This window comes from Chlamydotis macqueenii, chromosome 1 (assembly GCF_036417535.1).
Source record: "Chlamydotis macqueenii isolate bChlMac1 chromosome 1, bChlMac1.mat, whole genome shotgun sequence".
Lineage (NCBI taxonomy): Eukaryota > Metazoa > Chordata > Aves > Otidiformes > Otididae > Chlamydotis > Chlamydotis macqueenii.
This window is the reverse complement of record NC_141556.1, coordinates 116,190,635-116,767,350: the sequence shown is the minus strand read 5'-3', so window position 1 is coordinate 116,767,350 and position 576,716 is coordinate 116,190,635. Positions and strand designations below refer to the sequence as shown.

The 576,716-nt window shown below is 41.0% G+C and overlaps 12 protein-coding genes across 33 annotated transcripts; 6 read left to right on the top strand and 6 right to left on the bottom strand.

Moving 5' to 3' along the window:
• Nucleotides 1-117,372: 117,372 nt before the first annotated feature.
• MRPS6 (mitochondrial ribosomal protein S6) lies at nt 117,373-164,124 on the bottom strand. The gene is made up of 3 exons (XM_086765023.1): nt 163,986-164,124; nt 129,743-129,882; nt 117,373-118,019 (listed from the first exon to the last, which is right to left on the bottom strand). The coding sequence occupies exons 1-3, from the start codon at nt 164,028-164,030 to the stop codon at nt 117,842-117,844; spliced, it is 363 nt and encodes a 120-aa protein (XP_086621149.1). The 5' UTR covers nt 164,031-164,124; the 3' UTR covers nt 117,373-117,841.
• Nucleotides 141,777-164,119, bottom strand: SLC5A3 (solute carrier family 5 member 3). 3 transcript variants are annotated; one of them, XM_086764995.1, is made up of 2 exons: nt 163,986-164,119; nt 141,777-150,020 (listed from the first exon to the last, which is right to left on the bottom strand). In XM_086764995.1, exon 2 carries the CDS (start codon nt 149,716-149,718, stop codon nt 147,577-147,579), a length of 2,142 nt encoding a protein of 713 aa, XP_086621121.1. In that variant the 5' UTR covers nt 149,719-150,020; nt 163,986-164,119; the 3' UTR covers nt 141,777-147,576. The 3 variants fall into 3 exon arrangements, with proteins under 3 accessions (XP_086621121.1, XP_086621139.1, XP_086621129.1); XM_086765013.1 differs by lacking the exon at nt 163,986-164,119 and adding an exon at nt 157,876-157,899; XM_086765003.1 differs by lacking the exon at nt 163,986-164,119 and adding an exon at nt 154,875-155,560.
• A 62,392-nt stretch (nt 164,125-226,516) lies between the features above and the next one.
• On the top strand, nt 226,517-229,532 carry ATP5PO (ATP synthase peripheral stalk subunit OSCP). Its single transcript, XM_086764983.1, has 7 exons — nt 226,517-226,637; nt 226,829-226,879; nt 226,972-227,082; nt 227,477-227,606; nt 227,724-227,836; nt 228,968-229,054; nt 229,356-229,532. The coding sequence occupies exons 1-7, from the start codon at nt 226,608-226,610 to the stop codon at nt 229,467-229,469; spliced, it is 636 nt and encodes a 211-aa protein (XP_086621109.1). The 5' UTR covers nt 226,517-226,607; the 3' UTR covers nt 229,470-229,532.
• Nucleotides 229,533-237,752: 8,220 nt separating this feature from the next.
• ITSN1 (intersectin 1) lies at nt 237,753-376,637 on the bottom strand. 3 transcript variants are annotated; one of them, XM_086764962.1, is made up of 41 exons: nt 376,456-376,637; nt 375,209-375,648; nt 343,537-343,596; nt 338,598-338,690; nt 333,701-333,764; nt 325,892-326,052; nt 324,221-324,400; nt 323,501-323,594; nt 320,664-320,764; nt 319,954-320,017; nt 317,685-317,822; nt 316,614-316,729; nt 312,999-313,261; nt 312,026-312,175; nt 311,707-311,847; nt 307,058-307,145; nt 306,745-306,884; nt 297,098-297,222; nt 292,564-292,793; nt 291,090-291,211; nt 289,123-289,137; nt 284,075-284,319; nt 282,244-282,403; nt 281,188-281,393; nt 280,407-280,489; nt 278,069-278,235; nt 271,567-271,612; nt 266,559-266,680; nt 264,003-264,120; nt 259,741-259,932; nt 249,492-249,613; nt 248,486-248,592; nt 247,002-247,185; nt 246,420-246,518; nt 245,418-245,585; nt 243,571-243,783; nt 242,919-243,040; nt 241,737-241,819; nt 241,554-241,637; nt 240,952-241,125; nt 237,753-240,009 (listed from the first exon to the last, which is right to left on the bottom strand). In XM_086764962.1, the coding sequence occupies exons 3-41, from the start codon at nt 343,562-343,564 to the stop codon at nt 239,861-239,863; spliced, it is 5,157 nt and encodes a 1,718-aa protein (XP_086621088.1). In that variant the 5' UTR covers nt 343,565-343,596; nt 375,209-375,648; nt 376,456-376,637; the 3' UTR covers nt 237,753-239,860. The 3 variants fall into 3 exon arrangements, with proteins under 3 accessions (XP_086621088.1, XP_086621081.1, XP_086621098.1); XM_086764955.1 differs by lacking the exon at nt 375,209-375,648; XM_086764972.1 differs by lacking the exons at nt 289,123-289,137; nt 375,209-375,648.
• Nucleotides 376,638-376,824: 187 nt separating this feature from the next.
• On the top strand, nt 376,825-402,514 carry CRYZL1 (crystallin zeta like 1). Of its 5 annotated transcripts, XM_086764942.1 has the most exons (16): nt 377,182-377,211; nt 377,885-377,966; nt 378,369-378,440; nt 381,364-381,441; nt 382,049-382,121; nt 382,762-382,806; nt 386,972-387,040; nt 389,069-389,202; nt 390,024-390,135; nt 393,450-393,473; nt 394,604-394,702; nt 395,405-395,526; nt 396,016-396,121; nt 398,321-398,366; nt 399,089-399,231; nt 402,448-402,514. In XM_086764942.1, exons 3-15 carry the CDS (start codon nt 378,375-378,377, stop codon nt 399,186-399,188), a joined length of 1,074 nt encoding a protein of 357 aa, XP_086621068.1. In that variant the 5' UTR covers nt 377,182-377,211; nt 377,885-377,966; nt 378,369-378,374; the 3' UTR covers nt 399,189-399,231; nt 402,448-402,514. The 5 variants fall into 5 exon arrangements, with proteins under 5 accessions (XP_086621050.1, XP_086621068.1, XP_086621032.1 ...); XM_086764924.1 differs by lacking the exon at nt 402,448-402,514 and having other exon boundaries at nt 376,825-377,188; nt 399,089-400,486; XM_086764906.1 differs by lacking the exon at nt 402,448-402,514 and having other exon boundaries at nt 399,089-400,486.
• Nucleotides 401,731-408,299, top strand: DONSON (DNA replication fork stabilization factor DONSON). Of its 2 annotated transcripts, none has more exons than XM_086764895.1 (10): nt 401,731-402,100; nt 402,448-402,528; nt 403,715-403,918; nt 404,295-404,473; nt 404,957-405,135; nt 405,231-405,354; nt 405,474-405,575; nt 406,547-406,745; nt 407,418-407,588; nt 407,853-408,299. In XM_086764895.1, the coding sequence occupies exons 1-10, from the start codon at nt 401,822-401,824 to the stop codon at nt 408,042-408,044; spliced, it is 1,710 nt and encodes a 569-aa protein (XP_086621021.1). In that variant the 5' UTR covers nt 401,731-401,821; the 3' UTR covers nt 408,045-408,299. The 2 variants fall into 2 exon arrangements, with proteins under 2 accessions (XP_086621021.1, XP_086621013.1); XM_086764887.1 differs by having other exon boundaries at nt 407,418-407,633; nt 407,907-408,299.
• Nucleotides 408,300-410,901: 2,602 nt separating this feature from the next.
• Nucleotides 410,902-450,733, bottom strand: SON (SON DNA and RNA binding protein). 7 transcript variants are annotated; one of them, XM_086764832.1, is made up of 12 exons: nt 450,369-450,729; nt 448,487-448,653; nt 435,375-446,081; nt 433,663-433,823; nt 432,594-432,734; nt 430,745-430,933; nt 426,379-426,489; nt 425,878-425,994; nt 418,489-418,636; nt 414,350-414,418; nt 414,144-414,259; nt 410,902-413,577 (listed from the first exon to the last, which is right to left on the bottom strand). In XM_086764832.1, the coding sequence occupies exons 1-12, from the start codon at nt 450,485-450,487 to the stop codon at nt 413,419-413,421; spliced, it is 12,204 nt and encodes a 4,067-aa protein (XP_086620958.1). In that variant the 5' UTR covers nt 450,488-450,729; the 3' UTR covers nt 410,902-413,418. The 7 variants fall into 7 exon arrangements, 5 of the variants coding, with proteins under 5 accessions (XP_086620958.1, XP_086620973.1, XP_086620964.1 ...); XM_086764847.1 differs by having other exon boundaries at nt 410,902-412,877; XM_086764838.1 differs by lacking the exon at nt 450,369-450,729 and adding an exon at nt 449,404-449,586.
• A 2,208-nt stretch (nt 450,734-452,941) lies between these two features.
• On the top strand, nt 452,942-492,154 carry GART (phosphoribosylglycinamide formyltransferase, phosphoribosylglycinamide synthetase, phosphoribosylaminoimidazole synthetase). Of its 5 annotated transcripts, none has more exons than XM_086764797.1 (23): nt 452,942-453,064; nt 457,239-457,272; nt 461,684-461,832; nt 465,896-465,991; nt 466,707-466,881; nt 467,813-467,924; nt 469,171-469,239; nt 471,195-471,320; nt 472,223-472,310; nt 472,732-472,817; nt 473,413-473,581; nt 474,173-474,404; nt 477,207-477,301; nt 478,503-478,612; nt 479,189-479,387; nt 481,412-481,660; nt 482,040-482,192; nt 483,338-483,541; nt 483,877-484,008; nt 484,630-484,760; nt 486,314-486,455; nt 489,556-489,671; nt 490,901-492,154. In XM_086764797.1, exons 3-23 carry the CDS (start codon nt 461,688-461,690, stop codon nt 491,081-491,083), a joined length of 3,012 nt encoding a protein of 1,003 aa, XP_086620923.1. In that variant the 5' UTR covers nt 452,942-453,064; nt 457,239-457,272; nt 461,684-461,687; the 3' UTR covers nt 491,084-492,154. The 5 variants fall into 5 exon arrangements, with proteins under 5 accessions (XP_086620923.1, XP_086620916.1, XP_086620948.1 ...); XM_086764790.1 differs by having other exon boundaries at nt 457,239-457,566; XM_086764822.1 differs by lacking the exon at nt 489,556-489,671 and having other exon boundaries at nt 457,239-457,566; nt 490,901-491,038.
• A 2,604-nt stretch (nt 492,155-494,758) lies between these two features.
• Nucleotides 494,759-516,704, bottom strand: LOC104479808 (trifunctional purine biosynthetic protein adenosine-3). The gene is made up of 21 exons (XM_010120551.2): nt 516,560-516,704; nt 515,668-515,763; nt 514,837-515,011; nt 512,758-512,869; nt 512,245-512,304; nt 511,323-511,448; nt 510,438-510,525; nt 509,196-509,281; nt 508,527-508,695; nt 506,178-506,409; nt 505,948-506,042; nt 505,108-505,217; nt 502,767-502,965; nt 501,963-502,214; nt 501,512-501,664; nt 500,210-500,416; nt 499,040-499,183; nt 498,588-498,718; nt 496,536-496,677; nt 495,500-495,615; nt 494,759-495,025 (listed from the first exon to the last, which is right to left on the bottom strand). The coding sequence occupies exons 1-21, from the start codon at nt 516,702-516,704 to the stop codon at nt 494,759-494,761; spliced, it is 3,105 nt and encodes a 1,034-aa protein (XP_010118853.2).
• A 4,355-nt stretch (nt 516,705-521,059) lies between these two features.
• On the top strand, nt 521,060-526,055 carry DNAJC28 (DnaJ heat shock protein family (Hsp40) member C28). 2 transcript variants are annotated; one of them, XM_086764748.1, is made up of 2 exons: nt 521,060-521,160; nt 522,856-526,055. In XM_086764748.1, exon 2 carries the CDS (start codon nt 522,907-522,909, stop codon nt 524,023-524,025), a length of 1,119 nt encoding a protein of 372 aa, XP_086620874.1. In that variant the 5' UTR covers nt 521,060-521,160; nt 522,856-522,906; the 3' UTR covers nt 524,026-526,055. The 2 variants fall into 2 exon arrangements, with proteins under 2 accessions (XP_086620874.1, XP_086620880.1); XM_086764754.1 differs by lacking the exon at nt 521,060-521,160 and adding an exon at nt 521,185-521,468.
• Nucleotides 521,143-546,199, top strand: TMEM50B (transmembrane protein 50B). 2 transcript variants are annotated; one of them, XM_086764780.1, is made up of 7 exons: nt 521,143-521,160; nt 538,738-538,913; nt 539,511-539,623; nt 540,695-540,762; nt 541,837-541,929; nt 542,141-542,198; nt 544,613-546,199. In XM_086764780.1, exons 2-7 carry the CDS (start codon nt 538,815-538,817, stop codon nt 544,656-544,658), a joined length of 477 nt encoding a protein of 158 aa, XP_086620906.1. In that variant the 5' UTR covers nt 521,143-521,160; nt 538,738-538,814; the 3' UTR covers nt 544,659-546,199. The 2 variants fall into 2 exon arrangements, with proteins under 2 accessions (XP_086620906.1, XP_086620897.1); XM_086764771.1 differs by lacking the exon at nt 521,143-521,160 and adding an exon at nt 530,424-530,507.
• Nucleotides 546,200-547,245: 1,046 nt separating this feature from the next.
• On the bottom strand, nt 547,246-562,272 carry IFNGR2 (interferon gamma receptor 2). Its single transcript, XM_086764762.1, has 7 exons — nt 562,046-562,272; nt 556,444-556,570; nt 555,789-555,964; nt 553,651-553,799; nt 552,096-552,249; nt 550,835-550,989; nt 547,246-548,282 (listed from the first exon to the last, which is right to left on the bottom strand). The coding sequence occupies exons 1-7, from the start codon at nt 562,119-562,121 to the stop codon at nt 548,103-548,105; spliced, it is 1,017 nt and encodes a 338-aa protein (XP_086620888.1). The 5' UTR covers nt 562,122-562,272; the 3' UTR covers nt 547,246-548,102.
• Nucleotides 562,273-576,716: the final 14,444 nt, after the last annotated feature.

Here is a 576,716-nt window from a genome sequence, read left to right as displayed (position 1 = left end):
ATACAAATTTAGGTACCTGTCTTTAGCTTACAAGGCTGATCATGTGGGGATTCATCTCTCTGAGCCAATAACTTCTACCTACGAATGAAGAGGACCCAGGAGCACACTTCTATCTGTTCAGGCCTTTCAGAGGCTCAGCATGTTATAGGTGGAAATGCTCTAATCCCTTATCCAAACAGAGAAATGCAGAAATGATCATTTGTACTGATGTTTGTTATGCCTCTGTAATTACACTTGATTTGGACAGTCATTAAATATCCCTTTTGTATTCTCAGTGCTAAAAAACACAACACTTGCTGGGCAGAAAGGTCTAGCAGTTGTTCTTATCCTGTAAATGAACTAGATTTTTTTTTTCCTAAAAAAGAACCCCAGAACTTGTCTGCTAGTTTTTCGTTCCCACTCCTCCTCAAGATATAAGCCTTCTGTCAGGATGCAATCACCAGAAAATCTAATCTAAGACCTTTTTAAACAGAAAAATGCAAGGTAGAACTCCAAAACTACTAATTATTTTTTATTCCCTGTTTTAAATAACCTGTCAAAATAAACAAATACCTTCCAGGCTGAGACTTCTATGGCAATTTTTAGTCCTGGCTGAATTTTAACAGCCAGCTTATAACAACAATACACCCTTATTGGTAGTGGCATGTATGCTACCACGGTAAAAATATTTTCAATGTGCAGACACTGTATGGTATTTAAATAGAAATATCCTTTTTATTTTTGCTGACAGACTCCTTGGGCAAAGCTGGCTGATTGGAGAAGCAGAACTTTTATTAGCATACCCAGGGGCTGGTCAGCTGGATGCTGCGTTCAACACGCTGCTCTCACACAGGAGGGGGTTATCAGTAAGGAGGAACAGGGTATCTAATCTTAGTCTCCATTAAGACCTGCATAATAAAGCCTAACAGAAGACACCAATGACGTCTTTCATACCCCAGAGGATGGAGGACAGACTTTTTTTTTCCAATATGCAGTAGGCCTGTCAGATATGTGGCAAGAAGCAGGTACAAAAGCAGGTGAAGTCTCTAAAAATACTGGTGGCGAGAGAGATTTCCTAGCAAAGTGGATTAAAAATCCAAGGGAATCTTTAAACCAAATATTGGCTTTTGTAGAACAACAAAACCAGGATAGTGTTTCCACTCAGCCATAAAAGTTACTGCGGTTGTGTAATCATGTTGAGTTGTGGCCTTAGGAGAAGTTATAAAGCAGCTGCAGCAAATTAACTTTTCAAAAGTTATTATGGATTGGATGGAATCTAGAAAATTCCCCCATGTTATTTTTTTTAATAGAACTATAAAATGAACAACCGTGGATGAGATCTCATCTCAAGCCTCTCACTCTGCATAAGCACAAATCTAAAGACTTCAAGGGGAAATGTACAGCCAGCAGCTCCCCTCCCCTCAAAAGAGACATCCCCCTCCCAAAATTGGATGGACATCTTTTTCTCTCTCTAAAGGCCTGATCTGAATACCACAGAATTCATCCAAAGGAATCCCACTACAGGGGTCTGGTAGACCTTAAACAAGGTATAAATTTGTGGGGTGATCTCAAATGACTGGCTTCTTGCAAAACACCTGGAGATCCTCACCCCTGAGAAAGGGGTGTGCAACATCAGAGGGAAACCTGTGGGAGGGTTGTCACAGCTGGAATGGGGCAAATTCTGAATTCAGTAGGATGCTGTAAATGGGAAGTCAACGGTTCTCCAGGGAAAAGACAGCGCTCGATCTCCTGGTTCCCAGTGAGCCCAGAGCTCAGCCAGAGCAACAGCCTCTGACCTCATGTAGGAATAAGTTACTGTCACTCAGCTAACAGGAGGCACCTTGACTTTCTAGGAGGAGGCAGCTGCCTGCCTTAACCAGCATGTAATTTGGGAAAGAACAATGCAGCCGGGCAGAGCACCTTGAGGCTGCTGAGCTCGGGGGATAAAGAGAAGACAGAGGGTCCAGACAACAGCAGGAAAAGAAACCAACAGTACTGCGTGAGAAAATGTGAAGTAGAACAAAAGAAGACATTGGCATCATGGTCACCACAATCACGTGTATTTGGACTAGAAAATTTGTCATTTGGGAGATGAACAGGCTTGGAAACTCCTGGACTGAGCCATGAGAAAACTGCACAGTAGTAGTCAGAAACATGTGGAGCGGGGGGAAGCAGGCGTACTAGAAAAGAGCAGCATGACTTTATGTTTGAGATTAAATCCATACTGCAACCGTTTTAGGACAAATTCCTTACATCTTAGCCCATAAAAGCTCTTCTGGAATTAGACCTTAAAGAAGTGAGTCACTAGAAACCCATTACCTCTGACTTTTTTCCCGTATTCTCTTGCCCGGTCAGCAGTCTGAAATTCACATACCTGTCATTTGATTCATCATGTACAACAAAATGTAAAGCACTGGAGCAGCTCTAGGATGTGGAGTTCTACGTTCTTGTGGCTGCACAAGGTGACAGTTTCAGAGCACTTGGGTTTGCATGGGGTCTAAACACAATAGAGTGAGGTCAGTGTTTCCAATGTGTGCACCCTCTGAGCATTTAGAAACAAAACTGAATTAACAATGCCTATAGTATCCTTAAGAAGAGGGTACCCAACATTTCCACATCTGTTCAAAGCCAGCTAGTGCACCAAATCTGAAGGATCTGGCCCATTATAATAGTAATATGTGACATGTACTATGTTTTAGACCTTCAAAATGTTCTCTCAGCATAAATTAATGACTTCTCACCAACATTTGTATGAGATAGAGAAGTATTTACACAAATAGGGAAACCAAGACCCCATTGAGAATGTATTTATAGAGTGACCTAGTTACATTTGGGCATGTTAGACTGTGCTCTTGCCTGAGGACAGTTTTCACATGTGACACAATTTGCAAGTCATTGAACTAGAGATGTAATGTTGTGGATGGCCAGACGACCAAGCTCCCCCGTAATCATCTTTCCTGCATTCAATCAGAAGGATTGCTTCATGTATTTTCAAATATTTACCCCAGCCATTCTGGAAGGAGGAAGCTGGGTTCATCTATCAAAGAACTTGAAACAGAGCACACATATGCCTTGCATACAGAAAAAAAGCCTTTGCATACAAAAAAAAAACTTTTGACAAAATGTGGGCTATTTTGAATATCCACAGATCAGCCTCTCTAGAGGCAAGTAAAGATAGAGGTGGACTGAGGGACCAACAGAAACTAGTGGCACTGTTCTCTGCAAATTAATTTTTTTAAATGTAAATTTTCAAGTGATCATTAGAAAGTTTTAAAAGAGTTCAAAGTCTCTTCCCCCTTTGTGTTTCATAACTCAGATCCTATCTAACTTGCCACTTGTCTGGGGCAGTGGCTGTCTCTTTCACTGTCATTTTACACTGCCTAAGGACAAAAGCTTTAAAAGCATCTCTGAATTAGTGATGGCCATTCTCTGGCCTACAAGCCCATGGCAGCATGTGAACTACTTACAAAGGATCTGGGAGAAGTGACTGAGGAGAAGAGATGGCACTATGCTTATCCTATGCTTCACCTCAGTTAAAAATTTTGTAGAGGTCTACTAATTGGGAAACACTGGAAAACACTTCTCTAAATGAGCTTGTAATTACATTTATCAAAATATCAGCCAACTTATTGAAGAATACAAGCCCTCCTCACAGGACTTGTTCCTCATAACACAAACAAATTACTAAGGAAAAAATAGTTTCCTGGTAGACTTATGAGTTACGAATATCTAATATCTCAAGTACCAAAAAAGTAGGAGGTGAAAAAAGATTACCTTAGGGTGATCTGAATGACTCTAACCCCAATTAGAAGATAGGAACAAATAGACCTGAAGGATGGATGGATCATCCCACATGGCATGACAACCCCTTTAAAGTCAGCATGTGACTATTCTGCACCTTTGCTGGAAGGATTTCCCTCTGAGATCCTAAAATACACTCACCGCACAACGCCACACCCCATCACTTGGTCTTTGCTTGGTTGCACACACTTCAAATTGCTTCTGGCTTAGAAACAGGGACAGAAATGAATTCAATTGCAGGATCTGTTTTGTATTGTTTGCTCTTGATTTGTTTGGTGTGCAGAGGGCAGTGTTTTCCAAAAGCCTCCGTGACACTAAAACTGTTCTCTAGTGAAATGTCAGTGGGAACTTTACCACTGACTTCATTGAGAACAGCTTTAGGTAAATGCTAGGCTCTTTCTGGGAGAAAAAAAAAAATAGCCCAACAAAGAAACAACAAAAAGCCCTCAATCTTTATTTTCCTTAAAATTATGTTTTGTGAGTGTCTTATACAGGGATGACAGTCCAAGGGAGGTAGAAAAGAATGCTGAGAGACAAAATGCAGAGTCTCCTCTAAATATCAAGCACAGAAAGCAGCCAGTGACTTGCCATTTTTACAGCGTCTAATCGGCAGGAAGCTGTCACAGATGCCCTACATTCTCCAAGCAATGTTTCAGTTTCTCTTTCCCTTCAGAATATTTTCCGAGAGTCCCCTTTGCCAGCTATGTCATCAGTCCTCTGGTATTTTCCCCCGGGGCCTTCATTTCCTCATCTAACCATGCCCACTCACATATTTCCTCTTCACACATCTAGGTCTCCTTTCACTTTTGTCACTTTCCTTCATACCATCACAGTTTTAATTCAGGTCACTTCATTTTTTCCTCTCAGTATAGGCACATCATTGTGTTTAAGAATCTGTACTATCCTCATCGGTACAAATGATGGTCCTCATTTCTACAGTAGTCCCACAAGGATGAAATCTTTCCAGTAAAAAGCCTTCCCCAAAGTGGACACCATTTCCCAATCGCTTTATTGAAAGAAAATGAATGATCCCATTGCGAGGACCTAGATCCCCTGTAATGTTCAGTTTGTACTTGCTGTAGGCCTCCATTCAGAACTAGCAGCAGTTTTTGCATCACCTCCAAAAGACTTAGGATTGTATTATAGCTTGTTGCAGGATGATTTTGTTTTCTCCTACATGAACAGTCTTGTTCCCACTTACTCCTGCATATTTCTGCTGGGTGTTGTATCCTCACAAAGGGTGTTGCACAATAACAAGAATTTTAGCCCTCAAATATGCCTTCTTTAAAGCCCACTTCTTGTTTTTGGAAAGTGCTCCTTCAATTGTTCCTTCAATTGTTTTCCTGTCAATAGACTTTCACTCATTAATATGTTCTTCATGCTGGTGGCAGGTTTCACCATTAGAGCAGGCAAACAGAAAGGTAGTTGGACCATGCAACCTCAACTGCTGCTCAGATTTGTGCTAGCATGAATGAAAGATTTTATGGATGCCACGCTGTTCCCTCCTGGCACTGAACGGCTCAGTGGCTGAGATTGTATGCAAACCAGCTGCTCTTCCAGGTGACATGCTCATTGTCCCTATAGGAACACTCTGCATTCAAATCCTATGCAAAGGCGCTACGGGGAACAAAGCTGGCTCAACTCCATAAAACATTCATAGAATTGAAACAGGAAGCTGATGCATTGTGTGCTATATTTTTTCCTCCAGGTTCCAGAGAAAAATGCCAGAAAAGAAGGAAGATATGAGCCAGTAAGTCTGCAGTGCAACCAGATTGCAGTCATGACCTGAAATCAGGAACTGGTCTCCAGCTTCTTGAAAACATGGCAGTAAACATGAAAAATAAAAAAAATCAATGGCTATGGCCTCAATCTTCATAGCCACATCTCCATCCAGTATGAATTTGGGCTGCTCCAGCAGAATCACTAGAGGTCCTAGCCTGAATATCTTCTGTGGCAGCAGAAAATTACTCTTTGCTTCTTACAAACATTATCTGTTTCAATAAACAAAAGAAACCCCTTGTGTCTCCAAAGAAAATCCATACACTCTCTTCTAAGGTGACTTTGTTGTTCATGAATGGTACCTGCGTGCTGCTGGGGTTCTCTGCTTGTTACAAATAGTGCCTAAGCTACATACATTAAAAAGCAGTTTTAAAGCAAGAAAATAACTTGAAAGGAATGAATGCTTAAGCAGAACACCATCTAAAGGATCATTCGTGCCAGCTCAACAGCTTTATTACCTCTTGGTCTGTTTTATTGCAGACCCAGAGGAGTGGAAGATATGGATAATAGCCACTCATACCTTAAATTTCACCCTCAGTCAAAAAGCTTCTCTCTCTGTTTTCCAGTTTTCATGGAATGGCCAAGCCACTTATGTACTTGCTGAAGGCAACTGCCCACTTCTAACAGAAACCCTAAAAAAATGCAGTGGTGATGCAGTCATACATAAACAATAGCTTGTTTTACAGGACTGTTCATTATATACTGTTTATAAACAAGCCCCAGACTTATTTTCTTACATGTACATCTGCTTATAGTCATCAGTTTTGGCAAGGGCAGAATGGAGCATGGTAAATCAGCACTGGTCAGGCTCACAGACTCTCCTACTGGAATTTGTCATTGCAGAGGACTATTTGATATGGCTTTGACCAATAAAAGCAGTGAAGCAATGCTTATGCTATTTAAGAAGTTTAGTCTGTTTTGAAGCATGCCAACTAGAGTCCTGGGCTCTGCAGTCTGGCTCTTCAAAGGAGCTGTTTTCAACCTGCTTACCAAAGACCAGGGATAAGGTCTCAGAAAGTGAGTGCAACAGGCTTGTAATTAGTCTCTTCATTTATGTGCTCCTCCCACAGAGGCAACCAAAGGAAGCAACAAAATGGAGGGAGAGTGGATCAAAACGGAAAGAGTAGTGCTCTTTTGATTTAATTTTAAATTGATTACAAGTATAAGGCAATAGCAATAATGCACCAGAAGATGCTGTTTCTTAAAGAAAGTATTGGTGACCTTCAGCGGACCAGGTTGACAGGCACTGCCCTGGTATCTCCTGGTTATTTTGGCCTTGCAGAATAATTAGTACCTCAGACATGCCCTTCTCATTCTCTTGCACTTTGCCATCAGCACAAAGGATCCTGATGCACCGTTCCTCCGCTGGGAAATGGCTGGATTTCTTACTACTGTTACCTATGGGATGTTATTACTTACTGTCGTACCATGTTGCCTAAGAAGCTCAGTCTTCAGGTTAGTGTCTCACTGTGCTAGGACAGTGTCTGAAGACAATAAATGGATGTAGATTAGGGATGCCAGGAAGTAAGGAGAAAATACCACAGAGTGAACAGGCAGGTGAACAGGTATCTCAAAAGACAAAACTCCTGCATAGGTCTTGAAAATAGAGGTCAGGCAGAAGACAGAGACCCTAGAAGAGTCTTTGCCTTGATCACATAATCCACAGGCTACAGTATGAATTCACTCTGTATTAAACATCATATGGGAGAGAAAGAGGCCATATAAATGATCCCAATGATGTAAGAGCTTCCATCAGATACTGCATCTTCCTCCATACCAAAGTCAGCCTCCAGATACAAATCTATGAGAAAACAGAATACATAAGTTCAATTATACATGCAACATGGGTAGGAATGTCTGTATATTCAAGATGGCTTTAAAGATGGCTTTGTTCCCATGTGCTTATATTTTCCTGAACATATGCTCTTCTTCCGCCTAGAAATTCTGCCTATTTTTAGGATATTTCAGGACATTTCAGGACTTCCTATGTTTGTTTGGATTTCTGGACATCTGGCAGATGCAAGGAGACCTGGCAGTAGAGTTGACAGACTTTTGTACCTCCCAGATACTCCCACTCTATGAGTACACCCTACCATACAGCCATGGTGCCTGACCAGTGTCTATCATTGTGCAAGACACTTACCTGGCAGGTAGACTTCAGTTTTCTGAACCACATCAGAGATGCCTGAACCAGTGTTTCATAGCTGGTCTTCACACATAATGAAAGTCCCATGTGTTCTGGAAATGCTGGCTTTGCCAAGCATGTTCAGGACATCCTGTGTATCCTGTGCTGCCGTGCTCTCAGTCTGTAACCATAATATCCATATTGTCACACCCAGAAAACCTCAAGAGAAAACATGGAAGAGCTATATATGACTAACGAGGACATTCTGGAAGATTTTTACATAATCCAGAAATGAAAAATTATGTAGAGACTTAGATGAGTAGAGGCAGAAAGTGATGAAGACATAGATGAGGGGGCAGGAGGGTTACAGGAGCTGTGATGAGGACAGTAAGAGTCTGGGTCCAGTGATGCTGAAGGCAAGGTGGAGACATCAGCAAAGCAGACAGAAAATTAGTTTGGGCAGAAGGATTTGGCCTACTGTTGAATCTCCATTTCCTCCAGTGAACATGTTTTATGCAGCATTGAAAGCAATAAGGGAAAACCAAAGGAGAGATATGTGATATAAGCCACTTCTGAAAGCCTTGTTAATCAAAGGAGGTTTGAGCTGCAGGGCTTTGCAGAGCCTCTGCACGACAGTGCTCACGTTTCCACCTAGCAGCAGCATTCCCAGCACCACCAGCCAAGCAAGCAAGCAAGCAAACAGCTGCCATGTTGTTTGCATTGTAGATGAACTTGGAAGAAAATACAGCTGCAATTAGTTGGCGCACAGCTGTTGCATTAAATCCTGTACTGCCCAGCTAGCAGAGCACTGAACTGTGGCTTCAGAGGCAGTAGCTGGATTCAAAGCACGGGGAGCCAAAGAAGGAGTTAACCCTCCACCTGTGTGCGTGCTCATAATGTGTATTTTTTCCTGAACATATTATTAGTCTATTAGCTCATCTAGAGACCAAAATGAAGTCATTATGATGCCACAAGTATATTTTGCCAGAAAGGTGGCAATCTTTAATCTGCTTCCTCTATAGCATCTCACAAAGGAAGGGAGAAACCAAAACACTGATTTCAACTAACAATGCATTTATTTGCAATGTTGGGTCCCAGCACATGCTGAGAAGAAAATTCTTTTGTTTATTCCCCCCCTCCTTCTGATGAGTTTTACATAACAAGCAAGGTGTAGAAAATCCCTCAATGCAGCACCAAGCCACTCCACCTTCTACATGCTTTTCACTTTCTCTGCACCTTCCTTTGGTATTTCCTTCAGCTGAGGCAACCAAAGATGAAGTTAAAAATTCTTTGTAAAAATGCCCTGGCAAATGATTTGCCATTGCATATACGCATTGCCTGTAACTGCACGCTGCTGCACTCGTGCCTTCTTGGAGAGACAACAATACACACTTAAGAGGGATTTCTAGGGGAAGTGTGCTAGGAAACAGCGGTTGGCATGCCAGCAAAGAGGACTTTCTGTAGGAGTCAGGGGAAGGTTAGGGATGTGGACGAGGACAAAGATAAAGAGGGGTTAATCTGTCCCAGTCCACTATCACACTCACCGGTACATGTGCATTTACAAACAGGGTGTAAAAATTACTTTTGTCAATGCCTGCTCTTGTTCCCCAGTGAAACAAACCCTGCTGACGTTTCAAGCTCACGTGGTAGCATTCAAGTCAGATGCCCAGAGGGGCTGAATGAGCTGCGTTTTCCCATTAGCAATGGCTGGGATGTGACTAGGTCACAGGACAGGGGAAGAGCTGAGCCCCATCTAGCCAGCCCTCCGATTGTGAGGGAATGTGTGTCTTAGAATCATAGAATCATAGGATGGTCTGGGTTGGAAGGGACCTTTAAAGGTCATCTAGTCCAACCCCCCCTGCAAGGAGCAGGGACATCTCCAACCAGATCAGGTTGCTCAGAGCCCCGTCCAGCCTGGCCTTGAATGTTTCCAGGGATGGGGCATCCACCACCTCTCTGGGCAACCTGTGCCAGTGTTCCACCACCCTCATTGTAAAACATTTTTTCCTTCTATCAAGTCTGAATCTGCTTCCTTCTATTTTAAAACCATTACCCCTTGTCCTATCACAACAGGCTTGTATAAAAAACAGAGAGGTGAGTAGGTCAGGAAGCTGAGTCTAAGGGCAGATGGCTACTATGACCATTGTCTTTTCTAAGGGTCTGATCTGAAGTCCAGTGAAGTTTCCCATTATTCCTGCAACTAAAGGCTGCAAAGCACTATTTTGTGACAATGCCCTTGTGTTAAAGCACCAGCAGCACAGCTGAATGCCAGCAGGGCTACTTGGTTTTGGTAGATGGTGCACAGCTGCCAGCAGCATGCTGGCACACCACAGTGATCTGAGCATCCCCTCCCAGCATTCCAGCCCTGAATTACGACTCCTCTGCTCTCCTCTAGTGCGTTGATGGTGCACTGGTGAGCGAGTTATCAGTGAGTCCTACAGTGACATAAAAATGAAGATGCATACTCACGCCGAGGGAGCAGAAAGCACTGAGAGGCAAGGAGGACACTGTGAGCAAGTGTGGATTGAAAGAGGAAGAGGCAATGAGTCTATCATGGGTTGCTTTTCAACAAAGCAAATTAATTATGTTCTCTGAATTTATATGTGGCACATACTGCACAACTGGGGGACTGTGATCAGATAAGAGGAAGAAGAATAGCCTTGGACTTAAAGCATATGAGCAGAACCAGACAATGTGACTCTCATAAATGGCTTTGACCACCCAGCTCACTGGTGGGGAGGGCTACTCAAAGCTGCGGCCTCCAAGATAAACAGGCACTTCGGTGTGGAGGAAAGGAGAAAGCCAAGGATGTGGAAATTTTAATCCTTGGTCATTAGGGACAGTCAGCGCAGTGTGTGCGTGTTGCTCATATGGACAAACCCTGGCATTTTGCTGCTCCCTGTGGTCACATCTAGCCCTGAGAGGCCCTGACAGCTTGTGGGCTCCCTCCTGCTGTGACCCCAGTGCCTGAGCATGCAGACTTCTTGCAGAGAGCCTGGGGACAATTAGATGGCTCTGTGAGATGGCCTTGAAAGCAAATAAACTGAGACTCAGAGGAACAGAGCTGAGTGCCTGGGCACAAGCAACTGAGCAGGCCATGAGTAGGACATCTGCACTCCCTCTCTGGTGTTTTTCATGATCTGTGCTTTGAACATGGTTCCAGAGCCACTGACCAACACTAGAGCTATCAACATTACTCTGGAGATGCCTCAGCATCCACTTCGTGCCAGACAGTGGGGAGTGCTGAACTTAGCACTTGTGTTCAGGACGTAAGCACTAGAACCCTCCATTGCATCCTGATGTGATGGAGATGCACTGCATAGCTTCCATGGAGCCGGTGCAGAAGGAAAAACAAAATATAACCATTATTTCAACCCATAACACAAGGAGCTTTTTTGCTGACCTAGCCTATGACCATACAGTCAAAATGAAGTAGCACCTTCTGGCTGTCGAGGTTGACAACCAGGCAGCTGGAACCTCTCAGAAAAACTTAGAACCTGCCAAGTCACCATTTCCAGGTGGGAAAACAAAAGGGCCATACACAGGGGGAAATCGAATGACAAATAATAACAAAAATAACAGATGTATGGCAGCCCTTTAGAGCAGTGAAATCGAGACTCCTATTGAGGAAGTTTGGCTTGGGCTGGGGAGTGGAGATGCCCCCAACTGCAGCATAGGAGAGGTGCACAGCATCTTGGTGCACCTACAATGGTCAGATAGTGATGGAGGAGAAGGTGGGAGAGAGAGTGGTGGCAAGGTGACTTTTTCATCACCAGTGCTGAATGCATAGATTTAAGTGCTTGAAGATCAGGAACATCAACTGCTCTGGGCTAAATACTCCATAGTTACTGCAGCCCACAGTTTTGGAGAACAACTTGAAGATTTTTCACTCCTGCGCTCCCTGGCAGCACCCTCAAACATTACCTGCCATTGATTTTAACAATAGTCAGAGATCCAAATACTGAACTGATAGTATCAGCAGTCAGTCAAGAAGAGTCTAACAGTGCAGGGAAATTAAAAGAGAGCTTCTGAGGCCCAGGTTAATCCCCCGATGCCTAAGTCACCTTTCCATTATTAATTTGTATTTATTACGTTAATCATTATTTCCTAGCACTGTTGATTAAGAAGCAAATTTGCACTGATTTCTTGCTGATCTTGTTAATCATGAGGCACGTTATTACTAGAAACACTCTAAAATGCACTTATTTTTAATTTTATATATGCTATATATACCTCCTAGAGTTTGTAAATATCCAATATGTAAATTCCACTTTAATTTTCTATCTCTATATATATCCCTTTCGTTCAAGATCACCTGAGCCCATGACATAGCCAAATGCCTTAGCTACTGCATCATCTGCAGTATTTCTAATGCTCGTATCTCCTAGGCTTGAAGCCAGGCAGGTGTATGTGTACACTGGTAGCAGCACAAACATACAGGAAAGAGCTATCTCTATACCAAGACTGTGTATGTTGAAAAGATTAAACTTCGGTCTTTTCATGCTGCAAACTTGGCCCGGAAAACTCTACATTTAAAAGAAGTCAAAAGTGCTGCTTGAAGAATTACTGAAATGTCAAGCAGCATATGAAAGGCCTCTGTTGTCTCCATGCCCTAACTCCTTTCATATCCCTCAGGATTATAATTTTTTAAATTGTATTAAAAAAAAAAAGGCTCAGTCATCTCAAGTGTATAATTTAAATGCCAAGTTCCTGCCTGGATTCACATTTTCTAGCTCAGTTTTAAATCATTGAAAACAGATTGAATGGGGTGCCTTGTTTGGCAAGCATTGCTGTTCACCTACTAACAGAACTTCAGTGTGGTCCTCTTCTGCAGACATTTGCCCATTGGCTTGATGGGGACTACTCAGGAGAGGAAGGACCTTTCAGGCCTGCTGCGTATTCTTTTGTCTCATCCTGCTATTAAATCTCTCTGGAAAAGAAACATCAGCATTCTGGAACCTGATACTGTAGAACATTCTGTGGTCCTTTCGACCCCATAAGTGCCAATTCATGTTTTGCTTACAGAAGCAAAGAAAATGTCTTTTTCCCCTCACATAACAGAATAATTGCTTTTTCCTTCTTGTGCACACGACATTAAACAGTTGAGTTTGTTTGTCACACAAAATCAAATTAAAGAGAGCATGACAAGTTAGCATGTATCTTCTCTAAATATTGAGAAAGAACCAATGTTCACGTTCCTGCCAGCACCACCCACTTGTCTACGCTAGAAGGGCCAAATGCTGTTTCCCAAGGTGAGAGCAACTTAGAGGTGCTCTCCAGTCCCAGGTGTGGGGCTGTGATTTGCCTTGCTGCTAAAGGGAGCTAACTGTGGCCATGCATTTTGAGGGTGGAAAAGTCCTCCACCAGCACTCCTGTGTCTCTCTGTTCCTCCGTCTCTGCGTGTCCTCCCACACCACACTCCCTGCAAGCTGGATCCGCTTATAGTTTCCTGTTTGGAATTGGAAAGCAAATATTCCCTTTGGTCTGCTCCCAGCATAACCACTACCAGCTCCAAAAGTCCTAGTTAACTTCTGCTCTCTCCAAGCAGGATGTTCTTCCAAACATGCAGCCGCTGATCCAGGGGGCACAGCCATATCCTGCTGAAGAGGAAAAAAACAAACGCCAGAGTTTCAGCTACGTCAATACAGGTAGTCGTGGTTGCAATGCCGTTACAAGCCCTCCGGGTTTGAGGACCTCCACAGCAGACTCGTAGTACCTGGGGAGGCCCCAGGACCTTGAAGAGCCGCAGCTGGCTGCACACTAGAAGTCCAGCAGCATCCCAACTCTGTGCCCTGATTACATGGAGCTCCATGAGGTGTTTCCCAGCACTCTGAGCCCCTGTCCCATCCTTCTCCCAGGAAGACTTTTATGACTGCATTGTCCTGCCCCAGGTGTAGGAAAAGAGAAAGGGTGGAGGGAAACAGTGATGGTGAAGAATGGAGCAGATATTAATATCCTTTATGATGTCTGCATTTTATTTTCCCTTTTAATTTACAGCCTGGCACTTCAACTGAAGTTGCTGTTTCCCTGATTGCACCTGGTTTGGGAGTTAAAAAAGAATAAACTCTTTTTTTTGGTAGGTCAGACTAGCTTGCTCTAACATTTCTACTTGTTATGTATGTACATGTGACTTTAATAAAGTTTGTTGTCTGTTTAAGCTCTGCTGTTGTCTACTCAATTGTAGGGAAGTGGGAAGTTGTCACTATGCCAGAACTTTTCTTATTGAAGTTTAACAAAACAGTGAGCAATCTAGACAAACCAATAACATGGCACCCTGCGTCCCCAAACCAGCACGCACTAAGAGCTTCATTAAAATTGATCTTGAATTCAGCAAGAGAATCAACACTCACCCAAGACGATACATTAAATTAATCAGGCACAAAATACCCCATACAGATCAGCAGGCCAAAAGTTCTTAAAAAATAAGCACAACAGAAACTTTCAGTTCTTGGTCTATATCAAAGTACCGTGATGTTTCACTACAAAGCAGCACATATAATTAGCAATCAATTACTCATTAAAATTGCCCCATGAAGGAAGCATGTGAGCACATACAAGATCTCTAATTCCCTTTGGCTCACTGGGCTCTGACCCTATTTCATTATAAAAGCACTTCTGGGGTGTGCAAAAAGGCGAAAGAGCTCATTCAGGCCCCAGGCTCACTTCCTCAGCTGGCAGACTGTGGTGGGTACGGCAGACCACGACCGGGAGAGCTGACTTCTTCACGCTCCTGGATGATGAGCCCTCTCAGTGTTTGCAAAACCCGCCTTTTCTGCACAAACCTCAGGCTTTCTGGGTGCAGCTCCAGATGCCATGCCAGAAAGGGAAAGGATGGCAAGACCGTCCCAAGCTACCAGTGCCTGTGTCACTGGAATACAGCCCAACTTCTCATCTGTAGGTGCCTGATCTCCCCAGACCTTAGTGCCATCGGCACCACCATGCAGGAGCACGCCATGTTGCCCAGGAAATTCTCCCCAACAAGAAAGCAGTACCTGTTGTGATTCATGTATCTGCAAGGTTTGCAAACCTTTGAAGGGCATCCGTATTCTAATGTAAGATTTCCAGGACAGCCATACATTATGTACCCCACTCCTCTGGTGCCAGGGGTTTTTATCATGAAAGGGTTCCTCTAGGTGTGGAGATGCTGGACAAAACAGATTCCCAGAATCCCTGCAGACAGGAATTAACTGAGGGAAACACAAGGGGACTGTAAAATAGACACAGATAAAATAGCCTGATCACTAAAAAAAAATTCTTAAAAATATAAAAATAAAGAGGAAAAAAAGAAGATATGCTGGGACAAAATGTGAACCCTTATCCCCATGATGCTCAATGTCAGGAACTCTGTGGGAAAAGACTCCTTTCGCTGTGCAGTGTGCTGCCCACAATCATGGCTTGCCATGAAGCCTCGTTGATAAAGAGATTTAGAAATTTTCTTGCAAAGTCCACACAGTCCTAGAGAGTTAAACCAGGAGTAGTGAGGAGGTAATGTTTCAGGCAGGGTGAATTTTAGTTCCAGGGGAGATTTGGATGGTTGAGCAGCATTCTTGGTAAAGTGGACTGTAAGGTCCAATTACAACAAACAAGGTGTTAGCAACTGGGAATTAAGACAGTAGGCATCCTTCTTAGCAAAACCTGCTGTCTGAAGAATTGTTGCTGGTCCTTAGTGTGACACACCAGCTGGGCAACGGCAGCAGGGCTCTCCTTCTTCTGAGGGCTGAGCTTGTGGGCTTGGAGTCAGTGCAGGCACCTCTGCAGAGGGGTGGGGTGGTCAGGGGAGCCTCAAGGTGCCAGAAAGCCAGGACTGGTGATATGGGTTGAAACACAGCTGCCCAGGGAGTACTCAGGAAAGGGAGCTCAGCCAGCTGACTCATGGTCTTTTTTTTATGCCACTGGCTTTCAGATAGACACCAAAAGGAAAAAAAAAAATCTTGGCACCTCATTTGCTAGGAGAACAGCCTAGAAGTATTTGTTATTAAAAAGAGTGATTGAGCAGTGACATTCAGTGTTTCCATTTTTCAATCGTTTCTGTTTTTTTCTTCTTTCTTTTCCTTGTGGTCTTTGTAAAAACACCAGAATAATAGCAATTTATTAAGAACTGGCATTCACTCAAAATAGTTTCCCTTAATGTGAATGCTCTTACTGACATTGTAAAATTTATTTACAGTTTCTCTCTTTTCTTCTGTTCATTGTTTGGATGTACCATAGGACACCAGTTAAAAAAAAAAAAGTTATTTATGCTAAACAGATGTACTGTGAAAAGCCAGATGCAACATGGATTATAACCAGCAGCTGGGCAAGCCCTAGCAGATAAGCTGCCTTTGACTATGGGCTTTCTTCATGCCCAGAGTTGTTACAGCAGTTTTCTCTGCCGCTCACTTCACTTGCAAGTACACAGAGATGCTTACAATGGATCTAAGTCCCCATTACTTCCAAAGGCTGAAGAATAAAGTGTAAGCATTAGTTCCAAAGTGCTTTCTCATCCTACCCATGCCTCCTGATGCCTTTCCCACTTGGAAAAAAGGAAAACAAACCAAAACAAAACAAAAAACACACAAGGAGAGTATAAAACAAAACAACATGAAAAATCTTAATATAGTGCACAGAAAGTTGAAGTGCTACCTGTATTTACCTCAGACACATTAACTTCTGGAGATGGTCCCTCCAGGCCAGGTGTGGATTGTCCTGACGCTGCCTAATGCTTGTAGATAAAGCATACACATCATCATCTAGTCCTATTCAGAAACAGCAAGGCAAACACAAACACAGCGTGCTCATGGCAAGGTGCACTCAAATGGCATCCTGTGGTGGCTTAGGTGGACGCAGGCCCATCCCACAGTGTTTAAGATCAAGAAAGGGACAAATATGTGAAAACGCAGCACCCAGGGCTGCCAAATTCCTGCTGCCTGTGCAGTCAGTGAAGAAGGACGCATGAGGCACACTACAGGTGTGCTGTGCCGAGTTCATGATTTCTTCTCTCCTTTGACCACCAAGGGAGCCAGGGCTTGGAGAGTAGGTGGTCTGAATCACGCATCACTCTCTCAGCCAAAGACATCAAAGTAAGCCAGCAGGATACAGCTGGATGCTCCTGCTTTCTCCTGAATATGAGCCATGTCTGTGGCTCTCCGGCACAATTCGTTCCATTGGTGTTGTTCAGTTCTCGGCCTATAAAGCATTTATTTAACTCAGAGGGGAAGAAAAAGTCAATTAAAAGAAAAAAAAAGTCCAGCAATGAATTTTTAACATATTGTCCCAAACAGAAAGCTGGACCAGGTGCAGACCCATGATTAGGATCAAGTGATGGGAAGACGTCCAAAGCGTTCAGCTGAGCTGATTGCAGAGGCCTGGCTTTGAAGGCTGTATACAATGAAGCCACTCATTAATAGTTGGACTTTCACCTTCCTGGCAATAGATGAGTCATGTATTTGAGAAGGTCAGTGCGTTGGATTTTAAGAATGGAAGAAAAGATCGGCAACATTTACCTTGCAGTACACAGGCGCCACAATTTTCTTTCAGCGTTAAGACTGCATGAGGCTAACACCTCCATCTACCTACTGCCTTAGTTGCTTCTCCATGACTGGGCCAGGAGGGAACTACTGAGCATGGCAACCTCAGTAACAACAGCAATTTGCGAAGGCGTGGGTATTTTTAACGGTTCTTATGTTTCCCACTTTCTTCATCTGCAGCCAAACTCTCCAGTTCATAAATGAGATTCCATTAGAGCAATCCGATCCCTTGTTTACAGGATAGTCCATGTCTCTGCATTATGACTAAAGCCCCAGATCAGAAAAAATATTAATCTCTTGAGAAATGCTCTCAAAAGCACAAGTCATCTCACTCTTTTTCAGTGCATCTCTTGGTGTCATACTCAGGGTACCAACAAAGAAAGAGTTCTTTACAGCATGAGGTAGTTTGAGACAGTTAGTGGAGTAGCCACAAGGACATTTTGGCTCCTCTTTTCAGAGCAGAGGGAAGCAATGGTTTCACTGCCTGATAAGCCAGGGCGAAAGAACCACCTGGCTGCAAATATGGGCTTTCTGAAGAGCTTCACACTGCGTCAGATGGGGAAAGCAATAAGTAAGCATGGTATCAGGCTTTTGAGGGAGTTACTTGTACAAACAAGAATTCCAGTGTGTGCTGATATGCCTGACATGTGAGATGTGCAAGAGAGGTTTGTTGGGAATACCAGAGCAGTGTGAAAAGAGCCCGAAACTGAGAGCTATGGAAAGTTTTTATATCCTACCTGCCAACAAGTACCAGCCTGCCCTCAGAACAGAACCGGTTTTGAATACATGTTAGCACTCTGCTTGGACAAAAATGGTTGATAAATCTTATTGAGGTCAATTAAGGGGGAAAAAAAAAAAAAAAGATAGGACCAAATAGTTCTAGGTCCTTCCTCCCCCCAGGACAGCAAGAAGCATCCAGAGAAGCTTCCAAATAATACATTTAATTTTCACATACCTCTTCCACCCACTCAGCGTGGGTGCACTGGAATGATTTCACTAGCTTCTGATATTTCACTTGCAAGAAAGATCCCTGTAAAGGAAAGAAAGTGTCCAGGTGACAGAGTTCCAGATATTCACAGCTTCATATCTTCTCCTTCAAAAAGCTTTGGAGAGAGAAAATGCAGACCGGCCTCGCAAGTTGTATCTTCTTTCCTGAGGTAGTTCTTTGGCCCTTTTTCTCAATACTAGGTCTGGAAGACATCTCTGCTCCCTTGGGAGAGAAATGAAAACCATAGGCTTTCCCAGAATAACCACATTTATACAAGCTTCCCTTCCCTAGAGGAGAAGGAGGGGGACTCAAAACCTCGAAGATTGTTTTAGAACTTTTATGGCGCTCAGCCAGAAATTTCAAAAAGAGTTCATGTGGCCATAAATCAGCTGAACTGGTCACTGTGCAGAGACAACTGACCAAAAGACTCACCCAATGCTGGATGATTCACATTTCTGAGAAAGCCATGAAACAAAAGATTTTGCCTTAAAAAGCAATGGGTTCCTTAACTTTTCTTAGAGACATAGCACACTGCATGAACTTTCATCATTACGAGCACCAGCATAACTGAATTAATGAAGAAGGATATCCAGACATTTCTTTCAGTGCTGGCAAAATGACAGGTACACACCAGGTGACCAAACCTCAACATCCTACACACTTAGCCATAAAATCCTTGCACAAATATTCTCACAATCACTTTGGTCCTGCTTAAAGACGACAACTAGCATCTTTTTGTCTGGTATCTCTCCTATTGACATAGATTTTTTATGTCAGGAAACTGCATATTTGTCTCCTTTCAAGTTGAGTTCCTTTTCTCACAGCTACAGAGGCCATTTTTCTGGAGGAGGAACTAATGATTCTGCCTGCCTCAACTTACATCTTAAAGGCAATTGACTTTTAGAGTGAGCAAAGCCCTTCTGAAAAAAAATCAGTAATCTTGAAGACATATTCACTCAAGATGAATACACTATGGGGGAATAAGGAAGGTATCTTATCCTGTAGTATTTTAGGAATAAATAGAGATACCAGCAACAAGTACTAGGGACTTTCAAACACTCTGAAGATTCCTATATTCTGACTGAATTTTTCACTGCTTGTAGGTATGCTGTGAATTGGAAAGAGGGGCCTCTCGCACCTTTTTCGAAATGTTTTTGGTGACCTTAGTTGATACAAAAGAGGCAAGGATAGTACTTTGTGTTATCCTTGCCTCTTCTGTCCCTAGTGCTTTGGTTGAATGTTTTTTTTTGAGGAAAATATCCTTATCCTCCCATCTCCGTTGAGCAGGGTGACAGACTCAATAGATCACTTATAATGCCAGTGGCACAAGGACTATAACAGTTTTTACTACAGTGTTAACTAGGAAGTACAGGTGTTGGTAAATGTCCTTTCCTTCAGGAAGCGACTACATTACCTAAGCAGTCAAAGACATCATCCTCAAAGCATCCACGACAGGATTTATCATGGCCACAGTGAGTGCAAAGATCCTGAGAGCTCACAGGTAAGTGGAAACCCATAACACAGAGATATACTTCCCTTGTCCCCGCAGTTCAACATCCCATTTCAGTGGTGTAACCTACAAAGTCACGTAACCGGAGATGTTCACGGAGTCTGCAAGGCACCCGCTGTTCTGTGGCTGCATTGCAGAGTAAATTGTGTAAACAAAGGATGTCCACTAAGTAAGGCAGAGTTTAGGCCCACACCATATGACATATGACCATAAAGTGTGTGAATGTCACTCAGGGCTAATGGCTGGAGAATTACATCGTTTTGAGGTGCTCCTTCTTCTAATAGATCCACACCTGGATCATCCTGGTTCATGGCAACTGAAAGGTCTTCAAAGATGCTATTATTGGTGCTTCCTGGGTTCTGGCTTTTCTATAAGACAACCAGCTAAAGACCCCAGCCTTTGAAAGCTGCATCCTCCATTGGGCCATCAAAGCCCACATAAGATGACGTTCCAAACATAGCACTTCAATTTTGGCTTTTGGGTTGTATCATTACATATCACCTTGGCTTATGGGCAGAGAAACTGATTAATTCAAAGACTGGCAACCTACAGTTCATGCAGTGGTGATCCATGACTTTGTGAGATAACTTGAATGTTTTGGTTTTAAAAAAAAAAACAACTTATTGTTTTCAACATCCTATTCAACCTCTGGTTACTATGCTTAGGGAGACAGCAATGCAAACGTATAGGTAAAGCAGCAAGGACTTTTACAAAGCCAAACAGCAAAAGCTGGAGCTTCACAGATCGGCTTCAGCAGAGCTATGTTGATTTATAGGAAATGGCCTGCATGTATCTGATGCAATCTACTGTCCAGGAAAAAGATCATATGAGATAGTTGGTCAAATGGCAAAGCACTGGGAGTCAGTGACCCAGCAGGGTCCTTCCAGTTTAATATTCCAAAATTCCTTGAGGCTTCACGTAGGACCTGGGGCAGAACGCTTAATCTTTGCAAAGAAGGTTCACGTTTAGGTGGTTGCTGTAACAGATAGAAACTTTGGAGCACTTTTATTTTTAAACCTTTCCCTCCACTGTGAATCTAACCGGTTTGTAAGGATCAACAAGTCAGATCAAGCATCTCCCTCTCCATGAACAATGCGGTTAGGTCTGCATTACAAGGTTTCACCAGTGCTTTTTAACTACTGGGTGCCTTTCTAAATTGAAGACCAGGCACACTGGTCAGCAAAATGAAAAGACAGAGCCTCAGGCAGTATTCAGTTCATAAGTACCTGCCAATTTGTTTTGCAATTGCACTGTTATTTAAAAATGACAGTGTTGAATTAAAAAAAGTTTCAGCTGGGTATGGAACTTTGCAACTCCACAGCAGATCTGCCAGGGCACTCTATCTGCCAGCCCATAAAACATTTTGCGATCGAGCGCGCCAACCTAAATTAACTGGATTTGAGGTCAAGCGGCATTCACAGCTGAATGCTCTGCAGACACCCTGAGAAGGAGCAGCAGCAATACCCCCTTTACCTGTAAAACATATTGGAAATAAATAAATAAGCAAACAAACAAAAAAGGAAAAATCCATTCACTGTTCTCATGCTCTTTTTTATGAGGTTGAGCAATATTTATTTGAAAGCTGTAAAACCACAAGTACTTGGCATCTGCCCTCTTTGATCGCAGCATAGTTTAATGTAGGGCAGGGGCATCATTTAGCTGCTTTTAGCAAAGTTTAAATTGGCTCTTTGAATCATTACATTTTTCTCTAAAACCCGCCTGTACATGGATGTGCTGAGCCACCATTTTATATATAAATATAATATATATACACACCTCCTCATGTTTTCTTCCTTGGCTCATCACTATTGAGAAGAGTCAATTGAAGCCAATAGACCAACCACTGGCAAAAATGACTGAAGGGCTGTCAGCATACGACAAGACCACAGATGCAGCCCTGAGCTTCCTTCTGCCTTGGCTTGCAGGAATGTACACTTGCCATCCAGCTCACACACAGGTACTGGAGGCTGATGAACATCTCCTAAATAGATTGAGATCATTATATGAACAGAGCTTGTAAAATGCAGAGAATTATCATTATTTTACCAGGCCAAATCCTGACATCATTGCTGTTTTCCACTGAGAGAAGAAAATTATCTTGGCTTCAACAGTGGTTTTGCCTCACTAAAAGCTGAACAAAAACAGACAGAGAGAGGACTTCAGGATGTGTCCAGACATTATTTATTCTTAGGACAGACAACTCATACTAATGAATTTCACCACAAAATAGCTTGGCTTCTGATTGATCTATCTGCGTCTTCGGTAGGCCACCTATAGCAGCTTGGCCGGTCTGCACAGCTATGAAAGGTGGGGTGGCCTGTTCCTTTGCGCAAAGGAAGCACTGTGTTAATACTGCTGCTTTTCATCTTAAAAATTGTCCTGGGCCATGGACGATCTCAGGGGTCAAGAGCTCTTCCCACCTGGGTCTTCATTGACTCTCCCTAGCTTGCAGCAGGGGCAAAGAGCATGACCAAAGTGCATTTGTATTTCAGCTAGCACCAGGTCTAGAACAGCTCTATTCTCAAGAAAGTAATTTCTTCTGAGAAATGACCTTCTTCAGTGAACACCATTTCATCTAAGTAGGTTGCTTTGTCAGCAGTGCTAGGGTTTTTATGGAAAAGTTTCTATTTCAAGACAAATGCTCCATACCCTGATGGTTGTGGTACTGCATTTGGCATGTGGAGTCCTAAATTCAAGTCACCCAGATTGAGACACAGTAAAGGTTTGGAATGAAAAACGTCAAGTCTGCTTTGGGCAAGGCAGGAACTTGAAACCAAATTTCCTACTTGCCAAGCCAGTAACTCAACCATCAGGCTTTGGATGACACAGGTCTTGTCAGCAGGCCAACCAACTCTGAAAGCAACTGCTGGAGGAATCTTCCAGTCCAGTTCTAATCACTGCAATAGGAAGCAAGCTCGCTTTTCATTTCATGATACCTGACTCTACAACCTGAGTTCTTTAAGAGCTGTCCCAAATGCAAGCTTCATGGGTTGAAGACCCGGGTCAGTTAAGTGCTTTCTCCTCTCCCATCCTGACAGACATGGGGAGCATTAGAGGCTATTCTTATCTTACAACATGTTCACTGCATGACTTCCATTAGATTAACTTGGACTATGAAGGTGGAATCAAGGGTTTTTCTGGTTTTGTTGTTAGAGCTGGGTGCCTGACTCATTGAATTTCAGGAATATAAGAACTATTTCAATATATTGGAAATTTTCCATTTTTAAAATATTCAATAAACATTGGAATAATTCCAGTAATGTTTGAACACCTGTTGTTGGAAAAGTGCAGTCATTAGAGCTAGCAAAAACTACTTCTTATAGAGATAAATGTATAATTTCCATGTTTGTGTTTTCTAGCAGCAAGTAGATCCTGCACAGCATGAACAGAAAATCGTCACTGTGTCTGGGTGACTCATGTTTAAAAATGCTTCCATCCTAAGTCTCTTTGTCCTTCTGGCTGAAGAATTAGTCAGTGATGCACAAATTTATTACCTACACCTGCATTGCAGCAGTCCAGTGCATCTAATCTTGGAATAGAAGAGATCAGAAAAGTCACCTAGCTGACCTCTTGCATGAGATTTCCAGGTACTAATAATTTCAGGGAGGCCAGCACTTCCATTGCATACAGATCTTGACAACAGAAGTCAAGCCACGTTTCACATACTTCTTTTTCACTGTTTATCACTGCATGCATTTGTTTACACACATGCTTCCTTAAAGGCTGAACTTTAAAAGCTTGAGATACCCACATTCATGCCTAGTTAGTAGCAACTGAGCATATTTAACACCACTGAAATTCTCAATATGCGTTTCAGTAACAAAGGCCTAAAATCAGTACAAGAAATTTAAGCAAAAGAATAAAAAGCTTAGCTTATTGCAAGCAATATCCATCTTTCATAGTAAACCCTACTGATAAAGCAAACATTTATCTCCTGTGAGAGATTTTGCATAGCAGGATAAGCAGAAATATCCCTTTACCATCTAAGAATGAACAGCAGTAGGTGAGGTATTATACTGCTTGTCATCCTCTGTGCTGCGTTAGAGTGGGAAAGATGGACAAATACTTTGCACATAAGGGACTGTCGCTACTTGGTTATTTCATGCTTCTCTGCCAGACCAGCTAAACAACCAGCTAATACACAGATGAAACAAGAGACTATAAATGATTCACAGGCTAACTGGCTGGTGAAACGTAGTGCTGCTTCACCCAACCCCTTCTAGTGGGAGCAGCTGAAGCATCCCTACAGCCCCTCCACAGGAGTGTTTGGGGCAGTTTGACTCAGCCCACTTGGATATGAGGCACCTGCCAGAGCCTGCTCGGTCCTTGCTTGTCACAAGCTCCCTGTACAATTGGTAGGACACAGGGAAGTGGACAGTGCTGTAAGCAGTACATTAATGGATCATTTCTACTGTTGATTTTGCAAGGTGGCTCACCAGAGACTCCCAATCCCACTTACAGTCTTATGAAAGCTCAACAGCAGGGTAATCAAGCAATACCACTTTTGAGGTGAAACTTAAGTCCTTGGAGCTTCAAACTTATCTGGGATGTGGGAGAGGGAGTTACCCTTTTGCTGAGACAACCTGACCCTCTTCTATTTAAACCCTTCCTCTCCTTGAGTCCCTGGGCAACAGCTTGGGAAATGAGTGTGAGCATCATGGCCAGCTGGACATACCACGATCTCCATGGGATCACCCCAGCCCAGAGGTACCTCCAGGCTTTTGAAAAATAATCTATCCTTCTCATAAGGTTATGAACAGGCCTTCTCATTGCTGAAAGGTTCATAAACGGCCTAGGCTTCTCTTAGACAAAACAGGGTTATTCTAGCCATTCCCAATGGATCCTCCAATTCCATAATACCAGCCATACTCTCAGAGACAGCAGAAGAAGGCCCTAGAACCACATGATAGTCTCAATTAGCTCTAAGGCTAGGTTGGCCATATGCTTCTATGTCCACATTAACAGATAGCATGGGTATCGTTTTTCCTCCAACAGCTGATCCTCTGATTCTCAAAGGCCTGTCCTTTTCACCCTGAATATCCCTCTTGTTAGCCCCATTCCTGCTTCCCTCTCAGTCCTTTGCAGAGAACACCTAACAAATCCCTGTCAGGGCTGGAGAGTTGCACTGGGCTGACTGGCAACTGGCAGAGTCAGCTGCAATGGAAAGAAACAGTAAGTCCATTAGCAAAGGCTGGAATACCCTAAAAGTCGCAATAAGATTTAAGGCTACCCCAAGGCTTGCAACACACCTGGTCTGTTTTTACAATGAGTAGCTCTGAATGTCAAAAGAAAAATTGCCCTAGAAACTGAAAAGGTGGCCAGTGGCCAAGTAAGACCACACAGACACTTAACGCTTCTCTGGTAACAGCACGGGCAGTGAAACTATAAAACAGTTCTTGGTAGTTCAGTGTGTTTACAGCACAGAGAAAGCTGTTGCTTTTCTGTCAGAAAACGGCAGCTGAACAAAAGAGGAAGATGGAGGAATCTATGGATTTTCCTGAGTCCACAGTAGCATGGCATTAAGGTGGAGTGGCACTGCACAGGGTCCAGGCTGTGCTAGAACATCCACCGTGCCCCCTCAGGGACCACCACCTCTTCTGGGCAAGGAGCAAGGGAGAGCAAACAACAGCATTGCACCACAGGAGAGGCGAGGAAGGCAGCCAGTGGCCTGAGTGGGAAGGAAACCAAGGGAAGTCAGCTGCCTGGGACACAGGAGAAACAGAAGAGGCTGGGGATGTCAGCACATATGAAGTGCTGCTGAAGAGGAAAGGGGTGGGAGGAGGGAAGGCTCAGCCCAGAAACAGATATACACAGCTGGCCAAGAAACAAATCCCAGCCACACGAGCCCCGCGTGGGGACAAGGAATGGGAATCAGGGAAAAGAACAGTCCCCGAAATACCTAGGGGGACACGCACAGGAATAGTTACCGTGATGTAAACTAGGGTATGCATTTCCAGCCAGTCAGCTGCTCTCTGGTTAGGGCTCGCACACACACGCTGAGCCTTTCCCGCAGCCAGCACAGGTTGGGTGGCCCCATCTCCACTGAGAGGCAGGGAAACCACCCCCGCTTACCACAGGGTAAGAAAGTGCACATGGGCAGTGCTTGAGGAATTGATCCACATGCTAAGTATTTATTTGCTTGTGTTTCTGTATCTTGGGCTGAGTCACCTGTAAAAGCTTTTGTCAAAGCGCTATAGCATCTTGGAGAAAAGAGACTGACTCTGGACTCTGCTTTCCTCAGCTACAGTCAGACAGGTTAAAAACATTTAAAAAAAAACAAAACAAACCAAACAAACAAACAAAAGAAGATAAAAAATCCTTACAGTTTTCACCAGCTTTTAGAGTTCTGGAAAACTAGCAGATAATCTAAGGAAGGAGAAGAAGGGTTATAAACATTGAAAGTGCAAAGCCAGCTAGATGAATACCAAGCCGGAGTGGGATTCATGTCAAGAAAGCAAGCTACAGTTTCGTTATGTGACTTTACAATAATTTGAGTTTACTTTAGCAGGCACATGACCTCTCAATAACATTTGTTCTATCCTCACAATGTCCCAATTAGCTGCTGCTGCCAATGTCTAGCCAAAGTGGCTAAATGTATAAATCGGCTCTTGACTTAATCACCAATTATTTGAAAATCTTTTGTATAAGGACTGTATGTGCAGAGACTGGGTAACTAAATTTAAAAAGGTCTAGACTACTTCTAACCATTTTGTTGTGCTTTCAGGTTAATTTTTTTTTTTTTTTAAAGGAGAAAGAAAGAATGGAAAGGAAAGGGAATTAAAAACTAACATTAGCCCAAACCCTTAGAGAGCAACATGTAACAGCTTGAGACAAGTAAAGCATTTGGCACTGAGCAGTGTGCTACAAAACAAGGAATGTACACTTGAACATATTTCCAGATCTCTTAGCAAGCAAAAATACCCACTGCCCAGAGAGGGTCAGCTGAAAGGATCTCAGGTTGTGAGGCACATTTCCTAGAGAAAGCTATTAGCCAACACAAGCTCTTTGAAAGTGCAGGAGGTAACCCTGGGAGCAGACCCCACTTTCAACGTGGGGTTGAAATACCTAGGAATAATAAGTAGGAATCATACCTAAATGCCCACAGACCACATTGGAGGCAAAATAACAAAAAGCAAGTTCCTTTTCAGAAGTTACATGTGGATATTCCTCTGTGATCAATGTTTTCAGATCCTGGAATAAACAGCGCAATACCCTTTCACTTACTTATAGTTTTAATATTCTCTACTGTTGTTTTCAACCCCTGCTAGTTCAGATTCAACTCTGCCACAATGTGAATCTGTTCACAGCTCTTTCACCAAAGTGAGCACCTCAGCCAGACTCTCTACAAATGCAAGCTAGCAGTTCAGACAGTTTCTTCTGAAATGCAAGCTACCATCCACCTGGGTCTGACAAGGAGCAGCAGCCTTTCTTAGCCCTGGGATTCAGCCAGTCTGATTTATGGTCCTGACAACAACACAGAGAAGTGGTCCATGTTAGTTTTCGAATACAGGCCTAACTCAGAGGCAAATCTCACACATTTCATAGAATCATAGAATGGTTTGGGTTGGAAGAGACCTTTAAAGGTCATCTAGTCCAACCTCCGTGCAAGGAACAGGGACATCTCCAACTAGAACAGTTTGCTCAAAGCCCCGTCCAACCTGGCCTTGAATGTTTCCAGGCATGGGACATCTACTGCCTCTCTGGGCAACCTGTTCCAGTGCTACACCACTCTCATTGTATAAATTTTTTTCCTTATGTCTAGTCTAAATCTACCCTCTTGTAGTTTAAAACCATTACCCCTTGTCCTATTGCTACAGGTCCTGCTAAAAGGTTTGTCCCTGTCTTTCTCACAGGCCCCCTTTAGGTACTGGAAGACCACTACAAGGTCTCCCTGGAGCCTCCTCTTCTCCCAGCTGAACAGCCCCAACTCTCTCAGCCTGTTCTCATAGGAGAGGTGTTCCAGTTCTCTGATCATCTTCATGGCCGTCCTCTGGACCCGCTCCAACAGGTTCATGTCCTTCTTATGTTGGGGGCTCCAGAGCTGAACACAGTACTCCAGGTGGGGTCTCACCACAGCAGAGTACAGGAGCAGAATCACCTCCCTCAGCCTGATGGCCAGGTTTCTTTTGATGCAGCCCAGGATGCAGCTGGCCTTCTGGGCTGCAGGCACACATTGTGGGCTCATGTCCAACTTTTAATCCACTAGCACCCCCAAGACTTTCTCAGCAGGGCTGCACTCAATCCCTTCATCCCTCAGTCTGTATTGATACTGGGAGTTGCCCCGACCCAGGTGCAGGACTTTGCGCTGTCTCTGAGGCCTGACTCGCGATGTCGTGCTACTTGTAGGAAATAATGCTGGTATCTTTGAGTTCCATGTCAGGAAAATGAAATATTTGGGTCATTAGAAGATGATATAAGAAGTTATATGATAGGAACAGACATCTTAATTATGGATGCACAACCGTAAAACTGAGAAGTTGTGGGGAAAAAAATTTATGCTGCTGCATGACTGTGCCACTTCTTGTGTGAAATTTACAGAATTGGAAAATATATTCCTTGGACCACAAGAAACACTTAGTACTGGGTTTCTTTCACAAAAAGAAACCAGAGAAGACCCATATATTTGCTATGTTGTTTAACATGGCTAATATAGTTACTAGACACAATTTCAAGTCAAGAGATTTTTCAAAGACTCTTCAGCTGCCATGCCAGAATAGGCTTAATGTTGGGCCAAACTGTGTAAGCAGAGATGGAAATGAGACACTTTAGTGAAGGAGCTTACTAGATTGCCTCCAAGGAAATGCCTCCAGAATGAAATATCAAGACATCCGTTAGCTTTTGGTAATGGTCCCATTAGCGATTACGTAGCCAAACAATAGTCAACAAGTATCAGATTTATCCAGGAGGAGTATTTTTTCTCCACATTGTTGGCATTGCAGGTTTGAAATCCACAGCAACCGAGGGGTATTGGTACAGGAATATTAAGATCTACAACCCAACAGAACAATTCTGAACATTTGCGGCCAGCTCCTGGGAGATTTACATGGCTCCTTTCTGGGATATTTGCTGCCCTCTCCCATCACATCCTCCTAGGGACACATGGAGCACAGAGCCTCTAAGAAATCTCTTGAGCCACCACCACTGCCAGAGAAATTCATCTGGCTCACAAACGTACCCGGGTGCTGACTCCAGGAAGCTCTCAGGAGAAAGAGGGAAGCCAACACAGACCTCTGCCATGAGAATACTTCTTGCAGTCTGCTCCAGCAGAAGCAGACCGAAGGCAGCTATTTCAGGCAGCCACATGCTCACAGCTTCCTACTTTGCTACACGCTGCTCGGGACACGTGGACTTACCCGGATGCATGGGCTGAGTAATGCATGAGCTACCCAAGAGCTGTCCATGAGTATTAAGAATAGCTATCATTATTGCAAGCTACAGCTTATTGAGTAGCTTAAAGTTATTGTGGCCTGCCAGGCTGAAAAGGTTGGACGCCACTGATAGATCTGAAAGAGCACCGATCAAAAGGAGCGAGCGTGAAGCTCTGTGGGCTGTCAGCAAAGCTAAGTTGTCTGCTTGGTGTTCATGCCAAGTCTGGGCAAACTGGCATCTCCCATCGTACAGTTGACTGGGAAATCACAGTCTGGAGCTCCTTCATCTGCATGTCAAAATGGGTTATAGCTTCAAAATATGAGTTTAAGAGAAAACCACAGCAGCATCTTTATTCCAAAGGGCTGCATCATGGGATCCCAAGGTCCTAGCTCTAAGTTAAGGCACTGACAGTCATAATGAAAACCTCCACTCGCTAGTTGCTCCTGGGCCAGCTTGGGTCTCAGTTGTAGTCACCCGGAGATGTTCCTCAGGCAGGTGACACAAGCAGCCTATGGAAGTGGAATAAAGTCAGGCAAAAAACAAAGGCAAAATTAAAGAGAGGTGGTAGAGACAAAGGGTGTATCAGCCCTACAGATCACAAGTAGCTGTAGTGGTGCTTGAATAGCCTGGCAGAACAAAGCTCAGCCAGAGCTAACTTCAGTGTTTCACTGCCATTCATTTGGCAGATTTAACACACATTTCCCATCACCCTGTGGCTCACAACTAGGACAACTGTGTTCTCCTCCAGTGTCCTTCCTTTCAAGCTTTTAGATAGCTTCACATGAGCTGTCAGGAACAAGATCCCCTCACTATGCTGCTGAAGCTAACGAAGTCAGGAGTAAATAGAAAAACTGACAACTTGAGCGAGGAAAAGACATGATGCAGAAAATACACCTACCAATAGCTGAGAGGGTAGGTCTGTGTTCATAAACCCTCCAAAAAGGTGCTTAACCCTTTTCTAACATTCACATTTAACTAGAAACATTAAGGAAATCCATTTTTTATGCTCGCCAATCAGTAAAAACTATTGTGAAAGAATGTGAGAGGGATTATGTGAGATAAGAATACATTTTCTTAGCTGCGTGGTGTTCATGCTAGTGCATCAAAGGAGTTACTCAATGAATTTGCCATGCCAATAATTGTTCCTTCATTGCAAGGGACTGGGGAAACTAGAGTGCTAGAGAAAAGCAAAATACTGATTTTCAGTAAAAGAGGAGATTGTATTGTTATACTGGGCTGCTTAATCTTGTCTCCTCCTAAATGTACACATTGTGCTTTGCACAATGGGCCCTGATCATGGTGGGACTTTTAGACGCTTTGATAATAATAACGACAAAAATGAGTAGCAATTAACAAGAAATTCAATGGTCCCAGAAATTAACCCCTCATAAGTCTGACTACTGTATCTAGTGGTAATGGAACAAATATTAAGAAAAATAAATTACTGAATATCTGGAAAATAACAGACTATTGAGCAATAAGCAGCACAATAAATCTGGTAAAAAAAGATATGGCTGCCTTTTGTGACACAATTTTAAAAATGACCACAGTATACTCAAAGCAATACATGCATTATGGCTACATTAGCCTCTCAGGAAAATATTTGTTCCAGTGCCAAAAAAAATCTTTTATTTTTTCAAAACAATGAGTCAAATTAACTTTTTATGGCAATAAATAATATGAAGATCAGAGCTACTTAAGGATGCCAAAGAAAAATACTAGTTAGCATCACTTAAAATGCAGGGCTAGCAATACCTAAGAGGTCAGTATTAGACTGTGTGCTTTTTTATAGATTATTTCATTCTGTGCCATTTAGATCTTTCCTTTACTCTCCTTGTAATACCATATGAGATTTCCCGGAAATATATTGCTTTGTATGGGTATTTTCATTGTCTGGAGATGAGGTTTGGGAGAGAGGAAAGGAATGAGGGAACCATTTATTCTCTCATCCTACAAATTCAAATAGCTTCTGAATTTTTGCATAATACTTAACACCTTTTAATCGTGATCTGGAAGGAGAAATTCACATATGAGGAATTCAAGATGGTATTACCTTACCTCCCATTTGTATTGCCTTCCTCAAATTGCCAGTAATAAATCCATCCAGAGCTAGCCCACAGCACAGCAAAACACTTGAGCATATGTTCAACTATTGGCCCAGCCAGTAGTCATTGAACTTAAGTAACTGCAGTTACTCTTGGAGACCTTTTTATGTCTTCATGTTGTATTAACTACTGAGAACTCTTTCCTCTACGCAGGGATCATAGAATGGTTTGGGTTGGAAGGGACCTTAAAGATCACCTGTTTCCAACCTCCCTGCCATGGGCAGGGACACCTTGCCCTAGACTAGGTTGCTCAAAGCCCCATCCAACCTGGCCTTGAACATTGTCTGGGATGGGGCATCCATAGGCTCTGGGCAGCCTGTTCCAGTGCCTCATCACTCTCACAGTAAAGAATTTCTTCCTTATATCTAATCTAAATCTACCCTCTTCCATTGGCCTTACATTGCCCCTTGTGCTATCACTTGTCAAAAGTCCCTCTCAAGTTTTCTTGTAGGCCTCCTTTAAGTACTGGAAGACCGCTATAAGGTCTCTCTGGAGCCTCCTCCAGGCTGAACAGCCCCAGCTCTCTCAGCTTATCTTCATAAGAAAGGTGCTCCAGTCCTCTGATCATCTTCGTGGCCCTCCTCTGGACCCTCTCCAACAGCTCCATGTCCTTCTTACAGTGGGGGCTTCAGAACTGGATGCAGTACTCCAGCTGGGGTCTCATGAGAGCAGAGGGGCAGAATCACCTCCCTCAACCTGCTGGCCCCTCTTCTTTTGATGCAGCTCAGGATGCAGTTGGCTTTCTGGCCTGCAAGCGCCCATTGCCAGCTCATGTTGAACTTCTCATAAACCAACACCCCCATGTCTTCCTTAGGGCTACTGTCAATCCATTCTTTGCCCAGCCTGTATTGATATTGGGAGTTGCCCCGACCCATGTGCAGAACCTTACACTTGACCTTGTTGAACTTCATGAGGTTCACACGGGCCCATCTCTTCAGCCTGTCTAGGTCCTTCTGGATGGCATCACTTCCCTCTGGCGTGTTGACCGTGCCGCACAGCTTGGCGTCATCAGCAAACTTGCTGAGAGTGCACTCTATCCCACTGTCTGTGTTGCTGACAAAGATGTTAAACAGCACTGGTCCCAGTATTGACCCGTGAGGAACGCTTCTCGTCACTGATCTCCACTTGGACATCCAGCCATTGACTGCAACTCTTTGAGTGCGGCCAGCCAGCCAATTCCTTATCCTCTGAGTGGTCCATCCATCGAATCCATGTCTCTCCAGTTTGGAAACAAGGATGTTGTGTGGGACAGTGTCAAATGCTTTGTACAAGTCCAGGTAGATTACATCATTTGCTGTTCCCTAATCCACCAACGCTGTAACCTTGTTGTAGAAGGCCACCAAATTTGTCAGGCACAATTTTCCCTTAGTGAAGCTATGTTCACTGTGACTAAATGTATGCAAAACAAAGTCCTAAGACATCTATCACCTGCAAGAGCCAGAAAATTCTGCTATGGATTTTGCAAACAACCACTAAGAGGAATTAGCATAGGTTCCTATTAACTGGAGCATTTAAAAGTAGGTGAGACAAAACTCTAGTAATTGTGCTGTAAAGAGCAGCCCATCCTCACACAGACCTGGGATGGGCATCCTCAAAGATGTAGACAGTGCATGAGCAGGGCAGAGCTATCCCTTACAACATGAACTTGAAAAAGAAAACTTTCAACAAAAAACCGCACCAAACCTCAGTGTCTTCTCTCCCTTTCCCTGAAGGGAAAATGTGGTATGTGAATTCCACTGTGATAAAAAAATAAATAAATAAAAAAAGAAGCTGTGTCTGTCTTCCCTCTATTTATTAATAAATTGATTTATTAAAGTGTCTAAAAATAAAGAAAGTACCAAAACATATGACTGACCAGTGCTCTATGGCTTCCTTCCTCATGTGGAAACTTGAAAGTGTTTGTTTAATTATTCTGTATTATGTGAAATTCATATGACTATTGGCACCAACATAAACAGTTCTCAGCAGGGATAGTTATTTGCTTTTTACCAAACTAAGATGGGTAAACTAGTGAAAAAAAAATGGAAGGTCATTTGATAGCAACATAGAAAATAAGATATATTCTCTGTAAATGTGAAGAAATAATGTACAGATGGCTAGGAATGTTAGGCTGCTTTGGCAGTTGACTGAAATAAAGGGGATTTTTTTCTTAGTTCCGTACAACCATGCAGTGCCTCGTCCTCTGGGGATGCAAGCAAGAATGGCAGCATATTCTTGACACTTCTGTTAACTAGCAGGTCGTAATAAAATCCTCATATCACTTCAAATCAATCTGAAATAGTAACCTTTTCCTTTATTTATTTGTAGTACACCAAAATACTCAGGATGGAAAACATTGTAAGCCAAGTGAGATGTTTAATTTAACGAAAAAGGAAACAACTCCATTTTCTTTTAAATAAAATTCAGGCACATTCTGAACTGTTTGTTGCTTTGAATTTCAAAAATGGGAAAGTTTCACTTTAGAACAGCCAAAGTGAAAAGCTCCTTTTTTTCTTTTTTTTTTTTTCTTATTTGGGTTTTGTTTGTGTTTTTGGCTAAAGGAATAGGGTGAATTTGACATGACACTTCATGAAGGATGTGGGAATGCTAAACAGAAGTAAAGAGAGGGCCTGAGAATCATCCAGTGGTTGGCAAATAGCTCTTGCAAAGGCAGGCTTCGGGACCTCGTGCTCTCCAGCTCATAGGAGAGAAGATTGATAGGCAACAGAAAATAACCCAGTCTTTTAATTCCTATGACCAAAGAGACAGTAGGATCCAGTGGCTAGGAAGTGGTTCAGGATGGTCAGGAGTGGTTCAGGAAGAACCAAGACACGCAGCAGCTCCTGGGGGGACCCAGAACTCAGGGAGCCCCAGGCAGGCATAACAAAATGGCGCAAGCCAGGGCTTGGCTGGCAGCAGCTTGGGACTCTCAGCCTCAGCACTAAGGCAGCTCCCGCCTGCCCGCAGCATGCTGGCGCTCGCTCTGCCTGGGTCTCAGCCCAAGTTCACCGGCATCCCTTCCTCCATGTTGGTGTAACCCTTGCAGAAGAAAGGATGAAATCCTGTACCTGTTGGAACAGCTTCTATTCCAAGTTTACTCCTGGTTAGAAGTGGGCGTGATTTGTATGGTTCAGGAATACCTTTAAGTATCTGTCCAGTTTCTAGCACAGGATTATTCCTGTAGCCATGTGCTGTGTGCCTGACTGTTACGCCTAACAGGGTCCTACGTCATGTTCTTTCTCTGATGTCAGACTGAGTAAATTCACTTTCCTTCTTTTGGAATCCATGTGAGTGCTCTGGTATTAAGTGATGAACTTGAATGTTATTAAGTTTGTGTTTTGCTAGAAGAAAGTAAAGTGAAATACAAAGCCAGTGGGGGAAAAAAAAAAACAAAAGAAACATGATGAAAATGGAACAAGAAGTGGGTATAAAAAAAAAAAAACAGTACACATGAAAGAAAAGAAGATGAGAGGGCAAGAGACAAAACTATTCACCCAAAAACATAGCATACCTGCTATGTGTAGGGTGTGCATTTCTGCCAGCATAGCTCTGGGGAAGGGTTTTTGCCCTCACACGTAGAGCTCGCCTTAGCCACAGAGTTTTTAATTCACCCCTGCCTTGCAGAAATAAATGAGTGAATACTACATTGGTAAAAGGTTCACTATTCACAAATCCCAAATTAGTTTGTGATTTGCAAAACCTCAAACTCCTCGAGGTTCGCTTCTTACTGCATAGTGACTCACTTCGCATAATGAAGTCTCAGTATAATAAAATCTGGATTAAGCTATTGTAGCTCTTAGCTGAGCCAAATCATTTGCCAAGTTTCTCTTAATACTTTTTAAATGAAACACATAAAAAAATCTCCAACACAACTAGAATAAGGGTCAGGACAACATCGTAAAGCAGAGCAATGCCCTGATGATGCGAAGGAAATTGTGGTGCCTCATTGCCGTTGAGAACTCAGGCACCAAACTGTGTGTCCAAACCTTTACTTACTGTTATGAGAAGGATGCTTGGAGGTAGTTACCTGTCTGATTCAGATATTAGACTGCTGGATCTCATCAGGAATATCTCCTAAATTAAAAAAAAAATAGAAGCAGGTGTTTAGAGGTAACAGTCCATTCAGATTGACAGAAAACATAATTGCATATATCCCCAAATTGCACCTGAATCAGTCTGAAACATTTTTTCTGATTTACATCTGTCCAGACTCAAGCTCTGTTCCAGCCTATGTGAAGCCCAGTGAGCTCCTGGACAGACCCATGGCAGCATCCAGCTGCTCACACCCGCAGGCCACAAAACCCCTCAGCCAGGGTACTTGGTGCTTTGCTGCAAGAAATGTCTCACTAGACAGGTAAGTCATCACCAGAGAAGCCTTCTTTCAATCACAGAGCAGTTTAAGGTCAGCAAAGGGTCTCACACTGGACAGTTTATAACATCTCTTCTAACTTTTTTTTTCCCTTTTTTTTTAACCTTTCTCCTGTACATACACACTGTCCCAACTCCAGATAAGATTAGAGTCAGGAACCTTGAACATGCAGCTGAAACTGCTGAACCCTCATTTTCTATGTGAAGAACATGTAAAGCTTTCACAGAAAGGAATGATTCTTACCTTTGGAAGTACCCTGGCTCCTGCTACAGTGTTGGGATGGAGCTCAGCAGTTCCTTTGGACTTACAGGGGATTGTTGGGAATGCACACAGAGCTTCAGCCAGGCCACCTGCAATGCTGGAGTTGTTTTGTTGGCTTGTTTGCCAAAATAATTCTTTGTATTTCTTTAATCTCCCTCAAAAGTTCTCCATTTTTCAGAGAACACAAGTCCTCTTTAAAGTTTTCATAGATCTCTTTTTCTCTTATACCAAAGAGACTGTTATGAACAGTTGTACAGACCACAAAGAACAAATCAGTGACAGAAAAAAAAAAGTAGATTTCTATGTATTGTAGAAATGACCTGTATGGTAGATGGGATAACTCCATTCCAAATTTATCCATGGATAAAAGCTCTATTTTGAACTGATGCTCTGGGCTTCCCAGGAATATCCTTCAGCTCAAACAAGGTCAGCATTCAAAGCGTGAACAACAGAAATGGGTGCTTACATGAACCAAGCCTCGCTCTTTTGAAGTCTGTCCTTCACTAATGGCATCCTCCCTTTCCCAGGAGAAAGACTGGTCAGTAGGTAAGGAAAGGACTTGGAAATAAACTTTAGAACTAGAAGGCTATTCTTTCTCCTTAATCATCGTGGAATAGAGGTGCCACAAAAATGTTGCTTTGATGTCTATAGAGCAAGGCCCCAGCTGTCAGTCAGCTTGCAGTGAGCCCCACCCAAGCACTTCTATGCAAATACAGTACAATACTTAGCATCAAATGTACAATCTCCGTTTTTTTTGTTGTTTTTTTTTTTTTTAATTTGCTACAAAGAAGCCTGAGGTGACCAGCCAGATGGTTAATTATTACAAGTTTGGCACCAAAGCGTGGTCTGATTCCCTAATAGAGCATTTGTCATGGTTACATATTGTATCATGTTCTAATTTATAATGCAGTTACGCCCATCTGCAAGGCCAAATTCTGCTCTGCGTTACACAAGAGCAATGCCACTACAGGAGGGATAAAGGCACAGGAATGAGCAGAGTGTAGCTTCAAAAAGCCTTTAGAAATACCTAGTAAACAAGCCTATATACACTTGCTTACAGTCTAGATGCTCTGAATGGGAAATAGATAGATACCCTTTAGCATCTTAATTGGCACAATCAGAATTCAACAACAACAACAAAAAGTCTTCATTTCCAAAGTAGTTTCATCAGCAATGATACAAGCAGATACACTGGAAGTCCATCTTCCAGTACAACTCAGTCAAAAGGGAATCTGCAGCTGCAGGATAATGTCTCTTGTTTTCTGCATACAAAACAAATGGTGATGAAGTTTAGCCTTGATAAACCAATCCATGCCAAAGAGACACGACAACAAACCTTTCCTCCAGGGAGGCAACATGTCCTCCTAGTGAAGCACTGAGGGCTGCATCCACGGCTTCCCAACCCATGCCAGATGTTGGGAAGGCAATATCTAGGTCTATGTTCAGATTCCTCTTCCAGACCATTCGTCCTCAGGATAATTTTTTTGAGGACAGACTGAAGGCTGTCTCAGGCTTTTCCCCAGACATAGGCATTTTTGTTTCAGGCAAGCAGTGCTCATAAATCAAGGGTTTGTTAGTTTTTATAGATCACTATAGCTCCTACGTAAGCATCAGCTATGTCATCCCAGAGTGTGAGGTCCTCTGATTCATTTAAGGGAATGACCAGAAAAACTGGTTTAGGCCTCAAAGGCAGCTAAGCCTTGAGCAGGCAAGCACTGCTTGCTCTTGTTGTGGATCATGGGCACAGGTTTGGAGAGGAGCGCTGAGTGAATGAAGGCTATTGCACGACAGTCAGCTGTAAATCACACCTCTTAAACCCATCTCATTTAAAGAGGACTCCCAGGAAGTACACTTTGGCCAAATATGCTTGCCAAACATCAGTTTGCAAAACCGAAAGGGACAAATCCTCGTGTTGGAGAGGAATCTGGTAAAAGCAGCATAATTTCATCGTCCCGGGGAGCTGCCCGAAGCCATCCATGCAGCATAGTCCTGACACCCGCTAGCTCGGCACCGCTCTGCCTCCCCAGGTGGGACAGCAGCCAGGAGGCTGGTTAGCAGTTAGCATACGTGTCAGCAGAATGGCTTGTCAGACAATGTCCAGAAAGTTTCCAAAACTTCTCTTAGAGTTATACTGTAATGTGTTTGGGAAAGTGCGTGATTAATTGCAAGAAGGCTTGGTGATATCATGATGCGAATTCACCCTTGTACAATGTGCCATTAACTTTAAATTCCGGTGAAAGAAATATGGATAAATTGATTGTCCATACTGCACAGAACAATTGCTTTCTAATGCAACACCTTGCTAAGTTGGCTTGGGTTTTATTGAAAATGTTTATCTGGGTTGATGTTTTTTTCAGACCTACTCAATGCCTCTGGGAGCTATTTGCAAGACTGGTAAAAAAGGCAATGGGTAGTCCTATAGTTTTTGTACCATCCAAAAACTGACCTGCCAGAAGAGCTATTACTTAACTCCATAATAATTCCTTCAAGGAAATGGCCTAGAAAAGGTCAGTCATAACACTGAAGGACAATGGGCTAAAAATTCAGCTGATATCTACAGTGACTTTGTTAATTATATATTTTGAAAAATATAATGGTGAGACTGGAAAGCACTGGAAAGTACTGTAAAACTGTAAGGACTGAAAGCCAAATTAAAGGTTAACATAACACTGAATTACTTTGTATCAGAGGTTTTGTTTTTATCTAATTTTCTTTAGCACCCAATTGTACTATAGATCAGCTGCTCCTGAGTTCTGAAATAAATTCTTTTTAAAGAACAATCTTACATTTATATCACTATAATAACCATAACCCTGTTGACAACATTTGTATAATTGATTGAGTCTGCTCATAAGCATCACTTCAGGCACCATAGAAATTATTCCAGTTACAGACAAGTCTGCATCGGGCACGCAGGAAGTAGCTCTGCAGACAACATGAGAAGAGTGAGACTCATCTTACCTCATTCGGGAAAAAAGCCTCTGTGGTATAGACTGGAGTTACTGAAGTTGCCTGCACAATTTGTACAGAAAGAGAGACCATTCCAAGAAGAGCTGGACACATCCAAGGACAGAATTATCTCTCTATATGGACCACCAGGGAGTTCCTAATCAATGAGCTTAGGCTGGATAGCTAGCATTTAAATAATGATGCAGAGGTAAGATAAATACGACTTAAAGTACTGAGCAATTTTTTTTCATTTTGAAACTACTATGGAATTTCGCAAAGCAAAAAGTGAAAGTAAAATGTTGCTATAAATCTATCAGAGTTCATGCTGCTAATCTTACACAGAACAAGAAACAAGTGCAAACTGCTCGCTCTTTGATTTTCTGTCTCTGAAGCATAGGGTAGAATCAGCACATTCTGGCTGTGTACTGGGTTAAAAAGTTACCACTTCTCACATCACAGTGAGATCTCCACTGAACAGTGAGGCATTTTTCATGTCCACACACACACCCTGCAGATATATTATTTTATTCTGAGCCGAGTTGGCATTCAGGTGGTCAGGTGGAAGACAGCATGAAAATGGGCAAGAAGGGCAGATAGCCTGCCTCCTTGGATTTTGAAAGCAGCTGAAATCCCACTACAATTGCAGATTTATCAGAAGGACTTGTCAAATAATGGCAATCTCCTAAATTATTCTTTGCAAAACAGTGACTCACAATCTTATGAAGTATGAGGCATTCCTCGTGAGCATGAGATGCTGGATTTCCAGTAGATCCAGCAATGACAGCAGATCACATTTTCCTGTGATCTGTGAGGAACACATCTCAGTAAAGATGTTTCTAAGGAATTTGAAAAGCTGACTTCTCAGGAAGAATGAGCAAAGAATTCTGTAAGAGGAAGGATCGCTATGGAAACTTATATCAGCTAAAATTCTGCCTTCAGTTAACATGTGAGGAAATGATGGAAGGACCAGAACCAAGCCTAGAAAAAAAAGGAAGAAGAAAAACAGAGGCAGAAAGGCAATTAAATGGAAGCAAAATCAGAAATCAAAGGGGAAAAGGCGCAAAAAAAAAAAAAAAAAAAAGAGAAAGAAGTGTAAGAGAAAAAGGAAAGATAACTGAGTGCAGAATCACCAACCAAGCATATGAACAACGAACAGATGTGAAGAATGAATTGCTGGACAATGACCAGAAACATATCTGAGAATTGGGAAAAGAGGCAGAAAAAGGAAGGGAAAAAAGCCAAAAATCACAAGATCTTTATCTTCTTAGTATTTGTTTGTAATTGTACTGCGTGAACCTGATCGGATTTTTTTAACTAGTCGGAAGTCTTGCTGAGAAACTGCAGCCTACTGCTAACAGACACCACGCCTCTCAGAGGTTCTTCTGTTTTTAATCACACACCAGCACATCCTTTAGTGGTCTTCCCCCGTTCTTTCAGACATGGTTCATACAGATTTTCTCTCTGCCATGTGAGAGGCCTCTTTTAGTCCCCAGGAGAGGCAGGGCAAATACAATACAGCTATACTTTTGCACTAACAGAAATAGTAAAATGTGCACAATGGAATTAGCTCCTCCCTCTATTCAGGCTTGAACTACTGAAGCCCTCTGTCCCCTTTAGCAGGACAAGATGTTTCTCCTGTGACTCTCAAGCAGCAGCTGTAGAAACATAATTACAAAGTAACCTATTATTTTTAAAATTTTAATTCTGTCCATTTTTGTCTGCGTTATTTGTCTGCGTAAAGTAATATTCCTCACACCATTACATCCTTCCCACTCAAATTACAGAAAGGTATTTTGTTCTCTTCTATGGTTTTCCACAGGCTGGGAGATTGCTTACCCTCTGTATTGAAAAAAAAACCACACATACAAACACACACACACAGGCATGGTATGGTGCGTAACCATCATTTGCTCTTCTCAGCCCCGCACTAAGCAGATCCGCCTTTGCTTTCAACCAGTTTTTTAGACTCTTACTTCTATGGGGACTCAGCTACCTTTGAGGTGATGAAACACCACTTTAACAGACCATAATTTGTCTTTTTAATAGCTCTTAGCTACAGTTCCTCTGGCTTTTTTTTTTCTCCTTTGTCAAAAGTGCTTATACAATAAAACTCATAGGAGTAGAGAAAAAAAAAAAAGTACAGCCTGAAAATTTGTGCAAAATATGCCAGCAAGCTCTGACCTCTTAGCTACAGCCCAAGGGTTAAGGCAGATGAAGATATCATGTGACAGCGTATTCCTTATCTCCCTGCGGCACAATGTTTGTCTCCGAGCATCTGTCTCTGGACAATTGTGTAATACAAGGCAACAAGGTGTCTGCAGGATCCATGTCTCTGGAAGTGAAACTGGAATCCCTCTGCTTGCAGCCTTTCTGGGCTTTATCAGGCTAGGCACTAGGAGTTTTTGTTCATACTGCACGTTACATAGCTCAGTACACAATTATAACTGTACTTCTAAGTGACAGGTTAAATTAAGTTCATTATTTTCTGAAAAAAAAAAACAAATTATCCTTTTTATGTTTCCTTCTGGTTTTCCCTCTGGGCACATATAAAGATCTTTATCCTCTTCTAAGGACTTCTCTGGCCCTCTCTAAGAGATCATGTTTTGCAAACTAATTTTCCAGCTACGATAATGCAGCTGCAGTCACCCCAGTTTATTTAGCCAGTGCACCTTGTGTCAGGTAGCCTGGCATCAAACTGTGACTGGAGGGAACTGGGAGGAGGGCAGGGGAGCTGGGAGAGGAGCTGCTCTGTGGGGCGCGTGGTGCTAGCTACAACCCTACCTGACCAGCTGGCACAGGCTCAGGATGCTGCTGGAATGTATTTGTTCCCTCATGGATAGACGAAGAACAAAATGTACCAGTGATATGGTCTGTGATGCAGTAGCATCAGCCTTGAGAGAAATAATGCTCATGAAAAACACTCATGGTATAAAAGTTAAATTAGGTTTCAGTCCCCGAACAGTGGCCTAGCCAGTGTGTAAGTGCAGTATTCAAAGCACTTCAGGCTCAGCAGCAAGGCAAATCATTCTAACTCAAGCAAGTTCATACAGAGCAAGACTGATACTCATCCCTCACACAGACTTATACCCATACCACTTTTGTCCACAGCCAGTTCTGTTGTTCTGTAGGTATTTGGAAAATTGATGGTGCAAGGTGCAAATTGCTTAAATAAATATCATAGAATCATAGAGTATCTCAAGTTGGAAGGGATACATAAGGATCATGGAGTCCAACTCCCTGCTCCTCGCAGGACTACTTAAAACTAAACCATATGACTAAAAGCGTCATCCAGACATTCCCTGAACTCTGACAGGCTTGGTGCCATGACCACTTCCCTGGAGAGCCTGTTACAGTGATCAACCACCCACTCCGTGAAGAACCTTTTCCTAATGTCCAATCTGAACTTCCCCCAATGAAGCTTCATACCATGTCACAAAAATTGCAAAATATGTAGCCTAATGAGCAAAATTTTAACCCCTAACAAAAAAAAAAAAATACCAAAACCAAAACAACAACAAAAAAATGCCTGTAATAACTTTCTTCTTATATGGGATTTAGTTGCTACATTTTTTTCTGAAGCTAAAATCTGGATGGAAATTACGCCCATTTAAAATAATAATCAAGGTGGAAAGGAAGATGTGAGTTGTACACAGTCTTCAATGAAAGCCATGTGGTGACATAAGTCAGATTTTAAAAGCCAGGTCCTACTTCTTCCATCCTAGAGAGTTCATAAACCCATGCACAGTTAGAAAATGAAGATGATGACGATCAGGTTGGCCCAAATTCTATATTGCTTAATTTGCCTGTTTATTAGTGAACTCCTTTTATAACATTACAAATATGAAGAATATCACAGTTCTATCAGTTTTATATGGTTTAACTGTGGGGATTTTTTAATTATGAAAACTCAGTTTAAAAATATTTTTTAAAAAAAGAGCTGACCTTTCAGCATATGAGTGACTTCACTGGAAATTGTCACGTTCTCAGAGCCAGACATACACATATGTATCCTGCTGAACTAGGATTTAGAAGGGTTATTTGCAGTCTACAAGACAAAATAAAGCAATAATTTATTACCTGTCATGAGTATTAATTAGAATAACCTGAATCAGTCAATTCAATTTTAAAAATCACATTTTTAAACCTGATTCTCCCCCACCCCAAAAGAATACTTCTTTGTAATGATTTTTTTAATGTGAAACATTACTGTAGAATATTTTCAACCAGAGGCTGATGCTGTCTGGCTCATACTCAAAAATACGAAGACATTTTGCAAAGACAGGGCAAACTTGAAGTTCAGGATTATGCAGATTTCTTGGACTACTCTTTTTCTTACTTAGGGGAGGAAATTCAAGATGTGTCTTAAATTTACAAAATCTCCTGTAAATGTCACCCTGTTCTATGAAGTATTATTACATTTCTTTAAAATGATTACAGCTATCAATTTACAGCTAGGGAAAATTATGCTAGGATCTACAGATAGCATATCTGCAGAAACACATTTTAAAGAAGTGTAGTTAATACATAAACCATAAAACAACTGTGTTTATATCAGGCCTGATTCTAAACTGGTAAATCACCTTGGCTGCAATTGCTCTGCTGCAGGTAGTGAATTCCTTTTTTTAACGAGGTTTTTATCCTGGTTTTCTAAGGAAACAAGGCTTGTATAGTCACATAAACTACCCATTCTCACTGATGCCTTTTGAAGCTGTGGGCCAACTCACAAAACTTGACAGAAGTCTCAAAGATATTAAATTCACCCAGTATTTAATGGAAATAGGCAGGTTAGTGAAGGAGACACTTAAATTAGTGCAAATTACTGCAAGGTATTATTAGACACCAGAGAAACCACACACACACAAAAAAAAGATGGCTCAGAGAAAACAATTCCTCCTCTGTTTAGTAGGTCAAATAACCACTTGTTTGTGTCTTTCTACAATTCCATTTTTTTTCCTCTACAGAGCAGAAACATTCCCCAACGTCCTTCTACGTGCCTGTCTTTGAAAAGTACATTTCTGTGCTCCACCACCACCATATCGAAGTTTCTCATTGTTTTTCTTAGGGTGAGAAGGAAATGAAATTATTCCCATTAGACTGTGGGAGTTGAGTAAATACTGGGATGGCACAAGCTACACTCCTCACTAGACCATCTCCCTACTGCTTTACAGTCCCACTCTACTCCTCTCCTTGGGCTTGTTGAGGCCCCCTGGGCAGAGCAGTGTAATTGTCCAGCATGGATTAGTGTATGAAATCTTGGTTTTAAAAAAAAAACATAAAATCAGGTCTAATTCCAACATGCTCTGAGCTAAAAAATCCTCAGTTAAGGCATGATAGAGTTTAGGCACCTGGCACACTGAAGTCATGCTTATAATAATAGAAATCTTCTCAAGTGGTGTTTACCCCAGTAGGAGCTTGTAAGCGTGATGAGATCGTAGCAACAGGTAAACTAACACAAGGGTCTGTGAGCTTATGAGCACAGGAGAGGGTTATGTGTCTGCTTTAGTCAGGCTGATAGGAACAACCAACAGATTCAAGGTCATCAACCCTTAATATTGTTTAATATTGCCTTAGCACAACCTTCCGCTCCTTTGACCAGTTGCTCCAGTTGCCACTTGGAGTTTCTAGTACTGCTTTTACTTACTAACGCTCTTGGACAGGAGGCTTCCTGGTATGTTGGGTGAGGTGTCTGTGTTTATATAGTGAGATGTTGTTCTCCGACTGGGAAAGAGGATGCTCACCAGATAATAGAGACGACAACAGCAAAAAAATAACTCTTGCCCTGCAATATCATTCTTGAAAACAAAACACAGTATTTACAGGAAAGAGGAAATTACAAGGGAGAGATCCTGAAAGACCAGAGGAGAGAGGTTAAGAGAGACCACGGGAGAAGGCTGTGAGGTTGATGCAGCAAACCAGATAAGGACAGGTATTCCCTTGCTTCAGGCAAACGGCTGTCAGGAGTTAGGACTCATGGGACAGTGGTCACTTTATGTAGAGGCATCAGAAGACTTTCTCCTCACCCTGCTCAGTCCAGGAGAAAACAGTGTAAAAAAGGCAAGTTTTTCCTCTGCAACTTACTAACGGTTGTGAGATGCTGCTACAGAAATGGATGGATACTTGCTGTAGGCAGCACACCCTTCACATCTGCCATCCAGAGACACGTAACAGGAAAGAAGCTCTTCACTGGACTTAAAGGAGTTTCTCAAAAGTTTATCTCCAATCCCCTCACAGTTTCAATGAAGAGAAAGAAGGGACTGAACTGGAAAAAAACTCTTTTTATTCTGTTTCCTTGTGCTCAAACACATAAATTCACGCCGTGCTTAAGCATCAGTACAAGGAGGACCACAAAAAACTTGGAAAGATGGTACTAAAATAAATGTCTATAGCCAAAGAGCTAGCCTTTTGTTTGAATCCTGTCAGGGAAAATGTAGCTTTCACTCTCCTTTTGCTGATACAAGCTTGAAAATCTATCCGGTCGTGCACATTACCAGGAGTTGAACTGTAAGTGTGCCTGAGTGCTTAAATTACACAAGTCTGTAAGTGCTCCCCTAACCTACGTGGGAGGATAGAAGAGTGAAAGATTACAAAAATCTTAAAAGCAGGACAGTGCTGGTTGCCTAGAAAACAAGACTGACTACTAGCGAAGAATGGAATTCAGTTTTTAGCAAAATGTTACTGAGTGGCTGAAATTTGGGTTAGCAGAACCGCTGTGAACTGAATATAGGGTACACCCCTGGACAAAGAAAGGCACAGTCCTCCATTTCTATGAAGAGCTCCTTTATCTGAAGAGATGGTTGGCTTTCATAAGGCTGCCTGTGTAAAATAAGACTGCTCCGGCGTAAGAGTGGGGACCCGCACTCAGTCCTGCAGATCTCACTGTTCAGATGAGCAGAGCTCTGTCATCCCATGGATATGTGAAGGAGAATCATTCACATGAATAACGTTGCAGGCTTAGCTTCCAGGGCTATTCTCTTTGGGTTGTCACGAACTGATGATACCTAGCAGCAGTTTTATAAAATGAAGTTAACAGAGATTTTTTTTTTTAAAGTGATGTTGCAATTTCCCCCTTGGACAAATTTAACAGACTAAGAAATATTTCTTAGTGAGACAGTATAATTTCTTACAAGAACTGTGTTACAGATTAAAAGTCAAGCCCATAGCCTTATACAAGGCAGTTGAACTCGCAAAGTAACAAAATGGGCAAAAATGTGATTTTAGCCTTTGTTAAGGAGCACAAATTCAAAGGTTGGAACTTAATATACATTCATACTTAACATAGCATTTTGCAGGAATTTCATCAAGGTAGAAAATCAGGCTGGAGAAAAGACTAAAAGGGATGTAAGAGTCCCGTACTTTCCAGAGATTTGTACCTGGTTTAATAGGCTTACAGTTTGCACTTACTTAATAAAAATAATCTTACCAGTTTCCCATCACTTTCATCTCAGTTTTTAACTATTGTGATATTCCTCCAGGCTATTTCATGACATGCCAACAAAAAAAAGCAGGAGTACAATAGTTTTCGTTGTGTTCCTCTCTCTTAATCTGCAAAACAGATGCAGCGAGTGTGCTAGCCACTCCAGATTGCTTGCAGCAAAAAACATAACTTTGGCAGGTTAGTACTACTTAAGGGGCATATGGTTTGCTATTCTCTGTGGAAAGATAGCCAAAAGTCAGCCAGCAAATTCAGATTCTTATAATTAACAACAGACAAACATTTGGCTAAAAATTCATGAGGGTTTTTGTTTGTTTGTTTGTTTGTTTTGTTTTGTTTTTGCATGGCTTTCTAACCATTTATCCTTCTCCTATTTTTTTAGAAAAAAAAAAAGAAGAAAACCCACATAACTATGTGATTGATGGAGTAAATTATGTTGCAATTATCATAACGATGTCCTTGTTATTGTTTCAGAAAAATGTTTGGTTTTTACTACCACCCTCCTCTGATTTGACATGAATTTAAAGATGAAATGAAATAAATCTAGATTATTACAAATCATAATTTGGGAACAGTCTTTTTTGAGTGAAGCCAAGCTGGCTTCTAGTTTGCAAACCAATCAGCAAGAGAGAATAAAATACTTGACTAGGTTGATATGAAGAAACTGACTTCAGAGGACAGGCCAACTACTGAACTGGTATATACTTTCCATTAGCTTTCCGGGGAATCGTGTACGTGCTTCAAGAGCAGAGTCTGGCCTTTTGCATTAGGCCTATTAAAGAAATTAAGAAGCTTTAAAACTTCACACTGAGAAGGACAAAGAACATCCCTACCAAGAAAAACACGATACTTCCTAACCAATATGTTTGTGGCATCTACGGCTCTGCTTCAGAAAAGCACTTGTACGCATGGCACTTTTTTTAAGCTGCTGCGTAAGTCCAAGCAGACGTTCAGCAAAGCTCTTGAGCACACACTCAACTTGACAGGCTTGTCCACAAGCCTGGCAGAGGGAGGGCAGAGTCTCCAGAAGGTACGGAGGACTCATTTCTTGTACCGCTGCAGCTTCTCTCCCATTAGCAAACACCGGTCTGCAGCAGCAGAAGAATTTAATCATGGGGGAACCTCTGTCTCCATGTGCCAGCACCAGCTTCCTGACTTTTATGGAGCCATGAGGTTTCTTTTGCTGGGGTCCCATCAAGCCTCATAAGCTTCAAGGCTGCTCAGCACCTAGGGACCTGGGGTAGGTGCTACAGTTCACGATGGGGACCTGCTAACCTAAGCCTGGAAATTTCTGCCTCTAGAAAGCCTGCAGATTTCCCAAGTTGTCCTCAGGCTCTGTCTGCACTACAGAGACACCCAGCGGGGCATTAAATGCTCAAGGCCTCCCAGCACAGTAGGCAAAAGTGAACGTTGCATCAGCAGGAATGGGGACTAACTTGTTCCTGTTCAAGCAAGCCAGAAGGATCTATGTCTTTCCTGTGGGAGAGGGTGGACAAGCTCTCTCAGGCTGTGGGCATGAGGGTTGATCAATCAGATTAGCAATGACAGGAGAGCCCTGCATCTCCAAGCCTACTCTTGCTGCTGCCAAGGGGATGAGATCCGACATTGCCAGGGGAGGGGTTGAGGAGTCCTCGCCCTCCCTCCCTCTTCTGCCCTCCAGCATGAACCACCACTTGACATAATCCAGCTCCTACCTCACCTCCCCAGAGCTCTGGCACAAGCATAGACAGCATAGCAATAGCCACTCCGCTGCTTCTCCGTCCATCTGGCACTTCAGGTGACTGCCTGCTCTGCTTTGGCACTGCTGCAGCCCTCTGGTGCCCAGGCAAGTGCCCAAGTGCCCCAGTGCCTTCTCACCACCCACTGCAGCCACCTGCAGTGGCTGTGAGCCATCTTCCAATGTCATGCCAGGGCCCACAAGAGGTTTAAAAGCGTGTATCTCTCCAGGAAAGCATCAGAGAGAGGACAGAGGCCTTGGGGCCCTCAAAAAACCTAGGCAACTTTGCAAGACAATCAGTCTTCTCTTTCTCTCCCAGTTGGACCTCAGGGGCAGCTATCTCTCTACAGGGGAAACCACTTCCAGTCCCACAAGGCTTGGCACCAAATGAAATGTCCACTGCACACCAGCAACAATATGCAGTTGAGTTTGAGTTTCTCCTTTTTTTTTGCAAGCATCCAATACACTTGCATACAGACTAATAAAACAGGAACTGACTGCCACTGAAGCCTCAGAGCTCTGCCACTGCTGTTGTTATTTTTTTTTATTATTGTTAACAAAAATAAGTGTCTTTCACAGGCTTTACTACATAGAATACTTTAATGATTAATAGAGATTTGATGCACTACTGTATTTAAACAGACAGTAGAAAACTTGGCACATGGATGAACCTAAGAACAGCCCATACCAGCTTAGAGCACACATCCATCTAGTGCAACGCCATGCATTGGTGAGTGTCCAATAGCATACATCTAGGGAGAACAACCAGAACAAGAGAAGCATACATCATACCTCATTGATATGCTCTTCCGGTCACCAGAAATCTACATCTCCTGAGCTAAAGATAGAGGGTGGGGTTGTTTGGTTTTTTTGTTTATTATGACTCTCAGTGAATTTTTATTTCACTAATTTTTATATCACTAATTCTCCCAAGCAAAAATACAGGCTGGGCAGAGAATGGATTGACAGCAGCCCTTAGGGAATTGGGAGTGCTGGTGGATGAGAAGCTCAACATGAGCTGGCAATGTCTGCTTGCAGCCCAGAAAGCCAACCACATCCTGGGCTGCATCAAAAGAAGCAGCGTGGCCAGCAGGTCGAGGGAGGTGATTCTCCCCCTCTACTCTGCCCTGGTGAGACCTCACCTGGAGTACTGTGTTCAGCTCTGGAGCCCTCAACATAAGAAGGACACGCACCTGCTGGAGGGAGTCCAGAAGAGGGCCATGAAGATAATCAGAGGGCTGCAGCACCTCTCCCGTGAAGAAAGGCTGAGAGAGTTGGGGCTGTTCAGCCTGGAGGAGAGAAGGCTCCGGGGAGACCTTATGGCCTTCCAGTACCTAAAGGGGGCTTATAAGAAAGATGAGGAGAAACTCTTTAGCAGGCTCTGTTGTGATAGGACGAGGGGTAATGGTTTTAAGATAGAAGGAAGCATATTCAGACTTGATAGAAGGAAACAAGCTTTTTACAATGAGGGTAGTGGAACACTGGAACAGGTTGCCCAGGGAGGTGGTGGATGCCCCATCCCTGGAAACATTCAAGGCCAGGTTGGAAGGGGCTCTGAGCAACCTGACCTGGTTGGAGATGACCCTGTTCCTTGCAGGGGGCTGGGACTAGATGACCTTTAAAGGTCCCTTCCAACCCTAACCATTCTATGATTCTATTATTCTAATTTGCCTCATCACTTCCTGAGGTCCATCAAGGCTGGCAAGTCTTGTGATAGCAAGTTTTCTCCACTTCTGTTCATTGTCATCCACTTGGTCTGCTCTCAGACTTCAGCTCCCACTGTATGCTGTAGAGTAGACACTTTCTCTTGCTCTTGCTAGAACTCCATAGAGACTGGTGTGTCCCATGAATCAGAATAAAGTGGCTAGTCCAGTATCTTTCTTGCTCAAGGGAGAGCTCTTACTGAGGAAGAGCCAACACAGCAGTTTTACACCAGTTTGCTGTGTCATCCCAACTCAACAAGCATGGCAAGCTTTGTTCACATGATGCCTAATAGCTGAAAATGTTTTCAGAGGCTTAACAAGCCTGTTCCTGATTCCAGGACGGAATATCTCAGAAAAGGGAACAAATCTGCCTTCATTCTCCCATCTTTACACTCCGGATGAATAAATAAAGAATGACAGATAATGAATAGTCAATTTATAATTTATGCACAGATATCCTTCCTCATGCACTATTGAACATAGTATTTAATATCATCACTGATGACATAGATAGTGGGATTGAGTGCCCCCTCAGCAAGTTGGCAGATGACAGCGAGTGGAGTGGTGCAGTTGATACCCTAGAGGGAAGGGATGCCATCCAGAGGGATTCTGACAGGCTTGAGGAGTGGGCCAATACGAACCTCATGAAGTTTAACAAGGCCATGTCCAAGGTCCTGCACTTGGGCCAGGGCAATTCCCAGCATCAATACAGACTGGGGGATGAATGGATTGAGAGTAGCCCTGTGGGGAAGGCCTTGGGGATAGTGGTGAATGAAAAATTGGACATGAGTCAGCAATGTGAGCTTGCAGCCCAGGAAGTATCCAGCCAGTCATATCCTGCACTGCATAAAAAGAAGCATGGCCAGCATGGTGAGGGAGGTGATTGTGCCCCTCTACTCCACACTGTGAGACTCCACCGGGAGTACTGCATCCACTCTTGGGCCCCCAGCGCAGGACAGACATGGACCTGTTAGAGCGGGTCCAGAGGAGGGCCACAAAAATGGGAGCCTCCCATTTGGGAAGGCTGGAACACATGTCCTATGAAGACAGGCTGAGAGAGTTGGGGTTGTTCAGCCTGGAAAAGAAAAGACTCCAGGGAGACCTTGTTGCAGCCTTTCAATATACAAAGAGAACCTGTAAGAAAGATGGAGATCGCCTTCTTACCAAGGCCTGTAGTGATAGGACAAAGGGTAATGATTTTAAACTGAAAGAAGGTAGACTTAGATTGGACATAAGGAAGAAATTTTTTACAATGAGGGTGGTGAGACACTGGAACAGGTTGCTTAGAGAAGATGTGGGTGCTCCATCACTGGAAGTGTTCAAGGTCAGGCTGAATGGGGCTTTGAGAAACCTAATCTAGGAAAAAATGTCCCTGCTTATGGCAGGGCGGTTGGGTACATGATCTTTGACAGTCCCTTCCACCCCAAACCATCCTATGAGTCTGTATATGGAGAAGAGACAAGCTACCCCAAAAAGCAGTGTCTCCCTGTGATTGCCACAAAAGGTCAACACAAAGGGTTGTGAATATGACCAAGATAAGCAACTGGGAGGGATGTTGGCAGCACTGACCTACTTTCCTTACCGTCAGTCAAGGACAAAACAGGCATTTCCCCGTCTGCACTTACACTTGCTACAGTTAATCCCTTTCCCACAAGAGGGCGATGGTCCTCCCTCTCCGGACAGTGGTACACAAGTGACTCCCAGGGAGGAGGACAGACCAGGTGGAGCAGTTAGAAAGCTCCAGAGCATGCAATGAGCTGTAAACCATGGCTGTGAAGGTTTTTTTCACCTCTAGTTACCTGGCAAACAAAATACTTTATTATATATTTATTATAAATTTATTATATATTTATTTATAAAAAAAAAATTGCTTTATCACAGCCTACCGACAGGCTCCTGTTAAAAAAGCCAGGATTTAGCAGTCCAAGGATGGAGCTGAACCCATGCTAAGATCCCTTCTCTCCTAAAAACTTTAGGCTTTGCTGGCAGTTACCTGGCTGCACCATCCCTCTTTCTCCTGTCTGACCCCCTCTTCCTCCCACAGCAGACTCCCAGTGTGCCAGAACCAGCGTTACAAACCTACAGAAGAAATGATTCAGTAAATTGGTCAGACAGCACAGGCTCCCAGCGCCTTGTTGTGTCCAGATACCAAAAATTATTCACATTCTCAGTAGTTCATTAAGAGAAAAGCCAAATCAAGATATTGCTGGTTTTTCAGTTTGTCTACTTCCAAATACCTAATAATAAAATATTAGCTACATTAGAAATTATTCGCACAGACACTGGGCTTTGAAGGGGAGAAAGGCACAGTTAGCACGCAGCAGAAAAGGCTGCCCACATGATTTGTTAGCTCTGGAAGGAAAAGACAGCAGTTAGCACAGTGGAATCCCAGTCCCAGCCTAGGGCTCCAGGGCACGCCTGTAATACTCCTAATAAATAATCTTGAATATATGGCTGAACTCAAATTTTGGTCCCAGGAGCTCTCCCAAGCTCTCCCTCCACAGCAACCTTGCAGTCCCCATAACAACCTGGCTGGCTCAGCTATCCCTGTCTTTCTCCACAGTCCTGTTTCCCGCTGCTCTGCAATAAAACACTCAGCCTTACACCCTAAATCCCTGCCCCTCTTTTCTTCTATTTCAGCTTACGTTCCTTTCTCAAGCACTCCCTTCTGTCCCTTCAGCCCGTCCTCACACTGACCTGTTCATGCTAGGACTGGGGTGACCAACGAAGTGTGCCTTCGAGGTGCCTGGCTAGGGTATCTAGCACATCTGCTCCCAACCCCTAGTCTTGAGATCATCAAGGAATTTTTTCCCCGAGAAAGCAGGAATCTGAGTTTTCTTCCATTCCTCTGCCTCAGCAAAGAAGGAATGATCTCAGTATGATCTGGGTGCTTTTACCGTACCAAACCCCTACTACTGCAGAAGTCAAGAATGTTGATGGTCCACTTGGCCAGACCTCATGCTCTTTGGTCACACACTGTGCTCTGACAGCTTCTGCTGCAAGTTTGCTACAGGTAGCAGTTTTAAAACTGTAGTTTGCAGACTCATTGAGAGGTCTGTCTGTAAACAGAAGCATTCCTCCCTACCTTTAAGGGGGTCTGCAAGTGGAGATTTTACTCTCGCTGTGCAACACTTGCAAATCAGCAAGTCAGCACTTCACCTGAGATGGTGGAAAGGTCTACGTCCTGGAAGAGCTTGAAAACTACAGTACAGGATGTTGGAGTGACTTGTGCCCGTGGTTGTTGGTAAATGATGGGAGAGACTGCTTCTGAAATAACATGTTGCACAGCTGCCTGACGCATCTGAAATGGTTTTCTATTTCTTCCAAGCTTCCAAATCCCACCAGGTATCTGAAAACATACTCACACCCCTCCTTTTCCCTCTGCTGAGCAATTAGGAAGAACCAAGGGTCTGGAAAGTATTTCCAACAAATTAGGGGGAATTGTCAACGAAGACTGACTCAATTATAAACTGAAAATGTATCGTTATCCTGGATGATAGATCGTAGAGGACAATGAACTGAGGACATGTAGAATTAATTTGTCTTTTCTCGAGCTGGTTAAAAATGATTTGTTTAGAAATGTTGCTACTTGGAAAAAAAAAAAGTCTTTTTTTGTGGTTGCACCTTTCCTTTTTCGAAACCGTCGCTATCAGCAGGAAGCACTGGTATTCTGCCCCTAACGCAGCTAGGCCCACGCTGCACATGCATCAGCTTCGTGCCTGCAGAAGGGGCTGCAGTGCCGCAGCACTCTGCACCTTTCAGCAGAGAATCTCAACTCTTCTGCAAACGCTGCTGGAGTCGAGTGGCGGAGCATTTGCCAACAGCAAAACGAGAACAAAAAGGCCTTCTCTGTCCAACCACTCCCTGGCTGCCTCCCTCCCTAACTGCACAAAAACACTAATTCTGTGTGTGAATAAAACATGTTTGTTTGTGTACTTTTGGACAGTGGAACTGCAGATTTCAGCTAAATACATCCCTGATCTGTGAGAACCGGAGCACAAGTGCTCTCATTTCTCCGCTCAGCCATCTCTTTCAACAAACTTCCCCTTCTGAGCCATCCATTCATTTCCCTGAGGCTATGCCACTGCTTAGAAGTAATGAAATGTTCAAAGTATGGTAGAGTAAACCTATTTTGAAGAAATAGGGAACAAAAACTGGAACAACCATGTGTCTGTCAAAGCCTAATAACTCCAACACCGTGAATTTCTTTCCCTGACCTCCCTTTGTCCATTATACTTTCACACTGAGAGAGGCTTTCCAGGCCATTGCTACACTTCACAAGGCCATGCCCAATTTTTAGATGCTGGGTTGCCATGGGGAATTCACAGCATCCAAGATACGGGGGCCCCTGTTCCCACAACGAGGCATGAGAACAGCACGCCTCAAAGCAAGAGCCACAAAGTGCAGTTTGCTGAGCCAGCCAAGGGAAATGCCAAAAACATGGGTATAGCTCAATATTGTCCCTCTCCAGGACCCAGAAGCCATCAGTTGTTTTCAGAAAAATCCTTCCCCTCCCGAAGGCAGCTAAAGGCTTCTCAGCAGTGTAGGCAAAACTGAATTTTCCTGCTCCAAAACTAAGGGGCATGAGGAGGAAAGAAGCACACAAAGGGGCAGTGCTAGATGGAGAATCAGGATGAAGACTGGAAATCCAGGGTTTGCTGGTCCTGCTGGCTCCCAAGTAAGACAACTAGGGGCAGTGATTCCTGCTGCCATGGTCCCACACACCCAGACTCCACCGTGGGTAGCAGCAGCAGCATCCTGCCTAGACTTTCTGAGGCTGACAAAGGAGACAGCAGGTTGGTTTTGCCCTCTCCTTGCTCCTACATATGTTGCTGCTGTAGATAACCTGTACAATCTGCTCGTGCCTGGTCTCCCCATTCAATGTACAATAGTACCACAACTTGCAGTCAAGCTCCTCTTTCCTAAGCGTTGCCTTAATGGCTGGGCCAGGGAGTTACAGGGCACATCTGTACAGCCAGATGCAGCGTGTGACCACATGCTAGCTCTGCCCAAGCCAGGAAGGTGCAAGTTGGTGCCAGTTCCAGCCCCATGCTGCCACAGAGCAGTGGACTCCACCTACATCGCACATCCAAGAGCAGAGCAGGCCTCCTTACTGCCAACACAGCTCTGATCCAGCATGTAGAAAAGCCTCATAGGACTGGCTCAGGTCCCACCAGCTCAGTGCCAGCATGGAACTGGTATGAGACTGACCTCAACTGCTTCCACCAGGCATATAAACCCATACTGTCCCCCAACCCTTCCTCCAGGTTCAGCTGATTTTGCTGATGCTATGCCCCAGACACAGCTCCAAAGAAGCTGCAGAGTGAGTGCTCTCCTGGGTCACCTGCGATACAGATCCACATCTGGTCAGGCAGGAGAGGGAACTGAATGCCAGTGTCCCACAGTAGGGATGAATGGGACAGCCTGGAAATCAGAGGGGTACTTTTGATCCACCTTCCTGTTATGGGTGATGCGGAACAAGGAGTGTTTTCTGTGCACATTTGGTCAGAGCAAGAGCGCAGCGGGTAGCACAGACTGGGAGCACCACGCTTATGATCTTTAGGGAGGTTGGGCATGAGAGAGAAGCTTCTTGCTTTGACCCTCTCAAAACAGTATTACTGCTTTAACATCCAGAAACAGGATCTTAGCTGCTTTCTCATCAGAGAGGCAGACAAACACAAGACTTCAGCTGCCCCTGAGGCAACTGAGCAGTGGAGCTAAATTTTGAATCCAAACATTTACAGTGAAGTTAAGGTAGCTGTGTCCCACCTGGGCTGCCCAACAGAGCTGGGTCTGGGTCTGAGTCTGAAGAACGTGGTGTCAAGGACTTTTTCATCATAGCATGAAGGATGGGTCATAGTAGCGAGATACCTTGCTACGCCCATATATACTCAAACACAATGGTTTTGGTCAATCAGTAACGAGGAAACCTATCATATGCCAGATTTTCAGCCCCTGGCCTGAAGTTACATAACAAAACCACAATATTCATTTAAGCTTCTCCATAATATAGGGGTGTCTGTAGGGGGACGGGGAGGGGGGGAACCAAAAACAAATAAGTTATTCTTGCAGATTTGATGAAAGGTTCGTGGGCCAAACAGTTTTGCATTAAACCCAGTAATTTTTACTTCCCTGCTTAAACTTGAAACCAGCCAAATTGCCTGTGGTTTGTGCTATTGCCGTGAACAGCTTCTATGGCCATACTAAGAACAGTAGTAATTAGACTATTGCAGCTATACATTAGTTAATAAACAACATAAATAATCATAGAAATGTCATACTTTGATGCCAGAACTTGACAAATTCAAGCAAATTCAACGGTGTTTGGCATAACAGAGCATTCTAAGAATTTGTACATAATCTGGTTTTTTTGCAAACCTTTTGAGAAGGAGCTATTTACATGGTAAGCATGTTTTTCTTCAAGAGATTATACTCCTTCCAAGTCAATTAACTACATTCCAATGAAAACAGGGGGAATTTTAAATAAATGTTACTAGCCTGTTCATAAAGAAAGAGGGAGGGAGAATGAGAACACAATGGAAACTCCGAAATTGTGGTCACTTAAATAAAAACCCTTCTGTGCACAGCTGAAAACATTTTCTCTCCTAAAATACTGACATTTTACCATGGGAGAAAGAACAAGAGCATTAATCTTACACGGATTTTCACTTGTTTTGGTTGCCAGAGTGTCTCTGTTACTGCCTCACGTTATGATTGCTATATTAAAGACATTAATTACACCATTCAATGACAGAAAATCAGGGAAAAAAAAAAGGCAAGAGAGGTCTGCTGTGTAATCAGAGCTGAACAAACTGCAGGATAAAACAGCAAGGACTGGGGTACAGCAACTTTCCTTTGCTGAACGTACCACTGACCTTTCCAACATCTTAGGTAAGTAGCTTATCTTAGCATTAGCCCACAGTACCACCCAAAAAATTACTACCTGCCATAAGAGATGAAGATGGGGTTCTGAGGCAAGATGTTTATACAGCCATTACCCAGGACCTCTGATGCAAGGGGCGATGATCAGAACAACATGTCAAAAGCAACTTGTAACCCCAATGGGTCCAGCTTGCTTTGACAGCTGCTACTCCTGATGACTCCACCATGTGAAAAGCAGCTGCCTCCGAAGTCAGATTCAGCAGACAGCAGCTTTCACAGCAGCTTAAGCCACTAACAGGCTAAAGGAAGAACACACTGCATGGCCCATCCTGCCATCTTCATTACTGAGGAGGAAGAGGACAGTTAGTCTGAAAGCACTAATGTACATCTCTGTGCACTTATATTTGAACAAAAAGAAAGATTAATTTCCTCCCTCTACGTGCCTCAAATCCGCCAGAGGGGAGTCAAGCTGGGCTGGGAACACTGAGTGCTCAGCTCTTATACGAGTTGACACTTTCACATCTCAGTAAATGCCCCACAAAATGCAGGCATCCTCTGAAGGTGCAGCATTTGTACAAAGCCAGGGCTGCCAGAGTCCTTGGAAAAGGACAGCTCCTGTCTGTCACATGGAGAAAACCACTGGGTACAGAAGAAGTCAGGAGATCAACAACCTGCAGTGTGGTCACTATGTACTTAGAACTTCCAGGATGTACTTTTGGTAGTTCACTTTCCGCACTTAGGTGCACGTGTCCAACCCTCCATCTTCAATGGAAACCTATCTGCCTATATACAAAGGCAGAGCCAACTCTCACATTCCTCCCCACTTGTCTCATTGATAAAGTATGAGTCATATTCAGATGTCAAAAAGGGTCCATCCACACAGAATTTTAAAAAAGCTTTACAAGTCTCTCTTAGGTCAAATCCTAGCCCACAGCATTCTACGTTCATCCTGTGAGGAGCCTCCTCTGAAAAGGGAAAGACTACTGTTGTTGTTATTATTTCTATTCCCTTAACACTATGAACTAGGGCCCCTTTATTTTAGGCACTGTACAAACAAATTACTTAAACAGTCCTTCCCTGGGGTACTCCTCAAATAGGAGTGCCTAAAATCTTTCATTTGTCTAGACCTCCCACTTCCTGCAAGAACATCTAGTTACATCAGGATTTCTAAATGTGAGAAAATAGCTGAAGTTCATCTTCTGTGAGCTGAGCGCTGCCAAGGTTAGAACGAAGCTTTCCCTGGTTTCATACATCATGCAGTGGTGGGGTTGCTTCTCTGGAGCATGTGGTTCCTGGTTCTAATCTCAGCTGTGGTGACAATCAGCGTGTTCAGTTGCTGCATGAGAAAGTTTGCTAATTGCCGGTGTCTGTGCTAGCATCTGACAGATTCAGCAGATATCATGGCCAATTTTCAATTATCTATGAAATAAACTGCATACTCTTGGAGAAACCAGAACTTTCAGGACTTTTTCATCCCCCAGATCTTAGGTGTTTCATCTGTGTGCCAATAAAAAGAAGCCGTAGTGAATAACAGATTAATAAAATGCCATCCAATCTAAAGCTTTATCAGGGAACTTGAAACACACTTCCCACTCTTTTGCATGGACTGTGCTGTCTCTTGCAGTCCAAGATGCAGGCAGGAACTCAAGGCCTTGAAGAACAGTCCTGTCTTGAACTGTTAACATGTCTAAGAAGAGCTATGTTTGAACTGCTGTCCATCGCCGCTGTGCATTTCATAGTTTTACTGCCTGTTCAGTGGACAAGCATCCAAATCAAAGCATGCAGGCTACCTTTGGACACACAAGCTGCACTTCAGTAGTGTGGTCCCAAGGAATTTTAACTATGGAACTGTGATTCTCTCTCTTTATAGTTATAACAAGCCTCTTCTAGCCAGTTTTTCTCGATCACCACACCAGCAATTAGCTGAATAGCCTCCCTGGATTTCTGCATTATCCTCTTGTTTTCTAAATCAAATTTAATAATGTTTCCAGGAGTTGAAAAATATCATAGACCAAGGTACAATTGCTTTTTGTCTTTGATGCCTACCAGAAGCAAGTCTTCACTAATAGGGCTCCCAGCAATTGAATTCCATCTTTTTGTCTGCTTCCTTTCCCGGTGAGCTGCTACAAATGAAGGTTCAGTTTCCCTGGCAAATTCCACAGCTGTGTGAAGTGTTCTTAGCCTCCTTTCACATCTCGGTTTGTAAATCTAAGTCCAACTGAACATCTACACATTGGCCCGCTGTTAATTTATCTTGGAAAGTCTCATGTGGATATGCCTGGAACCTAAGTTTTCTCAGGTCTTTAGTTCAGATGGGGCCCCTTTTTTTCTCTTCTAAGTCTCATGTCAAGAGTTTGAGCCAAATATGGATATATCTTATCCTACATCCGGATCTAAATAAAATCTGTGCCACAAATCATATTTCCAAGATTTTTCTCTTCAAGCAACTTGTCTTTTTTTTCCTGAGGAGCACGTTCTACCGTACTATTAGAGCTAGTTGCTATTAGGCTTGTTTATGGAAGGAGGAAAAAATTAATTACAACATCAGAGAGATTCTTTGGTGAGATTCTATTTACAAAGTATGCCCACAAATTCCTGTTTCCCAGAAAAAAAAAAAAAAAGTAGAAACAAATGACAGCAAAACATTTTCTTGCTCACAATTACTAAGTCTCCCCCTTCTGTCAGTTCTGCTTTTTCTCATGATGACACACTTAAGTGTTTCTGTATGTTGGCTTGCTTTTTCTCCTGTCTACAGTGATTGCCGGTGACTGTAGATCCTCCATTTTGCAATTACAGAATATCTCAGCCCTTATTTCTCAACATCTGACTAGGCTTCATCTATTTTTTTCCTCCTATTTCACTGTACAAGGAGCTTACTATAAAGCAAAGATTTTTGCCTTAAGGCAACTAGTAACACCTTGCTATAAACAGCTCAATATCACATGCTATATTCTGCTCTGCATCTTCTGAGGCCATAGTTCAGCCCTTAGTCATGTGAAAGCTCAGTGCTGCCAGGTCACGTAGCAATTGAAGGCATGGTCGCGTGGGCAGGCTGTGAATGGTCACTGCTGTTAGCTAGATCGCACAGTAGTGATTTTGTGCCATGGACATACTGCCAGGATTGTCTCAGACTGCTTGATGCTCAGGTCCCCACTCATTTTTCCCAAGAATGGCAGGATGTCAGCAGAGAGAGAGTGAGACTGGGGGCTTGATGCTGGGTTTGTACCTTCTGGACTGCTCTGATTCTGACTACCCTGTAATGCCACAGCTATTATGAATCATGACAGCTTCTCCAAGACTGCTTCTCTGCTATTTCCACAGCCCTTCCATCCCTAACTACTCTTTTACTCCTCCATCCCTGAAACATTTCCTGTGGTTTAGCTCCTTGGGCTACACCAAGGCCCTTATCATTACACAGTTTCTCACTATGCATAACCTGCATAGGTACCTCAAAGAAGCTGGGTCCAGACCTTTCTTAATCACAGCAACAGGTTTTTGTTTTCCTTTTTAGACAACTGCTTCAGATCATGCCTATGTAGACATGTACAGACAGACCTGAGGTCTTCTATATGCTCCAGGATGGCTATGTGGCCAGGTGTGCTAAGGAAGCTATTTGACTTCAAGCTGTATCTGCCCATGAAGATATGCCCTATGACAGGTTTTCTGATACTCCCAAATACAAGCCTGGAAAATAAGTTTCACCTTGCACAGTTCTCCCTAGTGTTATTTCCAGAAGCACCAACTCCAGAAAAGCAAAAGCATCCTAGGAAAAAACAGGGTACTGCATTTCCCAGAGGCGCAATCCCCTTCATCCTGCTGTGAAAGGTAAAAGGAAATAATTTTTTTTCCTTCACAATATTAATGAACTTGTTGCTGTGCATAAAAACCTTGAAGTCAGAATTAATCTACTCCAAATGTAGGCTTCCCCCAGTGTAGTCACCGACCACTGAGCTAGGCTTCCTTTGTAGTCAGCCAGCTGAGGTGCTTTGCAGGGTATGATTCATCCCAACCTCAAGCAGGTATCTCAATTAGGGCAAGAAAGACCTCAGGGGAGCAGCTCTGATGTAGACATCTACTCCCAGACATCTAAAGCTCAGTAACATGAACCCTACCTCCAGATATTCTTCAGCTAACCCAGTTTATCAACAACTGTCATTTACCTCAGCAAAAAGCAGACACTTTCATCTGCACTTTCATTTCTTTACTTTTATTGAAAACTCCAGGCTTGTACCACGGATGTCCGTGAAAGACCAGCTCTTCAGACAGCACCAGAGGCTTAGTATGGAATGCATAGAATGGAAGCATCTTCACAACATGGCTGACCTCCAGTTTGACAGCTTACCTGGACCTCTGTCAGCTGATTTCACACAGTTGCATTCAAAAATCAAATGTACACTTAATCAAGCACTTTACAGGACTCTAAAGTATACATTTTGCAGCATTTCAGCCAAACTTACCTGCTATTTACTTACTATTATTGTTCAAACAACTCCCAAGACATACATGGAACTTCATAAACACATAAAGCAGATAGATCTCAGTCCATAAAAGCTTTGAATATAAAAAAAAAACAGCAGCAAATGAAGACAGACTACTGTGTGGGAGCTGAGAAAATGGTTACAACCAGCATGGATAATTTGGTATAGACTTCATATTAAAAAAAAAAAAAAAAAAAGCTTGCACATTTTTCAGTTGATATTTCTGGCCCTGGTATTTTATGCTTGAAAAGCTCCTTCCTGACCTGTCTGTTTTTATATGCATTGAACCATTTGCTTCACTGGAGTTTCCCAAGAGACTGCAGGATTGTCATAAACTCCCTGCCACTCTATTTTAGGCAAACTATCAATGTACTTGAGTGTTCAAACTCTTAGGAGCTGCCTCCACCCTTGCTAGTAGCCAGGGAGTGCTGACCATAGGCCTCCTAAGGTGCTTTGAGCAATGGTCCTTCTTGGAAGACCCCACTCTTTCCCCATAGCTGGCAGCCCAGCTGAGGAGGAAAGGAGATGGGAAGAGTTTCTCTGCCTTCTGCACTTTTGTACACAAGATGCAGCGATCTGGCATGTCATTTACCACTTGTGTCAGGCACAGAGGAAGTCCAGAGGTGCCTTGCCAGACTCAGCAGAGCCTCAGAGGCACGACAGGAGCATGGGAATGCTTCTCCCCACACCTCTGTGTCTCTCTGCACCATCATGGCTCATGCTGAACGAGCATGGAGGAGCAGGGGAACGGCTCCAAACCAAGGCACTGTCTCTCTCCCTCTCTCCGTCACCCTACAGGCTGGTCCCAGCCCTCTGGGCAAAATTTCTCTGCCCCGCTGGGCAGGAGAGTAGAGGGAGCCAGGCTGGAAGGGGACAACAAAGCTCACTGTCACCAGCACTCCGGGCTCAGCCCTGTCCTTCCCTGCTGTCAGCGAGCCCCTGGCCACGCGGGCTGGGCGCCACAAGCAGCCACACCATTTGCTGCAAGGGGGATGAGCGGGGCCATACGAGGAGGAGGGCAGCTGCAGCACAGAGGGTGGGGTTGCTTGCTGCCCCCTGGAAGACCAAGGCAGGCAGGGAGGTCAGAGCAGCTATCAGCATGGTTTCCAGCCCCCCTGTTACCTGGACTGCTTGCTCCCAGGAATGACTTTGGAAGCCACAACAGTTGACAAGATTAGTCTTTTGCAGTAACAGTCAAGAATAATATTAATTAATTGTAATTAATAATACAAAATATCTTAGCTGAGATATGATAATTGGATATGATCATATGATCTTGTCCTACACTAAATAAGGTAAAAAAAATATGTTTATTGACTACCTGACTAGCAGGGAATTTCTTCTGAACATTTTGCCCCAGCTCATCTGTCTCCTCTCCGCATCTCTGATATCTCCTGCTCATCAACCCTCTGTTTAACACACTTAATTCTACAGTGACACACACTGCAAGCAACAGCTATTCACCCATCATAAATTAATAGGGTTATTCTTATCATAACCTGTCTCTAATAGCAATTATACATTATTTCCTATATCACCTCATGCTAAGTCTTGAATGTAGGCCTATCAAGACAGTTAGGAATAAATTCCACCACACCTATTAGACAGCTGTTCAGGTAAATACACTGCTGCGCACAAGCACAGTAGGGGGACAACTCCCTCTGCTTTCCCTCTCCACCCCTCCCTGCCTACGTGCCCTGAAGCTGGTGCCCAGCACATGGCCTTGCAGCAGCAGGAATGTCTCTGCTGTAGGGTTTAACATGCAGTGGAAGGAACTGGAGTGTCTCTGACCACCGACTATGGGGCCAAAACACTCCCTAGAATCTCTGTCAGCACTGTGGTTCAAGATGCACCAGCAACAGAACACCCAACGTGTCTTTTAAAAGAAGAAACCACACAGGCAAGAGATTATCTGTCCTATCCAAGCCAGTGTTGAGGCTGTGACACACGTCCCCTTTTCCCACAGCTGCCAAGACCACCATAACACCCTTCCATCAGGAACAGCCCTTGACTCTGGTTCTCCACGTGCTGATGACTTACCCATTGTGATTATAAGCACAGGCACAGGGAGCTACATAAACATGCATAGCATGTCTATGCAGAGGTCTTTTGATGAGGCCTGAAATCCTCTAGCCTGGTGACACTTCCCTGAACTTCCTCTAAAACGCAGACCAGGACCTCCCTACAACCTCCCCTGTCACTCTGGTACAGTCGTCCTGCTGATTGATTCTCCTAATGATAATCAAAGACTACTAGTGGCTGCCCGTTACTACTGTCCATAGACAGGGATGAAGCTCCCCAGTAGTCCAAGGACTATTGACCACTGTCATTCCCCTCAGCCTCCCTTTGGGGAGCTTGCAGGGAAGCCTACAACAGAGCATAAGCTTTTCCACTCATGGCAGAAGGGTGAATTTCATCTCTAGTGCTTGCATACTGTACAGTGGCATAAACTAAATCAAAGTGGAGCTGAGGAAATCAATTAGAGTGGGGTCTCTGCAGGATTCAGATGGTTTGCAGTAAATAAAGGCTGGGGCCACACAGTGAATGCTGAGAATTAACCAGTAATAACAAATTGTTATCCAGTCAATGAGCACCATGTGGCCAGCACGCTCAAGGGGCCATCGTGCCACACAAAGAGCACACAAGCGTCTAACTGGAAACCACATGAACTGCATACATGCAAGCAGCTGGGATGGACAACACACAAGCAGTTTAATCATTCTTCTTAATAACTTTTGAACATTTTAAGTTCCAATCATCACACTTTCTGGCTTCTTAGATTGAAGGCACCGATATGCTATAGGGCAGAGACTTGTTAACCATCAGCATTACTTTCCTCAAACTCGGCTCTGAGAAACAACTCACAAAACCGCACTCCTAAAGCAATCAAGGAGTATTCAAAATAGGCACATGGGAAGTAGCTCATGGAAATGTACTGGGCTGGAGCACACAAAGTGTGCCTGAATAGCCTCTGGGAAAAGTATGGCTACATGCTGTTTTACAAGAGAGGCTGCACTCTGCAGAGAGGTAGCTCGAAACTCAGCACAACTACAAATTCCTTCATCTGCTGCCACAGTATCTTATTGTGGAAACATATATGGATCTGCAGAAACTTATTCCACCTGCCTTGAAGGGACTAAGTTACACGGAGCAAACTTGTAAGGGCTGACAGTTGTAAAACATCAATAATTCAAAACCTGTGTATGACTCACGCTGCCCAACCTATCCCCCTAAGGCTACTTTTACTTAATATTCACAGAAGGCACATTGTTATTTCTTCTTCAAAAAAGTCATGAATAACTTACCATTCATTACCCAAGCACTTTTTTTTTTACAATTTACTTCATCTAAAAGAATAAGCAAGCACAGAAAATGTTGATTTCCCAGCCTCTTAAAATCTTCTTAGTTCATTGTTGTTGAGTATAAAAATACCATTTAAAAAATCTTAGTTTGCAGAAGATAACATTTTTATTGGTTTAAAGGGCTTAACTTTGTTTTGTAAGCAATACCACCTCTGTTGCTAAAAAAGTTACCCAAGGAAAAAAGGAAGGCAAGAGCCAGACTAGGTGAATATTTGCTTTTATCTACAAATTAATATATCAGAAGTCACACTTCAGCCTACCAGAGAAATGTGGACTACTAGAGTCCTGTTACACCCTGCTTGGCAGAAGACGGTAAATTCTCAAGCACTCCACCTTGGATCATTTTAAATGTCTCAAACCAGAGCAGCTTCCTCTCCTCACCATGGGAAGCAGAGATCTCTCCCTTGCAGGCCTCTTCCATGGGATGAGGTGGAATCCGTCAGCAGTCAGCTGCTGGTTTTCTGCTCATGAATCACGTATGAACCCACAGGGAATGGTACTTCTCTGAAAACAGTGTGAAGCTTGTCATCAGTTACCACAGAAACACAGTGATTTTCACAGAATTTGTCCACCTGGCTGAGCTAGAACATACTTCTTAGAGATTTTGTTTTGGATCAAGACAAGTGATGAAACTGGGAAGGGATTAGGCCATTATTTCACCACCACCGTCAGCAAAAATGGCCCCCCAAAGAGGGGTCTTGCCTTTAGCCCCCAGCTGCTCATTCTTATCCCATGCTGTTCACTTCCTCCCATTATCCCCTGGGTTTGAGATGCTGTGGGGAATCAAATCAGGATGCTGATCTGGGTTAAAACAAACCTTTCCTTTTTGAGAGGGTGACTAACTTGTAATGGTTCCCAATCCAGTTCTTTCTATGGCCTTGGAAACACCTGTGTTAATGTGTCTGAAAGAGGTGGTGTGGGAATTGAAGTAAACACTAAGGCAGTGTAAGGGCAGAGCTGTTTCACTCAATGGTTTCTGCTAGTATAAAATTATCTTGAAAGTAAAGCACTAGTGTCACTGGATGAAACGAGGACCTTATTTCTAGCCTGAATTTGCCTCTCTTCTGGGTAAACTATAGGATCCTTTATGTTTTCAGATTTTTTTTTATTTATGTAGGTACGTAAACCTCTGATGTCTCCAACATCTTAGCTTCCCGTTAATAAGGCAAATCAATTGGCCTTAATTGATGCCTAACATACCTATTTCATGTCACAAGCATGGTCCCCACATGACCAGAAAGGAAGGGATTACATTGCTTTGTCCTTGGCACCTCAGCACCTGTTTGGTCCAGTAGCTTCACATCAAGGTGGAGAAAAGGCCTAGAAAGTTTTCAGTTTGTTACCTGAGCCAAACACATGCCCATGCGCTGAGCAAATGGTTGTGCTCGTTCCCTCACTCTGCTTTTCCTCGTGTTGATTGAATTTTTCCCTCCTCAGCTCCTGCTGTGCCTTGTCAGTCCTCTACTGACACAACTCCTACATCAGCCCTTTGGCTCAGAGCAAGCAGAGCTTTCTGCTAATCAAACAAGAGTTTATTGAGGACAGTGCTGAAGTAGCCCTTTACTCCTAATCAAGTTCAAAATGAAATCTCATCCTTCGGGACATAATCATTCTGCAAAACCACCTCCTAGAACAGAATACAGAGCACAACAACAACAACAACAAAAAAAACCAGAAAGCACCAGCGCTGGACTCGGACACTAACAGATCCAAAAACTGTTGTCAATGGCAAAATGCTAGTGAGCAGCTCAGGTTTTAGCTCTCCCATCAGCTGCTGAGAACCAAGCTGAGTCTGGGTTTTGCAGTGGTGCTCTGTGGTGGGCAAAGAGAGGTTGAGACAAAGAAAACACCTAGACATCTGTGGTGCCTCAGCAAGTTAAATCAAACAGCATACCATCAATATGTGCCCCAAAATGTTTTCTAAGCAACTGTAGCTTTAATTTTTCTCCCATCATCACTAAAATCTGAAAGTACATGTAACACTCTTACTATAAAATAGCGTAAATCTAGCTAGCAAGTCACTTACAACTGTAACAGCCATACCACTTTTAAGTTTATGCATGTGTATATATGCATATATACATTACATACATATTTATATACACACACATATACATATGCACACATATATATTTAAAAATATTTATTTCTACATTGTTATGCTATGGGCCATATTTCTAAAAAAAAACCCTATCCCACAAGGTATAGTGATGTCTTTGCAAAAACCAGCAGTTCAGTGTCATACCACATGCTGCTTGGTTATGAATTTATTTTTTTTTAAATCTTACTCCAGGTGAGGGTACCAAGCACCTGTTTGCTCAATTTAGACACTCATGTTTAGCTTCCATGAGGGAAAAGTTAGAACATGACACTTGAACTATCAGACTGAAACCTGGCCTTGTGTGCCTCTAGAAATTCAATAGAAAAAATTTAGCAATATGATCCAAATCCCGGCAGCGCAAGTCTTCTCTTTTCCCTACAGAGGGAATTTCCCAACTTTTTCTGTCAGCACTAACAACCAAGCAGGGAGTTCAGAGAACTGTCTGAACTCAGATATGCCTATGATCTCATCGCTAGGTTAATTTTTCAGTCAGATCAGCCCTTTTCAGTAGCTCAATGGTGGTCACATGTATATGAAGGCTCCCTTAGGGTGGAAAGAGTCAGAAAAGGGGAGCTTTGACAGAGATCAGATTGAACCTCTGTTGGGCAACATCTCACTTGCTCTTGAAAGCTGTTCTGCTGCATGTAACATATTCCCTGGGCAATGACTCAGCAGCACAGAAATGAGTGGGAGACCTCAGCCTTGAGGTAGGACCACAGACCCACTTGGTATTTCAACACAGCGTGTAGAGCAGTCAGGATGCCTGGGGTTATCACATAGCCATAGAGGTGCGACACCTGGTTCAAGCCACTCATTAGCCAGGCAGAGGCAGCCCATGGATTGGGTCTCCCACAGCGCAACAGTTAGAGAAACTAAGGGCTCACCTCCGCTCCCCAGCCTGGCTTTATGAGTGGTGCCATTAGCCCAGATATTGATACCGCTTGTGTTCAGAGGAAGCCATTCACTACCAGCACTTTCCCAATGACTGAGACAGCATTTTCCAAATAATGTAAAGGCAGGAAGGAAGAGAAATAGCCAGAGACTTCCTTTCAGGTGACAACTCTGCCAATAGCAGAGGTGAGTGACCCTGGTAGCACTCTGCCAGTGTACACACATGTGAACGCCTACACACGTGCATGGCCAGTGCTCTGCTCTACCTAACTGGGTTTCAAAGCTTCTGAGCGCTGCCTGGTGCTCCCTGTTGCTGCCTGCTGTTGCCTGCTTTGAGTGTGTGAACTCTGAAGGCCTAGAATAGGCAGCATGCAGTGCTAGAAGCAGCATATTCCCCACATTTTAAAAATAACACAATGCATGCCTTGCACGTTTGCTTGAAAGGTATCTAAGTGCTTTATAAATATGCATTGAGCACTCCTCAGTGATGTGCCAGAGATGTTCTATAGACTGTGCTGAGGCATGTTCCCAAGAGTGGGGATTTGCAGAGGCAATTCACAATAAAGAAGCACTATTATTGCCTGTTCTTCCCAGTTCACCTTGAGAAATGAGACGTAAATATTGTAATGGCCGCTCTGTCTGTATTGTTCAGGCAAAGCAGACAGCCTCAGAACAGCACAGCAAGGAAAGAAGTATTTAGATGCAGCTCCCAAGTTGTGTTACCTCCTGTGAAGACACAGCCCATCGCTTTTTCACACGTATAATGCCGTCTATTGCTTCTCCAAGTACACTAAATCACATTGCTACCTCTGCTGATTAGCAGAGACATTCTATCAGAGCTTATACTCAGCATGCTGTTGCACAAACCCAGAATTACTAACAAAATGAGTTTCCCGATCATGGTATCAAGTAGTCTGGCACCTACCTATCCAGCCAGTTCTCTGGGTCTGCAGTTAGAAGGTGTTGAATAGGGCAGAGCTCTGAATTTGGAGAGCCTAATGTGATCAAATAAGGAGAAATCTGTTCTGTGACTATACAGTCAAGTGTGTGAGCCTGGCAGGAGGACATTAAGCACAATTGGGGTGTAAATTTACATTAGTTGGAAGTATAAATCAGGCCTTAGACATATTAAGCAGACACTAGGCCTGTAAATAACGACACAAGCACAATAAACAGACTCTTAGCAGGAGACTGCCCTTAGGACACAATGGTAGACAGTCCTGAGATTTGATGAAGGAATAGAAAATAACCAAAAAGGGAAGGGAAATGCTATCAGTCCCCAGTGTGTATAAAACAGGGGACTAAACAAATCAGAATAACCTTGAGGCACGCAGGCCTCCCTGATCTTTCTCAGCTTCTCAGCTGCCCACGTTCCACTTGCAAAGTTGTAAATAATGAAAAGAAGGCTCTGAAGCACTTCAACAACAAAGCAGTTTCCACATATTCTATCAGCAAGAAAAGTTTCCAGTGTTTATCACAGAGACAGAACAGCAAAAAATATTGTTCAGGCTTAATCTCATTGGCCACTATAAGATCAAAAACAAAACCAATCTCCTCTATCCCTCAACCTCTCTAAGTTAACTGACTTGCTCTACACAGGCACTTTTGAGATCTCTTCGGAGGTGGAGAGCTCCAGAACCTTCCCAGTTAGTCAAAACACTGCTATCTAGGATACTAGGACACGGATACAATGTCTAAATAGCAAAGCTAAAAAGTAAGTAAAAAGCTTTTTACTTTTTTCCCCCAGAGATTTGTATGGGGGTTTTGTCCTCTCCAAACTCAAGATGATGACCACAGGGTTTATGTGGTCAGCACTGTCAAGGAAGAAGGCTTTTGACTGATTTGGGAATAGCTTCCAGGTCGCTGTTCAGTCACTGAGGAATGAATACTGGGTGACCTTTCCATGCACTCACAGAGACTTCACATTTGAAAGTGAACAGGAGTGAAAGGACATCTATACAAGAGGGAAATAGACAGGAAACAGACACTAGAAATATGTATTCTTATCCATGCATGCATGGGCCCTGATGTCCCTATGGCTTGCTGCTTCCTCAAGACCCAGTTTGCCCAGCATGGCCTACAGTGTCAAATGAGTACCTGTAGAATGACTGAACCACAAACTCTGCTCCCAGTGTGTTTTGATCAAGTCTGCCCAACGTGCCGAGCCTTCCCTCCTATAGGTGCTCTGGCTCCGTCTGTCTATCCCTCCTCCTGCAGGCTGGAGAGGCGAGCTGAGCATAGCATGAACCTCCTCTACAACACTGTGAGGCAGGAATGAAGGCATGATGGTGCTGGCCTCTGGCACTGAGAGCATAAGCGCCACAGGGGTTTGACCCCAGGCAGCACAGAACTGCTCCAGTGTTACTTTTCTCCAGCCAAAAACTACATCACATTGTCAATCTTGGCTACTTCCTCCATGAGGCAAGGAGAGAATCCATATTTCCAAGCCAATGTTCACCTGCCCAGACCCAGACTGTTTTTACTCTGCTTTGTACTGTCCGCATCACTGACTTTGCATCTTCCCATTTCAACAACTCTCCAAGCAAAGCTGCAGTCAACACCAGCCCCAGTCTGTGCACGACTCCAGTTCATCCAGGAGGCTGAGTCCTGGAGGAGGTGAGTATGCCCAAATAGCCCATGTAAATACAGGTGACACCAGCAGTGCTTACATAAAGCAACAGGGATTAAACTGAAATTGCCTCCTCATCTTTAATTCTCACCATCTCCCATGCTGAGTCTGACGCTCACAGCCAGTTGTAGTCTGTCCATACTTTGTAAGAACAGATCTCCATTACTTGCTGGGCTCTACTGATGAAATCTTTGTCTCTTCCTTTTCAGCCATTTGTACTGCCCTTATATTCCCTTTGTAGCAATCCAGAAACATTCCTCCATCTTGCTTTCTGGCATGATTTCTAGAGCACTAAGAGCACACAAAACAGTCTTTCTGCTCTCAGCCTCCGTGCCTAGCGCTACAGCATTCCCAAGCAGCCACCTATAAACTTCTGCTTAGCTTCTGAAGTCGCAGCCTGAGGCATGCCTCAGTGCCAAGTTTTCTAAATCTCTCTACTGACTGCATGTGCCTGTCAATTTTCAAGAGTTGTTAAGCGGGCCAAAGAGAGGCAATTTATCTTGGAAAAATAGCAAAAGGCATGCCCCTGACACTATAGCATCCCATTGCGAAATTGGAAGCATGGAAACACCAAAGCTTCTCAGCAAAACTTCTGAAAGAATTTTGGTTTTTTTTAATGCAGTGTGGAGAAAACAACAATTTTCAATATCCTTATTCTTGGAAACGGTTGAACTAATCTAGCCAAGTCTTCCCCAAAAACATCAATCTGAAGTGGCTACTCGACCAAGGAAACACTTACTAAAATGGTTCAAAATTTGCAAAACCAAGAAAAAAATGTGAAAGTCTAAACTTTCAGCAATATAGGAGACCTACTTATGCTATACATGTGCACATATACAAGGTGTCATGAGAGAGAATAATTATTTTTTCAGTAACAGGCACCATCCTGCTCTGGCACCATTGGGGTTCCTCACTAGTTTATCTTGCATCAAAACAGTCTCCAGGGGTAGCAAGAGAGGTTGGAGCACATCCAGGTTTCACCCTCACTGGTTGTCAGGATGCTTACAAAGATGTGTACTCAGAGGTAAGATGTGCTGCCAATGCCAACAGTTTAGAAGCAGCTGAAGTGCCCCAAAAGCTAGGAGTAAGGACTGTTCGGAAAAACAGACAGGTTTAACACACTGTTAGCTTTCTCTAAAATCAGGCAAAATGTAGCGTTTTTTTTTCTAGGGCAGTAACAGTTTCTGGAGCAGGGGGGACACGTTGCCTTATACCAGACATTTCCCAGGCGCTATAACGAACAATAGGCCTCTGACAAGCTATCTTAGCTGTATCCATCTGCATCCAAAATGCGAAACACTGGCACAAGTGAAAATTCAACTAAAGCCTCTTTTACTGACATCCAGAATCCACATGATGCTCCACAAACCCAGACATGCAACCATCACAGCCACGAGCCTGTGCAGTCCCCACTACACTCCTTGTTCCCGTTTCCCTTAAGGAATCTGGGCAAGGAAATGTTTATAAGTGGAATGACTAGTGTGAGTGGTTTAGACAGAGATTCCGAGTGCAGGAGAGACTCTCCTTGCTGTCCTCCTGCCACGGGTTTCACATTTGTCCTTTCTTCATAAGAGGTGTTGCTCTCACTATATGGAGGATGACCTAACACTTAGAGGTGCAAGTTTTGCTGCGCTCCCGCAGATGCCTCCTTCTCCCACTCGTGTGAAACCTCACAGAGCAAAAACAAAGGGGAAGGCTGAGCCTTTCCAGCACACTGCTAGATTCTGTATCTAACTGCATCCAGCTTAACGCAAATCACCCTTAGAAGATAACGGGTGGGCTGTCAGCAGGAGGCAGTGGAATGATCCATGATGTGTGCATGTGTTTCAAATGACCGTCTGCGCCGGAGTCATCATACATTTAGTTACTATCATAGTTCTCAACAGATCTGGGCTGGGAATTCCTCTCTGTAGCAGCCCTGTTGTGACAGCAGATTGGTATTTGCAAGGAAAGCTGGCATTCAGCTTTGATACCTGTTAAATGTCACAATGGGGAGTGGAAATAAGAAAGCAAACACCCCACTTAGAGGAAGAGTGAGATTCAACTGGAGTTATACCCCTCAAACTCATACATCTATTGAAGGGAGGACTTGCACACTTTCCAGACTCCCATGAACTTACTCTTAAATCTCCCTCATCTCTTCTGCTGTGCACCACACAAACGTATAGGTCTATTTTCCTCCTACTTACTTCGTTTAGCATCCCATTTCTACACAGCAGCTTCACCGTGCATAATACAGCAGCTGCCAGTAAGTCACTAGGATAGACAGTCTTGTTTTCCACAGGGAAGTGTGTGTAGTCAGAAAGAAATGAAACATCTAAAAATAATGCCCTTAACACTCTACTTGCAGCTGGTTTTCTCCAATTTTCCACTGGCCCGCTGCTGTATGCTGATGACAGTGTAAGAGGAGATCAGAGAGCCAGCTCAGTACTTTTCCATGGAAGGATGAAATCTCTAAGAATAACAATTTATCAGAGAAGCTGTGTCTGTTTGACCTGGCTCATTTTCAGAGATTAGAAACCAAATAACTCACAATGTATTGTGTTGACTTTGTGGGTTTTTTTTTTTATCTAAGAAGTGATTTTCATGTTTCATCAGTTCGCAGGGGGTGGAGGAAAGAATGCACATCTGTCTTCCAAAGTGGATCAGTGAGAGGGTAATAACAAATAATGATAACTAACCCACATGGAGTGCCTTTTATCTTGAAGGATCCCAGAAATGCTGTAGTTTGTGGTCCAGTCCTGAACTGCTGAAATCACTGCTGATCTCAGTGAGAGCAGAAGCATAACCTAAGGCAGCAGCATCGCTGCAACCCTGCAGGTAACCAGCTAGCCTGCAGAAAGCTCCATATAAATTATTGAGGAAATAAGTGCTGAATTGACAAGTTATATGCTAGTAGAATTTGCACGCTCCTCCTTCCCTGGGGCAGAAGGATCTTATACAGAAGTAACTACCAGCCCTGGTCTTCCATGCTGCCAGATGAGCAAGTCAGTTGAAAGGAGTGGTAGACAGCCCTGATGTGATGGAGGACATGGTCGTGGAAAGAGCTTGGAAAAAAACATCATAATGACAGTAACTGACAAGCTCACTATCGTGATCTCACAGACCCTGCATCACTGGCTACACCCGTACTAGTAGACTGCACAGTGGCAAGGCCCACACATTGACCCTGAGGTCAACTGGCACAGACTGGCCACATCTGTGCTATTAAACTCTTTCAGCCCACAAATGAGGGTGGACACATTCAAACTGCCTGTTAGGAATGGTCCTTTCACTGAGGGAGTTGGCCACCACCACCCCAGGGACTATTAAATAATTAACTTAATCATTAAACAGTAGGGAAAATCAAGTTGCAGCACCTGGACTCGGGCCCTTGTAGTCTTTATTTTACTAATACAAAAATAACTAGTGGCTTCAACAAAGCAGCATCCCATTTGCTGTTGGGTTGGCCCACACCCAGAGATGTGGGTGCACACAAAGTCAGGGACAAGCTGGAAAAGGCTCAAACACCAGCAAGGAGTTAGATTCCACTGTTGGTTAACTCCATGCACTCAAAGGCATTTCCTTCTGCTGTCTCCTCCCCATCCTCCTCACACCATATTCCAAAAAATTGTGTTAAGCTAATGAGATCTACATTCCAGCTCTTTCCCAACTTGAGCCCTGGCTACTTTGATGACTCAGAAATGCCAGGTGCAACTTCAAAGCAACAACTTCTGTAAGGTATTCCAATAGGATCTCCAAATTAGATCTCAAGGATACACATATTAAAAACATAACGGCAAATTATGAAGATAAGAACACATTGCTTGAGCCCCTGGAGAAACTGCTCAAATTCTCAACAGAGAACTGAAATAAAACTACCTAGCTTCAGTGCTGGAGAATGATATCAGGATTCCCTTGGAGGAAGCTTGCTGAAGTTCCCAGCCAACCTAAGGGGCAAGGGAAAGTTCTTTCCCATCTCAGTGGACATCTGTCAAACAAAATGGGATTCATTTTCAAGGACTTCTTTGCTAAATTTGGACATTGTGTACTCCTGCCTGGCTGCCATGACCACTCTGGAGGTCATGCAAGAAGAAATAGTTCTCACAGCACAAAATCAAGTGAAACGGATTGGATAGCAACTTACTCTTTCAAGTATAACACAAGCTTCTCCATTCCCTCCAGGAAAATCCTGTCTACGTGCTGTGGTGCCACATCCCATTTTGAGTGCTAAATTTGGCCAACACACAACATCTGGGAGATATTCACATGCACACGAAGAGCCCTGTCCTGCGACACAGGGGGAGGAGCCACGTGGTACCACACTTGCTCTGAATGTTTGCCAGGCAAAATAGCACTGGATACTATATATAAAAAGGTGCCATTTAGAAGCCCAACTCTGCCCCTCCTGAAGGCGATGGCAAAATTGCCACCATCTGCTGCAGCTGCTGATCCTTCAGGAGACCCTCAGAAGAAGCAGCAGTGAGGCTCTGTCATTGCATTGGCAGCAGAAGCTCACAACACAGTGGCAATACATGCAGCAGGTGGCCAACAGTCATGCACACAGCTGTTGCAAATGCCTAGCAAGGCAAACCCCAGTGAGACTTACAAATAAATTTAGCTCTTTGGAAAATACTTATGGCTCATATCATATTCTGAAGTTATGAGCTGGGCAGCAGTAAAATCCATTGTCGTTAGGGATGTGGCTCTTTTCTCATCTAGCATTCTCTTTCCAGATGTTTCTGTGATATTTTTATGTGAATTTTCTTTCCAATAATCTCATTTAAGAATCCAAATAAACTCAGAAAAACTCAAAATATTCTGCTGAGGTGCGTGCTATTTACTGCTGCAGCATCCCCAAAAAACTCAACCAGTCATCATGTCTGCACGTAAGTCTTGGGCCCACTGTGAGTACAGCATTGTCAAGATCCACTCAGACATGAATTAAGGCTGCATTTAAGAATGGCAAAGCAGATGAAAATTGCTCATCCGTCCCAATAATACTCCCTTCTTCCTCCAGAAATATCTACCAGACAGCAGTTTCTTACCTTTTGTGTTAGCCTATGTTCAGCCAATACATATCATGCTGCAGAGGTCATTCTCATAGCACAGTATGAATCCTGATTGTCCCCATTAATTTGGAGACTAGAAGTACCTAACAGTTAAGGTTAAATGTTCATTAAGGTACTCTCTGACCCCTGTCACAGTGCTGATGTTTTGTCACTTGTTTCGGCCTCCACAGGGTCTGCTCTCTATATCCCAGGCCAAAGTCCAGTGAAATCGAAGGAAAATTTCTGAATTTGAAGTCTTTGCTCCAGAATAGATACAAAGAGATCTAAACTGGATTAAGAGTGAGGAAGCTGGAGGGTTATGTGCTTTGAAACAAGTGGTTCTTAGAACATTCGGATTTTACCATTATTTCGTTCCATTTAAAAATTAGGCTAGGAAAAAATAAATGTATTTTACAATCAAATAATATTTATTTTGTTCTTTCATGTTCCATGCTATAATGAACATGTACTGCCCTGAAGGCAACTCTGTTTCAAAGACATCTGCCTCATAGATCATGGTTTCTGGGAGAGAAGCAGAAAAAAGATTAACTTTAATGTCCTGTAGCCCAAAGCTGAATTTCTCATGAGATACACTGTACTACAAAGAAAGGAGACTTCTGGGTGTCAGCAAACTATGTATGAAAATAAAACGTCTAACATATAGTAAAACTGTTGTTGACTACAGAAACATTCCCACAGTTTACAATGTCAGTCTGAGTACACAGCATGACCACAGGACAATGCATGATAAGGTCTCCACAGCCAAGCAAGGAACTGCATTTACAGTATTATACATCACTCCTGCTCCCATCTTTTCAGGAAGCTGAATTGCCCAAGTATTAAACAGGCTACACTGAACTAACTCGATGGTGAGCGTGCAGGAAGATCGGGAAAGAAGAAATAATCCTGTTGCAGGGTTTTCTCCCAGCTGTGCTACTTTAAAGGCTGGTAGAGCAGGAATACTCCGACCCTTCAGCACAGATAGCAGGCCCTCCTGAAACATGGAGAATGGCACTCTGTCCCCACCATTGCTAGCAAACTGCAGAGCTGGGAAAATCATTACATCTTCCCACACCTCCATCTCCCGAGCAACGCTCCGTCAGCCTTGGTTATTTGGGCCATGCGCTCACTCAGCCAGGGACTTTTTTCTCCAAGGTGTTTGTACAACACCTGGCACACTGCTATCTCTAGACACTCTTGCAACACAGAAATTGATAAGAATCATCATCATGTGCAAAGCCTGCTAGGGCAGCTGCTGAGGCCACATCCAAGAGGCACAGTTGTGTAATGCCTCCACATTTTAAGTGTTATGACTTGAAATTTCCATTCAAGGCACATTAGGCACTACTTGAGGGGGAACAAGAAGTACCAAGTTACAATACACTTGGAAGCTCCCAAGTAGGACACAGAGCTAAGCCTGAACATTCACCCTCACTCTGAGCTCATGACTTGCGAGCTCCTTACTCCAAATTTTTCTTTCATCTTAGTTTTCGCATGGAGCAGGGGTCATCTCTAGCCATGACGTTCTTTTTTCCGATCTGCAGTTACCAAACTCTGCCTTCAGGTAGACAGAGTATATCTGCATGTTACAATAGAGAATGCTGAAATTTTTCCACATTTCTCTCTTTTTCCCAGGTGGATCCATCCACAATCCTCAGATTTCACACAACTGGGAAGGTCTCTCTTCACATCTCCCACAAAGGGAAAGTTGTGAAAGGCCTAAAGTTTCCTACCACTCTGGGAGCACCTCTATGCCCAAAACAGTCTTTCCTCTGGGCTGTAAAATTGCTGTCAGCAAACCCCTTCCTCGCTTCCCTGTTCGTTAGCCCTGATTCAAACAGGGAAGATGGTCAGCAGCACACAGCTTATTTAGCCTAGTGGTGCAGCCCGGAAGAAAAGCATCAGTGACCTGTTTGGGACAGAAGAGCTATGAATTTGCTTAATTCTTATACCAGTATTACACAGTAGTTGTAGCTAATAGAAGAAGCATACATAAATGCAGCAAGTGTAATCCCAAGATGAGGGATACCTCGCTTGAAATGTTTCTGAGGTGACTGTGAAGAGCAGGACTTGAATACAGCCTCAATGCAGAACAGAAGGTGCTATATTCTCTCACCCTGCCTCCAAGAATCTAGAACACTGGGGAAAAAAGAGAGAGGATGAAAAAGGAGTGGAAGAGTCCCTGAGGCCCCATAAATCTGCCCGAGAATAGGCACAATAAGACTATAATAAAAAAAAACAAAACAGTGTCATTTACAAGCAGTGTATGAATGGAAAAGCAGTCAAAAATTGTCCCACAGAAAGAGAGATGTGACAAAGTGCCTACCCAGACATGGTCTGTAGGCATGATTTTGCTCTTGCTCTAATTGTTTAACAGAGAAAAATACATTAAAATCACCTGGTTTCTTAATTAGGCAGTAGAAAGATTACTTGGCCCAAGTCTATAAGCCTGAGCAGGAGGCAATTTCTGGTGAAAACAATCTAGTGGAGTAGGCTGAGCTCCCTTTGCATTTTTCAAGGTCTATGACATTCATTTGCAGGACTATTATCCTCAAATTAAATACTTCAGTGATTTTCCCCCCACCCTCACTATCCACAGCAGTGCCAGAGCCTGGCAATCATGTGCAACTCTGCAATAACGAACTGGCAAATTCACAATGGAAGTAAACCGTTTCAATTAGGAATCAGATTTCATTTTTAAGCGTCCAAGAACTTATTTAACCAGAAGCAAAAGAAACCATTTTCCCCCAAATTAGGAATCTGCTTACTAAATGAGAAGTAACATAGGGCTGGTATAAGATACCCTTTATTGCAGAGAATTTCGTGGAACAGTCCACTGTTATCCTTCTATTATTGTTGGTTACAGAACAAACAAAGGAAAAAAAAAAGAGAGAGAGAAAAGTTTTAGAGATTAATTTGTCCAAACATCAGTTTCAGCTGTGCTTGTGCAACTCCAGTGAGGCCAATGGATAGCTTAGGGACATCATGTAGAGCAGGATTTAGACTACCCAGTATAGTGATCCTCTCTTAAAAGCGTAACATGTACACACCTCACTGGTAGGACAAGTTTCTGGACCAGAGCATCGCTACAGAAAGGAAAGGCAGAAATAAACATGGACGTTCATCTGTCCTCTAGCAGATAGATCTAGGAGTCTTAAATAAGGGAAAAGATGGCTTTGTTGAACATCGGGTTAAAAACAGAGATTTAAAAAGGGCACTAAGATTATGTTAGAAAGTTACTAAAGACCACTTAAAAAGCAAGAGAAGAACAAACAAGTTTTTTCTTGAGCAAATATCAGAAGGACCCAAAGAGAATATCCGATGGCACATGGGCAGCTCTTGGACAAACAGTTCAGTGGGACAAGTGCCTACAACATGTTGAGTGCAGCTTTTTATTTTAGGTGGAGGAAGACACTAAGGCTTGGCTGTGCCTTTTGTCCAATTCCAATTGATTGGCAAGTGACAAATTGAGAGATAATTTGAAAGAAGTGACAGAGTTCAGTATTCTAAGAAAAAGGAAACATGACAGCAGCAGAAAAGGAATAATAGATCTCAGGAAATCAGACTTCAGCAGCTAAGCAAGTGGCTGGTAGAGTCTTCTAGGAAGGTAATTGGAGATAGCTGTGAGTTAGTACAGGATACTATATTGAATGTGCAGTGGCAAACCACAAGATTCAAAAGAAAGGTCTTGGTGCAACCTCTGAGCCTGCAATGCTGGTTCCTCAGTGACCAGAATATCAAAAAGGGCTTGGGCAAATAACGAAAGCAAAAGCATGTAACTAAGGATAAGTGAAGTGGAACAGATAAAGCACATAGTAATAAAAATGAATGTCAACTGACAAGGGCTATAAAGGCAACAAGAAATAAATTAGAAGAGTGAAAGCGATGCTTTTCCAAGCATGAGTAGAGAAGAGCCCAAAGAGATGTAACATATATGATTACATGTTTTTTTCTGTATTCACAAAAAAGTTAACTATGACTTAGTATTAACAAGGAAACAGCAAGATAGGCCACAGTGTAGAAAATACAAGTTAAAAATATTTTAATAAATTAAGGATGTTCAAAGCATCAAGGTCTGAAGAAATCCTCTGTCGCATGATAAGAAGCCAGCTACAGTAATCTGAGAGCCTTCAGTGATCCCCTTGAATGGCTGGTAGACAGAGAACATAGTACTTCTCTTTAAAAAGGATGGGGGAATTACACACCTGTCAGCAAAACAGGGATCCCTGAAAAACAGAAACTCTTATTAAATAAAACTACAATTTTTCAAGTAACTAGAAGATGATAACAAACAGCTACACTGGGCTCATCAAGGACAAATTGTGCCAAACAAATACAATTCCATCCTCAGAAAAAAACAACAGACCTAGTTGATTCAGAGACGTTATGGTACAAGGTGTTGTTTGGCCACTAGATGCTGACTTACATTCTCAACAAGCAAAGACGGTATGGTCTAGGTCTAACTCTGGGTCTCTCTGGTGGGACTTCTTAAATAGGAGAGAAGGAACCACCAGGCCCTTGCAAACCTTGCCGTGGCAGAGGCATGAGGGGACTGTCTGCTGCACGACACGACACTGAAGCCAAACTTGCTGAGAGGTGCTGTTTGAAGACCACAGTTCTCCTACTCTGACCTCATGGAAACACTCAGATTTTTAAGTGAAAACACAGCAAAGGTAATATCAGAGGAGGGCTCCTCAGGAGGCAGGTGCCTGCATACTATGGCAATTGGGATTTCCTGCCCTAGAACTAACCACCACCCATCAGACTTGGGTTGAACAATTTCCCTATTTAGCGAAGGAGAGCAGAGAGGGGAATAAAGCTAATTAGAATATAATGATTTATACATTCCCTGTTATAGGACTGGGAGAAGACTAAAAGATCTCTCAAGATGCTGTTCAGCTCACTATTTCTATGATTTTGGTTTTTTTCCTTCTGTGTTTTTTTTTTTTTTTTGACTTTCCACAGCAACGTACCTTCTTTATCATTCACATCAACTGAGTGGTGTCTGTGTTCCTCTTCACTTTGCGTTGGCCCAGGTTACTCTCAGCAATAGATGACAGCCAGGCAATCAGTTGAGTTAGAAGACAGGCAGTCTTTTAGGTCCTTATACAGCTTTGCTTCTGCAGTAAGGTAGCTGGGAACTAGTGAAAGAGGGCTTGAAGGGCAGTGGAGAGAGACATTATGAAAGCATGAAGGAGAGGTTCTGACTATGCCAAGAGAAGTATGGGGCTCTACAACGAAAGGAAGAGAGGCTAAGGGAGGAATGACGATGCTGTGAGAGGAGGATGCCTTGCGAGACACAAAAATGCTAGAAATGACAGAGAATTCAAGAGAATGGATAGGGAAAGACAGTCAGCAGACACACATTCCTGGGGAGGGAATATTTTTGGAAACCTCATTTAGCTATTCACACAATCTTTCCTTCCCTTACACAGAGAAAAACACACACATAGTGCACACACAGAACAATTTCATCCAGTCTACTTAGGTTAACAAACACATGCAGTTAATCTCACATATCACAGTGGTCCCACAAGATGTCTTAGCTATATTCCTTATCTAATCCGGTTTTGGTCAGAGGGTGATACCAACATAGGATATCTTAAGGCATCAAATTTTGAAGCTGGTCTCCCTGATCATACCATATGGTCAAGGGATGGAGAGAGGTTCCTCCAAGAGGAAATCGAAAGAGCCTCATTTACCTGTCCAGAATCATGCTGTGTAGCAGGTTTTCTCTCTGGATTACACAGACAGCCTTGGAGCCAGTCTTCTAAATTAGATACCTAAAATTAGTGCAATATGAACTAATGTGTTTCAATAGAACAAAGTAATTGATTGCTTTCGGAAAACACTTGCTAAATACAAATATTTTAATTCATTTACAGTCTTCTACAGAATTTTTCAAACTTTCACCACAAAACTGAAACCCCTGCACAAACTATTTTCCAGTTTTCTACAATCAAAAAATATAACCCCAAAAATTCAGCCAGTCAGATGACAACTAGCCAGTTTGTTTAGGTTTAGGTTGCCAGACACAGGAAGATTTTTTTAGCTCTCAGTTTTCCTAATGGAAGACATGAAAATGTAATTAAACCCAGATACTTTTACCAAGGAAATTTCCATTTTGGCTAACATTACAGTCTTCATTTAAAAAGCCATTTCCAGTTAAAAATTCCACTGAAGACATTCTAAAGAGATCTCTACTGCAGGCAATGGTGCAATATAAATATCTAGACTGGACAGGAGAGAAAGAAGTAGACATTTTGATTTGGCAATGTACCTAAACATGAGCAAACTCTGACCATACAAATAGTTCTGCTGAGAACACACACTGCAGGACATTGTAATTGTTACACTAGATGATCAAAACATAGGCACAATCACACGAAACACAATGCACCTTTCCATTGCTGTACTTGGAAACTGTCAATTCTCATGTTTAAAATGCTGCTTTGGCTTACAGTTGCAGGCTAGCTTATCTGCTGGCCAGTTACTTGGCTAAGATGCTGGATCTTCTCTAAGACCTGAGAAAAGGACAATCATAGATTCATGCTGTCACTTAGCGACACACTTTCTCAAGAGAGACTAATCTGCTGAATGAATGAGAAGCCTTCTGTAAAAAATGCACATTTATTTTAACAGATAGACAAACCTAGCTAATGTTTGGAGAGTATTAGGAAGGTAGATTAATTGCTTTGCAATGGGCATTAGTAACCAATTCATTTTATTGTCAAGAAGAGCAACAAAATTAGGATAATTCACATTATTTTCATCAGTAAAGATGTTTTCAGTCTGAATAGAGATGTTTTTGTAGCTAGTAAGAACATCATGTGCCTATAAAGAACCAAATTTTCAGCAATTCTAACTTTAGCTCTGGAATAATAAAAGCTGAATAGCTACTTGGTTAAATATATTCTTTAAACTTATGTTAGTCCCATCATTCTGTGTTCTGCTGTATTTCACACAGACTGTGACTACTGCAAGCAGAAAGGCCAGTCTAGATCTATATTAATCATTAAAACAAAAGAGAATAAAATACTTCAGAGCTGGTCTTCTCTATTTGTTAATGTCAGCACACATGCTTGGGAGTGTTGCAGAAAACGCACGCTGTATTTCCCTCCACAATAGATGCATTCTCATTTATTTATATTGGATATTATCACATGTCCATCCAGTTATGATGTGGTCAGAGCTGTGGACATATAAAAACATGCTAAGGTATCCTGGAGACCCAGAAATCAATCTGAAGTCAATGAGAGCCTTGTGCTTCTCTAAACGAGATTACCAACGTGGTGCCCATACAAAGGTAGTTGGACATGCAGCACTCAACACCACAGCTGCTTCATGTCTGGGTGCAGGGCTCCGCAGTAGGATTCCCAGCACTGAGCTAGGCAGCCAGGCTCATTACAGGGCGCTTAGGGATCTGCCTATACAAAGGGATTCATAAGAGGCCATTCAATGGACAACAGATGCTTCAGATGGCTCAGAGGAAGTGAGGACATACAATCAAATCCTACAGCCACCCCAAGGCTAAGCTGCCTTATTCTGGGCTGTATCAAGTACTTGCTTCCACGCCACTCAGCTCTCTGAATCCCAACCTGTACTGAAGCAGCTCAGCATTTTCTTTCAGAAAGAGCAGGGCCAAGCCACTCCTGCTTTGCACTGGGTGCCACTGCCATCCCAGGCAGTAAGAGAAACAGACGGAGCATTTGTCTGGCGCCAGTTGTCTTTTCTGGTGAGGTTCAGACCTCTCTTTCCCACATGAGCATACTAGCTAGCAGGCTAGTTTCCCCCACCATGTGGATTGGCCTCTCAGGGGATAAATAAATAAAAGAATTAATTCAGGTACAGCCCAGTTCCACAGCAGAGCACTGGGTCTGATGTGGAGCCTTCTCCTTCCCACTTGTGAGGCACCACAGGGCTTGCCTTGCTCTCAGATCTCTGAAGGATGTGGTATGGGGCTTGTAACAGTCAAGAAGCAAGCCACCCCTAACACTCTGTCATTCAAAGGTAGGGGTTTGAATAGCAGAGACAAAACTAGGGAGGAAAATCATGCTGGTTGCTCAGCAGCTATTGAAAATCAGACTCCTGAAGGCACCTCAGGTGGGGTGACCTGGTCATCAGCCAGATCTGAGATAGCCTAAAGAGTTTCTCTAGTAATAAAACAACAGGTGAATTAAGTAACCTGAAGGCTACAAAACACAGAGAAACAAATATTCCACCAAGGCCAGCAGGCTAGCGTGACATGGAAGAAACTTCTTGAAATGTATTTTAGGAAGAGTTACAAAATCTGAAAGGCTTCCAAAATGCAGAATACCATTATAAAGTTATCTTGTAAGACAGAAACTGAGAAGAAAATCTGACACACAGAACTCCGACCCCAGAAATCACGCTTCCAGGAGGTAGGCTGCCTGATGAAATCTGTGCTTGGGCGGGTTCTTTTTTCATCTGCGTGGCTTCTCTGCAGACACTTTGTTTAAGGTAGATCAGAGCAACAGGATCAGCAAATGGCTGTCCAGGCAGATGCTTTCTGAAGAGAGGCAGGAAGAAGGAACAGCACAGATGGAGCCCTTGGAAAGTGGATGTCTAGATAGGTGTGATATCTACAGAGAATGAGGATGAGGAGCCTAGCTACAGTTGGACTGCAAGGCTAGCTGGACTGATACAAAGAGACATCCCACAGAAGAACCAGTGCTGGATACTGCTCAGATTGACACAACCAGTCCAGAGAAGTCTAAAGGAGCAGACTAGTGAGGGCTCACCCAAAGGTGCCTCTCTGTGCCTGCAGATCAGCATAGCCCAAAACCACAGATACTCTGGCTCAGATTTCTCCTAAATTTCTGTCTCCACACAAACTCCTTAGCACAAAAGCAAATATTTGGTGCACTATTAGACAGGCACTGATGTTTTCTTTGCCATTTAAGAAAAACTCTGAACTGAGCCAGGTTAACTGCAAGTAAGACACCCAGACATGAAGATCTTTTATTGCCATCCAAGGAGTTTTTAGAATTACTTTCAGATATTACTACAGAGGAAGTTGATTTCTAAATCTTTAAACTATAAAGAAAATATTATCAAGCCAGAAACATCAGATGAATAGAAAAGTTGTGATATAGCATCTTGAACAAGAGTGACTTGATGTCTGAATCTCTTTCTTACGATGCCATGCTCCTAGCTCTTCACTCCCTCAGCCTGCATTTCAGAAAGCAGAAACACAACAGCATCTGACGGCAAACATAAAAAACTACCACTGCAGCACTGGTTCTTTCCATGCTGGAGGACACATCACAGCTCTGAAAACTAGGTTAACAACTGTGTGCACTTTCAGCATAAGGCAAGGCTATGCCAAAGGGGAAATAATCAATAGAATTAGTTTCTGACCATATAAATGGTTGATAATTCAGTATTAAAGCCTGATTATGCTCTCACAAAATTCAGTAGCTAATATTTCATCTGTTTGCATGAAGTGAGAGGAAACCTTAAGAACTCAGTAAGGCTTATGTACTAGTGTGCACTGAACCAGTGAAGTGGACCCAGGAAACAAGTTGAGAAAAGTAAAGCCACGTTCAGGATTGGATTGGATTACTTGCCCTCATTTTTACTTAGAGTGGCACAAAGAATACCCAGAGGATTAGCCCATTTGATTGTTAAAATCTCCAATGCCCTGCAAACGCTAGTTCTCCCACTGTTACTATCTCTGCCAGGAGTCTAAAGATGGGAGATTTCCTCAAGTATGCTACTGTAGACACAACCACAGTGTAAATAGTTGGGCTGCTGCTCCTCTGGGAAAGCCAGTCATGCCAAGAACTGTCAAACAGCAGCAGCAGCAGCAACCAAGGTGGACGGCTCTCTGCTCCTTTTTCACTGCAGTAAGGGACGAGGTGCAGAGGATTAAACAGGTCTGTTACAAGGCTCACGTTGTTGTAAGCAAGTATTTTCCTCTCATTTAAAATAAGTGAAACAATCAAAAAGGAAATAAAAACAAATCCAAAGAACTACGTTAAAATAATATAAGCAGCTCACATTTAGAAGTCATTACATACATAATTCCAGCAACCACAGGAACAGAGGAGAAGTAGCTTTTGGGTAGCCAGAGCCTCTTTTCTCTCCTGTTCCATCTACTCTTCAGCCTCTCCAGAAGATGTAGCAATCCTAAAAGGACAGACTGAGGCTGAGTACAGGGAAAGTGTGCATGGGACAGATGAAGACTCACTCACCTTCAAATCAGCCTCTTACCATAAAGACCCTTCACAGCACTGCTTGAAGTTTCCGCTTTTCTCACATTTAAAAGTTTGTCTTTAGCAGAAACTTCTCCCTTCCCTGTTCTACAAAGCAGCAGCATTGCCTTTCCATTTAGCAGTCTTGAAAAGTGGCAGGTTAAGCATTCTAGAAGCTGAAGTTGCCCATGGAGTCATAGACCAAAAGTACCTCTGGCTCAGATTTCTCCTACATGTCTATCTCCACATGAACTCCCTAGCACAAAATCGAATATTTGGTGGTGCACTATTAGATAGGCACTAACGGTTTCTTTGCCATTTAAGAACGCTGTTTACAGATGTGACAGGAGATAAATGACCTGGTTTTCATTTCCGAGAAGGCTCCTTTATACATCTCTAGTAGTCTAATAGGGGCTTAAGTATAGTTTACACCAACTGTTTTCCACCAGGTGACACGAGAAGCAGGTGTCCTCCTCTATTTTTTTATTTGCCCAAGAAAATTATTACTTTTATGTTTGCTAGCAGTAAATGCCAAGGATTATAATGTTAATAAACAGGGCAGTAGGAAAGTACTTAGGGAAGATGTAGCAAATTCATTGTTTGCAGTGATTCTAAGTTCAAAATCAGATCTAGCAATTAATTTACTTTGATAGAACCATGGTTTTCGTTACACTGTTCCACATATTTAATTATGTACTAATCCACCTCCAAGAAATTAGAGCGAGCTAAACTAGAGAACCATTACCTAAAAACATGACTAGGAGCCAAGCATTTGAAATTCACTTATTGATACAAAACATAAGGCAGACTTCCAACATAAGCAGTCCCTCAGGTTTAATCTTAAGATCTATAATGAAAAAATCTTTTCTCTTTACAACTGTAGTCTTTCATCTCTTCCCAGGAGGGAGCAATCATCTTGCCAAACCCTCCCTTGTGGTCCTAATTGTCAAAAGGGAGTCTTTCTGTTACTGCAGCACTGTAAGCTAATGAATTTACTGAAGCAAAGATCGTATCTGACAAAGATCAACTACTGAACTACAGTAGTGTTCTGATTCCCAGCAATGTGTTCTTGGCAAATCACCTCCAGTCAAACCAACATCACTGAAAAATGACTCGTTAGTTTTCATGAAACCACGGTTTGTCACTATCTCAAGAGGCACTGTCAATCTAGAAAAGTTGCATATAGGGAAGACAGTTGCTCCTCACCTGGAACTGAATATAGACTGTTGCCCAAATCAGGGCTGAGAGATCCATTAGGAAAGTGGCACGCTTTCAGAGAAGATGACCTTTCTCTGACAGGTAGGATAGAGTGGATTTTGGTTTACCTGCTATTTGTCTCAAGCTGTGGAGAGGGTGGGGTGCTGAGGTAAGGCTAAGTTGACACTGCAGACTTGCACTGGGCGAAATGAGATGGTCAGGATGGTGAAGAGATACGACTTCCAACTATACAGCTTCAGTTGCTGCAAGCTCAACTGTTGGCCTAATTACCCTGGCAAAACTGGACTTCTTCCAGGATTGCGAGTTTCCTTTGGTGGGGGAAGCTTGCTTCTGTGATATCTAGCACAGTTACAACCAGTCATTTTCAGACAGACCCTGAATGAAATGTTTGATGTTCTGCAGCGTTCCTTTAGGGCTGGGATTTTTCTTGTCCAAGCTGGTTTGGTCAAAAGGCATGCATTTACAAAGTCTCATAGTCAATCCCAAGCTTGCTTTCTCAGGAAAGAAAACATTTTGGATGGAAATGGCAAGTGTGTGTGCCATTAGACCGTTAGGACAGTATTTTCTGTCCTGTAGACCTCTCTGAGCCCAGCAAGCGTTGCCCTAGGCCAGCAGCCAGTCAGGAAACCGGCCAGTTCAAGACACAAGCCTCTTCAGCAAACTCAAAGCCAGTTCTCAGTACTAACTTGAGACCACAAGGGAGCCAAGAGGTGACCTGCAGAGGCCATTAATTAGTCTTTGTATGACTGTAGGTAGCAAAACGGAGCATGACTTATGGGTATGTTAATGCTGCAACTTTGTGCTGTTATAACTTGAAAAACTGATGAGTAAAACTTTCAGGACTGAGTCTTTACTATGTTAGTGAAAGACAAAACATTTAGCACTGATCAAGAATACTTATTAGCTTTTGTGGTACACAAAGGCCATTTCTTTACAGTTTTGCCCTCCCCTTGGTAACAGCTGATAATTTTAAGTGAGCTCTGCAGGTACAAATACTTCACACCAAACGAGTTTGTGCCAGGACACAACACAGTCACTGAAGAAGACAAGACTGTTACAGTTCCACCACGCCGAGTCACATGAAGTTCAGCAAGGGGCAAATTCTCCTAAATGAACAAATTTTTCAGAGCACCTCAGTAACTCAGGTTCCTAAGCCATTTCCACCCAGGACAAAAGATGTGTAAATGTAACAGGGTGCATGCATTTCAGAGGGGACTTCCACACTATGATGCTGAGTGCCGAGCTGCTAAGTCACTGGCTGGAAGCTGTGATAGTGGTGTGAGCATCGAGGCCTTCAGGGAAAAGCTGCTTCAATATCTACAGAAATGAATACGAGCAAGGAGCTGCCTAAGCCAGAAAAGAGCGGAGTTCCAAGGACTAGCAGGTTCCTTAAATCCCATCCACTTCTAGAAATCTGGCACTTTACAGAGGGTGGCAATGAGGCCTCTCTCTCCCTGCAGAAGTCACAGCCCTAAATCCTCTCCTATTTGGCACTTACACCTATCCATCTGGAGACAAAAAAGAAAAAAAAAAAAATCTGCCAAGAAAGGAAGCGCCCACGTCCCATTTTCATCCAATAACTCTTTGGTTATTGCACTCCTCCAGGCCATGCAGTTGGTTGAGTTACCACTTAAGTTGAGTCACGGCTCTCCATTTTAGGCTTAGGTAGCTAATACTGCTGTTATACATCTGTATCTAACCGTGGTACCCTAATAGCTTTAAAACATGGACCTTAAGATCCCAAGTTTCTCAGAAGTCAAGACAACTATGATTTCTACATCCTCTTTGAAGATGGTTACTAGGGTCCAAGGTCTTTTGAGGTGAAATTCTTTGAACTGAAATGAAAATATTTAGTCCACGATAAATATCTGGACTTCCCCTCTGATCAGCATATACCTCCTGTGATACCTTCAGGGTATTCCATCCCACTGTAAAGCATTTTTGAAGGAATTACTCATAATTTTGGTTTACTTCCACTTTATAGCAAAAGGATAAATACATAGCTCTTAAATGTCTGCAGAGCTGCTGAGCAGCAGCTGGAAGGCTCAAGAGACTTAAAAAGAAATTCATTTTCTAACAGGATTGTCTGAACTAAGGTGCAGTCAGACCTGTCAGCCCACAACTGCTGAATTAGACAGACCTGATAAATGCACCAAGGTAGAGTCTAACACAATGGCAATGGGATTTGGAAAGTGACGTTCAGCTTCTTGTGATTCTATGCTGCCTGGCAATCAGTCTCAAAGAAAGCAGAACTGTAGTGTTTTCTCTGAGCTGCTTGTATTTGCTGATAGCCTAGATACAGGAAAGAGAGGCGTCAAAGAGCAAGGAAGGCCAAAATCCCCCCATCCACAGCCACACACACATTTGGAATGCAGCTCAGCAGGGAGGCTCCCAAAATCATTGTTGGAAGAACAAAGGCAAGTTTTAGATGACAGACATTTCAAACAACAGAAAAGTTTGAGGAGACCAATAAGAATAACAATTAGAATGGGAAAGGATTAAGTGGCCAACAGAAGACAACAAAAGGAAAATTAACATCTTTTCAAAAATCACAAAGCAACTTCAAAAGCAGGGTAAGAACAATGAAAACCCCAAATTATGCACAGTTTAGCAGCAAAGCTCACAAAGAAATTAAGTGACTCCTGCAGAGAAAGGGTGTGGGGAGATCTTATAAATTTACCAAATTCCAAACAGGATAAAAATTCTCACACACATAGCCTGGTAGGCAGCCAGTACCACTTGGTGCCATGATTTTTGAAGGCCAAATTCTAAAATGCACTTCTAATGCTAATAGTTTTGCAAGGGGGAAAGCCAGAAAATTAAACAATATTAACAAAGTCCAACTGAGATAATAGGAACTGCCAACTAGTGACACAGCATAACCAATCTGTGATAACACCTTGCTTTTGTGAGCTGGTCACCCAGTCAAACTTTAACAATTTGGGATGAAAGTTTGTACGACAAGCAGGAAATTCAGGTGGAATTCTATCTGTCGTTTGTTTTGAAATGTTCAGCCAAAATCATTGTGCTGTCTCCCAGAATGAGATTTGGAGTTGATAAATTATCTCACCACTTAAAGCAAAAACTCTAATGAACTTTCCTCTGAACAGCTTAACTACTTCCATATCATTGGAGAGAATGTCAAAATTTAGCAGAAGCCTAACACTTAGCATATCTATGTTATGGCTTTACCTTCTGTCATAGAAGTCCAAGTGAATTTAATGCTAAATCTTAGATAAACCACACTTCACACATCCTTAGCAGAGACTTCCTCAATGATTCTGGCAGTTCCTTCTTCTTCTCTGAACCACAGCTCTTTGTGTTGTTGAGGCTGTAGATAAAACCAGGGAAAACCTACAAAGGCTGCTTTTGGCTTTTGCAGGCTGGCACGAGGCTGGGCACCAGATCTGAGAGCAAGAAGCTCTGATGCTGCCCCTGCTGGCATCCAACAGTAGGGTGACTCAGAAACTGAAAAGAGAAAAAGGAATTGGGAGAAGAAAAAAAGAGAATATTGAGATTCAGAGACAATATTAGAGAAATTGTGATGGGGAGTTTGAGGAAAGGACTGGACCACATCGTGAAAGCAGCTCCTTGGATTAGGAGCTGGAGACAGCATAGGACGGGGGAGCTGGAACCACAAGGCAAAGATTGTGTGACTGGCAGCCACAAGGATGGACGGGACAGGGGATCTGGTCCTACTAGGAGCAGGAGCTGGAGCTATGGAAGGAAACAGAGAAACAGTTGAAGAGGAGACACAGAAATGGATGTGGAGCTTAGAGTGAGGAAACAGACATTGGCAGCAAATGACTGGAGAGAGACACTAGGAGGGAGAGCAGACCGAGGGAAGAAGAGGTCAAAGAAAGAAGAGGAAGAAAGAAAAGGAAGAAAGAGTTAGATCTTACTGGTGTCTGGGCATACACAACATTGAGAAACATGTGCCTGTTCAGGCAAAGAAACTGAGATACAAAGTCAGCGAGGAAGGGTCTGGGAACAAGAGAAGACCAAGACTGAAGGAGGAGCCCAAGGAAGGAGACTATAATGTATAAAAAACAGGGAGGATACAACAGGACTGCAGCATGGAGGTAGGGCACAAATAAAAATCATAGAAGAGAGAGATAGCAGACTGAACTGGACTATGCTGTGCATCAGAAGTAACTCCTGAGGGACGAGAGGAGAATGACAAATTTGCCAAGTGAGGAGAACAAGCAGGGCCACAGAATCAAGACCTTTGAGAAAGAGAGACTGGGATAGGGCCGGAGGATGGTTCAGCAAGGAGAGGACCCAAGGAAGGACAAGGGAAAGGTGGGGAACGTGACGCAGCACCGAAGGGCTGTCATGTAGCTGAGCACCAAATAGAACTGAAGGTGCTCACAGCCCACCTTCCCACCTTTCCAGTGCAACTGTGAGACACGTTGCTGTTGGTCCAGACTGGGAGCAGCAGCTGCCTACCACTCTTTGTTAGTGTTAAGTGCCTGCACACGCTGTGAAAATACCCTGAATAGCTAAATGTCCCAGCCTTAGCAGTCAGAGGGCTGGACACAGCATCACTTTCCTTTTTTTCCAAGCAACCAAGGAATTTGCACACAAAATGACTGCATTCAAAACCTGAACCTTGTTGTAGAAACCTCATTTACCTCTCTCCTATCTGTATGCTCAGATAACAGCTTTTAACGTCACAATCACATGCTGGTTTTATTTCAGCTCTATGCCTCAAACCACACGTGGTATGGGCCACGCTCTCTTAACAAACACCTATTCACTAGTTTGTTTTCCCATAATCATTCAGAATTGGCAAACATTATTTATAGAACACTACTCAAATTTTCTCTGAAGAAAGTCATTACCTCTCACAGTAAAAATACATTATTCACTTCCTTACTGATTTCCTTTTCCGTGGCATTCATAGTGTTAGAATTTCCAAGGTCTAAAGAATCAATAGTTTCTTCAAGAGCCCAGGAATGCAGTCAGAGTTTAAACAGAGTTTAAAATAATAAGGACCATCATTGCTGGGAGTGTTTGGTATATTGCCCTACATATTTGTCTGTATTTGAATAAACACCTTTGAAAATCTGGCTCTCTGTGCTTGCACAACATCAATTCATTTATTTTCACAACACTTCCCGGAGGGCAGGGCAGACAATATTATTCCCTCGTTAGGAAACTGAAGCAATGAAAGTGTCTGGTCAGAGTGGGTGCCCAATTGGAAATAGGCAGGAATTCCTTTCTGTAGCACACTATTGGCCACAGTTCTGCATGCGCCTCAAATGAGCCCCTAGGCTTGCAAGTAATTCAGGAAATAAGGAACACACCATTCATGACCACCTGTGGCTGCATAAATGACTGTCCCAGCATCACACAGGCTTTGTGGCACGGTACGCTGACAACAGCCTCTACTGGAGTGGGTCAGTATGAGGCTTTTCTTTATCAGGCAGTTGTCCTTCCACCACCTGTAAGCTCATGTTTTGTACCTTATGCATACTCTTAGTTCAGCGACAAGTGACGAGACTCCAGGCAGCAGCCTCCTTTACTACACCATGATTCATCTCTGGAGGAATAATCCTACCCTACAGACTATATCCTATTAAAAACCCTGTGTAATCCCGCTGTGTATTTGACAAGGTAGTACAAGCAGTGCTGAATCTGGCCTTGCCCAGCTTCTGAGTGAACATGAGCCTGTGCACTTTATTCAGCTTTAATCAGAATTTGTTTCAGAGCCATGCACCTTAGAGACTGAACATACGACAAAGATGGCGGACAGCTGGTTCTGTTGCCAGCTGTACCACCAGCCTGCAGGGCAACCACAGCTACGTCATCTCCTTCCCCATGTCTCCCTTTCCTCTTTTGTAAAATAGGGACATTAATATTGACACCACTTCTAAACCATTTTGAGAACTATTGATGAAAGGCACTATTTGAGATTTAGGCATTATTACTGTCATTGCACATAGCAGGTTTGATGTGTAATCCATACATACATGTATTTTAAGTGGCTGCTCAGCTGCTGGAGGCGACACACCAGGCCAAACAAATCACTGCTCTGGTAAATCCTATATTCAGCTCTTCAGGCAGCTCATCATCATGATTCCACGGGCTGAGGACACAGACACATTTGAGTTTATGCCTTAAACCCAAAGTGAGTATAACTATCATATTACAAAGATGAAAGGATTGAGTTAGAACAGCAACAACTGATGGAAGGACATCAAACAATGCAGGAAAAATCAGTGGATCAGGCTCACTATGCCAGTTTTGCTACTAACCCACTACTAACCTGAAATCTACACCATCGTTGAAATTCCCCATAACTTGTTCACAGTCAGCAGAGAAGCTGTGTACGTAACTGATCTAGATGTCAACATAGCTTTTTCACTGTTATTTTATGCAACACATCTAAGCCAACAAGTCTGGTGTACAAAGGGAGAAGAACAAGCTCTCTGAGTGAATAGAAAGCCTTTGGGTTCAGAATAATTTTATTTGTTTGATTACTGTGCCATTAAACTGACATTGGAATAATGCTTGAACCACACTTGAACTTTGTAGCCAGTTGCATCAAAAATGAAGATTTGCTCTTGATCACCTTTTTGAAGTGCAAAGCATCTCCAGACAGCTTGTGCCTATCCCATATAGTTTGCAACATGTTGTATTGTTACAGATTGGTCAAAAACTGGTTTAGCTGCACGTTTAAACACCAGCAGTAATTTAATAAAAGCCTTCCATTAAGATACTTCGTTTCAAAACTGCAGTACGAGTATGCACAAGTACCTATGATGATATGGCCACACTTTAGGTACCAAAGTAATGGCATTTTTCTAAGTTATTACCCTCCCTGAGAAAAACTGTTATTTTCTAGATACAAATGATATTTAAAAATCATTCTGGTTGATGAGATTTAAAAGCGGGATTACAGAAAGATTGAAAAACTCCATTCAATCGGAGAAAATAATTCGCTACTCAACAGATTTGCACTTTGCTGCTGATCAGAAGATAATGAAAGCCACATTAATACCCACATTAACCAGCACCATAATACCATACAGGAGCAACAAGCAGACACTTGACGAGATTACAGTTCCATACATTTGGAACTAGTAAAAGGAAATACTTCTCAAAGAGGTCCAGAGTCGGTCTGGGGAATTTTCTGCAACAGAAAGTCATTGTGATTAACAGTGCAAAAACGCCTTTTTGAAAAGAACAGGATCATTTCAGCTATGCTGGTGAAGATAAGGACAAACAGAAACACGCACATTCTTTCCAAGGACAGCCTTATTTTTTTCTAGTCTTGTCTGTGGCCTTCAATGAAAAAAGGCAGCTTCAGAAATAAAGTAGTGGTCTGCCACTGTGGTTAAGTCCATATTCATGTCTCTAAGTAAGCTACTTTAAAATTTCCATCGCTTGAGCTTGGCAGAGAGCTAGTCTAGGGCAGGATTCAGGCCTCTAGATAAGCTTTAGGTCAAGCATGAATCAGAGGTAAAATGTTTATGGAGTTCAGGGACTGCAAATCCCATAAGCAGCCGGATGAGAGTTCATATAAATGTTAAATCTTAAGGGATCATCTTTCTTATAAGCTTGTGCCATCTTGGGCTGTAATGGCATGCGAGAACAGCTTTAAACGAAAATTTCTGAATACAATGCAACCCACATCCCAGAGAGCCAAGTCTGGTGCTAGGAACTGTTATCCAGCTCAACACTGCTGCAAACAGTTGATTAGCAATAGCATTGATATTGAACTGATGGCAAAGAGCATTCAGACCAGAGGGGCAAAGCCGAGCCTAGCTCTGCTGCCAGGGAAGGCAGTTCACTTCTTTGCCCAGACAAAGGAGGAGGAGCAAGGAGATGCTGAAAGTGCAAAACTTGCACATGTTCACCTCAGCATCTGCAAAACAATCATAGCAACACGCTCTGTGTATAGACCACCAAAGATTTGTCATCCCTGAGCTGAAGACCACACCCAGGCAGAATATGAGAGTTAGCCTTGCTCCTTGAACCCAGCTCCCAAAACTCCTCCCCCGTCAGCCACCCCGCCACGTGGAATAAAAGCAAACAGAAAGCTCACTGTGGAGGTTTCCCACATGCGAGTGCAGTGCCGAAGCTCTGAAGGGCACTCACATCCCCCCCAAACTGGCCAGCACTTCTTGGAGCCAGCATACCCTCCCCTTCGCACTTGGTTTTCATGAACTGGTTCAGTCATCGCGACATGTCCAAGAACGAGTGCCGAGGTGGGACACAGATGCTGTGCCACGCTAGCAACTGTATTTCCATCCAAGCGAGGATTTCTGTCATATCACAGAGACAGAGATTTACAGTTTTCTTTTTGTAGGAAAACACATCTATTTCTTAGCAGCACGAGGCTAATTCCCTGCCTGGCTGCCTGCAGCTAGGCTTTGCCACGTTTTACTACACTGGGCTACCCATTTCAATGCACTGACAGTTTCACTTTCTCTGCGCAGTGTGTGCTTTTGAACTCACTCTGCAGCATGCTGCGAAGCAGACAAGGGAGAAGGCAGTAAAGAAGGAAGGAGGGAATGAGGGAAGGTGGTTCAGCCCCATGGAAATGTTCCACTTCCCTGGAGTTAAGCTTCTGTTTTCTTAGTAGTCCCAAAGTAGTCCTAAATGTTTAGCAGAGCAAATCTTAAAATAAGATTACACGTACCACACTCCCAGCCAAAAACATTACCCCTGCTTAGCAGCAGCCCAGATGCACTGGCATGAGTTCACACCAACTTGTTGGTGGGTGCTGAGAGCAGAATAACTGTTTGTGTCGTCTGCCTGCAGTTACTCCACCACTCACAAGTCCCATTAAAACACCTCGAGGAGCTGCTCTGCGATGTTTGCCTGCCACCAGAAACGCGGACAGCGCTTTGTGAAACAAGGGGAGGTCTGCTTCTCTGTTGCAGGAAATACCCATCACAAAGCAGCGGGACCTGGCTGACTTAAACCACAAACCTGCTGGTGTACAGCAGACCCGGCTTCAGGCCACATCCCTGTCCTAAGCACCTTACGGTTTACGGCTTGAGCCTGCCACATAGCCCCGTGGCGTTTGGCCCAGCCTGTGAGGACAAACACTGGCTACTGAACTAAAACCCGCACAGCCCTTTCCATTAGCCCATACCTGATAAGAAGGTCACCTGGCTGGTTGGATATGCAGAGCATGTGGCTAGGTGAGCTCAGAATAGCGTTTAAAAAAAAAATAAAGCAAGCCTCAGCAAGTTTGTAGTCCTTTTCCATTCATTTCTACTCACTGTCTGCATTGACCGAGTCAGATGCAGGCAGTTCCCAGCTCATTTCCTAGGTTCAGCTAGTTGAAAGCAATCCAGAGTCAATTTGCCCACTGTACCCTTGCAGTTCCCACATGCAGTCTATTACATCAAGGAAACATCCTACAGTTTCATGCCAGGGAGTACAGTTTCTGGGAAAGATGCCACCACTTCTTCTAATCAATTGTTTTAAGATGACACTACTTCACCATGGCTGAAAGTGCCACTCTTGGGGACATATGAAAATAATTCCTTCATTTTTAGGTCAAACATTGCCCTACAGCACCGCACAGCCCACATTACAAGAGAAATTGAAGTGAGAAGAGGCCCATTCTGGTATTGCGACGCCCATAACAGAGCACAGAGCTCCTAGTGTGGTCCCATCTGGAATGTCCTTTAATATCCAAGTCAATGAGGTTTTGAGTCAAGAGGATTAGCTTAATCCAACTAGTACCCCCTCCTTGGGGGTAAGGGAGGGGAGTTTAGGTTTCAACTTCAAGTGATATCTCATTCATTTAGAAAAACTCTCAGCTAAGAAAGGGGATGTAAGGCCTGAGATTTCTCACATTAAAAGAAAAAAAAAAAGAAAAAAAAAAACAGCATTAGCAAGCCCTAATCCATTTGCTGTGATAGCTATTTATCAGGCCATAAAAAAAAGCAATGAACAGACTAATTCAATTTTGCCTTAGTAAAGGCTCAGCTTTAAGGCAAACCTGGGCTTGTTATAGTTTTCCTACTGAACAACATGAAAAATTCAGACAAGATGGATGCTTCTGAATCCCTTGGGACTGAGAAGTAGCTTGCAGTACCTGAAGCAGGACTGCTTCCCTTTGGTACACCCATTGGGTTAAGGAGTAAACAAGGCACCTCTTATCTGCACTGGATCTCGCTGTCTGCTAAGCCTTAATTAGAAGCTGAGAACATTTAAGAAAACTAGGATCAATTACCTCCAACAGCATTCCAGGAATTAGATTGAACTGGCACCTATGGAGGGCCAAGCAGGAACAGCAGGAGCCAAAATTACCCACCTTGCCCTGCAGCTCCTGCTGTTTGATACACAAATAATCCTACAGCAGCAAGACTCATCTCTGCCACAAAGCTACAAAAAGCCTTCACCTTGGCATCAGTGAAAACACACAGATGTGGGAAAACATCTGGGGAAGTGACTCCTCCTGAAAGACACCTCACCTCAGGCAAACTCACCAGGAGAAGGAATTGCCAGAGCACATTTGTTCCCAGCCTAAGGGTGTTTTCACTGCAGTGCCAATTTGCTGAACCAGGCCAAACCCAGAATTTCATAAACTGTCTTTTTGGTGCCCTGCGTCCATGAAAACCAGGCCACATGTGCTCACAAAAATGTTCTCATGCACACAAGCAGGACTTCAGTTAAGCCACTCTAGTAGGCAGGTTCATAATTAAGCAATTTTGATTTTATATTAAACATGGCTGAAGCTGGGAGCCACAATGCAGGCTTCTTTTAGACAGCTGACATGCTTCTTGATTTCACAGGTTGCAAAGGGAAAGTGCCAGAACTAAAAGTGTTTTTCGGTAAAGAATGCAATTCTTGTAATGATACCTGACTGCAGTTTCTTAGTTGCCGAGCACAAGTGAGATAATAACTCAGTCACTAATTGTTCACATATAATCAGCCATCTAATTGTGCGTGCAACTGCCAGGCTGGAATATGCAAATCCACCTGCAAAATGACTGTGCATTCTGAAAAGCAAACTTTAAAAGGTCTATGGTGAGAGGCAGCCAGCAAGGTCTAGTTCCAAATGTCTTCTAGGAGCTTATCATGAAAATAAATGGCACTCAGTTAAGGAGTCCTCTAATCTATTTCTGACCATTTGACTTTGCGGTGACTTTTCCTAGCTACTAAACTGCCATCCCTACAGTTATCCTTCACACCACCGTGAGTTGATGTATAAACTTCAGTAAGGTTCTTCGTCAAGGTAAAGTGCACGAGCTCTGCTCCATCTCTTAGAACAGTTCAGAAAGCCAGTCCCCTCATTTCAGTCCTAACGCAGCTGACAGTAATTGCTTGTTCTGTCTGGCTTCCAAGCAAATGAGAACAAGGACCTAAGGAACAATAGAGTAGAAATGACACTTGTGAAACAAGCATGTTGCAAGTCCTAGATAATCAACTATGACAAATGCATTCATAAATGTATAATTGTTACATGAAGGGGGGGAGGAGCTGGAGAGGCACTGTGTTCAGACTCATAAATCATTGAAATTAGAGAGAGAAAAGGAAAAAGCCACCTGAGGCCAACACAGAATCATCACCAATGGTTGTTCGTTAATAAAAGGCCCTAAGGAAATAACATATGGCTAAATGGGAAAATTCAAGAGGCTATTTAGGCTGGACTAGCATGCAGCTGCATGTTTGGAAAACCAGTCATAATGAAGGCAATGACTGTGAGCAAAAAAACAAGAGGGAAATCAGAAAAGTCAAAATTAGGCTTGAAAAATAAATAACCTGAGGTATTAAAACAAATGAACCAGAGGTCCTTTCAAGATTTGCCTACATTAGGGCTTCAGTTCAGATCAGGAGTATGCTTTTCAAGCAAATATCATCTTCACTTCATATGTTTTGTTCATGTTTCAGAGCAGACAAACTGGATTCTTCTCAGATGAAATTAAGCCAGAAGGTACACTCTGGAAATGCACTGAAGATGCTACAGTTGCTGAGTGGTGGTCACTTTATGGGACCAGGCCAGAATAAATCTAAAATAAAAGCCCCTTGAAACTTGTAGAGTGTATGGATCCTGCATCCTCAGCAGCATCATCCATTCTGCTTTGCAGGCTTTCTCCTACCGGCTATCACCATGTGCTAGCATATACACAGCCTCAGTGTCTCGTCTCTGAATCCTGAAATGAGGAATCTGAAATGAAATCTAAACCAGGAAATGTGTGAAATAACCTGGACACTCACTAGACTGGTGAGACTTTAGGGAAACAATTAAGGCAGACACCACATCTCTAGGAAACTAAAAGATTCTTTTGCACCCATCTTTAGCACTGAAGATGTTGAGGAGATATTTATCCCAAACCTGCATTTTTTAGTTCCTAAAACACTTTGACTAGGAGATTAATGTGTTGGCAACAGTGGCTTATCCTAGAGCACAAAAACGGGTTTAAAAGGCATTCACTCTCTAAGTTTACCTTCAAGAGTCTGGGTGAAACTTGTGTGCAAATCAAATCAGATTCTTACAAAAATAAGCAAACTCATTAAAAACAGTCCCTCTTTCAATGGCTGGGAGGACAGCACAGTTTTGTACCTTTTTTTTTTCAGAAAGCTGAAGAGCTGAGTTACACACCACTAGGCCTCACAGCTTTAAATAGTTTAAAAAGAGAACAAGATGTCCCCAGAAGATCACTTAGACATAATCATTTCTAACAAATGTGGTTTCTGTCCTACAAAAATCATGTGTCGCCTGTTTTCTAGAACATGTTGGTAAAGGCACTGGAGAGCCGTCTGACAAAGCTTTACAGACACTCAAAAGACTGCCAACAAAGGCCCTGCAGAAGTCACTACAGGTGTGAGGTGGATGTGATAGAGTCACTGCTGTTTAACAAGGCAGGTACTCATCTGCTGATCTGCCAAAGCCCTCTACGCCATTGTAACACGGTGACTTTCACTCAGGTGTCCATGCTCTGAAGACACAAAATGATCCTAGGCTGTGAGACCAGGTACTCTCATGCGGCAAAAATGATCTAAAAATCAGGAACCAATGGCGTGAAAGTCAATAGTCAATGTTCCTCATGGTCAAAGGTGGCAACGAGACCCTTCCAGTGCTGCACTAGGTCTGCTGTCTTTAAACACAGGCGATGATGACCTGGAAAGGGAATTATGCAGGGAGGCAGCAACATTTCCAAATGGTGCAGAGTTATTTACATTAGTCAGCAATAACTTTTTCCAGAGGGATGGACAGTAGCTATATGATGCCAAGCAAAATTTAACGCTCATAAATAATGCACAGTGCAGAGGAAAACTGTCTTTCATTGTTGCAGAACACTGCCAGAACTGCATCAGCTCAGCAAAGGGCTATGTGTGGCACTTCATATGAATATAGGGCACTCTGACTCAGGGTTTGAGTGCAAAGAACTAAGATGTTTTGGCTGCAGAAGAAATGGCCTGTAGAACAACGCAGAGGGGTTATCATTCCAGCTTCCCACATAAGCGGAGGTGCAGGCACAGCTGGGAAGAGGCACTGGTCACCTTGTTTCAAAGTCAGCATCATAGAAGTCACTACTGCTCACTGACCTCCTGTTGTCCTCTTCCATCTGCCAACCCAGTCAAAATAAGCTAAGCTATTTTAAACAGTTTATACAGCAGGGTTTTGCTGCCACAGTAGACTCACTTTGATTGGAACAGGTTAAGGAGTACTTACACAGGCAATTATGCCATCAAATCAGGGACAAAGTAAGTTCTTTATGCAGTGAAGTGTGAGGAATAGCTGAGCACAAGCTTGGACGAGTGTGAAGGGGGTAGAGAATACGACAACACTTAACTGCAGCACCAGAAACAGGATGGATTGACTGTACCCAAAAACTGGAAGGCAATTCCAATGAGGCTATTCAGTTATCTAACACCATTAACTGTAAGTGCACTTAATGCGCTTTAATGTGATGGGAGATAAAATGTTCTGAGTACTGGTCTTCTGAATCAATCTTTCCAGGCCTTGTGTGGTAAATGTTAAGCCGAGAGGATCCAGAAGAATAAACTGGGAGAATGTTCTCATTGAAATCTCTCCTTGGACATTCTGCAGGGCATTTGTGACTTGTCTCAGCTGTTAGCACCCAAGGGTAAGACGCTTGCAGTCACTAGGAACTCCAAAATACACCCAAGGCTGCTCAGGTAACACTCCTGTCCTTTTGCCACTACGCAGGCAGGGATAGGTAGTGGCCCCAGCCCTCAGAGATGAAGCTAAGCAAACTTTGTCATCATCCTGGCATCTGCAAGGCCTTATCTGCTTCGATCAGCAGCTCATTTCCCATGTATACAGGGGGCTTGGGCTCATCAGCACTCTCCGCTCACTCACACTGCATGGGGTGCTGTCTAATAGACGTGCAGCGAGCAGTTTGAATTCACCAGGTGCTGTCACAGGAGAGGGATGAGGAAAGCATTAAAAGTAGATAGACATTGGCTATCACTTGGTACTCCCATTTTTGCCTTCTCAGTGCTCACATTCTTTGGCCACAAAAGCATACATATGTTGGAATTGTTTGTTTGGGGCTGGCGGAAAGGGGTGTTACGTTTATCTGTAACCATCGCTCTCACAGGGAGTTGTATGTACTTGTTCTGTTAGCCAGGAACCAATATGCCCAAACAGTCTTATGCACACAAGTAAACAAAGCTTGGAGTTACTTAGGCGGTGCTTACATGGTTACTTTAATCAAATATAAGTCTGTGCTGCCACTGGCTGAGGCCACTCGGTGCTTGCCTTCACATCAGCCTGCTCCTGCTCTCTGGCCAGGGCTTTCGTGCACCAAGAACTCAAGTAGCCAAACAGTGATCCAGATCAGGGAATCAATTCATCTGCAAACAGATCTTCTTTTTCCAGTTAGGTTGGTTTTCAGATGATCAACCTGGCACAGCATGCAACTGCAGTGGCATTAATATCACGAGCATTTCAGTGCAAAGGAGAGGTCAGGGGAACGTGGTGGCCTTTCCAGCACTATCAGCTGCTTATCTGTAGGCTCAAACTTAAGTTCTCTTGCTGTCAAAAGGAACTTAGGCACATACTTAAAACTGATCTTTTGTCTCAGCTGGTGTAGAGAGCTTTTTAGCAGTTTTAAATTCTACCATAAATAAAACTCTATTCTACTCTAAAATTTCTACAAGCCAAGTTTCACAAAAGTAAAATTCTCCATGTATGACGATCGTTGATATTATGCAATATTTGTATAGCAGCATGAAGTCATAAAATACAGACAAGAAAAAGAAAATTACCTGAGATCATCTTACGACTAGCTCCAGCAGTGTATATTCATTTCAGACCTGATCAAAACTCAGAACTTCTTTTCTCCTCCAAGTAAGTTTGACGTTTTGAAAATTGGGGTTGATCCAAGGATAAAACAAAGTATTTCAACAATTTATCAATAAATGGGCAATCTGGACAAAAACAAGAATTAAGAGCTATCTGGTTTCCAGAGTCAATTTTAGGACTTTGAATTTTCATTTTAAAATATACTCTATTTTGTGTAAGTTCTCTCTATATGTGGAAGTTCATATTTTCCTGTTATTTCATGACTAATCAATAGAATTATGCACTGACTAATACCAACATGTCATAATATGACATATCATAATTTAAATATCCTTCTATTCTACCAAAAAGTGTTATTTTTAAAACCATTAAGGGCAGTTGCTGCCTAGTACAGATCAAAACATCTTTTTTTTTCTCACATAGGATAGTTTGATGCTTTGACACAGAAAAGAAAGGAAGATAAAATATTTCATTCAGCACTGAGCAGAAGTTACTTTAAATTACATTTAGAATAAAATGAAGAAGAAAATTCAAGTGATAGATTGTTTGAACTGCATGTCATACTGTAGGTACTACATCAATGCTAACAGTGCATACATAAGAGTATCTAGAAATGGTTTAAAACAATGAAAAATACAAAATAAAACAGAATTCAAAATATTTTAAAGTAAAAAATAATATTAAAATTATATAAAATTAGGTTATTTTCCAAAAGAAAATGCATAGCAGGAGGAAGAGAATAGCAATGCATTTAATTCTGCTGCAATTTTTGAGCTCAAATCTGGCTTCATCTTACTGATTAAAGTATTTTTCTTTGAAGCTGATATGAGCATTTCTCTGAGAATAGCAAAAAAAAAATTGGCTCAGAGAATGTCTTTCTTAAAGAGAAGGAAGTGATTTAAAAATACACTAAATTCTTCTGGTTTTTTAAAGACTTCTGTGTTACTACTAATTAACAATTATGCCGTATCTCTAAATTTTCTCTAATAACCTTTAGGTGGCCTGGAATATACTGGGATAATACTCAAGTAATTTGCCCCAGCACATTTAAAATGCCGAGATAACCAAATTCAATGCACGGTGACTTCATGACTTTTTTCATTTCTAGTGGAACATACTTATGCAACATCTTTAGCTCTGCCGATGCCTCTGCAGTGAAAGGAAAAAGCCCGGAACACCATCCGTCCATTCCAGCAACCTGACACTGACCCGCCAAACCACCAAGCAAAGATAAAATTGGAATTTGCAGCTGCAAAGCGCAGAGAAGAGGTGAAACACTCTGCAAGCTGCAGTCACGCAGAGGCACATTCCTCCTGGAAGATAAAGTTGCGGTGGGCAGCTCCTCAGAGCCAGCAGCGGGCCCATACCAAAGTAACGTACTGAAATACTGCCATTTTTCAGAGGGGGCTGAAGCACTTCTGTTGTTCAAACTGCAAGGCAGATTTAATTTATTAGGTTTCCAAAAAAATGGGGGCCAGGTTTCCGGGCCCTGGCTGGACACAGCATTTGCAATGCATGCAGTGGTGCTTGGCAGCCATTACATCCCCAGGAACTATCAGGCCTCCACCTGCCCCTCAGGCCCTGCCAGGTCTTACCTAAGTGGTGTCCTAAGCAACTAAAAAAAAAATAGAAAAAAGGTAATTTTTTTTTTTTTAAAGGGTATTTTAGATTCAGGGTCCAAATGAGTGGACAGCAGTTCCTAAAGCCTCCACTGTCAGGAGGCCACTGGACAGGCATAACTCACATCATGGCTGCCCCATCCTGCACACCCCAAAACTGCCACATGCCCAGGGCCCCCCTTCCTGGTGCCAGCTGCTGAGCCCTGCACCAAGGTGGACACGGGGCTTTTTGGGCATGGCCGTTGCTATCTTTTGCTTGTACACAGATTAACATCTCCATGCTTATCACTGGGAACAACGTAAGGTGCTGGCAGGAAGCAAGTCAGTCTATTGGGTGCTCATTTTCTCTGTTTCCCCACCTCGCAGAGAGCCTGAGATGTAAGGAAGCTCATTTACATAAATGGAAGAAATTATCCTAACGAATAGTGGAGAAGAGAAAACAGCTTCATCACCAGAAGCAGCCCCCCGCCGTGCTCAAGATTGGATTTTGAGAACCTGCTCCAGACAGACTCCACAGCGGGCAGAGGTCAGAGGCAGTGTCTGTTTCTCCACATCTTCTCGGGGGAAATAAACATCTGAAGCTGGAGGATACAAGATCTGTATCTTAATATCATCCCTGATTTAACAGGAAACCATTCGATTAAAATGTCGTGCTGTGATGGGGGAAGACTTGTTCAGGTCGTAACATCTCCCTACAAATCTTACCCTGAGCACAGCTGTCAATGAGGAGAAACAATAGGGACTTTTCTCACAACCTGAGAATGACAGAGCATTACATGAAGGTGTCATAGTTCAGCCCTGCTCAGGACCAAGCTACGCAGTCTCTCACTCACTCCCCCTACCCTCCGGGGGAATGGTGGAGAGATGATACAAGAAAAAGGCTCGAGGTTTGAGATCAGGACAGATCATTGCAGTTATGGGCAAAACAGATGCGACTTGGGGAAAACTACTTATTTTTTATTATTATTAATAAAACCAAAGCAGGATAATGAGAAAGAGAACAAAACCGACTTCTCCCCACCCCTTCCCTCTTCCCAGACTTAACTTCATTTCAATTATCTCTACCGCCTTTCCCACCCGAGCAGCACAGGGAGGGAAATAGGGAATGGGGATTACGGTCAGTTCATCACGTCACTTTCCACCACTCCCTCCTTGTCAGGGGAAGAACTCCTCACATTTCTCCCTTGCTCCATTGTGGGGTCCTACCCACGGGCTGTGGTCCTTCCTGAACTGCTCCGGCGCGGGTCATCTCTTCCATGGGGTGCAGTCGCTCCAGAACAGCTGCCCAAGCGGGCCCTCCACAGGCCACAGCCTCCTTCAGGCATCCACCTGCCCCAGTGTGGGGTCCTCCATGGGCTACAGGTGGATTGCTGCTCTTCCGTGGGCTGCAGGGGGACAACCTGCCCCACCATGGTCGTCACCACAGGCTGCAGGGGAATCTTGGCCAGGAGCAGCATTACTCCTCCTCCTTCTTCACTGACCTTGGCATCTGCAGCTGTTTCTCTCACAAGAAATTCTTCACAATCAGCTCAGGCAGACGCCTCTCAGGTTCTCTGCACATCATCCATCTCATCTCCTCTCCACTTCCTGCAGCCGGGCCGGGCTGAGTTGGGCCCAGTTGGCCACCCGGTGGGTGGGCAGAGGGTGAGGCCTGCAAGGCCCACAAGGCACGTGCCTGCCCCTCTCTGCCCCTGCTCAGTGTCTTCACATCTTCTCTTCTTTTTTTTTTTTTTTTTCCCTCTGTTTTCCCCTTCTTAAATACGTTATCGCAGGGGCGTTATCAGGGAACATTCCGTTACCAACTGACTCAGCCCTGGCCAGCAGCAGGTTTGCCCTAGACCCAGTTGAGTCCACTGGACCAAGGAGAAACTTCTAGCAGTTTCTTGCAGCAGCTGCCACCATAGCCCCTCCCACTAAACAAAACCAACACTGAAGGGAAACTCTGCCACCTGCTTTTAAAATAAGCAGTTAATTTCATTTCTGTGTGTCTATAAATCTCATACTGGTTACAATGACACACGCTCAGATGCAGCCTTTCATCGTCAAGTGTTTTTCAAAGAGTTTTACAAACTCAGCTGGTTCTGCAAAAGTGTATAAGCACACATGCACATTAGCACATTCCTGCCTGTTCCTGAGGTTCAGCTGCCCAGCAGAGGAAATAAAACCTTTTTTTTAAAGCAGCAGCACAAAGCAGGAGATCATTTAAGGAAAGTAACAGCATGCCTTCAAGTATCTTCATTGCGCTTGCTGGGACACAGACACTTTTGAGTATTCATCTACAGAGCTACACGCATCTCTTATCTAAACATCCATAGCCATGCTGGAACTGCACTCACTCAGATTTCATGCAGGGAGTTCAAGGGTGCTCAGGTCCTGGCCCTGTAAGATACATAGGTAGCAGTGAAAGCCAAGTACCTGCATGCTTGTGAGGCTCTAAATTCCAGATATGCAGGGCTGAACAGCTTATGGATTCAGAGTGGGACAAACTCCACGCAGTAAAAGCTAGTAGGCAGAGAATTACCCGTAGTTACCGTTGCTTGCCTTGCAGCGGGCACTCTCCATCCTTAAGACCTTCTCATGCCACCTTGATGCCAGGCAATTTTCCACAGAAGAATGGAACCTTACTGACCCTTCCAGAGGAATGTTCCCTATTGTAATTAGCTACAACTCAGAGTGTGATCCTCTGGTCTACTATCTGCTGCAGACAGGGATAACGTCTTCTACAGCTGGCTACAGAGAGCAGAGCAATGCAGAAATGGAGTCTTGTGATATGATGACTGAAATGCTAGGCAGGTGTATGTATGCCAGCAAGCAGCTTTAGGCATACAAGCAGTGAGTGGGCCCCAAGTATTAAAAGCCAGAAAACATAGACCCAGGTTGCTGTGGGAAGGCATTAGAAGATTATCAGACCCTGGTTTATGGGCTTTGGTACCCAGATTTTGGTGAAACAGTTGGAAACTCTTTGCTTTGCAGTGAAAGTAAAGCTCTAGTATCTGTCCCCAGCCAAGTAAGCAAGTCTAAGCTTTCAGAAAAGTGTGAAGAGTTCAGTGTAAGGAAAGAGTCTCCAGTGTAAGGGGAAGTGATCTGAGGCAGGAGAGCTTCTCCTAGATTCAGATACCAGATTATTAGATATAAAACCAAGACCCTAGCCTTCTATGACCATTCAAGTTCTTGCCATCAGGCCTTGCTCTGTGTTCTTACCTTCTCTAGTCCAACCTGCAGTATCCCCATCTGCAGACAACAGAGGTTTTCTTGGCTGTGCCAGTCCAATAGAGTCCTGAAGGTTGATGAAGTTCTTTGCCAGCAAATTGGAAGAAGTGGGCAACACAAGGACCACTAGTATTTACTCATCTCTGGTCACCTTGACTTTGTCCACACTGTCATGGAGGCTAGCCTGGAGTTCAGACCTGAGCTTAGAGATGTAAGTAGTGTGAGCTGGTGCACAGAAATGCGCACCGGAGCAGAGCCTGAGTGTAAGCTAATCCCCTCCTACACCTACCCTTTCCTGCCTAAAGAGCAAACTTCTGCACTCCAGGTAAGAGCCAGAGAAAGCCAGCACACAGGGAGTGTTAACAGGGAGTTCAGGCTCAAGTGCGAACATGTGGCCCGAAGTAGCTGGACACTACACATACATTTTCTGTATTTATAGCTTTTGATCTCAAACAATTTATGGATAACTTAGGAAATCAAATACAAGAGTGCTGAAGGCTATAATTTGGATGATTTATTTCTACAATTCATTTCTTTCCTCACTCTCTCTTGAATTTTCTTCTTTCTGATTAGACCACTTGGGTTTTTTAGTCAAGTGTTTTCTCAAACGATTTAATCATTTTCCTTTGCTTTGAGCCTCCCCCTGGTTTTTTTACTGAAAAATATCAAGTTTGGCCATCCCTCTTTCCCTTACTCCAGGTTTGGTATCTTTTCCTCAGATTCTTTCCCTTTTTCTCTTGTTAAATGAGATATCTTGCCTCCTACTGATCCTCCAGGGAAAGGCTCTTGGAAGGAATAGACTTATTCTCTGGCTACAAATGTATACAAAGCTACAAATAAACATAATAGCTATATAAATATAGATTACTCTTCCTGCAAAGTGTCTTGTAAGACTGTTCCTACTAATGGGAAGCTGTACATCAGTACCTAAAGGGGGCCTACAGGAAAGACGAGGAGAAACTCTTCAGCAGGGCCTGTTGCAATAGGACGAGGGGTAATGGTTTTAAAATAGAGGGAGGTAGATTTAGATTAGAAATGAGGAATTTTTTTTTTTACACTGAGGGTGGTAGAATGCTGGACCAAGTTGCCCAGAGAGGTGGTAGATGCCCCATCCCTGGAAACATTCAAGGCCAGGTTGGATAGGGCTCTGAGCAACCTGATCTGGTTGGAGATGTCCCTGCTCCTTGCAAGGGGGGGTAAACTAGATGACCTTCCAACTATTTTATGATTCTATTCTATTCTATTCAGAGAAATATAATCTTGAGCAGTATAAGACTTATAAACAAGCCTTCTTACAAACACAGCTTGACTCCTACTTCTGAAGGTAACAGGCACAGTGCCCCATGCTGCCTTTGTTCTGAGCTTACACCTTCCACTTTGTGCTTCTTTCACTCTTCCAGCAGTGGAGGCTGCAGAGAAGCTTGTCCGCAAAAGCAACATCAGAGACGGTATGAACGGTAGCAAAGACAGTGGGCAGATCTGGAAAAGCCCTGCATCTAAAAAGCACTACCTTAATAATATTTGATATTAAAAGAAATCAGTTGCTTTCATCACGTCATCAGGAGAGTGGAGAACCAGAGATCTTGTATTTCTCAAACCCAAAAGTGGGAACCTGCCTCTCTCAAACAGATGGCAAGTTGTAGGAAGCTAGGCAGAAACAACACTCATATTTTACAGTGAGAGTGATTAATCAGTGGAAGAGGCTCTCTAGAGGAGAGACTAGATTGGCCTTTGCTTGAAATCTTCTTTTGAAGTTTGGCTACCTGACAGAGAAAAAAATCTATGCCAAACGGAACCTGTCGGGCCAACTCAAAACAGGTTGGAGTGTGGCAATAAGTAGAGTCTGTGATCAATAGCCAGAAGATTAAACTAAATGATCTACGGCACCTTCTGGCCCTTAACGTGTGTATGACTCTATGAAGCCAGAAGAGTGCAATTCTAAAGAAATGCTTCAAGACTTTCTGTACACCTCACTTGATCTCCTCCATAATCTCTGCAGAGGACATCATAGAAAGTTCCTCAAACAGCTCACTGGCCGTGGACAACGATAGAAGTGCTCAATTAGAAGAACTCAGAAGAAAATTATTCAGAAATGCATTGAAGAAGAGATGAGAGAAGTATAGAAGAATATGTGAAAATCTATCTAATTGTACAAAAACACCTGAAACAACTTGAAAGTCAAGCAAGTGCAAGTACCTCTGAATTGTAGAGTTTCCTACAATAGAAAGAGGATTAACGTATCCTGCCTGAAATGGTTTGTTTCCTGACAATGAAGCTCAAAGGTCCCCAGAGGGACTGTGACAGGCTGGAGAGGTGGGCCCGTGCCAACCTCATGAAGTTCAACCAGGCCAAGTGCAAGGTCAAGGTCCTGCACCTGGGTCATGGCAATCCCAGGCACAAATACAGGCTGGGCGGGGAATGGATTGAGAGCAGCCCTGAGGAGAAGGACTTGGGAGTGCTGGTGGATGAGAAGCTTAACATGAGCAGGCAATGCGCCCTTGCGGCCCAGAAGGCCAACCGCATCCTGGGCTGCATCAAGAGGAGCGTGGCCAGCAGGTCGAGGGAGGTGATTCTCCCCCTCTACTCTGCCCTGGTGAGACCCCACCTGGAGTACTGTGTCCAGTTCTGGAGCCAACACAAGAAGGACATGGACCAGTTGGAGAAGGTCCAGAGGAGGGCCACGAAGATGATAAAAGGGCTGGAGCACCTCTCTTATGAGGACAGGCTGAGAAAGTTGGGGCTATTCCGCCTGGAGAAGAGGAGGCTCCGGGGAGACCTTACAGCGGTCTTCCAGTACCTCAAGGGGGCCTACAAGAAAGATGGGGAGAGGCTGTTTAGTAGGGCCTCTTGCAATAGGACGAGAGGTAATGGTTTTAAAATAGAGGGGGGTAGATTTAGATTAGAAATTAGGAAAAAATTTTTTACGATGCGAGTTATAGAACACTGGAACAGGTTGCCCAGAAAGGTGGTGGAGGCCACATCCCTGGAAACGTTCAAGGCCAGGCTGGATGAGGCTCTGAGCAACCTGATCTAGTCGGGGATGTCCCTGCTCCTTGCAGGGGGGTTGGACTAGATGACCTTTGAAGGTCCCTTCCAACCCTAACCATTCTATGATTCTAAATTAAAAAATAAAATTAAATTTCTTTATAGTAAAAGGTACTGTAGAAAACTTACAAAGAACTGGACAAAGGAAAAAAGAGTATTCGGGCATTTCCATTGAAATTCGGTCCAACGTTCAAGTAAGGGACAGAACATTGAAAGATATCAGAAAGAAATGGCATCTGTTTATCCAAAGTCAGAAAAAGTCTTTATCTTTCCCTAGGCATGCCTACAACATGCCAGCCTGGAGCAGCCAGCAGGCTTTCCATAAACTCCAGAAGGCTCTCAACCAAACTCTACAAGGTATTTTTAAATAATGGACACACATAGCAAAGGGGAGAAAACTCATTAAAGTTAATTGGCCCACCTAGAGAGTCTTCTCTCTGCCAAGAGTTGCTTTTTCTCTTTTTTTTTTTTCAAGAACTCTGTTGCTAGCACTGATGAAAGTCAAAATAGTTGAACTCTCAGCAAAATCTTTCAAAAATTTTACTTTCACCTAGGTCTGAGGAAAAAATGACATCTGAATGAGGAAATAACTGGTATGTGGGTAACCTGCTAGACTTTACTTTCAGGATTTAAAAAAGCCCAACCTATTATTTTTCAAGGAATGTTTGTTAGAAATCTTTTAGAAGAACTCTGCAGAAAGGAGGGACCTGGATGACATCAAGAAAGTCGTTGATCCTGGAAATTTTCAGATATGCACTCAGCTTTAAGTGACTAAGCAGTCAGATTGAAATCAACAGGGCAAGCAAAGTAAATACACATTCTCCCCCAGATCCAAGGAGAAATCAATGACATCGGAATCAAACAAAATATGTGCATGTGATTGCAAGAATGGTATACCTTGATGACCATCTAGACTTCTTAGTTTTCATCCTCACAAAAATACGTTAGCAAATACTTTTGGTAAAACCATCTACCGTGGACTCCAACTGGCTTGAGTGGCTTGGCTGCATTTACCATTACAAGAACCCATAACATTTCTGTGGATTCTCACATGAGGAAGACCACTATTGTACTTTCTTAAATGCCAGCATTTAAGGACCATGTAATTCAAATCATAATAACACTCAGAGGGGGCTCTTGCTCTTCACAGTGCAATTAACTGAGGGTTTTAGACCACAGCTGTTTTTAGAGTTCCCAGAGGTCAAGAGGAATGTCACGTGCAGGAGTGATTATAATGCTGTGATTTACAATCCTCTTCACAGTCATCGGTCCCACTTGTCTCCAAACAATTACTCAGTGTCAGCGGAGGCTGTGGAGAAGTCGGCAGCACAGACCTACACAAGAAGTGCCGCACTTCTCGGTAGTGATTCACCCACCTAGCACAGAAAGCCTTCAGAGAAACCTGCCGCAGCCTTCTTCAACTGTAAGGATGAGCTGCGTCTACGCTGCCTTGTCAGAGTGCTTCCCAGCACCCCTTTCCTGACCCTGACCCTCCATGCCACCCTGGCCTCAAACTGTCTGCAGGGATGCTGTGAGAGCCCCTCAGTTGGTACAATGGACCGGGAACCTCATCAGTGTCTTTCCCAGAGCTGCCCAAACCCCTTATGCACCCGCAGGGTAACACAGCACTGTCCAAACCACTGCACACCCAAACTGCTTCCTGCCCAGCCATAGACAGTGTGTCTCCTCTGAGGCTGCACGTCACCCGGTGCACCACTGCGAGGCGACCACAGCAAGATGTGGCACCAGAGATGAGTCCCACTTCCTACTCACACTGCCACCAGGCCCATGGACTTCCTCCACCCATGCAGAGCCTGGGCAGCACAGTGAGCCTCTCCGGGCACAGCACCGCATGCACAGGCCTGACACGGTTTTATCATGTGCAAGGCTATTGCTGCCCACCCTCCTTGTGTCAGGCAAGCCCTCTCCATCCACCCCGGAACCTAAGCTGCAAAGCCAGGGTGCTGCAGAGGGACAAGCCCACTCAGCGCTGTCTCCAACTCAGGCAGGCACTGGCCGCCCAGTGAGGAAATGCACCTCCAGCGCAGTCTGGAGCTTCTTGAGAACTACTTTTCCAGCCCAAGATTATGCAGATTTTCCTTCCTGATGATAGTCCTCCTTTCTCTGGCAGGAATCCTAAGCTCTCCTAATGCGTCTCAGATGAATCTGACCAGCATCACGAGTGCACTGGTTGATTTTTTGTTTCATTTATTTTTTGCCATTGGCTGGGTGTAGCTGTTATGTAATTTTTTTTTTTCATCAATATAGGGGAGGGCATTATTTATAGGGGATTATAGGGATTAGTGAAGCAAACCATTTGCACTTTCCAGTGGCTGGTACAACTTGCAATATCCTACCCTGCCTCATAGTTAGCAAGTTGGAGGATCAAACAATTTTGGTTTGATCCTCCTCCAGCATGCTGATGCAGCGCAAGTCTTATGTCTACACTTGGTGCACGCTGGGCACAGACCCATACCCACCAGCTGCTTCCAGTCCTCCTCTGCAAACACACAGATTGCTTCAGGGCAGGAGGGAGGGATGCGCTTTGGTTTTCCCCCTCAACATTCCTACATGCCTCTGTGGCCTGTACTTAGCATGGGTCCCTTCAGCTTCTCCACACAGACCCTTTACTCCTTTGACACCCTTCTCCATCACACGTTTCACCCAGCGTGGTCTGTTATGACCATGGCTGCAGCCGCTTACTGCTGAACGAGTTGCTCAGCCCCATTCACCCCTTCACCCCAGTGCTACAGATCCCAGCACTTCTAAGGTCCCTACCTCCTCAACGTTTAAGGAATGAGTGTCTGTCTTTCCCGACATTCCCACTCACTAAGCAAGAGAATGGGAATGATGCTCATGAATTAATAAGATAATAAACATCCTGCTGTTTACATTTTCCTCAATGTACCAATGGGTACAGACAGAACAGATTATATATGACATTTTCTTTCTGCCCATGACATACAAACAACAGTGGAGCAGCCTGCGAGAATACTGAGTATGCAACAAGCCTTCTCTACCCTGTCTCATGCCACTGCTGCATTCAAGATGAATTGTGAGGGGAAACCCAAAATTAAAGCCTTTTTCTCCCTGCAGGTTACTTTCACATCAGCCCTCACCAGAAAACTGAGCTGAACTTACCTCATTACCACAGTCAGCAGCTCCATGAGAGCCAGGCATTCTCCAAGGTGCAGCAACCAGCCCCTGCGTGGGAGCATCGTGTGAATCTTCATCAGCAGAAGTTCAGAAGTCTGCAAACCCTGCTAAGGTGGCTAAAGGATTCCCCTTGGGAGCAAGTGCGCTGTACTATCAGGACACATCTGCTCCTACAAAACTCAGCCAGAGGCCTCTAACTGATTCAGTGGAGCTGCACTATCCCCCAAAACTATTCCCCACATAAATGTGTTGAAGATTTTAAGAAGCCAGATTTTCTACGTGCCAGTTAGCATTCTCCAAACAAGATTGACTTGGCAGCCTAAGCACAATGCAAAAATAACAGCGGCAAAAACTCTCCCAGGTTTCCAGTGAGCATTACCTTCCATTAAAAATGCTTTTAGAAGGCAACCTTGAATACTCCAGAACTGGAATCTGTCAATGCATCACTCCCCCTCTTAAACAGCATTCAATAAGTGGTGACTCTCCCACTCCCCCACAGCGCTGCACAAATAGCTGTGCAAAGAGGAGCAGCAGTAGCCTGAGATAGTCCGCCAGCTGCAGCCTGCCTGTTTTTAAAGGTCTATTGAAGCAGCACTGAGCAAGCAACATATTACATAGGTCATGGAGAGTAACACATTTTTAATCTTCCCTTCATGCAGCAGTTGGGAAAATGCATGTTTTGGCTCCATATCAATTCTTTCCTCCTATCTGAACCTCAGAATTCTAGGAAAGGACACAATAATGATTCCCTTTTTAACTTCCCTCGTTCCATTTCAGTGGGTGGAGGGACATAGCACCAGTCCCAATGAATTTATCAAGCATCTCATTTGCTATAGCTGTGATTTTCTGAAAGCTCCTCAGTCAGATGTTACATGAAAATCATGCCAGCAACAAAGTTTGAAAAAGAAGTGAATCATAAAATTTAAAAGGCCAATAAAAAGAACCTCACATTTTAATCAACTCATGATTTTTAAGCTCACGATTACATGCCACAAATTCAAAATATTGGGTGGGTTTGCCTTATGATTCTTGAACACTTACGCTGGAGACACTGGCAGTGCTGGACAGATCCTAGCAGCCTCTCCGAACAGAACTAACATGTGGCAGCTTGGTCATGTCTTCAGAGAAATGGCTATGACTCCAACAGGACTGCTTTACATTTCAAAGTTTTCCTTCATAACGGAGTGCAGCAACTTCTTAAACAGAAACTGATCTCATTAAGTGACAGGTGATGTGTTTCAGTGATCAAAGCCCAGATTTAACAGTAGGAGCCCATGAGTCATGTCGACTGTTGCCATTCTAACTGCTCCTCGGCTGATTTCCAAAGCAATACATCCCTGCCTGTTTGTTGTACCCAGCTCAGCCTGCAGCTCCAACAGCTTACTCTTAAGTAGAAATCCAGCTGAAAGATGATTTTCAGAGTGCCACTGAAACATTTAGTGACAAAAATATTCTGCTGACATTGAGGATCCCAAAATTCTTCAAAAGTTCACACTATCAACCAACAGGATTTTGACAGACTAGTCAGGTGTACGGAAGAAGCACTCTTGGTCCGTGGGAGAAAACCACTGCATGCACAAACCTCCAGGGGACAAGCCAGTGGCCACAGCGAGTGCTTTGCAAGCAGAGCGCTGAGCGCTTTGATGGTGCAGAGCCCTCAGTCTGCTGAAGAAACCTCCAGAGTGCAAGATTCAGGTGAGAGAGAGAGAGAAAAAAAAAAAATCAGGAAAAAGGAGCGCTTGAAGACATACTGAAGATCTTCACCAAAAAACCACTTGTGCTCATTTGTTTGCTGAAGGTTAAGACAGAGAAGAGAAAACATTCTTGAGCCAGGAGAACTGCCAGATGTTATTTTAATACATACCCAAGTCAGTGTATCTCCACAATCCACAAACAAGAAAACCAGAGTATCTAGGAGCACATAACTACTTATTTTATACACTTGGGAACATAATCTAAGGAAGGGTTGAAGAGCTTCACTATCAGATTCTTTCTTTGGTAAACAAAATTTAAAATACTGGTATTCAAACTGTTTAGGCCTTTGGGAACGCCAATGGAGTTTGACATTTTAGGTATCTGGCCATGGTTTGGCTACACAGACTCTTCTGGCTCTCCAACACCACATAGTGTCCTGAAATTTTATTCTTGGAGACCCAGAGTTGCTTACAGCCCAGTGGGACAAATCAGCTACCAATGATCAAAAAGGCAAACGCATCTGAAAGACGTGCTAAAGTTTCCCTTCCTCTGTAGGGAGAATTTATGGCCATTCAGGGTACAGTTACTCGCTTTCTTCCATGGCACAACTCAGACTGTTTGCTCAAACCCAGAATTGCTCTAATCTTCTGATACACTCCAGTGTCCACTCCTGCATTTACAGCTATTGAGAGAGAAGGCGCGCACTGTTATGCATTAGCTTCCCAAAATAGCTAACTACCAGTCTGGGTGGCTGACTGGGCTAAACAAATTGCAACCCAAGACTCCTTCCTTAGCCTTCCCCACCTCATCCCCTATTAAAAAAAAAAAGTTCACATTAGAAACTATCAATTATGAAGAAAATAGTACATCCAGTTGAGAGCCAGCTATTCAGCAGACTTATTTATAAAAAGTCCTGCTGCTGAGAAAGCACTAGTGCTAACGTAAACACGCACCAGTCCGGCAAGCGCAGCTCTGCTGGTGGCCTCTAGTTTCAGTGGTCAGTGTTTCTATCCCAGAGGCAAAGATGACTTTCAGTCACTTGCTTTCAGTACTTCGGAAGACCAAAAAAAAAGGCTTGGTAACATCTCCTTACGCCTTGTTTTGTGGCCTCCTGGAGATCACTTGCCCTCAGAGCCGGCACTGCTGTACTACTTTGGGCTCAGCAGCAGCTCCCAGAGATGTGCTACAGCCGAGTCACTCTTGGGATGAGCTGGACTCAGGAGACCAAGTCTTCTGCTCTTGACATCCATCAATCTTCTGTTAAGATCAGAAATGGGCCCCACAGAAAAGAGGGGCATGTATGTCTGACTGACCAAAGGTCCTAATTCACAACAAATTTTGTCATGTATTTAATAATAAGCTGACAGGCTCACCTGTAGAATATTCCTACTGAATGCAGGCATCAGCCTAAAAACTGAAACAAATTAAATGCAAAATCTAATACTATGCTGAAGAAAATTGAATAAAGACAAGCATACAACATTTATATGTGTACAGCTTCTGTTGACAGTCATCTTCATTTTGTGTAGCTGAAAGCTGAAAGCTCCCTTCCTACTCACATGAAATCTAGGGCCCAAAGTCCTACCCAGAGGCAAAGTGACTTTAAACTATAGGCTTTCAGAGGCTTTCTTTTCACTTTCTATTTAAGAACAGCTTCTGAGAAACTTTTGAGTAAGACACATTCTTTAAAGCATTCTGTATATCCCAACTTGTAGTTTGCACTTTCTACGCCACGAATCTGAATTTTCAGCAGTCCACCAGAAAGGGCAGCTCAGCGAGCCAAACCCGTACCATAGCCTTACAAACCTACAGCTCCTCCTGTCTAAGCTCACACCCGTATGGAAGGAAGGTCTCTCCTACAAGCAAAAATCATTGATAAAAAAAGCTCTGCCTGGAGTAGGCACCAGTGCAGACAGCAACCACATGATCAAAACTGGCAGTAACTACAAAAATAAAAGCACATCTAAAAGCACATCTAATATAGATCCAGCTTCAGTAAACGTGTAGTGCATTCCCTCTGTTCTTCCAACATTTTTTCCAGGAAAGAAGAAACAAAATGTGACAGTCTGCTCTTAAAAGAAAAACAGATTTAAAACCCGAATAAACACCAGAAAAAAAACCAAAACCCACAAACACGCACACATTCATGTCTCCCAAATATAGATGCACAGAAAGAAAATTTCCTCTTTGATTTTTTTTAATGCACTTTTTCCTTTAAAAAAGAAGGTACTTGAAGAAATGCTGATTTCTTTTTCCCCTCAAAGTTCTGCATTCAAGGAAAAAAAGCAGCATCCCCCCCAAAACTCAACCCAGCTACCTCGAAAAAAAAGAAAGAAACTCATGATGAACTAACACGCTAGAGAGCTGTTACACCAATGAGACCTGTCAGAGGTCTCTGGGAACCTGACCTTGGCCCCTGGACTGGCCTTCCCTTTGGCAATGCACAACGCTGGAGCGGTAGAGGAGGCAGCTTCTGGATGAAGTTAATTCTGGTGAAGAACATCCTCTTTGCATAACAACATATCAGTGTCAACTTACTTCCTTCTAAAGAAACAGCTATACAAACACACTCCTTCAGAAGGAGAAACGGCCAGTGAATTCCTTCAGTAGCATGGGGGAAATACAGAGATTCTCTGGAAACTACTGAAGTTACGTCAGACCTGCAGGACATCGTACTACATTAACGTCATCTTAGATGTGCATTGCTTTTTGGCCTGTTTTCACAAAAGCAAAAGAAAGACATAATATATGTTAAGACCTTTGTCCTGATGTTTTCTCAGTTTGAAATGTCCACCTGGGTCTAGCTGATGGTAAAACAAAGCATCTTTTATTCTTCTGTTCATATATAAGCATGGTTATTCTCTAACCCGCCACATGAAAGTTTCTGGCCTTTTCTATAAAGAATTTTCTACCTGTACTTTGAACAGTTATTACCTTAAAGAAAGAAGTATGACGTGTCTTTTGGCAGAGTAAGTTATTTTTTTCTTGTACCTTTTCTGCTTTTAAAAAAATGAGTCAAGTTTTATTTTCATCACGCTTTTATTACCTTTTTCCAAAAACAAGCAAAAAAACCTCCTCCAACAAATCACATCCTATACTGCTATATTTACACTGCAGACTTCTTAATCTCTTATGTAAATATACATATTTTGAAGTAATCTGTCTTTGGAAAAGAATGCTATTTTTAGCATTCTGATGGTGGATAAATCTCCATTATCAATGTAATGCTCTAAGAGAAAGAAAATCAATTTTCAGAGTTGTCAAATATCAAGATAAGCATACAGATTAAGTCCATTCAAATTATTTTAAACAAAAAGAAACCTCAAATGTTACAATAACTTAAGATAGTATATTGTACCACACATGTAACCAAAACTGATTTGTGGCCAAAACTGATTATTTTTAATGGACATTAGTTATCACAATTGTTTTCCAAAGCAGGAATAAAAAAAAAAAATTAAAAGGTTTCAAACATGCTATTTCGAATATTCACTTCTTCACCATTAGTTTATCTTCATAGTTGACTGGGATTATGCCACTGCATTCTTCTGTCTTTGATACAGGATGCTTTACAAAAGCACGTCTAATTACATCAATATCACGTCCTAAATGATCCATCATGGTCGATACAATTGAAGGTGGGCCCTCTAAGTCTATCAAAAAATACCTGCAATGAGAAACATACACACAATAAAAAAAAATACCTGTACTGCAACAACTTTAACTTACGTAACTGTGCTATGGGATTTCTTAAATGAAACTTCCTAATTTTTTCTTACATTTTGGTACCAGACCTGTTTTAAATAAAAGCCCCGTATTATCTTGATTTCAAACAAGAAAAGTTCAACTGAAACAGGCTCAGTCTGAACTTTTCTTTGTTGTACAGCACTGCTTACCCAAGGAGATTAAAGAGAACTTACTCTTATTGTACCTATTCCATTCATTTCCACACCTTGATTTGAACAGCCTTAAAAAAACCCAAAAGGTAGGGTGGCACATTCATTTCAGTTACAACATGCATCCCCCTTCTTCGAATTCACGACATTGTTTCTTTGGGGAACAGATGCCAGTGTGAAATATCTCAAGCTTATACACATACAGGCACATTTCTGCCTTTAAAGTTCTGCTTCGGAGCTGAATGGAAATTAAAAAAAAAACACCAACAAAACAAAACAGCAAAAGAAACACAAGGAGATGGACTTATCTCAAGTTAGGCACATCTTTGATATAAACATGGCTTAAATTTTCACTCTGAGTGCAGGAGATGAAGCTGCATAACAGGCAATGCCTGAGTCCACAGTTGGGACTAGACGAGCATACTGTCGCGTTGACCTTGGCGGGACTGGAAAGGTCTTACTTCCACGCATGCACAGCGCGTACAAAACGCACTGCTCCAGGTAAGCACTTCGTGTCCACCACACAGCTGTCTTTGACATCTATAAAGAAAAAGCCGACCACCTACCTACAAGGAGGAGAATGTTCTCCCCATTAATATCTGAGGTCACCAAGGTTACTTCTGCAATAAAATCCTTTGCTGAAGAAACACACCTTAATGGCAATTTTGCAAGAGGCTTTTAAAGCTCCAGTACACCCAAAAAAGCAAAACTGCACTTCATGAGCCCCATTTCAGACAAGGGACATGACTACACACTGCGCACTAACTTAATCTCAGAAATGCAAATTCAGATCTTGTCCCTTAATGTGAGACATATCTTAAATTCATTAGCAACATCGTGTCTACTGTTCCTGCAAGTTACGAGCGACCCAGTGCCAGCCATCATACATGCAAAACATGAGTGAGCCATGTCACTGGCCATCCCTCCTCCCTTGAAAAGCATTGTCAACAGAGCTGTAACGAGAACACTTTTTAATCACTTTGTCTGCATTTAGCATGGCACTAACTACAGTGTAGTAAAAAGACACCACAACCGTCTCAGAAATCCTACTGAAATGAACTGGTCACTCACCTGGTTTCCAAGATTATCAGTAATTTGAAGGCTAAATGTACAGCACAGCACTTCCCATCTAGCTGTTTCATTTTAGTCTTTACTCATCCTCTTATTAAAGCTCCCTTTTCCTCCTAGTCCACTCAACCGCACCTCTCCATGAAGCATTGGTATAACCCGAAACTGATATCCCTTAAATGAAATCATATCACCCAAGCAGGATCAAGCATCCCAGTTTGATTTTAAAACTGTACCTAACAGAGAGGACTTTGTTCTGCAAGCGGTATGGATTCTTATTAAGTCAACTACAGCATAAACATCACACTTCACAGTCCATCTTCATAAAGGTAATCTTGGATGGTAAGCTGAATTGGGAGATGGGGTCATCAACAACAGAGACACTCATGTTTTTCCTGCTGCGTGGAGTTCATTTTCATCCAACTAAATGCGTTACACTAAGTAACACCAACAGTATTACACACAGAGGAGATCTGTCACACCAGAAATGACTCAAGCAGCATGTGCTGGATTACTGCACAGGAGTGTAATCCACTCGTGGAAAACATGGCAAAGCAGCTCTCAGCCAGACATCCTAATGCTGAAACTTACACAGGCATCTACGTTATTAGCCACAATTTGTCTCTGAAGTCTTTTTCAGAAAGACCAAACTGAAGCACTGAATTTTCCTATGAGAGGGGTCTTATGACAAAAAAAAAGTCTCCCTGCAGCACATACTGAAGCAACGAGTCCTCCAGAATAGATGCCCAGCTGGGGCGGGCTGTGGCCGAGCATCACTGAAGCCAAGGGACCGGTGCCAGGTCACGTCAGCCAAGGTGCTGCTCCTCTGACTGCAGCAGGGCTACTGAGAATTACAGGAATAACTTGCCTCAAGAAGGGTTTGGAGGAACTCTGGTGGGCTCAGTCCTCCTTGCAAATTCTCACAGGCTTCAACAAGCTACAGGATTTGGCTTAATGTATTTGAAAAACTGAACAGCCCACTGGCTGGTCTTCTGGTCACCCGGTTAGAAGCTTAGGGAGAGGAACAATTTTTAAGCTCGGACAATTCATTAGAAATACTGCACAGCAACATCTGAAGGATGCACACCCCTTAAAAAGGGAAAGTCATATTTTCTGTTAAAGCCATTAAAAGCCACTGGTAAATTTAACAGATGACACTTAACTCTTCTCCTTGGGAAGAAGCCTTCCAAATCCTCTCACAGTTGCCACTGACAGAAAGGGGGGTGGGGGGAGAAATTCTGCTGGCCTCCACCGCCACTTTCATGCCCCCTTCCCTTAGCAAGAGCATTCATTCGTACCACAAACCGTGCTCTTCGCTGCACCATTTTAGTCCCACCACTTTTCAAGCATTCAATTTCATTTCTGCTTGCGAGTCGTATGCTGCTTTTCATTGTGCTCCTAAAACGGCAATCTTTTTTTTTTTTTCTCCAAAGGCTGCTTTGCAACTTTGTGCTTTCTCTCACATTAGCAAAGGGTGGAAATTTCCACTGACGCACTGTTGATAACTGAAGGAGAAGGGGGGGATGGGAGGATGAGCTGTTACAGCATATCTTTATGACTCCTCGCAGAATAGGTATTTTATCTGACGATATAAAACTGCAGTAATTGGGGACAATGTGAGTTTTTAAAAACAACCACCACTCTTCCACATTAACAAGCAACGATTGCACTCCTGTGCCAAAAAAAGAGAGAAGGAAAAGAGGGCTACCGTAAAAAATATTATTTCTTCAATAAAAAAAAAGGAGAGAGAAGAAATGAATGGCTGCAAAAGCAATAACCAAGCACAATTGACAATGCAATCCCTGAGGAGATCTAGAACCCCTTCCCTCAAAATATACACATTTAAATCAGCTGTCACGAGGCCAAGGGTTTTTTTTAATCCACCCTCAATAAGGCACGCAGCAACCTTCATTTCAGGCAGTGATCTATGACCCGATACGCAACGCTGTAGCTACTGTTTTTGTAGTAAACAAAACCAAATCCCAGAGAGACTTAAAGACAGGGAAAAATACAGGAATGCAGGAGGGAAACCACCTCATTCTTGCAAGCAAAAATGCAAAGGCATTTAGGCTCTCTAGGAGTCGGCCGAGTCATCAGGGGAGAAATGCAGGAAAATTCCACTGATTCACTATGAGACCACAGTTATTTTTGTCATCCTGCTCGACCGTAAATAGAAGGATGATTTAAATACAGGAGAGCAGACTATCCGCTGCAGCATATTAAAACAATGCATTAACTGAAAAAAGAATTATCTCAAATAAAGGAGGACATGCCTTTGCTTATTGGGGAGGGGGGGGAACCAACCCAAAAACACCCCAACAAACCAAACTCAGGTTTCATTTATCCTTTTTAACATATTCAAGCCAGAAATTGTTTGAGCCTTGAGCCCTTAAGGATACTCAAATAGTTTGCTTTCAAATGGACAGTCTAGGACTTCAAAGAATGCTGAAAAGCACTTGGATCAAAACTCACTTTTAAATCCTCCTAGAATACAACTTCGTCAGCCTGGGGAGCTGAAGAAAAGGCACATGTATGGTGGACTTGGAAGAGGCTGTGTGGTTCTGTGGTTGTGCCCAAAAAATGTCTGTATGCTTAAATTGCTCCTTTACATACTGGCAGTAAGTCTATGTAAGCTTCCCCAGTGGGGAGGTGGAAAATACAAAGAAAAGAAAATGTTCTGAGGAACAGATAGAGGTGAAGCATCGAACAAGGAAACAGGAAACGGCCCAGATGACAGCAAGCTGGGGCACTCTTGTGAGAGCAGCTGGACATTCATTGTCATTAAGATAAATCTATGTTAATGAAATTGTTTTGCTACCTGAATGATCACTTCATCTCTGGGAGCACTGCGCTGCTGTGAAGAGAAGTAGTTTGCTTTTCTTCTCAACTCTGGTGGTAGCTGCCCTTCCTCAGAAGGGCAGCCAGGCAAGTTCATGCTCAGAAAGATTATCATTTTGTAGCTGGAAGGACTAGTACACATGTTACTTTTAGCTTTTTAAAAAAACACACGTGGAATAATAGATGGGTGTCCCTTGAAAAAAAACACAGGGACAGCATCTGGGAAGTACCAGATCAAAACCAAAAGCTGGTACCTTAGTAACTAGACTGTGCCACAGAAATGACGCAAATAATCCATAATGAGCAAGTACTTTGGGAAAAAATGCATTTTACCATCCACAGTCTTCAGAAACGTCATTTGCCAAATTCTATACATAGATGCCTGTTATTAAGGTAATTAAATAATGGAAAGACATTTTGCAGCATTGCAGAAAAACAAAACAGAAAAATACTGTTATACTGCAAAAGAGAAATCAGCCTGACCTATTTGGAGTATTTGAAAAGTGATGCTCACTGGGCAGCATTTGAAAAGTTTGCAAAATTGTTACAAGCAGGCCTGAAGTCACAGTGAGTATTCAATCTGCTTGTATCTCTTCTCTGCCTTCTGCATAACTCATAGCTTAAAAAAAACCAAAATGGTGGCTGATTGCCATCCTACCAACTCCACTATTTGAGAGCAGCCACCACATTTAAACAATGTGCTTGCACGAGGATGCTCCAGAATTTAGCGCATCTGAAAATGATACTGGCGCCTCAACATCATCAACTATTGCACAGTGCCGTTTCTTCTGAAAAGCACCAAAATTGCAAATTGCACTCCCACGGATAAGGTGGAGGGAAAAAAAAACATTTCAGAGCTCTGATACTCGAGGCATATGCACACTTACATGTATGTGCAAGTGGAGAAAAGCATTTGAAGAAAAAGTAATGGTTCAACTCGTCAATGAAGAAAGCCCCATCTAGTGGAAGAAGACAATCAATTTAGCAGAAAATACTACAAATGTGCACAATACTCAAATATTCAAAGTGGTTTTGTTCTCATCCAAGTGCTTTACAGACCCAGCACTCCTTTTTGCTGAAACAGATCAAGATGTTCTAAAATCTGAAGAGAAACAAAAAACACCGATTGTGCATGAGCTATAAATTTATTGTGGTGGTATTAAGAAAGGAAAGCTAGCCATCTCTTTCATCTGTTTTTCTTTGCAACCTCTTTCATCTGTTTTTCTTTCCTCCTTTTTGGTCTTCAATAGCCATGAACATGATAAAGAGAGTCTACCTGAGTGAAGCTAAACACATTGGTACATTTATCTGCAGGATTAAGTCCTTTAACTCTGCACTAGTTTGTATTTTACTAGGGAGTGAGGAGAAGAGAAGGGTTGTTAAAACTTGTAAACACTCCAGGGAACAGTTCTGATGGGTAACTATTATTTTACTCTTACAAATAAAGATAATAAAATTGTATCCAGACAGTGCGGGTTATTGGAAGACACTTCAGCATCTCTTGTCCATATAGAGTACTATTCCACCACAAGCTGCTTGTTTAAAAATAAGTTGTGCAAGTACAGTTCCTAAGCTCAGATACTTCACGGAAAGAAAAAGTTTGAACATGTGATGTAATTTACATAGATATGTTTCCAAAATATTCCAGTCTTTTAAACAACATGCTCAATTACTGAAATACTTCTCTTAACTACCTATTTCTTGTGCATTGGGCCACCCAGTCACCAAGAAACGGGTGCACGCGCACCTTCCCTGAGCACGCGCAAGGTTACGTCATGTGCCACATAATGAAAGCAAAACACAAGGTGCTCCCACAGAAGGACCAACCGCTTCAGACCCTAAACCACCTGAAGGAGGTAGAAGTGATTTGTGGGAAGGCCAGGACAGCCTCCAAACCCTCCTCACTGCAGCAGAGAAGCCGGTACCGAAGCCTGGTGCTCCCAGCTAGCTCCTGGAGAGGAACTGCGGCACTGCAGGGCCTGGAAGGCAAGTCGAGCTGCGTCCTTGGGAAAGGACCTCCTTGCCTTGACGTTTCCCCCATGACACAAACAAGTCCACAGCACAACTAACATTGCAACCTGGATTTTCTGACTCCTGATCCTATTAGATGCTCTCCCTGTGCTTCTCAGTGGACCCTGGCAATCACCAGGGTCCCTGCACATTTCCTACAGAAAATTTCCCAGGCACGTGTCAACATAAGCTCCCAAAATACAATTCAGCAAGAACAAAAGTAAGACCTGAGTTTGCTATTTCAGAGAACAAGTGGGCTGATAAGATAATTGGGAGTGAACAGCAAAACAAAAAGATTAAGGGACAAGCAAGCAAATAACAAAAGAAAATTGCCATCTTTTCAAAATCAAATTTGAAAGGGAAAAAACCAACAAGGCAATGAAAAACTGGCAAATAGAACATGGAAATTGTTATGAATAATCAGAATTACACACAGTTTAGCTGGAGAACTCACAAATAAAGGGAATGAAATAATAAAAATGTGGGGAGAAAGGTCTAAAACCACTACCGTATTACAAGTAGATTTAAGAGGGGAGAGCACACACATATACAAAATAAAGTAGAAGGGAAAGTGCTCTACCAATTTACAAAACCCTACTAAATCTGAGCACTGACCAGGCTGATGTATATCATCTTTTCTACAACAGATAACAAAAATAAGAATGGAAGCAACATTGGAGGAGGGGAATAAAATTACTAACAACAAGTCTCTAGGGGATAGCAAGATACCCAGTATTCAAAACCCAGTTACACCTGTCCACTACCTTCTCCTCAAAGCCCTTGTCATAGCTCCTTCCAGTTTAAAAGATTCCTTGTCTGGAAAATGTTTGAGCCATTACCTTCCCAAAGGAGTGTCTGAATCTTTTTTTTTTTAAAGATCTGTTTTGCAGCCACCCTTGTATCATCTCCCCTAAAGTAAAAATACCCTACACCAACCACGTCCCCCAAACCACCTCCTTTATCTGATGCCCTGAAGCATGAAGTGTCACAAGCATATGATTAACGCATAGCCTGGCCAGGCCAAAGAAAACAGGTACGCCACAAAGTGCGAACCCACAGACTGTACTACTGAGATCTATCATTTTACAAGCAGTTGCAATATTCTGCAGTTTAGCGCTGACCAAATATGCAGCAATGGCTCTGCAATGTCATCACCCAGCCTCAGTCTGGACTCTTTTTATTTGAAAGCTGCTTTGAGAGATTCAATGCTTCTGTATCATCTTAAACAGCAAACAAATCCTGTTTAACATTCCTTGAATTCAAATACTAGTACACACCTTACTTAAATCAGTTCACTTTTGTTTGTTCCAGAAATAAGCACCTCCTGATACATGTCATAGAATATTTAAAAAAAAAATGCACTGTGTTAAAAACAATTTAAATACAACTCATTAAAAATTATAAACAAGCCGTGGCTAGAACAAATACTTGGCACAAATCTACTGCCCATTAGGAGATAAAGTTGGGAATACTTATTTACATTCTTCCACTGTTTTTTCAGAGACACGGTGGCCATGGGCAAGTCACTCAGGCTCAATACCTCAACTAAAATTACCTACCTAAACCACACTGGAACCAGTGTGTCCTCGTCACATTTATTCACTTATAAGGTGAACAGTATTTGTTACAATTTTGTGAGATGTTACTTGAATCATGCTCTTAAATACTTTAAAAACAAAATATTAATGTTCAGCAACTAAAACCATAAATGTGGATTAGCAGTTAATTCAATTTCAGCTTAAAATATCAGTAAACCAGTGATTTAAAAGTTTGAGTCTTCAGACGTATCCACACAGTTCCTGAAACATACTATTTTCATAATTACTTAAATGCAAAAGCTGTCAATACTAGGTCTTGAAAAAAAGGAAGGTGTTTTCTGCCAAAAGAGATGCATTTAAGAGAAAGATCTAAATTTGTTTTAATGCACGCTCAATGCACATGCACCACCTGCTCAGTGAATATAATTTCCTGAGAAGAAGCAAGTCGATTATACGAATGATCTGAGGTCTTCAAAGCTGCCTGGGAGAGTAAAACTGCTCATTCCAGTGACAGCTGTGGGCCACAGTCCCCTACGGCAGGCTTTGAAAAACCTCAGCTTTTCAGATCAATTGGCAGTAAAATTCTCATTCTCTGTAAAGTCTCCCGGATATTCTTAAATTTGTAATGTGCCTGTAATGCAGTATATCCAAGACAGATGATGCTGAAGCACTACAGAACTCAGAGGGGGAAAAGTGCTTTATTAAGGAGGCCATTCTCCTCCCTACTGACCTATGAAAATGCATTTTCCAGTTTAATTCTTTAGTGTTCACCAAGGATACTACCAAGACCTGGCTAAATCCAGTGTTAGCTTTTTCGTGCACATCGTACTTGTGTGTCCTTTCGCTGTCCATCACTCAGTTTTTTGATATACTGTATATAAAGCCTTGAACTGCAGTTTAAAATGGATTTCTCTAAATGGAAGAAAACGTTCAGCACAAGCCTGGGAGAAGGACGGCTCCAGAGAACACCACAGAGCACATCTCAGCTGACCTGCAAATAGTTGGTGCTGCCCTGCTGACGGCCCTTGATTTGAGGTCAAGAGACGCAGCCTGGATAGCACCAGGACTTTCATAAGGGGGCAAAGCTAGGCTCACTACGCTGGTGAGGAAGACTGCTATGGTTTGGTTTTGTTTTTCAGGCAAACATCCTGTGCAGGTGGGGGGATTCCATGCCATTCTGAGTGACAGGAAGATGGTTTGTGCAGCGGTCACTAGGACAAGAGCTGTCTCTAAGAGACACGCTATTAAGCTGTGACCCATGCTATGACTGTTGTATTGCACTAATTTTCATATAATTTGTGGCTATGAATATTGTGTTCTATCAATTTTCATTCATATAATTCACCAGCCAGGAGGTCCAAGGAAGTCATGGATTCAGGATACCTCCTAAGTCTCCAACTATCTACATATTATTGGAAAATAAACTAGCTGAATCTCTGCTCAGTATCACAAAACTAATATATATATATATATATACACAAGAAAAGGCAAACAAAAAGCACCCAAAATTAAAAGCTTTGAAAGAGTCAGCACTCTCCCCACCCCCAGACATACAGTATCATTTGCACTCTCAGAGAAGCCCTTTCAGTTACTTCAGAAAAAGTCCCCACTAAGGAAGAGGTAACACACTCCGTACTACTTAATACACCACCCCACACCAAGTTGCTAAGAAAGGGAACATAGAATTAAAAGTTGGCTACAAAAGAGAAAAGATCTTAGCATTTCTCAGTAAGTACAGGTGTATATTCAGCTTAGTAAGGTATCTTAGAAAGCTTTTTTTTTAACTTTGTCCTTTTGTCCTGATAAAAAAAAAATACTACTTTTTACAGATGCTGTAAAGTAGAATTAAATGATTTTATAAGGTGGATCAAGAACTGACTTTTCACTTCCTAGTCCTAGATTATCTTTAATATCCTGAGTAAATTATTCTCTGGACCGTATAAAACATTGGATGGTATATCAGGAATCCACCACACCTCAACACGGAACTGCAATCTCCCTAGCAAAATCTACAGAAATACAATTCTCCCACATTACCAGGCACTGAAACTGCCTGCTGCTTCCGCTGGTAATGTCTTGTTTCTCCTGAATTTGAGTTCTCCAATTAAAAGCACACAAACCAACTATTTCTTGTAGTACCCTCTCTTAATCACTTCTTCCTTTCAAGAAGCCAAGCAATTTAGGGAAGTGAACTGCCATATTCTAATACAGAGGATCCAAATCCAGGGCAAGCAGAATGACTGCTGAATATTTAGAGACACTTGAACTGGGAGATGGAGGAGGAACAGCGATGGTGACACTAAGCCGATGGCTTCATGCTCACATTTCAAGACACGATCACAATTACTAAAACCTTATCTCATTCAGAACACAAAATATATCTGCTCTGAGGACTCTGCAAAGAAGAGGGTTATAGTCTACAGATCCCCTCATGCTGCTTATTAAATAGGTAATCTGCTACAGTAAATGAGTTAAGCTAGTTTACACATCTGAGAGATCCCCTGGAGAAATGGCTTCCATTCATCTCTGGCACATAGTGCTCATGATGCTGGTTATCTTCTCCTGTCCTGGTTTCCCTGTTGAAGAACCCAAGACCTTATCTGCAGAAGTACTGCCACCCAAGCCAAGTGGAAACTGTCATCTGAACTGGTGACATGTTAGAGAGTGCTTAGTACTCTAGAAAAAAAAAATCTAGAAGCTAGAAGTCTCTGCTTCAGCATCCAAAATTAGTGGAACTTAGTGTCTCTCCCTCAGCTCCCCGCCTGTACAAGGAAAGTAACACCAGCTCCTTGTTATGCTGAAGCTGTTGGAAAAGACTTTAATGTTTATAAAATGCTTCTACTCCAATAGAAAGATGAGGTAATTAGCAATTCTGTCTTGAGACAAGGCTCCTGTGTGTAGGCAACAAGACTTCATCCTAAAATGCAAAACTGGCAGGATCAAGCCATGTTTTGAAGGATACCACGGAGCAGGAGAGCAAGACAGTGGTGGCCACAATGCCATTGCTTTTGGTTAAGTAACAGGCATGTGGTGGAGATTTCCTCTCCTACCCTTTCTGTCAGTCTGCTTTAACTGGCAGCTGTCACCACTCTCACTTCGCAGGAGAATTAAGAGGTCCTCAGAGGAGGGGGTGAAACCGTGAGTCACCCCTGAGGAGATGATCCAAGAAGGGCTTCATAAAAGGTGCACCTCTGGAGTCACCTCGCCTTCCCCAGCACCAAACACCACTCAAGGAAGATGGTAGGTAGGCAGGTTGGCCAACCATCCGCACAGTTGCATTACAGGGAGTAGGAGGAGCATATTGCTAATTGTCATTTTGATTACTGCAGGCAGCCCCAGCGCAGTGCGGGTTGCCTAGCAACATTTCTCAGTCCTTGCAAGAGCCAGCATCCGTTTCGGAGATAGCCTCAAGAAGCAACAAGATACTGGCGTAAGCGAGCAGAGGCTAAGATCCACAGCACCATACTCCTGCACTGTGGGGGAAGCCCAGCATCCGAGAGGCCAATTCACAGCTTCATTTACATTTATCGTAATTCCCATAAACCACATGGTTGTCTTAACGTCCTTAAGAAAACCTGTAGCAGAAACACAAGCAAGCCTTACAGGGTACACATGGTAATTAACATTTAGTTCAGATGCATTACAGAAAAATAATCAATCCTGCCAATTAGCAACCAGTAGATTAAGTACAACTTCTATCAGTAAACAGCCTGACTGGCTTGGAAGATAATTACATAAAAAGTGACATAACAAAATAACATTGTGTACGTTGGGGAAAGTCATTCTGCAGGCCTGGACTCAGGCTACTTATAATAAGAGGACTAAACACTAACAAAAAGCCAACATCACACAGGATAAACACACAAAACACTTGAAGCAGAACGCATGCATGCACGCACAGCCACACGCCACCTTACTGAGATCACAGATAATACAGGTGTACTCCCAAAAAACACAAGGAAGACCAAACAATGAGAGTTACTTGTGTACATTTTAAAGGTGTACTTGAACGATTTTAAGGAAAAACACATCATGCATACCCTCCTCTTCTGTGGCGCTCCTTGTGCTTGGAGATTTTGTAAGGTAGAGACCTTTCTCCCAGGTTTTCTAGGTTCCTCACAATAGCTCCTCTCTCCATAAGAGCCTCAACAGTGCGCTTCAGCACAGCTGCAGTCTCAGGCTTTAAAAGAAAAAAAAAAAAAAAAAAAGAGAAAGGGGGAAATGTACACAAATCTGGTTATTCTTATTACGCCATTAGAAGGAACATCTGTACTTGCACAATTCAGTGCTGGAAGAGATCGTTCTGCAACCCGAGAGGGCAAACTGGAAGCAGAAGCAGACCCCTTCCTAAGGAAGAAAATTTTTAAGAACAAACAGCCAACTCCTCTGTGAATTATGACAACTGCAGTTTCCACCAATTTCAAAGTCAGGCCCCAACCACAAGAGGAAAAAGGAAATAGTTAATGCATTTAACTCACCTGGTAGCACTTTGGCTGACCTTTGTACAGGTGTAAGTAAATATACATGGCAAAGAGTGAATTGGCAATGGTCTTAAGGTCCCTGTACCGCTGATGCTCATTAGTATCATTCACCACAACACTTAAAGTGAAAAGTGTGGGGGGAAACACTAATCTGTGGCTTGCTACAGAGACAACAATCAGCACCACATTCATTTAGTGTTGTCGTTTCAACTGCACGTGCGTAATAGATATTTGGACCCTTGGCTAAATCACTGCACATCTCATTAGTTTTGCATAGCTGACAGCCAAGCCTTTTCAAGAGTTAAGGAACTGACATGCAGTAATTAGTCTAACATGCAGAGATATCACTCCTTCGAAAAACAAGTTTGAGGGACAGGCCACCAAAAAACAGTAGGTAAAACAGATGCATCATTTTCCTGCTCACTGTGTATCAGGGCTCTTTAGAGTGCTGAATCATTTCAGTAATGCCACTCAACAATATCTAAGAAAATGTTAATAAAGTACAAATTAGAATGCTTTGAAAACAATTGCAAACTTAGACACCCTCAGCAACAAGAAGTACTTTAAGAACCAGATCTCCTACAGAGAAAGGAAACTAAATGGATGCCCACCTGAACACAAACCAAACTGTATAGCTTTCTTCTGCATTCCTTGCAACATTTCACATCAAGAAATATTCCCAAGTCTACTACTTGTCCAGTGAGATGACAACAGCTGTAAATGGAAAAGCAATGAAAGCTGATTTGCAGCTTTATTCAGATTTTATTTTGCTAAATCAGACCACCATAATAATTTCACTGTCCCTTCTCAGCCAGAAGAAAACTTGTGTATAAGATGATTGAAAGTTAGTTTCCTAAGCCTAAGGCAGAGACGTTCACCTTGACTAAGGAAAAGAGTTGTTTAGCATCCAGATCCCTTAATGGAAATTGGTGGAAAAAGGTGGTACCAGAATCTCACAACATGTGGTGCAGCCCATGCTCCAGCACGTGACATGTCTTTCATTTTCCCGAGGATACAAGGTGATATGAAAGAGCCTCCAAATGCAGAGCAGAGATGTTCAACATATGACATTTCACAACATTGACTGCTCTTTGAAAGACCTGAAGTACAGACAGTCTGAAATGTCTTCTGCATCCATGCACTAACTGCCCTGTGGCAGCCAAGAGTCAATCAAAGGATCACTCCTACTGCTTCTCACCATCAATCAGAAATTTTACCCCCCTCTCTCCAGCTGCATAAACTCTTTTCAACACAAACAGCCTAAACAACAAAAATGCCTAGACCTTTTTTCCAACTATTTTTAGATTGTGTTGTAAAACAATTACGGGGATCAGACAGATATATTCACATGTGAAAAAATGTTGCTACCTTGCCAAAATTCTTCAATGCATTAAAACTATTGTTTCTCACAGCAAACAAATACTTAAGGTATCTCTTGTCACAGGTGTGAAATGTTAGGATGAAGGGATTAGGAGAGATTATCGATTATTCTGTATTAATTTAGATAATTTTTCAGCTCAAAATCAGGAATAGCACTATTTTTCAGTTGATTTAGGACGGCTGCCTCCATTATCACTCATTAGATTTTCAAGTAAACACCTTTCACGCTTAGGACCTCCTTCCCCAAAATGTTTGCAGAACTAGTCGGATCTCCTCACAACTCTTTTTGGCCTCTTGCCACAAAGAAGCCATTCCCACAAATGTTACAGGACTCTGAATTTCTGAAATTTCCAAAACTCATTCAAGGTACAAAACCAGTGTGTTCAAAACTTGCGAAGGACAGACTGACAGATGGAGAGGCAGACCGCAACTATACAGCCCCTTACTAAAAAAATAGCATAAAACCAATTCTGTAAAATTATGGAGGCACTCACTCCCATGTCGATGCTACAGCTGATGATGCTGACCATGTTAAGCCGTTCATTCTGCCCTTTAAATTCATCTCTTGTGTCTCAAATACTTCTGCATACTAGATTCAAATGCTACAGAGTATCCCATTAACAGGATTTTCTTCCAAGACTGGATTCTTAATCTTTATATGCTCATCATTTGCATTACTTTTCATCCTCTAATATGTCTGACAACTACAACCAAGCAGTCACATGCAGTCTTCTCTCTCTCCACAAACTCAAGGACAATCAAATACTACCAGAGAAGAACTGGGAAGCGGCAGCTACGGCATGTTACTCCCTCAGTGTTTTGAGCCGTACTCGAGGAGCAGGAAGGGTGACTGTGAAATTTGTTGGCTGAACTGACAGGACTGAAGGTGATGAACAGAATCAAGAAAAGCCAAGTAAGGAGATAAGTAGCGTCTTCACAATAATGCCAGCAACTAGGAGAGAGCATAGAACAAAATCTCTTATTCTGCATCACACCCACATGTTGTTTTACCATAGTGGAAAGTGTTCTTTCAAACTTTTGCTACTGCAGAAACATCAGTAACAGCCAGAGAAAGGCAGTCGCTCTGCTTTATTTGACCCTGTCCTCCACGCTCCACAAATGCCAGAACACAAAGGGAGAGAGGGGAGCAGAGGCTCTTTTCTTAAGACTCTCCCCATGAAGAATTTCTGCCTAAGGTTCTTATGCCTGTTTTAGCTCGATTTACATGGCACAAAGGTGAGAGAAGCTGGCCCAAACTCTTAAGACAGGTTTTATGCTGCTTCCATCAACACAGGATCTCAGCACTCAAACCCATCTACATCAGGAGCTACTGGTGGGACAGCCTTATTTGTTGTGAGGCAGCAGCTTCACACAGACAAGCCAAAAAACTAGGTAACAGAGCTGCTAGTGATATCCACAGTTTAGTGCTGTAAGAACCATAAAATCTGGCTTCAAGAAAGAAGAGAAAAACAAGAACAACTGAGTTTGTGAAGCAGGCACTAAGGTACGCATTACTATCTAGAAGATTTAGCCTTTTAAACAAGAACCTGACACTGACCATTAAGATTTTACTTACCCACATTAGAAAGGGAAATGAGCAGTTTTAGGAGAGAAAGGGCGGGTACCCTAACAGCTTTAATAAATTGTGCACTACAGAACACCTGTAGTGCTTCCAGCCCTGGGCTTTAAAATACACTGCTGGAAAGCAACAGGACCTGCCATTCAGGTCTTCTCCCACTGTGCCTGCTGTACGTGGTGAGGTTGCAGAAGCCTCCACCATGCTCAGACAATTATCGCAGGAGAAATCTGTCAGGTCAAGGAATAAAAATACTGTTAGGTTTACTGTTGCTACTTGTCTCCCACTTGCATAAAAAAAAATGCTGATCCATAAAGAGAGCTCTGTTCAAAAGAGATCTTAATTGACTCAGACCTTTAGACAAACAGTTGTATGCCCAGCGGTGGAGATGTCTGACATATCCTTTTTAACAACCATGCAGATGTAAGTTAAACGTTACTGGGTAAGCTTTCTCCTCTACATCCCTCATACCCTCAAATGACACATAAGGTTTTTGTCTCTTTTATACATGCCAACAGATCAGCAAATTCCCTGAGTGGCTACATGTCCAACATGATGTGCAGTTTCTAAACACAATGAAGCCTAAGACCAAGTCCCATGTATTTAAAAACAAAACAAAACAAAAAGAACAAGAAAAGAAAGCCACAGATTTCTACATTAAGGACTGTAAAATACTGTGCGTTTTTGCAACCTCCCCACTTGTGGACACACTTTGAAAACATAAACTAATTGCTGGTTTTGAAAGCTTGTCACTGTAATCCCTCTCATTCCCCCTCTCCAAAAAAGATCATGGTTTACCATAGCTTGCCTAAAGCCATCCACCAAACTATATATAGGCTAGCCTTTGCTAACCGTCATATCCACAGACACAGGTTCCTCGGTTTGCCTCAGAGCCAGACCAGTTGAGGACATAGGAAATGGGATTGCCTGGCTCCCAACCCAGCAGCCACAACATTTTTTCCTGAACAGCCAGCACTAATTCCAGTACCACAGACGTGGGGAAGCAAAGATAGGGGAGAGAAAATGAGGAAATGGAATCCTGTGCCAGGACATCCATGCCGGAGAGCAGGAAGCGCTAGCAAGAGCGCGTAAACCCTGGTATGTAATTCTAGCTCTGGTTCCCCCTCCTGTGTGCATAGTCAAGCCAGAGACCTTTCAACTGGCTTCACCCTTAGTGAACTTGGTGAACTTTGTTAGTGAACTTGGTTCACTATCATTTGGCCACGAGTAGTTACCTTGTTCTCAGAAAGGTACAGCCCTAGGGACCCAACCAAGCCATGGAAGGAAGAGGTGGGATGTCACTGCAGCCTCTCCAAGGGCTTTTCCTTGAAAAATTGCCCCTGGAAGATGTAATTCAAGGACTGTTGTCTACAGATCAAAATTCTCTACTCCTCTACCCCCAAATTTTTAAACTTACAGCTGCCCAGAAGAAACAAGTTAACTAGCATGTCAACCCTGTATCTACGGGTCAAAACAATCACAACTGAGGTGCATGACAAAACACACTTTCTGTGTATCGTTGGCTTTGTCCACAGATGAGCTACCTTTACCAGGTGGCTGTACTGCCAGGAAGATCCCGTGCAGCCTGCTGCCAATGCCGCAAGAGCTGTGCGCATCGAGATAACCATGCACCTTTCCAGAAGGTTCAGTTCAGTTTATTTAAAACTCCACTATTCCCACGAAGTTATACATAGTCCCAGATGTCACGCAAACCACAGCTGAACGCCATGCCCTACGCACTTCCTCCATACCTTCAGCTTCTCCTCTTCTCCTCATCAGTCTTTCAGCTTGGCAGAATGATCAGCCAAGTGAGTAGAGAGCTGTCTAATGCACAGCTTTCTTCAGTAACTCACCAGACTGTGCAAATGGAAATGGACGGGGGTGCACCCGCAATTACTGCCCAGGATCAAAGCCACAAATGCACGGTAATAACCAGCAAGTACTGCAACACAGCACCAACAACCTCTTTTTGATGGGAAGTTATATACCACCAGCATGAGTGAAAACGATAGCACAGTTTTTATCAGTCATACAGAACTCATGTGGCAACCAGTAAGTGTATTAAAGTAGGCAAACAGGGGAAAAAAAAAAAAAAGGCAGAATATTCTGACAGCAAAGTATCTACCAGAGGCCAAACAGACATGAGCTTGTCAGCCATGAAGCTGCAAAGAACAGCTTGGAGACAGACCAGAAACATGGCAAGGGCTTAAAATAAAGCATTTGTAATGCTGGTATCTCCTAAAAAACAAGGGGTCACCCGCCCAAATCCTAAAGGGAAGGACAATGCTGTGGCTGGAACTAGAGCCACGTGAAAGGACTCCGCACCACTGCTCAATTTTCCATCTCGTTAGCTGGCCAGAGGGAGCTCAAGAGAGGACAGAAAGTCAAAGCAACAGAAAAAACAGAACTGGCTAAAAAGGAAATCTTCTCAAGCCACCAAAGCTCCTCCAAAAAGTCTTTAGAGAGAGAAAATGAAACAGACACCAAATACTTAGTTTCAGGGCTAGGACTGTACTCCAGTTCTTCTGGCCACTTACTCAGTTCAACAGGAAGCATTTAAAGTCAGTGAGCACATCTCCTTAACTTATAAGCAGATAGAAATCCATCATAATTAGCTTGACTATCCCTTCAATGAAGTAACAGTAGGATAAAATTATGGTTTTTTTTTTGGTTGTTAAAGAGTTACAAAAGGTTGTTCTGAGATTATTTACTGAGGTGGAAATCAAAGAATGCAAAATCTGTGTTTAGAAGAAAGCTGCAATTCAGAAGCAGCAAAACAAGGGGGGGGGGGGAATCAACTCCTTACTGTCATTTATTACGTAATAAAACACTAGAAACTTAATAGTGAAAATGATAAAAAAACCACACATACATTTGTGAACTAGCCAAGATCAACAATGGCAAAAGAACAAAGAGTTTTGCAATGAGAAACAGGGGGAAGCTGGAAAGGGTCATTTAATTGTCACACCCTGTTTTAGTACACAAGAAGACACAGTAAACAGCTGAAAAAATAATCAGCTGATTAAGAATGGGCAGCAAAGAAGAAATTAGTGCTAATATTTGTAAAAACCACAGCCAGGCACACAGCACAGCTAGCAGTAGGATTGTTCTTGATCTGCCTGGGGAGCAAACTTGAACTCCCGGTGCAAGACGCAAAGCTGCAATTACTATAAAAGCATAAACAACACGGAGCAGCAATCCTAAGTAGGGTACAACCACTGAAGGATATGTACTAGTCAGAAAAGATAAAAATAAAGATAAAAGTGGTAAATCAAGCGAACAGAAGATGTAGAAGCCATGTTGCACCCCTGCTAGAAATGGCCTGTATGTGACCAATGAGTGCAATTGGGACGTCTGGAAAATCAGCAAAAAAAAAATGTGAGGACTCTGGACACCTGCCTTGAAAGTTCAGAGCCAGGCAGGGATGGGGAGGCATTGGTCTAGGGAAAGGTGGACACAGGGCAGCACTAGGCAGCAACAAGGGTTTCTGTAACTATGACAGTATGATTCTCCAGATATAGAATAGGGAACAAATAAGAGAAACCCAGATGCTCCTGAACGCGATAACCATTTCATATTTCCATCAAACACTGAATGAACAAAAAGGCATGATACTATTCTAGAAATGGATTTGGCAAATAGCAAGAAAGTTATAGAAGGCAAGTCCACAAAAATAAGCTTGAGGGAGTGATCGAAGTTGACTCAGTCTGAATTAAAAATAACACCCCATCCTCAAAACAAATCTTTCATTAGCATTTTAACAAGAACTAGCAACTTCACCTGATGCAAATATGCAGCCCAGGGACTTGGCTGTAGAGGAAGCAGCAACTTTTAAAGTCAAAGTGATGCTAGTATCTCTTCTTTTCCAAAAACCACCTTTCTTCTTCAAAGAATCTAAATTCCACAATGTATCTTTTTTTTAAACTCAACATTTAAGATGAAAGGAAACTATAAGGTCAGAAACTGACCTAAAAACCAAGTAATACAAGTATCCTACAAATGCCAAGTCATAGTTAAGTTAACACATCAGTCTCAACTCTGAACATAGACAAATTTAATTGAATTTAACTCATTTTAGAGAGTTTGCACTCTTAAACAGCAACCAAATGCTGGATGCCCCATCCCTGGAAACATTCAAGGCCAGGTTGGACGTGGCTCTGAGCAACCTGATCTGGCTGGAGATGTCCCTGCTCCTTGCAGAGGGGTTGGACTAGGTGACCTTTAAAGGTCCCTTCCAACCCAAACCATCCTATGATTTTGTGAAATCATCCATGATTCAGAGCCATTTCAATGGTTTATTACTAGAAACAGTTAATGTAACAAATGGCCACAACTTCTGAATCAATTAAACGCCTTCCTTAAAACTCCATTTAGAAACTTAACCCTCCTTCTAAACCACAGTAAATTATAATATGGATTTTAATGTACCACTCCTGGTCAGCTAAAGTCTACTTATCAGAAGCTTGCTAAGACCAAGCTTACCAGAAACTACAAGTAAATTTTGCATAGAGGGAGTTATTTTCAAACCTATTTTCTCCCTGACCTTTGACATACATGCGCACACACACACACACACAATTCCTGTTGTTCCCACATTTGTGGTGTCTCAGATGAAAAACCAAAGACACTCCAATGAAGCAAACAAAACAGTAGGAGCAGAAAAAGAGGGAAGGTGCGAGGAAAAGAAGTCTTCTCCAATCTTGCGATACAGAAGCTGGAACTACAGTCAAGAAGGCACTGCTTCTTTCAGCATCTCCATACTCCTCACTGGTAAACCTCTTCCTGAGCACATTGCCAGGGGATACATGCTTGCAGTTTGCCAATTCAGATCATCAATTCCTCTCCCCAAAGCAATGAGCTGCCAGTTTTAAGATACTCTGGAACTTTTTCTGATTTCTCAAGCTTTCCCTTTGATTCCTCAAGCATTTGGACTGCAATTGTCCAGCCTCATGGATCTACCTTCAGAAGACCCTGAGATAAGCAAAGAGTAACCATGTAGCCTAGTCTAATCACGATCTGCATCAAGTTATTCTTAGACAAGAAAGCATATGCATGCCAGTATTTTAGATGTACTCAGGATTTTAACCACCACAAAGAGCAGAAGTTTTGCTCTTTCTTCCTCCCCATCTTCCAAGATTACAGCTGACTGTTACAGTTTACTGCTTTCTTGAGAAAGCTGGTTATGCCTCCTCTTCTTAAGACGTCTTCTGGTGCAATTTTACCTAGTAAGATGTTTAATATCACATCATTCCTAGGAAAGCAGGCTGTGGATGAAAAATAACGTATACACCTCAGCACCAGAATTAAGCTAGAATCTAAGTTTGGAAGTTTACTTCTCAAGAATGTCACCTATTGTATCAAATTTCTCAAGACTAATTTTAAGTAAGAATTTGAATTCTGGATAAGATCTCTATTCTCAAATAAGCTCTTTCTTTCAATCTCTCTCCTCTAACTCAGTCTTGTTCCTAGTTCCATACACTATGTGTATGGCTCCCTTAGTATTTTTTATCATCAACTTATTTTAAGCTTTTCCATTCACTCACATATCTAATGCCAGCGTGGAGGACTTACAGATGCTGGCAGACCTGGTCCAAAAGTGATGGCTCCTATTCCAAGGTAAGCTGCATCTCATCATCCCCTTGCCTCATATGTTTGAGAGGAAAAGTCTGCCTGAATGTAGAGCTAATCGCTTCTTCCGCTGCCTGGCACCTCCATTCACTACCTTCTCTGTAAGTTAGGGAAGAGATATGAATCAAACCACCATCACGCTGCTGCTGTTACCATTTGCTTCCCTGGATGCTTCAGGGTCAAAGTCGGTGGTATTATCATGAAAGAGAAGGGCTTTGGTGTGTAGCAAATGGCACACAACACAACCAGAGCTCACAACCCAAGCTGTCTCCCTGCCACGCGATACTGAACCTAGTAATTTTCCTGCGCGCTGTCTGACATGGCATACCTGCAAGCAATTCCAAACCCACAGAGGTTCTTCCAGTGTAATTGCTCTGGGCACATTCAGTGTTTCAAATCAGCTTTCACATCTCTGGGGGAAATCCACAGAGTGGCAAAGGAGACGGGCACTGCATGGCTTCCAGAAGACAAACACTAGTTTAGGTGAGACATAGCTGCAAAGGCCAAACACAGTTAATTTTTTACATTCTCTGGTTGGAAGCTTCCAGACTCAGAGTGCCAGCAATAGTCCAGCCTTGGGAGAAATACCTGCAACTCTCCAAAACATCTATTGTAGCAGTCGGGTGTCAGGATATATTCCAACCAAGTCCTCAACACTCCAGACCGAGGGTGTACCATGAGCACCATCCAGACAAGTCTAAGCCACTGAAGAGCTCCCTTCTATGAGAGAAGTCTTTTAAGGACTAGAGATCTGGTTCCTAACACGTAGCTCTTACACCCACCATGCACATCCTTACTGCTGCAGAAGAACAAAGAAGAGTCAGGACTAAGAAAAAGCTGAATGTGATTGGCAAAAAAATTTCCAAAGAGGGTGTGAAGACCACAACAATAATTTTTAAATCCTTTGCAGAAGAGTAACTATCTTTGGCTTTGAACCAGAACAGCATTTAAGGTGGAAGTCACATTGTTTTCACCAACTGGTGTGCACAAATGAAAGGAAACCTTGGCAGTTTTTGCTCAAATTCTCTTGCACACTACAGCATATATCCTGGGATACTCAAAGCTAACTTATAAAACTAGTATCATGGTTCAGGTAAGTATTAAATGTAGTTGCTGACAAATTAAAAGGTTATAAGCATCATGACCATTAAGTGATATTGTCACCTTATTCCTACCAGTCTACAAACACCTAAGAAAACCCATCAAAAAGGAGAATCATTAAGTATATAACCTGATTAAACGTGCTTGCTAGACAGGCAGGAATAAAGCACGGAGCTGAAACCTCCTGACTTGTTCACTTTCCTGGCATGAGAACAGGCACAGGGCAAACTGGGACAGCCACATCTAAGGAGGGAGAATTCACTTTGGAGCCAGCAGGCAAAGAGTACTCATTACCACCATCTCCTCGGGTTTTTCCAGTGAACCCTCAAAATAAATGCTGCTGCAGCATCTATTGAGCCTGCCCACAACTCGCCTGGGCCAGAACTCCACACCCAAAGAAACGTTAAAAAAGTCTCAAACACCAATAAATTGGGGATTGACAGAGTCTTTGCTAACTAATACAACTGGAACCAGCTGGTGACAAAGAGGCTTCTTGAACCTTTTTTAAAATCAATGAAGTGGAAAGCTGCTCACTGAACAATCACCTAATAAACTAATTAGATAACCAATTAATTAACAGGTAACTAATAAAAACACAGGAGTCCCACTCCCTCCTGGAAATGACAAATCCAAACCAAGCCTGCAGACAGAAAATTCTGCTTATTTTTCATCCCAAATCCAAAGCTTCCTCTCCAAAATGTTTTTTATCCTCTCCTTCAACAAACAGCAAAGCTTCCGCTTTTCTTTTACAACACAGCAGCAAAAGAAGAGAATGCTAAAAATCATTTTGATGAATGCAGCATTTCCTTTGCAGCTGGAAAATGGGGGTTTAGTGTCCTTCTTGCAACATCTTATCTCTAAAGGAACATCTTAATCCCCAATCCACAGGTGATTAAAAACCCCTGCTCCTCACTGAACCATCATCACTGGACAATGAAGTCATGATTCACACCATGCTTTCCATGGCTATCAGTTCAACTACGTTCTTTTGGGGGACAGGGATGAAGGGGAGAAGGAAGCGGAAGACTCATGTTTGGTCTCTGCTTACAGAACTGTGTTGACATTTTAATATCTTCCAAACAAAAATCATGAGAAGGTATCCTTCCCTCCCCAAAGGCAACTATCTAAGCACTGACTACCACAAGCTGTAACTGCTTCCTACAAGGGAGAAGACAGCATCACACACATGGTTCTCAGGGCACTAGGACTGATTTCCAGATCAGTCAGAAATAAACGGACACCAAGGCATCCAGCCTGGGGCAGTCCCAGAGGGATGGTGAAGCACAACTGGAGGTATTTAAGGACACTCCAGAATCAAGTCAGAAGGTGACTGGCCCACTGAAGAACTGGTTAAGTAACAGCTGAACAGAGCACTTAAAGACAAAAATGTAAAAAAAAAAAAAAGTATATATATATATGCATATTATATATATATACAAAAAAATAGCAATTTTGCATTATATCCAACCAGGCTGCTCTGCTAAATGAGGGTTCACTCGTATTTTGTTTTGCATGCAAGCTGCTGCTCTGCAGGGTGCTTCAGGCAGCAAGCCGTGCCCTGCAAGCATCCTAAGCTTCAGGTCACGGAAAGATCAGTCCAGCCCACCCCAGCCCCACCTCCCCACAACATGAGTTGGCCTCAAGTTTTTGCAGCCAAACTCTGCGCCCGCATTTTAGATCCTTAAGTTCTTCTTGCTGTTTCAAAGAATCTAGGGTGGTGGGGTTTTTTTACTTCTCTAACCAAATGCCCACAACCCTGCTTCAAGAGGTTTGCCTTTTAATAAGGGGGGAGGGAAATGGAAAGTATCTTTATATATAGGGACGAAAGGCTTACTACAAGTAAGAACACATGTGACAATTACAGACAGACTCTCGAAAATAGCTTCACAAATACCTGTTCTGTTGTTGGGTTTGGGTTTTTTTTCTCTATTTTTATTGAAACTTTGTACAGAAGTTTTAAACATTTCCATACATTACTTTTAGACAGGACAAAATGCCATGGTAAAGGAATGTAAACTGCAAGAAACACAGTCTGAAGTATCCAAATACTCTCTAATAAGAGTTTTAGTTTGAAGACTAATGCAGTAGGCAAAATAATATGCATACAGTATACAAAGAACAGTATACACAGGGCCAGCAATGCTAACTATGGAAATTTTGCATCAGATTTACTTCAGAGATTTATAGCAATATGGTAATTCTATACACTAGACCAAAATTAATTTATCATACATCGTTTCTATGACAAAAAGCTTGTCAGTAAGGACAGTAGCAACTTACAATATAATTAAGCTGTATTAATCTCATTAACACTTCTAAATCTATATTCCTACTACAATAATTTTTTTTTTCAGTATATTGTCTTATAAGATCTTAACAGACCTTTAAATAACACTTTACCAAAAGAGACCTGGATCCATTATAGTGATCTTATCTACATGCCCATTTGGCTTATTTAAAAAAACAAACAAAACAAACAAAACCAAAAAAAAAAAAAGGAACAAGGAAAAAGGAAAAAGGCAGGTTTCAAATGCTATATGATATCATTTGGTTTTGGTCTGAAATGTATTTTAGTTGAATAGTTAAAAAAAAACCAAAAACAACAAAAAAAACCAAAAAACCAAAAAAAAACCAAAAAGGCAGTTCATTAACTGGTATTTTATATAAAATCTGCAGAAAAATACAACAGCAACAAAAACCAAAAATACTTCACAGATATCTAAAAAAACATTATATCAGAGATACAAGGTAAAGCAGCATCACTTTGACACTGTGCTTTAAAAATAAGATGAATGAAGAGACTGCTCTAGTGATATTAGAAAATTTGCTTTCTTCTTGAAGAAGACTACTAACATTTTGCACAGCAACTATTTTTATAACCACCTCATTTAAAAACGTGTATTCATAGACACAGAGAATTGTCATATCATTACCATTTTTGCTCAAAGTGTCTGACTTTACACAGTGAAACTGATAATGCTAAGTGTCACCAGATGTCACTATACCATGAATTCAATATTAGAACAGAAGTGAAGCAAATGCCTTTAAAACAACACCATAAAAGAAATAATAGAAAGTGTTTTGTAAACAAAACAAACCACTTTGCAAAACAAGAGAGTTCAGAGATCTCACAGTGAAATCAGAAATCCTAATTACATATGTCTACATTCTAGGACTACTCTTTACCTTAGGCCAATTAAAGCACATTAAACCATTTAATTATATACAAACATTTTCTTAAAAAAAAAATTTTAAAACATTGCACACAAGTCTGCTTTTTAACATCACATAACAAGGTTAGTTTTATTTTCAAAACAATTACATTTAAGGGCACAGAACATACAGAATACCAAATTAACAGATGAGTATTTTTGCTTCGCTATACATGCTAAATCCAAAGATTTCCTCAAGAAAGCCAGAGCTCAGCAACTCCAGCTTCTTCCATGTATCCTGTTCTTTGAAAGGGAGCATCTCCCAACACCTCCTTTATCTTAGGATTTAAAAAAATATATATATAAAAAAAATAAAGCTGTACGTTTTAAAGTTGTAAGCATTTTCTGCTTTAAGTGTTCGCGCAGAGATCCTTTGATGGCTCTGCCCGCTTCACTGTAACCTCGTGGGAAAGCCTTTTCACTACTCAGTTACAGTATTCTCATGACTTGCATCAGAAGTCTCATGCTGGCCCTTCTGGGATTAGAGTGGACAGGGGAACACAGAAGTGGAGAAGTAGAAAATACACAAGCGGTATACTGAAGGCCATTTTAATTTCTTACAATCTCTCATTGTTTCCGTTCAGGTATTAGTAAAAGCTAACAGGAAAAATTACAAAAATAACAACAACAACAAAAAAACCCTAAACTTTGGCAGAAAATAGCATCAAATATTCAAATATCTTAACAGAAAAATAAGTTAAGGGACTAACAACAAAAAAGAAGTGTCATTCCAAAAAAGGTTTTTCAAGAGTGTCATTCTAAGCTCAAGGCAATAAATAAACCAATCGCTGCAAGACAGAAGCACGTGTCCTCCTGGATCTACCGCTGCATGACTAGCCAGTCCCACCATGGAGGAGGAGGCTAGGCATTAAAATTTACGGAACTGATTGTCCATTACGGGAGACACTTTGTAGTTTTACTGGACCAAAGAGTTGGTGATTAAACCAAAACATATTAACCCGGGTTAACACCTCTTCCATGTAGATTATGATCAGAAGATTAGCAAAGGCATGTTTACGCTATAAAAAAAAATCCTCAAGCAACTTCTTATAGAAAGGTCCATAACACAGGGCAAGGTACTTGGTCACCAACAGACAGTTTGCTTGAAGCTTTGTAATTTTTTTTTCTAATAAAGGTATTTTATGAAGTGGTTATATACAGCAAAGAACATTAGCAAGTTCTATGACCTCTAAGATATGAAAACAGAATACTACTGAAGAGGCCAGCATCAGGCAGAGAGTAGTATAGAAACATTTTTGAACAACTGAAGAGAAAAAGCACTGGAGAAATAATTTGCTTAAAAGCTTCTTCACAATAACAGGTCTAAAGATGGAGGGAGTGCAAAGTATTACTTTATTAAGATCCTGACTGACTGCCAGTTACCACTGTGATTAATGCAGCAACTTGTTAGTCTAGCAAAAGTGAGAATACATTAACCGGGAGATGGGAGTATCTCAGATTAAACAAAGGCTGCACCCATACATTTGTGAAGGATTGTGACTCCCTACCACAGCCAAAGGATAATTTCACCATGGATCTGACTAGTTATACTGAATAGGATACAGGCATCCTGTTTAACTCTTTTAAACAGTGTTCTCTTTAAATAGCAAATGACTTGGTGGGGAAGAGAGGAAGAAAAAACAAGCTGGGAAAAGCCATTATAAGCAAACCACTCTTCAGGTGGCAATAAAAGCCATGCCTTCAGCTTCATAACCATGTAAGGCACCCTGGGGAAAAAAGCAAGCATGGATCAAGCAACAGCAGCCAAGCAAAAGGGTCCCTGAGCTAACCTGGCTTTGCAGGTTAGGTGGCAATGCATTTGTTAACAGTGAACGCAAAGAGGACTGGTCTGGAAAACCCAAGTACCAGCTGTTGATAGAAAGACCTGCCAAGTTACTAAGGGACAGTGCCTGGTACATGAGCCTCTCTTTCCCTGTGCCAAATTAGGCATATTAGCCAGATCCCAGCCTTTTCAAGAAGGTATTGTTGGACTGAAACTTTAGCCTCCACATGTTATTTTTCATCCCACTAAGGTCAATTTTTTCTCTAGATTACTTTCTCTTGCATAGAAACAATTAACTACGTTTTACATCATTCTTACAGTACCAATCTTCCCAACTCAGCCCACTTAAGAAGTAACTTGAGATGCCATTAACGTATTTCCCATACTATGATTTTGCCATTAAAAAGGATTTAAAATATTTTTCTGAATTAAGCCAGCCACACAAACCGTAAGAAAATGTGTCTCATTATACTGGTATTAACATCAAGACTTGGCTATGGTAACTCTCCTCTTCTACATACGTTGCAACACCACTCCTACATGTGTTACTCTATTTCCAGTTGAGTAGTCTACTTTCCCAGTGGCAACAACTAAAAGTGGAAAAAGGTGCTGCATCTCAGTCCCTGTTTACAGTCTTGGAATGAATGGGATTAAATTGATTTAAAAACAACACCAAAGCAAACAAAAATCCCACAAAAACAGAAGTTAATAATTTAATCTGAAAATACGTATTCTACATCATACTACTAAAAGCTATTTGGATGGCCTGCAGCTTACAGCACCAGTGTACTGGAAAGCAAGCTTTCTCCAGCAGTCAAAGGCAGGATTAATCCACATTTCATCTCTACAGAACTGTTTCACCCATAGGGATTAGTTCTCATTTATGTGCCAAGGAAACATTGCTGGACCCTTGAATCGAAGCTGTTGAACTGTCAGCATGGTCCCTCAGACCGTTTTTGGCCTAACCGGTTCATGCTCTCCCAAACAAGTCCTGAGGTGAGCTTGGGAGCAAAGACAACTGGAGGAATATGCCTGGACATGACCCACTCTGTCCTGGAGTGGAAGGGAGTGTAGTATTATGAATGCAGCCACACGCCATCAGCTGGCCTCTGTGCCCAAAAACAGGCCCCGACTTGGTTTAGCGTAAAGGTGAGAGCACCCAGAACGGCAACACGTTCTCCTGCTTTACCAAGGGGGAAGTGGACAGAGCTCTGCAACCTCTCAGTCTGCTGAGCTCCACTGATCTGCTGAACACACCTGTCCTCCACAGCTGGAAACTGTTCATCCCTGCCTCAGGCATCCATCCTTTGGGAGAAAAGAACCTCAGCATCTCAAGACCTACTGATCATCTGTGATCACCTGGGAAAAGTTTTACTTTTTTTGAAGAATCATAAGGGCAGACCTCAATTGCCGACACAGATTACAACTGCATATGCTCCTTATCTCCTGACACAGAATCTCTCAGGAGTCATGCTTCAAAAATAAAAAGTTTGATAGGGTGAAAGGGGGAGTGGGAGAAGACACGAGGCAAAATGACTCCGGAAAATAAGGACCTCTGTCACCTTTCTCCCCCACTTCCCCTTCCTCTTGTCTTCCCACTTGTGTTTCTCCCCTGACCGATTCAGTATGCAGCAATGGTAGGGCTGCAGAGTATTTCCTTCTAGACATACACAGCAGAGGAAGAGAGTTATTTTTCAGTTTGCTTACCAAAATGACGACATGCAAAGTCTCACAGTTCTCTTTTTCCCATATGTAGAACATACGTACAGATTTTTCTTTAAAAAGAGGCTAACCCTAATTATGTCCTAAAGGTCTGGAGACTGAAGAGGCTGAATATATACTCTTCCATTTCAATATACTACAAAATCCAAATAAAGAGTATTTCTTTTTTCCTTTCCCCCCTCTCCTCCATTGCCAGATTGTCATCTCCAGGGCTGTTTGTTTTTTTTTTTCTTTTCTTTTTTAAAATACAGCAACTTTTCAGTAATGGAATTTACAGTAGATAAAATCAAAAGACAAAAAAACTTCTTACAGAGGAAAAAAAAAACAACAGACAGACAGCTACTAATAGCTATCATGTTTTGAGTGCTACAAGATGAGACCAAATATATTTTTCTGGTTTCTATAAGAGAAATGACAAACTGAAAAAAATCCTGGAAGCAGTGAGCAAAATTAAGAAGTGCTAAGTTGGCCAAGGTAATACAGTTATGTTACAAAGAACGACTACACAGTGATGTGCATTACAGCCCAACATTTAAAAAAATATTTCGACACAGCTTTAATCATTTAGATTTTACACATCAGTAAATAATTACTTGCTATCTTCACCTTAATGCTGACTGAGCTTTCTAACTGCCTGACTTCAAACACAGCCATCTGCCTGCCTTTGGTATACTTATACACGTATACATGGAAAAACAAAAGGATAGTATTGCAAATGAAGGAAAAAAAAAACCAAACAGCAACAAAAGGGAAAAAAGAAAAAGACACCACATGACACATTCTGCCTTCAGCAGAGATAGGACAACATGTCTCAAATGGTCTCTAAGTAGGCTAAAGTTGAGTTGATCTTACAATTATAGCGTAAACAATGCCTGTGTTGCGGTTATGTTATTTGAAAAGAAAAAAAACAAACAACAAAACAAACAAAATCTCCAGAGACCTGTATCAACTTCTGTATGTTTAGCCATACCCTTAAAAGTTCACTATTCACTCACAAAGAGAAATAGACAAACATGAATATTCCAAGCGAACAGACACAGACCAGTCCAGTATTTAGTAATAGTTTAACTTTTGGAGTCTCTTCCAGCATTTGTAAACAAACAGTCTCTTCCTCCATCTCCCGAACAGCTCTCTTGTTCATGTTTTTACTTTTAAAGCCACAGAACCAATCTATGAATTTCAAATGTCTCTCTCTATCATCAGTCTCTTCCTCGTGCTTTTTCTCCCCCATCAAAGCCGCTTGTCCGTTCGAATAACAATCAACTGGTGTCTCAACTTCAGAGTGACTCACAGAAATCACCGGGTTGCTGTCATCTCTGCAAGTAACCAGAAGATTGATATCCTCCGGCTTCATATTTTTAATATTTTCTTCCGATTTGCCATTTGGAATGATATGGTTAGCATTTTCATTGCACTTGAGGATGCTCTTTTCTTGGGATTTGTACAGCTCCCCCTTTGTGGCGTTCTCTTTTACATTCCTGTTTTTCACGGCCCAGAAAGTGGTCGTCCGAACCTGCTCCTTCGTAGGCGGAGGCGTGAGGAGGCTTACTACAAAGGTCACAATCCCAGTGATCCAGAACAGAGCTGTCGCGACATACATGTAATGGATGTTTTTGATAAAGCCTGGCCTAGTATCCGGCTGGTTACACTCCGGAGCACGATAGATAAATGCCAGCATCAACCGTATTGCTCCAAGAACAAACCCAGCCATTCCGCCATAGAAAGCCCCCTGCTCATTGCAACGCTTCCAAAAGATCCCCATAAGAAAGAGAGCAGCCACCGGTGGGGTCAAATAGTCCGCTACCTCTTGAATATAAAGGTACATCTGACCACCTTGCATTTCTACAATTATCGGGACCCAGGCAATGCTTATAACTACCATGAACGCAACAAAGACTCTTCCCACAATCATCAGTTCTCTAGACGTCGCGCTCTTCCGAATGAGTTTGTAGACATCGAGCGTGAATATGGTGCTGGCACTGTTGAATATCGAGTCCAAGTCACTCATCAGTGCAGCGATCATCACAGCCATCATCAGTCCCCGCAGACCAACCGGCACAAGTTTCATCACCAAACGTGGATAGGCAATGTTAGAACATCCAGCTCTGCTCCCGCAGACTTGAAAACAGTGTTCCGGATTAATACAGGCGATATCGTCTGCAAACAGTATTCGTGAAATCATCCCTGGGACAACTATAATAAACATCGGCAGCAACTTTAAGAAGCCTGCCATCAGGGTGGATCCTTTGGCATGAGCAATGTTTTTTGCAGCTAAAACTCTCTGAACTATGACTTGATCAGCACACCAGTACCAGACAGAAGCTGGGGTCTGTCCCAACAGAAATCCGGGCCAGGGAATGTCTTCATCTGTTGGCTCGCGCAACATTTTAAGAGCATCAGGTTTTGGGTTGACATTGCAGGAATTGGTATTGGAAATGTTGTAGGTTAACAAGATAGACGTAATATTTGGTGACGCTAACATGTACCTTCTTTTAACTTCTTCAAACCCACCAACCTCCGTAATACTTATGATCATAAGTGTGAGGGCACCAATAATCATAAGCAGAGCTTGAAGGGTGTCTGTGTAGATGACAGCCACAAGACCTCCAGTCACAGTCAACAGTGCAGTCATTCCGATAAGGAGGATAACTGACAAATAGAGGTTCCAACCTAGCGATTCTTGAATAAAGAGTGCCCCTGAATACAAGTCAACCGAGAGTTTGGTGAAGATATAAAGAATTAGAGACAGTGCTGCAAAATATATTTGAATTCTATGCCCTCCAAAACGCTTGGACAAGTATTCAGGCATGGTGTATACTCCCGACCGGATGTAGACTGGGACGAAGACCCATCCTAAAAGCTGCAAAAGCATTAAGGCGTTGAATTCCCATGCACCCACTGCAAATCCACTCGCCGCTCCAGATCCTGCGAGCCCAATGAAATGTTCACTTCCAATATTGCTCACAAATAAAGATGCACCGATAGCTACCCAGGTCATGGAACGCCCTGCCAAAAAGTAGCCACTTACGGTGCTCCGATTGTATTTCCACATGGCAAAAAAACCTATGCACATTACAAGCACGAAGTATAGTGCCACAATGGCAATGTCTGCTGTTTCCAAAGAAGCCCTCATTTTTGTAAACAAAATGACTTCGCACAGCTGATGTCCACTTCTCGCCCCCCAGCAAACGTCTTTTAAGCAACACGTGAACCAGTTAACATATATCAACACTGTGGATCAAATTCTTTGTCCCTTGGTTTGCTGTCCTGATGCTGGTGGTAGTGGTACATTTACTTTCTCCGCTTCTCAAATGGAAATTTGGAACTTAGCACGCACTTTTAATCCACATTCCACAAGAGCATCAGCCTTAACTCAGTTGATGTAGGAGAAATTCTTAGTTGCAGCTAAGTTTAGTGAGGCCTACTGTACCAACCCTGCAAGGCAGCAAAGACAAAAGACAAAGATTGAATTAGAGAAGAATTTCATGAATGAGAAAAAATTTGAAGTCTAGTAAAACAATCACTGAACACCACAGATTTTTCCCCCTTGTATTTCCTGCTGTATTTATGCAATCCATGATACACAATTAAATATTTGTAAAACTAAGTAGTAATGCCTTTTATAAGTCAACTTTAATGTTTACAAGTACCTTAAAGGACGCAGCAAGTCTGGAGTATTAAATTACCCAAATTGCCCAGAACAAGCCAAGGAACAGAAATACATTTTACTTTTTACTTTATAGACACAGTCTCACAAGTCTACTTCTCAAGCCACTACACAGGCCTTCCTCTTTCAAGCAATCTTACAGAGGGGGTAAAAACAAACAAACAACAAAAAAAGGCAACCTCTAAGGAGCATTAACCTGGCTAGTCATTTCGGGTATGCTCTAGCACTGCATCCTACAAATATTGATAGATCCTGATGTCACATGCATGCACTTGAGATACCAGTTGGCTGCTAGAATTTAAAAATTTAAAGAAAAAAAAAAGAAAAAAAAAAACTCAAAGTGCTGTTAAGAAACTACAAAAATTTAAGATCAGCGGGAGACTCAAGGTTATTCCGCAGGTTTTAGATAAATTTGCACCTGTCTGGGGTACCAGATGACCACAGGGTTACTTTTTACTATGAAAGGTCTTCATACATATGCCACGTAACCAAAGTGAAGAAAAAGTCCCATTCAATCACGTGACAAAAGCAAAATGACAACTGACATCCAGCTCCAAGGTATTTCTGTCTGCCACCTGCCTTTTGGTACCCGCACCCACATGGTTTCAGGAGGTTTTGGGAGCACTCCAGGCACAGCAGGAAAAAACAGATGGATTTCTGTAGCAGTTGGTTGCTGGGATGCCAGGAAGAACTGTTCCCAGCACCGTCCTTTTGCATCCAAGCATGAAGAGGATCAGAGGTAGAAGGTTTTGAGGCAAAGCATACCCTGTCATTCTATTCCTGAACACCCAATCACACCCAATTCTACCAAAGCATGTCAGAAAACAGGCACTCATTTAGACAAGCAGGATTGAAATGCTCAAAGTGGAGAGAAGGGGATAAGAAGCCTAGCTGGTAGACAACTGGATAGGTAGAAAGGAAAGGGCATTGAAAAAGCTGCACACCAGCTCTTACCTCTGCCATAGGGGTAGGATACCCCTACCTCCTATTCACACCCTGGGATGCACCATTTACCTGTACCCACCTAAAACCATTTAATGGGTTTAGAGAGTGCTGGACATAAGGTTCTTCTAGTTCCTGGGCCAAATGGGCACAGCAAGGGAAGAGAAGATCAAAGCAAAGAACTGGCTTAGTCTAAATATCAGAACACAAACCTTTAGTATTCAGGATTATTACAGAAAAGTAAAGAACAGGGTCTGACTCCATTCCTCTTTCCCACCTACTGGTAAAGGTAAAGTAGGCACACACACACAAACAAACAAAAAACAAAACAAACAAAAAAAACCAAATCACTGGATCTTTTTTTCTGATCATAAGGTCTAAAGGTCTAACAGCCTTAGAAGTTTTACAAGCATCAGCTTCAGGCATCCCCACTTCCACTTCGTTTGCAGAAGTGCTCTGGCACTATGCTGAAGCTCACATTTCCCTATTAATCTAAGATTAATACAAACACCCAGACAACATATTCTAGTATTTGGGTGGTTTCCTGTTTGACATTCTTGTAGCATATTAATTTTGTTTAAAAAAAAAAAAGAGTAAATAAAAACATTACAAATTCTTGCACAGACCATAACAAAAACTATAGTTAAGTTTTGCACTCACTCCCCCCTCTGCCTTACTTTGTGCATTACCGAAGGCAGCAACTGTGCTGATCTAAGAATGTGCACTTCTCATTGAGGCAGATGTATTTTAAAAAAAAAGCTTACAGCAAACCACAACTTCAGCCTCAAGGAGAAATTCACAGTCATGTTACTCATACGAGCTGGCTGTTTTTCAAGAGTAGTTCAGAATCAGAAAGATATAATAAGGGTTCCCCACCACCACCAGAAACCCACGTGAGAATACAGATATTCATTCTGCTGGCGTTATAGCCAATAATGAGAGACTACGGAGACATGGCACAAAATGGACTGATTACAGTAGTGTGCTAAATTTATCATGCTCATAAGCCTCAAACCACAGATGTATTCTAAATTCTTCCATAGCAGAATTCACATTTATCCCCATCCACAAATGCAGCAGAAGTTAAATAGTCTATTAGTTCAATACAACACAAGATTATAAACCCTTCAGATCATATGAGATACACGTATACGTACTACTCTTAGTTTTAAGCACTTTTGAGTAACACTTTAATAGCATTGCATCTTTTACTATATTCAGCTAAATTTTCAAATGCAATTACATTATAATTTTATATCAAAGCTATAAATATTTTAAGGAAAGGGGAAGAAGAGATTTTACTGAGACACAGTGGAAAGAAGAAAAAATACTATACAAAAAATTATAATAGTGGTTAAGCTAAAGAAATAGTAATAACCAATATTTTCCCTCTTCAATTGTCTAAAATGTTAAGACTTGAACTTTAGTTCACTTCCTAACATCTTCCCTGTAGGTTAATCAATGACCTTGCAAAACTGTACTCTACCGTAATACACATAAATCACAAAAAAATTTGTTAAAATGACATCTACTTAATACAAGAGGTACCCAGCTCATAGTATGACTATTACAAGCACATTCAATCCCTCTGAAAAGTATGTAAGTAGAAGACGCAACTGCCCTTGAATAAATTGTGACATTTCTCAATTAGAATACTTGCCAAACTACTATAGGCTCATTCTAACCAAAGTAAACAATACGTGAAGTTTCTTGAGCATTTTCCACGAAAAGGTACAGCCAGACCATGCACTTAAAGTAATCAATCTACAGAGACCTGAACCTTTATAATAAATATCTGAACTTTGCAGGGTTCAGCTGACTTGAACAGGAAGATGGAAAGTTTTCAGTAGCCACTACAAATTTGCTGCACTGTCACTAAATTACTGTACTAAAGTAGCTTCTTGTACCAGTTTCTTATTAGACCTAATTCTAAAATAACCCTGAAACATTTCTTCATTACAAAAATGAGACTCGTTCCTCTGAACTTTCAGCAAGTTATGACCTCAAGTCTTAAGAAGGACTTTTGAGGCGCCCCATGCGAGTTTAATCTCAAGTTATTAGAACAGCATACATTGTGGCACTGACAAAAAAAAAAAAAAAAGACAGAAAGACAGTGCTGCTGCCAAGGACTGTGAACTTTCTTCCCTAAGGCTGTTTTCTGGCTGGATCATATCAAAGACACAAAACAATGTGCTTCCCTCTTGTCTGAAGATAGAGGGCTACAGCTTCGGTGAAACAATGCATATGTCTCCAACAAGACAGCCTGTCCTTTCAGAAAAAGAAAAAGTCTCAAGCAATTCCCTGAAGAGATATTATCTAATGTGAAGCAGATTTAGGGTGGGATTTTTAGAAGAAATTTGTATGATTGTTTTAAAGGAAAACTTTCTCCACAGTGCTTTTCTAATAAGACGGGTCTTTAAATATGCCAGAATCAAACTGCTCCAGCCCTAAAGCAATTATTTGTTTTCTGCTCAATCTATTTCTCTTCTTGGCAGATGGGAAGTTTCCCAGTTGACTTCTCTTTTCTCTTGCAGTTAAGGAGTCAGTGCCAATGACCAATGCTTTAAGGGTTAACCTGAGGATGGAGATGCCCAGGTCACACAGAAGTATATCCTGCTGTAATTTGTTAGCAAAACAAGTACATACTTAACTTTGTTCATAGTCTCCAAAGTAGTTTTGAGGTTCTTTCTTATAAAACAATGTTTTTCTTCTCCACTCCCACCTTCTTCAAACAGGGATATGTTAACTCATACTGGTAGCATTTTACCTACTAAACAACTCACTTGCATGAAAGAAATGGTAGTACCAAGATTGCCAGGCTCAACACCTACATGGAAAATACAATCTCTTCCAGGAAAAGAAAAAAAAAAAAAAAAAAGAAAAAGAAAAGAAAAAAAAAGAAGAACAAAAGTCTTGTGCCTTCAGCAGGCTTGTAAGACATTCAACCCCGAGTGTGCTGTCTGGCCTGCTGATACTGCGGGCTACCCGCTATGGACACACAAGCGGGTTCCTACCTGTCCACAGCTTCACAGTAAACATAAGGTTGTCTGAGGCAGCCTATCTCTCGGGGGGGGGGGGGGGGAAGCGGGAAAAGCTTCATTCATTTATTGCAGCACTCTAGAACACACACACAAAAAAAAAGAGCACAAATGTTCTTAATGGAATAACTAATAATGTATCAACTTATCTTTATGTATTACATGATCTTGACAAAGCAGGGGCTATCCTTGCCAGCTGCTCTACAGAACCCTTAACATCCAGGACTGCAGTTTCAGACTCTCCCTTGTAAACCAGGAGATGGGGCAGAGGAGCTGGGCAGGAATCCCACCTGAGACAAACAGGGTACATCCTAGGAAGCAGGAAAGCTCAGAAGCAGAAGTTCACCTGTAGCATCTAATAAACAAGTTACGTTAAGGTCTGGACAAGCATTCCCAGCAGCTCAACAGACTGGAGTAAAAGAGTACCACATTTACAAGTTACCTGAACCAGCTTCAACCTAACCTGTTTGCCACTCGTGCTCTGCTGCCCCAAAATGGTACTGCATCAACACTTCTGCTGGCCTTGGAGAATACAGCTGCCGGAGAGGCAACTCTGTAAGTCATCACTACCATAAAAGTCCAATTTAAGGTGCAAGGTTCAAGTCAGTCACTCAAAGGAGTTGTTATGAACACATAGCGCACTTTTTTGTCTGAGGTTTCAGGAATCACTCCATTTCTGGTCTTCATTTTTACTGCAGCGATCAGAAAAAGCAGCTTGCTCCACAATACATTCTTCTCAATTCTTTTCTAAAGGACTGCTGAAGGAGACACGAGAGAAATAAGTAACCTCATAGCACGCAGTTCAGCAGAAGAAACAGAACTGCACTACATTTGCCATTCAGAAATGTAATGCTACTGTGACCTATTACAGAACCAGTAACTGGAGTACTGAAGGCCAACTGAAGCAGAAGAGCACTGCAATGGACAGTGTTAGAGCAGCAGATCAGTTTAATTGTTGTTTTTGTTTTCAGCTATTCTCCCCCTCCCCCCCCCCCCCTCCCCCCCCCATCCCAAGTGTATACACCTATCAAGTCACAGACTGGGGGAGGGGAGAGCAGGAGAAAGAGGATGCAGCTTTATTGCAGTGCTCACTCAGCACTCTGTAAACACAACAGAAGCTACAGTGCTGTTGAATTGCAAAGCAAGAGGTAGGTAGCTTATTTTCCAAAACCTACATCACTAGTAGTGCCTCAGCGAGCCACTTCATCCCTGTGGCATTCACATTTGGATGGTTTCTTTCCCTGTGAGTCAGTGCCCAGCACACTGTCAAGAATAGTGGATTATTTGCTTCCACTGTTCTGTTCTTCTGAAAACGGCTAACAGCCTGGGGCAAGGTTGGGGGGGGGGGGGGGGTGGGCAGCAGGGTAGGGAGAGGGTGGACAACACAGTGGAAAATTCCTTTTTATTTGTTAAAATACAGAGATACCAGAAAGAAGGATCACCTACTCTGTGCCTACCTAGGCATACTCTACTCATCTTATGGGTCTTAAAAAAGGCTACTTCATCAGTTTAAGGTAAACTGACTGTTAGTTTAAAGAAAATATGTAGGTACTTCCTTTTTCCTTTGTTAGGCCAAAGAATTGACTTGCGTTTACACAGGTGACAGATGTTATCCGAGTTCTCTGAAAAGCACAGAAAGTACAGCTGCTGCTCAGTACCACTGAGGAACTGGGCCACTCTTCCCTGGCAAATGAACAGAATCATTCATGCAGCTGCCATAACTCAAGCAGATGACTACCAGAGGCTCAAACGCCCAAAGACAAGTTGTCACAATATGTAGCTCCATCTCTCAGCAAGGTAGCCACGCTTTTCTTTGCGACTGCGGACAGATGACATTCTTCCTTCTACATGGGAACTGGAAGCAGAAGAGAAAGGAGGGTACTGAGAAGGCACATAGCCAACATTAACTAAGTAAAGAGCACAATAGGGCAAAGAGGGAAGACGAGCCATTTTAATGGAGCTGAACAGGGTGTCTCCTCCAGGAGATGGAAAAAAAATAAAAAAAAAAAAAAGAGGAGATACTGGCATCACAGAGCATCAGGCAGATTTTTCCCTGCCAGGTAAGTGTGTTAAGATACCAGCTGACATGCTAAGTTGGAAGCTGCAGAAAGACACTGAGCCTGAGGACTCCAAACTCCTTCTTGTGGCAACCTAAAGTTCAGAAGTACAAACATTTCCACTGCCACTGGCAACTACTATTTAGCCAAATTAGTTTGATGAAGTACTTGGTCACTAAGAGCAACACTAAGAGAATAGGTTAAAAAAACCCAGCATAAATACACAAGTACTTTATTTCTATAGAGGATTTGGGATAATATAATCAAGTTTTCTAGATGTAGAGGATAAGTGTTATCACTCTTATTACAAGCACGCCATCAGAAAGTGGTGTAAAATCTCTATCACTACTGAAGATGACCCTTTTCTTTGGCTGCAAAGTACAAAGATGTGATCTGGTTGGTGGATATCATCATTCAGTAGTAACTGATGTAACTGGCATATTCCTAGCCTAGAAAAATGTGCTGGTTCACTCCATCTGAAGAGGATCTTGGCTAGGAGTGTGTAAATTTCAGAAGCTACTCGAGGAATGAGAAAGGAGTACTGTGTCAGTCACCATGCAACTGAGCAAAGTACTATGAAGAAACTATTTCTAGGGGAAACAAAAAAAAACAAACAAACAAAAAAAAACAAAACCAGACTCATTAAGCTTATTTATAACTTATCCAAGTTCCCACTGCATTTATGGCCACCCACATCTTTCCAAGAACATAAAGCATCACAAGCTTTATTGAAATGTATAACAGAAGTTTCCGGGGCACATATAATCTTAGAACTTAAGTTTGAGGCCCTCCAAGCTTCCTAGACTGCTGGGTGCTCTTGTGAGATTTCTTGGGGACTTTAAGACACCAAAATGAGGCTTAAATAAAGTTATCTTGGTTATAAAACAACTAGCGCTATCAAGCTTTGTAGTTACCTACACTAGAAGCTAACAAACATTGTTTTCTTTTTTAATAGTCTCAAACACAAACATATAAACTCCACTGAACACATTCTCCTCCTGTATCCATGCTCTGTATGTAGCTTTGTTTTTACATACGATTCCTTAGATGTTTGCACAAATGAAGTACAAAAACTGACTTGCAAGAGGACAAACCAGAATTAAAAGAGATATGAGAAATAGCAGAAAATTAGTTCCTATATAGTTCCCCACATTCATATTTCTAGGGTTCATGATCCTTTTTTTACACCATCTGCTTGTTTCCCTGCCCTCATCCCGCCAGAGGTGATGTATTTCTGTAGTATCTCATTTCCAGCACCAGTATTTCCACTAGTGCTCCCACAGTACAGGTCCTTTACTTACACAGATCTTGCCTTATCTTCCATATTTTCACTTCCGATCTTTTCTGTCCCACTTCTACATAACTAGTTATATTTTGCACATCTGTCCTCCCTTTTATTCAACACACCTCACCCTTTCACCTTCTTATCAGCTCTTCTGCAGAATGCACACTAGACAGATCCCTTCTGGTCCATTGGGCAGGTGCCTTTAAACGGAACAGTTGCTCCTGCTGCCCTCACAGAAGTAGCATAAAGGCTGATATACACATCTCTACCAAGCAACTGCTTCCACATAAGCAACTCTTACATTGTCACAGATTTGCAGCAGAGGTGGTCTGGGCAGCTGTGGCTCAAAGAATTAGCAGCCTGCTAGGGCTGCAGTCTGACAAAAAAAAAAACAACCAGGATGTTACTTGATCAATAATCAACCACCACAAAGTAATTTCCAGGTGGAAATAGTCAGTGTTACAGCTTTAAAACAAGGAAAATGGAGAAATCAGCTCCTGAAAGAACATATAAAGAAAGTAAGAACTTCCATCGTTACAAAATACGGTATGTATGATGTATTAGACAAAAGCAAACATATACACATATTCATTCTTGAATTAATTTAACAGCTTAAGTGATATAATGGACATCTTTAGCAGTCAGTCACTTTTGACAGTATTTACAGCAATGGAGAACAATAATGCTATTTTATCACAATAGGTTCTCCTTCCTTTTTTTGTCAACAGTTGCAGGATAGACAGTCTGCTCTCATGCTGAAGTTTACAAGTATCTCCCTGTTCATACATAGGATGGATCCACATGTATACATACACACAGTGAAAAAATAAGGAGGGATACACAGTCAAGAGAGAAGAATACATTGCTAATTAGGTAACCAGGGCAAAGAGAAGTCTTATCTTAAAGCTTAAGCCGCCATTCCTGCCCATTGAAGAGGGACTAGCCAAATCCCACTGAAGTCTGCCGGTCCCAGCATGGACACAAGGGCCTGCCCACAGTCCTGCCTCAGCACTCAGGCTTGTAGCTCTACAGCTCAGGGAACAAGAGCTGCAGAGTTAACGAGTGCATCCCATTACATACACTCACTCCAGCACACCACTCGATTCACTGCAGAAGCCTACATAAACCAAGAAGCTTTTGAGTCCCTTTTCTTGCCATCAACTTGAGTACTCACTTTGGAGTACTTGCCAAATTCACCTAGTTAACAACTATCTGCTGTAAAAAGGCTTAAATTATTTTGTAAAAGAGAATAATCCTCTACATCCCCCCATACCCAAGACAAGCACATAACCCACACTTGGCAGAAACTTAGGAGAGGACCACTCTCAAGTCTTAAGACTGGAAAATGGCAAATATCAGCCAAGAGGGTGTCATTGTCAAATGCTGTCTGTATCATACACTTCAAAATCCAACTATTCTTATGAAAATGCTTAAGGTAGAAAACAAAAAGCTGACTCCTACAGGAGAGTCAGTGCTACATCTTGTGGGTTTCCAGCTTTGTCTTTTAGTTCCAACTCTTTGGCCTTCTCTCCAGCATCACCCCCAACACAAGGACCCTTCCCTGCTGGACACAATACTGTGAAGAGCTTGTTTCAGCCTACTGAAACAGTCAAAGGAACCAGAAGAAAACTTTGTGTAATTTAACCTACTAAGTAGGGGAGAGGGTGGGGAAGTTGTAGAATTCAACTGTAACAACAGGTAGGTTCACTAGAAAGGAAAGAAAATAAAACCAGCATCTGCCTGCATACTGCCCTCTTCATTCTCTCCTCCCCGCCCCCCCTTCTTCCTAGCAACTAAAATATCAAAAGCCCAAGTGCTGCAGCTGCCTACACAGCAATTAAGTGTAATAGTCAAGATGCCAAGCAACATTACTGCCCATTACTTTGGCTTTCCTAAAATAGGTAACAATCTCCACAGCAGGTAGGGAATTTCTGAAACATGGCAACCCACTCCAAAGGCAACAAACAGATGCTGCTGAAGACAAGTTACGTTGTGTGAACACATCAGTCAAATTGAGAGCCCAGATTCACACAGTATTAGAGAGATGGGCGGATGGCTCCCCTAGTCTGGGTATTTACTGAAACAAGGTAATTAGGTTGCACGCTACGACTCATACTATGCATTTGTCCTTTGTTACAGGTGAAGTGGGGGAGAAGAGTATGCTGCTAATAAAATATTGATATGCTTCCTTATTTTTAGTGAAATACTCTACTATGAAGTATTTTCAAACTGTCCATTCACTTCAGTTCCAGTTACAAAGTTGTTTTGTTGAAGACGGGTGTCCCAGCTCGCAAGAGTCGAGCAGCAGCAAGAACAGCATGGGAATACCGCCACCTTCTCTGTCTGTCCTAGGTTCCCCAGGCTGCCAATTTTCCTTGGAGGGTGTCTCGCATTGCCGCCCTGTGGTCAGTCTGCAAAACAGCATCAGAGCAATAGGAAGCCATTTCCAGCTCTTCCTTCCCTTTCTCCACCAATTCCTTCCCCGGGCTCTCAAGGGAGTTTCTGCAGGACAAGGAGAGTAGGAAGAGGAAGCATCCCCGAAGAGCTCTCCTTTCTCCAGCAAGCGACAACTGCTAATTCACTAGCGGGTCACTACCCTTTCCTGCTCTGCCATAATCCCCCAGCTGAAATCCAAAGATTACTCTCCTGGGAGAAAGTTAGAGATAATTAGAAATTCATCTTTTGCTATGAATAATAGAGTTTACAGCATGAACAGCTGTGTTTTCATTTTGCACCTCTACCTTCACCACAACTGTAGTCTTTGACTCGGGCTCTTGAGGGTAGGCAACCTCTTGTTTACACACATCTGTGTGCTGCTGATAACAAGTCTGCCATCAAACTCCCCAAGCTCACCGTACTATTTGTCAGTTGCACGTAGGAGTGTAGAAAGCCACACGAGGGCAACATTAATTATTTCCACTCTAAGTTCAGTCACCTCAGTGGCCTCATACCTTTCTCCTCCCCTCCATATACTCACACACAGAGTAACAAAATTCAAGTCCCTCACTGCAGCTACTCTTCAAATACCACAGAGAAGTAAGGTTTTATTTATTTATTTAGAGGGTGCTTTCAGTGTTTTTTATTATTGTTTTCCTAAGAGTCACTGACTGGGGCCTCTGCTGCTCAAGGACTCCGTCCACATGCAATTTACAAACACGGTGTTTCTGGTGCAAGTCAATTACCTGCTCACACGCTACCTATAAAATAGGACAGAGAATGGCTGCTCAGCTTTGACTTCAGAATAAAGTCATGAGCTTTTGTGAAAAAGTACATGTAGACAACTGGTGACAAAGTTTGAAAGTAAAAGTTTTCCCCCTTGCCCCCCCTCCTCCCCCAACTGAAGCTACTGGGTATTGCAGTTCTAATACACAAAAGGAAAGCTGAAGAGGCTCTGAGGAAGTCTGCCAAGAAACAAGGGGACACGGAAGCATCAGGTAGGACTGAGGTAGGTCATGCTAACCCGGTAACCACGTCCAGGATAGCTGGGTAGGGAGGCAACCAGCTGCACAACAGGCTCCGTGGTTCACAACAGAAGCCACATGCAAGAAAAGAATGAAGAGGGATTCTCAACTTGAACACAAGCAGTGCTAGGGAGCAACAAAGTTTAAAGCAACAGAAGTTAATGTGAAGGATTTATTCTGCTTAGATCTATGAAAGTGACAAGGTAACTATTAAAAACCATTGAAGGGCGGGAGGGAACCCCACAGAATCACCAAGTTTGCCTCTGAAGAGGGTCATAAAAGTCTATCAGACTGTAGCTCTGAGAAGGTTTGTGCTCAAGCTGACAGGGAGCTTGCAGGAGTTAACAACAGCCCTGAAGTGCAAGAAAGCCAAGCAGCAGGAACTTTTTTTTTTTGCAAGGCAGAGGAGCTGTCAGAGATGAAGAAGGATGCCACAGACACCAAGAGAAAAGACAGCATTTGCTCAAGCCTCAGAATAAAGTAAGGGCACCAGAGCACGCAGCTACCGCACAGAGGAACTGACACGGCAGGACACCAAACACCTGCCTAGGGTAGCTTCATCAGGAAGCATGAGTGGTAAGAAGTAATGTAATTTATCCAGGCCTGTGTATTATCTCTCCAGCTTCTAAAGGAAGGAGTTACATAGTCACTCCACAATTTCAGGCTGTTTTATTAGCCCCATACTCAGGTTTCCATATGTTCACTAATTTAAGTTAGCATTACGGTCAAGATTATGCACTGCTATGGGCACCATCCTTTGACAAGATTCAGCAGCACCGCGTAGCATATAATCACTACAGAATTTTTTTTCAGGTGCTCCCATTACACAGGGAAGGTAGCAGTAACAAGATACTGGAACACTAAAAGCACCTAGATCTGGTGTACTGTCAACAGCAACAGAAAAAAAAAAAAAAAAAAAAAAGAAAAATAGCATCTAGAGACAGACTTTAAATTTTAGCATTACAACAAGGGTAGGTTAGAAACAGCAGTACACCTGAATCAAAACTTAAGTGTTTTAACAGAATCACGGAGCTAAAAACACCTTAAGATGTATCTATCAGAAAATAATATACTAGAGAGTCAAACTTCAAAGAGGAAAAGGTTACAGATGTTAAATCCTGAGGGCACTGACTCTCATTAGAAGCATCTTACAGTTAAAAGCTTATCCCTGCATCTCTGTGCTCAGATCCTAGGAACCAAAGATCCTTTCCACCAGGATAGCACTCCATGGCATCCTTTCAGAGTCATCAGTTTATTTCTGCCTTGGTATTATGTCAGATTTGTTATGCTTTCTGTCATGCTCTGCATTTACAGTGGCTGCATGGCATAATGCATCTCCCACATCAACAGCATATATACAAAAAGCATCTCACCACCTTACCTACAGCTTATATAGGGATGAAGAGAGAAAAAAAAAAAAACAAAAAAAACCCCCCCACAACACATGTTGACAACCCGAGTCCACCAAAAACAGCGTGTTTTCTCAGAGCAATGCCACTCAGTGAGGTGGTGCAGCAATGACACCAGATTTTTTCCCACTTGCTGTATTTCTCCACTAGAGGACTCACCTGAGAAGTCTACTACAGCTTCTGCAGTTCAGCCAAGTTAAAAAAAAAAAAAAGCCAACCCTGACATGTGGATGATACATGTAAAATGAATGGAAATGTACTAGGATATGTAGTACATGTAATACATGAAGACATGCTCCCGTAACTACAAAAGAAATACAGCAAAGCTTTTCAGCTCCCTGCTATTCTGTGACAAACACACATGTTCATTTAAACGAAGGTTAAATGCGAGAGCAAGCATGTCCACACTGGGTCAGATCAGAAGGGTTACAGCCTAGCAGAAGTGCTGCTACATTCCAACACCAGCACTGCATATTAAGCTGGAAAGTAGCAGATAAACAAAGGCTATAGAAGGTACTAGAGAAGGGCCAGTATCAGCTATTCTTTTCCAAATAAAGGGTCCCATCTACCCAGAGATGTTTCTATTTTATTATTATTTTTATGCACAACTACACGCATTCCTCCCCACATTGATTCAGCTCTTGTAAAATAGAAAGAGCATCATAAAACCTCTCTCTCTCTCACACCAAGACTTATCATCACGCCGCCAAAGGCAGCGCCAACGGCTAGCAACCCTTCCCATGGGCGATACGGCGAGCCGTATCAGTAGAGCTCAACTGGTGTTAGCAACGGCAGGAAAAAAAAAAATGGAAAAAAAAAAATTAAATTATTGAGACTTCCCTAGTACAGAGTGTGGCTGGAGAGGTGGGGAGCTGGCACCCCCCCCCCCCCCCCAAGGCTCACTGTGGGGCCTTCCAGAGGCGAGGGGACCCAACGTGGGGCTGCTGCGACCTTGCAAGGCACCCAGGGAAGGCATCGCAGTTGGGGGGGGGGGCGGGGGGGTGCGGGTAATGAAGCACAGGGCAACGGAAAGCGCGGGTGCTGTAGAGGAAGAGGGGGGACGGGCTGGCAGCAGTGTACAGGGGCAAGGGAAGGGCTAAGTTCACTTGCAGCAGGCGGGGGGAGATGGAATAAAAGAAGGAGCAACGCATCTATTTCGGTAAGTGTGGGATCTGCTTACCTGCGGACCAAAGGGGAAGGGTGGGGGGGGAGGGAGAGAAGGGCACTGCGGCTGTAGGGGAGACGCTAAGCAAAGTCTCCAAAGGAGCAGGGGAGGAGAAAAAGGGGGGAGGGGGGGAGAAAAAGAGGAAGGGGACAGAGGGCAGAGGAAGACAGCCGGGAGCCCGAAGCACCCTTCGGAGCGCGGAGGGGAGGGCAGGGCTGGCCCCGCAGGAAGGGGCCGGGACGTGCGGCCGCGGCGGGGAAGCCGGCACGCGGCGGCGACGGTTGAGAGGCGGCAACGAGGTGACGCCGGGGCGTCTGTCAGGTCCCACCTGGCTCCCTCCCTCCCGGCTCCCTCCCTTCCTCCCACCCTCACTCACCCTCTGCATGGCTTTCAGGATCAAAGCCAGTTCATAGCGGGGCATCTTAGAGCCGGCTGTGGCGGGAGGAGCGGGGATGCGGCGGGGGGGCAGAGGGTAGGGAGGAGGGGACGGCGGTAGTGGTGGTGGTGCCGGAGAGAGGGGGGGAACCAAAGGAGGAAGACGCGTCCCCGGCGGTGCTAGCAGCAGCTCCTGCCCGCGCGGCTTCCAGGCTGCACAGGCACCCGGGCGGGCGGGCGGGCGGGCGGCGCGGCTTAAAGGGCGCCCGGCAGCTGCGCAGGCTCCGCCGCGCCGCCCCCTGCCCGCGCCAAGCGCCGCCTCCGCCCCGCACACGCCCGCTTGCCGGGGGGCCGCTGTCGCCCGCCCGCCCGGGGGCTGCCCGGCCGCCCCGGCCAGGGGGTAACGGAGGGGCGGGAGGGAGTGGATGGGGACACCAGACGCTGCGGAGCGGGCCCGAGCCGGGCGGGCCCGGGCGCCGCCTTCCCTCTGCGGCGGCTCGGGGCCTGCGCCCGCCTTCCTCCTTCCCGCCGCGGCGGTGGCGGCGGCTGTGGCTGCTGCAGGGAGTGGAAATTTCCACTGTGTCCGCCCCCTCGCTCTCCCCCCGCTCCGCGCGCGCACGCACACACCAGCCCGAGACCGCACATGGCGGGGGGGGGTGGGGGGGGGGGGGAAGGACAGTGCCGGCGGCGCGGGGGGCCCCTCCGCCTGGCTTCCAGCCACCGGCGCCCACGGCCGCGGCCCTGCCGCCGCCGCCGTCCCCACGCACCCGGGTGGGCTGACAGCGGCAGCAGGCGGTGCGGCAAGAAGCGCCCCTGTGCCGGAGGGCGAGGCGAGGGTGCCCGGGCTGCGCACGTGTGGGGCACCCCTGCTCTTCCAGAACTTTCCGCCTCCCCGTGCTTTGGGGTGCTTCAGTGCCCACAGGGGACTGGGTGTAGGGACCCGGGGGGGCGGCAGCGGGGTCGAGGTAAAACGGCACGGCTGGAAGACGGCTGGCCTTGATGCCTGGGTGCTCCCGGCGAGGGAGCTTCTGGGCAAACGTTTCCTGGTCAGCGGTGTTCGGCACGCACCCTTGGCTTTGTACTCGCACACAGCCATCAAGGTCAGAAACACAGATAACCCTCTGTCGCAGTGCATCCGATACCGGCAGCCAGCCGGGGCTGTGCTGGAAGCCTACAACCACCTGCATCCCCCCCCCCCCCAGAAAAAGGGCATTTGGAGAGCCTGGTGGTACGCTGGGCTGGTTTCAACAGTATTTCTTTCCTCCGCAGCAGAGATGCATTCCCCCTGGGGTACCCCCTTTCGTCACACACGCACATACCCCAGAGTGCCCAACACACCAGCTGGCTTTAAAGAGCAAGCTCACGCCGAGTTTCTGCCCAAGGTTTTGAAGCCCTCATCACTTGGCCCTGTCTGCTCCCAGAAAAGAGGGAGGCAGGGGATGAGAGAGCAAAGCCACCATGCCGTGGCTTAAGGGGAAACAGGCAGGAAAATGGACCTCAAGAGTAAAAAAGTTCAATGAAATACCTATGAAATACCAACCCTACCCCATCAAGAGAGACGTCGGCATCTCACCTGGGAACCCCAGCCGTGCCCTTCCCCACCAACAAGCAGGGTGGCTTGCTTTGGCTCTGCTTGCACAGGGGGTGACACCATAGTTGGTGAAATGAAACCAGGGTGCAGGTATTGCTAACTGATAACTTTGCCCAGGGCTTTCCGTTGTGGCTTGCAGCACAGCCAGCACTGGTAACGCTGCAGGCCTTCCTCATCTTACGCAGATGTGAGTTCTAGGTAGTTCCCTACAGGTACTGTGCCTGACAGGCACAACGAAGCCCGCGTGGGTGCTAGGAGCTGGTTTTTGTACCGCTACAAGTTATCAGCTGTTCAGGGTGAATTGCCTATGCCAAAGTGTTTACACATATTCCCAAACTCCCACCCCACCAGTGCTTAGGCAGTAATTGCCAGTCAGCTGACAGGTATAATTTACTGCCTGTTGGTGCTTACCAGATACAAGCCCTCCCTGCATTACTTTGCTTGGGTTTTTTTTATTTTTTAATATGGTGTTGTCTGGCCTGAGCTGCTTCTTTGTTCTGAACAGGTGCCCAGTCAGTTCCATAGGAATTCCAGATGGTTTGTAAGTGATGGTTCCCAACGGAGGCGAGAATGCCCAGGTATCCCTGCCATACAGACATGAATGGACAGCCGTTCCCACCCGCCCAGTGCACTCTGCCAGTGGAGACACGGTCACGCATGAACCACACTGTTCTCTTCCCACGACATGAAACCCCGACACCCTGCAGCTCTACCAATGCTCTATGTGTTTAAAACGCTCCTCTGCCAGAAAAAAAAAGGAAAGGCTGTTCAATCCCTGTTCCTGAAGTCTTTCTCTCTCACACAGAACTTTATGCAAATCCTCAAGTCTATGTACTGAAATATCTAGTGCCGCTTTCAAATGCCAATATTTGATTCTCAGCTGGTTATACATTTATATTCACCATTCATACTCACTTCTAACTACATTCTACATGCAAGCCCCGCAAATGTGCACCTGCATGTGGCCAACAAACCCTCCGTTGCTTTTTTGTGAATCAGACCCGCACCCTACGTCTTAAGACCCCACAACCATAAGACTGAGACTGAGTCCACATGTATCTGTGCCTGGGATTTGTTCACGCATGCAGAAACACTTGTGCGTGAGATCTAATAAACATGCTCCCAGACAGGTCTGAAAAACATGTGGAGACTGTGCTCTAGATACTCAGTAAGGAAACATAACCACCTCAATATAGATTTTTTTTTTTTTTTTTTAGCATAACAAGTGTAAACTTTTGACTTTTGAGAGGCTCAAGTCATAACTTTTTCATGCTGGAGGTTGAGGGTGCTACAAAGGCAAACCATCCTCTCTGCATCTTTGTGTCTTTCACATCCATCTATGCCAGAAAGCAGCACAGAGAGCGCTAATGAATAACATCGCTCTCTCTAATAAAGCACAAGATAAAAATATGTCCTCATGCATTCTATATGCATATGTAAATACAGAATCTATTCTGCGCAAAAGCTTTTGGAAATGTTTTAGGAACTTTAAAAATGTCATGCAATATCTCATAGACTCCTGACAAAGAAGCTACTCCAGCATGGTAGGTTTAAGGGGGAAAATGAAAGAAAGAGTACTGTGCTTTTAAAACCTCAAAATTACCATTAGTAGTCTCTCTAAGCACAGCTATATTGCACTTCTTTCTCACGCTGGAATATACCTAGTTTTGTAACACCGCAGAAAAGCCAATTCTCTCCTCTTAGTAAAACCTTTAATTTCTAGCTGTGATAACATTGCACAATTGCAAACCAAAATCAAAATTTATCACAGGTTTAGGACCAGGATGTTGGCTGTCTTGAACTTCACATCAGGACAGGTTTTCAGAGGTGTTAGTAGAAAACAAGAATTGCCTGTGGAAAGAGTAATTACACTGCCAAGTGTGTTTTTGTTTGCTTATACTAGTGTTTGTCTATAGACAGAGCTATAATACATGCCTATTCTCCCTAGTATTTACTCACTTTCTTGGTAAGGTTTGTAGCTGAGCACTATGCATTTGAGGTCACAGCAGGCGAACTAGCTAGTACGAAGCCAGCGTGCGAATACCTCCATGGCTCTGCAGTCACAGACAGTGGTCCAGACAAACTCCAGAGAGGTGACGGATGGAGCTGGGTCAGAGTAGTGAAATATCTGAAGTTGTCTGGTCCCAAAGGGGCAGATGAGTGAGTAAAGCTGAAGTGAAGGAGATGATATTAATAGATGGGGCTGTTGGAAGCTTGGACACAGGGCTCCAGAAGTGTCTGGCTGGGAATATGGCTCTTGCACATGTGGGCAGGGTTGCCCCTGGCGGAAGAATTGAAAGAGAATAGAGCTGAGAAATGAAGGAAAAGCGGGACTGTCAGGGCAAAGAGTGGGCCAAAGAGACCACAGCAGGGACAAGTGGGAAGGAATGTGGAGGAGATTGTGATGTGATGCTCTCAAACTGGGATTAGGATCTAATGAAAGGATATAAAAAGAGGGTGAGGGGAAAGGAATAAGTAAGAATGGATGGAAAAAGACTAGTAAAGAGAAAGAGCAGTCTTGAAAAAGACTAGGATGGGGAAAGATGGGGTAGTAGGAAGCTGAATGGGCTGTGCTAGAAGAGAACAGGAAGAATAATGTTTCAGAGCTTCTAATAAAACCACAGACCTCTGGATTCCCCACTCCCACTTACCCCTGCCACCAGTCCTCTTCTGTCAGCAAATACCTATGAATCCTCTGACAAAGTAAATTTGTCTAATATTCCTCCTGTCCATGCACAGATGACAACCCATTGCTCCTATGAGCTACCCTGTTAGCTCAGAGTGGCAGGGAGCTCTGCGGCAAAGCTAAAGGCTTCAGCCCTAATGACATTTACGACAATATGATGCCGCATGATGGTAGACGGTTTGATTTTTTTTTTTTTTACTGTTTGGTTTTCTAAATGCTAGATAATTGCACATATAAAATCTGCTTTAAATGAGGCCTAGGTTGCAAAATCAATACTACATAATGAGGAGTGTTATTTTTCTCCTTCCCCTCCTTTGCATATGCATATGCAAAGTATATAATTGCATGCTTTTCTCTCTGTAGGAACTCTGCCACATTTATTTTTCAGGGTGGAGCTGCTTTGAAGCTGTGTGAGGACTACATAGTGGAGGAGGCCGCTGCCTACCGGAGTTTTTCCACATTTGTTTCAGAAAATGGAAGATACGCAGCAAATAACAGGACAGGCTCATATGAAGAAGGATGAACTCTTGGTTAAAACAGCTGAGTTCTGCCTTAGGAATGGATTCAATCCCTCCTTTGCCACGTAGTTCAGGTATGATGCTGGATAAGTCAGTTGAACCACACTCCTTGCAGGTGGCCATGAATTTCATGCTCCTAGTTTCTAGGTATCTGAATTGACATTTTGTGGTCTAATTTGCAGAAGTGCTGAATGATCCCAGATGGAAGTGAATTCAATTGGTGCTAGACTATATATAAAGTGCCCTGAATGAAGAATGTATCAACTTCTTGAAATACTCACTTGAAATATTAACTGTCTCAAACTGAGTAACCAGATTCTACAAAACCTTGAACTACAGATAATTCCAACCCAAGCCCATCCCAAAACCATTGTACCCAAGAGGTAACAAAGTGTATTTGTGGCTGGTGATTCTCTTCTATGGAAAGGGGAGGAAGAGGCATCCTTCTGCTGTTCAGAATGATACCCCAGGAGGTGTCTTGCCCACCAAAAACCCAATTCCAAGATGGTACAGTGAGGTTGCCGTGACTCTCCTGACCCTCTCACAGAGATCCTCTACTGCTACTTTCCATGTGTGTTATTGTTCTGCCAGGTAGAACCATAAGCAAGTCAAATACAGCTGCATGGTAGTGGGAGTGACAGCGGAGGCATGAGGGGCTGTAACAGTGTCCAGTTCTTCCTAGCAAAGGCACTGGCTCTAGCACACTGGAAATTAATGTGTGGTTGGGAAGGTGGAGTCACCAGGAGGGCTTAGGTGAGTTTTCAAGAACTGGTGAGTGCCAGTGGGGCCTAGGGAAAAATGTGGAAAGAGAGGACTCAGCTGTGTAAGGAAGGCTTTAAACTAGGAGGTAGGCAGGTCAGTGATACGAGTCCTAAGGTAATTGTAACAAATGGTAGTTTGTGTGGAATATAAGATGATGAGGAAACATCTATAAATCCATGAGCAGGTAGAGGAAGACCCTGAAGAGAAAGCTGCAGAGCCGCAGCAGGCACACCATCGGTTTCTGTGCCCCAGGTTACAGGCAGCAACCTGTTTAAATCTCAGTAAGTGGCTCATTAGCCCTCTGATGTGACCATACACTACAGCAAACTAAGGACAGGAATAAAAGCATAAAAGGAGCCTGTAAGAATAAAATCAGAAAAGCCAGGGCAAAAAAAAAAGTCAGTATAATTAGCAAAGGACAGAGAGAGTAACAAGAAAGCACTTCTATGCGTTAGAAGTTAGAGTAAAACAATGGCAAAAAAAAAAATCTACCCTTTGACAAGGACGGAAAGCTAGTAAGAGGTGACACAGAAAAAGACAAAGTGGTTAATGGCTTTTTCCCTTCACTCCTCAGCAAAAAGAATTAACCATGATCAGTTGACTAGCCATTAATGTCTAAGGCTAAATAACAGAAAAACAGAATAGACTTCTTCAGTAAGTCAGTTATTTTTCGGTCAGCTAGACCTGACAGAAACCAACTGAGAACACGTGGAAAACTAGCTGAAGCGATCCTGGAGCCATGAGGGATCCTTTCCCACAGCACCTGGGGAACAGAAGACCGGTGACAGGTGATTGCAGTACCCATTTTTTAAAAAGAAGAAAAGCTGCCTGAGGAATATAGGTGGAGCAAACAGCCTAACTTGAATTGCTGGAAATATATTGAAACAAATAATTAAACAAAGTTTTCTTTTGTGCATGGGAAATAATGAAATGATAAGTAGAGGCCAAGAAAGATTTGCCAGGAACAAATCATGCTGAACCAAGCTAATTTCCTTCTCTGACAAGTAGCAGGTCTCATGGACAATAGGTATTACATATCTTTTCTTGAACAAGGCTTTCAGCACATTCTCCTGTTTTTTCTTGTAAGCGAGCTAAAACGAAACTATTGTAACGTGGACTTATAGCTGCGTGAAAAAAAAAATACTAAAAGAGGAATTATCATTCATTCATTGTTCAAGTGGAAGAATTATGGAAAGCTGTTCTGCAGATGCCCTTCCGGGACTCATTCCACTCACTATTGTCAGTGTATTTTGGAAGATGGCATATCTAATATGGCTACCAAATTTGTAGAGAAAGTTCTACAAGCACCTTGGCAGGATTAGCATCTTGATCAATTGAAGAAATGGTCTGAAAACAGTAAGAACAAGTGTAAACTATTACACTTAGGTAAGAATAAACCCCCAAATGGAGAGCAGCCAGCAAGGCAAAAGACCTGCACAAAAATGCCTTGGGAATTTTGGAAGAGCTCAAGCTAGCTAAGAATTAACCACACCATACTGGTGTGGAAAAGCAAGTATTATGCTGAAATGTATGAACTGGCTAGGTGAGATAAGTTAAATAATTCCTCAACTCTTACTCAGCACTGGTGAGGTCTCAGACTGGAAAATGGATGGGTTCACTTGGGTCACTGAACTCAGGAGAGGAATGGGCAATTAGGGAAAGTCCGGAAAGCAACAAAAAGTAGTGCGAGTCTTAAAAAACTGACTCTGGAGGGAAATCTCAAAGAACTGGATTTCTTTCATCTAGAGGAAAGAGGACTGAGAAGAAACATGATAACAGTCTTCAAATATGTAAAAGGGAGCTGCTCAGTTGAAGGCAGTAGGTAGCCTTCAATACTTAGAGGGGAGCAGGGAGCTTAAGTAGTATCTAGAGTTACAGTTTCTGCTATGCATAAGGAAAAACTTCTTAGCTAGGTTGCTGAGAAAGCCTTGGTGCCAGTGGAGATCTTTGAGTCTTTAGCACTGATGGTTTTAAACACAGCTGAAAAAGGCATCATTTAGATATTTTTGAGTGTGTTTGGGAAGAGGGGTACTAGACCCAAGGGCAACAGCTTGTGAGGCAAATGTACATAATAACTTGCAGACATGTTTGAAATATATACTTAGCATCCGGGGCTGGGAGTCATGGCATCATGAGAGTGTTGTCATTGGATGAAGCATCTCTCAGCTCCCAGTAAGTTCTTTCCAGCGCATGTAACCTCGAAGCAGGGAAAAAGAAATCAGATCTAATATGCAAACTTTGAAAGATTTCTGACCCCTAGATAATTTATTGAGGTCTCTTCCTACCTTCTACAATTGTAAATAGACACAGGCTGTGCCAGAATGGCCATATTACTGCTGCAGTGGTTTCTTGTTACAGGTGAAAAACAGATATTAAGCCTTCATTGGTAACTTATGCAAAAAAAAAAAAATCTAGCTACATCATGTGCATTTCTGGCAAAAGGAGCTTGAAATCCCATCACCTGGGAGACAACCAAGTACTAGCATTTCTCCTTTATGAGAGGACTGAAAGGTTTTGTCATGAACCTGAAAGACTGTTTTTGTTGCATTGCTTTGCAAACATTGGGAGGCAACAGTCCTTGTCCTTGTCCTGGAAGCCTGCTGTTCTGAATAGCCAAGCCAAGAAAATGGTGTGAGAAGCAGCAAAGGTACGAAGAGGGGGAAATGACAAGCATCAAGCTGCATAAAACGTGTGTGACATGAGTGGGAGTAAAACCCAGGTCTTTCTGGTGTTCACACCAGTAGCATCCATCTTCTTGCACTGCTGTCATACTGTAACAGTACTGGTTTCAACAGCTGGATTTCCTTTACAGAAGACTCGTGTGAAGGTTGCATTTTATGTTGGCAATGACCACGGACTGTGTATATTGCTAAGGCATCTTCCTAGTGCTATAAAAGTGATAATGTCATTCTGTACAATTAAAATGACGCCTCCTACGTGCATAATGCCTCTCCCCGGCTTTACTGCTGTTTGCCATGTTCTCTGTGAGGGCATTTGCTGATAATAAATTGTGTTGTGGAAATATAATAACATGAACAAGGAAATCTAAACTGATTCAATTGTTTAATCTAGTTTAAACCTATATTTTCTCTGAGGAATCCCTCACTCAGATTAATTTAGAGAAGCGATGAGGTTTGATCCCATCGCCCTTATAAATCACACATGCAAACCCCATGCTGTTATGTTGCTATTAATAGTGCTGACATATATATGTATGCTCGTAGTCTTGTAAATATATGATAAAAAAAACCAAAAATAAATCAAGCAAATACAATTCTCCCTTGTTTCAGTGGAGTCCACCTGTCTCCTGCTTCCTGAGGGAAGCCCTGCATCATGGCTTCAGATTGTGCTGTTTCCAAATTCTAGTTTATTAAAGCAAAGAGTGTTCAGCCAGCCTTTGTCTCTGCCTCTCTTACAGAGACTGTAACTTCTGCGCCAGGTTACCACACATTCAAGTTTCCCTGGACATTTATTCTTTTTCCATTAAAAAATTGTGTCTGGGCAGAAAATGCAGGTTTCGTACATTTCTTCAGAATGCTCAGGTATCAGACAGTCTGACTGGAATTGTGACTTTGAGCATGGCTGATGGATGTCCGACTATCACTGACTCACCTGTTGCACACTTGCAGATCACCTCTATGCTTCATGCATGGTGAGGCTGATGCTTCCAAGAAACGTGAGAGTTATTGTGCGTATATTGTAGCATTGATTACCACCTGTGCAGGACTTCAGATGCAACAGGAATGTTCTGGATTTACTGTGCATTCACAGACCATCTATACCACCTTGCAGAGCAAGTTTAATGGTTTCAAAAGCCTCAGATTTGGTGCACATGTAGTTTTCCAGAACATGCACAAGTATTTTTGTCTGAGAAATCCTCACGAAAAAAAAAAAAAGAGCCTCTGTAGGTCTCTGTGGCGATATTAGAAATACTCAATACATGAAAAATAGTTAAGGCTAAAACCTAGCTTACACTATGCTTTTTCAGAGGTGAGGGGAAAGAGCAGGTGAGAATCCATTGAGAAGAGTGAGGAATATTTGGGAGAAACAGTCGGTTTATGCCAAGTATGTTTAGCAGGTGAGGAGGCAAATCTACCCAGGCTGCGTGCCTGGCAAGTAAGCTAGCTGCAACATGCTTTACTCCCACTTTGAGAAGTGTTATATATCCCACATCATTCATTCCACAAGATTAAGGAATTCTCTCTTGGCATGACATAAAGAGTGCTCGTCAGGCACCTTCTCTGTTTTCCTCTCATGTTGCCAGCCAGAGAAACATTGTCGTGGGGAAAAAAAAGGCCTTGCTATTACTCTTGTTTTCTTTATTATGGAGCAAGAATTTATAATTGTCCATAATAAACAGGATCCCATATTTTTCCCAGTATTAACTTCAGTGAACAGAGATTACTAGAGTCACACTACAAAGGAATTTAGTCCTAGCAATATTATATTAAGAAAGCTAATTAGTGCAACATGAATAATTTGAATTAGAGAATTTTAAATCTTTTGGATAACACAGTTATTCATGCACATGCAACCTGCACGTAGATGCCTACACTGTTGTAACCAGAGGCTCCAAGTTCAGATTTTGCAGATGACTAATGCAGTTGTTACTTAATTTCTACAGTGAACATATGTACAAATGTACTACCCTTTATAAAGATCAGGCTGCTTACAGGTGTTTAATGCTACTGATATAATCTACCTGGGAAATGAGATCACCTGAGAATTATGTATTTTTCAAGAAATTAATAGTAACAGTTTTTCTAAAACTATTATGAAATTTCTGGTAATTTGTATTTCTGTCTGGATGGGAATTCAGTAGCAAAATGTCTTTTGACAGCACTTCAAAACCCATACAACAACAAGACTTCCAAACTGAAAGTAAAAGCCAGAACATTTGTCTGAACTCCCTCAAGATCTGGAAGATTTGGGGATTTAGAATAAAATTATAGATTCGTGTCTGAGTGTCCCTTTATTTTTCACAAGAGAAAAACCCAAGTCTTGGAAAAGTTTTGAGACAGCCTGATACACACTGCACTGGGATGACTTTGAGAATCACTTGGCTCTTCCCTTCTCAACAAACGCAGTCAATCGTGTCACAGAAAAATGACAGATAGCTTATAGAAGGTTAGCAGCTGGCTAAGGAAGCGTTGAACAGCTCAGTCTGAAATCAGGCAAGACCAACACAGTCACGGTGGGAGAGAAAAAACGCTGTAAGAGGCTAGCAAGCACACCAGCTTCTGCCACTGTTTAAAGCACTGCCCCTTCATTTAGCAAGGAAGTATGAAAGAATCACTCCTGATTCTGCAATAAATGCTTTCTCCAATTTTCAGTTCAGAAACTATTCCACTTCCTCATCACGAACATACCAACATTTTGACTCACACGCTTACCTCTGCAATAATCTCACATAGCACAATCAAGAGCAGAGAGCGGGGCTGCGTCCTTGTCTAACTTTGATCTTTCTACACTTCTCAGGTCACACAAGAAAAAGCATAACCTTGTCGAAAACACTTAGCTGAAGGTCATCTCTAACATGAAGGTGTTTCTAGCTACAAAACTGGAGTTTGGTCCTAAGGTCTTGCAGTTGTAGGTGCCCAATAAAATGTGCAGACCACAGGGATGCTATTTGGTGGTAGACCAGGATCATCCGTGACCTTTAAGAACTAAGACTTCCAGCAGATTTCTAAACCAGTCACTCTTCCCTTCTCCTCCTTCTTGCAGATTCAGCTCTGCCAAGACAACTCGCCCAGATCTTACAAAACCAAAATTTTTCAGGTTTGTGTTTGTTTTCATCTGCCACATTAATCAAGAAGATAAAACAGTGTGAATAAGCTAGGAAAAAGTGTGCAGGTGGAAAAATTGATCACCAGGAATTAAAGTATTACAAATGCTAAATTATTTCATTGGCTATTGGGAAAAACCCCAACTGGGGGAAAACCACAGTACGGGATATATTCACAATACAAAACCACTGATACAAAAAAGGAGAGTAAGCCAACGTTCTTTCTGCCGCTAGCATAGATTTGGAACGGCCTGCCATGCTCACCCAGATCCATTTCTTTCTTCAGAAAAAAAATAATTTTGTACTAAATCATCCAAAAGAAGCTTTCTGGCTAAACAATGAGCATACAACACAATGGTAATACCTCTGGTTTTGGTGTCGCTTTGCTTTTATTTGTATGATTCAACTACAAGCACAGTTTAAGTTCTCTTAAGACAAGGAACTGATAGAAGTTTACTATTTTTTTCATAAAATGCAATACAATGAACACACAACAATATACTAAATAGGTAATCTGCTGTCTTGCTTTTCATTATATTTTTTAAACTTAAGTAAAATACAGGATTCTGTGAAATGATTTATCGGAAACAGTACAACATAATCTGCATAGTAAATATAGTCAGCTATATATCCAATTCCCAGCAAACAAAATCAGTGCATGGACCTAGTGTATTTAAACCATGGGTATATTCAAACCCATCTACATTAAGAACTTAGTGGCTTTCAAAAAGCTAATGAAGCTTGTAGTAAATCTTCAGTGTAATATACTTCAAGTTCCTCAGTGAATGCAGTGACAGAACAGCACAAGTCTGTCTTCGTGAAAATTAGAGGCCAGTTCTGCATTCATGAGCATGAAACTTTCAATTAGTCTGAAGTTTTAAATGGGATTTTACCATGAAAAAAAGGACTGAAATAGCAATCAGGGCTTCCATATTTTTATGTCAATGATTTTTGCAGGAAAGGTGCTCCACCTAAAAAGGAAAGTGTACTCTAACCTCCTGACCTGAAAAAAACATGGGCTCTGAGGATCAACCCAGGGGTATTTTAAAAGCATAGGCACCATTTCCAGTCATAGCACTTGTTGGCCTTTTTATGCCCTTAATGGCATCTTAGCTGTCCCGTTGCCTTCAGTGAATTTGCAGAGAGCTAACTCACTGTATTACAGTAAACAGCTCTATCTCATCTGTAAGAGGGAAAAAGCTCCAGCTTGTTCAGTCTTTTTTTTTTTTTATTCACAGTGAAGTAGCAAAGCAAAAGCCTTGGAAGAAAACACTGCAAGCAAAAATATCTGAACGTGTAAAAAAGGAGGATCAGCTATTTCTTCCGTACTTCGAAAAAAAACTCAGAAAGCTCTCAGGACTGCAACCTCAAAAAAAAAAAAAAAAAAAAAAAGAGAGACAACAGATGAAACAGCCAACAGATGAAAACAGCTTGCAGCATCATTTCTTATAGATACCTGCGTCCAAAACCTTTAACTTCTTAGCTTTTGAGAAAATCAGTAGGATCTGCTTTCTACTTATAGCCCTGCTGGGGCTGTTCTGCAGTTTACCCCACAATTTAACAACACAGCAAGCTTGGTAGGAGCGGGAGTGTATTGAACCGGAGTTACTAAACACAGCAAGTTAGGGCAAGCAGACAGTCTCGCAGCAACGCACACAGCCCTCCCAAGTGTGCGTGCATGTGTGTACATACACGTGCGCGTGCACGCATTATTGTCCAGCAAGTGAGAACGAAATGGGACTGTCTTTATGAGGTACCACAGTGATCCTCAACAATGCATGCCATTAAAATGAAGGTTTTCAGACTCGCTTCAGTAGCTACAAGTGTCTGGAAAAGAGTCTCACACCTTTTTTTAGTGGAAGTTGATCTTGCTGTCACATTTACTGGGACTTGCAATGCGTGCGGGGCAATTACAGCATTGACAATGCTGCCTAAAATGAGGTGAATCAGAACAGAGCTATGCTTTCAGAACTGTATATTGTATCAGCAAAATGCGAGGATCTATGTACAGAAGTTAGGATTAGGTAAATCACAGAACAATTTCTATAGCAAATGTGTGTGAAAAACGATATGCGGAAGATACAGCAAAACAGATGACAGCTGCAGGAAAGTAGGAAGTCAAATAGCCCCTTGCAGAGATGTTATGAATGCTGATACACAAAAGAATTATTCTAGCAATTCCCATTTCCGCTGGTGAAATTAGATACAAAAAAAATGGACACTGTGAAACAATGAACTGTATCATTGCTTTATGGCATGTGGAATTGTCTGCATTGTGTAATAAGATGTTACAAGTCTGCAAAGCAGAACAACTTGTGCTATTCTCCGCAGAATAACTCAGGGCATAACAGCAACTCCTTTCCTTGGTTTTTAGCAGCGGAGTCGGCATAGTTCCCTCCCTGCACAAAATTGTGCGGAGGATATGATACAATCAGTAATTCTCAAAATCCCTTCTGTCAGCTGGCGCTTCTTTAATGTGTCACATTCCTAGTTCTCATGGAAAACCTAGATTATAAGATAGGAGGTACCAAACACCTATCTCATGTTACTAGGGCAGTAATGCACATAATTATACCCAGTGCTTTACACCCTCTTCCTCTCCAGTATTGGCAACGCAGCAGCTGACAATATTGGCGCGTTTCCATTGGCACCACCAACCACTCGTGCTCCGCGCTGTGCCAACGTCCCCTGATGTAAAATTAGAACAGTAAGACCACATCCTGCCTTCCTTTGTTTGCTCACCTATTTAGGCAGCGGTTCAACGGAGCCTGAACCCTCCACTCCTATGCACATAGAGGGAACTGTGAACAAAGGAGCCATACTGTCCAGCGCTCCCACGGCACGCTGCAGTAACGCAGGTTGATAGCATTCACGCTAGGGATTTTCTTTGCCGACAGAAAGCCCCCTACAACACCCCTGTCATTTTTCTCCTCACAGAATACGTGCAATAGAGGCTAAAGCTTAGCTGTTGCCAATAATTAAATGACATAACATTTTCACATACCTGGGGTAAAATATAATAATCTTCCAGTGTTTCCTTCAACTTCAGAAGACAGGAATACTAGCAATCGTCTTTACTGGCTATGATCATTTCCATGGCAATGCTGTTATTTATCTAGCGCTTTGTGTGTGCCAGGCACTCTGTGAAGAAGAAACAACACAAAGCCCAAACTCTTTACGGTTTGATGACCTGTGTCTGCGGCCTGTGGTAGCATTTCTACAGCAATTCCAAAGGCATGCGTGTTACATGTTCATGGAAGAGTTGTGGGTTTTGCTTAATTTTCAGCCATATCAAATCCACAGTTTGGCTCAACAATAGCCAAATAAATGCTAGCGTTGGCAAGCAGAGATGTGAAGGGGAAAGAGCAGCAGAGGCAAGGTGAGACCACATTTTTGGTGGCAGCATTAGCATAAACTGTGGAACCGCTGTACCAGCATCACTGCAGAACCAGGGGACGAATACACAATACAAAAACAACAAAGAAATTATTAAACAATGAAACAGAAGTTTGGTTACCTGTAAAAAATAGCAGCTCCACCCCGCGTAGCAGTTGTGGTGGAGTTTTAGACAGCTGTACTGGAAAGAGCAGTAAAAATTGCACTCAGAAATACGTAGGAAGCGACAAATGTCCTTTAGCGGAGTGGTAAGGCAAAATTTGCCTTTTTTACCCTTAACTTCCTGAGCTCTAAGCATTTCTAAGCCTTGAAGCTGAACAAGCCTATTATCAGTACGAAAATGCCAAAGAAACAGGAATGCTTTACGTTTGCTTTCTTTCCTATCTTTCTAAAAAAAAATATAAAAGGCTTTTACCACTTTGTAGTTCTACCAAAATGAATAATTAACAATAATGAAAGTGTGCCATATCATATAAACAATGGTCCCATATCTCACTTTTTTTGTAGACAATTTATATCTATCCTTTTGTTTGGCGAGGATAGCAACAGGTCTAGCTATATCTATAGATAAAAATATAAATAGACATATCACACAGCAAATGACTGTCAAAGTTTTGAACCGAGCCTGTTGAAGTTCTGATAGGTTCAATCCCAGTTTTTTTCCATAGTTTATTATGCATAGTAGGGTGTTCCAGTTTAAACAGATTCTCTTTGGTTTCTCAGATTCAGCAGGCAATACACAATGTCTGTACCCTGAAGGGACTCAGGTAATAGCTAGACTTTTTCATGTCGTGTCACATCCAAAGATCACTCCTGAGATAGATGATCGCTGAACAACACACCTTTCCAGAAATTTGTATGTTCTCTAATACTAGGTCTTTGTCGACAGACCAGCTCAGCTGTTTTGCTATCTAGTCTGCACATGAAAGAATGATCCATTTGTTTCTTGCTCTTCAGCTGCCCTTAGAGACGACAAACAGGTTTCTGAATGGGACCCAGGAACAGAAGAAGGAGGACTAATATATAATATGTAACTTGGCACTGCAAGGTTTGAGAGTGGTGTTTGGAAACAAGGAGAAAGTGAAAAACAGTATGTTCAGTGGAATTTTCCTTCATGTATATATTTTATCTGCAGCTGCAATGTACGGAGGCCAAGTTACTAGAGGTGAACTGGAAAAGCAGCAATAAAATGCTGTTAACTTTAGCACTTTAGAAATTAGGGATTGAAATGACCTATAAGACCTCTGCCAGAGAAAGACTGCTCCTTCCAGGACCATGATAAGTACATCAAGTAGGGAAAAGTAGGAAGCACATGCACCATACTTTAACCCTGCCTTTCCACCTGCTTGTCGATCCTCTGGGCTTTGCCTCTCTCCCCTCTCCCAGGTGGGACGCCGTTCCAGCAGGCGCTGCTCTGATCCCGTCATTGCCCACCCATAAGCTGTGCCAGCGCAGGAAGCCAGCTGCACAGAGGAAAAGGGGGGGTGGAGGGGACAAGTGGACCTTCAAAAACAGGCTGCTGAGTTTTCCTGGGCTAATTTCAACAAACAAACAAACAAATGTTACAATACAAGAAAATGGGAGGCTTTTCCTCACTGAATATGGATGAGAGATTTAATACAAAGAAAGCCCACCATCAGTATATAGTCTCAATATTTTCATAAGGATTTGTCCTTCAGAGATGGATTATACAACCTTTCTTATTACAGGAATGTGAAGATTAAAGATCCCAAATGCTCTATATTTTTGAGTTGTTGTAATAAATGTGCCAGGAATCTGGGGAGATTTCCAAAATGCATTTTAATCCATAGTAGGCTGAAAGTTGTGCACTGTAAGCATTTTTTATTGTTAGATGGAAGTAAATAAAAATTACTGAAGAATCAGAAAATCCTGTTCCAACTAGCAGCTTGCACAGTATTTCAATCGTATCCATACAGTCTTTTGGAAGGAAGGAAGGCAAAGAATCTGCGATAAACTACCACTTAATGACACATGTTCACAATCTAGATGTTGGTTTGCATATAGAAAAGCTTTACCCGCACCTCCTAAATTGCACAAACAGCTTCTCTATATGCAAACTAGCATCTGCAGTACGTACACACCTATATCCAGGATGGTGCGTACACAGAAATAGATGTTGAAAATTGAGACTTACAATTGTAGAGGCCAAGCTGAGGTCCCTTTTGAAGCTAGTTTTCAGGTACTAATTTAAATACATAAAAGGGAAGAAATTGGGAGCTAATCTTTCTCCCCTCCCCGCTTTACTTATTTCAGACTTTCCCAACTGTGTTAGATACGAAAGGGTCTGAGAAGAAGGTATTATTGTAGCTAATGCAGTGTCCAGGGTATGAGTCATATAGCAGAGTGCCCGCTCCTGCGTGTGGACAGAGGGACTTGTAACACAAAAGGCTCCGAGGAGGAGGGACAGCAGCCTCCAGCTACTGGGAGGCCGGAGGTGGAGCTGGCTGGTGATAACTGGATGAATTGTTTCCATCACATGGTTAATGACTCAGCATCGTTATCCCAAAGTATTTATTTTTTCATCTCTACCAGCTTGTCCAGCGCACTTGTGTGGAAAAGAACGGGGGGACTGGGAGAGGGGAGGTAGGCATTAGGGTTTGTAGCCTTGCCTGAGTGAGCGTCATGCATATTTTCCACTGCGGCTTTGCCATCTCTAGGGTTGTAACACTACAACAGTAACACCATCAGAGAGATTCCCACTGCCTTCAGGGAAGCTTAGATCAGGGTTCAGGCACCCCTCCGTCAATAAATACACCCTCCTTTTCCACTGCAGCAAGGAACGTCAACCCAGTTGCCTGGGTGGACACGTACTCCTTCTGCATGCATGCACGCAGCTGGAAACCCATCACCCAGGTTGACAACAGCGAGGGTGCGAAGCAAACATTGACTACCCTGTTCCTCGTTCTCCAGAATATCAGGAGCTGTGCCTCTCCACAACACTGGCAACTGCTGAGTAGGAATGGCCGTGACAAGAGTGGGAGTAATCAGCGTATGTGCAGTATATACTGATATGTAGCTGCTGCAGCCCTCGTTCCCTTTAGCTGGTTCCCAGAATAAAAAAGTGGTAGTATGTGTAGGTTTATTTTAAGTAGGGCTAGAGCACACATATAGCTGGCTTGTACACAGCCCCCTGCAAATACTCCTTACTCGATGGGATATATTATGTCACCATGGCCCTAAATACCTCTGTTTGCAGACCGAATTCAACACATAACTTTTGAAAAACAGAAACACTTCCAGTATCTTTTCTGTTGTCAGTGCAGCAGAGAAGCGTTAATGTGGACTTTGGTGCTTATCTGCATTTACTGCTAGCCCGCTGGCTCTGTGTCACTGATGTTCATAAAGACACCCACAACAATGAACAGTGGAGCCTTGCTAATGCCTCCCACCAGCCGCATGGCATGCAGAGCTTAAGGCTGGAAGGTCACATATTCCTTCCCTTTGTTTTTATTCCCCATTTGGTGAAGACCTACCATGCAAGGGCACTCAGTTGCCTGCACTGTTTGGACTGGAAGGACTTTTTCCAGCAGGAGGTACGCTTACTCCCTAGTCTTCAAAAAGAAACCCAACCAGCAAAAAGAAGATGAGCCCAATCCTGCACAACTATTTACTGTTATCATTGAAGTGTTAGGGACCGTCCTGCCCCTGCGTCCTGGCCCAGTCAGCAAAGAACAGAGATGCTGGGGACCCCGATTCATAAAGAGTACAATCACTGAAGGCCAATTTGTACCAGGCAGCATGGTGCCGTGGGATGCTCCTTGCTCCTCTTTCCAGCACCAACTGATTGCACATTGTATCAGCAGCTGCTTTTCCCGCTGAGGACAACGCATGCGTACACTAACACGAGAAAGAGCCTGTTAGCTCTTTTCTAGCTACTAAGAGCTACCTCAGTGTGTAGTCTGCTACATGGGCAGTGTCTTCTAGGGCAGAGAGTGGATTTGTTGGCTGGGCAGTCATACTGCATGTAAGGTCACTATTTTATGCTGAGCTTCTCTATCCTCTTTCTTAGGGGAGCAGCCAAAGGCAGATTCCAGCTCTTAATTTAGACCCCAAATGTTATACAAAAGTTATTCATCCCAGATGGACTCGGTCCCAGAAGTCACTACTATAAAAGACTTGTTAAACACTCAGTTTTACAAATGAAGATGAATCAATGCCTCTTGATGTTCTCTATTTGTGTTTCCTATTCCCTGCTTCTAGGCATGTACTCAATAACTCAGGTACACATCCCAGGGAGTCGGAAGAGCCCTTTTGAACTGAACAAAGAGGCTATGTTACCAAGTAAGAAAATGCAGTTTGTGCTTAATTTAAATTTGCTGAAGTTTGACACTTTCAGTCACCTTGCATATCAAACAGAAACAGCTCAAAGATACTAGAAAGTCTAGTTAGTCTTTCTTAGAAGACTGTTTGGCTTAAAAACAGCCACATTAGCTCTTGATGAGGGATATTAATGTTTGCAGTTACTTCCAGGAAGAAAAGCGGGATGGAAGTCAGCATCTTTGAAAGCAGCAGCCATTCTGCATGCCTTCAAGCAGGGTTCACTTGAGTCTGAATTTCTGCTGGGGAGCCACCAGTTGCTGGTCGCTCTCTGAGGATTCCTTTGGTCCAAAAATGGACTCCCAGGCATCTCAACTTGATAGCTTAGAAATAAGGCATCCTAAACCACAGCACACTCTTGGAAAGATGGCCCAAAGTCAGTGTATACTCGGGAAGTCTGAGAAACACTAGGAGTGGAAACTCCATCTCTGAGTCCTGTCCTGAAGGACAAGACTCACATGCAGACCTGATGGCATAACACACATTTGTGCTGCCTGACCGTGAGCAAGATTACCAGCAGTTGTAAGGAAGAAGTACATAATGGCCATATCCTTGCTTTTACAGATGAAATCTTGGGAAGTGAAAGGAAGAAGATATCAATTACATGAGCAAGTATGGTATTTATCCTCTCTTTAACCTAGTGTTCTGAAGTGTGTGAAAGATTAGCATTAAGGACGGGCCATTTGCTGTAACCCCATCTAGACAACTTCCTGAAATAAAAGAAGAAATTTCAGCTCCTAGGTAGAAGCCTTCAGGCACATAAGAATTTAACCAAAGAAAAATTTACTACAAATGTGGGTCAAAAAAAAAAAAAAAAAGAGACAGATCGGTGGTTTACTTGACTCAAGAAGAAGAGATTCTGAAGGCAAAAAATCTCTTAAAGTGCCTGCATTTGGCAAGCGAAACCTCACTGAGGCTTCTAAGATCTCATGATTATTTCCTACTCTATAGCACGAAAAAACCACTGACATTTTACTGATAACATTACATGATGGCTGTGGCTAAAAGATGCTTTCTAAATACTGAACACCTTACCTGGCAGTAGCCTCTCTTCTCTTTTCGGAGAATTAACCCTGGCCACAGTAAAACAAAGAAGAAGTTCACACATTAAAATTGCTTGGAAAAGTAATCACAGAGCTGGAGCATGCATTAACAAACCCAATGTACCACAGTGGAGTGGGAAGCCTGGTAATAGCCTTACAATATCAGACACAACAGGTTGCTAATTTAACAAGCTTCACTAATACAGGATTTCTTGGCTGTTTCCCCCTTAAGTAGGCATTTTTGCCAGTTTTAGTTCCTCACTAATTTTGATTCCTCACACTCATTTTTCTGAATTTTTCAACATGCTCAATTTCCTCAATATTTACTTATTAGAGTGTAACAAATCCAACTTCACAGTATACATGGTTCTTAACACGCCCAGAGTGGATTATAGGAGGTTCGCTCTCTGAATGCATAGGACCTAGGGGACTCCAGAGCATAACTGGGAAGTTCCTGGTGACTATTTAAAGTGACTCTCAGTCACACTCTGGATGCTCATCCAGAGTGCCACCTGGATGTTTCAGAGAATCATTAAAAGGTGGCTTGGAAGAATCATCACTGCCCTGTGAGCCTATTCATGCTGTGGTGTGAAAATGTGAGCAGAAAATAAGCCAATTTCTCCACAGTGAGCAATAAAACTTCCCGTTAACTCAGTGAGACCATTTTGCTCCCTCTGCATATTGAATCTGCAGTTTCCTGGTAATCTTGTGCTATGCTAATCAGTGAGATAGCGCTGCCTTGTCCCAGCCTCTCCACGGGGACAGCTAGCCAGCAGCGGGTCCTGCTCACACCACCTGCCTCTGGCACTGGTTAGTGGGACCCTCCGCCTGGAGAGGCAGGAGCACAGCCCCCCACGGCAGAAAGGCTGGCAGGGAGCGAGATTGGGACCCTGCTGCAGAAGAAGGGGAGCAGTCTTGGCAGAAGCAGGGTGAGACATAAGGTGAAAGTGTGAAAGCAGGAGGTGGGAGGCTGAGACTTTCTGTTCCTCAGCCAGGTAAAGGGTTGGTTGAAATAGAGAAGAGGTAAGGGAGGGTTCAGGCTGGCCAGGAGGGAGAGGAGGAGGGGAACAGCAGTGGGAGGCAGAAGTGAACCTAGAGGGAACAGAATTTATTAGGAGATTGTTAATTCATTCACCAAGTGACAGCAGGTTAGCCCATCTTCACTGCAGTTAAGTGCATGCAGACTTGCACACCACACAAAACAGCACGTCTTTTTCACTTGCACAAGTAGGCATAGCCGCTGGACAAGAAGTAGGGGGACTTCTTTTTTTTCTGAGTTCTGGGATCAGTCCTGATATCAACTGTCCAAACTGAGAGAGTGAGGTTCATCTGCAGGTAACCACAATCCAGAGGTTCTATAACAGGCAGACACGTAAGGGACAACCACAGTGTCACTCAGAAAGAGGTACCTGGAACAGCTTTTGGCACCCAGGACTCTCTAAGTATCACACATTGCAGAAGACCCTCTCTCAGCCAACCAGGACAATTCTGGAAAGAAGGGTAAGTCTCTCTCCTTCTAATGGAAGAGACGTTGGCAACAGGAGGTCTGTCATCTACCAACATAAGAAGAAAGAGGACTGCCTCCGCTTCGACAGTGTCTTTAATGTTGTTGCTATGTCCTCTCCCTACCTTTGAGCTCCCTCATCATCCTGCTTTTCTCATTTGCTTGCTCCCAGTTCTTGTAGACATGATGCAATGAAGCATATGGAAAGGATGTGCCCTACCAACTGGATGCAGGATTCATTTAAATGAGATTTACACTGAAAAGGTACAGGGACCTGCTCAGAAACACTCAAGCACACTCATGTTCTGCAGAGCTGTCTAGTGTTGGCAGAAGGGTAGTGAGGAGGGCTCACATCACCCTCCAGAGCTTCCCAAGAACTGGAAGATCCCAGGGAGATCTCTCTGTGAAGAGGGCCATGTCTCTGCTGGCAAACCTAAACACCACCGCTCAGTGTTATCGTGGCTGTGTTGGTAGCTGTAGCAGCAGAACAAAAGCAGATGGAGCATGTAAGGACCTTTTCTTTTATTTTTAAACCTGTGTCACAACAATAAAATCCTTTGATCTCTTGTCGCTCCACTGTTTCCAGCCCTGGCATTAATGGCTATGGAACGGCAGGCAGAGTTCCTTGCTCCAGCTCTTCTCTCCCATGGGAAAGCCGCTGCTTTATCTACCACAGAAAACAGGCTTTGGTTTTGAATAATCTGGGGAACAACATATCAGAGGGTGCCCTCCGATAGTTACAGCAGAGGGGAGCACAGATGTTTGGGCTAGGCCTAACAGGGCATAGCTGGTTTATAGGGATATAATCCTTTCCTGGGTTACTGTCTATTGAAACGGCTTGTGCCTTCGGTTTTGTTTGTATCCCACTAAGCCAGGGGAGGAAGACCTGGGCTTGTAATCTGAGACACTTCTGGTTCAGAGTCAAAAAATACTAAGAGATGCAAAGGCTGGGAAGGAGGGTTTCGTGAAAAGCGACCTTTGGGATTTGCAGCTGTCTGGTGATACTGACCCTGGGCCTTCCCAATGGCCAGCAAGGGTGTTTCGGGTTTAGTCAATACTTCGCATTCACATCTAGGACAAGTGGAGTTCAAATTCTTCCCAACAGACTAATTAGGCAAAATATTTAGAAATGCTGTAATTCCATTCATGCTTTTGCCATAACATTCAGAGAAACAACAATGCTTTTCATATTCACAGATACCAAGAGCCTCTGACAGCGTCTACACTGGAAAAACACATAGTCCCCACAACATACACACACTTATACTCAGGCCTTCATAGGTTTCATAACACAAGTACCTGCTGCACCAATGCACATGCACCTCAGCATCCAAAATTTACTCATATGGGCACACCTGAGAAGCCTTTAATTGGATTCAGAAGGGCCTGCATCTGTTCAATAAAAGGGAACTGTCATTTACAGCAGTAGCAGAAAGATAACCAGACAGGTTTTTTCTCTGCCAAAACAGGCAATGTATATTTACAAAGCTTTTCTAGTTCCCTTGTTGTGCATTCTTTCCACACACCATTACAGAAAGATCATGTTAACAGCAGTGGCTGCTGCATGCTATCATATTGCCTTTTTATTTTTCCAAATAATTTTAAAAAATAAAAGAAAGAAAAGAAAGCAAATACTGGAAATGTTAAATAAACTATTCTATATTCATTAGGCTGTAACAAACTCATTAAAACTTACTCATCTTTGGGGTGGGGAGGGGAAATACAAATAGTCTCCTGCTTTTTTTTTTTTTTTTTTATTAGAGCATGTCATGATGAAACCATCACTGCGTCATGATCAGCGTGCTTAAGAGTGCAGCCAGCCCGTTCCAAAAGGGTATAAAAGCTAATGCCCAAGAGTTTATAGAGTGACAGAGCCAATTCTAGTACTGATTTATTGAAACTCAAATTGGAGCACTTAGATTTCATTTCTGCCAAATGATGTCGTTGGAATGCCTAGTTATTTTCTCATGCGAATAACTGAAGAAAAAAAAAAAAAAGCCCTGGAATGCTTAAAATTAAAGGCCTTCTCTGTTTTTGTCAGGCTGCAACAAAACCAGTGCATTTCCCGGTACTTCTCTTTTGCCAGTGCTTTTTAAACCATTAAGGTGTTGTTTGTTTGCTTTTTTTTAACATAAAAGCTGAACTGATCTTCTGGGTCCAGGTACACAACGCAGCAATCCAGGGAGGCGTGGGCTCCTCCCTTGCCCAACTCCACTCCCGTTCTCTGGCGTGTGCCTAATCCTGTAAACACCTTAACCGAGAGCTGGCTTCGGGTTCTACTATTTGTGCTATCAAGTGGGAAGGCATTTTATTTTTCTAAAATGAAAGGGCCAATTTATGCCCTTTTATGGACCATCTGAGAACTCGCTGCAGTGGAAACTTTTCTGCAATAAAGGTTCCCTTGTTTGTAAACCCTTTGTGTTGCAAGTTGCAGTACCACTTGTTACACTCAGGGAGCATCCTGCAGGCTCTGGGAAGGAAATCAGACCTTCTCATTCCCTCTCCCCAGGATTCAATACCGGTTTTCCAACCCTGTCTTTAGCCTGCCATCAACTTATTACAAAGCTAGTGAAAAATACTCAGTCTCAAGCTACTTTGTTCCACACATGGCATGAAACAATCTTCCTTGGTGTGAATAAGTGCATGCTTATGAAGTAAACAATACCATGGCATCCAATACAGTGAAACACCTTTTATTTAAAATATTAAACTTCCTGTCACCCAAAGCTTGGTCATGTTCAGTTAAGAACCACTTACCCCAGCCCCGTCCTGTTTATATGGTCCCCTGTTTGTTCCCCAAAGCTCTGAGATAAGCCAGAAAAGCTATCATTAACAGGAGCAATTCTGTTCTCTGTTAAAACCAGTTCCATCAGTATTGACACTGCAGTAAAGAAGTAGTCTTTATGCATAAATAGGTCCTGCCAGAGGTATTCTTTTTGCCTTTTCAGTTTTGAAACAGTGTTTTTGTTTCCAATTTACAAAAAGCTTCCTTCACCACTCAGTGAAAGACCGACCTGACAACCAGAGAAACAAGAAATTTAGCTAACAGGCTCTATCAGGGTTATAATAAAACTACAGAATATGTTTCTGTCTCCATTTAAAAAAATGAATGGGAGGGAAACAAAATATCTACCTGTCTATCTGTCTGTCTGTCTATCTATCTAATTTTAAAACCTCAAATACTACTTAATACAGCAGTATATGGTAGGTGTTATTTTTGAAATGGGAACATAAAATCTCAGTCAGTGATATTCTTTTGACAGTATTATTTAACCACAAATGACAGATAATAATCAACTGGAGGAGCTGAGGGTCTCTTAATACCATTAAGCGATGAAGTTGTAGAAATGACAGCAAAATAATTTATTACTGTTGTGCTTGTTGAGTCGTAGGAGCTAAGCTCCATGTTTCCATGGATATAAAGTTTCCATTTTACGCTTTGGTCTTTTCCTATTTAAAGATCAATACTGTGCTAAGGAGAAAGCAGGATTCAATTCAACATTTCTTTTGTTGTCTAAACATCAATGCTCCAAAGTGCCAGGCAGCCTGAGCATGCACATGCAACCTGGGCTCAATCCAGACCCCCATTTGCATGATGAAAAGTGACTGAAAAACCACCTTAGCCACCTGGCAAAAGAGCCCTGTCATGTTCACAAACATCTTGTCTCTGATACTAAACCTCCAGGACATCTTTACTCCACCTCCAAACCCATGATATGGCAAGAGGTGGAGGTGGCTGGGCCAGGGCCCCTTGGCTTTTGTGACTTCCAGGAAGACGTATGGACTCAGGTGCCATCAGCTGCATGTCCAAGTGGCTTTGTGCTTACCATTGAGTCAATCTTTTCCCTCTAGTGCATACACCTGCCTCCTCCTCTTTACCCACATGCATGTGCATGTAGCAACACGAGCACTAGCATGATCACGAGGATATCAAGGTGGAGGGGAATGTCAAGAGGGAATATGCATGGAGGAAAGTGGTTGCATAGACTGAGAGCAACATAAAACTGTCCACAGGGTGGTATCATGAATGTTTTGACTTACCCAACCAGCCCTAAAGATGGAGTGAAAGAATCATAGAATCATAGAATCATAGAATGGTTAGAGTTGGAAGGGACCTTCAAAGGTCATCTAGTCCAATGCCCCTGCAAGGAGCAGGGACATCCCCGACTAGATCAGGTTGCTCAGAGCCTCATCCAACCTGGCCTTGAATGTTTCCAGGGATGGGGCTTCCACCACCTCTCTGTGGTGGAACACCTGTTCCAGTGTTCTACAACCCTCATTGTAAAAAATTTTTTCCTAATATCCAATCTAAATCTACCCCCCTCTATTTTAAAACCATTACCCCTTGTCCTATCGCAACAGGCCCTACTGAACAGCCTAAGAAGAACCCGATGTTCCCTTCTCCTCCATGCCTATCCCACACTGGACTCGCAAAATGGAGAAGCTCATATCAGACAAGCAAATACCAAGCTATCGCTGGTTTATCCATTCTAGGCTTACAAAATCAGCTGGCATTTGGTCAATGAAGTTATTATTTATTAGTGTGTTTCACATTCAGAGCAATGCTCTGCTATTCACTGTAGAGGTGCCCCACTAAGTCAACAGGGTGTGGGAGAACAATGTCTGTGCAAAACGAATCACACCTCAGAAATACGTGTGCCCCAGGCTGAGGAGCTTTGAGGGCTGCAAACATGGCACCAGCAAAGGCAAACAAGTCAGGAAAGAGATAATAAGACATCGTCACGGAAGGTGAAAATGGTAAGAATTTATGGAGTAGGCGGGCAAAACACACTTTCAGACTGGGCACTCGATCAGCAGAAAAAGGTAACAAAAGCTGTTTGACATTTAATGGTGCAATTAACATGTGGGGGGGGCAGAGGGGAGCTCTAGCACATTTTTAACTGACCTAACTCCAGACTCTCGATAGTGCCATTGGTGGGGTACAGCAAGGCTGTCCGATGCCAGCATCTGTGAGCGTGAAGAAGGATCGGGGTGTTTCCCAACACTTCCTGGCACCCGCCTCCTGGCAGCCCAGGCTGTCTGTGTCCTTTCCCAGTCGATGCCCTTCGTGCAGTGCCGCCTTCCTTTCTCCACTGCATTCCCGGACAGAGGGAGTTGGGAAAAACAGAAGCTTTGAAGGCAGTAAGTCAGCCAGCTGGACTGGAAGTCCTCAGTAAGCGTGGCAGTTTAGATGAAGGACAGCTGGCAGAGAAGTATTACATTATCAGTAGCCATCACTTAATCAGGGACAAGAGAGAGAGAGAAATTGTTTTAGCAGTGCAGAAGGGGCTGAACTTCAGCTGTTTAATAGAGAAAGCTCGGAAATACCATGCTCAGAAAGTCTGCAGGTGGGATGACTAGACAGAGGTATTGCCAGCCTAATTTGCTTCCCACTCTTGATCAGAATAGACAAGCCTCTGGGGTAGCAATGGTTTCACCTCAAGCCGCAACGCTGTTTTTTTTTAATTCCATTATCACCCATTCCTACATTTCTGAGCAGTCCTCTGCTCAGGCTGAAGTTTCTCCGCTTTGTCTCTGTGTCAGAAAAGATTTCGTTGGATCCTTTCAGCCACAGCTGAATATTGCAAGAACAAAAAATACATCTGCAAGACATGCAGGACCTGACAGCCCTTCCCATCTCCTCATCACATTGAGGAGCACAGCCCATCGCAGCAGTCTTCAGCAAGGCTGAGTGTCTGCATCTTCCCCCTCCCCTCATCTCAGTAGGATGTGCGTAGTGCTCAGCCACTTTGGAAGAAATAAGGCTATTTCCACAGAAATTAAGTCATCTCTTGGCTAAATCCTATCATGTGCTGTTCAGCAGATGTAGGGGGCCTCTTTTTCTGGCCCATGTAGCTGATCAGGTTCTTCATGCTCAAGAAAGCACTAGCACAGAGGACCAGCTCACCATGTGGGCAAGCTCACGCAAGAGCTTACCACGGCATGTGGTTTTGGGGGGGTGGCTAGTTTATTAGGCTTGCTAGCATGACAGCTGCCTTTGGAAGAGGCCTGGGTGTGTTTTCGTTTCTAGAACGTACTGTCTCAACCATCCCGAGGAATCTTGGTTTGGCCAGGAGGAGCCCTGCGACTCAGGGCCTTCCAGCAGCATTTCCTCCTCCCTAATTTGGGCAGGATTTAGCTCTGCAAGAGCAGCACAGCTGAACCTTAACACCATTCTTTTTAATTTTTTTTCCTTTTTTTTTTTTGTTTTTAAATAAGGTATAATTACATGCAACACACAGACTCATGAATCAACCTGATTCTGTTGTGACAAGTTTAGCTCTGGGTGTGTGATCTGTCCTAGGAGATCGCACAATTTTTCTTTCTTATCCCTTTTAACAGTAAAGTACTCTTGCCTGCCCTCTCTTTCGTCTTATTTAGTCATCAGCTATTAAAATGACACAGAGAATAACACCTCCATTTGCTCAAACTGTTCAGCATGTCATTTGACATCTTTCTCTCACAATCACAAGTTTCCCTGTTTATTCTCCACTCTGGCATGGACCTTCTGGTTGCTTCTTCCTTTCTGTGTGTGTCTAATGCCAATTTGTCTATTGCTGTCCTGCTCTGGCAGCAAAAGAAAGAAGGAAAAGAAGACAACTAAAGGCCATATCAAAAGAGATTTCTGGGGAAAAACAGGGGATTGAACAACTGTTTATGTCTACAAATCATCTGACAAGGGGCAGGTAGACAGAACATCAGCATCTGTGATCATTGGGTTGATCAGTGTCCTTTCATATCCTTTGCCTCCCTCCTTTCTTACTGCTTTTTCCCAACTGCTTTTTTGTCATATGAGTAGATGGCCACCATAAGATCTTTGCAAAGGGGACTCTTTTTATTATTTGTGGCTGTGGTGGCCAGAGAAACAGTATTGTTAAAATGTAAGCAATAAATTGTAGTAATTTATATCGCTCTATGAGACATTACACGCATTATACTCCCAACCTAAGATTCACCTTCACTTGTAGGCCTTGACCTCTCCAGTAATGATGTATGCCGCAAAATTCAGCATGCCATAATTGTCTTGCAACCTTGTAATTATCTTTTTTAAAGATCAATACAGTTCTTTTAAAAGATTTTATGAGAGCAGAAATAAACACTGAAGCTACTGGCTGTCCTCATCAGGCAGAATGAAAACCAGTCCCGTCATCACAAATATGAAAAGATCAGATGGCAAAGGACAGAGTAGTGTCAAAGAGAGAGTAATGGCACCTGAACAGCCCTGCTGGGGACCTTTACAGCTCCCTGAAACAAAAACATCAGCCTGGACAATATGTAAAATACTACCAAGATGTACCTTGAAGAAAAAAAGGCCACACTCCTGAACCAAAGTGCAAGCAAGTGCAGTCCTCAAGTGCTTTCCAACGTGGAGCAGAAGTACGCTCTGCTGTCCCTGCTGGGCTGCAGCCTGTGCTACTCTGCTATCCAGAAGCTGCAGAGGGTGGAAAATCACCAGGTCCAGAAGCTGTCCCACCATTGATTTATTTGGAGGCATTCATTATTGAGCTAATCTCCGCTCTACAAAGAGACCGTCAATAACGCCCTTGGAAACAGACCTCTGCCTGCAGAGCAGGCACAACCCTGCCCCTTCACCAGGTGGCTGGGAAGCAGGTTTGGGACTAGACAGTCCCCTGTCGCACTGCCACCAAAAGGGGCAGGGGTCTTTCTCTGTCTCCTCCACTGCTTCCTTCTCTGCTCCAAACCCTGCCTCAGTACTCACTTGAGCCCTCCACAAACCGGTGCAGCTCTCTACACTGTCGGAAAAATCTTTGCTTGTTGTGTGCCTCACTACCGCCTCTTGGTGAGGACGTCCTGCAGACTAGGCAGTGGGAGCAGGGGAGAGGGAGGGAGCAGGCACAACTGCCGTACCAGCCTGCCAGGAATCAGCCAGTTTAGCCCATCTTGATGAGCAACACCCTCGGACCATGGGTCAGGCCTGCCATGACAACCCCTTTGTACAACTGCACCTCTCACACCTCCCCAGCCTCTTGTTCCACCTCAAACCCCACCTTGCAATAGCACGTCCTGACAGTCCCACTGTGGGCTTCCACCTTGGCCTTGTAGGCAGCAAGAAACCCTCCCCATCATGCCAGTCCACAACCATGCCCATAAAACCCATCTGGCTACACCCTCACAGGAGAGGGCGTGAAAAGGGGTTGGCATGCTGTGGGTCAGCACTTGGAGCTGTGAGCCTCCTCATCTGCAAAGCTGGCAGCTGGCTCCCACTGCCTGGTCTGTGGCCTGTCTTTGTGCCTTGACATACTTTGTTCTGGCCACCAATATAAATGACAAATGGCTGCAGTAAATTTCCATCAGTGCCCTCCTATTGCCTGTAGGTTGTTAATTGTACATGACTGAAGTTATAAATTGCTGCAATAAATTGTCATCATCAAGTTATCACCTTTGAATTGTTCATCAGTTAACAGCATTCAAAGGATAGCCAGAGTGACGGGGAGCAGGTTTTATGACTCCTTTGTTTACGGCTGCAGAGCAGGCAGCATCTCCTCCAACGTGCACACAGGCGTCTCTGCGCACTGGGCCACCCAAGCCACTCCGCAAATGAAAAGCAGAGCGGGGAGCAGCAGCAGCAGCAGTGCTGTGCCACAGAGGGAAAGAGCATGGTTGGGCTGCACCCTTCCTTGCACCCTGTTGACTTGGTGCCACCTACAGATTTCACGAGATCTGCTGTCAGGCTAGCAAAGATGGCCAGGCCTCGCCTCTCCATTCACCATTGGCATAGCCAGCGGTCCTCTGCTCTCCAGGCGAAGGAACCGTCTCCTGCCCAGGGAAGCACTGCTGAGTTTCCCCGTCGTGTGGAACAGAACGGCTGCCCTCTGGCCAGGGCTGAGCTTTAAAAATAATAGCTACACTACCGCAAACTATCATGAGGCAAATAAACAAGTCATCCAGACATCAAAAACTGTCAAGGAGCTAGTCTCCTGCTGCTTCTCCAGCACTGAAATAAAGTCCTGCTACTCTGGATTTATACCAGTTATATTTGAGGCAAGTTTTAGCTTCAGGTTTCCAAATCCTTTTATTGAATTAAAAGTAGAATTCCTGTTTCCAAAGTTTCACATCAACATGACAACACTGGGGCAAACAAGAATAGTCTATTTAAAAGCAGGCAAACATTTCGCAGATGAAAGACAAACACCGTAGGTATTTATTAAGGCCCTAATCCAACCAAATCTCTAATCCACTTAGCAAAAGAAAAAACCTTCAAACAACCATTTTCAAGATTCTCAAGAGCTCCAAGGCATCTGAAATGCTTTACTTCATCTCCTTTCTCAAAGGTATCTCCTTAATGAAAACTTCTTGGATTTTCTGGATACTACTGTGATAAAGGGTCACAGGACCTTTTCGTGTTTTCACAGCATCACAGACTTAGAGACCCTCTTTGCAGTCCTCTCATTGCATTGCTTTTTTCTTTCCCTTTCAAATCCAGGCTGGTCCTGAAAGACTCTAAGTGATTCAACACCATTTTTTGGATTACTCCTGTCTCAATTTTTTTCCCCCTATGGCTTTTTCATACAAAAGACCTAGGCTGAGAATGCCTAGATAACTCCTGTACTAATGGAGCAGTGTTTTTGAAGGCTTCAAACATCGCCACTGCAAAATATTTTCACATGTAGGATATTCTCTGCATACACAGAACACATCTGCCTTTCCCTTTCTTCCTTGGGGTCTTTTTGCTACTGCTGTTACAGAGCTGCCATTCCTCTTCTGGGACAAAATGGCAGCTAATGTGGCTTAAGTGTATGTATTCTCTTCTCACACTTTTTCATTCTTGGTCTAGCTTCCTCCAGGTGTCTTCAGTTCTGTCTTCTTCAGGCTAGGCCAGAGTGGCTGTCATGAAATCCAAGTTCTCTTTCTGTGACAAAACACAAAAAGTATCTTCCTCGGATGCCTATTCTGAAAGCCTACAGAAGAGTTCTCCTCAACATAGCTGGTATGGTAAAGGAGCTCATATACAATTCAAATTTTTTTCATTCCAATGGCTTTCCTCCTAACAAATAATGAAATTTAACTTTTAGGAGAAAAGCTGTTTGAAGAGCTGCCTAAAATATGAAGTTTTCCGGAATTGCCTTGTTTCCAAGAAGAAAAAGAACATTTGCCTGTTTTTAGATTAGCAGAGGAATAAATACAGATGATTAAATATATCATGGGTCTGAATTTATTTTTATTTTTCTGATGATCAAATGCTACGCGACTGGCTTTGTTGTGCAAGGTTTTTCCCATTAGTTATTTTTAGGGGTTTTAGATTGTATTTTCCCCTAACTGGTGACATAATGTCTTGTTAAGACAATTGACCCAGATAAGACTATGCCAACTTCATCAGAATTGGTCTTATGCATCTGGATTTTTGATATTTTGGTGGGTCACAGACCAATAGTCTCTGTGGCATGGAAAATATTTAATTTTTTTTTAGACTGCCAGCTTCAGCAAGACTCCTCCAAGCTGACACTAGTTAACAGTGACCTAATTCAAGCTTGATTGGACAAAGGTGCCTGGCCCTAAGGGAAACAGTGCCAGGCAACCCTCAAAATTCAAGGGTGAGGCAGAAAAACCTCGTCTTATGGGTCAGCAAGCAACCTGAGGGAATATTGCTGCTTCGGAATATCAACAGCTATCATTTGGAGAAAAGCAAGTCATTGCATCAACATTTTAAAAGCTCCTTCAGTAGCTGACTAATCAATCATCTTCCCTCTCCAGACTAAAAAAAAATCCCTCCTAGTGGAAAGCAGTATGCCAGCAAAACAGTGCCACATCTGCTCTGCACTTCCAGCCCCTACTACACGAGCGAGCAGACGACTCTGAGAACTGAAGAGCTTGCACTGCCCTCGTATTTTTAGTATCTTCTTTCTTACTTTTCTGTTCCTTAGCCTGGTTTCCCAAGGGCACAAAGCTACATCGATTACGTTGTTCGCCCAATGATTAGTTCTCACAATAATATTGCAAACCAGTGGTCTATTTCTGCTAAAACTGACCGAGAAGGGGAGGTTTCAAAGAGGTGAGAGGTGAGGTTTCTCTGTGCCTTCCTTTTAACCTGGCACGGAAGAGATGTGGGACCGTGCCCCCATGGGAGTGAGCAGGCAGAAGCCAGCACCTTGTGTATGCCATGCAGTTCTGGCCGGCTGGCCAACATGCAGGTGGCAAATGGTGGGGCAATCAGCACACCTACGGCCAGCTGCTTGCTCAGCCAAAAGAGAATTCAGGAGAACAACGGTTGAGAGAAAGAGGGCACAAACCCACAGGAAGCAAAGCTTCTTCCTCATGGAACAGCTTCTCTCATCTTTTGTTTCAACTAGTTGTGTGGGCAACCTAATATCTTTCTTAATTTTTAAGGCGCAAAGGTAAAAACGTAGCAGTGTGCTTGTCCTGTGTACAACTATAACACAGATTTTAAAAATACACTCTCCATCAAAACAAAGGGGCACCCAAAATAACCCTTTGAACTAAGTATGAAACAACCAATGGATTCCGATCCTGAATTTAAGTGTTCGATACAATAATGTCAGTGATATTTATAGCAAAACTTTGTATTCCACCTTCTAGAGTCGAGCTCAGGATTGCTCAGAGCTGGTATTCATTTGGTGACTTAATTCTTACTAGTATTAAGATTGATTTGCTTTTTATTTAATAAAGTATTTTAATCCTGGATCAGTGTAGTTTTACTAATAATTTCTTCATGCTGATCATGTGTCTCTTGGTTTTATTTTGCGTTTAAAAAGCATTTTAATAGCATTTCTAAAATAAAAGCTGGCACTGAGTCACTTTTATTTCAGTATGTAACACAGGTCCAGAATATTACAGGGCCTGCTATGGAGACCAGGCTTCCATCCGACTAGGTCTCTCTAGGGAACTAGGGGGTTTATGCTGTTGTTATATTTTGCTCCTACATTTAGAGTTGGCAGTAAATTTCTGGGGGCCCTGGTCCCCTCCCTCCTGCCATTAACTCACTGCATGACTTGCATTGCTATCCAGCCTCAGCCTACCCCTCCTCCCAGCTGTGCTGCTCACCCTCAAAACGAGGTTGGTATCTATTAATCGTTTTATTAATGGGATTACATGATCATTCTTCAAGCAATGACCGTGGTTAGAGGGAACACAAAGCCACTTTGATCCTGACAACCCTTTTAACTTGATCACGGCAATTTAGTCCCAAAGTGATAGAAGCTGTTGAGCTCTTTGGCTTAAAATTTAGTTACAGAGCAAATCAGAGCAATAGTTATGTATTGAACCTCCAGAATGCTGGCAAAGCCCTTTCCAAACTTTCCAAATTCATCCCCAGATGAGTCTGCTTAGAACTTGACTGCTGCAAGGGTACAATACATTGTGCTCTTTTACAAATTAATAACAATGAAGTATTTGAACTATTTCTGGACCTTGCCAATGTTGAATCTGACTGTAGCTACTGAGGGAAATCTGGGCAGGGCCAGAGTGTCGATATAGGTAAGTTGCACGCGTCCAATTACTCTAGCAACCCTAATGTTTACTCTAACAGAAGCAGTGTCTCCAGGTATAAAATCCAACCTACTTTTTTTTCTGTAGTCAGGAATAGCAATGAATGTAAACTAACTCCTTGGATATCAATGGTTCCAAGAGATAACACTGTTCCTGACTGACCACTACAGCTAAGATCGTGATGTAGAGTACGACCCAAAACCCTCTCAGCAGGAGATGAAACGTTCAAAATGAGAAAAGGTAAACTGCATAAGCAACCTATATGCAAGACCTTCAACTGTAGCAAGTCAGCAGTGCTCTACTAATATCTACGGCTCGGTTCCAGCATGGTGGCATGGGCACGTTTTGCAACATGCAGCTCTATTTATGCAAATGTGGTGATGAGTCTCCAGCTGATCATGAAAAGATCACTGTCACTGCACCTTCCTGGATAAGGATGACTGTGCCACAGTGGGCATCTGTAAAGCCAGCCTGGCATGTGCTTAGAAGCCTTTAAGCACCCTTTGTCACAGTATGTCAGCCAAAATGCTGCTGCAGAGGTTGACACGTCCTTTGCCTTAAGCGCTTTTCCTGCTCACATGCGCATTATTGCTGCACTAAAGCCCTCTGCCCTGAACAGATACTTTGGCTTTAAATCATATAGGTTCGATTTCAGTAGCCTTCAGCTTGACAGTCTTGTTCCAAGTGTGTTTTATGATGGCTTATGTCAACCACTGGAGCCCAAAATCACAGATTAAAAGCTATCCCACTAAGGAAAAGCTGTTTCTGAGGATTCAGAATTCATTTTTTTTCTTGAGGGGAAACCATAACCAGAAGACCTTACTGACACGTTACTCAACAATATAATGCTATCTTGAGCTGGTGGAAGGGTATCACAGGAAAGGGGAAAAACAAAGTGTTTGTTTCAAATCCAACTCACTGCACCATTACTTCTGTGCAGCTGAAGAAAAGAATATGAGAATTTTTCTGAATGCCTTGTTGGTATGTCATGAAAATAACTGAAGCTAAGCACTCAGAAATGAGTTTAGATGAAATATAAAGAGTACTTACAAAATTTGTGTTTTCTTGAAAAAGACAAAACTTCTAGAGCATCAGAAAGATCCTTCAAAACTCAAACCCCAAAAAAAAAACCCACTCTGAAGGCTCAGCAGTACCTTTCGAACATTGTTTTTCAAGTTTTTTTCTATATTATAACTCTGTAGTGCATTATCATTGCAATACTCTTAACCTTCATGCTAATACATCCTTTACACAACCATGTAAAGAGCTGTTTATGGTAATACAGCTATTCCCAGGCATGAAGTGGGATAATTTCATCACAACAAGTGATTTTTGTCCTGGTATAACTGCACTCCCACTAATGATTATACTTTTATTACAATAATACCAAACCATAGAAACCCACACTTCTAACTGAGACAGTTATATTGGCAAAAAAAAAAAAATAGTAAATGTAGGCCAGTCCTTAGCAATGATAATGTTGAAACACTGTCAACTTTATGAACAGATGAATGCTCTGTTGAAAAAATTGTGACTAAGACGACTGAAGATTAAGAATATGGCTCAGTGGGATCTGGCTAGCACCCCATAAAACAACATCACACTTCCCTTATAAAAACCCTGCCACTGAAATACCACCCAAACATTAGAGTGCTTGGGAATGAGCAATGAAGGAACCAAACTGCTTCCCTCCTGCTGAATATAATCCTTCATCACTCACTCCCACCTCATTATCTCAGTCACTCATGGCCATGCATGAACCGCTCTATCTTAGACCACAGTTAAGTCTTCCAGTACCCTCCAGTTCTTGGGAGATTATGTATTTGCTCTTCAACCCTGCTGCTCCTCCACTTCCCATCACATCCAAGACCTCCTCCTCAAGTCCCCGCTGTTCCCTCATCTGTGCTCTTTTTGCCTGCATGCTCTTCACAAATATCACCAGTACATGCATGCTCTCCCAGCAAACTCCTTTCATTTTCATCCTCCATCAAGGACCAACGCCTTGGCCCATACTGCCGGCAGTTCAATAGCTCTCGGATGCTTAATCTCCTTCAGGTTGCCCAAAGGTGGCTCTCCCTGAGTCTCTACATTCCTCACACCATGTCATATTCACATCGGAGCACTCAAGCCCATGCAAGACCATGGGCTCCTCCCAACCATTACTCCTGTCTGCGGTAGAGGATTCTGGGGGACCCACACATGAAGCAAAAGCTTTGCTTTGGGAGATGTGACAAATTTCCTGAAACGTTAATGAAATGCTTAGAAACATAAAAGCATCTGCCAAACATTGATTAAAAATTTAACACAGCTGCTTATGAAAAACATAAACGCTTGTTTGAGGCAATGCTATACACTGTTGAGAAATGTCACCATTTCATTGACTGCGTCTTTTTTAAGCAATGAGCTGTGCTAAGTCACTACCTCTTGCTTTAAATTATGAAAACCTACTTCCTCTTTCATTTTAAAGCCTATTTCTTATGGTTTTATATCCTGATGATAGGGAGGATCTAATTAACCCTTTACATCAGCTCCACTAGGCTTGTTCCTCCACACCTGCTTATCCTAATGTGAGCAAATAAACTCCAAAGATGACACAGGAGCATTCACATGACACAGGTTACTAACTCCAGAAAGCCACTACTGTTTCCAGGACCGAAACCACAGTGTGATGATTATTGCATAGTAAAACCATTTGAATAGAGGTGTACTAGCCTTTTAGATAATATTTAGAAATTACTCAGAAATAAGCTACTCTTAGGATAAAAACTGTCAGTATAGGATCAGGACAAGCTACAGTTTATATAGACTGCAGCCCCCAGTCGGCCTGTGCTCAGCCCAAGACAAAGCTAAGGATCCCAGGATTTACACACATGCATACACAGAGTTCCAGATCTGTTGAATTTAATCCAATTTTCCCAAAGCTCTCGTCTGCTACTTTATACACTCCCCACTATGTTAAACAAAATCCTCTTCTCGGTATCGTGCCACGTAGGCCATTAGTCTTTGCATCTCCTTGTAAGGAGTATGCGATTAAAACAATGCAGAGCTGATCAAAATTATCGCTGTCTAAAATGTTTCTCTCTTCCCCGTGGGTTCTTGGCCAGTCACTGCTTCCACCCCAATTCCCTGAGATCCTTCGCTCCTGGGCACAGCAGAGGGGCTACAAGGGGACGAACAAAGGTGGCTCCAAGCCACTTTCATGTCTCACAACCCGCGCCAGGCCTGCTTACGCTGCGCTGGCTTGCAGGCAGCCCCCCGGGGCCCCTGATGTCAGCCGAGAGTAACCAGTTGCAACACATTCGGGTTCCTCCCTGCCAGCTCCCCTTGGCTCTGCTCCCATGCCAGGGGCTGCAGGAGGGAGGGGGTGGCAGTGAATCCCTCAGCCAGCCCAGGAACCTTCCCTCCTGGTGCCCTCACCCCGAAGGCTGAGAGCAGCCAGGCTCCCTGCTCCTTCACTCACCCGCACGAGGCAGAGGGGCTTCTAGCAAAGGCTGCGGGCGCTGCGTAGCTGGGAAGTGGAAGGGGGGGAAAGTCTTGTTTTCCAGGGAAATTTTCCTCCACATACTCATCCGAGGCAGATAGAAGTCCTGTTTCCATGACATAAAACATCGCCATCCCTTAACAGCACTTATAAACGGGACACGCAGTATTGCAAAATGACTTCCAGGGCTAATAAAGTGGAGGAATCACCAGGGTGAGATAAGAGAGGCACAGTTAATCTCACTGGTCCCCATATGTAAGCCACTCAGTTGCTCCAGCATCACCTCCGAGTATAGCTTAGATTAAGCTAGAAGCCTCATTCTCTCAAAGAACTTGAAACATTTAAAAATGTGGAAATACACAGCTGCTTCTCCCTGCCCATTTCCTACCTCTGTTTGTTTGCTTGGTAATGATTACTTCAGCCATTTGTGTTGCAAAAAGTCACCAATTTGGCCTTTAAAAAAAAAAACAAACAAAAAAACATTGTTTTGTTCAAAATCATGGGATCTACCCTCCCTGCTCTAGCCTGGTGCTTGGAGAAGCATGTTCAATTCCCTGTTCTGCCACGGACTGTCCGCATCGCCTTGTCCACATCATTTTCTCTGTGTGTGGCAACAGAAGGGAGGTGGTTCCGTTTCCTCTGGGGAAAGAGAACATAAACCGAAAAGGTAAATCCAATAAAGACGGCACGATATTCCGATACCTTAGACAGATAGAAACATGTGTAAATGTAATGCGATCATTAATTTTCTAGTCACTGGATTAGCACTCCAAATAGGCCGTGTAACATTTGCTACAGCACCCCATTACCTGTATAATCGGTGCTGGCAGAGGAGGATTACAAAGCCTGCAACCGTGATTACAAAGACCCCTGATTTCTGGAAGCTTTAAATGTCACCGATAACACAAATCTTTGTTAAGCCTTTCTGGTTTATGTGGTGATGGTGTCAATGGGGAGAGGAGGAGGGAGATGAGAAGCCAGGGCAGGGGAAGTGGGGAGGCAAAGTGTGTGTAAGTCTCCTTTCTGTGTTGGTACGCAGCCCGATCAGAGTTCATTGGAATAAATGGAAAGACTTCCACTGATTTCAGTGGACTTTGGACACAGCCCCAGAAGCTTCAAAATGTAAACAGACAGATATGGGTATGTGCCTTCCAGTGTAATTTCCCCTAAATAAAACCACTCCAACATGAGAACAGCCCCTTGAACACATGTTTGTGGGAGGCGAGCTTGGGGAAGAAGAGCACGCCAGCCTGCTGCCACGTGTTGGTGACAAAGGATCGCCAGAGAGCCTGGGTCCCCCAGCCCTGAACAGGGACATTGGCACTCAAGGATGCCATAGCCTGCACTCCTTTATGCTGTCACATGCTCCTCAGAGGGGTCTGGCTCTCCAGGAAGCACGTACCACCTGGATGTGGCCAGCAGCCTTAGCTCCTGCATAGTCTTCCTCCTGGCTACTGACACTGAGCAGTTCCCCCGCTGAACATCAGCACAGCCTTGAGCCAAGCAGAAGTGAAGCTCAGTAGATGGGCTAGCTTGGCTCCAAGTTATCGCAAATAGAAGGGGGATTTACAACATGAGCTGTTTCATCAGAGGAGACCTGTGCAGATGGACCACAGACAGGGAAAGGGTGAGTGTAAGGGGAATATCAGGATCAGGCTGCAGTTTCCAATTCCCTCCAAGCCGTAAGGGCAGCGTGAAGTGCAGGCTGCTGCTGGAGAGCATTGTAATATGTCCTGCTGTTTCCTTTGAGTTAGGTCTAGCTTTCACAAGCCAAGGAAGAGGTCAACCAGGGAACTGAAATGGCTGAAAAATAGCCCTGCAAAGCAGCTGAGAACCCCTGATCACACAAATACTGGAGCCAGCATGGGGAAGGGCAGCACAAACTGACGAGGGTCAGGGCCTGCAGCAGAAGGTATGTCCAGGGGTGGTTTCAGATGCAAGGTGAGCAGAAGTCAGGAGGCTGAGAATGGGAAAAGGTTTCTCCAACCGAACTCAAAACATGTCCTCCAGATAGGGAACAGAGACAGAGGAAAATTAGGAGTTTGATCGGGGTCCCAATGAGACAAGTGGTTGTGGCACTGAATGCAAGAGCAGCAGAATGAGCTGCTGAGAGGATTTTCCAAGGATGCGTGCAGGACCTTGGAGCTCTGGGCAGAGAAGCCAGACACCCCGGCTCCTAGTCAGTATAGCAACTGAAGGCTTGCTGGAGGGCATGCCATGCAGTCACCAGGATTGTACCCACTCACCCAGAGTCCATGTGGACCTTCAAAGAGCAAGTACGACTGAGAATTTAATTCCATGCCTTGACTACAAAGGATATTGTGAAATCAGTGTCAACACACCTTCTGTTATGTTTATTGCTTCTCCAGCCATTTTGCACCGTACCTCATGAAAAGTAAGTAGCAATGGAGACTACTCAAAAATTTTTAGAGCTCTGAGACTTTCTGCGCAACTCTAGCTTCAATTGCATAGTTTTTTTAGGAATTTTACACTTGTCTCAGCCAGTTTATTAACTCTAAGTATTATAATAATGAGAAGAATATTCACGGCAGGAAAATAGTTTTGACCTGGCAGACATAAGACATAATGATCCATGTCCATATTTAGCTGTTCATAGTAAACATTTTTCTCCTACTTTCAGAACAGGAAAGTGTCTCAACACATACCATGATTCATTGTAACATCATTAATCATGATGAATTACCCTAGTATTCATGTGGATGCAAAATGTAATTCCTTGGGAATTTCACTGTAGCTTAGCATTAATTTGTATTTACTCTATTACAAACTCCCGTTCCCTTTCAATCCTTCTTCTCTGCAGTTCCCCCAGGTTCTCTTGTGTAGTCACATACTGTAACGTTTCATTTATTTAATATTGCTTTCTTTAAGTTTGTATTATTTGTTTGTTGCTATTTGCAGCTTTCACCCACTCAGCTATTCATTCATTCCTGTTAGAAATTAACAGGCTATGGCAAAAGTAACTTGTCCTCAGTGAGAGTCATAAATTCACCACCGCACTTCACTAAGGCTACATGACAACAATACAATGCCATAGCCTCCTCTCTCTTTCCCAGCTCCCCTACTCGGATTTTCGATCCTCAGTCCTGCAAGCCTATGTTGCACTTAAGCACCTAAAGCTCTCCATCTCCAGCTGGTTCTTACGATATCCCGCACTTCTTGAATTCAAGCGCTGCAAGTTACCAATCTTAAAAAATTACGAATCTTAAAGTGAGGGAATTCCACAGTCTGGGATCAAGCAACATCTCGTCTTCACTGGGAACACTCACAACAACAAAATCATTCTGTCCTTCTCAGTTTTGATGGAGAAACCAGTATAAAAGCCCTTGGAATTAACAAAAAGCATGAGCCCTAGGTAAGTTTATGCTTAAACAAGCTCTCCTGAGGGCAACTACTGAAGTAATCTGGCTGGAAAGACCAAAGAGCAGATTTGTTTAAATTAGTGCAAGGAAAAAGAAAGAAAATTTCCACTGCCCCAGAAAAACAGGACTGCAAATACATCCCAATAATTTGTCCTCCAATGGTAGCTATTCTATTTAACATGAAAAAAAATCTTTATTCATAGCATGCTTAGATAATATACCTCAAAATATTTCCTTGGTGCGTAGATGTGCATTTTGAACATCTGATTAAGACATTCTTAGCCACAGGCACTGTGTATTTTTCTTCATACGTCATCCTTTTTACGCAATTATGTTGCATGTTGTACATATTTGATGCACAGAATATTTATGTGAGAAGATTCTAGCAGAAACATAGGCTCTGCCATAACAGATGAGGCAGCTTGTCCATCAAGACCCAACACCCAGCCTGTAAGGAAAACATTCCCTATTGGTACAGTAGGAAAAAATTACCATCCGAGAAAGGTCAGAACCAGAACTCTGGATCTGAAAATGCTTGGATTTTGAGAAAAGTAGCACCCATCTCCAAAGCACTCATTTACAGCTCATCTCAAAAGGCTCCAAATTCTACTTACAAGTCCCTCTACTCTACTCCCTTGAAAATTAGGAAAGATTGAATACAGGAAACTACCTTAAGTTCAGCTTCTTGAAGCCCTTAATTAAATCACTCTATAAGAAAAATTAAACACAGAGAAGGAAAACATCACATGGGAAAACTCCACACATTATTGTACAACCAGTGGTATGAATAAAGCCAGGTTTTCTGCCATTTGTTGCCCTTTATCCCCTACCCAAACCAATTCTGTGCAGCTTTCCCTATGAGATTGCTATCAAGCAAGAGACAGCACGCAATGCAGCTAGTCCAGGGCTACACATGGGCTGATCACCCCGCAAATTGCTCGCTATCAAACAGTCAAACTAATACCTGAATTCCGTCCGCCTGCCCCAGTGGTGATGTTGAGTTGACCTTCTCTCTCTCCAGATTCTGATTTTCATTAAACTCATAGGAATTTACTGTCTTTGAAAGCCCAGCCCTTCTATCCCATGTAGCAATCTGAAATTGGCCAAAAGGGTCCAAAGTGGTAGGGAAGGAAGGGGAGATTGACCATGATTATACAAACCTCAATTCCTTAGGAAACCAAGTTACAGCTATTAAGGACCAGTGTCACTTCTGACTCATATAGGCGTGTGCTTAACCAGGGTGGGGCAAGGGGTCTTTACCCTCACCTTTCTCTTTCTAGCACAGTCCTCTGGCTACCTTGGCATGCGACATTGCCCTGTATCTGCACTGGCTGCCTTGTTAGGTAGGAGCTTATCTTCCTCAGCGTATACAAACTGTATCATCTGGTGGCATTACATTGCTCTCAGCTGTCAAACAGTAGATCTTCAGTTATCCATAAATCTTTGGTTACCACTCTTATTACATAAAACTGTGCAATTACTTACATTTACCTTATGACTCATTACAGATTAGTTCATTAAATGAGTAACCCCTCCTTGTTCATTATGAGATACAAATTCATTCACGTACTGCGTTTCATTGTATCTATACCCATCTCCTACCACACACATATATTAATATTTAAAGATGTGAGATAACCTGTGGCATTTATCTATATGCAACTTGTGAAATACCACGTTGTTGTGAGATACCACTGTGTGGCTCTGGAATTCACCGTTTGCTGACAAGGACTGTGTCACTTACTGCAAGACACATGAGCACGGCTGGTAAATGAATCCTAATAGTTTGTCACAGAATCACAGAAGGGTTGAGGTTGGAAGGCACCTCTGGACAGTATCTGCTCCAGCCCCCCTGCTCAAGCAGGGCCACCTAGAGCAGGCTGCCCAGGACCGTGTCCAGATGGCTTTTTCATATCTCCAAGGTTGCAGACTCCACAACCTCCTTGAGCAACCTGTGCCAGTCCTCAGTCACCCTCACAGTGAAAAAGTGTTTCGTGATGTTCAGAGGGAACCTCCTGTGTTTCAGCCTGTGCCCGTTGCCTCTGGTCCTGCCACTGGCGACCACTGAGAAGAGCCTGGCTCCATCCTCTTTGCACCCTCCCGTCAGGTATTTGCATACACTGATGAGATCCCCTTAAGCCTTCTGTTCTCCAGGCTGAACAGTCCCAGCTCTCTCAGCCCTTCCTTATAGGAGAAGTGCTCCAGTCTCTTCACCATCTTCATGGCCTTTCACCGGGCTCTCTCCAAGTATGTCTATGTCTCTCTTGTACTAAGGAGCCCAGAACTGGACACAGTCCTCCAGGTGTGGCCTCACCAATGCTGAGGAGAGAGTAAGGATCACCTCTCTGAACCTGTTAGCAACACTCCTCCTAATGCAACCCAAGATACCATTCACCTTCTTTGCTACAAGGGCACATCACTGACTCATGTCCAACTTGGTGTCCTTTTCTGCCAAGCTGCTTTCCAGTCAGTCGTTCCCCAGCACATATTTACATGAGATTATTCCTTCCAGGTGCAGAACCTTGCACTTCCTCTTTTTGAACTGCAAGAGATTCTTGTCAGCCCATTTCTCCAGCCTGTTGAGGTCCCTCTGGATGGTAGCAGGACTTTCTAGCCTATCAGTCACAGTTTTGTGTCATCTGCAGACTTGTTGAGGGTACATTCTGCCCTGTCACCCGGATCATTAATTAAGACATTGAACAGGATTAGACCCCGTATTGACCCCTGGGGCACACCACTAGCTACTGGCCTTCAAATGGACTTTGTATCACTGATCAGCACCCTCTGGGCCCAGCCATCCAGCCAGTTTTCAATCCACCTCAGTCTTTGCCTACTCAGACAAGGGCTATGTGAAGCAAGTTTTCTCCTGTTCTGCACTGGCAGACACGGCAAAGGAAGCAAGACACTGACGCTTGCCTGCAAACCTCCATGGGAAGGTAAAAGGAGAGACTCCCAGGTCCACTGGGAAGAAGACAAAAACAGATAGTCAATCCTCTCACAGCTGGGTGGGGCCTGGCCTGCTTCAGACTGTCCAATGTTAGAAAAAAAAAAAAAAACAACTGACCAAGAGGGGCTGGACAGTGCTGAGAAGCACAAAGCTGCAGCATGGGAATCACGGGCACCCACAAGTCAAAAACTCCTTCAGAAAACTGAGGCAGAAAAGATACACAGCATTTTAGGCTTTGTTTTGGCAGGGGGTGAGGGGTTAGTAAGTCAGTATATTTACTGTGCTATCAAAGTAAAAATTCAGCCCTTTTAGGGTCTGACTGAAGTCTGGTACCTCTAATACATGCTGCACCCAACACACAAACCTGAAAAACTACACTGTAAGCATAACACGGGTATACTGCTGCTCTGCAGGAACGTGCGTGTGGTACCAGGTGTGGGAGGCATTGACACTAACTCTATAAAGGGGTGAAAAAGAGGGAGCCTCTGTACTGAAAATAGGCTAGAGGAATTAAGCCGAGGTGTTACTGATATCATGGGACATGGAGTGGAAATCACTCCATGGAGTGGAAACAAGCAGAAAGTCTTTTATTTCCTTGACAATTTGTTCTCAACTCATTCAATTAAGGATGATTTGTGAGATTTAAAATGGGTTCAACTTTCAAAGTCCACTGAAGACCTAGTGAGAAACACAGCTCAGATTGTAGACTTCTTGTGTGGGCAAAACCAACAGGGCCAATGCCCATCTCTGCTATCCTCAGACAACTAAAAGCCAAGATAAAGGTACGTGCCATGCCATTATGCTAAACTTTGAGCTTCCACATCTCCAAATAAAGGGCATCACGAGGCCCAATCTGGTATCACAATATTGACAGGAGGTGAACGTTCTCACAGCAACAGCCGCCAAAGGGCAAAGTCTTCCTCCTTAAAGATAATATCACCCAAAACTGGCCCATGGGTTGCTTTTTTTTTTTTTTTTTAATAGACAAGCCACTGTATCTGGGTGGATCGCATGGCTATTGTATGAGTCAGACCTTGAGATTTATTCAATTATTACTCCATTAAGTCAAACTGTCAATGAAGTCAGTGGGAGTTTCATCTGAAATGTGAAGTAGGGAATGGAACAAGGGAAACATTTACCCCCTGGCCATGTAGATCTTACTTCATTCTTATTATATGGCTGAAAAGCACTTCAGGTGGTCCACAAGGCTGAACTGTGCTCTTCTTAACAGCAGTCCATTTCTGTGAACGCAGAAGGTTCTGCCAAAATCTGCACATGTTTTAATACATGTTCAGTTTTACTCAGGAGTATCCCAAAACAACCAGGATCAAATTTAAGGGACATACGATGATCTGGTCAAATGATAGCATTTTATATTTGGACCTGTTTTGACACTGCTTGTTTGGCTCTAAAATATAGTTTAAATGCACATCACATTTAGTCTTTAATTTCTTAAGTTATTTTCTCTTGCAGTTGTAAAAGAATGATATCCTTTTAAAGGTCCAGTTCTACTTGCACAACATTGGCTGGCTTTACTTTGCTATGAGAGGAAGAACTGATCTTGGCCCACTTAATCAAAAGTGATTGTGTTAAAGTAAGTTTTAAAGGTCAGATGAACTAAGGAGCTTCAAAAAAAAAATTGCCTAGGCAGCTTGCATAATAAACTGTTAACTAGCTATATGCTTTCTTCCGCACACTGTTAAACTGATCAAATTGGCAAGATGCTTATATGCTACACCTTTTCAATAACAGTGTCCAAAACAAGCAAACCCTGCATGGTTTGGTTTGTACTATTCTTGTTTAATCTGGAGCAATCTTGTTTAAAAAAGAATTGATCAGTGCCCAGCAAGATTTTGTGATTAAAAACAAAACAAAACATGTTGGGTCAACTTTCCTCCTGATGTAATTTTACTTATTTCAATAAAACAACACTAGGAATGCCTATGATCTGTGCTACATACTTGCCAACAAACTCTAATCAATGTACTACTAAGATAATAAAAATAATAACAAAAAAGCAGAGAGTGAAACTGGCCTCTTTCCTGCTCCCACTGAAGGCAAAGGAAAGACCTGCCATTTGCTTGGAACAGCCAGCATGAATAATAGGAATATGAATGCTAATTAAACCAACCATTTGTTTCCTCTTTCATGTTTGCAGTTGGATGATACTAACGGTCACTTTTATCTCTGCTGCTTCTCAACAAAACATTCCCTTATTTTCACTTGAAAAGCAGTGTAGGCTGGATTGTGCTGCCTCTCACCAATTTTACAGTGGTTACAGTGAAATTATCCTGTATTTACACTGGCAGAAATGTCAGAAAGCAGTAAATCCCTACCTGTAAAGACACACGTTGGTACTCATTCAACAGTAGGTGCGTAAAAGCTAGTCACAATTCCTCCGGAGCGTACACCAGCATTCAAAGCTACGCTGCCAGCCTCCTCGGAAACCTTCTTCTGCTTCTTTGCCAGCTCACCTAGTGTGAGGCAGAATGGAGCAATGACTGGGACATCGCAGTCCATTCCTGAGATCAAGCTCCCAGCTCTACCATGGACTTTGGGTAAGACTTTAATCTTAGTTCTCATCTTCCGTAAAACGTCTCCTCACAAGTGCTTTGAGAGCTACAAAAGAAAGCCTTGATCTAAGAACAGGCAAGTAGTAATCTGAATAATTTAAACAGCTAAGTTCTCACTCAGTCAGACAAGAACCAGATACACTTGAGTCAGCTGTGATTTGCTGACCTTGGAGGAGGAACTAAAAGTGATTATCTTGTTTCTCTTGGCATTTATGAAAGACATGTTACCATATATAAGAGGGGGAGGCAATGAAAGAAAGTGAAGCACTCATGTCATGATTCAAGGTTGACTAGGCTAAAATTGGATAGTTGATTTCAGTGTGATTCAAAGTGGCTCATCCATTTTGAAACACCAAAGGTCTGTTGCATCTTCTTCCAGGAAACAAGGGAAGTGCAAGGCATTTGTGGGCATTAGGGACCAGCTGGGAAGAGCCGATGTACCGAGAAACAGTAAAAACCCATTAACCCTAGTTACCCATTACTTACAGAGAATTCCATACACAGAGGCTGCTATTGCAGTATGGAAGTGGGGAGAATAAAGAAATAAATAAGAAAGAAAGATGAAGGGGCAGGCTTTCAGGTGATGTCACTTCAGTTGGTGTTCACTTAGCCATCTCTTGACAAGCAGTGCCCTGCACCCATTTGAATCCCTTAAACCATTTCTCACTGTCCTCTCCATGTTTCACACAGAGTACATGGACAGGAAAGTAACAGAGGTGCATTGTGAGCTATATGTATGTATATGTAAATAAATACACATATATATGTACAGGTATGTGTATGTACGTGTGTATGTATGTGTGTCTATGCATACCTCAGAGTATATATGTGAATGTGTATGTGTATATGTGGGTATATTAAGTATAAATGGCATCTATACATATATATGTAACTCTCTTTAGAGTAAACAGAAAATCACATCAAACAACATAAAATTGTGCCAAAATCCAGATTCAACCAACAGGCACTACAAAATCTGCCACATTGGTTCACCTCAGCATTTTACACTTAAACCCAATTCTACCTAACTCATGTTTTCAAAGTTTTTCAGTTTGCACCCCTAGAATATTTCCAGCGGAGCTGCACATCCCTTTGCAGTGATTCAATTCCCATCCCAGTGGGCTCACTTTCTTTAAACACCTTTCAATGACTGCATAGGAACAGTCACAGACCAACAAGAAGCTCACAAACTGCAAGCTGATGGTTGCTGTATGCATATAAAGGTATTCAGTGGTGATCTTTTCACCTGTTTGTCACTCAGGCTCGTGAAAAGACTCATACAGCTTTTTTGCTACTTGCACATCCACCTCAGGCTCCCATTCTTCCATCTGGGAAATCTCAACATGACGAGATCACACAGCACTGGAACAGCTCTGGACTTAGAGTGGGCACACAGATCAACCCTGCCAACAGATCAACCTAAGAGCAGGGTGCTTAGCATGTCCCCGATACGCTGGACTCGTCATACATCCATTGCACAGTTATTCTACACAGGCACAGTGGCTGTCTCTATGGGACTTGGGACACCTGCCTGGCAGCTGGAAGTTCAAGGTGGATGCTTACCTTCTTCCTTTTGTGACAGCACAAATTTTCTGGGTGGAAGAAGGTATATCTGGAGATGTGACAGTCCTGCTTTTGGATGGGATGTTGTGCGCACAGAACCAATGGCAGATTTTAACTGTTATGTTTCTGTTGAAAATAAATAGATTTTCTTAAAATCCTGTTTAAATCTTTAAAAATCTGACCTATATTTCCTTGTTTTGACCATATGTTTGCAGTTGTTATTTAGTCCTTTTTCTCTATATCACTTTACATCTAGCGCTTGAACCATTTCAGTTGTTAACCATCATCACCATTCCAATATTTTCTACAAGTCTGCAGTTGTAGAATTTGTCCATACAAAGTCTTTGAACAAGTAAAGAAAAAGGAGAAGGAAACTCAGGGAATATTTTTTCTCTCCTAATAGTTAATTATAACTACAAATCTGAAATTTGCAAGCTTTCTTCTGTCCAGGCCGTCAAACGCCAGCACCACAAAATATTTAACAAGATTTGGATCCTGAAAAGATTTATTTCTAGACTTAACTCGAAGCAAATAATTACTTGCATTCTTAAGTCCAGGGTTAGTTTTGTGTGGAAAGAGGTGTCAGAATGCCAATACATATGGCCAGGGACATCTGATTGAGAAATATGCCTTTTTTTTTTTTTTTTTTTTTCCTGGAAACAGATATGCTCACTCTAGAACTTTCTGTTCCCAAATTAACCCTGTTTAAATTTAAATACTGGAAAAATTTCTCCCAGAAATGGGGTCTTTATCTTCCTTCTTTGCATCAGAAGTTATTCCAAACCTCTGGCCAGCAATTTTACGCATTCTGTATTGATTTTCCTTTGCTGGCACCTTCGAGCAAGGCAGCAAAGCCCAGAGAAGGCTAGCTGAGCTCAAGGGTATTCGCAGCATTTATTGCAATAGCCACCCCCCTCAACGGGAAGCCACATGGGAATGTTTAATCTGGCCAGTCAGAACAGGCCAGTAAACATCAGCTGGAAAAAGCACTTGTGGAGAAGCAGCTAAGCACTGACAGGGGCTGATGAGCAAACAGATTTTCCCGGCTCTGTTTCCTGTGACTTGCTCTTCAGAACTGTTTAGTGGATTACAATACGCAACTCGTAAATGTTAGGTTTTACTTTTTGTTTATACCATCGCAGTGGTTTGAAAGACATTTTAAAGGTAAATTAAAAGAGATTCCTCTGAAGAGGTCACTGTGCAACAAACACAAACCGAAGCTACAGGCAAAGACGAAAACACTTGGGAGGAAGGACTGAATGGCTACGTGGCAGTCAGATGCAAAGAATAGCTCTTAAAACTTGAAGATGAGCTGCAGGCCCTCTGACCTGCAGGGAGAATTTAACATGAATTTTAGTGGACTGTCAAGGCTGGAAATAGGACCACAAAAGTCATCAAAGACAAATTTAGAGAGAGGGGAATTCAGTGGGAGAAGAGTCAGCAACAAATTTTAGGCTGTCTATGCGACAGGGAGCCTTAGCAAGGAGTTGGAAGCTTCGGTCCTCTTATCTATCCTACTTCTGTCCTCCTAACACCAGCAAAGTGAATGGAGTTGCAGGAGAACAACTGCTGTGTAAATTAAACCATGGGTAAATCCTCCAAGCCCTTCACCAGTTTCAGAGCAATGCAGCTCCAATGGTTCTAACTAAATTACCTGTGATCTTCATGGGGTGTCTCAGCCCCATGAGCCCCAAGAGATCAGAATCAAACTCTATTTTTCCAAACTAAAAGGCAAAAAAAAAAAAAAAAAAAAGTATTGGCTACGTAACATATATTACATAACATATATTACAGTTTGCTGGAGTAAGGAGCACATTGATATGCTGACTAAAGCATAGGTTGGCATCACTTTCATTGACACGCTGTCAACGACGGGTTCACGTTACACCTGAGCACAAATGTTACTACGCAGAACAACAGTGTTATATCAAAAACTAGATCGCATTGCTCATCCAGACTGAAACAACAGATTATATAGACAGAGAGTAAGCTGGCTAAGGTATTTCTGCTATTACTCTAATCAGTACAGCTACATTCATGAATCAGAAAGATTTCTGTAACTGTTTTTCAATAACTAAGTTTTTCAATGAATTCTGAGTTCACAGCAACAGCGTCATTTTATACTGTGAGGTGGTAGCACCATTAACACAATTTTAAGGAACAAACAAAATGGTCCCAACATCTATAGACCAGCAATCAGCAGCTTCCTGTGTATTGGAAAGATACCCAGGAGGGTGTTACTGTCACTGACCCAGGACCAGGGCATAAAAATGCATGCTTAGATGTTTCTGTAATGCATGTTCATCTTCCAAACCAGCTTTTAGGATTCTGGTATTTAAAATGACTGAGTAAAGGAAGGAGTTATACTATTTTTGTTTTAATTTTCCCCTCATTTAAAAAAAAAAAAAAGGAAAAACGTCTTGAAATGTCTACATCTGCAAAAATCCTGAGTTTCTTTTTTTAATCTGCTTAGGAGGAATGTTTCTTCAAACAAAGAAACAAACAAAAAAGAACTCATAATTTTTGTTCATTTTCCAATTCACTGCAATTTTAAATATAAACATAAATAAATGCGTAAATAAAATTTAAAATAAATATAAATAACAGTAAATATAAAAAATCCAAAACATCGTAAATGTGAGACTGCTTCTAGCAATATTTAAAATGTAACTTTGCATACAAAGCCTTTGTGCATATCTTTGTAAGCAAACCTGAGCTGGCTGCTCTGCAACATCAAATCAAATGTGCAAAGCAAAATGCAAGTAACGCATTTAAAACAAGCATCAAAAGAATATGATCACAGCGAAGTCACATATATTACAGCTCAAGCAGTAGTTAGAGGGTGAAGGCAGGAACTGTAGTTCGAGGATCAATGGCCTGAATTTTGCACAAAGTCTGATGATGGTCCAAATAGGTTTAACTAGCCTTTTAGTGCATTTGAATTATTACATCCTTTTATTACAAGCTCAGATATTCTTTTATCTAAGAACACCTACCACATTCAGTGCTCAGGACCAACAGCACTGAGCTAAAGAACAAGCTGGCTTTTCCCTTTTTGTCTTCACTGGTTAGCTTGTGACTTCTGCATTATATTCTGTATGTACGCTTCCCGCCCTTCACTGGGGCGTCTCCTGAAGGCATTTCTATCACGCTTTCACCCTGACAGTCGGGGGTCTGAAAACACTATTCAGTGGTCACCACCTGCTTCGAGTCGATGAGGTGGGTATTCTGTGAACAAGTAGCAGGTGAGCGTTTAATTAAAAGCTTGTCCTAAAACACACATGCAGAGGGAGCAAATGATCAGGCTAGTCTCCTTTCATTTATTCATTCTCGGGGGTTTGCCTCATCACTTTAATACTATTTTGTAAAGTACTGGAGAGAGACAGGGAGACTGATACCCCCACAAACACATACACATCCTACCTGATTGCACTTAGTTTTTATTAAGTGCTCTTTTTTTGCCTTTTTTTCCAATTATATTAATTTCAAGAGTTCTTTCAGGTAAAGTAGGTGACATGTAACCTCTCTGACATATCAGAGTTTTGCCCACTTCTTTATAGAAGAGCTCTTCTGCTTCTGCACATAACTACATGTTGTCCCTTATCCATGCATACAAATGGAAAGGAAAACATGCAGATAGTTTTTTGAGGAGACCCACACTGGATTCAGTTCTTGAGGGTTTATCTGTGAAAAGTTTGTTCTGTTAGAGTTGTTTTTCAGATTATGTTGGCCCTGAGTCATTTGGAGAAAAAAGATGACTATGACATCTCTTGTACCATGAAACAAACAAATCTTCTTTTTTTGCAAATTAATAGACGGGGGAAAAAATGAAGTTGCAATGATCAATTTAAGGAAGTAGAAGAGAAATGTTGCTGCTTCTTTAAAAAAATAATTGCAGTTTCACAGTAACTATAGTAGAGTTTGTAGCAGCCTCCTCCCTTACTTTCTCACAGCAGATGCCTACAAAACCAGATTAATGGATCGTCTCTTCAAGCCAGGTGGTAATAAAATGATGATACAGTATTTCCAGCTCTTAGCACAACCTCCAACTTGTAAAATGCTGAGATGTGCCCATAAAACTTAGAGAAAAGTAGGTGGGGCTACTGCTTAATAGTAGTCATAATAATAAGATGTTAATGATAACGAAAACTGAGTGGTATTTACCATGAAACTCACAGAGAGAAAAAGTCCTTCGGCTATTTTCCTTTCCAATTTCATTAGAGATTAGCTTGTTTCTTTTTTTACTCCTGCCCAACATAACACTTTTCTGTTTTCATGCACAGACTTAGACACTTGCATGTGCTGTATTTGGCGCCATTTTGTGGCAAGGTGTAATTTATCTTTTAAATGTTGCTGTGATGACTCTCAGCCCTCAGGAAGGGTTGAGATAGATCGTCATTTGTATTAGGAGTCCACAGAGGTCTTGCAGCAGATGTAGATGACGTTTTCGCTCAGAGCAAAGGACCTTTCTGCTGCTGAAGTCCTCATGCTGGCAGGAACCAACCATGGTGCCCTGGCTGTCCTAGATGTGCAGCATTCTTCTGCCACTCATGGGCGTCCTTCTGGAGCAATTCATGCCTCTGCTTGAATAACAAGGGGACGCCTTGGGCCGTTCCTTGAGACATCAATGAATGCACACAGTTATGGGCCTTGTATTTTTTTGCTTGGTCTTCATTCACCAAAAGTACTGCAGCTCTGTCTGTTGTCAAGTGATCAGTGCTGAGAAGCTTTGCAAAGTGACAGAAAGATTTGCAAGCGCATGGTGAAATTCTGAAAAAATTTCATATACCTTAAATTTTATTGGGCCTGCCATCAATATTTGTTGAAGCATTTTATGGAAGAAAAATCTTGCTAAAAATCTAGCAATAAAAATGGACAATCATTCCAATTAAAGTCCTTCAGGTTAAAAAAAAGACAGATGATAAATATTCTTTTTTATCTCACCTGACAGAAATGGCTGCAAAACCAGGACAGGCTTGTAGATGACATTTGTGCCTGTAGTACAGGTACAGGAGGAATGATATTTTACTTGTCTGTAGCAGTAGTTTTCACTCCAAAGTGTTAGGTACATATACTACTCTCAGTGCAAATTCTGAACATCTTCTCCTAGGATTAAATTGGCCTTATGTACAAACAAATATTGAGGAGCCCGATGGAGGAGCTGAGCCTTGGGCACTGAATTCGCCTCAATCTGCCGCAATTTGGTGAAAAACGTGAAATGGAAGTTCTGTCAGTGTCTTTGTTCCGCTGTTGGACAAATGCCATTGAACGCCATGAGAATGGTTTCTCTATCAAACTGCCGTCGCTGTACTCCTCCAGGATCCGTAGTGCGAAGACATACCATTCCATTGTAGAAAAGTCTGATTTATCTGGTTCCACCATACACCCCGAGATGCAGTAAGGTGTGCCTACAATAAGATGAGATAAGTTAAAACTAAATTCCTGCTCTCTTGAAAAATAATTGTCAGACAAAACAGTTTTGCTGACTCCATCAGTGCTGCCATATCTGCATGTGTAAACGAAGGGTAATGCAGCTGTTCGTCTCACAAACCGTTGTGTATTTTGACAGTGTGGTTTTCCCCTCTTGCTTCCCCCTTTGCTTGGCTCAAACAATGAGTCTGTCCGCTGATGTGAAGAAGAAAAACAGAGTGTTCTGATGCCAGAAACTATCTGCTGCCTTTTATCAGCTCTTTTGCATGCCTCCCTTCTTGCCACCTGCTAACAAGATCAGTAACGATATGTCCAAAAAATGAACATTTTAGGTCTAGAGATTTCAGAACTACTCAAACTCTGCCCTGTGTAGACCCTTTGCAGAGGCCTCTTTTGCCCTCGGACAAGACAGGTCCTAGTTCTGAGTCCGCACACCTGAAACGAGCTGCAGATGCCCTCTTCTGTGTGGCTGTGAGGACCAGGCTCTCTGTTTTTTGCCTTCTGTAATTACACCTCAGTTTGTTGCAGAATAGGATTGGTTTTCTCCTTTTTTTTGTGTGTGCTTGCAACAGCTGGTTATGCAACCATTTCGGGGAGGGGGCTTCACAGGCAGACTCCATAGAAAACACACTCATCAGTCTGAAAAACTGCCACTAGTGTTCGTGATACGAGCTCTCATCCAACAATGCCATGGTGTGGAGGTCAAAAATATCACAGAATTTCAAGTAAATATCCCTCTCTTTGTGCACACAGACACTCAGTTCCTCACAACAGGATTTGCTTATGCCAGTCAAAGAAAAAAAAGTGTAGGGGGGGGGGTATATGTTACATGGCTTATTCTGTCTGTCACATCACCTTCACTGCCTCGTTATTTATTTATTTATGTTAAAGCCAACCTGTACTCCATCTCAGGCATGGAAAGTGTTTATATCTCAAGAATCACGCCCACATTTTACATACCGAGAGCTCAGCCCAGCCTAGGACTGCTTGTGATTCCCGTTACAGTCAACAGGAGCTGCACGTGTCCACCTGGGAGGAAGCGTCCCTCAACCTCCTGGTGCCATGTCTGCTTGCGAGCAGAAAATTAATATTTTATAGCAGAGAAAAATAACTGGAAGCAGCCCCACTACACCGTAGTAGCCGGCGCCGTGCGTGATGTATAGCATGCTGCCTAGCAATGTTGCTAAGCAACGCAGCACCATCCAAGAAAATCCTGCATTAGCTTGTAGTGGCGATGGGGTGGGTTAGACGTGACACTTTGCACACAGAGCTATGCGGAGAGAGGTGTGCTTTGCTCAAGACTGTTACGGCCGTCCCCGATTGCTAATACATCTCCCCTGTTATCCTCTCTGCACTGATGAACGACATCACGATGCACCATGCGCCGCAATAATTTTCCGCTGAAAAAATACCTCCCCCCACCCCACCCCCCACGCTTCCTGTTTCTTAATGCTCTTCAAACCTGATTTAGAGAGTAGCGAGTAGTGGAATTTTACAGCTACATCCCATGATGCTCTCGCTCTCGCTCTCAATCTCATGGCCTGGCTCATACCTCAAACTAACCATAAAGTCAGATCACAATGATGTGACTCACTATTACAACTAAAGATAGATCTTGTCAAAAGCAGTCATGAGCCCTGGATGCTAGAGGTTGTTTACTCAGCACTGTGTTTTGGGGTGGGTATTTTTCCTCTCTCTCCTGACTCCCTTTGACATTCGGAGGTCCGTCCCGTATTAGTGAGTATTTGGGTGAGCAGGCAGGTACAGCACACACTTTTGTTGATCTAGAGGAAACCACAGGTGGGCTGCACAGAAGTCTAGCTGCAGGTATGGTCCAGCCTCACACAGGTCCCAGGTCAGAGCTTCACAGCGACACAGGCTGGGCACTCCCAAACACCGCATGGGCACGGGGCAGGACAGCCCCAGAAAGGAGGGAGAAACATTTTTAAGAGGAGTTTCTTCTAAGTCTAACAACCTTTTTTTTTTTTTTTTAAGTGTTTACATATCAGCTGTTTTCAAGTGTGAGCATTCATCTGGAGCATTTAATATGCACACAGAACAAAGCAGCACTGGTGCAGGAGACAAAGAGAAGCAACCTAGACCCCAACTGAAACAAGAGGGGGTCTCGCCTCAAGACCAGCAGCTCCCGCTAAGGCCGCAAAATGGCTTGGCATGGGACAGGAGCAGGTAGAGTGGCAGGTCAGGGAAGACCTGCTTTGTTGGTAGCCACCCGCTCTGGCAGTGACCAGGCAACAGGGACACGGGGAACACAAGCTCTGGTGAAGCTCCATGGGTATAACAGCTCTGCAGGGCAAACACACCTGGAACCTGGGGAGATACTGTCCTGAAGGAGAGCAGCTCCTGCAGGTGCAAACCGATCTGAGTCCCCCCCAGCCTCAGCCGTGGGGAAAGGAGAGTTAACTTTGCTTATGCCATAAACATCGATATGGAAACTGGCAGGTGAGGGTGCTGGAGAGAGTTCTTTGTTTGGATGTATTGGATCCATTTCAGCCCTGTATAATTCCACTAGTGTCAAAGGCATTACATCAGGGATAAAACCAACCTATTATTTTTAACTTGGCCATTTCCTTTTATGCCCTTCATTCAGGAAATCCCTATGCAAGTGCATGATTTTAGTCATGTGAATATTCTCACTGGAAGCAGTGTGACTGCTCATGTACTTAGAGTTAAATGAATGCATAGATACACGCAGAACTGTGGCCTAAAACAGCACTGGAGGAAAAAGAGAAAGAAAAGTAGTGTGGGAATATCTGCAGAACAATTTACTGCGAGGGTCTGTACCCTACTTGGGTGATAGTAGTATTTTCAGCTGTGTTTCACCTTTTAAGCTTGACAATTTCTCTGACACCAGCAGCAACTCTAGGAAAGCATTTTAAGGTATGACTGCTGTAAAGGGGGCCAGGGGGGCGGGGGGGGGGGAGGGGGGTGCAGGCGGTGGTGTGGGGAACAAAATACCCAAAATGCTCCTAAAGTTGTTTTTTTTCAATTTAACAAAGAAAGAAGCTAGTTATGCAAATGTCCTTTGGGGACTGCAATCTATGTCTGTGACTTTCACAACCTTGCCCTGATTCCCTCTCCTGTACTCGCGGGGAACACCCTAGGGGTCTTCTTAGGAAGCCTCAACATACATGTTTTTCTGCACTGCTTCTGCCTTCACATTTCTTTTCCTCACAACATACACAAACTAAATCTTTACTTCCAAACACCAAGAATTACGATCTCTAAGCAGTGCTCTACACCAGCAACGCTCTACAGAAATCTTCTGAACAGAGATTCTCATGTATTTATATCTTGCAGCAATCTAGAAGACAGACCAGGAAAACATCAACCAAAGGAATTTGGTTGATGAATCTCTGTTCAGCTTCTCTATTGCACCCAGACTATTTTAAAAATCTCCATTTGCAAACCCACTGCTTGCACCACTTTACGAAGGCCTTTTTCAAAAGGCTGCACGCATATTATAACGTCTGGCCGCAAAATGAAATGTAATGACAAATCTTGACCTCTCGGGTTTCAGCCTTCAACATGTGATCTGAATGAGGGTGACTTTCACAGATACCGCACCGCAAGATAAGTGATTCAATGAAGTTCCTGAAATCAGCAGAGTTACTCTGGTTTGCAGCAGAGTAAATGAGATCAGGTTTGTCATAATAAATGAATCCATCAAGAAGGTGCTCACATACATTGCAGAACAGGCTAAGGAGAAAGTCAGAGGACTTGCTGAATTAATTTGTCATTACTATGGGGTAAAAGCTACTAGAAATAGTTATGTCCATGACTGCTAGAATAGTCTTTAATTTCTCATGCTCAGCCAAATGAGGGAAAACACCATCTTTATTTTATGAAGTGCCATGCCCGCCAAACTTCCCCTTACTTGCATGTGGACTGTTCAAGTTTGCTAAGAAAACAAGCAGCTTAGCTTTGTCCCAGGTTTCTGTTTCAGGTTTATGTATTTGCCATTCAAACGAGACAGGCAAATCCACGACATTCATTTCACAGGACATTGAGCAAATGGAATGTGGAATAATGTTCTTTAGTTTCCGACATACAAGCAAATGCACGTTTCCCTCAAGGAAAGAGAAGGAGACATACAGCAGCCTTGAAATGGATAAAAATCTTGCCACAATAACCATAGTTAATACACTAATAAAGTTATATTATTAGTATTGGCTTCCCTCTTGTGGTAATGAGTAAGCTGTAGCCCTAATAGGTAACCAGAATCTGCTGAGGCATCTGTCTAACACAAAGTGCTGCAATATGAACATTGGGCAAGATCCTTGCATCCCTGCACAAGATAGCTAACTTCAGTTCAAGGCAGATGCGAAGATCTACATGTGGCAAGTGGAGGGCAGGATGGGGTCCCAGACCTGTAGAAATATCTTGAGTACTTGATACTTGAGTATTTCAGAGATCTACTCTGCTACGACTCAGGCCCGTGTCTGGCCCAAGTTTAAACTGAAGGTGCACTTTCAGTCCTGGCTGAGAGGGTGGTTCATGTTCTAGATCTGTTCAGTCAATGATTCCTACTGATTCTGCCAGTTTAGTGAGCATTTCTGTGACAGATCTTAAGAACATAGACCAACACCTCTAATGCACTGCATATGTTGCCATTCTGGCTCCAGAGGTGAGTCTAGGTTAACGTTCCATTTTCCACAGCAGCGATGGAGCAGGCACAATGGTCCTCCTCTTCTTTATTTTCTCCACAGTCACTTGCACATTACCATAATTTGACTGACATTTGTGAATGTATGTGTGAGAAGGTATCATTGCTATTAATAAAGTGTGTTTCATCAACAGAATTTAAAGTTGTTTATAAAGGATGTTGGTCTCATTCTTGCTTTTTTTACAGATGGGGGAACTGAGGCGCAGAATAATTAGAAGCCAATCAGCAGGTCCAACGCAGAGCTGAAAATAGATCCCAAATCTCCTGAGTCTCAGTGCAATGTTCTAACTGCTCCTCTGCCAATGTGTGAAATGGTAAAGCTCAGCTATTAGTACTAACCATACTACAGCATGTCTATTATTCACAAATTTTCCCAAACCAGTTCTCTTTACTACTGATATTTCATGGACAACCTCTAGAACAGTCAAATGTCCAAGTGAGCCGACATCACCTTTTCTAGTATAAAGCCTTGGAGATCAGTGCTTATTTCACCAGCCTATAAAAATCCTATCATATCTCACCCTTAAATTATTTTTTTCAAGCTTCCTAGGGTATCTTAAAAGACTGTAGATTTTTTTAAGTCTGCACTTAAGAAGTGTAGATATTTTGCCAAGGAAGCTACAAGCACCTACTTGTGGTTTTCTTCCCCTTTTACAACAGATTACTACAGTAGCATGGAAAACAAACTGGAACAATGGAGCACCCCAGAAATATCACATGCACAATAAAATTGTAATGATTCATCATTTTATCATAAACGAATGCTAGACTGAAACCTCCCTCGGAGGGCAGGAAAATGTAGGCATAGCTGCTTAGTTTTGCAGATGTCTCTACGAAGAGCTTTCAGTAGAGTTTTGTGATGCTAAGGTCAGTGAGTTCAGTCACCTAGCAATTAATATTGCTCCTGCTCCTATTCTGAATTCCCCTAACCATTTTTGTGGTTTTACAATCATTCTTTCCAGTTTGGAGAAAAAAAAAAAAAGAAATGTTTTCTGTCCCCTGCCACGCAGTAAAAAAATCCTTTTCTTAATGGGAAAATGAGTCAGGCCTTCCCTAGGCAGCAAGATTTTCGCGAGTGGGTCACTCTACCTGTAACGGCTTATTCCCTGGAGAACCAGCACGACAGAGCACTTGAAGTTAACCTGCCTGAGCAAAACTGCTTATGGAGCAGAGGTATGGAAAACAACCAGGTGAATTAGATTCAGCCAGTGTACCAACTGTTTCTGCGGAAGATAAAGGGCAGCCCCTGGGAGAGAGAGAAAAAAAAAACAACTGAAAACAAACAAAAACCTTCCTTCGGCAGCTGCAGGAACGAAAACACAGTAGCAACAAGGAGGTGAGTTGGGTCATAGCTTTTCTGTGCCACATTCTCTGAGCTTAACTGGAGCAGCCTGAGAGGAAAACTCCTCCACTTCTTGTAAATAACAAACTTTTTAGAGAGGTCAGGAACTTGTTTGCAGCTACCCCCGGCTCCTCTGGGACTCTCCCATGCCGAGTCTGGGAATCCCAGGCTCAGCCAAAGGGAAACAGCCGGGTGCAATTACTAACTAGCAGGTGCAGAACAGCATTCAAAACAGGCTGAAAGCTCATGTTTCAGGTGAGTTGCAAGGTGAAGGAGAAAAGTATTTGGTGTTTACAGCATTGCTTAAAAATTTTGGGTCACTCATATAATTACTAGTTTTTTTAATGAGTGAGGTTTTTTGTTTGGTTGTCTTTTTTTTTTAAAGGAGCTGGCCATAGCCTGGTGGAGGGTAAGTTTGGCATGTGTTGTGGCACTGACTTGATAGGTTCTCATCACTGTGAGATCCCCAGATGTATTGTTACAAACCTCATCTCTTTTTTACCTCTACATTCTGCAAGATCTTTGTGGAATGGTCTAAGACTTGCTACAAGTTTTATGACACCTCATGCAGCTGGGCCCTCATCAAAACACATCCCCACCACTACCACAGTTGAAGAATCATCACATTCTGTTTAGAGATATAAAAGTGGTGATTACAGTGAACTCTGTGCCTGTTATGCCTGAGTGAAGTCCATGTGTCTTCAATATAAGCACAAGGGTGTGCCTAAATGTATCTGAACTCAGACCAATTATTTTCCAGATTTCTCAAATGATAAGAAAATAAAATATATTTTGCATTATTTCAGTTCTAGTCTGTGCCAACAGGAGAAAAATGTGATGTTTATAATATCACCACATTTACTAAGAATGATTACTTTATGGTTGCAACCCTACAAGCACTAAAGTGGAAGACCTCCAAGTTAACGTTCTTCCAGATGTTTCTTATGGAAGAGCTTGTAAATGTTCAAGTGCTGGCTGAGTGACCAAATTGAAACCAGGGACAGAGATAAATGTCAAATTATGAGGGACTGGCAGTATGGGGAGTTTCATTGCTTTATATGAGGGGAAAAAAAACACCCATATAAAAAAAAAGTGTCTCATATAATGACTGTTCTTGTCCTGATAGGGGCTGCACTATGACAGTTATGATGGAGGAATCCAGATATCCAAATACAAGAACAGGCTTTATCGGGATTTAAATATTCCTTCCAGTAGAAGGTATAGAGGTACAAACTGTTTCTCACCTGTGGGATTTTACTTGTCTAAAATTAAGCTGTGAGAGATGCTCTGATTCTAATTCTTGAAGGCACTGTCAGGATTTGACCCAATCTCTAGTTCATTAAAGTCCCCTCAGTTCTCAGTGATTTGGCTGGCCTCAATAAGCCAGTTTTTCTGGGTATTAAAATGCTACAAGATCATAGAATGTTTCAGAATTACAGTAATAAAGTTTTGGATGTGGGACTCCACTTCAAATAAATTCATTCTCTGCGTGATTCCAAAACTTCAGTGCATGCATATTATCACCAAAAAAAAAAAAAAAGAGAAATATTATTTTAGCTAAAGAAAAAAAAATTCTACATTTTAGATATGCTTTCTTAGTACTGTAGTTATTAAAATTATTGAGAAGCATGGTGTTATGCCAGGCTTAAACCTGTCACAGACTATACTTGTGCCTTTGAATGCCACCACAGCACACACAGCCAGGGATAAATGAGAAAACTTAATTCCGACATCCAGAATAAAGCCTGTTGGTGGTACTGTCTTATTTCTGGTGGGATGCTAGACCAGCTCTTTTGTTCAGACTGTATTTCCTGAAGAGCGTTATTCTAATTCTCTTGTTTTTGACGCAGTTGAAGCGTTCGCTTCGCTTTCAATTTGTAGCAACAGCAACATCTAGTGTTCAAAGTCTGCCCTGCAGACTTCATGCAGCATGCTTTTCATTAGCGCCATGCTTTCTATTTCAATTGCACCGCCCATCTGAGCTGCTAACACCAAAGAAAATTAGGAGTCAAACTTGATAACAGCTCTACGAAGCAAGCAAGCGTTTTACCTTCTCTTACGGAAAAGATGGAAGGGCTAGGGCGAGAAAGAGTTTAACCATTCAAGATAGTTCAGTAGTAGGCAGGGCCTGAGTGAGCTGCTCAAGGAAGGCTGTGTCTTTGCCCCAGGGGACTTTTGGATCTAGTTTATCCGAGGGGAGGAAATGGCTCATTGCATTTCAGAGGTAGTTTCACTGTGTTAGAGGGCAGCAGCAATGTCTGTGGAGAAAGCACAGCTGGCATTTTCTCTCTTGAAGAACTCATGTGACACGTGCTCTCCTGGTGCATCTGAACAGAGGGATGTGCAAGTCACAGGACCCTCACAGGAACGTGAGAAAGGGTGGTGGCTCACTGCACCCTGTTACAGCAATTGCAAGGCCTCCAAGCAGCCCCTGTGCGCCGGACCATCCCTTCCATCCCTCGGCCCCTGCAAACCCACAAACATACGCATGACCAGCTGAAGGGCTGCGTGTATGTAACTCTGCATGCGCAGGACAGCCAGAGGCTGGGCCGAGGCACCCAAGGGGAGCCGTTTCCTGGGTCCTCTCCAGAGACCCGCACCACCAGATTCTGCCTGAGGAAAGCCAGCTTCGGCACCAGGGTGTGAGAAGGGGCAAGAAGGGGGAACGTTTCAACTCAGCTCCAGCCCATGCAGGGCAGCGATGCCACAGAGGTCCCGCTCCTGTTTCCTTCACCTGTGGGCCAAGCACAGGCCACCTGGCCTGCACCAAGCAGCAGTTTCCCACGGGAGGAGCACCGGTGGGCAGCAGCCCGCTGGCGGGGCCTGGCCTCGCCCCTCGGGTTTACCCAGCGGCTGGGCCTCGGCTTTCGCCTCAACTTGCCAGCAGAGCCGGGCGAAGCTGCTGGGAAGGCGCCGGGGCGAGGGTCCCGCCCGCGCTCAGGAACTACAGCCCCCAGGAGGCAGCGCGGCGGGAAGGAGGTGCCCTGCGGAACTACCTTACCCAATGTGCCCCGCGGCAGGAAAGGACGGCGGGTAGCGCGGGACTGGAGGGGGCGGTGGCCGGCGCCGCGCCTGCGCGCTGCCTCACCCTGAGGGCCGGGCTCAGCTGTGACCTCGACCGGCAGCCGGGGAAAGATGGCGGCGGTGGCAGGGTTCTCCCTGAAGGTGAAGTTGGGGGAGAGGCGGCGGCCCTCGCAGGGTGTTGGGGGTGGGGAGAGAGCGGGAAACAGCGTGTCGCGCGTGTGCCTTCTCCCGCCTCCCACGGGGGTCTCGAACCTTCCTCCCTCGCCCCCCCGCCGGCGTGCGCCCCCCGCCCCTGAGGCGCGCGCCGACGCCGGCCGTTATTCCCCCCGCAGGTGCGGCAGCTGAGCACGTCGGCGGCGAGACCGGTCTCCAAGCTGGTCAAGGTGAGGGGGGGGGGGGGGAGGGGGTGGGCAGCCGTCGGCTCCTGGGCTCCCCCGGGGCCACTCTCAGCGCCCGCCCTGTCTCTCGCCCCCAGCCCCCCATCCAGGTGTACGGGCTGGAAGGGCGCTATGCCACCGCGCTGTACTCCGCCGCCACCAAGCAGAAGAAGCTGGAGCAGATAGAGAAGGAGCTGAGCCGAGTCGGGGTAAGGCGTTCTCCAGACCGCATTTGCTTAAGCTCGCGAGGGACTTTTGGGGGCGGTGGGGCTCGCCTACTGCTTCTTGTTAAGGAGGGAGGTGGAGCTCTTGGACTCTGCGAGGCCCCCGCTTACAGCTGGCCCGGTACGGTACGCCTGCCGCTTGCACCGCGCCCCCAGTGTTAAGCTGCTTGGAGGTGATGCGGGAGGCAGCAGGAGCATCAACCCTCAAAGAAACATACTGTAAATGAGCTGTATCTGGAGCTACCGTTTCACTTCCCATCTCCTTCTGACCCCTTCATTCTTGCTTCCTGAATGATCACGTTGCCTGCTTCGGGTAGTCCAGTTAGGCCTTGTGATGCCTGGAAAACTCTTGACCTCTGTTGTTTGTATATCCTCTTAGACTATCTTGAAGGACCCCAAGCTATCCAGTATTGTTATGAACCCTCACACCAAGAGCACAGTTAAACAAAAAGCTGTGAATGATGCCTTAGCAAAAGAGAAGATGTCCCCTGTTACTGTCAACCTGATGAGTGAGTAACCATTTAACCTCAGAAAAATCATCTGAGGCTACTTGTTTTTATTGTTACCTAACCAAATCTGCTTCAGGTGGGTGCTTTAAACCATTTCAATGCATCTGCCTCTTCCAGATTTGCTTGCTGAAAATGGTCGCTTGCGTCACACTCCAGACATTGTTTCTGCATTTGGGAAGATCATGAGTGCGTACCGAGGAGAAGTGCTGTGCACAGTCACCACTGCACAGGTGAGTTAGGAACCTGTAGATTGAGCTTAGCAGGTAGCGGTATAAAAGGCAAACTAGTTTAGCTTAACTTTGCTCTCTATGCTTTAAGTATCACTGTTTGAGTAGTGAGGAAATCTCTCACATCTAGTAAGATCAAAGTCTTTCTGCAAGTAGTTTTTTTGATACCAAACAATGATTGGTCAAAAATTAAACCTGTTCCTCCTGTTTCAGCTTAACCGGTAACATCTTTCCTTCCTATATGTGAACCCAGTGCCTTATAAAAGTCAGCCTGGTCTGCAGATACCACTGCCCCTCTTACTACTTCTGACATCAGGATCCTGCAGGTCAAGTCAGAACTAACAGATTAGCGAGAGCAAGACAGGTACCTCATGGGACTGAGAATGCCTGTGGTGCTAGGTGCTGTGGTTCATGGGGAGCACCTACCTAATTCACGGTAGTCAGGACAAGTGGCTAACTCTGAAACTTGTAGGAAGACTTTTTCAAAAGTAGCAGACAGGCAACTCTGGCTTGTGTGCAGGAAGATGGTGTCTCGATGAGCTTAATGTCAGGCTAGAGGCACGGTGGTTCTGGCACTTCAGTAAATTCTTCGTTAATGGATTTGTGCCCAGGTCCTTCCATGGTGGTGGAGAGAGGTGTGCTTAGCCAGGAGCATTCTGCAAGCCTGCAGCAGGGCTGGGAGCTCACTGCCAGTGTCCTAGGTCACTGCCCAGTGCTTTACGTGCAATTGTGTTACTTTTCAGACCGATGATCTCAACTGTTAGAAGCAGCAAAATTAACTTTTCCTTGTACAGCCTGAACACTGCTGTGAGGCAGATCACAAGGCTTTCCATCAAGTGCTTGCCTTGGCAAGTATGGATTCCTGACACGTGCCATCTGAAGATGTCAGCTTCAAACTTTTGCTGAGAATAAGTGCACAAATAGCACAATGTTTCATGAAACTAGGAGGGCACAAAGCAAGTGCTGCTTCGGTGCTGTCCTTTGGTTATTCCTGTTAAGAAGGCTGCTTAATCTGCCTTCCTGGTGGAAGTGTCTGTCTTCAGAAGAGTCTGAATAGAAAATTTGGGTTCTCCTTATATCATTTGAATATTTTCAAGTCCTTCATTTTCCTTGTCTTCTGTTCATATTTTTCAGCCCTTGGATGATGCTAGCCTTACTGAGCTAAAAAGCACTCTGAGTGGATTCTTGGCTAAGGGAGAGGTCTTGAAGCTGGAGACCAAGGTCTGGAGTTTTGATTTGTAAATCAATTTTGTCAAGTTCATGTTAAGTTCTATCTCTCTGATCTTTGAAAAAAAATAACTTTACTGAATCCAGTTGCTGTATTACGTAGTTCTCTGCTTTCTTGTAGACGTGATGATGCTTTAATTACTAAAATCTTGAATTTGTAATACAGCGACTCCAAAGTTATCTTAAAAAAAGGCTCTTCTGTAAAGCTTTTTTTTCTTTTTTACTGGTGTTAAAATTGTATACTAGGCTAACAAATTTTTGCTAATAGAGTTTCTGTTTAATCTTTCTTCTTTAGACTGATCCATCAATCCTTGGTGGCATGATTGTCAATATTGGGGAGAAGTACGTGGACATGTCAACAAGGTCAAAGATCCAGAAACTCACCAAAATCATGAGAGAGGCTGTCTAGCAAGCTGTGCTTGTCATTCACAGTGAAACCTGTCAGATGGAAACAATAAAATTACTTCTTGAACAGACTGTGTAAAGTATTTTGATTCAGAAACATAGGGAGAAAGGCGATGAAGCTGCAGTGAGTTTCACTTAGTTCTCACTGACTGTGTCATGACACAGCTTGAAACTCAGCTCGCTCTGAGTGCAGGTGAACGTTGCTCTGAAGGAAGTGGAGAATAATGCTCTAGGAGCTGATAGATGAGGTCACTGCTGCTGAAGTTCTGTCAGTCTCCAGAGGAGACTCGCTCAGGGTATTGTCCAGGCAGCGCCGCAACAGTCCTGCTGCCGTGTGTGCCATTCCTGTGTGTGGAAGGCGTGAACGCTGGAACTGCGACTGGTAGATGCTTTCAGAAACACAGCAGTGGCTGTTGAAACAGTCGTGTCGTCAGGGCAGTCTCAACAGCAAATGTTATCTCAGGCCCACTTTACTTCGATGTCTCTATAATTGAAGAGTTTTGTATATGCCTTAAATTAAAATTCCCCTCTAAAAGCTTACCAGTGAGAGGCTAAGGTGTCTGTAACTTAAAACTGTGTACAAAAGTGTCTGGAACAGGACAGGGGGTCGCAGCCAGTGAGCGCTACGGCAGTGTTGTCGTAGCCAGCTGTATATGCCTCCTGGTTGACATTTGGATGTGGATTTATGACTGTCCAGTTTCTGTGCTGAAGTGCTGTGCCTCTGTTTTCTGTTCAGATAATCTTCAACAGGCTTGTGAAGGAGCATAAAATGCCAGTTTCTCACTGTTGGTTCTTGACCAAGAACTAACATTTGACTCAATTTTGGATGGATACCATTCTTGCAGGGGTGGGGTGTTGAACTATCAGTGCTAGCTCGTTCCAGTTGGATTATTATTGAAACTTGTTAACTAGGAACCTTTTTTTTTTAAGGAACATTTTTAGTAACTAGAAGTAGTTCCTGCAGGGGAGAGACTGTGTAGCCCTAGGCTTCCTCTGGTACTTCACGCTGGAAGTAATTCCCCACCAGGGCTTCTGGCCGTATGTCCTGCCTGGGGGGGATGTGGGGGAAGTGAAGGCTGTGCTCAGCTTCTTGGGTAAGGGAGGTGGCCCAGGAACCCCAGAGGCAGAATAAAGTTCTCCTTCTGGAGGCCATGGGAGTGGCAGGGTGGGCTTGTGCAGGAGAAGAGGAGGGAGCGCTGGAGCTTGTGGGGCCAGTGATGAGGCTGAGTGGTGCTTGGGACCCCTGGGGGGCTCGGAGGCAGGGCAGAGGGGCTGCAGCAGGCTTGCCCCAAAGGGGCCTCCTGCGCCCCACTTGCCATTCCTGGACCTGAACCTGCAGTGATGGAGGTTTTGAGAGCTCAGTGCAGTGCAGCAGAGACTGGGCCTCTGCTCAGCTGGATTAATGGGGCCTGGACAAAGCAGCCCAAACAGCTGGCAAGCTTCCTGATGTGTCCCGTTGCACCTACAGCTGCAGCAGCTGTGATTTACAAGCCATCGTGCCACAGTTCTTTGGCTTGCAGTGCTGTCCTGATGTGCTGACCCAGCCCCAAAACAGCTGTGAAAAACAGATCCTTTGAGGTGCAGGCATTAGCGGGTGCTGAGCTAGACAGAGGGACTCACTGCTTAATAGGATACCACGGGTATTGCCCTCAGGGCAGCTGACCACGTTAGGTAATTATTATCAAAAACCAGAGGAGAGACCATCTTGGGATTTCCTGTATTTTCAGGCAGCAGAGCCACAGACGGTCACTGACATAACCATTGCCGCTGGTGTGGCCGGCCACGGAGCAGGGCCTGGGTAATGCCATAAGGTACACAATGTAATGGCACCTGGCCTACTAAGCAAGAGCCTTTGGTTGTTTTTTGGGGTGAGTGGTTTTTCAATTGTTATTTTTTGAAATTTATTTTTGCTGTCTTACTACAGATTCGGTCAGCTCTCAATTTTCAAATCCAGAAAATAAGCAAGCAATGCATTACAGAGATGAAAACCGGCATGTGTCAGGCATTAAATGCTGTAAGTTATTTCCCTGTTGCCGATACTCACACAGTCCTTTTGTTAAAAATAATAATCTGAAGATTTAATTAATATGTCTAATAAACACCATCACTCTTCTTCAGTGCTTTTCAAGAATGTAACAGTACGCAGTTAAACTTTTTTAAAAAATGGATTTATTGTTGCATAATTTCACTTGCACAACTACAGTCTCATCTCTGTCAAACACATCACGCAGCCTAAAACCTTATCGGCAGTTTCCACCTCGGTGACTGCAGTCTGGGAAGCGGCACAGTTCCTCAAACAGGTGAGCACATTTTTAAGGACTTCTGCTTAAATAGAACTGTTTGTTTAACCACGTGTGTGGCTGAGGAAACAACACATTGAGAGCAACCCAAGTACAACTGAAATTATCTTATGAGAAACAAGGGTGCCTGATCCTTAATTATTCATTATAGCTATTACTAATGCTTAAACAAACCAAAAGGAACCACATTTACAGTATGAACTTTTTACTGTAGAATAGTTAGATGTGATGTACATGAACAATACTAATAAATTCCATTTTCTCTGGAAAAAAAAGTAACCTTTTTTCTCTTATTTGGCCAGATCTTAAGACATACACATAACAGTTATTTTATAATGCCTTTCTAATTTTTAGGATCATATGAATACTACACACAATACAATACTTCCTTTTTTAAGGAAAAAAAAAAAAGAAACTATTTGATACCATTTGCTTGGCAGCAAAAAGTGCACTAAAAATTACCACCACCCCACCAGCGGGGAGGGGGGTTTCCCCATTCTAAGTACTAACACTGAAAAAAATACTATGGCTATTTTTGTTTGTTTGTTTGTTTCAACAATTTACCAACACAAAAGTACCCATTACACAGTCTGCAAAGGCTGGCAGAACATAAATTCCTTTTCAGCAGCTTGAGGACTGGACCAGCGTAATTCTGCACAAGCTGTTAACAATGCCAGAGCCTTCTGGGAAAACCTGCCCCACCGGGGACAGTTTTTGCCTTTTCCCCGTGGGGTAGGGGTTGTCTCGCCGTGGGGGGAGCATGTACCTGTGACAGGGGCTTGCTATGGGCCTCGCCTAGGTGGGACAGTTGCGAGCGGTGTGGGAGGGTCAGTGCAGATCCCTCTACACCAGTGTGACCTTTCGGCCTGTGCCAGGGTGAGCATGGTGGTGCAAACCCAGGAGAGCCTGAAAGACCCGGTGAGATGGGTCAAGAGGCAGTGAGTTGGCCAAGCACCTGGACCAGTGCCAGGAGAGTGCTATGGTCCTGCACCCAACCCTCCCTCTTCCTCCTGGCAAGAATGGGTGATACCATGGAGCACCCACCACAGCTGTGAATGATCTCCTTTCCAATCCATCACCTGATGGATACCCACCCACATTTTTGGGGGAGTGGGCAGATATCCTGTTGCCCACCAAGCTCTTACTTTTTAGCTCTGCCCTACATCTTCCCTTTTTCCCCTACTCCTCTACATGCCAGCCCTGCCCTTATACCTGTGCTCACCACAGCAGGCAGTAGCTGCTGCCTGGAGCTGTGACAGAGGGGTCTCAGAGGAAGCACCAACTCCCTTCACTTGCATGACACGTTAAGGTCCCAGAATTGACTGCTAAATCCAGCATAAGTGACACTTTCGCTGCTTTACAAGCAACACAAGGAATTCACATACGGTTTCAGCAGAGCCTTTGACAACTCTATCAAGCAACTAGGCTAGTTTAACATATTCTTACTGCAGTTCTTTCTTTATTCTTTTAAATTAGGTCCTAAATATATCTTCCTACGTACAGAAAAATAATTTCCCAAGGACAATCCTTATTTTTAAAATATTTAAATGAACAAACAAAACTGGGTGCCTATAAACACTTTTCTGTTAGATGTACTCAGTATTTGACAACGACAACATAGCTGTGTTTTTATATTATGTATACAAGTAATCACATATATATAGATATAAGCAGGTATTTAACTATAGATACATCGATATGCATGTAGGACAAGAGCATTGGGGGCTAAAGAAAAGTCAGGATACGTGTGGAATGTACATACAGAGCAAACCCCTCAAAGCTAAGGAGATTTAATGTGATTCCCAGCTTTTCTGTGTTTCAGGGGTTTTGACTGCTGGATTTGAATAAACTGAAATATCACAGTGGCAAGGAGAGCAGAATGAAACTAGACACCACTGTTGCAGTAAAAGTCTGGACTTGTCACATCTTAGTTTTGAAAATGTATTTAATAATATTAAAAAAACTGCATTATCCACAATATTTCCCCCCCAACCCTACTCACATGTAACAAAAAGTGATTTATTTATTTTTAAAGGGTAAAAAAATTGTAAAATGAACATTTAAAAAGTTCCCTCATAAAAACTCATGTTGAGAAAATAGATAATAATTAAGTGCATCTAGAAAAAAGGTCTGTAATTTATCAGTTATTTGGCTTAGTGTCAGCTCAGCGACATGCTCTGTCTTTCAAGGTGCCCAAGAACTCACCGGCTGCGCGCAACCACGCAGGGCTTTATGGACTGGCTTTCTAGCAGCACTAGACTTGGCAAGGTACTTGGTATTTCCAAGGCCAGGGTCAACCTACTGGGTTTTTTTTATTTTACAATGCTACCAGATGTGTTGCAATCTGTAAGTAGAACAACTACGATTTGCCCACGAAATACAATTCTGGTGAATTTTCGGAGGATACAGGAGAAAACTGATCCAGCTGCAAAGTCTATCAACAACTTCTGTATTTTACGGTAATCCTGACTGTTTCTTTGATGCTCTGTTGCAGTCTTCCAGTCCTTACAGAGCTTGAACCAACTTCACAATGTCAGCTCTACATTATTGAAGCCCTTTGAATTCCTCCAGGCTTCCCCAGCACAGCACGTAGGCACCTGGCTGGCTTTACATACGCCGTTGCACTGAACTGGGGCAGGAATTAAAAAGTGAAGCACCTGCTGAAGTGCTTCGTTGAATCAAGGGCTGTGGCAGAGATGGCAGCTGCCAGATGAGCTGTGAGGGAGAAACCTAAAAGCACTGCTTCACACGGCTGAGCTTTGGGAGTTGGGGTTAAAGGGGTGGAAAGCGTGATGCTTTCCAGAGGACTTTAATTAATTACATGACAGAAGCACCGGTTTTATTCACAAGACGTACACGGAAGAAAACCCTAGTGGGACTGCAACAGAGCAAGGCAGTGAGCTGTGTTCTCCAGTCACCCGCTGTGTTCGTTTGTGCAACACAGCCAGTGTTTGGCTTGCAGGGAGCAAACAGGCTCAGCAAGTGGGGAAAACTCATGACCTGGGTGATCTCAAACATGAGCCTCAACCCTAAGGGCAATGAACCGGAGCCTATGGGCTCGCAGTGTGGGCAGCGGGAGTTTCCAAGCCTGGCAGTGCCAGGAAGGACAGCACGGATGTGTGCTCAGGTGGCAGGCTGGACCCCTGAAAGGGGGAAAGATGAACTTGCCCTGGACATCATGACTTCCAGCTCCATCTGACCACATGCAGAGGAAAATGAGCTCAGGCGGTTTCCCTGAGAGGCATCTCTGAAGGGCTGACTCCTGTCTGCAGGAAGAAAACACTCTGGAGGCTGATGGACAAGACCAGGCTGATTCTTACTGCAATGAGAGCAATGATGGAGAAGCTCCTGAATGGGGAGAGACACAGGTGAAAGGACAGGCATCCAGCCTGCCGCTGTATAGTGGCATTGCTGGCAAACACTTCATATGACAATAGGCTGGGGGAACAAGTCCTTGTGAGACAGAAAACTGGCACATTGATGCTGGCACAGCCAATTTCCTGTATGGAAAGGGCAGGTACCTGTCTACCTCCTGAATGGTGGTGAGAGATGCCTGGGTGGCACCAGGGCAGCAAAGAGCCTGACAGCAATGCTTAGAAGCCTATGAAGGCCTTGAGAAAGCATCTTAAAACAACACAGTGCCTAAGCACCTCAGAGAGGTATCTCAAAAGGTAATTCCTTGAAAGAGTATAAGGGCTGTTACAAACACCGAAAAGCTCCACTTCTATTAAAAAAAAAAGGGCACCCAATCTCCTGCATAAATAACAAAGCTGCACTAAATCCAGTGTGGCTCTCCAGGCTCAGGACAAACACACGGTGTGTTACTAATAACTCTTGTTATATTATGGATGCAGTTCTGCTGTAAGATTGTGGATCTGATTTTAAACCAACCACCACTCCCCTCAAAAAAAAAAAAAAAAAGAAAAAGAAAAAGAAAAAGAAAAAGAAAAAGAAAAAGAAAAAGAAAAAGAAAAAGAAAAAGAAAAAGAAAAGACTAGAGATTCCTTTCCTTTTTCTTCAGTATTCTGTTCTGTCTGCAACCACAACAACATCAGCATTCTGCCCATTCCCAGCTACCAGCACCTTTCAAAAGTAATTTTAATAATTTCTAAAAGCAGTATTGGTCCCTTCCAGTTTCTGACCCATTAACTCTGTTCTACTACAAGTCTTAAAGCCAAGGAAACACTGGGGAGAAATATGATTCTCCCTGTTAAAATGAATGTACATACAGGAAGAATACAATTCCCAGAATTACAGCTTGGAAACAAACCACCAGTGCAACTTTTTCCATTGCATGTTTTCTCACAGCTGCATATTTTGCTCTTTCTTCTCTTAGGGCTTTTTTCTCCCAGTTCCTCCAAAGCAAGACCACTGTTTCAGTGAAGGCAGTGAACGCATTAAAAAGTCACAGTATTATTTTTAGAAAGGCTTGATTGCCAGCCAAGGAGTTTGATGCTGAAGAATTACTTCTAAGCAAAAATGTCTTCTCCAAAAAAGTACAGTCTGCTAAAAGGTAGAAATGAAACCCCACATTGAGGGCCAGTTCAAGTGGCCCATGTACCAATTCAATCTCACCAGTGCCTCATTTTAAGGATGAGTAACGGCGAGACCTTGTAACTCAGCATCTCTACAAGGATGAATGTATCCTGCATGTATCCTGCACGAATCTGCTCTTTCAATCCAAAATGTGATCAAGTATTATCCGGGCTTCCATTTTTTTTTTTTTGTTGTGGGTGTTTTGTGTAACATTCAGAAAAGTTTACACACATCTCGATGGGGCTGGAAAGGGACCTGTGCTCTAAGGTGTGCTATTTTACCAATATAATCGGAGATCAGTAACCAGAGAGAGTCTGACATACAGGGTCTACAAAAATATAGGTATTCAGTACCAGTAGCACAGACCAGCAGAGTTTGGCCTGACAGCCAGCACGTGGCACTCTTAGCAAGCTGGCTTGACCTTCATACATTGTGGTAATGCCAGCTGACTTTCTAAATACACAAAGAGAAACGCAAGTATTGCTGTGTGCCTCTTGCTTCCCCAAACTCTTCAGAACACAGGCCTCTGAGGGCTTGCAGTTGTCTCTATGAAAGCACTAGTAGGAATACAGCTAATGGGTATCTCTTTTCTGTAAGAAGCCTGAGCTTTTACAGCATAAAGTCTTGGATGAGCAGGGGGTCTATGCGGCTACAGTGGGTGGAAAAGCAGAAACCTGTAGCCTGCGCAGCCACAGAGTGAATGCAAAGCAATGTGCAAGACTCCAGCGTTCCTGAACAGGGAAAACAAGGCAGGAGTCAACAGGTTTCTAAGAACACTTGGCTAACCCTGCTGAAAAGCAGCTCCATCTCGGAAGCCAACAGTGCCAGTGTGCTACAGAGCACTGAGGGCGAGCAAGTAAGAAAACAGCAACATCTCGACACGCAGTTGGCTGGCTCCAAGGGTATCTATACATTCTGTCCTCAATGCACAGGGATTAGGATAAGCTTCCCCTTTAGGACTAGGCTGATTATGAGGGATTCATAGATATCCGTGAGCCAAACTCCAGCTTTTCATCATCATCATGTTTCTGTAACTCCTCTTGACATTAATGGGAGCTAAACATTGCTGTCCATCGAGGGTAAGGGGGAAAACACAAGTGATGGTGGTTGGGAAGGTGCTCAGTAGTTCTGTTACAGTTCCCCAAAACAGTGCAGCCGTACATGCCCATGACAAGGGTCGCAATCTGAGAGGAGCCCCTGCAGCTAAGAGTTCCCTGCTTCCAACACCAGCTGAGCCTCAGAGCAAGGTGCAGCTCCTTGAGGCTGCCTTTGAAAACCTGGCCAGGATTTCTGCATTACACCCACGGTCTTTTTTGTCCTGTTTGTCTATTTAGTCGTTAGTTTAATTCATGCTGGTGAAATGATACCATAAAAAAGTGATGCTACTTTTTAAACACTGAAATGAACGTTCACCATATTTACAGCTACTGAGTAAAATTAGGACAGCCATAAAAGGTTAGACAATGACATTTAATGTTACTCCATTAATAGATTTTATCACTTTTTTTTATCCTACCACAACAATGTGTATTTTCATATACATTATATTTAATAAAATGTATTGATATGGAATCAGGAAAGCATGGGTTTAGTACTATTTACATATTTTAATTGAAACAATTTTCTTAACAACATTGAAAAATAGAAACTTAAAGTTCTCTTAATTGTGTTTTCAGCCAGTTAGTGGTAAACAAATGCATGCCTAGGAAGTTACACTCCCTCTAGAATGTGGTCAGTTGAAAGTTTCTAACTAAAGCGTGTATCTCTGTTTTGTTTCAAAAAATACATAAGTATGTCTGTCATTTCTGATACAAAATTCTACACTATCTTCAATAAATAAATAATAAAGCGATTCTGAAAAGTATGAAATGTAAACTTTGTTGTCCCTCCAACATACATTTTTTTTTCCCCATTGCTTGAAACATTACAGTGGTCTTGTAGGAAATTATAATACACAGACACTTCCCAGCACAGTTTACACTTATTACCATACTGTATCTACCTATCCGTTATGAATATATCCTAATTTCCTAATGGAAATCAATAAGACTTGTAGTGCTAGAGAACACCGCCTATACAGGAAAGGTGGAAACCAGTACTGAAAGGACATGCAAGGAACACCAAAACCTAACAACAGGCTCCACAAGAACGTTCACATGCTAATGAAACAGGCTGACACCTCCCATTCGGAAATAAAGTCCTTACAAAAATACCAGTGTATGCATGATAGGTCATGAACAAAATGAATTCAAGCAGAACAAAGAGGAATTTTACTCTTGGGGGTGAGGGGGGGTCTATTCTCTCTCGGGTCCAGACTCAGCAAAGCACTTACGCATGTGCTTAAGGGAAACAAGACGTAAGTGCACGCTTAAAGCCGGTGCTTTGCCAAACAGGGAAAGTTTGCTGGATGTGGGCCTAGACGTGTGTACTTGTAGAGTTAAACTGATAAATGAGCCCTGGCACTCCTCCAGACGACGAGGCTTTTCCTTTGGGGTTACCCACTCTGCACCAACACAAGTGCTCTGTTTCTGGTCGTGTCCAGTATCGCTGCCATCGAACCCGTGATCACCCCGGCTTGCCAGAAACACCTCCGTCAGCTACAGTGTGCTGCCGCCCTGAATTCAGTAACACGGTGTCAAACACAGTTAGGCACGGTACAATTTAATAACTGGTCACCACTGATTCCTTTGCAAACTAGACTCGGCGGGGTAGAAATTAGCTTCCTGAGCTAGAGCCATGATTTTTTTTATTTCCCCGCTGCAGGTGACAGATCATCCACCTGCGGCCACACAGTCAAGCAGCAGTAGTAAAGCAGTATCGAAGTGGACATTCAGCAGGGCTCTATGTTTAATCCTTCGCTTACTGTTCGACCGTTTACAGTCCTATAGAAAATAGCAACTTCCAAAGCTACCGAGTGGGTGGACTCTTCAGGAGTGCAATTCGTCTCTGTGCAGAAGGCCAGTACGTAACTTATTTTCAGGGGCAACATGAGTCATGAAGTGGTATGTTAATAGAATCTTCTCTGTTTATAGATATAGACTATTTATTTTCTAAGTCTTTTCAGTACCACCGTGAAGATCTTCAAAGATCTTCTTACTGCAGAACCGCACCTTCCATTCACATTACATTTACACACCACTTTGCCAAGCAATAGGCACAGAATTCCTTAAGGAGGAAAACCCTGCAGAAAGCCTCCAAAACATACCAACATTGCCTTCTTCAGGTAAATTAAAGAGTAGGGCAACTGGAGCAAGTACAGCAACCTATGCGGTTTGCCAGCCTCTCAGACTGGAGCACAGCGAACAACTAGGTTATTTCATAAACCCAGGAAACTAACCTCAAGTTCCACACAGAGAAACCAAGGGAGATCTCCTCACTAAATTGGAATTCATTTTTCAGTGAGAATTATCAAGGCACAAAGATGCTCCTGTTTGCTTTGATAACCCTCTTACGTGTGAAGGGCAAGCAGTAGTTTCATACCACACCAGCAAGGATTTTGCTTCTGCAGGCGCCTATTGCAGTGAACTCAGACTGAAATAAAATATTGGTCCCTTTCCTTCTAAGGCTCATCGAACAATTGCAGGTCTAGTCGGACGACTATCTCTCCTGTCGGGACTTCATGCAGAAGGAGACACTTTGTAACTGGTCCCTTTGAACCCTGATCCTTCTTAATGTCTGCCACACGGATCTCTGTTCTGCCCAAAAAGTCTGAAATGCAAAAAGACAGCATGCTCAGAAATGACACAACTGGTTTACGTTGTATTAAAATGCTAATTTGCAGAAGGAACTAAGCTTCCACCTGCACACAACAAATGGAGAAAACAACTCTTCAGTCCAACTATATTTCTGCAGTTGAAGAACGCCAAAGGCTGCCAATCTGAGTAGAAGAGGATTTCAGCTGGACCATATTAGACAGCAGCAGCATTAAAAATAAATGGTCCCATAAGCAGAAAAATCCACTATGTAATTCACAGCTGACTTCCTTCAGTAGTTTATTTATTTTATGATATGTTAGAAAAAAGGCCAAAGGTCACTCCGCAGTTCAAACTGAGTGCGAAGCCCTCTGGAGATGACAGAGCCAAGGAGTGCATCACACTAGCGACAAGATCAATGGGCCAACTGGTGCTGGCCAGATGAATGATGTCCTGTCCAAATACTTCCTAAGAGGTTATGACTCCAAAATACACTCTCCAATCCCCCATATATCTATTATCCCAGGTTATTAAATAAGAATGGGTTCTGATTCTTGGGTTCATTTTTGCCGCTGTTACTGGATGTTACAGGAACGTGAAGACATTACTCTTCCTCCTGCATTAATCAATCCATTTGCAAACAGCATCCAGTTTTTTAAAGACTTAGCAGAACTGCAAACCACACTTCAGTTGTTGTCAAGTTTCACAAGAAAGGAAACGCCAAAAAAAAAAAAAAAGAGACAGTTTGATTCTTTTTGTGCTGATACTAGCATGACTCCAAGGGTGAGGCTCCCAATATGCAAAGGGGTTCAATACTGGGGTTGAAACTAGATGATCTTTAAAGGTCCCTTCCAACCCAAACCATTCTCTGATTCTATAATTCACCTCAGCAGGCATGCACCTCTTCAAAACGAGAGATTTGAAAATACCCTTGGAAGGGCAGCAGCCCCCTACGTACCATCTGGGGAGAACTGGTCCCTCTCGAACACCGTAATGCAGAGCACGTCCTGCTCGAGGTCTTTGATAAAGAACTGGCAGTTGGAGTTCCACTTCGGGTTGAGGGTGTCCTGTATTGTCTTGGTAATGTGGCACTGAGAGCCCATCGTCACCTCACAGTATGGGTTACTTTTTCCTGGGAAGATGGAAACAAACAGAAAAGAGTAATTGCATTTTTAGGTGTGTGATTTTCCTCCTAAATGTCCTTTTACTCCTACAGCCAATGGACAGGGGAAAGACTGTGGCCTCACTGCCATTATAATGAGCAGAGACATAATTCTGCAAGACACCGAGCACCTTCACTCTTCATTTCAGGATTTTGTGGCTTATGACATCTTATGATACGGCTCACATGGTGGAAACTAAGTGTGAAACAAATGCTTAAGTGCAGGACAACTGCGTGACTGCTACTGAACTCCACAAAATCACTTCTGCATATTTTAAGTTCATTAAAATGGTTTCATTGAACAAAACCATGTTTTGGACAGAACCTCCTTCAAAGACAGTCTGACAAATAAGAATGTCTTCTTCACAGAACACATTATGAAAACCCAGGGCACTTACCATGGGACCTGCAAGGTTTTAGTTCAATGCCTTCAACAATATTCACCATCAACCTCCCAATGCCTGTTGCTCTTTGTGAGCGAACTGTGGTGAAACAGAAGAGGAAAGAGAAAAGTCACTAATGTATTTTCCTGCCTATGGACTTTTCCACAAAAGATGAGACCCCCGCATCCCATACTGTACCTAAGTAGGCCTTTTCCCTCTTCTTCTTTTCGGTCTCTATGTAAAGTTCTGAAGCAGCTTTGATCTTCTGAACCCAGGCAGTCCTTCAGAAGGAAAGGAAGAAAAGTTGAAAAATACCATTTCTACTTTTCCTTCCTGGAGCACAGCAGACAAACGTAAAGTTGTCCCTCCTCCCCAATCACTTGCAGGCTAAGGCTGTGGCCCATCACAGGCTCAGCTACACTGAAACTGTCTGCCTGGAAGAGATCCTACTGGAAATCATAGCACCTGTAAAATAATTTTATCTTCCCAAACTAGCAGATCCCACCACACAAAGAAAGCTCAAAAGAACCACGAGCAGGAGTGACTTGGCAAGAAACCAAAAGGAACAGATAACAGGTTTGCTTTCACCAAGCCTTTTGCTTTATTGTCATAAATTAACTTCTTGTAGCCAGTAGATACAAGACAGCTATGTTGCAGAGGTGGCCGCTTTTCTTTATCCCTGAGGTTTCATACCAAAATCCTTCTGAGCCCCAGGACACAAGAAGCATAACTCAGGGAACACACAGATGATGAATGACCACGGTTCCCTATGGGCCTTTCTGGGAAATAATTTCATACGTAAGAGACTGGGATCAGAAATGGATACACAATTCTCTCATTTTGCCTTGACTCAGGTCTCAGGCTCCCTTGTATGCCACGACTCTTAAGAGACTGAGTGGAAAGATTGACAGAGAAGAAGTGTGGAAGAAAGGGTCCTGAGGGACCTCAAGGGTTTAGAAGAATTGTCGTGACATAAGTGGGCTTAGTTCGATAGGTTTTTGCTTCAAGTTCTAATTCCAACCTGTTCCTCAATCTCATTCAACATATAGCCATAAAAATGCTTGCACAAACAAACAAACAGATGTTAACAGAAGAAGATAGGATTGCATCTTTTGGCTTCCTTATGCTAACATAATATGCTGTGAAACGTGGCCTATCTATCAGCCCTCCTAGCCATTTCACTGTTGGTCTTACTGGAATTCAGGAAACATCATTCTTTCTCCCTCCTCTTCACATATTGAGTATCACCATATCCTCAAGCAGAAGGAATTCTCTAGTCTTGTAGCATAAACTGCTTGGAGACTGCTATGCATGTGTACATCATATACATTTGCACCAGACTTCAAATTCAGTACTAACACGGCCTACACAGGTACTTACCTCTCATTAATGCTTTCAGCCCGGAGTGTGTAGACTCTGTCAATGTGGGAGATATGGAAGATGGGCTCATCTCCAGAAGGGTCTGTGGGTAATTTTACTAGTACCTCATTTAGAAAAATGGGCTGTAAAACATTAGGCAAAACTAGAATCGTACCGCACAACATCCGAACAGATGTATTCAGCACAGAGCAACTTACAAAAGATTTATCTTATGCCTGCAGTATCTTTCCCCTTCTGCCTGCGTCCCATTTTTCTTCATATACATCATCTTTAAAAATGTTCTTATTATCAAAGATATAGGTGCCTCGAGTCTGGGAACACTTCTGCTGAGGTAAGCAAGCAGCCTCACGAAGCATAGAAATCTCCACTCCCACAGAGAGCAGCAAACACTACTGTCCTCATCACTCCCTGATACATGTGACCTGTGTCGAAGAGGCTGTTTTTGCAAAACTTCAAAAGCATCTTTTCTTATCTCGCCGAAGCAAACAACTAGTTTTCTCCCCGTCAGTCCCTGGAATCCCCAGCACATGCCAAAGCTTTCAAACTTCTATTTAAAGGCTACTGCCCACACACCCAGTACGGGAGCTGCTGCCTGCTGTACGCACTCTTAGCGTATAACCCATCTTAGTCACCATTTAAGAGTGGTACTTACAGTTTTGTACATTTTGTATTGCAGATTAGACTTGGGGCTGAAGACTTTGTCTGTGCCAGAAGAGCCAAGAGGTTTTATGATCTGAGTCAGGAGGAGGAAATCGTTGAACAGAAAACCATACAGCTCCTTGTTACTCTTGGCTTTATAGAGTTTCCCGCTGTGCAGAAACTTGCGTGGTCCCAAGCAGTTTGTAACAGAATTAAATACGAGTTGCTGCGAAAAGTAGAAGAAGAACAACAACGCACTGTATAAAGTAAAACAATCGGGGTTCCCCTGAAAGAGATCAAATATAGTTTTGAGTCCTGACATCGGTTTCAATTTGTGTCACAGGGATGATGAGCAATGTCTGCCTTGCGCATGATAAGCAGTGCAAGTCATAGAAAGGCTACAGGAAAATTAACTTTAAGGCAGCCCATCAGTTGCACGGGGCATGGCCTGGACAGTCAGAGAGAAGCCAAAAGCATTTGTGCCTCCTTTTGAGGTCCTCTGCCACGTGCATGCATCTCTGTGAGTGGAACTGAGCTGATGATGACCTGTCCTGGATTAGCAGCTGTTATGCAAATCGCTGAGCTTTCTTAACAAGGCCTGGATTTCTGAATTGTGTTTGAGTTTCACCCATTAAAACATACCAAAGGGCTTCCACATAACCTGTCTGTGTGTACCCACCACACCTGGAGTGAGAGGCCAGCAGCTGACGAGTGGCTGGAACTGGCAGCATTTAAGACTCATCCGGAGGTTTTTAACAGATGAGTAGAGCCTTGCACTTTCCGAAAGTGTAATTTTCACGATTATTTTCACTAGGTGATGGTATGGTTCTTGCCATCCTAGTTGCCTGGGCAGCTACATCTGGAGTGGCTCATTTAGAAACATCTCAGCCAGAAAACTGGGGAAAGGTCAGACCCCTCCTTGCCACAGATTCAAGGCTGCTACTAGCATTACTGTGTCAGCAAGCAGCCAGTTGCTCTTTCAGATAATATTTGCTTGTGTTCTAGGGCCAGCCATCATCCATGGAAGATAAAAGCAGCCACCTTCCTTCATGCAGTAGTTATAAGACACCTGAAAATGACTTGGACCCTTCTGGAATTGTCATACCTGTTTTTCCCTTGAGACAGTTAGATTTCAGAAGATGAAATGCAATGTTTTGCAGTTTATAAACAAACCAGTGCTTATTATTTTTTTTATCTTCTAGAACTGAAAACTCAATGCATACTTTGAAAATCAAGTTGTGATCTGTCTGCCTCTATTATCTTCACCAGTAATAGGTAGGCCATCAAAATATCCTCCCTCCTTTTGCAGGACATATCGACACAATATTTTCATTATAGTTTCAGTAGAGCATGTTACCTTAAAAAATAACACATAATGGGAGGCAGTGATTCTGTCTGTAAAGTCTTCAGAGACTTGATCAGTATTCTTGAGTTTTAAAAATGTATACGAAGTTTTATCACAAAAAATACTTTCTGTTATGAGTTTTAAAGCACTCCAGGATGGTCAGGTTATAGCTTCAGGATGAGATAGAGCAGTACAATAAATGCTGTACTATAAAGAGCTATGAAACTGGGACGTTGTGGTTGAAAATTGCAGCATTGAACCTGGCACCAGCCCAGAGGTAGGCAACAAAAGCAGCATTTATCATACAGAAGGCAATAAGACGAGCAGCAAAAAGGATTACGTGCGGAAGTGAAAGGCAGCCAAAGAAAGACGAAAACAAATGATTGGAGATGATATGACTTGATTAATTACACTGTTTGTCCCCTGATGCAGTGCCATAAGTGAGCCATGGTTTCTTCCCGACTGGTGAAGAAGTGTGTCCACACTTGCATTACTCTAGAGAGCACTTTGTTTACCTCTGACAGGCCTTCGCACTGAACGTGAGCCTGGATCCACTCCAGCCTATCGGAGTTTTCCTTCTCCCGCACTCCTTCATTTACTTGAGAACATAATTCTTCTGCTTTCTCAAGAGCGTGCTTCAAGTGACTGTGGTCAGGGTGGTTTTCAGGAGTGTTTTCTATTATCTACAGATAAATAAAATACATTAGCCTTTTCTGTTATCTGCAGTTAAAATGTATTCATATTGTCAGCCCCACACTTCTGTATTATTTCTTTGTTTTCATCGGGGTTACAAATTTCTTTTCATCCTCGACAAGCATGAAAAATAGGAGACAAACTAACAGTCTGTATGTGAGCAGCTGAAACGAATGCCGGCCTGCAGAGCCTTTGCATCAGCACATAGCCACTCTTCTGACATACATACGCAAATTCCAGCCATATACAGAAATACACCCATGACTGGTTAAGGAATCTCTTAAATTCCAACAACCAATTTATAATACTTTCCTGCGAAAGTCGCGGGCCAAGTTCAACAGCGTTACTCAGGATGGTAAGCGTTAGGCAACAACTGAAAGTTAGGAAAGGGCTGTAAGTTATCCAGCAACATAAGCTGCGCAGTGAGGTACCTTGCAACCATTTGGCATTCAGGCTTGCACACTGAATGTCACTTACCAGACTATGGGGAGGGAAGGACACTGTGGAAAACAGCAAAGATGAGCGTAAGATTGACCCGTTACTCCCGTTATTGAAATTTTAAAGTTTTCATTCAGCCTTTACTGCCTTCTGGTTCTTTGTGTGCAAGTTTCACCTCTTTCTAATGGCAATCCAGAGTAATTTCGCTGAAGCCAAATGAGGGACCACATTTGCTCTAGCGCGATCAAAAATAAAAGCAAACTCCACGTTCCCTAGCACATCAGATATCTAAAAGTGATAAAGCTTGACACAAACAGGGAAACTACCCTGTAATTAAGCCATAAGCAAAGCAGCATCAAAACCAACATCTTTGCAAAAGAACGTACATTTTTAATTATTAGTGGGTATCTTGTTACCCGTTGCATAGGCTTTAGTAGAAAACTTGATAGCGGCATTCCTTTACAGCGAGGATCCATTGCTAACCTCTGAAACATTAGAGAGGTAAAATGGTGTTAGTCAGTTTGTTTAAAACCCTGCAAAACAAGCTCCTCCAAGAAAGGAAAATGTAAGGCAACAAATGAACAACATGCCTCAGCTAAGTCTGTTCTTAGATCGCACAAAATGTCAGTACAGTAGAATTTATTGTATTTTTAACAACATATTCTTCCCCTGCCTTGCCTGTACAAGAGAAGAGCTTCTTCTTACTGTCCCAGTACTCACTGTTTCTTACTGCCCCAGCATTTTACAGCAAAACCATTATTAAACAAAGGATTTTGTGGCTCTATAGTTGTTTGTAAAAATGTATTCTTTCAATGAACACACGGACTCCTTCAATGAATGCTTAAGTCTGGAGAATCTTCATTCTAGCCCAACACAGAGCACTATTTGAGAATATGTTTTGCAAATCAGCAAACGGTTGACCTAAATTTATAGTGTACAGAATTCATGGTGACTGTTGCTTTTCTCACCTTAACAAACTCCTTGAACTCAGGAACTTCATCTGTCTTCTGCTGGATGAGCGCCGCCCCATTGAGCTGGCAGCTACAGAACCGAATGTAAGGCTGCATGTGTGGCAGCTGAGCTGTCAGTATGTCACCAATCATTTTCACTGGCATCTTCTCTCCAGACATCTTCTTACGCACACGCAAAGCCCTAAACGTGAAAAGGCCATGTGTGTTTTATTAGCAGATCACTCAAAAATGATTTCTTGTTTATGAAATAAATGGTGTGATTCTCATTCACTACTGAAATAAAGACACATCTGAATAATAAATAGATCAGACACTAGATTTACTGCATATTGTAAGAATACAATAATCAAGACTGTACCCTCAGCCAACAACATTTTTCCCTCTTGTAATCACCCAACTGTTATTTGACATTAACTTAATGCAATGCCAGATCAGATACAATATAAAAAGGAATGTAATTTCCTTTTCCATTACTTTAGAAAGAAAGTAACAGATATGCTTGTGAATGAGGGATAAAAATCTTACTACTACTTTAAGCTCTAAGCTACTTCTAGTTTTTAGCCTGGTTTCCTATGGAAAAGATGTTTATTGCCATTGAGCTGCCTCCATTTGTCCTATCCATGTCATAACTTTTCAACTTGTGGGGCATTTTCAAATATATTTTACAAAAAAGGAGACATCTCAAAGTTATAAAATCCCTGTAAGTTCAACGAAAATTAGCAGCTCAGTAGGGAAGAAAGGAACTTTATTAATCCTCTTGCTTATGAAGATGCAAGTTTAACTTGATCCTCACTCAATTTCTCTGGCAATGACCAGAGGAACAACAAGGATGCAAGTAGGGAGACTGAATCCATTGGAGGCCATAGAGAGTGGAGGGAGAAATAAGGGTACTAGCACTGGGCTGAGTTTCATGGCAGACAGTTTGGGTTGCAATAGTTGGAGACTTTGTAGGGAAGGGTGCAGGGTACACTGGACACAAATCCATAAGAAACCAGGCTTTGTTGGCACCGCTTCTCACAAAACAGCTCATTCAGGTGCTATAAGCCTACAGTAACTCAGAATAAGGGAGGCAGAGGTTGTTGTGCTTTGTTTTGCATTCACAGCAAATAGAACTGGAACTGGGTATGGGTTCTGACAGAGGCAGAAGAAGTAAAGGTCTAGGACAGGACTGTGGGTAGCCTTGGCAGGGGCTACTCTTCAGGAGAGGTTGATCTTGCCTTCCAGAACACATGGACAGCAAAAGCAAAGTAAGCGCAAATACTTACTCAGCAAAGAACTCCTGGATTTTTCTCAACCAAAACAGTAAGCCACAGCAAACATTGTTAATATTTTGCTTTTTTTCAACAAGGAAAAACACATGGCCCTTTTAGTTACTACTTGCATAAGTGGCAAGTATTTTCATGCAACTAAAAGGAGAAGCAGGGGGAGAGGTCCATGACTTTGTTATTGTTAAGTATGGGGGAAAAAAAAAACAAACTTACTTCAGTAGTTTTATATTGCACATAATCAGCTCCTTCCAATTAACAAAAATCATAGCAACTTCTTTTTCTGTTAGCAGCTCAGATTCCATTAGTGGTTTCTGGAAGATCTACAGATTCAGAAAATTAAGCCATTTAGAAAGTATATGGTATGTATAATCAACGTGTCTAAGACTGATGACGCTCATTTCTTCAGTGTGGAGGCGAGAAAACTTTACATCAGAGTGGCACTTGACACTCAGTGGAACGGACTTCAAACATGTGCTGTGCCCTAGAGATCCATAGTGTTCCCTGATAATGTTTGTGAGCAGCGTATGGCTTTAAAAGAGCATACTCTAAATTTGTGTTGGTGGTGTTAATTATGACCTGGATAATCTCTTTGAAACTGGGGAATTTTAGTCAGAGGTCTCCTGCAAAATATCCCAGGATTGCTTTGATGATACAACTGAAAATCCATTTTACTTTGGACTTCTGTAAAAACGGAAGCTCTGATTTATCTCCTAGTGTCTCAGGTTTGCACATCTTGATCTCTTTTTCAAAAAACAACTTTCCCTCTCTGTCAAAAGAATTGCCTAAGTCAGTTGCCTGGACTAATTCCCTTTTTTTCCACATAAGGGATACACCTTGTAAAATTTAAAGAAAATCACAGTGAGTGATAACTGAGTGCCACTGTGAATGTGGAAAATGCGCTTCAAGCTTTAAGAACGTATACGTGAGAAATAAACATTCAAAATCAGGAGCAAAGAAGGTTTACTAGAATGATACTTTAAACATCAGTGTTTTGATGATGGTAACACAAGAGCTTAACATTAGTTGCACCCACACCCATACACACATGCATACATATCTATACATCTATAGATATATAGATACAAAAATGCAATACAGATCATCCTTAGGAAGTCAAAACCGGCAGTGATATAAAATAAGTGTGCGCAGTGAAATTTTTGATTTACTTTTAAAAGGTGAGTAATTAAAATCTGCTCCTAAAGCTGCTGTGCCATCTTACCTCTGTGACCAACTGCAGATCATTTACATAGTTCTCTTCTGTGACAATGAGCTCGTGGATGTATCCTTGCCTTTTTCTTTCGGTAGGTGTCAACATATCCAGAAGATGCAAATCTGCACACCCTGGAAAACACAACAGGATCCTAGATTTTACTTACAGTCATTGCAAATTGATTCAGATCTGTAGCAGTTCAAGTAACCCTTAATGAACAGTAACTACTGCCTATTCAGTTCACTTAATCATCATCCAAGTGTAACGGCACAACACTAACAATGCTTCATCTCTCACTGACTCAAAACATCGTATTTAATACCTTTAAAAAAAAAAAATCAAGGCCATTTCTAAATGCTAACTTTTTTCTGGTGGCAAAGCTTAAAAGTCCCCCTCACCACTACCCGCCCATTTCCACCCTCACCCTGAAGTTCACTGTCCCCTTCGGTTGTGCCATTCAACTGGAGCCACACTGTAAAACCAACCCCCAAAAGGTTTGCTGCTAATAAAAAAAAGGGGCAAAGACTTCAGCTGGTATTAATGCCAAAGAAGATGTAGAGACATCCTAAAAGGGAACAGAATTAGGAAAGTGTGCTACAGGCCTTGATGCTCTGATGGGCACTGTGGAATGAGAAATAAGCCCTCAGCTTACAGATACTCTAAATTCTAGGTTAGCCTTTATCCTTCTAGTCAAAGTAGGCATCCTAATCAAGAAGGTAGAGCTTAGTTACTTTCTTCAAACTTCAGTGAAAAATTGCTTCTAAATTTTTGAAGGACTTTAGCCAGAAGACATGAAGGTCAGTGGATATCACTCCACAGGTTTTTTTGTTTGTTTGTTTGTTTTTCCTAAAGCATGCAAAAAGTTTGTAACTAAGGACTCAACTTCCATCTTTCCATCAAGAAAACTGATGGAAACCACCTCCCTTGTATTTATCCTATGCAGATGTTAGATTTTTAAAATAAATTCTAGAATCTCAATTTTTATTTTCTATTTTGAACTACACTAGAACAGTTAATTACAAATTTTTCCGTAAGCTCATATTTTTTTACTGAGCTTAATTAACTTCTGAGACCACCAAGCAGAATGTTTTCTTACAGTTTCACTTTTAACACTATTTTTATTACTATTCTGCATAAAATAAAAGGTATTTCAAAAAGGAAAGGTGCTTTCAAACAGGTTTAAAATTTTTTGTTTTAAAAATGCACTATTTACAACTATTTCTACGCAATGAAAATTCTTCAGTTTAATTATTTCCTATAACACTCAGCAAAGTATAGGCAAATATATTCCCCACAGAAACTGACTTTCCTTATGGAAAGAGTTCTGACCAAAAAAATATTCAAGGAGACCTTCACTTCATGGGGTTTTAAATGGTCAAGGATTTTTTTTTTTTTTTTTTTTTAACATTTTTCACAAGCATCAACAATGACATCAACCTACTGAGATCTGACAGGAGTTTTTAGATCAGATGTTCTCAAATGCTCCTAATCATATCACACCCCAGACAACGCCTTCAGTTCTTTGCATATAAAGTTAATACTTTGATAGTATTTCCCGCATTTTTAGCTTCCTGAATGTAATTCAGGAGCTGATTCTGCGGTATGCCACTAGCAAGGTCTGCATGTATCAGCGTTAAGTTTTTCATGGACTATCTTCCAGTTTCTGCTTCAACTAATCTGTGATCCTAATAAGGTAATGATGGATTAGACTTAGAAATTATTTTAAAAAAAAAAAGTGGATACAGACAGTCGAGTTAGTTTATGATTAAGAAGCTGAGAATAGATCGGATTGGAAGCATAAGCATATTGATAACGCTCCTTTGAGAGACAGTACATTGCAGTCCTTTAGAAGATGCAGCTGAAACTTTGCTTGAAATAAAAAGTAGGTTTTGAGAATTATCACTTTTATGCCAAAATAATCAAAGCACTCGGCACACTTAAAAATAAAAAGTTTCATTTCTGTTTAATAAATGGCTGCTTTCAGAGCATTTTCTTAGTTATCATGTAAATCAGAGGTAAAATAAACAGAATTAGTTCTCCCCATGCACTGTCAGCTTCATTAAAAGTGAGTAAAGTGTTCAATTATTTTTCTCCAGAGACTGGGGAAGTTAACTTTTCAAATACGCTGATGACCTTGGTTTGAAGTGTGGTTTCCAACCACCAGCCCTTCAGAGGAAGCATTTAACATTTTAAATCAGAATATATTTTAGCAGCTAGCTTGACAGCCAGCCAACTGGGACGTAAATGGGCTACACGGAACTTCAACAAAGGGCCTGCTCTTGAACACTAAATAATTGGGAAAAGTTTCTGCTTCAGTCTGAGCAGAATATGCAGGAGGCACTTTTCTGATACGGAATTTTCTTCATGAGGTGCACAAGTAGTAAGTCTTTTCTTGTCTTTGTATTAAAAACATCAAAGAAGAACTGGGTTCCTTTCCAAGGGGCAATGTCAGGCCATTGGGCTCTAGCTAGTTTTTCATGGACGCCAAAGTACTGTGCGAAGTACTTTTATGAACTTCCAAATTCCACTTGCAGCTGTAATAATATCATTCATGAATTCAAGTCATTAAAAGAGACTCCTGCTAGGGGCTCGACAGATGTCGAGATGTCAGATGTTTCCACTAACAGATGGGAAAGCTCTGCTGTGGATAAAGTATGGGACCTTACCTCATCGTAGAACCAGTTAATGTTTCTAACTTAAAGCACACAGATAGCTCTTCGTGCATACAGCCCTGCATACTTAAAATCAGGCACGGGCACTTGTCTTTTCAGTTCCTGAGTGCCCCATTCTTTCACATTTTCTCTTCTGCTCTAAGAAATTAAGTGTTGGATCCCATCTGGAAGGTGCTGAATTTGAATCCTGAGCTACAAACAGTAGCTAGTAAACTAGTAAACTCAGAAAAGAATGGGGAAATTACAATAGCTAACTTGGTATGTTCTCAGTACTGTGAATACACAAATTTCTGGCCTTTAATTTAATAACCAGTAGGACCCCAAGCAGAGGCATTCGCACAGGCTCACCACACTGGTTACTCTGTTTGGACTTACAGAACCAACACACAACTTCTGTAACTCAAAATTCCTGCTCTGACCTCTTATCACCATGGGACTTGTAGGACTAAGGGATTCTAAAAACGTAAAAAATAATTTCTAATATCGTTCTAAGAAGTAATCCTGTTCCTTTTCCTTACAAAGTCAGCCCTGAAAATATGGGTCTTACAAGCCACTAAGCTTGAAAGCAATGAGCAAGAGATGCTGCTTTTTAAACTCACAGATCTACGTACATGGGCACAACTTCCGATTTCTTCTAATTCGGGGAGATTTTCTAAACCACATGAGATTTCACTGTAAACCTTTTGCTGGCCCAGTCTGTAATAACAAGATCCCAGCAGAGAGGAATCTCTTCTATTATAGGGAACCAGAAGTAGTAAAAAATTATGTCACAGTTTTCCTCCAAAATCTTAAGAAGGGACAAACAGCACTCCTGGCACCTTCACTCAAATTACAGCATTTCACCATTCAGTCTTCTTAACAACTAGCTTCAGACGCAACCACCAATTTCCCCTAAGTATCTTGTGGGGATAGACCCTCCAACAGAGAGACTATCATCTCAAGCTTTTGCTGAGGACAGTGCAGAGTCTGGTGATCAAGCAGATATCTCAATCTCAAGCTTCTGTGATGCAAAAATCCTCTTTCACAGGTATTTTCAACATTTTCATCATGTTTGTAATTTCTCAACTGGACTAGTGAAGTTTATTGGTAGAGCAGAGCGTTTTCCTCTGGGACAAATGGAAGCAGGATCTAGAAACAAGTCTGGGAAGTCTCACTTGCAAAATATTAAGCATTACTTTGTTTTTGCCAAGACCAGACACCACCAACACATGTGCCTTCTCCTCCTGTTCACACCAGTCAGCTATTACCAGATGGAGAAATTGCCACTGCCAATCTACACAGGCCAAGCAACAGACACAAGGACCTTTTGTAACCGTTTAAATTTTCTTTTTTTTTCTCCTAAATTCTAGAACTAGAATGCCTAAGTGCTAAAGGCAAGTTTTGTAGTCTTCAACATCATATACTTGTGATACAGTGCCATCACCTTCATTTTGCAATAGCAAAATCTTTCTGCAGAGTTTCAGGTTAATACCTTAGTTTCTATGAAAAAAAATGTTTTCGTATTCAATCAAGGGAAGGAGGTAAAGGAGAAAGGTGAGACAGTTGGGAAGGAAACCTACTAAATCCTTTCAGAAAAAAACAGAACACGTCTACCACTCCCTTCCCAGAATCTGCTTGTAGAGAATAAAACCCTACACGTGAGGGCATGGATGCATCTAAAAATACAAGTTGGCTGAGATAACTGTTTCCTGGACTGGTTTATTCACATCAGATAACTTTAAATCTCACCTCTGAACTATGAGCCAGGACCTATCTTGAGCCCTGACGGCTTACTGTGCAGTAACAGCAAATCAGTCAGGAGCATCAGCCACAGATCCAAGCCAAAGGAACTGCACAGTCCAATTTTACATTCTCTCCCACAAAAATAAAGATGCTGTATAGGTATTTCACTTGGAGTCAGGAATGTGGTAACTAAATGTAGTATTATAAAAGTTAAAATACAATTTCTTGGTTTTGTTTTCATTTTCTTGGGCAGTCCTCCAGCCATCATCTTTCCTGGCTTCAGATCTTCCCTCACTCAGAAGGATTAAAATGAAGGAATCAAATCAGATTTATTTTAATACTTATTTGGATCCAACATATGAAGCAATTCAGCAGAAAAAAAACTACACTTGGCACTGTGAATGCAATGGAGAAAAGATGAATCCGGTTTCGGCCACCTAGGCCAGGGCACAGAGAACCTTTATCTGTGACACTGATTTGAGCCCAGTTCAGACCAGCACTCTGCTAGCGCTGGCACCAGTCCACAGCTGCGCATCATGAGTACCAGCTGACCTGGCAGCATCAGATCAGCTACTCTAGGGGCACAAACTGGTACGTGGACAGACCAAAGAAAGAAGCTGGGAAGTGAAGGACATATGGGTGCAGAGCTTCCTTCTCGCTGCTAGAGCCAGCTGCTGCAGAGGGGTTAGACACAAAAAGATAGGCAGGGCATGAAGAAACAAATGAGAAACTTGGGCTAGAAAATGGAGCCAAATCCTGTGATCAAGGAGCACTGCAAGGCCACAGGGAATCCAACACCTAAAAGCTCTACGCTCACATGCTGTAGGACAGCTGCCTCAGGTATAAACATCTTTTCACCTATGGACACTAACACCTACCTTTTCCATGAAATGCTTAATTAAAGTTACTCCACAAGATTAAACTTGTTCTAAAATCTGGCCTCATATTCTGTACTGCTCCACAGGATTAATAGACGTTATAGAAGAAGGGTTACAGGTTTGATTCAAATTAGTTTCCAGCTTTACAGGGACATTGCAATCTGAATTCTTGTGCTGAGGAGAAGCACTACAGGGCTACAGGGCTACTTCCTGGGTTGGTTTTTTTTTGTTTTTGGTTTTTTTTTAAAAGAGATTTCCAAATTAAGACGTATGGAAAGGAGAGGAGAGGGGAATGAAACAACTATGAAACTTGCTGTAATAAGCTACAGAAATTTGGTTTTTTTTGTTGTGGTTTTGTATATCAGAATTATGTTTAGACATACTATTAACATTACTAGGTTATGCCAGGGAAAATAATTCTCACGATTTCTCCTTACATGGACAATAATCCGAAACGAATCCTTATTCATGGTAAAGTACTCCTTTGCAAGCTATCAAACATAAAGTCCCATAAAGGCCCATAAAGTCTACACACAGGAAATGAAGCCTTTGTGAAATAATTCATGTTTTTAACTGCATCCAGGACAATTTTCTGAAAACATTCTTCCAGGGTTTGGAATCAAAAAGTCACCTTAGCGCTCTCTCTTTAGCTAAGTAGCAGCAGTTGTCTGTGTGCAGGCACTTAGCTTGCAATTCAACTGATTAAACAATACTCGAGCTATATTGTCGCTGACCATACTGAAGCCATCCAAAAAAAAAAAAAAAAAGTTTAAAATAAGCCATTTATTGTCATCAGAAGAGGACTGCATATAAGGAGCTATTTAACAAGAAGTTAAATAGCTGGAGTCAATAATCACAAAGAACTAAAAAGAACTGCTTGAAAACCAGAGAACAAAAACAGAACATGCAGTTATTTTGCTGCCTTGTGGGAAGGCAATAGGCCATTTACAAATGTGTTCTGTGAGCTCACTGGGACTGAAAGACATGCCACCGAAGCTCCAAAAGAACTGAGAATTAAATAAAACTGATCCCGAACAAAAAGCAAAGCACTCTGGATAAACCCGTATCTTAGAGTCCGAGTTTTTTTGGACAGATTTAAAGCATTGGAATTGAAATTAACAAATCCCCTGAAAAAAACATTCATGGAATTCCCTCTTCAGTAGCTGAATACAGAGGAAATTATTCATAAGGTAAACAAAGAAACCTGTGAACAAAAAACCCCACCACCACACTTGAAGTGGTCTCTAAATCCACTGCCCTCTACATCCCTCAAGTGACAGCTCCTCTTCTGGAGCTCCCGTGCAAAGGGAAAAGGTACTTGGCAAACAAAAATTAATAGAAAGAATGCATTAAATTGACCAGGAAGCAGTGAGACTGCTCTTTTTCTTAATGTTAACTTAAAATACAAATGAAATAAGAAGTAATCTGAATGGTTTCTTGTTTTGTCTATGAAAATCTTGTTTCAGCCTTGACTGGGACAGGGGAAACAAGAGTGTGGGCACATTTCCATCACAGGAGACAAGGGTTTTTTGGAAACAGGTTTGTTTGCTGCAGTCCAGATCTGGGGCTTTGGGAGGGGATTGTGTGCCTTAGGAGGTTAAAGATCTTTTCAGATGAACCAGGAAGGAGGAGAGAGAGTCAAAAGTGGATTGAGACACAACCCTGAAAAACTAATATTTTATGGAAATAATCAGTTTTCTTTATTAAAGAATTGCTTTCATATGCCCTTTTTCATATATATATATATATATGTATGTATATATAAAACCAAAATTTCAGACATCTAAGAAAGAGTAAGTGCAGTATCTTGTTCCCTGCTGCTCAAGGGAAAGAATAGATTGAACACTACCATGCCAAGCTACAGTAGTACACTTAAGAACTTTAATAATTGACTAAATAAACATGATCGGTATTTCAACAATATGTGTCGATTTAAGCCACGATGGTTTTAATGTCTTTGTCTAGGACATTTTAAATGTGTTTTTCGGTTTTTGCGAGTTAACTATCCTCAACAACAGACTGATTGATAAAGCTGCTGCTCTGTTGAGCAATACACAGTACTCTTCTGTATGAGGAGTCCTGGCACAACATACACCAGTGTGTGTCTGCGGTGTGTGTGTCTACAGAGAGACAACTCCAGGCTGTTCTTTTCACTTCAGCCGAAAACTGACCCCAGGAACTTTTAGAGCACTGTGATTTTGGAAGTCTTTTAGCCTTGGAAGTCTTGGAGCCATCACTCTTGGCATCATAAAGAAGGATGTTAGGAAACAGGTAGCCTGCGGATCATTATAACAGCTTTATTTTTTTTTTTTTCTTACTTGATTTCATGGAAAAAAAAAAGCAGCATCTGAATCCCTATATCCAAAGTATTGTCAATATTTCAATATTTGGAGAAAGTATGTTTCTGGCCTGAAGTCATAAAAAACAAAGTGTCCCTTGGGACAAATGCTTTTAGTCAAGTTATAAATCTTTCAACACAACAGTTCATTATGGGAAAATAGAGATATCCTTTCACTAAAATAACATTTTAATACACAAAGTATTGAAATAGTGGAGTAAAAGCTGGCTACATCACCCTCAGTAAGCAAAACAATGGACACTGAAAATCACAAGTATTACGTTCTGCTCAATTTCTATCATACCAGGCAGCATATTTTTCAGCAAGTGGCTATAATGGATAAGAAATTTTTATTTGTTTTTAATGGCAGAGTATAAAGGAAAAATTTGTGCATGTTAAATACTATCCTAAAAAGAAAGAAAATCTGTGCAATCGTGCATGTTTTAAGACTAGAGCTTCTGGCACAAAACACAGAGCCTAAGTCAATGTAAACCCATGGTAAAACAACAAAGAATCTACCAGTGTAGTGTCAAAAAAATCTCAACTGATTTGTAACATGTAGAAACCACTGAATAGAGAAAGAAAGGTGCAAAAGGTTGCAGATAGTCATGATCAATCTGCATAATTATATTGAAAAAGTATTCAAAGAAATGAGACAAGTGTCATTTTGAAATTAAACAGGTGGGCTTCAGGCTATTCTGGTGGCAAATTCATTACATGCACTAATGCCACTTGGTGAATTCTATGTGTACACAGCAACAAGACAACAAACACATTTTAGTCTATCTTTTATATGAAGAATTTAATTATCTATACATGTAACTAATTTTAAAGGCTGTATTACAGTTGTTAAAGCTGCAGGTTTTTATATATTTATATAATTTACATTCATATTGATGAAATACTGAAGTGCAATTGAATAAGGAGCTTCACTTGTTCCTTGCACCGCGTGACGGGTCAGATGGAGGGAGATGGGGTAGGACTAGAAACGCTACAACACTGCCAGCATGAGATTTAGAAATAAATGAAATACATAAACCAGAACATAACTAAATGGTAAAGTAATTAGTAGAACGGCTATATTGTGCTTGAGGCATTGGGAAGAGAGGGTTTCTGCACTGACAGCACCAGGCATTTCATCAAGAGCTTGTAACTAATGCTGGAAAGACAAACACGGCTTAGCTACAGCACATCTACTACATAAACTTGACTGTAAGCTCCGTTTAATATTAATTTGTATAAATTCCACAGTCTAGTTTAAAAAAATGTAAACATTGAAAATTAATTGCAGGGAGATATTTCTATACATTCTTTCTTGTCAGGAAAATTATTGTTCAAAATGTGTTGTTCCATAGTCGTAAGAAAGTAAAAATGAGAAATCAAACTTCACGTAACCAAGATGAAAATAAAGAAGTTAATTCTCAAATCCCACATGAATGTAGCATTCTATTGATTTGAAAATGCAAAAAATGAAACATCTGAGACAAACACAAACCAGGATGTTCTCTAACTGTATGCAGCTACAAGTAATGTGCAAAATAAAAGTAACATAACTGGGATAACAACAGTATGCAAGGTTAATATCTCTTGCATTGGAAGGAAGTTAATTTCTTCTCTCCACAATGTATTACACACTCAACAAGGAACACCTGATACATACAGTACAACAACTACAACAAAATATCTTATCTGTAATTGGGCACATTTAAAGATCCTTAAACTGATTTAACTCCTTCTGTTCTTTTGTAATTAAAAAAAAAATAAAAGAAAAAAAAAAGAAGACATATTGACAACACCGGACAAGTGAACAATAAAAAAGAAAGATACATAAAGTCTCAAATTTATGGACATTTGGAACAATTTTAATAGCACATGCAGCATTCCTTGATAGTGGGTCTTTTTGCACAAACAAAATTGCAATGAAGAAATTTAATTTACACTTTTCCTTTAAAAGTCTAAAATATATATTTAAAAATAATTTTAAAACTACTGAAAGCACCTGTGCAAAGGTGGAAAAATTAGTTTGGTAACTATGAAAGCCACAAAAGGACCCACTATCCTCTGATTTTTTTTGTGTTTTTTGTTTCATTTTAATTTTGCGTCTGTATCTGTAGGTATTTAACTCAAACATTGTGATTACATGCAACTAATGTAAAATGAGGTAAACTGCTCTGCAGTGTGTTCTTCTACTCAGAAGGCAGTAGATGATCATGCTGGAAGCCACATGATCAAGGCTGCATCTCCCATCATCCCTCTGGGCAGTGATATGGGATAGTGGGTCTCTTTGAGGACTTTCAAGCCTGAGTGGGGGATGGACAACATATGATTCCTAGAAAAAGGAGGAAAACAACACATAAGCAAAACAAAACAATGAGCAAATTCAAGCTAGGAAAATGAGTCAGGCATGTAAACAGCATGGTGCAAAAATGATAAAGGGTAACATGCTACAAAGGGGATGGGAACTAAAAATAAAACAAACATAAAATAAGGTTTGCATTACAGAAGGTCTTCAAAGAGACTTTGACAAGTGCAGCAGTGGTGAAGCTTTGAGTTCTGCAAACCACAGCAGAATCACAGCAATGCTGCATGTTTCGTCTTAAAAGTACTACACAAATAATCACAGCACGGCAGCAGAGAGGGTCACTTACATTGCTGGCTTGGGTCCATGTCTGTTGTCAGCTTCACATAGTTGGATGGAAAGAGACCCACTTGTCCATTCACCTCCCCTTTCCACCAGTCTGGGTCTTCCTTGTTAAGGACGTTTATAATCTGGCCTTTATTGAAGGCTAGCTCATCATCATTCTGTGCGGTGTAGTCATACATGCCAATTACTTGGCACACTGTAAGACAAAGGAAGAGGTCTGTCACGCTGCTAATGTTTCAGCAAAATATAAGCTATGCATAAACCAACTACAAACGCTACAGATGTCACAGTATAGTTCCGAGTCTATGCTGATCTGAATCGGTCCTGCCCCTCTCTCCTGTGTCCCCTGTACCAGTGCTTAGCTGAACCGTCAACAAATTGGCTCAATGTGATGAAAAAAAAAACAAAAACCACAACAACAACAACAACAAAAAAACAAACAAAAAAACTTTTCTAGCAGTGCTGCTCTCTCTGTCAGCTTGCTGTGGTGTCAAGATCACAGTAGGAAGGGCAGAGCACAGCAGTGCAAACAGAGAACAGTGTAACCTGCCTGGAACTGTACCCAAGATGTTTTGGTTTGAGAGTGCTCAAACAGTAGAAGACTACTGGAAAAAAATAAAAAATCTTAGCAAAAAGTCAAACACTATGTTAGCTTTCTACTCACACTTCCTTTTCGCTTTACATATATCTATTCTGCGCCCCTGCAAAGCACCAAATTGTTGTACATTTATAAAAATAGCATTTTGCATCCTCACCAACCTGTTCTGAAAAGTATCCTTTCCAACAGAACTGGTCAATGGACAGAAAAGTCTGGGAAACATTTTAAGCTCCATTACCTGAAGCCTGAAAAAGGCAGTCTTTTCTAATTTAGCATGGACATGCTCAACACCACTCTATAATTCAAGAGAAAGCCAATGGTGATACCTTTGTACAACACCGAGACGTTAGGAACACAAAGATCTTGGAAAGGGTGAGAACAATAAAAAGCATTCTAGGCCATTTCAGCTGCCCTTCTGGCACCATGAGACCACTTCCAGCAGCGTATTTTCTATTTCCTTACTGTGAAACTCATCAAATCTGACTGGTTCTCAGGATACAGCAGTTTCTGATCAATTATAATAGAACCATTTTCTTAATTCTCTAAAGCAGCAGGACTGTTCATTTAAATATATAATTTCCTCTATTTCTCTGATGTTTTCTATATGCCAAGTCACAGGGCTTCTGGTATTTTGCCTTAAGACACAAGACTTCTATCTAATTAGCCTTGCTGTCGGGTTCTCTCTATATTCAGCCTACAATTTTCTTGTATTTTCATTCTTGTACTCAGCTAGTAATGTATTTAAAGTTGTCAGATAGTCCTCTCCCTTTTTAGAACTTATATTTCGGAAATTATTCAACTCCTTTCAGTTAATACTTTGTGCCTGTTCACAAACGTCATAATCAAATAAACTCCACATTAACAAGGCCTCCACGTATATCTCAATATTTAGCTTTGTTAGGTACAAAAGGAAGAAAAATATAATAAGTAGAAATAAAAATAACTGGGCACTCACTGTCATTTATCACACCTAATATACCAACTAAACAAAGTGTACGTTTCCCCGGAATACTGGAGATAAACCAGCATTTCTACAGGAATGTATATTATGATGCGTTCCCAGTTTAGGTAGTTTTGTGCTAACACAAATTCAAATGTATGAACACCATTGATATTCACATTTCACTTTAAAGACCTATGAATCTGTTTTACAGCATTTTTGTTTCAGGTTTATAGGTTTTTACTAACATCAAGAACGATAAAAAGTTTAAAGCTAGACCATACCTGAATACAATACGCACATTAACAGATTTGTAACCCATTCTAGAGTTAATTTCTTTCAAAAACTTTGCATTCAGATCATTCTCTTCTACTTCAGAGAATTTTATGAAATCTGGTGCTGTCCAGTACTATCATCAGAATACCTAAATAGTCTAATGGGATTCCAAGAATCACCTTGAACTTGGGAAGGTAATTTGAGAGAATTCTTGAAGAGATGAGACTCCTCAATTGAACCTGCAGCAGTGACCTCATCTTGATCTTATCTACACTTGGTCACAAAGCTCAGAATACACCTTAGTCCTATATAGGAAGCTCTTACAGTAGGTCCCAGCAAGAAAGTTCTTCATTTATTTTAAAATCCAAAAGCCATTACTAACTACAGAAGCAAGCTACAGCCTACCTTCTCTGAGTTCCAGTACTTTTCAGCCATTTGCTTCCTTTTTAGAAAGATTGTGTATTGACTAATACCAGTTCTACTGCAATGGCAGAGGGAATCCAGGTTCTCATGCAACACTCATGATCAGTACCATCTGTCTTTCTTTAATTAAGCAGAATGGTTGAAACACGTTTCCTATTATTCTTATATTGTGAACTTCCTTATGCCTGACTAGCTCCAAGTAGCAGGAACAGTTCTTTTCATTTCTCAACATCAGGAAGGACACATTCATGACAAGTTTAGAAAGGAACACACACAAAGCAGTCAGAAATTAAGAAAATCTCAAAGTATAAAGCAAAAGTATCCATGCAACAGAATTTTTTAAAAAGTTTTTCAAGTCATGCAGTTTGCATTACAGTATGACAGACTGAGAGCATATACATCAAAACAAAATTATAAAAGGAACAAAGGCTTTGATAATACTGTGATCTGATGGATCCCCTACTTTCAAAACCCAGACAGTAATGACACACTCTCAGACCCTTCATAATGCACCACCTTGGGCATTATTCCACCCTTGTAGATGGTTTTCTTCAGGCTTTTCCATGTGTTTTGCTATAGTAAGCCTCGCCATTAACATACACTATGAAGATGCTTCTCCAGCATTAATCTCTTAACTTCTTACATTAACCACACAGTTATAGTGAGGTCATCTAGCATAATGCAAAGACAAGATTCTTCTTCTCACCCTCCAAAATGAAAGGTCTATAAAAAAGTTGAATTCAATAAAAATTAATGTCATTAAGATTTTGATGTTCTGTAAGCAATGAAAAAAGTGCTAAAAAGTTTATTGTGTAAAAGCTTTATTAGCATGTGTGAAAGGTCCCAGACTGTCAAACCTGAAATAATGTTTTTAAAAATAAATAAATAAATCCCATCATACTGCCTTCTAAAAGTATGTGTCTGAATGCTGAGTTACCATTTTAACTGCAGGACCCAAAGTCATCAGTCTTTATAGAAGTCTGATTTTCTGCATCTTTATGACTACCATCAAAGGAGCCAGCTAGCACCATTTATAACACCTGCCTTCTCTGCTATGGTACTTTTATTTATAACAATGACATATGAAGCTAATACCTGAGTATTTTATTCTAGTTCCATAAACTGCATGGTAATCCTTCGTTCATATTTAAAGGAGAATACTATGCTCACTACCATTTTTCATTTAGAAACATTTATCTCATTTTGTCATTTTAATGACAAACAGTCAAAAAAAAAAAAGCCCTGGGGAAACAGCAAGCTTTTGCCCCCTGCCACTCCCAACTAAATCTAAACAGATGATAGACAACCATGTCAAGTCTTTGGTTTATGGAAGAAAATACATCCATTCTACATGGTTTTGTTAGACAAGAATCCTCTTTACTTAGTACTACACCAACTCACAAGTCCAAAATGGTTCAAGACTGAAACAGTCACGAGGAACAAACTTTTTGTTCCCAGTCTTCTGCCTGGCTTTATACCTTGCAGTAGACTGATGGGACTGTTTGATACTGCCTGTAGTGGATCTGTAGCAAATAATTTTTAAAATATGATGGTTTATTGCTCTTGTGTCCTTTCATAAACCTTAAAGTAAGTAGCTATACAGGACAAAAAGCTACATCTTCATTTGAGTGGTTTTCTCACACTTCCCCTTATAAAAAAATAAAAGGTTATGAATGAGACATGCCTCAACTGCTAAGCCCATGGACTACCCTGAACTTTTACAAACTCCTTTACTACAATTAGTGCAAACAAATAGGACTGATAATTTGAATGTTTTACTCTAAGATTTAATGCCACAGATGGCTTTTTAGCGCTCACCAGTTCATACCTGAGAGACTACCACCATAAATATACAGACCAATTGTATGTTTTTCTCATTTAACAGAAAAAAAAATTAAGAATTTAACCAAAGTGACTAGTATAACAGATACTTAATATCCTACTGAATGTCCACAATTATTTTTAGAAGTCCTTTTGTAAACGACACACATTACAAAAGCAACTTTGTTAATGCAACTGCATTGCTTACCTGAAGGTAATGCTGTTGATTTAGGTAGCTCGGTTGGTGTAGTTTTACTGGTACCAGGGCTCAAAAGTTTTACGTAATTAGCAGGGAACCATCCTATCTGCCGTTTTTTCCCTCGTGCCTAGTAAAAAACCAATTCTTTTAAGAGGATTAAGCACATCAATAGATCCTTAGACAAGGTAATTCAGCCAGTATTTTAACTACCTGCAGTCACACTGACTATTTTAGAATAAGAAAAATCTATTTTATAAGAAAAAAAGTGAGCTATTTTTTTGTGGCAATAGTTTAATATTGATACTTCCATTATGTGAAGTAAGCTTTTAAAATACATAAGCAGCAGTTTATAATATCTAAACAGTAGTTATTTACTACTAATTTGAGTGATTTTTCACTTAACGGTGTTCCTGTTTTGTGTGCTTTATAATTAATACTACAACCCTGATCCTTCTGAAAGATTTTTCTTGATTCTGTTTAAGTCATAACTCTAGAATAGTAGGCTAGCTATTGCATTAATGAGTGGCAGCACTAAAATGCTTTTTGCGTATGCAAAGAATTGCATTTAAATAGATACATAGATTGTGATAGTTTAAGTATATATTAAGAATCCAGATCACCTCTTTTATTTTAATTAAACTACCTAAACTTTTTAATAGTCTCTCCTGCCCAGAAAACAGACAGAATATAAACATATGTCACATTAACCAAGTGCTAAAAGAACAACAAAACATTATGGCAAGAAAAAAAAAATGGGTAAAGTTTGGATTCAAATGCAATATCCCAAAGCCAAATTCCAATCAAACAAAAATTAAGCTTTGGCAACTACAAGTACATATGGATAGACACTGTCCAAATGATCCTAATTAACAGATGTTAAGGTTTTGGAAAGTACACCAGATGTTCTCATACCTATCTAATCAGAGAACATCAGTAGGAAAACATGGTGCACACATGTATTAGCGTGTGTGTGGTCCATGTGTGCGTCCTGAGAGCAGCAGGTTTCCATGCACCAGTCCTAGAGCAGCACTCTACAGCTTGTAACACAGCTGCAACTAGGCACTGTCAGACACAGGCTATTGGCGCAGAGGAACTGCAGGTCCCATCCAGTGTGATAAAGCTTCTGCCATCAAAGCAGGATAAGAATTTGACAAAAACCGCATCCTGTTATTTCACCAACTGTATTGTTCATTGCAAATAAAATCAGAAGAAAAATCCTTACTGTAAGAAAGGTTATTCTAAAACTTCATATCAAATCCTAGCTTCTAAATCTATGTTAAGAATTACTTTAACTACTTATTCTGTTTTTGTGTTGTTAGGATAAGGCTGGAATTTTAAGCATGTAGAAATTTGCCTATAAAAACAAAACAGATGTTAATTTTGGTGGAAAAAAGTAATCTAACGTTTACTATTCTTTAACTACTTCCTTCTCTTTTTTTTTTTAAGTGGAAAAGAGAGCATTTGATCTGAAGTGTATCTAGATCATTCATTTTAAGATGGTCCGTAATATTGCATTAAACCTTAAAACACACTTGCCTTATCTTACCTTCACTCTGACCCCTAAGATAAGTATGATCAAAATTTACTGAACTGTACATATACTTCTACAAAATCTGCCACTTTGAAATTAAATGCATAAAGAAAAGTTACTATTAGTGTTCTATGCCAAATCTTGTCATAACTTCACTACCTTTTTAGGGGGCGGGGGGAAAGGAGGAGTGGGGTGCTGCTTTTATTTTTAATCAATTCCTCAATCCGTTTCACCATACTGCTGCATTAGCCTTTGTGCTCCCATAACAAAGGGGCAAGAACCAGTATTACACTGTTGGAACAGAAGAACGAAAAGAAGAAGTAGGGGACTACTAATGAAGAAACATACATAAGATAGTAAGGTATCCAAAGATACGTATGAGTATTTACATAACCAAAAATTCATTTTTTAAAAACCCTCACAGTAGCTGCTAAGTGGTACATGTGATAGATCTTGCCCAGTGAAGCTTATTTTCTATCTTAAAATACATTTAATGTGAGACTCTTTAAAGCTACAAGTTAGTAGTAACATAAAGACTAGTGAGAATGAAAATCAGAGCAATCCGGGAAGATTATTTCTCCTCAAAAGACATGCACTCTTGTTGCACGGCTGGTTTTCCCCACCACCTGACAACGGCTTTTTTGCACACATGAAGATGACTACTGGGCACAGGGCTAGGAAAATTCAAAAGCAGTCAAAACAATAGACCCTAAAATCCACTCCTTTCTTATACGTGAAGGGCCTCCAGGAAAATGTACAAGGGAGGGGACTTCTGGCTGAGTCTGAGTCATGAGAAGGGTATCCTTAACTTAAAATGAGGCAAAATGGCTTCCTCCTGCTGTCCTCCAAAGTTATTTTCATTTCAAGGAATTGAAATGTATATATATTTTTGTAAAAGCATTTCATTTGTAAACACTTAATTGCAAAACATTTTCAAAATTATTTATCATTTACACATTCACAAATTCGAACTATTAAAAATTATGATTTTTTTCTTTTACATGGCATTTTATTTCAAAAAAATGATAACTAACTTGGAGCTCTCCTTCCCACCAGCCACCTGGATTCTTCTTTCTGATAAGAATCAACTGACCAGGAGCAAGAGTAAGCTGTTCTGGACCCGTTGCTGTGTAAGAGGCAATAACTTGGGCAATTTCTGTTGAAGTGGGGGAAAATAAAAAAAAAAAATAATAAAAAAAAAAGGTTAATTTGGAAAAGCTTGAACACATTCGATACAACATTGACTCTGCTATTATCACTGGCACAGTATATGAATTTTGTATTTCCTTCCATTAAATTGTTATGTATTCATATAGTTCTGTGAAAACATACGGTAATTATAAAACAGATCAGAAGTTCACAGCACTACAGGAATAAACCAGAGGTGCAGCAGCTCTAAGGGTAAGATATAAAAAAAACTGGAATAGAGAAGAAGAATAACGACCATCATTAGAGCTACGTGGCTTTTAAACTCAAGTGTTGTAATACTGTTTTCCAATAACTACATTTTTGTAGCATCAGTTTGGACTAAGCTCCCTAAGAAGAGGGGATACATGTTGATGACAATAAGATGAAGATGTTGCAGTAACAGAGGTGCAAACTAATGAAGGCCTGCAGAAAATTTCTCACCACCAGACTAGGCAAAAAAAGTTTTAAAAATGTAATAAACAGGATTTATTTTGAAATCTTTATTGCATTAACATTAATATGAAACCAGTGCCTTATTGGATCACCTACCTGCACGAATCTGACACAGAGTAACCGTGAGCTCACAATTATCTCTCTGTTAAATGAGCCAAAGATGACAATGCCGCTTACTCCATTTTGCAGTGGTTGTGAAAAGACAGATGATAACTTAGTAACCAAATTCTGGCAGGGTTAACCCATTTTTTTTTTAACCAGTCTGAAGCTTATAACCAGCTGTACGTATTTCGATGTCCTACTGATAAATTTTAAGTCAGGTTTAGCATGCCATACAATCATGTTTAGAGTTATAGAGAATATGTTTAATATTATGATTATTGGGGACCTTTTGTAAACAAAAAATGGTAGATTTGGGAACTTTTTAGCTTTTGGTAAGCTAAACCTTGTAGGCTGCTACATTTACGTAGTCCCTTTTTAGTCATGAGTTAGGAGGAATCTGTGGGGAATTTTTTTTTTTTAGCCTTAATTTAGTTGTAAAGTGTCTCAGACATCCAAACCAGCACAAAAATAGTGTTGTTACTGCTGAAAACTCCACTTCAGGATCCCAGCATGCAGTCATTCATCACTTAAGTATACTCCTTAACAGAATGATCTAGGGTTGTTTTTTTTTTAGGAGGGGATAGGGAATTTGTCGTTTTTTTTTTTTTTTTATTTTATGAAAAACCTTTCCTGGTATAGAAAATTCTGATCCTGTGTTTAAGACAAAGGAGGTTTTCACTTGGCAATGCATGAAATAAAATTGGGGACCACCAAACAGTCGATACAGGCAGTGAGTCTGACTGGTTATGGTTGTGGTCTAAGACTATCCCAGACCAAGCCCACAGCAGATCCAGTAGTACAGGATCAAAGAAATGCTTCTCAAGTGCTTCAGCACAAAGACAGCCAGCTTAATTTAAAACCTCAGCAATTACCTGATCACAATACACTGCTTAAGATTTTAGCTTTTATTTGAAAATCTTGATTTAAAAAAACCTGTATCATTAATTTTCATTTATGATTACTATTTGTATATGTTTTCAAATCTAGTCTATCCTAAAACACTAGCACTGGAAGGCTAAGCAGAGAATGGTCACACCTGCCATCAGTGTGTCCCTTTATAAAGCAGCAGAAAGCAATGTGACAGTGAGCGCGAGGTGGACTAGCAGTCAGCACAGCAACAACAGCAAAATGGACAGAGACTGAAGGGAACAAGCACAGCTTTCTCATGGGGCAGCTGTACTAAGAAAGTAACACAGTGCTGGGCACTGTCCTGCTTGGCCCTGTCTGCCAACAAGCGCCAAACTTCCTGTGGCCAAGAGAAACAGCACAGGCACTCAGTAACAACACAGCACCCACAGGCTGGGAAAGGAGAGAGGAGCCTGCTGGTAAGGCAGAGAAAGGGAGCAATCATTGACAAGGCAGTTGTAGGCAGAGGAAACCACCAAGCCAACTCCCTTGAAACAGAGGGAGCTTTTGTTGCAGGAAGAAACAACAAAGTGATTTGAAGACTGCCAGGAAAACAATCAGATTGTTTACTTAAACTTTAGAGGAAAAGGATGATTAGGAAAATTAAAAATCATGGAATCATACAACCGTTAGGGTTGGAAGGGACCTTTAAAGGCCATCTAGTCCAACCCCCGCAAGGAGTGGCAACATCTCCAACCAGATCAGGTTGCTCAGAGCCCCGTCCAACCTGGCTTTGAATGTTCCCAGGGATGGGGCATCCACCACCTCTCCGGGCAACCTGGTCCAGTGTTCTACCACCCTCATGGTGGTAGAGAAGCATTCAAGATGTAAATGAACAACATGAGGAGGACGAAGAAGCAGAGAGATACAAGCAATCTGAGGTCACTGCAAATGATGACACATGGAGAATCTCACTCAAGATAACTCAATGAGGAGAGAGAGGCACACAGAGGTGAACAGGCAGGAAAGGGTAGAACCAAACAGGTGATGAAAAAGCCATCAGCTGAGAGCTAGAGAGATGCTTTAAACCTGAATCTGGAACTTAGACAGTACACAAAATGTGAAAGCAGAAGACAGAAGAAAGAATTTCTAAGTAAAATGCAGTAGGTTATGACAGGAGTGCAGCAAGGTTTACATAGAGAAAAGCCAGCAGCAGTACAGGCTGTCCTGTACAAAGGCAAAGCAAGCAAGCTATTTGGCAGGGAACATGGCTATACTGCTAGAAAGTCTGCAAGTTGCCTACATCTGCAGGTTTTTCCACTGAATCACATTAATTCCTCAATCCTAAAGTCCTTCAGGAAGCAAAATGAACAGAAGCAAATAAACCGAGAGGGAGTTGTCAATTTTTTTTTTTTTTTAATCTGGCAAAAAACTCTCTCACTACCACAGTAATTATAACATTCAGCATATCATACTGAGAGCACAAAATCTTTTATCTTGCATCTCTCTCAGAACAAGAAATTTCTCATTTTTATCTGTAAAATGGTGATTTACAAAGCTCCAGGTATCAGATACCCTCTCTTTCACCAACCAGCAGCATAAAGAATTTTTACTGTGGACTGGGTGTTAAATAAGTTATGATATGAATTACAAGTTCAACATTTGGCTCTTGCATGCCACGGAAGCAGAAAGCTAGGCAAAACAACTCAGCAAAAAAAAAAAAAAAAAAGTTAAAAAACTGAAATAGCTTTCCTTCCAGGAAGGACTTTTTAATTTTGATTTATTTGAGTATTGAATTACTGAGAAGAGATTCAATTCAATTACAGTCTAGGCCAAAAAATGTGGCCTCTACTAAAACAGGTACCTTTAGAAAAAAAGAAATAAATGCCTTCTCACAGATATAATTGTCCTTATATTGGTGTTCAAATTCACAGAGAGCAGTTTCTTTTCCCTTGCCCTTCAATACACACTGTTACCAACTCCCACCCACTCATCCTGCTGCTTCTAGAATAAACAGGAATATTTCACCTCATTCATTACCATTTCACTTACATTGGCTGAGCACTTGCGGCTCATTTATAGCAAAAACATCCGTGAATCTCCCTGCTGAAAAATAGGCAGGATTGTTCCAAAACTGTTTTAAACTCCAAAAGCTTTTGTCAACATCCCCCCAGTCTCTACTTCACTGCAAGTTTCAATCCAGACCAGCAACTATAAAAGGCTGGTACTCCAGACTGAAGTCTTGCCATGCACCATCCTCCTACACATGGAAAAAGCAGCCAGACCTACCAGCATCTTCGCATTATTCCTACTAGGTATCACTTCTAGAGGTTTTCCAGATGTCTATTCTTGTTTGCCTCTCTCTAGCTTTCTATCTATTAACATAACTGTTTTTAATCATGCAAATGGCAGTTTTAAAAGGCAGAAGCAGTTTACTTCCAAGCCTTTCTTTCCATTGATGGATCAGTAAGATTAGACAAGAGCAGCCCATTGCTCATATGCCAAGGTAAAACAAGTCAAATGAAGTTGGAGCTGCTGCAATCTACTCTCCCCGACTCTTATACACTTACACAGTGAATCACTTCAGCAAGACAAAGCAAAACCTCCTCCTAAAACAAAATATACATATGCATGTGTGTGTGTATGGAAATAAGGCAAGATTTAGTAGATCATATCCTTGAATCACCTCACTGTGCAACTGAACAAGCCTCAGAGAAAGGGATAGAATCGAAGCATGGAGCATCCCCTAGTTTGTTTGATTCAGCTCAATGCAAAGTAATCTCTGATACAAAAGCAAGTAAATACACAGAGATAAAAAAGAGATATGTCTTCTGGAAAGTTTACAAATGCCTGCCAGTGGCAGAGAATAAACTTTTCTAATGATCTTTGGAAATACAATGGCTGTTTGGAGGGACAGCTGCTACCACCTTAAGAGTCAAGGGACCTCTTTCTAGACAAAAAAGTAATCTGCAACATGATCTCCTGCAATAAGATCAGGTTTGACAGGCAGTAAGCTACATAGCGTGGATACAAGGTATGTGCTCTTAAAAATGAGAAGCAGACACAAGAGCTCACAGAGTCTGTGTATACCATATTGTGTGGCATTCTGGGCAAAAACCACAGGGTAAGAATGCACACCACCATTTTCAGAGGCACTGGCAGGCTTGGGCATTTCCACTGGTCTGTTCAGCAATCTATCATTAAGTTTACATTCATTTTTGAGCAAGGAGATTTTTATTCTCTAGCTACACGCTATTTAGTGATTGGTGCGTGCTAGATAGAATGGTTGACAGATTATGCATTATTTTATTATAGACAACAGCTTTCATCTGTGCAAATTACTACAAAATGACCAAGAGAAAATGTAATTTATTTTCATGGAAGAGATTTTGTTGCTATTGAGCTTAAATACTAAAGAACAGATATAAGGTGCTGTCACAATATATGACTCACCAGGTTTCTTCCCTAAGCTTCCCGTTTTCCCAGCTGCTCCAGGAGCCTTGAAATAGAAAGTAAGATATATTTATTTCTCCAGTATATGAAAATTATTTACTATGCTTCACTTTAACACACTAAACAAGGACGTAAGCAAAAAAACTCTCACAGGAAGATTCTATTCTTACAGAAATCCTTACTATTTTAGATGGCAATTAAAATACAGGAATAAATATCAAGCAGTGTATGGAAGTGGATGACTAACTATAAATTTGTAGATTTCTTGCCTTGAACTTTTCTTCCTTTCATTACCAATGTAATTCCAAATTACATAGCATTCGAATTGTAAATCTGCATATCAGAATGTGAATTCTGTCAAGTTGAGTAAAAACAACAACAGACGTTTTCAACTCTACAAACAGTTGGATTGCAAATATGCCTAAAACACTAACTGGACATAATTATTTAAATACCGTCCACATTATGGTTATAAAATTTCTCATATGGCACATTGGCGCAGTCAGTGTAGTCACTGCATCTTTAGGATGAGTCATCTGAACTTTGTAGGTCATGTGCTGCAGTAGTAAAAGCCCCACCACCACTTTTGTGCACAAACAAGAGCACAGAACACTGTAGAGCAAGGTGCTATCTATCTGTAGCTGTTTCCTCTGAACCTAGCTGGGGTGAGATGAGAGATGAACATCACCATCATCCAGGCCAAGAGATTCACAAGAAAAGCCTTTGAATAGCCACAAGAAATCCAGCAAGCAGTGAAATTAGCTCAGCTCAGTTATGTACAGGAAAAAAGCAATAACTGAAAGATGAAATTTAACATGAAAAGCTTTCATAATTTACAAACTCAAAGTTCTCTTTCTGAAACCAACAAACAAAAAAAATCTTTTCCCTTGAGACCACTGGTTATTTGGGAAGAGTTTTTATTCATTTTAATGCACTCACAGGTCTACTGATTTACATGCAATCAGAGTATCCAAAATACTGTGTGGTCTCAACTCTACCCTTCAAATGCCCCCCTTCCTTAGTCCTCTTCCAATCCTTTTAGTCACCGTCTCTGTCTAGGACAGGTTCCCCTTGCCCCCTAAATAACTACTTCAGTTTCTTCCCAGTACATTGCCAGTCTTATCTTCTGCAATAAAAAGGTTTGATATGTATAACAGCAACATAACGAATCTAAAAACTGTACTTTGGTCAGAATGTTAAATAACCATAAATATCCTCTTGTCTTCAAGCAAGACTCATAACACTTCCTCTCAAGTCCCTTCAACTTCTTCTTTAGGATTCTCCTTAGAAACTTGGAGCCTACATCAAATGACCTGAAGGTTTCCACAGAATCCTAATTCCTCTGTGGTAAAGAACTGTTTCATCTTCAATATTCTCCATATTAACTTGATGCTTTCAAAACTTGGGGATTCTGTCAGAAACTAATATAGGGAGTAACTAAAAAACTAGTTAAATGACTGAGAGAACAGGGCCATTTAAAAAAAAATGTATTGGCTTTGAATGCCTCTGTAGAATAGATTATTAGATAGATCTTCAACCTGTCTTGAAGATTACATAGCTACTCCAGACACCCATGTTTTGAACACCTTTCAAAAAAAGCTACTGAAGAAGCCTGATCTTTCAGACTGAACTAGAGCACCTCACAATGCTGTATTAGTCAAGCCAATCCCATCTAATAACAGCAGAAAACCCAGCAGAGTTGGTATTGCCTACCTCACAATCTGTAACTGGTATTAGAAATTAAGAGCAGGGACTGGAGGAATTATTTTATTTTTTAAAAAATTTGGCACCAAAGGACCATACATAGATCTAGTATACCATGCTTCTCCTCGATATTTTGCAACTTACATTTTGGGAAGGATTGTGGAAAGTGGATGCTTTAAGTTAACTGATACTTGGATACTGCTATCTCAGTGCTACTTTCTTGTCATTGCAAAAGATTGATTATAGTTACTTTCTATAAGGCCAGCAAGTCTTCCTTTCTTCCCTATGTTCCTCTCTTCAGTTCTCCACCTTTCTCTACAACCACCGTGACCTAAATTAACAGAGAGTGAAATAGGAAAGCATCATGCAGAGATCAGATACAAAGACTAAAGTTTAGGTCTGGGGACAAGGAGAAGATGGTCCAGACAAAGTGACCAAGTAGGGAAGATCAAAAGGTGTGGAACCAAAGGTGACAAGCGGCACTGATACAGTAGTATCACTGAATCCTCAATTCTGTTTGAGGATTCTCTGAATCCTTGGTAAAAAGGCAAAAGACATCTAGAAAGAAGTCCTGCAGTACTTCCATAAATAACTAAATTAATAAAAACTGCATTTAAGATAGACCTAACTTCTGTCCCACACAGTAGATGGAGAAGTATTTTCTACTCTTTCTGTTGAGAGAAACACAGTGGAGAGGACATACTTCATTTTATTTCCCTTTCACACACCTGAGACACTAACTGAATTTGAGTATATTTTGTGACAAGTGATAAAGCCTCTTGAAACAGTAGAGCAGAACTTGCTTTGCTGATTTAATAAGACACAGCAGTAGACTTGCCAATTGTGTTGTACAGTAAGACCCTTAGAATCCAGATTAAATACATTCAGACTTGTTATTTTCAGAACACTTATTCAAAGTTTTATAACCAGAGGTATGTAAATATTTTTGTTTCTAAGTCCATCATATGAGCTCCATACCTTATGCAGAGGTAATTATCACCAGTCTCAAGAAAGGCAGGCTAGAATAAAAACCTATTACAGATCTGTATCCATCTACGTCAATCTAATGAAAACTCTGAGAATGGACCGTGAACCAGTCTCATTTTTTATTTGAAGAACAAAGACTTCCACTCTCTTAATAAGTTGAAACTTCAAGGAACAGGAAATAGTTTAATTTAGCAACTTGAGGCGAATGGGTAGCCTGGGACTAGGTACAGAAGAACAGAACAAAAAAAAATTTCTTCTGATGTATAAACTATTGATATTTTGAGGCTAACAATCATTTCTACAAACTATGCTTGCTGTTGAAAGATCAGCACTGCCTTAGTTTTCCTTCAGGCCTAAGTCAATAGTGCAGAACACATTCAATTTACTCTTTTAGCAACATTTTCCACAATCAGCCGGCTGTCCAAGCACAGCGGCACATCTGAAAGTTAACAGACAGCGACTATTGTGAAACCCTTTGTAAAAACTGGCTCTGTGAACAAGCTGAATAGCAAAACACTGTACGTGTAATGGCAATTACCCACTTGGAACAAGAAATATGTCCTGCGGGGCATATGAATCACTTTATGAAAATAAGCATCCCAGATATCAAGATCTCAATGAGCTCTGTGCTTTTTCCTCCCTCTCTCATCAAGATTTTATCTGAAGATGTGAGTTTCACCAGCAAAAAGGGCAACTGGAGCACTTTTTCATGAACTGCACTTAGCTATTTTAACCCCAGACAAGCTGAGATAACAGAAACATCAAATTGACCTCTAATAAAAATAGTTTACAGTACTAAACGACTATGTCAGAGTTCTCTACAAAGAAGATTTGTCAACATGCATGCCTGTGTCTCACCAGACATGACAAGCATCCAGTCCTTAAAGGTACACAAATATAACTCCGCACATCTAAATATACACTCTCAGGTTTTGAGACCAAACTCTGTTGAGAATATCTTAAGGTAAAACAAAAACAGTTCCTCCACAAAAGCTCAAAGGAAACTTAACATTAACTAACAAGAATGTAGCTGAGGTTATGTAACTAATTAGGAACTAATAAAATCTACCTATGAAACAAGCCTCACATGGTTTTAGGAGGCTGACAAGTGGAAGTTCCCACTCATCAACTTACAAACTTACAGGTAATACAGACTTAGGGCACAGTTTTATGATCACAGGATATTCCACAGGTTAGGCAATTATCTGTACACTTGTCCCTATACCTCCATGAGGCAAGCCACCATCTTTTTGATGTATGTGAAGAATTATTGGCAGGGCTGAACTATAATCCACATCCTGGACTGCAAAAAGCAGTACTTTTCTTAACCAGGTAAATTCCCTGACACAGACCCACAAACACCTCCGCTGCCACAAATGAAGGAATGTCGCACTGTGCAGAGCAGAATCAAGCTGCTAGACTTGGGGATAAAAAGTTCAGAATTCTTTGTCTGGACTCTCACTGAGCAATGTTGTCAGGGTAAACCTATAACCATGCGTAATGCCACACCTTACTACCACACAAAATTTACTTTAATTATCAAAAAGACAAGCTAGTCTGCTGTGATGGGCTCCACAGTGCTACAGCTACAGTACTTCCACTAACTGAGCCATTAAGTACTCCTCATCTAGTCTGGGACCTGAACTAAGTTTATCTGCTGCTCCATAGTCACAAAATTTGACGCAACTGAAAGGTAGGAATGAGCAAAGGAATACTCAAAACCATATACTAAACAATCTTACCTCCTTCACTATTCTCCCCCCATACTAATTCTGGTACTGACAGTTTTCTAATCCTTGCTGAGGTGATTCAGAGTACCATCTTAGAAGTATGTATGACTTCTGCTAGACTAGTTTTCTGCTCTGCTTAATGTCATGAACTGGCTTCTTGACAGGTTAGATGAAAGAAAGCGGCAGCAAAAGTGTGGCAGCTAGGTCCATACCTGTCCTCACTTGGAATGGGTTACATATGATCATTTTGTATCCGGAACAGTGTGGCCAGCAGGACTGGGGAAATGATCACTCCCCTGTACTCCGCACTGGTGAGGCCACACCTCAAATACTGTGTTCAGTTTGGGCCCCTCACTACAAGAAAGACATTGAGGTACTGGAGCGCATCCAGAGAAGGGCAACGAAGCTGGTGAGGGGTCTGGAGCACAAGTCTTGTGAGGAGCAGCTGAGGGAACTGGGGTTGCTTAGTCTGGAGAAAAGGAGACTGAGGGGAGACCTTATTGCTGTCTGCAACTACCTGAAAAGAGGTTTTAGTGAGGTGGGTGTCAGTCTCTTGTCCAAAGTAACTAGGGACAGGATGAGGGGAAATGGCCTCAAGTTGCGCCAGGGGAGGTTTAGATTGGATATTAGGCAGTATTTCTCCACCCAAACGGTTGTCAGCACTGGAACAAGCTGCCCAGGAAAGTGGTTGAGTCACAGTCCCCGGGGGTATTTAAAAGAAATGCAGATGTGGTGCTTAGGGACATGGTTTAGTGCATGACTTGGCAGTTTTAGGTTTGCAGCTGGACTTGATGATCTTAAAGTTCTTTCCAATCTAAATTATTCTATGGTTCTGTTCTATGAAGCTGCAGTCTTAATGTGCACAGAAAAGTGTACCTCGCAATAGAAAGAAACAACTAAACAAAATTGGGACTTCTCCAGTATAAGACTGATTAGTTCTCAAACGAGTAGTGCTAGGGATTTCAGAAAAAACTGTTACATGATGCAAAATATAGATTAAAATAAGTTTCTAAAAGCAATATCACAACATTATTTCTCCTAAGGACTGCAATACTAAATATCATTAACTACAGGTTTTTTTAATCCTGTCAATTTTTTTTTCAGTCCAGAGAAGATATTGAAATTTCTCTACTATCTAGAAATTTATTCTATAAAGGCTTTCTACAGGTATGTGTTTCACTGCAGGTTTTATTCTTCAGCTTTTCCACCAACAGAAATAATTTCAAGGAGTGACTTTGCTCAAACCCTTTATTACAGACATATTTTCATTGACTTGTGTCACATACACACAGAATTTAAGACTTGTGGAAAAAGCCTTACCACCTAGATTTCTAAAAATTCAGTAATCTTTATTTAGTTACTTTAAAAACCCCTATTATTCTTAAGAGATATAAACAAGAATGCCTTCTCATCAAAAGATTAGTATTGTATTCAACTATAACTAAGCTAATTCCTACTAGTAGATGAATTATCCTCTCAAAGAGATGAACAATATAAGTGAGAATACATCTTTATTTAGAATGCCTAAAAAGAAAGAAAAAAAATGAATACAGATATGTTATTTCAGATTATTCCAGGAGAAAAATCCAATGAAACAGAACCTCTATTATTCAGTCAAGAACTTTCAAATAAATATAGTGGTTAGCTAAGCTTTGTTGCAAAATCTGTTTCCCTTGACTGCAAGCAAATGACAATTGGGGAGGGTGGGGGGAAGATTACAGACTGAAATATTACTCTATATAGTGCCATTATTTTTAAAAAAAACTTAAGATACAACTCAATCCTTAAAAACTTACCTGGGAAACAAAGTAGTCATAGCTATTCTGATTCATCTCTACAAAACTGCCAAGTTAACTATTAACATATGCAAGATTCATTTTACTATATGGTCCACAAAGTTACTTACAACTATATGTTGTAAAATGCAGCTATTACTGTTTTCCCTTTCCTATCTCACATTTGGTAAAACTGTTAAATATTTTTTCTTCCCTTACAATCCACTGACTTGCAACTGTCACTACAACACGGAATAAAACGTACCTCCCCCAGCTCAATTTTGTAACATTTCAATATGTCTCTACCTCTGAATCTTTGAGTCTCACATAATTAGATGGGAAAACTCCTGATTTATCACCCAGTGTTCCTGTCCACCAGTCGCCATCTTTCTTTGTCACAAGAATCATATCACCTTGTTGGAAAGTTAGGTCTCCTTGTTCAGAACTCTCGTAAGTATACATAGCAATATACTCTGTAAGAGGGAAATAAATACAGAACATGGGAAAATGCTCAATTATTATCTGCAAATCCTAACTAATATAATGTAGTCTATCCACAGGCTAGATAGAAGACAAATTTATTAATTACTATTATTACTATTCATAGAAACCTGAATATTTAATGAATAAAATTATATTAGAATCAAATACAATCTATCAAAAGGCTGCTTCTGGGGAATATTTTTTAAAAAATAATTTGCTAGTATAATTAAAATGTACAAAAATTATTAATTTATATCAAAAATTACCCCAAAAATATGTTTCCCAATGTTTTTTGTTTTGTGCTGATGACTAGAATTTTCAGTCTTGGGAATGGAAAGTCTCAGTATCCAAATATCTGTAGATACAGTCTTCATTTTACATATGCTGTTTGGCTCCCATATACAATGAATTCTTTCATTGCTTGAAGCTGTGTGTGAAGGGCGCACATCTCATTGCATCTTATGCAACAGATGGCTGGGAAACGTTAAGACAAAGCCTCAATGTGTTCCGTTTAGTTAAAACACAGTCAACTATTTAGTATTCAAGTGCAAAAACACTACAGTAGACTGATGTTGAAAAATGCAATGCATAATTCAATCATAGAACTACAACCGACAAATTTTTATATAAATTTTTACAAAGAAGAATTTCAGACAATTCTGTAGTATTTCCTATACAACTTGATACATTCTTATTTAACTGAGCATTATCACACTTCATATGGGCAGAAAACAGATTTCTGAAGATTATGTCCTCTGCTTCTAGGACCCGTTCTGGACCTAAGATCAGATCACAATGTTTCAGGAAGACTTTCATGCATATGTAACAGAAACATTAAAGTATTCCACTGCAGCTGGCAATTGTTCTATTTGGTCTAAATCTGACCAAAAAGCTTAGCTCGCGTAAGTTCAGCAAGGATTCAAACCACAATTACTATCCTTAATGAAAGCTAAGACATGGTTTGTTTAACAACTCCAGCTGAGGAACACACACATCTGTCTGTATGCATGTACACACAAACACACACATTAAATATCATAATGTAAACTATATAATTTTTCTTAAATCTTCTAAATGCAATAGAGGATCCTAAATCCATGCTTTATTATATCTTAAAATACAATTTTTAAAGAAATGTTTTATTAAAAAGTTGTGTTCCTTTTTAATACTTTTAATCCTTTAATGGTACGAGGTATACCATACTTTACAGAAAAGATTTCACATTTCTACAATTGCTTTTCCTCAAATACATAGTGAGCAAGACTAGTTGTATCTTGAAATAACTGATTATTTCACTTTCCTTGTTACACAGATCTTTACCATTCCCTCCTTTTAATTTCTGTAGTGCTCATGCTAGTGGCAAATTAAATACATCGGTAACAAAGAGACTCATTCATTTCAAATTGTATGTAGAATTGTAGTTAAAAAACTTTTAAAGCTGTGTTGTAGAGATCATATACAAACGTTAATTCGTAACCTATATTTAGATTCACCGAGTTACTCTGATTTAAATCAACCTAGCTGACTGTACTGAAGTGGATTAAGAGTGCTCACACAGTCCATTAACACAGGTCTAACACAGCTCATGTGGAGATACTAACCTGCAGCTGCAGGTTAGTAACAGCCAAGAATGCAAGTCTTTTAAAACCCTTCAGAGGCCTGACAATTATCTGTCTGTGCCCCAGGCTCCATCTTTAAAAATGAGGGGTAGCCTTGACCATAAGGATCACAACATTCTATAACTGATTGTAATTTCTTAAATTAAGAGCTTTAATGAAACATTGGAAATGAGCTTTGGGTGAAATTGAGACATTTCTGACATTATGAAGCACATGTACAGATGTGCTTATTTGGCCCTCTGCAAAAATCCATTCCAGATCAGGAATTGTTACCAAAATGTTTATACAAGAAACGGTACAAACCACAGAAGACATTTTAAGGGCATGTGAAATTATTTCTTCTACGTACACAACATATATAAATTCTTACTATAATAATTCAAAATCATTTGAGAGGTAAATTGATTTTCACTTCAATTTTAACAGGCCTAAACTTAAAACACTAAAATCTGATTCTAAGCTTGTTTCTGGTAATAAGCAGACTTACTCTATTTAATTACATGGTAAAATACTACTAATGCCATTCAGTTTGAAATGCTTACCTTCACCTGACATAGTTGCTTTTGCTGCTGGTGATGCTACTCTTTTCAGACTAGCAGGACTTTCTGAGGAACCAGAATCCATGCTTTAGAAGAAAATAATGGTTATTTAAAAAATTAAATATCTTAAAGAAAAATAAATTATTATATTAAAAACTACCAAAAAAAAAGCATCCATACGTAATTCCCTAAATTTTAAAAGAAGAGACAGTAAATGTGCAAATTAAAGCTTTTAAGTACAACGGCCAGTCATGGTTACATTTAGGTAACTGTCTTAAAATACACAAGTTTCTCATCTCTTGTCCCTAGGGGTGGGGGGGTGGGGAATATAAATAATTTGTATTACTAACATTAACATTGCCTTCACATTAGAGAGAACCAGATTTTGATTGTTTCATCCTCCAAGAATTATTATAAGTGATTAATTCTTAGGTATTTCTTTTTATTTTGAGGAAAGATAAGCTACCACTTACAGAGCTGTAATTCATAAAATGCAATACACTAATTTTTTTGTTGCAAGTCACACAAAATTAAGACTGTCCATTAAGCTTTAGATCTTTTGTTGGTGATACATGACCCAAGGAGAACTAAGGTCAATTTTCTTATTCTTCACACCAATTTCCAGTTTTGGAAGTCAAAACCCCCTAGAAGACAGTCACATTTTTTAAAAAAAACATTTTTTTACAGAGTAGATTCTAAACTTTAAAGATCAAGCGTGTAACTCTTCATATTTATTTAACTGTTAAATTACAGAAGTAAATTATGCTAAAAGGAAATAAAATACCTCGTTGACTTCCTAATGGGACCTGAAATAAGCTTCACGTATGATTTAGGAAACCACCCCTTTTGTCCTTGAACCTCTCCAAACCACCACATATCTTGCTGCTCCAAAACTGTGATGATATCATTTTTGTTGAAATTAAGGTGGTTGTCTTTTTTTGCTCTCCAAGGATACAAAGCCTGTGCTTGAAGTCCCTCCACTTTTTCGCCCTAAAGCAATTTTTAAAAAAAGAGAGAGAAGTCAGTCATGTACCACTTTTCATACAGAAAGCTGCCTAAAGAATTATATTCTTACAGCAACAAAATACATAGACTCTCTCTCAAATTTATAAAGCAGAATACGTCAATTAAATCTACAGTCCTCCTATGTTTCTATCTGTTAATATATAATTAATACAATGCAAGATTATCAGGGGTTTTGCTTAACAAGTTAAAATTTCACAATTAAGATATACATATAATAAACCTTCATGAAGCTATTTTGGTAGGACTTAAAGTAAACTTTATGGAAAACGATGCTTTGCTACAAGTTATTCATTATACATTACAACTCTTTTTTTTTTTGCTCTAAGATACTATGCTATTTAGCGTTTTTCAGAACACATTAGCTTATAAGAACAGTATGCTGTTAAGCTAAGGAAAAGGAAATGCGTTAACAGATGGACAGAATTCATCTGATGTGCCATTGCTATTGCCATTTGCCATTCATATGCCATTTGCCATTGCTACTCCACTTAACTACATAATCCACTTTGGAGTGAAGGTTATTGTTATGTGATTCAGGAAAGCCCCAAGGAAGTGACCCAAAACCAGCATCCTGCCAAAACATTAAGAATGGACACCGAAGTCTAAAAAAAGGCAGCACAGAATAATGGAACAGAAAAAGCCTCATGTTAAATTCTGCCATGGATTTTACAAATGTACGCTAACTGTTCATCACTCCAAGCTGAAACAGCTTACCTGTCTCAGGGGACTGTTTTAACAGATGGTCAGTGTTCAAATTTGGCTTTCCAAACATTTGTGCTGGGTCAGAACAGTTTTAATGAATGTAAGTGCTCACCTGACCCAAGACAGGAGAGGGAGATGATCCTGTAACAGTGGCGGGAGTGAAGGCTGATCGCTGCCGCAGCTGCCCTGCACTAGGAACAGTCAAAGACGGCTGAGCTGCCCAGGCATCCCAGTTATCAGTCTCTGGTTTCTCACTAGTGTTTGTTGGCCATCTAAAAAAAAAGAAAAAAAAAAAAAAGATGCAATTCCCACCATTTTCAACTGAATAAAAACACTGATGCAGGAAGATTGTGCAGAAAAAAATTTCTACATTCTAGGTTAATTTATTTTAATATTCCATGACCATCATAACTCTCAGGTGGAAGTAGTGCATAGGCTAACAACAAACTGATCTCTAAACACAGTTGCTTGTCCTTGCTACTTAAGGCCAGTTGTTCCTGTAATTTAGTTTCACTTGTTAGCTGTGCCCCAATATAACAGATGTTGAAGTACTGCAATCTATATTATACACTGTGGAAAGAGGTAACTTAGAGGGGAGGGAAAAAAAAAAAAAAAAAAAAAAAAAAAAAAAGAGGTCATAATGATCTTCAAAACTGGTCTGAAATCTTCACACCCGCATGTCACTGACCTCTCACATCCCTTTCACTTATATGTCATTTGTCTGCTTCTCATTGAAATCCTTACCTTTTTTTTTTGCTTAAAATTATATCCTGCTGACTGTTTTCAACTGTTTAGAGTTTTATGCAACCTCTTATCCTTTTTATGTTATCTCTCGACCTTTAAAATCCCTACTAAATCTCATAATACAAATCTCTGCCTCCAAATACCCACTTAAATGAACAAAATCCTCTGAACTCTAGGAGTGTACAAAAAAAAGCACCTATCTTAAACCAAATTTCCTTTGCCTGTTGCTTGTGCTATTAAGTTGGGGTAATCAGTTGTTGTCCACCTAGACTGTAACAGTGTCCTTAACCCCTGTATCATGCCAAGGACAGAATTATTAGTATAAATGCTCTGGGACTCACATTGTATTGAAACTGAATATTAATTTCTAGGAAAAGCATGAAAGCATGTTTCTACCCTTTCACCTAGGGTAGAAACAGCTTTGAAAAAAGTATAATTTATTCAAAACAATACAATCCAGTATGTGCCAGACATCTCCACGATGCTCAATATTTAGTCTTACCCTCCTCCCCCAGAAAAATGACTGTTTCTACTAAAACAGAAAAAGTTTAAATAACTAGAAAAGCTAATGTGACCTATTTTATGAAAATTTAAAAATAGAAGATATGTACTGTAATATTGCACTAAGATATTAAGATACTTAGATTTTAATGTATAAATATGTATTACATGATCAAAAGACAAGACAATTACTTACCCAACCCCATTTACATAGGGTTGATAATACTGCACAGAGCATTAAGCTGAGATAACAAGACATCTAGGAAGGGCACATGTTCTACTTGCATCAGTCTTATTAACGTTGTGATAAAGAATTAATAAATCATATTTTCATGTTAACTCTGTCATTATAATATTTCGCATAATCAAAGTTGGAAACCTTCAGTGAGGATTGGTGTCAACTAATTTAAGAGAAGGAAGGTGAAAACCTTGAGATTTCCACCATGTCAACCACCTCACTTAGGAATGTCTCCTATTCGAGAAGCATCCTTCTGTAATGCTCAGGCAGATACGATGGGAGCACGGTTAAAGTTGCACAAGGCTGTGATTTTAACTGTTTACTATGGAAAAAATATTTTACTTCAAAACAAGCTATTTTTATTTTGCAATCTTGATACTCTGTGTTAACTGCCACCACAGTCAAATCTATTAAAAAGGACTCCACTACATTTAAGGTGATAATCACTACTCAAACATACGTTGAACTGAAGTCTGCCCAATTATTGGCAGTTGTAGTGCACTCTGTAGCAGCAGGAGTTCCTAGCAATGTAGTGGTTTCATGCACAGAAACTTTAGGTGCAGCAGCTGTGTCAACTGCTGGCTTTACAGAAGCTGGAACTTCACTTTCAGGTATTTTCTCTGCATAGTTTGCAGGGAACCATCCAGTTTTCCCCTTCAGTTCTCCACCAAGCCACCCTGGTTCTCCAGTCTGGCTTTCATCCACCTGCAGATGCATTAAGTTAGAAAGTTAAGAAACATTAACATTCAAAGGGAATTTTTACTTAAAACAATTCATCTCATCCACAGTAATTAGCTTTCTCTAGTTACAAAGACAGGACACCTTTATTATAAATACACCTAGGTAGAATGTTGTTGTTATTTAGTTTACCTTTGGAGTATTATGTTGATAGCTATTCCTTCTATGGTGTATTAATAGATAAGGGAACATTTTGCAGCGCAATACTGCTTCGCAATTCTTTTTTTCTTTTCTTTTTCCCCAAGCCAAAAATCAAAAGGATTTCTTGGTGATGAGGTAAAAAAAAGTTTTATTTCAATCCTAATGCGTAAGCCAAGCATGGATTTTTAAACAGTTGCTTGAAAGTCTGTCAGAGTACAGCAGACTTGGGAGAAGTGAGTTCTACAGAAATCCCTTAAATATTGATATTTCTGGTTTAACTAACACGAAATGCAGTTTTTAACAAGTTTGCCTAGGTTTTCTCTCACAGAAAATAAAACAAAAAAACCACAGCATGTTAAAAACAACACTCACCAAACCTATCTTAAAACAAACAATTCAAAACAAATCCACAGATTTGTTAACGTATTTATACAAAACAATTCCATGGTAAGTTTTCATACCTAAATTTGCAGGCCTCTGTTCTTTCCTCTCACTCTGCTATCTTTGCCAAGCCATAAAGGACTGGACAAAACAGGGCTATTTTTGCGTCTGTATTGTAATTCCCACTTATTGATTATTAAAAATTGTGCCCAACTACAGTACTGCAAATATCACAGTTTCCTGTTAACTTTTCTTAAACATTTCACACATTTGTTCTCCAAGCTCTAGTGAAAGACTGTTTTCTTAGTCTGCTATTTCAACAAAAGTGGTCAGTTTAAATTCTGTGCGCTATAGCTAACCATATTCAGCAAGAATTGCAGAAGAAAAGTAATTCACTATTGAATTCACTGCTCCTGGTGAATTGATATGGTTGCTAAAAATGTCCAAGGCAATGTCAGTTACAGAAATGCTTTAGTAGAAAAAAAGGTAATAATTGTATTCCATAATAATTTTGGTAAATTGGTAAATTGAGTAAATCTAATCTTGCTGATAGGTCAAAAGAATCTCAGTTCTCAAGCAAACCCTTACAGATGAATAGGGTTTGCATCTTTAACATGTAAATAACACCAGCTTTGTACAACAATCTGCTGTGCATAGCTGTAGATTCCCCAGCAGTAGTCAAGTCAGCAGTAAAACCAGGCCAGTAATGAAAAGACAGATGACCAACTCTACATAGTGGCTGGTTTTTCGCAAGAGTTTCTCTCATCTGTTTAGGCCAGTAGCAATCAGTTTTTCAAAATATGTAAAAGTTTCAAATGACAGCATTACTTAGGAGTTGACTGCAGCAGATAACAGTACAGCAGTCAGAGATGCTTAAATTTGTACTTCTAAATCACCTGACAGTATTTCTAAAAATCTATTATCAGTGCAAGTGATATGTTGACAACAGAATGCTTCAAGAGCGAAGGAATAAGAAATAGTATCCTTCTCAGTCAAAGTTTTCAGTACATGACATTACACAAAACAGCATATAGTAGTGTCTCAAGCTAGATGCTTCTGTAGGTGGAAACACACCTACAAATTCACCCGATCGATTTTAACAAAATATAATCCGATTAGCTGCCTGTTTGGAGAGAAAAAAAAAAAAATAGTGGCAAAAAAAGTAGTGCCATGGTGCAAACTAGTGGCCGTAGGTTAAAGGTGGGACCATTCTTTTGCCTAGAAGTGACTGAAACCTAAGTAGCAAAACTGCCTCTGATTCTCCCTGGACTACTCATTTGAGGTGCTGATAGATTGCTTTGTTGACTTTTTTTTTTGTTGTTGTTGACTCTTTGACTGCCTGCTATTGTAATTTGTATCCCACATTCCTCTTTTGGTGCAAAACAATCCATTATTTCTGCTTTCTGTTGGGTCTATCTCCTGTCTCAGTCCCTATTAACTCAAAGCAAACCCAGAAATAAATGGACTACACGCTTGACCGGTTCGATGTGGTTTTACTGCAGTGCAGAGCAAAATTTCCACTGCAGCACTGAATAGGACTGTTAAAGTAGCAGTATGAGTGATGGAAGGTCATGGCAGAGTGTGAATCTTGGGAGAGAGAGGGAGAAATGGGTTATCAGCACCTAACGCCAAGTTGAATAATCTAAACAGTAATAATAGTCACATAGTTTCTACTCTCATTCAATTAGTCAGGTAGTAACTAGAACCACTAACAAACAAAAAAATCAGCACTGAAAAGCCAAAAATCTGTTATGGTGATTTTCTAAAAAGGGCATCTTTGAAATCAATCACAGTCATACAGAAACCACTGTGATTTTCCAGAAATGTTTTGTACAAGCAGAGAAAAAACCCAACCAATTTAATGTCTCTCTATTTTAAGTTAAAATAATTCATAAAAGAGCCTACTAGGATAGTCAACTTTACTCTTATGCAATCCAATTAAGTCTTCTACGTATACTCATGAAAAGGCACTCTGAAGGATAACTTTATAATTCATTTTAAAAAATCTGGTTTCTCAGTTATTCATATAAAATATAATTTGCATCTGTTTTTATAGCACAGTCCTGGAACTTTATATAAATTCCTTTGAATCTTTTAAAAATTAATTTGTTCTAATTTCCTTATATTTTTACACCCACCATCCCAAAGTCCCTATGACAAACTATCCTAGACAATTTTTTTTTTCCAAAATATGACTAGACTTTAAAAGTACACCTGAATAGTGAATTATAGTGTGTGCAGTGTCATTTTTAATTTATTCAACTGCACTTTAGAGCCACAGCTTGCAGCTACTTCATTCCAGCGACCAAACACAAGTGACAGGAGTAACAGCAACACAAGTTTCAGCAGCAAAAGCGACAGGTCGAGTGAGTATCTCTGTCAACAGAAGGGCTGGCTTTGCAGTGGCCTATTCCACTTCGACCCGGCTTGTGGATCACCAGCAGTGCATGCACACAAAAGGAGGCGGCCTTCTTCACAGTAGATATTCACTCTACATACGCAACCGAGTTCTAATACCCTCACAAAAAGTATTTAATCAAAGCTAAACAGAGTACCATCATGTGTTTTGTTCAACTATCAATCCATTAAACGACCATTTAAATTCTATTCCACTTGTAGGCTTTTGATCTAGATATTTTGAGACCACTGGAATTCTTGTCATAATGTTGAATATAAGCTCTGCAGGCCAGAGGCCACTCACTGATTACGCCTACACAGGCTCTAACACAAGGAGGCCATCTATGTCTCTAATACAAAGAACATTCATTCTAACTCTCACAATCACTAACTAACAAAACTGATGAGAAACCGTTATAATGAATTTTTTTTTAGACTTTCCATGGAAGCTTCTTTATGAACCTCCTCTTTAACTTACATTCTCCTGCTATCCGAGCCACTACAGTTCAGTAATTCAATAATTCACCTGTATTTCATTGCACTACGCTCAAGTTTATTTGAATAAGCTGTATTATATAACATTACCAGCAATAACAGAATCCATTCATTTACTTCAAGCTGGAGCCCAACAGCAGCAAATGCCAGCAGGATTTGCTTTCTGAGGGAGTTATCCAAAGGGAAAGAATTCCATACATTGTGTGTATATATATTCATACACATAATAGAAACTTAACTTCTTGAACAGACAGAGCCTTGAAAGAGGCATGGCTTTCTTGGCTCAGAATATTTGTTCCTAGATAAAAGCTTGGTTAAGTTACAGTTAGGATTAGAAATCAATCGAGGTTACAGTGAAAGAAATTTAAAGTACATAGAAAGGTAAAAAGCAGAGAAAGCAGAAATCCAAGTTAAGAGAAAAAAATAAAAATCCTATAATTAAAAAGTGGAAGAATTAAAAAAAAAATACAGCCCACGTCCCACACATTCTCTAAACTATTACACAAGATACACCAGTGCTAAAGATAACTAATGTGTACTGGAAATTCAGGCAGAAGAAAGCCCTCCTCAAATTTGCAAATACGTTTCCTTTCACAATAAACCCTCATCCTTCTCCCTCATTTCCACCAAGACAGCTTTCAAGATTCACGCACAGTGTAAAAGTGCTTTACACTGTTGTAAAAACTATTTACAAGCTATACATCTATTAAAGCCACAAGTCATTCTGACATAATGAATTCTGCAGTCCTATTTACATCCAGGATTTAGGTCTGGTTCCCATCTGCATAGTCAATGCATTTGGACTTCAGCTGGATCCTTTGCTCATGGCAGTTACAGTTTAGGTGGTATCTTCTGTATAGCCACATGATTATAGGACATGATTGCACAAGTCTGCATACACAAAGCCATTTAAGAAGTGTTAAAATGGTGAAGTGCTAAATTTGCCTATGTTAGAGCACGGTTATTCTAAGGAATACTTCTCTTGTTGCACAGAGTAAACTCCTACTGGTATAGATCTGCTTAACTACAGAGTTACATTTATGTCATAAGTCAGACACACTTTAACATGTAAGCTTGTAAATTATCATTTTCCAAAAAACACAACCAACTCAAACCTTTTAGAACCACAGGACACGACAAACACTTAAGGACAGAGAAGAGTCTAGGAGTCCAAACGCCCATTATCAAAAGTAAATTCTGGTCCATTGCACTTAAATTACTTTTGACAATGTGGGCTAGTTTGTTAATTTTACCCTAGATGAATTCAAAAACAAGTAAACTACACGGTAACAAAATCCGTATTTATGAAAATTAATAAATTGCATAGACTTCCTAACAGTCATATAGCACACTTACCCATTCCCTTTTAACCTCCACCAGGAAAGCAATGATTTAAAGCAAGGCAGAATTATAACACATTTCACAAAAGTGTCTTACTTATATTTACTTTTCTAAGAATAGCCCGTTTAAGCAATTACTACAGAGCAGGAGATAAATCCCACAAGAATCAGTCAACAGATTTAATTATTGTCAAAAGTAAGTTAAATAAAGAAAATTGAGAGTAGTTACTCTACTTTTGTAGAGTAAGTTAAAATAAAGTCCAAAAGTAACATACAGGAAGACTCAGATCACTTCAAAGTCTCTATTTAAAATGTGCGAAGTGCTCCTTAAAATAATGTATTTTTGGCAAAAATGTTATTTCCTTGCAAGTCTACCTAATAGCAATCACTCTTCCTCAAGGAAGAAAACAGTTTACTTATATGCCTAGGCTGCAATCTATTTCCCAAGAAAGCAAGACACAGCATTTTTCAATAGCCTAAGGAGATCCGTGTACCTGTATCCTCTCTCATTTAACAGCTGACTGACCAATACTATCTCTTGATGCAGAACAGCACCACATTGCATTGTTATTCAGAATGGCTGTGGGCCTCTTCCTGAGTCATTCAGTAGTGCTACGAATACAGGATTCACCTTTTTATTTATCAAAAGCAGATTCTAATGACACAAAGACTTCAGTGTGACACAGCTGAATCAATTGAAAAAATACAAAAAGGCTGAGAGATGAAGGCTCATCTCTCCAGAATACATGCTTTTAAAAAAATAGTTATCATTACAACTTATGAGAGTCTACAAAGTGCATTTTTTCCAAAGTCCATTCTTACTGAACTGTACCAAAACACAATAGCTCTTAAAATCTATTTTGTTGGGTAGAACACTATAATGAATATACTTTTCCACAGTGAACAAAGTATCATTTAATAATTACACTAGGAATTTTCATTATGAATAGAATTATGCAAGGTAAGATCATACTAGTAATTTATTAATATTAATATACACATTTAACAACTGCAGTCTTTAACAACAGAACTATAACTTTAGATATAATTAGAGACAAAATCAGAATATCATTTTAGAGTTTAGCACGACAGTTAGGCTGACCATATCATGATATCTAATTATCTACTTTAAAAAGAGGAAGGAAATTATTCTGTATCAACACATCTGCAACCAAATTTTTAGTTTTTGAAGTTACTTTTTTAAAAAAAAAAAAAAAAAAAGATATTTTACCTACTGTATATCCTCTTTAAAATAAATGTAAAAGTATCTCACATGAGTTAAATAGATTTTTAAAAGATAAATTATCAGACAAACAATTCTACTAGATCATTATGTCAAAAACTGTCACCAAAAGAGTTCTATAAATAGTTTCCAGTATTACTGAAGAAGTACCACCACCATCTAAAGACTACGTTAAAGTTTATGTGATCATGACAGAAGTGTAGCCATCTTGTAGTTTAGCATAAATGTTACACATAGCTTTACAATGAACATAACATTATGTTAATAAAGGCAATTTTCCAAATTAAAATTTTTACACTGCTCTTGTATTATTCTTATAAAAAAGGTAAATTTATTATTAGAAACATACTTTATTTATCAAATCCAGTTTTTTATTCCACACATATCAGCCACTCTCTGAACAGAAAATAACAGTAACTTTATTCCCTAGACACCCTGGAGGACAAGAAACCTGTCACTGAGAACTTCTGAACTTTTCAGACACATTGATAGACACACACAGCTCAGCATACTAAAACTGATACGATCTACTCATAGATGATGTTTAAACTTTACACCTACCATGAACTGTAAGATGCTATCTATTATTATAATCGGGTTACTATATCTTATCACATCAGTTCAGTATTCACTGAAATATTTTTCTGAAGTCTGTAAAAAATCTTGCCATATATAATTTCAATCGCACAAGTGCAAAAGCTTAAGTAATTTTTTCAAGTAATATCACAATCCCTTCTTACCATGACTATGTCGCCAGGCTGAATAGAGATTTCATCGTGGCTTCTTGATTCAAAAGGATACAGAGCTCTATAATACACTATTTTTACATCCTCCTGAGCAGAAATGGTTAGAGGAGCTTTTTCTGAGCAAAGGAAAAACACCACACAGATACAAAGAAAAACAAAATCAAAACATATTATTTTTAAATATTTGAAAAATAAGGTGAAAGCGGAGACAAAAAGTAACAAACTTAATACTGTCTGTAGGAAGTATATTATCCCCCTTTTATACAAGGGGAAATACAGTTTTCTTACTATTTTCTTTTGTAAACATCATGTAAAGTATTACTATATTTTAACTTTTATGATATATACAATTATTTTCATGGAAAGAATCATGTACTTATGATGCAACATATATGACATCTCAAATGCTTCAGTGATTTTGTAGGTTAAGTGGGATCAGCCGTAGGTTCAATTCAAACAGTGATGTTCTTGCATTTATCAATGGTATCTCAAATACTTTTAGAGCCTGCTTGTGTAGCCTGACTATATTTCTAAGGAAGATGTTTCAAAATGTTCTAGTACACACAGCTTGTCTGAAAAGATGTCATGTACAGAGGGTGTCTTTTAAAAAAATCACATGCTAAAGATGCATTATTAGAAAAAGAATACAGAAAAACCTCAGAGATACAAGCTAAATTGGTCTTGTATAATGCACTTCCTATTTTGCTTATCTGGTCATAAAAGTACCCTCTGCTACTCTGCACAAATAAAGCCTAGGAAGAGAACATATTAGAGTAAATCAATTCTAGATTTGGGCTAAAAGATAGAAGGTAATTTCCCCTTTATGTAATCCTTTGATCAAATATTTAAACAAAAATTACATACATTCCCAATCAGTTATCTTGTCTATCAAAGCCACTTAAGGGGGAACCATGATTCCCAATACAGGCAAAAATTAGGTTCTAATGCAGAGAAAAAGCTCTCAGCTGAAAGTGATCGTGGGCGCAGCAGAAAAAAAAAAATAGATTAAATTTTAGAATTCAGGTCATTTGTTCTGTAAATAACATGCATGAGGAAGGGGGTAGAGGAGAAAGGATAACTAAATGACACATTGCTACTACTCTAAAAAAATCCCAAGGCATATATTCCACATCAAAATAAGAATTGCAAAGAAAAGTACAGAAATAATTTTTGACGTCTTGCAGCAAGATCTTACAACTTACAGCTAAGATTCTCTCTTCAGTTGGCACTGTGAATCTCATCAACTGTGCTTTACGCTCTGCTGAACACTATACTTTTAGGAAGAATAATGAAGCCTAAAAGAACAACTTTTTGGAGTCTAGAGCTCAATTCATACATCATTTACTTTAATAAGACTAGCAATCCAATCCTGAAAGATAATATTCTTCTGCATTAAATGGAAAGACAAAACAGAAAAGAGTTGTTCAAGAGGCATGTGCAACAGCATTTCTTTATTTTTTTCCTCTACCTGCATTTGACCAAGGAGCCTGGACAGCTGGCTTGACTGGCTCTTGATGTGGTTGGAAAAGCTTACTCAGTTTCTCTTGCATTTCCTGTTTCCCCTTATCCTCACTTTCCTTCTTCTTGGTTATTTCTTCCCTTTTTTGCTTTTCATCTTCCTGAATTTTTTTTGGCCACTGAAGTTCTTCTTCTGGTTGCACTCGTTCAAGCCGCTGTTTATCCCGTTCCTGGATTCGCCTGTTGGACAATTAAGGGTTTTTTTTAAGCCAGTCAAACAAAAGACCACAGAAGTTAGCTGTCCTTGTGTGTGATCTATAGTACAAAGTGTACTCTTTATGGCTTTTGCATACCCTGTAAGAGCTGTTAATTTTATTTTGGTGAGTTATCAACCACTCCACAGCATCTTCTTACACAATGACTCCTAGAGGGCAAAGGAGAAATATTCAGAAAGATTTGCTGTAGATAGTCATAAAAGAGCTGGGACTCTCAGACAAGTGAGAGAACACTATGTCGTGTCACCCACTACTAAATGCAGGACTCCATTACCTTGAGTTGCTTTGTCTTTGTGTTTAAAAAAAACTACCTTTAAAATAATTTTTTATTTTAACTCACATATCAGTTCTGTACCTTTACAATACAATTCCACAGAACTCTAAAAGAGGTACAGAGCAACCTGAGCACACAGAAATTATCAACTAGTTATGTTTCGGAGCTGAATCTAAGATGGGAAAAACATTCAACACTATTTTTTCGTGACAGAGATTTATAAATGCTAAACTTTACCTTCTTTTTTAGGCTGTAATTTCTTCTCCTCTACAATGACATGAAAATAAATATATTTATCTGTGGTTTTCTAATTATTGTATGAAACTTTACACAGGTATCCTAGAACAGCCTCTTAGCAGCTCTCAATACTCTGAAAATTCTAAGCTTCCAGTATCTTACACTTTCAGTCTCACCTCTTCAACTGTATGACATCTGAGTCTCAACTTGGGGATTCAACAATGTCTGTGTATTCTCTTTTCATTGTTTTCCATGTGATTCATAAATCCTATGCAGTTGTTTTAAGTGATGAACCATATGGAGAAAGGAGGAAGAAAAGGGGAAAAAAAAAATCTCCTTTGGCTGAAGAAACAAAACTCCTTGGCATCCAAGAACCCAGACATAAGCCCTTCAGTTCCTGTAAGGCTGATTTTCAAAATCTCTTCCCAAGCAGTCTAATTCAAGCAATCTGAGTATCCCATTATATTAGCACTGCAAGTCACCATTTTCATTTGCCCCATAATTCCTTTTATTTAATCTGGGCCTGTACATATCAGCTACAGCTATCAACAGATGTTTTCAATAATGAATTCTTACTATAAAGTTTTCCCTGAAACTCAATAAGCAGCAAATTACACACTTCAATTTTATCTGCTTAGCACTGACTTCAGCAGGAAGAAGTCAGGAATACCGATCAAACAAATTTGTTCTGCTTATTTTCTCAAAGCCACAAACATCCCTAGGTAAGACTCAAAATAGCCAAATCAGGGGAAAAAGAAACAAACAACAAAACAACAACAGTAATCAGAAAACACGGCAGTCCTGCTGCTCCTGTTGAGAGGTAACGAGTAAAAATATCTGCAGGCTTCATAGAGCACTCTTGCAGAACTATTCAGAAAGCTTAACATTCCCAACTGCAAAAGCTAACAAGTCCTTCCCCTCCAACAAAGGACAAGACAACAGAAGAAAAGAATAAATATTCTCTTGCTAGAAACAATTTGCACCAGTAAAAATAACTCTAAAGTGCTATAACAGATGCACAGTGTGCTCTATTTTGTTCCATGACCTATTCTACTTCTATATTTTCTTCATACTTACAAAATTAGCGACAAACACATGACAACAAGCTGGTCATTACAGACTTGGCCTACTATACATAATGTATTTTGTCCAAGGACAACATGAATTCCTAGCCAAAAACTGTGTGGAAAAAAACAAATTAATTCCTTAAGGGGAAAAAAAAAACCACTTTGCAAACATCTGGTTGGCACCAGAGGGCAAACATCTCACTTCTATCAATTTAAGTTTTAAGTTGACAAGAATATTTTCTGAGACACGTCAAGGTACTCAGTATCTGTTTAATATGGCAGCTACTAACTTACAAGCTCAGAAAAAAGTCTTTGGATACCATTTCAATAACCCACATCAGTATGCCATGAGTAGAGGTTAAGACACTAGTGTTGAAGGATATCACTTCCTCCTCTATGAAATACTGCTACACTTTTCTGCCTTCAAGGTAAAGTCATCTAACAAGTTAATAAATTCACTGTTCTGACAACCTCCTATTTTAATAGCTGAATTTGTCCTTCATGTGTTCATCTGCAAAGTATTCAGAGCCAATTACTCAGCAGTTTTGTTGAGTAACTGAAACTGTATCACATAGATAAACAGAGCTCAATTTTCTTTTGACTTGAGTGGTATCTTACCTGGAGAGTTTAGTCAGATGGGCTTTAGACGGGAAACTGAGTTTTTAATTATGTTTCTAGTAGAGTGATTAAGTCTTCCCATATTTACAAAGCAGGTTTGCACTAACTGCCAGAGCAAGAAGAGCAGATGAAAATGTATCTTGCGGGTGACAGGTTGAAGACAAGGAAGGGAATAAGAGACAGAGAAGCTAAAGAAACACAAGCCTAGGTGTGAGCACCACAGCTTAGGCTTAGGAACAGAAATCTTAGCATTCTGCTTTTTCCCTCACTTCAAGACTCCTGACGTGTTAATTATTGCAGAATATGACCTCTAATCTGTGATTTATCTATACTTGTTTTTAGTCTTTTAATTTCCTTTTCTCTCTCACCAACTGCATTATACTACTCAGGTAGTTCTTATCCAAAACATCAAAAGTAAGCTCTATTCATCTTACTCAAACGTAGAGGTTTTTTTCCTGCATTGAACTGTATATTACTCCCACAATCATACAAGTCTGCATGAAATTAGCCTTAAGATAATCAAGACTAATCAGCCATAAGAGGTCTTCAAAAAGACCTCCACCACCTCCAAATAAGTATGTCTGTATCTTTGTTTGCTCAATGAACTTATGTGGACAATGCAGTGCATAATTACCAACACAAAACTGTTATGATTGTTGTCAGTATACAGTGATTCTGGTTATCCATTAAGCCAAGGTTGAAGTGTACATAATTACGATCTTAGATTATTCTTTCTTTCTTTGTTTTCACAAGAGCTATTAAAAGGCAACATAATTCTGTAATCATTATGGGGCTTATCCAGGTTATGAATATTAATCATCTACCTTATTCATTTTGGTGTCTGTTGGAAACCGGTGAGATTGGCAGATTGCTCATTATGAGGCATGCCAATTACAATCATTTAGAAGCTTGCATATTTGGGTAGCATGAAGCTGTGCGTTACCGATAACGTGTGAATGCTCAGCCAGCATGACAAGTCAGACATGAAGTTTTCCATGGCAGAAGTTTTTCCTCTTTTAAAATCTGGGGGTTTTTTTTATTTCCATTTTTCTGGAAGGAAGTGGAGTATTTTATTTAATATTCTGCAACAGAATATTTTTAGCGCCCCTATACTTCCAACACCTCAGCGGCCTTCTTGTTTTCAAGGAAAGTTCCAACATAATTACCATATTTAGTGTAGTTATTTCTTCACGATAGAAAGCTATTTTCTTAGAAAGTTTGCTATTTCTGAAGTTGATCTTTAAGATTTTTAAAGGCATAGGTTTTATGTAAATGACTTAAGAATTACCTAAACTTAACTGCTTTCTGTGTATAAGATTTCTATTTGAAGATATGGTTTTCACAGAGACCTTGTTTTGATTTTGCTTCATATGTAAAAATTAACTTGACTTACCAAGTAGTAACACAGGCTATCAATTCACTTCAGGTCACAGTCCATGTAACACTGTATCTAATAATTTAAGACCTCTCATTCTCAGGTCTTTGTTTTCATCTCTTGACCAACATTTGTGTAAATTAAGAGTATAAAAACACTACAATTGCTAAAAATTAAATCAAACAGCTACTAATAAATGATGTCAGAATAGAATTGGTTGCTAGCCTATAAGTCATTCATTTTCCATAAATATATGATAAATATACGTAGAAAACAAATTTCAAAGTGTGCAGTAGAGAAACATTAGCTCTGTATTTTATGTTACTATCAAAGACAGAGCTAGTTAGTTACACTGTTCAAGAACCTCTCTAGATGTAGAAGTACGGTATACATTTAAGAAATACTGCTGAAATCTGTACGTATTACTGACAGTTAGGAGTCACAGACAGATGTAGCAGCTCATCTCCACAGCATACTTCTCATTCAAGGATAAATCAAGAGATTCCCCAGGCTTTAAAAGGAATCACCTGCACTGAAACTAAACTTGGTCTAGGTCTTGGGCATTCTTCCCACTTAGTCATACATTCTTTGAGATCAGGTTATGCTCCTGGAAATGCAAAGTTTATTTTACTTGTTTGCAAAACGCTTTGCACTCTAACACTTCTACAGAAAGGGCTTAAAATAGAGCAGTTTGTTACCTTTGAGCTTCTTTTTGCTTTTCTAGTTCTACTGTCTTCCTTTCTTGTTCCTTCTGTTTCAGCCTCTCAGCTTCCAAGTTCTTTTGCTTCTGTAGTTGCTGTTTATTATGTATTTCTCTCAGCTCCTAGTGAAAAAAGTAAAATACATGTAAACGTATACTATATGAATCATAACTACTGGCCCCATATATTCCATTGTTAAGTAACAAAACTAGCAAATAGTTGGATATCTCTGTTCAAACTTACAGTATAGCCAAATACATTGGCAGACATTTAAGATAGATTTCAAAGGTCTATAAAAAACTTACTCTTCTCCTATTTTTATCCATACAACCTCAGATGTTAAAGCGTTAAGAAACAAGAAAGCCTTTTTTAAATGGCTTCTAAAAAGTTGACAAAAGCTTGGCAAAGCTTAATCTGAAAAGTCACTTATGTTTTATTTTTAGTTATTTGCTGGTTTGCTGATTTCCTTTATTAAATTCTGTACAAAAAAAAATTGCTTTCTGAGCTGCTCATAACAGCAACTGTTTCATAGTTAATTGATTTTATTTTGAAATAATGTTAATTTACTAAAGAATCTTCAGGATTGTTTTATACCCACGAGATTGAATTCCTTAAGCAACGTCTTTAGAATCAATCGTGGCACAGAGAGTATTCAGCCATATACAAGTCAGTTTTCCTCTAACTAACTAGGAAGACATTGCCTGAAACATTCAGACTATAAATAATAATAAAATAATAATATTTTCCTCAAGATTTGTTTTCTGCATTAATACCTATTAAACACAAATACAAATTTTATCCTGAATCTCTTTGCATAAACTAGAATTCTGAATTTGAAGTCCACAGTATTACATGGGAAAAAAAAAGGATAACTTTACCTATGACAACTGGAATTTCTCATTGAAAATAGTTCACAATAAAAAAAATTATATTTTTTAAAATATAGTACAGATAAAAATACGCAGAAAAAGTTTGATAGTAGAAAATTGTTTCTAAATCTGTATCTTAAAAATTACTATTTTCATTGAAATATGTTATGACTTACATCATACAGGTTTGTTTAGTTCTTGTATCCTCAAAAGCTCTATCTTAATGCATTCAGGGATTAAAATAATTAATCTTGAAAGTATTTGGATAGTTTTTCAGAAATTCACAATCTACAAATTAGCCAGGTGAAGATTTCCTGTAAGTACCTTCACATACCAAACAAAATGTAGAAAATTGCATACGAGTAAAATAAAAAAAACCACCCCAAACCACTAAATATCAAGAGATTCAAAGGGCCAAAGTGATAAAAGTTTCAGTAAGTTAATTCCACAAAGTTACTAGTAACTTCTTAGCTATAGTTTCATAAAAGTTGAAAGTTTACTTGTTTATTTACAGACTGTACTTGCACTGGGTCTAAAAATTTTAGGCAGTGGAAGTAATAAATGCATTAGCGCTGAACAACTGCACACTGTGCAACATCAAATTTTAAGATGTCAGAATAACTACATTACAAAGAGGAGCAGCATATGACTTTTGCAAGGTATTAAAAACACTTCCGATATATGGATGAAAGTTTTTTTTAAAAGTTAAGATGAACCTCATGTCCTATCTTCTCAGTCTCCTTTCATTCATGAGCCTCAATTTTAAATTAAATGAAAATTGAATTCAACATCATTAAAGAGATAATCGGTTCTTACACAAGTTTTAATTAAAACTCTGCAAAGGCCATGAAACTCACTGAAATATGGAGGTAATTTGGGCCATACCATATTTTATGATCATTAGTATTTTCCATAGCCACATTAAAGCTTTGTAGATAGTTAGGATATAGAATGGATATTACAGAACGTAAAATAAAATACTCTTGCAAAATCACCAGAATTATTCAGGCAGGATATTGCCTTTGGGAAAATTTTTAAACTCTAAATGCCCACAATTATAAACATTCATTCATAGACTTATTTTGGACTAAGGAAAAGGGTTACTAAAAAGGAAATATATTAGCAATATTGAACATAATATTTCAGTAGTTGGCCCATAAAGAATGATGAGAAAATAGAAGTATCAGGAGATTGCAGTGAACACACAGTTGGTCAACCGCACCTGGAGGTAGAGGTGGCCTCTGGCTGGGCTATAAATTTCTGGAGTGCTAATGAGAGTGAATAGTCATTTCCAATAACTGTATTGTATTAATTCAGGTTCTTTAATGTTGTTACACTTGCAATATATTAAGGTACAAAGGATTTGACCCTTGTTTCAAATTAACTTCTCTGGAGGAATCACAGTCCTCATCTTCTCTACATGATCACCTGAACCGTTATTTTTTTATCAAAAAATAAGTGTAAGTGCAAAGGACAAATATGCAACCATAAGAACATAAGCTGTAGAGTGATTTACAAGCATTCATCTGAAAGGACATCTATTAAAAACTGGCACAGTTGAAAGCGGTTTTCCACCTGGCCAACGGTATTATGAATTTTTGTAGATTGCAGAAATCCATAAAACTAAGTATCTAAAAAGCACTTGAAGCTTAAAATACTACTGCTGTGAAGTATCAAATATTTTGACTGTATTCATGATTTTTAACAAGTTGTTTCTCTTTTCTAGGTAAAGAGACTGCTATTCAAAGCAGAGTTTTCTGACTCCTACATTTAGTTAGGCTTTAGCACAGGCTTCCATTTAGAAATCCTTTGTTGTTCTACTTGCTCCAGCTTTCCTTCACACTCCTGTCCCATCCTGTCACTTAACTTCGTATGCCAAGAAGCTCAAAATTCTGAGTCCTAGCTGATGAGAACTCCTCTTGCTATTGAACAGAGAGCATTGTGATAGCCACGCATTTCTAATAAGGCAACATTGAAAACTATCTGTTACTTGCAAAATTTTAAGCTATTTAGACAACAGGGCTTTCCAGATTTGTTTTTTCTTCCCCTTTGCATCTTTATCCCAAACTCTGGTGTTTGAGCAGTAAAATAGAAATAATCACTAGGCAAAGAGAGAGGAATTACAATTCTTGAAGAGTATGAAGGCTATCATAGTTAAACAATAAACCCCAATAAATCTCAAAACCTTTAAGTGAGACAACCCAGACACAAATATCTGAGCTTAGTTTACTTTTTTTAACAAGAAATTTGTAAATGAGAAAAGAATTATTCAGTTCATCTATATCTGCAGAATCAGGAGAAATCTACCTCTAATTCAGAATATTAGTATTTTCCCCCTTCAGAAAAACTTCCTGAATTCGGAAATACATAAAAACAAGCTACAACTTGCAAGACATCTGTACACTAAACATTACCTACTTCCACTAGATGTCCAACTGTAAGGTTAGCCCAAGCTTTATATTTTAATTACAGTTCAGACATGTAAGTTTACCTCACCACTAAACATACGATACATGCCACCTTTACTGCCAAACAGAAAACTGAGGAAGCTGTAGCTAGGAGCCGTGCCTCCATGTCTGTCTGAAGCAAGTAGCTTCTCATACTGAGTACATATAGCAAGATCACTAACTGCTGCGTCACAGCAGTTAAGCGCTGCTGCCAACATTGGCCCAAATAATTAAATTATTTTCTTTGCTTATTTTGTCATTTTATCGATATGCTCAGCTAGGTTAGGATCTCAATGGACATTTTTATAATTATTTAAGTTTTCCGTAGACATTTTAACACATTATTCCATCCCAGCTAAGCCAATGTGCTAGTTTAGTATTTATCAGAGATTTTTCTGTGACATACCTAGCACTGGATGGAATATTTTTGGAGATTAAAAAAAAATGCAATGTATATCCTTCTCTGCATCAGCTAGGAGGAAATACAGATTTGATCAGTATCTCACGCAACAGATAGACGCCCTGTTGCTCTGCCAAGTACAGTGGGAGGATAGGGGAGAAAGAATCAGCATCTCCCACAGTGCTATAGTACACTAGTTGAACAAAATTATAGGTACACTTCAACAGTCAACAGAATGAAACATTTGCCAGCTGAATATTCAGCACAGTCCTACACTCATCTTTTACAGACACAAGCAAGTTAAAAGCTGTACATTTACAAATCATATATTCTAACTCCAAAGACATAAAGATGCTTTTGTTTGTCTCTGGTGTGCAGGACAAAGCATGTCTTACCTTATCAGCGGGGAGAAACTGTTATCTTTCCACTTAATTCACAAACAGACTAACAAGTATAATTCTGAGATGTTACAATAGCCACATTTAGTTATCCACATAATATTGAATATAAATTAAAATGAGTTTCATACAGTAATATTCACTATATACAGACAAGTCATATTGCTATGAAAACCTTAACTTTACAAATGTAGCTGTTTAAACCCAAATTTTGCCTTTTGACAGAAAGACAATAGAACTTTGAATACTTCAGGGATTACATACAAGTTTTCCATAAAATATTTTCCCTTTCAGACAAACCAGAGCATTTGATCACAGAGAAAAGAACCCTACAGTTCTGTGCTCACTGAGGCTTTCCCACAGCAATGCTTTTCTACCTCATTTCCCAGCTCCCAAAGTGCCTGCTTTGTCCCTGACAGAGACAGTTCCTCCTTCCACCCCATACTGTAGCGATGGGGGATTTGATAAAGGGAATGTATTGCCATCTTTCTCATACCTAGCATCACAAATTACAGTGCTGTGTAGAAAGACTTAACATAAAAGTGTTTTCTTTTTAAAAATTCTGAACATCATGACCAAAATAGGCAATTAATTTTAAAGCTTGACGTTTCAGATAAGCAAAAGACAAAAATAACTAACTTGCCCAGGCTGCAATTCAAGGCACATTCCTCATCTAGGCAGTAAGGACTAGATAGAGAATCAAATTATAAACTCTTCCCTTTGGTTATGTTTTAGTGCTAGCACCTCTTATTAAATACTAACTTAGTTAAACACTGCACACTCATCTGTTTATGGTAAAGTGAAGCACATAACTGGAGGAGGTTCATCACTCAGATTGAGATAGTTGTGTACTGCCTGAGCATGGCATGGAGACCTTTAGAAAGGAGTCTAAGTAGTTGACGCAGCCCAGGAGAACTGCCAGGCACTGCAGCATTGCATCTTCCATTGCCACTGACTGGAAGAAAGAAATGCTCAAATGTAAACAGGCATTCATAGGCAAGACTTGTCCAGTGCACACTGACTAGACAGGGACTGACAACAACTGGAACATGACACAAAATGTAAAATATTTTTAAGAACTTGATTCTGCTTGTTCACCACTTTTTCCAGGCACCGAGAACAGCATCTCAGCAAGACAAATGTATTTCAGAAACACCCATTTAGTTGTCTTCTCCAGTCCAATAACACAGATAAGCTCTAAAGACTTGATTCTTCTATGTTATGCAAAATGATTATTTGGTCTTTGGAAACAAGAACTGTATTAAGAATTATTTTAAATGCTTTATTTGACAGTGTGTAGAGACTGACCTTTGAAAAATTTAAATGTAAATTCACACTGAATGTAGAGAGAATTTGTAAAAGTAAATTACAGTAGAACTATATACAAACAGAAAACTCAATATAAAGCCTTCTATTCTACAGAATTATTTTATAAAGAAGAAAAAATAAATATCTAGTTACATTTTATTAATATCCGTATCGATTTTAATTATTAGATTTTTAGTCTAAGATTTTTAAAGAGTAAGACTCCTTGAACTCAGGATACAAAAGAGTGGCCTGACTTTCAACCTTGTTATAAACTCAACCGCTTACTCTATAGCCAAATGCAGCACAATCCACAAGACTATTAACTTCTCCAATAAAATACCTTGGATCTAATATAAAAGAATATCTGACCAGTTGCAGGCTAAGGCACCTATTTCTTTGCCAACATTGTGGCTTCAAGCTAAAACTAGTGGTGCCCTAGAAGTCAAATAATTCTAAATACTAACAATTTCCTGAAACCATGTGATTCTACCTAAAGGTATTCAGTAGAGATATCTGAATCCACCTATTTTGAAATATTAAGGACATTTTATACTCTGGAAAGTTTTGGAAAAGAAACCAATTCTATGAACATATCCAAATCTTGACATGTAGAATATTAGCAAAAGTAACTGAAGTACTTGAGCTTCAAAAGACCAATCAGAAGTTTAAATCAGTTTTTTTGGAGGGATGAAAAAAGACCCAGTGGGGAAAAAAAAAAAAAAAACAAACCAAACAAAAAACAAACCACTTGTTTCATTTATCTCCCTAGTCACTCACATATGCTATTAAGACACAAAGGAAAGATAAGGTAATTTAACCCCAGTTTTAGGTATTCACTTACTGTAGAACATAAAAACTACAATATGGAAGCCAATGTAGTGCAATCCACTGTATACTACTAAGTTGTATTAGTAAGTTGACCTGTGACCCAAAATATATTAGAGTTTCAAGTAAACTTTATGGTCTCATCAGTGAAAAGGTACACTAGACACTAGTTAAATTGTTAATTTTATCTTGTGCTGACTCAGGATATTTTTGTACCAGCTATCATATAGATCAAGTGTAGCCTATTTCAAGAGAATGAATTCCAAGTGTAGTTTTGCAAAATTTAAGGATATATTCACATAGGAGATAAAACAGCCAATACTCATAGCCAATAATATAAGGAATAAATCTCAGCAATGATGACAAAAGGTTATAATTTAACGCTGCTGTAAACTTAACTGTCTCTTAAGCTTTTCATCAAAACTCGTTTGGCATATACCTTGTACTGAGAGCAGCAGCTTACATATTTACAATTTTGGTTCTGTTTTCCTCTAAATTAAGCATTTTGACTAAGTAAACACATGTATTACTCCCTCTCCCAGCAGGAAATAAGTGCAAAATGCTACAAGATGGCATATATTTTAGAAGTATTTAGACATGTGGGGTTTTCCCCCCTCCCCGGGAGTTTGCAAACAGTACTACATCATTCTGCTTCTTGTCCAGAAGTTAGTTGTATTATAGAAGACAAGGCAAGCACCAGTGCCTCTCTATCACTTTTGAGATAATAAAAGCTACACAAGACAGTGTCAATTATGGTGGTGTTATCCCAACAGCTACCCCATCAGATCTGCATCTCTTAGTATACTGGAGCAAAAGGGAAAAGTATATCATCATAGAAAAAGCCTGTCAGTTTTAAATCTACAAGATAATTTAGGAACAGCCTTGGTTAAAAATTGAGTTTAAAATTTATTTATTTGATTAAAAAAAGTTTAAAAATAAACATTTCTGTATTCCACATCTTTACATATTTTCCGTTTATTTACAAGATAAGAAACCTTCATTACATTTAGAGCTCAGATGTGGTAGAATTTTACATTTAAATGTGAGTGTTACACAGCTGACTGATAATTATACAAATTGCTAGGCATTTTAGCACCAAATGAGCCTGCTGCATTTACACATGCAGTTACTAATAAGTAAACAAAGAGTTCTCTTAATTAGGGAAGCTATTAATTTGGCAATTTATAAGCAATTTCCTACCAAATTCAAATGTAACAGTCATCTTTCCAGCAGCAGTTCCCAAAAGCTGTTGCAAATTTTTGATTGTTTAGGTGAAAGTATCTGCGATTTATTGAAGTTGCTAGACTACTTTGTTTTGAGCAATATTATTACCTGAGACATAGGTGTGTTCTGCCTTGGTTTACGAACAGAACTTCCACTTCATGCAAATACTAACAGAACTAAGAGTTTCAGGAAACCTTTCACTAGCTTTGTGCATAAAGTCTCATATACAAGGCATTCTGAGAGCTCCCTCCACAAGAATCATAGCCATTAAATCACTGCTGCACATCCAGCATCTTCTAAGTGGTTTCCTTGGCAATGGGAGTACCACAACCATTCCATGCTGAGTCCAGGAAAAGGTATATATGCCTTTGTAGATATTTCAATCTAGTAATAACAACATCCAGGCCCCTCAAAATACATCTTGCACATCTAGCGAAACTACAAAAGGGAGAAGATAGAACTCTCTCTGAATTAAGCTGCCACCTCTCAGTTTCAATAATACTGCCCCACTGTCTTGTTTTCGTCTCTTAAACTGCTCTCTTCCAAGCAAGCAAAAAAGCTGCAGCAGGGCAAAAATACTAACATACAGCATCAAAAAGCGGTCTCCCTGTCAACCACTGGTTCTACACATTATGAAATGAAGCATACAATATCCTCAGAGGAAGCTTGCTGAAGAACTGTCCACATAATAATTTTCAGCATTTAAAGTGATAACTAAATACTAAGATTTGAACTGAAAAATAAATTTTGCCATTAAACTGCAAAATAGTTTACAATTAGACATTGGATAGATGGCAGACATTCTGATAAATTAATGTCTTTGATTAATGTGCATTTTCAATTTTTAATTATCATTAGCTTGTTATTTGTTAAGTTGAGCCCTTCAATATTTAAAATACTGAATTTAATTTTACTGTCACAAGACTAAGATTATTCACCTCTCTACCCATTTATAAACTGTTTAGCTCATTTATGATCAAGCCAAATGCTGACACCAATTTTAGAATGAACATGCTTTGATCATATTTATAATATTTAAAATATTTTGAAAAGACTCCATTTAAAAAAAAAAAAAAAAAGAATCACCCAAAAAGCAATGTGTCCAAAAAGCATATATAAGGAAAATTCAAGTGAGGTAAACTATTCTGTTCTCTTTTAAAATAAATTGCCAATATTCTGTTGAGATTTTACTCTTTCTATCTCCCTGCCTACAAGTGTGAGAGTCATCTTTGAATTGCTGTTGAAAGAGGTAGTGGTATGGTCTACAGCTTTTAATTTTTCCTATAATTATTAGTAATTTTAATATTAAAACAAGTTATTTGTTGCTTAATTTCAAACATGTCTTCCATCCTAAAGCACATGATGTAATCATAGTTGATCTAATTTCAAAACAACTACAGAAACATTAATGCATTTATCATTGTGCTTTTCCTTCTAAATATTGTAGAACAATTTATTATGTCTTGAAGGAAGCTGAGTATTTTTCTAGTCAGCTTTCAGGAGAAACTATCACTTGAAAAAGCAAACTACCTTAACATTAAAATATTTTATGAAAAAGGGAAAAAAAGAACTCTACTAGAAGTTTGTAACTGAAGACTGATTTATAACTTTCTCTGAAGAAGACCTCCTCTACTGACTTATGCAATTTCTGTAATTTTCTTGTGCAGAAATAAACAAAAAAGCACACAGTTTTTACAAAAGACTGATCAATAAAGCATGAAACCACAAATAACAGACAACTACATTCAGGAACAAATATGAGCTTACAAACAGCAGATAAAAATTCTGCATGTCAGTAGAAAATCGAGTCTTTTTATCAAAGATTTGAATTTGAAGTACTGATTCCAGTGGATTTGCTGTTCTACTACAGTCTTCTACTACTGGGATGCAAAAGGGCAGAAACTGGCAGTTTAACACTTGCAATCACAGATCTGGAACCAGAGCTCAAATTTATTCTTAAATAGATTCTCCAGATTATGTTGATTCAAACTCAATGCTAAGTAATATTTTCTTAAATAAAAAAAAATTAAAAAAAAAAAAATTATAGATTTCAGAGTGTTCCCAAAACTGACATTCTAAATCAATCATTCTAGTTCAATATATTTTTCTGTAACCAAGTTTGAAAATAATTAACTGAACATTCAGAGGAAAAGGTTAAAAAGCCTAGGATTACCTTCAGTTGATTATTGAAAATATCAATTTCCTGAAGTTTAGATCTAGTTTCTTTTTCTACTTCATCCAGCTGGTCTCGAAGCTGTTGGCGTGCTAGTTCCTTGGCTTCTAAGGCTCTTTTGATAGTAAGGAGAGAATCTCCTGTTTTGAAACATAGTCTCAAATAAATATTTTCTTACACAGAGAATGTTAGGTCACAGAAAGTAACATTTTTCAACATGGCTCTTGCAACACAAAAAAGAAATTACAGCATACACTGTGCAATGCAGCATAATGCCCTACACAAACTTAGACATGTACAAAAATACACTTACTGTGCAAACTGTTCTGTTGAACTTGCTTTAATTGGTCATTAAGTAATTGCTTTTCAGGAATCAACCTTCCAAGCATCTGCTGAGATTCCTGAATAGAGGATAACAAGGAGAAAAAAAAAAAAAAAAAAAAAAAAAAAAGAAGAGAAAGAGACAAAAGATGAGTGATGGATGACCCTAGCCATAAGACTTCTCATTTTAATTTATTCTGAAATGACTCTTTGGTTTTTCTCTCACTAAATTATTTATTATTATCCAAGCACTATCTCTGTGGTACTATCACTCAGACTCAGACAAGAGGTAATGGTTTTAAAATAGAGGGGGGTAGATTTAGATTAGAAATTAGGAAAAAATTTTTTACGATGCGAGTTATAGAACACTGGAACAGGTTGCCCAGAAAGGTGGTGGAGGCCCCATCTCTGGAAACGTTCAAGGCCAGGCTGGATGAGGCTCTGAGCAGCCTGACCTAGTCAGGGATGTCCCTGCTCCTTGCAGGGGGGTTGGACAAGATGACCACTGAAGGTCCCTTCCAACCCTAACCATTCTATGATTCTATGATATTTCTCTATCAATACCGAAAAGTGAGCTTATCAAATTTAAGCATATTACTTGACAATTAATTCTGATTGAATAGGTAACTTGGCCTGGAATTACTTGAAATTCAGGGATAAAAGACAAGGATAGACTTCAGGAGATGTTAAAACAAGCACTTACTAACAGTTTAATTCTCATTTTAAGAAATTCATATTAACTGTGATCAGGAACAGAAAGACAAATATTTACAGTTTATGTAAAGAAGAGATAATAAAGGCTTTCACTTTAAAGGAATAAATTATGGACAAAAGCTATGCAACACAAAATCTGTTAGACGAGAATACTTGAGCATTCTCTTGATTTAGCACTCTTGAAAGTGAGTTATGATCTCTTTCCATTTCAACACACAGTTGTAGGATTGTGCACCGATATATTACAGGCGACTCTGCAGATGAGAAATTCCTCCTTCAGTGGATCATATATATATCTTATATAATCCTTACTCTTTTTGGAGTATGAAGTGCTACTTCATACACTTTTTAGAAGCCTTGACTTCCAACTTCAAGTTGTCAAAACGAATTACAGAAGCATGATGTGAACCAGCTTATTTTATAAAAGGCATCCGAGTGTCAACATTCCATCTTTCAGACAAACTAAGTAATTTACTTCAGAAGTTTCTCTTGAATTGCAGGCTTTTCAGGAATCAACCATCTGACAATTTCAATTTGTCATGAAGGACTGCAAATGACATAATATGGTCCTAAGAACAAATGTAATCTCACTGCTTAATACCAGAGTTAGTCCCATTAAAAGTTTTCAGTAGTTTTTACAAGAACATAAAGGTTGACCGTACTGACATGGCTTTGTAGTTGTCCCACTTAACTCATGGCAGTCTTTGATTGGGCCTCCGCAGTGTACAGCTCAGGTCTTATGATTATGCAATGATCACAGACTATAATCTCTGTTCCAGAAAACATACTTAGACAGCAGAGCAGAATCAAGTGCTTTATGTATTCACACAGTATCAGAATTCAGATAAACTGGCAGAAGCCCTGCAGACAGTATAAACATGGTTCACAAGTATACAGTTAAGGTGTTTGGAAGGGAGTATCTTTCCAAATACCTGAGGAAATACCACTCTGCCAGATACAGACTCATAACTAGCACAGATTTTCATCACCCAGGACTATTACACAATTTCTTCTACACGGTTAATCAAACTCCATCTTGAAACTAATTAATAGGTTGAATAATAATTACTCCTTTGAATTAACTCATCTTTCTGTAGTGTGTGTCAGATGTATTAAACTATTTCCAGGTGAAGATATAATATCCTACTAAGATAATTGAAAATATTGACTTTTTAATCTATTGTAGAGTTCAGAGGATCAAAATCTCTTTTTTAAAAATGTCACTTACTGCTTTAGACTTTCCTCTACAAATTAGACAGTAAAATTTAAAGGATATTTAAGAAACTCATCTTTTTTTTCCAGGAAAAAGCTATCAACTCTTATGTTCTCCTCAGATAAAATCTGGCCTTTCTACTAACTACTGACACTTCTTTCTAGGATCACAAGTGTGATAAATCCCTCAAGTGACACTAACTGAAATATTAGTGGTAGAGATCAATGTTCACCTGAGAGAGGATAATACCACAAAGTCACAGCTATTGCTGTCAATGTAAAAAAAACCAAACATCTCAAAAACAAAAATCCAACAAAAAGACAAGCATGATTTTCATTATAGAAGTGGTCTTACAGTCATTGTGACCCAAGGAATTTAGAAAGTGAATAGGCATTAAACTAAGCTGCTCGATACATACCATCCAGTACCAATTACAATAACCAGAGACGGTAAAAAAAATCACTACTAATATTGTAATGATTCCAACACAAGTGTAAAATGTAGACAACTGTGCAAAATTCATTGTACTTTGACAGACATCTCAATAAAATTTCAGAGTGGTGTCAAAATACTGAAGACAAAAAAAAAAAAGTAGTCTGCTTTGTAACCATTGCGATTGAGTAATAAGAGTAATAAGAAGCACAAACTAAATGTTAGGACGGTGAAGAATCCCTCTGCCCTCCCTAACTTTTCCTTTCATAGTGATATAGTTAAAAACAATGTATAAAAGCTGTAGGTAAAGAAATCACATCTATGATCAGCCAAGAACATAATTAAAAAATTTAAAGAACTGTTAATGAGTCTAAAGAGAACACTGTCCCTTGTTCATCTAGCACTTTTTAATAAGCTACTTCACCACATCTACTTGTAGATAGATTAACTTTTTCATTAGTTGTTTTCCAATAATGCTGGTTTCCCATTTTTTTCCTTCCTTCTCCAACTTCCATTTATTCTACTCATCCGTGGAAGCTCATTCCAAGTTCTTGATAATAATGACATTTTCTCATGGTTTTAAACAATGTCTGTTATAATGGGCCCCTATCCCAATTGTAGCATATTGGTCTTTACTATAACATAAATGACTTGCAGATTTTTACTGTAACATACCATTTTTTTCCTTCCTAATTTGTTATGTTAAGACAAAAACAAAGAGATACTTTATATTCTCTGACTCCAGAGGCTGAGTAAAACTTACCAAGTTAACAGAAATGACATATGGAAGTAGGATATTAATTCCATTCAATTTGTTTATATAGCATTTATCTATCAATGGCTATGTAGCAGCTTAGCTTCTTCTGAGGTGAGTTACAGAACCTTAGATCATTTCTGTGGAAAGCTTTTGGAAGAGAAGTGTGAGAGGGAAATTCAAGTGGTTGTTGCTTTCATATGGAAACTGGCTGTGCACATAAGATCAGTAGTCTTTAACTTATTAGGGCAAATGGAGACTTTCCCATGTATTTCATCAAGCATAGTCAGATTTTTGTCTCTTTGAGCCAGTACTGTTAAGTAACAATTTCCTACACTTGATTCAATGCTGTTTGACTTCATTTTCAGTTGCAATACAGGATTATTTCATTGAAGAGAGAAGAACTTTTTCAATCCTAACTACGGCAGTTGTTTATGTCATAAAGCTTCCCTTAGTAGCATTTCTTGTTTGCTACTGCTTGCATCAAGTGGATGCAAACACTGTGCAAGAATATGATCCCTAAATTATACTCTTTATAACAAGCTACTCCCAAGAGAAAGATGTCTTGTGAGAGGTGTAATGGTGTACACAAAACTTCAATAGAAATGTAAGATCTTTTAAGAAAGAAGAGAAAAAGTCAAAGAAATACTCATATATAAAACAAAAACCCCGAACTTTCAAGTTCTGGTTTTGTTCAAATGAATATACTACATTAATTATGCTTAGAAAGTTGAAATGGAACACTAGGATTAGGTTTTAAGAGAGGTTTTACACCTAAGCCATCACAACATAAGTGTGACATCCTCTTTGTAGTGGTAGAAAAGCACTGAGGGCCCCATTACTGGCAAAGAACTAATTTCAAGCAATATAAAATATTTAATAAAGAGAAAAATCCCTAAATCAAATACAACTCATCTAGAAACCTTTACAAATTGCAAAGAATATTCTTTCACTCAAAGCAGACATCGACTCCATCTGATCTTTAATTTGACAGAGAATTTTAGATAGAGACTTTTAGATAGAGACATAGAAAAGACAAATGCTAGGATCAGACCAAGAACTAACTAACTAACTGGTTTAACTGTAACTTCGATGTTGAAAGTTCATTATTTTACAATTCAAAAAAAAAAAAAAAAGCATCATCAAGAAGCCACTTCACTGAAGTCAATTCTTTCTTTCAGCACACAAACAGCAATCACGGCCAACAGAAATACATGCCGTAAAATTTCATTTTCCTCATCCCCCAAAACTCTAAAATCTTCAGCCAAACAATTTATTTACTGCTCGCCACAACAGGATTCCATCAGGATGAAATGATAATCACAGACACACCTTCAAGTGTAGGAAGCAAATCCAAGACACATCTGAAGAGCATTCACTTAAAAGAATGACAAGTTGTCTACAGTAAATCCTCATGTACAAGGAACAACACATCATATATTGTGGCAAGTTTGCTTAGGATATTATTGATGCAGTTGAGGAGATCAAAATGCATAGCTAAGAACAAAATTAGAGAATGTTTTCTCACCTGTAGCTGCTGTTGCAAATGGGTAATTTCTGCAATTCTTAGTTCTCTAGATTTATTTGTACTTTCAATTTCTTGTCTTTGGGTAGACAGGCGACATCTGATATCCTGAAGCTTTCCCTCCAATTGATTTTTTTTATCATTCTTCAGAAAAAAAAAAGAAAAATACTTTTTTTTTTTTTACTAGAATGCTTTGTCATGCAAGTTGGGATCTAAAAAGTACTTTTATTCCATATTTTAAGTTGAAATTACAGAAAACAAACATGGTTATATCACAGTCCGTACTACACTTGTGTGTTTTATCTGCAATACAATGACTTACTAGAGCTTCCAGCTCAAATTCTAAGGTCTTCTTCTTTGCTTTTAGAACAACTATGTCCTCTTGTTCTTTGTTTCTTTGATTTAGTAGCTCTTGCCGACGATTACGCTCCCACTCAAGTTGCCGTTGCCTCTCAAGTTCCCGTTTTGCAGCCTGTAGGATTTTTTTTTTTTAAATACATTTAAAAAAAGATGAAACATCTATTTTGATGAACAGTTCTAACTGCTGATATTCATATTCTAATGCGCAATTAAAACATTCATACAAATACACTGCTAAACTGTGGACTAAATATGTGCCTCTAAGCACACAAATCGCACAATTGTTTAAATGCTCACTTGAGAGCACTGGTGAAATGGGGCTTCAGTGTATAGCAGACAGGTGACTAAACAGTGTATCACTCCATTTCAATCAGTTCCTTAAGATACAATTTTCTGGTTTAATAAGTTGTTTCACATTCAAGAACTCTCCAGGATAGCAGCAACTCTCTCTCCGACCTCCAACATTAAACGTTCTGCAGCTTTGCAAAGAACAGTCAAATGCTACTGCACTGAATGCATCATTAATTGGCAATGTGAGAAAATAATAGTTTAAAGTTAACCAGCTTGTGTTTCCTTTAACAAATTAACTCATCACAGAAAAATCATTAATGCCACCAATGTCCCTAAGTTTTTCTTCATTCATTCTAGTATCTCTTTATACCAAAGAAAATAATAATAATAATTATTTTTAAAGAAGTCAGAGGTTAGGAGTAGATTGTCCTAGATCTAAAAGTCTCGTCCATTCATTTCACATGAAAAAATAAAGAGATAACTGACTCTCTCCTTACCTTCAAAAACCCAGAAATTTAAGTTCAATCTTTAAATGTTTGCTTACTTAAAATGACAGCAAAATATTTAGTGTACACATTACATCTTTTTCTAATCATACACAGCTGCCAGTGACATAACCACCTTCCTTTAATCCAATTCATTACCTCTCTTCTTTCTATTTCTTTCCTCCTTTCCTCCTCTCTCTGCCGTTCCAATTCCCGTTGTTTTTCCAACTGTTTTTCTAGCTCCAGTTGTCTTTTACGTTCTTGCTCCTGCCGCTCACGTTCTTTCCTTTCCTGCTCTGCCCGTTCCAGCTGTGCTAGACGCTCTTGTTCCTTGCGTTGCTGTTCCAGAAGAGCCTGCCTCCGTTTTTCAAGTTCTAGATTGCCACGTTCAAAGTTCTCACGTTTTTTATCTTCAAATGTAACTTCAATGTGTTGAAACACAAGGCAAAGGACAATTAAACTTTGTTATTGACTTTAAAAAAAATTAAAATCCATGTATGCTGAATCAAAGTGAAACAACCTTCCAACAGCTCTCGACTACTGATAACATAGCTCTACAGGTAATTCTAGGTTTTATCATTAGCATTTATATTTTAGATCCACTTAAACTCACATCCTTAGGAAACCAAGGTGTGAACTTCAGTTCCCATTCCTCAGGCTTCTAGGTTTCTCCACAAAGCCCAGCAAGTGGGTATAATTTAGACCATCCATTCACCATCTAATCCTTTGTGTGGACATAGGATCTGGAGTTCCTCTATGTATTTGATAAGAGAAGCAGCAAAAGAACCAACATCTCAATTACTACAAGTAAGGCAAAGAATTCAGCTGGTGATATTATCAAAAAGCCATTATGCAAATCACCAGAATGTATTTAAAAATGATATTCTTATAAGATTACTCATTACTGTCAGGAAAATAAATGGCTTGCTTAAGCTCTTGAGCAGTCAAACTCAGGAATACTGGATTTCTGCAAATTCACATCCTCATTACTCACTGTACTAAAAGAATGACCTCAGTTCCAGCACAGATTCCCTGACATTATTTCACAATGCAAATCAAGTCAAGAGATAGCACATATTTACTTCATAGTGTGCATGCACCAACTGTTTGACATGTTGGCCTGACATCTGCTGAACCAGTTGAATTTATGTCTTTTTCTAAGTTTGGCCCCCTTTCCTGTTGCCAATCACCAATTTTCATAAAACTTTGGAAAAAATTAACCACTTTGATGTCTGACTCTGTCAAGTTTGTTTAAATTAGTCACTGGGTTCAAAGAATATTAAGATACAGTCTGATAGACAATGCAATTTAGGAAACCAAGCAAAAAGGAAAAGAAAAGAAGATTTATAGCAAGAAAGTCAGTTAAAAGGAGTAGGTAGAAGAGCAAAAAGCTTGCAAGTACCATGAACATTAAGATACTATGTTGAAGGCTCAGAAAACACATGCTACTAAGAAGAAACATCAGGTTCTAAGATGGCTGCCCAAAAAGCTAATATACTTTTACTTTACTTAGTAAAATCAAGGTAGCTACCAGAGATGATAAAACAAAAGCATATCCAGAGTATGAAAACAGAAGATAATAACTTCTAGCAAATTAAATAAGTAGCTATTGGCTTGTGTTACTATGCTTAAGGGAAAGCTTCTAAAAGGTTATAAAAGCCAACAATAAAAACTCTTTCAGATGCCTCAGAAGAAAAATAAAAACCACCTAGCCAGAGTTAGTAAAGCCAATAAAGAAGCAAGACAACATTCACTATTATACATAATCTTTATAATGGAAAATCAAAATATCAAATACAGTAAAAGACTTACTCTAGTTCCCCTTGAACTGAAAACAGAAATGGGACAAAATGCTTTAGGACAAAAATGAAATAAAGAAGAAAAAAAAAAAAAAAAAAAAAAGAGTAACAGGTTGCGAAACCCAGATAATGTTAATCCAAATACAAAATTTACGAACTACTCGCTGTGCTGTGCTACCCATCCTTTAATCAACATCAGTGCTGTAAGATTAGAAGATGACAAGTGCAACATCAGTCTTTAAGAAAAGATAGTATAACTATCCTGAAGCTACAGACAAATCAGCCTACAGCCACACTGGGCAATGTAGCAGAGGCTAAAATAGACAGAGTTAGTCAGTACACATGGCTAAACATGATACCATGGATAAACCAATGCAGGAAAGATCTGCCTCAAGTCTAACAGACTCAATTGTATCAATAAGTAATTTGAACAAGAAGATCAGGTCAATGGAAGAATGCTTGCATGATTTTGAAGTCTAATAAAGAAACTAAACCAAGACAGTGGTTGACCTTCTTGACACTACAAACTGCATACCAAAATCCTCTGATTCCAGAGACACAAGACTTAGACCTCACAGATCCAATACAGTACAGTCATATCTCACGTGTGACCAAACATTTCATTGTGAGACCTCAGTTAGGTCTGCTTCAGCAGTGCCTGCTATCTCCCTTCATCTTCCTATAGCCACAAATTACCTATCAGACTGCTGACAGCACTTAGTTATAAAGCAAAGACAAGAGTTGTATCTGAATTGCTCACATACAGACCCCCTGAACTAACCTGGTATGGAAAGAGAAAAAGTCCTTGGGAACTAACAAACAGTTAAAAAATTAGAATTAAGCAGTGAAATAAATTACCAACTTTCACAATGACAGAAAAATTCTCAGTAGCCTCCTTCAAAGATCTTTAGAAGCAATTTTGCTGTTCAGTGTGCAAAAATGATCTGGAAGAGACTGAAAAGTAACAAGACAGCTTCTGGAGACGATGCCAGAAAGTCACACTATAAAAATAAAAACCTGACTCCAAAGAGCTTTAAAGGAATCTCACAAAACTGAGTGATCTGGCAATGAAGAAGCAGAGGAAATTCAAATGTTAATGAATACAGAGCAGTGCACATGGGAAATAAAAATAATTCTAAACACACGTTGTCATGAACTCTAAAATGATTAACAGATTCCTTGAAAGATGCTAGCATTACTGTGGAAAGTCTTCTAAAACATTGACTTGGACCTAAGCTGTGATCAAAGAGGCAACAGAGCGTTAAGGAATCAATTAAAAAAAAAAAAAGAAGAAAAACAATTTAAAACAAAAGAGAAAAGCATTATTATGGCACCCTATAAATCTGTCATGTTGCTATATCTTCAACTGTGTGACATTCTGGTCATCCTAGAATAAAATAGAGCAAATGCAGAGAAAGTATGAAGAAGAGTGAGGGGACGATCAGAAGTGGTAAGATGTTTCCTAACATTTAGCCATTTAGCATCTAGGAGGCTTTCTACATTTTTTTCCCCTTTCTTTTTTTTCTTTTACTTTCTCAAAAATAGAGCTGCTAAAGCTTGTACAAAGAAGCCCGTGGTACACAGACTACAATAAACAGACCTCTCTATGTATACTGTGATCTTTTGAAAAGTACATAAGCCAAACTACACTACATTTAAGTCAGAATATGGAAGCACTAAAAAAGTTTTCATTGCAGTCCTACAATAGGGCTGCAAAGTGCTGCCTTTGTTGAGAGTACGTAAGATAAGCAGCCTGAAAGTTGTTCATGTCTTCACTCTCACGAACACAAAGGATCATGCAACAGACAGGAATTAACTGAACCAAGTAACGTCTTGGTTATGCCGCTGACATGTCACAAACTGATCTGGAAATAAAACATTTCTTAGTAAGTCTTTATAACTTCACAGCATATAACCTGACGATAACACCTCTCTGACAACAGCACATAATACATGTCTGGTTTTGCTTGCTCACCTGGTAATTTCTTTTCCAGTTGCTGCTGATCTTCTTCTAATGCTGGTTCTTCTGGTAACCTTTGGTCTACAGACACGGAACTGCCAGCAGATATGCCACTGCCAGAGCGTACTCTTCTGTCAATAAAATTATAATTCCAGGTTGCTTAAAAGAACCTGTCTGCCAAATTTATTTATGATTTAATGATGAAATCATTAATTAAACGCAAAGACACAATGTTTAATGATATTTTATGTTCCCTCAGCATTGCCCAGAGGATTTTATTCAGCTGCTGCCAGTAAGATAACAGTATCCTCCAGACTCCCAACAGTACACACTGGTGAACTGAGAAACCTAGTTCAAAGTTCACAGCACCATGCAATTTAGAGATGTGTGCAACCCTGTCCCCAAGATCTTACTTGGTACCAGTCTGAAGTTGGGGAAATACTGACTTAAACTATAGCAAAAGTTGAAAAGACGGAGGAAGAGCTCACTATAGTCAACATAAAAACAAGACCCCACACAGAATAAACAAAAAAATTGTAATCTACAGGAAGATACTTAAAGAATATGAAGCTATGACTCTATGCAAATATTTATTTCCATTGCTGTTACTTATTTCCACCCAATCCTCCGCAGAAAACAAGTGAAACAGAGAAACAAAAGTAATGACTCAACACTACTATTCACAGATACAACTGTATCAAAAGACTTCTGAATTTGCTACAGTGTAACTTCATGGCATGCTTTGAATTCCCATACTTCCCATTTGCTCTACAGAAGTATAAGCTTGTATTAAAACACTTTAAATTCATATGGCCAGACTGAGTAAGTTTTGCAAGGTAGGCTAGCATAGAAGATAGACCAAAACTGTTCACATAAGGAATTCTTGCTACTTCCAGCATCCAGTACTTGTAATAAACCCCAAAAAGCTAGACAACCATTTCCCAGTGAGAAGGCACTCTGTGCCACAGATGCAGTACAAAAAGGAAGGGCATTACTTTTCAATCTCTTGTGCTTTACGCTCATAGGACAGCTTTCCTAAAAGAAATAAAAATTTAGGAGTGAGATTCCAGAATTATAATCAGTTACCTAAATGAAGGTGGAATATACTCTGGAGGCAGTACAGGTGGCAGCGGCTGACCAGACATAGCTACATCAATTAAGTGCATAGCCAGAATAAACTCTTCGGCTGTAAGTTTTCCATCTTGATCGATATCTGAAAGATTCCTTTTTAAAGGAAAGGTACAAAGTAAGAACATTCTTAGAGATTAAAAATCACTGTTAAAAAGCATAGTTTTAATGTATTCAGTTCCAAATTAATTCAATTTTTCACTATTTTTTCACACTACTTTGTTTCTTTAAAACAAATAAAAAGCAAAACCCAACTGCTTCACTATTTCCCACATTTCTCACGCCTGTCTGCCTAGAAACCATCCTTACAGCCATGGCTTCTGCTTCACTTTCTCTTTGAGTGCTGCCTGTACCATATGCTATTATATAAGTAATGTTAATCAATGGAGTTTTCTTGAACACCTTGTGAACATCGACTACATAGTATCATTTAGAAAAGAATAACCTCAGATGTTTGGTAGAACTTTTTGGCTTGGTCTCCTCCTTCCCTGGAGGCTCCTATCTCACATTCCAGAGCACACATTAACATTAAAATCAAAGGCATTAACATTCTAGCCCTGACAAGCTCAAAAATATTTTAGCATTATGCACATATTAAAAATTATGGAGTAACCTCTGGATGGCCTAAAAGCAGCACTCCAATAGATGTACAAAATGGTTTTACTCATATTAAGATGGCAATGGATAAAATTTAACAGTCTAAACATTAGCTTTGTCTCTTTAGCATACTGCATTCTAATAATCCAGTAAAATCTCCCATGATACTGTGAAAATCAAAGGTAAGCAACTGATACATTCTTTTGATGTCTCAAGGTACAGTACTTTGCCTATAGGATTTAAGTTTGGAATACAATTATAGCCTCATTTGATCCATGCTTTTGTTACTGAACTCCTCAGGCTGAGGCACAAGAACAAGCCAGTAGAACAAAAATCTAGCATGCAAGGATGTAATTGATCAGCTATCCTAACAGTCTTGGTCCACATCTTTGTTATGGAAATACCAAAACAGCTGCTACAGAACAGCTGACACACTGCACATCTGTACTTCACTTTGCGTGTCTATGACTCAGTGAATCCACTCCCAGTACAGACCGACAAATCTTGCCCCAGAGAACAGCAAGAGCAGTTCCAGTGTCGGAGAGTAAGTATTAGGAAAGCGAGCAATACTTCTGACAACAAAAGCTGTAAAATCCATTCCTTATCTCAATAGACTTGGCAGTTTTGAATGTCAAATATTAAGAGTTATGTTTAGAATGCAGAGTACACTGACGTCATTCCCCTGCCCACACAATCTACTTAAGCGCTGGCCACAAGCAGAGTATTTTTTGGCTAATCATCTCTTGGCTGATTGGGTTGATTTTTTTTTTTTCCTTATAGTAGCTTTGTTAGGAAACAGAGAAGGTGAGTGTGCTCTTTAAGATTTAACAGAAACATCAGTGCTTAGCAAAGAAAGCAAGCAAAATTGAACCACCACGTTAGAGTGACAACACAGTTGAGATCCTCATGCAGAAGTCAGGTGGGTTAGGGAGCTGACAATGGTTTTCAAGCAAAGACTTATGAAGTATAGAAGTTAATCAGAAATAACTTGCAGAAGGCAACTGGAGATTAAAAGTATACAGAAGCAGCATGAAGGCCATTTGAGAAGTCACCAAAGATGATAATAAATCAACAATAACCAAGCACTACCGAAGTCATAAAGCTGAAACGTTACACAGTACATAGCAAAGTATGACCTTCCAAAGTATATGGGAGGAGACAGGCTAACCCATGTGACAGTAAGAACACAATAAACTTAAGCAATCAGGAAGTTGAAAGGAAAAAGAGAAGCCAAGACAAATCCTTTTAAAATACATTACTTTAAGTTTAGTTCTGGATTAAGCTTCCTTTTGTACTACCTGTGCAAATGTGTAGGTTTCACTGGTCCTTTATCACATATAGCCAGGGATGTGGAAGACATAGGAGATCTGCCTAAACACCCATAATTGAAACCCAACTTACAAAACATCTAAGTTCATAGCATAAAAGATGCTCTTTTTCACTTTTGTGAGGGAATATTAATATAAGCATAGGAGTGCAGGTTTTGTTTTATAAAGTTAAACATTAAAAAGAGCAATGTATAATGATTCATGAGTGGAGGGAGATTGAAAAGTGAGAAAAACCCAGTATATAGTATAGAAGTTTAAATACGGTTTCCAGTTTGGTAGGAATTAATAGATTTATTTTTTACCATATTGTAGCCAGCTGAGCCTGGGGTAAACTTGACTGCATAAGAATGGTTCTTGCTTGTGGACCTAACAAAGTGAAACAAAGATTAACAAACAATTAAGCAACTTTCTCCTTGTCTTGCATTACCAAGTATAGCTATTACACAAGTAGAGCTTAGTTAGGAACAGGTAACATTGAAGAGATGTTATCAGCATGAACAGGCTATACATAGGACTATCCCTAGACACTCCCCATGAAAGAAAATATATTTTAAAAAATGTATAAATCTTCTGTTCTCCATAACAATCACTCAGATTTTTTTTTTAAGCTATGAAAGGCAAAGATATGCTCCCAGAACTAGTAAAACAAAGCCAGTGTACCATTCTACTTTCTTACTAAAATTGGATAAGCACCCTCATCAGCAGATGAGCTGAATACTGTGAATAACTGCAAAAGTTTTCACATAACCTACTGAATCCTTTCCAAGAATAATTTCCCAGTGTCAACTTACTTTGCAGAAAATAAAGGAAAGAAAGTGATAACATGATCCCAGATATGATGAATATTTGCTCCTAAACAAGATTATTAAACAGCTGGGAGATTGGAAAAGAAAAATATTGACAGTGACAGAGAGAGATGAGAGTCTCTTACTATCTGAACAGCGTTCTAAATGCTATTATAATGGGCCTTTTACAGTTCGAAAAAAGGAGACAACAAAAACGGCTTCAATACCTGTTAAGTGTCCACTCATTGTTTTATCATGGCTATTGAACAGCTGTCTGTACTTCAGTCTTGATGACTGAGGTACAGCCCACTCTGCCACAGGAGGCACACTAAAATTAGAAAAAGGATAAGGGGAGGGGGTGGGAAAACATAATTTTAAAGTTAATCACATGAAGCTAACAGGAACAACAGGGTGAATTACTGCAGAGTTCAAGTCTTATGCCTGAAATGGTTCTTTCCACAAATACTCCCTTCTATTCCTGAAACCACAACAGGTTTGACTTCTTGTTTGAAAACATGTATCATAATTCAGTGTCTTAGATGATGTTTTTTGAGGAAAGCTGAATGACAGGCCTAAGAGTTTTGATTTTTTTTTCTTTACAAGCAGAAAATTAAGTATCCTAAACAGTTTTGAGGATCTAAAAGCTTTTACCTAAATATGCAATAGGAAATGCTTTACCACAGTCAGCAGAAGTGATATCTCACTTTATCCTGTCTTTACCTGGTTGTCTTAGCCAAATAATTCATAAGCTGATTAAGGAAAATAAATGTAAAATATGCAGAAAACATAGAAAAAGTGAGGAAAAGCTACACTTGAAAGTAAAGTTTCTTATAATGGAAATCAACTGACAAACGTAATATTCCCAGTTCCAATTCATCTGATAGGTTGAGTGCTGTTATTTGTAGCTATACTTTCCCATACTTGAAGGCTGACAAGTCTTCATACTGAAAAACAACGACCACAGTTTTTCTTTCTTTAGGCATATTCAAATTTTGTCCTTTCTCGTTAAAGTTGGGTGGGGTTGCAGGGGGAGGGTGGAGAGCAGCCAGATTAAATAAGCATTTTTAACAGCATACCAAATTGCAGTACAAAAAAATTAACCAAAATCACCAAATCCCTTCTCCCTGGTCCACTGAGCAGACAGCACGATAAGATATTTCAAAGCTGAGCTGTGAAGGATTATATTAATACTCTACTAATTGACCTCATATCCTATTCCCACATGGTAAGACCCAAACCAGCTATTTCTATTTTCTATTTCCAAACTATTGTGCTTTAATAATACTCTTTCATGGGAGCAAAGCAAAACTAAGTTGCATCTTAAATAATGAAAATAAGAACTGAAACTTAAAAAAAAAAACAAACCCCAAAACAAAACCAAAAACTAAGTTTTATCCATGTGAATTCCTGCCTCAGCAGTTTTGCTATATTTGGAGTTTCCACATATTAAGCCTATGTACCTTGATCTGTGAAGTAAGGTTACTGTACACTAAGCAATGAAACTCTCCTTCATGAATACTCAAATAGGAGTTTTGGAAGAAAAAATGCTGGAGGACAAAACAGTTTACTCCTGTATGCCGAATATCATGTATACCAAGAGTTCGCTACCAGTGACTCAGCAGACAGTGATAAAAGCACCACAAGTGGAATTCTGAATTTCACCCTTCTCAAAATTCTAAATAATTCTCAGCTAGGTAAAAAAACAACCAACCAGAAACCCCCCAAAAAAACCCAAAAAACCAAAACAAAACAACCCCCCCCACCACCTTTCAAATTTACATTTCAATTTAATAGACTTAGCTCTTCTTCCTCCCTTTCCACAAACTCTGCAAATCAATTACACTGCTATCCCTTTTCTCCAAAACAGAACTTGTAGACACAGGACAGTTCATCACTTGGCATTAGCAGCACCCATTGCAGGAATGCCCCCTTCAGTGCTGGCAGACATTTCAGAGTTACTGAAGTAACTGCGATCGAGCTAAGGCAGCTCCAAACCCAGCCCAAACAGATTCAGAGAGCCATGCAATTTCACCTCAGAAAAGAGGGCGTCTCACCTGAGCTTCAGGCCTCTGTTTGCAATAAAACTGACCCGCAAGATTCAGAGACAGTTAACTCCAAAACTAAGACAGGCCTCTTACAGAATATCTAGAAGCCATCTCAACTGAAGCGAATTATTTCATTATAAATACTAAGTGTTGTTTTAGACAAAGCAGATAATTTCTTGCACCTCTGGAATGAGAGCATCACTGCTATGTTCCTGACAGTACTACGTTTCATAGACAAAAAGAATTGTTTTGAAAGATTTTTAATCCTATTTGCCAGTAATCACTGGTGTTGCTTATCTAATATCAGGGCACAAGAAAAAACTGCAGAAGACAAATGAAAATAAGAATAGACAACTAAATAATGTCCCAATCCATTTTCTTCTTGCAAAAAATATCTGTAATATAGACCTGTGAGAAAGTTTTGATTTATAAAGACTTTGGGAAATTATTATCTTCCCTCCTCTAAGTAAGTTTTATTTTGTTAGATAGATTTCTTCACACCACAGTAAAATACATTTTGCCTAATCATACATTTTCCTAGGCCTTGAAATAATCTAAAAGCCTTTTAGGTCACTTTTCATGCAGAATTTGAAGAATATATAAGAAACAGTTACGTGGAGTGCATTTAAAATATGGAAACTGTTAAACATTTTGCTTTTAAAAATAAGCCTAGATTTGCTAATTTTAAGGAATATTACTTACTATGTTTTCACAGTGATAGGAGGAGTGCCTGTGCAGTGTGTGCCTGTACACAACACAGATTATGTTTACAGAAGCAAACACTTTTCTAAAAATTAAGTTTTCAAGTGTTTGAAAATAGCGTCAACACACGGTGTAATAGTTAATTATTATATTTCAATGATTCACTACTCCTGGAGTGTTCCTTCTAAAACCACAGCATCCTACGAAATCCTGAAGTAGTATCTCAGCAGGAACTGATTTTTTCAAGTAAATATTATTTCAGAAAACAACTTTGCAAAAGAGAAATAGTTTTTCTAACTCATTCCATACCAACTTACCTAGCCACATCAAACGATTGTGCCTTTTGAAGTTTTGCGCTTAGCTGTGATCCTGGGCCAGATCGACTAAAGGAAGAACTCTTTGGCAATGTGGCTATAAATAACAGAATACATGTATTTATTAGTATTATTTTTACAACCGTAGAATTCCAATGACATTCATTTACTTCCTAATATCAAATACAAGCATTATGGTTCTTTTGATGGTATCCCTTTTAAAAATGTTAATGTAACAGTGTCTAATAAAACAGGTGAAAACACACAGGCAATTCTATAATGTCTTCTTACTTTTGCAGTTTTATGCAAACACTGTTGATATAAAATTATATTGTGATTAATATTAGAAATCATACGTATTCCAGGATTTTAAGGTAATCCCAACAAACAGTAGCACTTCAATTTCTATAAACAGATAGGAGAGGAGCAATTTCTAGGCAACAGTTTACTGGCAAGCTAGATGTATCACACTGCTGTTATAACAGGGTTAATATTTTGCTCAACAGGACTGACCGTTACAACACAGTACGTCCATGTTTCTTCTTTGAACTTGTATAAAAGTTTGCTAACCAATTACATTGGGCTAAACCAAAATACAGTCCTTAGCCAAAACCATTCTTTAAAGTAAGTTAGAATGACTAATTCACTGTCTACTCTTCTCCAGATCCAAAGCAAAATAATTTGTTAATAGCAAGAGAGTCAGAGTTTCAGTACGTAGCATACCAGGATGAGCAAAAGCAGGCAGAGGCTGTATAACAGCAGGAGCTCCATTAGCCAGGGGAGGTACTGCTGCTGCAGGAACAGAAGATACTAATGGCGGAGACATTCCCACTACCGGAATAGACGCCATTGGCACTGGGGCAACAGTTGTAAGAGATGGCATGCTGGCAATGCCCCCAATACCTATGTGCAACAAAAGGAGATATTTTTTCTAATTTAGAGACTCCTAATATGATAGAACAATTTAACTGCAGCCTGCAACCCAGCAGTAAATGCAGAATTAAAGAGTAAATTGAAACGGAAACTTCCACACACCCCTTGAAAGAACTCTTACAGTCCGCTGCACCATTAGCATGGTAGGGGAACATAAAACAATGCAGAGGGAACAACATACCACTTTATAATGTATGCATATAAGATCACACTGGATGCAACACTGACCAAGAAAATCTATTAGCATTTGCTGAAGAAAAGAATTGTTTGCCTTGAACTAAATGAAGAGCAGCACTGTCAACTTCCAGTGAGTAATGAACCCAAAGCTTACATTTAGCCACAGCTGAAAAGAACAAGCTTCAGGATAACCGCTTGCAGCCTATTGTCAAGATGAACCAGTGCAAAGCTAATAGGGTAAAGCACAGTAATGAGGTATTTTAGGTGTAAGCACAGTTGCATGGATAACAGGGAGGTTAAGGAGGTCCAGTCATGCCAACGGGAAGAATGAGGCTGTGTGCAAACAGCTGAGATCAAGTCTACAGTGAATGAGAGAATAAAAATCACAGATTTTGCTGGGTTTTTGGGGGGGTTGACTTTATCATGCCTTTTCTCACTTAAACCAGTATTTGTTCTGTTAAATTTCACTGATTTCTTACAGTCAGAAATAAAACTGTTTGCAAAACTTGCGGAAGCAACAACTTATCAAACAACACGGTTGCCCTCAGTTTATCAAATGCACTATTCCCTTTTCTTAAGGATAGCAGTGATTCTCAGGCACCAATCAACTTGAGTCACAGCAATGACTAAACCAGAAAGGTAAAGAGCCTCTCACTACAGAATCCAGTAGAATATCAAGGTGTCAAACACAAGGTTCAGCTTCATTTAATTATTTTCCTCTCACTATCCCATTTTTCCTACTGTTTTTCTTCAAATTATGGCCACCTTGGCAGTACTAACCACAAGAACTGAATCAACAGCTGTTCTAGCTAGTATCAGTGCAGCACTGCTCATAAAATAAAAGGCAGAGGGGTGCATTACTACCATGATTTGTAAAAAGTCAAGAAAAACATAGCTAATCTTGCCAAAGCTGGAGATCTCTCAATGAAAAATACAGATAAATACCAACAGTTTAAAAAAAAAAAACCTCCATCACTGAAATGCACTAGCCCTGCTACCTTTTTGTCCCTGCAAATATTTTTGTTTGGAACATATGGGGAGCATTATAAGACCTGAAGCAAACAAGACCTCAACTCGTATTATTCAGTAAGGTTTGGTGCTAAAAGCTCATGGAGATTTTTTTTTTGAGCATATGCATGCCTGTAGAAGCATTTTGTTTTCTGAGTCACATACTTTTAGAAGTACTTTTAGGAAAAAGTTTATTTTAGAAACTGCAAAAAACCAATCAAATTCAACTTCAGTGGCTACAATACAAGCTAACAAGGAGGAAAACAAAGAGCTTACCAAATCCTGGTGCACTAGGTAGGGCAATAGGTGGCTGCTTCATGACAGGAGGCAGTGCAGACGGGAGTTGATAACCTTGTAGTTTTAATTTGATAAGTTTCATAGCTATTGAAAACTCCAACTGATCCATTCTCCCATCATTGTTCATGTCAGCTAGAGCCCTATAAAATACACAGTTTTCACAGTTAGATTCTTAAACTATGAACTTCAAGAATTGATGTAGGAGCATGCATACACAGGCATGTATGTTCACGATTAATTAATTTCCCCTCAAAATAATTATGCCAGGCTAAAAATGGTCATGAAACAAGATACTTTACACCAAGAGCTTCCTGATTGCTTTCTTGGAGTGATTAATAAATATTTTTAATGTCATTTTTCAACTCTCAGAGGAATTACAGTGAAGCATCTAGAAAAGAAGGATCAATGAATGTAGTTTTACCAAAAAAATTGCAAAATCACACAAATGAGACTACATGGTACTACAAACACCATCATAGAGCATCAAATTACTTAGTCTGCAAATCTGTGCTTTAGCTACACTTAAAATAAAATGTTCTTTAAATCTGTGCACTTCACTAAACACTACTACATCTGCAAGTGTACAAATGTGTTTTCAGTTAAACAATAGTACTCCAGACAAAACATTGAGCCTAGACCTTGAATAGGCTTTCATGTAAAGCAGTCTGACTTGAACAGTCGTCTTTTTGTTTCTTCATTTGATGGTGAAGAAAACCATGCTCAGCAGGGAATAGGGTTGGGAGGGGAGAAGCAGGAAGAATAATGTTAGTTCCTGCAATTGCAAATCAAAAACTAGAGTAAATGCATATTAATAATGTCATCAGCTGTAAGCCTAGTTTTAAACACTAGGCTTATTTCATTGCACTCATTTGAAGAGCTAGCTACACGTTTCAGATAATATATATTTTTCAGTTCGTGCCTACGTTTACGTGTCACAGACAGGACAACACAAAGGACCCAGGCAGTCTAGTTAAACTAGAGTTTTATTTCTGATCGAATCTCTTGTCACAAGGAAAGCTTTCATGCAAGTATGCGAAAAGTTATCAGAAAAGTACCATAATAAATTGACATTCAAGTATCAATTTTAAGTAACTAAGTAGACAGACAGTTACATGCAGTGGTAAAGCATTCACAAAATGAAAACCCTTCCATCCCAACCAAAAAAGTCCTATGAAAACCCAACAGAGGCAGATCCTAACAGGGACTGCCACAGGTCAACTTAAAGAGTTTCCCCTGGTTTAGATGACAAGTCACAACTCCCCAAAAATGGAGACACTCCAACCCTTCTCAATACTTAAAAGATAGCATTTTCAGCAGTGTAGCTGTCTTAATCCACCAATTTTGACATCACAAGGCTAAATAATACTACTGAAAATCTGGCAGCAGTATTTAAAGAAGAAAGAGAAAGTCTGGTGAGGGAACTGTAGATTCTGAGGCTTACAGTTAAAAAGAAAAGTATGCATTGCACCACTCCCTGAAAGATGTTGAATTACTACATGTATTTCATTGAAGAACAAATTTGGGCTGTTAGAACGTCTACCTATTGTTTCCTAAAGCTTCATATCACAGGGAAGTTTAATTTACACATAAAATCTGCCTGTTCTTCAAGTAACTTTAAACCTTTCTCTAATCCCACTACCAGCAAGTCTTTGGAAGCCTAAATTTAGTCAAAATTTATTCTGGGACCCACACAGCACAATGTGATTTGGATTCAAGTTTCAGTCTTGATCACTTAGTATGTGGTTCATTTGACATATAACCAGTTTAAAAGATCCTACTGTAGCAGTCACACTTCATATATGGTAGTCTAACCAGCAGAAGGAAGAGGGAAGGCCAGCATGGCAAACCCAGACCAAGAGAAGTACAAATTCGGAATGAGTATCTCCTCTTCCTTGCAGGATACCACTGCTCTAGAGTTTCAGCTTCTGATCACTCTTCCACAAAGAGCAAGCAACACACTGGTACCCCATGATGTATTGGTAGGCTAAGTTTAAGTGAAAGACAATGTTTTTGTCTTCACACAATTTGCAGAGATGAGCGGGAGAACCCTAGTGAAGGCAGAGTAGCCTCTCTCCTATGAGCGTTAAGCAACAGTAAGAACAGACCGCAATAGCTGTGAATGAAAAATGTGTATTTCAAAATTAGAGGTCTAATTACTTCCGGAAAACAGTAAAAAACACAAAGTAGGCTTCTCACAATTTGTTATTGAGGTTATCCATGTTCTGTTAATTTTGAAGTGCAATGGCTTCCGCTGGACATAAAAACGCTAAGAATTTATTAGCTTCCATCGCATCTTTCTGTCCAGACAAGTGCACGTACCACAAGCCACTATATGGAAACCTACAGACTGCATGTAAGCAGTATGCAGTGCTTTTCCTCCTATACAATGAAACAGGTGTATACCTCAAAATTATATGTTTGCATCTCTCTCGAATTTTCTCTACATCAGACACATTTATATCAACTTAAAATTCCTGTTAAAAGCCCAAATTAATTTTGAATGAATTCATAGTTTAACTATGACAATTAGGAATATGCACTCTGTCTGTTTTTCAACAACAGCATGAAGGTGTCCCACAACATGCCATACAATTTTTGCTACCCAAAATCATCACTCAGCCTTGCAAGGAACAGTATTACTCAGTATATTTTAATTTTCTTCTTTATGTATCTTTTAACTTTTTACAACAAAACCGGTTCATATAATGTCCTTTAGTCACAACCTATAAACAGCAATGTTAGATTTCTAAAAGCCTCACTCAGGAGAAATACATGCCGCAAGTCTCACAAACCTGAAACATTCAGAAGGCAAAAGGTATTTGGAGTGTTAGAATGTCAGAAAGTTAATGGCTACATGTATTTTCTGAAGTGCTCCCTTTTGTGGGTTTTCCACTAGAAAGTAAACCAACATACAGTGAATGAATACTGAGGGTAAAAAAGTCTCATTAGAGAATTACAGAGTATTAAGAACAATGGAAATTAGGAGCAGATAATTAGCTTCATTTAATTGATGTTTACAGGCAGACATTACACCTTTTTGAAGGTAACCAAAGAAAATTCAAAAATATTCAAGAGGGAAAGTGTGTGGGGTTTTTAATGAAAGTTTAGTTCAACACTTGCTTCGCCGTTCTTCTGTCAGATGTGCAGTGGAAACAGGCAGTAACAACCAGCCTTATACAGCTAGCAAGCTGAGGATGTGCATAGGAATAAAGCCAGAGAAATCGATCTGGATAAAGCTATTCAGTAGATTTTTGATTGCACTCCAAGCAGTCAGTGGTCCTCCCAAAGATGACTCCTTCCTCAACATATGGAGAAGTCAGTCAGCTCCATAGTGACCAACTGGCACCGACAGCTCAAATAAATAGTCTCAATGTTCCTTACATCTTTGCAGTTAAGCAAAGCAATTACACAAATTGTATTCATAATAGTCTTATTAGCTCAATCTGAGTGCCTTCTACACCTACAAATACTTTGATTTATAAAATGCAAACCTTACCATTACTAAAGCACAGACAGAGTCCCTCAACCCATCATATGCATGGCCATGAAAATGCAGTAACTAAATATCACACTGCAGGTGACCTTGACTCTTCAGGCACTACTTACAGAGTGTACTGCCAGAATACAGTAAGTCTTTGCATTCTACAGGGGAAAATATTAATTGTCCAGAAATAAGAAACTTTGATGTGCACCAGTCTCATTGCTTTAATTGAGCTCCTATTCACATAATCACCAGTAGCTTTTAATTTAATGTCCGACCTTCTGTTCAACTCATTTACTCTACATCAATGGCTTTGTTATTTAAATTAACAACACAAATTTCAGTGAGAAAAATTATGTACACACTACAGAATTTATACAATTTTTTACAGCAAGCTAACAAAAAAAAAAATCAGCTTTTGTCTGACAAAATCTTCAGTGCAAAGATAGGACAAGTTTCCATTTCTAATTAGTGAACCTAGTGTCATGTGTTATAGTGTGACTTCCGAATAAACATCGCCTTACATGCAGTGAGTGGCTGACAGTAAACACTATCTAATTTCACTGTTCTGCTTCTAATGAAATTTGGAAGAATGTAGTGTCCTTACATTTGTTTCATTTAAGGTCTGGCCGGAACCAGTGCAGAGCAGTAAATGGATTAAATACTGAGTAAATATTTATTATATTTCACAGAACAGGCTTGTGTTTATAACAGGGAGAGAATGCAGTGGGCTTCATCACAACTCTAGGTTTCAGGTGCTGACAAAATTCTTCCCCTACAGATCTTTTTCTCCTCCTTTCTCTCCTCTTTTCTGCAGAATGCAAAGACAACTTGAATATTTCTGGATTTACGATTTGCAGAAACTGAGCATGCACAGTTTTTTTACATCAAATATGCTTTTATGATTAGCCTACAAAACATCTATTTCCATTAAAATAGCACAGAGTGCTAAAACAAGTAAACCTCCTTGCAGTTCAAAAATCTAGATTTATCTAGCCTTGCATTCCCATATTAGAATACAATCCCATATTGCACTATAAAACTCAGCCTTAATGGCAGAAATTAGGTCTTTAGCATCAGTCACTTAATCAATGCATGTATAGCAGTAGTTACAACTCACAGAATTGGCACCCATAATCTTTCACTCCCACACTTGGACACAGATTTAAGAAGATTGTGAGGGAAGTATGTCAGAAATACGTAATAGGCTTTAGTTTGCCCTGAAAAAAATAAATAACTCTAAATGCATGAAAAATAGATGGCATTGATTATTTTAGTTCTCATTTAATTCCAGAGATATAGGCTACACAGAAGATGCTTTTTGAGGCCACCATTCATGAAGGCTTTAGAAGACAGACAGATTATTGCCTACTTTAAAAATAGTTATCTTCCAAGTCACTGCAGTCTCAATTAAAAGCCTACTTAGAAGCTTCTTAATAGATTACCAGCTTGGCAAACTCCAAAGCTTGTAAAGGGTAGAACAGTAGAGAACTTGTCATGATAGACCTTAATAATTCCACTAATTTGCTCCACTGAGGTCCCAGAGACTTTTTTCTTAAATGAACAATAAGCAGGAGGGATACAGGAATTCTCAATGCTTAAAATGATGGAGCTACCATTTTCAAGGAACACAAATTCTGGGGAAGCTTTGATTAATAGCAGAAATTAAAATAAGACATACTCTTTAGAGTTTCATCTTAGAAAGCAATTACATGAACTGCAGAATATTCTCAAAGCAGCTCTTGAGGCAAAAAACATTTAACTGGTATTTCAACTAGCTAGCTAGTAGTTCTTGAAGTTCTAGTGAAAATTATTTTTTTATGATTAAAAATTGGCAATTCAATTCTAATTAAAATATAAGAGCAAAAATCCTATACTGCTTACTCATGCAAACAATCTCTCACTCATGAGACAATATGTTTGGAAACTCAGAGGGCTTTGCCTTTTCTGCAGAGAGCTCTGAAAGCAGTATGTCCAACCACTCATTAGGCCAGTACCTCCTACAGTTCCTTTCCCAGTTGTGTTTTTCTATACAAGAACTTCCATAGCCAACAGAACAGATGAAACTTTGTATTAGCATAAGCTTGTCTACATACAGCTGTAGGTAATCCTTTATAAAAAAAATGCTAGGCTCCTATCTTGCAGATAGATTAATATGCTCAACCATATTCAAAATAGACTCACTAAGAACAGGAAAACACTTCCAACACAACATACATGTGCTTCCATATATATAGGATCAGAAAATTAATTTGAAGAGTTTTACAAGTTGCTTTAACTCAGAGTAACAACACAACTTTCCTTCCTTGAAGACTGTTATACCTCCCCTTCTCTCCCCCTAATTATCAAACACTATGTAAAAAAAAATTTTAAAAATCCATCTATTCAAGAAATAAAGAATATTGATAGAAAATAAAGTTTAAGCAGTTCATATCGCTCTCAGAGATTCCGGGCTTATTACTCCAGAACTACTCCCTCTATTTAAGTACTCACAGATCTGTACCATTGTTAACAGAGATTTAGGCAGACAACATTAGAACACTGCTATTAATCCAGAAAGCAAGTGTGCCACTTCAAGCTCTTTCCCCTGGGAGCTAAGACAAACAATGATTCACATTTTTCAGTGCAGTCTTGAGCATACTGTGACGTCCTTTGGAGGCTGCAAAGGACTTATTGCCACCAAACAGTCTAACTTCTATTGTTTCAGAGGGACAGCAGTAATCTGTGGTAGGTTACAAACAAACATTCACTGCTAGATCAAAAGAGTTAAAACATTCAAGTTGTGGGAAAAACAGGGAGTTACCTCTCCCCTCCTTTTTTTTTTTTCCTTTTCTTTTTAAGGGGTCTCACTACCACTACGCAACTATTTTCCTACTTGGTTATTTTAATTCCAACTGGGAATAGACACAAGTGATCTAGATTTTTACTTAAATATTTACTTCTCTTAATTCACAGATGATTGAAAAAAAGAAAAGAGACAGTGAGAAAGTCTACTTTTTTATGATTTACAAAGGCAATGTGAATAAATTTTAGTTTAGCTTTATTTTAACACATGTGCAAGTTCAGGTCTTGTCTCTATGACAACTATAGAACTAATGGAATGATTCTACCCCTCTCAAGAGGCTGAAAAACTGAGTAATTCAGAAAGGAAGAGATTTTTAGTCAGACTATTTACAACTGTTTTGTTTTGTTAACACCTATTTAAAGCTAATGCCTACAGAACATTTTTGGAGAAAGGATGTCTTATTTAAGACAAAACTTCTTTCTTTGTTTAATTAAGAGGCAAGAAAAGTTCCAAAGGGACATTTAAAATTTCACTGAGCCTTCAACAAATAAGATAACCAGACCAGATTTGATATTTGTAAGATGAAGATAATTTGAAAAGAAAATAAACTATTTAAAAGCCACGTAAATCCAGCCCCTCTTTTAGACACGCATATTTCTAAAGCAATTGTTTTTCTTGTAAGAAAATAATTCTGTTCTTCCTCCAGTCAGAGCAAGATTCTGCCTTTAGAAGTCCTTACTAGAACAAAAAGTTTTTAACTGTAATAAACTACTCTCTCTTTCAAACAGTTAACAATAGTTAACATATTTTCTAAAGTTATCCATCCCTCTGCTGCTTTTTCCAACCTAGAACAAAAAAAACCAATATTATTTCACTCTGTCTAGCACCAAAAAAAAGTGTTTCTAGTAATACAATTAACGTAAATTATGAATAGTCTATGCAAGTTAGCATCTCGATATCTGGCAGGATCATACAATTTCAAGCAGAAACAATTGCATCCCTGCATGAAGAAACAGGTGGATTGTAGAAATGTTTGTGAAGTCTAATATACAGCAACAGAGATATGTCTAAACTCATCAAGAAACAATAAAAATTTCAAGCTGTATCTCCAACTAAAATGGAAATAGTCTATGCAAGTTTTCATTTTTGTAACAAATTGTACAAGTCTTGAATAGGTTTTCCCATTAGAAGATTTTTTAATACTAATTACTGTGCTCAGCGATTGTATTAGCATCATTTTAATAAAGCTGAAAGCATTTAGTAATTTGAAATGTGGGCTGCAAATCACCAACCTCAAAAATGCCATTTGTAAGGGGATGGCAGCTTAATTAAACTAGTAACTTAAAAACTCAGCTAAAACACACTACAAAGCATATTTGTATTGTAGACTTTTGGAAACCACATTGAACTAAATAGGTGATTTTAAACCCCGGAATGTGAAATATAGTTACTGTCCAAGTTTGTACCAGTCAACTTCACTCTGATGTAACTGCAATTCTCCCATTCCCTCCCATATACTCACCATATCTGTGCTAACACTGGTTGAGGTAACCCAGATTGAAAAAAAAAGTTTCTAGCTTGATCACCTATAAAATAAATAGGACATCATTTCAGAAAATGCTAAAAGTACCTGTAAGCGGAAAGAAAATAATGAGTCAAAAATATCTAAAACAGAAGCAACAGTAAATCCATAAATACTTAATGCTACACATACATAACAGAGTATGAGATTTAAACTTACTTTGTCACTTGAAAAACCTACCAGATACTTCCAATAAGCACATACTGTTCAAGTCTGCAACAGTCAGCACCACATGGAGTCAACTGGACATAAACATTTAGGGCAATGGCAAACTCATGGTCCACAGTCCCTAATCTGTGTTAATGGCTCTCTTTGCAGGAATCATATGCCTTGTGAGAACAATATTTTTTTTTTTTCTTCCAGAGAAAGTACATATCAATATAAACTATCTTAGATTTTCTGGAAGTACACCACCAGTCAGCTAGCATAAACTAAACAAAATGGTCTTTACTCTGATGTGAACCTGATAAGCCACCATTAAAGAAAGCAATGGTATAATTCAAAGTAATTTTCCAACTATCCATTAAAAGTAAGGATAGCAAAACAATTACAAAAGCATTAGGCACTTGGAAATGCTGTGACCTGTAAAGAAAAACTATAAATAGATTAGAAACAGCACTAAATATCAAAGGAGGTCAATAAAACCAGTAGTATTTTGTACCATATATGTCACGTAACAGGAGCAGAAATAATCAAATTGTATACTTGAAGGCATGCATGGCTGCAATGAGACTGTTAAGAATCCGATTCTGATTTCACACTCTGAAAATCCTCTTGATGGATCAGACAGCAAGAAAGGTAAAACACTTCTATACTCTTCATTTCAATTAGGCATTAGAGTTTAGACAGCACTAAAGACAATTAAATGCAACAAAATAAACTAACAAAAACATAGGCATCCTGTTGCATTTAAAACCAAAGCAAATTAGTGCTGTTCAATGAAAATTCAGTAGGATCAGTGCAATTCCTTTATCTGCAGCTTTGCTTCCCACAACTTAAATCAATTTTGCCATTTAGATTTTTTAAAGAGATCACCCACATTGATTTCCGTATTTTAAACAGAAAACCCAGTTTCAGAAACACATTTCAGTTAAATTGATATATCTTTATTTAAACAGACTTCTTAATCTATTAGTATGTTAGCATGGGGGGTTGACCCCACACAGAGACTAAGCACCCAGCCACTCACTCACTTCTTTCCCCCCAGCAGGATGTGGAAGAGAATACGGAGAGCAAAAATGAGAACACTCAGAAAACTCTTGGCTGCCATAAATCATAGAATCACAGAATCATAGAATGGTTAGGGTTGGAAGGGACCTTCAAAGGTCATCTAGTCCAACCCCCCTGCAAGGAGCAGGGACATCCCCGACTAGATCAGGTTGCTCAGAGCCTCATCCAGCCTGGCCTTGAACGTTTCCAGGGATGGGGCCTCCACCACCTTTCTGGGCAACTTGTTCCAGTGTTCTATAACTCGCATCGTAAAAAATTTTTTCCTAATTTCCAATCTAAATCTACCTCCCTCTATTTTAAAACCATTACCCCTCGTCCTATTGCAACAGGCCCTACTGAACAGCCTTTCCCCATCTTTCTTGTAGGCCCCCTTGAGGTACTGGAAGACCGCTATCAGGTCTCCCCGGAGCCTCCTCTTCTCCAGGCTGAACAGCCCCAACTCTCTCAGCCTGGCCTCATAAGAGAGGTGCTCCAGCCCTTTTATCATCTTCGTGGCCCTCCTCTGGACCTTCTCCAACTGGTCCATGTCCTTCTTGTGTTGGGGGCTCCAGAACTGGACACAGTACTCCAGGTGGGGTCTCACCAGGGCAGAGTAGAGGGGGAGAATCACCTCCCTCGACCTGCTGGCCACGCTCCTCTTGATGCAGCCCAGGATGTGGTTGGCCTTCTGGGCCGCAAGGGCGCATTGCCTGCTCATGTTGAGCTTCTCATCTACCAGCACTCCCAAGTCCTTCTCCTCAGGGCTGCTCTCAATCCATTCCCCGCCCAGCCTGTATTTGTGCTTGGGATTGCCATGACCCAGGTGCAGGACCTTGCACTTGGCCTGGTTGAACTTCATGAGGTTGGCACGGGCCCACCTCTCCAGCCTGTCAAGGTCCCTCTGGATGGCATCCCTCCCTTCCAGTGTGTCGACGGCACCACACAGTTTGGTGTCATCAGTGAACTTGCTGAGGGTGCACTCTATCCCACTGTCCATGTCGCCGACAAAGATGTTGAACAGGGCCGGGCCCAACACGGACCCCTGAGGGACGCCACTCGTGACCGGTCTCCACATGGACATTGAGCCGTCGACCACCACTCTCTGAGTGCGGCCATCCAGCCAACTCCTTATCCACCGAGTGGTCCGTCCATCAAACCCATGTCTCTCTAGTTTAGAGAGAAGGATGTCATGTGGGACAGTGTCAAAAGCTTTGCACAAGTCCAGGTAGATGATGTCAGTTGCTTGTCCCTTGCCCACCGATGCCGTCACCCCGTCATAGAAGGCCACCAAATTGGTCAGGCATGATCTGCCCTTGGTGAAGCCATGTTGGCTGTCATCAACCACCTCCTTGCTCTCCATGTGCCTTAGCATGGTTTCCAGGAGAATCTGCTCCATGACCTTGCCAGGCACAGAGGTGAGGCTGACCGGCCTGTAGTTACCTGGGTCTTCCTTATTCCCCTTTTTAAAAATTGGGGTTATGTTCCCTCTCTTCCAGTCATTGGGGACCTCACCAGACTGCCACGACTTCTCAAATACGATAGCCAGTGGCTTGGCAACTTCATCCGCCAGTTCCCTCAGGACCCGAGGATGGATCTCATCAGGTCCCATGGACTTGTGCACCTTTAGGTTCCTCAGATGATCCCGAACCTGCTCTTCGAGTACAATGGGCAGTTCTTCATTCTCGCAGTCCCTGCTTGCACCTTCTACAGCTTGGGCGGTGGGACAGGAACTCTTGTCGGTGAAGACTGAGGCAAAAAAGTCATTGAGAACCTCAGCCGTCTCCATGTCCTGGGTAACCAGGACACCAGTTCCCTTCTGGAGGGAGCCTACATTTTCCCTGGACTTTCTTTTGTCCCCTACGTACCTATAAAAGCTCTTCTTGTTGCATTTTATATCCCTGGCCAGATTCAGTTCTGCCAGGGCTTTGGCCTTCCTTACCTTATCCCTGGCCACTCGCGCACCCTCTTTGTAGTCCTCCCAGGCTACCTGTCCCCACTTCCACCCTCTATAGGCTTCCTTTTTCACTTTCAGTTGGTCCAGGCGCTCCTTGCTGATCCACGCCAGCCTCCTGGCCTTTTTGCCAGACTTGTTTTTCATCGGGATGCACCTCTGCTGAGCTTGGAGGAGGTGCTCCTTGAATACAGACCAAATTTCCTGGGCCCCTCTTCCTTCCAGGGCCGTCTCCCATGGCACTTGGCCCATCAGGTCCCTGAAGAGGCCGAAGTCCGCCTTCCTGAAGTCTACGGCTGAGAGCTTGCCATGTAGTTTCCTTGCTACCCTGTGGATCTTGAACTCCATCATGTCATGGTCGCTGCAGCCAAGGCTGTCCTTCAGTTTCACATCCCCCACCAGTCCCTCCCTGTTGGTGAGCACAAGTTCGAGCATGGCACCCCTCCTTGTCAGCTCCTCTATCGCCTGCAGGAGGAAGTTGTCATCCACGCATTCCAGGAACCTCCTGGACTGCCTGTGCCCTGCCGTGTTGTCTCTCCAACAGATGTCAGGGTGGTTGAAGTCCCCCATGAGAACCAGGGCCTGTGACCGTGAGGCTGCTCCTATCTGCCTATAGAGCACTTCATCTGCTCTGTCCTCCTGGCCAGGTGGCCTGTAACAGACCCCCACCATAACGTCCCCGTCCGTCCCCGTCCTCTAATCTTGACCCATAAGCTCTCTGTCAGCTCCTCCTCCATCCCCAGGTGGAGCTCCACACACTCCATCCGGTTGCTGATATAGAGAGCAACACCTCCTCCTCGTCTCCCCTTCCTGTCTTTTCTAAAAAGCCTATACCCTTCCATGTTGACGCTCCAGTCGTATGTGTCATGCCAATGAGGTCGTAGCCCTGCTCGTGTGCAAGCATCTCCAGCTCTTCCTGTTTATTCCCCACGCTGCGTGCATTGGTATAGAGACACTTCAGCTGGGCCCCCGACAAAGCTGACTAAATAAAGACAGTTTAATAAGTGAAAGAGTAGAAAAACACCACCCAAGTGATGCAAAGGTAATCAACTCACCATCACCCTCAAGATCAGCCTCTGAGCAAAGGCTACCCTGGAAGACAACAGCCCCTCCATCCAGTTTTTGCTGAGCATGGTGGCATGGGAGAGAGGCTTTGCAAACACTGTTCAGCCATAGCCAAAAACCGTTGATGTGTTATCAACACTGCTTTAGCCACAAATGCAAAACAGCACTATACAGGCTGCTACGGAGAAAGTTAACTCCATCTCAGCCAGACTCAGTACAGTGAATTAATTTACTGAACACATTAAAAACACTATAAATACTACCAGGCATCAGGGTGATTCCACATCCTGAATTCTAACTCTACAGTTTGTAATATCAGCTGGCTGTACACAACAGAACTGCTTTATAGAGCCACAGTCATTTTAATCCTACTTACAGAAAAATCAAATAGCATAAACCAGTTGCATAGTCGATAAATATCAGAGAAATATCAGAAAGTATCAGAAAAAATGGGTTGATGTGGTAAGGCATATGAAAAACAGAATATAAAATGAGTAATATCTGCACAGATTTTTAAATTCCTATGCCCAAATGTCTCCCAAGCAATTCTGAACATATGTAGGCTCATTAGTTAAGATTTAATTAAATTAGAACTTAAAACTATTTCATTACCAGTGATAAATCCAGATGTTGGTTTCAGACTATGGAACTGTTGATCATGTTTAGCTCTCTCCTCCACAGTAATGGCCCAGATATCCAGGTTGCCTAGTTCAAAGAAATGGAGAAATCAAATTAAGAAACATTACCTAAAAACTACACTATTTTTATTTCTGAGTATAATATCATATATCATATCATACTGGACCTCTGGAAACAACATACACTCCATGAATCCCTAAATAGCCAGTTAGGACTTACAAACTTAGCAGAACTAAGTGTTGCCAAATTAAGATGACTGCTGAGCACTGCTTTGTTTATCTGGCTCATACAAATCTTAAGTTACAACTAGGCTACTCAAAGTGCAATCAAACTTACAAATGGGCTGCCAAAAGACAACATCAGCACACCAGAGGATACAGTGCAGAAAGTTCATAACACTAGATATTTAGGCGGTAGGAGATCATTTGCCTCTCAGAGCACATATAGCTGAAATGCAATTCCAAGTTCTTTTAACTGAAAAGTACCTCAAGTAATCAGTTGTGTACTACGTAGTTTTGTTCATAAGAGAAGAACTGTCCTTACTTGTCTAGGAAAAGTGTGATTCAATCTGATCGGAAGCAATCTGTTTTATAGGCAACAATAGCACAGGAAAGCATGCTCCTCATTCTTCTGAGAATGAGAAATCTGAGTAAGAATATGTTACATAGACTACATTCTTCACACCACACTCATAAACTGGAAGTGAATATTTAGTTTACATTGAGATTTACTACTCTTCTACAATGTCATGCTTTCACAACGCTTTCTCCAGTTCTACCTGCATTTTTGCAGCAGTTCCTCTCCTCTCGCAGACATTTCACTTTCATCCTTCAAATTATTTGTACTCAGAGCAAACATGTCTCAGCTTCCACTTGAGACCACCAATGAACTCTCTAACATCGTGTTCCAGGTTTGTCTCAGCAATTTCTAACCATTAAAACATTATTATTTCAACATCCATAGAAGTACCTTACACTGGTGCACCTTCCTGTAACTCCTACTGTATAGGAACATAATGATATGAAGGCTTCTAGGTTAATGGCATCACTGTTTCATTGAAGTAATATTAAAAGAAAATGTAGACTTGTGGAAAAATAAAGGCGAGATCTAGCATTCACTCTGTCTCAGGACTAAATTCTCTGAGATTAAATTTCAGGTAATAAGGTCCACAAATATTTACAGCAAGTATTTCAAACTGCTAACAGGCTGAGGCAGAATCAGACTCGGCAGTTATGAAGAACATGAGAATTTCCTACCTCCTGAATTTTTCCTATTTAAAATCTACTTTCATGTGGCAAAGTGTACTTTGGAGAAAGAAGGAAATGGACTAGGGGAAGAAAAACATTCCTTTAAATAGTAGATTTCATTAATGAAAGAAAAGTTACATTCCTGGTAAAAAATTATCATCTCAGTTTTAGGTAACCCATGTATTTCTAAAAGCAGACAGGCTAATAATATCTAATGCAAAGAGAGGACATTTTAAGATTAGTCAAAAAATCCCAGAATTTTAGTGATTAAGCTCACAGAGGCACTGTAAACAGATTTCATAGCTGTGCTCCCTCTGGGGATGAAACAGGACTCTTCTTTGGACACGAACATCCCAAAATACAGTAGTTCACATAATTATCTCCCCCATCTTCTTATGAACTCTTGACAGGAGAAAAGGAATGGTGTTGATTAAAACTTTATGACCAATATGCAGACTAGGCCAACAAGTCTAGGCCAACTAGGAGCAGATTAACACCTCCCTGTACTGGAAACATGACTACTCTAGCCTAAGATCCTAAGGCTGGATGGAGTAGCTTAGACAAAGAGGGAGAATTTCTTGAAAATAATGTGGGGACAAAAGGAAAAAAAAAAAAAGTAAAAAGAAAAAAGAACAAACCAACATGAAATTTGCATTGATTTGCTGGCTTGCTCTCTCTCAATTCAAGGTATGCATGACTCCAGTACAAAGAAAAAAAAAAAAAAAAAAAAACCCCAAAAAAAACAAAAACCACCAAACCCCCCAACACACAACAACTAAAAACCTCATCTATCCTTCCACAAAGAAGGCAATAAAACCCTGAATTAAAAACTCTTATGGCATGAGGCAACTAAAAATGTATTCTATTATCTATCTTAAAACAAAATTTGTTGATTTCTTCTCTGGAGTTCCTGTAACTAGGGCCAATGATTGTCAATATTTACTCTTCCAGATGGAGATTTGGTTGGTGTTGAAACAGTAGATCTCTTTTGTGGGATATGAACATCAAAAGAGTCAGTGTTAAACCAAGCAAGCCTAGTAGCCTCTTCAGACAGAAAAGTATGAACGGCATCTCTGGCACAGCCCCGTTTCCATCTTTTGTTACTTGAGGAAACAATAAGACCAATGGGAGGGCATGAAGCAGGATCTTACCCAACACCAAGATATCACTCACAGCTTCAGATCTGGGATGCCAACACAGAGGTTGTGGGGCTTTTCAATATATTTGGATACAAAGGAGGTAGTCATCAAACCACAAAACTGACTCATAAGCAAGCTATTCCTGAATGCAGCAGCAAGCTCTCTAACCATCTTTTCTTTTACATGGCTTAGCAATCATCTCATCTGCAAAAGCAGTGGGCTCTCATATATGAAATGGGCATTTTCTTCTCATGGACAAAACGACAGAAGGTCGGGCATACCACATTCTTCCCAGCAATTATGAAAACCCTGCAATGCCAATTTTTTTTTAAATTAGTCATCCTTAAAATGTGCAGCACTCTGGAATATCAATGAGTCACCCTCATTCAAATAGTGGGTGCTATGCTCTTTCCGTACCCATTCCCAAGCTGACTTGAAAGATTCTTTAAGAAGAAAGGAAGTGAATAAAAATAAAACCATCATTATTTGTATTCACAAACAGAGGGATACCAGATATTGCACATTTTAATTGATGACTCTCCCAAAACGGAGACCGTATAAATCTTCTCTATATCTTGTTTGGTGACTACAGGTAACAGAAAATGTTGCATTCTCAAAAGGATGACATATTTTCTCCTAAGAAATGGAATTTTCTTTACATTATTTGTTTCCTCTTACAACAATCTTAGACTTTTTCTGTCAGTCTTTTAAGAGGAGGTATGTGCTACTTGGTAGACTTTGTTCAAGTATGAATATTATAACAAGCTTTCCCCACACCACATTACAAATTAAAGATAATGCAGAAACTACATCAGCCACATGCTTATTTCAATTTCATCATTGTAGAGCAGTCAGATTAAAAAAGTTGTTGGAGAAGAAATAGTGAATTCCTTCTTTCCTGTACTAGAGTTAACAAAATCCTGGACAACATATGTAAGATAAAATGGTAATATATAAAGTTGAAAAAAGAAAGCTGCTATCCATCTGTAATACAATGAGAACTCTCTGAAGATGGCAGAGGAGAATGCTTTGAAGACAAGATTTACATTAAGAACGTAGGTACATATTTAAATATGGGTGCATGCAAAGCACAGCCCTAACTCTAAACAAAAGGAAATTCTTCAGTCTGAATAAGCAGATTTCATTCACGTCATGATTTATCTTAGATTGTAAAAATTACAGTGAAATGAAGTTATTCACAACTTTTTATACGACCTGAAAGGGTATCCTACATGAAACTGTCCAGTGAGTTTATTTGATCAAAGCTTCTGGCAGCCAGTTTCACTCCCAAACTGAGTGTGGCACCCAACAAGATTTAATTCCAGAGGGCTGGACTTAAAGATAACTGAGGAAATGAATGGCAGTTTCCAATTATGTGTTTGTCCTAGCTACCAGATGCAAAGAGATGCTTCTTTTGTTGTGCTTCACAGACTTTTTCAGCCTGGCAGAGGCTGCGTCCAATCTATGGTGTTTCACAGGAACTAGGTTTCTCTGACAACGTACTCTGAGTAACACGTGCTCTTCCTGAAGTGTCCCACTGAAACACTAACACTAGATACAAATTTAGTTCCTAGCTATATCCGATCTCAAAAACTAGACTCCCATATATTTTTATATACAGGCACAGACTTTTTTGTGTGTATGTATATTTATGTGTATATATGTATACACAAACATACACACAACAGGAATTATAGCTGCATGTCCAGGGAAAAGCCCTTAACAGATTTAACATTTAAGTGTAACCAAAGTAGTTACTAGCTCTCAGCACTGAAATGAATTTTTTGCAGTCTTTCTTCAGGTCAGTTGCAAAAATGGTCTCAAAAACATTTTTCATGTGAATAGCAAAAAGTAATGTGTCTATTGCACTACCAGGGCCCTTCCTGGATCTTTCAAAAAGACTGAAGTTCAAGATGCTATACCTTCCCCTGTTACAAATAGAGAACTAAAAAAATATACCATCTTTGCTCTAATCTAAACATTGGTTATGGGACAAGGAGGAAAAGGAATTTGAAGTTACAGCATCCAATGGCATCTGCTGTACTTTTTAGCAATGAAAAAGCCTAGGAATCCTCAAAAGGCAAAGTATATCCACTTCTCAGGCACAACTAGTGCTTATAAAGTGAAAAAAAAAAAAAATGAAAAAAACAGCAAGAAGGACAGAGTAGGGAAGGTTAAGAAAGGCAAATAAAACTGGGTAACTGCAGAATGAGGCTATGCCCTACTGCCAGTGGCTGAAGTGGCCTGGATCTGCCCTACAGTTACAAATTGCAGGACTATAATGGATCAATGCACAGAAAGGGACACAGCACAGCTTTTCTGTTTGACTCTTTCAAGATTTCTCTGTAAAATTTAATGTATATTCTCTAATGGGTCTGCAAAAACATCAGAAATCAGATAAACTATCATCTCAAAAAGATATGGCATCCATAAACACTGTTGATACAGAACATATCCAGAAAGCAATACATTTATGCAGAATTTCCACATATAAGAATAGTTCAGAATACACCATAAACAAATTACCTCCAAAAGGTGTTGGAAACTGAGCCATGGTTCTGTCACTTTTAGCTTGTTAATAGATGTCTGAAAAAGAAACAAAAAAAAAAAACAAAAAAAAAACCACAAACATATAATCAAAGTTACAGTATCTTTTCAATATATTTTCTGTACCACCATATAATCCATTAGTGCAGCAAAAATAAAAGCAATTAACAAGTTGGATCATGTAAATTCTACCTTCAAGAAGTGTTACTTACAAGAGAACTCAGTGTCTCATGTTTCATGCTATCCTATGCATCTGTGAGTGACTTTTCACACTAGCAGCTACATTTCAGTTGTTTCAAGAAAGTCCTCAAAAACAAACTTCATTTATAAATAATCGGTGATGTAGTAAAGGAGAGAGCTAAGTCAGCCACAACAGTCAAGATCTCATGACATTGCTCAAGGCTGCAATCCTTTACTGAGCGTTAGAGCTCTGCTCCTACTTAGAGCAAACTTGGCTCTATTGCCAACTGTTGAAAACATTGTCAGCGATCTGTTTTTTATTCCCGATTAAAAAAAAAAATCGTGAGATGTGGTGTCTTAGCTAGAGTTCCTCTCTTTTAAACAAAGTACATTAAAAAAATGAAACTAGATTTCAAGACTGCTTTACCCCCAAACTAGCCCACAAATATAATAAGCACACCCGAATGAAAAAAAGTGCTAAAGGTGACATGGCAAGCAAAAATACATTCGCTGATAGGAGATACTCTTAAGTCAGCACTGCCTGCTTTTCAAATAAAAGCAAAACTACACAGTCTAGAAACTTAATCTTTAAAGAAAAAAGGAAAAACATTTTTCTTACTCCACACAAAGACTGACACGAAGTGCCTGAGCCAAGAGCACAATAGCCATCAACAGAGCCACAAAACAATGTAAAAGCAGCCTCTTGTCCTACTAGATTCCACTCATGTTTTCCAGGCAACAGGAGAAAAGCAAAAAGAAACAGAATGAGAAGGAGCATAATTTAGACTGCTCGAACAGCAGCAGAAATTTATCAATATCACTAAGAAAAAGCATTAACTTGCATCAACAATTTCCTTTTGTCTGAATTTCTTGTTTGCTCCCCTCCCCATCCCCCTTTCACACTTCCCACAGACTCCTCTGGCTTCCAACTTGGGAACCTACTATATATATACTCTCCAGATGTCACTGCAGAAAAACCTACCGCACTTTTGTAAGCCAGTCTCTCCATCAGTTGTAATTTAGAGAATGATGAAAAAAAACCTGATTTTTTTCCTCATCATTTGGCAGAGCAACCAAGCAGGGTATATGACTCAGAAACCTTCTTCCAAATGCCAGGTAACACAGCTGACACTAATTTCATGCACAGCAAGCATTATCTCAAAAGTTTAAAGTCACATGCATACCGATACAATGTTTTCAGAAGAAGCTGTCTTAGCAGGACGGCTCTTTCAAAAGTATTTCTTAAGTGCTAGAAGACCAGCACTTTCATCTTTGCTTCTGTTTTTTTATTGTACTCTGTTCCATGCAATACCTCTATTATGCTCCTATTTTTTAAACCTGCAAGCAAACTCTAAGGGAAAAAACAAAACAAAAACAAAAACCACAGGGAAAAAAAAATGAAGAGTTCTCTGAACTTCCACACGTGTACTATTGAATCTTACAGCCCAGACAGTTTTTACACTAGAGTATTAAAATATAACAAGAGAGAGACCAGTAGAGCACAGACTCTCTTCCTACTTCAATTTCCCCAGAGTATTCACAAGGACAGGAAAAGCACTTGGGGCAGCAGCAGGACAAGAGACTTGCAAAGGAGAATCAGAGGGTGAGTTCAGGCGAGGGCGAGACTGTTTTATTTTGTTGCTTTGGTTTGGCAGTTTTTTGCAAGCTAAGAAAATTTAAATATTGTAAATACTGGGACAGAAGATTGCATAAAAGGACTAAAAATATTTAGCCACTTAAAGGAAGATACTCCTCCACAGCTTACTAGTACTCCAGAGGAATTGGTAGTTTACTCCTCCTTTACCTTGAACACATGAGAAAGAGGGGAGGGAATAAGAAGGCTCAAGACTAGCCCTGTGCTGGATGCCAAAGAAAGCACAAAACCATTCTAAAAAGCTTGGGTGTGGGGGTTGAGGGAGAGGGGTGGGGGAAAGAAAAAAAACTGAGTTAGCAGTAAGCAGAATAAATGGAGAAAAGGAGTAGAAAGCTAATTTTAAACCTGAGGGACTTAAAAACAAAATAAGACTGCACACAGACATACAATAGGAAGCAAACAGAGGGGGAGAAAAAGATCAACATGCTCCAGTAAGAGAGTAATTTAAATTTGCTGTTTATTGCCAAGGTAACACCCAACTTCCATAACCAGAAGTTTCATTTTACATGCCCAAGGTGACACCAGGGGCCCTAACTGCACGAATTAAACTCTGCAAACTGCAGACAGTTGATTCCAACAGCTCAAGGTTTGTTATATATGAAAACAAAGGTTGAGAGAGATCAGGAATTTCACAGCATTCCAGTATTGACTTTGTAGTTTCTCAAGTATCAAAGAGCTGAAGAACCTGCCCTATGAGGAAAGACTGAAGGAGTTAGGTCTTTTCTGCCTGGAGAAGAGAAGGCTCAGAGGGAACCTCAACACAGTAGTCCAGTACTTAAAAAGGCAGCTACAAAGACGACAGATGCTTTGTCTTCACAAGGAGCCACATGGAGAAGAAAATGGGCAATGCGTACAAGTTGCACCATGAGTGGTTTGATGTCAATATAAGAAAGAAATTTTTTACAGCGAGAACAATCAAACATTGGAACAACGTCCCCATGGACACGGTAGAGGCCCCATCACTGGAGATTTCAATATGTGGTTGGACAGAGTGCTAGATAATCTCATCTAGGCTCCCTCTCCTGTGAAAGGTTGGACAAGACGATTTTCCCAAGGTCCATTCTGACACGGACTGTTCTATGCTTCTACTTTTTGAGTTGATCTTTGGGATGGAGACCAGGTATTATTTATCTAAAAAACATCAGGCATAGTCATTATACTATAAATTTATCATATATTTGTAAGTTATTTTAATGGAACTAGAAGCACAGACATTTCAATTTGTAATATTATTTTCAAAGAGCAAAAAGTTTTTCTAGATCTGCATTCCTCGTACCCTAACCTCTACCAGTTCCACAACAGCGTTAACTCCTCCGCCTTCCTTGCTCCTCCCAATATCCCTAACAAGAAAGAACATATAGTGGGACAAAAACAAAAAGTTATGTAGGAACCAACTGACCAGAAAGCTGACAGAAAAGCAGAATGAGTAAGCTGAGCTCTGTGCTCTGTGCCATTCCCTTCAGGAAATAATTTCTCTTTAACTAACTACTGGTAATTCATATTTGTAGGAACTTAAGATCTCAGCAATTTCTTGAGCTCTTAACAAATTTGATTGACACTGACCAATGAGTTCAGAAATTATTCAAACAGGAAGAAGGAGACACAATAAGAGGAACCACAACTGCACTGTCAGTCAATTATATGCACTGTTTCCTTACAAAGCCAGCCCAAAACTCTTACCATCAGCAAAATTATGCTAGTAATGAACTGTTGAATAGCAGTCTATCAAATGGTTTATTTTCCACAAGAATCAGAAGATACAAAGCATATTTCATACTGCTTTTAGAAAAAAAAAAAAAAAAAGATTGAGTTACTCACCCTCACCTGTCCACAAAAAAGCTTCAGCAATCACCACACCGAGACTTGACAAACAGATTCACCATTAAATACTTCATTCTAACACAGATCACTTAATCTATAAACAACAGATAAACGCCTAATCTACACACAATATAAACCACTAAATACTACGATCATTCACAAATTCTATACCTCCCAACTCTCCAGAAAAGGCATACACATCAGCTTTCAAGTTCACAGCGTGGTACCCACATCAACCATACGGCACGCCTTCTCCCCACAACAGTTTGTGCAGCACCAGAACGTGTTTGTGTTCTCAGGTCAGTGAAAGCAGCGTCATGACCAAATGATGTTCCAGTAGATCAATAATTTGCAAATGCACACAAGACCCATTATACACATCTGCTCGCTGTAATTCTTTTCTGCTCAGGGTTATTGTACGATGTTGTTATGAGCAGGCAGAAAGGATGCTGGTTGTCAGCTTTGTTCCAGTTTCACTCGATATCTACTGCCTTCAGGGGTTTTACCTCTCTGTAACTTGGGAGTTGGAAAGCCCACAAAGTCTGAGAGTGAACATTTCCAGCAACGTAAGTGGGGAAAGAGGACAGTGTTATGTCTCAAAAATAACAGGGTCACTAAGACCAGATAAGCCTCCATTTCTCAGTCTGAGGATCAATGCTATTTCTCAGAGCTAAGGAGATGACACTTGGAGGTAGGTTCTCAGCCCTGATTGTCTTCCACTGTGGCAATCCTATGGAATACATACAGTCCTCCCATCCATGATCTCCTATGAACTTCAGAGCACAATGAGGCTTTCCCCATGTTTGAGCACGGGGGAATGATGAAATGTCGTACTGGCACATGGACGTAAAGTGTAGAACAAATATCAGGACTAAGGCACTCTGACAGGCATAACTTGTGTATTCTGTACAATTAGAACTTTCATAATCTACATAATTATTTTTATATACACAGAGAGTGTTAAAACATACATTTAAAACACATAGGTTACTTTATGATAAAAATTTCCTTACACCCAGCTCTGAGCAAGGGAGATAAGCAAATGCCCAGCCATCTCAGCTGTTAGTGCTCTCTCTTCCATCTTACATCATTCTAGATAAGCCCAGAAATATTTTATTTCCCATCCCTCACTCCAAATCACTTACTCTCTTCTCATAAACCGATATTCTATATAGAAGTAGCACTCTCTTTCATATATACAAGAAGTATTAACATTCTGCTTCTCCTTTAAGCTGAAGGAGGGCTTTCTAGACTAAAACTTATTCATATAAAACTAAAACTTCAATTTATACAGAGACTAATGCCATATATACATAAGCACAGATAGTATTTAAATTTAAGTCTTATCTAGGTTTTTAACTTGAAAAAATGATCAGGTTGGAAACAACTACACTAACAACTTTTATGCATAAAAGTCAGACATGTATGAAAATTCCTTCCACTGCGTATTATATATGGACTTTAACAATGTAGCTCAAAACTTTATTATAGTTTCTATTTAAAGTTGTCTGTGCTCTTTTAAGAACATGTTTACACACAAAACTGGAATAAATCCATAGGAGGTATAAATTAAAAGCAATTTAGCTATTTCAGTGCTGTGTGTCTTCATATGGGTGTGTCACACACACACACACAAAAAATTAATATTTTTGTTTTCCTTAAAATGCAGCACAGCATTTCTGTTGTTAAACAATCATTCCCTAAACAATCATTCACAAGATAACTTAGGCAGACAACTCAAGAAATCCTGAGGCAACTTATCAGTTACCTTCCTCCTCCTACAGGAAAAAAAGAAACAAAACCAAATAGATAAAAAACCCACATCCTTCTGAAGCATTCCAAATTATGACAAAATACCCCCAAGCAGGATGTCATGTGAGAGTATTACTGACTAACAGCAGGTTTCGTTGTTTTCCCATGTTACATGGGAAAAGTCTTTAGACTAGTATTAATAAAAGGTCTCAGTTTCACAGCAAAACCTGATTATTTTACATAGATGTTGGAAAACAAAAACAGTTCGAGGCATTCATGCAAATTTGATTCTTGCTCTTTGGAACAAGATCATTAATACAGTTACCAGTTTCAGTCAAACGTTTCAGAGTTTCTGCTCTTTCCAGGAATGACTTCTAACTGTAAAAACTCTCACACACAAATGTTAACTTCTACCGTTTCTTGTATGTTTTGCCAAGCACCCAAATGATATTAACAAAGCTAGTCACCACTGCAAATGCTTCTCAGTTCCTGTGGTGATGATGAAACTGTTGAGGTCACTTCTGTATTCACGATATCTATCTTCTGGTATGGGGAAAGGATAATATCACCACAAAGGGAGAAAAATTGCTATAAACCCACCAAGCAGGCAACAGGTATAGTAGCAAGGCACTTTTTTTTCTCCACTCTAAGTCAGAAGACAGCTCAACAGTCTAACAAATAAAGAACTCTACTTTCTAGAAAGAGGAAAAACTGAGAGAGCAACCTAATGTTGACATTTATCAACAACTGGGGTGGAAGCCACGGATTAACAATACAAATGGTGTTTCTGTGTACAACAAATTTGCAAGCAGTTAAGGACATTGTTTATTTTCTTGCCACGGCAGTGTCACTTTATCTTCTTCAGTTATGTAAGCTTTAAGTGTTTTTGCAGGAAAGCCCTCCACAAGCACTTCCACAGGAACTACCAAAGTTTAGTCTGTTCTTGCTGAAGTACTACATAAGGGACACACACTGTCCAAAAAACATTTTATTACTTCAGGACCTTAGGGTCGAAGTTCAAGAAGATGGTTATGAAGAACATTCATGGTTAAATCAGACCTATACTGCTCAAAGTTCTCAGACAAGTAAGATCCAGGCAACAGACTTTTTTTGCCATCCAGGCTAAGAGCTAGCTTGCTGTTTTCCAGAGTTTGTCTTTCATTAAAACAGTACTGAGTTTCCCAGGCTATTTTAACTCACATACTCACTGGGTGAAGTAATTTCTCATTTCTCTGACATATAAACGTTAATAATTATTAATTTGACCTGAGCAAGGTGCTCAGCACTTGTCTCAAATAAACATGAAAGATTATTTCTTCAGAGAGAGTTCAGAGATTAATTCCTTGAAAATACAGTCCTTTTCTTCTTCCAATAGAAGAGAAGCAATTGGGTAACTTGTTATCGGCATTAATATCACAGCTTCTGAAGCAAATGAGAATTACTATCCCCATTTCAAAGCTGGGGAAGCTATGGCAGGAAAGCATTCTAACTCATGGAAAACTTAACACTGTTTACCATGTTAATGTAAAAGTTAATATACTGTAACTTGGAACAGAAACCTAATTCAATCTGATCGTGAACCACGAGAACATGTTCTCACATGGGGATTACAGGAAGCAGAGAAACTAAATTATAAGGGTGGAAATGAGAAGTTAAAGAACAGAAGATCTCCCAGTGTCAGAACAATCTGCATCTTCATCCACATCAGAAATGTTCTGACGACTACACATTACCAGAAATACTCAAACAGCTCCTAAGCACTATAGTTAAAATGTTTCGGGATAGTACGGGCTACATAACCAAAGCAAAAGTCTTTCCCTTACAAAGTTCCCAGTTTAATCAAATGGAATTAACATTAGCAGGAAAGCAAGCAAAGGCTGCAGTGATAAGATCATTTTGTTGTGTAGTCTAGCTAGTACAATTTGAATGGCTGTTTCTAATCTTGTACATACATAGGCTGGTTTTAATCTTGACAGTATTTCACCCAGTAATTCCAGTACTGAGTGAACTGTGACGGAATTACAGTACCTTTTTAAAGAGATGATGGGCTTTCATTTTAAAAGAATTAACATGATGGAAAATCCACTGCATCACTCAACCGTTTCTAAAACTTTTATTAAGAAAATAAATATCTTGTTTTATTTTCACTTTAATATTTGTTGACTTCATTCTGAACCACCAGACCTTGTAAAGTATTAATTCTTTTCTTATTTTTAGAATAAATCTTTAATAGTTTCTTAGCACTCATAACTTTCATTTTTTCTTTATAGCTGTCTTTACTTACAGAGGTATAGTAATAAGCTGCTCTTTTTGTTGGTTTTGGTTTTTTTTGTTGTTTAAAAAGCTTCATTAACACAATTGTAGTTGGCAAGTTCTGACTCCTTCCCCTTCAAAACAAGTTCTGTTATACTAAAAATCTGGAACACAAGAATTACAGAGCTAGGTGTACATGCCGCACCTACAAGATAGCCTTAACAGTAGCCTGACATTAACTTCAAGAATGATTCAGTAAGAACAAGGAAATGCATGATATCACTGCTAGACATTGAAAGTACTGTGCTCTCTTAGACCCTTAAAGTCTATTTTGTTTCGCAACCATGAACTTCAGCAGTGATTTCAACTGTCAGTAAGTAATGCTTTATAGTTATACTGAATGCTAATAGAATCAGATAAAGCAGATTGGTTCTGCTATTTACATTACATAAAATGAAGAGAGTCATGCTTTATTTCAGAACTGTTAATCTGTCTGTCTCCATGGCTGAAGGATCACTAAGCAATGGCATTTAAAAGATACACTCAGAACAAAAGGGAGAAGTGGCCAAAGCCTGGAGTCAGCCTTAGGCAAAGGAAAGCAAAATCTGAGCGCTCTGTAACACCTAAGTGCTAGTTTTATGTTATTTGTATATTACAGCATTATTCTAAGACAACGTTGTTAGTCTTGGCACACCTTTAAATTAGCCACTCTTAAGTTTTTAACTCCAGCTTTTCAGAGAGTAGAGCACAGTTGTTTTGAAAGCCTTGTGTAGCACTGCATCACTTCTATTTCACTAGGCATTTTCCCTTATTAGTTTTCTAGTCTCTCCAGTCCACATAACAAGTAGCCTGGTTTCTTCCTTTACTGACGCAGCAAGAAATAGCCCAACTACAGAATAATATGATTACACTTTTTTTGCATATTAACTTTTTCCTTATTTCTACACCAACTATCACAGCACAACTGCTTCCGCTCCCCCTTGGGGCACTTCCTATAGTGAGGTGGACACTGCTGTACTACTTGCAGTGAAAGAAGGGATTAATACCAAGGAATCAAGCTGATAAATAGTGATCAATGATTTACTAACCTGGAGAGAAAGAACAGTAGAGTCATAAACTTAACATAACGAGATACTTTCAGGATGCTCTAGCCAAGAGCAAAGATAAGTCAGATGGGAACATCCTGAGGGGGTACAGACACACTGGCTGAGACCAAGATACGGGAACTTAAGAAGTTTAGAACCAACTGATAGGGTAGAATAACCAAGGAAATTGGGAACCAGCAAAGATAAGTCAGCAAGAAACCACCCTGGCAGCAAGAACAAAGCAGGACAAAGTATGAATCCACACACCTGGACATAGTGACAAGGAGGAGAGAACAACCACCAGAGAGACTGTGATTCCTGAGCACAGACACAAGATGGACGCAGAGACCGGGGAATAACCTGTTGTGGGAGGAAACTTATGATAATGATTTCTTGGAAACCTAATTAATATATAACCAGGTCCGCAGGAATTCTATGAATATGCATGTCTATTATGCATAAATACTGTACCTGCTGCTTAACATGTTGCACATGTTTGGAGGAGTGATCCCCCATGCTGCCCAGTGCTGAATAAACATACCTACTTTACAATCTTATAGATTGTGGAGTCCGTTTTCCGCACGTCAGTAGGTCAAGAAGTCGCATAAATGCACCAGAGGGCAGCAGATAAATTTCTTCCCCTACTTTCACACAGACTCGTACTACACAACTCTACGTGAACTCTCCCATGTTTCACGATATTGATGCAGCATTACTCCAGCATTCCTGCCTTCCTCCAATGCAGTGTTTTCATCTACTATTGCTACTTACTTCCATTGCAGCTAAAGCCACTGTAACAGCAAGGATTCCTTTTTCATACCTCTGCATGAACTCAGCAGCGATAGCAGGGTAGAGATGGTGGACCTGTGAGCTGTGTTTACAATCACAGGACTAAAAAACAAAGAAATTATGGACACAGTTTAGATCTGTGCTCCTCCTTTCTGAGTAGGCCAACACAGCTGTCTCTAACATTAAACAGATCAGAGTCAGAGGACTCATAACCCAGCTTCATGTTCATAGAGGAATGAAGACAGCCAAAGGAATAGGTCAGAGCCATCAAGTATTTCTTGGATAGCAGTGGCATTCTTCTATTCCAAGATTTCACTACTGTAGGCCTAACCTATACAGCTATGCTGTGCAAATCCCCATTCTTGTCTGAACTCAATAGCTAATCATCTGAGATAGGGACAATGAAAAAAGGGAAGAAAAAAAAAAAGAGAAAAAAAGAAAAAAAAGGATATGTTCTTTCACTTTACATTCTCCAACTCTGCCCTAAAACAATAGTTATGCTGGGGGAAGGGTAAGAAGGAAGAAAAAGCCCCAAGTCAGCACAAGTGTAAGTTAAGAGAGTTCAGGATCCATGTGTCCACTCCCTTTCCCCTCCTCGTAGGCAAAACCGTAAGATAAAAAGGTCTAGTGGGGCAGAGATGAGATAAAGTTGGTGATATAAGAGAAGGCACAGATGGCTCTGTTCTTTGAACTACTCCAGCGTAGGTCAGTTTGTCCTCCATAAGCATCTGCTCTTCTGAACTCTTAAGAGGAAAGGCGATCACCAGTTACATAAATGCAGTGGTATCACAAAAGCCGTTTGCTATAGCAGATTTGTCAAGGGGATTTTCAAAATAGTGCTTTAACAGGAGGAATTATTCAGCATCTACCAAGCCTTATCAGTAGTTTTGTCAGATCACATCACTATTGACTGAAGTAGCTAACATCTCCCACCCATGCGCCTTCTGCTCTGAATCTCTTCAAAGCTCTGCCTTCCTAACTCTTCTGCATGACATTAGGAGCACTTTCAGATTCAAGAACAAACATGTATTATGTCATTTAGACAAGCATTGCTGTTATTCGCCTATGCCTATTGTTCAGACACAAGTTGATTGCAGTCACTCTCTGTGGCTTACTCCTCTATTTTTTTTTTCTTCTAATTAGTCATATTTATTTCCTTGATCTCAGGGCAAAACTCTCTGAAGGAGACCTCACAAAACATACAAGCATTCCTTGAACCCGCCCCGAACACAAGCAGCATCCCTAAGGGATGGCTAACCTCCTCGCACTTCACTGAAATAAAAAGACCCCAAAGCAATGAAGGTGAATGGCAAAGACTCACTTGTTGGTTTTGTTTTTTAAAAAAAATATAATAAGAAAAATTAATTTCAAAAAGAAATCACTTATCAGTGAATTGCCCAACACCACTGAACAGCATGTTCTGAGAAGCTTGTTCTTTGGGGCAAGAACAAAACAGGCATTAAATCCTGAAAATGAGAATGCTTTCCTAACTTTTTTGGAAATTACTTTGTTCCTCCACAACAGAACTTCCCAGAGAAAGGAGTCACACAAATACTCTGCAAAAAGTTATAGTTCCAGTTGTTGGGCTTAAACTGACTAAGCAAGCACTTAAAATTCTTAAAGGTTTAATTACAAAGAGTCTCCTATTCAGCTAAAAACATCTTATTGACCTATAAAGCTACCAATGCATCACACACTAGGAAATTCTGGGCTCTCTGGCACTAACACACAGGTACAGTCCTGACCTCAGTGCTGTAAGGCAATTGAATGTATTTTTGTACAATGCAGTGATTCAAGTACTGCATTCACCCCAATTACCCAATCCTTTTGATTTCATTGCAAGCAACAGAGAATTTTTATGTAATATAAAAGTATACAGCTATAAAAATAACTTATGTAGCACAAGCTTCCTATACTCGGCTATCTACACAGAGTGCCACATCACTTAGCATCAAACAGCAAGGTTAAATCCTTTTTGTTACAAGGATGACTTTAAACAATGACACCAGAGTGCAGGTGCTCAGATGCTGGCAGAGAGGGTCTGCAGGGGTGGCCGCTCTGAGGCTCCAACAGCCCCACCACAGGGCACTGTTGAGCCTCTCAGCCAACATGGCTGGCACCTCAGGAAAAGTCTGTGTAAGAAAGGGCAAAATACTGCCTGGCAGTGAGGGGAAAAGTGTGAGAAACAGCCCTGCGAGCAGTAAGGTGAGAGGAGGAGGAGGAGCTCCAGGTGCCTGAGCGGGGATTCCCTACAACCCATGGATAGACCATGCTGAAGCAGGTATTGTCCTGCAGCTCATGGAGAGACCACAGCAGAGCAGATATCCACACTGCAGTCGATGGAGGACTCCAGGCTAGAGGTTTATTCTGAAGGACTGCAGCCTGTGGAAGAGATCCATGCTGGAGCAGAGGAAAAGCATGCAGAGGAAGAGGCAGCAGAGAGGAGCTGTTAGGGACTGACCACAGCCCCCATTTCCCACCTCCCTGTACTGCTTGGTGTGTGGAGGAGGTAGAGTCATCGAGAAGGAAGGAGTGAAGAAGTTGACCCTGGGGAATAGGAGGGGCAAAGGTGTTTGTTTCAGTTTGTCTTTGTTTCTCATTATCCAAACCTATTTTAACTGGCGATAAATTAATTTAGTTTTCCCCAAGTCAAGTCTGGTTTGTTGATGACAGTAATTGTTACATAATCTCCTTGTCTTTATCCCAACCCGTGAGCTTTTTCATCCCATCTTCTCCCTTATCCTGTTAGGGAGGACACCAAGTGAGCAGTTGGGTGGGCATCTGGTAGCCGGCCAAGGTCAACCCATGACAAGATACTGACTTACATGAGGAAATCAGTATTCCATCTGTAGATGATCCTGACCTTTTAGGAAATATTAGATACTACATAGGAGATGACATAAAATTAGAAAAAGTATAAAGACAAAATTGTTCTTACTTACAAAATTATTTTTATATAAAGACATAAATAATGAAAGTCTGTGTGGGCTGGCTCATACAAAAGTTACCAAATTTTGGCTTCTACTCATTTGGCACACAATAGGTTTTAAGAGGGCTTGGCCAAAGTTCTCTAAAACCAGTAACATGATGAGTAAATTACCAATGCTATATTTTAGTCAAGGAAATTGTGACAAATTGTGTTTAAAAAGAGATTAAAGAAGAGGACACAGTTTCTTCTCTGCTTCAAAAAAGAAACATATACAATAAGCAGCAGCTGCTACGCAGGACACAATTCAATAATCCTCCTCAGTCTTTCTAAAATTGAAGATCACCTAAAGGCAGGCACTTTTAGTAGAATATTTAGAGGGTTTTAGTAATAAAACAATACAAGTAATAGTTCTCAGGTGAATATAGACAACATATTTGTGTCTAAAGCAACTGACATTGCAAGCAGTTAGTTACCGAAGCTTCATTTCTTTTATGAAGCAGACAATCTTATTTAGTTAGAGCTTTACTTGTGCTAAGATCTGGAACTCTTTCCCTTGAGTAGGATCATTGGTTCTCAGCTTTACAGAAAATGAAATACTTATTTTAAAACCAACCCAACTAAAGCAAAGGTATGTAGTGTGATAAAGGAAAAGACACCTTTTGGGGGAAAAAAAATTAAATATGTATATATATTTCAAAGACCCACCTGATGTTACCTAAGGCTAGTAGTATACCACTTAACACAAAAATGTTTCCAACAGACAAGGAAAAGACAAAATAGTACTTCAAATAGCAGCTTTATTGGGAAGAAATGCAAATGTTGGATGAACAGATACTGAAACTTCCTGTGCTGTTTTTCACATAGTGATAAGGAAAGGCCCTTAGGCATTTGTAAAATCAAGGTTACTTCCTTACACTAGCAAGGTTGCTTATCAGACAACAGTACATACAGAGGATAAAGGATTCTCCTACATTGTCAAGAATGCAGAAGTTGCATAAAGCTTAAACAAGGCATTAAATATGTTAAAGCGCAATTGCTAGTGGTAATGTCTCCTATTTAAAATATGCTTAAGAACGCACTGATGAACTGAAGTAAAAACAGCTTAACTCCATAAGGCAAAGTATATCCCAAAGTAAGGGGTTTTTTTGTTTTCTTTTTCCATCAGGATACTGATTCCCCTCCAAAATGCCAGAAGCAATTTTCACAAAAGAGCAAAACCATTTCAGGTGTGTCCACAAGGCTAGGCAACCGATACACACAATAGGATAAGGGAAAGAAAAATGTTGTGCAAGGTGAAATAGTAAATGGTAGAGATATATATCTATATCTATATATATATAGATATATATATAAAAATTTAAAGCGTATTCCAACTTACAAATCTTATTTCTATATTAAACAGAACTATCAATTGTCTGCAAGTGCAAACGAATGGCACAAAAAACTGTAAGGGCATATGACAAGTTTCCTTTCCAGATGACAAGTGTGCTTTCTATCAGTTCCACATAAATCAGTCTTCTGCATCTCAACAACAATCAATCCTTGGTTGACGTAAAAGATTCTTCAAGTGTTAAGATACAAGGACAGGAATAATCCTGCTGAATATATTACCAGCCGTAATAAGTTCAGAGGCAAAGAAATTATAAAAACAGACATACACAAAAAAAGGAAGGCTTTCCATCTATTTCACTAGAGTTAAGGTGCAAGTATTTATGCAACACAGACTCCCTCAAAGCATACATACAGTGAGGTTACTGAAAGAATAAACAGATTTCAGCGTTGGTCATAACAAGCTGGATATTGCAAACACTATTCCACAGCAGCACTTTCTAACTGCTGAGTAGATGAGGGAGCAACAGGATCACTCAAACATGGTGTCATCAAGTTCCAGGCTACAAATACTCTGCATTTCTGCCAAGGGTTGGGAATTATTTCAAGCCTATATAAGAGAGAACCAGAACATGCACACAAGCAAAGCAACTTGAAGGAAAAAAAAAAAACAACAACAAACCAAAACTATATACAAAAGACAGGACATTCTTTTAAAAGATACATATATCAAGCAGTTAGAAAAAAATAGGTGCTCATTCTTAGTATATAAATATTTATAGTTGATTAAGATGGCTTCTCTGATGAATGCAGATTATGGGGGAAGGCACCATACACACAGGCATTTTTCACACTCGATAAGGAAAGCAGGTTACTTTGTTATGGTCCTTCTGTAAATGTCCAAAGAAACCTATATGGTTGTTTCCCCGTACTGAAATGCCTCTTTCCAAGACAAAAATTCCTTTCCTTAAAGAGGATAAGGACATTAACATTATTGTTAGTGCTAATGGTTTATTTACTGTAAGTCACAAATCTGCAGCATGGGAAGGTTTATTTACTGTAGCTTACAAATTTCTCCCCTGTGGGTACTTCAAAAAGTCATCTGTTTTTTGGTACCTAGTAATCAGGAAAATTTGTTGCAAGTCACATTATGGTTGTGGGGCTGTCTTTGACCAGGAAAAAAACTCAAATTGCAAAATCGTAATACGATGTTCTGATTTCCCAACACAACAGATCTAAAAAAAACCTATCAAGTTTTATTCAAACAGAAAGTGAAGACAGCTATGAAAACAACCCTCCTGAACTCCTTTAAAAAAACCCAAAACCTCAATTAGCAAGTTTTTAAGATGCTAACTATTAATCAGTGCCCAACTACCCACCTGAGTACAGTTCTGCTAGTATGTAAGGATATGATCCTTATTTGCTGAAGTTTTGCGGTGGCAGTAGGTTGATTACTATGAGAACACACTCTGAACTCTGTGTCCTCAAGAGACTTGTTTCCTCAGCAAAGGCAGGGACAGGAAAAAGTGAAGAGATGAAACATTGATATGAGGAGTAGTAAAGAAAGGTCACAGAAAGGAAAGCCAACTAAGAATGAAAAAAAGACAAGCCTGATAAAAGTGCAGGAAGGCCATAATGCTACAGTGGACTTCAAGGTTCATCTACCTCAGTTTAAACACAACTCATCCCATTCCTCCATGAAACTCCCACAGCTCTTAGAGCACTCATGTAAAATCTCACAAAGATTAAACTTTCAAGTGCCATCCTTCTGAGAAGAGACCAAATACGCTCAGAAAGTGATGTTACACCCACCACTCAGTGATGACATAAAACAATGATCTGAAGACAGAACTTTGTTTTAGGATCTGACTTGCCTAGAGATTAGTATATTTATTTTTTAAAGTAGTCAATAGGATTGTAAGACCCCCTTCTTTTTCATCTTCCCAGACAACAGAAGTCCTGAACAAGGTTCTTGTAGGAAACAGATGTTGAAGAAGTGAAAGACTCCAGTCATCCTGTTAAATGCATGAACTTTAAATTCCTAAAGAAGTCATCAGCGCTACGTCTTAACCAGCTTTCTCTTAGCCTGTCTGTTGCAATGAATAGAATCATAGGATGGTTTGGGTTGGAAGGGACCTTTAAAGGTCATCTAGTCCAACCGCCTGCAAGAAGCAGGGACATCTTCAACTGGATCAGGTTGCTCAGAGCCCTGTCCAGCCTGGCCTTTGTAAAATGAGCTTGCTTTGGTTCACTGAAAGTTAGTGTTTGTCAAGACAAAGCCACAATTTGCAGGGAATAAGACAGAGATGCTACCTCTAATATCAGTTTAAACAATTACCAAGTGAAATCCCAGAACCAAGTCAAGAAATTTCCACCATCCTCACTAAAATGAGAATTCCATGCCTAAAAACCTAATTCTATAAAAAGGAAATGACCACACTAAAAACAGAAATCTGTAGTGCTTAAGTTACATCACTACAAAGGCTATGAAGCCTTGTACAGAATGTTATTTCCCATGTTTTGCTAACAATAACAGCTCAAGCTCCTGAAAAGCTGGTTAAACTTGTGCATCTTCAGCATATTACTCTCTCTTATAGTTTCAAGTTTGACAGGATGAAAGACACACACTGATAGCGACCAATATACTGATATGCCTCAAAAAAAAAAAATCCAGTCCTTAAGCTTAACCTCAAGATAGCTCCTTCCTTTCTATGCTGATTTCAAGCTCAGGATAAAGCACGCAGCCAAAGCTCAGACAGATTCTGAAATAAACAGCTCACCTAAAATGTATGTGTAAGACTGAAAAAAAACATTTGACTACATATAACAGAAGGGATGTTATACATACACAACCATAATGGAGACATTTTAACGAATACAGCTCTCCTGACGCAAAGGATGTTCCTCACCTTCCAGAAGTTTTAATGTTTCTCAAATTTAAAAGAAGTGAATTTAAGAAATTCTTCTGCCTTTTTGTAAGGTAGTTTTTTGCACTCTGCTTGACCATTTTTTATCTCATCTTAAAATGGAATTTACACACAGTGTTCTCATTTTTTCTAGCTGTTTAGGTGACTGTAATCTACTAATCTAATTTGACTAAGTAGTTCTCATAAGTCCCTCTGTTTCCTGCCCAGAGAGCACAGCATCCATGGCAGACATGTCATACCTATTCAGTTATCACTTCTAACAAATTGAAAAAGAGTACCCTAATAAGATTTCTTCTATAAAAACCCTATTATGTAAGCAACATTATTTTTTCAAGATTTTCCACTTTTTGGTCAAACAGGCACTTAGTAGTAATACAGCAATAAAACAACATTGCTAGGTGCCAAAAATTTCTTGGAGAAAGGGGAATCTCTTTTCATTGGAAGAACAGGAACCTACCTCACTTCACTAACAGGATCACATCTGTAGGTCATGAATGAGGTTAACATATGTCTATTTACAGATGGGGGAAGAAATAGCAGAGATTTGTAGTTTAAGATTACAAATTACATTTATTTTCCATTACCAATATGTTAACTTTATCTTCAGAGGAGAATTATAGATATGAAAAGCTTGTACAGTTTATAGCACAGGCGGAATACAAGTTTGCACAATTTATAGCTCACACTTGCAATACCGGATTAAAACCTGACAGCTAGGATGATTACATTCAAGCTACTCCAGAAACTACTGCAACTTTTAAGGTGCTTTCACTCTTGAATCAGAATTACTTTATTTCTCAATCTGTCTTGTTAAAACTAGGGGTGAGTTTACCTTGAAAACTGAGTCTCATGACTGCAACAGAAGATAGCTTGAGGGCCATTTTCTGCAGCAGAGACATCATCAGAAGAGGCTTCGGGACAGCTGTGAAGGAAGCTTGAAAGAGCAGAGGCTAGCATAATTGGCAGTACATTCAGCAGTAATTTTTCAACTCACACTGGCTGGCTTCAGTACAGCACAGCATACTCTAAGAGTTGGCAACTGATAGGATTTTAAAAATAAACTTTGGATTCTAAAAATACATTTCTGATTATTTGCCTTCTGAGTTAAGACCTGAAAATGAAAACTAGCATTATAATGAAGCACCCACTTCTTCACCAATCATTACAGCTAATAAGTTACTTTCTAAAATGGCAAACAACTTTCTTCTAGTCACTTGTCTGTAGAAGCATATGATAAAGATATTTTACATTAATAACTAAGTTGTCAATGTTTCAGCTGTTCAAAAACTCCATATACAGAAGCACTTACAGACAAAAAAGCCTTTCTGAAAAACTCAACAGTCTACTTTTCAACTCTTCTGAAAAATAGACATGGCATTTACTGGCACTTGAAATGAAAAGCAAAAGACAAAATAAACTTATTGGAAAGAAGAGATGGCTACTTGCAGTGGAAAGAATCTGAACTTTTCCCTTGAAACTAACCTGCTTGGGGACAGAAAAAAGTAATAATACTCAACCACCATTTGATATCAGAACAATGAATACATGTCTAATCAAGAATCAATGGAGGCACTAAATATGCCAAGTACGATATACAGCATTTTCTGTTAGACATGTTCAGTTCCAAAGTTGTGGACAGTCACAACAGGTCCCATGAAGCAGTAAATTGTAAGTGTAGGACATAGCAAGAGTAAGATGGTTCAATTAATTTCCTAGTGAAAATCTAGTGACAATAACTAATTTTCCTAAAGCTACAGTACTATTTCTATCACTTCTAAAATTTCTAGAGCAGCACTAGCATAAATTTCATAGACAAGTCAAATCAACTTTATTTTCTCATATAAATGAGCAATAAAGTACTCAGAGATAAAATTACATGAACATGCCTCAGTTCCCATCTGTGCAAATACTGCTGCTGACAGTTTCAGAACCCAAGTACTCCTTCAAATGTACAGCTGCTTTAGTGCAACTTTTAAGCAGGAAATCCCAAATTATGCAAGAAAAAAAAATTCCAGTTAAAAAACAAAAAAAAGGCAAGTTCATATGCTTAAAGGAGAAAAAGGCAGAGGCAAGTAATTGTCAGTAAAGCCCACCAGCAAGCATTGCCAAGAGATGCACTGACATTCTAGACTGAATAGGCCATTTACTCACACACTTATTTTCTTTTTTATTTCTAATTCTCCAGTGAACAACGTCCATGACAACCTTTTCAAGCTACAGGAGTTCTACTATATTGCAACAGCTCATGTTCTTACTTTAAGACCTGCTGAAAAATCTCACTTTTTGTTTTGACTACCAGTTCTTAAACGCTAAATACATGATTACAATTGAGAGAATAACATAAGTACCTTGGATATACATTTGTCCGTGGATGATTTAACCACTGCTTGTACAGCTGAGAATCAAAATGCTTGAGGAGTGGGGAGAAAGTAAAAAACCAGCATCTCCAGTTCCTTCAAGATAGGAACTGTGCTGGTTTTGAGTGGGGTAGAGTTAATTTTCTTCACAGTAGCTAGCATAGGGCTGTGTTTCGGATTTGTGCTGGAAACAATGTGAAAATACAGGGATGTTTTAGTTATTGCTGAGCAGGGCTCACACAGCGTCAAGGCCTTTTCTGCTCCTCACACTGCCCCACCAGCGACTGGGCTGGGGGTGCACAAGCAGCTGGGAGGGGACACAGCCAGGACAACCAACTCCAACTGACCAAAGGGATATTCCACACCATATGATGTCATGTTCGGCAATAAACTAGGGGGAAGGTTGGCAGGGAGGCTGCTGCTGGAGACTGGCTGGGCACTGATCAACTAGTGGTGAGCAATTGTTTTCATTTGCATCACTTGTCTTTCTCAGGTTTTATTTCTCTCTTTATTATTTTCTTTCCAATTTATTACTACTACTATTATTATTTTATTTCAATTATTAAACTGTTCTTATTTCAACCCACAAGTTTTCCGACTTTTACCTTTCCAATTCTCTTCCCCCATCCTGTTGCGGGGGGGAGTGAGCAAGTGGATGTATGGTGCTTAGTTGCCGTCTAGGGTTAAACCACAACACTAATAAAAGAGAAAGAATTTTTAATTAGGCCCAGTTGAAAAAAAACAGCATCTTCCAACCCTGCAATCATTATTTTAGCCTTTTGAAACATTCCTTTTGGTTTAACAGCCAAAAAAAATGAAGTCTTAACAGAAGCCTCAAGAAATCTGATTGCCAACAGCCAGTAAATTGTCAAAGCCTGTAGTGTTAAAACCCTCAGAGAACTAAAGGTACCAAGTGGAAGAATCAAGATGAAATAAAAGCAAAGAATCTGGGTAACAGTGCAAACATTGAAGACTAACAAGAAAATGCAATACCTCAGGATAATGTGTACTATTTACTTGTCAGGAAATAATAGGAAGAAACTTACTGTCTAATAACAAGAATGGAAGAGGGAGACAAACTTTCTCAAACCAGGGACTGATATGTCAGAGCTAAAGCTATAAATGACAACTGGCGGCCAACATCAGGCTACACAAACATAGTAAGTGTTCTGGTTTACTCACCTGATCCCTTATACTAACCTGGTTTGAAATTTGGGTAGTCTTCCATGGGTCTCCCTGGGAAATTTCATTACTGAAAATTAAGAAAGCTATCAGATTGCTTCTGAACTAAAACATTTGGAATATTAAGACAGAACTAGACATATACCTGCCTGAACATCCAAGCAACATGCAGGCATTAGAACAACATAGCTTATGCCAACCCTTGAGAGAAGGCCATTCTTAAAAAATTCTGAAGGGCTACAAGATGAAGTGCATGAACCATCTTGACCATAGCCTACTATGTTTCAGGCTGATTTATTTCTGAATAACAAAAAAACCTTTGATTACATAGACAAATCCTTAAGATTTGATCTTCTAGAGGACTGCATAAGTCAATATAACTGAACCCTGGAAAAGATTCACTCTGTGACAGAAGAACTGGTCTGCTCTGGGAAAAAAGCAATTTCAGAGTATCAAGCCCCAGCAACATAGCTAAATCATTTGTTAATTAAGTACTCTGAAAGGAAAAAAAAAAAAAACCACAAAAAAAACCTCACCAAAAAAACAACCACAAAAAGACCAAACAGCCCCAACCCAGAAAGCTTGGACAAGGTGTGGGGAGGGGTTCATAGTTGTTCCAAATGGTATCTAACAGTTGCAAGAGAGATCTAATTTTGTTATTGGTTTTAGTGCAAAGTTAAGTGTTGCAGACCTATAATAGAAACTCAGTTGAACCTCATTTTTTATATGCTTATCTCTAGACTGGCATACCAACTGAAATGATACACAACGATGCATTTTAAAAAAAATGAGCCATAGCATTAAAATGCTATGGCCTGGCCAAAAATATGAGTAACCAGACACCCAGTGCCAGAGGTCACAGCATCCACCAACAGTACTGCTCACGCAAGCCATTGAAAAACAGTAATAAAGAAGTTCTACAAAGAGGCACTTAGCCAGCATCGCCCCAAGAGAGAAAGAACACATTTTTTCAGTTACCTTGCCAATAACCTCCCCACTGTATCCAACCCACTAAACATTACAATCTGGAAGAGATATAATGATTCTATAGCAACCAGCTGCTGAGATATTTTTCAAACAGAGTGAACCGAATACAACAGCCAAATACTCTCCCAACAAATTTAGCCTGCTCCAAGTAGGAGGAGAAAAGTATGTTCACTGCTGTGATTCAAGATACAGTGCAAATCTGAGGTCATTAAAAAACTAGAGCAATTTAAAACAAATCAGATAACCAGGAACAGGTAAACAGACACACAAATTGTAGGTATGCAAGTTGCTATGACTCTGCAAGGACAGACACATCACTCAAGAAGCCTCTTTGGAGCCGTACTTTTGTGAGACTTCTTTCCACACAGGTTACTCCCATCACCACATCACCAACAGGCCAACTTTACCAATATTCCCACGTCCCCTGTAAGAATCTATTAGTGAATCTTCTGGACATTTAAACCAGCCACATGAACATGTCAGCTCCACAGCAGTAGCTGCACACATATGTAAATTGGGTTCTGTAAGCTCTCAAAAGAAAGCAGGAGCTTGGTTGTCTCTGATTCCAGATGCAACCACTCTTGCTCTAGGTTTCCTGATGGGCGTATCCATTAGAACATTCAACCTCCCTACTATATGCCTACAAGCACAGCAGTTAAAGCATTTTTCTCAGCAAAATGAGAATCAGAGACCATGAGAATTCAAGAGCATGGCTTTCCTCAGCTCATATACAAGACAAAGGAAGACTCCAGGTAACCTGAAAAAATAGCTAAGAAATATAAACTTAATATTAGGCCTATATACATTGTCCCGTGTGTGTATCCTCAGAAAACACACTTTAGAAGCCTATAAATGAAAAAAAAGGTGAAAGCCATCTAAGTAACCTGTTTCCTTTTACTGCAATAAGGCTTTGTTTCTATTTAAATCTTCACAAAATTAAGTCTTTAATCTTTAACAAGAGACAAAGCCAAGCTAATACAAGATGGAATTACTTGCAGAGTATATTCATCTGGTTTCGTAATATAGTACAGGGATAACAACTGAACTCAACAGGTAGGTGTTTAAAATATCTTAGCTGAGACAAGATCCCATTTTTCCTCTTCAACTGATGTTGTTAACCTAGTGTATTTCCATCTCTCTTCCCCAGCCATAGAGCGTGGCTCATCATAAGTAGCTAAGTTACTCCAGAAAAGTACCTGAAGACTGTCAGAAAATCCAAGGGCTTCCTCTTGTACATGGCCTGGTACAGAACTGCAAACTGCAGCTCCTACCTTAGAAACAATAATCACAGCAGAATAAGTTCAGAAATCTGCATAATGGCGTATCTGCACTATTTGAAGGCTTCTGTCCTTATCTTGCCTCTTAAATTTTCTGTCTTTTTAAACCTCTGTAGCTACAAAGTATCTCAAGTGGAGAGTAGTTGCATGCATTCTTCTCTCTGGAGGATTCAATTTAAAAAAAAAAGTTAATTAAATTTATTTATCTCCTCCCCCCTTTCTTCCCCCTTTTTGAAGCTGGGAAAGGATAATAAAGCACAAAAAAAGAGGAAATGAAATTTCACAAGAGTTTGAAATGCAGGCTTGCTAGGTTTCATTTCAGTGTACAAAGTTTAGCTCAGTCAGCATTCTTGATTCATAACACTTGCAGATTTTTGAGGGTTTGTTTCTTTTGTTTTAAATAAAAGGACTAAATTTCTGTCACTGTTTTGAACTTCCCAAGCAGACTGCCTAGTTTTGATTTTGAAGATAACTATTTAAAAGTTTATATATTCCCTACAGATGCTCAGGTAAGCTATACTAATAGAGTTGTTGCCCTACCCCAACTAGCCTGTACCTGGCTTTTCCTAACAAACCCCAGATGGCTTAATTCAGGATCGGATCAAAGTCATCCAAGAAAAGCAGGAACTTTTTGCCATAGCAAAATTCTAGAAACTTGAGGAAGTAAGCAACTCCAGCAGAGAATCTCATTTTCCTTGGAGCTACAGTGTAATGTTTTCCTTCTTGAAGCACGTAGAGCAGGAAAAAAAATGCAAAATTATTTCTGAAGCTTCATGTGATTTCTGATCACATAAACTTTATAATCTATCAAAACCACAAACGGAAGAACTCTCCCTCTTACTTATACAAAAGTCCTTAAAACTCCATTAAAAAAAACCCCAAAAAACAAACAACACACAATACGCAGGTTTATTATTCAGCTGTCAACAGAGCCTACCAAGTATCCAGAAACAACTACCAGCTGAAAAGACTACAGTCTTTCAGTCTGCTGAAATTTCAGCTAACATGTCATCCCTGGAACACATTCAATTCCTCAAGCCAGCAACTAATAAGAGCCAAAAATGCCAAAAGGTCAAAGCTCCATTTCTGTTATCCCTGCCTCTAAGAAAATGGTGAGATCAGGAAAAAAAAGAGAAACAATTCTACATATTCCTACTTCTCAGTCCTACAGTTCTGCTCCGTTCTCAGTAAGGACTCCAAAGCCTGTACCAAGACACAAGCAGGAGCAGAGTGAAACTAGCCCAGATCCTACCAGTTTCCCACCTGCCCATGAAATTCTGAATTCTAATACTGAAACCTAAAGTTTTCTGCTGTAGTTCGACAAAGAAACAAGTAACAGTATAAATAAACGGAGTTAGACTCTGCAGGATCAGATGATGTTCACATTGAAAAGGCTTGCCTTCAGCATTTTTGTTTGCTTTGATCTTGTCTCTTTTAAAGAAAGGTTTTATCAAATATTTTCAAACTGTTCTATTTTTCTCCCACAACACCAGTAGTTCTAATCTGAGAGCATTAAGATGATCTGATGCTAAGATGGCTAGTCTCAGACACACAAAAATACTATGCTGCTTTTGTTAATCCAAAATTCCTTTATTTCTTTCTTATTCACACAGCATTTCAAAAGCTACCACTTGGTTCTAGACAATCGGCTTCCAATGCAAATTTAGCTTTTAAATTCCATTTAACCACCCATACAAATGCTATCACTAACTGGTCCACAGTCTTCACCAGGATCTTCCCCATAACATCATCTGAAAAGTCTTCGGTAACACAAAGAGATTAAAATAAAAAAACTTTGCCAGATTTCCTAAGATAGAGGAAGAATAGGAACAGACCCCAAAGTATCAAGGTCTTTTATAAGTTCACCAGATAGGTTCATGCAGGGTTTGGTGGTTGTTTTTTCTTTTATTTAGAAGACAGCTTTACTTAGGGACACTTCTGGGTTATTACAGAAGTACTCACGGTTTTGTTTGTAAATTCTAAAACAATAGGAGATTAAACTCTTTGGATTAAATTCACCCAACTAGTTAATACAAATAAGCTAAATTTTGTAAAACTCATACAATAGCATTTGTCAGCAGTTCATCTTTTTACCTCCTCCCAAAAAAAAAAAAAACCCAAAAAAAACCACAAAGCAAAAGTGGTTTGCTTGCATCATCTACAGACATTTTAAGCAATCCTCTCAGATTTAGACGCTGAGTTTAAATACTAGGACCAAATGTGCATTTGCGACACATCTAAGGAATCAATCCATTGCTGCATGTGACATGTTAAAGTCAGCGCTGCATCTGGAACGTTTCACATTTTTGTTTCACAAGAGCGGATTCCAGTTAATGTGCAGGGCTGTGTGACTTACAGTTCACCTATAACTTCTGATTGTGCAAGAAGGATGATTGATTAATCAAAAAAGCATGAAACTGTTAGAGGGAAAATGCTGCATAAGCCTCAACTCCATTTAGATTATTTTGATAAGAACTGTGGTAACGAACCATGTTCTGAGCATGCAAAACACCCTTAGCAGCTTCCTATCAGCAAGCTTGGTTCTGAGACTATAAAAGCATAATAGTGGGAGGAGCCCACTGTTAGAGTGGGAGGGTTCAACCCTGTTAGTTCCACGTTGACTACAAGATCTCTTCTTCAGAAGTCCAATATCAACCTCTTTGTACCATTAATGCCATCTGAAGGGCTCTTGGCAAAGAGGAATTTTCAGCACTAAGACAGACCAACCAAGCTACTGACTCCTGACTACAGCCAATCAGAGGTTGTCAGTAATGCTAGCATTACATCTAGTCAAGTGCTACACCACACAAAAAAAAAAATGAAATGCCTTTGCCTTCTTCCTCTGCCCATGTCATCACAGAGTTTGGCAATGTTTCCTCAAAGCAATACCATTTTTCATAAGAAATGATCCACAAGACAAATAATTTCTATCATATTTCTTAAAATTAGCATATTAAGTTCAATAGTGGATTGCTATTTGTTCTTTCACGAGTATACTATACTCTACTTAAAAACCATAGTAAGCAGTAAGTACAGAACAGCAGAACATGCAGAAACTTCTAAGCCAGATAATGGATCTTTTCAAACTTTGTCATTAAATGCCTCCAAAATCCATGATGTCTGGCCATGAATTTAAGTATAGATGACCTTGCCATGTGAAAACATATTTTAACACTTATGTTTTGAACTTTTCCTCTCAATTAAAGTTTCACACACTGGAATTTAAAAAGAGACAACTATAAGGAATAGTTGGAAAAGAGTGCAGGGAAAGCCTTGCTACATGTCTAGTTTTTAAATTTAGTATTTGCTTAAATACCTACAGCAACTTAATTCCACAATACTTTATTTTAACAAAAAAAAATTCTTCCTTCTTTATGGTTTATTATGCTGTTTTACAATTTGAGCACACACCACAGAATAGAGATATTGAAATGGAATGCTTCTTTGTGAGAAAATTTTAGAAGTACTTCAGGTAGCTCTACGAACTATTTCTAGTTTACTTTACACAATCTTTCCTCATTGGGATTGGCTCTTACAAACATCAACAGAACAAAATCAATGAACATCAAAATACAAAGCTTAAGTGGGAAAGAACACCTGCCAGCCTTTAGATAATGCTTATACGGATTGTTAAAGTGAAGAAATACAGATATAAGAGGAAAAATAGAAAAAAAAAAAAAAGAACAGATAAGAATGTTGACTGGTAAAGGCAAGGAGCTAGGAAAGCAAACATTGCAGTAGCATAGACAGTAGATGCACCAAAGAACAGGTCAGAGAACTGCTATCTAAAAAAAGCCAGTTACAATGGATGCCAACGCGGAAACAAAAACAAAAAGAAACCATCTCTGAATATCACAGAAGACTATCTGTATGCCTGAGAAAAACAGAGAAACAAGTTGATCCAACTGAGACTCAGACAGGATTCAAAGAAAAAAGGTCAGTATTTTTGTGCAACAAATTAAGCTATTACACCATCCCCATTGGTACACGATCAGATTACCAGCATTTAATTACAAAACACAACTCTGAAGTTGTCAGCTTTAGTTCATGATTCTCTGTAAGAAAGAAAGAACTTTACTTCCCCAAAATACCCTGAAGATTTATGGAAGTTACTGGAGCCTTACACTGGGTAATTGAGCTTCAGTCTAAACCTCCTCATCACAAACACAGGAATATGTACCGAATCTGTACACAGCTGAAGGCCACGTACCTGCAAGGAACTCTTCACAGGTGCATCTATATATTGCAAGAGAACCTTTTCAACTGCTGGCTTTGTATGGGCACAACCACATGTTCATATAGAACAGATTGCAGGAAGAGGGATTAGCAATGTGAAGCTAATGTCTAAACATAGTGGAATATAACTGGAACTAGGCAATTGAATAGATCTGCTCAGCCTTTATCTTCTTTCATTGCAACACTTTTCTGCCAGTCAAGTTTTAACCAATCCTGCCATGACCTATTAAAAAATTTACTTGAAAATAAATGTTAAATATTGCACTTTACAACTTACAGGGCAGTCCATATTATTATGCTTGTTAATTTAACTCGATCATGTCTTCAATTTTCAAATCAGTTATATGAAAACTTAATATACAAACACTAAGTTTCCAAAACACAATTCTAGGTATTAAATTTTAACATAATATGAGGATAGCCACCACTGGTAAGCATTTAAGTGTCCCTGCAAAAACTCACCTCAACCTTTGAAAGTGAGGTATGTAGCCGACTTTACACAACTTCTTCAGCTAAACAGGCACCCAGAACTGTTCCATTATGTTCGGACACACAGTTGAATTACCTTCCTAGTACTCAGTATTGGATTTCTCCTTTACAGTTCAACTGGTAGGGCAACTAACAAAAAGGTACTGTAGACTTTGCAGGTTAAGCATTATTTTAACACAATAGATACCTTTTTTCTTTTTCCCCAAGAGAGGTGGTTGCTCTTTCATAAACATACAACTAGACATCATTTTAATATGTTTCTCATATACTGTTTCTAGGTACACACGCTAAAAGACTTAAAAGTACTATCGGAAATGAATAAAAGTTCTTGTTTTTCCAATGCAACTCTGACATAGGTACCTTTGGATCTTAGCAGGCCTGTAGAATCACAGAAGGAATGCAACAATTTGATTTGCATATCTGTTACATTTATTGACAAACAAATTACTTTGTAGCATGTTGCAAAACTGTAATTGATTGCTTAAAACAACTACTATCTTATTTAAGAGTCAGCACATATAGTCTTTGCCTCAAAATCTTAATACGGTTCTACGGATGTCTCCGGTTACAAAGCAAGGACAAAGCCGAGGAAAGCTGCCCGCTGGTAAGCTGTGGTGTGGTGGTCTTCAAACCCTAATAAAGTTATCAGTGCAGAAACTCTGGCTGTCAGATTTGAGAAACTAGAAATTTGTGCTTTGCATTACTTGCCACTCAGTATCATCAGTAAGCGCTCAAATATACAGCTTTAATTTTAATGCAAAATTGTTTATTTCGGTCCTTTAAGTCTTAAAAAATTCTGTTGAGGAAATCTGTGGGTAGTTAATACAACAAAGGTGATTTAGCCATGCCTAACAATGTTCAGTAAAAGCACATGCAAATTGCAACATCAGTCACAGAAGTTGACCAGTCCTTTCTTCAAAAAGTGGGGGACCGGAACAACAAGATAAAAACTGCCAAGGATGTTGGTAAACCCAGACTACCTGTTCACAGCACACGTGATTCTAGCTGGAAGTTTCTACTATGAAGAATACATTCATTTAAAAACTTAACTTTCCATTGCTTCATTCTCAGTTGAAAAGGCCAGGAATTACTTTTGGAAAACATCTTTAGAAAGTGTGGCTAAAAGATAAGTAGAGCAGCTAGCTAGTAAACTGGTCCACTTTACATTTACAATGTGTTGTTTCAGTTAGAAATTTTCTAAATGCTGTAAATAAGTCCTCATATGTAGCTCATGAATGATCTGACAGGTGTATTTAATTGTTGTAAATATTATTAACAGTTATGTATGAAAGTACAGAAAGCAATGTACTACAAAGGAGTTTCATTCTGAGTCCTCTAGAGAAGTCCCAACTATTGCAGGTGGCTTTCCATGAACACTGTCAGAAACCATAAATTTAAACCCAGGTGTTCCCTGTATTTTGGAAATATATTAATAACTATTATCTACAAATCATGCATTTATATGGAGCAAGTAAAACTGCATCTTGAAATGATGCAAAGATGAACAACTGTCCCATCATTTACAGGAAATTAGTCACCCTCAGGTCTACATCCTTAGGTAGAGAATTCCCAAGAAAATTAGAAGGAGCTACCCATCAAATCAAAAAGGAAAACCTGAACTCTTTCGATAACAGGTCTGCAATGCAATTGTTTTAATAGTATTACTAGGGCTTGCTAATCTATAATATTAGTACCAGTATCTTTATCTAGAATACTGTAACATATCATCAAGCCCACAATTTTCAAGGATTGCCATCACACAAAAACTTACTTTTACAAATCCATAGTATGTAGATGTCACCTCTCAGAACTGTGGTTACCACAAATATCCTGTGGGCACACACAACCACAACACACAAGAGTGGGGGAAGGGAGACAGAACTATTGTGAAAGAGAAAAATACAGCTGAGACTTAGGTTTCAGGCAATTAGTAACACGATTATTTCAAAATTCCAGACACATATTTTACATATAAAAGGCTTGTGAGAAGTTGACTTTACAGAAAAAAAAGAAAGATGATCATTGAAATGACACTAGCACTAATTAATTAAATTACTTTAGAAACAACACACGTAAAAGGAAAATTCAACATATGTAAGTTTAATACATTTCTCAAGAGAAAAATCAAACCAAGTATGTACTACGTCATTTAATTTTTCAGCATTTTGACTGATTGCAGTGAAGGGAATGTTGTAAAAGTGCACCTTTTGCATGAGAAATAAGAGAAAAAAAAAAAACCACCTTTATTTCTGGGTAAGACAGATGATAGCTCTCTTCACTCCACCCCACACAAAATTATTTAACATCCATTCACTTTGTGTTCTGGCCAAAAAGTTAATCCTCTGACACTCTGAAGAAGGTAGACAAATTTCAGTTTCAATTGTAGAAAAGCATTTAAGATCAGTAATTAGAAACTAATCTCTTGTATCCAAATGGTACATGGCCTATCAAGAACATGACCACCTCTACCCTTTACACACAGAGAGCTATCTAGAGAGATTCGTTCTAGACAGGTGGATTAACTAGACACCTACATGCATACTCTAAAACTGTACAACTTCTGTTTTGTTGGATTAGCAAATACAGTTATGAATACAATCTGCAATTAAAATATCAAGACATACCCACAACAACAATTCCACCCAAAAATAAACAGTGGAATCTGTTACATTCTTTTTTAATTTTAGAAAGTGTACTCCTTAATAAGAGGGCAACTACTTTTGCCACACATCATACAGAAATTTTAGCACCTCACAATAAGGTTTTATGCGAACAAGTAATTTATCATTAGATCTCAGACTGGACCAAATTTCTAATTGTCCACCACACCACTCAATTTCATGCTATGCAAGTAAAAACAAAGCCAACTTACTGTGTAGGGGGCATTTCAAGTTCAGTAGTTGTATTAAATACAAGGGCAATGAGCTTTCAAAGTTTTTAGCAGACAAGAGGAGCAGAAGCAGACTTTGGTTTATTTTTATAGTTAAAAAAAAAATCTGATCTCTTCAGTTCCACACAGGTTAACTACTGAGCCATCCCTACCTGAAATAGGTACTGCAAACAAATCTTTCTGCTTATGATTTATTCTACTCTATGACTAAAGACAGCATAAATGTTCAGAGTTGATAACTCCCCGTGATTACCTTCTCCCCATTCCTCAAGCCATTCCTGAAATTTTCCTTAGTTTTTTTATTTTTCTTGGTGTTCTACAAATGGAACTCTAACATTTCTATTTTCCCTAGTGTTACCCTACTAAAAAACTAAAGTTACAATCTACAATTACAGTACAAAGATAGACCAAAAAAGGCTATTCAACACCATCATTTAGAATTATTTCATTGCTAGATTCACATTCCTTCCTGAATCAAAATCTATCCTAATTGCATGATTAGAGGTATTAAGGAACAGGCATGCAGACTTTCCACCAAACAGCTAACAGCAGCACGAGACAGAACAGGAGAACAGCCACTGCAGGTCACTGGTTTATTTTGAGACACCAATTCTTATTTTACTGTATTCTAAGTAGGTATTCCACTGAACCAGGATATAAAGGAAAATTATCAAGAAAACACAGCTACTCTGAAAAGGATCTTATCTGGACGAAAGACAGTGGTATATTATAGAGGGAACACTAGAACTGAAAGAATTAACTGTGATTTGTGAAGCGCAAGTGCAAAGAGCAGCCCGCTCAGCTCAAATGAAGTTTGAGCCTAATACACTGGAGAAACTGTTCAGAAACAGTTCATCTGTACGAAACATGACCCCTGTAAAGCTGCCAAAATCAGTGAGAGCATACAAGTGCTAATCACGCAAGCTAAAATGGCTCAAGCTGCTTTGACTTAAATCCACGTCTAAACATAGATGGCTGCATATCCTCAATTATAAGTTAACAAAAAGAATGCAGCTGTTTTCTTTACCTGTACTTCTATACACAATCAGTACACCTCCTCCTCATCCACAAGCAAGTACACCCCCTCACTCCTGTAGTTGGAAACCTGAATGCAGCTGACATGCAAGACGACTCCTTCCATACCTCACCTCCTCAAGCAGGGCTTTGGAGATGCAGCATGAGCATTTTAAAACAGAAAGAAAAATTCAGTAATCGATTCACTGGTATGTTAAAAAGTATACTGTATAAAAACATCACCTGGTCATACTGATCGAGGGAAGTCACTGGTAGCTAGGACAAAAAGGCAAAAGAAAGAAAGAAAGGTTGTCTAACACATTGTGGAATAACACTGCACAGTCTAATACTCTCCAGGGTCAATACCTAAATGTACAGTTTAGCTTTTTGATTTAGGAAAAAATGCATGCACTTGCAGGCGGATTTCAAATATTTTGTTAAAATGCATAGCGACTACCTTAAATACATATTGCCATACAAGCTCTAAACAAAAAGCATACCTTAGAACTGGGAGGTGAAAAGAGGTAGAGGAAAAGAGTGTTTCTTGCTTTAATGAGTAACACACTATCACATCTGGAATGCCAGTTGTTTTACTAACAAGAATTATTTACTAAACAATACTCTCTAATGAACTATGGAAGTGTTTTCCCTTTCATGACATCCATGTCCCGCAGAAAGGTAGAGTTCCCAGAAAATATTGTTTTCTAAAAGGGAAAAAAACCCACATTGCGCTCGAAATAAAGCGGCAGCTGAATCAGAACAAAAGATGTCCACGGGAAACACGATCCGCAAAGTTGCCTGCTAATCCGAGGCAAACAGAAATGAAGGGACAAGAAGCCGATCATGTACCGGTTTCCTTTTCCTGACGCCCTGACAACATTCCCTCGTTCAATCGGCCGTGTGCCCTTTGCAAGCCGTAAGGGATGGCATTCCTCCTTCGCTTCGCACCAGGGCGGACCGCAGGCGTCGGAGGGGCAGGGAGCAGAGGACGGGAGGCAGCAGGAATAATCGTTACTTAACGCGGTCAAGGGAAACCCGCTAACCCGCGCCACCCACCCCTCGCATTCCACGTCCGAGATCCCCCGGAGGACACGGGTGGCCGGGACCGATGCCTGTCTCGTGACGGCGGGGGCCGTGCCATCACCGAGCCAACGCACACGAAACGGGGCGCTCCCCTCCTCCCACCACCGCCCCCCCCCCCCCCCCGCCGCATTGCCCGCTTTCCTCTACCCGCAAAACCGCAGCTGCGAAAACCGCACCGGCGAAACACACCCCGGTGAGGTATCAATCAAAATTGAAAGAATAATAGTTAAAAAAAAAAAAAACAACACAACAACAACAAAAAATCCCAGATAGCCCGAGGAAGGCAAGCAGCCCGCGCCGGACCCGCATGGAGGGCGCATCCCGCGGGCGCCCACCTCACGGCTCCGCGTTCCCCTCCCCGGGCCGCCCACACCGGCGACGACTGAGGGAGGTGAGGAGGAGCCGGGCGCCTCGCTCCCTACCGGGCAACCGGCGCCTGTCAGCGGGCCCGGGCACCGGGACACGCCCGGCCGCCGGTACCGTGCTGAGGCAGCGCTGGGCAGAGGCGCCGCTGCCCTGCCCCCCCCCCCCCCTTTCCCCTCGGCGGGTGCGCACCGGTCGCCGTTGGCCTGGAGTGAACCGACGCCCCTCCCAGCCAGGGTGTCGTCGCCGTCGTCCCCCTCCCGCTCCTTCCCGCCCCCCTCCCACCGCCGCGGGGCAGTACCTCATATCTGCGCGGGCCGGGGGGCCCTGCTCACACCCATGGCGACGGCGGGGGGAGATGGAGGAGCCGGAGCGGCGTCCGCCACCGCCTCCGCCCGACGCACCATCCCCTCCCGCTGCCTCCTCAGCCACTGTCTGGCGAGCGGCAGGGAGGGAAAGGGGGGGGGGCGCCAGGGGGGGAGGAGCCCTGGCTCGCGCTCGCCCTTACAGCCGCCGTACTGACGCGCGGCCGCGGCGACAGGCAGGCGAGCGTCGCCAATCAGAAGCCGGGAGCGCCGCGGGGACCCGGCCTCCCTCTCCGTCCAATCCGGGCTCTAGCGCCAAGGGGGTCAGCGCGGAGGGAAGGGGAGGGGAGGGGGCGTCCGGGCTCTCTCGCTGCCTGCCTCCCTCACCTCCGACGGGAGGGGTCTGCGGGCCGTTTATTTTACGAGCCGAGGGATTCAAGCCGGTGTCTCTTCCCGCCCTGGCCGGTGTCCCGGCTGCCGCCCCGCTCGCGGGAGGTCACGCAGCGCAGCAGCCGCCGCCGCCGGGCGCTGTAGTCCTCGCGCGCCGCTGGGGGGCACCTACTCCCACCTTTTCTCTTTTTGCGAGCGACAGCCACTCTAGCCAATCCCGCCTCCGCTTTTATGCCGAGCGGCGGCCGCCGTGGCCAATCATGAGCTCACATGGGGCCTCTCTGGACGTCGAGGGACTGGGAGTGGGGGCGGTGCCTGCGCTCGCCGGAGGGCGCCGAGGTGGGAGCGCGGCGGAAGTAACGGTTTGTCATGGCAACCGCCGGTCGTGGGGCGGTGGCGCTGCCCGGGGGCTACAGCTGCCTCATGTCCGCTCCCGGGGGATCTTCCCGCTGGGGGTTCCGGGGCGAAGGAGGTTGGCTGACTCGGGCGAGCTTGGAGCCCCTCGGTTTGGCGTCGGCCCTGCGCGGGTCTCCTCCGCCCTACGGCCCTCGGCGGGCGCTGAGCGGCTGCTGCGGCGCCGCGGGTGTCACGGCGCGGAGGCAGAGGCGGGCGTCAGGCGCTGGGCTTTTCCCCCGTGCCGAGCCGCTCTCCGGTACGGTAAAGCGCCGAAATAATAGCCCTGGCGTGGCCGGTGGCACTAACGGCCTCCGAAGCGGGGCTCAGCTCGGCAGCTGCCCGCAGGGACGTGTGTGTGCTGGGGCCGCAGCCAGGCGAAGCAGCCCGGCACCGCTGAGCTCGGGGCTCCCTGAGGGGCTGCTGCCGCGCTGCTCTGCGTTTCTCAAAGGGGGGGCGGCGGGGGGTGTCTCAGGGCGCTCCCTTCAACTTCGGGCGTCCCCTGAGGTGTTAGTGCTGGCTGCCAGAAGCAGTGGTCGCAATGGCCGCATGGTTTTCTGCCTTTGCTCTGTGCTTGTATTTTTCCTGTAACTTGAAGAGACTTTTTTTTTTTTTTAAATATTGTTTTTCCCTCTCCAAAAGGCTCTTGTTTGTTGAGGACAGCATACGCCAAGTTGGGAGTGGAGACCAAAAACCCAAGTTGTGATTTTTAGTGAAGTCGCATGTAAGATTCCTTATGTTCCTACACTGGTTATATTGCCCTTTGCGCTGCCTTTGAGCTAGTCCAATTGTGTCCCGTGCCTGCCAGCCCGGGTGCAAACAACCCATCTACTGCGTTGGACCACCAGTCAGTAAATTCTGTGCATCATTTATTGCTGTACATCCTCAGTCCCTAATATTTGCTTTATTACAGTAAACAATACTGTTGTAACTTGTTGCAGGTAACACTCTATCTTGCCTTATCTGTTGATCTGGTTTAGAACTTATGTACTGGAAGGACTCGTAGGCCCTGTGTTGCTTGTAAGCAATTGTTTTTCTGCTTAAAAAGTAATGTAAAGCTTTGATTACTTGTTTGCTCTGTAGATACTGCACGTATTACAGTTCAGTCACTATGTCTTTTTTTCAGATCACTATGAAGGGCTTGTATTGTCAGCAGAATTCACCTGGAGAGGAAATGACATTTATCTTCCAGGAAAGAGTGAGTTCCGGTCATAATAGTACTATTAATCATTCAGTGGAAGAAGAGAGTGTGGCTGAATGTCACGAGGGAATTGAAGCACCGAACTCTTCTGTAGATTTAAAAAAAAAAACAAACTGGTGTGATCCTTGCACATACAGGCAGGTAAATGAAAGTAGGGGAGATATATTTTACCATCATCGTGCAGCACTTGATGTGACCAATACTAGATTTCTCTGTGCAGTTATGGTGTCCATATTTTAAAAACAAGTTTTGCAGGCATAACAAATGAATCTTGGCATCATATGTATTCACTTCTCCTGTTTGGATTTTCTGGTCGCTGAAGAAGTAGAAATGTAGCTTGGGAAATTTTATCATGTTTGGAGTGTTCCTACTGTTATTTCCTTTCCTCTTGCAAGTTCTTTGCTCTTAGTGAGGATTGAGGTCACAATACAGCCTTTTTTTCTCGGAGGCATTGATAGGTCTCCTTTGTCTAGCTACCTATTTTCCTACAACTTAAAGGAACAACAAGAAGACAACTATTTTTTTCTGTTAAATTTAGCTGAAACTATTCTACTGAAGAGTTTTTGTCAGTTTGACGCAAACATTAATTGGATAAGTGTGTACACATGAGCTTGTGGCATAAGGCTAAAATAGGATGTCAGTGCGTGTATATTGATGTAGTATGGGTGTCTGAATAGTAGAAAAATGCTTATGTGGTTTTGAGGATGTGAACCTGCATTCTTAAATCTCTTATCAGTATAAAATAAATTACTATAGGTACCTACATATACCGGTGTAATACAGATACCTAAATATACCTATGAGCCATATATCAAAATGAAACAATGTAGTGCTACTGAGAATCTTGCTTGAGCAGCTGTAGAGTCCCAGTAGTGAAGCACATGTAACAAAGTGCATGAAGAGAAGGATGCAATGCGATGGATGATTTTGATACAACCAAGATGCCTGTTCGTGGAGCAGTCTTAGATCTACTTAAACTGATTGTGAAATTGTGCTTTTGCTGAAAAGGTTTGTTCACCTTTCAGCAGCATATTTTTGTTCTCTTCCTTGTAATAGTTTTAGGAGTCACGCAGCTATAAGGTGAGATGGATCAGCTTACTTATCCAAGTGAAAACTAGTAATCTGTTACAAGTTAGTTCACATCACTGTGATGGCTCCATGATTGCTAGCTCCAACACAAAGAAGGGGATGGGAATATGTAGATGCTGGCAACAGGTGAGCCAGACAGCTCTGGTACGGTCTTAGGTAAGCTAAAGCAGATCTGGAAACTGCACTCTTGTGCATAGACTTTGTCTGTCTACTTGCCTATTTAAATCACTTCAGGCAGGAACTGATTCAGCAGGTGTCTATGTAATGACCAGCACTACGGAATCCTCATCTTAAATAGAAATAAATATTGAAAAAGTGAGGAAAAGGAAAGATAGTTGGCTGAGGAGACCTTAACAGAAGGTGGATAATGAAGAGTCAGTAGCTTAAGATGAAGAATTTCCATAGCACACCTTTCTTATATGGTGCCTGGTCAATTCCTAATAATGATGTATTTAAATTATGAAGGCACAAACCAGTTATCAGCACAAACATTTCATTGTCTCTTTTTGTTCTTAAGATTTGTGTTATTTTATAAAGAAAAGCAAATTTATTCTGTGCATTGTAGCGGTACTTAGGTTCATTGAACTATGTGTAGCAAACGCATAGTTCCAAAAGACAATATAATCTTACATTTACATAAATTACATAAGTCTCTTGGAATCTAACTTTTTTTTTTTTTTTTTAAAAGCAAAGACTTGGTATTCATATAGTTCAACAATTTAATGGCTTTTCCATTTTGTGGAACAAAGAGTGAGAACCCACTTTGGTTTGTTTGAGGAGCAGGAGGTCAGTCTGACTCGCAAAATGCCTTGCAGTTTTAAAGGAACAGCATGCGGTTAACTCAGCTGGGGTGAGAAAAAGTTCAGCTCAATATTCCTTGGGCAGAGGTTACTGTTCATGTTACTAAGCCTAGAGGAAAAGCAACAGCTGTTTCCTGGGAAGAGTTTTTAAAAAAAAACCCCAAACAACGAAAGCTTAAACACTTAAGAAGGTATCTTAACTTCAGAAGTAGAAACAAAACTCTCTTATTACTTTCTCTTAAGTATTTAACTTTCAGTTCCAACAGATATGTACACTGCAGACTCCACTATAACATGGAAATACATGATTTTGCCTCCAGTACCTGAGGTAGCTCTTCAACAGCTGTATGGAGTCAGCAGTCCAGAACTCAACTTGGCTAATTAAATACTTTAAAGTAGCTGTACTGAACTACTTAAAATAATTTCAGATATCAATCCCAAAACCAGAAGTTGAAATAGTAAGGGGAGGCTTCATTGGTAGAATACTTTTGTATGCGAGGTAGCCATCGTTTGTGGGACTTAACACCAATTCTTACCAGTGCTGTTTCTTTGGCTTCATCTGGACTACTTGAATATTTACCTCAGTAAGTTTGTCAGTACCTTATGTCAGACATTCATGTCAAAATTCTCTTAAAATTCTCCATCACTCTTGCATATAGTTTTAATATTAAAGATCTACGTATTTCTATTTTTTATGTGCTAGGGTAGCAATTACATACTAAAATTGTTTCAGATAAGGGTGTGATATTTAACTTGCAGGGAAAAGAAAGCCAACAGAAAAATGTCAGTGTCTGTTGAGGTTTAGTAAGGTCTAGTAGTCAACTTGGAATAGTCATATACCTGTACTCAAAATGGTGTTGTAAATCCATTATAATATCAGTTCCCTTTTCATTGAAAAAAGGTTTCTTGTCCTGACTACAAAACAAACTGAAACAAAGACTCTCTGGAAAACTGCTTTCAAGAGCTTTAGAGGATCCTGCTAGCACATTCATGTTGCACTGTATAATGTAACATCTGTAAATTTGTCCTAGGAAAATCTTCCTCCTACAAGAGACAATGATGTGAAAGTACAAGTTAGAGCCTGTGCATTGAGCTGGATAGATACAAAGGTATTTGCTTGTTAGTTGGTTTTTTGGGGGTTTTGGTTTGTTGGGGTTTTTTGTTGTTGTTGTTTGGTGGGGTTTTTTTGTTTTTTTGTTTTTTTTAATAAATGCTAGAGGTGTTTACAGTTTCTATTGAAGATCTAAGCCAGGGCCTTAGCTGGTAATTGGCATAATTCCATTTATGCCATCTGAGGATATGGCTTTACTGCTGAGAAAGAGGGCACAGGATTGATGTGGTATTCTTGCATATCTCTTTAAATAAAAAGCACCTGTAATTTGGTTCCTAATTTATAGAGAAAGATCGGTTGTCATTTGTGAGTTCTCTTACAGTAAATCCCTTTTATCATCCTCTGCATACTGACTTTAAGTCATGATTTGGCTTGCCTGTTAATAACTCTCAGTTTTTATTTTTTTATATGCTTCTAAATTTAAATATGGAAAATCAGTGCAAAGGTTTTAATATTAAATGAGGAATGTCTGTACTTTTTTCCGTCAGATAACATTTTGGTAATGACCCAACTTTCCTACTCTGAATATCAAACACCGTAAGATAATAATAAATATGCAAGTTTTCAGCCTTAGTAAGAATGTTGTAACCATTATTTTCATTTAGCTTCTGTCAGAAATTAAACTGGAGAAGGAGCTTCTACCTGTTGGTCGAGAAATTTCTGGAGTTGTATTGGAAGGTAAGTTGGTATAATTGTCTTGTGAGGGTTTGCAGCAAAAATTAAGGTCTGGTAATCTAGAACAAATAAATACTTTTTGCATGGTAGACCTTTAATAGTAGGAATTATTTACTTTCTCAATGAAGGCTTCCCCTAAGTCAGTAATGATACTGAAATGAAAGCTAAAAAAAGACCTGAACTGTAATTCCTGCATATCTGTTCAGAGTTTAAAAAAGAAAATGCACAACATCTTCATAGATAAAATATACCGAGCTCTTAAGATACTACCTGCACATGCTATAAGAATCTTTAATTTGTTTGTAGAAATCATTTGTTGGAATAGTGAAGGCAAAACAACATTCAGGAATTTCAGCAGTGTTTCACTCGCGTATCCACCTTTGATGCGTAGATTAAAATCTATATCTTTCAAACACAAATACGTGTGCATACTTGCACATATGTATGTTTGTGCATGGGGTGCCAAAGTTTAGTGAATTAAACGTTTAGTTTTGTTATTCACTTTTTTTTTTCCCCTACTATTAGGGTATATTTTTAGTTTTGTGAGCTAGTGATAAACAGTGCTCTCAACTGCGTGTTCAATTTCAGCTATAAACTTTTATTTTCATACCTTCTTTCCTCCTTGTCATATATTCTTCATGAGTTGGAAGAAAGGTGACCTTTTTTCAGCCAGATGATGAAGTGGTGGGTAAGTTAATGCTTGTTTACCTTATCAACTAACACAATTAGTAATATTTTTATAAGGAATGGCTGAGGCTATAAGCTACAAGTAGACATTTATTTTCAAAGATTCAACTAGTGTCACATGAGTAAACTCTTATAAATCAGAATTGTGTTCTGAAAGTGTTCTCTTAGGGAAGTTTTTTGATTGTAAGACTTGAAGTTCAGGTCCCCAGCTAATGTAATCTGTCAGAGTCCTACTGCATTCACTGCATCTTGTAAGAATGTACACCTGAGTCCAATTACTCATGTGGAGTTGAGTGTTCTAAAGGCAACCATCTGAATACATACACAATTGTTTGTATTTGTAATGCCATCCTGATGTGATTAATCTTTTGATTTCTGTGGCTGATACAGAGTCTAGGCTTATATTTCCTGCCTTCTTGAGGATGATATAAAAATATACTTTTAACTGCTAGCTAGCGATTACTGTTTTGCTCAAGCATACTGAAGACTATTTAAGTCATGTCAGTTCCTGTTTGAGTAAAGAAGTCAACAGCAGTCCTAACTGAAACATGCAAGTAGGTTCACCAGTTCTACTGGATTTTCTGAGTTGCCAAAAGCAGTGCACATACTCGGGTGTTTTGCTAAATACAAGGATACGTTCAAAAAGAAACACTGATTTAAGCCACTCCTTTTCCAGAATCTTCATTTTTTACTGCACCTTAGATTTCTTGAAAGTGGACTTGTTTCCTCCCTAACTTAACCACAGGCAGTCCATGCTTTAAGATCCTGTTACGACGTAATTGTCAGAGAAGCCCATCAGAAAGGCAAGCGGCGATCGCCGTGCTTTTTTTTGTTTGTTGTTTAAAACAGAATTCCAGGGAAAAAAAAATCACCTTGAAAGTGTTTGGGACTTTTCTTTTCCTGATAACACTTTGGCAGACCTTTTGTATCCTAAGTAGCTTAAATGTAATATCATTCATAGCTTAAATCTAATGGAATAAGATGTGTGTGATTAGTGTTATTTATTCACTACAGAAGGTGTAATTCTTACAGTTAGGAATCAATATTCCATTTTATAGGGTACAGAAGTGGCTTTGCTTTCTTTACTAAAGTAGAACAGTTACGGTCAGGCACTTTCTCGTCTTGCATATGGATTAACTTCGAACTATGAATAGCAGCATTATTGTGAATAGTATTGTTCATTTGGTTAGATATCTTAGTGGCATATGCTGCATCTGTTGAGTGTTCTAAAATAGTGTTTGTATTTCAATCACCTTCTGTTGTAGCTGAAGGAATACAGTTTCAGTAAGTAGATGGGGAAAAGAAAACACTCTGAAAATACGTCAGTGGACCTGATGTCTTGTTAATTCAAATATAGAATAATTAGTTTTAATCAGCTGAGCTACTTCAATGTAAATCTGACATTAAGGGAATAGAATCTCTATTTGGATCATGAAAGAAGCAGTTTCATTTTGTCTGAGACTTCTGTTGTCTGTGGTTTTTATTCTTGAATACTAAAAGTTTGTAAATGCAAATACAGAAAAGTCAGAATTACATGTATGGAAATAGGAAGATGAAGAAAACAGCATTAAATATTTTTAGTCCTAGAAGAAAGAAATCCCACTTCTTTAAATACTCAGATCTCATAGGATTCCATTTCAAACAGCTGTTCAACCTGATGCAGCCAATATAGATGCTATAAAAACACAAGATAGGAGTGAAATACATCTATTATGGTAAATCTTTCCTAAAAAGCACACTTCCCAGTTGCTACTGCTGTGAGTTTATACATAGTTAATGAATGAGCATATTTAAAATAAAATGAGCTACTGCCAAACGGTTTGGTTACCTATGTGTTTAATAACATCAAACTGTCCTAAAATACACTACTGTGAGAAAAATATTTCTACTTGAATCCTACAAAAAAGCCGGTCCTTCTATCGAAGAGTAGTCCTGGTATCTACTCCTTACAGAGTTTAACAGTAATAGTACAGTAATACGGTCCTTATCTATGAATCTACTCTTTTTCATGTAAGAATAGTACTGGGCTCACTGGAAGTACTTCGTGTGTTACATCATTCATCTAGTCCTAAAATCATACTAAGAATTGTTTCTTGCTTTCAAAGATTTTCTGATCCTTATTTAATCTTCCAGAGGAGATTTCTTTGTTTATATACATATTGTCTTATACATAATCATTTGTTTGGTTAAGAAAAATACCGTAGTAAAACCTCAGACCAGCTAAAAATCTTTTTGTTTGAGATACATTCTTGACTTCCTTTCAAAGTTACAGTCAGTTTTATTTGTTGCTCTCAGAATCTATTAGCAATTGATTGTGCCATGTTCCTCATTAAAATAAGTGCAAAGAAAAATACTCTGAGAGTTAAATGGGCCACAAATACTTGGAGATATGAACCTAAATATAAATGTACCTGCTTAAATTTACTGGTGGTTAGCCAGTTTGCCTGTCAGTTCTTCCATATGCCCTGTTACTGAGTACAAAAATAATCAATGCATGAAAACCTTACGCTGTGTGGAGTATTTCTGACAAGTAAGGTGAAAAATCTAATTTCATACTTGTGTCAAATGCTTGATGTGTACAGCATGCATGTTGGAGCTCCTGTAAGCACTATGAGGTATGCTGAGGGGCTCGGTTCTTTAAGATGCCACATATCTTTCCCTCAGTATAAGGATCGTGGTTTTGTGAATGGTTTTAGAGACCCTGAAATCAATGTGAGTTGATGGCTATGTATAATGTCTCCTTGGAGGCTGTCTTGAGTGTTAGGAGATAATGGGACTTGTTCCTGAACTTTTGCGTCTGTCGAGAAAAGGAATGTCTTCATGTATTACTCATTCTATGTTTTGCTTTTTCTATAGTAAGATGTTAGAATGCGAATTGATTTAGGTGCCAAGGCTATTTTAATTTACTATAAGAATATTTTTATTAACATTTGAAATATGATATTGTATTAATCATCAACATCTGAATGATGCTTTAGGATAGGAGAGACATTTCTTAGGGACATTCTGTCATACATGTTTATATTTGTATGCTAAATGAAAGGATGAGAGGATGACTTAAGTTATGAAAGTAAGACAGAATTGATAGTGATGTTGTAAGAAAGTGTGTTCTATTCTGAGATTCTTCCCCCTTCTTGCGTTATTTCCTAATTGCACAATAGCTGCTGTAGACAACTACCTTTAGACTTTTTTCATTATTTCATAGGTAAACCCTGAGAGATCTGCAGATGTATACAAGCACTGTAGAGTAAACACTTTTTAATGGGAATTGTGAAAGACTGAATATAGCGGCTGAACTTGCTGAGGATTTTATGCCAAAGCCTTTGGTCTAAATGGAGTATAAGTTTTGGATGGGAGAGGGAAGAAAATACTGGCTTACTGAGGAAAAGAGGGTGCATGTGTTCAGAAGACTGATCGGATGCCAGAACCTACTGTTTATTAATCTCTTTCTTTGCCCTGTGGAGGAAAAAAAGGAAAAAAAGCATTGTTATGACCATCATGGATATGTGTCTCTCTTCCCCCCCCCCCCCCCCCTTCTTTTTTTTTTCCCCTTCTTTCTCATCTGTTCTCTTCTGCCTGTTCTGTGTTTGCTTCCTGTGTCTTCCATGGGTGTTTTTTTTCCTTCAGTTCCTCTTCTCTATTCCACCTTTTAAAAGCTTACACTCACCCATTCTTGCTTTTTCTTCCACTGCTTCTTTCTGTCCCTTTTTTGCTGCCTTTGCTGACAACACACATACAGGCATCGGGATGGAAGAGTAGAGGTAGTAGTGGTTTGGTCTGTGGCCATCTGAGATGCAAGAGTTTGATTTTCTTCTCTGTTAGCCAGGGCCCAGGAGCCAGGCGCACTCATCAGAGTGAGAGTAGTGTGAAATGAGCTCAGACATGACCTCACATAAATGAAGCAGGCACTAGCAAAAAGCACTCCCCCGTTCATTCTCTCCCCAACCCCAAAACACTGCTTGAAACACCTTTGGAAAAATCTTGTGCACTGTGTCCATAGAGATTACAGGCTGTTACCTTGCCAAGTTTTCTTAATCTGTCATAAACCTGACAAGAAGGCAACTGAACCACAGACCAAGTGGAACTAACAGTTTCATTATGAGCTTGTTTTGGTTATAAAGTATGCTTGTTTGAAATTAAAGGTCTGTGTTCAATTTTTTTTTCAGGAATTTTGCCCCTGGATTCTGAAGAGTCTGGTCTTTGTGAAGTTATTCTAGTTCATGAGCATTATTTGGGTACGTAGTCCATATATTTTGCTAATATTTACATTTGCTATATCTTTAGACTTCAGTTTAGCTTTTCTAATGGAGAGCTAATTAACTTGGATCTTTGGGCAAACTTGTTTGGAAAGCAACATTCAGACATTGTCTACTCCACCTGTTCATAAAAGCTTTGAATACTGTGTAATCTTGAGGGCTTTTTCTTTGCTGTTATCGTTTAATGGGTTCATGTTTTGCCTAAACCAAACAAGCTGACTTTTTTTTTTTTAATCTTTTTTTTTTCCCCTTCTAACTTCCCTTTTTGTTGCTTTATTGTCTTTCAACTTTTTCCTCACCTCATCTGTCACAAAATTAAATTAGAAGAAACTTGCTTTTTTCATGACTTTGACTCAATCCAGTAATATCACTTGTAACCAGATTCACTGATGGGATAAAATTAGCAGTCTAGAAGCTGGAGAAAGGAATTTTCAGGGAATGAGGATCAGGAAAACCTAATATTGACACATTCTTTTCAATTATTGTGAGTTTCCAGTTTCCCGTTTTTGGAAATAGAGTGCTTTAATGTGTAGAACACTAAATTTGGGAATCTCTGTGCTTCTCCCAATGGTTCATTATGTTTCTTGGAGCAAACTACTCTTTTGCTCAGATTAGTTTGTATTATGTTTCTGTAAATGTCCTTGAATTCAGCTTGTGTAGTTATGAGATGACTCCTTTAAATTTGTTTACACCAAAACCAAATCCCTACTTTTATTGTGTAAAATATAGTAAAATATCCTCTCCATGGTTTTTTTAATATATATGAGAGGCGAACAAGTATTATTTATGTTGACTTGTTTGAAGATGAAATCTTCCTGAGTAGCTATGACAGTTTTTGCAAAATAAGTCATGGACTCAAGGAGATGAAAAAAATAAGGTTTATTCTTTCTAACACTTAAAAGTACAAATCAAGCAAAGTGAAATCTAGAGGTCTGTTCTGCCTTATCACTATTTACAGTAACTATAGGCAGAAAATATTTCTGACTTTGTTACCTTCAGTAACTTACTTTGTGCTAAGTATATGAACTGGCACACAAAGTGATGATGCTGGTGATGATCCCCGGAATTCTTTTCCAGCACACTGATAAATGATCCCAAGTAATTGCATTGCTTATGTGTTTTATAGCTTTCCTGATTCAGGCTAAACTATCAATTCTTATGCTTAAAGGGGCAGACCAAAGTTTTACAGTCTTTTTCCTTTCTAGTCTGTCTCAAGAGACTTGTGCTTACTTAGTTCAGTTCTATGCTAGACTCTCAGCTGGACTGCGATTTTCTAGCTTAGTATCATGGTCTCCACTAAATCACGTAAATTGCTTACATTAAAAATGATGTTTGAACTTGTGATTTCTAGTTAACAGAGTACTTCATTGACATTACCTCCTCAGGCTTTTAAGCATGTGGATAGAATGGGAAAACTCTTAAGCGTCTTGTAGGTAGAGACAACAGAAAACAGAGATGACAAATAATGTTATCTTGAACTTTCTCTCTTGAAATGTGTTATAACCTCCAGAAGCTGCTTATACCAATGGATTACAAAGTAGAAGATTATAACCTATAGAGAAAGAGAATTAGGAACTCATGGGTTGGAACTCACGTTGTATGCTCTCTGTGTCAGAATTGTCTTTGTGAAAAGACACCTCCTCAGATCATCTCTGTCAGGAGGTTATGGTACGAAGTGCGTCTCTTTTCTTGGTTAAATACTGCATTTGTATTTGAACTTGCTCAGAAGAGTGCTACAGAAGCAAACTCGTTATCCTTGGAACAGCAATTGCCTTTTCCATTTTGACTCCATGTAGCTGACCTAACAGTGCCATGAGCCACAACACTGGAATATTGCCTTTGTGAAATAGATCATAATTACACCTGTAGATGATTTGACTTGTATAATTTTCTTTTATGTTTTAGAAATTGATGAAGTCTAAAAAAAGTAATTCTGAGTGCAATGTCAGGGACTTGCTGCTTTCTTTCCTCACCTGTTTTGTTTGTTTGTTTTTTCACCAAAATTAGTTCATAAACCAGAAAAGGTTTGTTGGGTTGAAGCAGCCGGGACTGTTCGTGATGGTGTCCGAGCATACACAGCTTTACACTACCTTTCCCAAGTCTCTCCTGGAAAAACTGTCCTTGTAATGGATGGAGCAAGTGTAGGTAACAACTGTGCAATAATAACAATTTGGAACAGAAAGATTACCTCTTCTGTAAATAACCGTCTTATCACTAGAATGATTGGATTTCTTACAGCATACTAAACTTATCAAGCCTTGTATTTTACTCCTGGCAGTGCCCTTAACTGAATGGATTAATAGGAAAGGACCTCCCACCTAAGATACTGAGCCAAGAGTACAGTCCTTTACATGTTGTGTGGGTAGTGAAGATGTAGTTCTTTTCTGATGTTTTACATTGACATAGTTTTACCCTAAGCCCTCAGGTATAACTGGAGGAAGATGCCTTAGTTTTTTATTCCTTTCCCACCACTGCTTTTTAACTTCTTTTAGGTATAAATAATTTAATCTAGATTACTGCAGTCTTTATTGCTAATGACGATGTGGAGCTTGCCTCAGCCAAGATTCATTAATCTAAATGTGGCTGGGGCTTTTTACTTGGCAGCACTTCTTCCTTCAACGAGCAAGCAAGCCCAAAGCTACAAGTTACAATTGCAGTTATGGTACTTGCATTACTTCAATAAAATAGCTCAAATTCTACTTTAAGAGGAGAACTAGTTAACTTCTAAAAGCTTTTTTCAGAGCTTCCCTATCGATGAATTTTTTTTTTTTTTTCTTTTGGCTTCAATTGAAACAGAAGCATATATGTGAATATTCAAATTCCTGGTTCAGATGTGTTTTGTTGAAGGAGTAAGTTCATGTCTGGATACTCTCCTGACTCTCCTGAGCGTCTTTTGCAGTATAATCTTTCTTAAACTGCATCAAATTGTTGCTGTAAGTAATCTACCTTTTTTCTTCTGCAGCCATTTGGTACAATAGCTATTCAGTTAGCACAACACAGAGGAGCTAAAGTAATCTCTACTGCATACAGTCCTGAAGATAAGCAGTACCTGGAGAGGCTTAGACCTCCTGTGGGTAAGTTATGTTCTTCAGTGCTAAAGTTTATGCTTTAAGTTTATTGGTTTTTAGTCTAGATACTTATTTCAGTCCCTGAAAACTGAAATACAAATTTATAAATAGTCTAATTAAATAGTTTTAAAGTTTGTTCTGTACTCCATATGTATTTATATTTTAGGTGTATTTAATGGCATTTTTATTCTTCATTTAAGTTATGACGCCTGTCTGTCAGTATTTTCCATCTAACACAATAGTGCTTGAGTGCTAGCTTTTGGCCTAACTACTGAAGGAGTCTTTTCTTTTTATAAAATTGTTGCTTGTGGACAAGAAGAAAGCATTACTAAATCACCAGTATCACAGTGTGTAATCTAAGTACCTGAGCCAGAGTTCATGTGTAATCATATACTTGAGATACAATATTCATCAGACTCAAATTACTTCTAATAGTATTTTATTGAGCTGTGTGGCAGCTCACTTTCGAGTATTGTCATAACTAGCTGGACTCTCAAAGGCTCTGCATTTTCCTATTTTTCCAAATGAGCTTTGCATTAGACGTAATACTGGCATTCATCTATCACTTCTTCCATTTCTTCTCTTTGATACTTAAGTTTGGGGAGGGGGAGTGTTCCCTCAGAATAACAGTGCTATTTGGACTATTGGAAAAGACTCTACGTAAAAGCTACTAGCATCTTTCCTGATCAGACTTTTTCTTATTTCAGTGCTGCAGAGTGGAGGAAAGTAGAATATTTTTTTATTCAGACAGTTTTAAAATGGCAATGTCCAGTTTGATTGCAGTCCATGAACTTTGTTGTGCAGTGAACAAAAGGTTAAAACTAGTATCTGATACTTCCTCCTCAAAATGCAAAGACTGTCCCATTATAATCACCAAGTTTATTTTTCAGTGTATGATTTTTGCTGTCATTCAGAGAAGTGTAAGTAAGAGTAGCGATGTCTCTTGTAAGAATATCTTTGTGGGGAAAGCATTGTGTAGTCAGCATGTCTACATGTATTACAGTCGCATCAATCAAAATCTATATGGGTTAAGATGAGATCTGATTAAAAAGATAATGTCAAGGTTAACTGTCGCTGACTGACTCCTTTCTCCTTTGCTGTTTTGCATAGTAATATTGTTAGCAATCTTGGCTTTCCAAAAGGAGAATTAGAGCAGTTTTCAAATCACCTCTCTTGTTCTTAGTGACTCACTGAAATCAAGCATTGCTGATATGCAGGTGCACATAGTATTGTCCTTGTGTTCTCCCTGCTGGCTCAAAAATAGTAAGCTAGCAGAGGGATGAAATAAGCCAGAGAGCTGCTCTTTAGACACAGAGAGAACAGAGTTCTTGTCAATTTTCATTCCTTTCTGGCTCTGGAAAACAGAACTGGCAGTGGAAGCACAGAGACAACACAGTGTGCATGTGCATTCTGGGGCTGCACATTCACACACATCTGCAGCGTTGGGGAGCGATTCACTTCCAGCCTACCAAGTGAGTATTTAGCTCTTCCAGTAGTGGCTTTGGAGTGCTGATAATGCAGCAGGAAGCGGAGTGCTGCGCAGAGGTTATTACATAAGAGGAGGGAGAAAGACGGTTTTGCTGTCTGACCTTAATGATCTTCAACAGGGAACTGCAAAGTTTTGTGCTGGGAATGTAATCGTTTCTTCTGAGACCTGGCAGACTTATTCCTCTAGATTTTTATATTACCTTTATTTTCTTGCAGCTTCACAAAAGAGCTATTTTTTTCCTTTTCTTCTTTTGGAAGTCTTTTTTTAATGCAGTAGTAGACGTTACGGACATCAGAACAGAAAGTATTTTTGTGAGTGCTGTTAATCTGTAGAGGTTTTGTGGGTGGAGGCTTTTTCAGTTTTGTGCTTGTTTAGTGGTTTTTTTTGTTTAGTTTTTAGCAAGAGTCTATCAGTTGTGAGTGAGCAGCAGTTTGTGTTATCAGTGTATAGCATAAATAGCTGCTTCATAAAATGGCTGAAATAACCATCTCTTGCAGTGAAAAGGCCATGGCTTATATTGCTCATGTCTGTGCTTGTTTTACAATAGTAGGAGTTCAGTAGTTTTGCAAATGTTTGTGGAACATAAACATTAGAGGAAAAACAATTTTATTGGCAACTTTACTTCAAATGAAGAGATATAACCTGGATACAGCATTAAAAAGAGAAACAGTTTGAGTGTGAAAGTAAAAAGCCAGTGGTTTTGTGTTTGGTTTTTTTGGGGTGGTTTTTTTTCCAATATTATTCCAATGCCTGAGGTAGAAGTTCCTGTTAATGTTTAAGGATTCTTATTTAGACCAACATGATGGAATCTTTGCATGTCTTCAGTATTCTCTGGAGTAAATGTAATAATAGTATGAAGGAGGGAATTATAACAAATTTGGAAATTTTAATGCCCGTGTTTCAGACTAGAGACAGAATATTACATAAATAATTAAATGAGTTGCTGTTAGAGAACAGAAGAAAACAAAATATACGTACAAATATATTTGTTTCTTCTGTTCCCTAGGTTACACAGTCTGGTTTGTTGGGGGTTTTTTTGTTTGTTTTTTTTTTTTATTGGTTTTTTTTTTGTTTTTTCTTTAAAACCAATATTTAGCTTTCAGTGGATATGTTTATAAGATGAGTAAGAACTCATCAGTGATTTCTTGGCTCTTGGGCATGTTCAGTAAACCAAGTAGCAGATCTTTGTGTGACGGTTTTTAAACTCTGTAGCTGAACTTATTGGTGAGAGTAAACTCTGGTAGCAAGTTGTGGAAATATTGGTATTTCTACTTCTCACCAACAGTACTCATTTTGATGAGTACTGTTTGAACTGCTGTATTGAGCTAAGTAACAAAACTGCAAACTTTTGCTAAACGGAAATCAGAAAATAGTCAAACTGATTAAACTATTGCCTTTCTTTTTTATAGTCAGACTTTGAGTCTGTTAAATCAGAATTATTCTCAAAAAGTGAAATTATTTGCAGAAACTTTACACCGTGTCAAATTGCCATGTTAAGAAAAAACTTTTAACTACTTGACTGAAAAATAACTAGTAGGAAAAGGATATTATGAGGTTTTATTTGCATGTGGGGAATGTGACTATCATTATTAAATTAATGTGACTTCTTTACTAGATTATGGCCATGTGTGTTCTCTTTAGCCGGATAATTTGAATTCAGTGAAAAAATTGAATGATTGATCTAAGAATTTGAATGCATGTTATGATCTGATTGGAAGGAAAAAAAAAAACCAAAAGCATTAATTGAGTATTTGTTAATGTTCTTCTTAATGACCAGTTTTTTGAAATTTTTCTTCTCTCCTTCCTTCCCACCCCCATGATTAAATTCAAGAAGGTATACGGCAGCCTTTAGTGGGTAAGTACACGTTGCAAATTTGAGTTTAATCCCTTATGCTCTAGAAATGTGCTTCCAAATTTCCTTGACTTTATTTCAATTATTTACTGAGAAGTCTTTCGCCTGTTTAGTTTTGAAATGTTTGTTCTACCTCATAATTGTGAAACAAAACTGAAAACCTTAGCTGCTACTTCTCTGCCCTAGTTTATCTTTATAACCATCTATAAATATGGTATCACAGATATATGAGAAGAAAATGTATTAGTGACTTTCAGTTCAGAAATATTTCAAGAGGAGATGTAAATACTTCCATGTAAATATTTATTTAATGACCTAGAGAGCCATTTAGAGGTTAAAAACATCATGCAGAAAGTAATATATTAATAAGCTTATCCATGCTGTGAGAAAAGTAACATTGTTACTTAGCATTATCGTAAAGAAAATATGGATATAATAAGATTAAGAGACTTGCTGGAATTGTAAGAAAAGTCAAGTCAGTGCCTCGTAAGTGACTGAATTCATTGCGTTTTTACATATTTACTTCTGACTTGCACTGGGAGACAGGGCTCAATGCCAGGGAGAATAGGTTTTAGTTTCCCACTATGATGCAGAAGCAAGAGAAGGGCCCTGCAAGGGACTGGCAAGAAATGGTGGGTTTTTATGTAGGGTAAGCGAAGAAAGCTATGCTTGGAAAACTCTCCCAAAGCATTACTGGTATGGTTATTTGATAGATGAAAGCTGGAAGACGTGAAATAAGGTGCTGCCTTATCTTTTGGCCATGCTCTTTTGCTTCAATAACATGACTAGTCACTCCAGAACTTGCTGTTTTTGAAGGCACTTTTGGAAAAGAAGAATAGCAAAGAATGAACTTACAGAAGAATTTCTACTTCTTATAGTGGCATTCTTTATTCTTTTTGGCCTAAACAGGCTTGTGAGTTTTATTTCTGCATTAGACTAATAGATATTTTTTGGTATTGATCTCGTACTGTATTGGAAAATGAAAAAAATCTATTGGCTTTTTTTTTTTTTTTTTTTTTTACTTGGCTGCAAACTTGCTTGTAATACTTTTAGAAAACAGAAACTTTCTGTTCCGCTCTGAATCTAAACTCTACATTTTTATTGTAGTTAACAAAATGTACTGCTCTTTCTAGCTCGAGTGATAGATGTGTCAAATGGAAAGATAGATGTGGCAGAAAGCTGCTTGGAAGAAACTGGTGGCCTGGGAGTGGATATTGTTCTAGATGCTGGAGGTACGTAACTGATGAAAATCTGGTTTTCAGAGCACCATTACTGGTTTGTTGTTGTTTTATTTATTTATTTCCAAGTAATATAGGTGGAGGCTGCCTCACCTCAAACAATTACATTTAGTTGCATCTTCCCATGCAATTTTATGTACGTATCTTTATTAAATGGACCTCCTTCAACAAGATCTCTTTAAGATCTCCTCCGTATCACCCTCTAGTGGAAGCATCTAATACTGTTAGTCATCCGCTAAATTCATCCGAAATTTTCCTCTATTTAAAACTGAAAATAAAAAATATGTTTAAAGAGTAGAGCTGTGACGTCGTTTATGCTGCCTTATTTTAATACAAAAATTATGCCATAATCTCCAGTACTGTCAACCCGTATTCTAAAACAACTGTAATAGTTGCAAAGCCTGAAGTTACTCTTTCTAGCTGAAATAATAGAACTTAGAGTTCCACTGAAATGTGTTAAAAGAAATACATATTGAATTTCCTAAATCTTCTGCTTTCTCAGATATTCTCATGTGACTAATAGCATAATTTAATTGTAGTGCTGTTCCAGACAGCCATCTTTCATTGTGTGTATTCATAGGCATATATTGCAACTGGTTTGTATCTGAAGACATAGGATTGTAAAGAATGCCAAGATACGTGGTTTTCAGTACTGTAACTGAGCTCAAATTAATTTGTTCTTCCCCCTACCCCCAGTGAAATTATATAGTGCTGAAGATGAATCAACGTCAAAATCACAGTTGCTGCCTCACAAGCATGATATCATTACTCTTCTTGGTGTTGGGGGACGCTGGGTAACAACAGAAAAAAATCTTCAGGTAAAGATAACTGTGTCAGTGAGTTAGTTTGTACCACAGTATCTATATGGATGTGTCTGTGAGCTTCTGTCATGGCTGAAGGGTTCCCCACTGTTAAATAACATCAGTTTTCACTTAAGGAAATGTTCACATCCAGAAAACGGGAAGTATATAGCATTAGTAATAAATATTTATTGTTTTCCTTTGGGACAATTTTGGAGCTGTCTTCTCTAAGATTCTAAGTTATTTTAATAGCTTGGCCACAGTGACAAATTTTGAAGGACCTGTTTGGTTTGGCTCAGGATATTAAACTGTTTGAGAAGACAGAAAAGTATCGCTTAAAGCTGTAAATTTTGTAAGTTTGCTAAGTTTAAAGAATGGGTAAAAGATGCTCTTTTTTTGTTTGCTTTCTTTTTTAACCATCAATATAAAATAACCATTTAACCTTTTTACTTTTTTTTTTTAATAGGAAAATATAACTAAATCTCACTTTTCTTGATTTTCTTTAAGCTGGATCCTCCAGATAGCCATTCCTTGTTTCTTAAAGGAGCCTCAGTCTCCTTTTTGAATGATGAGATATGGAACTTGTCCAACATACAGCAAGGGAAGTATCTCTATATCCTTTTCATGGCCATTTTGAATACTCACTGCTAATATAAGTGGATGGAAATATAACTGAGAAACCAACTAATAGATTTTCTTCTACTCAGTCATGGAACCACAGGCTTAAAGGTCAGCACAGCTAAGCATACAGTGTAACTAAAATATAACACATGCTCATGTTTTAAGCTAGTCTCTGCATTCCTTCAAATATATGTCTCTACATGCTTCATTAAAATCAGTGCTGAAATAGAAAACACACATTCTGGAGAAAATGCAATATTTTGGTACAAGATTGAACCAATTAATTGAAGATTTGATTCTGTAAGTTTTTATATTATGCGTATAATATTTTGGAATTTTTTTTTTCTTTTGGGCAGTAGATGCATCGTCTGTAAATCTTAATGTAATCAGTTTAAATGTAAAAGTAAAAATATTTTGGCTTCAGAACCTTTTCCTTATTTGCACTGTTACGTACATAAAATTTATTGAGGAAAGATGTGGGTGTGGGAAGAGGAATGCCTCCTTCATTTGCATTACCTACATTTGGTCTCAAGCAGCTAGACTCTGAGCTTTCTGCTAGCATGACAGCTTTCAGTGGATCGCTTCAAGTAATGGAAAGTTTGTCTGTTTATGGCTTTAAGGACCCTCCCTGTTCTGTACTGCACTGCAGATTATGAGATCTGCTGAATCACTTTTGCAGTTTAGCAGAACAGCAGAGGCAGGTGAGGATTAAGTCACTATATTTGTGAAAGGACTAACTATACTGCAAGGAAGTCCTCCCCTCCTCCACTAACTGCAAATTAGAGTAGGCAAGGCCAAGCACACTAAGGAAATAGATGGGATGCAGGTTATAATGAATCGTTTTCTAGTCTGGAATTTTTGTTGAATGCTTACTGAGTAGTTATCCACATAAAAAGTAAGCTGACTAAGCAGTAAGACTTCTTCTGTCATCTCCGGGGGTATCTTTAATAACAACAGCACATTTTATCACAGCAGGCTTTAAAGTAGAAAGGAAAAATCTGTTTTGTTTTTGTGGTGGGGTTCTTTTTTGGATTTGTGTGTCTTGTGAAATTCTTGAGCATCTTGAGCATCCAAAGAAATTGCAACATTATCACTTTTTAAAATGGCTTGAGCTTCAAATATTAACCAGGTTGTTCTTAAAATGAAGGAAGGAACATTATTTTGTGAGTTTATATTCATATAAAGACTAAATCTCATCTGTTGCATTGTCATGAATGTTAGTCATTAACTCAAAGATAACTTACAGATGTGCAGTGGTGCTCCAAGAATTTACAGACTTTGTGTTCACAACTTTATTTTGCTATTTACCTCAGATGTCTGTATGTTGTCCCAAAAATCAGTTCTTTCACCCGGTGTGCAAGAGCCAATCAATACACAGAGTCAAGATATTTGTATTTATTTTGATTCTGCAGAAGTGGGTGCTAGGCATCTAACACAGCCAGCACACCTTTTAGGAATACAAGGAAGAAATTATAATGCAGTAACTGATTGGTTACCCGTACTTTTCCCACTGCCCACGATTACATATGTTCATGTTTTAATCATTCAGGGAGGTCCTCTTCATTAGCATACTCATTATTCATGAGGAGGAATAATTCTTAGCATTAAAGTCGCCCAAGGGCGGTTCGGGACACAAGTTTTGGTTATGGTCCAGTGTACTCCTGCATAACAAACCATAGATCACCTACACACAATATACACTCGACAGGTCGATGAATATAGTATTATCCCTGACCAGGAGGCATGTCCTGGTTGGTAGGGGGAGTTTCCATCTCCAAGGATACTTGGCCTTCATAATTGTTATGTTGTTCCTACCTGCAACATGTGTGAATAGTAGGGATAGTTAACAGGTACCAAAGTCTGTCATCTTAATTCTGCACAGAAAATGCAATTACCTTTCTGATTAATTAATGTTGTACTAGTGTGAGCTGCACTTGCCAATCTTAACCCTTTTGCTTTATTTTTCAAAATTCTATTTTCCATATTTCATTTCTGCATACTATTTTGGGAAAGGAGGTTCCTGATCTATAAACAAGTGCATAAATCTGATCTAAGGATTGGAATTAACACTAGCTTTCATTTTGCCCTGACCTGGCTGGCTTTATATCAATACAGGGCTTTTGCCAGCAAACGTGATTATAGAAAGATTTATCTGTAGATTTGTTGTTACCTTGACAGTCCTCTTCGATACCCATCTTAGAAGATATAATGGAGAAATTATCAAGTAGCATTTTCAGGTAAGAGATGTGGTGTGGTTTTGTTTTGTTTGGGGTTTTTTTGTTTTTTTTTTTTTTTTTTTATTCAGCATTAGGAGTAGAAAACTCTTGCCAGCACTGTATTACAAATTTATATTGGGATGCTCAGGAAAAGATGTCTCACATAGTTTATATGGAGCAGTTTATGGTCTATTTCTGTTGGTAACATAGCAGCCTAAGCAATAGGACATTGGGTAAATCCCACGATTATGCTATATGTCAAATTAACAGAGGCAGGACATTCTTTTCTTGGTGGAGGAAGAGCATATATCTGGCTGCTCAGCAGTGTGTCTGATTGAGAAATGGTGTTGGCTGTTAAAGACAGACGTTAGGTCTGTGTAATACTCCTCTGAGAAGAGTGACAGCTTCACTAGATATGAAGAGTCCCATAATGAGGTGGTAATGGAAGATCCTTTCTCTTCCTGCAGGATAACAGTATTGCTGTTGAGCAAAAGCCTTGCCACTACCAACTTTTTTTTTTTCCCCTTCCCTGTAAGAAGGAGATCTTTTAATTAACTTATGTTGTCTGTTTACTTTAGGGCTCTTCCCTTCTTTTGTGAATCCAAGCAAAGCTATAAATTTTTTATTTTGTTTAAGGGGCAAAGTTTACATAGTGAAAGTAAAGTCTATAGCAGTAGTCCTGCAGTATTTCTGTTGACCTAAGCATGCTCACCAGACATTTCTGACATACTGTTCCATTTTAGGCCTCAGCTGGATGAACCGATCCCATTGTATGAAGCCAAAGTTTCTATGGAAATAGTTCAGAAGAATCAAGCAAGAAAAAGACAAGTCATCCAGTTCTGACACACAATTTCCTGATTTCTAAGCCTGTGGAAGATAAAGAAACGTAATGTATTTGAGAAGTAAATTAGTGTACATTTCCAAATAATTCTGCAACGAGAACTTAAACATTTCTTGTACCTCACCACAAATGGTCTGTGAAGCTGTTGTGACTTCAGGGGTTTGTTTTTTTTTTTTTTTATTCAGTTGAGCAGAATGTTCCCATCAGCAACTTCTAAAGAGGGGGTCTTGACACACAAATCTTGCCTGCCCTGCCCCAGTTACAAATGTCAGTAACATCTCCAGGCAAACTCAGTTGTTGTTGGTTTTTGACTGTAAGAAATTAAAGGAGGAAAAAAAAAAAAAGTAGTGTTTTTTATTAGTTCTCCCTTCTCCAGCCCCTACCAATAGTCACCTTTGTATTTACCTTTTGCTTTTGACTGCACTGAGACTGAGAACTCTGTGGTACACTTGGTCTTTAATCCACATTTTAAATTGATATTTAATTGAAAGACAGGCAGAACCATCAGATGGCAAGGAGGCTAGAGGGGAAGGATATGATACAGACAGTAAGAGTTCCCCCCAGAGCTGATTTTCTTAATTTTGGCAACCAGGCAGTAAACCCAGAGTCCATAAGCTGATAGGACCATGTTGTTCAGATGTTTAAGGCACTTTATGTATCTTGTTACTGTAATGTTATCTTTGATATCTTTCCAGTAAGACCTTCCTATGCTGTACACTTTCACTTCCTCTGTTTTAACCTCCTTCCTATGCCTAGCACAGCTCAAATCTGTTTATCCAACATTCTCCATTACTGTGAACCATCCAGAAATCAGCAGTAGGGAAGGAACTGCTGTTTTTCTTTCTTCAAAGCATGTGGCTTCCTACTTGCTCTTATTTGAGAGCAAAAATATATGTTTTTCTGTTCAGCTGTGCTATTAATTTTCACTGCGTGGATTGCTGAATCAGTGGACACTAGCACTTTGAACCAGTGTAAAAAGTTGGAACATTTGAGTAAAAATAGGTTATTTAGAACCATTCTTATCTGGTGTCGTTCACCAAACTTGTAGTAGGTTCTTGATAAATGATGCAAGAGAACCATACGAAAGCATGAGTAAGTCTTATTTTACTGCTAATGTCATGTAATGCTGCCTTGAGAGTAAGTGATGCTTTTATGCACGTGTGTACACACACAACTCTAAAGCATGTGAATCCTCTATTAGTTTGACATTTATTCTGAAGCTTTGTACCCAGCTGCTTAATTTTTCCTGATGTTGTTCATTTTAGTAAATGTTACAAAATAAAGTAGATCAGAGGAAACAGGAGTTAAAAATGGTTTAATGTAACAGGAATAGCAACTGACAAAATTGAAAAGAAACATCTTTAAGTGTAGTTTTTATTTTACTAGGTCTTCTACCAGTAGATATGTTGCTCCTGACTACATATATAAATGCCTTTTGAACCCCACGTACAATAGACTAAGGCTAGCTATTGCTGAAGTGCTCTTAGTCTTTCAGTTGGATCAGGTTATGAAGCAAATGTCTCTTTGTACTTTGGTTGTTGAGCTGCCTCTTGGTGCATGTGGTTGGCTGAGATGTCTCAGGATTTTCTAATGCTCTTTAATAATGCTAGGTTTATATTTACATGGGCTTGAACAAGAGGGCTTATGAGGCTCCCTGAGCAATTGCCTCCTCTTTCCCATGTTCTCTAATAGAAGAAAGTAGTTTTGAGCGCGAGGCTCTCCAGTTCTGGGGGAAAGCCTGCCAGATGCTTGCTTGTTCCTTTGTAGCTGACAAGGAAGTAGCATATGCTTTGCTGCTGCCTGTACGCTGATCTGGAGGCTGCCGTGGCCGTCTGTAGCACTAATAAGGGTGAGAGGCATGCCAGGAGCAGTGCCAGCTCAGGCTCTTGCCCAGGTTTTGCTGAGGATGCTTCTGCTCTGGCGAGCTTAAGCTGCCCTTGGCAACAGCCGATGATGACGTGTGGATGATGCATTGACACAGGTCTTCAAACACAGCTTTGCCTCTGGATTGGTTTTGTAATCCACCATTGCTTTATTCAGTGGCCTTCCGAGCTGTATTTTGGAAAGGATCGTGTGTCTAGTATGAGCTGAAAACTACTGCACATTTTTTGGTGGTGAGGGGATGGGTGCTGTTCTGCAACATGATCTGAAGCAAACTACTCCGGGATGGGCCTTAGCCAGTACCGTGAATCGCAATCAAAACTCGTTTTCTACCCCAAATACATACAGTGTGCGTACAGCCTGGCACTTCACACAACTCTAACCATGTGCTAGTATTTTCTCAGGTGATTTTTGTCCTGGTGATTGCCGCGATCTCCTTGAGAATCTCCGAGAAATCTGCTTATGTATTTTAGCAGCCACGGGGGGTGTTTTGTTGGTTTTTTTGTTGTTGTTGTTGTTGTTGTTTTGTTTTGTTTTTTATTTACTAGCCGAAGCGCTGGCAGGGCCGCGGCTCCGGGCCTGGCGGAAGGAGCTGGGCGAGGCGGCCCCACAGTAGCTCCTTTCCCGCCGGCCGCTGCGCAGGAAATGGCGGCGGCCGCCGCATCTCCTCAGCACCGCCCAGAGGCGGAGCTCGGCCCTTTTCGCGCCAAGCCGAGACAGGGGCTCCCGCCCGGCAGTCCCGCACCGCCCGGCCATGGCCGCCTCCGCAGTGCCGGGCTACTCGCCCGGCTTCAAAAAGCCGCCGGCGATGCTGCGGCTGAAGCGCAAACGGCTGCGGAGAAGCGAGCCCCCCACCGCCGCCTCTCCTCCGCCCTGCGGCGCGGCCCCGCGGGCCCCCTCCGCGCCCGCCCGCCGCAACCCCTTCTCCAGCCTGGACAACGCGCCGCGGGCGGCCGGCACCCCCCAGCCGCGGGAGGCGGGCCGGCGGCCGCCACCGGCCGGCGGGTCCCCCTCGGCAGCGCCTTTCTGGCAGGTAGGGCCCGGCCCCGCGGTGGCCGGGCGGGGTTCGCTCCCCACTGACGAAGCGGGGCCGGAGAGGCGAGGGGAGAAACGGGCCGGGCCCCGCGGGCAGAACAGGGGCCTCCGCGCTGGCCTCAGGCAGGCGCCTTCGCCTTGGCCCCGGCCCGGAGCCCGCTCCCCCTGAAAAAGCCAGGCCCCGCTCCGGGGCTTGCCCAGGCTTTGTACACGGAGTGAAACCGAGCTATTGCACTTCGCTGCTTGCAGCGTGTATGTGCTTCGTATTGCTGCCAGGGGCGTTTTTTGAAAATTATCAACCTGGTTCTTAATTTGCACTGCGTCTTACACACCTTTTTTCTTTAGCTTTTAGAGTCTGTGTGTGAAGATAAGCTCGCCAAGAGAGCAGAGTCCTCTGAAAGAACAGACGTCCTCGCCCTAACTGATGTATGAAACCGCTTCTAAAACGGTTTTAGTTGCTCTCAGTTCACAAAAAGTTGAAAGTTTCACTTAATATTTGATGGTCTATCTCTGTATAAAATTATGTACTAAAATGTCAGCATTCAAGAAAACTTCTTAAATTGCCTTGACTTTTATTCATATGGTGACAGTCTTTTAAAAGCCAGCCTTCTGCCTGACATCGCCACTGTTGTAGTGTTGGTTGACAGAGGTTGTTGTCTTCTTCCAGTTTTATTACCATGTTTACCATAAATTTTCCTGTTTCTTAGTTATATATCTTGTTGAGATAAGGATGTTCTTCGAAGTGATGTATCTCCTGCAGTCTTTTATTCAGCTACAGAAAGGGAGCAACTTCACCAGGCACATAGGAAAGAGAATGTCTGAAAACCAGTCCTTGAAAGAGAGTTTCAGGCAGATAACATCTAATGTTGTTACAGGTTCAGAAACTTAAGCTCAGACTAACTTATCAGAATAGAAAAATGACCTCTCAAAGAGAACAAACTGGTGTGGAGCTTCCCAGTGGGTTTTGTGCATCCTCTGGGAAGTGTCTGACATTACAATCATCAAGAGAGGATGAAATTAAGTACTGTTTTGGGACAAAAATTCTAGTCCTCATAAACTTTAGGCTAAGTTTTCTTTTTTTGAATCATTCCTCCTTTTATCTGTTCCTAGTTTATGACTTTTGGAAAGACTCCTGTGAATGAAAACCCTCTTCTGCTTTTTTATAAATAATATAATGCTATATTTCTGTTAGAATCCGTTACTGACTACAATAATCAGTTGAGTATGGACTGTGACTTTGGTTAGCCTATGGGCAATTAAATTGTGCGTAACAGAAAATCTCTCTGCAAAAGCTTTTTTTAAAGTATGTCTCTTAAGTCCATGCAAGTACTTCCTTAGGATCAAAATGAGCGAGGCATTTTTGCTGTTGCACTGAATTGGACAAAAACGCACAGGAGACGACAGGTTTAACTTGTCTTTTTATAGGCTACTAAACTCAAGACATTAACGTGTAATAGCCATAGTCTAGTATCTGGTCTGCCTGCCAGGAAAGGTGTATTAAATCAACATCAGAGGAGACCTAACCATGCTAAAATATAAATAGGTAGCTACATAGTTGTGGGCTTTTTCAAAATTTTCTGTGAGTTAACTGATGCCATTTCTGTTTTCTAAGGACCCTCATTTACCTGTCGCCGTACCAGAAGTTCCCTCTTCACCAAGACGTGAATTTCCTGCAGACTGGAGTATTAAAACCCGGCTTTTATTTATGTCTTCCCAAGCTTTCACCTGGGCAGAACATTTAAAAGCACAAGAGGAAGCTCAGGGATTTGCTCAGCATTGTAGAGCTACCGAAACAAACTTGCCGCAGAGCGTACAGGTAATATTCCAGCGGGTAGCTCGAAGCTCCAGCTCTAGAAAGGAGAATGTACCTTTGCGCTTTTCCATAAACATACTGGCAGCGAAGGTTTGATTGTGTCTTGTTTTGATCTTACTTGCATTGAGAATAAAGCTCATTTAGACTACTCCTCTAATTCCATCCATGGCTTGCACCCATGGTGGCAAACGGTGATAAGTGAGTGGTTGTTTAACTTCAGCTGTGGAACAGTTGCCAGTTACTGTCCATCTTCAGTCTGGCTTATTTTCAAGCCTGGGAATTTTTTTTAGTATCTAGTATAGTATTTTTTAATCCATCGCTTGCAATGCTGCTTTAGGTAAAGCACTACTGTCCTCATGAAATACTTTCTGACATCTAGGAACCAAAACTGTCCACAGAACTGCGTTGCGCCTTTCAGCAAAGCCTCGTTTACTGGCTTCACCCTTCAGTGCCATGGCTGCAGCTGTTCCCTCGGATTGGAGCAGACAGAAAAATAGCTGGAAAAGCCAGTCCTTGGTCGCAGGATGAAGCCTTGCAACAAGTGCTAATGAGTGACTGGTAAGTGGAACCAAACAACTGATGTATTTAGTATGATTAGACAATGAGTTATTAATGAATGCATAAGTGCTTTCCATTTTTATGAAAAAGCTTTTTGATTCTTTCTTTTTTCAGCTATAGAACGCTCGTTATTTTCAAGACGAGGCTAGGGAAATAAGTTTAAGACTGAAGCTACCTCCTTGTGTTAAATGCTCCTCTCCAACCCTAGTTACTGATTTGGGTAGAATTGCGTAAATCCTGTTAGCAAGTTGCCTTTGCTTCATGTGAACTCCACGTGCTAGAAAGCAAGTATGCTGGAGGAGCACGGCACTCACAGACGGGCTGCGTTTCAGAGGAGGGCAGCTTCCTAGATGTTGACTACGTCTGAGCTCTCAAACCTGTGCAGAGTACATGTGCATCAGTAACACCCAGCGAAATCCAGTTTGATGTGTCAGTAGCAAAGGATTAACTTCAGTTACAGAATTGTTTTATTCTAATTTGCAGGTCTGTCAGCTTTACTTCTCTGTACAATCTGCTCAAAGCCAAACTGTGTCCCTACTTCTATGTATGTACCTACCAGTTTACTGTCCTGTTCCGTGCGGCTGGTCTTGCGGGAAGTGACGTTATCACAGCTGTAATTTCTCCCACAACTAGAGGTTTAAGGGAAGCCATGAGAAATGAAGGTAAGGTGAAACCAGCCCAACTAGGATTTGAATAACATAAAGTGCACAGTTGTGTTACAAAACCATTAATTGCTTTCTTTCCTCCTCTTTTCAAGGCATAGAGTTTTCTTTACCTTTGGTAGAAGAAAGTAGAACCAGAAAACAGAAAAACTCTGAAGTGAATTTGGAAACCAAAGTTGCTCACAGCCTCGAAGTGGGTAACAGCATGGAGGATGGAGAGTACGTAATAAGTCTTCTACAATGCTAGAATTCAAGGGCATCTACAGACTTCTGCACGTGCCATTTGAAAAACCTTCCTAGGAGGTATTGCCTTCCTAACACTGATTTTTGTTTCCCAGGGAACCAGCTCCAAGCGATGACGACGATGAGAGTTTCTCTTGGCTTGAGGAGATGGGAGTCCAAGACAAGGTTAAGAAACCAGATGCTATTTCTATTAAACTGTATCCTTTCCTTACACATCATGACACTGGGAAACCCTGCAGCTGTTGTCTTTTTGTGGGATGGATTTAAGTTTTAGAAAAGCTTTTGAGAACTTATTTCCAAATATTAATCCTCACATTACTGTCTGTTAAGAGACTCTGCATGTCTTTTTGAGTTTCTTTATGACAGATATTTCTAGATGCTCCTCTTCTTGAAGGAAAAGCCATTGTGAATTGTTAATGTAACTTTGTAAGATCCATCTGTTAAGTCACGAACTGATAGCATCACCTCACATATAGGTTCCATGGAAAGACTCATGAGTTTTAATTTTTTATTTTTCCAAAGAAAAAGGTGTGTTCATGTAGGCTAGTTTTACACTTGGAAGGAGTGTGGCATAGTAGGGACACAGCTGTAGCCCAGAACAGCTGTTTGCTGAGAACCTGTATACGTTTCAGAGGGACCAATTAACTCGGTCTTCCTCTGTTTCCATTTGCACTGCCCAGTGCAGCTTCCACTGGCTCTCACCCAAAAGGAACCTCATTTCAGCTTCCTGAGACTGCCCCACAGCAATGCACCCTAAGCGGGGACAGTGTCAGGGGACACTCTTCAAAAGCAGACTCCTGATCCAAACTCTAAGTGCTTATGTTTTTGTTTGCTTTGAAGAAAAATTCATCATAAAACTAGGAGTTGCTAACTTCATAGGTGTTCAGTAAACATGACTTGCTAGCTGTAAGACATTGGGCCCAGAAAATGCTTTTTCTCTCACAAAACTTTAATAATGAAATCAGAAGTCAGGTTTAAGATCCTGCTTAGTATTTGAAGAACATATCCAAATCAGGGTAAAGCTTGGTGTTTTGTTAGGTTTTGTTTGTTTAAATGACTTGATTGGTCAGAGGTGAGGGATGTTTCTTCTGCACTGCTCCGATTCTTCCTTTGGTGCATTGATGCTTTTCACTTCCTCATGGTTTTCCTTTGACTCCAGCCAACACAGTCGTAAGGAGAAGCATGAGGTGCAGATGGATCACAAACCTGAATCCCTTGTGTTAGTGAAAGGAACAAATACATTCACCTTGCTGAACTTCCTGATAAACTGTAAGAGTCTAGTGGCTGTTGCAGGTCCACAAGCAGGGCTTCCACCGACTTTGTTGTCCCCTGTTGCGTTCCGCGGTGGAACAATGCAAACGCTCAAAGTAAGTAACACAGCCGTCTCTGTTTCTTGATCCAGTAGACACTGACTTTGCATAGTCTTCCTCAGGTACAACAGAGTAACTGTTGTTGCTGCAGCCTGAGTTAGTTAGCATTTTGACTGCCATCCAGACTGCCTCCTACCTTGTCTCTGTCCACGTAGATCTACACTGCTAAACTGAAATCCCAGTGTGTTTCCCTTCTTCACATCCTGAGACGTTAGAGGTTAGGCAGCCTTCCCAGGTACTGAAGTGGTTCTTAAAAGATTCTTACGAGATCTTGCAGGGTCTCAAACTATCACTCCCTGCAGAGACAGGGAGTCTCTGAACCGTGGCTCACCATCTGTTGCCATAAGGAGCAACGGGATGGGATACTAAAGGAGGTGCTGTTAATACAGGTAGTGCAGTCCTCTTCCACCAGAGTAATTCATACTGTTCTTCTGCAGTTGACTTTCTTCATAGCACTGTATAGCACTCCAGCGTATCATAGTTGGTATGTTTTAGCAGTTGTTACAACAGTAAAACCATCATAATACTCATGTATTGAACAGTGAGTTGACAGTATTGGAAGAGTATTTTGAACTTTTAGGGGAGTGTGGCACTGCAGTATTAAAGTAAATGAAAATTAGGACTTGATTTGGTGTGTCAAAAACTAATCCTTTGTGCTCTTGTCTTCAGGCTCGAAGTATAAACGCCAAAGCCAGGGTTCACTTGGCCTATGAGGATATATTCAGTTTGGAGATCGTAGGCCCTGTCATGCCCCATTCTCTGCATTCACTGACCATGCTGCTCAAATCTGCACAGAGGGGATCGTTCTCTGCTGCGTTGTATACGCATGAGCCAACTGCTGTGTTTAACACTAATCTTGACAACGCAAGCACTACCTTAAATAAGGTAAGGAAACTAGCAGAGACCATCGTGCCTGTTAGGAAGAGTATTTTTATTACACCGAGTGACACAAAACTTTCCTTTAATACATGGGTTTACACCCAATTACTTTGTGATCACCACAAAGGGAGACCTTTGGGCTTTATCATTCCCTCAGAACTGTAACCATTGAAAAACTAGCTTTTCAGGAGTTCCCCAGAAGTACATAAATTAAGAACTCTACAGGTATTTCAAACAGAAATACCTATTCCATGTCCCTCTTCATGTGAATTTCCACAGGAAACCATACACAAAGATCTTCCTACATGTGGACTGCACCCCAGGACTTTGGATCAACTGAGTCAGTGTCCAACACTGGGAAAATCTTCCATCCGATTTCTGGAAATGAAGGATTACGCTTACACCTGGAAGTCCTAGGCATGCTAGTTCCAGTCAGTGGAAAAGAATGCTCTCTAGGGTGCAGTTACTCGGCTTCATTCGGGTCTGTATGGGCAGCACCTATGCAGTACCAGGAAGGATACAATCTAGTTGCACATCACAGATGACAACTATTGCACATCACCTGTCAGGAAACACTTCAAAGGACTTTTGAAGGAAATTAAGGAAAAGGCCTTCAGCATCTCCTTATGTATTTTAGAAAGATGTTTTTAAATAAAACTTGATAAAACATGATTATCTGTTTTATTGGTCTGAACTGCATCTGGGTCCATATTCTTCATGCACATGCAAATTCTATTCTGAAGTACAGGACTTCTACTGCTGCTCTGTGCAGTAACTCGTAACCCTTGTCTATGGGTGGAATTCTTGGCAAAACACCTTCCAAGACTGCTTCCAGCACCTTGCCAGAAGTTTGATGGCTACACCGTGGTATGCTGCATCTCTTGGTTTAGAGTCAGCTCTGAACCTCACAAAGACAGGTGGAATTGTGGCTGCAACTGAATCGGATTAAAAGGTTTAAGATTCCTCCGAACTGCTAGACAGAGCTGGCTGGTATTCCCATACCCACGCTTAAGTTGAAATGAGCTAGACTTTTGAGAAGCAATTTACACAAACAATAACCTGAATCAGAACAAGCTGGAGCAATAATGTAATTACAGCACCTGACGGAAGACAGAGAAAAGGAGAGGCAGCTGCGGGCTGCTGCTAGGACTCTACGTTCACAGGATTAGCAGGGTCTATGAGCAGGTTTAATGCAGTCAGTTTCCCTGCAGGTACTTAAAGCTGTTATTTTGGAGGTGCGTATGTCACCTTTTACACACCTCTTGGGTGATCCGATTCCTGCAGCAGAGAACACTCACTCTAAAGTGGTACATAGAATACCATCATACTTGTGCACTCCAGCAAGATTTCCAATTCAACCAGTATTTTGCACAGAACATAAAGGAGTGGTCACACTGCGTGGTCAACTACCATCATCTTTACTACACTGCCATTCTACCCACCACTGCAGAATCTGTGATTCTGAAACAGTAATGTTAGACTGAGGAAACAACCTGTGAACTTTAACGTGGCCATGCAAACAAGTAACTGTAGCTTGAGGCATGACGAAAGCTTCCTGTGCCTTCCAGTTACTTTATATCAACACCACTTGAAGCATCCCACCCAAAGAATACAGCATGTATACAATCGCACTGGAATACTTTATGTTCACATTTGTTACTTTACATTACCTACCACGATGCTGTCAGCCATGGGGTACACTGAACACCGCAACATCTAGAAAACCTAAAGGGAAAAGTCCCTCCCTCGTGATGGAAAGAGGCACCTTAGACTATGAAATACTTTGATAATGTCAAATACTCTGTTTCTGGTGGAGTTCAGGGTAGTACAGCCCAACGTTAATCTTTACACTTCTTCCTAACTAATCTAGAAGCAAATTACTGCACTTTTCCCCTGTGATTAGCATCAGACACCAAGAGTGAAAATCCAGTGCTAATGGCATCGTGGGGAATAGCAGGAGACTGGGTTTCTGAAACGGCTGGTGTGTTAGTTACACTTTCATTTCCAGCCACTTTTCAAGAAAGTGACGGTTAACTCACTGCCTATTTTCAGTCACAGCCTCTGCTCCTGGGCTTTGCTGTCCGTGTGAACTAACCTTCAGCCCAGCACCGTAGGCCACTAACAGCGGTCCCGGCAACGCCCGCATTCTGGTGCACCCAATGGAGCGCAGCTGTCCCAGCTGTCACATGGGCGAGCCCTTGGCCCCAGAGCTCACCGCCCCAGCTCTGGAACTAGCAGCACCTTCCGAACATGCGCTGAGGAACAGGCCTGCTTACAGAGCATGTCAGCACAGGGAATAAGTTACTGAAAGGAACAGGAAAAAAAGCAGTTCTGCAGCTGCCTCTATGGGAAAGCAATTTTAATCAAGCCAATATGTGGACTTCAGCCTATGTGTTTCTAGAAAATACAAGAATTACTATTACTTTCAGTTCCAGTTCGTGTTTTCACATCTAGCATGTGGGAGTTCTAGAGAGGCACCAATGCAAATTAATACCTTGCAGTCATCTGAAGAAAATTTGAATTGCAATTACGTTCTTGTAGTCTAGAACTGTAATTTCAAAAATTTACCACCAAGTTCTTTTCTCACACGCTTTGCACCATTACCTGAGCTGTAACTCCTCCTTGTACTGCAGACTGTCTGTTGGTTTTAAGTCATAGCTTTGCCTGCAATTTCAGCAGCACATTCCAGTTGCTTACAGCTCTGGGACTCAGTGCTGTTCTTGGACCATACTTGGCTCCAATGAACTTTCCCTACAAGAGCTGCAGTCTTACACTAGCCAGCCTAGTGCTCTTCCACTTAAAGGTATTTTCAATAACTACTACCATCATTCCAGAAGCTTGTAGAGCAGTAAGATTTATTTAACCTGTCCAAATGTGTGAACTTTCATCACAACTATGATATGTTTGGGAGAACTGCAACACTTGATTAAGACCATAGAGTTTTTGCACTTTTAAGAGGCAATTTCAAATTTTCCAGAGCATGTGACCTTCACCTTCCTGCTTCTTGAATCTTAACTCTTTAAAAACTACAAATTAGAAGACTGACAAGAAATCATTCTGGTGGAAGCTGGCTCCAGGTTCTTGGGCACCTGTTTCAAAATGCTCCTTGCCACAGGGAAGTCAGAAGAACTTTCAGCGAGATTACTTCTAGAAAAATAATTCTGCAGCAAAAGGCAATCCAACAGCCAAAGAGATCATGTCTTCCATCAGCAGGAGTCAGACTATTCACCTTTAGGACAGCTAAGTGCTGCATAAATAACCAGGTTCCAAGAGAGCGTTTCCTAGTTGTTCTTTTTAATGTATCACTACTTATGATTCCTGCATGCAAAGGACACTCAAACCAATTCAAATTTACAAATTTAACAGAAGCACATCGCTGCACTAGCTTTAGATTCATATATCATTCTAAACAACAAGGAATGAAACTAAAACAGAAACCTTAAAATCCAGAAGTGTCATAATTAGGGCATTACAGACCTTAATTGTTTTCCGTTTTGTAAGTCTTCCTCAAGACCAAAGGTTAAATCCACATCCAGTACCACATCTTTAAGGCATGAAATCCAGAACTTGCCTAAACAGTTATTTTTTAAATGGAGTCTTCAACGGGACTGTATTCATCCGCTCCTTGCTGCTGTAAGATAACATCTATCTTTACATTATACATGGGGAATATAGAGCAAAAAAAAATAAAGAACAAAATAACAAGTACAAGAGATTGTATGTTCCCAGATTTGTTACTGTACAACTGTGAAACCAGTGCATACCATAGACTAAACAGAATCATCAACATATCTGATGTTTTAGCTCTATCAAACCAGACATTTAAACAGAAGCCTGGTAAGGAGCTGCTCCCACATCCCAGGTTAACTACTTTAAGTTGTACATCAAAAAGCCAGACTTCAGCTAAGACAGATAGAACACCCAGTTTTCCCACAGTGCATCTTTCCATTGTTGTAACATCATATTTACTTTTGATTTTTTACACACACCTTCCAACTAGTTCAGCAAATGAGGCAAGGAGATCTTCAAATACTTAATCAGAGACTGAAGGCGAGAAGCCAAAGGGAAAAAAGTTTAATTAAAGACAACTACGTCCACGAAGATTAACTTAGGCATTTCTAGAGTGCTTTGACAGACTAATAAGCGGCTTTACTTCTCAGAAGTGTGTGGTGGAGAACCAAATACCATTTCTCTGCTGTACACAACATGAGACATTGATCCTTGTCCCTTTAGGGCAAAGAAAGACACCTTGTTCTGTTAACAGTTGACAGAATACACACAAGTCACCTTATTTTGTGGAAAAAGGGGTACTAGTAATTCTTCACCTCCATGTTCCTACTACCACTGCACAGAGCACAGCCTTGCTGCATACAAACTGTATTTTGTTCCTGTCCCAGATGAAGTTGTGGTCAGTAGATGCAATACAAAGAGACCTCAAAAATACTTTTCCGAAATAAGCACCTGAACTACTGGAGTCCGTAAATCCTGACAATCTGCTCATGACTCAGAAAAATCCGTTAAGAGGTGTACAATGCCCTTTCCAATTCAAAGTGCACATAGCTAAAGTACTAATACTTAAATTTAAAAAAAAAAAAAAGAAAAAAGAAAAAAAAGAAGGGAAAAAAAAAATAAGAGGAAAAGCTTTCTACATCCTCTCCCTTGTCAAACTGCCAAAACTCTGGATCAGGCTGTCTCCTTGAGGGCAGAGTACCATTACAGAAAATTTAAGCCCAAGGAGTCAATTTAGTAACAGCTCAAAGCAACTAAAAGTGACTAGAACTGATTCTGCAACCCTAAGAGCTGCTAATAATCTTCATAAAGCATACTTTTACACTGTGCGTTGCTTAAAAAAGTTGGTTTGGCATACATTTTAATTACTGTTTACTGACCAGTGATTAAGATTATGAAGTTGTGCTGCTTTATTGACCAAGTTGGGTACAACAATTTAAGCATCATTCTATCCCCCCTCCCCCCCGAATCCAGTTGTAGATTTGTTAGAGTTTAAAATTCACATTAACCACAAATTCATACAATCAACATCAGGCAGTGTGTTAATTTGTTTGGAATAGACAACTCCATCGTCTCCCTTCTCAGAACATGCAGGGAGAGTCACCTTTACATTGCAAGTCTCATCGGTTCTATTGCTGGACTTTCTGCCATCCCTCTGAAAGCAAGTCTTTTGCCGAAACGCATTATGTCCTAAGAGTATGGGCTGTACGGCCAGTTCCAGTGCACCACCGAGTTAAACCCCTAAACGAAATTGAAAGAGAAGCCACGGTGTTAACACTGTACAACAGAGCTACCACCGCACGCCTTCCCACAGGGGTAACAGTACTGGCCCAGTAGCTGCCCAGCAGTACACGCCAGCCCCGACCAGACTAAGGTAAGCTGCGTGACCTTTTACCAGCTGCTGGCAAAAGTGCAAGAGGAGCTTTACCGAGACCAGGGAAAACTGCAGCATAGTACAAAACAGTATGAAAGTGTTAACATTCCGCATTGAAGAGAAACTGCATGAGTTTTAAAACAAGGGTTTAGATTACTGATGCCTCCAGAGTCTGTCGTCTGATTTAGTCATTTAAGAAATAATTACATCACTAATGTAAACAATATAAACATACCAAAAACTAAGTATGATTTAAATACATTTTGATGGTACAAAAGAAAAACCTGAAGGTGTCTGTACAGTTTTTACAAGGTGGGAATTGCCAATGTATTTACAACATGAAAGGGCAAATACCATTTTTGTGCAGAGTAAATTTATCTGAAATAATGTCAATATAAAAAACAATATCTAGCGGTGTGAGGCACTCCTAAACATGGTGGTATTAACCATGCTTTCCTTTGGTACAAGTCCCATCGCTTGGAGAGCCGCAGTTGCTGCTGTGGCTTTAGCATGCTTCTTATTAAGGCTGGCAAAAGTAGGCCTATATTCATTCCCATTGACTCTCACCTGGTGAAAGGGGGAAGAAAAAAGAAACTGTTAGAAAATGCCTCTTCACTTCTGTTTCAAGGCAGCGCTACAGAGCTCCTTTAAGCACATTTTCTATGTAATTCCTCTTTAGGGGTAGACAAAATCCACATCTGGTCCGTAAGCTCAATCATTTCTGAATAGTAACTGTTTATACAAGAGACTATGTGAAATAGAAAGCCCACATTGTAAGATAACTGAAGATAAAAGTAAGTAAATCTTGCTCACTACCTTTACAACAGCGAGATTTAACAACACACATGCAAGTAGACAGCAAGAATATGATACCACATACGTTAATAATTTTAGTAAGAAGAGTAATGGTGTGTTTGTTGATGGATTTACAGATTAATGTGCTTGAGAGAGCCAATTTGGCCTTTAGAGAAACAAGATTAGCATCCATTTTTAGCATCCAGACACTTCTTAGCAGTCCTCAGCCACCCCTGAGGTGGCTTATATGTTTACAGACAAATATAAATATGAATTTACATGAATTTATAATACCTTTAATAGAGAAGCCAACAGCAAACAAGGAAACTTAAACGCACCTTAAAGATAAAATGTTTGCGATGATCAGGCCCACTATCATCCACCAACACAAATTCAGGTGGTGTCCATCGTCTTTTGTTACAGATCTCCATCAACGCAGAAACTGGGTGTTTACCTTAAAGACAGAATATATTTGAAATGTCAGTACTGCTATCAAAGCAGGCATGTTAAATCAGATTTTTTTTAAGACAAGTAAGAATCTCACCTGAAAGATCCTTCATCACAACATAATGTCCAGATCTCTTTTGTGCCTTCTCTCCCACAGCAACAAGCCCTAAACAAAACACAATAAAGTTTACATTTATGATTCCCACCTGATTTCTGTATTCTCATCAGTAAAGGAACAACATGCATCAGTGGAGATTAAACCTGGTGACACCATACAACTGTCTTTTCAGAAGTCTTTCAAACCTCCCTTTCATCAGCATTTTTTTTCCCCTCCAAACTACACCTAACATTCTTCTCAGCTGCTCTAGTAAGACTTCTAACAAGCCAGGTAGTAGGAAACTTCAAGTAGTCTTACGTATATCAGGGAACACCTGGTCTTCCATGCCTTCTTTGGCAAAATACTGAACAAGACACAAACTTCAAAACATCCTCTCATTCAGTATTTGTTTTGTACAACCCAAAAACTATCCACCACCTTAAGAGTTTGCCTCTAACATACTAAGTGTACCTAGTATGTCCTTTTATGATACAAGTAACACAGTGGTGTTCTTATAACATGTGCTCTCTTTACTTACCAGTATTCAATAATTTATGCTTTATGTGCAAGTTCACGGCCCAATCACCACTACTTCAATCACATCTGAATATAAAGTAGCTGAAAAGCATACAACTGGGCCCCAAGTCAATACAAAGAGCACAAGTTCAAATGGAACTCACCATGAAACACTGAAGCTGAACATTTTTCTTTCAAAATTCTTGCAAGAGTAAGAAATAAAATGTAACAATTGTTAAAAATGTATGAAATGCCAGCAACCACACCATGATCACGAAGTGACTCAAGTTTCTTTCCATTCATTTTGCTATTAACTTAAATACACATAAACAAAATACCTGACCAGTTTTTCAGCATTTCTGAGACTTCAATCCTTCAGTATTACTTTTTTTCTTACCTCAATTTGTTTCTGTTCCTGGCTTTGATGAATAAAGACAGGGAGATATTGCAACTGTTTCCAGTTTCTTCCTGTTCCTTCAGCTTTTTTTTACTTAATATTTTATTTGTTTTGCTTTAGAAGAATATCCTTCCCTCCTTACCAGATTTTCATCCTAATATTCATGCAGCTCCTGAGCAGGGACTTTTCAAGTGGCATGAAACCCTCACACACAACAATAACTGAAACAAACTTTCTTGGTTTAATTCCTTACAGAACTTTACATCCAAAATAACCAAAGATTTCCACCAAAGGAAAAAAAAACTCTTACGTCATTCTCCGCATTAATTCTGAGTCTCCCTCACTCTAAGTCACTGACACTTGTCTTCCACATCTTGTCCCTCGCACCTCAGAAAAGCTGCGACGGACTCCGACAAGCTCTGCTGATGGACCAAGCTTCTTGGAACACAGACAGCCAACAATCTACCGGCTGACAGCAAAGCTCAAGAAGGGTTTGGTTTCAATACTGTCTGTGAGACAACTACAGATCTCACTCAGTGTCTGGAAAAAACAAGACTCTAAGGAAAGCTACAGCAAAGCCAGACAAGCTTTTGGTTCATGTCTTAGTGCAGCCTCTTGAGTAACTCCTTAGCAAACCGCTTGTTCCTGTATCTAAAAAAAGAGTATCTTATTTGGGGGGATAAGTTCTAAAAGTATGTTAAACTCTTACAAAACAAAAACCAGGTTGGTTAAAAACAGTCTGCTTTTAAAATTTCAGACTTTTCTTTAAACCTCTACACAGAACTTCAAAAAAAAAAAAAATCAATTTTTTACACATTTAAGTATCAAGGAACGCTAATGTTTGAAGAAGCTTTTCAGCTACTCATCATAAATGTATAATCACTGTTCAGTTGCTTCTTTGTAATGCATGAAACATGCTGCTTCTTCACAATGCAAGTTGTCTCCTTGTATTACAAACTTAGTTGGTTCAACATTAAAAAGTATTCTTTATCAACACAGAACACCTTTAGGTTTTCTCTGGAAATTATCAGAGAAGATTGCATATATGATAATAAAAAAAGATCTAAAACCTATGAAATTAAAGCAAAGCCCAGCCATCACTAAGGTTATCGCTATTTTGAGATGAATCTATCACACATCAGGAAGAGGCACCCTTTAACTCCATCTAACATTTTTAATTGTTACTGAAGACTGAGCATTCTGCAGCAGAGAGAGCAAACTATCTGTTACAGAATGCCCAGCACAATGAGGACTGGATCGCATCTCAGGCCGTAGGGCTTGATCCTTGAAACTCTGCTATCAAATTCTACAGGCATTAAGGAAATTTGCATCAGAAAACACATGAGGATCCTAGGGCACATCTCTGGAACTGGAAACTTGAGCTGCGACACAGCTATGTATCACCAAAATGTTTCTGATGTTCAAAACATTCACAGGTTGTACAGCAATACTGCGTCTTTCCTGTGACACGACAAGAAGGAAGCAACACACTGAACAGAGCTAACTCTTCTCGCCTCACCACAAAAATCCATCACTATGTTATGCAGGCTGCTTGAAAAATTAATAATGAAATTTACTGTTTTCAACTTCTTCCCTCCGACTGATATTAATTAAGCTAAACTGAAGGAACTCTTACCAGCAGTGAGAACTTTACAAAAGAACATCTACAAAGATCACTGTAACAACTAAGTAACAGTAGTAAAACATTTTTCAAGGATTCTCTTCGCAATCACTCTGTCACCAGGTATCTCTTTTTTTTTTTTTTCTTACTTTCAACAGAAAGGTTGCACAGAAGAAAAACAGCTGAAAAGCAAGTTTGCTCACTGTTTGTATAAAACAAAAATACCTGAATTATTGTGTTCTGTACTTTGAGACTGTTGCACCTATTTAGAAAACTGTATTATGCTCCTAGGAGGTCTTTAGAATTTAGAAAGTAATGGGTATTTTCGTAACATAGGCTTGCTTTATTATTTTCTACCTCTTTGCACTTAATATTTAAATGTTTAAATTCTATTTCAGTGCTAGCTTGGTCACCTGAGCAGCACCGAACTATCTCTGTATTGAAAACTAGCCATTTTGACACCTAAAAATTCCTCCAACTCCAACAGCATCTCTGCAAACAAAGTTCACAACATTCACATTTATATGCTTTTGATTTCTTTCAAGCTCAATTACGAGTATTGACAAAAGCTAACGTAAATTCATAATTCAAAGTATTTTCATGCTTTAATGTTAGATGTGACCTATTCAATATATTAAAGGTTCCCAGTTTTAAAAAAAATATTTAGGAGAACAACAGTAAGAATTTGTTTTCCTGCAGTCGGTGTTAAGTTGTTTATTTTGGTAACATGCATAAAAGAACAATTAAATCATAAATCCTGACTGCTGAAATTCTGCATGTTGTATTTAAAATGGTTAGAACGTGCATAGGTATGTCAGAGGGAAAATTTGCATAAGTATTCATTCTGACAACAGAACTCTCACTGAATATGCTGTCAAAACAGCCAATCAGATAAACCATGCTGCCAGCTTCAGTAGCAGCACACTGCCTGCAAACAGAAGGATAGTTCTTTTGAATCAAACGAGACAAGTGCAACCTGTGGCCACGGACTATATAAAGAAGAGGAGGAGAGACTGCTAAAGCGATCTCTGGAAACAATCAGGGAAACATCACTGTGGTTGAGGTGCCCACAGCAGGATCAGACTAGAAGATGGAGCAGCAGGGAGATCAGATGGGCAAAAAGGGAAACAGAATCAATTTGGAAGACCTAAAAACATCAGTGTAACAGTCTATTCATGTCAGGACTTCAGCTGAAAGGCAGCTGTAGCTCCCACCTCTGTCCTTTACGCCTCAAACTATTCAATGTTCTATCCTGCCCCTTTCCTGCTTCAGCCGCTTTCTCTAGACCAACCACAACGGCTTTTCCACAATTCATTTCCCTGTCCATGCACATCCAACTGAAGCATATCCCTAACTTGTTTAAATTAAAGGTGAAGGCTAGAGAAAGTTAAAGAATATCTGGAAGAGTCCTCAGGCACAAGGACATAGCCTAGATATATAACCCAGGGCTTGAAAAACTAGTACCAAAATCACCTATGACATTCTGTTAATTTTCATAGTGAAGCTGTACCCAGAAAAAGCTTACTACTTCCAAGTTATTTTGCATATCACCAAAACAGACGTGAGAAGTTTATACTGCCATATGACATTTAAGGAAGGGCTTACCTTTTCGATCTGTCTTAAAATCAACCATAATAGGCTCAACGCTGCCTTCTTTGTTTTTTCCGAGCCCTTCTCCTTCTCTCCAGCCCATTTTTCTCATCAGTTGAGCTCCCATTCCTCCAGTTACAGGGGCTGCTCTTAAGAACTGATCCTATCCAGAAAAAGAAAAGTAAAACAAGTCCTAAAGTTAGCACTGGGATTTTTAAAAATAAGCGGGAGCTTCCAAAAAAATGTTTCTAACAACCTTTCACAGACTCAATTAAAAAAAAAAAATCCACCTTAGCTTTATATACATTAACATTTTGTAAAAACCAGAATTCACGCAGACACACAAGACACAAATCAATATTTTCAAAAAATAACAACTTAAGAAAATTCTAACGCAATTCAAAAGTGGCAAGTGACTCATTTCAGACATATGTATTTAATAAAATCATAACCGTCCATTTTTAAACACGCTACTTTGGTTCCAGTGCATCTCTTCTCATCTTGTGAAAGGAGGCAGTGTTAACTGTTTAACTGGCAACAAGTGTGCCAAGTGTACCTAGTTATTGAACAAAATACAAGCACATTTAGTAATGACATTCACATAGTGTTTAGGTGTATTTTAAATAAAAAAAAAAAAAAAGTTTCCCCATTTTATTATACAGCAGTTGCACATTCAAGTTCTACTCTGAAAATCCACACGAAACATACAGGTTTTTATCTTCTTTTTTTAAAAGGAAAAAAGGCGCTTAGCCACACAGTTTAGCAGCAGTAGTCTTCACATTCTTTCAAATCATCATTAACATAATAGTTGTTAAATGGTGAAAGCTTACAAACAGAAATTTTAAAAATCTGTTTTGATGTAAAGAACTTTAAAAACTCCTTAAATGTTTACGTACCTAGGCCTCGATGGCCGCAGTGTTGTGAATAGTAGGGCTGGCATTGACCGTGGCAAGAAGGCAGCTACAAGGATTTGACCCTGAAACAAGTTTCCATATAGAGGGGTGAAAGTTCACAGGTTATTCTGTGAACTATCATCTCTCTTCTGCCCCCCCCACTGACCCAAGTAAGTAAGTCAATCATTTCCATCACAGCAAAAAATTGCTTGTCTTAAAATACACAAGTTTACACACTGGCACTGATAAGTCCATCCGTTATTTCGCATAGTAGATCAGATGATACAATGCCTAGTATTTTTGTGAAGATTTTACTTACTATCAAAGCAAATTAATAAAACAATTTTTTTTTCCTTTATTTTGAGCTGTGCTTGCAAAAGTAAGCATTTCCCAGATTTGGACAAAGGACGGATAGGTCCTTGGTTTCGATTTGTACAAAAACAAAATCAGAAGTCTTACTTTTGCGGAAATTAAGGATAATTATTTTTAAGGGGATTTCAAATTGGCAACTGACACACACTAATGATGCATGTGTGTAATCCCCACTATACATGGTGTTAAAAATAAAAAAAAAAAATTAAAAAAAAAATTATTGATGAAGATTGTGGCAGGACTTCTCCAAATGTTTACCTATTAAACAGTAAATACCTATCAATCATGCAACTGGATGCTGCACTTAATAACAAAAGTGCTCTGATGGAAGAGTAGAGAGGCTAAGTGCACCTCTCCAGGTCAACTTTTTTTCTGACTGGTGCAGACCATGCAGTGTGTGTGTGTACACAGAGACAATCAGCTTCTTTGATACGAACTGCCCTCGATCTATACACCTAGAATGGCTTTTACTTACTTCAACTTTCATCCTCCCCTCTCTTTTCCAGGAACCTCTCATAAGAAAAGGGCAACCATGCAGAGAATGATACAAACCCCAGTCAATGTCACCCTGGGTTCCGATTCCTCTTTTGTACCTGCTTTGCAATGATAGAATTTTCAACATAAACACCTGTTTCGTTATCACCACCCCGTGTATTCAGTTCACAAATGATAAAGTGCAATTTCTTGATGAGGTCACTTTAATGTTACACAGCTTTCTCATCACACCCATAAATAGTACTAATGTACTAATTCAGGAGTACTAATTCAGGAGTTAGGAGTGGTGCGGAAAGGAGAGAACAGAATCAAGCTATTGGCATTTGTAGTTAAAAATCAAAGCCTCAAGTTTCTATATAGGAATTATCAGAGCCTGAACAAATTCCAAATACTGGAAATGAAGAGTTCTAAATTCCAAAGTGCAGTTTATTAAAAAAAAACCCTCTTCTAATGTGCAAATTCAGAATCCTATCTAATAAACTTCATCAGGAATTCTTTAAGCTATGCTGACTCTTAAACATGTACAACAGAAACAAGGCAAAAAGGAATTACAAAAGAAAGTTTTGTTTCATTATAGAATAGCTGTACTTGTGCATCACACTAGAAGGCTAAATGAAGTAATTCCAGTACCAATATGAAAGGAGCCAGAAGCTTACTTTGATTCAGTTTACTAAAGAAGCAAAGGTGGCCTGCAGAAGGGGAAAAAGTCCTTCTTTGAGTTTGTTTTGGGGCTGTTTTTTTGGTTTGTTTTTTTTTTTAAAAAAAACTTCACCCAGCCCATGATTTAATGGAATATGGGTAAAAAAAATAGTGCTGTGTTTGTATTTGAAAGTGTAAAAATAGTAGAAGTAAAAGCAGGGAAGTAAAATATACATTTCTTTTCAGTTTTAAAAATCATAAAAGGCCAAGTCTCACTAAACTACTTAGCAGCTATGTACCCTTGCAGATCTGGCCAATAAGGAGGATATCAAATTGAAGAGTAAGTAATACAATAAATGCCCAGATTTCTAAGTATTTGGCTACTGCTGTTAGAATTATTTAAACAATAATTGTTCTCTTTCATTCACTAACCCGAATTCAGTAAGTCTGCATGAAAATTGAGTATCATTTTCCTCATCGTTTTATCTCTAAATTCCACAAAAAGTCAGCCAAATAAAGCACACTTCCATTCTGCCAGCAGATGGAGACAAAAAATAAGCCACATTCCAGTGTCAACACTTTTTCTTTAAAAAGAAGGCTACATAATAAAACCTCACCAATTAAGAGAGTTTCTTAGTAATTGTAATTAAAACTATTCCTCTTTTGAAGTTACGTTAGGACAACAAGCTTTGGGGGACATGAAAGCTTAAATTAGCATTTAAGGGCTTAACAAGCAAACGCAAAAAAAAAAAAAAAATCACATCTGAAAGATGATTTTACAGGTTTTTTTGCCGAAACACAAGTTCAACAGTCATCGCTGTTTAACAGCAACAGTTGTCTTTGAGACAACGACAGCATAGAGCATTGAACTGAACAAGCTATAAAACAACACTCATAACACCCAAAATATGAAAGCCGTAATTATTTGAGAGATTTTAAAATACATCATTAATTTCTGCTCTCGGAAAAGAAAATATCCATTCCTTCTCCCAATGCTGACATGGTATTAAAACAGAAGTTCTGTCAGAAAGGCTGTTTATTTTTTGAGCAATAATTCATTAAGTAAAAGACAACAAAGCCTTAAAGGCACTAGATGGACAGTTTCAGCTATAGCACAATGGGCTGTCTTAAAGACTACTTTAAGACTAACGCTGAAAAATTCATCCGAGTCAAGTACCAGAAACAAACATCTATCTTTGGCAAAACTGTTGCGAAGTAGCTTTCCATTCAATAAACTGGCACTTTTAGCAGCAGTCACATTCTTTCCCCAATTTCAGAGGAAAAATACCTTTGTAAAGAATCCCATCAAATGCCAAAAGCTACACTCACAATCAGGATTTCTGTTCACAGCTTTTGCATACAATCAGTAGAAAGCAAGCTAGGAATAGCTGAAAAAAAGAAATTAAACATTTTGAGGACTGAACAGGAAGTCAGTCCAATATAACTAACACGTAGTTGATTTGCCTTGCCATGTGGCCTTCATTTCCAAGGAAGGCTCGTTGGGTCATATAAGGCAATAGGAATAACAGTATTTTAACAGGCCATAACAGTGGCCTTGTTAGAAGGTCAGCAGCCCTTGTGCAAGTGACATCATAAGACTTAGTTTTACCTCCATCATTAGCATGAGTTTTACTCATCTGCTATGACTGCAGAAGAATGGAAGGAACACTAACTTTTCCAAACTTGCTACAAAAAGCAGAGCATTCTAATGGCCATAGTAAAACTGCTGTGCCATGCTTCAGCACAACAGAATGAAACAGATCCCAAGTGTTACCCTGTGCACATAAAATGCTGCAAAAACCCTGTTTTGGGGAGCAAGTTTAGACTACAGAATTAAGCTGATAAATGCAGAAACAAGCGGTGAGTCTGAGCAAGTCTGAGTAAGCAGACCTCAACAGAACTTGCTTGATAAAAGATACATGGCCACTTCCTCTGATTTGAGATTTACTCAGCAGCATAGTATATTTGTAAGAAAAAAAAAGAAAAAAAAAAAAAAAAAAAAAAACAAGCAACTTCCACTAAGTTATATTTGTGAACTGATTACACCCATGATGATGAACTGAAACAGAAAACACTTTTCAAAAGAAAAATATATTGTTCAAAAATCTGCTTTAACAATATAAGAAACCTAACAATGTATTATTCCTTTATAAATACTGCTCAGAACCCTATGCATGAAGAACATAATGAAATAGCACATTACTTAGAAAAACAAACCGTACTTCTAATTAGTTATGTCGATCATTCAAGTATGCCACGTTAACCACTTCAGTAACTAATTCCCTGAAAATTTTATTGAGATAAAATTGAAATTGCAGGCATATTTTGGTTTGAGTACATATTACCTCTCCAGAGTAATTTTTAAAGTATAAAAGTTGAAATCCAAGAAATGCAAAGTGAAGACAGCGCTTATCAAACAAGTTCCCCCAGTACTCCAATTTTTCTCCCTTCTTGACACCACTCTTCTGTGTTGTTACACCTATCTAGTTTTGTGATTATCTTTGTCAAGCACAATGTCTGTACATGTCCTAATTCTTTGTTTAGCAATACACAAATAACTGGTTGAGATGGGCTCTGTTTCTGCCGAACAGCGCACATCCACAACCTCTCTTACGGCAATTGCTTAGGGCAATCTCCCAAGTAAAATGCCATCAGTAAAAAACATCTTCAGTCAGAAATGTGCATTAATTTACACACACAACATACCCCAGGAAACGCCAGCCCTACCAACAGATGAAACGATTAAAAATACAAGGGTTTTTTAATGTTAAAATGTATTCTCTTAGGAAAACAAAGGGAGTACGAGTCTGACTTCTCTGTTACACTGCATAATTAACAGGAACTAAGTTACACAACTTCAAGTGCCTAAGTAAAATACAATGTGTACTTTGCATTTCATGGTTGGTTTGCGTTCATGTCACTGAGAAAGATAACATGCATTCATAACCCATTATCCCTACTTCACCTTTTTCTGTGAAATCATCCTCTAACCACAGGATATGATTTCACATTAAAGTTCATCAAACCTAAGTTTTGTGAAGGCTTTCACAGGCCTCACCATTCCTAAGAAAAAACAGGGAGAGTCTAATGCATTTTATAGAGGGCGCATGACTGTAACTACTTGTCATCTCATGAGTTTGATGGCAATGTGCGTGCAAATATGGAACCCAGAAAGAGCAAAGAAGTCAAGCTGAGGAATGCCAGAGCAGGAAAGAGGACTCTGTCCTCATCTTCTTCACCCAACAACTCTTCTTGTTTCCAGTAGCAGCCTCCTTTCTGACAAACCACATGATGCTTGCTAGGGAGGACGCCTACTACTGCAAACCACTACATTTTTACAGCTATGGAAAGGACAGAAGTGCGTCTGCTGGCTCACTCTCATTTCTAGATTCAATATGCTTCTGCTCCTCACAGCAGCCATGTCCACAAGCCACAGAACAAACTCTTCTCTCATTTTCTCCCTATAAAGTGTTTTGTTGGGTTTTTTTTTGTTTGGGTTTTGGGTTTGGTTTATTGGTTTTTTGGGTTTTTATTTTTAAAAAAAAAAGGCAGATCACAGAGTGAAGTTAAAAGACCAAGGGAAAACACATTCGCCTTCTACACTTGAATTTTGTTAGCGGACACTGCTGTTAAAGTAAGGCACAGAAGGCCACCACAGAACATCAAGGAATGAAGACAGGATGAGAACAGGAGGCTTGGGAAAGAGATGACCAGAGATGCTCCCTTTGTGTTACCTTGGGAACCCACTCAAGGTATTGCAGAAAGGGAGAACCCTCAGAGGCTTGCTGATCTCTTCCACAAGCCTCACTGTGGAAAAGCTCTCCTTTTCTCACCAATGCACCCCTGCTGACTGCTTTGTACTTCTAAGTTCCTCTGCCAGGGACAACTATTGTAATCATCCAAGCCAACATTTTGTTACAATCTCAAAAGTTAATAATAGTAAAAATAAGACTTTATCATCTACACTCTGTATTAACATTGAGAGGAGCCCAAAAGATTCCCATATAGCGAGTAACTTGGATCTCTGTGTTGCCTGGCTCTCTGTATTGCTTGGCTATATGAAGTGGAAAAACAAGTTAGTGAATCTTGGCAAAAATATTTCTATTTTTAGGATGTTACAATTCCAGACTTTTGTTCTGAGTTTACACCAAGTTTTATAGAAAATTCTACCTAAGGCTCAAATCTAACCTAACAGTTCTGGAAGGATAAGCAGATACAGCTTATCATACTCAACTAAGTTACCTGCAATACTGATTGCCATGAATCATCATTCTTTTTGCCTGAAAAGTAGATATTGCTTGAATTCCTCAGTTCCACTTCTTGAAAGAGAACCAGTTCAGTATTCATTTCCAGAGATGAAGCATGAATTATTAAACTTACAAAACGCATGTATGTATGACGCACCACTCCCAAAATAAGCCAGTATTACCCCGCAGTAAGAGGCAACTATTTCACTGTAAGATAACATTAAACTTATGAACCCTACCGCAACTCCTAGTTTAATACTCCAAATCTTTTGCTCTCAGAAAACCCCTGGTGATACAAATAGAGGCAAAGTAGCAACCAGATCGAACCAAGTCAAACAAAATGGCAGTTTGGGATTTGGTTCACTGAAGTTGATGCCAAAACATCACTGACTTCAGTAGTATCAGGATCAAAGCTTGCCTGATCTGTCTCAATCCCACAGAAGTAGTGATGGACCTACCACTGCAACCATACCAATAATCATGAATGTCATTTCAGTGTAAGATAACAGTATATATGAACCAACCTGACGCATACCTTATTGAAGTACTCTATGTCATAAACAACACTTTAATGCACAACAAAATGAACACAGCAGCAGCAAGTATCTAAATGTATCAAAGATAACGATTTAACTCAGCCTGTTGTACATGACACATGCATTACCACAGGTTTTTAAGGTACGCTTTTTGCATTTTCCGATACTTTCACTGCTATTTAAAATGTAATAGTTAGACAAGTACGTCTGCATAACTTCTACCTTTCTAATCCACGCTTGGGGACCACTGTTGGTGAGCTCCTCTGAGGACAGTATCTGTGCTCCAGTGCTTCCTGTGAACTGGCCAGGTATGGAGTTTGATTGAGCCCAGGCGTCAATCTACAAAATAAACATCAAAAGTAAGCCCAAAATAAAAATTTGAACATTTTTTCCCTTGCAGTTCTCTGTTGCTTCTCAATAATTATCATAATAATTCCTCACATATGTTTAGTGCTGTGTTCATTAACACTCATTTGTAAGCAGATACTCCAAAAAGCTGAGCAACTTTGCATGTCAACCCTAAAGCCTGAGCCCAAAGTCTAGCAAGTTCATGGTTTGCTTAAAAAACAATGCTATGAAGTGTAAAATAAAGGCAGGATTTTTAAACATGTGCCCATAAACTGAGTTTCAAAAAATCTGTACTTAAATACATAAGAAAGATCAGCTGGTATGAAAAGTAAACATTTAAGTTCATAAAAATGCTGATGAAAGCATGCAACATACCTGTTCCTGTGCACGATTTAACATGCACATGGCCTCTAAATCAAATGTGTTTTCATTAAGTCTTTTCTGAGCCAGTGCTCGATCATTCATAGCTGTAGTTATGTCCACGCCCTAGGACAAAAAATATTATTTTTTAAAATAATACAATCAGACCACAATAAAACCCATTTGATCTGGAAAAAGCTGTTGCAGAATAAATGCTACAAATACTACAAAGTTGTTTTACACATTGAACAGTTGGTTTGATACATAAATAGGCAAAGTGAAAAATAAAATCCTGGGACTACTTGTTAACTATATATATGCAATATGGGCTTTCCTAAACAAATACAAAATACAAAGTTGAAAGGATAACACTTTGGTAATTTAATATCACCTGTACATACAAAATATCAAAAGAATTATCTTCAGAGAACTCCTTTGGTCACAAAAAGTTCTGGTGTATAATATTTAAATAGAGAAGCATATTACTGTTCAATGGAATCTTATTAACCAATAGAATTAAATATAATTTAGCTAAGAATTAAAAAAACCCTTCCTATAGAGCTGTTCACATGAGTACCCTACTATTAAGTCACACTAAAACTTCAAGTTAAATGTATAAAAAAAAATTCCAGCAAGAATCACGTGTATTCCATGAATTTGGCTTTATTGTTTTCTATCTTAATCTTCAGCCTAAAACGGACTTGCAGGAAAGTAAAACCAGACTGGTAGCTCATAAAATTTACTGGTTTAGAAAGGATTGTTTAGATCTATGCTGCTGAACTAGGATAAAATTTAAAGAAAAATAATTTGAAAACTCTCTCACACATACTAATCCAAATCATTTGGGTAAAAATATGGAGCAAATTAAGAAGCTCAATGCAAACCTCTACTCTACGTGCAAAGCAATCAAGACAGAAATCCAAAGTATTTAGGGGTATAAAGATATAACAAATTACAGCTAGTATACAGCTCTTTTGTAAAATCACTTGTGCCTTGTTCTTCAGATGATGTGCATTTTATGGATCATTCTATTCTGAAAGGAGAAAAAGAACAGTGCTCAGAGACAAGCGAAATTTCTTTGGAGATGCACATGAAGGAGACTGAAAGGGTCGGAACTGTCTGAAGCACAGAAGAAACCCAATAATCAAAAGGTGGCATATAGACATAAAGTACATGGATAGCGTATTTTTTTTATTTTTACAAAAGACTTGCATTTTTTTCTTAGTCACCATCTCATAACCTTAGCCTCTCACACATTATACTAGGATAAAGGGCCAGTAGAAGAAACTGAAACTAATTTAAAATTGACTCTGCTGAACAGAAAAATACAGTTAATCCACAAAATCTCTGTCACAGGAACCAGGTCAAGAACTTAGTAAATACTGAAAAACAGTAAGAGACAGATATGAATGTCTACACAACTGCATAAAACGGAGGAATTATTTTTGTACTCTGGCTATTATAAGATGGGGATTTATTTTTTTTAATTATTTAAGACAAAAAGTATTAGTGCTGGGAAGATCATTACTGAAACATCTGGCACTGACCAAGACAGACTTAAAATCCCAGAAGCCCTATGTGTGTTGTGACTGACTTCAGTATTTATTTGTTGTCCTAACGGACAAAAACACAGATCATAAACAAGGCACAAGAAGAATTAATAAAGATTTTCTAACAATCATCTAACATGACAGTAACGTATGTAAAAGAATGTCTGTTTAAAATATACACTTTCTTGTGTTAATAAGTTAAAATAATCCCTTAATGTTTTGTTTGTGAAACTGGTTCAGGAGAGAAATAAAAGTTATTCTACTCACCAAAAGCTTCAATCCAGCAATACACATAGGCATGCAAGTAGTCCACTGAAACCACATTGGGACCACTCACATACTTAAATACACATGTGTACTTTAGTGCTTTACCGGACTGGGGCCTATTAGTAGGTACCCTGGTTAGTTAGAATTCCCATACACTTTCCCCACATGGTCAGTCACCATTTTGGAGACCATCATGGCTTTGTATTATGTCAAGACACTCGATGGCAGCTTTGGATCTTGAAAAAAAAAATCTCTGCTTGAAGTATGAAAAGTTGTTATTATTTAGTCAAGTAAAACAGTTTCAAGTTCAGCATGCTATTCTCCGTAAGAGTTCTGCCTCTCCAATCCTGACTTTTAATTACATTTTCCCCACAGACACAAATCACAACTATTGAAGCAAGAAGGAAGAGTCTGACAATAGAAAGTAAGCATTTCTGACATACTTCGTAGGTCCGCCAATACACCAAATGCATTTAATACATTTTTAGATCATGATGGCTTCTCTACATAATAGTCACCTGGTTATATACTTCAAACTTAAATACAATACTTGAAATCTGTACTTCCAAACTTTCACATATAGCTTCTTTCACACAGCCTTCTCTGGCTTCTAGAGACATGCCAATACTTCACATTATTCAAGACTTTTTCCTCCATCTCCTATTATCACAAACAACTATATTAAGAGCACAATGTTTTATTAAAACAATTGGTAACATATTAGCAGGGCCAATACAGACTGCTTATTCCTGTAACTATTTCTGTGACTTGAATAAAAACATAACAAGAAAACCAATTACGTATTTTTTTAATGTCAATATAGACTTGCATCAGAATTGTCACAATCAGATTTCAATATTAGCAACAAGAAATGGAGGTGAATTATGTGTCAAAAGTCCTGAGGATCCAAGCACACTCCCCCACTACCCTACTCCAACAACAAGGGAGCTTATCTGGCTTATTTTGCTCAAAGGAAGCTGTTTCATTCACAAAGAGTCCTCATAAACATTTAAAAAATTAAGGAGAGAAGCACTCTGTTACCTTTCAGACTCCCCAGAGAAACATACAGGGATTCTGCTACTACAAGAGTATTCCTGTATTTCAAAATGAAGGATTGCCAAACCCAAGGGGATAGTATGCTCTGCTGTCAGCTTTGAAATCACCCTTAACACAAACCAAGTTAAGGTAAATGCAAATAAAAATATTTATTTACAAAATATAAAAACAGACAACATTGTTACAAGCATTTATAAAGATACACATGACAGAAAGGAAAGTTACGTTTAATATATTTACTCCAAATGTCAATTTTTAAGGCCTCGTCTACATAATCAATACACAACCCATCAGTGTTTAGCTAACCCCATTTGTCGAAGACACAAGCCCAGCATAATTGGCAACCTGGATGCAGGAATCCACAGAGCTCGCCTGAACTAAGCATATCATTGACCATTTGAAGGACAAGACTTTTACCTGGTAAAAACACAGTCAAATGTTTATATATAACGTTTCTATGTGCTGGACTTCTTACATATACACTAGTAACTGGGAATAACATTCTGCACAGACATTTCAGAATGTTTGTCTTATTAGTGGTTCATGACAGAGACCAAACAGTAGTTACCATCTACACTGAGGGAACAATGAGTGGGGTGCCCGACCGTCAAACTCAGATATATAATGAAAATGTCTGTTGAACGAGTTATAATCACTGTGCTTTTGGTGCTGTAAAAGACACAGAAGAAAATACCTTCTGTGCTTCAGGAAGTGAATTGTACAATCTTTGAAAGCTCTTCAAAAACAAAACTAATCAAGTGGAAAGACTGTTTTATCAGAAACTGATGCCAAGGCTTTTCTGTTTATTTGCTTTGAAAGGTATGACAACAAGTGGAGTAAGGTTAACATCAACTTAAAAGAAATTTACATCTGTCTTAAATATTTCACTTAATTACAAAAACCCCACAAAATATCCTTGTGAAGACATTTCAAGGGGAAAAACATTTGCCTTTTGTTTTTTAATTTATTATACATACAATTAGATTTTCCTTTGGAAGGCCACATGGAAGACAACTATGTAAGAAAATGTGACTGTAAAGCTAAAATATTAGTAGACATATCCAGATGAAACAGCAGTTTTCTACTTTCAAATTGATTTTTAATGGATTACCTTTCAATGCAAAGTTATTGCTGCAAGACTGGTAGGACAATTTTTATTATTATTAAATTTATAATTATTAAAGTCTCAACTTAGGGTATTAATCTCTGCAGGAAAACTGTACAAGAAACTTGCTTTTCATCTTCAAGCAAAAGCTTGAATTCTATTAACATAAATTCGTCACTAGTTGACAAAAGCACACAGTATGGCTACAGGTTGCTTTCATCACTGCCCACACAAGCTCTGCGACCAAATTTGAAAAGCACAGCAGTTCAGAGAATTAGCTTATTGAAGTGTTAAAATACTACCTAAGTACACGCTTCTTTTTCACAGACTGCAATTTGGTACCAGACTGACTAGGTAACGGTTTTGATTTTCTTATATGATATGCTTTCCTTCCCTTCCTTACCTCAATCGATGGTTTGGGGAAAACATCATCCTTGCCGTCTTCTTTGCCTTTTTCAACTGGAACCCATTCTCCATAGACACTATCTGCTTCTTTTTTCCTATGTTGAGATCCAGATGAAACAGGAAATTCCTTTGACAGGCTGACCTGATTTTTTGGTTGTGGTGGTGGTGCTGGTTTTATGCTGGGAGTCTTAAAGAAATAAAATTAGAAAAAGTTAGAACTTGAAAACACACAATACTCACATGTCTGAGAAATTATTTATTGCTTACACTTGGTATGAAGTTTTCATAAAACAATCATCCCTCCTACTTAACATAAAACCAAACACCTTTCTAAAAAACCGTTTTAGCACAGCCCTAAAAAAACACACAAGTGAGCAACAAATCACAGTATAAGAGAAGATGAAACAGCTAGAAGCTAAAAGTCACTTAAATCACCTTCAACTGGCAAACATACATAAAACTTCACTCTCACAATTAACCTCTCTGCTTTCCCTCCACGCCATCATAAAAAGAACAACCTTAATTTGCCACACATGTATTTTATAATGAAAAGCTCCAAAAAAAAAAAAAAATCCTGGGCAGCAAAAAACATTGGCTATGATATCCACATGATGATAAAAAGCTCTACATTACTATACATAGAGAAAGCAGTTTTCAACATTTTGTTTTCTAGTTTTTTTACTATTTCTTAATAGCAGCATGAATCTCAAAGTAGATGAAGTCCACAAGCTTATTATCTTTAGACAGTACTGCTAATACATTAAGACTCCACAGAAATCTCTGACAGGTTCCTCTTCCAAGAGGCAAAAACAGCCCAGACAGCTCACAATACTGGGTAAATGCCTACTACCAAAGGAACATGGATAGGAATGGTAGTAAGACTAGAATCCAGAAAGAATGGAAAGAATGATACTAAAAGGCTCAAAACTGTGAAAAACAGGTACGGCAGCCCATAACCACCAAAGAACATTCCTCTTTGGAGCCTGTAAAAATCCCAAGTTTTCTTGAGTTTCATTATATCACTTTCTAACAGTAGAATATAAAGTATAAATCTATTTCTACCTTATATCTTATGTAAATATGTATTACTGCTTATTTTTTGTGTGCTACAAGTTATATTTGTACATAAAAATATAAATGCTATTTATATTTTCACTTAGCATATTAATAATTTTATAGTTCTTTGTACCCTGCAAAGTCTGGGTACAATCTCAAAAACTAACAAAACTTTTTTCTCCTTTAGTGAACACATCTACTGAAGAGGCAGACGTACACAATTTGGAGTCTGCACAAATCACAGAAGAGCTTGGGTTGGAAGGGACCTTTAAAGGTCACCTAGTCCAAGCCCCCTGCAAGAAGCAGGGACATATTCAACAGGATCAGGTTGCTCAGAGCCCCGTCCAACCTGACCTTCAATGTTTCCAGGAATGGGGCTGATGGCATCATCTCACTTAGAACACCTCAAAATGCTTTCAGAATTTCGCTGGGGTTTTTTTGTTTGCCTTTTAAAGAAAAGCAATGCCATTCCAAAAGCATTTTCCAATTCCAATAGTGTTTGCAAATTCACACATGTTTTTGCAGTGAAAACATGAAGTAAAACCAATCCTCTTTATGTTATTTAAGCCTTAAAAACTGCAAAGACATTAATGAAAAAAAAAAAATAGTTTCCATCAAATTATGGCAATTACCATAATTTCATAGACTGCAAGTAAGTTTCTTATCATAGCAAGTTAACAACACCCCAGTGGAATTTCACCAAGATTATAAATTCTTGTTTAATTTCTGTAAAATTACTGCATTATTTAAAAATAACCAAAATTTAAAATATTGAAAATTAAAGTACTCACACTTAAATTGAAAAAAATAGGTTTGGGTTCACTGAGCTTAAAAGGATGATTATAGAAAGGACGTTCTTCCTCCTCTTCATCAGAAACATGAGGCTTGTTCACTATCACATCATCTGTGCTTTGAGCAATCTTCTTGCATTTCTAAGGGGAAAAAAAAGAAAAAAAAAAAAGGGATATGACAGATGACAGCTCTGAATAAACATGGACTTGCAACCAAAACATACAAAAAGAACCTTTTTACGAAAACTGTTTTTCTTTTATAAAGTAGACATATAAACTGGGAAAATCTTTTAGCAATGTCATCAGTATATGTACTTTTCACATTTTATACATACTACCAAACACCTACCTACGTTTGCTAGGCACTCATGCAGCAAATAATTTCACAGATGTAACATTCCAGCAGCATACTGAAAACTTGCTACACTGTGCTAACTGCAGAATATCGTCTAACACTGCAAGCATTCCAGAGTAGGAACTCTCCAGTTGTTTAACATCCCACATAATTAGCATACTGCAACCTGACAGAAACTTCAGTGTAACTCACAAAACTACACAGGCAAATCTAAGAATTTATAGACAGAACTAATTCTAAGTTCCACTGGTAGTGCAGGGACCTAGTCAGAAGCAATGGCTCAAAAAGATCTCAAATTTCTTCTGAAATACTTTGACGATGGCCAGGTACGCAATGCCCAGGTACCCCATTTTATATTAAACAGAAGTTGAACATAAACATATAGGTGCTATGGGGATAATGCAGTCAAATGAGGAAAGAACCTCCAGGGGAAAAGAAAGAAAAAAAAAACAACAACAAAAACCAACAAACATTAAAAAGACGTTCTACGGAGACCAGTATTTTATTATGAAAATTTCTTTATTGATCATGACTACCTGCACTGAATGTTTACCAGCAGCTGCTACAACTGTCAATCCAAAATCCATTTGAGAACATTATAGTTCTACTACCATGCTTCTATTATGTCTCCATTTACGACAAGTATACTCATAAGATTTACAAGACATTTGAGGACATGAAATAATACCAGCAAAGTGAAGCCATCTTGCTTACCTCAGTCAGCTCCTTTAGTGTATCTCTTGATGACTTCTGATTGGCTTTGTCGTCTTTCTTTTGAGATAACAAAGGCATCAGGCTTGGTGGTAAGGGAACACCAGACTTAGCACACATGGCGGCTGCATTAGCTTTGGCTATTTCAAGTAGCTGCGCCTTGTCTAAAAAGAGGGTTTTTTTTTTTTTAAGAAAACTATTATTACAGATTCTTGTTTTAATAAAAATAAGCATTTCTAGCAGACTAAACAAAGTACAAACAGAAAACAGAAGATTTTACCCACGCTGTGCATTTTTAGGTTCTGGGAAAACAACTAAAATTATACTTAGCTGCTTCAGAATTTTTCAAATTTGGTCTACCCAACAAACAAGTGAAACTGCCAATTTAACACAAAGCTCAGGAGTCCAAATTACAGCATTCAAAATCCTCCAAAGCCCAGAAGTGCTGATGCCTATTTTACTCCATCAACTCATTCTAGTTTTGCAAATATTCAGTCATTTCTACACAGCATAAATTCCTAAGTTTACTTCCTAGCTATCTCTGAAAAGCATTCAAAGGTCTTGAGGAAATCCCTTCAAGTCCCCTAGTACGTAGCCTGAAAGAGACTTACAACTAATCAACAGAAAACATAAGCACTGAATAAAACATGCAATTGTGTAAAATACAATTACATGCAAAACTGTTAACGTAAAAGTATTTTGCGTTATTGAGGAAAAAAAAAGTATATGTAGCTATATCACAGAAACAAGGAACAAAAATCAAGTATGTCTTATTTGATCTGCCAGTTTCCAAATAAATGAGTTACCACTATCTCTGCAAGCATACAGCTTTACAAAAAATCCTAAAATGGCAACATTCCTTTACTTCTTAAGCAATAAAAAAGTATACAGATACAGACTTGCTGGATCATCAAAGCATGGAGGCAGACTCAAGCACGCTCACTAATTCACTAGATCTGTACAAAAATACTTCTTTGGTAAAGGGGCTTCCGTGGTAACTTTATGAGATAGGACTAAAAGGATCAGAACCTGAGGTCCACCAGAGGAGGCTTCCTCAGACACTGTACAAGAGCTCATCTCTCAAAAATTAAAACCTTCTTTCTTTTTACGTAACTTACAACCTAAAGAAACTACAAGGCCTCTCTTCCTCCAGTCACAGAGAAAACATGCAGTTCATTAGGATTTTTTTTCTTTTATTTTCCAATCAGCTGAGTCTGGGAATATTTTCAGAAATGAGTCTCCCTTCCCACTAAATTCTCACCATGGGGAAGAGGCAAGACAGAGCAATGCAAACAGATGAACAGGCTTTTCAGCTGACGACAGAGCCAAGAACTGTCCAACTGGCACTTACTTTCAAATGTTCATGTTCCGTTCGTCCTGAGGAAAACTAGAAATTCATAAGTTTCTTACAGAGTACTTGGCCTTCAGTAATAATTGCAATGAACAGTGTTCCTCACGACCGCAACATACTACCTTTGTATAAAAGCTCTACAACCGAGATATAACCTATTCTAAATACACTTTCATCCAAATAGTAAGCATTGATTCAGCTCCAACATAAAAGTTCCTACTGGAAGTCACTGCCTAAAAGTAATGCACTGAACGACTTCCAATAAATTCCTTATGAATGCTACAGAGATGTATTAAAATAAGACTACTAAATAAACACAGTATCACCCAACCATGGAACTACTGAAAATAAAATTATCACTTACCCAAGTCTGTAAGACGTTTAGGTGACCTGCTTGAAAATCGTTCTGATGATCTCGACCTACGACGATCAGGTGATCTGCTGTATCTTCTTCTCCCTGAAGATCTTGATCGCCGCAGTCGAATTGGTGACCTGCTAGAGCTCCGTCTTCTTCCTCTCGACCTTGATCGCCTTTGACGAATAGGTGTTCTACTCCTGCTCCGTAATCTGAGTGATATTCTACGATCTCTTGAATCTGATCTTCTTCTTCTTCTGTCAGTAGATCTCGATCTGTTTCTCTGAGATCTCTTACGCCTGTCTCTTGATAAAGAACGTCGCCTTCTTGATGCTGACCTTGACCTACTCCTCCTTCTGTGCCTTGAACGCGACAATGAGCTAGATCGAGAGCGACGATTAGATTTTGATCTTGATGCTCTTCTCCGTGTTACTGATCTGGAGCGATTCCGTCTTGAGCGTGATTCTGTATCGTATCTCTGGGATCTGCGCTGAGAAGACCTGGAGCGTCTGCTTCTAGACCTCCGTGAAGATTCTTTGTCTGCTGTTTTATCCACAGACTTGGATCGACTCCTTTGGTGAGCAGTGGACCTAGAGCGTCTACGTCTAGACCTCCGTGAAGACTCTTTGTCTGCTACTTTTTCAACAGATGTTGACTGACTCCTTTGGCGAGCAGTGGACCTGGAGCGTCTATGTCTAGACCTCCGTGAAGATTCTTTGTCTGCTGTTTTTTCAACAGATGTGGATCTACTCCTCTGGTGAGCAGTAGATCTGGAACGTCTACGTCTAGATCTCCGTGAAGACTCTTTGTCTGCTGCTTTTTCAACAGATGTGGATCGACTCTTCTGGCGAGTAGGAGATTTTGAGTGTCTGCTTATAGATCTTCGTGAAGACTCTTTGTCAGACATTTTATCAACAGATTTGGATCTAGATTTTTCACGTTCAGAAGACTCAGAACGCCTACCATCAGCTATAAAGGAGGAGTCCTGTTCCTCCAGCCTCTCAGGAGACATGGAATCCTGCTTATCTTCATCTGCTAAAGAGGGCTCCACATCCTCACCCTCTTCACCAGTGGTAGACCTTGACTCATGCTCATCTGACGATGTGGAGTCTCTTCGCTCAGCTGTAAAGGAGGGCTCCACATCATCTACTTCTTCACCAGTGGTAGACCTTGATTCACGTCCATCAGGGGATGTGGAACGTCTGTGTTCAGTTGTCGAAGAGGGTTCCATATCCTCTACTTCTTCACCAGCGGTAGATCTTGACTCGTGCTCGTCCGACGATGTGGAATCTCTTCGTTCAGCTGTCAAGGAGGGTTCCATATCCTCCACATCTTCACCAGCGGTAGACCTCGACTCCTGTTCATCTGAGGATGTGGAGTGTCTACGTTCACCTGTCAAAGAGGGCTCCTGGTCCTCTGCTTCTTCACCAGTGGTTGACCTTGACTCACGTCCATCAGGAGACTCAGAGCGTCTATGTTCAGCTGTCAAAGAAGGTTCCAAATCCTCCATTTCTTCACCAGTTGTAGACCTCGACTCACGATCATCAGAGGATGTGGAGTGTCTGCGTTCAGCTGTCAAAGAGGGCTCCCCATCTTCTATGTCTTCACCAGTAGTAGACCTAGACTCATGCTCATCAGAGGATGTGGAGTCTCTTCGTTCAGCTGTCAAGGAGGGTTCTGCATCCTCTACCTCTTCTCCAGTGGTAGATCTTGACTCATGCTCATCAGAAGACACGGAGCATCTACGTTCTGTTGTCAATGACTGCTCCAGATACTCCTCCTCTTCATCACCGCTAGATCTTGACTCATGCTCATCAGGGGAGGTGGAACGCCTATGTTCGGATGTCAAAGAGGGCTCCCGATCATCCATTTCTTCATCTATTGCAGATTTCTGGTCATGGCCCTCAGGGGACACAGATCGTCTATGTTCAGAAGTCAAAGAGAACTCTAGACCCTCCTCCTCCATGGGAGATTTCAGCTCATGACATTCCTGATAGGAGGATGTGGAATGTCTACGTTCAGATAGCAAAGAGGGCTCCAGATCCCCTGTTTCTTCACTAGGGCCAGATTTCAGTGTGTAGCCATGAGGTGACACGGAGCATCCACTTTCAGGCATTAAAGAAGGCATTGCATCATTCATTTTTTCAACAGGGGTGGATTTCAAGTCACTGTCATCAGGTGACACAGAGGCTCCATCATTTAGCACTGAAGGCTCAAGACCACCTGCTTTTTCAACAGTGGGGAATCTCAACTCCTGGCCATCAGGGGATGCTGCATGTTCATTTTCAAGTGTTGGAGAAAGCTCCTGCACAGCTGCTTTTTGAATAGCGGTGAATCTTACCTCCTGGCTCTCAAAAGACAAAAGATGGTCATTTTCAGATGTCAAAGAAGAATCCACATCCTCTGTTTTCTCAGTATGAGTCAATCTTGATTCATACTCTTCAGGGGACAGAGCATGTTCATTTTCAGATGTCAGAGAAGGTTCCTGAGCCTTTACTTTTTCAGCAGGGCTAGACTGCAGCTCCTGACCTTCAGGGGACATGGTATATTCACCTTCAGACATCAAAGACAACTCCTGCACCTCTGTTTTTTCAACAGTAGACTGCAACTCCTGGCTATCAGAGGACATTGAACTTTCACTTTCAGATGTTTCTGAAGGTTCCTCCATTTCTTCTTTTTCAACAGGAGTGGATCTCAAATCATGGCCTTCAGGTGATACATCGTACTCATTTTCAGACAGCAAAGAACACTCCTGCACCTCTGTTTTTTCAGTAAGAGCAGAGAGTAATTCCTGCCTTTCGGGGGATGCAACGTATTGACTGCGCGGTATCTGTGAAGGCTCCTGCACCACTGTTTTTTCAGCAAGGGTAGACTCTAATCCTTGGCCTTCAGGGAAGATGGTATATTCACTCTCAGTTGTCAGAGAAGGCTCCTGCACCTCTTTTTCAGCAGAGCTAGCTGTCATCTCCTGGTTCTCAGGAGATACAGCATATTCATTTTCAGACAGCAAAGAACACTCCTGTACCTCTGTTTTTTCAGCAAGGGAAGATGGCAATTCACGATCTTCAGAAGACACAGCATATTCGTTGTCAGGTACAACAGAAGCCTCTTGCATCTCTAGCTTTTCAGGAGAGCTAGGTCTTAACTCCTGGCCCTCCCAAGATACAGCATATTCATTTTCAGACATCTGAGCAGGCTCTTGTACTTCCACCTTCTCAACAGAGGGTGACTGCAACTCCTGGCTCTCAATGGACACTGAACATCTTTCTCCAGACATCCGATAAAGTTCCCGCATCTCTGTTTTTTCAGCAGGAGTTGATGTCAACTCTGGGCCATCAAGCTCTATTGTATATTCATTTTCTGACACTTGAGAAGTCCCCTCTACCTCAACTTTTTCAAAAGGGGTGGATGTCAACTCATGGCTATCAGAGGAAACAGAACATCTGCTTCCCAGCATCAGAGGTGGCTCCTGCACCTGTATTTCTTCATCATAGGCAGATCTCAACTTGTGGCCATCAGAGGATGCAGCGTATTTCAGTTCAGATGACTTTTGCACCTCCACTTTTTCAGCAGGGATTGCTCTCAATTCATGACTATCAGGCAACAGGAAAAGCCCATCTTCAGAAGTCAGAGAAGTCACTGGAGCCTGCAGTTTTTCAGTAGGTGTGCTTACTGATTCACAAACAACAGCAGATCTGGAGAACCCACTTTCCAGTGGGAGAGGAGGCTTTTGTATCTCCACTTCTTCAGCTGCAGTGGATGCCAACGCATAGCCTTCGGGGAAGACAGAACACCTACGCTCAGATGCCAACAATGGTTCTGCACCTTCTGTTTCCTCAAAGTAATTGTGCTTTGATTTATGGCCATCGTGGCACACAGGAATTCCACTTTTAGACATCAAGGAAGTTCCTGTACCCTCTATTTTTCCCGCAGGCAGGTGTCTTGATTCATGCATTTCAGAAGACTCAGAACAGTCAATTTCAAGTACTTGTGAAAGTGTCGGACCATCTAAATCTTTGTCAACAGATGATCCGGACTCATGAACTTCAGAAGACTTGCAGCTTTGTCCTACAGTTGTCAGTACCACTTCCTGCATTTTTTCATCCGAGATCTCAACAGGACCACACTCAGATCTCAGGGAAACATCTGGAGCCTTGACTTTTTCAACACATAGAGATGTTTGTTCATTTCCATCAGGAGATTTAAAGAACCCACCTTCAGACATTAACGGAAGCTCCCCTACTTGTGCGGCACATCTGGATCTTGATTCATGTCCATCAGGAGACTTGAAGCACTCACTAGCAGAAGCCAGAGAAGGCTCCTGCATCTGGCCCTTTTCAATAGGCAAGGAGGCTGACTCACAGACATCAGGGAATGCAGAGCATGTAACTTCAGGTGCTAGAAAACGTTTTTGAGTCTCTACTGTTTCAAAAGACAGTGACCTTGACTCAGGGCTGTCAGTCAACTTGGAGGATTCAGAGACTTGCAAAAAATTCTGAAGCTCTGTTTTTTCACCAGGGATATGTCTCAATTCATGGCCATCAGACAAGTCAGAGATTACACTTTCAGACATCACAGAAGACCCTTGAACCTCCATTCTTCCAGAGGACGAGGAGATTGTCTTGTAATCATCAGAAGATATAGAGCATCCACTTTCAAGTGTCAAAAGAGGTTCTGGACCCTCTATTTCTTTGAGAGATGTAGATCTCAACTCATTTTCATGGGATGCGGAGAGCTGAAATTCTGTTACTGAAGAAGTTTCTTGATCTCCCTTTTTTTCAACAGATGAGGATCTTGACTTGGATGTGGAGTATGTAAATTCAGGTAGTGATGAAGACTCCAGAGCTACTGCTTTTTCAGCTGATCCATTTTCAGAAGTCACAGAAAGCTCTGAAACCTGTGCTTTTTCCACAGGTGTGGACCTCAATTCCTGATCATCTGGGGTTTTGGAGCTATCAAGTTCAGACACCACAGAAGGCTGCAGACCTGCTGCTTCTTCAACAGATGAGGAGTTTTTCTCAGGACTATCAAAAGTTTTGGAAAATCCACTTTCAGATGCTGGCGGCAGCTCCGGGCCATTTATTCCTTCGACAGACAAAGCTACTGATGTGGGACCATTAGAGGATTTGGAGGAGCTGCCTTCACTTGCAAAAGAAGGTTCAGGAATATCTAATTTTTCAAGACATGTGGTTGACTCCTGAAGTTCAGAAGACTCCACACACTTGGTACTGCACTTTACTGAAGATAACTTACTATCTCTTTTTTCTATGGATTTGGACCTTGACTTAACACTATCAGAGGACTTGGAACGTTTGCGTTTGGATTTTTTTGAAGATTCCTTGCGCTTTTTTTCAACAGACCTAGACCTAGACTTGTAACGTTCAGAAGATTTTGAGCGGCGACGCTTAGACTTTCGTGAGGACTCCTTCTTTTTTTCCACTGATTTGGATCTAGACTTGTAACGGTCAGAGGACTTCGAGCGCTGACGTTTAGACTTCCGCGATGATTGCTTTCGATCTCTTTTTTCTACTGATCTGGATCTAGACTTGTAACGGTCAGAGGACTTCGAGCGCTGACGTTTAGACCTCCGCAGAGATGCCTTCCGACCTCTCTTCTCAACAGATCTGGACCTAGATTTTGAACGATCAGAAGAACCAGACCCTCTATGTCTGAACCTCCACGAGTATTCTTTGCCCCCTCTCTTTTCTGAAGACCTGGATCTAGATTTAGAACGGTCAGAGGACCTGGAACGTCTGCGGCGGGATCTCCAGGAAGACAACCTGCTCCCCCTCTTTTCCACTGACCGCGATTTAGACCTGTAGCGGTCAGATGACCTGGAACGTCTGCGCCCAGACCTTCGAGAAGACAGTCGCTTTTCCACTGATCTGGACTTTGACCTGTAGTGGTCAGAAGACCTGGAACGTCTGCGCCCAGACCTTCGAGAAGACAGTCGCTTTTCCACCGACCTGGACTTTGACCTGTAGCGGTCGGAAGACCTGGAACGTCTGCGCCCAGACCTTCGAGAAGACAGTCGCTTTTCCACGGACCTGGATTTTGACCTGTAGCGGTCGGAAGACCTGGAACGTCTGCGCCCAGACCTTCGAGAAGACAGTCGCTTTTCCACGGACCTGGACTTAGATCTGTAGCGGTCAGAAGACCTGGAACGTCTACGTCTGGACCTTCGGGAGGATAGCCGCTTTTCCACTGATCTGGACTTAGACCTGTAGTGGTCAGATGACCTGGAACGTCTACGTCTGGACCTCCCAGAGGACAATCTGCTTCCTCTCTTTTCTGCTGATCTAGATTTAGACCTGTAACGGTCGGATGACCTGGAACGTCTGCGCCTGGACCTCCGGGAAGACACTCTTCTCTCTCTCTTATCCACAGATCGGGATCTAGATTTGGAATGCTTTTTTCTGGAATCTGAGTAGTTTCTGCTCCTAGAACGTGCTCTTTTAGAGGTCAAACGCCTGGAAGTAGAACGCGACCTTGATTTTTTCTTCCGTTTCCTAGATCGGGACTGAGACTTGGAGCGACTCCTTTTTTGTTTCTTTGAATCGTGTTTTTTATCACTGCTTCTATGGCTGCTTTTTTCAACTTTCTCAAGTCTCATCAGAGTCTCCCTCATTCGTGCTGCCACATCAGGTTGCACATCAGATGTTTCTGAATCTCTTTTCTCCGATTCCTCTTCTGGAGTTGCTTCTTTGACAGCCTCAGTCTGTGGAATGGCTTCAGACTGGGCTGCCTCTGGCACAAGTACTGGAACAGCTTCTGTAACAGTCTCAGGTACTGTAGATGCTTCCAAATCTTTTCTCTCTGTCTCCAATCCCATAGCTGTTTCTGCATCTTTCAGCTCTACAACAGTCTCAGAAAGAGGAGCTGTTGCCAAATCTTTTGTTTCTGCCACATGAGCTGGAGCTGCTTCCAACTGTTTTGTTTCTCCAATTACTTCAGATTCAGGAGTCCCTGCTGAATCTTTTTCACCTGCTGCAAGCGAACTAAAAACTGTCTCTGCCATTAAAGGCTCAGATGCTTGAGTTTGCTCTGCATCTTTCTCCTCAACCAGCACCTCGCATTCCTGCGCCTGACCTGGAACTCTCACTTCCTCCATTTGTTGACCCTGTACCCCTTCTGCGCATTGTACTTCTGCTGCTACTTCATGTTCCAGCGTTGTTTCCAGATCTTTCATGTCCCCCGCTTTTGGAACTTCTTCAGAAGATTTCATTTCAGCAGCACTCAAGATTTCTGGAACCTCTTCTGTAGTCTTCCATTCTGCAGCAGGTTTTGCTTCTACAATTGGTTGCAGATGTTCTTGCTTTTCAGTGTACAAAGATTCTGGAACAGCTTCTGAAGTATCCTCTAAAACATTAATCGTCCCAACATGTCCAGACTTTTGGGAAGTTTCCAAGCCTTGGATATCCATGGGTACCTCAGGCTTTTCAATTGTCTCAGACTCTTTCAAACTTTCCAACACCCTCACTTCTCCAGCTTCTGATGCTGGCTCCAAATATTTCGCTTTCACTGCTTTCTCCATTTCTGAAGCTTCTTCCAAATCTTTTAAATTGATAAGTGAGGGCTCATTTTTTTTGGTACTTGTCCTCCTTGTTGCAATTATATATTCTACAGTAGGTCCCTGAGTTCTCACATCTGTCAGAATCTTAGATTCCAAAGTTCCTTTCAAGTTTCTCACTTCTGTCACGATTTCTGATGATGTAGTTTCTTCCACTCTGGGCAAAGACTCTAATACTGCTTCTGAATGACCCACTTGTTCCCGTACAGATTCTGAACTTGTTTCTAAAGTTTGCATGGGTTCTAGTATTGCTTCTTTGCTCCTTGCCTCTGCTTTGTTTGGATCTTCTGGAGCAACTTCAGAATGCCTCACTTCTCTAATCACCTCAGAAGCCAACGTCCTTCCCAAGCCTTGTATTAGTGGTGGTGTTTCAGATCCTATAACCATTTCCAAATTTTTCATCTGTGTCAAGTGCGAAGTTTTTGATCTCGCTTCCACATCTTTTACCTCTGCAACTGCCTCAACTTCTGTTAAGTTGTCTAAACCTCTCGCTTCTACAGTAGCGGAACGGGTAGCTAGTTCAGAATCCTTTATCCCCCCTACCGCCTCAGTTTGTGAGGTTCTTGCATGTGTCATGACCTGAGACTGTGAAATGATGGAACTCTCTGTTTTTCTTGCACCAAGAAGTTCTGCAACTGTTTCTGCATATTTTGGTTCTCTCTCTGCTGTAGTTTTCAAATGCATCATTCCTGTTAATGCTTCAAACTCTCTAACTGGTTCCATGCTTACACACGCAACCATAGATTCAGGAGTCCTTTCCGACCTTTCTTCTAAGGCAAGACGTCCTGAACTTGCTTCCAAGACTTTGCTACCCATTTTGGCTTCAGAACACACATTTTCTCCTAAGCTCCTTGCTACTGCAAGGGTTCCAGGCTGCACGACTGCTTCCAAAGCTCGTATCTTTGCCACACCTACAGACGCTGCATCTCCTAAATCTCTCACACCTTCCATGTATGGGTGTGACGAAGAAGTCTTCACCTCTGTCCTGGCTCTGTCAAGGTCGGCTTCTGAATCTTTCCTTTCTGTCTCTGCTATAAGTCCTACAGTTGCTTCCAAACTTTTCCCTGGTCTCACAGATTCACCTTTCATAGCTAGCAGACCGGCGTCTGAGCCTGCTTCTACTCCTGTCATAATACCTAGATTTATTTCTGAACATTTTGACACCACTGTCGAATCCAGCGTGGCTGCTAAACCTCTGCCCAGAGTCCCGTAATGCACAGTTTCTTCTGAAGCTTGCACACTTTCCATTTGCAAAGACAATGAAGCTGTTTTCAAAGTTTTTGCTTCCACCACAGCCACTGGTCTTAGGACTCCTCCCGGACCTTTCAGGTCTTCTTTCTGCAAAGACAGGGGACTTGCTTCCAAACCTTTCACATTTGATCCTCTCAGCTCCTCTGGTTGTCTCAGTAATGAAGTACCTTCTGAATCTTTTCCCTCTGTTACAGCTACAGGCTTGAGAAGAGATTCTGAAATTTTTGAAGCATTAGTATTTTCCAGTTGCAGAATAGCTTGACTCGTTTCTCGACCTTTTACTCCTCTTAGTGCTGCCATTTCCATGGTTCCTTGTGGACCTTTACAAACTTCTGCCACCTGCATTTCTGGAGTTGTTCGGGGAATTAAGGTCGGCACTGCCGCTACAGGTTCCAAAGTTGCTCCCAAACCTTTTGCCTCTGCAATCACGTTCACATCTGTCAATTCTGCTGGAAGTGCAGATTTCTGGGTTCTATCACCGCTTCTTGTTTCTGTCAAGACTTTAGGTTGTAGGAACACTCCTGATGCACTCAGCACTGTTGCAGGATCAGTGGTACCTCGCGCATCTTTGACTACATCAACTTGCAGACGTTCTCGAGTTGCTCTGACATCTTCTGCTATAAGACCCACAGGCTCCATTACTGTTTCCAAAATTTTGGGCTTTACTCCAACAACTGGGTGCAGTGCTTCTTCCAAAGCTTTCACATTTTCCATATGCACAGAGCTACTAGCTGGTTCAATATCCTTCACTTCCGCAACAGCTCCTGGTCCCATGGGTATTTCGGCACTTTTAATTTCCTGGGTCACAGCAGTCACTGCAGATATTTTAAAAGGATGGTGCAAAGATACATCTGCCTTCAAGACACTTGAACCCTCTGTGGAGCTGCACTGCGTCACTCTCAAATCATCTGATACAACTGAGGGCTTCAGAGCTGGCTCCAAAGTTCTGCTCACACCCTCTAATTCCAAAGATCTTTCCACATTTTTCACACTTCCCATATGCAGAGATTTTTCAGTTGCTTCTGGAATTTTCACTTCTGCCATGGCCACAGATATGTGAGCTACCTTCACAGTATTCAGATCTGCCTGACTTGCAGATATAGGAACTGTTGTCACATCACTTGCCAAAGACACAGATTCTTCTAACTCTTTTGCTCCTCCTTGTGCCACAGATTGTAGAATTGCTCCTGAACATTTCAACACCTCCACGGTCTCAGACCCAAGAGCTGTACCCAAAGCTTTTACTTCCCCAGCAACTCCAGATGGGATGCTAGACAAAGTATCATTTCCAGTATCAACAAGAACACACTTTTCACTTGCATTAACAGCTATAGGATAAATACTTTCATGAGATTGTTTAATTTGTTCTTCTCTAGTGCAAATTTTAGTTTGAGTTATACTAGCATTTTCTTGGATATCAGATTGGCTGCCTTCTAAATTAAATGGAGGATTTGTTGCACATGAAATCTCCTTCTCACTTCCAAGATTTTCTGTAGATTGCTGAGAAACAGTTATTGAATGAGAAACAAGTCCTACAGCTTGTCTATCAAGCTCTCCGCTTGCTTTTAAGGACAGTTCTTGTGACTGCACATGGACAGTCATATTTGCATCTCCAAACCCTCCATGCTGTACACTCAATTTGGAGCTTGATTTCTCTGGCATCAAGTGAGAAGCAGGCTGCAAGTCTGCGTGTTCTCCATGACGTGTACTCAACTTTGACTCCTTTGGCTGCTTTTTGTGCTTTTTCTCTTTCTTCCTTTTCTTCTTCTTTTTCTTCTTCTTCTTGCTTTTGTGTTTCTTGTTCTTCTTTGATTTTTTCCTAGGAACTTCATCTTCACCAGTAGAGCTTCTTTTTGCAGACTTACTACTATTTTTCACAGTATTTTTGTCTACATCTAGAAAAAACGATATTTTCCTTGTAAATGTTATTGAAACTACATTTTTTAAATTCTTTTACACTAGTCACCACGTACGTGGGGCAGATACAAAAATTTAAACATTAAACCCATGCCTTCTTCGCTAAAGTACCATACACAAATAGCACACACTCCCTTTTCAGCCCTCTTACCCTTCCTCTCAGTAGTCACTTTAAGTAAAAATAAATAATTCTTCTTTCAAAAAGTTAACCAGATCTTCTTGGTCAGTAACAGAGCTCCAATGGGAACATGACTCCTTCCAAAACTAGCTGGATATACTTCTGCATATATTCAGCTGGGCAATGCATTCTTCCAGGAGGCTGTAGATATGCTTTTAAACTACATCAGGCTGCCCGTGGAAGCAAAACAAGAACTCCCATTTTCCAGGCAAATTATCTAAGTGGTGATACACTTATTCTATGAAAAGTGATCAGCCCATTACCCCAACCTACGCTTTAAATTGTGAGTGAGCCCAGTATTACTAGCGTGTCAGAAATTATCTGAAGATACTTACAGATTAAGTTCCCCATTTACTAAGTTCTTAAAATCTGGGGAAAAAGCATCACTCCCCCAATCCCCAACAAGCTTAAAGGCACTGCAGGCAAGCAGCTGCTCGGACTGGACTGCAGCTGCCACAGGTAATTGCAAATCTGCAAGTACCTAACAAAGCTTTTGCTTCAAACAGGAACGCAACTAACAAATGCCAGTGACTGCAAGGACAAGTAACCACTGAGGGGGGAAGAAAAGAGGAAGACTGAGGTTTCAATCACCTTCTTTTAACTCCATACCTCATTTTCCTCTGAATTTAACCTGTGTTAGGTTCTGACCCTTCTCTGGATCTAGCGTGATGTTTTAATGAGAAAGGTACTTCTATGAAAGGTAATTTGTTATAATTTCTGTTAAATATGAGCTATGTATTCAAGTCTACTTGCACGTTATCTTCAATTACTATACTCATACTGGCCAGTGCAGCAATATGGGTTTTCCAATTATAATCTGGCTGCAATCACAAAGCATAATCTTTCAAGTAAACAATATAAAATCATTCAAAAATTGTTGGTAACGAAATACCATTAAACGAACATGACTTACCATTCCACAAATAAGAATCTTGGGTAGTTTTAAGCATGTGTATTTTTACGGAATAAATAGCTTAAAAAAACCAGTGTTTTCACCAGCATTGTTGTGAATGCAATGAAAGAGGACAATGAAGTAGAGTCAAATGACCTTTTCTACACAGCATTTTCAGATAATCTCTGTTGTTCAACAGCAATGTTACCTCCTTTCCAGATAAGAACAGTGGAAATGTTTACCACAGGGTATTTTTTATTAACTTCCAGGTTAATAGGTCTCACTTATTTATTACCATGTTAGCTTGTATCATTCTTCCATGACAGAATAAAAATACAAAAAAAAAAACCCAGAAGCCAGCATAAAGTGCTGCTTGTATAGTATAAGTGAAAGACTGCTGAAAATGCTCAAGGTAAACAAGCCACTGTACATAAAAGGAAGAAAAAGTAATTTCAAAATCTTGCAAACAGAATCTCTGAAATAAACTTTTTACACTCTTAAAAAAAAAACCTCTGGAACTGTACGTACCAAGCACATAGCAGTCACCTATTTCTCAACTCCAAAAAGTTAGAAATGAAATATTTGGAGCCTTCATCTCACTAACTCTCCCGATTCAGAGATTTTACAGAAAGGACTAGTCAGTCCCATGAGAAGGCACATTAATATGCAACTTTTGGGCATAATAAATCCAGTAATTTATTGAAGTTATGAGATTGCTACATAAAAATTTCTTACTCTTTGGAAGGTAACAATCCGAGTATCTACATTTTAAAGCTAAGTGCATTATTAGTTTCAAAACAACAAAGTATGCTTCGCTGACAGAAAAGTTAATCATCACTTCTAAAATTTAAGAAGTTATTTTTAGAAATAGTCTTGCAAACCAATCCAAAACACAACAAACAATACTTCTATCCATCAGTACCAGCTTCGTTAGTAAGAACTGCTCATTGAGACCCTGAAGTAGGTATATACAAAATAAAGCACAACTATATATACATATGGAAATTATTTACATGTTTTAGCATTACTGTAATGGAGAGAAAAGTAAGTTTTTCGCACACTAAGCAATGCTTTCATAATAACCAGCTTCAATTTTTAAATTATGTATTTCTCTGTCCATCTATGGCTGTACATCACAGTAGGCAAAAAAATACTTAACAAACTTCACAATAAACATACAACTTGCGACATGAAGCTTTGTCAGATGAGCAGTACTGAAAAGTACTTTTTAATCTCTGTGAACTGGTTCAATTTTAAGCACTATGACAACCTTCTTAAACAAGAACATATTTGCCAAATGTGTTTTCATTTACCTGATTTGCACTGCAGCTCTGTATCAAGGGCTCCAGAGAGCACTTCCTCTATTTTCTGCACTATCTGATCATTCTGACGACTCCCAGCACCAGCAACAGTGTCATCTGAAGGGTTGGCTTGCTCAGCTGGGATTGTGTCACCATTGGGCTGGCCTTCTACCTTTCCACTAACCAAAAAAAATATCAACATAATACAAGCAATTTTGAGCCTTTTAAAACTTTTTTTTTGTAAAATTCTTAAGCATTTATTACACTCAACCCTTCAAAACAGTATTTTAGCCTCCTGAAGAAGCCATGCTTTTAGTGAAATATCTACATTTTCATTAACTTTCACTTAATCACAACAGAACACGTTGTGACAAGTCAGTATCAGGCACAAGGCATGAAAACGTGTTCTCAAGTGTGCCACTGTCCCCGTGCCTTACCTAAGAACTTGTATAGGCTCCCCTCACAAAATAAGCACCCACCGCTCGCTCTTCTCCAGCGGATTTTGCTTACTTTGCAAGATAACACTGGGGAAAACTACCGAGCTGTACTAAGATCGGTAAGACAAATCGCACAGACGCTCCCCCCTGCCCCTCTCGCCTCGATACGAGAGACCAACATCAAGAACGCGTGAGTGAAAATGGGTGCGCGCATTTGCCAGTAGACAACGCGTGCGGCCGGCCGCCCCTCCCCCCTCTTCACCGCCCCCCCCTCCACCCCCCCGCCGCGTTTTAGCTCAGGGCGCTCGCAAGGGCGCGAGCCCCCGGGCCCGGCCATGTCGACGCCGAAACGACCCGCCAGAGGCCCCGGCCCCGGCCCGTTTCCCTCCGCGGGGCCCGCGCACTTTCCCCCGCCAGCGCAACCCTCGTCTCCCCGCCCGCTAGGCCCCGGCGCGGACGCGGCTGCGTCGCCTCCCCGGGCAGGCTCGTTACCCGCCGTTCTGCTGCTGCTCCTCCTGGATCTCCCGGAATTTGTTAACCACAAAGGACCGAAAGATCTGCTCGATATTAGCGGCCATGACAGCCCTACGGCTCCGGAGGCCTTCCCCCTCCCCTCCGCGCCCCGCTTTCCTTCCTGCCGAAACGCGAGGCCTCCAGTATCCCACCAACCACCGCCGCAAGCAGAGGCCGAGGGCCCTTGTGACGTCCTCGCTAGATTCCCTTTCGTGATTGGCTGCCCGCTAACGCATGACGTAGAGGGGGGGGAAGGGAGAGCAGCCCGGGCCTCTAGGCGGCCGCTCTAGCGCCGAGCGAAAGCCATAGAGCGCCAGCCCCGTCTGGGCTTCCGGGAAGGGCGGGGGAGGGGGGGAAACGTCTCATGTCTCGGCGAAGTTCGCCGCTCTCCCCCTTACCCCCCCCCCGCGCCGGAGCGCACCGCGCCGCCATGTTGTTGCACTCACCCCCACCCCACGGGCCGCGCGCCTCCCGGCGGCATCCCCCAGCTCCCCCCCCCCACACCTCGGGACAGGCAAAGCCCTGGCGGGCCGCCTTACCCCCCCTCAAACCTCCCCTCCCCCCACTGGACAAACCGTTAACGGCCGTTCTGCCCTCACACCAAGGCGCCCACCCTGCCCCCCCCCACCACCACCACCACCACCACCACCACCACTCCCCCCCCCCCGCCCGCCGTTCTCGGCCCCTCTCGCGCCCCGTACACCCAAAAGCTGCGCCTGAGCCCCCGGGAGACCGGGGAGGGGAGGAAAAGAAGGGGGGAGCCGGTGGAGGGCAGCCATGCTGGCCGGTGACCGCCGGTCCCCGCGGCCCTGTCCCCGTCCCCCCACGCGCACACCCACCCACCCACCGACGCTTCTCCCCCGCGATCGCGGCCGTCTCCGGCGGCCAGCGGGGCCCGGAAGCCGCCCGGGCCTCCGCGGAGAAGCCCGGCGGCCGATACTCACCTCGCCGAGGGCTGGAGCGGCGGCTGTGGCGGCGGCGGCGAGGCCATGGTGGGCTGAAGCGTGCTGCTGTGTGTGCCGGCGGGCTCGGGGCCGGTGGGGGTGGGTGGGAGCGATGCCATTGGTCTCCATGGAGCGGGGCCAAGCCCCTCGCCTCCGCTGCCCCGTCTGCGCCGAGGGCGGGTAGCGCCTAGTAGTGGGCCCTGCCCGCCGACGAGTGCTGCATCACCGGGCCCGGCGCTGCGCTGCGCTGCGCTGCCCTCACTTCCCGAGCGGTTCCATGCGAAAGGCGCCCTCCCCCTCCGCCGTTGAGAGCAGGCAGCCCGGCTGTGACACGCACATGTGCTCCGGGGGCTGGCTGCGGGGCCCGGCGGCGCGGGCGGGCGGGCGCCCCGTCAGATGGGAGGAAAATTAAAGGAACAAAGAAAGAGAAGGAAAATGCCGCCGCCGCCGCGAATAAATAAATGACACCTGGGTGAAAGCGGGCCCCGGCCTCAGCCCACCTCCAAAGCCACGTCTTCTGTGAGGTGTTCTGCTGCAACGCACCAAAATCGATTTGTCCCGAGTACAGCCACCCTTGGGGATCCCCCTCATGCTGCCCAAAAACTGATTCTCAGGTATAAGAATCTAAACCAGAATAATCCTACAGCTGGAAGACTTGCCTCACACAACTTCATGCCATCAGAAGAAACTAACTTAGGGGGCTTAGCTGACCTAAAATAAATTTAAAACGCCTCAAAATCCAGGTATAGCCATTCAATTGCTGCTGGGGTCTTTAGTTGTAACATCAGCCTCAAGTGCAATGTGGTTTAATAATCACTCGCAAGACCCTTTAAAAGCCACATTGTTCTTTACTGTGTATTGCTGGGAGGCAGTTGGACTTAATATCAACTTCGAAAAAATAATGGATTTGATGCTTAGATCAATTTGCTTATTTTTATGTGACAGTCAATTTATTATATTTATAATAGAAAGCAGTTATATTTATGAGGCCCTTTCACAAATAACCTGTACCTTCCATGCCATGACAACATTGATATATTTCAGATCTTCCCAGTAGAGTACTCTGTCTAATTTCTGGTATTCAATGAGCTAAAAATTGAAAACATTTCACTTGAACAACTGCAGACGTATTTAGATTACCCTGATGCAAATGGCCTTGTCTAGACCAGGTATGCTTTTCCCCAGATACAAATAGCTATATTCTACATAGGCAAAAGGTTGCTAGTAGGGGACTTGGCTGTAACAACAAAGCTGCAAAGGCTTTCAGCACGATATAATCATAACTTACCCCTTCCAAAAAAAAAGCCCCCAACTGTACCCAAGAGAACAGCAGATCTCAGAACTGGCATAACTCAGCCTGTGTTAGGAGCTTCAGACAGAAAAGCTGTTCCAGGCAGGGATCACACCTCCAGTGCCAAGGGGAGTCCACACTATGGACCTGCACTCAGGAAAGGGACCCTTTTCAACTGCAGTCAGTTCATTCAAAGTAGCTTAACTACACTGATATCCCTAGCGCTATAGGCCTCCGTCTATACAAGGGAAATCAAGAAAGGTACAAAAAAAAAAGCCAGGGAAGGATTTTAGTGTGTGCTGCATATTTAGCTTTGGTTCCTTAAAAATAAACACAAAGTAATAACTACAAAAATCACCATTCATAGAAATGAGATTCCACAGCCCCACATGAAAATAACTATTCCTGCACTCCCTTCCCATCTCTGTTTGCTGTAAAAAACCACAACCCTTTAGTTAAACACCTTCATTCAGTTAGGTGTCAGGTAGTTTTCAGATGAATTAAATGAAATCTTTTACTTACATCTTATCAAGACCAGTGATTGTTGCAAACACATTTAATGTTCAATTTGTAAACATAGTATTATGGGACTTTACTATTAACAGTGCTGCTGCAATCCTCAATACTACTTAGAGCATTTATTCACATGACTGTGCCCTCTTAAAGCAAGAGTCAAAGGTACGCTTAAATATGCAAACAATATTTATTAAACCTATATTTCAGAAGCTAATTTACAAGGAACGATGAGGTTTTCACATTATAGCTTGGGGAGGGACGACGATGGACGACACAAAATGATGCATTGAATCTGATTTCATTACCAGTACTGTTGCACAATTTTAATGCTAAATTGGACTAAACGTTGCCCAATACTCTTTGGTTTCATAAAGTAGAGAGTTCAGTGTGGTAGAAACTAAGGAGTTGCTCCTAGCCAGTACTTAGACACACAGGAGCATTCCCCCTGAGAGGCCATAGAAACAAAATCAATCTTTACACAGTCCTGTCCAGTCAACTTCATAAACCACCACCTTTACCCTCTGCAGCGATACTCTACTCCCTAGATTAAGTAAAAACAATAACCTACACATATGTAAGGTTTTTCGGCTGGCTCTAGCACCTTCCCGGCCCGGCTCAGCACGTTCGGCAGGAAAAAACAAACCCCCAGGGGAAGATATTTCTAGACCTGAAGAATTTACATGCAAAAGCCAATTAGTGCCTCTCCAACCTAAGACACTGTCACCCTCCCTTCCCCCTCTTCCCGCCCGCCCTGCTTCTCGGCCTCGGCCTCGGCCCCCGCCCCAGCACCGACCCGCCGCCATGTCGCAGAGCCCCCTGGGTACTGTAGTTTTCGGCGGCGGCGCGGCGTAGGATGCCTTCCCGCTCCTTAAAATCCCCCTGAAGGAAAGTAAGTTTTTCTTTCGCTCCGGAGAAGGGCGCGCTCCGCGGGCTACTCGATCTCAATGCCGCTGCCCGTAGCCAGCCTCCCGCGGCCGGGCTGGTCGGTCGGCGACGCGGGAGGGGGCGAAACGGCGGCGGGGCCATGTGCTCTCCGCTGCCTGCGCGGTAAAATGGCGGCACATCCCGGCGCCTTTCTGAGCGCCCCTGCTGCGCCAGGCTGCCGCGGAGAGCAGGCCTTGCCTAAAAACCCGGGCGGCTTTGGTTTAGCCGGGTCCTGCTCCGACCCGCGCCTGTGGCGATGGAGAGGCGTCGGGATCCGTTTGTTGACGGCTGTCGTGTTCATTTATATATTTGTTTTAACTGCGTGCCTCCTGCCCAGATCTTCTGGGGAGCTCGATGTGTCACATTTTTAAGTGTACTGGGCTTTAAAGTATTTTAAAACGCACGTGGCTCTTATTTCAGCATTTTAATTTTTTTTTTTTCCTCTGCGCCGCTTGGCTTTGAAAAAGTGGTGAAATATTTGCTTTAAAGTAAATCTTAAACTTCTAACCTCTCTTGTTTTGGACTTTGACTCACTTTGATTCTTTCCCTGCTGTTTGTGAAGTTGGGGACTTATCAACTTTAACATTGGCCCTTCTTTAATTTTTTTTTTAATTTTTTTAGTCTGTACAGTGGATACTTGAAATTAATGAGCAGAGTTAATACTTATTTCACTGTATTGTGTGTATAACTGAAATAGTAACACAGAAAGGGCTTTTCTCCCCCTGCCTTGATCATTCTGGTTCTTGCCTATTACCTTCTGCTGAGGCTTTGAAGTAAAAGAACTTCCAGCTTCCTACATAAAATTTGACGTGTCAAAATTTAGTACTTTGGGGAGAGTGATCAAACTTTTAAGGTCCATTTATTTTTAGTAGTGAAACTTCTGGTAACATTTTGCCTGGGAAACACACAATCCAGCTGTTTGGAGGATCACACCGAGAGGGCAAGCTGCCTGCCTTGCAGATCCTCAGTTCAGGCTGTGAAAGACATTCATTTTATTCTCGGCTCTGATTCAGGCCTTCAGTGTCATGCTCTGGTTTCTGCAGGGTTGAAACACAGATAATTATTACTTTTCTTCATTTTGTTGTTGTATAAAGGTGCCTGATACACCACACTATCTGGCCAGCTGAGAGCCAGGAGTTAGTCCTAAATAAAACACATGAGCAAAAGAATTTTACATAAACCCAAAGCTGTACCTAAAACCTGTAACACCTACCTGTTTCTGGAGGCCGCTGAACTCCTTAAGCAGCTCTTCATGGTATTGAAACCTGAGGAAATTAAAGGTTCTCTAAGGCCCTGTTGTTTTCCCTCAGGATGAGCCAAATACTGCCCTAGCCTAAACTTGCAGTTCCATCATCATAATTTAGCCATTTGGCCAGTTTAGGCACCATGGCTGTTTGTTTCTGTACCCTGCATTGCACCAGCCGAGCTGCACAATTGGCATAGTGAATTTCCTCGGGAAACAGATCCATATAGGAAAAAAATACGTGGAGAGGCATGGATCTCTTCCCCTCCCCAGCCCTCATTTGATTCTCTGATCAACCTTGTGACCATAAACTGGCTGGGGCAAGAGGTGGAAACAAGCTGTTAGGTGAGGAGGTAAATTGTGAACCAGCATTTACCACTGATTATGGTCGCAATCAATCAAAATGATCTGAGGGTGCAGTGCACAGGACAGCTGGGCTGATGAGCAGTTTGCTGCAGCAAAAATGAGGTCTTTTCACCCTCTCTGTTTGCTGCCTTCTGCTACTTCCCTTGTACACTCTGCTGATCACTTCATCCCTCAGCGAGTTAGTTCAGCTCGCTAAACTGGCAGAAAAGTATTTCATTTATGTGTGCATGTATATATATATATATTTACTTTACTGGGTTGGTTACTGTCGTAATGTTGGTTTTCCAGCGTTATTGGCTGCCTGATCCACATTACTGCACACCCTTGGCACACACAAGTGGGAGAGGGAAGGAGAGAATGGAGGTGGAGAAGTTGTTGAGACCAATGGGAAGCTGCACCAGCACAGGGCAGCACGAGCCAGTTGTGAAACACCAGTTGGTGACCCTGCAGCCTGCACATTTCAGCCTCCCGTTGGTCTCCAAGTTTGAATGGGGTCCAGCAGAGGTTCACCGAGAAGGCCACCTCGGAGCTCACGTTGGGTGTACCAAGATCTGTGTGCACTCATAACGTGCAGCGGACTGTTAAGAAATGACTCAGCCTGCTGATTAGAGCGTTAATTGAGAAAGCAGAAGAGCAGGGTTCAGCCTGAGGGGGTTTGGGACCACGCGATCTAGCTGCTGGCGAGTTCAGAAGCTGAGTAAAGGATGGCAGGTTCCCCGGAGGGAGTACAGCAGCAGCCTTACTGCAGCTGTTGAAATTGGGAGGAGGAAGTCCTAGGTTTTGGCTTGTTCTCCAAGCTGTTCTTTCAATATTTTATGCCATTATAGGTCGATGAAAAAAAAATAAAACCTGCATAAATGGCCCTGCCTGCTAGGGCTAGAAACTAATACTACACTTGATGGGGTAGCAGCTGAATTGCACAGCCCTCCCAGTTTTGTGTTCTTACTGTGTCCTGTGAGTCTTCATTTCTTTTCCTTCTCCTGCCTAACTTCAAGAGGAAGAATGAATCTTCTCCTTTAGTCCAAATCCAAATGATAAGAGCTCTTCTCCAGCAACTGGTGGGTCTGGGTTTGAACCTTCTCGGTGACACTGGGATTGGGTTCTATGTGTTTGGGGTAAGTGCTGTCACTGCTGGCCCATTTTGTAGCCGAAGCTTTAGGAAAAGTAGGAGTTGAGACACTCTGGGCAAGGACCATTTCTTTTGTATAAAAAAATGTGAATGCCCGCATCAGGTTTCCTGAATCACAGCGCTGGGAAGCTAAGATACTGCAGCTTTTAAACAGGCTGCAGCTAAGGTTAGATGTTACGTGTGCAGTGATACAACAGATTGTTGCTGCCTGAAAGGCAGGTCTTGCCCTCAAATTCTTCTGCTCAGCTCTGTTGTCCCATCCATTCACTGTCAGTGTCTCTAGACTGTGGCTGATTGCACTTCAAACCAGTTCAGCTTACAGAAATCTGGGTTGGATTTTTTTTTTTTTCCCCCCTCAGGTTAGTTTTGCAAAATCTCAGTGAATTGACTATGCTCAAGTCAGCACCAGAGCCAGTACAAGGAAAGGGAAAGTGTGTCTGGGTTCACGACATCCCCTTTCAATGACAACAAGGTATATGAATGGGTCCAGCATTAATGCACGTGTAAATTTTCACTGCTTGAGCAGCAAATAACTTTCAGTGAAAGGCTGAAGCACTCTGAATGCTACACAGTGCAACATTTTAAATATACCTGTATGTTACCATAGCACTCCACCCTCAGCTCAGATTTTGTTGAAACTAAGACACTAAAAAGTGTCTTTTTTAACTTCTTTGTTTTGTGGCACCTTTTTCACACACGGTTTTCAAGATTTGGTGACTTTGGCTCACCAAAGCAAAACACATTCCACCCAGGTCTCTCAATCGAGGACCACAGAGAAAGCCAACAGCATTGGAACTTAATTAAAACAGAAAAGACACTGTCTGAAGCAGAGAGCTGCCACCGGTCGTACCCTTTACTGTTTGTGCTATATTGCATATATCTTATTTTAATTGCACCTTTTTACTGCTTTAGTTAGGCTTGAGGTAATAAGGCAGTGGCTTATTACGAGTCTCCAGCTAGTTGAGATAAAATATTTAGTTAACTTGCATCACACACTTACGATATGAAACTGAAACTTAGGAGGAAATTGGTTAAGGAGTTTACCTTTTCTTATAGGTTTATCTTCATAAATGCTCAGTTTAACCTGCAAGTCTGTGCACAGGATCAGTTCGAGGAGGAGTCAGTGGCTCTTGTGCCATCCCTGTTAATAGGGCTGTGGCGGCGGCGGCGAGGCCATGGTGGGCTGAAGCGTGCTGCTGTGTGTGCCAGCGGGTTTGGGGCCGGTGGGGGTGGGTGGGAGCGATGCCATTGGTCTCCATGGAGCGGGGCCAAGCTGCTCTGGCAGCATCCGAGTTCGCAATCTCATCTCACTTCTACTCGTTTTGTGGAGGAGTCAGGGTGGAGAAAGCTATCAGACACTGTTGGGTTTGCCTTCCTCACTTTTTTCTCTCTGCCCCACAGGCCCTGACCTAGTGGAGAGTTGCCCAGCTTCTTGGTGAGCCTTACCTTTTGTGGAGGATAAAGGTCTCTAGGCTGGTGCTCGTGCCTGCTGACTTACTACTGGCAACCTCAGGGATAGGCTCTGGAAATCTACTTGTCTTCATTTTTCCCTCGTGTCCTCTCCTGTTGGATACACAGAGCGATTAGCTCGTTTTTGCTTTCCTGTTCTTATTTCCTGTAAGGACCTAGTAATAGACTCTTGCCTGAAATGCCACCTGCCTTTATTTTAAAACATCTTTTAAACAAATGTATCTTTCTTCTTTACAATAGCAGACAATGGTTGCTTAAGGTAATTATGTACCTTTTTGGAATCTTTTTGGAGTTTAAGGATTTTACATATTGCTTCCAAAAAAACCTGAGTGTGTGATAATCCTCACAGAAGAAATACCTGCCTTGTGAATGGCTTTTGGCCTTTTGAGAACAGGTTTTTTTGGCTCCTGGATTACTGATAAAATAAAAAGAAATGTCACCTCTTGGAATTTTAATTTCTAATGCAAGATACTGCTGGGCAGCAGAGGGCCTACACAGCATCTTTCTATGTCAGTGTGAAAAAGAAAGGCTCCAACTGCTAGATTTGTGCTTCCTAACCTGGGATTGCCACCAGAAGTTCTTCTCAAGCTACATCCCTAAATAAAAGTTGCTAGGATACCACTTGTGGGATGCACAAATAACATTGAGTTTCAAAATAAATGAACTGTATTTCTTACTCGCAATTTGTTATTAAATGGTTAAATTTTATCTGAACATATGTTATATAGCTTGTTGTATTTACCTGCTCCCATATAAAACTTTATGCTGTATATTATTAATTTTTTTTTTTTTCAGCTTACAGTAGTATTAGAAGGAAGTGATTATTTGACTGAGTTGCCAGCGTGGTGAGTTACTGTAGCTGGAAACAGTGTCACTGGATCTTCAAGCCTGTCCTGCTATTTTTAAGCAGCAGGCTTAACGGAGTGTGAATGTGCATCATGCACCTTATTCTTTCATACTGTTGATATCTATAGGACTATGCATAGCCTCATTTTTATGCATAGCAAAAATACATAGCCTAATTTTTAGATAAAAAGAGAATGTTTACAATCTGATTAGTAGAGAGGTTTTTAACTGAAAAAAAAAATACCTGGAGTGGGATGGAATTTATTTTGCATGTTTAGACGCAACAGGATGTGCTGCTTGTGCTGTGCAGAATTTTTGCTCCTCACTGCTGGACGATTTGCATGCAAGTTTCTGTCGCCTCTTCCCAGCTGGAATGGCTGGACTTTCCTATTCATTGGCTAGCTGCACAGTGTCGTCAATAGGGCGGTAATATTGGGACAGGGGTACTACATTTTAACCAGAGGCTGCTTATCTCCTTTCTCTTTCCACATCTGAGCTCTTGAGTACTGCTTTACCTGCAGAACGTAGGATAGAGTAAGTATGTTCTTTCTCTGCTCGAGTTTGAATCTCTGCACTTAGTTCTGACAATGTACTTGTAAGACAATGCTATAATGTGTATGGTTCAACTAATTATTGATTTAAAATTATTAATTAATTATGACTGTTTGAGGACAGCACTGGAAACATGCTTGTTTGGTTTAACTTTAGTGTAGGAGATAGCTGCCTGCTACCTGATAAATTTTAATTCTTTTATATTGCATTCTTTTGACCTAGGTTACTATCTTTATCTAATTCATCCCTCCATTTTAGCCAGCCCCTTTTATCTTTTCTTTTTGCTTGAATTTTAATATAAAAGAGGTTCAGCATAACTGGGTCTCCCAAATAGGTATACCATAACTGGTAATTTTTACCACAATGTTGAGTTGGGTTTTTTTTTCCTAATTCTAAGTAATCCTGGAGTTTTGTAATTAAAACATCTCTGCTATTTTGCAACATGTCTATTTTGTCAAACACTGTTGATTAGAAAGCTATTGCTCTCCCCTAGCCTGAAACTACAATTAAGTTTTAACTCCAGTGTGTTTAGTTCATAGTGAACAACTCACTGTTAATCTTGTGTATTTTACCCTTCTATTCATGTTTATTTTGTCTTTATTTTGACTGGATGTTTTGCCTAAAGGTATCACTCTCTGAGCAAATCATTCCTTCGTTAATGGATTAAAACACATTAGCAAATGGCATAGGAATACCTTTTAAAACACGTGTGGTCTGTACCTGTCTAAAGTTTATTACAGAGGTCTTGGATTTAAAAATCGTGCTAACCGTACACATTGCATAGTGCCCTCAGAGCAGAAGTCATTTCCTGCATAGTCCAGGTCCTCAGGAAGGATGGGTTTCTCCAGGGTCAGAGCTCTTGGAGCAGCTTTATTCAAGTCAAGCTGTAGCAGCTCGCGTGAGGGAGAGGCGCATGCCTTATCAGTTGGCTGAAAACCTGCTTCCTGTCATGTGTTTCTGCTTTTCCCTTAGAAATCTGTTGGGGTTTTTTCTTTCCTTTTTTTATTTTTTTGTTTAAGATGTGCTTTGTGCTAGTCATCCTCTTTTGTCCTCCCGCAAAAGACAGAAACGCAGAGGAGTTCTGACTTTCTGCTGCTCTTGGAAGTGGAGTTGTCACCTGTGTGCATTCAAGCTGCGCTGTGTGTCCGAGGTTTTTCTCTGAGCTCACCTTGGGAGGCACTCTCCACATTGGTGAGCACAGGTCAATGACCAGCCGCTTAATGGAAGAGGCACAGGGAGCGACCAAGGGTTGCGTGTTACGCATGCCGGGTTTACAGCAGGGAGACTGGTTGTTCATTTTGATGAAAACTCTTATCTGGGCTGTGTTCCTCCTCCCCATGAATGGGAGGTATTTCGTATAGCAAAGGGACACATTGGGCCTCTTCGCTGGCCACACAAAGCCCTTTGACTTTTGTGCCATTTTCAGCACAAAACTGCTATTGCTTATTCTCATTGCTTAAAATTCTTAAGCCATTTTTTATAAGTTTAGATTGTTATTCTGCATATGTTAGGATTTAATACTTTTAGATTATTTTTTGCAAGTAGTGCATGCTGCACTTTGGTTTAGGACCACCTGCCAATTTGTAGCTGCTAGCTTTCTGCTCTGCTGGATAGCTTCTTCAGGGATTATTTGACTTCTGTGAATAAAACTCTCACTTTAACCAGTGCAGTGGCATCATTTGTGTATGTAATTTATGTATAGTTGGACTAACTTGACTCTAACCTCTAACAGACTATTTTTTGAATAGCTTAGGAGGCTAGCCTTTGCTTTTTGAGGAACTCCAAATAAAGACGTATGTGCTTATTTAATAAATTATATACTTACTTTATTTCTTTCTTTACTATTTTCTGAATTCCAGTGGGTTTTTTTCAGTGTAAGCGAACTCTTCTATTCCCTTGCAAGCTGTGTAGTGTCGTTGTTGGGACAGCAAGTCTGAGGTGACATACATCAGTAAATATGTAGAAGATACACAGAGAAGTAAATATGTCTTAAATAGCAAAGGTTAACTTGCAAAGCTGCTCAAAGAAAAAATTGTAATATTGCCATCAGTCCAATATGTGTAAGTTATATGTACACAAACAGATACTGACACAAGGAGGGCAAAACTGAGAGACTTCATTTCATTTTTGTGACCCATTTTGTTTCCAAACTGCTGAAAAGGGTTTGGACAGTTTAAAATTGTAAAGAAATTGCAGCCTTCATTCATACACCTACTTTCCACAGGCCAAGTGAGCGTTAATGTGTTTTTCTAAAACTCAGTGGAATGTGAGAGAGGAGTGGATGCCCTGCAGTACCTTCTCAGAGCAAGCTCCTTTATTAATGACACCTGGTCTTCCCCATTGTTTGCCTCATGGTTGTTCTCTCCTAAGGAAAGCCAGAGCTGGAGCTTGATTTCCCTGTCTCATTGCTCTTAGCCTTTCCGTTTCATAAAGTATTTCGGGCTCTTTCAGATAGTACCTCTAAAAACTTTCGAGTGGTCCCATTCAGTTCCCTGACACTGTAATACTGTGTTCATGCTGTTAGTTCAACAGAAGCCTTTTGCAGACTTGGATTCTCCAGGAGTTTCTGTTTCTGTAGGCTACAAATCACAGCCCAGCCACTGGTAAGAGTTTTTCCTGTGTCGCAGACTTCCGCGTAACTTGGAGCAGTTGCCAATCTGACTGAAGGAAAACCAGGATGGATTGCCCTGCAGGTTACTTCTGTGTTCAGGAGCAGTTCAGCCTTTGACATTTAGTTTATATTACATCTGATTAAGTCAGTTATCCATTTTTATGTACATATCTCTCTTTTTTTTTTTTTTTTTTTTTTAACCAACAAAACCCTTATAGGAATATTGTTGCCTGAAACAAAGTGACATTCACCTCCTTTGTAAGCTGTGTTGCACTCAGCACTTATAACCGTGGTCTGTGAAGCTCCTGCTGTCCTAACCTTCTGCAGCTAATTCTGTCTGTTTTGCTTGTGTTCTGATTTTATGCAGACTAATGGCCGATCGGGTGCTTGTGATTGGCAGTGGAGGGAGAGAGCATGCGCTGGCCTGGAAGCTGGCCCAGTCCCCACATGTAAAACATGTATTTGTTGCTCCAGGAAATGCAGGAACAGCTGACAATGGAAAAATTTCCAATTCAGGTAAAAAGAAAAAATACCTTTTTAAAATTTGATAACTCAACAAATACGTTGTTCCATTCACGGATCTGTTAATGTGAAAGGATTATTATTATTATTGCTGGTTTTTTAAGGTTCTGGACATGTGAAATAGATGGTGGCAGTTAAGAAATAAAAATGTCTGAACAAATCCTTGTGCAACTACCACTCATTTTATGTTATCTCAGTTGTGATATCTAGTTCTTTGGGTTTGAGGGTGGAAGATACAGACAAAACTCCCATCTGTTCGATGCACATTCCTCTGGGAATATGGCTTGGGAGAGCCGCAGTGGTTTCTACTTCCCAGCAGTTTTGCGGGGAAGGGATGATGGTTTCTCTTGGTACACACTGCAGTTCAACAACTGATTGGTGAACAGCTGAAAAGTGCCTAAAGAAATGTCAGCACTTAAAACACTAAATTCACTACTATATTCTCAGAAGTGCATTGAAGCCCTGTGATCCTTACAACTTTTGATGAGAATATTTTCTCTCTTGAAGCGTTCAACGATAGAAAAACATAATTCCTTTGTCTTAGTGACCTTAAGAAGTCAACGTTGTTTTCAAATGTTTCTCTCTTCATACCGACTGTCTGTTTTGAGCTTCTAGCTTAATATGTTAAGCTCTGACTGGCTGTAGTTAAACTATTCATAGTTATTCGTTTTGAGAAATCAAGCTTGCGGTATTTCAAACTGAGCATCCAAAATTACATCCAAAAAACAAAACTGGTCTAAGGTGTTTACCCAGAGGCACACAGTGAATCATACGAAACCAGGGGTAATTACTGAAGAAATTCATGTCTTGTGTCCTTCATATAAAGATCTTGAATTAGGTGCTTTAAACAACTGACTTAAATTTCCACTTTAAAACATGATAACATATGAAATTAAAGTTAACACAGTACGCATGTGGCCATGAATTATATACATCAATTTTCTGCATTCATATTTGTATGTGAGTAAAATCTTTTTTTTGTTACCATCTCATGTGGAATCCTGTCAGATTCTTGTGCAGCAGGTAATTATCATACTTAATTCCACTGGAATGCTTAATTACAGGCTGTTTAAATAACTTTGTCCTTAATTTCGTTGACTAGTCACAGTATCATAGGTAGTTTTTTGTTCTATTTCGTCTCTGAGGAGAGGGCCCAAGGAAGAGCAAGACAGGCAAGTCATACATTTCCTTCTCATTGCAGAAATTCAAACAAGAATCTTTATCCTTGTGCTAAATGGCGTCAGTGCCAGCCTGTACGGCCTGCAAAATGTTAGTTTCAGTATTTTTTCACAAACGATGTCTTTTAAAAGCTGCTGTGCTTTTTCTCTCACTTTGTTGTTCCATGAAAAATACTGCATTTTCAACACTGGAAAATATTTGAGCATATGCCCAATAATGCTTGAGCCAGGTCCATGAAATCTACTATGTGTACTAAAATCTTTTTTTCTAGAGTATGGGTTCACATGTACTTTTGGAGAGAAATCCTCAGCTAACCAGGAGACAGGAAGAATCTAGAATTTGTGAAGAGAATTTTTTTTTTTTTTTTTTTTTAAGGAAACTATTTGTCTTATCTGCTCAGGCATTTTAGGCCTATGATTGAAAATGGAAAACTGCTTTACAGAGGCATGTGAGCCCCATTATGTTATGTGAGCCTCGCCAACAATGTCTGTGAAACTGCTGCCGTTGTTTCTGGTTTTTTGCTATAATCAAGATTTGGCTTTGAAAGTTTATCCTCCCCTCATGGTTCATGAAATTTCTTTTAATTAGCATTGTGACTCTGGTTCTCACATGATTTATGAAACATATGAAAGTGACCTTAAAATTATAAATAACTTTAAATCCTTCAAACCTTGCCTGTAGCTAAGTAAAAAAAAAAGAAAAAAAAAATCATGGTTAATTTGAGTCAGTAATCGTTTCTGACAATAAAGGTAGATTTAGGTTGAGTGACTAAATATGGTTTTATATTCAATCTATATTTAATTAGCAGGGAAATTTTGGTGCCAGAAGCATACAGAATGGCTTGCTGAATCCAGAGATAGGCATATGCATGTCTGTGAATGGACTTTAGCATCCTGAAGCCTCCTTCCATCCCATTTTAGCTCTTGGTGTAACTTTGCTCTTAACTTTAAGCTCTAGCTTTGAAATCCTTGGTCCAAGGTCCTTCTGTCTGGTTCAAGAGGAATGTTTAGCTGTCGAGAAATGAAACACAGCTACAAAAATGTCCCCTTTTAGTTTACATCCTGAGAGGAAAATTATGTTTGGGGGGGAAAGGTAAAATTACATATTAACAATGTGATTTATTTCCTTCTCTTTCTTACGGGGACATTTCCACATCATGTAGATCTTGTGCCATATTCACTGTTTATATCACTAGTAGATCAGACCTGTGGCAAGACGGTTTGGCATGAAAAGCGCAATCACCTTATGGGCTCTTTCCTTTCCTTGCTGCCCTTCTCATGGATTAGTCTCACAGGGAACAGGGGCTGTCTCTCTTCAGTTGCCCACCAGAGCTCCCACTCTCTTTGGTCGGGATCTGCTATCCTCCAGCTGCTTTCACAACAGCCCTATGGGACTGAAAGACAATATTGATCTTTATGTTAATCAGTACTTTAAAGCCAAGTGTGTTATACTTCTGGTTTTGCTCTCTTCTGAGCCAGAAGTCAATTGGCATAAATTGCACACAGAAGTCAAAGGCCTTTGGTTCTCCTTACTTACAAATGTTGGTGGAACAAAGTAACTGAACTGTTAAATAGGTGTCAAGGAGGTAGTTTTCATTAGTGCTCAGTCTAGTTTTTTCTCCCACTACACCCAAACAGGGTAACCAAAATGTAGGTTTCTGATACGTGCTTTTATGCCATCTCTTAGGCAGAAAAAGCTGCTTCTCTTGTGGAAGCAGGGAATTTATTCATACAGGATGACAGGAGCGCAGCGGGAGCACCAACACAAAATCTTGTCTGTTTGTCCAGCAGAAGCTGCTGTATTACTGCCTCTCCTTTCTCTCTTGTCTCTTCCCCAGAAACTAGCTGGAAGAGACCATCAGCTCCTGGCGTGCTTGCCAGTACAGTCACTAACAGGAGATCACAGACAAAACTTGAAGTGAAGTAGTCCAGCTGCAAGGAGGGTCTGTGCTCTGCTGCACCGTGTTCCCTTTGCCAGCTTTGTGCCCTGATGTCTTAGTCTCCTCCCTGCAGAGGCAGCCAATCCATGTCGGGCCACGCTCACTGCTTTTTTGGCTCTCTCTGGGTTCGTGTTCCCGTGCTCTGTAGACCTTGACTTTATTTATTCTTGATAAAAGTAGTGGAATTGCATTGCCTTTGCGTAAATTTTTTTATCATGAGACTTGACATTATTGTCTTTCATGCAAGTTTTTCTTTTGTTTACACAGGTTTTGGAATTCCTAGTATCATCATGTTAAATGTTTGTTTATGGAAAGACAATAGTTGTAAAAACCTAAGACCAAATATCCTTACCCATAATTACAGCACCTGCCCTTACTAAGTTCAGCCAAATATAAGAAAAAATGTTCAGATTCCCCTTTGTTTCAGTGGAATCAATTTAGTGTGACAATTTTTAGCTACAAGAAGAAGGAAAAAAGAAAGCAGTTGCAATCCCACTACCATCCACTTGTTCCTATCCCTTACACTGTGCTGGCATGAATATGTGTAAAGCTTCATGGTGAAGCTGGCTGAAATTTTTTTTTTTCCGCTTGTGAGTTATTTTTCACTTGGATCCTTCACGATGCTTCTTGTGCTGGCAAAGAGGATGTCCCAGTTTACTGTATGGCAGTGCAGGGGAACCCAAAAGTTTTTTTTTTCTCACTTTCAAGAGCAAGGTGAGTTGACAATGCACGTCAAACCACAGCCTTTGCTTGGGGGTTTGGTGGTGTATTTTTGGTCTAATCCTTGCATGTAAGTTTATACATTAGCGTATGCCTCACTCTTCCAGATTCAGTGACCTGCCGCTCAAGAATGTGAATGCTGCTTCAGTGTTGTGTGATAAATAAGTGCTATGCAACAGTAATGAATGAAGTCTTACTGCCCTTTTATGTCTTCAACAGCTGTTTCAGTCAGCAATCATGCTACACTTGCGCAGTTCTGCAGAGATCAGGAGATCAGGCTGGTTGTGGTTGGTCCAGAGGTTCCTCTTGCTGCTGGTAAGAGAAAGCAAGCTAAAAATCAAAGCCTTCATAATTTAGGAAGAAAAGTAAACTTTAGTCCCCATCTTCTGTGCACCACTCAACAGTATCTGAGTGTCTTCGGTAGGAGTGGAAACAGATCTTCTGTGGCAGTTTCCCTGAAATTCAGAGTTGTGCTGTGGTGCAAATGAATTCCTGAAGGGTATTGTGTGAGCAATGTAACAGTTAAAATATCCTTAAATGTTCAGTGTCTTTTTAAGTATTCGGGAATAGTAAGAAGTATCAAAGTGTTTCCATATAGGAACCTTAACTAGAGTTTTGATTTTACTTCGGAATTTTCATTTTTTGAAATAATAATAATTTGAGACTTGTTAAAAAAATGCCATTTATAGACATGCTGATAATTTTTCTGTTTTAACCTTTTAAGTGATCAACAATTGTCATCTTCACAGAAGACTAATGTAGACTTTTTAGCTAAAAGCTATAATAAAACAAGGGGGGCTTGTCATCTCTTGCCAAATACTCTTCTTAGCCCCAGATATTGCAAGCTTACCTGCTCCTGATTACAGTGAAGAATGCATCCAAGGCCCATCTGGTGAAATAGGCACTGGTTAGATATATATGGCTTATCATTCCTGACATACTTGTTCCGACGCATCAGTAGACTTGAACTACCTGACTCCTATAAATCATCTGGTGATTTATACATTGTTTTTTGTGTTGTCATGTTTAGGAATTGTTGATGACTTGACAGCAGCTGGAGTAAGGTGTTTTGGTCCAACAGCAAAGGCAGCTCAGCTGGAGTCCAGTAAGAGTTTTAGCAAAGCCTTTTTGGATCGTCATGAGATCCCAACTGCGAGATGGAAATCTTTCACTGACCCTAAAGCAGCATGTAGCTTTATTCACAGGTAAAATTCTTACCATTTTAGAAATATTTTTTTTACAGCAATGTACAGTGTGCCAGGTATCCAAAACAAACAATCAAAATATTAGAATCATAAAATCATAGGGTAGTTTGGGTTTGAAGGGACCTTTAAAGGTCACCTAGTCCAACCCGCCTGCAAGGAGCAGGGACATCTCCAACCAGATCAGGTTGCTCAGAGCCCCGTCCAACCTGACCTTGAATGTTCCCAGGGATGGGGCATCCACCACGTCTCTGGGCAACCTGTTCCAGTGCTCTATCACCCTCATTACTAACATTACTGTATTACTAATATTACCATATTACTAATGTATTGGTACTTTTGGCTGTGATAGAACATCTGTAAAGGTTTTAAAGGATAATCTAACATGACAGTGTCACACTGCAATAAGTCTGATAATTAAATGGTTCTTTTTTACTGCTCTAAAATGAAAATAAAGTTCAGTGTTCAGTTTACAGGAGAATATATGACAAGCCTGTACTTTTTTTCAAATTGCCTACTGTGGAAACCCAGCTTGCAGTCTGATAGTCATATATTCTGCGTTCTTTGTACCTTTTCTCCACAAATGTATATTCTGCATTGGAGACTTCTTCAGCGAATGATGGTCTACTCATTAGGATACAATGCAGGTGACCCAGAAATGATACAACCGTAAATTATTAGAATGAAAGCAACCTTTCAGAACAGTAATGAAATTCAGTGGTGGGGAAAAAAAAGGAAGCAGAAGTCCTTCACAGGCATAGCATAACAAGAAGAGCCTGGTTTTTATTTGTGTGTTATTCAATAAGGTAAAATGGTTGCTATGAAAACTGACAAGTATTTTGGTCTTTCAACTATTTGAATGTTCAAAATGCCTACAAAATATATTTGCACTATATAGTGTTTACTGTTGAATCTACCTTCTCTGTCTTTGAAGTGCAAACTTCCCTGCTTTGGTTGTAAAAGCTAGTGGCCTGGCAGCTGGCAAAGGAGTAATTGTGGCTTCAAACAAGGAAGAAGCCTGCAAAGCTGTTAATGAAATCATGCAGGTGAGTAGAAATGTCATGCACTAACTGGAGGAGTTCTCACACAAAATAAGTTGTTAACCACCTCAGAGTCTCAAAGATATCCTTTATTTCTATCTAATAGGAATTTGTCTAAAAGATGTCAAATATTTTACCCATTATTTGGACAGCTATGAAGCTCTATCTTATTTATTGCTTGAGACGGGGTACTCTTTCTAGACATCGTTCATGTAGGCTAAAATAAAATAAAATAACTCTTAATGAAAACCCACACTTATTTCCATATGAATTTCCTTTTTTCTTTTTTTTTTTTTGAGACTGCTGCAGTCAAAGAGGTACTACAGTGCTGTAATAATAATGCTGTGATTAAGCTGGATCTTGCCAAGGAACATCAGCTTTCAGACTGCAATCACAGAGCATTTAAATGTGTAGTAAAGTTCCAGTGGCATTATTTCAAGTTAATTGTATATTTAGGTAGGATATTCAACAAATATAAGGGACATCAAAATCTGAAAAGAAGTAAAATGAAGCAATTTCATGTGAGCAGTTAGGAACATAGAGCTGGAAACTAAGACGCATACAGGTCAGATCCTCAGCTGGTGTCAGCAGCGCAGCATTTTACAGTTCAGTGGAGCTGTGCTGATTCACAGGAGATGTTATCTGACACGCTTGTATTTCAGGAGTCAGAATGTAGGGTCTGCACTCACATTTTGTGTGTGTGTATGTGTAGGTATTGGACAAATATATGTCTTAACATGTGACTCAATGTCTTGAACAAAAAAAAAATGTATGTTACAGAGTCTTATAGACCCACAAAATTATCTTGTCAGTGTTGGTTGGTTGTTCTTAATAGCCTAAATATGCAGTGTTCAAACATTGCACTGGAATATGAAAATATTGCCCCCTTCCAATGTATTCTATAGAATTGCACTTTCTTATGAAGTAAAAGTTCAGATTATAGACTTGACAGTGGTTGCTGTTACTTTCTGTATCATGAGTGCAAACTTTGGAAGAAATTGTTCAGTAAGTCACAAATGTCATCTGCAATTTAAAAACATTCAGGCATAAAGTCTACAGTTATTTAAGAAGAAACAGAAAAGAGGAGCAAAGATTTTACCATTGCTGACATACCCAGGATGGAGAATGGATTAATAGTCTCAAAACTGTGCTGCATTTTTCTTGGTGTATTAAAAATACTTTTTTTCTGCTTGCATTTTGAATACTTGAAAATAACTGGAACAGAACTGAACAGATTTTGGTTTTACTGTAGGATAAGACTTTTGGAACAGCTGGGGAAACTGTTGTTGTTGAAGAACTTCTTGAAGGAGAAGAAATTTCTGTAAGTGTATATCTCACTGTAACACTTTGATTATACTTGTCCTAAACAATTTAGGAAACACTATGTAGAAATATGTAAGATTTTATTATTTAAATTAGAAGTTTTAAAATAAAATTCTGTTCATTAAAGACAGCTGTATTAAGAACCACACTTCCTGCAGTCTGTTGAAATAATTCAAATTAAATAAAAATAACTCAAACAGTAATCAGCTCTTGCCACATGGGAAAAAAAAATCCAAACTTAAAAATTTGGAGTGTCATTGAGCGTGCAGTTCTGTGTTATGATTTCTCTGACAGCAAAGACAGTATAAGATGTCCCTTCCCTTCCATATTGCTACCTCTTCACTGCTGTTTGGTTCAGTTATACTAGTTACCTGTTTGTGAAGCTACAACCTAAAAAGAAATCAACACCACCACCCTGCATGTTTTCTGTGTTCTGATTTAGAGCCAGTGCCATTTGAATCAGTACAAGTAACGGGATGGTGAAATGCAGAGCAAGGCAAGGAGTGGTTGGGAGTAAGGGAGGGTGAAGATTCTCTTTAATCAGCTTTGCTGATGAAGGGAATGTGTTGAACTGCATCACGAGGAAGCAATAAACTCCTTTGGGGCAGGGGAACAAAAAACTCAAGGCAGGATCCTCTTTAACCAGTTTCATTGCCAGAGATATTGCAATGTGGAAGTGCACCTGGGGATGAATGACCTGCAGCCAAAGGCTGTTGAATGTTTTGAGAATGTTGATTTCTCTGCAGATGCTGAGAGAACATCACCTTCATTTTAAGCTGGTTCAGCTCCTTTGTTTAGAAAAGTATATCTGATTTAATTAGCAGAGTGTGAAGGAGAAAAGGAGAATTAGAGCCTAGTTTTGAGGTGGCAGAGGAACTTGACACTTGCATCACACAAAGTAGAACAGCCAAGTACCAGCTCAGGTTCCCAAGTCCTGGTGCTGGAATTGACTTATGCTGGATGTTGTGAATATTCATCTTGGAGGTGGTGGTATTTATAAAGTAAGTGATCATCTCCAACTGTTGCCAGTCTTCGCATAATCTGGTTTCCTGCCCAATATGAAGAAGTTAGACATGCACTTATTGGTCATCTTTATTCCTTCCTGGTTGCCTTGACCTTTTTAGGAGTTAAGGGGTTATGCAGATCTTAATTCTCTGGAGGGAAATATGTAATGCTCTTAATTAGTCCTTAGAATACTAGCAGACTTACTGTAATGTAACACAATAATATAAACACAGTTTAAAGGGTTTTTTTCTGTGATGACTGATAACAATGAAGAAAACAAACTGCTTGCCTTGCCTGTCAAAATAATTCACCTCCTACAAATGACTGTAGTTTTTAATATATTAGTATTTTGGCATTTTGGGGTTTTGTAGAGGAGTCTTTGCTTGTTTTTTAATTAGCATTATAAAATGTTTTTATGAGTACTGCTAGCAGTAGTTCAGACTGCGAACATCATCCAGTTACAGAAGATGCCAGCAGGCTTGTTACTATTAAGATATTGAGGATAAGTCATCTGCTATGTAAGTAATTTATAAACAATTCAATAGTAAATAGTTTTAGCAATAGGGAAAAGGAAATCTTGAAAGGAATGTAATGCCTTCCTTCCGGGGCAGGGGAGAAGAAGGGGGAGGGAAGAAGTAGCTTCTATTGTGGAGTATTTTAATTTTTTTTTAATCTTTTGAGTATTTTTTTCAGTACAACTACTGATATTGTGTTATAATTTTTATATGTTATGTTAAAGGTAATTTCTGTGGGAAGGTCATATAAAATGAGGCACTGTTCCCTGAGGGAAAAGGGAAATGTTTCGAGTAGTGTAGTTTGTTTTATCAGGGAGACAGAATTTATACTCTTAAATATCCATTTGCAACAGTGAAAATCAAATGTATTTGTGCTTTTTGACTTCAATTTTAGTCATACACTTGGGTTTTAATTATTCTTCTTGTTTTCTAGTGCTTATGTTTCACTGATGGCGTCACAATTGCTCCCATGCCTCCAGCCCAGGACCACAAGCGGTTAATGGATGGAGATGAAGGCCCTAACACTGGAGGGATGGGAGCTTATTCCCCAGCACCTCAGGTAAAAATGCATTGACAAGGAGATGTTTCACTAAAGCTGTACTACAGCTCCAGTATTGAAAGCATATATGAATTTTTAGTTCTACTATGATGAACAGGAGAGTGAAGAGAGTGGGCTCTTGTGGATGGAAAAGTTGCCTAAAACAGACATAGTCAAGTCCATAACTTAAATTTGTTTCTCTAAAGAGGAGGATATTTCTACTGAATTACTTTTAATTATAAAGGTGGAAGTGTTATTTCTGCAACCTTATATTTTGATTTGGTTTTGAAGCATTATGAAATACTAATTGTTAGAACTAAGTGCTTAAAACCACATTTTTATTTTGTGCCAACCTAAGCTAATGATGAGCTTAATTCTCTTGCTGTACCTCAAGGTAGTTTGGATTCTGTTTGGCAAGGAACTATTTGCAAAAGGACTTACTTTGCATTCAGTACACCTGTGTCACGGCCAGAAATTCCTTTTTTTTTTAGTTAAAAAAAATTATAGGCTTTGTTCTATAGAAGGTTATAAACTTTGTTTATTGAATAAAATTTGATCATTTATCACTATACTTTCCAACTGTGATTTGTCTTTGGGAGGCCTTATCTAAATGCCAGTATGTCTGTGCAAATGGTTTGTTGCAGTGAAGCCAGTGGGATTGCTTGCACATGGATCTAAGCATGGAAAAGTGTCTGATGAGATGCAGACAGTTGATTTAATGCTGTAGTATGTTGTCTGAGGAGAGAAAAAAAGAAATATTAGCTTTCCATTGTATGAAACTTTTTGAAGTGGGCAAGAGGCCATCCAAGTCTTGGATGGCTCTTAAAAATGCCTGCTTGGCTCTTAAAAACGCCAGCCATCATGGCAGGAAAAATCACGCACTCCCTTTTTACAGACACTGTTTTCTAATCTTGTTTTATTAGATTTCTAAAGATTTATTGGAGAAGATAAGAGATACTGTTCTTCAGAAAACTGTTGATGGCATGAGGAAAGAAGGTGTCCCCTATTTTGGTATGTGCAGAAGTTTGGGATTTTTAAGTATAAAAAGAAATATTTTATTTTTTTTTCACTTTGTCATTTTTATAGGCCTAACTCACATTATTAGTTAAGGAAGAGAACTTGGATTTATTTGGTAACTGGGTTTGGTATCAGTGTCTTGATTTAGAGTCCATTGAAATCAATGGATATCATTTCATTAATGGCGGGTAATTGTCAAGTAAGGAAGAACAGAAAGGACAACATTTGAAAATAAGATGCAAAATTGTAACCACAACTGTTTTTGCCCAATACATTTTTAACATTTCTCAAGTGTTAACATACTACCTTTAAATGAACACAGGTGGCATCCTTTTTTAACACTATTATGAATATATTAAAAACAAATTACCTGTGCAGTGCTTAGATAGCTTTTTATGTATTTTTTTTATTCCAGGTGTACTTTATGCTGGATTAATGCTTACCAAAGATGGACCTAAAGTTCTGGAGTTTAACTGCAGATTTGGTGATCCAGAATGTCAGGTGAGTTATTTTGTAGGTAGATACAGTTTGCCATTATAGAAGGAGGAAAGTCTGTTGCCATCTACCGTTATTCTTCACTAACTTTTGGATGAATAATTAGCTAATTGCACTGAGATTTAAAATATTTGGTTTGTTTATCCAAGACAGAAGTTCTGTTACATTATTGTTTCATCTCAGAGAAGATTTCAGCAGGTTATTCTCAAATACGGGCTTTACAAGGGTAAGCATAAGTGAAACTCAGAAATTTCCTGTCTTTTCTGAAATGGAGTTGGATTTTTTTACTTTATTAAAGAAGTGAACACTTCTTTTCCCCACTCCCTGGAACAAAACCCTTCATTTCTGTTCTTCAGAACAAATAGGCCTCTACCTTTTCTCCTCCATATGTAGCAGTTCTCTTACCCATAGAAACTATGTTCAAGGAAGAGTATTTTTAAAGGTACATAAATTATGCACAATATGTATATATGTGTGAAAATACAGTATATGAACATACTTATTTAATGTTATTTTTACAGTTGCATTACCATTTTTCAAAACTCGGTGAAGAAAACGTAACAATGTATATTGTTTAATTTGTTAATCTGTATTTTTGTAGGTAATTCTTCCGCTATTGAAAAGTGATTTGTATGAAGTTATGCAAGCGGTTATCAATAAAAAGTTGTCTAGTTCCATGCCAGTTTGGTTTGAAGACAGTGCAGCTGTGACGGTGGTCATGGCTAGCGAAGGGTATCCAGGAACGTATCCCAAGGGTTTGGAAATAACAGGTAAATATAGCGGGAGAAACTGCCGAAGTCTGATTCCTCTCCTTCCATCTCTCCATTTTCTCTTTTGACAGATGAAGGTAAATCAGGGTAACTCAGATTCATAGAAACTTTAGATACTGTCGTTATGGGTCAGCAAGAGGCGGCTGAATTTTCACACATCAAAGTTTATTGGCAATGCACCCGTAGCATTTTCAAGTCTCCATACTACATTGTTAAGTTTTGTGGCTTTTCTTTAATACGTGTTAGAGTAAAGTAGTTCTGGGCTCATCACTGATTCTTACATAATGCTGATGTGTTTTGTGGGGTCTGTGTCAATGAAGTATAAAATCCAGCTTGAATTAAATGTTGTATGCAGATGTTTCAGCAAAATACCTCTTTCTGTGTCTTTGAGTGTAAAAGTAGCAGACTTGTCTCTCCTTAAAATGTAGTTTATACAAATTTATTCCTGCTTCCCAGCACGATCACACTGAATTCGATTGTGGTTTCTAGACACAGTCAATAAGCGCTGAATATCTCTTCATGTGTAATTTAATAGCGAATGTTCTAATCAACTGATTTTTCTGCATTTATTTTCTTATGTAACAATCACAGGACTTTCTAAGGCTAAGCAACTAGGACTGGAGGTGTTCCATGCAGGCACAGCCCTGAAGGATGGCAAAGTGGTGACTAGTGGAGGAAGAGTCCTTACAGTAACTGCTATTAAAGAGGATTTAATGACAGCACTGCAAGAAGCCAACAAGGGTGTAGCAGCCATACACTTCAAGGGTGCCATTTATAGAAAGGACATTGGTTATCGCGCTATAGCTTTCCTGAGACAATCCAGGTAGATAATTGAAATACTTGAAATGGAAATAACTGATATAAAAGGGACTTAAAGACATGACTAGTTTACGGTAATAAACTGATATTGGTATTATGCATAACTCTAGACAAGTTTTAACTAACATCCTTGTGAGCAGCCAAGGAAGGAACAGGCTTTTTGATAGCTTTTTCATCCATGTTCTTGTTCTCCCAAGCCTGAGTTAAACTACAGTGACCAGCACACAGGAATAACTTCTGGTGTTGCTGTCTTTGTTATGTCTGTTTTAGCGAAGGTGGACTTCTGGTTCTTAGGCTCTAAACCATAGCTTTTGCTCTAGATTTGTGTTGTCCTTAAGTCTAATATTAATATAATTAAATGTGTGTATGAACAAAGTTTGGACTATTTTATTGGTTCATTTTAGAGCCTTTAGAAATTGTTAAAATGGTTTTGAAATACCTACCCTGTTGAGATACGCATTTTAATGTAATAGCTGGCTGACAACATGGGTACAATTTATTGGTCCTTTTTATTATTTGCTCCTTTTATTTTCACAGTTTTTGATTTAACAATCTTGAAATTGTGTGGGTGCAGGGATTTTTTAAACCAGTGTGTCCTACTGTCTTTCTAATGTTATTTAGAGCTTCTTGCAGGTTTTTAGGCTCATTTTAACCTAATATGAAGCATATCTGCTTGCCTAGTCTCCAATTAGCTCTAAACAGAACTTCTGATAATAGTTTTTTTTGTAGTCTATGAAGCATATTAGTGTTTAATTTTTGCTGACAGTGTGTACCAATTAGAATATTGTAAAATTATTATCAATAAACTTACTAAATGAACAAGGGCATTCGTATCTAGTCATTTCTCTCCCAACTACTGTTCATCTTTTGAGAAATTTATGTGAAAATGTGCAATTGGTATTTGTTCTGTAGCAGAAAAAAAATCAAGTCATTGTGTGAGGCGAGAGAAGAAGGTACTTTAATGAACGGCTCTCTGAATCACTGAGTTCATGGGCCATGGCCAGCAAGTTTCTTGACTGGAGTGCCTGTGTGCTGGGAGGACCCCTGGCTTATGAAGGAGACTCCTGGGAACAGTGTACAGGCAGTGACTGTTTCAGTGTCCTTGAGTCTGCACCAACTTTTGCTCAGACATCCCAAAATTGGAAGAGCAGACAGTCAGGCACGTTTCGGTTTGTACTCTCTGTTGCACACAGTTAAGGAATGGTGTTGGTTGGCTCTGTAAAGTTGGGGACACACCTCCTCTTGGCTGCTCTGCAGGATGAAGTCCTCTGTGTTTCACTTTGTGAAAATATCCAGAGCATTTATTTAATAAAAAATATTTTAGAACAATACTCTGCTTTTAAAGAGTCAAAGTAGATATCATGCTTCTAAAAATGAGGTGAAAATATGTTGGATATTCATCATGTTCAGACTGAAAGGGCCTGACTGGCTCGTGTTATTGCAGGCTAATATTTCCTTGACCCTTATTCACAGGCTGAACAACTTCTTCTTATAATTATTTTCCTCTTGCAAATTTTTGAGCAGTGATATAATGTGACTGCAGGTATCTTTGTATTTTCCCGATACCACAGCTCTTTGGCCAGTTGTTTTGTTGTCCATGTCCTTGTTAATCAATAGTGTGTTTCACCCTTAGAATTTAAACTTAATACTGAATCACATCAATAAGAGAGCTAAAACAGGTATGAACCTAAAATAGGGTGCACCAGGTAGCCTGGTTCGTGCCACTGGCAGTGTAGAAATAACAATTACTTAACTGGTATGAAATATGTTTGGTACACCTAGTAATTAAAAGTCATTGAACTCTCTATCTCCAAAATGAAAAGGTCCCTCTGCAGATATGATGTGATATTTAATGTCTCTAGTCGGTCATATTGAGGCACAAGTTACACACACCAATTTGTAGTAAGAGTATTTTCTGTATTGTATGGCTGTATGTTAAAAAAAAAACCCAGAGCTTATGGACATTTCTTTCCAGATTGCTAAAATGGAGCTTAGAAACTTAGTTCTTTTTAAATACACTTTAAAATATATACTTTAATAGAAAGTCTGTTTAAGTAAAAAAGAGGTGCAGTTGGTTTTGTGGTGGTATAATTCCAGGGCATCAGGAGAGGCAACTTTTAAGCTACAGTTGTAAAGCTCTCAAAGTATCACCGAGGACTATTGATTTATGTGATACTTGTGTTTTGAGAAGCTAACTTGAGCTTGATCCTGCACGGTGCTGAGGTGTTCTGGTTTAGCAGTGCATTTTTGTTTATGTTGTGTTTTGAGCAGAGGAACTATACTACTGATGCCTCAGTATCCAGACCAGGTATTCAAACCTTGCAAAATCAGATCCATTATTCCACCTATTTTACCTTGTTGTTGGATTTTATTTTTTGGTTGGTTTTTATCTTGGTTTTTATTTGACTGGATAGTGTATGATGCAAATGCTCTGATGCTGTCTTCAAGACATCTGGAACTATTTGCATACAGCTTATGGCAACCTCTCTGTGCTGCAAATCCATGAAGTTTTCCTTGGTGTCATACTTCCTATCTTCAGGTTATGAAGTCAAGTTCCAAACAGCAAAAAGATTAACCCTTGAGCCGTTGAGCTTGCCTGAAATGAATACTGCTACACTTAGAAATCATTTTATGTGAGCAAAGTTATTGTACAAGTGGGAAAATAGTTTTACTGACAGCAGAATAGGATTCTGAATGGTTAATGCTCTCAGTGTTGCAATGACGTAAAGAAGTAAATATTATTTTAAAAGACATATTTGTGCATTTAGTAATCAATTGCCCTAACATTTTTTCAACAATCTTTCAGAGGCCTGACTTACAAAAACAGTGGAGTAGACATCGCAGCAGGGAATACTTTGGTTCAGAAAATTAAACCCCTAGCTGCAGCCACGTCAAGGTCAGGTAAGATTTGTACTTTCTATTCCTGTTTCAGTCACTTTGTGGTAATGAGGCTTATCATTTGATCTTGATCTTGATACAAAAGCTCATATTTATGTGTTCTGCGTGTTTCTAGATTACACAAGAAAGATATGTAGTAAGCAAATGCCTGTAATTTCTTTAAAATGTATTTCATTAAATTAACAGATTTTTTTATCTCAAAATGACTCTAAATTATGACTCCTGAATGTCATGTGTGTTAAGGACACTAGAGAATACAGTTCAGCACTCTAAAAGGTTAAATGCAAGCAAAAATCCTACAATTTGTGCTATTTTTTATTATATGGATGATTATTTTTTGCACAGTGAACTATACAGTTTTTGTAGAGATATGTTTAGAAAAGTATACAAGATGTAGAATTCCTCAGAGACACTGTCTATTACTTGAGATAGATATGGAAGACACATCTTTTACTTAGTTAAAACAGAATCAATTCATCCTTTTTTTTAATTGTGATGAGGTACATCTTACTCTAGCAAGTCCTTGTAATTAATTTTATAGATTTAAAATACCAGTCATGTATATAATAACCCTTTAACTTCAAATTAACTGAGAGCCTTCAGACAACATCAGAAATACATAGAGAGAAAACTATATAGAGAGACACACGCACACTAGTACAACTAGTCGCTTCTTAGCATTTGTAGTGTTTTCTATTCATGTTTGTTTCTCTCTTATGATTTAATCAATTTTAGTTTTAAGGTTACCATACTTGCCTATCATAACCAGTCTTAGCCACAAGGAGTCTTAATATACTCTAAGTAGCAGTATTAACAAAGAGATAAGGAATTTCAGTTGGAAAATGCCTAGTTATCATCTTTTCCCAGAAAGCAGTGGGCTTCAGTCTGTTAATACAATTATTTTTCTGTTTTTCAGAAAAATGCTAAGTGGGGGGAAATATATCAGTCACAGTAATTATTGAATGTTCAGTCACAAAGTTTTGGTTATTTAGTCTTAGTTAATAATGAAGAAATAAGACAAAGCAAACGTAAGGGGAGTAGGAGCTACTGTGCCTCTGTGAACAGGCTCTCAATGTCAGAGAAAAGTTTCCTGGTGACAAAGCGAAGTCATGTTGACAGATGCCAGAGAAAATTTGTGTTGGAGATTCTGGAGAAACCTGTGAAAGTAAAAATTTATTATTTTCTCCTCTTTTCTGGCTGGCAGGCTGCAATGCGGAACTGGGAGGATTTGCTGGGCTCTTTGATTTGAAAGCAGCTGGTTATGAAGATCCTATCTTGGTATCTGGAACTGATGGTGTTGGCACAAAACTCAAGGTAATGTGAAAATCCATGTAAAAGAAGGAAAATAGCACAGAAGGGAAAAATGTTTTAACGAAAATACCAGTTGTCTTTTAAAAATACCTATTTGTATTTGTAAAACAGAATAAAAAATGAGATTGCCCTCCTTGAGGCAAAATAATTAAATATATGTTTAACTTCTGGCATGTAAATAGCCATACCTGAAATGATGCTCAAAAGAACTCATTTTTAATATTAAGTACATAATCAGGAACTCAATTTCATTAAGGTAGTATCTCTACCCTCAAAAAGGTTACTCATGGGGAAAAATATTTAATTACATGGTTGCTATTGTGTTTATGCAAGCTGCAATGAACCCCTTTCCAGTTCAGTCCCTTTCCATAAAGTGCCTTTTGTATTTGCCAATTAAGCGAGTAACGATTCCTAAAATAGAATGTTAGCAGAGGCTCACAGGGAGGATAATAAATGAAGCTGCTCCTCAAAAAGCATCTAGAGGAATGGCGTGATTTCAATCCCCTTCCATTGCGGACTCTCCGCTTGCGTTTCACTTTCTCAAAGCTAACCAACAGGTTCTCTCGCTGTGTTTTGCAGATTGCACAAGCGTGTAAGAAACATGACACCATAGGTCAGGACCTGGTTGCCATGTGTGTCAATGACATCTTGGCTCAAGGAGCGGAGCCCCTCTTCTTCCTGGACTATTTTGCTTGTGGCAAACTTGACGTTGAAGTGGCTCAGAGTGTCATTGCAGGAATAGCTGAAGCTTGCAAAAAGGCAGGATGTGCTCTTTTGGGTATGGACACTCTTCTTTGAAGGATATAAAAAAATCGTACGCAGTATCTTTATAATTGATTTTAATGTGTTCATTTTCCTGCTCGATTGAAGACTCTTAGAGGTGAAAAAAACCCAAAGCAACACATCTTTGCTGTCAGAGAGCATAGTCTCTACCCACTGGAAGGAGACAGTACTCTACTAATGTTGCCACTAGGTCAAGAATTTGCATATAAATTTTCTTATTCATATCTTTTTGTTTAACTTTGTAACTATAACAACTACCTAGAAAACTGAAAATTCATGTATTTTAATTCTCTGTATTTTTCAAGTAAATTTTAAAACATGCCAAATCAGTTTGGTTATTTTTATCCTTTATTGTAAAGGAAATCCTCAAGTTTTCCTCTAGAAACAACATTTATATGTGTTACTGTGCATGCACATGTCCCTGTGTGCATACATATTATCCTTTGAACCCCTTGGCTGATTTTAACTGAATTTCACAGGAAAGGTAGAGATCTCACCACTATTGTCTTCCCACAAGCTTCATAAAACTAGAAAGCTAGAGAATGTCCTTATGAATGCAACAAAAGCTTCAGCTGGAGCTCACTGGTTGAGACACAGAAGTTAGTCACAAGACAGAAACATAAAAGAAACTAGGTTTCGTTTGTTACAAAACTAATAGCAAAACTATTTGTCTACTGAAGACTTGCTGAAGATTTATTTCACCAAGATCTGTCTGTTCCAAGATGTTAAGAGTCAAATTTAAACATTTTCTTTTTCAGTCCTATAATACAAGTACATAATACATTTTACTAACAAATTATGTATATATTCTGGTATACAGTAATCTAGTTATCCATGAAAATGATACAATATTTCATTTCTTGAATCTTAAAAAATACAGCTTTAACACTGTTCAACTCACTAAAAATATTTCTAGTTCAGTGAAAAATAAATTATTTTGTACAAGTCTTTAATTTCTAACAGGAGTACAACACAGGGTTAAATTTTAAAGCAATGAAACCCAGAAAGTCCAGTTTTCTCACATAGTTTTTGGTTTTTCTTCCTTTTTAATAAAAACAGACGTGGAGAATTACCATGATTTTTCAAAAAAGACCTTTAATTTGAGACTAAAAATGACAGTTCAAGTGTCTTGCTTTAGGTGCCACTTTCTAATTGGTAGTACAGTAATTCTATCCTTTTTTTTTTTTCAATTATTGAAGAAAGTTAGTAACAAAAGTCTTTTCTAAGTGGGAATATGTCATTTTGAGGTAGTTTACAAGCTTTGAACAAGAGGCTATTTATGTTCTGGTTTAATTTTTTCTGCATGAACTGTTAGTCAGCTTTATGTTTATCTTAAGGTGTTCTCAGTTTATTGAATATAATCAAACCATTCATTCTTCAGCATAGTACATGTTATGTGAAATCTTGCTATGAAATTACTTACTGAAATTTCAAGATTTTAGTTTCAGTTGGAAAATTTTAAAACTACAAAGGGCTTTGGATGTCGTAAATTAATTACCAGAAAATAATTTCTCAAAATTGTAAATGGGTTAGTGAATATATTTTTGTGTTAACACAAAAATAAGTCTGAACTCATAAATAAAACAACCATGATTTGTTCTCCAAATTTCTGCCACTCTCAGAAAAAAAAAAGAAGGAACAGAGATGATGCAGTTACTCTGAACCTAAGGAGGAAATACTTTTCTGTAGTCTGGAAGGTTTTTCTGTAGGGTTTTAATGGAGAGCTTTAAACCTGGCAGAAATTCAGAAATACGAAGCACTAAATATATGCTTTGATTTTAAAATGCGAATGCAAAGCAACTTGATACTGGCTGTCAGAGGAAGGAAATGTTCTTTCACAAATTTTTATTGCTTTTTCAATTGAAGGGCCTGTGACAAACGTTTTTAATTCTTTTTCATGTATTTTTATCTAATTAAAAAACCTAATCTGTTTAATGCCGTATGAGTTCAAAACTTTGAAAAATTGCATTTGTGATGGTTTTGCAACATCCGCTTTCTCTTTTTTTTTGATTCCCACAGGAGGAGAAACTGCTGAAATGCCAGGCATGTATCCACCGGGAGAGTATGACCTGGCTGGCTTTGCTGTCGGTGCGGTGGAGCGAGGGCAGATGCTGCCCCAGCTGGAGAGAATTGCTGATGGAGATGTGGTTATTGGAGTAGCTTCTTCTGGGGTTCACAGCAATGGGTACAGCCTTGTAAGGAAGATTGTGGAAAAGTCATCGTTCGATTTCTCTTCTCCAGTTGGCATCTCCGGTGATCAGACATTAGGTACCACTTGTAATGCAGTTTCTTGCATTGTAACTTGAACTTCTGAACAGGCAAAAGTCACACAATTGTTTTGTCTGTGCCTTTGCTTTTGTAACTTTTCTAAGGCACTAGAAAAATTATTCCATTCTTGAGTATGTTCTTGTCTTCTTTGTTCCTCTCAGTCACATATGCAGGAAATAAGTTAATGGAGAAGGATCAATAACTAGTTGTATGCTAAAAATGGTGGAACACTGTGTTTTTCTCTGTAGTACTCTCATTAGTAGTAGTAATGCTCATTAGTATCTAGCAAATTAGTATTTTAAGATTTCCTCCATTTTATATTGATTAACATTTCTTTCTGTGCTGTAAATGGTCTTCTTTCCTCCCTTTTCATCTACAGGAGATCTCTTGTTAACCCCAACTAAGATCTACAGTAAGAGCCTGTTGCCTGTCCTTCGCTCAGGCCATGTGAAAGCCTATGCCCACATCACTGGAGGAGGCTTGCTGGAAAACATCCCCAGAGTTCTCCCAGAGTCCTTTGGTGTCGTTTTAGGTGAGATAAAAAGAAAAGCTTTGGAAACATCCACGCATTGACATGGATTGATGTTGAAGCCTGGGTACATGGGACCATGTCAATTGACTTGTGCTGTAAAGGCTAGACTGGCCTGTTTAGAAATGTTTGCTTTTTCCTTCTTTGTTGCTGAATTTCTCCTTGTCCCTGAACCAGAGCCAGTCAAAACACTTTGTAGTCTTAAGACTGCTACCCATTGAATTCCCTTCCCCTGGTGGTGTTTTGGATTGGATTTTTTAGAAAACTCTATCCATACTTGCAAAAATAGAACAACTTTAAAAGCAATCCAAAGTGAGCTGTCACCATTTGCAATCACCTATAAAATGATTGCTAATTAAATGATACTCATGAAGTCTTCAGTTAGTGTTCAGATACAGTTACTAGCTCAAGTACATCTCACGCTGTTTGACGTACTTCTCACCACAATCTCGTCAGGTATGCTAGAAAGAGTATTTCACTTACGGATAAAGTGTAGAATGGAAAGGTAAATTACTTACTCTAGGCTATGCAGTGTTCATTGGGTTGTAGAATAAAATAAGGGAACTAATTAAGTTTTGCACTCCAGAACTGCGTGTAAATCATCTTCCACTTGTCCACAGTGGACACTGGCATATATAAATGGTGATAATACCATTTTAAAGATAACATGACAAGAAATAAACTTACTGTCTTTGGAGTTCCTCTACAGTGGCTTATCCAGAAGCATTTCTTGTGCTGCTGTAAAACATTCTTAACCTTGTTGGAACTGGGGGCACTGTGAGACTTTTGTGACAGTTTTTAAGGTTATCTTTCTGGTACAATAGTTTCTCTAGAAGCAGAGTTGTCACCTTCAAGAAGAGGGTTTTCCAAAGTCTGCCTCAGAGCCCATTTTGAATTACTGATTAACAGATTGCAGTGGAGCAATATGATTAATTTCCTCCTAGAGTGACACTTCTTTCAACTCCCAAGTCTTGTTCAGTAAGGAAGGAAAAAAACATCTTGTTTCCGTGCATGGAAGCTGATTTCACTCAAGCTGATGCTGCTGTGCAACTTTGTGCTTTCCTTCCAGATCTTGCCTTTTAATGCTCTAATAATTTGCCCATTGGTAATTATTTCCACTCTTCATTTGTATTTTCAATTTGCTTCAGATGCTCTTACCTGGAAGATTCCTGAAATCTTTTGCTGGCTCCATAAAGAAGGAAACCTCTCTGAGGAGGAAATGGCCCGGACGTTTAATTGTGGGGTCGGTGCTGTCTTGGTAGTTCAGAAGGAGCTGGCTCAGCAGGTCCTCAAGGACATCCAGAGACACGAGACAGCCTGGCTGATCGGGAAAGTTGTCTCCCTACAAAAAGGTTATTAGATTTTTATTTTCCTTTAAAAAAAAAAAGGTAGATCTAAATTCCTTAGCTGGTGAATCGCCATGGAGGTTAGCTGAAATCTCTTAATTGGCACCTCTGTGGCTTTTTCGCACTGTATATTAAAATGACAGCCTTCAACAACTTCAGTCTTCGTTCATAGAACATGTGCTTAGCAATGTCTTATGTCACCACAACTATAAATAAATAATGAGAAGTAAAGCAGTGCCACTAATCTCTTTTCACGTGTACTTTTCTCCTCTCTCGGTTTCTCCCTTTATTTATGTGTTGTTGTTAATGTTGGTTTTTTTTTTTTTCTTGTACGTGTTCAGGCTCTGCCCGTGTTAAAGTCCATAATCTGCTTCGAGCCTTGCAAGCAAATAGGTCACTGTCTGTGCGCAGCCATATCCAAGGCAAAATCCAGACAAACAAAGTGAAGGTTGCTGTCCTTATCTCTGGAACAGGTGAGCGTTTATATTCTTTACCCCAATGTAAAACAGACTATTGAAAAAGGAACTTCAGCCCAGATTCAAAATCTCTTGGAAGTCCTTGCAATTCTCCATGCAGACTTTATAGGCTTTTAACAGGCTTTCAGTAACAGAATAGATTTTGCCCTTGGATTAATCTCAATCACAAGCAGAATGATCTTTAACCTCTGCTGCAAACTGACTGTGAGTTGCATCTGTGCTCATTTAATCTACAAATTTCTGCACGTCTCTAGGTTTGAGCAACCACTGCGTTGCACTATAGGGACAACAACATCATTTCACAAATAGAGCAGAATTTCTTCATGTCATATAGACACTCCTAGGGTTTCCAGTATTCTCAGTTGCTAAGAAGTAGACTATCATTCCAATTCCATAAATTACAGTTTACAAATTTAGTTGCTAGTAAAAGCCCCGTAACCTCCAGCTGTCAAATTCTGTTCCCAGTAAGATCAATTTTAAAAGCATTATTGTTAACATCAGTGTTTTTTGGATTGCGTCTCACCCACATTGCTGCTTATTTAAAACCTCTTCTGGCTGTTAACTGTATTTATTCTCCAGGAACAACTTGATATTCATGAATTATTTTTTCACTCATAGGCACCAACCTGGAAGCCCTCATAAATAGCACAAAGAAGCCCACCAGTTTTGCACAAATAGTTCTTGTTGTTTCTAACAAAGCTGGTGTGGAGGGGTTAAGGAAAGCTGAAAGAGCTGGTATTCCTACAAGGGTGAGTATTTCTCACTGTTTTAAAATTAGCCATCATTAGCTCTGACTATAGCAGGAAGGTACTGTGAGATGATGAGATTTACTAGGGTAAGAGGTGGCTTGATAGGAAGCCTTAGCTTTTCTTTCTTGGTCTGTCATGAGCTTGTGCCCTTGGGCAAACTGCCTAACATGGGAAGCAAAATATTTCCTTTTCTCCTTCGGAGAGGTGCTGCCAGCAATACTGATAGGTTTGGGAACAGCCATTATATTAAGCCAGCACAACAGTTTCATAGTTACGGTTTAAACTTTACCATTTATTTAACTCTAGTGCATTTACACTGAAGTAACAAGCTATTTTTTCTGAATTTAATTTTTAAATTACATACTAAACAGACGCGGTAGTTCATTTGAATGAAATAGAGAGGTCAAACTCGGTGGGACCTTCCACTGACTCCCTCTGCATTGCTCCAGGATTCATGAAAAGCAAACTGCGTTTCCCTTAGTGTCACTGGATCCAGGGCTGCATTGCTTTGCCCTTTGTGCAGTCACTTGTGTTACAGGTATGAAATGGTACTGTTCTGCCTTAGGAGCATTTTACAGGCACTTTTCACTGCTAACTACAGACATAGGGAAGATTGGGGCCCAATGCAAGCTTTGATATTAACTTTAATAGTAGCAGGATCTGATTGTTAGTGCTGTTGTCTCTTATTTGGGAGTACACAAAGCACACAAGTAAAATACGTCCATGGTATGCAAGGGAAGAACAAACATATAATGAGGAAAAAAAATACAGTCTGGGAGAGAGGATGGTCTCAGTGATTAAGATGGAGTGGAGACTGAGTAGTGAAACAGAGGCACAGAGGAGTACATGCCGTACCAATTATTACCTGGTAGTTCCTGGCAGAGTTCAGCCCAGTGTTGAGCTGGGGTCTATTTTTAGTGCCCTCTGCCACCTTTCCAGCTAACCAGTTGTGCTTTTTTCAAAACTGCTGTGGTAAATCTGGTAGGGATTAACAGGTACTTTTATTTAAAATACTGTGGAGGTTTTAAATTATGTAGCACTGCCTTCTTCCTGCTTAAATTAGGGGATCTATCCTGGATGGAAAATAAAGAACTTAAGTATATTGACCTTATGCAGTAGGGGCTGTTTTATCAGCTTGTGATAGCGTTTCCTTCCAGGTTTTGCAATGTAATTTTCGGCAAGGCTCAACCGCTTAAAACTATCAGAGGCTTTAGATTGCATGAAATCATTCTAAGATTTTAGGTTATCTTAATGACCTACATTTGTAGGTTGTTAAATCGTGTCCAAGTACTAGGACCTACAGCTGTGGGCCTAATAAAATAAAATGCTTATTTATTCTGATGATTGCTCTGTGTGAACAGGAATAAAGACTGCGTGTTTATCCGTTAGCTGCACGTGTTTATGAACTGCCTGTGTGCACCCAACTCAAGCCACATGTGAAGATCTACTTGGTTTTCGTTTATTACTCCAGGGTAGCTTTTCATTGTGCTTTTAAGGCATTTAGACTAAATTAACACCATGTCCGTATTTCTTTGTCTTTTGGATTATCCCAGGTTATTGACCATAAATTGTATGAAACCCGCACTGAATTTGACAGTGCAGTTGACAAAGTCCTTGAAGAATTCTCAGTTGAACTGATCTGTCTGGCTGGATTTATGCGAATACTGTCAGGTCCTTTTGTCAAAAAATGGGAAGGTAAGTACAGCATAGTAGTGTATGCATTAAAAATAAAAATAAAAAAAAAAAGGTAATTTTGTAGCTTATCCTCAGGAAAAAGAAAACGGGAAAAATATGGAAAAGGGACAGTATTAATTCTGGGTTTGCAGGAAACTAGACTCTTCCGATCTTGTAAGGAAAAGGATGAAAAGGGTTTAAGGAAGCCAAGGGCAAATGCAGATCTTGTGATCTTTGATTTATTAGAAAATATTTTAAAATAAGTCTGTGAAAACTTCAGACCCTTGCAAACATGAGGTGCAAGGCAAATTGTTGCCTAAGCAGTAAGCGTTGATTGGGGAGAGGTGAGCATCCAGCCACTGGGAATTCCTTCCCCTAACAGATGAGCTGCTTTGGCTGTGTATAGAACTGCAAAACGAGGGAGCGATATGCAGTTCCTGTTAACAAGGTCTTGCCAGTCTTCTGGTCAGACATCCCAGGAGCTGTCTGAACCCAAGCGTGACATGTTTCACAGGCAGATTCAGCTCTTGTTTGTCCAGAGTGTTCACAGTGTCTCCATTCCAGTCATCTCTTATAATTCTTCCAGGTCTTTGTTAGAGGCTGATAACACCTCTGCCTACTTCAGTGGCTGTTCTCCCTCCCCTAGTTGTTACGTTCCTCCTCTTATCTCTTTCTGTTTCTTTTTGGGAGTCTTGAATCACACAGAGGCAGCTGCTCTCCTCACTGTTTGCTCTGCTTTGGGTTCAGTCATGGGTACCTAAACCAGTTCTTGCTCATACCAGTTACAGGCGGGTCAGCCTGTACATCGCAGCTCTCCAGGCGGCCTCTATTGTTCACTTGGTGACTTTTGCATTGTTCACATGGTGACTTTTGCGTTACCCTGGGTGTGTCTACACAGACCATTTACACCTGAGCTACTTTTCAAACCTCTCTTTAAAATCAGTGGAGCAAAACAGGCATTCATGGGAGGCAGTTCATTTTATGCTAAAGCTGTCAGCTAAAGTCAGTCAGCTGAATTGGTTTTGTTTCTCTCCATTTGTTACGGAGTCCAGAAGATTAAGATGTAAGTATCTGTGCTGTAGACAGCTGTAGTTAGGAGAGAGGAATCCCTTACTACAAGAGACGTGTTTTGAGTGGAGTTATCTGTGTAGAGGATAGAAAAGAACTTTCTCTAGTACAGAGATCTTGTGCAAATAAAGGATGAGTTTAGTTCCCTCAGATTTAGGGGCAGAGCACTTCCAGCGCTGATGATCGCCCTGCACAGTGCAGGATTTGTGTTACATGTATGACTGGCCTGAGAGCAAAAGAAAATACTTTCTTCAGTACAGGATGGTTAACTAATTTTTAAATGTCCAGCACTGAACTGAGCTTGAAAACAGATACCTCTCTGAGCTCCAACCAGAGCGTCCTTCAGTTAGCTCCTAGATGTGCGCTCAAACATTCAGTTCAGCTCAGGGATCTGCGTCAGCTAACAGGAGCCTGCTGTGAAACTCTGACCTGGTCACACCTAGGCACTTACTACCCTAAAGTATCCAGGAGTAATCCATTCTTTGTGCTGCTTCCTTAAAAGCTGTTACTTTTTCTTTCTCTCTCAGTCACAAGGACATAGAGTACAAAGTTAGTTGTGAAACATTTTCTTGCTTAACAGTTCTGAAATGTTAATTTTGAATGTTAACATAAAGGACAGATTAAAAAACAAAACAAAACAAAACCAAGCTACCAGGAAACCACATTCCTTTACAGCGGTTTCTGACAGTACTGTAATGAGAAACTGAGGAAATTCAGACAGAAGTAGAAAGTGTTGTTTTCAGCTCGCTGTCCCCGATACTTTTTAGCTCAAGCAGCAGGCAGGAAGATGTTGATGCTTAAAAAGGGGTGTTTTTGAGATACAAAACACATTTGAGGTATTGTTGAAGACCAGTCAATACATTTGCCTTTTCAAGTTGCACAGGTCAGCATCTGCAGGAGTTACTGCAATGGGAGTGCAGGTTTCCTGTCATGCTGCCAGAAATGGCCTTCACTTCACATTACAAAATCATAAGCCGCTATTTCGGTACATTGCTGCCTCTGCCAGCATATGTCAGCTCAGTCTCGCTGCTTGGCATTTAGGTGGTGTTCAACGAATCCTGATGACATACAGGCTTCCTAAACAGGAGACATGCAGAGACGGCGTGGGCGTAGCATACTGTGGTATAAATAGTATCAATGGCCACTCTTTTTAATCCTGTAAGTGTTTGTACTGAATCTGAGAGGAGATCTAGGGCTGTCAAGCACCTTTTCACTTCGCTCTGGTCCAGAATGGGCAGGAGGAGTTGTCAGAGACATATTAGGAGCAGACAGGGGAAGTCTGCCAGAAGAAATAAGATTTTCTCATGGTTTAACCATCGCATTGGTGTAGTGGTGAGACCCTGAGGTCACGGGCAGCCACTCTCCCTTACTTTACAGCTGGGTAGGAACTCAGGCCTATGCCTTCTCTTTCTGGGGAAATGTAAGGTACAGACTTCCCAGGGTTATAACCATGGTTGCACCTGGTTGAGCGCTCGAGGCTACGTTATCAATTTCAGCATCCCTCAACCAACTTTCTGGGTGGAAGACAGTAGTGGTGGACAGGTGCTTTTCAGAAGGGCAGAGAGAAGGGCTCCTATATGAGCAGCTGTTGTCTTTTATTAAGCCAAAACAGGTGTGGAGGAAAAGTTCAGGCTAAAGAATTTTTGCCTTGTCACAGAGGGTCTGTTACGTCATTTGAAACTGCACCGAGTTTCTTCCGGGTGCTGAGTTTGTAAGGAAGAGGATTGTGCTTGTGATCAATTAAGAGAAGAACAAGATGCTGAGGGAGAGGACTGCTACATCAAAAAATGAATCATTGTTAGTCACTGGAGAAATATTCTTTAGCCATGCAATTCATTATAACTGATTGCTGGTTTTGATTTTTCTGAAATAGCAAGAATTCTGAAATGCTTTGGGCTGGTTATCTGTCAGTATCATCAAAAAACAAGCGTATGCAAAACTTGTGAAAAATCTTTTTCACAAATGTATTTTGTTCCTTTCTTGGTTTTGGTACTTTGAAGACTCTGGTAAGGCTGAATGCTAAAAGACAATGACCTCGCTTATAATTTTCCAGGAAAAATACTGAACATCCACCCATCTCTACTGCCCTCTTTTAAGGGAGCAAATGCCCACAAATTGGTGTTACAAGCTGGAGTCCGAGTCACAGGCTGTACTGTGCACTTTGTAGCTGTAAGTACTTCCTTCTCCCTCTCTTTATCTCTGTAATTCATTAGTCTTGAGATTTTCACCTCCAAGCTTTCTTGGAACACCTTTATGCCATCACGTTTGGTTACCTTTTCTCCTTTGTTCATTCGTAGCATTATTAGACAGCATAGCGCTTTAGCTTGCTATCCCTGGAGAAGGAACTGGAAAGGAACAGTCTATACCGGAGTTTAAGCTTTACCTAAGTTAACTTGTTCCCTAAGCATCCCGCTGCTGCCTTCCACCTGTTGGAGTAAGGGTACTAGTTCATATAAGGCCTGCGCTAACCCAAAGTCTTTATTACTACACAGCACCAACTTCTTAGATTTGTTTATCATACAACCTTCCTTATTTGTTGCTTTCAAGAAAAAGAAAAAAGAAAATAAACCAACACTGGAAATGGCACAAGAAGTTTAGATTTGTTAAGAGTCATCCAGTGTTTGTGGGAATAGACAAAAACTTAACAAGTTATATTTGTTAAAAAGTAAGAAAACAAAAGCCAGAGATCTCTCAACTTGCAAGATGCATATTTTTATCTTCAGGGAGCATTTTTTTCCATCTTGTTCACTTCTCAGGGTTGGCAGTAACTAGTCTCCCCTCCTCTGCTGCATTCTTCAGATTACCCTCCCCTTTTCCACTGCTCCTGAAATCTGTTCTTGTGATTTTTACTTTCTCTTGGCAAAAGAGACAGAACCTGTTTTTTCCAGATAGAAGGAAAAATTGCATTCCTTTCTCCATTATGTCTTCGGGTTTCTTCCCTGTGTGGCAATGTACTGAGAAACAATAACTAAACAGCAGGGATCTGCCTCATCAACATGCAAAAGAAAGATCTGCTGGGTCCTCTAGGTCGGCTCTTTGCCAAGGCTTGGCTAATTCACTCTTCTGAAACGAAATGTCATCATTTTGTCCAATTTAGCCTATCATGTCCCCAGTTAACATGGCTTTTATTGTTTTCTGTAGCAGAGATGTTACTCGCTGGTGTTCTGCCTGCTTCCTCTTCTTCTTTGAACCCCGCACTTCTGTTAGTTTCTCATAGGCCGGTGTGAGTGCCGGCATCTTCTCTGCACTCCTCCCATTCGCCCAAATTCATGTTTCCTGTAATAACGTAATGATAAACAGATACCTGAGGCAGCTGGATTACATTCATTGCCATACAGCTCCGCCTCCTTCTCTCTCCTCTTTCAACCGTACAGACTTTCTGGCTACTGCTTTTACAGGAGGAAGTTGACGCTGGAGCAATCATTTTCCAAGAAGCTGTTCCAGTTAAGATTGGTGACACAGTGGAGACCCTGTCTGAAAGGGTGAAGGAGGCCGAGCACCGAGCCTTCCCAGCTGCCCTGCAGCTTGTCGCCAGTGGGGCTGTACAGGTGGGGGAAGCTGGCAAGATCTACTGGAAGTAGGAGCAGCATGTCCGTGAAGGTCCTCAAGAGGGACAAGTGGGGTGCCTTCGTTGATCAAAGCAGAGGTCACAGTCTAAAAACACGCACACTGTATTATCTTCACAAAGTGTTTTCAACATAGAGTTTACCATGTCATGTTCTCACTCAAATGGTTAAAGATTTGAAGTAAAATCCGGAGAAAGCTGCAAATGGGAATATTAAGGCAGGGGGCTGTTCTCAATAGTTTCAGCAATGGCTCCATTACATGCTTCCTAATCATAATCATTTCCTTGGCCAACATTTCGGTTCTCAATCACTTTCTAAACAAATAAAAAAAACATTCAGAAGGAGATCTGAGAAGTTCTGAGATTGACTTAGGAATGTCAGTATTACTCTCTAACAGAACATACAGTCTGTAACAAGGGATTCTCTTGTCATGTGCTGTGAAGTGCTTGTGAGGAAAAGTACTGGAACTGGTTCAATGGAAGAGACAGCTAAAGGCAAAATCTTTACTCATAAAAATTGCTAGCCAAAACAAGAAAAACTGGCGTCGCAAAACACTAACTACTCCTGCAGATAATGAAATGGATTTTTTTTTCCATGTAGTTTCCGTTTTAATGTTGGTAGATCTTGTCTGGCCCGAATTCTGGACATATCCCAAAATAGTGGACCTGCTATCAATCAGATGCTAAATAGAATTAAATGTCTGCTGACCATTTGCCTTCAAGCATCTCCATGTGAATGCACATATGAATTCCCCTCAGAGATCTTTTCAGAGCCAAAAGAGCTGGGTTGGTTTTTTGAATGAGCAGAAAGGGAACTAGGACTAGATACAAAATATGTTCTTGGCTTGCAAGACAAATTCTACTAAAGTTAAGTGCCTTTATTCTTGGTAAAACAATCAGTTTTCCCTCATACAAGCCAGAAGCATCTGACTGAAGCTGATTATGTATGTTTTAGAGCTCCCCTTTAATACAGAGAAAGCTGATTTGTGTTCTGTGCACTGATGTCCTAATGGTACTTCTTTGTTGCAGTAATCTCAATTTGGATTTTAAATAAAGTTTAATAAAGTTTAAAAATTAAATATCAAAATCTTTCCTTGGAATTCCTTTACCAAGCTGGAGGAAGAGTTTGTGAAACAGAAACTAACTTAATCTACAGTACAGCAACTGTAAATCAGTTGGTGAGGTTACAGACATGTGCAGTCCTGCAGAAGTTAGTAACGATTCGCGGCATGTGGTGACCTTACTGTTTCAGTGGCCAGATGGTGTGTGATGAAGAAACTTGCTGACAAAATATCCCTGTCATCATATGTCACCGAGGATAAAGCTCAAGCAAAACCAGAGGAAAATGATGTGGTCAAATTTAGCTTGCTTGTAAAGGGCACAGAATAAAAGCAAAGTCTCCATCCCAGCGTTTTTCTTTACAAACCTGCCCTCCCGCAGAAGGGCCTCCCCCGCAGGCAAACTGCCCGCCAAGGCTTGAAATCCAGCCTGTCTCCATGAGAATGTAAGAGAAGCAGGGGAGCGTCCAGCTCTGGCAGGGCTTCAGCCTGCATAAGTTCAGTGCCTTCGCCATGACACAGCAAAGCTTTTACAAGTCAAGGGAAGTTATACTTAAATTAACTTGCCTGTTAGAAGAAGTAAGATTACGAGGTGTGAAATCGCTACCTGTACAGTTAATAAATATGGCATTATTGATAAAAGCAGTTTGATCACTGCCAGGAAGGCCAACAGCGGAAGACCTGGGTATTCCAAATCCCATACCCTGTTCCACCACACTCAGCTTGAGCAAGACTCAGGTATTTGGCCGTCTAAGACTGATGACAAATGGGATTCAAGCACCCATCTGTATTTCTACAAATGCAGAAAAAGAAATTTAATTGTGAACTGGATCTTAGATGGCTTTGCTTCAATTACCACTCCATAAAAAGAATAAATGGATGAATAGACTATCACCACACCCAATCTCAGAGGGATGCCAGGAACATAACTAGAGAAGTTGTTTGATACCATGGAGATCATCTGGAGACCTATCAGTGCACAATAACTAGCACTCTATTATTTTTTAATGTTTTATTTGTTAACTTTGGAACATTCAGTCATGTGTGCTATGCAATTCAAAAATATACAATGGGAAGTCACTACACAGTTAAAACAGACCAAAAGCAAACTAAGCAATGTGTTTATCATAAAAATTATCTATATATCCCAAACATTGTTAATCTTGCCTTGTTACAGTTCTTCCTATTTCTCCCAGATAATGAAAAACACAAGTTCCTTGTTCCAGTTGTTGGACTGCAAGAGTCAAATACAGATTTCTGTACATAAATGGCAGAGCTTACAAAAGGGAACTGAATTTTTCTCCCCTCCCTAACTACTGAAACACCACTAGCTACGTATTTTTTTGAAAAAGGAAAAATTTCTACTTTTTAAGTAGAGCCGACTCATGCTCTCAAACACCCTGATGCAGACAAGAGCGAGATGTATAGTATGTCCCTTACTAGTACAGTACATGTAACGTCAAAACAAGAATACATTTTTTTTCACTGCATCTAATGACTATTAGTGAGCCCTCCTCTGGAAAATTCAGCTCTGGCGACTTCTTTTCTAGTTTGTTCAAGTAGCTTCTTAGCTAGCTTTCTTCCTCTGATTTGTTACTTGCATACAGGTCATTATTCTGGCAGATATAAAATAAGCTTCCACAGAAAAAGGTTTTATTTAACAGCAGCGGCTGTCTGGACCAAGCCAATCATTCAGTCAATAAAGAAAATGGAGATTTTCCTGCTACTGGAAGTTAAGCTGAGGATGTCCTGTTCTGCTGTTTTCAAGGATGAAGGAAAAAAAAATCCCTGTAATCTGGTGTTTCTAGTCCCTCTAATTAAATTTTCACCCCTCTGGGGATGTCTATGTGCAGCTCCCTTTCAAGCAGCAGGGGAAAGTGTCTAGATGTATGTTCAGTACACACTATTGCATCATACTGACAAATAATCTGTGAACGGGAGCGTCTTTCATTTTGTTTTGCCCTCTAAAGGTTCTCTGCCTTTTTGGCCTTTGGATCTTCTGCTTGGCAGCTCGCTAGACTCTGGCTCCCACACTGCTGCACATGTTTACGTGCCCTCCTCTCCTCTGTGTCCTGAGGAGCTCCCACAGTGGTGGGCTCACGAGGATGAGGTTCCCATAGAATATGCATTTGTCCCTAATTCTTGTTCACCCCCAAATCCACATCATGCCAGGCTGAGCCTCACTTCTGATCTGCCCCAACACATCTGGCCTCTTCCCTCCAAGAGTAGTTGGTCACCTTCTTGCAGCAGTATGATTTGTGTTTGTGTTTGCTTTGTGAAGCTCTTGGTGCTCTGCAATGTGATACAGCCAACAAAAATTGATCCCTCAGAAAAATTAATTTTATTCTGAAGCACTAGACCATTTTTACAGCTTAAGCCCCCTCTTTGAGTTGCAACACACTATCTCCTTTACAGATGAAAAAACAGAACAAAGACATTTAAAATCTGAAATGATAGCTTGGCTTCCACCACCAATTTTGCAAAAGGAACGTAACTAGAGCTGCAAGCTAAGGGAAGAAGGATCATGGCTCAGAATGGAATCTTATGACACTGATATGCCTGCAGTCAGAGAAGCACATCGAGGGCAGGGAGGAGGGAAAGATGAGCAGAGAGCAAGCCACTTATTAACCTGGCTACACCACATAATTTTCTTGAGGCTCCAGAGCCACAAGGGAGGACGTGCAAGTCTCCTCCCGAAGAAAGAGACTTTGGCTCTCTTGTTTCCAGTAGGTTTTACTATCGGCTCCTAACTGCACGGCTCCACTGGCAACCAGCTGCAGGGCTATGGGAAAAGCCCGGCACTCGGCTTCTTTAACTCTTTCTGACAGCGTCTCCTCAGTGTCGTCTGCCTTCACAGACACTGGCTCCTGGTGGATCACTGCTTTCGGACTAGATTCCTCCTGAAATGGGAATATTGGCAGTCTTTCAGAAGAGGCTGGTTAACAGTCTCAGGGAAGTTATGGACAATGAGGATGAGGCAGAGAAAGTCTCATGAGACATCTCTGCGAGCACGTCTGCAGTTGTGTGCGGGAGGCTGAAAGTACATCTGGAGAGGCTCACGACCTCCCGTAGGGGTACCTACATTACATTACAAGGTACAGAGTGGAGAAAGACATGGGCTAGAAGATTCAGAGGGCAGTTTGCTGAGGGCAAGAGAAACCTGAAAAAAAAACCCCCATAATATGAAGGAAGAAGACAGGACCTCAAGAAACCACAAATGCAAGGTAACCCCCATATCTTCCTGGTTTTGCTGGTAACAATGCCAAGATTTGCACACATTGCTGTTACCTCTTCCTGTTCCTGCCTTCAGAAAGAAAAGAAAAAAGCAAATTCCTTTCAGTAACTTACTCAATGTTAGGCAAGAGGACACTTACCAGGACAAAATGCACAGTGCAGCCTGTGACTTTGGATCCACTTTGCAGGGCTTGCTGATGGGCACTTCCATCCTTGATTAGTGGGAAAAGTGATGGGGAAGCATTCAAAATTTTCCCTGGGCATCAGTGTGAGAGGAGAAAAGAAGAAAAAAAAAATTGAACTGAATTTCCTTTAAAAATAAAAGTGAGATATGATCATTAGTTCAAAACAACAGCATTAAGTACTACTCAGGAGTTTAAACGGTCTCAACTGCAGTCAGAACATAACAGGGATGTTCAGATTCAGGTTAAAAAGCAAAAAATATACATGGTGGGTGTTACAATCTCTAAGGAAATCTGAGGAAGCGCTGCTCTGATCTGAGGAAATACTGCTCTTCTAGGACCACAGGTGATGGTGTGCAGGCTTTGGCAGTAGCCAGGCAAGCACGTTTCAGTTAAGGCCAAGGACCTCATTTGCTTTTGCGCCTGTGGATGGACAGACGGAGCGGAAAGTCTCTCCCCTCCCAGGTGACCAGCCCTCGTGCTGCAGATGAGGGGCTTGGAAGTGGACTTCACACTGCAGCATCATGCAGAGCCACTGCATGGATGGAAGTGATTTTCGTAGGAAATATCATTCCCAAAGGAGCCTGTCCAAGTGCAATCCACATAGTGAGTGAGTAACTTCTGAGCCAGGCCTCAGGAGCAGGCACTTGGCACCCAGACCCAAGAGACAGAACCAAACTCCTGCCTGCTCCACAGGCACTTCTGCCTCCCAGGAGGAAGGCAGACAGACCAAATCCATGATCCTGATTGTGCCTCTCTGTTACTCATTATGCCAGCACAAGGCACTTCTCTGCCAATGCAGTCAGAATGCCAGTGCAGTCCCACTGGCTGGAACGAATGGAAGCACAGGGCAGCCCCACGGATTTACATGCAATCCTCAGTGTCAGCAAGGCTGTGAGAGATTTAACCAAAAGATGATGAACTATGACCGTGTAATTCTGGTGAGACCAAGCATCCATATTTTAATCTCTCTTTTACAGTTACAATTTCTTACCTTTCCATTTTCTGAGAAAAGGACTGGACAAAATTCTCATAAATCCTGAAAGACATATTAGTTCAACAGCGAATTCTTCAAGAACTCGGTCAATCGTGCTGTCAAATTCAGAGCGACTCCCATATAACTTATGATCGATCACCTGAAACATTAAAACAGATCAAAAGCCATATCAAGGAAATAACTTAGTGTGAATGCTGCTACTTGGACAGCAAAGTGAAAGCAAAATTGATTCATTCCAGGACATTTGAAGATTTAAAAGTTATAAGTTTGTATATATATTCAGGATATTTGTGATTTTTCACATTCATACAAATATTCCTGGGAACACCCCAGTCACTTCCTAGTTAACACTGGCTGTTTCACACAGGATGCTTTCTAGGATGTGTAGAAAATCTGCACAAAGAGAAGTTAACTATGAAAACAGAAACATGTGGGTAATGTGGTGTAGAGGGAAATAAGGGCAACCATATCAGAAGATACTGGCCTCTTACTCCAGAATGTCTCGCCAAAGACTAAAGTAAAAACAGTAATGACTCACAGGCAATATCACCACCAGTTAGTCTATAGTTGCTTACTGAAAATCATGAACTTATCTGAAAAGGGAACAAAATGGCCATTCTGGGCCATTGTGGGCAAGGGGAGGAGTCAAGTCTTGTTCTAGTTCTACTTCACCTCCCAGTCCCAGCTCCCAAGGTAGGTGTTGATTCCTGACTCTGCTCATGAAGACATTCAAATAACGGGCTAAGAAAGCTGTCATGCTCTTCCCTGTGAAAATATGAATTAATTTTGACATAACTTTTTTTCCAGAGATGAGTCTTTATACTGCCAGAAAAAAAGTAACACGAATCTAACTCAGCTGTTCAGGAAGCTTGCTGAAAAGTTTTTAATGCATGGAGACCCCTTAACAGTATTTATTCCCACCTGTGTGTAGCTGTACAAATATGATAACTGCTCAAAATCATTAAATGTTAGAAGGAAGAGTTCCTGATGGGCTGCATTTGAAATCACAAGTTGTTGAATGTTTTCAAAAGCCATGTTCTATACTTTGACAAATATGATAACATGATGTTACTCTCTTCCTGTATTTTTTTTTGTTTTATGAGACAAACCAGTTTAAGTTTCCATAACATAGTGCTACTCTACTGACAGGTAGGGGAAGAGACTTGTATGGCACAGTTCAAAGCGACTGAGCACAACATGAGACAAAGATCTTTCTAAGAAGGGACAACATGCTTATGTTGGTGCTGGAGTGCATCCAAAGATGAGAAACAAAGCTGGTGAAGGGTCTAGAGAACAAGTCTTACGAGGAGTGGCTGAGAGAACTGAGATTGTTTAATCTGGAGAAAAGAAGGCTGAGATGAGACCTTATCACTCTCTACAACTACCTGAAGGGAGGTTGTAGTGAGGTGGGTGTCGGTCTCTTCTCCCAAGTAACAAGTGATAGGATGAGAACAAACGGCCTCAAGTTGTGCCAGGGGAGGTTTAGATTGGATATTAGGAAAAATTTCTTCACCAAAAGGGCTGTCAAGCACTGGAACAGGCTGCCCAGGAAAGCAGTCGAGTCACCATCCCTGGATGTATTTAAAAGCCGTGAAGATGTGCTTAGGGACATGGTTTAGTGGTAGACTTGGCAGGGTTAGGTTTACAGTTGAACTTGGTGATCTTAAGGGTCTTTTCCAACCTAAATGATTCTATGTATGTGTTTCACAGAGCCTGAAGGCTTACTGGTTTCACTTAAAGCTTGAGGTTACATGGGCTACAATCTCAGACTCAAATCATCAAAGCGCTTGCAATTTTAAGTTTCTTCCTAACTCTGGACTGTGGCACTCACTGAAGAGATGGGAAAGACACAGCCTCCAGTGAGCACCGTGCATACAGCTTTCTGCTCTGCCTCTACTGATAACTTCAACGGCTTTGTGCTACATCCACTTATCCAGGTAAGTTTGGAAGAAAAGTGAAACATGAATGCTTACCAAGCATTTCATAAAGACCTATAGATTCAGTAGCTGTGAGTTGGTGATAAAAAGGAAAGGAAATGGGTGTCTTTACCCTGGTGGGAATTCCAGCCCGGGCTGCATTTCGTAGCTCTTCCACACCAGACTTGTTGGAGATGACAAGAACAACTTGAGCACAACTGCCTGGCTCTTTCGCATAACTGATGAGCGCAGCAAGGTTCGTGCCTTAAAGGAAGAGAGAGCAAACATTCATGAAACAGATGAGCATCTATGCCACTGAGAATTGGTTCTCAGTTTTGTTTATCTAGCAAAAATCTTGTTTTCAACAACTGCACAAATAGACGAGGACTAAGGAATTTGTGCAGTAATAAAGCTCATTTGTTAAGCAGTACAGCTTCTTGACTTCCAGTCAAAATGCAACCTTGGTTCTAGAAGGCTCCATAGACTTTATTGAAAAAAAGGCAAGGTGGATGCACTTGTATCAGGGCTGAATTCAGCCTCTCCTTTGTAAGGACATTTCTCTGTTGATGATAAATGAAAGCTCACCTGTTCCAGAGATGAGAACAGCTACTTTAACTTTGTTCTTTCTGGGTTGGTGTTGACTCTCAACAACAGCATTATTCAGCAGGTGCTGGGGGCTGCTTAGCTGCAGAGCTTCAAGAAGATTCTCAACTTTGATGTGAGAACCTCCTCCAAATATGCGAAGAAAAAGTTAAAATACCTTAGATTTTACTTTCCCATCTAAATTTATTCTGTACATTTTACTAATCATAAGCTTCAATTAAGAGAAGAACCTATCAGCAGTTAATTTATGCTAGCACTAACTGAACTACAAAAACATACACTACTTGAACAAACCAGCTCACGCTAGTTGTGCTGATCTCTTTTGTGTTACTCACTTGCAGAATTGTCTCCAAAGGCCTAGGTATGGCATAGTCTTTTCAAGGATTATCCCCATCTTTTACACCTGTCTTCCTCTTTCTCTCATCTTGCAAAATTAAACTAAGATGATGTTGACAGAGCTGAGGTTGCATTTTGGCTGCCCAAACTGCTCCCCAAGCTGTTTGGTTTCCAGAGGGATTCTGGCTCACGTCTTGCTGTACGTCAAGCAATGGACATACCAGAATGAAGACTCACCATCACATATGACTGCAGGCAGATGGGGCCTATCCTCAATCTTTGCACAGGATCCATGTGAGTAGGAAAGGGGGTGGAAAGGAGGTGGGTTGATTACCATGATTGTGGTGAAATATAATCAACTAAATAATGTTTGAGTCCTTACAGACCTTGATCAGAGGGATTTACTCAAGTCTCAAGCAGGTACCTAGGCAAGACAATATTCAAGTACTGTCACTCTGAAAAAAAGACATTCTCTTCTCACTGTATTTAATAATGAAATCTAGATGGATGGTGTCAAGTAGACTCCAGCCTAGTGAAATGATAGGAAAAAGATGTGAACTACACAAACTTTGCAATAGGGAGTCTGCTCAGGGCCTACAGAACTGAGGACAACTGGTACCTCCCAGGAGATGCTCACACTTCACAGAATCACATTCTAAAACAATTTACCCTGCATCAACTTAAAAATTAAGTAGTAGATCCTTAAGTGGAAACTCCTCTGAAGTGAGATAGATGAATCTGTTACACTTCAAATCAAACCACACTCTGTTTAATTGTCGGTGAGTGTCTTCATTTCCCGTTAAGACACCTGCTAACCTGTATGACAAGGGGCAGCAACTTTCCCAATCAACCAAGCTTCCCCATGTTTCTTTACGTCCTTGAGAACATGCTGGGCCAGGTCCTTCTGCACAACCAACACCGCACCAATCCCACAATTAAATGTCTGAGCCATCTCCTCCTCGGAGAGGTTTCCCTCTTTGTAAAGCCAGCAAAAGATTTCAGGAATCTTCCAACTGAGAGCATCTGAAAATAATAGAAATTTGTATATGGTCAGCACATGTTTGCTACCCATCTTTCATTACAAACAATGACAGTGATATATTACAAGAGCTGATAGAGACTAATTCTCGCTAGTTTAAAAATACTGCCCAAGGAGAACTCTGATCCAACTTCCAGTCAATTTTATAGGTGCTGCTTAGCTAGATTAAGCAGATCCTGGTTTTCTGTTTCAAATAATCAAAAATTAGTGTATAATTAGGTGTATTGATTGCCAGACTGGAACAGGGCTGAGTGTTTTACACATGGATGGGACGCATAGATGAGCCCTCACAGTGACCCTACTCACGCAGGCATGGCCTTAGGTTGTCTGTGGAAAGCTTGATGGTGCAGACTTGCCATCAAAGCTTCACTTTAGAAAACTAACAATCCCTTGGGCTTGTTATCTTGTCTGTGGTTCCAGGCACTGGCAAGCAAGCTAGGCACCACCTTAGTAAGCTGGGTTTCTTTCTTTCCTTTCTAATTTCGTTATATACAGACAGACATACAAACACCTTCCTTCCCCCCTCCCCAACCCCACAATATTTTGGGACTTGCACAAATATGGTTTTCTTTAATATTTTGAACTTCTGAATACTTTGCCCAATTTTGGCTTCAATGGAAAAAAAGTTTTACCTTACTTATAGCTGTTAAATGCTAATCTGTTGTGGGGAAGCTACCACCTACCATAAAACTGCATCAAATATGGGGTAGGGGGTTGTATGTACACGTACTGTGGAGCAAATCATGCAAATTAATTCTCTCAACAAGCTTCACTGTTTGGTCAAACTGTTTACTATGGAGAGGTGTCTTGCAGAACACACAATCTTCTCAAACACCTTTTGTCCTAGAGATGAGCTGCCTTCAAAGTCTCCTTTAATTTACCTTCTCCAATGAGAGAGTGGTGCTTATCAGCTGATGCTTACTTGAAATAGGAATGCTTTTGGTTGGCTCTTTGGAAAAGCATTGACTTCAGGTCATTCAGTCTCCAACTAGGTAGACACACACATTTCCGAGCTGAAAAGTGAAGTCCATGCTGTATATACATTTTGTCAAACAGAAACAGTCATCTTTGATATGTACCTAGGACAGCGCTGACATGCTCTGGCAGGATTCTGGAGATGCCTTCCACCAAGCCCTCCTCAGCAAGGAAGGCAAAAGCCTTCACATGCCCTGAGCGAAGGACAGGCAGCAAAGACGGACTGTACATTTTTGCTGGGGTCAGCAATATATCTCCTGCAAACAAAAGTGTCAATTAAATCAATTTGTTTAAAAGGTCATTGGGTGTTTAGTGGGAATGCTTCTCTGAACAGGTTCCCTTCTGATCTTTGTGGCAGACAGCCTTGGGAAGTAGGAAAAAGTGCTGGCCCACTCTTCTAAAACTGTGGAAGCAAGCCCACATACCTACCCCAATGACTGACTAACCCTAACCCATCCTGAAGTAAACAACCCTTGGCAGCATCTAGTTATGAAAATGTCTGAGCACAATTCATTTGCAGGTTTGCTTTTGGAAAAAAAAAAAACCATATTGTACCTAGAGTCTTATCACCACAACTGCCAGGTGCTGGTGAGGAGTAGTGTAAGGAGGACATTAAGAGAATCTTCCTTATGATGCTAAAGCCACGGCCGTGAATCCCAGAAGAGGCTAGTCCAATAAGCACATCCTCCTCATCAGCTCTCTGCAGCCCCAGAAGCATCTGCCCTCGCTCCACTGCGCCAACCACAAAGCCAGCCAGGTCATACTCTCCAGAAGAGTACATGCCAGTCACCTCAGCCATCTCCCTGCCTAAGTGGGGAGAGAAAGCAGTCAGCACTAGCTGTAAACATTTAATCTATAACTTTAAATCTATAACATCCCCTAAAATAAGCTACATATCCAGGAGAGCTGCAGAGACATGCGGCCTAAGCAGCACATTCAGATAGATTTAAAAAATCCTTCTTGGTATCTTACCTCACCTCAAGACTTCAACTAAACAAAGTTTCATGAGGTTACTGAGATAATTTTTTCCCTTCACTTCACGCTACTTATCATGCTACTCCCTGCTAGGACTGAATATCAGAAAGAGAATGAAAGCATATTAACATTTCAAGAACACGAGGCATCCAGTTTTGCTCTCCTTTGTACAAGGATAAATAAGCAAGAATCGGGATCCAAATGTATGAATCATACCTCTGTGCAGACCCGTTTTAGAGATAAGGAAGAGTTTAAGCCCAAATGCTTGACTGTTTTTCCCACCAAACAGAAATGCCACATATGCCCCTGCCTACAAAGTCTATTGCAATAGGAATTGTTTCAACATCAGAATGTTCAAATCTCAAAGTGGAGGAGTGTTCATACCCAGGAAAGCGCATCCTGCATTTCTGCAAGCTTCAGCTATTCCTTCTTTGATTGTTTCAGTCACTTCAACATCAAGTTTGCCACAGGCTAAATAACTGAGGAAGAAGAGAGGCTCTGCTCCTTGAGCCAGGATTTCATTGACACACATGGCAACTAGGTCCTGACCTATGGTGTTATGTTTCTTACACACTTGTGCAATCTGCAAAACATGGTGGGAATCAGCAGTGGTGACAAGAAATATGAAAAACTCAGATACTAATCAGTCAAATAAGCAGAAGTCATCTTTTCCTGAAAAGCATCACAGTAAAACATACATGCAGAAGATAACCTGGTGCATCACCTAGTTTAAATCAAGAGAAAACAGCTCATTTTCTTGCAGAGACAAGAAAAATCTATTTTGTTTTTTGAAACATTAATTCAAATTCTCGCTCCAGCTACCCAGAAATGGTAATTCTGGGATGGTTGATTGGTTGTTTGCTTTTTGGAATATTACTTCAAATCCAGAATAAGGGGTATCTAAAAGTAATTACAAATTCCCAGGATATTCAACCTACAGAACATCCTAGCAATTTCCAAAAATGATCAGGTTGCTCAAACATCACTGTGTGTTCTGCTTTAATTTCAGTGAGCTACGCAGCAAAACTGAAACAATTTATTAAGTAGTTTTCTTCTTCAGCTCCAAGTCTGCAGGGAATTAGATTCTTCACTCCCACCCTCCCCAAGGAGTCTTTTCATCTCAGCTATCTCATGTCACAGACAACAACGTGGGCTTGGCCTGTAGGCTACCTTGGAAGTCAGGTCTTTCACAAAGCAATACTATTTCCCTCAGGAAGGTTGCTATTTGGTTTAAAAAAAAAGATACCAAAGTGTTTGCATTCTACAAGTAATGAAACTTGATTCAGACAGCATGGCTTCTATAAAGTGGTGACATTTACACTACTTTATTACAAGCAGAGGCTTCTACACTGTCAGTGATACACCAAAGCGGTTCCGTTTGTGCCAACTGCTGATGTAGGTGCACAGCACCAGCTCACACAGTGCAATTCATCTGTCAGTTACTACTCCAGGGTCTGAAATAGGACAGAGATTGCACACGTATGGATAAATTTTCAAGGTAACTTCCTTTTACTGACACAGCTCTATCAGTGTAGTTATACCAGTGCAGAACAGCTCAGTACAGAAAGATGGGCAAGGGAAAAATGCAGATAAATACTATCACTATCTTCAAAACGGTAACAGATCAGTACCTAAAAAAGTCTGAGTTTCGATTACAACCCTAATTTCCTTCACCAGCCAGTGGATTTAGAAGTGCTATGGAAACCAGTCATCCCATGTCCTTTGTTGCATTATAACATCTCTCTCCCACTGATCTAATAACAATTCATATAGGCATCAGCCAACTTTTTTGGCCAAGGAAGAGTCTTGGGAACAGTCTGTGTAAACACAGTTGGGAATGTCTCTCTGCCAAGCACTTGGAACAAAGACTCACTAGAGCCAGCACCAATCACTTTTTCATGCTCAGAGGTGTGCAAGGATGTAAGACTGCAAAACACCTTCTGGATTATTATGTCTGGCCTCCTGCTGTTGCAGGAAGCCACACCATACCATCCTGTTACTAAGGTATAAACACCAACTTGAAACAAGTTAAGCTGCTGTGCTTCACCAGTGAAAGGCAGGTTCAGACTTCTAAATCCTCTGATGGCTGAAAGCCTTCTTCTGATTCAATATATATAGATATTCCTGGCTCAACTTATCTTATGTGTTCTTGTGCAATTAGCATTCTTTATCTATTGGCTTCACTTCCCGTTTAGTGTTTATTTCCTCCAGCCCCCAGCGCCCTAACAAAGGCAACTGTGCTAGCTCTCTGCATACAATTTATTAGGCTAAGTCTGACAGTTATTGTTTCAGCGCTCCTCTCTTAGAAATAGACTGGCATCTATTTCTGCTAGTGCCTTTGCTTACATACAGACACTGAGAAGCCGTATACCCCGATGGCCGATGTCCTTCCTGTAAGTGGCACCCTTGAAACGTATAGCTGCTACACCTCTTCTCTGTACTCTTCTGAACGCCAATGGACCCTCTATTTTATAGCAGAAATTCTGGTTCTTCAAGTGCTTAGCTAAATGTTTTGTTTTATTATCATTTCATCACATTCCACATTCTCAACAACATATGCACAGGCCTTGCTCAAATGATCACCTACAAAGTTCAAACTACCACCGCAGTGGACTTTAGATGTATTTATAATGCTCAGAAGGGTCCAGATGGTGCAATTGGCTGTGGCATTTAAAACAGTCTTGGGAGATAACATGAGCTTTGCTACAGTCAAGTTGCAAGTTACCTGTAGTTTAGGTCCAAGGCCTTTAGTTTGAGATACCAGGATAGGATCATCATAACCAGATGCTTTCAAGTCAAAGAAACCAGCAAAGCCTCCTACTTCTGAATGCCTGCCTGCCAAGTACAAATATGTCGAGGATCATTTTTAAGGGATATGAAAAGATCCAAAACACTAATCAAGGCAAATACTACAAATTATGATTTCTTGGAGAAGACAGCACTGTGTTGACTGACAGAAATGTGCACAGATTTATGAAGCGCGGACCCCAAAGTCACATATTTCATGGTGTTGTAAATAGATCTTTGTTATTCTGTATTTGTGACCTATGGATTGTGCACAGCAAAGGTTAAACATTTTACCAAACTGTTAACAGCTGGCCTTTTTTCTTTATGTAGCTACTTTTTTCTAAGGGGAAAAAATTGAACAAGAAATTTCCCTCAGTAAATCAATGTTAAGAGCAAAGAACATAGTCTGGAGAGCAAATAAGAAGTTCAGTGACTGTTAAAACACACTCTAATAACTGTCTGGATGTTGTTCTTACATATACAGCTAGTAGGATTGCTTCTGTCCAGTGACATACAAAACTATTCCATTAATCCACAAGTTATTCTGTTCACTAGACCAACCCTGGAAAACTGCAACCACCCCCATGTTAAGCCAACTATTTTTTAATTAAGCAAAAGAGGAGAGATGAGAAAGAAATTAGAGTTTAGTGGAGACCCCAGCCCAGCTTACCAAGCTCAATTTCAATGCCAAGAATGCATTGCTTACCTCCTGGGGGAAAAAAAAAGTTCTGTTGCATTCAATATACTGAGGAAATTCAAAGACTCTTCCCAGTCTTACCTGATCTGGTACCACTTACAATTGATGTTTCTGGCTGATGAAACAAAACATCACTGGTTACAGCTTCCGCACATCTCTCTCTGTATATTAGACCCCTGCGGAGAGTAAAGGACATGCTAGCAGCAGTTGTGACATTTTCTGCATAGACCGTCATTCATCACACAAATGCGAATGACAGGTATAAAACTTTGGACTGGCATCTATTTCTGCTAGTGCCTTTGCTTACATACAGAGACTGTTTGAGAAGCCGTATACCCCGATGGCCGATGTCCTTCCTGTAAGTGGCACCCTTGAAACGTATGGCTGCTACACCTCTGTTGGCTTCTCCCAGTGCTTTCACCAGGTCCTCCTTAACAGCAGTAATGGAGAGGACTCTGCCACCACTCGTCACCACTCTCCCATCCTTCAGCATTGTGCCAGCATGGAACACTTGCAGCCCTAACTCTTCGGCTTGCACCAGCCCTACAAAAGAAAAAGGAACTCTCAGAGTATTTAAAATCACATGCTACGTAGGCAAAGCAGTGAAGATTGAAGTCCTTTGTTCAGTCAGGCAGAACAACAATAAAGCTTCCCACCTGACCTTTCTTCAGAGAAACAGCATTACCAGTGAACAGTATCCCACTCCACTGGCCCCAGGACTCCCTTCTGAGACATCCAGTAAAGACATAGATCACAGAGGAACAGAAATAAGGGATCCTGGAGCCACAACAGGACATACAACTACGCTGTGCCAGGGCAAAGCTGTACTGTGTATCATAATTGTGAATAATTTGTGCAGGGCTTTCCTGTATGAAATCACAATTCAGAGCAGGTTACTGCCTGAATTCTCCTCTCTCCCTGATATTAAACCACTAATGCTAACATTACCTCAGCACTCCCCTAGCTATTCTGCTGTGCCTGCTCCACACAATTCTCTACCATGCCTGGAATCAACGCTCTAAAAACACTTGCAGGTGGCTGTGCAATAGTTAAAATAAATGACATATTCAGTTCTTTTCATTTATCTCCATGTATTTTCCTGTCAGAGGAAAGCAAAATTGGTCAGGGGTTTTTTAAATCTGTATTTTGAAGAGAGCATAAGGGAAGAGGAGGAACTGCTGCCATCACCTGGAAAAAGCCAAACAAAACACAGTTTTCCTCTTGTTATGAGCTAGATAGGTTTTATAAACTAGTGAAAAGGACCTTTATACTTGCTGAAGGTACAACGTATTACATTGCCACAACACTGCCCTGGCAAGGTCAAAGCTGAGCCCCAGCTGGCCTTGCTGCAATGGAAACCTAATTCCTTCCCATCATGTTTTAAGCAATACTCCTGAATAAAGTGTTTGTTAAGCCATTAAAATGTGGGAATCAGTGTGAAAAATAGGAAAAAACTTATAAAACCCAAAGAACTCCAGAAGTTGGAGTATAATGGTAAAAGAATAGATTGAATTTCATTGTTTTGGCTGTTTTATTTCGTCATTAAGAAGCAGGGGGGTCATACCACCTCACTCCTAAAGGTATGAACACCAACTTCAAAAAAGTTAAGTTCCTGAATCTGACTAATGAAAGGCAGCTCACTGTCAGAATGATTCATTCAGTTATGTGGTTTGGATTTTTACAGTTACAGAAATGCAAAGTTTCCCAGAATATCACTGACAAAACAAAATAAATATAGTGAGTGAAGTGAAAGAGGAGAGTGGGTGAGGAGAACATGACAGCAGAAACCTTAACATGGAAAAAGCAATATAACATGACCTTCTCCCTGGGTGACGTAGGGTAACTGGAGTTCTGACAAAAATAAGGTGGCCTTGATACAAGATCAGTTGCCTGGGTTGCTTTACAGAAGGCACAGTGTTGGACTGGCAAGGCAGTAGCTGAGGGGGAAGGAATCCGTTCTGCAACAGTTCCCTCTGTTTTTAAAAGTTTTTAAAAACCTTAATGACATATTAAACCACAAGAATTTCAACACAGAAAATCAGTATTGATCTATAGCCTACAGGCCCACCTTCCCCAAAACCCTTCAAGCCCTATGAAGAGGTCCTTATTAGTGTTACGCAGGAAGGACCCTGGCTGGCTGGCACAAAGGAAGGAACCAAGGTGATGGTGGAGGCATGCACTGCTCCTATTATAAAGGCCTCAGGTCCTCAAGTCTCACCTGGTCAGGCTAAGACAATGCAACCTCCGGCAAGGAAGCAAAGCTAGAAAAAAGCAGGCATGTGCTAACAACATTATGGTCCACATTTCCAGCACAGTTTGTGGAAGTACTCCATATGGAAGCACCAGAGTTGTTTTAGGAGGACGTAATGCCCCGTCACCTTCTTATCTCAGCAACCAGCTACAGACAGAGCTTTACAGAAGGATGTAAGTTAAAACATTTAGCCCCTGTGCTACTTTGGACAGGTGTACACCCCAGCTGAAAGATCTTACTGAACAGCTATCCCTTCTACAAGGACAAAGAGTGACAGATGAAGGCAGATTCTGAAAGAGTGTGAAGCGTGGGATGGAGGAAAGCTGTACAGATCTTTGGGAGAAGAGGTAAATGCAAACCTTCTGAAGTACTACGCTGAATTAAATAGTAATCAACCTACTGGAGTTACCTGTTATCTCCATGCCTTTGTCATAGTCTCCTGGGTACCCTGGACTTGCCATGACCACACACACAGCTGTACTATTTTCTGACCAGGCTGGCATGAAGCTGCAGAGTTTGCCATCAATTGTCGCTTGAATCACTTCATAAAAATCATTTTTAAGCAGTGGAAGAATCACCTGCAGAAAATTTTTGCAGTGATAGAAGTTAATTTTTATTTTGCGGACTTGCTGAAATTCAACTTAGGGAAAATTCAATTAATAGAGTGCAATCTGTGCCTGCCAAATGAAAAATACTGTATTTCCCTATACCAGTAGATTTGGAAACTACAGGTGAGCATTAAATTACAGCATATTTTTGCAACAGTCATAACTTTACAAACATGAGATGTGAGATTACATACAAGGTACATGAATTTATGCCCCTCTTGTTCTGTTTCTATAAAAAATATTATTTGAGGAACAGCTCTTTAACTTAAATTCTTGAACTAACAATTCACAAAAGCTGACAAGCTAAAATTTTAAGTTACTTCATACATTGTTTAAGACATTCTCTTTCAGATCTGCATCTTCAGGGGAAGGAAGATACAAATCCAAATGTATCACACACATTTCCCTAAAGGTAACAGTTAGAAGTAAAAGAATAAAGCGTATTTAAGTTTCCAGTATCTTTCACTCACCTGACACTGAGGGTCACCAAATTGACATTTAAAGTTTAAAATTTTCACACCGTCTTTGGTAAGCATTAAACCTGTTTGCAGCACACCTGAACAGAAAGAACACAGCCAAGCAAATGAATGTAAATGTTTATTTTTCAAGAACTCCTTTAAATGCAACACAGTATTTTGGAATGTGGGATGCATTTCTGCAAACTGTAAGGAATTAGGAGCAGGGATTCTGCAAGCAGTTATATACAAGTCATAGTAATGCCACGATAATCCACAAAGTGGCCAGCAACAACCTGAGGAACATTGCATCACATTTTAGACCGAATACGATGGAAAGCAACCTCTCTGCATCAGAAAGTTGAGTTCTGCCTTCTGTTACAGCCATCTAATTGCAGGTGTTCAGAGATCAGAAGAAACCGACAGGACGAAAAAACCAATTCCCATAAAACCTTATTTATTACATAGACACTGTGATTTTCTTACCATTAAATGCACTAGTGTTATGCATAAATATAGATGCATAATTCTGTATTTCAGGCAAAAATAACACACAAATATTCACTACTGCTACTAACAAACAAGAACAAACAAAAACTTACTGAAGTTGGCATGCTGTGATTTCTACTCAATATACATGTATGCATGTGGTGATCTGAAGCAGGCCTTTCATTGTACAATCAGAAAACCAATCCCCAGAGAACCCCACAAAGCATCAGGTCCTCCAGCATCATCCTGAAAATGCTCAACACCCACTACGTTCTTACTGCGAATTTGGGCATTGTAAAAAAGTTACCAAATAGCAAAGACCACATCACAGACTGGAACCTTACTCTTTACATAGATGTGATCTTGACAGTCTTCAGTACCAAGAGCAGCCACTGGCATGAAGTGACAGCTGTGAGCATCATCCTCCTTTTTCAAAACAGCCTTAAGACAAAGACCTTAAGAAAACTTACATTGCTCTATATAGAAGTGAAAAATACAACAATACAACAATATAATACCTTGAACTACAGAGAGTCTGGTTGCAAATGTTTGAATAAAAAAATATTTAATAAAAATACAGTATGTTTTATGCAGAAAAGGTGAAAGTTCTTCTCTCCAAAGGAAGAGTTAAAAGACAAATCAGTGAGGCTTAACATTGCATGAAAAAAAAAAAACTTTTTTTTTTACAAATATTATTCAAAAGCAACCCCTAACAATGAAACTAATTTTAATATGACTACCTTGTTTTTCAGTTGAATGCTTACTTACCCACAAATGCTGTTCCTTCTTGTCTCATACTATCAACAACATGTTGAAGGACAGCATCATTGATTTTCTCTAGAAGAACTTCCGGAACCTGATGATCAACATTAAACTGACTGAGACAGTGATGACACTTGCTGGGCTAGGTCATAGGACCTGGAAGGACTGGGGTAAGTAAATGCCTCAGCTATGTCTTCTGCTCTCCCACCCCCAACCAGTGCACTCCTTCCATTTGGGTGATGCTGCCTGAAGGACAGATACACTGATGCCCTGTCTCACAAGACTTTTCTGTTTGGTTCTTTCTTCAGAGGGCCAGCTTTACAGAGGTTTGAGACACTGGCCAACCTGGGCTGTACACAGGAAGATTGTTTCTGTACTTACAGGAAAACACACCAATGAGTAGCTTATTTAGAACAACGCAGTCAGCTTTAAGAATCAATAACAATAAATCCAAAGTTCAAGTCAAGACACAAAGACTCCAGGCATGCAGGAAATTTTGTAGGGACATTTCAAGTGATGCTAATAGAAGCAGAGAAACACCAAATTTAGAAATAATGGTAAAAGTAAAAACTGAGTTTAGAAAGAAGAAAAACGTAAACACCAAGTTTAGGAATAATGGGAAAGGTAAACAAGTTTAGAAAAAAGGAAAAAGTCAACACCAACTTCAGAAACAACGAAAAAGGTAAAAGAGAAACTACTCATCAGAACACTAAAGAATTACTACAAAATTTTGAGCTCTGTGTGCACTTACACAAGCAAAGCACTAATCAATTCCAGAACAAATCTGGCCTATGTGATAGAAATGAGTTTGGGGGCCTAAAGGAGATACATTAACCACAGATGTGATCAGCCATCAGCCTTATTGCAGGCTGAGAAGGAGCACTGCTGTACCTGAGGAACCGGGCAATAGGCTCCCATCCCTCCAGTGTTTGGGCCCTGGTCACCATCCAATAATCGTTTGTCAGCCTGGGCTGGGGGCATTGAGGCAACAGTGACACCGTCCGTGAAGCACAAGCACTGTTAAGAAACGCACACAACACAGAAACAGTGACAATTTCCTGTCCTAAGAGAAGTTAACAGGCTGAGGCTTGGTTCTGCCAGGAAAATTTAGGAACCAAAGCAAGAAAGCACTTGTTCTGCTGCAAGCCCACTGACCTTTCTCATTTTTAAATAATCAAGAGAAATGGTGGCCCTCATAAAAACTCCTTTCTGATGCATTAGATCTTGACCTACCAGTCACGTGGATATATGCTTACCTGAAGGCATGTGAATAGTCTTCATTGACTTGACAGAATTATTCATATGTTTCAAGTTAAATGTGCATTTGCAGATCTGGGGCCTGAATGAGAGTGAGGTATTCTCAGTGCAGGAGAAACCTTGCACAAAGAACTCGTTTTCAGTTTTCATGTGGCATATAAGATGCATGCTTAAGTTTTATCCTGCCACTGAGTAGTAATCCATGGTAAGGAAAGCACTAAAACAGGCACTAAATATTAGCACAAAATTATTGATTTAACAAGAATTGCCAAGAGAAAGTCCACACATGCATGTTTTAGGTCACCTTAGGAAGAAAGATCATTTTCCAACTAAAAAGATCACCGTAATTGCAATTTTATGGCTAATGTAGAAGAAAATTCTGCTGACATAATACATTGATTAGTATGACATGAAATTGCTTAGATTGCACATTTATTTATGTAAGTGCAAATAAAACAAAAAACCTATTTGAAACAATAAACTTGTGTGTTTATGCACAGAGCATAGCAATAATGCCAAAGAGTAAAACCAGAAAACCACACCATCCATTACATACAGAAAGTTCTTCCCCTTGAAGAAGTTCTTCAATAACAACCATCTCTCCAAACATTCTGTCCTGTACAAAAAAAAATTTCTCCAGTTAGTAAACATGATATTTACTGGCTAAATCCTCTCTTTATTTTAACATTAAAAAACCAATGTATATGGAAAGTACTGGCTTGCTTGAATTCTGGTATGTTGAGCAAAGCCAATAGAATCTCATTTGGAGATAAAGAAGAGACATTGAAATACATCTTATCAGATGGGAGCCAACAAAAAATTAAAAAGTTGGAGAAGCATGGCAGCAAGACTCAGTGCTGGAACAAGAGTTCAGTTACAAACTCTACAAAACACTGCCCACTGTCTGTGGCAAACATGAGGAATTTGAGGATGATACCGAGAGAAATTCCTTAGTCAAATGGGCAAGTTTCTTCTGAAAATACTTGCTTCCTGTGGCCGAAATTACAAACTCACAGGTTATAGAACATCAAGAATTGGAATCCCACTGATTAATTAAAGATTTATCCACCTGCATAATTTCTTGGACAGCTCTGCAGGCTTCCTCTTTGCTGGCTGCAATAGTCACTTCTTTTCTAGCAGCAGGGCCCCTCGCCCGTACAACTCGTGCAGGGAAGTCTGTGCTTTAAATGAAAGCAAAAGTGTCATTCAGGCATCTCTACTACATCCAGTGAGATTCTCATTTTTAAGCTGAATGCCTCCCATCTTCTTCTTTTTTTTTTCTGAACGGTTGAGGAATAACACTTCAGAAAAGTATATTCCCTGCTAGCCCATCCTGTCATGGAGGTGAATGGGCTCTTATAGCCCTCAGCACAGGCCTGTGAACCAGAAATCCATGAATTCTGTTGTTGGTTCTGACACCAACTCAATGTATATCCTTGGACAAGTCACTGAACATTAACACCTCGCAGTTTCTTCCTCTCTTCCCTGAGTTGGGTTACTATTTTATTCCTGTCATGGGTTTGGAAAGAAGAGGGCTGGAGCACCTTTCCTATGAAGACAGGCTGAGAGAGTTGGGGCTGTTGAGCCTGGAGGAGCTTTCAGCTCCAGGGAGACCTTACAGCGGTCTTCCAGTACCACAAGGGGGGCTACAAGAAAGATGGGGAGAGGCTGTTCAGTAGGGCCTGTTGCAATAGGATGAGAGGTAATAGTTTTAAAATAGAGGGAGGTAGATTTAGACTGGATATTAGGAAAAATTTTTTTACAATGCAAGTTGTAGAACACTGGCACAGGTTGCCCAGAGAGGTGGTGGATGCCCCATCTCTGGAAACGTTCAAGGCCAGGTTGGATGGGGCTCTGAGCAACCTGATCTGGTTGGAGATGTCCCTGCTCCTTGCAGGGGGGTTGGACTACATGACCTTTAAAGGTCCCTTCCAACCCTAACCATTCTATGATTCCATGATTCTATGATGATTTATAGTTTCATAACACCAGCCTACAATACATAATCCTATAAACCACTATGGAAGTTCTCTTTAGGGTTGTAAGGTTAAGGCTGAGTTAGGTCTTGCACGTAAAGGATATGTTAGAACTAGCGTATTAACTCTGTATCCCCAGAATTGCTCAACTTACTCTTAAACAGAAACTAAATCTAGGAGGAAAAAAAGAACAGCATGTTACCATATTTTCACTACACTTTATCCATTCACCTCTCTCCAGCTGTGGAGAGTCAAATAAAATGTCCCTTTTGAAGAGCTGATTCTACACACTACTAGCCTGTTTTCTGAAACAACATCTCATTCCTCCTTTCCACATTACGATTTCTGTTAGGATAAATCTCAACCCTAAATTTATACAAGCAGCCAAAGCAGGCTCACACAAAGCTCCCTTTCTCCACATGTCAATGTGCTGACCTGAGTCTTACGCATGCTTACAGACATATAAGTTGTTGGCCCATTTTTCTACATGGCAGTAATACAGACCAAATGCTGTTACAGAGTTAAGTCAGTAAAAAGGTTGTTTTCATTAAAAAATAAAAAAAGTTCCACTAGATTATACCACATGTAGCACATGACAGCAAAGACAAGACGTCTGTGAAACCGACACACAGCCACAGACTAGTGTAGCTGAACACAGCAGCTGCTGTGAGACAGGACCAAAATAGCCACAGTGGTAAGTTACTCTCCTAAAGGATCCCCAGTGACTTCAGAGGCATTACCGCTCAAAGCAATGCCTAGCTTTGAAGGAATGAGCACCCTCCTTAAGTTATGAGTATTTGACCCGTCCCTCCCACATCACTCCAGATAGTATTTTGCTGGTATCTGTTTGTGTAGAAATTATTCTTATTCTTACAGAAAGACTTACTGAAATATTTTTCTCTGCCACAAGTGTTTTGTCTTTCAAATGGCTAACTACCATGCTGAAGAAACTGATAAAAGGGAAGAAAATCTGTGATCTGTGAACAGAAAAACCAATCTGTTTATTTTCCCTGCACCCTCACCATCTGTCTCTGATTACAAAACTAATTCATTCAGTAGCAACTTGAGAAGAACAACAGTAGAAATGTTACCTAGTTCTAGGTAACTATCATGGGGGAAGGCCAAATGCATAGATAAATTGACAGAGGAGTTTCCAGTATCAAAATATTTACCTGATAATAAACCTACAAGCTTCCTGGGGATTGGTGAAGGCTTTCCATCTTGCTGTTGGGATGCCATGTCGATCCAGAAAGGCTTTGGCAAAAGCGGTGTTGGATGCCAGCTGAGCTGCTTTTGCAGATGGTCCAAAACACCTAATTCCTGCTGCTCTTAAGTCATCAACAATCCCTAATTATCAAAAATAGCAAAAGAACCAAGTCATCTCTTTGGAAACATCAAGACATTCTGACAAAAGGAAAACCACATAACCATTCCAGCAGTCTGTTACACTTTTCCTTGTCTCAGGCAGCTAATTCATCCTTTAAATAAGGTTCTGCATATCCAGTGACCTGTTTCAGCATTTAGTTTTAAGAGCTCTTTAGCTCTTTACATTACTAAACACTGTCAGAGTTACCACCCCATGACTAGTTAGGATGTCTGGTACTTCTGTACACTACTTAAGACGTGGAGATTACTCTACCACACTACAATAAATACATGTGATGGTCTGAGTATTGTTGCACATAGCAACAATGTTAGAACTGTTGCAATATTTTTTTTTATATAAAGGAAAGCAGAGCGGAAGACAAAAGAGTACTTGTAACCATTACTGACTCTTCCTCCTGCACGATTTCCCCTGCTGATTTCTAACACACAAAAAGCAGCATACAGCTATGAAGCCAAATGTTTTAAGTAACTACAATTTACATTTACAAAATAATCCAAAATTTCTTGCTCTTCAGTTTAATTAAGTCAGTATGTGTCCTAAGAGCTGAAAGAAGTCATTTTAAAGCCGAATTCAAGGTGCTGAGTTTTACTGTCAAGTTGATTTATTTCAGCCTTACCAGCTGCCAAAAGAGCTTCTTGTCCAACTAACACAAGTCCAATGTTATGATCTTTGCAGAACTGGGTAACAATAGTGTGATTGCTCACTAATACAGCTGAAAAGGAAAAGGAAATATAATTAAGTTACCACTGTAAAGCCTAAATAAGAGATGGGGGGTGAGAATGTCATTGTTCTATCTCCCTAAGAAACGTGATTAAAATAATGAAACAGCCCATGAAGGGTAAAGTAAAAATATAAGAATAACAGAGACCAGAAGGAACATCACATATTTCCGATTTGCACTACTGTTTTTAATACATATCTGACAACTTATTAAATATATTTTATTTGCTATATATAATCTATGTAAACTTTTAAAAGCTACTTATCATAACAGAACAAAAACTTTTTAAAAACCCCTGTAAGTTCATAAGGAAACTCAGTTTCAACACCTGAGCAAAGATTTACTCAACATCAGTGCATGATGTGGCTAAATTTAGCTGAGCAGCCTGGGCAGACACCAGAGAAGCTTCTATCCAGAAGTTAGTAACTATGAGCATTCTATTCCTCTGACACATTCCGCTGAAATTGCTAAGTGAATTCAAGCATAACAGTGAGAGGAAGGAGATGAGGTGTAGAAATACACAGTCTCATATAAGCCTCACTATCTTAAGAAGCGAGAAGCCAAAAATAGGTATAGCATGATGTTTTACCAGGCAGTTCTAAATTTCACAAACAAAACATACAGAAAAAAAAAAATCTGTGCCCTAAAAAATTTGTGGTACCAATAAAGTAAAAGAATAATAGTTATTTCCTACCAGCTCAATACAAATGTGGTAACTTTTGTTTCAGTTCCAACACCCGTATTACTGATTACTTGGCACAATATTCTATTTTTCCCCCCTTTTTACCTGAATTTGAAATTTTTCCATTGTCAGCTGTTCCTGCATTTCCTGGAGCAACAAATACATGTTTGACATGTGGAGACTGGGCCAACTTCCAGGCCAGCGCATGCTCTCTCCCTCCACTGCCAATCACAAGCACCCGATCGGCCATTAACCTGTGCAAACCCAGAATCGTCATATATAGCACTATTTATTTATTTCACAAACCGATGCAAAAATAAGCAAAAATATATAAATTATATCTCTCACTTATAATTGGTGAGTAATATCAATCCAGTTCATATTAGAAATGTATTTATAAGACATCTGAACAAAGTGACTGTACCAGTAGTGTTACTGGACGGATGCATGATTCACATTTGGTTTAAATCCTGACAACAATGAAATCACTGAGAATTTTTTCCACTTGTTTCAGCATAGTCAAAATTTCTTCTCAAGTTTCCAGGCTGAAATAATCTTGCGATGACTGGGTCTCATACCGTCCTTTGCAAAAATACACAGGATAGGACAGAAAGTTTCATACAAATGCTCTAGATAAATATATTTCAAAAGGAACACTGTGGTCAATCTAGGAACTTTTATGAGTGTAAACATCCTCAGTAATAAATGGCAAAGACGATTTTTAGAACAGATTTTATACTTTGACAATTGCTAATAGGGTAACTTGAGCAGAACAGCATGCTCAATAAAAGAACAACTGTTAATTTCACTAGCATACTGACATTTAAAACAGTTCCTCAATAATATTTCTAGGCAAATTAGTTTTGATTTATTTCAGAAATATTATCATACTCAACGCAGGTCACATCTGCAAACTTAATTTTTCCATATGTACTGAATGTGCACAAATGTCAGAAAGGAAAAATACCCCAGAATATGACCTTTAAGGAAGACGTTAATGGCATAAACCAGTCCTTACTCTGGAAACAGATAATAAATTAAAGATACCATAAACCGCCAGCTTTGCAAGGAACATGTCAGCAGTCTTTTCCCAAGAAATCATAACCAGTGGTTTGAGTCAAAGGCAAATAAAAGCTAAATTGTGACACTGAAGTGTAATATTTCAGAAAGTATGTTCGTAGAATTGTAATAAATCAATAATCATGTTTCCAATTCCTGAGGCAGTATTAAGATGTCTTAACCTAATATCAACAAAATAAAATTTAACTATATATATATATTCATAATTATTAAATTTTCCAAGTGCAATGTAAGTATTTCACGTAGCCTGTCCCTGGGGATTACAGACAGTTGTGGATTATCTAAGAGACTAATTGTAAGTTTTAGGTATTGTGCTCTAGGGATATAAACACAAAGCATATGCTTAATACTCTATCAATTGCCAGACTTTTCTAAGTCTTTATACTGTGTTACTATCCAACATGTCAAACTTTGTATTTCCTTTTGTCATGCTTGACAAATAATTCTGGAGTCATTAGGAGGTTGCCATGAATTTAAAAGTAAAGAGTTACAACTGCTCTATCTCTAACAAAGACATCAACATGCTCTCTTCAAAGCTTCATTAGGCACTGCGGTCCAATTTTTATTAATAAAAAAAAAGCAAAGTGGTTTTAAAAGCAAAATTATTTTCCCTTTAAATATAATTTCACAATTCTCTGAAGTTTTCTAAGGCAGAATAAATGAAAGTTCCTGACTGAGGAGAGAGTAAAACCAACGAGTGCCTCCTTCCCTGTGGAAAAAATGCACATTTCCTTTCCACATCCTAGTGAGGACACTAAAGACATTTTTTGCAAAGAGCATGCTGGAAGAAAAGAAAGCTGGTAAGATAACTGGTCCTAGAGGAAAGACTGTAGAGAGGGATGTCTCGAATCATCTTCCCTTACCGTGTCAGACCCTGCTGTTTGTCCACACAAAAGGCTGAGGAGTCCTCCAGCCGGATTCAAGTTCTTCCTTCAGCTCCTGCCTCAGATCCAAATGATTTCTAATCTCCTAAAGCCAAGGACAAGGGTGAGAGGGTGAAAGAAGCAGACAGACCTGCATGCTTCCCTGTCCCCCTTTATCTTCCTGTCTGACAGGAAGATCCCCAGCAGGATCCCCTTAGTGCCACCCACCCTTCAAAACAGACTTCCCCATGGACTTCAGCAGCATGGACCATTCTCCTCTCTTTCAATTTTTCTTTGGCTAACAACAAAAACCACTCCTCCCCACCAATCAGTCCTACAATGTTAATAGCATTCAACTCTAGGGGGAAAAAAAAAAAAAAAGCTGCAGTGTGGTATCAAAAAGCTGAGATCATTGCTCAGTTCCCACGTTAAGAGCAATTTTGTATCCTCTGACAAGTAAAGAATCTCAAAGACAACTTGTAAAAATAAAACACAGCTTTCATGGTCTACAGTGGAAGAGAAACAATCCTGTTAAAACCTGCACGCATAACTCCCACAGGCCTATTCTTTGTAATGGAACATATCCATAGATGTATATATAAAGGTTATGTTAATATCTGGCACACACATGAACTGCGTCCCTCTTAATTACTATCCTTTTCACATTTGAAGAAATTTAATACAAGCAGTAGCAGAGATACCTAATAAGTGATATTTCATTCTCCACTGGTTCCTACACCATCCTCTTCAACAGCCTAATCCTGTCATGATAGTATCTGAAGTCGTTTGGCGAACATTTGGCAAGCTTGCAATGCTACCACTGTTCGATTTTAAAAAGTAATGTATCCCAACATAGCACTGAGCAGTATCTGGTGTCTTAAAGTCAGGCAATGAGAAATAAAAAAATACATTAACAGAAACACAAGCCATTCCTTTCACACCACTAAAACAATTCTTAAAGGAAATCTGCAAAGTTTGTTTAAAACTTCTACGGAATTAACGGCTTGCATCCTATTGGACTGGTGCTGTACTTGAACCTCCCAGTTTAAGGAGACATGCTTGTACAACAGTCTTAAGCATCACCTACTGAGAATCTGTAGGCTGCCTTGGATTTGCAAACTTACCGTTCCACATTTTCTACCTGTGGCTGAAGAGCAAACCACCACATGGAAAGAAGTCCCACTTATTATAAGACGAAACAAGGAGAAAATTTCTCTCTTTTGGATTTTTTTCTTCTAGTCAGGAGGCTGTGACAATTTAAGTCTGAAACAGAACTCGTGCAGCCTGCAACCTCTCTTTGCTACATGACTGGCCAGAAGAACATAATTTAAACTTGCATTCATTCCAGTAAGTCAATTTGTATTGCAATTATTTGACCAACTTGTTTTCTTAGGTGATGAAGTAAATATGCAGCAGAGAAGGACAATATACATAGAACTTCCAAAAGCAAAATCTAACTTCTACAGAAAGCAAATTTGAAATAAAAAAAAAAAAGTAGAAGACCATTACCTAATGAATAGAAGAGAAAATCTCTCTGAAACAATGTATTTTAGTGTTGTTTATTCACCAAGATAGCATACTGGCAAATCTGTAACAGGATAAGCAGTTGCAGTGCAATCCTGAAAGCTGTAAAACAAAGCAGATTGCTCCAAGTGGTTGTGGCTTCCTTTCAGACGTCAATGCCACCATCTCACTGGCTGGATAGGCAGCATGCTCAACCATACCCCACCGAGTACCATTAATAAAAAATACAAGGGTGTTGTTTGTTTATTTTCTTGTTAATAATAGATGCTGGTGTTCAGGGCGGAAACAAATTGTTGTCTTCCATCTGCTGGGCCCTTAGTGCATACATTCAGGTCCTCTTTTCCAGGCTGAGGATGAAAACCGTTTCTTGGCTTGGGGCTTCTTTAGCTGAAGCTTCGATTCCCCGACAGCCAGCCGATGCCATGCACAGAGGCCGTAGGAAAACCCACCAGGCGTTACCCACCCTGCAGTGGTGGCTGGAAGCTCTGGGTTGCAGCAGGCCTGGCGCAGCCTTTTCAGGTGATCCCAAGGAACACCAGCTTACCCTCCCGCTAGCACGGCTGCTCAGGGGCACTCACAGCCTTTTGAAAACCGTGTTACAGATGAGGAGGTGAAGGCTGTGTAAGAAGAAGCCTTTGTCAGGGTAAGCGCTGTGAAGTCTGTGAAGAGGCAGGGGAACTTGTCAACCACTAGGGTGGAATTCACTCAGGAGAACGAAAGCTAAGAAGTGTTTAAGGCCTACACGTATAAGCGCACATATTAAAAAAGAACAACAGAAGCTGCATCTCCCATGCACCCTCAACGCCAGCCGTTGCCGCACTACCCCCACGGCCACCTTGGCCTCCGCCCGGCCGCCGCATTGCGCATGCGCCAGCCCCTCGGCCGGCCGACCCGCCGCCGCCAGTCGCGCACGCGCGCGCTGCCAACACGCAGCCTCGCGGCTGCGGCAGTCCGTCCGCGAGCCGCCTACTCGTGTGCCCCCGCGCCGGCGTCACGCGGCAAGGCGGCGGCGCGCGGCTGCGGCAGGCCTCGGGCGCCCTCCGCTGGTGAGCGGCGGGGCAGGGCGCGGGCGCGGGGGCGGGGGCGGGGCGCCCTTCCTGGCGTTAGGAGACGTCCTTGAGCGAAGGGTGAAAGCCGTCGCCCCTCCTCTTCCTCCTCCTCCTCCATTGCCGCGCCCCGCAGCGCTAGGCCTGTATCGGTTGTGCGGGAGGGGGAAGGGCGGGCGGCGATGGGCAGCAGGTGAGGCGGAGGGGGTGATGAGCAGCGGGGCTCTGGGCGAAAAAGCCCGCGTCGCGCTGTGGGGGCCCTGCCCCTCCCCGCCCCACAGAGCAGCCGCTGAGGGGAGGCGGGATGCCGAGCGCCCGGCTCCTCGCATGCCGGTAGCTGCTTTCCTCAGCCTTCCTGTGGCGCATCGCCTCAAGGCGGTAGCCCGCCCTTCTCCCTCCTGCCCGCGCGGGACGACGGTTGGGGGGCAGGCGTTGGGGCTCTGACGACAGCGGGGCGCGCGGGAGGGGCAGGCGGTCTCGTGCGGACCCCGGTGCCGCGGGGTGAGTGCTGTACATACAGTCTGGTACCGGTTTTGAAGGACAAATGTGTTAAGTCTAGAGAGTTATTAGAAAGTCTGCTTCCGATCAGTATGTTGAATTTCAAGCGTGTCTCCGTTTATCTTTCTGTTCAAGTAGCAGTTACTTGGATTTTTATGGCCGTATGGAAATAAATTACTGTCTTTGCCAACACTGAGGAGGAGAGAAATCACTGATCTACATCATAAACTAAAAAAAAAAGCCCTAAAAAATACTGATAAGGTCCATTATAATATCTATAAGCTTATGGCTTAATACACTACCTGTATTGAAATCAGCTGAAAACATTCAGGACTGATCTGATCTTTCATTCCAGTCCCAAGTACATCTCCTTTTCTGGCTCTTTCCAGGCGGATTAGGGCAGAAGGGCAGTTTGGTATACGCAGGACATATAAACACTATTTATTCCTCAAGCATAACTTTGATTTAACCTAGTTATTCATTTGGAAAGGAAGTCCGCAAGGGGTATGTAACAGTCACTGATGAATCTGCGGAAGGAGACTCTTTAGGACCATTTGTCTTAGGATTTTCGTTAATAAAGAGAAGTTAGTGATGTGTAAATTGTGTGTGCAGGTTGTATGATGTTTTTCTACTTTTGATCTTACATGAAGATTTACTTATGTTGTTGTCTGCTAAAGGTTTTCCTTTTGCTGTTTCCCAAAATCATTCAGAAGCACTGGTATTCCTGACAGAATGAGATACTGTCTGCTACTGATCTGTGCTGAGTTGCAGATTTGTAACCTTACCTGGCACAGATGAGTGAGATTGGCCACTAGGATGTGAGAGCCCTGTATCCTGCCGGGATACGAGATTTAATCTAAATGAATCTATAATCTGAATGCTACTTCAGTTGTTGCTGTGAAATAACAAGAGGGTAGTGTAATGAAATCCTTTGAAAATGTACCAGGTGGCAGATCATGAGGCACTGATGTATGTGAATAGAAAACGCAGTTGATTGCTGAATATAAGTGTATAGAGGAAAAGGGAGAGATTTGTTTCAGCAGTTACCGCTCAACAGAAACCATCTTTCCAGTTTACATTGCACTGAGTTTGCAGAAAGGCAATAAAGCCTTGGCATTTTGGGAATTCTGCAGTGCAAACCAAACCTGTGCTACTGTTGCTATACCAGGAGAAAACTATGTTGTGAATTAATTTTCATTTACATTGTAATAGTACTGCTTCAATAGTTGTTAATAAGAAATCAGTTTTAGTCTAAAAGAAAAGAACGTTGCCTACTGTTCTGAAATTTTGTAGGGATTTCTTTAAATCATGCAAGAAAGATAAGACTTAAATGATGTAAGTTCTTTTAAAAAGCGTATTTAACACAATTTTTATAAAAATGTGTTTATAGGTCATTGTTTATAATGTAGCTGCATCTGAAGAAATATAAAGTGGCTTTGTCATGCTGACTAACAACCTAGGGCATCATTTAATGGTACGTCAAGCAATGATTCCAAGAAATCTGAAGACGTTTCCCTACATATCTGGCAACAGAATGTTGTCGGGTTACAAACCTAAAAGCAACATAAAGGACTCTTACAAAATTCTTGAGCTTGAGGAAGGTTGTTCCCTTGATGATATCAGAAACTCATATCGAAATCTTGCCAAAAGATACCATCCAGACAGCGGTTCTGCCACAGCGGATTCTGAAGCATTTATGAAAGTAGAAGAAGCGTACAGAGTCGTGCTCAGTGATGTAGCAACCAAAAAGAAATCAAATGAGAATAACGAAGAGGAAGAAGACCCATTCAAATCAAAAGCACCACAGCATAGACACTACTTGAGTTTTGAAGGTGTTGGTTTTGGAACACCAAGCCAAAGAGAAAAGCAATATATGCAATTTCGAGTAGACCGTGCTACTGAACAAGTGTTGGAGTACCGGAAGCAGAGACTTGAAAGCCAGTACACTATGACTGACCTAATGAAAGCCAAAGATGTGAGGCAAAGCAAAAAGGTGAAAATAACTCAAGCAGTCGAACGGTTGGTTGAGGATCTCATCCAGGAGTCGATGGCCAAAGGAGACTTTGACAACCTCAGTGGCAAAGGAAAACCTTTGCAGAAATTTTCAGACTGTCCACATATCGACCCTATGACTCACAACTTGAACAGGATTCTGATAGACAATGGATACCAGCCAGAGTGGATCCTGATGCAGAAAGAAATACGGGAGACTATCGAGCAGTTGAGGAAGAGTATAGTGGCATCTAGAAGTGAGCTTGGAGGGCCAATGACACCATATAGGCAAAAGCAATGGAACTGTATTTGTGAGCAATTTATAGAAGATATCAGGAAATTAAACAAAAGAATTGACAACTTCAATTTAGTTGTTCCTATCCTGAGCAGACAAATGGTGCACTTCAGTGCAGACAAAGAAATTGTTCGAGCACAAAAGACTTATGAAGCTTTGATGGAGAACAGAGAGGCTTCTAATTCAGACACAAAGGCAAATGAAGAGGAAAATGTTAAAAGGTTTGGGTGGAAGTCTTCTCTCTTTAAGTTGTTAAACCTTACACTGAAGTAAGATAATACTAATTCATCTGTCTTGTCAAGATTTTGAATGCACTTTATTGCTGAAACTTGTAGCACTAGAGAAATTTCAGGTACACTGAAAATGTAAAATCCAGCTGTCCACTGTTACACCAGTTAAAGGGAACTGGGTTGTCTGATGTGCATTTGCAGGTGGTTAATTGATTTATTTGTGAATATTGTTAAGGAACAAATAAATTAAGTTATCCTCTTGCAGCTCATTTTTCTTCTGCCTAAATCAAAATTAATGCTTCACTTTAGCATAATCACTTTTACAGTCTCTTATCTCTTCAGAAGGTGGAACTGAGGCGTAACAAAAACACGTGAAGGACCACAAGAAAGGAAAAGTCTTCTGTGCCCTGTTAGTTCAACCTTTGTCCGTTCCTATTTAAATGCTTACAGGTCATAAATTGTTGGCAGGTTTCATGCATTTTTATTAAAAGTACATTCATCTCTTGCAGGTTAAATTAAATGGGAATGAAGGGAGAGTTCTGGATGTCTGGACTTGAACTGTATGTTCTGCAGAAGTCAATCTTTGGATCTGGCTTTTAACACATAAGGAGGTCTCAGAAAGCATTTGAGCAAATAAGGAAGACTGGCCAAAATTGTACACTAGTCATAGGGCTTTTAAGAGCTGAGAGGAGAAGGGAGTATTAATTTTCAAAAATAATTGCTCTATTTAAACACTTTAGAATATTGGCATCAAGGAACTGTGCAGTACTGCTGTACTGTTAAAGATTCTGGGCAATGGCTTGGAGGGTGGGAGAATCTCCATGATGCCAAAGATTTATTTATCTTCAGTAACCTCTCAGCTCCCCACACAGTCTGATTTTTCTGGAGGACTTAGCCATTGAAAAGGTGTCACTGGATATATCAGTATCTGTATCGGCCCCCTTCCTCACTCATGCCCTTGGTGACTCTGATTGTCCCCGTCGCCACCTGTGCAGCAGTTGTGCTGTGCCCTGCCAGTCTGTCAGAAGGTGTCCCACAGGCTCTGGGTGTGCTAGAGATGGGGACTTTCCACTCTGAGGAGTTTCAGAAGGAAAACCTGGATGATGATCACAACTGTCCTTTGGCAGATGCCCCAGCACCAGCAGAGTCTGGGTTAATGCGTTTGCTTTTGGGCAGATAACAATGCATGTGCTGCTTTTGGTCTTTGTGCTCTTGCTCATCTAGGTAAGATGCAGGCAGAATATTCTATTTGTTGGTAGAATGCATTAATGGCAGTATCATTTGTCAGAGGGTATTATATAATCTAGTAATTCATATCATTTATTTATTGGAAAACACTATAGGTCTTTCAAGCCTTCGTGTTACGGCAAAGAAGTAATAATGACAAGATGTTTGTCATGTTTTAGAAAACAGGGCTAATCTCAGCTTCCTTTAACATAACTTTCTGTAGGAATTGAGGTGGCAAAAGTAAAAAGAACGGCATCACATGCAGACTGATCTGTTGGCCCTAGGTCATGCCACGGGGATGCTTGTGCTGTGCCATGCCATGCCCTAGTATTAGCTGAAAGGATTAGATCGTGGCTGTTATTTTTAGTTGAGATTGGGTTAGGAGGCAAGGGTACACTAGCGGTGCATGAATCAGTTGGGCCAGCCAGTAATTAATGTACCCTTCAGTGGTTCTCCAAGTTTGCGAAGATGGCAAGAAATAATGGGTATCTTGCAGATGTAGAACTTAAGCCCTGTAGAGTGGTAAAGTGGGAACAAAATATGCATGTGGTCTTGATCTGCCGTATAAGTAGCCCCAATCTAAATGCTCAGAAAGAAAAATGAAGTTGCATGGGAGTCCTGTTTCTGGGGACTCAGTAAGAGCTCAAATTGCTGTCTGCTCCGTTGTGGTATGGATAAAATTCATTGAGATGGTGGTGTTAGACCAGGTGATACTAGAAGGCTTTGACCTCATAAACTCCTGACTCATTTTAGCGGCTGTGCGTATGGATGTCTGTTTATTTCAATGACTTGTCTGTGTGTTCTTGCTTTTAATGAAAACCGTAAATTAAACATACTTTTATGGAAGTCCTTTGACATAGTACTCTTTAAAAGGTCAGATTTTGATTCTCATTATGATCTACAGGACTTGGAGCTGAATTGCTGTTTAAACTAATCCAGTGACAGATTTTAAAAGAGCTAATTGCAAATTGAATTCGTTGCACAAGAGTAAATAGAAACCAGATTGCAATAAATCCAGCTTTGATGGAATCCATTTTGGCTCACAGTGAAGATAAGTGTCAGCAGTTTAAATATTTAAGTTGCCGTAACAGATGAGTCAGCATACTGAGTGATTTTTATGTTCCTTTTAAAACTACTTGTTTTTAAATGGAGTAGATGTGACCTGCCTCTCAGCACTTTAAATCAGCCTTACACTGTTGTCATGAAAAATTGCCAGGCACAAAAATCCACTTCTTCGACATTTATGGCAAATAAATGATGAAAAAAAAATTCTTTTTTTCCCCAGGTGTGTGGAGGAGTATATTTTTGCAGAGCTGGTCTATTTTTTTTGTTGCTCTGAGCTCACAAAATCTTAAGAGCAGTATTTAGTTAGTACTTCTAGAACAAGTAATACCAAGCACTGGTGTAGTTCAGCCCCAGTCGGGACCAGACTACGCAGTCTCTCTCTCACTCCCCCCAACCCTCTGAGAGAACAGGGAGAGATGATATAAGAAAAACGGCTCGAGGTTTGAGATAAGGACGGGGAGAAATCCTTAAAGTTAACATTAGGGGCAAAACAGACTCGACTTGGGGAAAACTATTCATTTATTTCTAAAACCAGCAGGAGAATGAGACAGAGAACAAGATAACCTCCCCCCACCCCTCCCTCTTCCCGGACTTAACACTATCTCTACTGCCTTCCCCCCTCAAGTGGCACAGGGGGAAGAGGGAATGGGGGCCGCGGTCAGTCCATCACACATTGTTTTACGCCGCTGCTTCATTGTCAGGGGAAGAACTCCTCACATTCCTCCCCCACTCCATTGTGGTGTTCCTCCCATGGGCCACAATCTTTTGTGAAACTGCTCCAGCGTGGGTCATCTCTTCCACGGAGTGCAGTCCCTCCAGAACAGCTGCCCCAGTGGGCCCTCCATGGGCCACAGCCTCCTTCAGGCATCCACCTCCCCCGGCGTGGGGTCCTTCCTGGGCTGCAGGTGGATCTCTGCCCCTCCGTGGGCTGCAGGGGGACAACCTGCTCCACCATGGGCTGCACCACAGGCTGCAGGGGAATTCTGGCCAGGAGCAGCATTACTCCTCCCCATCTTTCTTCACTGACCTTGGTGTCTGCAGCTGTTCCTCTTGCAAGAAAAATTCTTCACAACAGGCTGGCAGACACCTCTCAGGATCTCTTAATATCTCATTCCCTCCTCTCCACTTCTTGCAGCCAGGCCGGGCCGAGTTGGGCCCAGTCGGCTGCCCGGTAGGAGGCCAGAGGGTGAGGCCTGCAAGGCCCACAAGGCTCGCGCCTCCACCTCTCTGCCCTCGCTCAGCTCCTTCACATCTTCTCTTCTTTTTTTTTTTTTTTTTTTTCTGTTTTCCCCTTCTTAAATACGTTATCACAGAGGAGTTATCACGGAACATTCTGCTACCAATTGTCTCGGCCTTGGTCAGCAGCAGGCCCGCCCCAGGCCCGGCCGAGGCCACTGAACAAAGGGGAGCGACTTCTAGCAGTTTCCTACAGAAGCTGCCACCTTAGGCCCCCCTCACTAAACAACAGAACAGCTGCATAGGAATTAGAAAAACCCTGGAAAGAATGGCCTTCAGAAGTAGTTTTTCCATCTGACACTAGACTGTTAATTTAAATTTGATAATTGTTTTCTTATTACTGGCGTCAAACACATGAAATCATTGCTGATTTGAGATACAAATACATGTTTCTTATTCCCAGAACTCCCTATGTGTCGGCCTAATTACCATACAGCTTGCAGCCTGAAAGGCTTATCCAGATGACATCTTAATACAAAGACAAAATATTATAGATATTAAGATATTTTAATAGAGGTACCAATGCTTCTCAGAGTGAAGAATCTCTTTCTTGCCCAACATCATGGCTCTTTCAAGCACGGTTAGCAAGATGTGCAGTTATACATGTTAGTGCTTTCCAACATAGAGCTGTAGGCGATCTGAAATAACCTCTGAGGCTGTCCTACGTATGCTGTAAACGCTGAGGCCTGCTGAATATCTTTTTGTTATAGAGTAGGAGCAGCTCTCAGGATGCACGTGGAGTTGCAGAGAAGGCTCTGAGGAGAAGGAACAGAAGGTACAAGAAGCTAGAGCAGGGCATGCTGTGAGAGACAAAGTCAAGTGGTAAATCTTTATTTTAGTGGGAGAAACTGCCACTGTTGGGGAGAAGGGGGTGTGTGGTGTCTCTGTTGAAGTTTGTTTCCCTCACAGTTGTGTTTCCCTGGATGTGGCAACCACACAGTTTACCCTCCCACAGCTGAGATCAGCTGTTAAGAAAACAGAAACCTGTGTGTGCACGCATGAGGGGTGGGAGGGCCTGGAAAGGAGACAGGAGATTAGGGGAAAGAAAACAGCATTGCAATGCTTCCAGATGAGGGTGAGAAGGTGGTGGCACATGTGTTAACCGGCATAGAGGTTGAAGAGTAGGCACATATGAATGACAAAAAAAAATTGCTATGGTCCTTTTCAATGAACAGCAAGGCAAGGGTTCTGTTACAAACTTTTTGTTTATAGTATGGTGCTGAGCATCACCGGTAAGAAGCTGCTGTTCTTGTTGATCATCTCTGCAGTGAATAGCCTCTTCTCTGGGACAGGTAAAGTGAGAAAAGAAGAGCTGCTTCAGAAGAAGAAAGACCGTGGCTCAGCTGCAGACCTGGTAGAACTGGCTTGCCGTAGGGTAAAAAAAAGAAAGTAGGATGTACAGAAACCATCTTCCAAGTCCTGTAGATTTTATTAGAGTTCCATGCAGAAATTGAGTGACCTATCCAAGGATGCTGTGGTCACAGAAAAAGCCATGTAGAACACAGTGAGCACATACAACTCAAGGAAAAAAAAGAGGGGAGCTTAGAGTAGATGGCTTTGAGTACAACTTCTAAATATGAGTAGGATTTTATGGGGTCACAGCTTAACTGTCTTTTAATGAGAATGAATATTCTGTTGCCATTTGATTGCATCTTTATAGGCTTTTCTCACTGTGCTTTTCTTACCTAGGACCTCATATTCCTATTCATTGCTCCTGAGCAATCGTCTTGAAATGGCTTCCTCTTTTTTTGTTTATTCTGTTCCACTCTTAAATTTCTACTTCTCACTTTTCAGACTGACTCTGAACTTTTTAATGTTATCTGAGTGTGAATTCTCAAGACTGGTCAGTTACTAACTTCAGTACTTATATTAATCCAACTGCAACATTTTGCCTTAGTGTCTCTAAAATCTTGTCAGCAAATCTTTCGTAATTGGCAACGGTCTGTGTTTTACGAGAAGATGGTTCTTTCTTAAGGTACCTCTGGTGCTGGTTTGGCTCTCTTTCCAGTGCTCTGTCAAGAAATAGTCCAGAAAGCCAGAAGAAGAGAACTGAAACCTGTGCATGGGAAGTGTGAAGGGAGTTCACTGAGAGTAAAAAATCTTGGGTCAGTTGGTCTGTTTTGGACACGTTGCAAGCAGATATCTGTTCACACCCATTGTGCAACCAAAATGTGTAGAAACACTCTTGGGTCTCCCCAGCCAGGGCAGGTATGGAGAGATGCTGGGGCGAGTGGTGCCAGGCAGGGCTCCCCACTGGCTTGGCCCCAGGCACTGCTCGCTCACGGCCGTTGGGAAACAGGAAGGTGACGAGCACGAGCACGCACGTCAGCAGGGTGCTCATGAGGGTGGCGTGAAGGTGGTGCCATTACTGCTTGGACCGTGTTGAAGCTGGCTGGAAAACAGGTTGAAGCCAGGAAGAACTAATTCAGGTGCTTACTGGGCAGCTGAGAGAGGAACGCAGAACTGGTAATTCATTCTGTTTGGTTTCGTTGAGCCAGACGCAGGGCTAAGGCGTAACAGCAGCACATGGTGACATGCACGCTCCAGTATGGGAGCTGCTGGGAAAGCGTTACGGTTGGCGCTTTCTCTTTTCTGCTTTACTCGCGGGACGGTGTAAGGCGGCGAAGGATGCGATGAGGAACACGGCGTGGGGTCAGGCACGGTTTGGGAGGTGGCTGATGCGGCACCCAGACACACAGGCTTTGGGCGGGGGGCGGGGCTCCGCTGGCGGAGGGCGGAGCGACCTAGGCCCCGCCCCGCCCCACAGCGGCCTCCCCCGCCCTGGGGAAAAGAGGCGTGGCCTGTGCCGGTCCCTCCTGCCGTCGGTCGCTGGCGTGGGCTGCCGCGCCGGCCAATCGTGGCGCCCCATCCTCACCCAGCCTCCGGTGACGCGCAGCGCTAGCTTCCGATTGGCGGGCGGCCGCGTCGCTCGTGGGTCTCTCTGCCCCCTCCCGCCCCCGCTGCCCGCAGGCGGAAGAGTCTCGCCCAGGACCGGGGGTACGCGCCGCCGTCGTTTTTCTGCTGCTCCACTGGCGCTGGTGGGGCCGAGGGGTGGCGGGGCGGGGCAAGGGGGATGTGGGTTCCGCAGCGGCGGCGTGGGGGCGGGGAGACGGGCGTTGGCGAGAGGGTAGCACGGGACACCTGTGTCTGGCGGCAGCGCGCGCCCGGCAGCCTCCCCCGGCCAACGGCCCTCGCGCGCCCCGGCGGCCGGAGCCGCCTCCCTCCGCCTCTCCTGGCCAAGCTGCGAGCGACCCGCCGCGGCCCCCTCCGCCTCCCTCTGCCTGCGCTCGGAGCCTGGGGCGGCTTCGTGGGTCCCGGCCCGTGCCCGCGGCTCCCACGCACCCCTCGGTGTCGGCAGGGTGGGGGGGAGTGATCCGGCCCCGCTTCCCGGCCCCTCGGGCGGGAGCCGTGACCTTTTGCCGTAGCGCAGCCTCAGCCGCAGGAAGCGGCGGGCCGGTCTCCGGGTGCTGGAGTGGCCGGGGGGGGCGGCAGGGCCCGGCCCTCCCAGCCGCAGGGCCACGGTCGAGTCTTTCTCAGGTGGCACTTGTCCGCATCTGGGAGAGGAGGCGGTTGTACTGAGATGAAAGTTTGAGGTCCGTAGATGAAATGTTAAAAAAAAATTACTTATTTCTTGTAAGTAATGCTGCTCTCAGCCTAACAGTTACTGTCAGGACTTTGATTGCAGCTTTGGGATTCTGCCTCGTATTGCTCCATCATGGTTTGAGCCCATTAAAGAAACATCGATGCACACAGTATACTCTTATGAGCAAAAATAGGCCTGCGGGCAATTGCAGAATTGATCTTTCTTTCTGCCTCTCTCAAGTCTTCAAACTTTAGTAGTGCTCTGAAAGAGTACTTGCTGTAGACAGCAGTCACATTGCTCTAGGGCTAAGCATCGTGCGGATTCGTGTAAAGCAATTTCCTGTTTAATAATTTTGCCACACAGCATTATTTTTATATCAGTTAATTTAAGAGTTCCTTTATTTTTTCCTTCTGCCTTTTTGTAATACTTAAAAGACAGGCAGTATAGCATAGTGCTATGGTGTGTGGAAAACTGAAAGTGAAACTGTGTAACTACTGAAATGAGTGAGTGGTCTAACAACTGTGGACTTGACAGAAATGTTCAAATAAGCTCTTTATGGTGACTCTGCCAAATACTTTTTCATAGTATATGCATATGGGGAAGGTATGTGGCTTAAAGTATGTTTTGACTGGTTGCTTGTGGAAGGTGCTGTCTCCTTCAAGGAAAACAGGGTTTTCTTCTTGAATTTAAATTTCTTCTCTACCTTCTTTCTGTCTTTTGCTTTCTCCTTTGGAAATAGGAGGACCCATTCTTTGCTAACCTGACGATATTCCAGGGTCCTTACCCAGATTAAGAGAGTTTTCTTTGCGCAGGATTTTTGTCTTTTCTTGCAACTGCTTTAATATTTTGTTCAAGTTAAATCACTGCATTTTGGGAGAGGGAAGCTAACTTTCGGGTGAAAATTTTGAGCTCCGATTCTTCTGTTTTCACTTAACTTTATTTGTCTGAATAATATAGTAGTTGTTTTAACCTGAGTGCTAGTGTCTACCAAGTATTATTTTTACAGTGAGTGTAACCGTCCTTGTTAGTTCTTCAGTCACCAGTTTGTTCTTGCAAGTGTTCTTGTGTTTCTGTTTATTGCACGTGAGAAATGTTTCCTGAGAACAGTGGGAGAGTGTGTCTGCCCTTGGAAAGGGGGAGGAGACACGTTATAGGAAGGGCATTGAAGGACAGCTAATGCAAGGGATTTTACCTGTTTCCTTGCTGTGAAGTATGTGGATGTAAAAGTTTAAACGAAGAGAGTGAGTTTTGTATCTTTATTCAGGTAAGAAGTCCAGCTTAAAGTATCTTCGTCAGAGTTTTCTGTCGGTGTAGTGGGATGTATTTGAGCTGAAACCTATGTATATGTCCATATTAACACATATGAGGATAAATTTTAGCCTAGCTTTTGTGGTCTTGGTGGAGACTCAGCTTCACAATGTCACTGGACTTTCATGGTTGAAATACAGCTTATGATTTTCTTCCTTTTTCACTAGGGGTGTTGAGAACTACATACATATGGAACATGATCATAGAATCACAGAATTGTTTGGGTTGGAAGGGACCTTCAGAGGTCATCTAGTCCAGCCTCCCCCTGCCATGGGTAGAGACATCTTTCCCAAGATCAAGTTGCTCAAAGACCCATCCAACCTGACTTTGAACACTTCCAGTGATGGGACACCCACATCTCTGAGCAACTTGTTCCGTTTTCTCACCACCCTCATCATAAAAATATTTCTTTCTTATGTCCAACCAACCTCTTTCAGTTTAAAACTGTTGCCCCTTGTCCTGTTGCTACAGGCCCTGGTAAAAAGTGTCTCTGTCTTTTTTATAAGCCTCTTTTGTATACTGAAAGGCTGCAATAAGGTCTCCCTGGATCCTTCTGTTCTCCAGACTGAACAACCCCAACTTTCTCAGCCTTTCTTCCTTAGAGAGGTGCTCCAGCCTTCTCAAATGGGAGGCTTCCATTTTTGTGGCCCTCCTCTGGACCCATTCTAACAGGTCCATGTCTGTCTTATGCTGGGGACCCCAGAGCTGGATACAGAACTCCAGGTGGAATCTTATAAGAGTGGAGCAGAGCAGGAGAATCACCTCCCTCAACATGCTTCTTGTTATCCAGCCTAGGATATGACCGCTTTTCTGGGCTGCAAGCGTGCATTGCCAGCTCACATGCTTTATTACTGCAGGGCTACTCTAATTCCCCATTTGTCCCCAAATCTATATTGATACTGAGGATTGTCCCAACCCAGGTGCAGGACTTTGTACTTGACCTTGTTGAACTTCATGAGGTTTGCATGGGCTCTCTCCTCGAGCCTGTCAAGGTCCCTTTGAATGGCATCCCTTCCCTCTAGCATATTAAAACCCGTATAGTATAATAGCTGTTTCTTTAACAACTTGTGAGAGGGTGGCCAGCCTGCTGCATTTGGGTTGACTCTGTAGCTTTAGTCCTTCCAGTAAGTCTGATTGGTACTATGCCTCCCTTTTAAATGAGAGCACAGGAAAGTATTTGGTTGGACTTCAAGCTGGATGAATTGTTCTGGCATCCTGCAGTCTGCTTCCTGCTGCTGTTTTCTCTAAGAACCCCACAGTCCTTATTTATCATGCCCTCTACATGTAGGTGTCCTCAATCAGGTGTGCGTTTCATCAGAGATGGCATTGTCCTCTCACAAAGAGAGGAATATTCACACGTTGGTCACAGACTGTAGGCACGCTCGGTAACACTGGAAGAAGTGGTGTATCGCTGCTTTTTAGTCATGTATCTGTGAGGTCTGTGTGCATATGGAGCTATGTCAGTAGCGAGAGAAATGTTTAATTGTTTTTATTGTTGAGTGGGGCTCTCTTGAAATACCTCTGTGAAAGACTCCTCTATGAAAGACTCCTTTGCAGGATTCTGAGTGCCATCAGTTAATGTTTAGAGTATATTAGAAAAAGGGCAGCGGCATTAGCACCTCCGTTTCCTTTTACTGCCGATTGTATTCTTGCACGCCTGCTCTAGCTCTAAGCTTTCTGTTAAATCAAAGCTAGTCTCTAGCATTAGATGCGTAGAAATAATTCTAGATTTTTTGTCTGTGTTCTGCTGCAAATTCTCTGCACCTTGTTTCTCTGTGTTTGTCAACTTATCCCAGTGAAGCAGGAGAGCTGTGTTGTCAGTTACTGGTCTTTGCTGCAGAAAGTCTGCCAGCAGATAGTGTTTTTCTCACCTATTCACATTATATAGGGTGTTTCTCTCCTGAGCACAAAGGTAAGGTTAAGGCAAAGTGCAGGTTTGTGAGACTCTATAAAGCAACAAAAATAGTTTCTGATAAAATAATATGCTTTGTCAGAAGGTTACCCTGTATTTTACAAGGTATTTAAAAACAAACAAACAAACAACTTTTTCTAGTCTCCCTAGCTTTACTTTTTTGTCACTAATGCAGTTGTGAAAACTCCACTTGATATCCAATACAATAAAGTATTGAGAGATTTTGCCTCAGGTTTTTGAAGTGAGCAAAATCTCTCTGGTTTGTTACCAAATGTTTAAAAAATGCTTACTAATTAAGACAGATTTTTGTACAATGTATGTTATCCTTGACGTTTATCATTATTGACTTTGCAAAGTTGAAAGGCTTTTACTAGGATAAATGCTAGTCAGTTTTTTGGATTGGAAGTTGGCTTAATTATATTATCTTGCAAAACTATATATCCCTTTTAAACCATAGAAGGAAATGGATTTTTTCATTTTGTTTCAGCCTTTTGAACTAGAGCAATTTTGTAGAAGTAAGAAGATTTCTTTTATGAAGTCATCCAATAATTTAACAGGTTATTTCTTAAATAACACAGAATCACAGACTGGCCGGGGCTGGAAGGCATCTCTGGAGGGCATCTGCTCTAACCCCCCTGCTCAGTCAGGGCCACCCAGATAGAGCAGGCTGCCCAGGACTGTGTTAGATGCCTTTTGAATTATCTCCAGGGAGGGAGACTCCCCGACCTCCTTGGGCTGAGCCCTGGCATAGGTTGCCCACCTGCACAGTAAAAATGTGTTTCCTGATGTTCAGAGGGAACCTCCGGTGTTTCAGTCTGTGCCCGTTGCCTCTGGTCCTGTCACTGGGCACCACTGAGAAGAGCCTGGCTCTGTCCTCTTTGCACCCTCTTTGCTCACGGGAGATCCCTGTGAGCCTTCTCTTCTCCAGGCTGCACAGTCCCAGCTCTCCAAGCCTTTCTTCATAGAAGAGGTGCTCCAGCCCCTTACTGTCTTCGTGGCCCTTCACTGGATTTTCTCCAGTATGTCCGTGTCTGTTCTATACTGGGGAGCCCGGAACTGGACGCAGCACTCTAGATGTGACCTCACCAGTGCTGAGTAGAGGGGAAGGATCACCTCCCTTGACCTGCTGGCAGTGCTTTGCCCAGTGCAGCCCAGGGTACCATTAGCCTTCTCTGTAATAAGGGCGTGTTGCTGGCTCATGCTCAACTTGGTGTCTGCCAGGTCCCACCTTGCGGCCTTTTCTGCCAAGCTGCTTTCCTGCTGGGCAGCCCCCAGGGTGTACTGGTGCACAGGGTTGTTCCTCCTCAGATGCAAGACTGGGCACTTCCCCTTGAACTTCATGAGATTCCTGTTCAGCCCATTTCCCCAGCCTGCTGAGGTCCCCCTGGGTGGTACCCAAGTAGAGGGTGAAAAATAGTTTCTGTTGTTGATGTATAGGAGAGAATTTTTTTTACAGAGGCTTTTCTTGACCTACTTTCTAAATTGCAGTAGAATTTTACATTATGATTGAAGGAGGTGATTTTATTTAGATATTTTAATACTATTTAAATGGTCCGTTATGGGAAAAAATTCCAAAGGGAAATAGAACTTTGAAGAAATACAGCTTCAGTCATTCTGAAAATGACTGAAAGTGTATTTACAGGCGAAATAATGACTTAGGTAGATTGGACATAGCCACCATTGTGTTCCATGGGGAGACAAAATAGCGCAATGTGTTTGTCTGTTTACAGCTAGACACCCTGCACTGCACCGCAGGGTGGGAGCCACGCAGTCGGTAGTGGGACAGCAATGGGAACCTGTGTTCCACTGTGGATGGGCAAAGAGCTGGGAGGGGAAGCAAGGGGTTACTGCGGGATGAGGAAGAGATGCATTCAGGGCTTGAAGAGGAACAAATAAACTACAGATGGAGCCATTTTAAGAGTGGGAAAGAAGGAAAGACTGTGGGAGCAGTTGCAAATCTAATAGCATAGTGCGGCAATTTTGTGTGAAAGTTGTAGAAAGAACAGGAATCTGAAAATTGCTAGGTAAAAGTGTAATCTAGGACAATAACTATATGGTTGAGCCCACAATAATGTACAGAAGTGAAATAATTTTGGAATTGAGTGATTGATTTTAATGCTTTAATATAGCATCATAACTATGGACGGATTTCTGGAACTAGATTCAGGAGGATGAACTTCTTATCTTATTCATAGGAGGTGGTCTGTGTTTGTAGAGTAGGCAAATTCTATTTGTTTCTTTATATTTCACTTCTTAGTGTAGACTTTTTATCACCATTGTTAACCAGAAAAATGTTCTATATCAGTCTTTCCTGTTACAGAATTGTAAAGGACGTTTGTCTGTTGTTAGCCTTTAACAAGTATCTGGAGATTATTTATGGCGAGTTGGGAAAATAGAAGTAGACAATATTGAAACAAAACAAAATTATTTTAAGAGTGGCTGTGAATCACTGCTAAATAGAAAAACCGTAAATATTCTAGCTTCTGATGTTCAAACTATATATGCTAATCATCTTACAGTGTGAGAATAGGTCGTGCAGAATCTTTTATAGCTCCTGTCACACCAAATGGTTTGAGAACTATGTTGTTTCAGTAGTCACTTTGTAACACTAACTTTGCTTTCCTCTTCCTGTGTTTAAAGCTTTGTGTGATGATCTTGTCTCTGTGAAGCAGGATGTACTTTACTTTTGGTATTACTTGATTCCCTGAGTTGATTCCTTTTTCTCTGTGTTAGAAAGGCACTATACTATCTGTCTTATTTGGAGACTGGAAATATGTGTATCTTACGCAAGATTCCTTGGCCTGACTCAAAGACCAAGGTCTGCGTGTAAAGCCCTGTTGTACGTGTCTTACTTTTTTTAACTGCTAATGCCAGAGAGAGGATTAAGGTTTGAAGATGAAACTTAGATTGAAATATTTGCCTTTTCACTCCTGCTTTTCTTTTTGCTTTTATTTTTGTTTCATACATTTGAACAAACAATACATTCTATTTAATTTCTTTTCTGTTTCAGATATGATAATGAATATGTAGTGTATAAGTTTTGGGGTCATGTGTTGATTTTATTTTGTAATTCTGCTTGTAAGGTAGGTTGGTTTTTTTTGAATATAGCTCAATATAGAGCCCACAGAGTATATGGAGTTGTTGTAGTTTAGCCCTGCTGGGGACCAGACTATGCAGTCTCTTTCCCACTCCCCCCACCTTCCAAGGGGATAGGAAGAGACAATATAAGAAAAAAAGCTCAAGGTTTGAGATAAGGACGGGGAGAAATCCTTAAAGTTACATTACAGGCAAACCAGACTCGACTTGGGGAAAACTATTTGTTTATTATTAAAACCAAAGCAGGATAATGTGGAAGAGAACAAGATAACTCCCCCCACCTCGCCTCCCTCTCCCTCTTCCCAGGCTTAACATTATCTCTACCACCTTCCCCCCCTCCGAGTGGCACAGGGGGGAAGAGGGAATGGGGATTATGGTCAGTTCATCACACGTCGCTTTACGACGCTCCTTCCTCATTGGGGGAAAAACTCCTCACATTCTTCCCCTGCGCCATTGTGGGGTCCCACCCACGGGCTGTGGTCCTTTGTGAAACTGCTCTGGTGTGGGTCATCTCTTCCACGGGGTGCAGTCCCTCCAGAACGGCTGCCCCAGTGGGCCACAGCCTCCTTCAGACATCTGCCTGCCCTGGGGTCTGCCAGATCTGGGGTCTGCCACTGGCTGCAGCTGCATCTCTGCTCCTCCATGGACCTTCATGGGCTGCAGGGGGACGACCTGCTCCACCATGGTCATCACCACAGGCTGCAGGGGAATCTTGGCCAGGAGCAGCATTACTCCTCCCCCTCCTTCTTCACTGACCTTGGCATCTGCAGCTGTTCCTCTCACAATAAATTCTTCACAACAGGCTGGCAGATGCCTCTCAGGTTCTCTTCTCATCTCATCTCTACACTTCTTGCAACTGTTCTTGCTCAAGTTGGGCCCAGTCGGCCGCCCGGCAGGAGGCCGGAGGGTGAGGCCTGCAAGGCCCACAAGGCTCACACCTCCCCCTCTCTGCCCCCTGCTCCAGCTTCTTCAAATGTTTTCCCCCCAACCCCCGCCGTTTTCCCCCTTCTTAAATACGTTATCGCAGAGGCGTTATCACGGAACATTCTGCTACCAGTTGGCTCGGCCTTGGCCAGCAGCAGGTCTGCCCTAGGCCCGGCCGAGTCCACTGAACAAAGGGGAGCAACTTCTAGCAGTTTCCTACAGAAGCTGCCACTGTAGCCCCCCCTCACTAAACAACACCAACACAGGAATACTTCATTCTGGGGGAAAACAAACAAACAAACAAACAAAAAACCCCACCACACGTTGTAAAGATTACTTGTGACTGTTGTCAAACATGAAGATTTTACTATTTTGTATTAAAAGCATCTTTGGCTGTGTTTCAGGTATTTGGGACACAGTTGTTAATGGAAGAATTAATGTATAAGTATAAAATAAGAAGAGCAATCTAATCTTTGAGGAAATGGCAGGATTCCTAGACAACTTCCGGTGGCCAGAATGTGAGTGTATTGACTGGAGTGAAAGAAGAAATGCTATCGCTTCAATAGTTGCAGGTGTATTGGTAAGTTTTGAGAGGATGTGAATCATAACCATGTTGACAAATTTAGAAGTAGGACAAAGTTAATTTTTTTTCGCTTCATATGTTGTGAAGGTTCACTCTAACTGCCTTAATCCAGTATATTTCTTTAACTTTTTTTTTAAGTCTAATTGTTAACTTTGTTAGGAGTCACATAACTTTGCATTTTATCTGATAATGATGTACCAGTTCTGCTATCTCTTTTTAAAATAAGAGTGAAATTTCTAGTGAATTTTTTTTGCATAATTAGATATGCTAGAACTCCTATGTTACACATGTATTAAGAATCTGGATTCTTGTTCTTAAAGCTGTACAGGGAATTTAACCATACCTTGATGCTTAATTTGAATAGAAAATGTGACCAATTCCCACATGCTCCTCTGGAAACATCAACATTAAGGTTTATGCAGAACTTGCGCATCAAACACGTTTACAGTCCAACTTAAAGCTGATAACTTTCTAGAATAGTTTATACTTGTTCAAAGACAATTAAACCAATGGTGTGCATGAACATTTGCCATGTTTTGTCTGCCTTTCTCTGTAAACTTCCGGCCTCATAATACTGGTCTATTTTATTTCTAGTTTTTCACAGGTTGGTGGATAATGATAGATGCTGCAGTAGTTTACCCTAAGCCAGAAGAAATGAACCATGCGTTCCATACCTGTGGGGTGTTTTCAACACTAGCTTTTTTCATGTAAGTGTATATAAAGGGAGTTCTTATAAAATAAGCATGAACTGTTAAGCACAGTTTTTACTAGACAATATGCTATATGGTAAAACTTTGAATCACTTGGTTATAAATTGCTTACAAGTAATCTTGTTGTACCTTTTTGCATGGCAAGGTAAAGGCCTTTTTTCTTTTACCTGTGGCTTTTGTTTCTCATCATTGTCTGTTTATTCATTGTTCTGTCTGTCCCCCCCATCTGTTTAGGGTAAATTGCTTTTCCTGTGTACTTTGGCTGAATGTAAGAAAGCAGACCTTCTTATTATAGAAAGCAAGTGGCTTTCTGTAATAAGCGCTTAGATTCCTAGATCAAAATTAATGTAATGCTACCCAGTTGCTTACCTCAGTATAAAATATTTGACTGCATTTCCCCCTGTTTTTAAACAATTTTTACAACTATCTCTGGCACAAAACTTCCTCAAATGGGAGAGATAGTAGTATTATAGCTATTGTTATAAAGATGTAAATGTGGCAAGCTTGAAGGAGAAGTAATAGCTTTTATTGAATCATACAGTATTGCCGAGAAAAAGGATGCGTTTGGATATGCAAGACCTTAACACTCAGCATCTGAAAGTTTCTGTGTTTTTTTTCCTTAGCAGTGTAATGCATTTTAAGGAAATGTATTGTCCCTTCTTACAGGGTATGTCTCGCTTGAATACTCATGGTATTCGTTGTGAAGGAAAGCAAATTGTATCATAATTGAGAGCACTGTCATACTGGCTGTTGTTATTCCTGTGAAGTGATACTTTAAAAACTTAAACAGCCAGAAAGTGACCAGGAATATTTCAATTACTGAAAAGGGCAATTCTTTCATCTTAAGAGTCTGTTAATGTAAAAACTTAGGTAAAACTTAAGAACAAATATAGGATTTGCTTGGAATCCTTCCATTAAGGGACATGTAATAGTATGTGACTATACAGAATGCAAAGTAATTTTCCCAGAATTTGTTACATCTTAAAAAAAAAAAAAAAAGCTTTTAACTTACAACTTGAAATAGATTTTTCTAATAATCTGAAGTGTATATGCTTTTTTTCTTCCTAGGATAAATGCTGTATCAAATGCACAGGTGAGAGGAGACAGCTACAGTGACGGATGTTTAGGAAGAACAGGTAAATTAACTCTGAAAATCATGCTGAGTTGAAAGACTGATTATTTAGGGTTTGGTTGTTTTTTGTTGTGTTTTTTTTTTTTCCCCCTAAGTGGAGGTTAAACAAATAATAATCAGAAGTTAAGGAGTAGGAGAGAATTTCTGTAAAGTTAGTTTCTTTTCAAAATTAACACTTGGAGATAAGTCCTGTCTTTTGTTAAAAAGGTGAACTTAAAAAAATTTGACTTCTGTATATCTTGAATACCTAAACTTTCCTTCGCAAATCCTCTATAGCTGCTGGGAGAAATAAATTTCTGCCTTCTGGTAGACTACGGCACAGACATTCCTTAAGAATGTCTTATTTTAGAATGTATCACAAACACTGTTTCCTCTGTATGTCACCTACTGGGTGGTGTCTGTGGGTCTGCTGTCCCCTCTGCTTTCGTTCATAATTCCCTTACTATTTCCCGTGCGGATCCCAGCATCTGTTTTCATGTGAATGCCTCACTGGAAATCTGGTAGGATTTACTGATTTTTGAACTAGCATACAATGGTTTTGTGTGTGTCATTCATAAATCAGCTTGAGAGAATCTTTGCATAGAAATATTTTCCTGTCCCATGAGTGAGCAGGTTGATTATTTTCAATGGCATCATCTTCCTTTTTCAGTAGGTCATGTCTAGCAATGGTAGATGTTGCCCATCTGAAAATATCTTTCTGAAGTAAACACAGGAAGTGTTTATTTTCTGTACCCTATTGGAATGCCAGCTTTGCCTCAGAAACACTGTAGCTTTGGCAAAGCACTTCGTCGTTAGTCCACTGCAAGTTGTGTTAAATGGTGTCATAGGCATTCCCTACAGGTGAGGGGAAATTTCTGGCAGTTGTGTCTGCTCATTAAAATATGGGGAATCCAGCTACTGTGTGGTTTACTAGAGAAGACAAATTTTGGTTTATCTTGTCCTTGATACAGGGTTTAACCCTTTCCTTTATACCTTCAGCAAGATAACATATTGTATCATAATAGGGTAGTAGCTTGGATCATCTCTCGCTATGGATAATAGTCTACGTGGCTCTCAGAGGTTTTAATATTTCCTGCAGGTGCTCGTGTCTGGCTCTTCCTTGGCTTTATGTTGATGTTTGGTTCGCTTATTGCTTCAATGTGGATTCTTTTTGGAGCATATGTTACACAGAGTAAGTTTTATTTATTTTTCATGTATACAAAAGTACTTTTGCTGTCAGCCAAAAGGCAGAAAATCCAGAAGAATGGAAGCGCGTGGTCTGCTCTTGTTAGAGCCATACCATCTAGTTTTGTAGTCAGAGAATGATACTCTGAATAGTGTTTTAAAGATGCCTTTCAATAAAAAAAAAAAAACTTAATATTCCCTTTATTCCTTCCTTTCAGATGTTAATGTTTACCCTGGATTAGCAGTGTTTTTCCAAAATGCATTGATATTTTTCAGGTAAGTTATCTGGGCAAACTTCCCTCCTTCCAAAGGGGTATCTGACTTGCCTGCTTCCATACACATTGATACTCGTGCAAAATAAGTTCTGAGAGCTGGAGGCTGACTCCAGGCTTGGACCTTCCACAATGTGAAGTTTGCTGCTCTCAATGCAGGACCCTCCGTATTTCAATTTATTACCCACCCTGACCTTTACTTGATGGGGTGGCATGTAGCCAGAAGGACCTCTCAGGTCACTGAGTAAACTGACATTGTACAGAGAACTGATGTGATATTATTCAATGCATAAATTGATCATACTATTCCTTTTTTTTTTTTTTTTAATTGCACTCTGCTACTTTTTTCTACTCCCTTTGCTGCAGCACTTAGAAACGATGTTTTCTTTGCCCCTTCTCAGCCCATGAGAGGCTCTTCGTTCCCCTTGTGCTTCTGTTAGTCCAGCTCTTTCTGGTCTCACTAAATTTACAGCTCTAGAATGTGGATGACCAAGGATATAGACAGCATTCTGGGTGAGGTATTGTCAGTGTCTTTGGATAACAGCAATAATGCTTTCTGCATCTCTGTACTACAAATACCTCTGCATATATCCTAACGGCACTTGGTGGGAGATCCTATTGCCCTTTTCCTGACTATTTCATACCAGTGCTCAATTATCTGATAATTGATACACCTAGATTTGTTTCTACTGGATGAGCTTTCAGTTACGAAGAGTGAGATTTTTTTTTTTTAAAGCATAATGGTACAATTTGTAATATTACACTTAAATCAGTTTATTTTATTTTACTTAATATCATTAAGTATATCATATGACACTTTGAAATTCTCTGTATCTGTAATAACTCTTTTTTTATATATGACATGCATTCTGCAATCCATAAATTTTATTAATTAATAGAAGACAATGAAAGCATTAAGTAGTGTAAGTTCTGAGACCGGTCACTGAAAAATTTCACATAACATCCTCTTTCGCAAGTTCTTACCGGCTTAAATTGCTGTGCTAACAGTTTTCCTTCTCCATACCATATCAAATGCTTTGCAGAGAGCTAGATCAACTGACTCTACTGTGCTTCCCTGTTTGGAAAATCTGTTATCTTGCAGAAAATAGCAGTTCCTAAATCTCTTCTGTAGTCCTGCACATGACTGAAATTGAGTACTGATGAAGGCAGACATTTGAGAATAGTTTGACCATACCTGAAATCTTTAGTCTTATTTTAGTAGTTTGATTAACTTCTTTCTGAAGCTGCCTTTTGTTTCTGAAAGTCTTTCCTTAGTCTCTGTTGTACTCTATATGTAGATATATTCTAGGTTTATTTGTTTTCTTTGTCTTCTAAAATTTGTTTTCTAGGTATGAAATGTAAGACAAATTACCAACTTTTTATTAAGAAAAAAACAACCCACTTTGTTTTTCATCCCTCCATGCACTTTAGGCAGTAACACTTGAGAGGGTCCATCCACCACAGACTCCTTCCTTTCTGTAGATCAGATCTGGGTCAATCAGCGATGCCCTTCTCAATGTCCTTGCCCAAAACCTTTGTTCTGATTGAATCAGATTCTCTCCTATCAGTGTTGTTCCATAATGCCTGTATTCCCTGAACTGTGTGTCTCCTTCAGGACTTGTGCTCCACCAGTTTTGGTTTTTTTTTTTACATAGTTTAACATGCTGTATTAGTAGTTCTCTGGTTAATTGCCCAGAAGTCTAGCTTGTTTTACTTGGCATTGCTTGTTACTGTTGTTCTCAGTGTCAGTATTTCTCATCTGCCTCCCTCTTCATTCTCTTATGGTTTAGTGTGACTGTATCCTTCTTTACCACCTGTGTGTTGGCTATAAGAAAAAAAAAGATTTGAGGTATAAGGAACAATAAGGAAATCATGCTTGATTTTGTTCCCTCAGCATGTTTTTTTTTGATTAATGACCATATGTAATTGCATCCAACCTTTATAAAAGGAATTTTGGAAATCAAATTACAATTTGGATCTCACTTGTCCATCACGGGATCAATATTATTTCTGATTTGCTCATAAAAATTTAATCGCTTAGATTCTATGCTAGTGTGAAGCGTTATGTTCAGCTGATTGCCAGATGCAACAATGAGACTCTTTGCTCTGTAACTCTGTGGATTGGTCCTAGAATCTCTTAAATACCAGAATTTTTTTCCTTCAGAAGGGCAGCCGTTTTTACTGTGAGACTGACTATTTTTTTATTTGAGCAGTTGCTTCAGCTGGATCTCATAGTTTTAGCAAGCATAGTAAAAAACCAGATACTGACTTGAATAAAAGTTAAGGTTACTGGAGGGATGTTGATTTGCAGTGTAGATACTACAGGATTACAAGGATACTATTAAAATTACCTTTTCCATCTTATGTATGGTCTGATTTTTTTTCTTTTTTTTTTTTTTTTTTTTTTTCCTCCATTAGTACTCTGATCTACAAGTTTGGAAGAACAGAAGAGTTATGGGGATGAGAGATCACGTATAGCATTGTCTATTCCATAGTTGCTATGTCGTACTATGTATGTAGATATATTTACCTCTTATTTGTTCTTGGTTTGCTTTCTAAATTGTCTTAACTGAGACAAATTACTGTTTCTGTAATAAGCTCCCTCTTTTCACAGGACAGATTTGTGAATATGTACATATGACTGTATATATCTTAAAAAGGGAATGTCAGGCTTTCTTTCCAAAATCTTCAGGTTTATTTCTTCAAATACATGGGTTTCCATCAGCTCCGAAGACTTGATCTTCCAAACCTTCATATATGTCAGAGACTTGAGTGGAACTATTAGCGAGCAAGCAGGAGAAAGCCCGTGCCCTGTAACAGGGGTTATTGCTTGTACGCATCGGTGAGCTAGAGCCGATACTGCAAGGGCAACCTGAATATTGCAAGTGTAACCTGAAGGAGTAGTCGGTGGATGGAAGTGATGCAGCTAAGCCTGTATTTAATGTGGGTAAATTCTATCGTATGCTGAGATAAGAGCTGATTTTAAGAATTTTATATAACTGTTCAGGAAAGCATAAAGCAGCTATTTTTTTGTAAAAGGTTATGAATCTTTAAACAACGCCCAATATTAAGCAGGTTCTGCGTGGCAAATCAAACTGTTCTTGGCTTCCGATTGCTATAGCACAAATGACATTTGGTAGCACCACAGTCCTCAGAATTAATTTCATGCTGTTCAGTATAATAGATTCAATTAAAGGTAATGTATTTACTGATACTAAAATAAAAAAAAAAAAGCCAAACTGCTGCTGGTCATACTTAAGGAGTATAAAGAATAAGTGAGAGTCAGATGAACATCTTTAAAATTATGCTAGCGTAATTTTCTTCAGGGGAAGCTTTTTGCTGGTAAATGAACAGTTATCCTGCTACTTATTACCTCTTCCATTTTAAAAGGTAAACGGGGATTTCAAGTGGGGATATAGTGGATGTATTTATTGCTCGCAGTCTTACCTTGAAATAAAGGGCTGCCATTTGCCCCAGTTAAAATGTATTTATCTCCTAAATTTCATGGGCACTTTATGGGAATGCTTCCATTACTGAAAGCCAATTTCTTCTAGCTGGAGGATGCAGAAAGGGAGAATAATGATGTTTTACAGCTTTGGACTGATCTCATGTATTCATCTTGCTGTTGGGGACTTCCTTATCTTAGGAGTTCTATGTGGTTTTTAAAGCATTTGAATTTACCTTATGTCTAAAAGCTTTTATAATTTTCCATGTTTCAAGATTGCTGACCAAATGGTATTAAACTGCAGAATGTAACTTCTGTGCATGCTTCCTGTATGCTGTTAGTCATCTAATTACTCCCTTGTGGGAACCTCTCCAGTGGACAGAATATGAAGCAAATACTGCAGCTGAAGTTGTGCTACTGGCTAGACTAACTTCATCCCCATTTCCCAATCCTGCAGTGAGTTACAGTATATTCACTGGCATTAGTCACAGCTCTGTACATAAGTTGTTTGGATGTGATTTCAGAAAACTGCAATAAACTTTATCTTATGTTCTCAAAACTTGTGAACTTCACAAGGTGTTTGTACAGTAGGACTCTACTTAATAGCTTGACTAGTGCTGACCTTTTAAACAAGTCTTACACCAGCTAAACCGTAAAGCCAAGGTTTTTGTTTTCAGTTTCTTGCTTTTTGTTTGTTGGCTTTTTTTCACTAAGTGAGAAACAAGTGCAGCCTATACCTCATCCCCTTTACAGTATCTTGCACCTGCCACAGGAACAGCACAAGCTACGTGTGTGACTCTGGAGGAACTCTTACAGTGTGCATTAATGTAGGGCAAGAACTTCTTCCTGAGGTACCAGAAGTTCCTTTTGTGAGTGTCTGGTTCTTTGTTTACAGCACAGTATATAAAAAGAAGGAGGTTGAACTTAAAAGCAGGTATTATGCAGCTTGTGGTTGACTTGAAAATTCTTACCAGACTTAAAGTATGATTGAGTCTTCAGGTAACTACCTTGTCTTGGCACATTGCCTAATCACAAGTGATTGATTAGATTAGTTCTGTGAGGAAACAACCTCATTAAGCATTATGTTACTGATTTTTCTTGCTTGTGTATTCCTGGAAGAGGGTGGAACAGCATCACCTCAGATAACCCACAGCTCTGCCAATGAGGCGCCTAGGGGTGCACAGGAAGCAGCCAAGACAGCTGACCCATCACGCTCAGCAATAAACAGGAGGGAGCTGGCTGGTGTGGCTGGTGACTGCTGCTCAGTTGGCGGGTGGTAAGCATGGTGCATCACATGTTTGGTATAGTCTTTTATCACTATTATTATTTTCCCTTTGTTTTCTGTCTGTTAAACTCATGGGTTGATATAAAGACAGTTTTACTTTTTTCTTTTTTTTTTTTTTGCCCCCGATTCTGTTCCCCATTCCACTGCAGGAGCATGAGTGAACAGCTGTGTGGTGGTTAGCGGCCCACCAGGTTAAACCACAACACAAGCCTATGTATGATTTATTTTAAAAAAGAAAAAAAAACAAACAAAAAACCCAAACAAACAAACAAAACCACTTATGTCAAACCCAGAAACAAATACAAACAAACAAAGACAATCTTTTTACTATGGAAGTGGTTCATTTGTTCTTTGTGCTTTATTACACACCTTCCAGACCTCACAGGAGTGTGATGTAAGGCTGTAAGTCTTTTGCTTCTGCTTCAAGGGACTCAAAACAAGCAATTTTAGTGTCTGATAATTACTGATAAATGTTATATAAGTAAGTTCTGAGCAAAATTATTTGTAAAGTGGGTTTTGCTGTGAAGAATACTTGTCTCACTGCCTGAGCAGACGATTAATGCTTCTCATTAATATGTTAGGAGAGAGATATTAGGAGGCCTTTTTGGAGCAGTTCTTTGCACAGGTTGATGTGGAGGAGAATCAAGTACTATGAAATTTCTTTTTAGAGTGCCTCTTATCTTAAAATTATTCAGAAAAGCACACATTGCTAACACAGACTTCACACAGAAAGCAACAGAATAAAAGCCATTATAAAAGTAAATCATGGTGCAATTATTCACTCTCTGAAAAATTTGATGTTGTTCTGCATCCTACCATAAAGTGCCATTATTTCTCAAAGCCGTATTTCAACTCGGGGTGGGAAATACAATGATGTTAATATAACCACTTTATAACCACCTGTCTGTCCTTACACAATTTAGTGTTCATTTCCTTCTCACGTTCTACCTGTTAAGTCTCTTTGGTAGAACACAGTTGCTGTCGTAGCACAGCAGAAGCCCTTTAAACAAAGGCTCCAGATCCATGCTATTCTCGGGAAGCAAGATCTCACGCAGGATTTGTCGGTGGCTGCATCTTGTCCAGAGCAGGTTCTCTGTCCTGCCAGCAGCCACACGGCACCACTCGTGGGCAGAAGCTTCTGCGAAGGGGTGGTACAGGCACTCTCCCTAGGGTGCCGCTTAAGTTACTTCACTTTCACTGGAGCTGCTGCGTATTTGAGCTTGACCATCACCATCCAAGCTGCTGCCACAGGCTTGGCTTCCTTCTTCACAAAATAGGACAGATAAGGAATCGTGGGGATCATCCTCAACATAAGGGTCCAACATGTCTGTAACAGCCATGCTAGGGTCTTTCAAATACTGGAGAAAGCCAGAAACAACATTTTAGATATTTGTCCACAGAACAGATGTATCAGAAATTACAGAGACTGAGCAGGTACCAACTGCCTATGGGCAAGTTGCTTCAGACCAGAATTCACAGCAAGAGCTGCTAAATGTATATCCGATTCTAGATTTCCCTGAGCAAGGAGAAAGTTAAAAATACAAAAAAAAAAAAAAAGTAAACTATTTAAGTGAGCTAAAGCAGCTTGCACTTCCTATTTTCTATACATTTTGGCTAATATTCTTTTCATGTCAGTTCAAGTAAATTCCTACTGTTTAAAAACAAACCACAGAAGAAAACACTTTTTTATTACACTGCTGGGAACATATCCTCCAAGTGCAAGAATCCAGCACCTGACAGCTTGTCTGAAGTGCTGATGGAGCAAATGAGATACAAGATTCTGGTTTGTTCAGCGTCAGATGAGTCAGATCTGCATCTTTTACAGTTACCAGAGAACTCTAGTGGCATTCTTCCCCTGTAGTTATTTTTCGCTTTGACTTCTCCTCTGCCTCCCTTTCCCCCAAAACTAAGTCATCAGATTTACAATGAATGCATAATCAAAGAAAAGAACATTAGACAAAAAATGTAGGCCAGAGAAAAATCTTTCTGTTCCTCCTGCCACCCTCATATACCCCCATTATCACTGAGCTGATTTTGTGTTTCATGGGGAACTGGAGCCATCCACCATTTCATGTACTGAACCAAAAAAAAAGAAAAAACCCAAAAAAAACCACAAACAAAACCACTGCCATTGAACACTTTTTCCCTGATTGAAAAAAAAAAAAAAAAAAAAAAAAAACCAAAACAAAACTAAACAAAACAAATGTCTGGAACGCAGACACCTTCACATTGTTAAAAGATTGACATAGCTTGTCATTTTACTCAAAAGCTTGTAGGAGGTGCCATAATGTGGCTGAGACAGGACTGCACCTCAAGTCGTGACTGTTGTGGGACAAGATTAACCTTGGTTTCAAGTAGGGCATCACTTCCTCTGTAATCACAGCAAGGCTGATAAGCAACAGGATTATTTTTTCAGGTGTATTAAAACCAAATAGTTTCATATGGGAACCTAAAATAGATCCACTTTAGCTAATTCAAGACACAAAGTGAACCTCAATTTGGCTTTGCTATGTGAATTTGGCTTTGCTGTGCTTGCTTCTGTGGTAGAACTGCTCCCTGTAACTCAGACACTGAAAGCTCAGATCCTGCTGTAAAAGAACGAAGCATGTGATTTTGCTGAAAATACAAAAAAGTACATACAGAACTGCCTTAAAATAACCAGTATTCTGTACTCATGTTTTAAGAGGAGAAGCCAGAGGTTGCCTGATTCCTTTTAGAAATACACATTTTAAGAATTCTGCAGATTTACTGATTTTCCTTTATTTCTTGCCCATGTTTCACCCAAAAATCAGGCTCACCATTGTTCAAGAGTATCTGCTTTTGCTGCGTATTCTCCAGACTGATACAATTACTCCAGAACACATGGTGATAGACTCTGTTCTTGCAAGTCCTTTGCATGAAACGCTGCACTATTTTAGTACATGGTACAAGGAATTTTTTTTCCTATGTGAGACAGATACGCTTCGTTTGATGTGCGACACAGCTGTCTCTACTGAGCCCCCATCAAACGGGGGCTGAGGCAGCACAAAGAGAGAAAATTATTTACTTAGGACTCTGCAGAAAGTCTGGGTTCATTCACCCATACTGCCATAAAAATCTGGAAAAACAGCTCCACCATCACAGAACTCCCATACTACAACGGGCTACTTTGACACACAGATATAAACGAAGAAATACACCTCGAAGAACCGCAAACAAATACAAGCTTTTAAAAATACGGAATGTATGCTGAACAAGAACTTTTAAATGAAGAACTTTGCTTAAAGACTCCTTCCTGTTTAAATACTAAAAAGGGGAAGATGAACAGGACTGAAACCGTATCATTTTGTACAGAAATGTGTCAGCTACAAGGAGAAACAAAAAGTCCCAGGATGACCTTTTCATCCGAGTATAGCTAAAACTACAGGAAAAAAAATTAAAAGTCCGAGAACATTCCCCTAGGTAGTCCTTAGTCTTCAGCTCAGTCCTTGCTGTTAAAATGATCAGAGCTTGCTTCTCCATACTGGGTTTCTAATCAGAGACCTAGGTCCCAAGTACACCTTCTGCAGCACGCAACAGCTTTTTGCTTAAACTGAGCAACCGTTTTAGGCCTGATGACTTAGATAAGCAAAGAAAGGGGCAGACAAGGGGCAGCCAAGGAACAGAGAATCTTACTCTGGTTTCCTAACAGCAGCATTTGAGTCTCACTCCAGAGGAAAAAAAAAAAAAAAAAAACAATTCAGTTGAGTAAAAGAGAAATAAAGTGGGTGGTCATACATGAGAAAAGTAACAGTTCACACTAAGTCAACAATTACTTCCATCTATTTCTGTTACGCAACAACTAGCTTTGTTCATATTCACTCCAAGATCATCACTGTCTTCTACAGGGGGAGGGAGGCAGGGGCTAGGAATATAAAATATCTACACGTACCTCTTCAAAGTGTGACGGGATTTCTAAAGGTGGCTGAGACCAATATTTAAGTGTTTTGTGGTGTCTCCACAGAAAAAACAAAGCAGCAGTTACCAGACTTACAAAAATGAACACCAATATAAAGAACAGTATAATATATCCAGCTTTGGTTGCCTCTGAAAGAGAAAAAAAAATATACACACATATGGTAGATTCATATTTATACATCATCAAATGTAAAACAACATATAGCAAGCTGAAATTAACTATACTTGGTAATCAAAGTAGAATTTCCAAGGCTAAGATCACAACCCTACTACAGATGCACTCTAAACAGCTGCATTCAGAAGTAGCTTGTTTTGTGATTCCACGTGGAAGTCACCAGCTCCCATGAGCTTCTTCCCCTTAACCACGCCACCTAATGCAAGCTTCTACTTGGCAGACTGGCAGGGCAAACGCAGAGCTGGAGGAATCGCCGGCAGCGTGCAGGCGGGGAACGCAATTTGCCCATTCACCTTCAAGTTGTCAGCAGGGCCCTTGAACGCCAGGGGCTTCTCTTTCAGAACACGCATCTCCCTTCAGCGAAGGGAGCGTCACAGACTCCAACGTACACAGCTCAGGGGCTTGCGACTGGGTACTTCAGCTAGGTCACTGCCCAGGAGGTCAGCTCCTGCGGAGCCTCAGAAACCGCAGACGTGGGTTTCATCAACACGTCCTCCAGTGCATTCAAAGCACGCTAAAGATGAGTTGTGCCTGTGTGCTGGTGGTCACATGGATTCAAGAGAGTGACAAACTCCCTTATCTTGCCCACATCCTCTCCTCCCCTCATCTTCTCTCTTATCTCATACAGAAACACAGAGCTCGAAATGTCAGAGAAGCAAGCAGGTCAAAGAGGAGAGAGGGACGTTCCTGTCCTGCAGCAGGCAGTGGCTGAGGAAGAAGATTTGCAAGAGTAACCCCATCTCCTCCTTCAGTGACTTCCTCTAAAGACCCAAGTGCTGGTATTTTCTTTCTTTGCATATTTCTAGCAAGTAATACCCATAAGCAGTATTTACTAAGAAGGAAAAGGACAAGGGGAAGAGTACAACACAGACCCTCAATTACTGACTGAAAAATTACCTATTATTTTGCTATTCATGACAACCGTGAACTACTATCCGTGGTGCTCTCTTAGCACTCCTGTCCAACACGGGTATGTAACCGATCAGTTAAACGACCCAAGACCCATGCTCTACACTCATCCCATTATACACAAAAAACCCCAACAAAAGCAGATGTATACCACTGATCGTAGTTGTGTAACACTCAGGGACACTTTGCAGTCCAAGTAAGTGGAAATCTGAATGCGTCATCAATTCTACTTGAATTCTGAAACAATAGAGTGTCAATTCCTTTAGATTTCCAATTTTGAATAGTGTATTGCTCGTCTTTGTCTCCTGTTTAAAAGACAAAAAAAAAAAAAAGTGTTACAGTAAAAAATAGACCTGTCTTCAACACAAATCCCCTCCTCATATTTAAGTTTCCCACTTAAAGAGCACAGATTTTATTTTTCACAATTCAGCTTTCCCAAACAAGAGCAGCAGTGAAATACATTTCAACTTTCCTACTTGAATGCATTTGAAGTTTCATTCTTTTTAAATGAAATTAAGCCTGACCATTTAAAGTAATCTACAAGGGCACCAACAGCAGAGGCACGAAAACCAATCCAAGGTCTGCTGCCGGACGCTTTGACGCAGCTTCTCTAACAGCTCAGGCAGTGAGAGTAACATAGGAAGGGGGAGGAAAAAAAAACAAGCCCTGAGAAGTGCCTCCACCATCAGAGGAAGCTGACGAAAGTGTCGTTCAGTGAAGAGCTCCCACCACCTCAGCTCCTTCTACTGAAGAGGAAAAGAGCTGATGGGCAGTGTAAAAACCTCCAGTCTCCACGTGGCCACCACAGCCCTTAGGGAATTTTTATCCCATACGAGGCTAGGATAAGGGCCTTGGTGAAGCCTACAGAAGCATACAAGAGTGACTTCTTGTCCGAATCTCAAACATGAAAGTATTTCACACGTGTCAGAAAAATACACATTGGTGCAAGAGAGGAAGGAAGTGGAGACATTTCAGATTTAGCAAGGTCTCTGAAACAAGTTTTTTTAAATAATGTTTTTCTGCTCCTGTTTTTTAAACATTTGACTTTAGAATGACATTCTTTTGAATCTTCTTCCTTTTTTTTTTTTAATTTTTTTTTTTTAAATGTAACTTAATCTCTCCCCTGCCATGCTGGCCTGTTGAAAACACAAATACCAGGGCCCCAGACAGCAGCATTAAGTGCGAAACGAGACCACCACCTCTAAATCTCAATATGAAGAGGGAAAGCTCATCCCAGATGTGTCCAGCATGTTTCTAATAACTCAGCCTTTCTCTGTGCCAGGAGCAGGTGACATCAGGCCAAAGTGGCCTGTTACTGAAGCTGCCAGAACAAGCAAGCCTTGTAAAACTAAATTATTCTTCCTCCTTTCTTGTACAAGTTGCCTAAACAGACTTTGGAATCTAAACGCCATTTTAAAGCCACCCTTGACACTTTGTGGATTTTTTCCCTTGATCTGCAATGTGATTTAACCTTTGTTTCATATAAAGGAAAAAAAAAGATGTTTTTGAAAGTGTTCTAACACATGCAACACTTGTGCCAAGACCAAATTAACTTTTTTTCAAGACACCAAATGGTGACCTTCACTGCTAGAGAAAAAAATGACATTAGTTTTCTTCCTCCATTTCTGCTGTTTTGCAAAGAGACACTGACTCATATCTTAGTCACAAAAGCCTTATGAACAAAACAAATTAGAGAAAATCCTTACTTTTCTAGTAGCGCTTGTTGCGTTCTCCCAGTAGGACACATGATACTCAAAAAAGTCACCTGCTTCAGATCCAAAGGGGGGTGTGACACTAATGAGAAGTGAGTCAGAGCTTACAGCCACGCGTTTCACTTTAGGGGGCCCTATGGTAGCTGAAAATAAATACAGAAAGAGCAGTGAACCTCTGGCATGCGAAACAGCTCATCATTGCCAGCATTACTTAGATATTTTCAGCAAGCATGCTAAGTATCAACAGCTTTTTCTCAAGAAAGGGAATACAACATTTTTTCATCTATTTATGCATTTATCTACTTTATTACAAATTTAAGGAAAAAGACTCGAAAGCATAAGTGAAATTAGATTAAAAAAAAAAGGGTTCCAGTTAATTTTCCCTGGAAATTAACTAAATATTCACTAGAATGTATCGGAATTTATCTGTAGTTAATGATTCCATGTCCTCTAAAAAACACACTGCTTGGGTCAATAGATTGTACGAGGAATAATCAGTTTCTCCCCTCCCCTTGCTTTGATGTCTCTCTACCTGTCCTATAGAGTAAAGATGACTACTTCCTTTTGTGAAGTACTCCAAGGTCTAAATCATGAAAAATATTATATAAAGTACTGTCAGTCCTAATACAAGAGACTTGTGTGATCACAGCTCATATACAGTCATTAGTCATTTATCCTTTGTATCTTGATTTCCTTCACCAGTTAAGCTTACCAGCATTTGTAAAGAGCTCCAGGACCTCAAAAAAACCACTCATGCAAATATTAGAGTAGTTAACAGCTGCTTGCATACTAAAGGTTTACTATTAACCTTTAGTTAATAAAAAAAAAAAAAAAAAAATGAAATAAAATAAAATAAAATAAATCAATCCTGGCATGTAACAATTTCTTATTGTCCCTCAAAAAACCTAACAGAACTTTCTCTGTCCAGTGTTATTTCAGAGAAAATGGGCCCCCATGATCTTCATCTTGGTAGAGATATTTCAGTTTATTTCTACTTCCTGTTGATACACAACTGCAAATGCCTTGTTGTGTGTCCTTGCAAATTCCCAAAGCTAAACATTAAAAAAAGAGAACAGCTCGACTGAGTAGCCCATGGTCTTGGTGTGTAGAAACTGATCTCAAAGGCAGACACAAACACAAGAATGATCACAAAGTTGCTCTTGCTTCCCCCCAAGGAACAGACACGGACACATCTAGCACACATCGAGCCTCTCCTTTGTCTTGTATTCCCATTAGCCCAGTGCTTTCCTAACCCCCAAAGGATCCCACTCCCAAACAATCCTGCATCACAAACTGCAGGTACTTCAGCTGTAATCTTCAGTTCAGGATTCAGGTAATTCCTCATCCCCAAAGTCTTTACCTCTAGAGAAAATCCAAGATTTAGAACTGAAGTCACCAGGGAAAGTAGACTCTTTGCAGCATGGACCATCACTGCTCCTCACAAAGTACGGCAGTACTTAAACTAAAGAGTTAATAAATCCACTCCTCTGCTTTGTTACCATTTCAGAGGTATTTTTAAACTCAACTTTACTTTCTTCTAACCCTGAAACCAATCACAGCAAGGGAAAGAGCAGATCTTATAAATACGGGTCCCTGCAAGGCAGCAACAAGGCTACGAGCAGGACCTATAAAGAACAACAATACACTTCTTCACACATTTAACAGGATCTGAAGTGCACCCTTGACCCTTCTACACTATCGTCAGGTCACTTTATATTTATTAGAAAAGGGATTGGTTCAATAGAAACAGGTAGTTTGTACTCAGACTACCACCAATCAAGAGGGTGTACGTGTGCACGTGGCAGTGCCAAGTGGGGAAATAAGAAAATGGAAAACTTTCTAACAAAATACACGTTGTAGTTCTTATAAGGCCTAACCACCCAAGGAAACTCATCTGTTCTCTCAAGATAGCTGTTGGAAGAGCACACTGCTAATCTCACTACAGAGGAACTGTGTAGTGTCAAATTCCTAGTGACACACCTAGGCCTTGTAGTCTTTGTTAACAGAACACCTACAGTTCTCTTGCTTGGCTTTTGTATACAATAAAGTGAAGAAGCCTAGAACAGACAATAAAGATTTTTTGTTTTCAAATAAATCTCCTTTGAAAGACTTAAAACATAACTAGCACTTACTGTTTCTCTCTGCCACAAATGGATCTGTTTCCACCCAGTCAGAAGTCACTTGCCCCAGCTCAGCCCTCACACGCAAAACAATCGTCCAGCGCCGCTCCTTAAGCAAGGCGGGGAAGCTGCATTCAGTCTGGGTGATACGGGTGCAGTTCATCTCATCCCACTGGTTAAAGGCCCCTCTGCAATGCAAAACAAAGGACAAATAAAGCATCAGCAGAACAGGGCAATTACCTAAAACGCAATCCCTCCCACTTAGACAATTATTGTAACAAAATAATAACAACTCTATCATTTTGATGTAAGTTTATTCCACAGCCCTTTCAGCACCTGCATCTCCTCAGTATCTGGGAAAAATTAAAATTAGTGAGACAGAATTCGGTAAGGCTAAAGTTATACAGGAAACCACACAACATTTCTAGGTGTTCTTCAGGTCTTCAATCTTTTCTCAGTGTTGTGGATATATCACAGGCAACGAGACTGTCAGTCTTCAGAAGCTGCTTTTGTATATACAGAAAAGCATCTGTAACAGACAACTCATTATTTCATTTCTGTGCTTACTCTATTTTTTTTTTAAAAAAAAAAAAACAAAAACAACAACCAATTGTGTTTCTGGATTAGAATAAAAACAGTTTGGTTGTTCTTAGAACTACTTACTTACGTTTTAAAATGGACTGTATATAATACCAAGCCTCCATCCACTTGAACAGGAGACCACCTCAGCAAACTACGGAAGTTATAGGAATAAACCATCACATCCTTCGGTGCTGGTAAACGGGGAGAAGATTCTAGAGTAAGAAGAGAGAAAAAAAATAATTATTGAAACATTCAAGTACACAGTAACTAACTTGGTCTCCAAATTCCATCACTGTATAATACATTTTCATGGCTTTGCAGGCAAAACTATTCCTCCTCATTCCCTTTCTAGGTGCACTAGTAGCAGTACATTTAAGTCCTTGCTATCCACAAAGCACTGAATTCCAATTTACTGCTTCTATGTATTCCATTTTCCTGGTTTTATTGGGGGGGCGGGGGTGGGGCGGCGGCTAAGGTGGCAGCTTCTGTAGGAAACTGCTAGAAGTTGCTCCCCTTTGTTCAGTGGACTCGGACGGGCCTAGGGCGGACCTGCTGCTGGCCAAGGCCGAGCCAATTGGTAGCAGAATGTCCCGTGATAACACCTCTGCGATAACGTATTTAAGAAGGGGGGAAAATGGGGAGGGGGGGAGGAGATGGGAAGGAGCTGAGCAGGGGCAGAGAGGTGGAGGCGCGAGCCTTGTGGGCCTTGCAGGCCTCACCCTCTGGCCTCCCGCTGGGCAGCCAACTGGGCCCAACTCGGCCCGGCCCGGCTGCAAGAAGTGGAGAGGAGATGAGATGTGAGGAGATCCTGAGAGGCGTCTGCCAGCCTGTTGTGAAGAATTTCTTGTGAGAGGAACGGCTGCAGATGCCAGGGTCGGTGAAGAAGGAGGGGGAGGAGTAATGTGGCTCCTGGCCAAGATTCCCCTGCAGCCTGTGGTGATGACCATGGTGGAGCAGGTTGTCCCCCTGCAGCCCATGGAGGACCCCATGTCGGGGCAGGAGGATGCCCAGAGGAGGCTGTGGCCCATGGAGCAGTGCTGGGGCAGCTGCTCCTGACGGACTGCACCCCGTGCAAGAGATGACCCACGCTGGAGCAGTTTCACAAAAGACCACAGCCTATGAGTGGGACCCCACAATGGAGCAGGGGAGGAATGTGAGGAGTTCTTCCCCAGATGAGGAAAGAGCATCGTAAAGCGATGTGTGATGGATGAACTGACCATAACCCCTAGTCCCTATTTCCCTCCTTGTGCCGGTCTGCAGGGGGAAGGTAGTAGAGATAATGTTAAGCCCGGGAAGAGGGAGGGGTGGGGGGAGGTTATGTTGTTCTCTGTCTCATTATCCTGCTGTTTTTAGTAATAAATGAATAGTTTTTCCCAAGTCGAGTCTGTTTTGCCCGTAATGGTAACTTTAAGGATTTCTCCCCGTCCTTATCTCAAACCTCGAGCCTTTTTCCTTATATTCTTTCTCCCTGTTTACTTGGAGGGTGGGAGGAGTGAGACTGCGTAGTCTGGTCCTGAGCGGGGCTGAACTACGACATTCATACAGAATGTAACAGTGAAACTATAGAATTCAGCACAAAACAATAAACCCCACCCAGCTTCCCCAAGAAGCTGTAAATTAAGGTCCACTGCCACTTGTCATGACAAGAGCTCACCTACTTCAATTGTCCCATCTCACATTTTACTGCGTTAACAACTCAGAGCACATTTTTCCTGACCATCTGCCTCCTGCTAACTTGTCTGAAAACGCCAAGGTTACTTCCCTTAGCTTTTTTTATCCCCCCAACCCCCCTCCTCGTTTCCTGGAAAGTTTTCTCATACTTCAACATTCTCAAACACATCGTGCGCTGTTCCACTTGCAAGTCTGAAGTTTTGTCAGTTTTGAAACCGATTTCACAATGTAAAAAAGGTCAGAAACCTCTGTTAGAGGCGTGCCTTCTGCTAGTAGGAATGTCCACCCAAATGCAACCATGTTATAAACTCCTGGGAGTGAACGAAGATTGCAAGCGCTCTGGAGCAGCTTGTCAGGAGGCCAGCAACATGGAAGCGAAGAGCAAAGAGCTGTGTCTCTAGCACAAGAGAAGAACCACCTCCCAGCTGGCCCAAGCAGGATGGAGGAGGAAGCCATCATCTGGAACTGGAGCACGGCCAAAGGCCAGGCATCTGAGCTGGAGGCGGAGGTTAGAAAAACCAAATGGAGGGAGGGAGAGACGGCAGCCGACCAAAAGGCAGAGAACCAAGGGCTGTGGAAATGGAGGCGGGTGAAGTAGAAAAAGCCAGCTGAGAAGTTAAGTAGGGGAGCAGCTGGAGGGAGGTGTTAGCTGGCAAACAGGGCAAAACGGCAAGCTGGAGAACAAAAAAAAAAAAAAAAAAAAAAAAACAAAAACCAAAAAAAACCACAAAACACTAAAAGACAAGGAGACCAACAGCAAGGAATTGGGAAAGCCAAAAAGAAAGAGACTAAGATTACAGCAAGTAGGCCGAGGTGAGAAAAATACAGTTATTAAACATATTTTAAAACCAGAAAAGCCTCCCAATTTTAACCACAGTGCTGCTGTCACTCCGGTGGGCAGGGCCCTCAGGAGGTCTCCGGTAGAAGCCCCTGCCCAGAGCAGGGCCAGCACTGGGATCAGACCAGCTCAGGGCTTTCTCCAGGCAGGTCCTGAAACCTCCAAGGACAGAACCTGCACAACCTTGCTGGGCAAAAGCTTCACTGCCTGCCTGTCCTCAGAGAGAGAAGGGTTTTACTTCTCCACTTGACTAGTGTTTGTCCATGTAGTCATCCCTTTCACCTTGAAACATACTGGCTCAACTGGTCCTAAGCTCAAAGACAACCATGATATGACATGACATGATACCCCAACTTCGGTTTTTTGTTCTTAAGACAATAGTCTCCTAAGATAATTTGACAGAGTTAGCTTTATCAGCTCTATATGGTTTATTTATTTTTATATAAATAAGATCAGAAGATCCAGCATGTAAGCTAAATTCTGGCCTAACCATCTTTGGGAATACAGGGATAACATTAAGAAGTTTTTTTCTTTTTTATTTCTAGACGATTTTGTTACACAGCACTAGACAGCACGCTGGTGCTGACAGTGCTGTGCTTCAGAAGAGATATCATGCCAGGCTCTTAACATCCTCCACTTACAGGAAAGAGACAACACAAAACTTCATGAACTTGTATTAAACCCCAAGTCCAAAATACAAAATAACTAGTTAAGCTCTCAAAGTTTTAATTAGGTATGTTACTAGTTTCTTAGCCTCAACTTTTGAGTAGTACTCTTAAGTAAGCACACATTGCCTTAGGCTACAGATGGATCATTCAGCACTGCAAACCTGTTTGAGATTCCACACAGTTACAAATGCGACCCAAACTACTAATCTCTCACGTATTTTAAAGGCCACTAAGTAACCTTATTTTCATTCAAGAGAAGTTTGCACTTTCTAGTCACAAAAATTCTTTCTTCCACTCTCACTGCTGGTCTGGCATGTGGCAAGGTATCTCACACCATCAGTAATCTGTGCATTCAGACATCCGATACAAACTAATTTTACAAAATTCAAGAAAGCTGTCAGAACGAAACACAAGCACTTGCATTTTTCCTCCTCTTAAAAAAAAAAAAAAAGAAAAAAAAAAAAGAAAAGAAAATGAGAAAGCAATGAAGGATGCAGGCAGTTGGTTCACCTTCTCCTCCATCAGGACTGCACACTGATTATTTTGCCTTATATTAGCCTCAGAAACAGATAATTTCCCCTACCAGCTTCAAAAACAACCCAAAAAATTATCAGATCTATGGCTCTGTAGTTGAACATCAAGACGCTGTGTGCTACAACGCACTTACTACTGCACTGAGGAGCTGGTTTTGTAGCACAAGGGAACGTGTTCATATTTTGGTTAGATCTCTCAACTTGAAAAGGGAAGTTACTTAAATTTCTGAAATCACACACTGAACTCCGTAACAATCTTTGGTTTCTATGACCCAAACTAACAAAATGCACATTTCAGAAAGAAGCGCCTACATATGCAAGTATCCCAGAAAAACCCAAACTACCTTAGCTAGGGAAAGGCAGAAATGCCTTGTCCTTTATTTCTGTCTGGGAAGGGGTCTTGCTGAACCAGTTATTCTAAAGCATCTGCCAAACAATGCTCAGATTGTTTTTTCCTGATGCACAGACTTCCTGACTCTTCAAGCCACAAGCCAAAGCTTTCACACAGCGGAGTGTGAAGCCACAAGTTACGCTGAGTGAAAGCAGCTCAGCTTGGCCTAGCCATCTATTTCACAGCCTCCATTCCTGCTCCTTAATGATTTCTGACCCCTTCCCCTGCATCAGCCTGAGAACACATGATTTTGCTAAACAGGCAAAAAAAAAAAGAAGTCCGGGTGGGTAATTTTTTTAATGGACTTTTGCTGTTGTAGTGTATCAAACTGGCTTCTCACGTTGTCAGACAAGCACTAAAGCCCACAAAAGGTAAAAGCCTGCAGAAGTGTGTGGCCAGGTGGGGATGGGTGACAACAGCTGGCTACGCTTTTGGCTCAGATTTTAACGTGTAGCTCTTCATTTGCACCAGAAGAAACACCGCACACCATGCCTACGAGAGAGAGTGCGGAGGAGGAGGCCCAACGCACAAGCTACACACCAGAACAGCTCTCTGGGAAATCCCGCCGCTGCCAGTGGGATGGGACTGGCCAAGGCTGACTGCAGCGAAGCCCCTCAGCTCACCTCAACCCACTCATGGGCATTTGGACTCCTGAGTCCGGCCACGGACTGCAGGCCTGGAACGGCAGCTGCCCCCAAACACGCCGAGAGCCCCGCGGGGTTCACCAGTCACAGAGGCTAGCCGGCCAGACCTTGAAAAACACGAGGGAACGTGACAGCGGACGCGCCAAACTCATGGAGGTACCCGTGCGCCTGAACGGGGACCGGGCTGTATGCAAACCTCGTTCAACGCGCGTCACTGCAGCTCTTCCGCGCTTGCTGGGACACGTACAGAAGCCAGGATTATACCCACAGGCCACAGCTCAGACCCGACCTGAGCAGCAAACACCCCCCACGAAGCCAAACACGGCTCCCAAGACTTGGCATTTCCATGCCACATAGCTAACAGGCCTTGTCTGCTTAAAAGAAACGGCAAAGCGCTTACACCAAAGCCTGAATCCAATCCTACCTCAAGATCCTAAACTACAAATTCACTAAATTAAACGGAGGCCCACGGACAGCTGATGAGCGGGTGCCCCATCACAAACGGGCACCTCTCCCTCCCCTCCCCACCCCTCTGAAGGCTGAACCCCTGCAGCTGCAGCCGCCCTCCCTCAGAGCCAGCCCCGGGGACCCGAGCTGGCGGCGGCCCAGACGAGGGCACATCTTCCAAGGGCAGCAACCCCGGGGTCGGCAGGAGAAACCAGAACTTCGTTCTCCTTCAGAGGGCCCAGGCACAGGCGGGGTAAGAAAAAGCTAAAATCCGTGACAGCCCCCCTCTCCCCACCGCCTCCCCGCAAGCTGCTGCAGGGGACGGGCCCCGCCGACAGTCGCGCCGAGACCGCCCGGGCCCCCGGGCTTCCGCCGCCTCCCGGGCCGGAAGCCGCCGGCGGAGGAGGCGCAGAGAGAGGCGCAGGCCGGGCAGCAGCCTCCGGCTCCGCGCCGCCGGCCACGACCGCGGCGAGCCCCGCGCCCCGCCGCACCCACCTGCGCCCGAAGCCCGGACCGAGCCGAGGAGGAGAAGGAGGAGAAAAAGGGAGAGCAGCGGCGCCCGAAGAGGCATGGTCCGGCTGACAGCGCCCCGCCGCCCGGCCCCGCTCGCCGCCTGAGGCTGCTCGCCGGTCCCTGAGGAGCGGGGCCGGCGGCGGGCAGGCCTGGCCGGGCCGCCTGACACCCGCGGCCCTGCCCCGGTTGCGGCTGCCTCCCCTGCCCCGCCCCGCCTCCAGCGCCGCCTCCGCGGGGGCAGAGCCCGCCCCCGGCCCCGCCCGCAGCTCGGCGGACGAGGGGGTGGGGGGACCTGGGGGGGGGCCGGGCTTCAACCGCGCCGCGTACGAGGCCTGAGAGGCGGCGGGGCCGGCGTGTGCGTGGATGGTGTGCGGTTGATGTGAGAAAATCTTGCCGTTGAGTGGTTAAAGTCCCCCGGCTTTCTCTGGCTGCATCTAGCCTAACACCAACCCGTGGTTAAAGCCTGACTGCATACTTTTAACTCGTGCTAGTGATTACACCGTACTGCCATTTAAAAAATACAATTTATTACTACAAGATTGGGAAGCCCGCAGAACCATGACCAGCAGGACTGCCCACAGAGGAAACTATGCAGAATTAGGGTACTTAAAACATCTTTACTAATAATAAAGGTAATGTTTGGCTGCCCGAAGTCTCCCTGAGCAAAGTTTACACTGCTGCCATGAGATTTCCAACAAAAGGAAAGCAGGCAGGGACAGCAAGTGTGTCTTGCTTTCTGAGCCGTAGGTAAGGGCTGGGCAGCTTTGATTTCCAAGTAAGCTTGGATGAATCACTTCACTGTAGTTCATCTCTTCCTCAATCAAAAGACCGATTCTTCCCTTTCTCTTAGCCCTATATGGCCTGCTCTTACCAATCGCAAGCTTTCTGGGCAATGATCCTCCTTTTACAGGAAGATACAGTAATAAAATGGGCCAGAATCTCAGTCAAAGCCTTTTAACACTGACACAAATGTGTTAGAAAGGAATATAAACAAAGGAGGTTAAAAAAAAAAGCAAATGCTGAAAAGCTGACTAGTTGGTTGGTTGGTTGACTGTGAAAATAAGAGGGGCTAGAAGGGGATGGTAGAGATTAAAGTCATTCTGTTATAGACGTAGCCCGTTTTCTTCGCACTTAACATGTCTGACCTCTTTCTGAACCCTTCTGGGAAGAATGACTCAACTCTTAGCACTGTTCTACCGAAATCCTCCTCTCCACAAGCCCTGCTTTGGGATTTCCCCCATGCCAAGCCTGTGCTGAGACACAGATCCTTTAATAATGATGTCTGAAGCCAGTGGAGGAATTTCGGTCATGCACTGTTAGCATGACCAGTGGAGCCTTTCTAGTGGAAGGTAGCTGGGAAAGCCGTTGGCATTTCTAAGTGTGAAACTTAAACAGCAAAACGGCATGTCCAGAAGGCATGTTAATTTTGGTAGCATCTCTAATTCATGCATTAATGAGATTTTGATTTACAGAGGAAACTTAGGTATATTAAAGAGCAACTCAAAACGTGAATTCTGAAGCGGGGTTTCCCTCTACCCTGGCACTGAAAAACACATATTTACTGTAATTGTTAGAGAAATCCCATAACCGATCATGTGTGTTTTCCCTTTACCAAACCAGACAGGAAACTTTGCAGGCTTTTGGTTTTGTTCCAGCTGATCTCTCTCTTACCTTGAGCTTCCTATTAAGTCAAAGCCCAGTAAAGCCCAAAGCAGGCTGTTAGGAGGGAAGTAAAAATGACTGGTTGTGCCTTCATGAGCAAAAGGTTTCACCATTAGTGGATGAGGGATGACTTCATAAAACTGGTAGCTTAAGGAGAGCTGAAGAGAGAGGAGAGAACTGAGAATAAGTAGTGATTTCATGAGGACTGAGAGAAGAGAGAACTGAAGACAATGCAACATCTGATCCTATCCATCAGCTCCAAAAGAAAAAAAATATTAATTAACGCAGGAAATCTGTAGAACTTACAGGAGTTCAGAATTATGTATTTTGCTTTCTTTTCTTTGAGCTTAGGGAGCAAAAAGCAGAGTTAATGTCCAATCAGAAAGTAAGGGATAAATTAAGTTTTCTTGCTAGTCGCTTTCTCTCACTAAAAGCTGTCAACATGTGAACGTGAAAAGTAGCAGGTGAAGGTAGAAGAAAATATATTTCAGAGGAGAAATAGCTCCATCTATCACTGCCTCTCAAAATCACTAAGAAGTTTGACGTGTAGAAAAAAGAAAATTCATTATGGCATATAACCACAGTAGATTGATGTAGCAAGTAGTTTTGGGTGTATTTCACCCATGCAAACAATTTACTACTCTAAAATCCCAGCCTTGCCTGTTAGCGTATGTGGGTGCTTGGGTTCACCCTTGTAAAACTGAAACTCGCTTACCCATAAGAAGACAGCTGATTAATATCAAGGTCATAATTTTCCTGCAGTCAAATTTCTGGCACAGAATCTTGAAAAAAAATTTGAATCCAAAAAAGGTAAGGATTTTCTCCAAAAATAACACACACACAGAGGTGAAATGCATCCATTGTAAGATTCAGGGACACCTCATGTATCAGGTAGGGATCAGTAGGGGAACAGTTCTGGGACCACAGCAGTCTAAGAGGGAAATCAGGCACCTTCCTTGTGTTCCTCCATTACGCCTCTTCTAGGCGTCTCATGTAAAGAACCATAGCTAACTCAGTTAAGAAACAAAAAAAAAAAGAAGATAAAAAAAAAGAAGAATCCCCCCTCACCCTCGATTTGTAAACAACCAAAAATTTTTAACAGGCACTGGAATTCACAGAATCATAGAATAGTTTGGGTTGGAAGGGACCTTCAAAGGTCATCTAGTCCAACCCCCGTGCAAGGAGCAGGGACATCTCCAGCCAGATCAGGTTGCTCAGAGCCCTGTCCAACCTGGCTTTGAATGTTTCCAGGGATGGGGCATCCACTGCCTCTCTGGGCAACCCGTGCCAGTGCCTCACTGCCCTCACAGTAAATAATTTCTTCCTTATGTCTAGTCTAAATCTATGCTCTTCTAGTTTAAAGCCATTACCCCTTGTCCTATCACTACATCTACAGTAATTCATCTACGGTATTTACTCTGCCAACATTTCAAGTAGGATGAACTTACAGAGGCTTGCAAGATATGTCATTAATATGCAAGAAACCACACAAATGTACTGAGAACGAGAAATAAAAGTAAACACACACAAGAAAGCCCACTCCTATTCAAACTAGACTTCAGCAATCCTTAAATGAATTAAAGACTTATTTTGACAAAAGCTAGCTCTTCAAATTCTTACCTCTTTACTTCCAACTCACGGTGTTTGCTGCTATGATTTTTAATTTTCTTCCTGGAAGAGAAATGTAATTGAATTGTTTGATATTGGCCTAACACACACACAAAAGAAAATCTTATAGGAAAACTGTACTGGTCTCTTCAGGCAACAAAGCCTCCCCTTGCAAAATTTGCTGCGTTAGCTTTACTAACAGTGGGAGAAAGCTGGAACCATCTGGACCCTCATCTACAAACTGAGTCCTTTTGGAGGTAGGTGGAAGGGTGTTTAGGCACGTAAAGGTGCGTCTCCAATTCAGCAAGACGTCTTGGTTCTTTTAAAAGTTCCACTCCCCCTGGGACTTTCAGTAACTAAAAAATGCTCTGGTCCCCAGCACGTGACAGACTAAGCATTCTGCAGCTCGCTTCGGCTCACAAGGGGTTTGTAATGGGAAACATTGCACAGGAAATGCCTGGGGACATCAGGCTGTTTATCTTCCCGTGCTTTTATTCCCATCCTGAAAAGGCAGAGGTGCTACCATCAACTAGTTAAAAAATTAAAAACAAATAACGAGATTTTAAAAGTGCTCCTAGTATCTTGACATTGGAGATAAAGATTATATTGCATTTTTGCATTCAGACATCATGTATTTACCACCTTCTGTCTTTGAATGTATGAAAGAGTGAACAAGTAGTTTATCTACTCACAAATGCCTGAAAAGAGGTGATTTGAGGTGGTGCTAAAGAGCTGATAAACATCTGTTGTGGTGTCCCTCAAGGGTCCGTATTGGGACCAGTACTGTTTAATATTTTAATCAATTATATAGACAGTGGGGTGTTTATATAGACAGTGAGGGTGCACCCTCACCAAGTTTGCAGATGACACCAAGCTGAGTGGTGTGGACGACATGCCTGAAGGACAGGGTGCTCCATCCAGAGGGACCTGGACAAGCTTGAGAAGTGGGCCCTTGCAAACCTCATGAGGTTCAGTAAGATCAAGTGCAAGGTCTTGCACATGGGCTGGGGCAACCTCTAGTATCAATACAGACTGGGGATGAAGGGATTGAGAGCAGCCCTGCCAAGAAAGACGTGGGAGTACTGGTGGATGAAAAGCTGGACGTGAAACGACAATGTGCACTCACAGTCCAGAAGGCAAATTGTATCCTGGGCAACATCAAACAAGGCATGGCCAGCGGCTCAAGGGAGGTGATTCTGCCCCTCTACTCTGCTCTGGTGAGACCCCACCTGGAGTGCTGCATCCAGGTCTGGGGCCCTCAGCACAGGAAAGACATGGACCTGTTGGGTCCAGAGGAGGGCCACGAAGATGATCAGAGGGCTGGAGCATCTCTCCTATGAAGACAGGCTGAGAGAGCTGGGGCTGTTCAGCTTGGAGAAGAGAAGGCTCCAAGGAGACCTTATAGCAGCTTTCCAGTACCTAAAGGGGGTTTATAGGAAACATGGGGACAAACTTTTTAACAGGATCTGTAGTGATAGAACGAGGTGTAATGGTTTTAAACTAAAAGAGGGTAGATTTAGACTAGACAGAAGGAAAATAATTTTTATTATGAGGGTGGTGAGGCACTGGAACGGGTTGCCCAGGGAGGTGGTGGATGCTTCATCTCTGAAAACGTTCGTGGCCAGGTTGGACGGGGCTCTGAGTAATCTGATCTGGTTGAAGGTGTCCCTGCTTCTTGCAGGGGGGTTGGACTAGATGACCTTTAAAGGTCCCTTCCAAGTCAAACCATTCTATGATTCTGCTCTATGATTCTATGTTTCTTCTCTTTCTATCATCCCTTGACACATTCACCTAAGCCTTGGTCCCCTGTAACAGCTCTTTTCCCTTTGAGTCTTTCTTCAGCACCCATATGTGTTCTGCTCTCCCAACTGCATTTATGCTCCTCCAGCTGCTGCAGGATCCATTTCTGATTCTTCCTCTTGAAAAAGATGAGGGACACCAAAGGTGAAAAGAACCCAAAACTGGAAAAGATGAGTCAGGAAAGGAACAGGGAGAAATAGCATTCGCAAACTGCCACACAGCCAGCAGGTGTCATGGCAGTTGGGCTGCAGCAATGCTTGCGCTCAGAAGAAAATGCTGGGTAGAAGGGTCTTCACCCTGCAAGGAGATGTGAGCACCCACAGCTACCGGCAGTGCCTGCCCCTGCTCCAGCCTCGGGGAGCGTCAGAAACACTTGAGCTTGCATTGTGACCCTGCAACCTTGGTATTCTGGCGACTCTGGCAGCGGGGGCCTGATGAGGCCCATGACAAGGTCAGGCTTGTGGGCACGGGTTTTCCAGGATAGCACCTTGAGGAGTCTGACTTCTCACCAGCTCTTTGCTGAGCCTGATATTCTTCATCCTCTCAGAAGTCAGCAACTCTGGTAGTAAGACAGATGAGAACTAGTTTGGGAATTCATTAGTTCAGTGCTGCCATGGAGAAAGGCTCTGCTGCTGACTGAAGGGGGTTCCCACAGCTTTACACAATCAGAAAATGCCTGAGTCATGTGAAGTGAGGTTTCAAAGATCAGCCTCAGGGGAGGCTGATCTTTTTTTTTTTCCCCCCAGGGGAGAAACACTACTTTATTTCTTTGAGCTGTTCTGAGGTAAGTTTACAAAGTGAGAGAGTTAAGGAAGTTATGTGGCACCAGTAGAGATTTGCTTCATGCTTTAGCTCGTTTTTCATTGGAAAGTTGGTTCTGTCATTCTTTGCATTTTGATCTTACAGCATAGGAAGTGTTTTTAGTCGCAGGACATATCAGTTACAAGTTAATATCCAGGCAAAAGGTAGGAAATATTTTTATTTGTTTAATACAAATGTATTACAGCAGGGGCTTGGCCCTACTAAACTCTCTGCAGGTTGTCTTCTCCCGCTCACAGGCACAGCAGCAAGCACATGAGGCTCAGGTTGCACTGTTTGTGCCTGTCGCCTGTCAAAAGGAGAGAAGATGAAGACATCAGGAAGAAAAAAAAGAAACACCTCCCGCCCTTGATCTTGTTTGCATATTCTGGATTAGAGAATTATTTAGGATGTTTGCTGGTGAATTGAGCAACTAAAATTTGCTTTCCTGGAGGCCAATGGATTTGAGCCCATTGTGATACGTGCATTTCAGCATGCTCTGGTGCTTAAATAAAAAAAAAAAAGTTTTAACGATTCATTTACTGTAAGTATCTGATGAAATAAAGTCTCCTAGAAACAGAGAGGAAGTATAATCAGTTAGTCATGGCATGCCTACTTACCGCAGTTTACATAAGCGGCAGAAACAGAGATGTCTTTATGTGGATAAACACCCCATATCTGCCATAGAAAATTTGTCTTCCAGATCATTATTTCTAAGATAAGGTATGTCTTGATGTATGAGATTGATCATTAATTTAAGATGCCTAGACATGTTGTTGATAGTTGTAAATATAGCTGTATTAACAAAAAGATCACAGTGACAGAAAATAAGAAGTTCCTCAAATGCTGACATTTAGATGTAGAAATGTTTGGAAGATACAATTTTTGGTGTGGGAATTTTTAAGGGGACAAGGTAAGAGGTTAAAACAGATTAATTACCTAAGTAATTCTTCTTTGAAGAGCACACCCTAAGGCACATTACCTGCCCAAATATTATTTCTGGTAATGGAAGGCTTGCAGCACTGGAGCATGATTCACAAAAGCACCTCTAGAAAACATGAGCGTCCCAAACCAGTTGCATGTAAATAACTCATCTTTCTCCTTTGAGTTCATATATAACATATACATTTATCTTGTGAGCAAATACAGGCAGTGACCACATTAAAATGCCTAGGGGAGAGTCACCAGCTTCCTACCTGAACAAAAGCCAGGCCAGCTGCACGCTCAGTTGCACTGTAAAGAGGAGGCTGCGTCCCCTCTCTGGCTCATGGCACCAGTCCAGCCCACTGGCCTGGCTGATTTGGCACAACTCTTCTCAGGGTTAGTTGAACCGATGGATCCTGGCACCATGTAGTTTCTAGATCCAACACAAAGGAGTGAGGAAGGAGTTGGGAGGTGAAGGCTTGAGGCTGGGGTAGAAGAGAAGCAACACTCGTCCGATCTGACAGCAGTAAAATCAGCTCTTTTGTCAGGTCCAATCTCAACCTGCAGGACTGGTTTACCCTTAGCAACATCCCTCCGATGCCTGAACTAGCCCATAATGCTCACTGAAGAGCACAAGCAAAGATCTATGACACGACCTTCTGACTCTCACCTATTACAGGAATTTCAAATGGATGTTGCCAACACCACTCAGGGCCTCGATGAACAAAATCCTAATCAGACCAGGCTCTGTCTTGGCTCTCTCAAAAGTCTTCATTTAAGCAGGTTTCCTCTGAGACATCCTCCTCTGGGCACAGACTAGGATGGTTAAATCACCTTGTCTTCAGGCTATGACAACGCACCCCTAAAGTAAGAGCAGGCTGAAAAGTAGAGCTTTGTATTTCATAAGACTTCAGAAGAAAACATATAGATTCACTCAAACTGAATGATTAAATTTTGGACCGTCTTAGGTTCTGTTTGAAATTTGATCTCAGATGATTAGCTCTAAAATAAAGAAGAAGGAAAACAAAGAAAGACTAATAAGGTTTGTCCTTAGGGCCTGAATCTCTCCCACCCATCTAATGGAAACAATGCTACCAAAAAGGCAAATGTCATAAATAAACAAAGGTGGAAAGAAGCTGCTCAAAGTGTTTCCTCTTGCAGGATGACTAAGGCCAGGCAGCTGCTGATGGCCATTGCATTGCTTCTCTTTCCTAGTATATTGTGATCATTTTTGGCCTTGTATTAAGTCACAGGAAACTATTTGCTTTTGTCAGGTCTTGGTTTTTTTTCCTGCCTTTTTTTTTTTTTTGGTCAGCTATTTTGTTTTATAGGCTTTTCTGAGGGATAGTTGCTTCCTGATAAGCAATTTTTTTTTTTTTTTTTGAGGAAGAAGAGGAGAATTGCATTATTATATTTGTCCAAGCCTTCCAGCATCCAAGTGATAAGGTACAAGCCAAGATTCAGGTGATGCATTTGGCCTGACAAACTGACAGAAGATCTGGAAGCAAAGACAGAGACCCAGTTTTTCACACGGAGAGCCTTATGAGATCCTGATACCAAAACTATGAGGGCCTTATGGGCACGTGCAGAGCCTACTCCTGTCCTGACTTAATCTCATTTGGTCGCAAAAGACCTGGAGAGAATTCACATCTCGGCTTTTCCAAATCAGAACGGCTGAACGCAGGCAGAGACCAGTTTGCAATTTTTATTGACCTCTGAGGCAAAGATCTTGGTCTTTAGTTGTCTGTAGCTGTGAAATGTGCTTTAAAACAAACATTTTCTGAATGTCCAGTTTGGCAGGGAAAAATTCTCACAAAGTCCATCAATGAAACTGAATCTCTGAGTGCTAAATAGATCTAAAAGTTGACTACTGCTGTACTACTTTGCATGGTTAAGGGGCTCACACTACACTTTGCCATCTGTGTAGCATGGTGATATTATGTACCCTTCCCTGAATATAATGTCCTGTGACATGGGGAAGAAATACTTGGCAAGCTTGAACTGCAGGCACCCTGGTCGCAGCAGAAGTGTCTTCTAAAGTACAGAGGGCTCAAGCACTCCGTCTTGCAAGGCGTATTCCCAAGGAAACAAGGCAGCTTTGCAACTGGCAAACTGAGGAGTGGGAGGAGAGTGAAACAAGAGACCAGGCCTTTCAAGATAACATTGAGTTTATCATTTTCTGAGGTGAGGAAGCTCTTTGAGCCAGGTATCTCACTCAGCTGTTCTCTTTTGCCTGAACTGAGCACTTAGTGTCCTGTTCTCCCAAAGACTCTGTGCATTTGTGGAGAGACAGAGAGAGGGATGTGACTCTAAGTTAGGAAAGGCTTGGGACCACTATGAAGTAAAGACACTTCTGATACAAGACTTAGATGTGATGTCAAAATACACAGCTTGCAGACTGGGAGATGTGAATTGATCCCTTTACAGAAAGGGATTACAGATGCTAGAATAACTGCACCAAAGTTTAAAATGTGTAGCTAAAAGCACTTAGGTTCCTGAGATCTAAAATAAGTCTCGAACCACCACCCTTTCAGGAACTAACCAGGAAATAGTGACTGTTACACCTCTTTCTCTGAAGGTGAATAGGAACTGAATCCGTCACTCTCAGACTGAGCAATATTACTTATGAGAATCTCCTCCAGCAGGAGATTGCATAAGGTTCCTGAAAAAAGAGCTAGGCAAGATGGGTTTGGAAATGGTACTGCTTTAAGTTAGTTCTAGACATCATCACCAAATGCCATCTGTTTGTCCAACATTATTGTCTGCCAAGGGTGATTATACATTTACTGCAACATCCTTTGGGGATGGTAACTTTGGGGACTCTAAATGGGAACTGGTGACTAAAGCTGGGAAAACTATATTGATTTGTGTCCTTTAGATTACTCTCAAAAGTTCTTTAGAGTCAAGGGCCATGGTGCAAATGTAGCTGAACTAATTGGATGCATTAACGAAAACTCTGCTTACATCTCAGAGGCTTCTGTATAAGAAAGTTTTCCCAAAAGAACAGATACACAGTATGGGAAGAAAGTGGTTTTCCTCCTATAGGTAGGATGCGAGATCTTAAAAGTTTTCTGGAAAAACCTTGGTTGAACAAAGCACTTAATTCCAATTGCTAGATATTATTTTCTGCAAATAATAAGTCCTGAGCACTTAAAACAAAACAAAAAAAAAATTGTGGCTGAGAATATCTCTGAAGGACAACTCATATGGCAGTTGATCTAGCAGGGAAGCTGAAGGCACTGGGAGAACTGAACTTTCTGCCAAAGATCCATCCAGACCTCCAGTATCTGATACAGACTTTGTAGAGTTTCTCTGCAATGTAAACAGATTGATTCTATGACTAGAGAAGAGATGCTGCTTTATGTATAGGCAATGGCATTCCCTTATAGCCTCTGACACACGGACAGGGAGCATTACTTGAGCCTCTGCCTTTGATCATGCATGAGCAGATAGCAAATCACAGCTGTAGATGTAACACAAAAGGACCCGGAGCTCTGGTGACCCTCTCCTGTAGTCACTGTAGACAGAGAGATAATGGAGGAAAGCTGGGGAAACCACCAAAGATCTCATGCTGCTTCTGGGGTAGGCGAGATCTGGTTTTCTGATGAATACTCTGAGGCCACCCCAGAGAACAAAGAAAAGTCTGCTTGCTGTTTTCTGGAGAGAGTACCACAGAAACCTTAGTCTTGACTGTTAATTGCTGCCATCATCGCTTGCACACTCAGCTTTCAGCTGAGAAGCCAGGCTGGTAATACTAACACATGCTCTGTGTTCTTTGTCGAAGCAGTAAAGGTAATGGCAGCAGCTCTGCAGGAGAGGAGACTCTTCCACTACAAGGAAGGTGTCTGCAGGCAGCCAGGGTTTCAGAGCAGTACACAGAACCTGTGCAGAAGAATCAGTACAAAGAGAAAGTGGGGGATGAGGAAAAACTGGTAACCAGTGAAGCGAATATGCTTTTTAGAGGTCAACAAGGGCCTTAAAAAAAAAAATAAGGCAGTTTGCTAGGAAGGCATGAGAGGAAATTTGCTATGACTCAGTCAAGAAATTCAGAAGAAGTGAGAGGATGTGCATGCTGCTCCTTTTATAAACACAGAGGGCACGTACAGACAGGAATGACTGATGCAGCCAGGGCAAAGAATAATCTAGCCAGTACAGCATGCGCGTGTAGGCTGCTTATTGTGGCTGAAAATCTAGGTTTGTACTTGAAGGAGAATTTGGATTGTATCCCATCTATATATTTACAGCCTTAATGCCAGCACAAGTTAAAAAAGAAAAAAAAAAAGAAGCAGGGCCCCAGTCCTGCAGAATGAGCTCCAGTGAAAAAACATAGATTTTTTGGGGGGTCTTTATTTGCAGGAATAGGACTTGTAAACTCAAAAGGAGGAAATTAACTCCTAAAAGCTTTCAGTGGAAAACATGCTCAAGAGGAAGGCAGATGCCATGTATGTATGCATGTACGTACACCACACACTTTTATTGAGAAGTGATGATTTAAGAAAAATCCTTCTGAGTCTCTCATGGAAGGATTTAAAAGTTTTGAGGTATCATAATTCCCATAGAAGAAAGACGCAAAACCGCTAACATATTTTAAGATTTTTCACCTTTCCAACTATGAACTTGCCTTGTGTGTGTTTTACTTCAAGACAAAAAGATAAGAAGCTGTGTGGTCACGATGATCTTCATCATGTGTGGGAAGGAAGAGACATGCTATCATACAGAGCTACGAAAGCCTCCCTCTTTTTTCCCTTCTGGTCTTTCAAAAAAACTCTCAAGTTGCATAAGAACACAGGGCTGGGGACATAAAGGTTTGACAGTGGGGAGGACTGGAGGGTAGCACCTTAGATCCTACCAGGGCACAAACAAAAACACTTCATCTCACGGGAATTTTTCTGTCAAGTTTATGGATGTATTTTATGTGGCAGCATAAAAGCCCTTTTGACTTAAAATACCAACAAGCACCTTTCTTGGAATATCAAACAGGGTCTCATGGCCAGACCTCTTCCAGAATTGCTTATATGATAACCTTCCTTAAATGTCTAGATATTTGGGAGCTCAGTATGTTTGGTTTGCATATAATGAAATCAATAATCTTCTCAGTGTAAGGTTATGTGGAAGGAGAATGTCTGCTCCTTTAATGGTATCCGGTCCAGGAGCTGTTCCAGCGAGGTTATGAGATCAGGAACCTTGTCAATTAGGAAACTAAGAGAAAAAAAGGAAAACCAGAAACAAAGTATACAGACACATAGGCCTGACAGAACAAGCCTCGCCACTCAAACTAAGAGAGGGACTCTCCAGAAACTACAGGCACCACTCCCAGGACTGGGAAGTCCCAACCTGGAATTTGCAACTGATTAAAATTGTGAACCAGAGGGATCCCAGACACCCAGCTGGGAGGTGTTCAGGAATCAACAGAGCTGTACAAACCCATGAGAGGATGTGCAGAGGGAAGGGGAAGCAGGAAGGAACAAGGTGGGGGTGGACAGAAAACAGTATAAAAGGGGCTGGTTGCTCATAAAACAGGGCCAGTGTGTACGCCTGTCTGGCTGAGCCCTGTGCCTAATCACTTCAGCCTGTCCTGTCTCCTTGTATCTTATTATTAAATCTTTTCTTAACTATTTATTTCACTGTGTACTCTCATTCTCTAGCCCATGTGTATGTGTACAGCAAGGACTGAGTGCCAGCTACTGGCGAGAGCTGTGTGTGTGAGAATGGATTTGATGCCAGCTCCTGGAGTCAGACCTGGAGCATGGCATCAGCTACTGGAGTAGGGATCTTTACCCTCCAGCCCCTGGGGCAGGAATGGTGTGTCCTGAAGACTGGCTCCCTGGGGGAACTAGCGAGAGTGAGGGGCTCAGCACCGGCAGCTGGAGCAGGACTGCGGGTCACAGCCTGTGTGCCTGGTGCTGGCTACTGGCAGGGAGAGGAGATCTTGCCTAATCTTGATGCACGTGGGGTGTACACACGTATTCCGTAGCAAACTCCAAGCTGGACTAGCCAGCAAGCAGAGAGGCCTCAGGTGGGCAAGGGTTTGTGCTGGTATCCAAGGGAACTTGCAGAAGTGGAGTACCAATAGGACAAGTGTGTGAGAGCGTGTGTTTGCTAGTGAACATCGAGCTGGACTAGCCGTGGAGCAGGGGACCATGGAACAGGTAAGATGGCCTGGGACCAGGGCAGGGGTATACCAAGAAAGTAGAGGGGCACTGCTGGTACTTGGTGGGGGTGGGGTGTCAATGAATGTGTGTGTGCTTTCGCTACCAACCTTCTCTCTCTACCAGCTGAAGAGGAGGAAGAGGCTTTATGAGAGCACTATATGTAGGTGCACCTTGTCTGTGGCCATCTGTGTAACCAGCCATGCCAGTGTCCTCTGTGTGTGTGCCTCTGGGACACAGGCTGCTGGTTGAACCAGGAGAATAGTAACCAAGTCCCTCAGCTGCAACAGCCAGGCAGGAGGGAGAGACAGAGCAGCTGGAAAAGGGTAAAAAAAATGACAGAAATTGGCAAAGCTAACAGTGAACTACACACATGAAACCTATTACAGTATTAATGAATACAGAAATTTAATTTCCTTTGTCAGACACCTGTAAATCATTTCACAAACAATATCTGAAAGTGTTTGTTGTTTGTTTTTTTTTTTAAATGACCTCGTTCTGAAGTTTTCCTGTATTACTAGAACATGCTATCCTGGGTTTTCTGTAGAAATGCTAATCAAACCCTGCCCCTCCCCCAAACCCCAAAGAAATGACAACACCGAAACAAAACAGTTGAGAAGTGTTTATAAATATCAGCTAATAGGGATATACATATGTATCAGTCTAACCTACTTTAAATGTGCAAGACTTAAGCAGTTCATGCTAGAGGGAATGGATTTTGGACATTTATTTCAAGCAGAGTTAATATCAGAGTCCTCAGTGGATATCCTCAAAGAAACAGTGCTGGAGGATCCATTAATGAGTCAAAAGCCTTTTGAGTCAGTATACACCCTGGCAACACATGCCTCAGCAGCCACATGGTGTTCAAATAATTGACAAACAGCTGTGGCCTTCTCTCTGTTTAGTGTTATAGATTAAATAAGAACCTTTTTTGATGTTGATACTTACGCGCAGAGCACAGAGACAATTGCCATAATACATAAAGTACAGGTTTCTTTCAGAAGTCATTAGCTAAAAATAAGTGTTTTTAAACACAATTACACATTTATACACTGACCTTTAATCTCATTTGAAAATAGAGGAGAGAAAAATATAATTTAAAAAAATCAGTATTCTAGTCTACTTTAAATCAACAGCTTTACATTACTACACAGTCAGTTATGAATATATATATATATATATGGATTTTGGGCAAGGATCTAATTACTGGCTAAATAGTTTGGATATTTTAATTTGAAATCACTCTCGTTTTAAGAGACTGTTTAATAAATTTGGGGGGGGGGGGGGGGGGGGGAAGTATTTTTACAAGGCTGTTTGAATCTTTTCCCTGCTCTTGTTCCATCTGAACTCGTGGGTGAGGATTTTTAATTTGCTGTTACAAGACCAGCAGAGGGAGCTCAAGACATTAGGTACCAACACTGCTTCTACAAAGGCATGCCAGTGGGGGAAAAAAACCCCAAAACCAAAAAAAAAACAAACAAAAAAAACCACAAGCAAAAAACCACCTCATGTTTCATGTGATCGGTTTAGTGAATAAGTGACACTCAATAAAGGAAAGCAAATATAGTAACTGGAAGACAAGCAAAGCTGCCACTGACACCATTTTCTTTTTTAATATGCTTTGCTTTTGCTGTCTTTGGAAAAAGGCATCAGCAAGACAACAGAATTGGATCTGGTACTAATTACAAGCTTATTTCCAGGCTGCCAGGAAC

Excerpts from the sequence above, each read along its gene's own strand:
- SLC5A3 (XM_086764995.1), bottom strand. The coding sequence starts at position 149,718 with ATGAGGGCTTCTTTGGAAACAGCAGACATTGCCATTGTGGCACTATAC.
- MRPS6 (XM_086765023.1), bottom strand. The coding sequence starts at position 164,030 with ATGCCCCGCTATGAACTGGCTTTGATCCTGAAAGCCATGCAGAGG. Across the intron at positions 129,883-163,985 it reads TCCTGAAAGCCATGCAGAGG|CCTGAGACTGCAGCTGTGCT; the intron begins GTGAGTGAGGGT and ends TTTCTTTTAAAG. Across the intron at positions 118,020-129,742 it reads GAGCGCCACAGAAGAGGAGG|GTATTTTTTGATAGACTTAG; the intron begins GTATGCATGATG and ends TTCTCATTGCAG.
- ATP5PO (XM_086764983.1), top strand. The coding sequence starts at position 226,608 with ATGGCGGCGGTGGCAGGGTTCTCCCTGAAG. Across the intron at positions 226,638-226,828 it reads TGGCAGGGTTCTCCCTGAAG|GTGCGGCAGCTGAGCACGTC; the intron begins GTGAAGTTGGGG and ends TTCCCCCCGCAG. Across the intron at positions 227,083-227,476 it reads AGGAGCTGAGCCGAGTCGGG|ACTATCTTGAAGGACCCCAA; the intron begins GTAAGGCGTTCT and ends ATATCCTCTTAG.
- ITSN1 (XM_086764962.1), bottom strand. The coding sequence starts at position 343,564 with ATGGCTCAGTTTCCAACACCTTTTGGAG. Across the intron at positions 320,765-323,500 it reads CAATCGTTTGATGTGGCTAG|TGTGCCTCCTGTGGCAGAGT; the intron begins GTAAGTTGGTAT and ends TTCTAATTTTAG. Across the intron at positions 240,010-240,951 it reads GGACCAGTTCTCCCCAGATG|ACTTTTTGGGCAGAACAGAG; the intron begins GTACGTAGGGGG and ends TTTGCATTTCAG.
- CRYZL1 (XM_086764942.1), top strand. The coding sequence starts at position 378,375 with ATGAAGGGCTTGTATTGTCAGCAGAATTCACCTGGAGAGGAAATGACA. Across the intron at positions 382,807-386,971 it reads GCCAGATGATGAAGTGGTGG|GAATTTTGCCCCTGGATTCT; the intron begins GTAAGTTAATGC and ends TTTTTTTTTCAG. Across the intron at positions 395,527-396,015 it reads CAACAGAAAAAAATCTTCAG|CTGGATCCTCCAGATAGCCA; the intron begins GTAAAGATAACT and ends ATTTTCTTTAAG.
- DONSON (XM_086764895.1), top strand. The coding sequence starts at position 401,822 with ATGGCCGCCTCCGCAGTGCCGGGCTACTCGCCCGGCTTCAAAAAGCCG. Across the intron at positions 402,529-403,714 it reads ACGTCCTCGCCCTAACTGAT|GACCCTCATTTACCTGTCGC; the intron begins GTATGAAACCGC and ends CTGTTTTCTAAG. Across the intron at positions 405,576-406,546 it reads GATGCTATTTCTATTAAACT|TCGTAAGGAGAAGCATGAGG; the intron begins GTATCCTTTCCT and ends CAGCCAACACAG.
- SON (XM_086764832.1), bottom strand. The coding sequence starts at position 450,487 with ATGGCATCGCTCCCACCCACCCCCACCGGCCCCGAGCCCGCCGGCACA. Across the intron at positions 446,082-448,486 it reads AGAGCTGCAGTGCAAATCAG|ATGTAGACAAAAATACTGTG; the intron begins GTAAATGAAAAC and ends CGTTTTTTCTAG. Across the intron at positions 414,260-414,349 it reads TGTGATGAAGGATCTTTCAG|GTAAACACCCAGTTTCTGCG; the intron begins GTGAGATTCTTA and ends TCTGTCTTTAAG.
- GART (XM_086764797.1), top strand. The coding sequence starts at position 461,688 with ATGGCCGATCGGGTGCTTGTGATTGGCAGTGGAGGGAGAGAGCATGCG. Across the intron at positions 469,240-471,194 it reads TTGAAGGAGAAGAAATTTCT|TGCTTATGTTTCACTGATGG; the intron begins GTAAGTGTATAT and ends CTTGTTTTCTAG. Across the intron at positions 484,761-486,313 it reads GAGCTGGTATTCCTACAAGG|GTTATTGACCATAAATTGTA; the intron begins GTGAGTATTTCT and ends GGATTATCCCAG.
- LOC104479808 (XM_010120551.2), bottom strand. The coding sequence starts at position 516,704 with ATGGCCGATCGGGTGCTTGTGATTGGCAGTGGAGGGAGAGAGCATGCG. Across the intron at positions 510,526-511,322 it reads CCTATTGCCCGGTTCCTCAG|GTTCCGGAAGTTCTTCTAGA; the intron begins GTACAGCAGTGC and ends GTTGATCATCAG. Across the intron at positions 496,678-498,587 it reads GGGCTGGAATTCCCACCAGG|GTGATCGATCATAAGTTATA; the intron begins GTAAAGACACCC and ends TTAATGTTTCAG.
- DNAJC28 (XM_086764748.1), top strand. The coding sequence starts at position 522,907 with ATGCTGACTAACAACCTAGGGCATCATTTAATGGTACGTCAAGCAATG.
- TMEM50B (XM_086764780.1), top strand. The coding sequence starts at position 538,815 with ATGGCAGGATTCCTAGACAACTTCCGGTGGCCAGAATGTGAGTGTATT. Across the intron at positions 540,763-541,836 it reads CGGATGTTTAGGAAGAACAG|GTGCTCGTGTCTGGCTCTTC; the intron begins GTAAATTAACTC and ends TATTTCCTGCAG. Across the intron at positions 542,199-544,612 it reads AATGCATTGATATTTTTCAG|TACTCTGATCTACAAGTTTG; the intron begins GTAAGTTATCTG and ends TTCCTCCATTAG.
- IFNGR2 (XM_086764762.1), bottom strand. The coding sequence starts at position 562,121 with ATGCCTCTTCGGGCGCCGCTGCTCTCCCTTTTTCTCCTCCTTCTCCTC. Across the intron at positions 556,571-562,045 it reads GGTCCGGGCTTCGGGCGCAG|AATCTTCTCCCCGTTTACCA; the intron begins GTGGGTGCGGCG and ends TTCTTACTCTAG. Across the intron at positions 552,250-553,650 it reads CAACAAGCGCTACTAGAAAA|GAGACAAAGACGAGCAATAC; the intron begins GTAAGGATTTTC and ends TCTTTTAAACAG.